The sequence below is a fragment of the Somniosus microcephalus genome, chromosome 12 (genome assembly GCF_052327205.1).
Source record: "Somniosus microcephalus isolate GS21.2 chromosome 12, FLI_Smic_1.0, whole genome shotgun sequence".
Classification (NCBI taxonomy): Eukaryota; Metazoa; Chordata; class Chondrichthyes; order Squaliformes; family Somniosidae; genus Somniosus; species Somniosus microcephalus.
In genome coordinates, this window is record NC_140998.1 from 117,206,797 (window position 1) to 117,783,512 (window position 576,716).

Consider the following 576,716-nt stretch of genomic DNA (forward strand, 5'->3'; position numbering starts at 1 on the left):
ATTATAGCCCAGGAATGGGCTGTATCATTAGAAAAGTTGGAGAATTAGCGCCAGGCGCTAATGCTTTAGACTGCATGCAAAATTCAGGCTCACTGCTCAAAGAAATGATTGGAGCGCTAATTCAAGTCTTTAAGCCCAAGCTCATTGGCGTTACACTCAAAGGGTGGACCAACATCAGGTGCAGTCTAATTGCAAGTCATGATTGCCACAAGTTTTTTTCAGTTCTTAAAGAGGAGATTCATTGATACTGCAGAACCTCATTCTCAGCATTGCTGGCTGGCCAGCTGCCTCAGCAAGCAGTAGCAGGTCAAGGAGAAGGAACCGGAGGACCGAAGCAGCTGTACTCATGGCAGATCCATGCCCCAGGGAGAGAGCCCACAGATTCTGCGATCAAGTATTGGAGGCATTGGTGTTTGCTGTGGAGAGATGGAGGACAGCGCTCTACCCGGCATGTGGCAGGAGACCCTTGCTGCAAGTCTTCTGCACCATGTGGAGGGAGGTAGCGCAGCACGTCTTGGGCAGCACTGTGGTCCCCAGGACCTACACACGGTGCAGGAAGAAATTTAATGACCTCACTCGGGTGGTCAAGGTGAGTCAAGGCTTCAACAAATGCTACATACCACCATCTGTACCACAATTTTCACACTGCCCAAAGCACCACACCCCCAGCACTCACCCACCAACAATCTCCACCTACCAACACTCACACCCACATCTCACATCTTGCACACAATATTCAACTATGGCAGGCACATCACCCAAACACATTGCTCCACACTCACTCACACACTTTCCTTTCTCTTGCAGGCCAAGGTGGCCCACAACAGGAGCAAGCAGGAGCGCACAGGCGGGGGTCAAGCTGACACCCAACCACTGTCTGCGCTGGAAAATAAGAGTGCTGCAGATTATTGGGTGGCAGGTGGTGGGCACCATAGCCATTGGTGACATTGACCTCCTTGGAGACAACAACGGTATGTTTATCCCTACACCTTCTCACATCCCACTTCCCCCTCACCCCACAAGCGTTTTGCACTTTCCAGCTAATCATGCTGCATGCATGCATTTCTCCCTTCCTGGCCCCTCCCCTCACCTAAACCCAACTCTTGTGCCTTTATGCTTTCAGATAATGAGCAAACACCTGAGCAGCCTGTCCCTGAAGGCACCGTAGAGAGCGAGGTGGGAGAAGAGGAGGAGGAAGAACACACCGCATCACTGCATCTCTCGCTCGCAGGCACCAGCTCAGATACTGGCACTACGTGTTCTTTAGAGGCTAGTATAGTAGCAGGATCTGCACAGGGCGAGGCACCGGGGATGAGTGGGCTGCAGCAAGGCCAGGGGGAAAGGGGAGCTTGAGGGCCAGCACCCCGGAGGGCGGGTTCGCGCGTGAGTTCTGCTGCACAGGACTCAGATAAGGACTTCAATGGGGAGGCCTTTAGAAGAAGGGTGATGGGCATGCACACGATAGGTGCAATGGCAAGGGTGCCCGAGAGCCTCTCAGCAATGATAAGAAGTGTCCTCATCCTCCAACATTCCACAAGGCTCTGCGCACACCATAGAGACCATCATTCCCAGTCTGCAAAGGATGGTAGACTCCTGGAGAGACCGTGGTGACTCAGACCTGATGCTGTGTGTGATGGGCGATCTGGCAGCGTCCATTGCAGCACAGGCAGAAGCAACGCAATGTCTTAGTGCTGAAATGGAGTCTATACTTGGTGGCATCCAATCTCAGACTGCTCTCATGCAGTCTCAGCTTGATGCCTCGCAAGCTCTGACTGCTGACATTGTGGCTGGGTCAACCACCGTCGACTGGGGCTTTCACAGTGTTGCAGCAGGCCAGCAATCTGTGCTTCAACAGATTGCTAGGGATGCTGAGGTGCAGCCCTGGGGGAGTGGCAGTGGGTCAGTGGAGCAGGAACCTGCTGTCCTCTTTCAGGATGACAGCATTCCTGCTCCCACCACTGCCATTCTGCCATTGCCCTTGTTGCTGCCTGTCATCCAACCAGCTCAGACTGCTGCCACCCATGGTGAGGGTGCAGTCTTCAGCCGGGCCTTCCAGGCCCAGAGCTGGTCGAGTGCCTCCTGCATGGCCATCTGAAGTCTCCCGCACAGACACTCAGCAACCTTCCACCAATCCTGCTGCAGCCACTGGGCCAACATTTTGTAGGAGCACTAGAGTAGGCAAAGGCACAGTAATGAGAGGCACTAAGGGATTGCACAAGGGTGAATAGTTAATATTTTTGTTGTAAATATGTGTTCACTGATTTTTGATAAATTTATTAATTCAGTTTGGATTCTTTTGTGGTGTGTCTCATTTCAGCTTTGCGCTGTGATATGGCCTGCGACAGGGATGGATTGGTGGCTATGCGGGGAGCAATGGGGATCTGGGGTTTAATTCATTGGAACCGCAGTCTTCTGGGGCGGTCACAGACCACCCTTCCGGAAGGCCGATTGAATGGCTGCCTCCTCCCTCGCTCCTGTTCCTCGTCCTCCTCATTGTCCTCGTCTTCCTCCTCATCCTCCTCCTCCTCTTCCTCTCCCTCTTCCTCCTCCTCAGGTGGTCCTGCAATCCCTGGTGGCAAGGTCTGGGCCCTCATGTGGAGCATTCAGTAGATCACCACGAAATGGGACACCCACTCAGCCAAGTACTGGAGGGCTCCTCCCGACTGGTCAAGGCAGCGGAACCTTTGCTTCAGCAGGCCGATAGTCTGCTCAATGATGTTCCTGGTGGCAGCATGGCTCTCATTATATAAGTGCTGGGCAGGAGTTTTGGAGTTGCGGAGGGGAGTCATGAGCCAGGTGGAGAGCGGATAGCCCTTGTCTCCGACCAGCCAACCGCAAGCTTGACGTGGTGGCTGGAAGAGTGCTGGCACAGAATGAAGGCATTGTGGCTGCTGCCAGGATAGCGGGCATTGACATTGAGGATTAACTGTGTGTGGTCGCATACCAACTGCATATTAAGTGAGTGGTAGCCTTTGCGGTTACGGAAGATCTCAGGATTCTTATGCAGTGCCCGCAAATCCACGTGGGTACAGTCAATGGTGCCCTGCACCATGGGGAATCCGGCTATCCTGGAAAAGCCACATGCACGCTCGTCCTGCTTCTCTCTGGTGATGGGGAAACATAGAAACAGAGAAACATAGAAGATAGGAGCAGGAGTAGGCCATTCGGCCCCTCGAGCCTGTTCCGCCATTTAATGAGATCATGGCTGATCATCCAAATTCAGTATCCTGTCCCTGCTTTCTCCCCATATCCCTTGATCCCTTTAGCCTTAAGAAATATGTTTTAACTCCTTCTTGAATATATTTAATAAGTTGGCCTCAACTGCCTTCTGTGGTAGAGAATTCCACAGGTTCTGTGGTAGAGAATTCCACAGGTTCACCTCTCTTTGGTAAAGAAATTCCTTCTCATCTCAGTCCTAAATGGCTTACCCCTTATCCTTAGACTGTGACCCCTGGTTCTGGACTCCCCCGCCAACGGGAACATCCTTCCTGCACCTAGTCTGTCTAGTCCTGTTAGAATTTTATAAGTTTCAATGAGATGCCCTCTCATTCTTCTAAACTCGAGCGAATATAAGCCTAATCGACCCAATCTCTCTTCATATGTCATTCCTGCCATCCCAGGCATCAGTCTGGTGAATCTTCGCTGCACTCCCTCCATGGCAAGAACATCCTTTCTCAGATAAGGCGACCAAAACTGCACACAATACTCAAGGTGTGGTCTCACCAAGGCCCTGTACAACTGCAGCAAGACATCCTTGCTCCTGTACTCAAATCCTCTCGCTATGAAGGCCAACATACCATTTTCCTTCTTAACTGCCTGCTGCACTTGCATGCTTACCTTCAGCGACTGGTGCACAAGGACACCCAGGTCTCGTTGCACTTCCCCTTTTCCCAATCTATTGCTGTTCAGATAATAATCTGTCTTCCTGTTTTTGCCACCAAAGTGGATAACCTCGCATTTATCCACATTATACTGCATCTGCCATGCATCTGCCCAAACACCCAACCTGTCCAAATCATACTGGAGTTTCTCTACATCCTCCTCACAGCACACACGCCCACCCAGCTTTGTGTCGTCCGCAAACTTGGAGATATTACATCTAGTTCCCTTGTCTAGATCATTAATATATATTGTGAATAACTGGGGTCCTAGCACCGATCCCTGCGGTACCCCACTAGTCACTGCCTGCCAGTCAGAAAAAGACCCGTTTATTCCAACTCTTTGCTTCCTGTCTGCCAACCAGTTCTCTATCCAAGTCAGTACCTTACACCCAATCCCATGTGCTTTAACCTTGCATGCCAATCTCTTATGCGGGACCTTATCGAAATCCTTCTGAAAGTCCAAATACACCACATCCACTGGTTCTCCCTGATCTATTCTATCAGTTACATCCTCAAAAAATTCCAGTAGATTAGTCAAGCATTACCTTTTGTAAATCCATGTTGACTTTGTCCGATCCTGTCACTGTTTTCCAAGTGCTCTGCTATTACATCTTCTATAATGGACTCTAGCATTTTCCCCACTGCCGATGTCAGGCTTACCGGTCTATAATTCCTTGTTTTCTCTCTACCACCTTTTTTAAATAGTGGGGTTACATTAGCTACCCTCCAATCCATGGGAACTGTCCCAGAATTTATCGAATTTTGGAAGATGACCAGCAATGCATCTATTATTTCTAGGACCACTTCCTTAAGTACCCTAGCGTCGGCGGGTGTTTCAGCGGCAGAGCGGGGCTACAAAAGGCTCCCGAGACCCAGGTAAGGCCAAAGAGCGTCGGCGGGTGTTTCAGCGGCACAGCGGGGCTACAAAAGGCTCCTGAGACCCAGGTAAGGCCTCAGAGCGTCGGCGGGTGTTTCAGCAGCAGAGCGGGGCTACAAAAGGCTCCCGAGACCCAGGTAAGGCCTCAGAGCGTCGGCGGGTGTTTCAGCGGCAGAGTGGGGCTGCAAAAGGCTCCCGAGACCCAGGTAAGGCCTCAGAGCGTCGGCGGGTGTTTCAGCGGCAGAGTGGAACTACAAAAGGCTCCCGAGACCCAGGTAAGACCTCAGAGCGTCGGCGGGTGTTTCAGCGGCAGAGCGGGGCTACAAAAGGCTCCCGAGACCCAGGTAAGGCCTCAGAGCGTCAGCGGGTGTTTCAGCGGCAGAGCGGGGCTACAAAAGGCTCCCGAGACCCAGGTAAGACCTCAGAGCATCGGCGGGTGTTTCAGCGGCAGAGCGGGGCTACAAAAGGCTCCCGAGACCCAGGTAAGGCCTACCAGTCTCCGAACTCGGAACACAGAGGGAAGGAGAGAGGTAAAAAGAAATCGAAGTGTGATGTCACCAGAAAGCAGGTAAGTGATTGGTTGGTGAGTATTTGTCTCTTTTTAAGCTTAAACTCTGGTTTATAGTTTCTAAGGTGTGATATTCATCATCTAGAATCGGGGCAGTGGGTATTTAAAAATAATATTAATAAATTTAATTAATTACATAGAATGGGAGAGCAGGTGATGTGTTGCTGCTGCAATATGTAGGAGCTGGTGGACACCATTGATGCTCACGGTGATCACATTTGCAGTAAGTGTTGGCTGCTCGAGGAATTCCGGCTCCGTGTTGATGAGCTGGAGTCCGAGCTTCAAACACTGAGACACATCTGGGAGGGGGAGAGTTACCTGGACTCTGTGTTCCAGGAAGTAGTCACACCAATTAGATTAATTAATTCAGATGTAGTCTGTGGCCAGGGTCAGGATGGTGTGACTAGAAGTGAGGCAGGTACAGGGATCCAGGAGGTAGTGTTGGAGGAGCCGCAGCCCTTGCTCTTGTCCAACAGGTTTACATAAGAACATAAGAAATAGGAGCAGGAGTAGGCCAATCGACCCCTCGAGCCTGCTCCACCATTCAATAAGATCATGGCTGATCTGATCCTAACCTCAAATCTTCTATCACTCTGCATCCACCCAAACCCATGTGATCTCCCGGGAGAGGCGAAAAACCAGATAAAGACCCAATGGCCAATTTGGGAGAAAAAAATCTGGGAAATTCCTCTCCGACCCATCTAGGCGATCGAAATTCTTCCAGGAGATCACTCTGTCCCTATATTTTCTACAGTACTTACCTTCTGTAAAGGCGATCTCCACCCCAGCCAGGAACAGGAATAAAACCATCTCCTGAAATTTAACACAGAATTAGAACACAGTAGGAGCAGAACCAGGCTACACGGCCCCTGGGCCCACTCCACTACCCACAGGGCCATGACCATTCCGAACCTAGACTCATGTCCAATTTCCTGCCCGCTCCCCATAACCCTTAATTCCTTTTACTTCTAGGAAACTATCTATTTCTGTTTTAAATTTATTTAATGATGTAGCTTCCATAGCTTTCTGGGGCAGCAAATTCCACAAACCTACCACCCTCTGAGTGGAGAAGTTTCTCCTCATCTCAGTTTTGAAAGAGCAGCCCCTTATTCTAAGATTATGCCCCCTAGTTCTAGTTTCACCCTTCATTGGGAAGATCCTCACCGCATCCACCCGATCAAGCCCCTTCACAATCTTATATCTTTCAATAAGATCGCCTCTCATTCTTCTGAACTCCAATGAGTAGAGTCCCAATCTACTCAACCTCTCCTCATATGACCACCCCCTCATCCCCGGGATTAACCGAGTGAACCTTCTTTGTACTGACTCGAGAGCAAGTATGTCTTTTCTTAAGTATGGACACCAAAACTGTATGCAGTATTCCAGGTGCGGTCTCACCAATACCTTGTACAACTGCAGCAATACCTCCCTGTTTTTATATTCCATCCCCCTAGCAATAAAAGCCAACATTCCATTGGCCTTCTTGATCACTTGCTGCACCTGCATACTAACTTTTTGAGTTTCATGCACCAGGACCCCCAGATCCCTTTGTACTACAGTACTTTCCAGTTTCTTGCCATTAAGATAATAACTTGCTCTATGATTTTTCCTGCCAAAGTGCATAACCTCACACTTTCCAGTATTGTATTCCATCTGCCAAATCTCTGCCCACTTACTTAGCCTGTCTATGTCCCCTTGCAGGTTTTTTATGTCCTCCTCACTCACTACTTTCCCTCCCATCTTAGTATCATCTGCAAACTTTGATATGTTACACTCGGTCCCCTCCTCCAAATCGTTAATATAGATTGTAAAGAGTTGGGGAACCAGCACTGACCCCTGTGGAACACCACTAGTTACTGATTGCCAGTCCGAGAATGAACCATTTATCCCAACTCTCTGCCTTCTGTTAGATAGCCAATCCTCTATCCATGCCAGAATATTACCCCCAATCCCATGATTTTTTATCTTAAGCAATAATCTTTTGTGTGGCACCTTGTCAAATGCCTTTTGGAAGTCTAAATACACTACGTCCACTGGTTCCCCTTTATCCACCCTATATGTTACTTCCTCAAAGAACTCCAGCAAATTTGTCAAACATGACTTCCCCTTCATAAAATCATGCTGACTTTGTCCTATTAAATTATGATTATCCAAATGTCCTGTTACTGTCTCCTTAATAATGGACTCCAATAGATGTTAGGCTAACCGGCCTATAGTTTCCAGCCTTCTGTCTACTGCCCTTTTTAAATAAGGGTGTTACATTAGCAGTTTTCCAGTCTGCCGGGACCTTTGTTGAGTCCAGGGAGTTTTGGAAAATTATTACCAATGCATCCACAATCCCTACCGCCACTTCCCTCAAGACCCTAGGATGTAAGCCATCAGGTCCAGGTGATTTATCCGCCTTGAGTCCCATTATTTTACTGAGTACCACTTCCTTAGTGATTTTGATCGTGTTTAGCTCCTCCCCCCCATAGCCCCCTGTTTGTCCAGTGTTGGGATATTCTTAGTGTCTTCTACTGTAAAGACTGATACAAAATATTCATTCAGTGTTTTTGCCATCTCCATGTTTCCCACCATTAATTTCCCGGTCTCATCCTCTAAGGGACCAACATTTACTTTAGCCACCCTTTTTCTTTTTATATAACTATAGAAACTTTTAGGCCTAGAAATTCAGTTGCGTTTGCGTCCACTTATTGGCTATAAAGTGGTCTGCGCCGGAAGTTTATTAGCGCCCGAAATTGAGTTGGTCCCTAACATCGGCGTTAGCCGGTAGCGCTGCGCCAGCACCGATGACGTCATCGGTGTGCGCAGCGCCCCGGTTCCAATGGTAATCCGTCCCGATGGCCAAATTCAGTTGCGGCCGCCTCGCCCGTCGCGGCCGCAAACAGCGTTTGCAAAACGGTGCCTTACAGCTCCGAAAGGCCGGCGCATAAAGGTGGAGGGGCGGCCGGCCGCTTTCCCGGCGGCCGCCTGGCTGCACCTCCCTCCCCGGACTCCTGCACCACCCCCCCGCGGCATTGGTGTGTGACTCCCGCGAGCCCGGCACTTCTCCGTGGTGCCGGGCTCATTTGACGGGGGAATCCAGCGGCGATCTCACGGCTGCAGGCAGCTCCTCCTTAAGAGAAGGAGGAGGCCTGCAGTACCCCAGCCTGCCGCACCGCATCGGTTGCCGCAGCGGCAGCTGGGCACCGGGAACTGACATTCTTCGCCCCAAACGAGGCGGCCAAACCCTCCAATAGCGCCCGCCTCCGTCTTGGGGCGGCGCTACTGAATTTCAGGCGGGCGCTAGGGGAATCCGGCCCAGCGCTAAATTTCGGGCACTAAAGACCTGGCGCGGCGATACCGAATTTTTAGCCCTTACTGTCTGTTTTTATATTTTTTGCTAATTTACTTTCATAATCTATCTTCCCTTTCTTAATCAATCTTTTAGTTATTTTTTGCTGTCTTTTAAAGACTTCCCAATCTTCCATCCTCCCACTAGATTTGGCTACCTTATATGCCCTTGTTTTTAGTCGGATACTATCCTTAATTACTTTACTTAGCCACGGATGGCTATCTTTTCTTTTACACTCTTTTTTCCTCAGTGGAATATATATTTTTTGGAAGTTGTAAAATAACTCCTTAAATGTACACCACTGATCATGTACCGTCTTACCCTTTAATCTATTTTCCCAGTCCACTCTAATCAATTCCGCTCTCATACCTTCATAGTCTCCTTTATTCAAGCTCAGCACGCTTGTTTGAGATCCAACCTTCTCACCCTCTAATTGAATATGGAACTCAACCATGTTATGGTCACTCATTCCAAGGGGATCCTTTACTAGGACATTTTTAATTAATCCTGTCTCATTACACAGGACCAAATCTAAGGTTGCTTGCCCCCTGGTCGGTTCAGTTACAAGCTGCTCAAGAAACCCATCCCTAATACATTCAATGAACTCATCCTCAAGGCTGCTCTGCCCAATTTGATTTGTCCAGTTAATATGATAATTAAAATCCCCCATAATTATAGCTGTTCCCTTATTACAAGCCTCAACTATTTCCTGATTAATACTCCATCCAACAGAGTTGCAACTGTTCGGAGGCCTATAGACTACACCCACTAATGTTTTTTCCCCCTTATTATTCCTTATCTCCACCCAAACTGTTTCACTATCCTGCTCCTTTGACCCAATATCATTTCTCTGTATTATAGTGATTCCTTCCTTTATTAACATAGCCACCCCACCTCCTCTCTCTTCCTGCCTGTCCTTCCTGATTGTTAAATAACCTGGTATGTTTAATTCCCAGTCATGGTCACCCTGCAGCCATGTTTCTGTAATGGCCACAAGATCATACCCATATGTCGTTATTTGTGCCGTTAACTCATTCATTTTGTTACGAATGCTACGTGCATTCAGATAAAGAACTTTCAAATATGTTTTGTAACACTTAGTTCCTGTTTTTTCCCTTTTTAGTACTTTACTTTTTACTCCCTTCCTGACACATTCTGTTTTTTAATTCCCCCACTGCTACCTAAGTCTATGACCTTCTCTGTTGTCATTTCTATTATTTGCTCTCTAGAAACCTCCCCCCCACTAATTAGTTTAAAGCCCTCTCTACAGCCCTAGTTATATGATTCGCCAGGACTCTAGTCCCAGCACTGGCCAAGTGGAGTCCATCCCAACGGAACAGCTCCCTCCTGTCCCAGTATTGGTGCCAGTGTCCCAAGAAGCAAAACCCATTTCTCCCACACCAGTCTTTGAGCCACGCATTTAACTCTTTAATTTTATTTATCCTAGCCATATTCGCTCGTGGCTCAGGTAATAACCCAGAGATTATTACCCTTGAGGTTCTGTTTTTTAATTTGACCCCTAGCTGCTCATACTCCTTTAACAGGACCGTCTTCCTTGTCCTATCTACGTCATTTGTACCAACATGGACCACGACAACTGGCTCCTCCCTCTCCCACTCCAAGTTTCTTTCCAGCCCAGAAGAGATGTCCTTAACCCTGGCACCGGGCAGGCAACACAGCCTTCGGGACTCCCGCTCTCGGCTGCAGAGAAATCTATCTATCCCCCTAATAATACTATCCCCTACCACTACAACATTTCTTTTTACTCCCTCCACTTGAATGGCCCCCTGTACCACGGTGCTGTGGCCAGGTTGCTCATCCTCCCTGCAGTCCCCACTCCCGCCCTCACAGGGAGTAAGAACCTCGATCTTGCTGGACAAGAACAAGGGCTGCGTCTCCTTCAACACTACATCCTGGATCCCTGTACCTTCCTCACTCGTAGTCACACCGTCCTGTCCCTGACCATGGACTACATCTGCAGTAATTAACTTCATAGGTGTGACCATCTCCTGAAACATAGAGTCCAGGAACTTCTCCCCCTCCCTGATGTGTCGCAGTGTCTGAAGCTCGGTCTCAAGCTCCATAACATGGAACTTGAGTTCCTCTAGCAGCAAACACTTGTCGCAGAAGTAATCACCGTGAGCCTCAATGGGGTTCACCGGCTCCCACATCTCGCAACAGTAACACATCACCTGCTCCATTCTATATAAATAATTAAATTTCTTATTATTAGTTATGAAGACCCTGCCCAGATATAGATGATAATGTCACACCACTATTCAAAGGACTTACCAACTTAAAGGTATAAAAGAGAAGAGAAGGAAGAAAACCAACCAACCAGCTGATCACCAACCTCCTCCTTGAATACTGTCTGTGGGGCCTGTTTGGTTGACTCGCCTCGCTGCTCTGCCTCCGCAGTGCTGTCCAAGCCTGGGAGTGGGGAACAAAACAGAGCAAAAAACACCCTCACCACCCACTTATCCGAACTCTCCCACTTAGCAAAACTCCAGCACCACTCAATGCACAAAGCACTCCGTGCACTGCACTAGCCCCTCCCCTTTTATACCCGGATTCTACTTCCGGTTTAAACTGCCCAAGAGTTAAAAAAACCCTTAAAAAATTAAACTTACTTCAAATAATTGACTTCTTAACACACTAAAATTCACAAAATACACTTAAATGATTTTTCTCCCACTTAGCAAAACTCCAGCACCACTCAATGCACAAAGTTTGAGGCTCTTCCTCCCTGTGAGGATGGGAACGGGGACTGCAGGGAGGATGAGCAACCTGGCCACAGCACCGTGGAGCGGGGGGCCATTCAAGTGGGGGGAGTTAAAAGAAATGTTGTAGTGGTAGGGGATAGTATCGTTAGGGGGATAGATAGGGTTCTTTGCAGCCGAGAGCGAGAGTCCCGAAGGCTGTGTTGCCTGCCCGGTGCCAGGGTTAAGGACATCTCCTCTGGGCTGGAGAGAAACTTGGAGTGGGAGGGGGAGGATCCAGTTGTCGTGGTCCATGTTGGTACCAACGACATAGATAGAACAAGGAAAGAGGTTCTGCTGAGGGAGTTTGAGCAGCTAGGGGCCAAATTAAAAAGCAGAACCACAAGGGTAATAATCTCTGGATTACTACCTGAGCCACGTGCAAATTTGGCTAGGGTAAATAAAATTAGAGAGTTAAATGCGTAGCTCAAAGACTGGTGTGGGAGAAATGGGTTTTGCTTCTTGGGACACTGACATCAGTACTGGGACAGGAGAGAGCTGTTCCGCTGGGACTAGAGTCCTGGCGAATTGAATAACTAGGGCTGTAGCGAGGGCTTTAAACTAATTAGTGGGGGGGAGGTTTTAAGAGAGCGAAAAATAAAAATGACAGTGGAGAAGGAAATAGAGCAAAGTAGCAGTGGGGGAATTAAAAACCAGAGCGTGTCAGGAAGGGACAGAATGTATAATGGTAAAGTAGTAAAGGGGGTAACAACAGGAATAAATTGTCAGAAAACATATTTGAAAGTTCTTTATCTGAATGCACGCAGCATTCGTAACAAATTAGACGAGTTGATGGTACAAATAACTACACATGGGTATGATCTGGTGGCCATTACGGAAACATGGCTGCAAGATGATCATGACTGGGAACTAAATATACAAGGCTTTTTGACAATTAGGAAGGACAGACAGAAAGGAAAGGGAGGTGGGGTTGCTATGTTATTCAAGGATGGAATCACTGCAATAGTCAGAAATGATATTGGGTCAAAGGATCAGGATAGTGAAACAGTTTGGGTGGAGATAAGGAATAATAAGGGGAAAAAGTCACTAGTGGGTGTAGTCTATAGGCCTCCTAACAGTTGCAACTCTGTTGGTCGGTGTATAAATCAGGAAATAGTTGGGGCTTGTAATAAGGGAACAGCTATAATCATGGGGGATTTTAACTTTCATATTGACTGGACTAATCAAATTGGGCATGGCAGCCTTGAGGAAGAGTTCATAGAGTGTATTAGGGATGGGTTTCTTGAGCAGTATGTAACTGAACCAACCAGGGTGCAGGCAATCTTAGATCTGGTCCTGTGTAATGAGACAGGATTAATAAAAAATGTCCTAGTAAAGGATCCCCTTGGAATGAGTGACCATAATATGGTTGAATTCCAAATTCAGTTTGAGGGTGAAAGAGTTGGATCTCAAACCAGCGTACTGAGCTTAAATAAAGGAGACTATGAAGGTATGAGAGTAGAATTGACTAAAGTGGACTGGGAAAACAGATTAAAGTGTAAGACAGTACAAGAGCAGTGGTCTACATTCAAAGAGATATTTCACATCTTTCAAGATAAATATATTCCACTGAGGAAAAAGGGGAGTAAAAGAAAAGACAGCCATCCGTGGCTTAGTAAAGTAATAAAGGATAGTATCCGACTGAAAACAAGGGCATATAAAGTAGCCAAATCTAGTGGGAGGATAGAAGATTGGGAAGCATTTAAAAGCCAGCAAACAATAACTAAATGATTAATTAAGAAAGGGAAGATAGATTATGAAAGTAAACTAGCAAAAAATATAAAAACAGATAGCAAGAGTTTCTACAGCTATATAAAAAGAAAAAGGGTGGCTAAAGTGAATGATGGTCCCTTAGAGGATGGGACCGGGAAACTAGTGGTGGGGAACATGGAGATGGCAAAGACGCTCAACAAATATTTTGTATCAGTCTTTACAGTAGAGGACACTAAAAATATCCCAACACTGGACAAACAGGGGGCAATGGGGGGGGGGGGGGGTGGCGGGGAGCTAAACACGATTGAAATCACTAAGGAGATGGTACTCGGTAAAATAATGGGACTTAAGGCAGATAAATCCCCCGGACCTGATGGCCTACATCCTAGGGTCTTGAGAGAAGTGGCGGTAGGGATTGTGGATGCATTGGTGATTATTTTCCAAAACTCCCTGGACTCAGGAAAGGTCCCAGCAGATTGGAAAACTACTAATGTAACACCCTTATTTAAGAAGGGAAGTAGACAAAAAGCCGGAAACTGTAGACCAGTTAGCCTAACATCTGTGGTTGGCAAAATGTTGGAGTCCATTATTAAGGAAACAGTAACAGAGCATTTGGATAAACATAATTTAATAGGACAGAGTCAGCATGGTTTTATGATGGGGAAGTCATGTTTGACAAATTTGCTCGAATTCTTTGAGGACGTAACATACAAGGTGGATAAAGGGGAACCAGTGGATGTAGTGTATTTGGACTTCCAAAAGGCATTTGACAAGGTTCCACACAAAAGATTACTGATCAAGATAAAAAATCACAGGATTGGGGGTAATATACTGGCATGGGTGGAAGATTGGCTATCTAACAGAAAACAAAGAGTTGGGATAAATGGTTTGTTCTCGGGCTGGCAATCAGTAACCAGTGGTGTTCCGCAGGGGCCAGTGCTGGGACCCCAACTCTTTACAATCTATATTAACGATTTGGAGGAAGGGACCGAGTGCAACATATCCAAGTTTGCCGACGATACAAAGATGGGAGGGAAAGCAGTGAGTGAGGAGGACATAGAAAACCTGCAGGCTAAGTGAGTGGGCAGAGATTTGGCAGATGCAATATAATGTTGGAAAGTGTGAGGTTATGCACTTCGGCAGAAAAAATCACAGAGCAAGTTATTATCTAAATGGAGAGAAACTGCAAAGTGCTACAGTACAAAGGGATCTGGGGGTCCTGGTGCATGAAACACCAAAAGTTAGTATGCAGGTGCAGCAGGTGATCAGGAAGGCCAATGGAATCTTGGCTTTTATTGCAAGGGGGATGGAGTATAAAAACAGGGAAGTCTTGCTTCAGTTATACAGGGTATTGGTGAGGCCACACCTGGAATACTGCGTGCAGTTTTGGTTTCCATATTTAAGAAAAGATATACTTGCTCTTGAGGCGGTTCAGAGAAGGTTCACTCGGTTGATTCTGGAGATGAGGGGGTTGACGTATGAGGAAAGGTTGAGTAGGTTGGGACTCTACTCATTGGAGTTCAGAAGAATGAGAGGCGATCTTATCGAAACATATAAGATTGTGAGGGGGCTTGATCGGGTGGATGCGGTGAGGATGTTTCCACTGATGGGTGAGACTAGAACTAGGGGGCATAATCTTAGGATAAGGGGCTGCCCTTTCAAAACTGAGATGAGGAGAAACTTCTTCACTCAGAGGGTAGTAAATCTATGGAATTTGCTACCCAGAGAGCTGTGGAAGCTGCAACATTAAATAAATTTAAAATGGAGATAGACAGTTTCCTAGCAGATAAGGGAATTAGGGGTTACGGGGAGAGGGCAGGGAATTGGATGTGAGTCTAGATTCGGATCAGCCATGATCCTATTGAATGGCGGAGCAGGCCCGAGGGGCCATATGGCCTACTCCTGCTCCTACTTCTTATGTTCTTATGTTCTTATGTAGATTATCAGGCCCTGGGGATTTATCGGCCTTCAATCCCGTCAATTTCCCTAACACCATTTCCCTACAAATACTGATTTCATTCAATTCCTCCCTCTCTCTACACCCTATGTTCCCCAACATCTCTGGAAGGTTATTTGTGTCCTCCTTTGTGAAGTAAATGTAGTCCCTTCTCTTACTGCAGAGAGCCTCTGTGTCCTCCCGGATGCAACGATGGATGGCAAAGTGCGAGATGTTAGCCATGTCTCCTGTTGCAGAATGGAAGGATCTGCTGGCGAATTAATTGAGGGCGACGGTGACCTTGACTGCCACTGAGAGATTCGTGGTCACTCTGATCTGAGGCTGGATGTCTGGTTGCAGGACGTGGCAGAGTTCTGTGACCTCCTCTTTGCTGAAGCAGAGCCTTCTAATTCACTGCTCCTCGCTTAATTGGAGGGAGGAGAAGTGCTCTCGGAATACCCTCGGAGGGCAAAGCCTGCTGTTGAGAGCCGTGATGGCCCTCCTCCTCCCTCTGGCCACATATTAAAATCTTTCTCGCTGCCTCCGCTCCCTGTGCCATAGATCCTGGAGGGCGAGGTCGACTGCCAATACAGCCCCCATTAATGTAACCAAGTGTAGCAGTTTGATTTTTTAAAGAATAATTGTAGCTACTTTTTAGTTGCCACAGCACTCCTGATACTAATAAACGTTGATATTACAGAATGAGACTGTTGCACTATGTGAAACTGACAAGAAAGCACAGAAACTCCACTAACCAACAGCTGTGAAACATTACTGATGATCCCTTTAAATAACATCCCTGGAGCTGGCTTCCTGTTGCTTCACGCCAGCTCTCCCTATTGCCGTTTCCTCCAGGCACTAAGGTAGGTGGCGACAATCAATTTCACAGATTGGTGTTGCACACTCACTGACGTCAACTTCCACCTGGCGTTGAGGCTCCCGGCGATAATTTTGCAGTGGTGCCGGCAAGGTGGGGTGGGGGGGTGGGTGGTGCAGGATTTGGCGTACACTGTTGGATTCACCTCGCCCTGGCGATAATGATCTTGTGCCCCGTTAGTGCCATCCGCTGGCACTAGCGGGAGGCGCTACGGTACCCAATTTTCCCCCCACAGTGCCTCCACTCTAGTCTGGGCTGTGATCGACTTACTCAGCAGAGGGCAAAAGTTGTAGTTGGGACGTTCTTGGTCTGTATGGCTGAGTAATAGCACTCAGTTGATTTTCCTAATGTACTATCAGGGGAGCAACTGCCAGCATTCTTTGCAGTAAATCCTGATGGCGAACTACATTTCCTAGCCTCTTAGAGACTAGGACTGGCTAGGGGCAGCTGATAGATAATGTTTGAAGACAATCACAGATTGCAGAACGTAGACAGAAAAGCAGTGGGGAATATCAAGCCAAAGAGGTTTAACAACCATGCACTACCTTAATTAGAAATAAGGAAAAAGGGGATTTGTTTTTTCATGATGAGGGGAATTGCAGCAAAATTATTTATTTAAAAGCCAATTTAAGAAGTCAATAGGAATGTTCACTCCTAAAACATCAATGGTTTATTTGTTTTACCCTGTGCAACAGAATTCTGTTTAAATTTTAATGTAAACCTTATTTTAGTTTTTGTAAGTATATAATCAATGTCTGTGTTTTGCTTTAATGCGCTCACACCACTTGAGACCATTTTCTCCTATTTGGATGAATCCAACCATCTAATTTTCCCCCTTATAACAGATATATAGAAATTAGGTTTAAAACCTGGAACCTTGCCCCAGACTACAAGGTTCCAGGTTTGATGAGATAACTGACCTCAGTCAGCACAGTAGGTGTGCTGCAATTGACCTTAGTGCCCTTGGGTCAGGGTGGGAAATAATTGGGAACATTTTCTACTCTTGACTGTTATGTGAGCCCTGCTGGAATTTGTGCATGTATGGACGAAGATGTTCTGGGCTGTGATGGCCTCCATAGTAAAGAGCCTCCTGACTAAAACTCTCCCAGCTCAAACATAAAGAATGGCTGCGTGGATGATGTTACTGCTGCACTGCCAGTCAAAATGGAACTGTACCCCAGCAAGTCATAGCACCTTAAGGAGAGAAGGGGAGAAATCTGTGGAAAGAGCCACGAGAAAACCCTGTTCTGATTGTTTTTGCCACTTTAGATTAGAATTCAGCCATTGTTTAACACAGGCCACTGTACATGTTCCTGATACCTGGGACTTGAGTAACATGAAAATGGAGTGAAGTAAAGTGGAAAAAACTTATAGTTGAGATTCGAGGGCCTAATTTCCTGTGTTTATTTTCCCCAGTATAACAATGCCGAAATTCGGAACAGTTAACAACGCCAAAATTCGGAACAGTTAAGTGTGGAAGTTGCACTAGGACCCAATTTGTCCAAGTCTGCACTCTTTTTTGGTCCGTCTTAATTTCTGGTAGATGCAGAATAAGCCTGCCCAAAAATGGCTGGAGGCATGCAAATGCAGGAATGGCATCATACAGCATAATTCCAGTATTTGCAGCTTTAGCAGCACTGGTTGCAAGTGATTCTTGTATGCCACAGTGTTCGGTGTTGCTCGGGCAGATATGCATTTAAAAATGAAGAGGCTGAAATTTCCCTAATGCAGTTGACTATAATGTGATTGATTGCAGTACATAAACTGACTTCTCAAAAATGTGACCTTATTTTTCATTGTATTTCGGGTCAGCGCCCTTCTGGCCGAGCCCTGTGGCAAGTCATGAGGTGGGCGCCTCAGTTGTGCAAATACCCTTGACCCTGGAAAGTGGAATAGGTTCAGGAGTAAGGCCTGGGGCATAAATAGTGGGCAGGCGGCCGTACCACTCCACCCTAGATCTACTCCCTGAAGGCCTCCAAGGAAATTTGGGGCCACTTTCACTGGAAAGGTCTTACAGAATCTGATAAAGTCACTCTTGTCTAGCAGTGGTCTGCTCTAGTTAGAGTGCAAGAACATTTTTAAACCATTGTGATCGATATCCATAGAGGTAACTGGAGCACACAGACTGTGGTGCCAATCTTTGGCATCTATCCATGTTGTATATCCGCTGGGTGATCAGGATCAGTAATCTGAGGCTTGAAAATGGCTTTGCTTGGATTTTGTATGAAATTTTATTTATTGTCCACAATATTTCATCCAGGCTTCCCACAATTTAAAAAAAAAGACACAAACGATGAGATAATGTGGTTTAAAAATACAGTCATTTATTTTCAACAAGTACATCCCTTGGTTGAATTCATATTGTCACTATACTGAAGGAGAGTAGATACAAAAGCTATTGATTAGCATAATTGTTTTTGTCTAAACAATCCAGCATTACCTGCCTTTATTGATGTGGTTCTGGGTGCCAAACAGCACAGTGGTGCAGCAATTATAATGGCCAGAGGAACAGAGTGAGTGGTAAAAATACCATTATTGTCATATTTGTTCTGTACCTGCACTGAGCCAAATTCTGATCTTGGCAAATAAGCTCCAAATGGACACATTTAGGGTTACTTAAGGTTTCAGATTCAATTTAGTACTCATCCCTACTGATTATTTTGTAATTGAATAGCTTATTGATTTATGGAATAGTTTAATATTTCAGGTCATCAAACCTATTCTAAAAATGGTGCAACTTGTTTGTCAAACAATTGTTTTTCGTGATAGTATGCCAAGATTATACTGAATGAATGCCAGATCTTTTGTACACATTTGCAACCTAGCTTCTAAATTCTAAACTATACATTCTTTGGTCTAGAAATTGGATATAGCCATAGAAAGGGCAGTGTTAAGGCCAAATGATGTTACGCTGCACCACCTCAAAATGTTCTAGGTAGCACATAAAATTCATGCTCACTATCATTAACATGATTATAGTCATGATTTCAGCACTAAAACTGCTGCTCATTGGCTTAACGCTCAACAGGTGGACCAATAGTCTAATTCCCAAGCTGGCCTGCAAGCTGGAGGGAACAGCGGCAGACAATGGGGTGGGGTGGGGTGGGGTCAGGCTGACATGCAGGACCTCAGCCAGTTCGAGGAGAAAGTTCTGCAGATAATTGGGTGGCACATCGTAAAGGCCGTGGCAACCAGCGAAGTTGAATCCCTTGGGGACAACAACGGTATGATCATCCTAATCATTCTTCTCATGTCCCACTTCCCCCTCAGCCCACAATCTCTTCCCTCTTTCAAGCTACTCACGCTGTATGCATGCATATCAGGATTTCCCCCCCACCCCCCACTCCCCTCACCATAACCCGACTCTTGTGCCTTTCTGCTTTCAGATAATCAACAAGCACTGGACCAGCCCATCCCCGAGGTGATGCAAGAGAGTGAGGGGCAAGAAGAAGAGGAAGAAGAAGACACAGCGTCACTGTATCTGTCACTCGCAGACACCAGCTCAGAAACTGGCACTATGCGTTCTTTAGAGGCTAGTGTAGTAACGGGATTTGCAGAGCGAGGCACCAGGCACGAGTGGGCTGCAGCAAGGCCAGGGGGAAAGGGTAGCTCTGGGGCCAGCTTCCTGGAGGGCGAGTTCGCATGCGAGTTCTGCTACACAGGACTCAGATGAGGATCTCAATGGGGTGGCCTTCAGAAGAAGGGTGATGGGCATGGACACTGAATTGATAGGTACAGTGGCAAGCCTGCCAGAGAGCCTCTCGGCAATGTCAAGGAGCATGGAGGAGTCTGCCTCCAACATTGCACAGGGTTTTGCACAGAGCTTGGAGCCCAGGGTTTCCAGCCTGGAAATGATGGTAGACTCCCGAAGGGATCGTGTTGACCCAGACGTAATGCTGCCTGTGATGGGCGATGTTGCAGCTTCCATTGCAGCACAGACGGAATCGACTCAATGGCCCAGAAATTCGGGTCCCAACGAGTGAGTACGCATGGGGTACTCACGCGTAGGCCCAACAAAAGTGCCGGTTTCATGCATGCACTGCGCATGCGCGGGAAACCGGCACTTCCGTTCCCCTGAAAGAAGGGGTTGACAGGTGGAACGCGTGCGCCGGAGAGGCAGCGCATGTGCATCGAACATACCTTTTTTTTGCAGGTTTCTCCGGGAGGGTAAGTCTCCAGCAGTTACACTTTTAAAAAGCAGGTGCAAGGCCTGCTTATAACAAGGTAAGTGGTGAATTAATTAAAATTAAAACATTTTTTCCACAGGTTTATTATTTTTAAACACTTTAAAGAAAGGTAAGGTTATTTTTAGCCTTGTTAGAAAATGTAATTATTTTTTTCAAAAATTTAAATTATTGTTTAAAATAGTTATTTCATGTAATTTATAGTTATTTTAAAAATGTGATTTAAAAAAAAATTATTTGAAGTTTTAGTGATGTTTTGGGGCTTATAGTATTTATAGGTTTGACAGCTCTTCCTGTCAAACTTATGAATGAAGCATTCCCTGCTACCATTGGCTCTCCATGGCCCACATGATCCCAGGGGACGCGTCGAACTATCTGCGCCCCTGGGATACGCAAGCACTGCGCGCCGGCAGTTGGAGGAGGCCCAGGATCGGAATCCCACGCAGGCCCACAGCTCAACGGCCGGCGCGCTAGGTAAGTGCAGGTCGGGGGCTTGCACCTGCTGGAAGCCCCTGACCCGAATTTCTGGGCCATTGTCTTAGTGCTGCAGTGGAAGCTCATACCGCTCTCATGCAGTCTCAGCTTGATGCCACCCAAACTCAGACTGCTCTCATGCAATCTTAGCATGCTGCCACACAAGCTCTGACTGCTCCCATCGTGACTGTGTTTATCACCGTCGACCAGGGCTTGCAGGGTATCGTAGCATCCCAGCAATCTGTGCTCCAACAGATTGCTAGGAATGCTGAGGCGCTGCCCCGCATTGCAGTGGATCAATGAAGCAGGACCATGCTGTCTCTCTCAAGATAACAACATTCCTGTTCCCACCACTGCCACTCCGCCATTGCCCTTGCCACCGCCTGTCAGCTAGCCAGCCCAGACTGCTGCCCCCCATGCCGAGGTGGTGCAGTCTGCAGTCGGGCCTTCTATGGCCGCTGCTAGTCGAGGATGTCCTGCAAGGCCACCTGAAGTCTCCTGCACAGAAACTTAGCAGCCTTTCACAGCCATGCTGCAGCCACTGGGGGAGCACTAGAGTAGGAAAAGGCACACGATCGACAGGCACTAAGGGGTTGCACAAGGGTGATTAGTTAATATTTTTGCTGTAAATATGTATTCAGTGATTTTTGATAAATTTATTAATTTTGTTTGGATTCTTTTGTGGTGTCTCTCATTTCAGCTTTGTGCCCAGGAGGACACTGTGATATTCCTTGACAGAGGGATGGTATGATGGCGATGTGGTGAGCAATAGGGATCTGGGGGTTCATTCATTGGAATCGAAGTCTGATGAGGTGCTCACAGACAATCCGTCGGAAGGAAGATTAGCTGCCTGCCTCCTCCCTCCTTCCTTGTCTTCCTCCTCCTCCTCTTCCTCGTCCTCCTCCTGAGGTGGTCCTGCAGTCCCTGGTAAAAAGGGCTGCGCCCGCATGATGGCCAAGTTGTGAAGCATGCAGTAAACCACCAAGAAATGGGACACCCGCTCCGGTGAGTACTGGAGGGCTCCTCCCAAGTGGCTAAGGCAGTTGAACCGTTGCTTCAGTAGCCCGATGGTCTGCTCGATGATGTTCCTGGTGGAAGCATGGCTCTCATTATATGAGTGCTGGGTACGAGTGTTGGGGTTGCGGAGGGGAGTCATGAGCCAGGTGGAGAGCAGATAGCCCCTATCTCGGAGCAGCCACCCTCGAGTTTGCTGTGGTGGCTGGAAGATTGCTGGCACACCGGACTGAAGCAGGATGGAGGCATAATGGCTGCTGTCAGGATAGCGGGCATTGACCATCAGAAAGCGCTCGGCGTGATCGCACACCAGCTGCACATTAAGTGCATGGTAGTTTTTGCGGCTATGGAAGTTCTCAGGATTGTTATACATCACCCGCAAAACCTCGTGGGTGCAGTCGATGACGCCCTGCACCATGGGGAAGCCCGCTATCCTGACAAAGCCACATCCGCACTCATCCTGCTTCTCTCTGCTCAGAGAGAAGACAATGTAGTCCCTTCTCCTGGTGTAGAGAGTCTCAGTGACCTCCCAGATGCAGCGATGGACGGCGAACTGTGATGTTATCTGTGCCTCCTGCTGCAGACTGAAAGGAATTGCTGGCAAAGAAATTGAGGGCCACGGTGACCTTGACTGTTACTGGGAGAGCCGGGGTTGCCCTGCTCTCAGGTTGCAGGTCTGGTTGCAGGAGGTGGCAGAGTTCCGTGACCACCTCCTTAGTGAAGCGTAGCCTCCGAAAACTCTGCTCTTTGCTTAAATGGAGATAAGAGAAGGGCTCTCGGAAGACCCTAATTGGATAAGGCCTCCTGTTTAGAGCCCTCCTGGCCCTCCTCCTCCTCCCTCTGTGAGCATCTTCTCTCCTTCTTCGCTGCCTCGCTCCCTCTGCCGAAGATCCTCGAGCGCGAGGTTGGCTGCCAGTACAGCACCCATTACTGTGAGCAAGTGTTGTGAGCAGAAGCCTTGAAATAATAATGAAGGCATTCTCCACTTACAACAACACTGTTACCTTAGAACCTTGAAAGAAGTTAATAAAGCTGCTGGAGTTGCAGAAAGTTGCACAGATCCAGTCAAACTGCAGAAACATGTCAGGTGCAAGTGATCGCTGATGATCCCTTTAAATACCACTGCTGGAGCCTCCTTCCTGCTTGTCAACGCTGGCTTAGCTCGTCGTTGTTAAGGCATTCCGGTAAGTGGAGCGGCGAAGTCCAACGTCACAGATCGGGTGTCAAGTGAGCGTTGCACACTCACTGATGCCATCATCTGCTTAATTTCATAAATTTCCATGATCGCTGCTATCGGCAGTGCTGCCGGCCCCCCAAAATGGCAGCCGCGGGACCTGCTACCAGCTGGTGGAAGAGCAGCAGCTGCCATTTTTTCGCTCAATTAAGACGTTTACAGGTGGAGTTAAACCACCCAATTTCTATGCCTCTGTTTTGTTTTCAGGACAATGTCGGGAGACTTATGCGGAATAAGATCTGAATATATGACGTAATATATTTGGATTTCCAAAAGGCTTAAGGTACCGCATACTAGACTCATGACTAAGGCCAGAACATGAGGAGTCAGGGGACAAGTAGCAGAATGGATAGCAAGCTGGCTACAAAACAGAAGAGAGTAGTTACTCAGATTGGCAAATGTTGGCAACTGGTATTCCACAAGGATTGGTGCTGGGACCACTGTTGTTCATCATTTATATAAACGATTTGGACTCTGGAATCGGAAGTACAATTTCAAAATTTGTGGATGACGCCAAATTGGGTAGGTGTAGTTAATACAGAGGAGGACTGCGACAAAATACAGGACAACATTAATAAACTTGCAGAATGGGCGTGTAATTGGCAAATGAACTTCAATATAGATAAATGCAAGGTATTACATTTTTGGTAGGAAGAATAAGGAGGCCACATACTCCTTGGAAAGTAAGTCCCTAAATGGGGTAGAGGAACAGAGAGATCTGGGGATACAGATACACAGATCACTAGAAATAGTGACCCAGGTTAATAAGACCATTTAAAAAAGCAAACAAAGCACTGAGGTTCATTTCTTGTGGAATAGAATTGAAAAGCAGAAAAATTATGTTAAACTTGTACAGAAACTAATTAGACCACACTTGGCATACTGTGAACTGTTCTGGTCTCCATAATATAAACAGGATATAAAGGCACTGGAGAAGGTGCAAAAAAGATTTACTAGAATGATACCAGAATGATATGTTCAGACACAAACAGACAGAAGGTCAGGGTGTTATGAAAATAACTTTCCAGATTCCGGCAACTACTTCCAGGGATCGAGAAATGAATACAGGCTACCTAAAGAGAGGAGAGATCAAGAACCACCAGCATACATTGAAGAGGACCACAAAGAAGAATACAGAAGACGACCTGTTTCAGCGGTGGGAAAATCTAGATATTTGATAAAGGAAGTACATGACTGTCAGAGAGAACGCTCCAAGTCTGCTTCAGTGAAAGGTGATGGCCCAGAAATTCGGGTCGGGGACTTCCCGCGGGTGCAAGCCCCCGACCTACACTTACATATCGCGCTGATATTTGAAGACTGGGCCTGTGTGGATTTCCGGTCTGTGGCCCGGTTCAGCTCCCGGCGCGCTGTGCGTGCGTGATCCAGCGGCGTACTTAGTGCGATGAGCCGGCTGGGATCACATGAGCACTGGGCAACCAATGGGAGTTTACAAGAGTCCATTCGTGAGTTAGACATAAGACCTGTCAAACTCATGAAAAGTCCGGATGGCCAAAACACTACTTAAACTTTAAATAAAAGTTAAAAAAAATTCCAATAATTAAATTAACTATTAATAACTTTAAAAAACTATTTTAAACAATTATTCAAATTTCTGCCAAAATTTTTTTTTCAAGAAATCGGGTCCAAAAATACACTTACCTTACTGTAAATTCTTTAAAAATAATAAACCTGTGGAAATTTTTTTCTAACATTTAATTATTAGACCACTTACCTTATAAAACTAAGTCCTTACGTCTGCTTTTTACATTCGGAGGCCTTCACGCACGGACAAACCTGTCAAAAAAACAAAGTTCAACGCGTACGCGCTGCCTCAAATGTTGCAAGGGAACCGCCTCTTAACCCCTTGGTTCAGAGGAGAGGAAATGCCGGTTTTCCGCGCATGCGCTGTGCATGCTGAAATCCGGCACTTCCAATGGGCCCACGCGTGAGTACCCCGTCCGTACTCACGCGTTGGTACCGGAAATACTGGGCCATCGGATACGTTTGGTACAGGATTGTTGTTGGGTAACAGTGAGCGAGAGAGTGCACAAAGGAGAAGAAGGGAAAGGTACAGACAGGAATTGTTGGAACAAATATCAGAAAAACAAGAAACGGGAAAAGGAGCTTGAACTCAGAGTTGCTGCTTCAGGAGCTGCAGACCCAGAGAAGGAACCAAATCGAATAAGGCAGTTTGGTGCTGTGATGCGACAACAAGATCATCGCAGGCATGATGCCTCTTACCAAGGTGGTGAAGTCCATGTTGCAAAATATTCAAGTGATGAAAGATCTCCTGTTGAAGAGAGACTGCCACCAGAATGACCTAGGGTAGCTTTCCAAACTCCTCCGGTTAATGATGGGGGTCTTAATATTGGTATGAACAATGGAATGTGGAATCCCCTTAGGAATATAATGCCTCCTAGGAGAGTCAGGGAGAAGCAGGCCCCAGGACGTCGGTACCACGGCGGCTGAAGATTGTCGGGCAGGAGTGCGGGAAAGGCGGAACGAGGCGAGAGCGGACCCTATTGTGATGGCGCCGATGAAGATGGCTGCCGTCCTTGCGGGCTCCGTGCCTACCAGGCAGCTAAGTGTCCCTTGCTGCTTGGTGCACTCGGCTCGTTAAGAAAAAAGCATTTCACTGACTGGATTTCACTTGTTGTATTTGGTTATGTGACAAATAAAAATTGAAATTGAATGGAGAGGTTATACCTATCAGGAAAGATTGAACAGGGACTGAGGGGTAACCTGATAGAGGTCATTAAGATTATGAAAGGATTTGATAGGGTAGGCATAGAGAAGATGTTTCCACTTGCGGGGAGAGCAGAACTAGGGGCCATAAATATAAGATAGTCACTAATAAATCCAATAGGAAATTCAGGAGAAACCTCTTTACCCAGAGAGTGGTTAGAATCTGGAACTTACTACCACTGTTGAGGCGCTAGCATAGATGCATTCAAGGGGAAGCTAGATAGACACGTGAGGGAGAAAGGAATAGAAGGATATGAAGAGGGGTAGGAGGAGGCTCGAGTGGAGTATAAACACTGGCATGGACCTGTTGGGCCGAATGGCCTGTGTCTGTGCTGTAAATACTTTGTAATACTTTGTAATACTTCAAATGAAACCACGTAACAAGGCTTATTGGTTCAGCCAATTACATGTCAATTAATTGATTACACTCGAATTCACTGCAATGAATATTTCTGTGATGTGAATTTAAATTGAAAATAAAAATCTGCACTTATTGTGTCCATTCCTGTTAAATGAATATTTTCACTGTACACTCTTGTTAAGTGGCTATTTTGTTTTGCTAAATTTACATGTAACCTGCTTCTGTATGATGTTGTATGGCTCTCATTATTTCTATAATATACTAAACTACACCACACAACAGATAATATGACTGAAACAGTTTTTTTCTACAATTGAAAATATGCAAGCTGTCAGCAGAACATCATTTTGAACATTTTCAGTATGACTGATAAGCCTATGGTAAACATTCACACAGCCACTCATTCACATTGTTTGGCTAGTCTCACTGATAAGGTAGTGGTCTTAAAATGGCTGTTGGAGCAGCGAATGTACATTTGAGGTTGGGGTTAAAGCAAATTGTGTAATTGAGAGGAAGCACTGTACTATCTCACTGCATTTTATTTGGGAGTGTGTTATGTTGACTGTATTTGCAAAAAGAAAACATGTTCAGTTCATGGATACCTTTATCCTGATGACATAACATTCATTTAAGAATGAAGAGCCAGATTGTCATTGTTGTATTTTTTTTTTAAGTATGGGTGAATTTTCAAACAATAAACAAGAATTTTGCTCCTCAAACATATTTAGAAGTCAATATTAAGTATTTTCAAACTACAAGATTAGGTATTTAGTGCCTGTATTTAACTAGAAATGCAGTATGTCATAATGATTTTTGTAAAAATAGCTTAATTGTATAACATAATTTTAGAAGTGTAAAAAGTTAGCTCTTTAAAGACTAAACTGCTGTAAACCTTGTGCTTGATTAGGAGTGTTGCAATCTGATTTCCTGGCAGCATAGTGATCATTTGGTAATGTATTAGAATTTTTATTTAATAGCTGCAGTGTTGTAGAACAATTTTAATCTTGCCATATTTTTTACTTTATTTTTGTAATGACAAATCAAATTATCTGTATTTTGCCCAATTTACTTTGCTAACAAAAGATAAATTCTACTCAGACTTAACAACAACTTGAATTAGATAGTGCCTTTAACACAGATAAAATGTCCCATATTGCTTCACAAAGGCATAAGGAAGAAAACAAAAAGTACATCGAGTCAAGGGCGATATTAGGAGCGACAAGGAGGAGGTTTTTAAGCTGAGTCTTACAGGAGGAGAGGGTAGGTGGAGATGCAGAGGGGTTTAGGAAGGGAATTTCAGAGCAAGCGGTCTAGGTGGCAGAAGGCATGGTCGCTAATGAGGTAGTGATGCACAAGAAGCTGAAAATTTCGGAGGGGAGGGGAGGGGTTGAAGTGCTGCAGGAGGTTACAGAGATTGGGGTGGGGTGGGGAATGGGGAGGGCATAGAGGGATTTGAACATGTCAAAAACAGTTTTACATTTTATGAAATTTAGAGGCTTTAGCCATTAAACTAAAAAGAATTATTAAAGTATAATAATTAACCAAAATTAGCATATGTAAATTATCTTAAGTATAAAATAGTTCCTGCCCCCAGTAATTGAAAAGCATAAAACTTGCCTGTCCAAAACATGTTGAATATATTATTTGCATTAGTGGGCACAATACATCAGGAAATTATATTTCAACCAGAATTTACATCTACACTTTAGTTGATTGCAAAATAAACTTTTTTTTCTCTCATAACTCAGATAGTTTAATTGCCTGTTACAGAGGCAATGTATTTATTTTGGCAAAAGTTTTGTTATGTTCATATGAAGTCCTTTACTGTTGAACTGTTGCAATTGCTATGACTGTCATAATTTCCAATTCTGAGAAGGAAACACAGATGCTATGTTTGTCATAGGCTACATGATGCTATCAATTATACATCAATGTATATCAATAAAGTGATACCCCTCTTCTCTGCCAACATAAAAGTCAAAAAGACCTTTTAAAATAAAATCTGATCTATGGCAAAATTCAATTGTTATAACAAAGTGATTTTCATTTCAAAATTAAAGTCCAATTCTCAAGTAAATGGCTCTAATAATTTGCAGAAGAAAAAGCAAACCATAGAAAGGTATAATATACTATTACCTTAATTAACAGATACTGCATTAGTACTTAAATATTTGTTCCTGTTTTACAGTAGTAATTATTGTCAGAGTCATATTTTCATAGTGCATTGACTGGAATCATTAAATATCATAGCCTTCCTGGAGAATATGTTTTCTTTATCCAGGTGATTGTATCATGTCAAAAAATAGTAAATTATGGACACATGCACCACGTTAGAAACAAGTCAGGCCTCTGACACATAGGTTTTTTCGGAACCCTTGGTTCATAATTTATCCCCCTCATTTTTAAACTTCCTTTTGCACTTGCCTTCACACTTCTTTTCTGAGTCTAAACAGCGTTGGCTAGTTGAGAGGGTGGGCAGGTGATCTGCTCCAAGGCCTTTGCTGATGCTGTTCAACAACTCGCCACTGGTATGTGATGCGCCTCAATAACTTCAAGGCTCAAAGTTAACTGGATAAAACAAGGTTTTTATTAGCAAAGAAAGATGCCTGTGTCTTCACCTAGCATTCTGCTGCAAGACAAGCCTGGGCTTGTCTTAAGTAGGGCCAGGTATGGGCGGAGCCGACACACCCAATGGGGAGAAAGGGGGCGGTGCACTATATACAATACAAGGTAAAACACAGGAGCAGGCAATACAATATATGTAGTTAAATACAGAGTCTGATGAATGACATATTTCATCACAGTATGTATGAGAGAAACTTGGGGGATTCTGGTCTTCCCTGGTCTGCCAAGAAATGCTTAGCCTTTTCTTTGCACCTCCCTCCAATAACAGAGGTGATGCAAGGCGTTTGCTCTTTGAGAAATTATAGACTTGCATAATTCTTTACATAAGGCTTTCATATCTTGATACGTTCAATTAAGATAAGTGAGAGACTGATCAATAATCCAAGCAATTATGACTTAATACTTGTGCAGCTTGCAACCTCAGCACAATTGTTTCTGATGATGGCAAGTGGTGACAATAATATGGGCCCTTATTTTCTGATCAGAGGCTTTCTGTGTGCGGAGGCCTCCGATCTGGAAAAAATCTATGCCCTTACCTGAGGGCTCCGGAGGTCCGGACATTTGCACTCCAGGGCCTCTGCTCTACGAACTGTGCAGGGCCCAGGTATCCCAGGGGCACATGCAGTTCGCAAGCGTCCCTGGGATCATGTGGGCCATGGGGAACCAATGAAAGAAGGGAATCCCCCTTCATACTTTTGACAGGTCTCTCAGCTTAGACCCGTCAAAAGTATGATTGGGGATCACTCAAAAAACACATCAAAACATTAAATAAATGTTTTTTTAATCACATTTTTAAAATTAGTTAAAATTGCAATAAATTAAATATTTTAAACAAAAATTTAATTTTTTGAAAAAAAACTTAGTTTTTTATGGGGCTAAAATAAACTTACCTTTTTAAAAAGTATTTTAAAATTATAAATGAGTGAAAAAATATATTTTTTTACTTTTTTAAACTCTTATGCTGGTAAAAGCAGGCCTTACGCCTGCTTTTACCAGGCGTAAGATTTTTAAGGGATTTCAGCGGGCGGAGGTTCTGCAGAAAGCGGAACTATCCGCCCGCAGAGGCCCTTCTCCAGGGCAGGCGGAGGATCTAGCAAGAGGATTCTTAACAGATCGGAAGTGCCGGTTTTCAGTGCATGCGCTTTGCATGCCTGAAACCGGCACTTGCGAGGTCCCTACGGGTGCGTACACACCTCGTACACATCCGTAGGGATCGGAAAATACGGGCCATGTTGTATCAAAGTACACAAAAATAAAGCTGCTCAGTTTTACAAAATTGTAAAAGCCTTTTTCTAATAAATTTCATTGTGATATGTCCAGTATTGGTTTGGTATTGTTTACTGTATGCAGGTAGATTTTATCAGGCATGCATTCAGTAGCAAGCCACTTACCAATGAGCATATTATTAGTAATCCAATACTATAACAAAAAGCAATTACTTATTTTTAAACATGAAGAATAGCAAAAACTTTCAGAGTACAGCGTACTTTCATTTATAAGTACTCTCACTATCTGTCTAATCAGAAAAATGGTGTAGAAATCTCCTGCCTGGTAGGAGATACCCTTTATTTTTTTGTTTTATCAGCCTAGTGCAGTTCAGCTGGGACTTCCTGGCAAAAAGGAAGACCCGAAATGCTGGGACTCCATGGATCACAAGTATAATAATACAATCATTGATGATGGAAGCACTTTATATTTAAAGTACTCATCCCTATACTATTATTTTTGAAGTAGCTTTTCATCATAACAAATTGATGGTTGATATGTAATTCGTCAGCTTCATTAAGGTATTTAATCCAAAATGTTGTCTTTGGTGTTTTGGACAATTTAACTTGGCCTGAAAAAAAGATACACTAGTCAGCTCTAAAAGGACTTTTTGAAACTCTCAAAAGTTTGTTTATCACCCTCTCTAACAATCTCAGTTCAGTCTCCGATATATCTAGGAAGAAACTTTGGCCTGATGTCTGGACAATTCATTTTGTTTCCCCATGGCTATAATCACACAAAAACATCTGTTAAATTACATTATATAAATCCTGACCGATAAACTAATATGCCCAGGGGAGCTTTAAGTTAGGCGTTGTAAAAGAATATATTGAGCCTACCACATGGTCTGCAGAAGTGCAATGGCAACATTTGGTTTGTGGAAGGATATTCTGTTTCTCTATTTTGGAATTGTACAAAAATGTCTGCTAAATTATGTTATATAAATCCTGATGGGTAAACTAATATGCCCCAAGGGATTTTACTTTAGGTATCAGTGAGAGAAGAGGTTGACCCCATCACATGATGAACACTAGTATATTGGCTGCATGTGGTTGGTTGTCGGAAATGACAAAAGGAAAGGTCAGGGATTGGAAATAAGCTGGCAGTGTTGATAGCAGGACCTTCAGCATTAATTTAAAACACAGGTACACTAGGAATACTCATTGAAGACTGCACTGAAATCAGCAAAATGCCTCCATAGCTAACCATATTGAAAGAGAAATTTATGTATGCACAGTGATTAGAGTGTATGCTAAATGTTAACTTTCTATCAGGCCTGTAGGACTTGGGTGTCCCCTCTCGTATCATCTGATGAAGTTAGTAATTTAACAGTTGACTAGTGCCTCCAGCACATTTTGCCTGCCAAGCGATTCACTAGTCAAGTGTTGACACTGTATGCCCATTAATGTTGGCATGCTAGAATTATAAGTAAGATCAGCAGAGAAAGATTGTTTGCTCACTCGCTGGAACAACGCGAGCAGAGAATGCACATGGCCCTACTGCCTGTCACACTGTAATAATAGTTGGACAGACTGGGTGAACATATCTGAGGTCTGACAAGCTATTTCACTATTCTCCTTCCTCCCTATTTTTCTTGGTTTACCATTTATGGACACACATCGAAGAAGGGCAGATGTGTAGTTTCAAGGGAATATTTTTATTTTCCCTTCAAAATATTTTGTGAATGCTGTGCTAATCAGGGGTCAGTAGTGATGGAGACAAGAACATAATTCTAATTTTTGCAACTGTTGTATGCTTCAAGCAGTTTCAGGACAGGCATAACTGGAGTCAGCCCCTTCTACACTGCTCACTGTATCTTAAACCCAACCTGATACAATCACCTCATACTGAAATGATCTAATCTTCTTCTCCTCCTTCTTAGGCAGTCCCTTGGAACCAAGGATGACTTGCTTCCACATTAAAAATGAGTTTGCAGGTGACTGATGAGTCCAATGTGGGACCTACAGTCTCTGTCACAGGTGGGGCAGACGGTGGTTGAAGGGGCAGGTGGGTGGTGTGCTTGGGTTGACGTGTGTGTTGTGTATGTACCTTTAAGAGAATAACTGGTCTCAGACTGCAGTACCGGCAGTGACCACCCCTGTATAAAAGGCGCTAGTGAGCCTCTGTGTTTTTAGTTTTCACTATTGACTTCCACCAGTAAAGACTTATTTTGTTCACTCCTGCTGCCCGTGTCTCAATTATTCACGGACGTAACACTGGTGACGAGTAAGAAATGAACTTACCTGCAACTCGGCAGCACCTCAGACGACGTTATTGAAGGTCGAAGCCAGAAGAAAGAAAAAAAAATAAAATCCAAAGAAACTCGAGAAACGGGCGTCAACCGTGGGCAACCGCCCTCCAAATCGTCGGATTGAAAACTTGCAGGAGAGACTGTCCAGAGCCAGGCTGGGTTCCTCAGTCTGTGGTTTCCCAGCTAATCGAGCTGGTGGCAGGTAGTGCACTGATCCTTCCTGGGCTGCGGCGGGCTAGAGCTCGCTCGGGTGGCTTTTCAATTGGGCTGGGCAGCGAGTCGGGAAGCAAAGAGGGAGAGAGAGGGTGGAGCACACAGGGCGCGGCCGGTGCTTCGAATCCAGGCAGCGTTCGGACCTAAGAAGAGGGAGGGAAGTGTCCCAGAGGGTCCGCTCCACGACGGGAAAATAATAAAAGAAAAAGAATCAATATTAAACGCGCAAGAAACCATGGAAAGCAGCGCTAACAACAGCGGGGAAGAAGGCAAAGCGCGGGAGGCGCCATTTTGTTAAATCGGGGAAGAAGGCAAAGCGCGGGAGGCGCCATTTTAGATTTGCAAGATGCCGAAGACTGGCTGTATCACTGCTTTTGAAAATACAATAGAGGACTGGACCACATATGTGGAAAGAGTCGAGGTATATTTCGAGGCAAACGAAATAGCGGAAGGGAAAAAGGCATCGATATTGCTAAACTTAATGGGCGCTAGAACGTATGGCCTATTGCGGGACCTGATTACTCCAGCCAAACCGAAGGCGAAGAGTTTTAACGAAATTGTTGCTGTCCTACAGGAACACTTAAACCCTGCACCGCTGTTGATAGCAGAAAGATTTAAATTCCACAGGAGAACTCAGCACAAAGATGAGAGCAATGCTGAGTATCTTATGGAACTACGCAAGCTATCAAAGCACTGCCAGTTTGGAGCAGGACTGGCAGATACCCTACGGGACAAATTTGTCTGTGGACTCCTGAGTGAAGGAACACAGAAGAAGTTACTCTCAGAGAAAGAGCTGACGCTAGATAAGGCTTTTAGCGTGGCAGTATCGTATGAAGCAGCAGCCAGGGGAGCTGCAGAAATTCAACAAAAACCACAGGAATACGGCACCCACGAAATGACACGGGGATTTGCAAAATGTTATCGCTGCGGCAGAACTAACCATGACCAGAAGGACTGCTGGTCCAAAGACAAAATATGCAGGCAATGCGGGAAGATGGGACACATTGCACGAGTTTGCAGGTCTGGGAAGAAGACCAGCGACAACAAAAAGGCTACTAAGGAACCGTACAAGAAAGTACAAAAGATGACGGACAGTAGTTCCGAAGACCAGATGAGCGATAGTGAATCCGGGAACAGGAGACTAAGCTGTCTCAAACTTCACAATGTAATCGCAAAAGAGGATCACCGAACCATTTGGGTCACCCTCACGATAGCAGGGTCACAAGCTAAAATGGAATTGGATACAGGATCAGCGCTAACCATCATGAATCGACGAGACTACGAGCAGCTATTTTCACACATACCCTTGAAAGAGACATCCATCGTCTTGACGACGTATATGGGGCAAAAAGTATACCCCAGAGGAAAAATAAGGGTGCCTGTCGAATACAACGGCAAGAAAATACAGAAATTGTATCTCTACATACTGCCAAATGGTGGACCACCGTTATTGGGACGGGAATGGATCAGGAAGATTAACTTAGATTGGCACTCCATTCATGCAATGACGGTGGATGGTAAGAAAGATGAAGACGTCACTCCTGGACGATTGTCAACAATCTTAGCTAACGCCAAAGAGGTATTTCAACAAGAACTGGGCACGCTTAAAGGTGTAACCGCCTCGATAAAAATAGAAGAGAATGCAGTTCCCAAGTTTTTCAAAGCAAGACCGGTACCATATGCAATTCGCTGAGCCGTCGAGGCAGAGCTGGAGAATCTGGAGAAGGCGGGCATGTTGTCTAAGGTCGACTGGAGCAAGTGGGCGACACCCATCGTTCCTGTCATGAAGAAAACGTTAAGCAATAAGTCCGGGGAGCCAAGGAAGATTCGCATCTTTGGGGATTTCAAGGTGACGGTGAACCCAGTCCTTCACACAGTACAATATCCTCTTCCAAGGATAGAAGACATCTTCGCCTCACTGTCTGGAGGGAAGCGTTTTACAAAAATTGACCTAGCACAAGCATATTTGCAGATGGAGGTTGAGGAGTCCTCTAGGAAGTATCTCACGATAAACACTCACAAAGGTCTTTACCAGTATCATCGATTGGTATTCGGAGTAGCATCGGCTCCGGCGATATGGCAAAGAGCGATGGAACAAGTTCTGCAAAGGATTCCGGGGACTCAGTGTTACTTGGACGACATCCTTGCAACAGGTGAAGATGACAGTGAACACCTTAACAACCTAGAACAGGTGCTCACTAGACTACGGGAACATGGGCTGCGAGCCAACCGCCCCAAGTGCAAATTTTTTAAGAAACAGATATCGTATTGTGGCCATGTGATTGATGAAGAGGGGTTACATAAGTCCCCTGACAAAATTGAAGCGGTTGTTAAGGCCCCAGCGCCTGAAAATGTGTCGCAACTGAGGTCATTCCTCGGATTGGTGAATTACTATCATAAGTTTTTGCCGAATTTGTCGACAATTCTGCACCCACTGAACACCCTGCTATGAACGGGGGTAGCATGGAAATGGAGCGATGATTGTAAGCGTGCTTTTCAGAAGAGTAAGGACTTAATCACTTCAAGGGAAGTATTGGCTCACTACAACCCAGCACTGCCAATCAGGCTGGCGTGTGATGTGTCTCCCTACGGCATTGGGGCGGTACTGTCACATAAATTCCTTGATGGTTTAGAGAGGCCGATAGCTTTTGCGTCACGCTCGTTAACTTCTGCCGAGCACAACTACGCCCAGATTGACAGAGAGGCCCTCAGCCTAGTGTGGGGGGTGAAGAAGTTCAATCACTACCTGCACGGTCAAAAATTTACTCTACTAACCGATCATCAACCTCTTGTCTCCATTTTCAACCCTCAGAAGGGCGTACCGATAATGACAGCACAACGGCTGCAGAGATGGTCCCTTTTCCTAGGGGCACACCAATATGACATCGAGTACAAAGGAACTAAACAGCATGGAAATGCTGATGGATTGTCACGTCTACCGTTGCCGACAGTGGAAGAAGAAGACCTTGCAGTGGATCCAATGGAGTTATTCCACTCGACCATAGTCGAATGTCTCCCTGTGACGAATGCAAACATAGAAAAGGAAACACGGAATGACCCGACACTATCACGGGTCTATGATTTAATGGTGAAGGGATGGCCAGCACATGGCGAACCACTGCTGCCAGCATTCTCGCCGAGAAGAGAACAGCTGTCAGTGTGCAGAGGAACCTTGATGTGTGGATCCAGAGTAGTAATTCCACCTAAGTTGATGGATAGAGTGCTCAATGAGCTTCATGAGGGTCATCTGGGTGGGGTAAAAATGAAGAGCTTAGCCAGAGCGTTTGTGTGGTGGCCGGGAATCGATAGAGAAATCGAAGAGATGACCAAGAGCTGTGCAGGATGCCAGAAGGTCCAAAACACCCCACCACAAGCTCCTCTGCATCCATGGGAGTGGCCCTCATCTCCATGGCAAAGGGTGCACATTGATTTTGCTGGTCCCTTCATGGACTCGATGTTTTTAATTGCGGTGGATGCACATTCAAAGTGGCCAGAGGTAATAAAAATGTCCTCAACCACCACGGAAAAAACGATCACAGTTTTACGAACCATATTCACCAGGAATGGGCTGCCTGAACAGATTTGCTCTGACAATGGACCACAGTTTGTGTCTGAAGAGTTCCGGAGGTTCTTAAAGAACAATGGTGTTAAGCATTACACATCTGCCCCATATCATCCAGCCACTAATGGATTGGCTGAGAGGTTTGTCCAAACATTCAAGAAGGCTATCAAGGCAATGTGTAATGAAGATATACCCCTACAACACAAGGTGGATAACTTCTTGTTTGCATACCGGAATGCGACACATGCGGTTACCAACCAAACTCCAGCCATGATGTTCTTCAATCGAAGACTTAAGATGCCGCTTGGATTTGGTTAAGCCAAACGTCCGAAGAGATGTGGAGAACAGGCAATTTCAGAATATGAATGAAAGGCCGACCAGGAGTTTTAAGATAGGTCAACCAGTTTTGGCCCGGGACTACCGCACTGAGAAATGGCAGCCAGGAACGATTTGTACACGACAAGGACCTCTCATGTATACCGTGGACATTGGGGAGAACATTGTAAGATGCCATGCTGACCAGATTCTAGAGTCACTGGAAAACGTCAACTCCACACCACGATCTGATACACCTGGTAATGAAATCGACGTTCCAATTGCAGCTACCGCAGAACCGGTAATATTGGAAGCAGATGAACCAAACAACGACATTGATCCTGACTCAACACTGCCAGAAGAACCTGATACCCCAAAGAGGCGTTATCCAGACAGAATCAGGAAGCCTCCTCAAAGACTGAACTTATAATTGCTTAAACTTAACCAATGTATCTAGCAACAGTAATTGTGATTGTAATTAGTTATCATTTAGTTGTTAAATGAATGTTATTTACTGTTTATCTAAAAGGGGAGGAATTGTTGTGTATGTACCTTTAAGAGAATAACTGGTCTCAGACTGCAGTACTGGCAGTGACCACCCCTGTATAAAAGGCGCTAGTGAGCCTCTGTGTTTTTAGTTTTCACTATTGACTTCCACCAGTAAAGACTTATTTTGTTCACTCCTGCTGTCTGTGTCTCAATTATTCACGGACGTAACAGTGTGCTCCTTGCGCTGCCTGCGCTAGGCTTCTGCTTGCTCCCGGCGAAGAGACTCGAGGTGTTCGGCACCTTCCCGGATGCTTCTCCTCCACTTTGTGCGGTCTTGGGCCAGGGATTCCCAGGTGTCGGTGGGGATGTTACACTTTTTCAAGGTGGCTTTGAGGGTGTCCTTGAAACGTTTCCTCTGCCCACCTGGGGCTCTCTTGCCGTGCCGGAACTCCGAGTAGAGCGCTTGTTTTGGGAGTCTTGTATCGGGCATGCGGACAATGTGACCTGTCCATCGGAGCTGAATGAGCGTGGTCAAAGCTTCGATGCTGGGGATGTTGGCCTGAGCAAGAACACTGATGTTGGTGTGCCTATCCTGCCAATGGATTGGCATGATCTTGCGTAGGCAGCGTTGGTGGTACCTCTCCAGTACTTTGAGGTGCCTGCTGTATATGGTCCATGTCTCTGAGGCATACAGCAGGGCGGGTATCACTGCTGCTCTGTAGACCATGAGCTTAGTGCCGGGTTTGAGGTCCTGGTCATCAAACACTCTCTTCCTCAGGCAACCGAAGGCTGCACTGGCACCCTGAAGGCGGTGTTGGACTTCGTCATCGACATCTGCCTTTGTTGACAGTAGGCTCCCGAGGTATGGAAAGTGATCCACATTGTCCAAGACCTTGTCATGGATTTTGATAATCGGGGGGCAGTACTGTGTGGCGGGGGCAGGTTGGTAGAGGACCTTTGTCTTACGGATGTTTAGTGTAAGGCCCATGCTCTCGTACGCTTTGGTTAAAGTGTTGACGATGGTTTGGAGTTTGACCTCCGAGTGAGCACAGACGCAAGCGTTGTCTGCATACTGTAATTCGACAACAGAGGATGGGACGACCTTGGGTCTGGACTGGAGGCGATGGAGGTTGAACAGTTTCCCGTTTGTTCTGTAAATTAGCTCCACTCCATTCCATAGAACACAGTAGCTCCAACGCTGCTGGAGCTAGGGAGGGGGAAGTGGTTATCTGTCAATACAGCTACTCAGAGTTTAGTAGTGGTGATGCAACAATGGATAGATATGTTCTGGAATTTTACTTGAGTACCCTTTGGATTAGGGAGTATTGGGTAATTTTTCTCTCAGAAGATTAAATAGGAGTCCAGATGAGGGCTGATTGTACATGATCTATGGACGGTGTGGACCAGTGGGCTGGATGACCTTTTCTTATTTCGTGCCTTGTGTGTTTGCAACAGTGCAGATTTACCGTTTCGTATATCAGCTATCTATATGGCCTGTTTAAATGAGACTGTCAGTTTAGTGCCAAATTGTGTGCCATATTTTTATGTGGACTTATACCCCCACCACCCCCCAAGAGCACTGATGAAATCATTCAAACTACTTTCACTTAGAATCCTTACAGATATACAGAAAAAAGATTGATTTCTCAGAAATGAAAATATTGTCTTAACCACTGTACACTCTTGCCCATCTTCCAAGTCTATTGCACTCTTCCGAGACTGACTAACTGATCCCAAGTGGAGCACATATTTTTATGTGGACTTTAATTTTGGGCAACTGACCAGTGGAGCAGGCTGGTCGGCTGCCAGTTTCAGTGGGGAAGAGACCCCCGTAATTTTGAGACCCCATCCTCATTTAAATTTGGCAGGCAAGCTGTGGGGCACCAAACAGGCATCCCGATTCAGCATGCCAGATTGAAGCCTCAAGAATTGGCTGCCAACCAAGTATGTTGCGGGGTGGCGTGGGGCGGGGGGGGTGGGTTGATTGCAGACGGTGGGAGTCCCATGGCCTTGGAGAAACACAGCCGCTCCTCTGGGATCCACAAGAATAATTTGAAATTTACCTTTGGTGGGCCTCTTTGGTTCCATCGCCTGTGGAACAAATTGGAACCTGCACAGCGCAGGCTGTGACCACTTCCAATTAAAAATGGCAATCAGGGTCCTATTTACGATTTCCATATTAAAAAAGGCCTATGGCCTGAAACAGGCAGGCAGTTTGGACGCTTGGCAGTAGGCCTCTTTCAAAATGGAGCCAGCCGCATCGCTGGTGTTAACGGGCTGGTAGGCTATAACCCCATTTTGATGCTCCGTTAACGCCAGACGAAGGCAGTGAAAATCGACTCCAATCTGTCTCAGTAAGAAAGATGCTGGTCTAGAAATCCCTGTGCCTGAATGGGTAGACCTAAGGTGCACCTGATATTGGGCCTCGCACCTCATTGAAATAAGACCGGCGATCTGCTGACAATATGGCGGGTGGCGCAATTCCGGCTTATGATGAGAGCACGCTTCCTGCTTGCCACATTGGAGGCTTAGGCGCCTGTTTAGCACCTGAAAAATTGGCGTAGCATCCTCAAATTTCTAGGCCGGTATCTGCAAAGCCTCAGTAGGTGTTCAGCCTTGGTGCACTTAATCTAAAATTACAGCTGAGAGGTTAAATTGCTGTGTTTGCTTTTATTATATTTTTAAGAGAAAACAGTTTAGTATGAGAGGACTTCTGAAGCCTGTAAAGGGCAGTACCAACACGCTGTGGGAGGTCCAGGATGCTTTGTGTGTGCAGGAGAACCACACGTACAGGAAATGTCTCCGATTGCTTGTGCTCAAGCTCACTGCTTCTGAGTTGAGGAGCAACTGGGGTCACTTCAGCAACTTAGGGATGCTGGAGTTCCTGGAAAGTATATTCCAGGAGTTGGCCACCATGCAGGTAGAGCAAGTTAATAAGGAAGAAAAGTTGGTGATCATCCATCAGCGTAGATGAGACAGGAAGCAGTTGCAGGGATTACCCCAGAGCACTGAATTGGCAAGCAGGTATTCATACCAGTTGCAATGCCAACAGCTCAGAGGGGGGAAACCATGAGCAAAACCATAGCACCATCGAGCAAATGGTTCGCAAAGTGTGGGAAGTGATGTGCATTTTTTTTTGATGCAGTAGTAATAGGGGTTTCTATAGTCAGCTAAATAGACAGGCACTTTTGCAGCTGCAACTGAGTGTCCATATTGATGGGATTCCTCACAAGTTCCAGGCTAAGGGATATAATGGAGTGGTTGCAAAAGATTTTGGAGAGGGGAGGAGAATCAATGACGTTCATGTTGGAAGAAATAGAATTGAAGTCCTGCAGATGGTGCTTCAGGAATCAGGAGATAGACTAAAGAGCAGGACCTCATGGGTAGTAACCTTCAGAATGATTCCTGGTGCCACATGCTTGTATAGGAATAGCAAGATAAGGGAGGTATAGTGCAGGGAGGAAGGATTTAGATTCCTAGTGCATTGGGAACAGTTCTGAAGGTAAATTTACCTGTGTCGGACGGACGGCTTCACATGAACCAATGTCCTCACTGGGACAACAACTAATGCATGAGGGAAGGGGTTTATTTAATGTAACGGTTTATAACATTTTCAGTGGAGATAGAAAAGGAAAAAGGAAAAGTGGGCTGGCAGTGTCTGTAAAGGAATCTGTCACAATGCTAGAAAACATAATGGTGTTCCGTGGTTTTGCATTAATCTAGAATCCTTGTGAATGAAGGAATAGGTTTTCACAGTTTTCAGTGTGTATTATAAACCACCAGAGATGTGATGAGGATCTATAGACAGTTCCGAGATACGTGAGAACGACAGGGCAATAATGGGTGATTTATTATCCCAAGATAGACTGGCAAAAAATTAATATATGTTGTCAGATTGTAGAATATTTTTAGAATGATTGCACAACTGTTTCCTAAATCAGTGGGGTTAAAATCCCTTTGCATTTCGCTGAGTTTTTGAATGCAAAATCCGTGTTCCACTTACCAATTTTGTGGTGGAATTTCCTGTGCCAGAAATGTGCACAAAAGATGTCCACCACCATATCGTTTAAGGTGCACATTAGGCGTCCCTGACAGTTGCTTGAAATGAAGGCTGGCCTCATTAAAATACGTAAATTGGCATCCTGCAATTGAATTCGGATCCGCTTTGGAAACTGGTGCCTGTGAGCGTTTCATTCGTTCATTATTATGCCTACCCAGAAAAAACATGGTGCCAACAGTTGACAAGCGGGCTGAAGCATCGATATTTAAAGGGGTCCCCACCTCCATTAAAGGAAGCCTCTGAAAAGTTGCTTTTTGCTACTGGGGATTTTTGGAACCATTTTTTGGCTGAATTTTGGCAGTTTTTGTGAGTGCACAGCACTTGATTTAGAGCTGACTTTTGGCTGTAGCTACACTTCTTTACTTCATTGGCTGCAGGAATACCAGGAAAGGTGAGTATGTTGCAGGGATTACCACTGAGTCTACCGCAACAGCAGCACAGACCTATAGAGGGTCAAAGCAGATGGCGAAGGAGGTATTACAAAATGTGGGTCTTCCGGGACATGACAGGGGGACAATGGCCGTGAAATTCAGCTCCTTATCACCGGTAGTTATGGCCGTTTTTTGAAAAAAATGGCGTCTGCCTCACTTCCACCCACTTCCGGCATGGCCTGGGCTGTTCACCATCCTGGTGAGGGCAATAGTGCAGGTGTAACGTACGTGTGCCGGCAATATGCAATGTAGGCAGATCGTGTTATCAGTCAGTGTGTAACGCTGACTTGATGCACGACTTCCCATTTTTAATGTTGCCACTCCATTCAACGCCCTCTCCTAAACAGGCACAGCTAAACATGGCCCTCAATCTTTTCACCAGCAGATCCTTCCAGGCTGGAACAGGCAACATTAAACATTAAACAACATTTGCCGTCCATCGCTGCATCCGAGAGGTCACAAGGCTCTACGCTAGGAAAGGGGACTTCATTGTCGTCCCTTTAAACAGAGAGAAGCAGCAGGAGTGCGCACGTGGCTTTGCCCATGGTGCAAGGAACCATCGACTGCACACACATGACCTTACAGGCGCCGCATCTCAATGATGAGATGTTCCGTAACCGCAAAGGGCACCATGCACTTAATGTGCAGTTGCTGTGCGACCATGCCCAGCACATCTACAGGTATATAAAAAGGAAGAGAATAACTAAAGTAAACGTTGGTCCCTTAGAGGATGAGACTGGGGAATTAATAATGGGAAACAGGGAAATAGCAGAGACTTTGAACAAATATTTTGTATCAGTCTTCTCGGTCGAAGACACTAAAAGCATCCCAATAAGAATAGAAAATCAAGGGGCTATAGGGAGGGGGCTACTTAAAACAATTACTATCACTAGAGAAAAAGTACTAGGCAAACTTATGGGACTAAAGGTGGACAAGTCACCTGGGCCTGATGGCCTGCATCCTAGGGTCTTCAAAGAAGTGGCTGCAAAGATAGTGGATGCATTGGTTGTAATGTACCAAAATTCCCTGGGTTCTGGAGAGGTCCTAGCAGATTGGAAAACTGCAAATGTAACACCCCTATTCAAGAAAGGAGCTAGACAGAAAGCAGGAAACTATAGATCAGTTAGCCGAACATCGGTCATTGGGAAAATGCTGGACTCCATTATTAAGGAAGTACTAGCAGGGCATTTAGAAAATCATAATACAGTCAAGCAGAGTCAGCATGGTTTTATGAAAGGGAAATCGTGTTTGACAAATTTACTCGCGTTCTTTGAGGATGTAACGAGCAGGGTGGATAAAGGGGAACCAGTAGATGTAGTGTATTTGGATTTCCAAAAGGCATTCAATGAGGTGCCACAAGATAAGAGCTCATGGGGTTGGAGGTAATATATTGGCATGGATAGAGGATTGGCCAAATAACATGAAACAGAGTCGAGATAAATGGGTCATTTTCAGGTTGGCAAACTGTAACTAGTGGGGTGCCACAGGGATCAGTGCTGGGGCCTCAGCTGTTTACAATATATATTAATGACTTGGATGAAGGGACTGAGTGTAATGTAGCCAAATGTGCTGATGATACAAAGATAGGTAGGAAAGCAAGTTGTGAAGAGGACACAAATAATCTGCAAAGGGATAAAGATAGGTTAAGTGAGTGGGCAAAAATTTGGCAGATGGAGTATAATGTGGGAAAATGTGAGGTTATCCACTTTGGAAGGAAAAATAAAAAAGCAAATTATTATTTAAATGGAGAGAGACTACAAAATGCTGCAGTACAGAGGGATCTGGGGGTCCTTGTACATGAAACACAAAAATTTAGCATGCAGGTACAGCAAGTAATTAGGAAGGCAAATGGAATGTTGGCTTTTATTGCAAGGGGGATGGAGTATAAAAGTAGGGAAGTCTTGCTACAACTGTACAGGGCATTGGCGAGACCACACCTAGAGTACTGTGTACAGTTTTGGTCTCCTTATTTAAGGAAGGATATACTTGCATTGGAGGCAGTTCAAAGGAGGGTCACTAGGTTGATTCCTGAGATGAAGGGGTTGTCTTATGATGAAAGGTTGAGCAGGTTGGGCCTATACTCATTGGAGTTTAGAAGAATGAGAGATGATCTTATTGAAACATATAAGATTCTGAGGGGACTTCACAGGGTAGATACAGAGAGGATGTTTCCCCTCGTGGGGAATCTAGAACTAGGGGGCATAGTTTCAGAATAAGGGGTTGCCCATTTAAAATGGAGATGAAGAGGAATTTCTTCTCTCAGAGAGTCTTCAATCTTTGGAATTCTCTACTCCAGAGAGCTGTGGAGGCGGAGTCATTGAATATATTTAAGGTGGAGATAGACAGATTTTTGAATGATAAGGGAGTCAAGGGTTATGGGGAGCGGGCAGGAAAGTGGAATTGAGGCTAAGACCAGATCAGCCATGACCTTAATGAATGATGGAGCAGCCTCAAGGGGCCAAATTGCCTACTCCTGCTCCTATTTCTTATGTTCTTATGATGGTAAATGCCTGGTATCCTGGCAGTAGTCATGATGCCTTCATCCTGTGCCAGTCTGCTGTGCCAGCATTCTTCCAGCCTCCATGTCGAACCCAAGGGTAGTTGCTAGGCGATGAGGGCTATCTGCTCTCCACCTGGCTGATGACACCCCACCGCTTGTGGGCAGCACTGAAATAATGAGAGCCATGCTGCCAAGAGGAACATCATCGAGCAGACCATCGGGGTGCAAAAACAATGGTTCCGCTGCCTCGACCACTCGGGAGGAGTCTTCCACTACTCGCCAGAGTGGGTGTTCCAATTCATGGTGGTCTGCTGCATCCTCCACAAGTTGGCCATCATGAAGGTGCAGCCCTTGCCACCACGGGTTCCGCGACCACATGAGGAAGGGAGGAGGCAGCCTGCACATCCACGTTCCGGATGGGCTGTCCGTGAGTGCATCATCATCAGACTCCGGATCCCCTGAATGAAACCCCAGATCCCCCTTGCTCAACACTTCCCCATCTTACCATCCCTCTGTCATGGAACATCACCGCATCCTCTTGGCCACAAAGCTGAAATGAAAGCCACCACAAAACAAACATTCCAAACCAGATTTATAAATCATTAGATCCAATGCTAAATAATAAAGTCAACTAATCACCCTTATGCATTTCCTTAGTGCTTGTCTTTGCCTGTCCTAGTGCTATTACGAAGTGCTACCCAAGTGGTGGAAGGAAGGCTGGTGGAAGGCTGCTGACTTTCAGTGGGCGAGACTGCAGATGGCTTTGCAGGACAACCTCGAGTAGCTCTGGGCCTAGAAGGCCCAGCTGAAGACTGCACCACCTCAGCATGGCCGGCAGCAGTCTGGGCTGGCTGGCTGACAAGCAACAGCAAGGGCACTGGCAGAGTGGCAGTGGTGGGAGGATGAATGCTGTTATCCTGAGAGAGGACAGCAGGTTCATGCTCCACAGAGCCACTGCCACTCCCCTGGGGTGGCACCTCAGCAATCCTAGTAATATGTTGGAGGACAGATTACTGGACTGCTGTGACACCCTGCAAGCCCCGTTCTACACTGTTAAATGCAGCCATGATGGCAGCAGTCTGAGTTTGAGTGGCAGCAAGCTGAGCCTGCATGAGAGGAGTCTGAGCTTGCGTGGCAGAAAGCTGAGCTTACATGACAGAATTCTGAGCTCCCACTGCAGCACTCAGACATTGGGTCGCTTCCACTTGTGCTGCAATGGAAGCTGAGGCATTGCCCATCACGTCCAGCATCATGGTTGGGCCCACAAGCGTTCTAATGGAGTTGCCCATCACTTCCAAGCTCTGCGCAAAGCCCTGTGCAATATTGGAGCCGCACTCCTCCATGCTCCTTGACAGTGACAAAAGGCTCTCTGGCAGGCCTGCCAGTGCACCAAGCAGTTCTGTTTGCATGCCCATCACCCTTCTTCTGAAGGCCGCCCCATCGAAGTCCTCATCTGAGTCCTCTGCAGCATAACTTGTGTGCGACCTCGCCCTCTGGGGAGCTGGCACCTGCGCTACCCATTCTCCTTGCCCTGGCTGCAGGCCATTCATGCCCAGTGACTCACCACATGCAGATCCTGCCTCTATGCTACCCTCTAATGTACACGCAGTGCCAATTTCTCAGCAGGTGCCTGTGAGTGTCAGATCGAGTGACGGTGTCTCTTCTTCCCCATCACTCTCCTCTTGCTCTTCCTGCATTGGCTGGGAAGCTTGGAGTTCTTGGGTATCTGAAAGGAGAAAGACACAAGGATAGGGTTGTGGTGAGGGGAGGGGGGTGGAAAGCAAGTTGTGCATGCTTACACCATCAGCAGTTTGTACGTGAGAAGAGATTGTGGGATGAGGGGCAAGTGGGATGTGAGAAGGAGGATTAGGTATGACCATACTGTCATCTTCAATGCTTTCAGCCTCGCCAATCGGCACAGCCTCAGTGACGGCCCCTCCAATAATGTCAAGCACAGTCTCCGCCAGCTGGGTCAGGATATGCAGCCATGCCTGTCCCCTGCCGGTTAGCTGCTGCTCTTTCCTGTTATGCACCACCTTGCCCTGCAAGAGAAAGGGAAGTGTGTCAGTGAGTGTGGTGCAGTGTGTTTGGGTGATGTGCCTGTCATGGTTGAATAGTTGGCACTGTATGCAAGGTGTGTGATGTGGGTGTGAGGCTTGCAGCAGTGGTAAGTGTGTGAGGGTGAAGTGAAGCTATGAATGTGAGGTATGAGTCGTGATTGATAGAGATTGTTGGTAGGTGAGTGATGGGGGTGTGGTGCATTAAGCGGTGTGTGAGGCTAGTGGTGCAGTTGGTGGTGGACAGCTTTTGAAGATGCATTCACTGACCTTGACCACTTGTGTAAGGTCATTAAACTTCCTTGGCACTGGTCAAGTTCTTCGGGGCAAAACTGATGGCAGTAACCGCTTCAGATATCTGTTCTCACTGCCTTCTTACTGTGAGTCTGGAGGGCCTCCTGCGGGTAAAGGAACCTGTCTTTTCCATTCTACCCCCTGCACTAAGACTTCCAGTGCTGCATCTGAGGTGCTCGTTCTCTGCCCTGTTGAGCCATAACTGCCTGACAGTTGCCTTGACAATCAGTTCAGTGAGGTGCTGAATGCAGAATGCACCTCCACTTTAAGAAGTGCAGACTGTGTTTAAAAGTGGAGGCTAGCTTTAAATAGAGCTAGCCTCGCACGTACTTAGGCCCCCTGCAGGCTGTACGCATCAATAATGTTAATTATCAGGCAGCATGAATGTCGAGTGCTGCCTGCACTACTTTCAAAAGGTGTGGGCCAATCGAGCATCGCAATCCCCGCGTCCGTTTTTGGGCCTACTCAAATTTTAGGTGACGCTTCAGCAGTCAAGCTGTCACTGACCTCTGTCACCTGCTGCAGCAGGAACTGGAGTCAAACACCAGAGCACTGCCTGTAGCTGTCTTTTCTAGAGTAAAGAACCCCAGCCTGTTTGATTGTAGGTATCAATGTTCCCTCTTATTGTTTTTTGTGGTGGGCGGCCCCTTTAAGGGGCTGCGCGGCCCATTCACAGTTTCACGCATGTGTGAAACTTTACATTGAAAAAACGGTCCTGGGCTGCGCGGGACTGGCAGAGAGGTGCGTGGCTGTATAAGGAATGTTGATAGGTATTACCTCTTAGTTCTAGTATCATTCTAGTAAATCTTTTTTGCACCTTCTCCAGTGCCTCTATGTCATTTTTATAATACGGAGACCACAACTGTTTACAGTACTCCTAGGGTGCTCTAACCAAGGTTGTATACAAGTTTAACATAGCTTCTCTGCTTTTCAATTCTATCCTTCGAGAAAGGAACCCCAGTGCATTGTTTGCTTTTTTCATGGCCTTATTAAGCTGTGTCACTACTTTTAGTGATCTGTGTATCTGTATCTCCAGATCCCTCTGCTCCTCTACCCCATTCAGACACTTATTTTACAAGGAGTATGTGGTCTCCTTATTCTTCCTACCTAAATGTACAGCCTCACACTTATTTCTACTGATGTTCATTTGCCAATTACACCCCTATTCTGCAAGTTTATTAATGTCTTGCTGTATTTTGTCACTGTCCTCCTCTGTATTAACTACACCCCCCAATTTGGTGTTGTCCGCATATTTTGAAATTGTAATGGTGGCTCTCAATTTTTAATCCGGAGGCTCTTTCCAGGTTGCAACAGCTAACACAAGCACATCAGTCAGTTCGCTGTGCATTGGCCATAAAGCAAGAGGTAGTAAGCTCTTTGCAAGGAGAGAGCAATACTTCCCAATGCAGGATGCTCCTCAGGAGGAGGGAGCACTCGGATTTGCCCTGCATTGCTGGATTTCCCCAGGCGCAAGGTCTCATTGACTGCACACATTTTGCCCTGCGTTCTCCCCTTCACGGCCCAGCCATGTTTTATAACAGGAAGGGGTTGCACTCCCTGTAAATTCAGCTGGTGTGTGTCCACAGGCAGTGAATAATGCAGGTCTGTGCCTGGTTTCCTGGCAGTAGTCATGATGTATTCATACTGCATCAGTCCTCAATTACCACTGTCTTTGACCCAGACCAGTGGGAGTCAGGCTGATACCTCCTCAATGCTGTGCTGGATGACCCCACTTAAGCTAGATCTGGACTCCTCCATGCTCTATGCCATTGTGTGCTAGCACTGGCAGGCTGCCCAGAGGACTTAAACGGTCCTGGTGTATACGGATCAGTCTTTGCAAGTAGGCTGTGCCCTCGAGATCTTAATCTGTGCCCTCTGCAGCAGGGCTAGGATGTGAGCTCTTGGTTAGCTGCTTGCTGGGCTGTCCCATCCCCCTACCCATGGTCCTGTGCACCAGTGCTCAGTGAGTCTCCCAGGGCAAACTCCTCTAGTGTATCCTCTACAGTATGCGTAGTGCCAGTCTCTGAGCTGGTGCTTGTTAAATACGTTCCAGTGATGCTGTGTCCTCTTGGATGCTGCTTTCTGCCAGCTCCTCAGCCTCTGGGTACTCTATATTTTGTTGAGCTGAAAGTGAAGACAGGGACAAGGATTAGAATTTAGTGTGAAAGATGAGCAGAGGCGGATGAGAATGGCTGCTTGAAGCAGCTGCAGTTAGTCATGCATAGTGTGCAAGGGTGAGATTTCAATGAGAAGGGATAGAGTGTAAGATAGCCAAGAACTCTGCAGAGTGCGTCCTTCTAGCCTCATAACCTGCGACACCCCTGATGCCACCCATCCCCATGATCTGCATTACTTGCTGATCGATTGTGGAGAGGGCCTGAATGGACGCCCTCCCTCCTCCTGTCCTCACCGCCTCTATTATTCTTCACCAGCTTCACCTGCAAGAAAGAAGGAAGAGTGTTAGTGGTAGCCTAATGAGATGCTTTGAAGATGTGCATGTCAGGGTCGAATAGTGGTGCTGGAATGTGAAGGGTGGTAGTTGTGTGAGGAGGTGAAAGCAATAATGGGAGGAGAATAGGAGGTGCAGAGTGTGGCAGTAGGAGCAGAAGGAGGTGGAGTGAAGTGTATGGCAGTGAATGGAGGTGAGTGCTAATAATCGGGAGAGGGAAAGGTTGTGAGTTCTGGGACTTCGCTCTCGATGTTAAGAGTGACTGAGGGAGCTCTGCCTTTCCCTGTGAGCAGGGCAGAGGGTCACAGAGTTCCCTCCTGGGTAGGAGATTGCAGGCCGAGCCGAGCAGTGTGAAGGAGGTACCGGGAGAGTGAACCCAACAATACAGCGGCCTGTCCGATAGCTGCAGTGGCCCGTCTGATATTCTTTTCTCCCCCCCCCGACCTGATTTGCGGGCCAGCTTAGCGTAGGAGTCAGCCGATATCCAGCTTTCCCACAACTGGCGGCGGCAGTCGAGCCCCAGACCTCCGCTAAGTAAAGGAATTCAGATACGGAGCAGGGGGAGCTGTAAACAGACTGGGAGCGGCAGCACAGAGAAGCAGGAAGGGGAATGAGACACGGAACAGTCACAAGAGGTAGCCTGAACTTTAAAAATTTATATTAAATACAAATACTAATTACCAAATTAATTTAATGTTCAGAGTTTCCCAGTCTGAAATAATACCTTCTGAAATCCGAAAATTTCCGAAAACCGAAACACAGCTGGTCCCAAAGTTTTTGGATAAGGGATAGTCAACCTGTACTAAACATACAGCTCCACCTAGTGTACCATTCTAGAATGACATGTTACTGATCATTACATCCCCCTTCCTTAGAGGTTAAACAAAATCAATATCAATCAATATCAATCAATCATAACGACATAAATATCTTCACAACAGTCAACACATTTTCAAAGCTTTACTTTATGAACTCTAAGCTTTTCATTCTTTTATTATAGTTTTCTTTGTACTCAAAGATTAAGTCTATCAGGCTTTTTTACTTCACGTGTGGATCTTCTCAGCACAGGTAAGTCTGATGTGTTTTCATGAGAGCCTGTATGTGTGTTTGTGTTAGATTGTTCTGGTGGTGAGTGAAAAGATTCAGTTGCGGCATTGTCATCGATTTGCTCTTGGATAGTTTCTTGTGTTTTCAGGAGAGAACGGCGGTTCCTCCTGAGAATCTGTCCTTCCTCAGTTCTAACAGTGTATGACCTTGGTCCTACTTCCCCAAGAACTGTAGCTTTCCTGTTCCATGCATCTGGATCCTCAATCCTGACAACATCATCCCTTGTCAATGGTTTCAGAGTTTTGGATGACTTGTCATAGTGTGATTTCTGTTTCAGCTTTAACAGTTGAAGTCTCTGTCTCAGTTCCTTACTCTGCTTTTCTTTTGCACAGCAGGGTAGCATGGTGCGCAACTTGCGACCCATTAGGAGTTCAGCAGGTGAAGAACCACAGTCTAAAGGGGAGGCTCGGTAGCTCAGCAGGGCGAGATAAGGATCAGACTTGCTTTCTGTTGCTTTCTTCTGTAGCTGTTTGAGAACTTGAACACCTTTCTCTGCCTTACCATTCGACTGAGCATACAGAGGACTGGATGTGATGTGTTGAAAGTCATAATGTGCTGCAAACTGTTGCCAATCCTTACAGTTGAAGCACGGACCATTGTCGCTAACGGCAATCCTGGGAATTCCATGTCTGGCGAAGATGGATTTAACATGCATTATGACACTGCTTGCTGATGTGCTTGAGAGCAGCGCCATCTCAGGATAGTTAGAATAGTAGTCAATCACTAATAGATAGTCTTTACCATTCAAATGAAAAAGGTCCATACCAACCTTTTGCCATGGTGCTGTTGGTAAGTCAGCTACTATCATTGGTTCCTTTGCTTGTTTGTTTTGGTGTTTCTGACATGTCTCACATTCGCCTATCATGTTCTCAATGTCCTTATTTATGCCAGGCCATTTATGCCTCTTGCTCTCCTTTTGCATTTTTCAATTCCGAGGTGTCCCTCATGAATCCTTTTGAGCATGTCTCGACGTAAAGCCTGTGGAATGACTATTCTGTTCTGCTTTAGTAATAGTCCACTTGCGACACTCAACTCTGACCTGATGTGATAGTACTTTGGACAGGAACCTTTTGGCCAACCATGTTGAATGTTCTCTATTACTGTTTGTAACACTGTATCTTTTACTGTTTCTTCTGCTATTTGCTTTGATTTTGTGTCTGACACGGGCAGCGCAGCAGTGACCATATTCACATGAACATCCACGTCTTCCTCAGTAGAGCTCACATGACTCATTGTGGGTGCTCGGGATAGTGCATCTGCTAACACTATGTGTTTGCCTGGTGTGTAGATCAGTTCAAAGTCATATCTTTGCAGCTTCATCATGAGTCGTTAAATCCTTGGAGACATCTCATTCAGATTTTTTTAATGATGGCAACCAGTGGGCTGTGGTCTGTCTCAACTGTGAAGGTGGGAAGTCCATATATGTAGCCATGGAACTTTTCTAGTCCAACTACCAAGCCTAGACATTCCTTTTCAATCTGGGCGTATCGACACTCAGAGTCAGTCATAGACCTGGAGGCATAGGCAACAGGCTTCCAATCTTCACCCTCTGCTTGTAGCAAGACCGCGCCTAGGCCATCTTTTGATGCATCCATTGACACTTTGATTCTCTTTGTTGGGTCAAAGAAAGTGAGTACAGGTGTGGTTGTCAGCACTGTTTTGAGGTTCATCCACTCTTGTTCATGTCTTTCTGTCCATGCGAACTCATTTGTTTTATGTAGCATGTCTCGCAGACAGGCTGTCTTGGCTGACAAGTTAGGAATGAACATTCCAATGAAGTTTATCATCCCCATGATGCATAGCACTCCTTTTTTGTCAGTGGGTCGGGGCATTTTGAGTATGACATTTACTTTTTCCATATCTAGCTCTATTCCTTTACCAGATAGATTATCTCCTAGGAAAGTGACTTCCTGGATGCCAAACTGACACTTGGCTTTGTTGAGCTTCAGTCCATTCTGGCGTACGCTCTGTAGCACTTTAGTCAGTCGCTGATTGTGTTCTTTCAGTGTGGAGCCCCAGATGATGACGTCATCAACATAGACCCGAACTCCTTCCAGACCTTCAATTATGTGTTCCATCGCTCTATGAAAGATTTCAGATGCAGATATTATTCCGAAAGGCATTCTGAGGAAACAATACCTGCCAAATGGTGTGTTGAAGGTACAGTATTTGGTGCTCTCTTCATCCAGTTTTAGTTGCCAAAATCCTTGTGAGGCATCGAGCTTTGTAAAGTATCTGGCACCTGACATTTCACTGGTGATTTCTTCTCACTTGGGAATCTGGTAGTGTTCATGTTTCATGTTTGCATTTAAGTCTTTTGGATCCATGCATACTCTTAGATCATTGTTCTTTTTCTTTACACATACCATGGAGCTAACCCAGTCTGTTGGCTCTTCGACTTTCCTGATGACTCCTAGTGTGGTCATTCTGTCCAGTTCTTTCTTGAGCCGGTCACACAGGGGTGCTGGAACTCTCCATGGAGCATGTACCACTGGCTGAGCATTCTCCTTTAGCTGGATCTTGTAGGTGAATGGTAGAACTCCAAATCCTTTGAACACATCCTGGAAATTATTCACTACAGAATCCACTGAGTCATCTGGTCTGCTTATGGCACAGTTTATACGGTAGACTCTCTTGACCAGTTCTAAGTCCTCACAAGCTTTGTCACCTAGTAGTGAATCAAGTCCTTCAGCCACAACAGAAAACATGAGATGATGCACTTTGTCTTTGACTGACACTTTAAGTCTGCATACACCTAAGCTATCTATTTTCTGTCCATTATAGTTCTTCAGTAGTACTGACTTTTTCTGTATTTTGGGCTTTTTTTCCATATTTTTAATGTCACTCATACTGATTAAGTTTGCTTTTGCCCCAGTGTCTAGTTTCAATGTAACTAATGCTCCATTTATCTGCAGTGGCATCATCCATTTGTCCTCTTTTGCTGCATTAACTTTATATTCAGCATTGTCCATTCCTGAGGGCTGCACATTTTCTGTATCCTTTTCGATATTGTCACATGACACCATTCCTACAAAAAATGTCTCACTTAAATCAGTGTCCTCAATCACATTGACTTGTTGCCCTTTCTTTGTTTTTACTTTTGAAAAGCATTGTTTGGCAAAGTTATTCTTTCCATTACATTTCGTGCACATTTTCCCAAACGCTGGGCATTGTCTTGACTGGTGCTGGTAACCACAGCATTTACAATTAAAAATTCCATCCTCCGATTGCATTGCATTTCTGTTCTGCCCATGTTTCTTCCCCTAGTAGGACACAGCACCAACAGCAGCACTGTCATTCACTACAGTCGCATTATTATTAATTTCACTGAAAGTCTTTGCATGCTGTTGAGCTAGCTCACTGGCATGGCATATTTTCACAGCATCCTCCAATGTTAGTTTGGTTTCTCTCAACAAACGTTGCCTGACCTTTTTATCATGAATACCAAACACAATCTGGTCATGAATCATGGATGATTTCAGTTCAGAGAAATTACATGTCTGTGCTTTCAGTTTCAGATCGGGCACAATGCTATCAAAAGTCTCATTTTGCTGCTGTGTCTGTGAACGGAACACGTACCTCTCATAGGTCTCATTCTTTTTGGGAGAACAATGTGTATCAAACTTCTTTAGCACATCGTCCATCTTTTCTCTGCCCTCCTCTTGATCAAATACCAACGTATTAAATACCTCTATCGCCTGCGGGCCTGCAGCCGTGAGCAGTAATGCTATTTTCCTTGCATCTGGCTTCGTACCGAACCCGATTGTGGCAATGTAGAGTTTGAATTGTTGTTTGAAACTCCGCCAATTGCAGTCGACATTCTCCGTGAGTTTCAAACCCTCTGGTGGCTTCAAATTCTCCATGTCGCGTTTCACAATGTTCAGCAGATATTACCACTCCTGGTACCATGTTAAGTTCATAAATAAATAGACGTTTTCATTATGAACAGCTAGCTTGAGCTAGTCACTTTATTCAGCCATGTGGACTAGTGTACAGGCATCCATCTTGACTACTGCCTTGTGGGTAGCCAACTACTAAACATACAGCTCCACCTTGTGTACCATTCTAGAATGACATGTTACTGATCATTACAGACATAGAGAAGATGTTTCCACTTGCAGGCGATACCAGAACTAGGACCATAAATATAAGATAGTCACTAATAAATCCAATAGGGAATTCAGGGGAAACATCTTTACCCAGAGAGTGGTTAGAATGTGGAATTCACTACCACAGGGAGTAGTTGAAGTGAATAGCATTGATGCATTTAAGGGGAAGCTGGATAAGCACATGGGAGAAAGGAATAGAAGGATATGCTGATGGGGTGAGATGAGGAAGGGTGGGAGGAGGCTCATGTGGAGCATAAACACCAACAGAGACCTGTTTGACCGAATGGCCTGTTTCAGTGCTGTAAGTTTGTAATACTTTGTAGTTCTGAAATACCAACCATAACATAGCTATGTTCAATGTGAAAATAGAAAAAGGGTAATGGAGTCAAAGATAAGGGTGCTCGACTGGAAAAAGGCAAATTCTAGCGAGATAAGAAGTGTCCTAGAACAATTAACTGGGCAGCAATGTTAACAAACAGGATGATGGATCACCAGTGGGGAACCTTCAAATACAAGATGGATAGAGTACAATAAATATATTCCTATGAGGCAAAAAGGGTGTGTCAAAAGATAGTGTTCTGTGGATAAATAGAGAGTTAAATTAAATTGAAACATAAAATGGAGGTCTATGATAAAACCAGGGTTAACAATCTATATGTTGAATATATTAAAAATCTTAGGCCAGATTTTAACCTGGAGTGGGAATTGGACAGGCGAGGGCTGAGATGAGTGCCAAACCCCTGATCTCAGCTGCGTGAGTCTCAAGCAATTTTAACTCCCCGGACTCATCTGCATGCCCCCTGAACCATTGTCCACCTGAAAGGTGCGTGAATATAATTGCAGGAGGCAGGAGACTGCCGGCTGGGACCGAAGGAATGATCACTGGCACTCAGGTAAATTGCGGGAAGGTTTCATCACATGACCTTCTGCCTCCAACTGCCTGCCTCCACACTCCTGCCATTGGTCATTCGACATGTCCACCCTCATGGCACAACACCTTCCTACACCAATTGGGAAACGCACACTCTTCGTTACCTGATTGGATTATTCCTGACTGACAAATAGCCTTTTTTCCCCTTCTCCAATATAGTTTAACTAATAATCAAAAATGTTCAAAGAAAATGGTAAAAGTCCTCCTGTGTTGCTCGCAGCAGTGTCCGGGAGATTGAACTTCAGTTCTCAGCGACTACAGGTCAATCCTGGAGGGTTGCAACCCTAGCTTGGAGTTGATATTTTTCCCAGAGCTGTGACTCTGTGAGTTGAAATTGGATTGTGCAGTCTGAGCATGTACAGTGCACCTGATTTCCCAGGATACATCTGTACCATTCAGTCAGCTGTCTTGATGCAATATATTCTTCAGCTCCCTCAACTTTCTGCTCACTAGCATTTCTTCAAACAATTTTGAAAAACAGTAGGACACATTTCAAAAGCTTAATTGAGATATAATCAATATTGTGTTTTGTTTAAAGAGGCTATGTCAATTTGTGTAAGTGTGAGAGATTGAGAAAAATGGCTGTACTAGTTACACACTTGTAGCTTTTGTTTTGTGTTCTATGAATGTCATAAAATGTGTTAAGTTGTCAGAGGGGAGTGAGCGAGAAGATAAGGGGGAAATAAGAGAATGCCTTTCTTCATGTTAATCAATTTTCAAAAAAATGTTGAATTTTGAAGCTAACTAATTATTTCAACCGATTTTTGTTGACGGTTAACAAAGGTCAATGGTAATGTCTTATGCCTGTGAGATAGAGGTTCTATCATATATGAGGTGGTGGAGGGAGGAGTTGGAGAGAGAGAGAAATAGAGAGAAAGGCAGACAGACAATTATGTTCCTCATTCGAATTAGATGTTTTAAAAGAAGTTGAATTTTGAAAGCATCAAAACATCTTTAAGGGAAACAGGTAGGAAGGGAGGGGGGAAGAGGAGGAGAATGCTGGTCGAGAAAGAAGGGGATTGAAATAGAGAGGAAAGGTTGAGCAAGAGGGCATAGAGACCGAGAGATGAGAGAGTGAGAGAGATGGGTTTCAGAAAGAGAGGTAGCAAGTGAGGGGTTTAGAGAATGAGGGGGTTGAGAGAGGAAGGTGAGATTCAAAGAAACAGCATTCATTGAAAAAAAAATCAAGGAGAGTTGAGTGAGAAAGAGGAGGTAGAGAGGGAGGGTTGAGAGAAAAGATTGGCTGAGAGATGAGGTAGAGAGAGCGACAGAGATGGAGTGAGAAATGAGATTGAGCTAGAGGGATTTTGAGAGGTGGTTAAGAAGGGAAAACAACTGAGAGAGAAAGGGGTTGAGAGAAAGGAGGATAGAGAAAGAGAAGAGGGTTGAAATGGTGGGGTTGAGAGAAACAGAGAGAAGGGGGGTTGAGTGACAGAAAGGAAGCTGTAATTACAGTTGGACAAGTTTACATAGGCGAGTTCTGTAAAGTCTGTGGGTTGTGCAGTTAATTACGACACAGACTTCAGGAGTAACATACAACAGGACTTTACTATTCGAAGGTCAGGGCGAATCTGCCCTATAAATCATGCCACAGCACTTATATACCGGTGTGGTCACCGTCGGTATTACCGTATACAGAAACCAAACAAGTAGTGCCACACCTAAAATAGTTCTCTTAAAGGTGAACGGTTACATACAATAGTCTCTTAAAGGTAGACGGTTACATACACTACAATCCTCCCTTTTTAGCTTACAACATACTATTTCTCATTAACATACATATATTCAACTTCAGGTAAACAATTTACAGATATAGTCTCTGTGGGAAACAGTTCACAGGTTCAGTCTCTGTGGGAACAGTGTATAGATTCAGTCTCTAGTCTTGACTCGGTCCGAACAACATCGCTGTGGTGTAGCCGGTTCACATTGCTAGCGTGACTCCTCCACTAGTCTTCCCCTTGACGTAACAGCTTGAACTTTCATCCTGCTGAACCAGCAATGCTGAATTTTACAAACAGCTGTATTGCCTTGGTAATTTTTCTTACTTTCCAACTGATTTATCTCCCTTTGTAGGGCCCACATGCATGATCTGGTAGGAGTGATAATGATTTTGATGGTTATCATCTTCTGCTTCTTCTTTTTCTTTTCTGCTTCTTGGAGACTCTCGGGGCTCCCTTATTAGCTGCCAGCTGTAGCGCCACCATCTCTCTATGTTCCTTAGACTTTAAGTGCTTCATCCTGATTTCTGCACTTTGGGAGTTTTCATCACAAGCTGGGCAGACCAGATCCTTGTAATATTCAGTGTCACTCAACAGGTCATGGTAATATTCGGTGTCGTCCTGAGCTAGTCTAGCGAGAGGGCCTGCTACTTCTTCCGTACCCAACTGGACGTTAGCCGACTGTTGTTCCCTCCCTAGACATCTTTCCTGAAGAGACTTCTTCATGCGTTCATATTCATCCCGCTCTTCCTGGGTTTCCTGCAAATCCTTCACTAATGACCTCGTTTGTGATTTCAACACTTCCCCTTCCCTCGGGGATTGATTGATCAGGCTATTCAATCCTTCTACTGGAGCAGCTGTTTCAACATTCTGCTGTTCACATTGACGTGATTCAGCGTACTTTTGGCATCCCTGTAAAATCTGTGTTGCAACCTCAGCTATTTCCATAACTTTTGAGAGCTCCGAACTCCTTCCCTTTGAAGATTGAAGCTCGTGTTCAGATTGTTCCCATTGTAGAGTCTTGTCCTTCAGCATATGAAGGAGTTGGCTGACCGTTAACTCTTCCACGGGAACACTGTGGGTCAGAGTCTTCTCCATTTCATCCACCTTTTCCTCCAATGCTTTCACCTTCTTTTCCTCTTGTACTTTGGCTTCCAGCGCTCGGAGAAGTTGCGCCTTGATGCTCTCTAGCTCATGCTCAGAGGCCATTCTTACAGTCTCTGTGTTTCTTACAGTTCCCTTTTCTCCCACTGAACGGATTCCCAGTTGAATCTGTTCTTCAAGTTGTTGAATCTCGGTCATTGCCGCCCCATATTTGTCTTGGGTTTCCTTTAATATTTTTATGAGTTCTTGTACATCTTGTCTTTCAGGTTCTGCCATGTCTTTCACCTCTAATTTCTCATCTATGGATGGAACTTCTACCGATGAGTCTGTCTTGGCCTTGAGCTCATCAAGAATTTCCTGCAGCCTTTGGACTTCTTGCTCATGTTCAACCTTCAGTTGCTCATATGCTTCCACTGAAACTAGCTTTTCGGAGGTTGCCGAGTTAACCCCTTCCAGAATTGTAGCCTGGGCCTGTTCATACTGTTCTTTCAACTTCTCACACTCTGCTTGTAAGGAGTCGTAGAGAAGAACTGGAATAAAATCCTGGCTTCCTGCAGATTCCTCTTCATTTGCTTCTTCCTGCAAATATTCTAACTCCTGAACAGCATAAGGGAGATGTGATCGGTAATTGGTCACGATGGCTCTATGGTCGCTCTCTGCTTGAGCTAGCTGCTTCTGTTGTCTTTCCAGATTCTCCCATTCGGTGTCATAGAACTTTTTCATTGTTTTCATCTCTTGTACGAGACGGTAACTCAATTGTTCTAATTGTTGTCGTAATTTGAAATAAGTTTGAGTCCGAGCTCGGTGTTCTTCCGTCATGGATATGTCCGTAACTTGAACAGGCTCAGAATTTTCTGTCGAACTAGGTTGTCGTTGTTCGGTGGAGTCCTGTTCTGAAACTTTGTTCTTCTCTGGAGCATAAGCCTTTATGCATGCCTTCGTTTTTCCAACCTTCGTCGGCAAGTCCATTTCAGCCTTGTCTTTCATATTTGGGTTGGTCTTATCGTCATCCGTTTCAGAATCTGAGCTGATTGTCTGCACCGAGTCCTCACTCGTTATGGCTTTTAGATAGTGCCATTCCATGTCTATTTTCTTGATCCACTCCCATCCTAGAAGTGGTGGTCCTCCCTCAGGTAGTACGTATAAGTTCATTCTTGGGTGTTCTTTACCCCTATCTCTCACTTTGACTCTTATCTTTCCCATGGGGTATACTTTATGCCCCGTGTATGTCTGCAATACGAACTTGGTATCTCTTAAGGGTATGTGTGAGAATAGCCGGTGGTAATCCCTTCGATTTATGACTGATAGAGCTGATCCAGTGTCCAACTCCATTTTCACTTGGATTCCAGCTATTTTTAGCATGACCCAGATAGTTTGTAGGTCAGCTTCCTTACTCACATTGTGAATTCTCAGACTACCCAGCTCCTGGCCGTTTGGGTCTGAGTCTGAATTCTGTTCGTCTGAACTCTTCTCAGCCACCTTGTGTACCTTGTTATACTTTTCCTGTGATGGCTTCCTTTGGTTGTTGGTCCTTTGGTTGTTGGTCTTCTTCCCTGACCGGCATACCTTAGCTATGTGACCCAGTTTGCCACATTTCCTACATTCCTGGTTCTTAAACCAGCTTTGGTTCTGGTCGTGTGTTGTCTTCCCACAACGATAGCATTTTGTTGTTGTCGAGGTAATTTGATCCACACTTAGTGCTGCTGTCTTTAGCTGCATTTCCGCATTTCCCTTCGCTGCGGCTTCGTGCGATGCTGCAATAAGGACAGCCCTGTCAAGTGTAAGGTCGTTCTCTTCGAGTAGTCGCTTTTGCGTTCCTTCCTTTGCCAACCCGCACACGAACTTGTCTCGCAATGCCTCTGTCAGATTCCCTCCAAACTGGCAGTATTTCGCTAGTCTACGCAGTTCGACCAAGTATTCTGCGTTGCTTTCGTCTTTCCGTTGCGTTCTCGCATAGAATTTGAATCGTTCCGCCAACATCAACGGTGTGGGGTTCAAGTGATCCTTCAGGAAAGCCACAATATCATCGAAAGTCTGATCCGCCGGTTTAGCTGGTGCTAGTAGATGCTTCAAGAGCCCGTATGTCTTTGCGCCCATTGAGTTCAGCAAGGTTATAGCTTTGTCATCTTCTTCTATTTTATTGGCCTCACAATAGATCTCAATGCGTTCCACGTACGTGGCCCAGTCTTCTACTTCGGAATTAAAATCGTTGATGTTACCACACTTAGGCATCTTCCTCTCTTTGGGAACAACACAAGTATTTCTTTAAATTATTATTATTTTTTTTTTTCTAAGATGGCGGTTTTCCCGCGAAAATGGCGGTTTCCCGCTCTTATCTTCTCTCCCCGCCCACTTCAATGGCGGTTTCCCGCTTCTGTCTTCTTCCCCGCCTAATGGCGGCTTCCCGCGTTTCTTCCCTGGCGGGAGGGGTACACTTTCCCCACGGGCGACGGCCGCTGGCTTTCAGGTTCACAGCCTGTGCGTCGGCTTCAAGGCTTTCCCTTTTTTATTTTATTTTATGGCAGGGCGACCGGCTCTGGGTACCCCGTTGATGGCGAACAGGTTCAGCCGCTGGGCTGGCTCTCGCACAGTTCCCCTTGCTCGGCTCTGTCTCTCTCCCGCTCGCTCGGCTCTACCGGCGCTGGGTACACCCCGTTGACGGAGGACAGTTCAGCCGCTGGACTGGCTCTCGCACAGTTCCCCTTGCTCGGCTCTGCCTCTCTCCCACTCGCTCGGCTCTACCGGCGCTGGTTACACCCCGTTGACGGAGGACAGTTCAGCCGCTGGACTGGCTCTCGCGCAGTCTCTCTTGGTCGGCTCTGCCTCTCCCGCTCGCTCGGACCCCAATCGCGCCTCCCAGCCCTCTCGCAGTCCGGTGCTTCTCTCCCCGGCTGCGGCTGAGTTTCTCTCTTCCCGCGCCTACGCTCCCGGTCGCAGCGCTTCGTGGCTTCGGTCACCGCCCGGCTTTTCCCCCGGTCGCGGTCTCTCACGACGCCGTTGGACCCGACTTTTTGTCCGGCTCCTTTTCCCCCTCGACCGTGGTCGAGTGCCCAGCCCTTATCCTCCGGCTATTCTTTTCAGTTTCCCTTACTCACAGTCACCGTGGCAGAAGGGACAGTCAGTGCCTGTTGCTGATGGAAGTTTTCGTCGCTAAAGTCTTCCTCCTTTCTATTGCTGCAGCCTTGAGTTTTCTCCCAGCCGAATGACGAGGGCGGTTGCCTCTTTTCGACGCTCTTTCGTTGCTTTGAAATTATTGTTGCCGCAGGGTACGATCGGACTCGTCGCCACTGTAAAGTCTGTGGGTTGTGCAGTTAATTATGACACAGACTTCAGGAGTAACATACAACAGGACTTTACTATTCGAAGGTCAGGGCGAATCTGCCCTATAAATCATGCCACAGCACTTATATACCGGTGTGGTCACCGTCGGTATTACCGTATACAGAAGCCAAACAAGTAGTGCCACACCTAAAATAGTTCTCTTAAAGGTGAACGGTTACATACAATAGTCTCTTAAAGGTAGACGGTTACATACACTACAATTTCCATTATAAATTTGGATATAGGAATTTCTAGAATCATCATAGAATAATGCAGCACAAAATGTGGCCATTCAGCCCATCGTGTCTGTGCCCTCTGTTTGAAAGAGCCCCTGCTCTTTCCCCATAGTCCTGCAATTTTTTCCCCTTTTATATATATATCCAATTCCCTTTTAAAAGTTACCATTGCATCTGCTTCCATTACCTTTTCATGCAGTGCATTGTAGATCATAACAACTTACTGCATTAAAAAAAAATTCTCATTCCTCTCCCCTCTGGTTCCTTTTATCTTAAATGTATGTCCTCTGGTTACTGACCCTCCTGCCAGTGGAAACATTTATATAAAAAGGAGGAATTTATGACTTTAAAATGGGGAATGAATTACTATGCAAACCCTCATCGAACTTTGTCCTGGCCTCTAACCCTACTTCACCTCAAGACGGCTTTGGGTTTTGACTCCCTAGTAGTGTAATTGGACCTCATTGTGCCCATTTTCCAGGTGGAAAACGGGTACAAAGAGGTCTACTTTAGGGGAGCAACCTCCTGCACCTGAACAGCGTTGGAAACATATCCGTCGCTATATTGGTTCGGACACTCCAGAGGTATCCCTAGCGGCTGCGTAAAACAGTCATTAGATGCCTTGAATGTACTAATAAGGGGCCTAACACCTGTTTTAGGTCCCAAACCAATAATTGATTTTCACTTAATGCAGCAGGATTACCAGGTCTATCAAGGATGCACAAGAGGCTGGAATCAGAGGAATGGAGAGTTCGGGGGAATGTTAGGTGGAAGAAGGTTACAGAGATATTGAAGGGTGAGGCCATGCAAAGATTTAAACACAAAGATGAGAGTTTTAAACTTGAGGCATTGGGGTCTGAAAGTCAATGTAATGAGAACAGGGGTGATGGCTGAATGGAACTTTGTGCCAGATAGGATATGGGCAACAGAGCTTTGGATAAGATGAAGTTTACAGAGGGTGAAGGATGGAAGGCTGTCCAAGAGAGCAATTAAGTCTGGAAGTGATAAAGGCATGAATAGGAGATTCAGTGGACGATGGGCTATGGTAGAGGTGGAGGTGGAGATGGGTGATGTTACAGAGATGGAAATAGGCAGTCTTTGTGATGGAGAAGACATGGGCTTGGGGACTCAGCTTGGGGTGGAACAGGACATCGGGTTGTGAACAGTCTGATTCAATCTGAGACAGTGGTCCGGGAGGAGGCTGGAGTTGATAGCATGGGGATGGCATTTGTGTCAGGGACTGAAGATGAGGGCCAAGGATGAATCCTTGGGGGACACGGTAAGTGTGGAAACAGGTGAGGGTAGAAGCATTGGAGGAGCATGGTGTGAGGCTGTTGAAAGGGCTAGGAGAGATAATGCATTGTGGTCACCATCATAGAAAATGTTGTTTGTGATTTGGTTAGGACTATTTCAGTACTATGGTGGGGGAAGGGGGGAGCGCAGAAGCCTGAGTGGAGGGATTCAAACAGGTAGAGATGAGCACAAATCTGGGAGGTGACAACATGATCAAAGACCTTGGAGAGAAATGGGAGGTTGGACATGGGATTGTAGTAGGGAGGACAGAGGGGTTGATGGTGGGCTTTTTGAAGATGGGGGTGATGAAGGAGGTTTTAGAATGAAGAGAACAGTGCCTGAGAAGAGGGAACAACTTGGCTTTGGGGGCAGTGAAACCCGGGAGAACTTTCAGTGCGTCTGTCTGTGACATTTTACAGTGGCCACCTAATTTGAATAGAACCTTTGGGTTTGGCATCAGTTGCGCGGCAGCGGGCATGGTGTGGATCCACATGATGGGATCTCAGCTCTAGTAATTAAAGGGCCTATCCAAAGATGGAATTTGGAGGAGTTAGGATTTTGAACAAGGAGAGGAAGAAGTTTCATCATGAATTCAGGTCACGCAAGGGCTGTGCCTCGAGATAATGATGCATTGCTTTGATGCACTGCTGGGTGGAGTGAGGAGTCAGAGAGAGATACTTTTCCCCAGCAATGAGAAGAAGAGACCTGCTGCTGCTACCAAGAAGGCATGGCTGGAGGTGGCCGAGGAGGTCAGCAGTAGCAGCATTGTGCCATGCTCCTGGTGTTAGCGCAGGAAGTGCTTTAATCATCTAACCAGGTCAGGAAAGGTAGGTACAGTTGCACATTCACCTACATCCTGTTGTGCATATCATACCCCCGCCCTCACTCTGCCTTGTCAAGCCTACTCCATCACATCAATCCTCACACTCACTTACCCTGCAAGCTCACCCATTGTTCTCTTTCTATGCACTTTCTCACATTCCCATCTATCCATCCACCACAGCCATTCACCCAGATCTGTATGCAATTTGCCTCTCCCTGATAGTCACCCTCACCAAATGCACTGTATCCATCAGATGAGCACATGCCATTACAGTCACTCATAAGTCTGTTCTTTCCCCCATTGCAGGAGAAGAGAGCACAGAACATGAGGGAGATGGAGAGAACCGAAGGTGGTCCTCCACAGATTTCCCAGTTAACAACTGCAGAGGAGGAAGCGCTGGAGATCAGCAGCATTTTGGCATCCCTGGCCATCAGATATCAGGAGATTGGGCCCTATGAGCTACCTGGTGACAGAATTAAATATCAGCGACCAACATGTCATACAACACTCAGTCATGTTGACTTGATTTCAGCAACGAGTGAAATATGGTCATCTTCATAATGATAAATTGCAGTCAACTGATGAATACTCAGAGGAGCTGATTCCTGCTGATGGTGCAGCATTACAGGACTCATGCTTACTGTGCACCAGCCCAAATACTCGCACTTCGGTAGGACCAGTTAGACGGATAATTGAGATTTCATCTGGTAACCACCATTTCACAAGTGAGCAGGAGAAGACAGTGATGGCATGGACAGCTGTGGAGAGTCTGTTTCAGAGGGCATGGCTCTCTCCAAGCTGGACATAGACGCTGTAGCCCGAGGGCCATTGATGAAAATGATATGCACTGAGGGGCAGCAGAAAATCTGCGACATACTGGCAGGCCTTCCACACACACTGTCCACGATTGCAGAGAGACTGGAGGCACCTACCTCAAGCATGAGTGGATTGATGTTGCAGGGTATTGCGAGCTTGTCTTCTTCCATTGGTAGAGTGGCCAAAGCCGTGGAACATCAATTGCGGTAATCAAATGAGTCCATTCAATTCTTTACCATAGTCATGCAAACTCTGGATGCCAACGTGTCTGACATTTAAATAGGATGACGGACAACTTAATCTTGGCCTTACAATGCGTCACTGACCTGCACCAAGCTGGTCTCCAGCAGAGTGGTAGGAGTGAAGTGTCCCATGAGAGGTATGATGGCGAAAGGGGACATGGCGCTCCCACTTCTCACCTGTTGCCCCTTCACCCAGTCAGTACCTGACAGGTGCAGGTGGAGCAGTCTTTGGCTGGGCCCTCACGGGCTCCAACACCCAGAGATGGTTAACATCTCAACAGTCAGAGCAGGGATCTGAGCAGCCTGCCTCTACCTCTGCTGAAGCCACAGTGATTGCACCTCATAGGAGCGGTAGGAAAAGGAAGAGTAAAGCTTTGTAGTTGCACAAAGGTATAAGAATTCGCAAAATTGAACATTGTCCTATAAGGGTCTATTGGCAGAAAAGGCACGGAAAAAAACGAGCTGCGGGCGAAATGATGGTCAGCGTGTCTTGCTGAAGAGAAGGAGCCATCAGCTTGAGCAGCCCACTGCTCCTACAGCCCAACGACCACGTGGAGACAGGATGCCTGAGAGGACCAAAACGCAGACTTCAAAACCTCTATGTTTCTAACTGGGATTGGTGAGCATGTTTCTGGCCCCTCATAATCTAATCTAGCTAGGTTTAGGGGGTGGGCATTTAGGGGATAATTAACAATGAGTTGTTGTCCCTCGATGTTCTGTGTGCTTCCCTATTTCATGATGAACCTTGTAAAGCGTAATATGCCTGTAGATATGTTGGCTAGTACTGTATTATGATTTGTTTCCCCCCCCCCCACGTACCTTATTGGCTTACATTCAATTTTTCCTTCATGCAATAAAATTTCATTTTGTTTCATTAAACTTGGTCTATAGAGTATTCTCTGCATTGTAGTTCCTGCCTCAAAGACCAGTGTACAGAACCTAAGGGGTGAGTGGGTCGAACCACTCGGTGAATTACTGTGCAAGAGAGAGAGGCCTCTAGAGAGAGAGAGAGAGACCTCGTCGATCGAAAACCCCTTACAGTATGCACATGGGTGTATAAGAAATGTTATGTTGTTACATTTCTGCTGTTTTGTAGAATCTCATAAAATTAATTACTTTGTATCACTTTCCTGTTTTATCCATTTTTGGTTGCTGGGTGGCAATTCACCTTTTCCGGTGTTGTTGATGAATGGGAAGAAATAAAATGATGGGAACCAATGGGGGGGGGGATGTGCAATGGGTGGTTCGTTGGTTATAAGACTGCTTTGTGTCAGTGGGATTAGGTTGCGGTAGGGGGGGTGGGGCGAAGGGGAGGTGGGTGGCCATTGGATGTGATTGTTGCAACGGTCTAATTGAACCTTACAGCTATAAGGGAATCCCTGGCATCCTGGGCAGCAATGTGAGTGGCTGGTGCTGCATTGGGGTCATCATCTTCCTTCTTCTCTTCCTCTTCCTATTCCCCCACAGCTCCAGTACTAGATGAGCAGAAATTTCCTCCAACGAAATATTGGGAAGACTGAAGTCATTGTCTTCGGTCCCCGCCACAAAATCCGTTCCCTGGCCACCGACTCCATCCCTCTCCCTGGCAACTGTCTAAGGCTGAACCAGACTGTTCGCAACCTTGGTGTCATATTTGACCCCAAGATGAGCTTCCAACCACACATCTGTGCCATTCCTAAGACCGCCTATTTCCACCCCGTAACGTCGCCCGACTCCGCCCCGCCTCAGCTCGTCTGCTGCTGAAACCCTCATCCAGGCCTTTGTTACCTCTAGACTTGGACTATTCCAATGCACTCCTGGCTGGCCTCCGACGTTCTACTCTCGGTAACCTTGAGGTCATCCAAAACTCTGCTGCCCATGTCCTAACTGGCACCAAGTCCCATTCACCCATCACCCCTGTACTCGCTGAACTACATTGACTCCTGTTTAAGCAATGCCTTGATTTAAAAATTCTTAACCTTGTTTTCAAATCGCTCCATTGCCTCACCCCTCCTTATCTCTGTAATCTCCTCCAGCCCCACAACCCTCTGAGAAATCTGCTCTCTTCCAATTCTGGCCTCTTGAGCATCCTCGATTTTAATCGCTCCACCATTGGTGGCCATGCCTTCAGCTGCCAAGGCCCTAAGCTCTGGAATTCCCTCCCTAAACCCCTCCACATCTCTTCCTCCTTTTCCTTCTTTAAGCTTTTGGTCATCTGCCCTAATATCTCCATATGTGGCTTGGTGTCAAATTTTGTTTTATAACGCTCCTGTGAAGTGCCTTGGAATATTTTACTATGGTAGGAGTCTTCAACCTCCTTGGATTTGTCCGCAGGCAATGTGTGCTCAGCGTCTTGCTCCTCCTGCAGCTCCAATCCTCACTGCTGCGCAATGTTCTGCAGAGCGCAGCACACCACAATCAGTCTGGAGACCCTGGCTGGTGAGTACTGAAGGGCGCCTCCAAATCTGTGTAGGCACCTGAAACGCATCTTGAGCATGTTAATCGCTTGCTCAATGACACATCTGGTTGTCATGTGGCTTTTGTTGTACTGCTCTTAGGCTTCATTGGTTGGGTTTCTCATGGGTGTCATCAGCCAGGTTTGAAGGGGGTATCCTTTGTTTCCAACCAGACACTCTTAAGTCTGCTTGCAGGTCTAAAGAGGTCAGGGAGCTTGGACTGCTGCAGGATGAAAGCATCATGGCAGCTCCCCAGGAATCTGGCGCACACCTGCATTAACCTTTTACAAAAGCAAAATACTGCAGATGCTGGAAATCTGAAATAAAAGCAGAAAATACTGGAAAAACTCAGCAGGTCAGGTAGGTCTCTTCTCTGAATGCCCTCCATTGCTTCATTACTGCTTTACCCCGCAATCACCTTTTCCAATCTACCTGTGCTGTAAGATTTGCAAAATTTCTACATTTCCCCGAAGGTCATTATTAATAAAGAGGACCCTGCGTGGACATTTTAAATCAAAAAGGGTACCCAAGATGGCGTCCATGCCTCGTGGCAGAAAGCCTGTGAGATTTTAAAATGGACTCTGCAACACAGACAGCTTGTGGATCGAAACCAAAGCTGCAGTGTCTGTGAAGAGAGACTTTGTATTTTGAAACCAGACAGGACTTTGAATTATGTATTAGGTCGAATTGGAGACAAATCTAAATTCAGTTAGGTCTATAGTTAAGGCCATCAAGCAGTTTACATACATAATCGGAAACAGATTAAGAGAGCCATCGAGGCTGGACAGGCCCATCAAAGTACATTCCTGACAAAACAAGTGAATTATCGGGCCGGTAGATGCGATTACCGGCCATCTAAAAACAGTTAATATGGATTGCTACCATTATTTAAAATAGCCCGCCAAGATTAAGACAAAGAACTAACCTGATTTGGCGCATAGATAAGCGTTTTCGAAAAGAGTATAATTGAAGTCCCCGGGTAGCAATCATAGATACATAGATACATAGAAGATAGGAGCAGGAGTAGGCCATTTGGCCCTTCGAGCCTGCTCCGCCATTCAATGAGATCATGGCTGATCATCCAAATTCAGTACCCGGTCCCTGCCTTCTCCCCATATCCCTTGATCCCTTTAGCCTCAAGAAATATATCCAACTCTTTCTTGAATATACTTAATGAACTGGCCTCCACCGCCCTCTGTGGCAGAGAATTCCACAGCTTCACCACTCTCTGGGTGAAGAAATTCCTCCTCATTTCAGTCCTAAATGGCTTACCCCTTATCCTTAGACTATGACCCCTGGTTCTGGACTCCCCGGCCATCAGAAACACCCTTCCTGCATCTAGTCTGTCCAGGCCTGACAGAATTTTATAGGTTTCGATGAGATCCCCTCTCAATCTTCTAAACTCCAGTGAGTATAAGCCCAATCGACACAACCTCTCCTCATACGTCATTCCTGCCATCCCAGGTATCGGCCTGGTGAATCTTCGCTGCACTCCTTCCATGGCAAGAACGTCCTTCCTCAGGTAAGGCGACCAAAACTGCACACAATACTCAAGGTGTGGTCTCGCCAAGGCCCTGTACAACTGCAGCAAGACATCCTTGTTCTTGTACTCGAACCCTCTTGCTACGAAGGCCAACATACCATTTGCCTTCTTAACCGCCTGCTGCACCTGCATGCTTACCTTCAGCGACTGGTGTACAAGAACACCCAGGTCTCTTTGCACTTCCCCTTCTCCCAATCTATTACCATTCAAATAATAATCTGCCTTCCTGTTTTTGCCACCAAAGTGGATAACCTCACATTTATCCACATTATAGTGCATTTGCCATGTTTCTGCCCAATCACCCAACCTGTCCAAATCGTGCTGGAGTTTCACGACATCCTCCTCACAGCATATCCTTCCCCCCAGCTTTGTGTCGTTTGCAAATTTGGAGATATTACATCCAATTCCCTCGTCCAGATCATTAATATATATTGTGAACAGCTGGGGTCCTAGGACCGATCCTTGTGGTACCCCACTAGTCACTGCCTGCCACTCAGAAAATGACCCGTTTATTCCAACTCTTTGCTTTCTGTCCGCCAACCAGTTCTCTATCCAAGTCAATACCTTGCCCCCAATCCCATGTGCCTTAATTTTGCACACTAATCTCTTATGCGGGACTTTATCAAAAGCCTTCTGAAAGTCCAAATACACCACATCCACTGGTTCTCCCTTATCTATTTTACCAGTTACATCCTCAAAAAATTCCAGTAGATTAGTCAAGCATGATTTACCTTTTGTAAATCCAATCGCTCTCTTCTCTTCTCTCTCTGCTCTGCTCGGCTCTTCGGCCCCTCGTCCGCTTGGCTGCTGCTCTTTCCCTGTCCCACGCTTACCCCCTGGCCTTTGCCCATGCCTTTTGCCACTCCATCTGGAAATCGCCCAGGCACTGCATTGGGCGGACATGGACAATTCAGGCCAGGCGAGGCGGGACGCGATGAGGGGAGGAGGGTAGACCAACTGAGGAAGACCAGCTGAGGAGACGAACTGAGGGTAGGCTTCGAATCATCGGGCCTTCAGCCTCAGCCAACCTGTGACTATCTTCATGCAAACTCAAACTGTCGGCTGAAGAAGAAGAATCATCCCTGCAAGGTAAAGTACCCAAACAGAGACTTTAACTTTGGGGTACTCGAACCTGGACAATGCCCTTGCAGCCCCCGGAGACCACGTGACAACGGCAGGCTCCAGAGAGCACCAAGAGCGAACCCCGAACCCCACCGCTGTTTTGAGTCCAACAAACCCTTTTGATTGGTGAGCATAAATTCTGGCCCCTCGTAGCTTAATCTAGTTAGGTATAGGGGGTGGGATAAGGATAAGGGGATCGTTAAGATAGTTGTTTTCCCTCGATGTGCCGTGTGTTCACCATTCCCTGTATGAGTGTAGTTATTTGTATTTGCCTGTAATGTTATATACTGGTAACTTCTCATAAGACTGTTAATCTTTTCTGTTTAATAAAATCCTGAGTTTTGCTTATATCCAAACCACCTGTCTACTCGAGTCTTTTCTGTATCGCTACCTGTACCTAAGTCCAGTGTCGAGAATCACAGGGGCGTGGGAGCGATTCGAACTGCTCACGGGCAGTCAGAGGCATAACTGACTGGGCTCACGCGCCACCCCCTACAGTGCTCAGTCCATTCAAATTAGTTCTTCCCCAGTTGAACATTTTTACCGTCGATATTTTGTGGTCTCTTTCCATAATTACTTTAAACCAAATTAAACCAAGATGAGTAGGAAACTAGAGAGAGAAGGGGATTTAGGTCCAGTGTGGGAGGAGAATTTGGGGGGTAGCTGAGGGGGAAGTAGTGAAGTATTTGAAATGATGGTCTTGAGGTGGCAAAGAGTTTCTAGTATTTATTGTTAACACCTCTAACAATAAGTGTCTCACAGGAGGCTGGTTAGAAAAAGTCACTTGTAGGAGATAAGAGGAAGTGTAGTAGCATGGTTCATGACCAGGAAACAAAGGACTTGGGTTAATGGGCGTGACTCAGACTGTAGAAGGGTTGGAAGTGGTGTACCGCAAGAGTCAATTCTGGGCCCACTTTTTTTGCTCTCTTTCTCTTCCTGAGAGAGAGATGATTTGGACAGGCATGGGAGTATAAACTCAATGAAAGGATGCTGAATGGTGTGGACGAACTGAAAGAGTTCAAATAGATAAGTGCAGGAAGTAAAAGCCATAATTGGGCCCATAGCATTTTGAATTTTTTTAAATAAGAGCATAGAGGACATGCACAAGGAGGTAATGATACATTTGTACAGGAAACTTTTGTTTAACCGGAGGTTAAATATCCGGAATGCTCTATCCACCGGCAAAATTCAGGAGTCGGTTCAGATACATATTTTTACTTTTCGTTGCTTTTTTTCTCCAGTCCTGGCTCTGCAAGCGTCTAGCTGAAGCTGTTGCTTAGCTACAGAGACGCTTGCAAGCTGCGCCGATTGTTTTGAAGCTGTTGCTAAGCAACAGGGTTTGTTGCTTCAGACAGAGCTCAGAAGCTCCGTGTGTTTTAACATTAGCGCTCGTTTTTCCGGCAATGTTGATCGACCGGCACCAGCTCGGTCCTGTCAGTGCCGGATACCAGAAAGTTTCCTGTACAAGACAATGGTTAGGCTACAATTAGAATATTGTGTGAAGTTTTGGGTGCCCCATTATAGAAAGAGCATTAAAGCCATAGAGAGTGTCCAATGTACATTCACCAGGATAAATCCCAGAAAATAAAACTATAGTTATGAAGAAGAGCTTGCGATACTGCACAAGTATTTCCACTGGAGCAGAGAAAGGTAAGAGAGGTTTTTAAAAAAATTTAGAAAGGTTTTGATAGTGAAAAAGGAAAGACTATTTCCTCTAGTTTGCAGTCAATAATGAGAGGTCAAGTTAAAACTGTCAGAGTGAGGAGAGTTTAGAGGTTCTGTGCTTCTCAGAGGGATTACAGACTTTCAAACTAGCATCCAATGCTTTAAAATAGATGAATATGATGTGCGTTTACCCTCAGTTGTCCTATTAAATCTAAATATGATAAAATACAAGACACTGATGCTCTCCTTAAAAGTCGGACAACATTTCATATTCAGCAATATTAGCATCTGTTTTAGTTCTATCAGTAATGTCTAGAGTATTTTAGCTCCATTTTGTCTGTAATTTTGAAACTGTATTTAAAAAGTAACCGATCAGTTATGGAAAAATCTATGGCGGCGATTTTATGGAACTCGGCGGGTCTGTGGCAGGCGATGTCTGTGGCGGGTCCTGACTCCGCTGCTGTCTCCATTTCGGCCTCTGAAATGAATTTCCCGTGATTGGGCTTGTTAAGCCCACCCAGCGCGTTTCCTGGCCAATTAGAGGAAGTGGGTCTGGTGACGTCATTTGATGACACGTCATCAGCCAGTTTCCTTAAAGGGAACATGGCCAACTTGCTTTTAACATTTGTGCTGTCAATGTTCCACAGCATTGAGGTGCTGCAAACACTGACAAGCACTGCACAGAGGTGCACGGCTGCACCCAGGCTCTCCCATGACTCCCTCCACATGCCCATGGGCGGAAGAGACCGCCCCAGGACACCAACGCAGCCTGGTTGAGCATTGCACAGGAGGGCACAAGCAGGGTTGTCATCAGGAGGACCTGGCTGCAGTGGTGCAAACCTTGCAATGATCTCTGTAGATCACGAAACGTTACTGCAAAGCTACACTCAACCTCATCCTGCTGTGCCACTCATCACATCCCCATCACTCTGCCTTCCCTACCCTACTCCTGTATATCCTTACTCACACCAACTTACCTTGCACCTCCACCCATCCCTCTTTATCTACATTATCACTTCCCCATCTCACTAGCCACCTCTCACACTCACCCTCATCCGAGTGCAATCATACCAACTAACAACACACAAGGGTAGGCACTTGGGTGTTTTAGCCAATGTTCATGTGAAGTTTCTGTTAATGTGCTGTCAAACATTGAAATCTTTATTTTCAAAACTTTGCATTCTTGGACAGATTTTTGTGCACCTTTGGAAGTGGCTTAGTGAGTTGCAGTGAATAGTGAGACTTAACGGCCCCCCCCCCCCGCACCACAATGGTGATGAGTGTGAAAGGAATGGCTTGGGCATTGTAGGGATGCTTTATGGTGTTGGTGTGGGGAGGTGCCAACCTGGCGCATCATGTGGCAGCCAGGGTGTACCGCGTCAAGTGAAGTAAATGTGGCCATGGTGAGGCCATCCCTGGCCTCCTGGGCAGCAATGTGATCGGGTGCTGATGCCCTGTGTCCTGTGCTGCATCAGGTGATTGTGGAGAGGTTGGTGTTGTTGTTGGGGCTGCTGGTGTGCCTGGTGATGCTGGTGTTGGGGTTGATCGTGGTGGGATTCTGAGGACCAAGGTGAGAGAGTTTCAAGGGCTGATGGAATAGATGGCAGGTGAAGTAGAGATGACAGAAGCGATCTGTCAATGGTGGGAGAGATAATGAGGTCAGACTGGATGGAGACTTGTATAAAGACTTGCAGCATCTTGAATCTGCAGTGGAAATGCAATTTAGAGAAGCTAGTGGCTAAGGGAACATATCTCAATCAGCTGGGAGCTTTGACTTGACATTTGAAACTGTCAATTCATCTGCTGATTCAATGGCTAGTGGCCTCCTGCCTCAGCTTCACAGACGAGGTCTAGGAACAGCGGGAAACTGGTGGGCGACCTGTCAAATCCAAAAAGCTGGCATAAAACCATTGATAAGTGGCTGTAAACAAGCTACTAATGATTTTAATTGCCTCAACACTGGCCGACCTGGCATTAGGAAAGTCCAGTGTGCGCATTTTGACAGCGGGTTCCTCTTCCCCATTTTAAATTTTTTGTTACCCTCTCAGGTTTCTTTGGCTTTTAACAACTCTCTGGGCAAGAGTGTGGGAAGGCCATCTGCCCCGAAGCCTTTTAAATCAACTACTAGGAGATGTGTAATTGTGGCTAGAGTTAACTTGCTCTTAGATATTATTTCTTTCCCTCTTTGTGAGGAAGCTCCTGGCCTCTGCTTGGTAACTCAACCCATGAATGAATTGCCAAAAATCAGTACAGGTAAAAGCCTGTTACTCTGCACAAGGCACATTGGAGCACTAATGCTATGCACCACTTTGCTGGCATCAGCTTTATGTTTATAGCTATGGGCATTAATATGTCTAGACATCCACTCTATCTGAATAACCTAACTAAACGCCAAATTTGGGTTATGCATTGACACCATGCTTTCTGCTAGCAGATTGTCAGGAGCTGAGTCTATAAAATAATTCTACTGGTGGCCTACTTTTGAGGGAAAATATCACTGTGCTGAGACAATGTTCATGTATTGATAGGGTGCTACTTCACAATTTTAAAATGGTTCTTTATATAATGATTGGATAAAGTTTCCTATAAAATTCTGTGTAAACCAATTTGCCATGAAGATCTGCGTACATAAACTAACTTCTCTTTACATCTGGCTTGTAATTTGCTGTCCCTTTTCATTGTTCTTCTTCACATTTCACTGGCTTGTGCCTGAAGTCAACAAATCCCATGGGAAGCTTTTTGACGTCTCTAAGAGCACATCACTTGTCTTTCCTATCCTGCATTCTGTATTGCCTAAAATGCCATCATTTAAAGTTCTTATACCTCCAGGCATCAGAATTAATCACAAATTTTAAATGTAGGAAAGGCTATCCAGTAGTCCTCAATACCATATTGAAGTTGGAGATATGAGTCTCTAAGGCCTGGATATTAACAGGGGTGGGTGAAATAGGCAGGGGGGTGGGGGGGTGGCGTGGTTGGGGGGGGCGGGGGGCGGAGTTTAGGATGGGCCCCGCATGCTGTGGAGTTTTAACTGTACAGCGTGCATTTATGTCATCGACAGCTTCAGCACCCGGAAGTCAGCCTGATTGACAGGCTTGGCTTCCATTCGGGCAGGGAGGACTCCGGAGTAGGCCTCAGGAGCAGGCCGCAGGGGCAGGCAGGTCTGATCCACAACCCCGGAGAATGGGGGGGGGTCTGATCCCCGGCCCCAGGGGGCGCGATCAGATCCGATCCCAGGGGTCTTTGCATGGGGGGAGGGGTCTGAATGGGGGGGTGGAGCTTGGGGGGCAGGGGAGAAGCACTCCTGCTCCTCCTGGCCCACAAGCAGTGTTGTAAAGGCACTTACCTTCTTCCCGAAGCTGTCTTCGCCTCCTTTCAGCTGCCTGGGAAACCCGGCCGCCCACTCTGAAACCTGCAAAGCAGATTAAATCAGAGGCTGCAAGCCTTATTAAAATATTTAAATTGCCAACCTGCCTCCTGGGAGCAGGCTGGCTGCCAGCCCCTTGTCCCACCTCCGGTAAACCTGGAAATGGCGGGTTGGAGGCAGGTTGGAGTTCAATTTCAGATTTTTAAAATTTTAACATCTGTCCCAACCCCAACCACCTGTTTTTGGCTATTTAAATTCAGTCCTAAGTCTTTCATAAGCTCCTCTTTATTAAACTTCTGACTTGTTGAGAAAATTAGATAAATACCAATTTCTAGCTTTACATAAACTGCATGAAAGCCTTTTCCAGTTACCAGTGATTGCAAACCATGCTTCTACTGCCTTCCCTTTAAGCAAGGCTTCACTTCACATGACTTTTAGGGTAAGTCCACTGCTTTGAGATATTTGAAGAATTAATAAAGGTTAAAATGTTAATCTGTGATGCACTTGGTTTCGTTCACTTCTCAAATTACTGTAATAATCTTACAAGTAAAAAAAAATCAAAACCTATTTGTTAGAATGGGCATTATCAGATTGCCATATCAGTTGAAGCACTTCTCTGACCAGAATATCTGCCAAGCAGAAATTATTTTGATACCGACTTTCATCCAGAACTCTGTAGATAAATTCAATAATCCTACCAATGCTTTTTGACTAAACTGTTTTTACTGACAGAAGATAATGTTATCATGGACAGAGGGAAAATACAGTGGGTGAATTTCGTTAGGAGCTCTGCCGCTCCACTGCTGTAATTTCGCCAGTGGAGTGGGAGAAGCCCCAAGGAAATTCCCGGTGATGGCTTTTGAAATAGGGTGCTTTGGGGGTAACAAAATCATTCAAGCAGAAACTTGAAAATTTCCTACATCAGATCTCATTAGCCCTTGCAGAATTAAAGCTTCTGCTTGAACTGCCAGTCAAGCTCTGAACCATCAGCCCATTATCATGATTCATGAATGCAATTTCAATTTAATCTGAATATGGTGGCTCACCGCCTTTTTCTTGCTCTGGATGCAGTTGTGCAATTTATCTGTAAATGGACTATAAGATAATTGCTCTTCCAGTGATGGAGTGAAACTTTAGCAACAATACAGATCTGTGCTGGAAAAAAAAGAGAAAAAAAATCTGCATTTATGTAGCTCAGAAACATCTCAGAGACCTTCACCTACAATGAACTATCCTGAAGTACAATGACTGTTATGCAGGCAATATGACAGCTATTTTGTGCACAAATAGAAATGAAACGAATGTCCAGTTAATCTGCATTGGTAGTACTGATTAAAATTGGAATGTTAACCAAGACACAGGGACATAATAATTAGGAGCAGGTGTAGGTCATATGGCCCCTCGAGTCTGCTCCGCCATTCAATAAGGTCATAGCTGATCTTCGATCTCAACTCCACTTTCTCGCCCGATCCCCATATCCCTTGATTCCCGTAGAGTAGTGATCTTTAATGTCCACCTGAACACAGAGATCGGACCTCAGTTTAAAGTCTCCTCGGAAGGATGACACCTCTGGCAATGCAACACTTCCTTAGTACTGTACTGGAGTGTTGCCCTAGATTATGTATTCAAGTCTTGGAGTGGGGCCTGTACATACACAGTATGGCTCAGCAACAAGAGTGCTACCAAATGAATCAAGCATACCATTGCAGATCTCCTCAGCAGTGGCATGATTCATCCTCGAGTTGACACTTCATTAGGAGGTACCATATATTACATTGCTAGGGTTACTCACAGGTAGGCTTCTAAATTACAAGGAAATAAAGAATCTTTTTCAGACTCCTGGTTGTTGTCTAGAGTGGGAACTTTCCCTATGCCTTTTCTCCTTCACCTGCAAATAAGCATCATATCTTGGAAGTTAGGAAAGAGAGGGTCAGGATTATTCTGATAGAATCTTTATAGCTTGGATCTGTGGCCTACTAATCTTACTAACCTACAAATAGAAAAGACTACCCAGACTTTGCCAAAGGAGGTAATTGAGAACATTAAAGGATCCAGAAAACTTACTACACAGATGGTGTACAAGAGGAAAATTTTAAAAGGTTTGCCAAAATCAAGAGGAAGCCCCACAGTTTATGGTATCCCATGGGTTTTTCATACTCACAGAAATTGATGGATGATAGCTTAAAGCTTTGTTCCATTGGTATTCATGCTGCAAATATATATGCTTTCCACTCTAGCAGAAAGTAGCTCAGTGGGGGAGCACCCTCTGGTGTCAAGACAAAACCATATCTGAAAACCATAACTCCTGTTTGGAGTTGAACATTGTTCTGCATAAACTCATATATTTAAGTTTCCCTTTCTTCTTCCCAAACCCCTCCCCGCCACCCCATGCCCCCCGCCCTCCCACCTCCCCAATGATTCAGACAAAAATAATATGTTTCCCAGGGGAAACAATAAATAAATAGGAGTGGAGACCAGTCTCCGAATCAAGGATCTTTGTTGTCTTGGGATCTATATCACAAAGTTACAGGTCTACCAGAATACTAGACTTAGAGAAAATAAATGTACATGATAACCTTTTAGGAAAGGTAAATTCAGTTAAATTAACACCATTGTTTCTTAAGTTCTAAATTATTGTGCATCAACTTGATAGTTTATAAGCATATTGTTATTGTTTATCTGATAATATTATAAACCTAATCGTTTTACATTTTTATATTAGATTTTCTTCCTTTGGATAGGAATCAATGTGAATTTAACGTTAAAAAGTTATTGGGTTAATATTAAAGTATGAAAGTATAACTTTAAAAAATCCTCTTTCTGTCTCATTGTTTGCTTTGCTGATTATCACATCCTCTAGGTTTAAGTCATAGTGTATATTGATTTGTGCTTCCCAGCTTTGCTTTATTTATTGATCACAGAATCATAGAAACTTACAGCACAGAAGGAAGCCATTCAGCCTGTTGTGCTTGTGCCGGCTCTTTGAAAGAGCAGTTGTACTTAGTCCTCATCCTCAAGTACCTGTCCAACTCCTTTTTAAAATTACTTATGGGATCAGCTTCCACCACCTTTTCAGGTAGAGTGTTCCAGATCCCTACAACTCTCTGAGTGAAAACATTTCTCCTCATCTCCCCTCTAGATCTTTTGCCAGTGATTTTAAATCTATGGGCTCGAATTTCCAAGCCCCGTGGAGGTGGGTTTGGAGGCGGGAGTGGGGGGAAAATTGCAGAATCGGGGGGCACAAACCCTTCCCACCCCCAACCCGCCTCCATGCCCGTTTCCCAGGAGGCGGGTACCCAACCTGTGCTGGGAGCTGCCTCCCCGAGGCGGGAAGGGGATTAGTGCCAATTAACTGCCTGTTAACAAGTAGTTGACAGGCAGTTTTTGGCCTAATCCCTATTTTTAGCCCTGAAGTGTGGGCTGCCCGACGGCTCCAAACCACGCCAAGTTAGCGAGGTGGACCGTCGGACTGAAGGGCTTGGAGGGTTCGAGGTGTCCGGTGTTCAGGTGAGTGATGGTTGCATGAGTGCAGAGGTAAGTGTGTGAGGTAAGTGTAAAGTGTATAAATAAGTTTTACTTACCTTTACTTACTAATGCAGGCTTCCTTCCTTCAGGTCTCGGGTGTCCCTCATCTCACCGGCACAGAAAGCAGAATGGCCGCGAGCTGCCAAAAGTTGCAGCATTCTGCTTTCTGTTCTGGAGAGATTTCTAACTGAATCTGTGGAGAAGGACTCAAGTTAGAAGTCAGATTGTCAGTGTTTGACAGCTTCACAGAGCTGTCAAACGCTGATATTTCATCTGTCAAAAGCTATTGACAGATAAAATGTCAATCCCTGACATCACCTGTAACCTGGTGTCCCTTAATTGGCCTGCTGAGCCCGCTGGGTGGGCTCAACAAGGTCAATCAAGGGAAAATCGCGTGGGTTGGCTACAAATCGATGGAGGCGGGACTACAACCCAAAAAGTGGGAGTCCCGCCTCCATCACGTCCCCATTGACAAAATCCAGCCCTATGACCTTTGGTTATTGACCCACTCACCAGGGGGAATAATTTTTATCTATGTACTTTATGAAAACTTCTCATCATCTTGAAAACCTCAATAAGGTCACCTCTTAACCTTCTCTGTTTCAAGGAGAACAGTCCTAGATTTTCCAATCTCTCCTCATAACTGAAGTCCCTCATCCCTGGTAACATCCTGGTAAACCTCCTCTGTACCCTTTCTAAGGCCTTTCCATCTTTCCTGGAGTGTGGTGCCCAGAATTGTCCACAATATTCCAGCTGAAGCCTAACCAGTGATTTATAAAGTTCGAACATGATCGCTTTGCTTTTATATTCTTCTTCTTCTTCTTAGGCAGTCCCTTGGAACCGAGGATGACTTGCTTCCACACTAAAAATGAGTTCTCAGGTGACAGATGAGTCCAATGCGGGACCTACAGTCTCTGTCACAGGTGGGGCAGACGGTGGTCGAAGGGGCGGGTGGGTGGGCTGCTTGGGTTGACGTGCGCTCCTTCCACTGTTTGCACTTGGCTTCCGCTTGCTCCCGGCGAAGAGACTTGAGGTGTTCGGCACCTTCCCGGATGCTTCTCCTCCACTTTGTGCGGTCTTGGGCCAGGGATTCCCAGGTGTCGGTGGGGATGTTGCACTTTTTCAAGGAAGCTTTGAGGGTGCCCGTGAAGCATTTCCTCTGCCCACCTGGGGCTCTCTTGCCATGTCGGAGCTCCGAGTAGAGAACTTGTTTTGGGAGTTTCGTATCGGGCATGCGGACGATGTGGCCTATCCATCGGAGCTGATCGAGCGTGGTCAAAGCTTTGATGCTGGGGATGTTGGCCTGAGCGAGAACACTGACGTTGGTGCGCTTATCCTGCCAATGGATTTGCAGGATCTTGCGGAGGCAGCGTTGGTGGTACCTCTCCTTTGAGGTGCCTGTTGTACATGGTTCATGTCTCTGAAACATACAAGAGGGCAGGTATCACTACTGCTCTGTAGACCATGAGCTTGGTGCTGGGTTTGAGGTCCTGGTCTTCAAACACTCTTCCTCAGGCAACTGAAGGCTTCACTGGCATACTGAAGGCGGTGTTAGACTTCGTCATCGACATCTGCCCTTGTTGACAGTAGGCTCCCAAGGTATGAAAAGTAGTCCACGTTGTCCAAGGCCTCGTCATGGATTTTGATAATCAGGGAGCAGTACTGTGTGGTGGGGGCTGGTTGGTAAAGAAGTTTTGTCTTATGGATATTCTATTCCTCCAATAAACCCAAGTAACCCATATGCATTTTTAGCCACCTTATCAACTTGCTGTGCCACCTTTAAGGATTTGTGTATATGGACAAAAAGGCGTCTCTGCTCATCTGCTCTCTGGTCTTGTACTGTTACACTGCCAAATTTATTTACAATGTTTAAAAGTTCCTTCACTTCAAGGTATTTATATTATTCATGTCTCCTAATATAAATACCTTGATACGTCAACTACATGGGCCTAGAAATGGGCGCAAGAAGACAGGTGCAGGCATCGCGATGTGCGATACGTTCAAAAAGCGCAGGTAGCATGTCAATTTCATGCTACCTGCTAATTATCATGATTGTAGCGCACAGCCTAGAGATGAACGCACAGCTGACAGGCTGTGCATTCAGCAGGGGGCCGAAGTTCACGTTGCTTGAGCGAGGTTAGCTTTACTAAAAGCCAGCCTGCTCCTCTTAAAGACAGCCTGCAGCTCTTAAAGTTGAGCTGCCTTCTGCAGATAAAAAAAATTAAAAGCGCTTCAGCACTAGGCAGTCTGCACTTCCTAAAGGTGAGCTGCTTTCTGCTGCTCAAAAATGGTAAAATTGCTTCAGCACTAACACAAATGGCTCAACAGGCCAGGGAAAGAGTGACCACGGTCTTGGATGCAAACCTCGAGCTTTGTGCAGGGGGCCAACACTGGAAGAGAGTTCCTCTACCGACAGGGGCCAGGAGGCCCTCCGGAAAGAAGGATGTGGTACCAGATCGCTGAAGCCATCACTGCCAGCAGTGTCACCCCAAGGACCTGGCTCCAGTGCCCAAAGAAGTTTCATGACCTCAGACGAGTGGCCAAGGTCAGTAAATGCATCTTCAAAAGCTGTTTCCTACTAACTGCACCACTAGCCTCACACACTGCTCAATGCACGACCCACCACCCAACCCCATCACTCACCTACCATAAGTCTCTACCAAACATGAAGCACACCTCACATTCCTAGCTTTACCTCTCCCCCTTGGAGGAGACGGTGCTGGCCATTCTTGGCAGGAGTATGGCTGAGCCCTTGGCCAGGAGCAGGGCTGAAAGAATATAAGGTGCTGGTATCCTCATATGTATTCCTTCTTCTCACATCCCACTTCCCCCTCATCCAACAATCTCTTCTGATTTACAAGCTGCACATGGTGTAAGTGTGCACCTCTTGCTTTACCACCTCCCCTCACCACAACCTTACCCTTGTGCCTTCCTCATTTCAGACACTCAAGAAATCCAGCCTGCCCAGCCAGTGGGTCAACAAGAAGAGAGAGAGGAGAGTGAAGAAGAAGATGAAACACCGTCACTTGATTTCACACTCCCAACCACCAGTTCCACGAGGTCATCCTGCAGGGCCACCTGCAGTGTCCCCCACTGAAAGTCAGCAGCCTTCCAACAGCCATGCTGCAGCCACTGGGGTAGCACCAGGATAGGCAAAGGCACACGCAATACAGTTACTAAGGGAATGCACAAGGGTGATTAGTTGATTTTTTTAGATGTAAGATTGGATGCATATAAGGATAAAGTTGGATTGTAAAGTTTGCTTTGTGGTGGCTTTTATTTTAGCATTGTGGCCAAGAGGACACTGTGATGGTCAGTAACAGAGGGAAGGTAAGGTGTGGGACAAATGTTGAAAGAGGAATTGGGGTTGTGTTCATTGGTAGCGCTGGCGGATTTTTCGATCCCGGATATCCCGGCCAGAAAGGGTATGTCTGGGTTGCCTCCTTCCTTCCACTTTCTCCTCTTCTGCTTCTTCCTCCTCCTCCTCCCTCTGTGAGCAGCGTGTCCTCTTTACTGCCTCTGCTCTATTGCCATGTGATGCTGCAGCCCAAGGGGGTCTGCAGCTGGAGCCTCCAGGACTGGGACTAGGTAATGTTCTCAGAGGCCTTCCTTTGAGAATCAAAGCCTTGCAAATGTCCAGCAGCATTCCCTGCACACTTTACCAGCTTTTTAAATGTATTGCACCAAGCCACTGCTCCAATAAAATGTAAAGAAACCAGTAGAAAAGCAAAAATCTAAACTTACCTGAAAGTTGTGTGTGTCCCTTTGAGAAGTGCTGACAGTAGCTCCGTTCTACTTCTGCACGCACATTCTACTGTGCATGGTTTGGAGAGGGTGTTAGTAAGAGTGGCAACGTCCAAAATCCCAGCTCGTGTGTCAATTCAGCGTTGCACGCTGATTGACGTCATGATCTGGATCATTTAAATATGTGAAGCAAGCGCAGGCAATGGCAGCCCAAAATGATGGGCGCCACGTTCTGCACCGGAAGCGGGCATTAGTGTGGTGGCCCAATTTTTTCTTCCAAACCAGTCGTAACAGCTGGCCACAGTTTACATCACACTTTGCACATAAAGGTAACTTCACTCATCTCATACTCTCAGCAAGGCACAAAGCTTAAAGGGAACGTGTTTTGGAAATTCAGCACAACAGTGTTGTCGCCCTATCTACAACCTGGAAACCCTTCAAGTTGTGGCTTACCTTGAAGAGCATGGAGCCAGTGCCCTATAAAATTATGCTTTTCTTGTCTTTTGGTTTTTCAAGTTGCATATATTTTTTCCACTAAACTTTTTACATTTTTGGGACATCTTCAAAGTACCTTTGTGGAAACATCAATAGTAATGTACATCTCTGTATTGAGAGATACAGTACAATATAATATATGATATCAGCATTGATATCATTGTTTTGTTCTATTAGTAGACTCCAACATTTTTGTGCAATATATTCTTGAAGGCATGAAAGGAATGCATGGACCTTTATCAGAATCTGTATTATAGTCTTTCACATTAGACCATGTCACAGTCTATACACATGCAAAATTAAGCAGCAGAACAACCTTCTCCAGAAGCTGCTGTAGATCTCCTTTGGTTACTTTCCTAGTCTGATGATTAAACACAATCTTCTTCTTGGTGGTTTTCTGGACACTATTGAACCATTTGTGGACATCCTGCCAGATTTTTCTGTCCATGAAGATTACATAGACCATTACGCAATCTCTTCCAAGACTTTTCATCCGAGTATATGGGTTGAGGAAGATTGAGGAAAGTTCTAAGTAGTGCCAATCTAGTGGCCTCAGCCTCATCGAGAATCAGGATTAAATCTCATTATGAGTGGGCTTCCTGTTTCTTGATACCACCGTGGATATTTTCCAACCAGCTCTGCTGGTGTACATCCAGTTCAATGACATAATTATCAAGTGCCTAATTTTCTGCTCTTTTAGGTGCTAACCCACGATGATTGTAGCTATACAGTGACTGCATATCTTAACTTACTAACAGCATTAACTTAAGATATGTGTGGTATTTTCCAGTGTTCTCACCATGTGGTAAGCTCCTTCATTTATCCCTGCCCTGCCTAACTGCCTAAATTTCCATAATGCTCACATAGTGCCTCCCATGTCACTGAAGAATATAATCTGTTTGGAAATTTTCCATCATGGAATGAGTCAGTTGACAGAATTTGTTTATATTTTATCATTTAAAAAAATAATTATGAGAGGAAAACAGATTTGGATGAAAAACTGCAAAGGATCAGTTTAAAGGATTTTTCAGAACATAAGTGCAATGTCTGGATTAAGTATCTTAACAGTTAATATAATCATGGTTCACAGACCAGTATCTTCTTCTTCTTAGGCAGTCCTTCGGAACCGAGGATATATTGGCACTTTGTACATGCAGTTATAACTAATCCAGAGAAGTCTTTCTTTGATTAAAAGCTGTAACACATTTACTGATAGCATGTAGATAAATGGATCTATCGTTGGGGTTGCTTTTCCCAGTTAAGTCAGATCATTAATCTTGTCCTATGACAGCAGTAGTAAAAAGATACAGGAGCTAGTATTCCCTTCATAAAATGACAAAAGAACTCATTCAGAAACACCTGTGAAAGGAGTACAATGGCTGGTATTAGCAACAAAACCAAACAATTTAGGTCAATTGATCAAAAGATCAGCTAATACACTCCTAATCTAAGAGTGCTTATTAAAGATTTGGAAGATTCCATTGAATCTAAATGAAAGTAGCAGTCAAAGTCATCGAGAGTCTTGCATAATTCACAGAGCACGGTTAGGATCCTCGCTGAAAATGTCTGTATGTGAAAACCATGAACAATATTGTTCACTGGGATCCAGCTGGGTACTTACATCATCTTATAACGGTGTCTAAGATTCTTTAAATTCCTGATTTAAAAAATAAACTGGAAGATAAACTTTTTACTAATTTTTGTAATGTTCACCTCTTGCTTAATCATATAATTGTCAATTGCCTTTTCCCTTATTTAGGTAGTTCCAGACAATGGGGTTGAGTAGAATGTCCTTTACTTTTAATGGCTCCTGGGTGGATATAAAAATCATTTTCTTCGAACCATTACTAAGCAATAAGGTTTTTCAGAGACTGGCAAAGTACCCACAAAATCCTTATCACAATAAATCCAAAATGAAAAATGTACCAGCTTTACTCTGTAGCTGGACCAAACACGCTCATAATTCTCTTGACTTCATTCACTGCTAAAGCATTATCATTGATATAATAAATAAACCATAAATCAGCCCAGTAAAATAAACCCACTGCAACTGTGAAAGTTCACATGGTTAATGAAGAAGATAACAACTGTTATCCAAGAGAAAACAAAACCATTGAAACCTATATAACCTTCCCTGCTCACACAAATACATTCTTTAAAAAAATTCAAAAGAAATTTCAGGAAAAAAAATCCGCAAAAAAGGGGTCGATTTTAATCCAGAGTGGGTTTCGGGCAGGTGAGCAGTCGGGGCAAGTGCAGAATGCACTCGCTGGCCTAAGTTTCAGCTAGGGGCATTTTAACTCCCCAGTCTTATTTAAAAGCTGCCGGTTCACTTCCTGCCTGGAGTGGGTGGGAAGAGGGTGCAAAGTGGCTGCCAATAGGTGGAGATTGGGCAGCCAATGGCCACCCAGCAGCTTCCGGGAGGTGGGGAGGGGGGGGTTTCATTAGGGTCTTGCATGAGGAAAAGTGCGGGAGTCTGGGGCAGGGTTGGTCATGATTTTACTTTTGGGGCCCAGAGGAGCATTCCTGCTCCCCTTGGCCCCACAAAGGACGTTTTTTCACTTATCTGGAAGGCACCTTCGTCTTTCCCACTGGCTGCCGACTGAGGTTGGGAAAGGCGCTATATAAATGCAAGTCTTTCTTTCTTGCATCCTGGTGGAAAGGCCATGGTGCATTCCCTGCTGAGGCCCCAGTTAAAATGCCCTGAGAGTCCTGTTGACATCATAGGACCACGATTAGCTAATGCCTGAGTGTCATGCGCCACCAAAACCAGTAGAATTAAAATCAAAAATTGGCAACATAGCGGAAAAACTGCTCATGCGCTCCATTCCCACCTAGCAGGGTAAGTTAAAATTCTCCCCCTCCACTCAGTCTTTCTTTCGTTGCACCAAACCAGTATCAAAATCTTTTAACCTTTTAACATCCTCACCTCTTGCTAGTTATATGTTCATAATCAAAAATGACAATGATCATTGAAAGAATTGTACAACATTAACTTTGCTTATCTAAACCTTTACACACAATGTAAGTGCGCGCACACACACACACACATATATATACACATTCACAATTAACCCTTTCAATAGCAAGATCAGATTTACAGAAATCACAATGCATGTAGGTTTATGTGTTGGTGGAAGTTCAGCGTTGAAAATAAAGGCTCAACGGCTGACTGAGTTAATGCACTTCCCAGTGTGGTACAAAATTTAACAGACTGGGAAAGTCCCAGGTTCAATCTCTGTTCTGTGCTGAGTTACCTGATCACAGCCGGAGCATATCAAAGATTCTACAATTGGCCTCAGCACCACTGGGAAAGAAAGGGAAAAAAAGTCAGCCTACGTTCCTGTTCCTGATTACTATCCAGTGATCAATGCATGTGCAATTTTGTCTGAATCAATGGAAATAAAAATTGGGCAGGTTCTATAATGAGCGCGAGATCCACTCTACCAGTTTACTACCCAAGTGGTGAAGGTGAAAATTACCCCCTCATTGTCTACGTTCACACAGAAAGAATGGCAAGTTGGAAAATGTCTCAGAGGGTGACCAGCACATATGAAGCTGCACCTCACAAAGGTCAGCACAAGGAGAAAAGAGAAGGGAAGAAATTGGAAAGGAATATTACAAAAAATAAAAAAAGGTTATAGCTATCAAATTAAAAAATACTTGTTCCTATATATAGCAACCTTAGTTTGAAGCCACCGGAATAGGTATACCAGTAGGATCATGATGTTTGACATCCACTTTTTCTTGTTAAATCATTTCCTATCTAAATATCAGATGATTAAAATATTAGAAAAGGAGTATTGGGAAGTTTGCTCTTTGATAGTTTGAATTACTGATAGTGAGATTTATAAAGGATGTGGGGTAAAAACAAAGAGATAATAAATGTGTTGCCATTTGATTAGACTCAGAAAGCATTTCTTCTCTTTCATATGCTATTTACATGAAAGTAACAAGATTATACAATGTAAAAATTGTAGGCTTATTTCAGAAAATTCTCAGTCTTGATTCAGCCCAGTCTTCCCTCAGCCACAATTTCTCAGACATAAGAGAAAAGGATAAATATTAGGTAAGTGCACTTTCCACTAATACTAGGATAAGAATTTTCCATTTTATCTTATGCATTTGGACATTGTATAAAAGTAACCTGTTCATTTTCTATCAGCTGGATTAATATTTGCTTTGGCGTTATATCTTCAAGCTTTGTCAGAGCTCAGTTTGTCAATACAGAGGAGGGATAGTCAGAAACAAAGACAGTCATTTACTTATTGAAGCAGAAGTTTCTAAGCGGCAAGAACTATGCTCTATATAAATTACTCCAATGTTACAGGTAGCAGATTGCTTCTTCATTAATTGAGAGTGCCTGTACCTGTTCCAGATAAGTGAACTCTGGAAGCCAGATTGTAATGAATCTGCTAATGATAGAACACATGGATGAAAGCTTCTGTGATGACCAATTCATACGCTAATGAAAGAAAGGGTACTGAATAAACAAATCACAGTGACTGAAAATATGTCACAGAGAATCATAAGGAAGAAATGTTGGCTTGAAAACTCAAGAGGATCAATTTTGCACGTAATCGAAAATAACAGAATTGCTGGTCTAATGCTATTTTCTACCCTATTGACTGAAGTTTCATAAAGTTAAATTGCATTAATGCTCGTTCAACCTTCCTTCGCATTTGAATATCTATCAAAAATAAAATTGTGTTAATTAAAAGTTTATTGTTTAGCTACTTTCTCCCAGGGATTTGTTGTAGCAGCTACTTGCTGGCAATAAACGGTCACCAAAGTTCACCACACTAAAGTATCAACTGTGGGAGAGATTGAACACAAGAGGGTTTGAATCATCACCAGTGAAAATCCAAAGACTGAAAATTCCATCCTATGGAACTACCAAACTTTTCCACATATTGAATGCAGTACTGTAATATATTGCTTATCACACTAGATGACTTAAATCCTAAACGGGCTCCATTGTTAAAAAATTGTGAATTATACTGAAAACAAATCAATAAAAATGATCAGAATCGATTGCATAACCAAGAATTTACTATTATGCAAAATCGTTCCACCACAAAAATTGCACATCTGAGTATTCGTGAAATTTTGGAATTTCAACTAAGCAGATATATTTAAATTATATATAAAATATATGTAAATGATTTTGTTACTGAGTTCTTAAAGATAGCTTATTATGTTTAATTCTGCAGATGGTAAACCTATTTCTTTCCTTTTTAAAAAATTTCCCTAACAAAGAGAACATTATTCCAAATTCTAACATATCTGCTTGCCTATTATCATTAGTCATAAGCTAAGCCCTGCACTAAATGTCTAGCTAGCACAGATAATGTTCATTTTGTCTGGAAGACAGGTTGCCGCCTGTCAAGAAGAGATGGAATAAATGACAGGTTTGGACTTTGTGCCTTGCAGGCATATTAAGCTAAGAAATCGGCAACATGATGAAAAATTATTTTGTCAAAAATTTGTAGGTCACCCATCACTGTCTAATGTATTCTGTGATTAATTGCTAGCATAGATCAGCATTATGTCTTTCCACTGAATCGCTTAATTGTTGCCTGCTCAATGCTCTTAACGTAATGACAGGGCATCTGGTCCTTTCAAATATGCATTTAAATGGTGAATTCTCTGCATCCAGGTTACGAGAACTCTAACATTAACCGAATAGTCCTTGTGAAAAATGAAAATTTACAGAATGTACTCTCTTTATGTTTTTTAACGGTTATGCACATGGAAGGCTGAGTGTTAGTGTTAATATATGTAGATTTCATTTCTGATGAGTGATTATTTGACTGCTCATTTTACGAAGATTTATGGTGTGCTTTCTATCTCCTGACTGCAGTGCTACTCTTATCTTTAATAAAAGAGATGAGGACATTAATCAGCTGTTGTCAGGAGACCTGACTAAGACATTAAATGTACTGTATGGGATAGGTAAACACGCTCCAGATCTCTCTCTACTTCACTAGATCAGGCAAAAACCTTCATTATATTTATCATAATTTCACATCTGCTGTTTTTGAAGCAATGTACCATGAGGCCATAAACTGTGTTACAACCGTGCATAAATTCAACTGATTTGTGGTTGGAGTAACTAATTCCTAAAGTACATTTTAGAAAAACAAGCAGTGAGCCCTGAAATTGCGATTGCGTATAGGTACTAAATTACTCACTGCAGATTCAGGAATTTGCTTGATGTGGTTCTGCAGTGGTCGTATTACAAAAAGAGGCAGCAAATTTGTGATGAAGTCATTGAAACAAGAATGAAAGAATAAGAGACACCCAGGGACAAAGAAAATAAGAAAAAGAGTGAAATGGGAACAGGAATAAGTATTTCTTTAAGAAGCAATGGATACAATAATTAATTGGTTCCTTGATATTAAAAGATCATCCTTGTACTCTAAATTCTCATAACCTTTTATGCTCTATAGAGCCTTACAACAACCATCCTTTGTACCTCTGCTTAACACATAGGAGTTAATTGCTATGTAACATTCTGAACACAAAGCAAAGATTAGCATTTACTCTTAATAACAACTGAATGTGTAGTAATCTATTTCATTACTAATCATTGGAAAATGAAAAAGAAAATGTCCTTAATGTACTTTGATAAAGTTTCATTGATAGAAAAAAAAGTTATGTTGGAAATGCAAATCCTTTTATTTTGCCCACTAATTAAATTTTGAAGATTACTTTAAGCCATTGGAAAATCTACACAATGTGTCGCCATTACTGTCCAGTACATAGCAGACAGTGTAATATTATAATAACTTCTCTTGCAGTGTATAAAACAAAGTGCTCAATTTCCTTTATTAAAATATCTAATAATAATTGATTTAAAGACTGTAAAATGTGTTCATTAGAGGGTTTATACTCAAGAAATATTGAAAGTATACCTAAAACTGTCATTTTTATTGTGAATGAACAGGATAATATAATTTGAAAAGTGTGTGATCATACTGAAGATTTGTCCTGCAGCATTATCTGATAGCTCGTAAAGCGCTGAAATTTAATATGATGCATTCAGTCAGTTTAATTGAAATTTAATTGCCACTTTGGGCAGAAGGTTTAGATCTGATCAATAAAATATTAAAGAATCTGTGCTTTCGGTTGGAACAGCTTCAGACCGAATGCAGCAAGGGAGGTCTACATCTGAAAATTATCTGTTTATTATGCATCAGACAAGCTCTTGAACTGACTTCCTTATCTTAATGTAGACAGAGAATTGGCTCTTTTAATATGCAGCATGGATAAATAATAAAAATGAATGATTGCAGATTTTATTAATTGCACTATGGTTAAAAACCACCAATCACCTTAAGATCTGTAAGGAATGCAGTAATGCAGAAGAGCAATAAATATTTTGAAATGTCAGACCTCAGAAAGACAGAGTCCAGCATATGAACCTCATGATTTTGTGCAGTCTGGCCTTAAATCAAATGCTTAGAAGAACTCTGGAAAAAGGTGGCTCTCTAGTATTTTAGAAATAATTACTAATATAAAAAGGATAATGAACTAAACTATAAATCAAATTAAACAAGGGATTAATAGAAGTTGTGTTTGTGAGGTTAGGCCTAAATCTTTTCAAGTGACCACATTGGACATTTGTCCACTTTTTTTGTTAGTAGAGTATAGAAATAAGCTTGAAAGGAGCTTCAAGATCTGTGATAGATTAAATTAAATAAGCCTTTTCATCAGTCACAGATTAAAAAAAATATATACTGGAGTATCTGAATTATGCAGAAGCATGGATTGAATTACATGCAACTGCTATGCACACATTGACCTTCGCTGACTCTGGATGTTCATTGTTAGGTGATGAGCTAGTAACAGAAAGTATTAGTGTTACTGTTCTATTGCAGTACTGTTGCACAGTTTGCTATCAGTTTTTCCAACTAGCTCATGTTGTGGTTGCAGTACATAGCTGCTGCTACTGTACAAAAGACAACACGACCATCATGACAGTTGTAAACCTTGGGCAACATTCTGATGAGCATGTAACTGGGCAGTGTAACTATTTTATATGCATTAATGAACTGCATGTGTAATTTACCTGAAATTTAGTACATTGGCACAAGGCTAAATTTCTGCATGTAAAACCTACGTATTGTGCTCTAAAACTGTGTAACCAGTACATTTGAATAATTATGTTTGCCACAAATTAATCTTCTATAAGACAATAAAACACTCAGAAATACACATTTCCAAATCCATTTCAAATTTCCTTCCTACATATGTCGGACCTCCATTCAATTTCTTTCCTGGCAATTCGCTGCTTGTCAGGATAACAACCATGCTTACACATGTGCCAGACAAGCTCCAGAATATTGAAGGGAATGTATTAAAATAATGCCGAAATGTCCCTGACTGACTCTGCTCAGGAGGGAAAATAACAATACAGTTGTATTTATAATAGACAATTGTGTTTGACATAGTATCCATATGCCTAGCTTAATATGCAACCTATGAATGTCATTGCAACCTTGGCTGCTACTTTTTGTATTGAATGATAATGTGAATTCTTTGTGTCAGCATGATAGTGTATCCTAAATACACACGCTCTTCTGTATATACATGTATACACTCATGTACAGTAAAAGTGACTATGTTGAAAGTTAAAGCAATGATAGGTGTTTATTTAAGATTTACATATAGCACTATAGATATGCTTCCACTGAGGTTGGTTAGTGACTACTTAATCATTTGTCCATAGTTCCTCAGTCACCAACAAATTACAAATTAAACACTTGTGTGTATGTGATTTTATATATATATATATATATAATATATGCATATATGTTTTGTACTTTGTGTGTGTCTGTCATGCATCAGACATTGCATTTCAACTTTTCAAAATGTAAAAAATTTAGAAAATGCAGTTATTTCATGCTCGTCTCTGCTGACCCAAAGCAGAAATTTACAAGTACCTGCTAATCAATTTTAACTGTTCACGCCAGGTGGGAAACAGGCGGAAGGAGGTTGGACGCCTGTTTCACACCTTGCCCGATATTCCTTTCCATTGACTTCAATGCCAACTCACTGCCGCCTGTTTCCTACCCAGTGGGAACAGTCAAAATTGACCCCCATGATATAACGCTTCTGCCATTATAAACTAACATTTAATCGATTCACCATGAGCAATGCCATGGAGTATCCAATTATAAAATAAACTCCTGATTGTATACAAGAGATCTCACAACCCAGGTGATCAGATCTAGTAAATAATTTCCAAATAATTTGCAGGGTTCTTGGCAAGGAATGGCTTACAAATTCTCCCAGTAGGTGAAATCAGCCAGGTGTCACATTTGCAGGAGCAGAGTAAAACCAGAATAGCATTGTGTAGGAGAAATTATCTCAGAAAATCATGAGAAACTGGCAGTCACTTTAAATTTTGGCTGCTGTCCACGGCCAATATTCAGCTTCAAATACACAAGTCATTGCAGATAAGATCCATGGCTTTCGTATTCCTTTGAAGAGTCAGGACATTGTTCCCGTGCAAATACATTTTATTTGGAAAACTTGTCAACCTTCTTCATTTGAGAAGTATTTGATTTTGAAAGACTATTTACTCTGGGATGTTAAATGGACATATAAATTGGCCAGAAAAAGCAGCAAACCTGAGGATTGGGAGCAGTTTAGGATTCAGCAAAGGAGGACAAAGGGATTAATTAAGAGGGGGACAATAGAGTATGAGAGTAAGCTTTCAGGGAACATAAAACTGACTGTAAAAGCTTCTATAGATATGTGAAGAGAAAAAGATTGGTGAAGTCAAGCGTAGGTCCCTTGCAGTCAGAATCAGGTGAATTTAAAATGGGGACCAAAGAAATGGCAGACCAATTAATACATACTTTGGTTCTGTCTTCACAAAGGAGGACACAAATAGCCTCCCAGAGATGTTGGGGAACATAGGGTCTAATGAGAGGGAGGAACTGAATGAAATCAGTATTTGTAGGGAAATGGTGTTAGGGAAATTGACGGGGTTGAAGGCCGATAAATCCCCAGGGCCTGATAATCTACATCCTAGGGTATAAGAACATAAGAACATAAGAAGTAGGAGCAGGAGTAGGCCATACGGCCCCTCAGGCCTGCTCCGCCATTCAATAGGATCATGGCTGATCCAAATCTAGACTCACGTCCACTTCCCTGCCCTCTCCCCGTAACCCCTAATTCTCTTATCTGCTAGGAAACTGTCTATCTCCGTTTTAAATTTATTTAATGTTGCAGCTTCCACAGCTCTCTGGGGTAGCAAATTCCATAGATTTACTACCCTCTGAGTGAAGAAGTTTCTCCTCATCTCAGTTTTGAAAGGGCAGCCCCTTATTCTAAGATTATGCCCCCTAGTTCTAGTCTCACCCATCAGTGGAAACATCCTCATCGCATCCACCCGATCAAGCCCTCTCACAATCTTATGTGTTTCGATAAGATCGCCTCTCATTCTTCTGAACTCCAATGAGTAGAGACCCAACCTACTCAACCTTTCCTCATACGTCAACCCCCTCATCTCCGGAATCAACCAAGTGAACCTTCTCTGAACCGCCGCGAGAGCAAGTATATCTTTTCTTAAATATGGAAACCAAAACTGCATGCAGTATTCCAGGTGTGGCCTCACCAATACCCTGTATAACTGCAGCAAGACTTCCCTGTTTTTATACTCCATCCCCCTTGCAATAAAAGCCAAGATTCCATTGGCCTTCCTGATCACCTGCTGCACCTGCATACTAACTTTTTGTGTTTCATGCACCAGGACCCCCAGATCCCTTTGTACTGTAGCACTTTGCAGTTTCTCTCCATTTAGATAATAACTTGCTCTGTGATTTTTTCTGCCGAAGTGCATAACCTCACACTTTCCAATATTTTATTCCATCTGCCAAATCTCTGCCCACTCACTTAGCCTGTCTATGTCCTTTTGCAGGTTTTTTATGTCCTCCTCACTCACTGCTTTCCCTCCCATCTTTGTATCATCGGCAAACTTGGATATGTTGCACTCGGTCCCTTCCTCCAAATCATTAATATAGATTGTAAAGAGTTGGGGTCCCAGCAATGACCCCTGCGGAACACCACTAGTTACTGATTGCCAGCCCGAGAACAAACCATTTATCCCAACTCTTTGTTTTCTGTTAGATAGCCAATCTTCCACCCATGCCAGTATATTACCCCCAATCCCGTGATTTTTATCTTGATCAGTAATCTTTTGTGTGGAACCTTGTCAAATGCCTTTTGGAAGTCCAAATACACTACACTGTTGCCTCACAGCGCCAGGGACCCGGGTTCGAATCCGGCCTCGGGCGACTGTCTGTGTGGAGTTTGCACATTCTCCCCGTGTTTGCGTGGGTTTCCTCCGGGTGCTCCGGTTTCCTCCCACAGTCCAAAGATGTGCGGGTTAGGTTGATTGGCTATGATAAATTGACCCTTAGTGTTAGGGGGATTAAATACATGGGGTTACGGGGATAGGGTGGGATATGTGTTGGTGTAGGGGTTACGGGGATCGGGTGGGATATGTGTCGGTGCAGGCTCGATGGGCCGAAATGGCCTCTATCTGCACTGTGGGGTTTCTGTGATTCTGTGATTCTGTGACATCCACTGGTTCCCCTTTATCCACCCTGTATGTTATGTCCTCAAAGAATTCGAACAAATTTGTCAAACATGACTTCCCCTTCATAAAACCATGCTGACTCTGTCCTATTAAATTATGTTTATCCAAATGCTCTGTTACTGTTTCCTTAATAATGGACTCCAACATTTTGCCAACCACAGATGTTAGGCTAACTGGTCCATAGTTTCCAGCTTTTTGTCTACTTCCCTTCTTAAATAAGGGTGTTACATTAGCAGTTAAGGAAGTGGCCCTAGAAATAGTAGATGCATTGCTGGTCATTTTCCAAAATTCTATAGACTCTGGAACAGTTCCCATGGATTGGAGGGTAGCTAATGTAACCCCACTATTCAAAAAAGGTGGTAGAGAGAAAACAGGGAATTATAGACCGGTAAGCCTGACATCGGTAGTGGGGAAAATGCTAGAGTCCATTATAAAAGATGTAATAGCAGAGCACTTGGAAAACAGTGACAGGGTCGGACAAAGTCAACATGGATTTACAAAAGGTAAATCATGCTTGACTAATCTACTGGAATTGTTTGAGGATGTAACTGGTAGAATAGATAAGGGAGAACCAGTGGATGTGGTGTATTTGGACTTTCAGAAGGCTTTCGATAAGGTCCCACATAAGAGATTAGCGTGTAAAGTTAAAGCACATGGGATTGGGGGTAAGATACTGACTTGGATAGAGAACTGGTTGGCAGACAAGAAGCAAAGAGTTGGAATAAACGGGTCTTTTTCCAAGTGGCAGGCAGTGACTAGTGGGGTACCGCAGGGATCGGTGCTAGGACCCCAGCTATTCACAATATATATTAAAGATCTAGACGAGGGAACTAGATATAATATTTCCAAGTTTGCAGATGACACAAAGCTGGGTGGGTGTGTGTGCTGTGAGGAGGATGCAGAGAAACTCCAGTATGATTTGGACAGGTTGGGTGATTGGGCAGATGCATGGCAGATGCAGTATAATGTGGATAATTGTGAGGTTATCCACTTTGGTGGCAAAAACAGGAAGACAGATTATCTGAATGGCAATGGATTGGGAGAAGGGGAAGTGCAACGAGACCTGGGTGTCTTTGTGCACCAGTCGCTGAAGGTAAGCATGCAGGTGCAGCAGGCGGTTAAGAAGGCAAATGGTATGTTGGCTTTCATAGCGAGAGGATTCGAGTACAGGAGCAAGGATGTCTTGCTGCAGTTGTACAGGGCCTTGGTGAGACCACACCTTGAGTATTGTGTGCAGTTTTGGTCACCTTATCTGAGGAAGGATGTTCTTGCCATGGAGGGAGTGCAGCGAAGATTCACCAGACTGATACCTGGGATGGCAGGAATAATGTATGAGGAGAGATTGGGTCAATTGGGCTTATATTCACTGGAGTTTAGAAGAATGAGAGGGGATCTCATTGAAACTTATAAAATTCTAACAGGACTAGGCAGACTAGATGCAGGAAGGATGTTCCCGATGGCGGGGGAGTCCAGAACCAGGGGTCACAGACTAGAGATAAGGGGTAAGCCATTTAGGACAGAGATGAGGAGGAATTTCTTCATCCAGAGAGTGGTGAACCTGTGGAATTCTCTACCACAAAAGGCAGTTGAGGCCAATTCATTTCAAAAAGGATTTAGATATATTTCTTAAGGCTAAAGGGATCGAGGGATATGGGGAGAAAGCAGGGACCGGGTACTGAATTTGGATGATCAGCCATGATCTCATTAAATGGCAGAGCAGGCTCGAGGGGCTGAATGGCCTACTCCTGCCCCTATCTTCTATGTTTCTATGTTTCTATGTTTCTATGGTCTTAGTTTGACACCTGGCGGATGGATACTTTAGATATCTTCTTAAGTCAATTTTCTAATCAATTGCACCCAATTGATAAGCATAAATTTGGAGTAACTGATCGGAAAATTGAGTAAAGATCAGTTACCGCAGATTTTCACCCATTTAACACCCATGCAATTTTCTGGTCAGGTTTTGTGCTAGAACTGGAACTACCTGCCAATTTACAGTTAATTATATTAAAAATGGACCCTGATTTTGCCATTTCCATTCAATACAATTTCCAGTATTTACAGCAGTGTAGCAGTCTGCTACACTGCCCATATAATATGAGTGCCCATATAATATGAGTGTCCAGGGCTGCTGGGTATACCGTCTATGGAAGCGTATTTAAAGAGCTCTATAGTAAGATTAGCAGAAGCATTTTGAGGCTAAGTCATAGAGTCATAGAGTCATAGAGTTTTACAGCACAGAAAGAGGCCCTTCGGCCCATCGTGTCTGCGCCGCCCATCCATCCCTGTCCAGTCTAATCCCATTTTCCAGCATTTGGCCCATAGCCCTGTATGCAATGGCATTTCAAGTGCTCATCCAAATGCTTCTTGAATGTTGTGAGGGTTCCTGCCTCCACCACCCTTTTAGGCATTGAGTTCCACATTCCAACCACCCTCTGGGTGAAAAGGTTCCTCCTCAAATCCCCTCTAAATCTCCTGCCCCTTACCCTGAATCTATGCCCCCTTGTTATTGACCCCCCTACTAAGGGGAAAAGTTCCTCTTTGTCTACCCTATCTATGCCCCTCATCATTTTGTACACCTCAATCAGGTCCCCCCTCAGCCTTCTTTGCTCCAAGGAAAACAACCCCAGCCTGTTTAGTCTTTCTTCATAGCTGAGGCGCTCCATCCCAGGTAACATCCTGGTGAATCTTCTCTGCACCCTCTCCAAAGCAATCACATCCTTCCTATAGTGAGGCGACCAGAACTGCACACAGTACTCCAGCTGTGGCCTCACCAGCGTTTTGTACAGCTCCATCATAACCTCCCTGCTCTTATATTCTATGCCTTGGCTAATGAAGGCAAGTATCCCATATGCCTTTTTAACCACCTTATCTACCTGTTCCGCTGCCTTCAGAGATCTATGTACATGTACACCAAGGTCCCTCTGACCCTCTGTACTTCCTAGGGTCCTACCACTCATTGTGTATTCCCTTGCCTTATTTGTCCGTCCAAAATGCATCACCTCGCACTTTTCAGGGTTAAATTCCATTTGCCACTTTTGCGCCCAACTGACCAACCCGTCTATATCGTCCTGTAGCCTGAGGCTTTCCTCCTTGCAATTTACCACCCCACCAATTTTCGTGTCATCTGCAAACTTACTGATCATCCCTTTTACATTCTCATCCAAATCATTTATGTAGATCACAAACAACAAGGGACCCAGCACCAATCCCTGAGGTACCCCACTGGACACAGGCTTCCAGTCACAAAAGCAACCTTCGACCATCACCCTCTGCCTCCTGCCACTCAGCCAGTTTAGGATCCAATGCGCCAAGGCACCCTGGATCCCATGGGCTCTTACCTTCTTGACCAGTCTCCTATGCGGGACTTTGTCAAAAGCTTTACTGAAGTCCATGTAAACCACATCCACAGCATTTCCCTCATCCACCTCCCTAGTCACCCCCTCGAAAAATTCAATCAGATTTGTCAGACATGATTTACCCTTGACAAAGCCATGCTGACTATCCCCGATTAATCCTTGCCTCTCCAAGTGGAGACTAATTTTGTCCCTCAGAATTTTTTCCAATAATTTCCCTACCACAGATGTTAGGCTCACTGGCCTGTAATTCCCTGGTTTATCCCTGCTACCCTTCTTGTATAATGGTACTACATTAGCTGTTCTCCAGTCCTCTGGTACATCCCCTGTGGCCAGAGAGGTTCTGAAAATTTGTGTCAGAGCCCCTGCAATCTCCTCCTTTGCCTCCCACAGCAGCCTGGGATACATCTCGTCCGGGCCTGGGGATTTATCCACTTTTTGGCCTGCTAAAACCGCTAGCACCTCCTCCCTCTCGATGCTAATATGTTCAAGTATGTCACAGTCCCCTTGCCCGATTTCTATGTCTGCATCGTCTTTCTCCATAGTGAACACAGATGCAAAAAATTCATTTAAAACCCCGCCTACATCATCTGGCTCTACACACAGATTGCCACTTTGGTCCCTAATGGGCCCTACCCTTTCCCTGGTTATCCTCTTGCCCTTAATATACTTATAAAACATCATAGGATTTTCCTTTATTTTGCTCGCCAGTGTTATTTCATGGCCCCTCCTCGCCCTCCTAATTTCTTTTTTAAGTATGCCCCTGCACTTTTTATACTCCTCTAGGGCTTCTTCCGTCTTTAGTCTTTTGTAACTGCCAAAAGCCCCCCTTTTATTTCTAATGCATTTTTGTATCTCCCTTGTCATCCAAGGTTCCCTTTGCTTGTTGGTCCCACCCTTGACCTTTACAGGAACATGTTGGCGCTGTACTCTCTCTATTTCCCTTCTGAAAGTCTCCCACTGTTTTGATGTGGATTTTCCTTTAAGTAGCTGCTCCCAGTCCACTTTGGCCAGATCCTGCCTTATCATATTAAAATCGGCCTTCCTCCAATTTAGAACCCTTATTTCCGGGCCGTCTTTGTCTTTTTCCATGACCACCTTAAATTTCACCGAATTATGGTCACTGTCGCCAAAATGCTCTCCTACTGATACTTCCACCACTTGCCCGGCTACATTCCCCAGAATTAGGTCCAGTCTGAACCTTTTTCTTGTTTTGTTTGCATTTCCACTTAGTTATGTCAAGTGCTCTGGCACTGCTGTTGGTTTGGAATGCCTCTGATATTAGGACAAAGGGTTTCCCAACTGGAATCCTCCTTTACCTATGTTTTTTGGAAGAAGAATGGATAGTTGCCTGGTCAGGGCTGTGGCAGATGCACATTGTGCCCACCTCTAACCAACATTTACAGGCAGAGGTGTACCTACCTGGCATTGACTATTCGGGATTGGATGTACAGACTCCAGATCAGCAAATAGCTAGATGTAGAGCTGTGCCATCTGCTTGAAGGACAGTGATAGTAACAGTTCACTGTGCCCTCTTTCTTCACTTTCTCCCCATTATGTTGCCATAATGCCCACTGGAGAGAATGGCAAGCAGGGCCACCCTCCTCATTGCCACATCATTCTGCCTTGCCTCCACTTGTCCAGCCATCAAACAGGGGTTTGTAGTACTGTGACACTCCATCACTTGGACAGACTGTGCATGCCTCCACATTTTTTGTTCCAGGTTCTGTTAGACATTTTTGTTACCCAAACAACATTTGCAAAGGCTGAAATACAGATTAAAATATCCGCAGTGTTTGTAAAGGGCTGCTTAAATGCAATTTCCCCTCCTTCCCCCTATCTCAGTGAAATTTCAATGCCAGACACAATATGGGCTGGGAGCTTAACAATGTAATGTGATCATATCAATCTGAGGCAGGTCTGCCTACATTTAAGGTTGACAGATGTTAATAACGAGGTCCAATTGGAAAATTTACTCCTAGTTCTATTTAATTATGTGTTTGGTACCTTCACTGAATTTTGAGAGATACTTTATTAATTTCCTTTTTTCCTAGTTGAACTTCAAAGACTACCAGAGATATATAGAGGAAGTGTAACTCCAGTTCACCAGTTCTTCTGAGGTTACTGAGGTAAGGATTTGAGTCTCTATGGGTCCAACAAATCCTATGTTCAAATTATGTTATGGACACAGATCCAGGTTTAGTGTTAGTAAAGTTAGTGAAGTCTTGTGTAATTTGTTATTTTGTAACCAAAGAGGGAGCATACATTAAATATTCTGCAAAAATAATGCAAACTGTGCTCTATTATCTTTGCTATTACCTATCTCTTATGTTTAATGGATGTCATCCATAGTGTATAACTTAAGCCACAGTCTGATAGAATGTTTATTCTACCACTTTCTGGAATCAGATCATAAGAAGAAGGCTTGTGTCCCATCCAGTATGCTAAACACAGTAACAAGGATTTCTATTCAACCCTTTTACTCACAACTTTAGCAGGTACTGGCCATGTAAAAGTACACCTTGGATCATAGGGAGCAAGGGCATGTTGACAGGAGTGCCCTTTGGCACTGAGCACAAGAAAAATATCCAAATAAGAACCCAAAAAATTAAAAGTGATGATAGGAAATTGGGATTAGAATGTTACTTGCAGAGCAACAACAGGCTATTCACATTTTTAAAGTTTAAAGTAAACTGAGCAGGTAACAAACAGCATTATCTAGAATGAGGATAAGAAGTGCAGATCGCGAGCTAAACTTAGCCTGATTCGCTGTGAAAGAAAAAGATGAAGAGTGAACATAATTAATTAGAAGTCCTTAAACTGGAAGCTGCGAAGAAACAAAGCAACTTGAAGAGGCAAAGGAACACTGCAAACCCAAGAATGAGTGAGAATGGCACAGGAAATGGAGAAACAGTGTCAACATGTAGAACACGGGAAAAAATGGAATCACTGACAGCATGAACTCAAAATGGCTGGAAAATTTATGGCAAATACAGTCCAGGTGAGTGAAGATATGGTCCATCAAAATCATGATCTGATAAATGATGGACTCCATGGGCTCGATTTTGTTACTGGGGCGGACTGCGGTTGTGTAATCCGCTTTTCCTGTTAGCCACCTGATTCTAAATCAATGTGGGAGAAAGAAGCAATTTTAACTTAAGTGGGCAATTGAGTCCCTGCGTGTGGGAACCCATGGCCCAATTAGTTTTTTCAGTGTGAAACTCGCCTCCAATGACATCATCATTGCCGCTGCATTTAAGGTCTGCAAGAAGCCTTGCTTCTTCTGCAGACTGCCAACCTTTTGGCCTTTCATGTTAGAGGGACCTGGAGGCAGAACAACCAGCGAGAGACCTAGGTCTGCTCCCAGGTTTGATGACGTTGCCCTGCAAGCTTTAGCGGAGGGAGCAAGAGCCAATAAAGAGGTGCTCTTCCCTTCTTCAGGGAGGAAGAAGCCTCCCCAGCAGACCAAGGCTGTGTGGATCCAGGTGGCCCAGGAGGTCAACTCTTTGTTGATAACCCGCAGAACCTGGCTTCAGTGCAGGAAGAGGTTTCATGACCTTCTGCGCACTGGAAAAGTGAGTACGACTTTCCCATTACCCTCAATCTGATCCCCATTGCCTCTCCTCAGCAGCACTCAGCTTTAGCAATCTCTTCCTCCACATCCCACTTGACACTGACATCCATGCACCCTTACCCATTCCCTCTCTCTCTATGGTCACATTCACCTAACTGTTTGAATATGCAGCCCTCACACTCCCTATCACTGTGATGCTATGAAAACAACTTACAACACACAGGGAGGGCCCTTGGTCTTGCCACCTCACTCCACCTTTGTCTCCTTCTAAGCATCTATGCTATGGATTCTCTACACTCACTCCTTCATTCTCACTCAAACTCCACTTATTTCCCTCATTGCAGGAAAAGAGAGCCCACAATAAGAGGGAAAGAGCGAGGACAGGAGGAGGGCCACCCTCAGTAGCCCAGCTCACCCCCTGGGAGGATGCAGTCCAGGAGATCATGGGAGTGGAGGACGATGCGCAAGTGGGTGACGGACAGACGAGTGCATCACAGCAAGCTGGTGACAGAATAGTTTTCCATCTCTCTCACTGACATTGCATGAGTCACTGATAATGATTCTGAAGATCTAACAGAGGGACTTATGATCATCTGCAATATGCAATGTGCATGTAACCTTGGCATCACATCTCTGACTCTTTCCTTTACTCCCCCACAGGACCATCGACAGCACCCATTCCCACTAGCCAGGAGGAAGAGCCTGAGCATCCAGACTCCTCAGAGGAAGCTGCAACCTCTGAGGGTGCAGCGTCAGCAGAATTCAGCGCACCCAGCACCAGCGCAGACACTCACACCTCGGTGGGACCTTCGCGAGATAGAGTAGTGTTGTCACCTGGTGTATCACAGCTCACAAGTGAGCATCAGCAGATGGTGGAGACAGGGACAGCAGTGGAGAGTTTTCATCGGAGGGCGAAGGACTCTGCCAGCTCAGCTCAGCTGCATGTCGACCCTCTGCCTCTGGGTCCATCCACAAAATCAGTGGTGCTGGAACTCCAGGAAAAGATGCAGGAGTCTCTGGCAGGTTTTGTCTCCAGGGTCACTGCGAGTGTGGAGCGAATGGAGGAGTCCATTGCGAACATGAGCAGAGCCTTTGTGGAGTCATTGGCGCATTACCATGGAAAGGATGGCAACCTCCATGGAGGTGATAAGTCGCCAGAGTGCAGAAAACATGGTGAGTGTTCTGAATAGAATGACATCTCTGGAGGAGCGATGGTCATCTATTGAACAGAGAAACCAGACCTTTATGGAAGTCCTTCTGAGTAGGACTGCCGGTGCAGATATGGGTCCCCATGGCCCCCCTGATGTGCAGCAAGGTGCTCTCAAACCACTTGCAAACGCTGAGGGGTGTAATGATATCAGCAAATAGTGATGGTATTTGCCTGTTTGATTATGATGCCTTACCAGCATGTTTGCATGTATTGATTACTTATGCCTGACCAGCAGAGGTCATGAGAGAGACAAGCAGTTGAGTTTAGTTTCAGTTTAGTTCTAGATGGATTTCTAGCATGGTGTCTCCTGTAAATGCTGTTAACCAGAGTTGAACAGACTTTAGATTAAAACTCATTCTCTTTCATGAATGTGTCATCATTGAACCCACAAAGAAATCAATACATGGTGTCAGAAGTGATTGAAAGAGATGAAGAGGAAAAATCTGAAGTTAAATCAGCTCTCCACATATTAGCAAGCCAAAAGAGAACATCGTTACTTACCATTAGAGAATAGCTAACGAAGTGAAAAATGGAAGCTTCAGTTGACAGGTAATGTGGCTGAAATTTGGAGGAGATTCAAACAACGTGTGGGGTTGTATTTAGCGGCAATCGGAGCTGACGAGAAAAGTAATAAAAAGAAATCGTCACTGTTCTTACATGTCGTGGGTGATGAAGCGCTGGAGGTGTATAATAACTTCACATTCACTGCTGATGGAGACAAAATGAAACTAGATAAAATAATGGAACAGCTTGAGGCCTACTGCATACCTAAACGTAACGTGACGTTTGAGAGGCACAGATTTTTCACATGTGTACAGAAAACGGGAGAGACTATTGATCAGTATGTGACTGAACTGAGAAACAGAAGCAAAACATGTGAATTTGGGGGACTGACAGACTCGCTGATAAAAGACAGACTGGTGTGTGGTATTCCGGATAATGGTCTAAGGGAAAGATTGCTAAGAGAGCAAGATCTAGACCTGGGAAAAGCCATAGAACTGTGTAGGGCTACAGAGACTGTGAAGTTGCAGCCAAAGGAGCTGTTCAGTGACAATAGCTGCAACGTGGATGCAGTGAGAATGAACGGACACAAACCGGTTAACAAAAAGAGCGCCAATGTGAAAAAGGAGGCGTGGCCAGCAAACAAAAATGAAAGGGACAATCGAAAGTCATGTAGTCGATGCGGTACACAGCATACACCAAGAAAGTGTACAGCATATGGTAAAACATGCTATAGATGCAACAAAAACAACCATTATGCCCGTTGCTGTAGGAACCAAGCACAACAAAGCAAGGTCCATACAGTAGATGAAAGCGAGATAGAGGAGTTCAATGTAGATGTTGTGTCTGAAAACAAAAAAGAAGAAAGAGACTGGATGTTGACACTAAAAGTGAATGACATACACATTCCATTTAAATTGGATACTGGGGCACAAGTTAATGTGATATCAGAGACTGATTTTAAGAAAATTAGACCCAGACCAAAGATACATGGAATAAAAGTGAAAGTGACAGGATACTCAGGTACTGATATACCAGTGAAAGGAAGATGCATTGTCAAATTGACACACAAGGACAGAGAGCACACGCTAGCATTAATCGTGGTGCCAAAGGATGTGCAAGCCATACTAGGTTTAAAAGCCTGTGAGAGACTGAACCTGGTAAAGAGAGTCCTCGTTGTGGAAAGCGAAGGAGAGACAGTCTATGATGAACTGAATGTTGCGTACACACCGGGTAAGCTGATGTATACAGCAGACACGTTGTCCAGAGCTGTTGACCCAGGAGAGCCCGCAAACACAGTGAAAAGACTGATGTACAAGGCAAAAGACAGTGGAACTGACTTCTGCCAGAGCATGCTTGTATACCGCACAACGCCGCTCGAGTGTAGTAAGTCACCAGCCCAACTCCTTATGGGACGTCGGCTAAGGTCAAACCTACCCATCCCGGAGAACCTCCTGAAAACAAAAGAGGGGGAGAAAGTGAGGAAGTTCAAAGAGCAACAGAAAGAAAAGCAAAAGTACTACTATGACAGAGGAACACAAAACCTAACTGAACTCCACACTGGTGACCAAGTAAGGTTCAAAGACAAAACAAACACATGGGGCTGGATTTTCCTAAGCCCCTGGAGTCGGGTTGGAGGCGTGCGGGCGATAAAAATCGGAGATCCGGGGGTCCCGACCCCATCCCGCCTCCAACCCGCCTCCATGTCAATTTCATAGGAGTCGGGTTCCCGACAAGTGCTGGAACCCGACTCCCAGAGGCGGGAAGGGATTAAAGGCAATTAAACTGCCTGTTAACAGGTAGTTAACAGGTAGTTTTTTGCCTATTCGTGATTTTTATTGCAGGTTTGTGGGCTTCCCGACAGCTCCAAACCACGAAAAGTTTTCGAGGCGGGACGTGGGTCTGAGGTCTTGGAGGGGTCGAGATGCCCAGTGTTCAGGTGAGTGAGGGGTGCAGGAGTGCAAAGGTAAGTGTTTTGCAAGTGGTTAAATAAGTTTAACTTACTTTTACTTACCTTTACAGGAGTCCTGCATTCCGGTGTCGGGAGTCGGCTGCAAGAACCACAGAAGCTCCGATTTTTAAAAATAAATCAGCTTCTTTGTTTCTACAGCAAAATGATTTTAAAGTTATCCTGAGAAAGGACTGAGGCTGAATTAGCAGTTTTTCAGTGCTTGACAGCTTCAAACAGCTGTTAAACACTGATATTTCATGTGCCAAAAGCTTTTGACAGATGAAATGTCAATCTCTGACGTCACCTGTTGCCGGGTGGCCCTTAATTGGCCTGCTGAGCCCACAGGGCGGGCTCAACAAGGTCAATCAGAGGAAAATCCAGTGGGTTGGCCACATCTCCATGGAGGCGGGACAACAAGCCCGAATGTGGGTTTCCCACCTCCAACCCGCCCCCGTAGCAAAATCCAGCCCATGGACTCAGAAGGGAACTGTCCTGAGTGAAGTTCAACCAAGATCATACACCATTCAGACAGATGAGGGTGCTGTTCTGAGAAGAAATCGTCGAGATCTTCTCATGGGACCAGCCACAGCAAGTCAAAAGACTGATACGGTTGAACAACCTGATCACACAGCTGAGAATCAATCATCTGAGGCAACAACTCAGATTCAAGGACAATCAATCAGAAAATCCTCAAGACACGTGAAGCCTCCTGAGAGACTCATTGAGCAAATTTAAGGACTATTGTTATAGAAGGAAGTAATGTTATCTTATTCTTTCTTCAAGTTCTAGTGTATTTACATATTTCATGTGAACACACAAAGCAAGGTTAAAAATCCTTGATCATGATAATGATAATATAAGTTCATTAAGTGTTACAGTTAAAATGCAGATTAATACAAAGAAAACATGTTGTTAGTTAAAAGTAAAATACTTTTGTTTTAAGAAAAGGAGATGTAATGATATCAGCAAATAGTGATGGTATTTGCCTGTTTGATTATGATGCCTTACCAGCATGTTTGCATGTATTGATTACTTATGCCTGACCAGCAGAGGTCATGTGAGAGACAAGCAGTTGAGTTTAGTTTCAGTTTAGTTCCAGATGGATTTCTAGCATGGTGTCTCCTGTAAATGCTGTTAACCAGAGTTGAACAGACTTTAGATTAAAACTCATTGGCCTAGAAATTCACTATGGCCCCGCCAGCTGGCTAACGGCCAAAAGTTAGCGCTGGGCGCGGAGCCATGTGCGACCATCCGATATTCACTTTTTGCGCCCCAAGTTGGAACCGGCTGCTATTCCAGGGTGTGCCCGCCCCCGCTTGGGGCGCTGAAACTGAATTTCAGCGCTCTAAGTGCCGCTGCGCCACCCGATGCGGTGCGGCAGGCTGCGGTACTGCAGGCCTCCTCCTTCTCTTAAGGTGGAGGTGCCTGCAACGGGGAGATCGCCGCTGGATTGTGCCGGCAAATGAGCTCGGCACCACGGAGAAGTGCCGGGCTCGCGGAAAGCAGCCGGCAATGCCGCGGGGGGGGGTGGTGGAGGAGGCCGGGGAAGGAGGTGCGGGCAGGCGGCCGCCGAAAAAGCGGCCGGCCGCACCTCCACCTTAAAGCGCCCCAGTAGCGCAGCAGTACGGCCCCGTTTTTCAATCGCTGTTTGCGGCCGCTGCAGAAGAGGCGGCCGCAACTAAATATGGGGTTTGGGCCGGAAGCGGGGCGGAACCGGGGCGCTGCGCACACCGATGACATCATCGGTGTCGGCGCAGCGCTACCGGCTACCGCCGCCATTACCGCAGCGCTGAATATCAGCGCACCCTCTTACACTGGCGCAGAAACCCTATTTGGGCGGTAACTGGGCGCAAAGCCCACTGAATTTCTAGCCCATTCTCTTTCATGAATGTGTCGTCATTGAACCCACATACAAGTCAATACAAGGGGGACCTGACCCATGAGAGGCAAGTTGGTGGCAGACATCAAGGAAGTGAGGGCTCCTCTCCAAGTGCTCACACTTCCATGCCACTGCAGAGCCCTCGGTCAGAGCCTCGCCAGAGTCCACACCCAATTGAGATTGGCGTCTCAACCCCTGCACAGCCACAGGAGCAGCAGACTGTTGGCGAGCCCTCACAGGTTTGCAACCCCAGAGGACGTCCGCCAAAGGTGTCGAGACAGGAGCAGCAAGAAAGTGAGCAAGGGGCCTCCACATCTGCTGAAGCCACAGGAGAAGCACCACGTAGGAGCACGCGTAAGAGTATGATACTGCACAAATAGTCACAAGGGTAGTCACTTGGGTGAAATTTGATGTTTAATGTTAAAAATGCATCAGATGGTTACTGTAAATAAAAAATCTGATGGCTACTGCTGCAGTTGTGGCGTGTGTCATTTCGCTAATGGGACTTCCATATTGAGGGCTTAGGATTACTTGGTATATGCCTCAGTTGAGGAAGCGCTCAGTGAAGGTGGCGAGGGGTTTCCCAGGAGGTCACACTGGAGATGGGTGTCAGGCTCCAAACTTCCACAGCTGTGGTTATGCCTTCTAAAAGTTCCCCCAGACCTGAGACAACAAAGTCCTGCCACCTGCAAATGATGGCTGATCAAATCTCCTATTTAATGGTGGAGCTGCAGCCAATAGTCAGCAATCCAATTGTGCTCCCGCCAGGTTTCACCGTCGTGTTTCAGAGCAGGCGTGCTTCACGTCAGAAAAGGGTTAAAATCACCAAGGCCTTTCAAAATGGCATTATAGAGGCAATTTAGTGCTTGTTAAGGGCCTTAAGGGCCTATCCCGCCTCTTGGAGGCGGGACAGAGATGGGAGCCGTAAACACGATTTCTTGAAAATTGCTTGGAGGCGGGATGGAGGCGGGGTTGAGCCCGCCCGCCACTTTTTGCAATTTTAACACCCCACACGCCTCCATTTCCGCCTCCACGGCCCTGTGAAATTCGAGCCCAATAAATCTAATCTAATTCCAAAATTTAAGCTTGGGGGTATCATAGATAGCTTTTAATAAGCATTTGAATTGTTTCCAGGCAACAGAAATGGGTTTGTGGAACATGTGCAGAGAGATTGGCGCCATCAGTCAGTGGGAAAGCTTTAGTTGCATTTTCACCTGTAGAGCCTGAACTCTGTACAGACGATGAAACTGTAAAACATACAAATGTTGAATTTAAATGTGGGTGTGGGGTAGGGGGAGGGGTTCTCCCAATTGTTCACTGTAACCTTTGGTGGAAGATTTTTGGAAACCCTGAAGAAATGGGGTCTCTGCAGATCTTCCACCAAAGTTACGGCAGACAATCGGGAGAATCCTGTGGAAACTCAGCTCTACAGTTTTTGCTGCCTGTGACTAAATGCCTGAAGCATACAGGTGGAAATTCAAAAAGTTGCAGAAAGTTTTCAATGATACTTATAGGGGCTGATAATGTGATCGGATCCCAATATTATCAAGCGCAGAGGTTGTTAGTGGGTTCATTTGCATGAAACTATGAGTATCCCTAAGGACAAATCTCTCTATTTGTAGGTTCTGGAGGAGTAGGATCAGGGAAGGCACACCAGGCAGGTGTATTTGCACCTTAGATACAACATTCAGACCTGCTCTTACATCATTGCTTGTGTGTAGAAGGCCAAGTTCTTAAATTTGGAGCTGTCCAAAGACAACTGCCTCCGCAGGTGATGATTCCTGAAGGACGCTATAACAGAAATACGAACACTGCTGCAGCCAGACTTGTCAAACAGTTCCAGCACAGGAGCAGCTCTTTCTGTGGCCTTGAAGGATACAGCTGCTTTGAGCATTTGTGTGGCATGCTCCATCCAGACTTGTGTGGGAGATTTATGTCACATCTCCCAAACTTCAGTGAACACAAGCAGGTCACTGATGCACTCTTTCCATGGGGCCAGTGATTTCAACAATTTCCATTTGGAAAGCAACCAGAAACAGGAACAAGCTCCCTTCTTCTACTATGTGGCTGGATTCTTACAAGTTCCGGGCATAAATCAATAGAAAGGGCTACCACTTTATGTGGACAATAAGAACAGAATTATGCACTCAGTGCCTGCTTCCCTGGCAGTGCTCATAACTCCTTTATCCTACAGCAGTCAATGGTGCCAGTGTTATGTGAAAAGCCAAGAAAAGTCCAGAAGTAACTGCTGGGCAACCAAGAATATGCACTGCCCCCATGCCTTATTGTACCATTGCATCATCCAAGGACAAGACCTGACAAGAGGTACAATATGACTTATGATGCCACTAGAGTCATATTAGGAACACAACTGTAGGAGTTCGCAGTGGCGAAGCTAGGTTTGGCCGACTTAAGGGATCAAATGCAAGTCTTGGCTGACTTAGCAGGAAGGGGACCAAGCTGGGAATTGGGGAATGCCGACATACGTAGTCCAAAGGCTGAGCGGGGAACCGCACAGACATGGAGGCCAAGGACAGTTGACAGAGGTTCCTGGGAGCAAAATGGAGGCAGTCCTCCAAAGCTGCATTGGTCAACCTCAGAATGATTGGGGAGTCATGACCCCCTCCTCCTCACTGGCTCAGCCAATAGGTGTTGTTAGGTGCTTAGTTGAGGATGCATCTTGGCCTTGGCCACTTCATCATCTTGTGCACTGTAAGATGGATGATAAAATATTTGTACTACGTACCAAGTATATTACCATAAATTCCAATATTCAATATCTACATGTCAAAGGATATTAAACTAGTTCTTGGTCTTTTGCCTAACAGAGAAATTAGGCAATATCACTACTATACACAACAACAACTTACATTTATATATTACCTTTATTGTCCCAAGGTGCTTCACGAAGGTGTAAGGAATAAAGTGAGATATTAGGAGGGATGACTAAAAGAGGTGGGTTTTAAGATGGGAGTGGTTTAGAGAAGGAATTCCAGATCATTTACCCAAGGTGTCTGAAGGCACAGCCACCAATGGTGTAGCGGAGGGGGGAGGGATGCACAAGAGGCTGGAGAGAATTTGGGGAGAAAGGGGTTGTAGCACTAGAGGAGGTTACATAGATAGGGAAGAACGAGGCCATGGAGAGATAAGGCCATGGACGGATTTAAACATAAGAATGAGAATTTTAAATTTGAGATGTTGGGCACAAAGTAGGGCAGTGAGGACATGACAATGGATAAGTTGGACTTAGTGCAGGATAGGATACTGGCAGTAGAGTATGAAGTTTATGGAGGGTGAAGGATGGGAGGCTGCCAGGAGAACATTAGAATATCAAGTCTGGAAGTTCCAGGCATGGATCAGGGTTACAGACGCAGTTGGGCTGAGGTGCAGTGGTAGAAATAGGTGATCTTTGTGATGGAGAGGATATGGGGTCAGAAGCTCAGCTTAGAGTCAAATAGGATGCTGAGATTGTGGATTAGTCTGGTTCAACCTGAGGCAATGGGCGAGAGTGGGCTGGAGTCAGTAGCAAAGATATGGAGTATTTAGCAGTGGCCAAAGAAACTGGAGGAAACTATGACTCATCCAAGACTGGATGTCGGAAAAGTAGTTTGACAGCACAGAGGCAGTGGAGGGGTTGGGAGAGGTAGTGGACAAGTAGAGCTGTGTACATGTGGAAGCAGATCCCATGTCTGTGGATGATGTCACTAAGGGGCAGTGTGCATATGAGGAAGAGGAGAGGCTAAGGATAGATCCTTGAGCGACTACTAAGGTGGTGGTGCAGGGTGGGAAGAGAAGTCATTGATAGAAATTCGTTGGCTACAATTGGATAGGTATGAGTGGAACTAAGCAAGGGCAATCCCACTGTGCTGGACAACAGTGGATAAGCTTTTGAGAAGGATAGTGTGCTCAACTGTGTGAAAGGTTGCAGAGAGCAATTTAGTAAGAATGGGGTTGAAGGAGTAGGAGGTGGGTCTCATGGATGAGATGAGCTTAGAAAGGCCATGAGACAAGTTGGGGGAGAAACTGGTCAGACAGTGGTTCAGGGAAAAGGCAGGAGAGAGGCCTGTGGGGATGTTGTGCTTGGTGGGCAGGTGGAAAGAGGTGAACCTTCAGCGGCAGCTGAACAAATGGTCTCTATCTTGGTGACACAAATATCCATGAGCTCCTCATACTTATTAGAGATGAAGGTAAAGAGGGCATGGGAGAAGGGTTTAAGGAGGCAGTTAAGTCGACTAAAGAAGCTGACAGTTACCTTTGCTCTTCAGTATGATCCTAGCGTAGTAGGCAGTTTTGTCAGAGGAGAGTGAAGCCTTGTAGATCTTGATGTGGTCCAGCTAGATCTGGTGATGGATGGCTAAGCCTGTTGTGTGCCAGATGTAGACATGTTTTTGTCCCTTAGACTTGAGGGAGTGAAAACAGGGGCTGTACCAGTGGAGAATGACAGGATGGGAGACAGTGAATGTTTTGCTAAGGATAATGGCATCCAGTATTTTTAAGATGCCAACTTAGCTCACCTCTAAATTGTCTTGCATGCCCAGTCCATAATAGTTACTCCTGAGCCAATTATTATTAAATTACAGAACAATCATGATTGGAATAAGTTAATGTCTTTTTGCTTGATTCATCAAAGATAACGTTAGACACAGGGATGCATTCTAATACTACTTTATTCACATTATCTAAGTTAACACAACAAATCTAATCGCAAGACTAAGCATTGAGAATTACAATAGGCACTTAGGTAGAGGTTATTAATTGACAGAGTATAAATTATTATAAGCACAAATGGAAATTAAGTCTATAGCAGTATCTCAGCATAAATTTAATTACAACTTGGCCCTTTGGATAGATTGACATGTGGCCCAGGTATTTGACTTCCTTGGAGATGTTCTACTTCTGGGAATGCCTGTGATGAATCACTGTCTGTGCTATCTTCTTTCTTCAGTCAGCATATTCTCATCCTGGTTTAACTAATCTTGCACATATGTGTTTGTTACAAAATGTGCCTTAGATATTCTCTTAGGCTCAGTGGTGCTAGTCTTTCATAAGCGGTCTGAATGTCTTACGTTCAGGAGTAAGCCGTTACTGCTCAATATTTAATCATACAATTGCATAAGCCAGGGCATAACAATAGTAACCCCCTGTTGTCTGAACTGGATTTTGGGTCTGTCACATGTGCCCTCATGTGCACTTCTCTAGTCTTTCGATAGGTGGACTGGAAACATTGTAGTGAGACAGGCCTGATCTGAACTGTTAAGCTGCTTTATTTTATAGATAGCAAATGAATGTACAGAGTAAAAGATGTAATTGAATCTCACCTACTTCACTTAACTTCACATACATAAGAAACATAAATCACATCACACTATCCCCTAATAGTGGACTAACTTAACTTTTTTTTCTGGTCAGCAGCTTTCTGGTTCTGACTGGCTTTGAGCTTAAGATGAGTGAGCTTTCCCTCACTACACCAGTCTCCCTTTGTAGACTGAACTGGGCAGACTGATTTACATGTCCCTTTGTCCTTTTTCTCCCTGTGTTTCCAGGAAGTGGGAGTGCTGTCCCTTGACTGGGTTTACCAGTAGGCCTGTCAACTGAACCAGCTACCCCTTCCCAAGAGTATATTCTCAGCAGACAAACCGTAACTGAATAGATCACCCTGACGAAAACGGCGTAGATGCTAACTAAGATATCCAAATTAAGGTCTACTGACTAAAGCATTCTGATTCATATGCTTCATCTCGATGCTAATCTACATTTCCCAGGTCTGCTATTCTGTGTATTTAACCCATTCAGAGCTACATTTAACTTAATAGTAGTGACACCAACATCCTTCCATGGAGGCATAATCAGGAATCCTGAAATGCGACTGTGTTTCTTTATATTGCCATATACCATCTGCATAATCTTACACAGTGCTCAGTGAAATGAATTTTAAATACAGTTGCAATACACTTTACAACTTAACTTCTGTTAGATTAAACCTTTAAACTTCCTTAATCTTACAGTTCCACCCTTAACCATTTATCTGTTTCTGCAGGATTGTTTGGAGGTCTCTTTACATCTTGTCTAACGTCTGTACGTTCCAGATGTTTCCTATCGCTCTTTCAAAACTGTCCAGATAGCTCCCTCCCTCTTTTTGCTGATTTCTTCATTCCTTTTGAATTCCTCTGTCTTCTGCCTTCCTGTCTCATCTGCCTTTCTGCCTGCTTATTTCAGTAGGCAAATGCATGGCTTTATGTTCTAGAGCCAGCTAGAATCATAGAGTGGTTAGAGCACAGAAGGAGGCCATTCGACCTGTCAGCCCGTGCCGGCTCTCTGCAAGAGCACTTCAGCTGGTCCCACTCCCCCGCCCTTCCACGTAGCCCTGCAATTTTTTTCCTTCATGTACTTATCCAATTCCCTTTTGAAAGTTACGATTGAATCTGCCTCCACCACCCTCTCAGGCAGTGCATTCCAGATCCTAACCACTCGTTGCAAAAAAATGTTTTTCCTCATGTCGCCTTTGGTTCTTCTGCCAATCACCGTTAAATCTCTGTCCTCTGATTCTCGACCCTTCCACCAATGGGAACAGTTTCTCTCTATCTACTCTGTCTAGACCCTTCATGATTTTGAACAACCCCAGCTTCTCCAGTCTATCCACGTAACTGAAGCCCCTCATCCCTGGAACCATTCTTGTAAATCTTTTCTGCACCCTCTGTAAGGCCTTCAGATCCTTCCTAAAGTGTGGTGCCCAGAATTGGACACAGTACTCCATTTGAGGTCGGACCAGTGTTTGATAAAGGTTCATCATAACTTCCTTGCTTTTATACTTTATGGGCTCGATTTTAATAGCCCTGAGGAAGTGGGTTTGGAGGTGGGTCTGTAGCGAAAATCAGAAAAAATGGCTTCAGACACCCAACCCGCCTCTATCCCGCCCCCACCCGATTTTCGTGAGTGTCTGTTCAACCGCTCCCAAACTGACCCGGCTGGAACCGATGGGACAGGTAGTTAAGGTAGTTAAGAGCCTGTTAACTGCCTTGCTAATCCTATTTTCGTAGTGGTTTCCCATTTTTGTGCTTCTGGCTTCTGTTTCCCGACTTGTCAGAAACAGGCCAGGTTCAAGGAGACGAGTTGCTGGAGGACATGATTTGTATTCAATGGTGAAGTGCTTTAAAAGTGCCCCTGAAACATGGCTGACATTCAAATGCAACAACTTTGCTGTTGTAGGTGTGGGATAAGATTTTGCACATCTAATGACCTTGTGACTGTTCAAGCTAACATCCATCTGCAGTGTGACCTGAATGGAATTGCCTCAAATTAAATCTATAGCAAGGGGATGGGAAACATTTATGCCCTCTCATCCTGGTCCTCCTAATCGGAGGAGTAGCAGCCACGTGACACAGCGCAGATTTTCCTGGGAAGAGGAGTAGGGGGAGGAGGAGGGGTGCCTTGCATGCCTGTTGTGACCAATGCAGCATCCCTCCAGTTCACTGCTGCCCGTCAAGCAGGGTATGCACACTGCCATGCCACATTCGCATAAGCTTACTCTTCAACCATAGGTGGCTACCATATGGCTCTGTAATTGCAGGCGACAACTTGTCCAATGTCATACATAATTTCTACTATACCCTGTTATTTCCTATCACTTTTACCGTCAGCATTACAAAAGCAAGGCGCCCTGAGCCCTCAATGCGCTTTTGTCATTTCCCATAACACATAGGCCACACAATCAACATAATTTTACTTTTACACATCACAAAAGGATAATAAACCAGCAACAGTCAGAAAAAATAGATAAATCACCCAAGTGACTCCCCTTGTGACTAGGTGCTTAACCTTTCTCTCACACATGCTTCTACGTGGTGCTTCCCCCATGGCTTCAGCAGATGTAGAGGCACCTTGTTCACTAGGATGCTGCACCTTTGGTGGGCATCCTCTGGGTTTGGGAGCCTGGGAGGGCTCTTCAACAGTCTGTTCTTCCTACGGCTATGCAGGGGCTGAAACAGCCATCTCAGTTGTCTCCACAAAGTGGATCTCTGACCGAGGGCTCTGCAGTGGCATGGTCGTGTGGGCGCTTTGAGAGTAGCCCACACTTCCTTCTGTCCTGCCAACAACATCCTTCTCATGGGTCAGCCGCACCTCAGTGCTGGCAAGTGGCTGGAGAGCACCTTGCTGCACAACAGGGGGGCCACGAGGACCCGTATCTGTACTGGCAGTCCTCCTCAAAAGGACGTCCATGAAGCTCTGGTCCCTCTGCTCAATAGCTGCCCATTGCCCCTCCAGAGATGACATTCTATTTTGAACAGTCACCATAATTTCCTGACTCTGGCGACTTATTTCCTCCATGGCCGTAGCCATCCTTTCCACTGAGGTAGCCAGCCTTTCCACAGAGATTGCCATTCTATCCATGGAGGTTGCCATCCTATCCATGGTGGTACATTCATGCACCATTGCCTCCAACACGGCAGTGCTGATGTTACAGATGGACTCCTCCATTCTCTCCACATTCGCACTAACCCTGGAGGCAAACCCTTCCAGAGACACCTGCATTTATTCCTGTATTTCCCGTGATGCTCTTTTTCTGGATGGCCCCAGAGACACAGCGTTTGCATGCAGCTCAGCAGAGCTAGGAGAGTCCTGCAACCTCCACTGAGGACTCTCCACTGCTGTCGCTGTCTCCACCATCTGCTGATGCTCACTTGTGTGCTGTGATAGACCAGGTGGCAACACTACTCTAACTCGCGAGGGCCCCACCGAGGTATTTGTTCCTGCGTTAGTGCTGGGTGCGCTGAGTCCTGGTGATGCTGCTCCCTCAGAGGCTTCAGGTTCCTCTGAGGAGTTGTCCGGCTCTTCATCCTGGATCGTGGGGAGGGGTCGCTCAATGGTCCTGTGGGAGAGTAAAGGCATGATTTAGATAGCTGATATTGATGTAGCTGACACATTCCTTTGAGCAGATGATGCAACGCAATTCTCTATGAACATCATATGCCATTGCATTCTGAGAGGGATGAAACTCTATTATGTCACCAGCTTCCTCTAGTGTGCCCATCTCTCCATCACCCACTTCCAGGTCCTCACCACCACCAACAATCTCGTTTGCTGCCTCCTCAGCACTGGTCAATGTGGCTAGGGTAGGTGTTCCTCCTCCAGTCATTGCTCTCTCCCTCTTATTGTGGGCTATCTTTTCCTGCAAGGAGGGACACAAACGGTGTTTCAGCCACAGTGATGGAGTGAGGGTCAATAATCCCTACCATAGAAGCTTTGAGGGAGATGAGGATGAGGTAAGGTGCCAAGAGGAAGCTAGCTCCCTGTGCGTTGTTAGTTGTTATCACTGCATGACAGTGAGAGCGAGTCTAAGGGATGCATAGGCAGGATGCTGAAGTGATTCAGTGCAGAGACAGAGATGGATAGGTAAGGGTGCAAGGAAAGTAAGGGTAAGGTGGAATGTGAAGGAGGAGGCTTACAGCACAGAGTGCTGGTGATGAGAAGAGAAGGGAAGCAGATTGAAGGCAAGTGTGATGGGATACTCACTTTTGATGTTCGCACAAGATCATTAAACCTTTTTCAGCACTGGATCCATGAGCGTGCATATATGGACCTTGCGCTGATCTCCTCAGCAATGCGCAGCCAGGCTGCCTTAGTCTGCTGAGGAGGCTTCCTCTGGCCATCAGGAGGGAAGAGAATCTCCCTGCACCCTCTGACAGCATCCACAAGAACATGTAGGGAGTCACCATTAAAATGAGGAGCTGCCTTGCCTCTGGAAGAAGTCATTGCGTCTAAATCAATTTCAATGAGTCCAGGAATCCACAAGAGAAAGGCTTAGGCTGAATGGCAGCTTTAAAAGCAGCAGCTATGATGACATCGCCAAAGGCGGCCAGCCGACCTGATGGCATTCATTGAACCGGCCAGTGCGCCTCATTGAAATCAACAAGCGCATTGAATCAAAATCGGACATCAGCAGCTGATCCCGCCGGAAGCGGCTCCGCAACCCGCCCACCATGCAACACGACTCCAACCCGCCTTGGCAATTAAAATCGGGCCCTATGCCTCTATTTATGAAGCCCAGGTTCCCATATGCTTTTTTAACCACTTTCTCAACCACCCTGCCACCTTCAATGATTTGTGCACTTACACCCCCAGGTCTCTCTGTTCATGCACCCACTTTAGAATTGTACCCTTTAGTTTATATTGCCTCTCCTCGTTCTTCCTACCAAAATGCATTACTTCACACTTTTCTGCATTAAATTTCATCTGCCATGTGCCTGCCCATTCCACCAGCCTGTCTATCTCCTCTTGAAGCCTATCACTATCCTCCTCACTCTTCACTATACTTCCAAGTTTTGTGTCACCTGCAAATTTTTAAATTGTGCCCTGTACACCAAAGTCCAAATCATTAATATATATCAAGAAAAGCAGTGGTCCTAATACTGATCCCTGGGGGACACCATTGAGCACCTTCCTCCAATCCAAAAAACAACTATTCACCATTACTCTCTGTTTCCTGTCACTTAGCCAATTTCGTATCCATGCTGCCACTATCCTTTTTATTCCACGGGCTTCAACTTTGCTGGCAAGCCTATTATGTGGCACTTTATTAAAGCGGCTCACCACCACCTTCTCAAGGGCAATTAGGGATGGGCAATAAAAGCTAGCCTTGCCAACGACGCCCACATCCCATAAATGAATTAAAAAAAAACCCTTTCAGAAGTCCATGTACACCACATCAACCATATTGCCCTCATCAACCCTCTCTGTTAACTCTTCAAAAAAACTCAATCCAGTTAGACAAACACGATTTGCCTTTAACAAATCCATGCTGGCTTTCCTTAATTAATCCACATTTGTCCAAGTGACTGTTAATTTTGTCCTGGATTATCATTTCTAAAAGCTTCCCCACTACTGAGGTTAAACTGACTGGCCTGTAGCTGCTGGGCTTATCCTTACACCCTTTTTTGAACAAGGGTGTAACATTTGCAATTCTCCAGTCCTCTGGCACCACCCCTGTATCTAAGGAGGATTGTAAGATTATGGCCAGCACCTCCGCAATTTCCACCTTTACTTCCCTCAGCATCCTAGGATGCATCCCATCCGGTCCTGGTGATTTATCTACTTTAAGTACAGCCAGCCTTTCTAGTACCTCCGCTTTATCAATTTTTTTTATCAAAACCCAGTATCTCAAATACTTCCTCTTTCACTATGACTTTGGCAGTATCTTCTTCCTTGTTAAAGACAGATGCAAAGTACTCCTTAGTACCTCATCCATGCCCTCTGCCCCCATGTGTAGGTCTCCATTTTGATCTCTAATCAGCCCCACCCCTCCTCTTACTACCCGTTTACTATTTATATGCCTATAGAAGACTTTTGGATTCTCTTTTATGTTAGCTGCCAATCTATTCTCATATTCTCTCTTTGCCCCTCTTATTTCCTTTTTCACTTCCCCTCTGAACTTTCTATATTCAGCCTGCTAGGATGAACCCACTCCAGGACTAAGGCCCCGATTCTCCCCCAGCCGTCGGGCGGGTTTTCAGGCGTGTGGGCGGGGAAAATCGCAAAAACAGAGGGTCGCGACTCCTCCCAACTGATTCCCCGCCCCGTCCGACTTTCGGACGGCCATTTCTCTCCGACCCGAATCAGTCCCACCCGCCGCTGGCGGGACTGGCTGTTGGGACCCTAATCAGCAATTATTGGCATGTTTAATGCCATTTTAAGGGGCCCTTGCTATTTTCAAGAGTTTCCCATGCTAAACACGCCTGCGGGGAACCCCGCTGATGAAACCTGGCATGAAGCAACCCGGCTTGCTTGCTCTCAGCTGCAGGTCATTTGGGAAAGCAGTGATTTAATCGGAGAGCATTTGTATGTTGAAGGACCTTGTTGTTGCAGGCTTGGGGCTACTTGTTCAAGGCTTAGGCACAGCTGTGGAAGGTTGGAGCCTCACACACTTCTCCAATGTGAGCTCCTGGGAAGCCCCTCTCGCCACCCTCACTCAGTGCTTCCTCAGCGGAGGCATCTACCAGAAGCATGGGACGCCTTTTTTTCCTTCCCTTCTTGTCATTAGAGGATCTCCAGCAGCAGAGGTGGCAGCAGCAGAACCAGGAACAGCAGGATCAGCACCAGGAGCACCAGGCTGCTGCTCACTCACCTGAAGCTGCACAGGCCAGAAGGGGCCAGCACTTGGAAGTGGCTTGAGAGCACCTAGCTGCGCTTTAGGGGGCCATGGGGACCTATATCTACACTGGCAGTCCTACACAGCAGGACTTCCATGAAGGTCTGGTTTCTCTGTTCAATAGATGGCCATCGCTCCTCAAGAGATGTCATTCTCTTATGAGCACTCACCATGTTTTCCATACCCTGGTGACTTATCTCCTCCATGGAGGTTGCCAACCTTTCCATGGTGATGCGTTCCTGCGCCAATGACTCCACAAAGGCTCTGCTCATGGTCGCTATGGACTCCTCCATTCGCTCCACACTCGCAGCGACCCTGGAGACAAAACCTGCCAGAGACTCCTGCATCTGTGCATGGAGATCCATCACCTCTTCTCTTGCGGATGGACCCAGAGGCAGAGGGTCGACATGCAGCACAGCTGAGTTGAGCTGGCAGAGTCCTGCGCCCTCCGACGAGGACTCTCCACTGCTGTCCCTGTCTCCAGAATCTGCTGAGGCTCACTTGTGAGCTGTGAAACACCAGGTGACAACACTACTCTATGTCCCGAAGGTCCCCCCGAGGTGTGAGTGTCTGCGCTGGTGCTGTGTGCGCTTACTTCTGCTGACGCTGCGCCCTCAGAGGTTGGAGCTTCCTCTGAGGAGTCTGGCTGCACAGCCTCTTCCTCCTCCACAGTGGGGACGGGGGCTCTGGATGGTCCTGTGGGGGAGTAGAGGAAGGAGTTAGAGATGTGATGCCAAGATTACATGCACATTGGAGTTGGCAGATATTCATAAGTCCAAATGATGTAGCTTCAGAATCATAACAGCGACTCATGCTATGTGAATGAGAAAGATGGCAAACTATTCTGTCACCAGCTTGCGGGACTGCCCCCGTCTCTCCTTCCCCAACTTCCGCGGCCACATCAGCCCCAACAATTTCCAGCACTCCTTCCTCCCAGGGGGTCAGGTGGGCTACTGAGGGTGGGCCTCCTCCAGTCCTGGCTCGCTCTCTGTTGTTGTGAGTTCTCTTTTCCTACAATGAGGGAGACAAGTGGAGTTTGAGTGAGAAGGAAGGAGTGAGCGTAGAGATTGCATAGCATAGGTACTTAGAGGGAGACAAAGATGGTGTGAGGCTGCAAGACCAAGGGCCCTCCCTGTGTGTTCAAAGCATCAGAGTGAGAGGGAGTGTGAGGGCTGCATGGTGGAATAGTTATGTGAATGTGAGCATAGAGAGAGATGAAATGGGTAAGGGTGCATGGATGTGACTGTGAAGTGGGATGTGGAGGAAGAGAGTGCTAAAGCTGAGTGCTGGTGGGGAAAGGCAATGGGGATCAGGCTGAGGGTGTTGGAAACTTCATTCTTACTTTTCCTGTACGGTGAAGGTCATGGAATCGTTTCCGACACTGTATCCAGGTTCTCCTGGTGACTCCTAGCGAGTTGACATCTGCTGACACCTGCATCCATGCAGCCTTGGTCTCAGTGGGCAGCCTCTTCCTGCCTGACCTAGGGAAGAGGACCTCCCTGTGGGCCCTAACCCCATCCAATAATGCCTGCAGTGAAGCTTCGTCGAATTTGGAGGCAGCTCGGGGTCTGGCACTGGCCACAGCTGCTGTAGGCTCCTCTGCCATCCTGTATGGTTCGTTTGGAAGCCAACAGAGGAAGCAATGCTTGCTGTGGACCTTGAAAGCACCACGAATGATGACATCATACTATGGGGCTTTCTGACCGAAAATAGTCGATTAGCAAGGGTTCCCACACGCTGGAACTTAATTGGCCACTTGAGGGAAAATTGCGTGCAGCTGGCTGACCCATTTTTTTCCGGGTCGGAACCCGACATTCGGGGAACCCGAAAATTTCTCGCACGATCCAGAAAATCGGGCCCTAAGTCTTTGGGATTGAGTAAAATAGAATTAATTCTGTCACATGGGTCCTTTCTAAGGTGCCCAACAATTGAACAGGCATATATCAGGAATTATGATGGTCAAATTTCAAAACGTTTGATAAGAACCAGGCCCTGTTGGAAAGTTTGCACCTCTTAATGTTCCTTAGCAATTAGCTACAACTAGAGGCCATCATTCTGATGCAGTGTTTTCTTTAAAACTCTCTTGTTTATCTCCTAGTTATGTTCACAAGTTGTTCACAAACAAATCGATTAATCAATTAGCCTCTCAAGTTTGCCATTTTGGCAGGTTTATGTCACTTGTGGCTCTAGCCATTTGCTGGTCTGGTTTAGGAACCCTTTGTCCATTGTTGGTGCAAGTTGAATTTCTCCTCCAAAAATTCAGTGGAACGGTGTTCAGAAAGTTCAATTATTTTTTCAATTGCCACTTTCCACATCTAGCTGGTTTAAAACAACTGACACCCCCAATCTTCCTATTGCAATTGTTTAACAGAATATCCATCATCCATCTGTAGTATCATATTTCCCAGAATTTTCCATCAACATCCCTTTCAATGGCATCTGCATTCTCCTTATTATCCTTGGTTAGGTGACTAATCATTTGCAAGTGATCAAAATGTAGTGATTTGTGAGTTATCTCTATATTATGTAAAAGTGTAAGTTTCACAAAAATGTTTTGTTAAAATAAATGTTTATAGTTTATTACCAATTGAACATACTTGTAATTCTTGAGTTAATGATAGATCAAGTGTCTGTAATCTCCAGCTTTGAATTTCAGCAGATGCCAGGTTGATAATAAGCTTGTGCAAAATTCCAAGATACCTCCTCGGTTGAGAGTTGCACTGTGTTAAATTAATGATATCAGTTTTGTGTTGTGGTGATGAGGTCTCATACTTATGACCATCTGTCATATTATGAAACATAATGGGTTCTATCTCTTAATATAGTAGAAAATAATCATGAGATTTAGGGCCCGATTTTGTGGATTGTGTGGGAAATGGTCGGATTCCCCGAATGTGGGGTTCTGACACACAAAAAAATGGGTCAGCCAGCTGCACGCAATTTTCCCTCAAGTGGCCAATTAATGTCCAGCGTGTGGGCAGCCTTGCTACTTGTCCATTTCCAGTCAGGAAGCCCTACAGTATGATGTCATCATTCGTGGTGCTTTCAAGGTCCACAGCAAGCATTGCTTCCTCTGTTGGCTTCCAAACGAATCATGCAGGATGGCAGAGGAGCCTGCAGCAGCTGTGGCCAGTGCCAGACCCCGAGCTGCCTCCAAATTCGACGAAGCTTCACTGCAGGCATTATTGGATGGGGTTAGGGCCCACAGGGAGGTCCCCTTCCCTAGGTCAGGCAGGAAGAGGCCTCCCACTGAGACCAAGGCTGCATGGATGCAGGTGTCAGCAGATGTCAACTCGAATGTGCATGTAACCTTGGCATCACATCTCTAACTCCTTCCTCTACTCCCCCACAGGACCATCCAGAGCCCCCGTCCACACTGTGGAGGAGCAAGAGGCTGTGCAGCCAGACTCCTCAGAGGAAGCTCCAACCTCTGAGGGCGCAGCATCAGCAGCAGTAAGTGCACCCAGCACCAGCGCAGACACTCACACTTCGGGGGGACCTTCGGGACATAGAGTAGTGTTGTCACCTGGTGTTTCATAGCTCACAAGTGAGCATCAGCAGATTCTGGAGACAGGGACAGCAGTGGAGAGTCCTCGTCGGAGGGCGCAGGACTCTGCCAGCTCAGCTCAGCTGCGCTGCATGTCGACCCTCTGCCTCTGGCTCCATCCGCAATAGAAGAGGTGATGGATCTCCATGCACAGATGCAGGAGTCTCTGGCAGGTTTTGTCTCCAGGGTCGCTGCGAGTGTGGAGTGAATGGAGGAGTCCATAGCGACCATGAGCAGAGCCTTTGTGGAGTCATTGGCGCAGGAACGCATCACCATGGAAAGGTTGGCAACCTCCATGGAGGAGATAACTCGCCAGGGTATGGAAAACGTGGTGAGTGCTCATAAGAGAATGACATCTCTTGAGGAGCGTTGGCCATCTATTGAACAGAGAAACCAGACCTTCATGGAAGTCCTTCTGAGTAGGACTGCCAGTGCAGATACGGGTCCCCATGGCCCCCTAAAGTGCAGCAAGGTGCTCTCAAGCCACTGCCAAGTGCTGGCCCCTTCTGGTCTGTGCAGCTTCAGGTGAGTGAGCAGCAGCCTGGTGCTCCTGGTGCTCATCCTGCTGTTCCTGGTTCTGCTGCTGCCACCTCTGCTGCTGGAGATCCTCTAATGGCAAGAAGGGAAGGAAGAAAAGGCGTCCCATGCTTCTGGTAGATGCCTCCGCTGAGGAAGCGCTGAGTGAGGGTGGCGAGAGGGGCTTCCCAGGAGGTCACATTGGAGAAGTGTGTGAGGCTCCAACCTTCCACAGCTGTGCCTAAGCCTTGAAGAAGTAGCCCCAAGCCTGCAACAACAAGGTCCTTCAACATACAAATGCTGTCCCTTTAAATCACAGCTTTCCTGAATGACCTGCAGCTGAGAGCAAGCAAGCCGGCTAGCTTCACGCCAGGTTTCATCAGCGGGGATCCCCGCAGGCGTGTTTAGCGTGGGGAACCCCTGAAAATCGCAAGGGCCCCTTCAAATGGCATTAAACATGCCAATAATTGCTGATTAGGGTCCCGATGGTCAGTCCCGCCAGCGGCGGGTGGGACTGAATCGGCTCGCGGAGAAATGGCGGTCCGAAAGTCAGACGGGGCGGGGAATAAGGCGGGGGGGGAGTTGCGACCCCCTTTTTCGGTGATTTTCGGCCCCCACCCGCCTGAAAAGCCGCCCGACGGCTGGCAGAAAATCAGGGCCTTAGTTTCAATTAGAAAATAGGTATCAAATAACAGATAGTAACACTCCCTTTCTATTATGTGCATAAGTTTGGAATGCAAATGTTCCTACTTTTCCAGTTATTTTAGCATCATTTATGTTTTCTTTTGAATATTAGTAAGTAGTTTGGTTGAACAGTAGCCAAAGGCTTTGCTTGCATTTTCACTTAACTCTGCAAGCTATTATTTTCCCTGAATGCCTTAATATTTTGGATAGGATGAAGAAATCTTGTTCATCTTTTTCTCCTAATGTCTTTGTTCCTTCTATCAATTTGAGTTCAGTTCCTAAATCATTCATTTTATAAACAGCTCCTCCATGGTTTTATTCACAGGTAGTTCAGGACCTGGAATATGGTTTCCGATGTTTATTGCAGTTTTGCTGCAGCCTAAGAGCAGTTTACCGTCAGTGTAATACAGCAAATACACTGAAATAACATAGCACATGATTGGCACCAGGTAAATATATTACAAACCTTACTGAAACTGAAAAATATACAAACCTTGCCTAAAATAAAGCAACTTTGCTTTTCTCTCCCCAAAACCTCTTGTTCTTAAGTGATTTTAATTATAAAATGTATTTTTTGTTACTTTCCATGGTGGATTTGCAGTATTTCTTGCCTTCCAAAGCCTTCCTTCTTTTTGTCAGATTTTTGCATAATTATAAAACATATTCTTTTCTCTCCCACCCTCCCTTTCTTCCCAAGATGGATCTGTAGTTCTTACTGAAGTTATCATTGCATAGAGTTGCACCAGGAAGCTTTTCCTACCACAGAACCTACAGTGATCAGCACCTTGACAGGTGACCATTCATCATGCTTTAGGCTTGACTGACAGACCCTAGCCACAGTGTGTGAATCCCAGCACATCCTACCTCAAAAACATCTCCACATGATCCTGACGCATACATCATTCCTTCTTAGTGACTTGAAAAACTATTAAATTCTGTAAAAAAGGGCTAGGTTTTTCCAGTCAGTGGATGGAAAATCGAGCACTATCTTTTTATTCTTGATGTTATTTTCTACCACTCATGCCTCAATGTTCCAAACAGATAATCCATTATGGCCTGCTACATCACTGGAATGTGAATTGTTAGTGAAGTGTTTACAGGACTTCAGCTGACCAGTCCTAGATGAAAAGGAGGACACATGAAAAGGAATTCTTCCAATACCAAGTTGAACAGGAGCTCAAGGAGTCACAAGGCATCTAGGTGCAATCTGCAGAGTCCCATGGTAGGCAATAAGTAAAGGCCAGTTACTAAGCTGTGCCACATCCTGCAAGGGAACCTACAGTCATTCTGTAATATAAGAAAGAGTAAGTTTACATTCATACAGCTCCCTTCATAACCTCAGGATGTCCCAAAGTGCTTCATAGCCAACAAATGTACTTCTGAATTGTAGTAGTTATGCAGGCTAATAAGACAATAAATTTGCACACAGCATGGTCTCACAAACTGAAAATGAATGATTGGCCAGATAATCACTTTTGCTGGTGTTGGTTGAAGAAGGACACTCACTGGTTGTCGTCAAATAGTCCGTTGGGATCTTTAACGGCCACCTAAATAGACAGACAAAGCCTTGCTTTAACATTTCATCTGATACACGGCACTTCCAAAAATGCAGCACTTCCTCAGTACTGCACTGTATTATGAGCCTACAGTTTTATTAGGGTTCCTTGGTGCCACACTCGGTCAAATACTTCCTTGATGTCAAAGGCAGCCACTCTCACCTCACCTCTGGAATTCAGCTAATGTAACCATGTTTGGACCAAGGCTGTAATGAGGTCTGCAGCCGAGTGGCCCTGGAGGAACCCAAACTGAGAATCGGTAAGCAAGCTATTGGTGAGTATGGGGGAGAAATTCGGTATCGCCCCATTTGGGGCGCAATTATCGGCCGGGCGCAAAGATTAGCGCCAGGCACTAATTATCGCCTCCGACTGCAAACTTGGCTTTTATCGCCCCTGTAGGTGATTGGAGCGCTAAATCAGGTGCTTCACATCTGTCTTAAGGCGCAAAGGCCAAGGAGTGAGGCGCTAACTCACAGCGCTGGCGAAGCTCATGTGATGTCAGTCAGCAATGGAACACAGACACACAGGCACCGGCCAATTCTTAAAGGGGAGTTCTGATGAATGGTCATCGACCTGAAACGTTAACTCTGTTTCTCTCTTCACAGATGCTGCCTGACCTGCTGAGTTTCTCCAGCATTTTCTGTTTTTATCTTAAAGGGGAGGGTTTATCTTGGTCTCCATCTACATCCTGTTCATTGCAGCCTTGAGTCTCGGTCTGGAGAGACCTGTACATCAAATCTGCTGGAAAGAACAATGGAGAGGCCCAGGGAAAGAGCTCAGAGTGCAGCCCCCACAGTCTCTTCTAAATCGATACAAGGAAGGGCAAATCAAAATGAACCTGCAAAGTGCTGCTCAGTACCCAAAACTCCTTCACACAGTGTAGAATCTCTCCAGAAGTCTCTCTCTCTCTCTCTCTCAGAATGCATGGTGCAAAAATGTCACCAACAAAAAAAGGCAGGAAGCGGTCGCCTTTAAATAGCGCTCCCCCAGTCCCTTCCCGACTGCAAAACGCTCACCTCAACCTGTCGCTGCTAGCAGCAGGCGTTAAGGCAGGGGGCGCCACTCAATTTCCAGTCTGGGGCGCTACCGGGGCGTTGTGCACTCGACTGACGTCACGATCTGCCGGCGCAGGAGATCGTGGCGGTAGTGTTTAGCGCCGCTGCAAAATGTCCGGTCAATTTCGTGAGAGGCGCAGATATCGCCACGCCCAGGCGCTAGTTGGTTTGCGCCCCACTTAGCGCCCTCTTAAGGCGCTAACGGGTGGCGCTACTGTAGTGTCCGTGTGTAGATAAAGACACTGAAGACAGGAGTTGGTTCATAGGTATTTACTAAGCAAGTCTGGGGGGGGTTTTCTAAAGGATATACACAATACACAGGCTTATATAGCCCAAGTGGCAATTACCGGCATTACGCACACCTGGGGCTCTTAAAGGCACATACACCATAATTGCTCTTAAAGGCACATACACCACAATTCCTCCCCTTCTAGCTAACTAGTACATCATATTTTAAGTAATTATTAATTACATGTTATATGCAAAATAATATACATTGCTGTATTAATTAATTATAAGTTAGTCTCTCAGGTGGCTTCCTGACTCGGTCCGGATAACGCCTCGGGGGTGTAGTAGTTTCTGGTGGTGTAGTAGGTTCTTCTGGCAAGGCTGATTCGGCTTGAAGGCCAGTGTCGGGTTCATCGGGCTCCAGTATCACCGGATCGGAGGTAGATATGGGTATCTCTACTTCATCGTTAGATGTATAGAGTGGTGGTGTAGGTTGTCCCTTTTCGGATGACTTGATGATTTGGTCAGCATGGCGCCTTATTATGCTGTCTCCGATGTCCACGGTATACATCAGTGGTCCTAATCGTGTGCAGATAGTTCCAGGCTGCCATTTCTCGGTACGGTAGTCCCGGGCCAAAACCGGTTGGCCTATCTGGAAGGCCCTAGTTGGCCTTTCATTCATGCCCTGAAACTGCCAGTTCTCCACGTCCCTTCGGATGTTGGGCTTGACCAAATCCAGCCGGCATCTTAGGTTTCTATTGTAGAACATCATGGCGGGAGTTTGGTTAGTAACCATATGCGTTGCATTCCTATATGCAAATAAGAAGTTATCCACCTTGTGCTGAAGTTTTATGTCTTCATTACCCATGGCCTTGATGGCCTTCTTGAAGGTCTGGACAAACCTTTCAGCCAACCCATTGGTGGCGGGATGGTATGGGGCGGACGTGTAGTGCTTTACCCCATTGTTCTTTAAGAACTTTCTGAATTCTTCGGACACAAATTGCGGTCCATTATCAGAACATATCTGCTCCGGCAGCCCATTCCTGGCAAATATGGTCCTTAATACAGTGATGGTTTTTTCCGTGGTGGTGGAGGACATCTTTATTACCTCCGGCCACTTGGAGTGTGCATCAACTGCGATTAAGAACATTGAGTCCATAAATGGACCAGCAAAGTCGATGTGCACCCTTTGCCAGGGAGATGAGGGCCACTCCCATGGATGTAGAGGGGCCTGTGGCGGAGCATTTTGGACCTTCTGGCATCCTAGGCAGCTCTTGGTCATGTCTTCGATGTCTCCATCGATACCTGGCCACCATACAAACGCCCTAGCTAGGTTCTTCATTTTCACTCCACCCAGATGCCCCTCGTGAAGCTCATTTAGCACTTTATCCTGGAGTTTGGGTGGAATCACCACTCTGGATCCACACATCAAGGTTCCTCGGCACACTGACAGCTGTTCTCTTCTTTGCGAGAATGCTGGCAACAGTGGTTCGCCATGTGCTGGCCATCCCTTCACTGTTAAATCGTAGACCCGTGAGAGAGTAGGGTCATTTCTTGTCTCCCTTTCAATGGCAGAATTTGTCACCGGTAGACATTCCACTATGGTAGAGTGGAATATCTCTACTGGGTCTACTGTAGGTGCCTCTTCTATCGTTGGCAACGGTAGGCGTGATAAACCGTCAGCATTCCCATGCTGTTTTGACCCTTTGTATTCAATGTTGTATTGGTGTGCCCCTAGAAAAAGGGACCACCTCTGTAGTCTTTGTGCCGTCATAATGGGGACACCTTTTTTAGGGTTGAATATGGAGATGAGGGGTTGATGGTCAGTCAGCAAGGTAAATTTTTGTCCGTGTAGGTAATGGTTGAATTTCTTCACTCCCCATACCAGGCTGAGTGCTTCCCTGTCTATCTGGGCATAGTTACGCTCAGCTGAGTTCAATGAGCGTGACGCAAAAGCTATCGGCTGTTCCAAGCCATCAGGGAATCTATGGGACAATACCGCTCCTATGCCGTAAGGGGATGCATCGCACGCCAGTCTGATTGGTAGTGATGGGTTGTAATGAGCCAAAATTTTCTCGGATGTGATTAAGTCTTTACATTTATGGAAGGCACGTTTACAGTCTTCGTTCCATTTCCAAATCACTCCTGTCTGTAGAAGATCATTAAGAGGGTGTAGAATAGTTGATAAGTTCGGTAAAAATTTATGATAGTAATTTATTAATCCCAGGAATGACCTTAATTGTGAAACATTTTCAGGTGCTGGGGCTTTTATAACTGCTTCAATTTTTTCAGGTGACTTATGCAACCTGTCCTTATTAATTATGTGGCCACAATATGATATCTGATTTTGGAAAAATTCGCACTTGGGGCGATTTGCTCGTAGGCCACGTTCTTTCACCCTAGTGAGCACCTGCTCCAAATTGGCAAGGTGCTCGTTGTCGTTTTCTCCTGTTATAAGGATGTCGTCTAGGTAGCATTGAGTCCCCGGAATCCCTTGCAGGACTTGCTCCATAGCTCTTTGCCAGATAGCTGGAGCTGATGCTATTCCAAAAACTAGTCGATTGTACTGGTACAGGCCTTTGTGTGTGTTTATTGTGAGATACTTTTTAGAGGTCTCCTCAACCTCCATCTGTAGATATGCCTGTGCCAAGTCAATTTTTGTGAAACGTTTCCCTCCGGATAGTGAGGCGAAAATATCTTCTATCCTCGGAAGAGGATACTGTACCGTGTGAAGGATCGGGTTTACAGTCACCTTAAGGTCCCCACAGATGCGAATTTTTTCTGTTCCTCAGAGTTATTTTTCAATGTTTTTTTCATGACTGGAACGATGGGTGTTGCCCATTCGCTCCAATCTATTTTGGATAATACGCCTGCCTTTTCCAAATTCTTCAGCTCTGCCTCGACTGCTGGACGTATTGCGTATGGCACCGGTCTTGCCTTAAAAAATGTTGGAATTGCTGTATCTTCCACTTTTATTGAGGCGGTGATGCCTTTCAAGGTTCCTAGTTTCTCTTGAAACACTTCATTGGCGTTGGCCAAGATGTCTTTTAATCGTTCAGGTATGATGTCATCATTGTTTTTTTCCTTACTGGTCACCATCAGTGCCTGAATGGAGTGCCAGTCTAAACGTATCTTCCTTATCCATTCACGTCCCAACAACGGTGGACCACCATCTTGTAGAATGTATAAATACAACTTTTGTATTTCTTTGCCGTTGTATACCACAGGCACCCTTATTTTTCCTTTGGGGTAGACTTTCTGCCCCGTATATGTTTTTAAGATAATGGATGTGTCTTTTAGAGGTATATGCGAAAATAGCCTCTCGTAATCTCGTCGATTTATTACGGTTAGAGCTGATCCTGTATCTAGCTCCATTTTAACTGGGGACCCTGCTATTGTGAGGGTAACCCAAATGGTTTGGTAATCCTCTTTGGCAAGTACATTATGTAATTTGAGACAGCTTAGTCTCTTGTTTCCGGAGTCGCTATCGTTATTCTGGTCTTCGGAGCTATTGTCCGTCATCATTTGTACCTTCCTGTACTTTTCTTTATTGATTTTTTGTTTTCTGTCAGTGGATTTATTTTGTCCAGATTGGCATACCCGTGCAATGTGTCCAATTTTACCACATTGCCTGCATGCTTTGCCCTTGAACCAGCAGTCCCTCTGGTTATGGGTGGATCTGCCGCAGCGATAGCATCTTCCGAACTCCTGTGTCATTTTATGGGTGCCGAAGTCCTGTGTCTCTTGTTGTATCTCTGCTAGATGAACACGATGGAGGGTGTCCTCACTGTGAAGATGGGACTTGGTCTGCATGAGGACTGTACGGTGGTCATACCTACCAATGCTGATATGGACCCCACTCCCCCGCCCCTTGATTGTATACCATTGTTCCCCCACCTCTAGTGTGTCTGTCCTGCTGGTGGGACAGGACCTACCCAGGAGTCTGGGACATTTGCTAATAGGTATGATTTTGTGAGTATATTTATGCCAAGTGTTGCTTGACTAGTCTGTGGGGCAGCTCTCCCCAATTTTGGCACCAGTCCCCAGATGTTAGTGAGGAGGACTTTGCAGGGTCGACTGGGCTGGCTGTGCCTTCAGCGTGTCCTGATTCGATGCCTAAGTCGCAGTTAAGTGATTCATCCAGTTTTATTCTTTTGTTTCTAGTGGTTTGATACAAAAAGAAAATACTGCAGATGCTGGAAATCTGAAATAAAAACAGAAAATGCTGGAGATACTCAGCAGGTCAGGCAGCATCTGTGAAGAGAGAAACAGAGTTAATGTTTCAGGTCGATGACCTTTCGTCAGAACTGGAAAAAAGCAGGAAATGGAACAGATTTTTAAGCAAGTGTAGGAGCTGGGAAAGGGGATGAAAGAACAAAAGGGAAGGTCTGTGATAGGATAGAAGGCAGGAGAGGTTAAGAGACATTAAGAGATTTTGAAGGCAAAAGGAGATGGTAATGGGACAGGTTAAGAAACAAAAGATGGCTCTAGATGAAGTGTAAATTGCACTGGCAGAATGAAAGAGAGCTGCCATGTGGGAGAGAAGGAAAGAAAACACAAACAAAAAAAAAGTGTGGAAAAAAATATATATGATAGGGGCCGAGGTTATGATCTGAAATTGTTGAACTCTATGTTGAGTCCAGAAGGCTATAAAGCGCCTAATCGAAAGATGAGGTGCTGTTCCTCGAGCTTACGCTGAGCTTCAGTGGAACAATGTAAGAGGCTGAGGACGGTGAGGTCTGAGTGGGAATGGAGCGGTGAATTAAAGTGACAGGCGACCGGAAGCTCGGGGTCCCCCTTACGGACTGAACGGAGGTGTTCCGCAAAGCGGTCACCCAATCTGCATTTGGTCTCCCCAATGTAGAGGAGACCGCATCGTGAGCAGCGAATATAGTATACTAAATTGCGAGAAGTACAAGTAAATCGCTGTTTCACCTGGAAGGGGTGTTTGGGGCCCTAGACAGTGGGAAGGGGGGAGCTATAAGGGCATGTGTTGCATCTCCTGCACTTGCACGGGAAGGTGCCGGGCGAAGGGGAAGGGGTGTTGGGGGTGATAGAGGACCAGGATGATGTGGAGGGAGCGGTCCCTTCGGAATGCTGAAAGGGGAGGTGAGGGGAAGATATGTTTGGTGGTGGGATCACGCTGGAGGTAGTGGAAATTGCGGAGGGTGATCCGTTGAGTGGTTTGATACAACTTGCTAGGCCACTTCAGAGGGCAGTTAATGGTCAACCCTGTTGGCATGGGACTGGTGTCACATCTAGGCCAGACCAGGTAAGGATAGCAGGTTTCCTCCCTAAAGCACATTAGTGACCAATCTCACATGGCAGCTGTCTTTCATTCTGCCATCGCCATTTACACTTCATCTAGAGCCATCTTTTATTTCTTAACTTGTCCCATTACCATCTCCTTTTGCCTTGCACCACCATCCCTTTTGTCTCTTAATCGCTCCTGCCTTCCATCTACAGACCTTCCCTTTTGTTCTTTACTCCCCTCCCCCCTTTCCCTGCCCCAACACTTGCTTAAAAACCTGTTCCATCTCCAGCTTTCCCCAGTTCTGACGAAGGGTCATCGACCTGAAACGTTAACTCTGTTTCTCTCGCCACAGATGCTGCCTGACCTGCTGAGTATTTCCAGCATTTTCTGTTTTTATTTTACATTAGTGAACCAGTTGGGTTTTTAACGATTATCCGACAGCGTCATGGTCACTTTTACTATTACCAGCTTTTTAATTACAGATTTTGTTGTTTTAACTGAGTTCAAATTCTCACACTGCCATGATGGGATTTGAACTCACTATCTCTGGATTACTAGTCCAGTAACATAATCACTATGATACAATAATTGGTATGAGGAGGGCTTTTCAGGATAGGAGATAAGTAGGATGTCCTGAATGCTGGTATTAACATAATACAAAGCCTAGTTTTGTAAATGAGCAAAGTGTATGGTTGTTAGGTCTTAGCAGAACAACATTTCAGGCAGAAGTTCTTTGTTCCAATTTGAAAACAATTTGTGGATATTTGTGTGGTTATCTTTTGCTCACTGCCCATGGCCCAATTTTCATCTGGCACCAATGCAAATGTAAGCCATCAGAGAGAAATGAAAACTTTGCTCCTGCCAGGCCATACAATTTAAATAAATAAAATGACTACTGTTGGTGGATAGGGGAGAATACAGTTTTCTTCTGATTCGTGTTAAATCGATTTACTGAAGTGGAGTATTCAGCCTGCTTTGAGCATTCATTATTTTAATTTTAAATTATTATTTCAGACATCAGTTTGAACTTTACAAAAATAATAATTAAAAGTGAATATGTATGTCTTTATAAATTTTCATTGACGAATTCTACTTAAACATACTAAAAAAGCATGTTATCCACTGTGTCAAAGGGTTATGTCATAAAATCTGTACAATGTGGCTAAATAGGTGCTGTTTGGATTGACCTAAATTGGCAGCTTTACCTTGCTGTGGCTTCAGTTTGAAAGTCATTGCATGCTTTTAAAACATGAGCCAACAGCTGAATACATATATCATTTAATCCTTTTCATTTTTTTGCATTAACATTATATTCACAGCCTCCACTCCATACCAGTGAATATAAATTTAGAATAATGAGGACATGGAAGTGAATATAATCAAATCAAGGGTTTCACATGATGTCATGAACCACTAGAGCAATGATTGAACAGTTTATAACTTGTCATTTAAACACAAATATTAGATTACTGACTTGGATCTTACTCTAGACTGTTTGTTGCTTTATATAAGATACACTCAAAGTTTTACATATTGTTTAATTCAGGTTTTTGCCCACTTTTTGTGCTGGGCTTGGCTGACACTTCAGCCAGTTGATGATCACAATGAAAAAGAGTTAACAGTTGTGGTGCTATTACAGCAGGCTGATAAATAAATATTCTGCAGCTGATTGGTGGGAAATCTAATGAACAGTATATCTTAGAAAATGACATTTCACACAGGTGACAATAACAAGTAACCATAGCAACTATTTTTAACATTTACTTAATCCACAAAACAAATAACGTTAAGGTGCTGATACAAGTACAATAATGTTAAAGTACTGTTGTGGTGGAAGACAATAACATAAAATATTAAGTACAGAATGTGACTAATTGTTCCATAAATGACTATTTAATCATCTCTCAAATCTCTGAAAAGAACTGTCAAATACAGAAAACACAATAGGAACATAGGAACAGGAGTAGGCTATTCAGCCCCTTGAGCCTGTTTATAATAATAATAATAATAATAATCAACTTTATTGTCATTGTTAGTGCACAAGTGCAGTACAACGAAATGTAAGCTTGCGGCTCCCGAGAGTGTACATTTTGATTAAGACATTTAACATACATTTGGCTTGTAACATAAACATAAACATAATAAAGTGCATTGACAGATGTGCAGGCTTTAGAGTTTATTAGCAGAGTTCAGTAGGATGACAGCCCTGGGAAAGAAGCTGTTCCAAAATCTGGTCGTGCGGTTTCGAATGCATCTGTAGCGTCTCCCAGATGGCAGGGGGGTGAACAAGCTGTGGCTGGGGTGGGTAGGGTCTTTGATGATGGTCAGTGACCTCCGTAGACAGCGTTTCTGGTAGATGTTCTCAATGGTCGGTAGCCGGGTGCTGGTAATGCGTTGGGCAGTTTTGACTACCCGCTGCAGGGCTTTCCGGTCATAGGAGGTACAGCTGCCATACCATACTGTGATACAGTTCGTCAGGATGCTCTCTATTGTGCAGCGGTAAAAGTTAGAGAGGATCCGGGGTGACAGGTTGCATCCCTTCAGCCTCCTTAGGAAATATAGGCGCTGCTGGGCCTTCTTCACCAAAGAGGAGGTGTTGAGGGACCAGGAGAGGTCTTCCGTGATGTGGACTCCGAGGAACTTAAAGCTGCCCACCCTTTCCACCACAGCCCCTTGGATGTGGATGGGGGTGTGTCTTCCGCCTTTAGACTTCCTGAAGCCCACAATGATTTCCTTGGTTTTCTTGATGTTAAGGGCCAGGTTGTTGTCGGCGCACCACTTCACGAGGTACTGGACCTCCTCCCTGTAGGCTGACTCATCATTGTTGGTGATCTGGCCTACCACCATGGTATCATCCGCAAACTTGATGATGGTGTTGGAACCATGAACAGCCACACAGTCGTGGGTGAAGAGGGAGTAGAGGAGAGGGCTCAGCACACAACCTTGTGGGGCCCCCGTGTTCAGGGTCAGGGGAGGAGAGGTGTGGTTACCTAATTTGACAGACTGGGGTCTGTTAGTTAGGAAGTCCAGGGTCCAGTTGCAAAGGGAAGTGTTCAGGCCAAGAGTGTGGAGTTTGGTGGCCAGCTTGTTGGGGACGATGGTGTTGAATGCTGAGCTGTAGTCTATGAACAGCATTCTGATGTAGGTCTCTTTACCGTCTAAGTGTTTCAGTGCAGAATGAAGAGCAGTTGTGATTGCATCCTCCGTTGATCTGTTTGCGCGATAGGCAAACTGGTGTTGGTCAAGAGAGGTGGGAACACTGGCTTTGATGTGAGCCAGGACCAGTCTCTCGAAACACTTCATTATGATGGGTGTGAGTGCGACAGGTCGATAGTCGTTCAGACACGTCACAGCCGTTTGCTTTGGCACAGGAATAATGGTGGCGGTCTTGAAGCATGTAGGGACTACTGCCTGGGCCAGTGACAGATTGAAGATGGCGGTGAAGACATCAGCCAGCTGATCAGCACATTCCTTGAGTACCCGTCCAGGGATGCCGTCAGGTCCAGCAGCCTTACGTGTGTTCACTCCGCGTAGAGCACCCCTTACGTCGGAGGTGGACAGAGTGAGCACCTGGTCTTCCGGGGGTGGCAAGGCTTTGGTAGCTGGCTCCCTGTTGTCCCTGTCAAAGTGAGCGTAGAAGTTGTTAAGCTCCTCCGGAAGGGAGGCATCGCTAACCGGGGGGCTGGTGTTTTTACTCTTATAGTCAGTGGTGGACTGGATGCCTTGCCACATGCGCCGGGGGTCCGAGTTGTTGTGGAAATGATCCTCAATCCGCAGTGTCTGTTTTCTTTTGGCAGTCCTGATACCCTTTTTTAGGTTGGTCCTAACTGCACTGTAAGCCGCTGCGTCGCCAGATTTAAATGCTACATCGCATGCTTTCAACAGCGAGCGGACCTCCCCATTCATCCAGGGTTTCTGGTTGGGATATGTCCTGATATTTTTATGGGTCGTGACGACCTCGACGCAACTGTTGATGTAGAATAGCACTGTGGATGCATATTCCTCGATGTCAGTATGAGCAAACATGCTCCAATCAGTGCGTTCGAAGCAATCCTGAAGCTCTGAGACTGCCCCCTCTGACCATACTTTCACTGATCTTACTGATGTTTTCACTTTTTTGATGAGCGGTTTGTATGCCGGGGCTAGAAACAAGGAGAGGTGGTCAGACTTCCCAAGGTGGGGGCAGGGAATGGCCTTATAAGCATCTACAATGCTCGTGTAGACTTGATCCAGTGTGTTCTCCCCTCTTGTGGGGCAGGAAACATTCTGGTGGAATTTCGGGAGTACAGGTTTTAGGTTTATGTGATTGAAGTCCCCCGCGACGATAAAGGCTCCGTCTGGGTGCGCAGTTTGTTGTTCGCTGATGGCCCTGTAGAGGCCATTCAGTTAGATCATGGCTGATTCAGTTAGATCTACCTGCTTGAAGAAGGGAACTCCACACTGACATAGCTTGAGCACTATGGCCTGAAACTTCCACTGGAACAGTGACATCATCTGAACAGTCATAGGATCAAGTACTATCAGAACTAAATCTAAAATATCAGCGCTGGCTATTACAGTTGGCTGTACAAATGACCCGGTCCACCAAATTGAGGCATTCTGATACCTGGATAGGGGCAGCACGGTACAGGGAAAAGAACGATATTTGTTAAACCTGAGGTGTGCTACTCCTATTCACTGCATACGTCAAATTGTAAGTTTTGTCTCATAGGAACATGGGTTTGCCTAAGGAAACTGCAATCTGCTGTGAGCAGGAATAAAGACAGTCGGGAACAGGCCCGAATTGTAACAGTCTGCTTTTTGCTGGCAGTACTGCTCAGTGCTGCTGTTTTGTCCATGGACTGTGGATACAGGAATGTGTCTTTTGAAAAAAAAAACTTAATCAAAGTGTAAAGGTAAATATATATGTAGTTTTTGGTTTAAAACACTCAGATACGTGGATGTCATAGTATGACATGTAGGTGTTCCAGTGCATTTGCTATTAAGTAATAGGATGCTGGTTCTTTCCAACAGAAAGCTCCAAATATTAGGTTAACTGTCAGCGAGAGGTCCCAAGTGAGTGAGGGGCCACCATTTCAATAGGGAAAGCACAGTGAGAAACCATGGGACACACCGCCTCCCCTCCCAGCAGTTGGTTCAAGAACAACACAGACAGAGATGCAGTGTACGCTGCCAGTTCTCTCAGCCACTGAGCGATGCATGGTGTCAAGAGGAGGCACCTGAAATGGCAGGAGGAAAATTAGTTAAAAATGAGCCACCTTCCCCATCCCATCCAAAAAAATACAACTCCATAGAAGGAAAAATGCATTACACATTTATGTAGCAGTTTATGTATTTAACCAACTGATTGCTTTTCCTGCAACAAGGACATTTTGTTCTGTGCGCAGTGACTTTTTTTGGTAAAATGTCAAGTCGGAGGAATTTTGCCTTTTACGTTGTGGTCATTCTATTGTATTGAATATTTTTTTGCTTGCATGTTATCTTATTGGTATTTATTTAGCATGCACCCATTGCATTGATTTGTTTTATGTGCATAAAATGCTGCATAGAAATAAAATATTTGATTTCCTAGAAATATGGAAATAGCTATACAAGTATAGGTAAACATTATCCAAGACACTTTTTAATCAAAGCTAAATGAAGGATTGTGAATGTCAAATAGTACTATTGTACTTCAGTTATTACTGCATATTAAGAAATAAAGGGGGATTTTACTGATACTAGCACAATTTAGGTTGTTTTTCTAGTTGGGGGTTGTGGAAATCTGGCCAGCAGGTCTAAAAGGGATGTGAACATTTAAAGGTAAGTGGCTGCGCATGGGGAGAAATATTCTTTCAGCCTTTTCAGAACTTCAGAATACATTTTAGATATTTTTCAGCGTGTGCCAAGGCTGGGGACGGAAAGGGAGAGGAGAAATGCCAAGTGTAAATTAAATGAAAGGAAACCTGATGTGGGGGTACAATGTGTGAGCATGCGACAGTAATGCAACACCTAGTTACTGGCTGGCAAAATGGGCGTGCAGCTGCATGATGAGGAGTGCCCCGTTTGTCACTTCAGCGCACCCTCGGTACAGAACAGCTGTGCACCATTCCTGGCAGCAGGTGGTGAACATGATGAACACTGTATATACTATCTGCAGGGTCTAAGAACATTTCACCGCAGCTCTTCAAGCACTGCGCACCCATACTTTGTAGGGCACAACTTCAAGATGGAATGTACAGGGCAAAGTCTTGCCACACTCAAATCTTCCAAGGCCGTCACATCTCAAGTTACTGTAAAACAGCCTAGCTCTATGATGAATAGTCATTTACTGACACCCAGGTTGGCGAGTATGTGACTGTCACTGTGCTTGCGCTCCTTTAACTTCCAGCATTTCATACAGCAAGATGGCATATTGAGAGCCCACTCCCTACCTCCACAGGTACATCCCTGATGAAGCTTAGGTGGGGAAAGCACATTTCCTCTGACATGGCCAAGTAGCTCTGGCGGGATCTTTGGACCAGCATAATTGTGTAACAGCAGTTCTGTGCAACCCGCCTCAGGCAGTCTTCCCTTTGATCACTGCTTTGCATCTCATCCTCAAGCTCTCTAAAGGCAAAAACATTTCCCAAAGGAAAGCCCAGCCTATCCAGCGGGGGCTGTTTCCATTTTGGAGGCTAACAGTTTATTAAAAGAAAGGAAAAGTGAGCAGTAACCTGCAAAATGACAACAAAAAAAAAGCACCTTAAAAAAAGACAGCAAAACCAATCCAAAGGGCAAACAAAAAACATCACCGCCACCTGCTAAATCAGAACCCAGGTTCTGAAGGCAAGGCAAGTCGATTGGAAGTGAGCCCGTCTTATACAATTACATTGCGGATGATGTTGCGTTTTGGCTACAATCGCTGAAAAATGCAGTAGAGGGAAGCCACACCATAATTAGCATACTTTTCAGGTCTTTAACGAGGCTTTGGTACTCCAGGAGTGTGAGCCTCCTGAGCCCCAGCATTGGTCAGTCAGAAAATACAGAGTGCTCCCGGTGCATTTTCAGCACTCTGTCCCGAATCCTCTAACTCCCCTCGGGTCTGGCGTATGCAGGAGCCACTGCCGCATTGGAGCAGAAAGTCTCCCCATAAGCTTTGAAATTACTCTCCAGCAGTATTAGTAGCAAAGGTGTTAATGCATTGGTGTGAAATTCCTCTGTGTGCTGGTTAGTGAATGCAGGGAGTCAGTTTGGAATTGAGCCCATTTTATACAAGTGCACAGCGGTGATGTTGTGTTTTGGGTGCAATTGCCAGAAAATGCATGAGAGGAAAGCCATGCCTTAATTTGCTTAATTTGCATACTTCACTGCATTCATTAACCAGCTTTCTTTAAATGATTTAACGAATACATTAAAATTCTACAGAGAGGAATTTTATACAAAAGTCTTAATGTGTCTGTCACTACTACTGCAGAGAGCAATTTCAACCCTATAGTCTATTTGGTTATGAAACTGAAATTGTCTGAATGATATCACTGGAACAGGGTTGAATATCATCAAGAGTTATTGAGGACTGGGATGTGAGATAACTTTTAATAGAAGGTGTACATTTAAAGTGGGTCTCAGACCTATTAATTCAGCCTGCTTTAGGCCACACTGAATAAATTTGTTGTTAATCATGTCACTGACAGTGTTGAAAATTCTCCAACCGCATTGATTTTTATGGCGTTTTTTGTGTTTTTGCATCATCCATTCTGCCTTGTTGCTAACATATACCTGACATTCTCTCGCATCAGAAAGGATCCAGCTATTGCAAACAACAAACTGTCATAAGTAAAGAATTTGTCTCCAATATTCATGCTTAAGTGACAAGAATAAGTTGGCTATTTATTTTATGTGCCTTGTAAAGTGTGTCATTTATTTTGGACACAGTGATGACATATAGGCTGATTCTAGGAAGTGTGATACATTTCTAATTTCAGAAAACATTAGCAATTCAGAGGTATGTATGGCATTCTAGAAATTTTTGCATCTAATATTTGCCTCACATTGATAGTGTACTATTTTAATTGCCTGTCATCCAATACTAGCTTCCTGTCTTCAGACAGTAGCTTCTGTAACAAAATAAAGCAACAACTTAACTATTTAAATTAATGAATGCAGACTGCATGCTAATTATCATCTTCAATTTGGGGCATTGGATAATATATCCAATTCCTTATTTTGATCACAGCGTAAGAGATGGGTTTGTTTTATAAAGCATGTTGTAAATTTTGTGACCTACAAAGCATGGCTGGGCATTTGACTTAAACTGGCATATAAGCCCCAGAGTAGGAGACTTCCTACAGTTTAAAAAAACAGGCAGCTGGTAGAAGGAAAAATCCTGTATAAAGTGAACATACTGGGGCTTCCTGCCGTTTCAGCAGTGCCGTGTCCCTGGGTGAGACATCTGTTGTATAAATATCAAAACACGGTACTTTTGTCATGAGATACTCTTCTTTAACACTCCATTCCTTGTTTCTAATCAAGTATCTGTAATACCTTCTCAGTTTAATTTATTTTATAACTGGGTAGATTTTCCAGAGGGGCGCTGAGGGAAAGTCCTTACTGAGGAATTTTTTTTTAAACAATCGTAGCAACCTTGGTTAAATTTCTTCACTTCCTTTGAGGCTTAGTATGGATCCAGATGTTATCCTTTTCACACATGCTGGGTGACATTGTACCATCATGACCCTTTCTTTTGTAAAAACCCACGGCACCATCTCTGCGGTAATGACTACACTAGCCCCCGGCCTGGCCACAGCTGTCTGTATTCGGTTTTTGTTCTGTATCCTTCTCATTATTTGCCATCGTCTCTCACCGATGCAGATCTTGATCAAGGGGACATTAAAGTACCTTCCTTATTGTCCTTCATGTAAATATAAAAGCTATTTTTAAAATGTCATCAATAATGCAACGTACTGTGCTGCCTAAAATCAAATGTTAAGAAGTTGTATCTGTGGTTTACATTAATATGCAGATAATTCTTTTAAGCAGGCAAATTGCCAAAATAACCGATTCATTTGCATGTGTAGAGGTCCTTACACATGCGCATCTAATATCACAAACTTAATCACAAATCCACAAATTACATAACAAGAGAAACAGTGGTCTGATAATCGGGCAAAAAAACAAACTATGATTCGTTTTTGCTAATAAATAAACATTAATTTTGCCAACAGATCAAATTTCTAGTGATTGCATTTTTATTCTGCTAAGTCTCCCCCCTCCCCTCTGTTGCTTGATCACAGTGCAGTTCCATGAAGACTGGTCATCCTCCAGTATCTTGCTCAAGTGGCCATTAATCATGCGTGAGCCTTGACAGTGAGCAACAGCTGGCTATTTGGCTGTTGGGGGCATCGCAACCTTAATTTGTCCTTTGTGGTCTCCACATAGATTGCTGGACAGTGAGCAGGTGCAGGGGACCTGGTCATTTTTCCTCTCTAACTCAGTGTGCTGAGGCCAATTGAAGGGCTCCAACAACCACCCCCACTGAGAGCTAACTCAGCACATACATCATTGTACTTCTAAAGAGAAATGTCTGTAGTTGCCTCTCATCTTGAGCCAGGTTTTCTGGGAAAGTAACAGTATTGATTGAATTGTATTCAATGTGCAGTTATGCTTCAACACTAACGAAAACTAAGGTAATTTAACCTGCAGTTGGATTCTGTTCTGTCACTGACGTTTTTTATGTCACTGCAGTTGATACACTTGGGTCTTGTTCTCGTGCATAACACATGAAATATTTGCAATTACAAAGCCTCTAGATAAAATTAACCTAGAAAGTTTCATAAGTAGTGTAATACATCCTGTGCCATTTTCTATTTGCTGCAATTCTCAAGATGGTGGTTGGCAGCTTGTTGTCACTCACATTTTTCATTATTTTGTCAGTCACACTAAAAAGCTTTGGAATAGAGTAAAACGTGTATATTTTGATGCTTAATAATAAAATGATGCAAATCGTGCATTGTACGGATATAAAAATACATTAAAACAGCAATGCAGTCATATAAATGTATCTTGGGTGCTGAAAATATAATGGAGATATATGGGTAGATATAAGAATTTAAGCAAAATACTGTGAAAGAACCATCATGTGTCATTCTCCATCTGAGAACAGCCAAACTAAAATCGCTATTAAATAAACAGAGGGATCGTTGAACAAGTGGGAGTTGATTTGATCAATTTAATATAATAATCATGACCAATATTTTTACATAATTAAAAAAAACATTCCAACATGAAGCATGTTTTTAATGTTGGAATTATAAATGTTCTTTCATTCTTTCAGTTCTCCCAAGGATGAAAAACTGGACATGGTAGAAAGAGTGAGTAGGTGAGCTTGTGGTTTTAACCTTTCACTCTGTAACCACAGGATTGTAGATTGGAATCCCAGCCTTGATGGCAATTGAGATTGCCAGCTCTCACCCGTTCTCAGATGTGACACTGGGTGCTGCACGGCAAGACATTCTTGTGTTCCATTTCAGGCCAGGATGCAGGATAAGATGAGCCTTGCCCTGCAGCAAGTGAACTTCCTGCAGTGTAGTCAGGTATACAGTTTTCCTCCAGAATTCTATTGAGTATAGAAGATTAAGGGGTGATCTAATTGAGGTATTTAAGATGATTAAAGGATTTGATAGGGCAGACAGAGTGAAACCATTTCCTCTAGTGGAGGAGTCCAGAACTAGGGGGCATAACCTTAAAATGAAAGCTAGGCTGTTCAGACATGATGTTAAAGGCTGTTGAGGTTAGCTCAATTGATAGATTTTTGTTAGGTAAGGGTATTAAGGGATGTAGAACCAAGGTGGGTAAATGGAGTTGAGATACTGAGCAGCCATGATCTAATTGAATGGCAGAACAGGTTTGAGGGACTGAATGGCCTATTCCAGTTACTATATTCCTAAATCCAAAATAGTTGACATTGTTGTTTTGATTTGGATTTGATATATTTATAAATTTTGGTTGGAATGTTTGTTTTGTGGTGGCTCTCATTTCAGCTTTGTGCCTAGGAGGACGCTGTGATGTTCCGTGACAGAGGGGTGGTATGATGGGGAAGTGGTGAGCAATGGGGATCTGGGGTTTCATTCATTGGAACAGGAGTCTGGCAAGGCTCTCATGGACAGCCCGTCTGGAATGGGTATCTGCTGCCTCCCTCCTCCCTTCCTCCTCCTCCTCCTCTTCCTCCTCCTCCTCCTCCTCCTGAGGAGGTCCCGGAACCCGTGGTGGCAAGGGCTGCGCCCTCATGATGGCCAAGTTGTGGAGGAGGCAGCAGACCACTACAAAATGGGACGCCCGCTCCGGCGTGTACTGGAGGGCTCCTCCCGAGTGGTCAAGGCAGCAGAACCGTTGCTTGAGCACCCCGATGGTCTGCTCGATGAGGTTCCTCGTGTCAGTATGGCTCTCATTATATGATTGCTGGCTATGAGAGGCGGGGTTGCGGAGGGGAGTCATCAACCAGGTGCAGAGCGGATAGCCCTTGTCTCGGAGCAGCCACCCTCGGGTTTGACGAAGTGGCTGGAAGATTGCTGGCACACTGGACTGGCGCAGGATGAAAGCATCATGACTGCTGCCAGGATACCATGCATTCACCATCATGATGTGCTGGCCGTGGTCGCACACCAACTACACATTAAGTGAGTGGTAGCCTTTGCGGTTATGGAATATCTCAGGATTGGTATGTGGCACCCACAAAGCCACGCTGTGCAGTCGATGGTGCCCTGCACCATGGGGAAGCCCAATATCCTGGCAGAGCCACATGCGCGCTCCTCCTGCTTCTCTCTGTTTAGAGGGAAGACAATGAAGTCCCTTCTCCTAGAGTACAGAGTCTCTGTGAGGTCCTGGATGCAGCGATGGACGCTGAACTGGGAGATTTTAGCTATGTCTCATGCTCCAGACTGGAAGGATCTGGTGGCAAAAACATTGAAGGCCACAGTGACATTGAGAGCCATTGGCAGCGCCATCAGTTCACCTGCTCTGAGACTGCAGGTCTGGTTGCAGGAGGTGGCAAAGTTCTGTGACCACCTACTTGGTAAAGCGGAGCTTCCTACTACACTGCTCCTTGCTTAAGTGCAGGTAGGAGAAGTGCTCTCGGAAGACCCTAGGTGGGTAAGGCCTCCTGCTAAGGACCCTCCTACTCCTCCTCCCCCCTCTGTTAGCTGCTTGTCCTCTTCTTTGCTGCCTCTGTTCCATCTCCCTGTCATGCTCGAGCGTGAAAGGGACTGCATGTATAGCCCCCATGACTGGGAGCAAGTGGTGTGAGCAGAACCCTTTAAATGAGAAACAAGGCATTCTCCACTTGCAGCATCACTCCCTGTCACCTCACCAACTTTGAATAATTGTAGAAAGCTCCAAACTGTTGCACAAATTTACACAGAGCCAGTAGAAATGAAAAAGCAAATCAGCTGCAAGTTATTGATGATCCCTTTAAATAGCGCTGGTGGGGGGTCCTTCCTGCTGCTGAACGCATGTTCAGATGATCGTGATTTGGAGAGGGTGTTAAAAGGAGTGGTGACGTCCAAAATGGCAGGTTGTGTGTCAAATCAGTGTTGCACGCTGATTGACATCACGATCTGACTCATCTAAATATCTGGAGCGAGCTCAGGCAACGATAGCATCGCTGATCTTCTCAAAATGGCAGCCGCCGCGTTCCGCGCCGTAAGTGGACAGAAGTGTTCTGGCCGCCATTTTCTCTTCCAAACTGGCCTTAACGGCTGATGCAAACGGGTCCAATTTCCCGGCCGTAACATTCTGTTGGGTTGCCTCTCCCCTCTGGAATGACCCTAGAGGAATTGACCACTGCACTCCCCCTTCCCTGTCCCCTCCCCGGCTCTCATCAAACTTCATGGGCTGGATTTTGCCAGCTGAGGTGGGTTCGCGGCGGGAGAGGTAGTTGACGGGTTCCGGTCCCACTCTTGGCTGCAGCTGCTCTGTGCAAACAATTTTCCGTTGACTGGGCCTTGTTAAGCCTGCCGTGCACGTTACCCGGCCTAATCACTAGGTGCGGGTCTGTTGTGCTCCTCTGATGACGCATTTGCTGCCGGTGTATTTAAGGGGGCCATGTCTCCATATGCTCTCATTTCTGCTTCCAAACTCCTGAGTGCTGCTTGATTGCAAAATGACTGCAGAGAGACAGAGAGCTGCGCCACGCTGCAACGATGACTCCCTCCATGTTCTTGTTGAGGGAGTCAGAGGATGCAGGTTGGTTCTATTCCCTGGGGATGGAAGGAGGAGACCTCCTCACCAGACAAAGGCAGCCTGGCTGCAAATAGCTGAGGAGGTGAATGCAAGGTCTGTGTTTGCTCGCACTTGGGTGCAATGTAGGAAGAGATTTAATGATCTCCTGCGTTCAGGATAAGTGAGTATAAAAGCACACTTAGCTTCATTCTACTGTGCCTGTCATCACATCCCCATCACTCTGCATTGCCAGCCCTACTCCTGTATACCCTAACTCACCCCAACATCCCTTGTACCATCACCCATCCCTGTCTCCCTATCTACAGAATCACATCCCCATCTTACTATGCACCCCTCACACTCACCCTCAGTGTTATGCAATGACAGCAACTAACAACTCAAAAAGGAGGCAACTTGGTATTGGCACCCCACTCCATCATAAACTCCCTCTAAACATCTATCCTATCCATTCTTTACACTCATTCCATCACTCTCACTAAAACTCCACTTCTTTCCCTCAGGAAAAGAGAGCCCACAGTAAGAGGGAGAGGGAGAGAACAGGAGGAGGACCACCATCGCTGGCTGAGCTCACCAGCGCTGAGGAGCCAGCTCGGGACATCGCAGGAGTAGTTGACCAGCCTGAAGTGGGGGAACGGAGAGAGGGGCTCATTAAATCGCCAGACTTAGGAGAACATGGTAACACTTTGTGATAAATCCATGTAGTGAGACAAGGACGCGAAGAGGCGATATCGTAGAATTAACACGAGTACTTTATTAACAAACAGAGTAACAAACATCATGCCTGCATCCTGGCATTTCACCTTTGCTGACCTTGACAGGAAGCAAACCTCTGACCTTAACAGGAAGCAAACCTCTGACCTTAGTAGCAGCATTGGCTACAGCACCACCTGGTGGATAACCTTAATCATAACATCACAGATTACTATATCCCTCCCCCCTTAAGATTTCAGTATGAATTTCTTAACAAACAACCATTCCTGAGGGTCACATAAGGACTCTCCATTCATCATGTTCCATACTTGACGAATCTAACAGGTCAGTATCAATCTCTCTGGTGGCTTGCGAGGCCTTTGTGAACGTCTAACAGTAAAGTCCCTGCTCATTTGTGGTGAAGCCACCAGCTGCTCCTGAGCAGTGCTCAGAGTATCTGACTCTGCAACGATGGTTTCCTCTTGACAAATAGGTTCCTGTGGAATTGGCTCTGTCCCTGGTGGTGGCACCACAGATGCACTTGGATAACTGGGGGCAACCCTGTCTTCAGTCGTTGCATCTGGAACCTTCATTTCAATTTCCCCTTGTCTGGGAAGTATCTGATCTACATGTCTGCGTACTACCCTACCATCTCCCAACATGACCTTGTATGATACTGGACCTATCATTGAGTCTATGAAGCCAGGAATCCACTTTGGTCCATAACTGAAATTCTTGGTAAGGACCGCATCTCCTTCTCCAAAACTTCGGCTCTTTGTTCTTTTGTCATGGTTCTCTTTTTGTTTGTTTTGTCTGTTTTCCATTTTCCTTTTTAGGTCTGGGTGGACAAGGTCAAGAGTGGAGCATAGTCTACGACCTAATAACATCTCAGCAGGAGAGAGTCCTGTGGTGAATTGAGGTGTTATTCTGTAGCTGAACAGAACCCGTGACACTTTGGCTGCTAAACTCCCTTCTGCACTTTTTTTCATCATCTCCTTAAATGTTTGTACGGCTCTCTCCGCAAGTCCATTCGAGGACGGATGATATGGAGCTGAGGTCACCTGCTCTATGCCATTTTTTCTCAAGAACTCTTTTGTCTCTGTACTCACAAAACAAGTGGCATTGTCACTCACCATGATCTCCGGTAGCCCTTGATTACTGAAGCTCCGATGCAGGCAGTCTATAGTAGTAGTGGCGGAAGCAGAATTTACAGGATAAACATCCATCCATTTGGAATGTGCATCAGCGATTATGACGAACATCTTCCCCATGAATGGACCCGCATAATCTAAGTGCAATCTTCTCCATGGTTTATCTGGCCACTCCCAGGGGTGGAGAGGAGCCGCTGCTGGTGCCTTCCGGTGTTCCTGACAAGTGCTGCATGTCTTGACTAGATTTTCTATCTCCTCATCTAGCTTTGGCCACCACAAGTAACTCCTAGCCAAGGCTTTCATACGCGAGACCCCAGGATGACACTGATGTAGTTGCTCTAGGATAGACTGTCGTGCTGGCTGTGGAATAATCACTCGTGCTCCCCACAACACGCAACCATCCTGCACACTCAGCTCTGTTTTCCTGACACTGTAGGGTGTGAAGTCAGCCCGTTCCGGATGCTGTGGCCATCCCCTCACCACATATTCTCGAACTCTAGACAGTACTGGATCTTTACCTGTCCATGTTCTTACTTGCTCTGCAGTCATAAGTGCCATGTCAGTGTCCTCCAATATCAAAACTCTGTCCTCTGGAGCTGCACGGATAGGTGTGCCTGGCTGTGGAAGATGGCTCAAGGCATCTGCGTTCCCATGGTACTTGCCTGCCTTGTAGACGATGACATACTCATATGCCCTCAACGTCACTGCCCACCTCTGGATCTGGGGTGACACCATCTGTGGAACTGCTTTCATTTCAATGAAAAGAGAGAGAAGAGGTTTATGATCAGTGCATATGGTGAACTTCCTGCCATATATGTACTTGTGGAACCTCTGTAACCCAAACATTACTGCTAACCCCTCTTTGTCTAACTGGGAATAGTTTTTTTCCGCTGGTGTTAGAGTTCGAGACATAAACCCTATTGGTCTTTCAGTTCCATCTTCCATGCAGTGTGAAAGAACTGCCCCCACCCCATAAGGTGAAGCATCACAAGAGAGAATGATGTCTTTCTCTGCATTGTAGTGAACCAGCACATCCGACGACAGCATCAGTTTCTTGGACTGTTCAAATGAAACCCTCTGCTCCTCTCCCCACTGCCACTGTGTCTCCTTGCACAGTAGTTTGTGAAGAGGTGCTAACACAGTTGACAAGTTTAGTAAAAACCTGTTATAATAGTTCAGCAGTCCCAGGTAAGCTTTTAACTCAGCCACATTTGTAGGAGCAGGGGCGTCCTGCAGTGTTTGTACCTTCTCCTTAAGTGGATGGAGCCCGGTGGCGTCCACTCTGTGTCCCAGGAACACTGCCTCATTCCCCAGGAAAGTGCACTTACTCCTCTTGAGCCGGAACCCTGCCCTCTCCAATCTCTGTAGTACCTCTCTCAGAGTGCTCAGATGCTCCTGGTCGGTTCTTCCCGTCACCAGAATGTCATCCAGATAGATGGAAACATGTGGAATCTCTTGCAGTACACCTTCGATTGTCCTCTGGAAGATAGCTGGACTAGATGAGACACCAAACGGTAAGCGGTTTATATGTAAACAAGCCCTTGTGTGTATTTATGGTGACATACTTCTTTGATTCGTCATCCAGTGTAATCTGCAAGTAGACATGACTCATATCCAACTTTTTGTGAATTTCTTTCCTCCAGCCAGGTTTGCAAAGAGATCCTCTGTTTTGGGAATTGGATACTGCTCTAGTTTGGACACCCGATTGACTGTCAATTTATAGTCTCCACAGAGTCTTACCGAATTGTCCGGTTTTAAAACAGGTACTATGGGAGCTGCCCATTCCGAACATTTCACTGGCTCCAGTATGTTCTCTCTCAATAGACGGCGAAGCTCAGCCTCTACCTTTGGCTTCATGGCATAAGGCACAGGTTGTTGTTCAAAGAAACTTGGCGGTGCCTCCTTGTCTACATAAATCTTAGCTGGGGGGCCATTAAATGTGCCAAGTTCCTCCTTGAACACATTCTCATGTTCACTCAACACTTCTTGCAAAGTCAACTGTTTGCCAGCATCTATTTGATGTACTGCTCCCCAGTCTAATTTAAGTTATTTCATCCAGCCCCGAACTAACAGGTTTGGTCCGGTACCCGATACTATAACTACAGGTAGCTGTTCCACTGTGTCCCTGTGTTGCACAGTTACATTAGCTGTACCTAATGTCGCTACTCGTTCACCTGTATATGTTTTAAGATGCAGGGAGCAAGGCTTTAACTCTGGAACTTTTGCACGGTTCCACAATTTTGAGTACTCTGCCTTGTTCATTATGGTCACGCCGCACCCTGTATCCACTTCAAAGTTCACCTTAGAGTCATTTACTGTCAGTTGCAATGTGATAGGTGTAAGGGTTGGGGGCTTCTTTAAACTGGTTTAAAGTAATTTTCCTGGTCTTGCAGCCTTTGCCTGCACTCAGACCAATTTCAATAAAACCAATTTTAAAACAGCGGTTTCGAATCGCTACCCGACCCTCCAGTTCTGAGTGGAGGAACTTATAATTAATGATATTAAAACGGAACATGTGGTTTGGCTGAGAGAAAAAATCAAGTTTTATTACCTAAATAAACTACAATCCAAAGAATAAACTATACCACACGAACACAGTAATTACATTAAAACTATATAACGGGGGTTGCAGACGGTGAAAACGAGGGATAAAATGACTACAATGTTATTTAAACAATCTTAGCAATTCCCTTAAATCACCACCCCAAACTCCTGCTAGGTTGCCTTGTTGAGGAGTCAGAACACTCTGCTCACCTGTGATCCAGTGAAGTAAGAGCGAGAGCTAGCTTCTCAGCAGCTATCTTTATACCTGGTGAGGCCCCTGCCATTCTGCCTTGCAAGGCTGTGTGCAAAATTCCCCGCCCAAAGGGTCCAATACACAAGAGAAAGCTGTGATTGGCTAACTCAAAGTGGTTAGACTGGGTTAATGTGTCTTCCGGAGCTCCCTGGGCTGAAACAAAAGGGAAATACAACTGCTCTGTTGTCCAGAATGCTAGGTGATTTAGACCCATTCAATTGTTAAACATTTCCCATTCAAGGTACAAAAGTCTCTTCTGCAGTTTAGATGTATCCACTCGATATACAAACAAATGCTAATAGCATTCGGTTGCTTTGTAAACAAAGCATTGTCCTTTGTCTTCGGCCATGTGGTGACAGCCATTTTTATCCCTGGAAATTTAAAAGCACAACACCCAGGGATTCTTTAATCAAAAAATTGATCTTCAGAACTGTAAATTATTGCAAATTCTTACATAGGAGCCACTTTTGGAATGTTCTCTAACATGCTATACATTATGAACATGTCCTCTTCTTCCTCAGCTTCCCCGCTGATGTGGTGTGCTCCATGTTTTTTCACTTCTCTCCCTTGATTTTGCTGTCCTCCCCCTTTTGGTTTGGATTCCTCCACAGGTGATTTCGCCCTGCAAGCTCGTTTAATGTGTCCTTGTTTCCCACACTTGTAGCACTTTTCCTCCAGAAACCGGCATTCACTTGCCAGGTGATCACCCTTGCATCTATAACATGCCTTCACATGCTCACGTTGTGGTTTCTGATGCATGTTCAACTTGTGCACAACAACCTGACCTGCAACTTGCGTAGCATTAGCTCTGTCTGAACCCTGTATTTCTTTTACATCGCGGTTCGTTGTCTCTATGGCTTGAGCAAGTTCCAATGCTTTTTCATAAGTAAGCCCAGTCTCGGATAATAATCTACGCTGCATTCGGTCGTCCATAATTCTGCAAACTAGGCTATCTCGCAGCATTTCCTTCAGGTTGTTCCCATAATTGCAATCTTGTGCTAATTTACGCAACACCGCTACATAGTCCATTACGCTCTCTTCCTCTTTCATGTTCCTTGAATTAAACTTGAACCGCTGTACAATCTCACTAGGCTTAGGGTTGAAATGTTCTTTTAGCAAAGCCACTAATTCAACAAATGATTTGTCTCCAGACTTTTCAGGACTGAGCAGATTCTTCATCAAATTGTAGGTTTGGCTTCCCACTGAACTAAGCAGAATGGCTTTCCTTTTTCCGGCATCATTTATTTCATTTGCTTCGAAAAAATAACCCAACACTTCACAGTATTCCTCCCAGGTTTGTGCTTGACTATCAAAAGCGGAAACCGTTCCTACCATGGCAGCCATGCTCTCTTCCAGCTGGTAGCTAACCGTAGCTCGTAATTTTGTTGTTTAAATGTCCTGGCAGACTTTTCTTCTTTATCCAGGGTGCTTAGTTACCTCGTCGCCAAATGTGATAAATCTATGTAGTGAGACAAGGACGCGAAGAGGCGATATCATGGAATTAACACAAGTACTTTATTAACAGAGTAACAAACATCATGCCTGCATCCTGGCATTTCACCTTTGCTGACCTTGACAGGAAGCAAACCTCTGACCCTAACAGGAAGCAAACCTCTGACCTTAGTAGCAGCATTGGCTACAGCACCACCTGGTGTATAACCTTAATCATAACATCCCAGATTACTATACACTTCTAAATAGATGGTCATCTATCGAGGATAGATGGGCATCTATTGAGGAGAGAAACCAGAGGTTCATGGACGTCCTTGTTTTGAGGAATGTCAGCACAGACATGGGTCCTCATTGCCCCACTGATGTACAGCAAGGTGCTCTCCAGCTACATGAATAAAAGAAAGACCTGCATTTATATAGCATCTTTCACAACCACCGGACATCTCAAAGCTCTTTACAGCCAATGAAGTACTTTTGAAGTGGAGTCGCTGTTGTAATGTGGGAAACGTGGCAGCCAATTTGCGCACAGCAAGGTCCCACAAACAGCAATGTGATAATGACCAGATAATCTGTTTTTGTTATGTTGAGTGAGGGCTAAGTATTGGCCAGGACACCGAGGATAACTCCCCTGCTCTTCTTCGAAATGGTGCCATGGGATCTTTTACGTCCACCTGAGAGAGCAGACGGGGCCTTGGTTTAACGTCTCATCCGAAAGACGTCTCCTCCGACAGTGCAGCACTGTACTTGCTAGCAGAGAAGTGCAAGTGGCCCATGAGAGGGATGATGGTGGGAGGGGACATGGAGGTGGGGGCTCCTCTCCAAGCACTCAAACTGCCATCCCCTTGCCAATTCCTCGGTCAGAGCCCCAGATGCTTCCCCGAACAGTGATGGCCGAGTCTGCCCCTGCACAGCCGCAGGAGGAGCAGACTTTGGCGGGGCCCTCAAACGCTCCAAGACTCAGAGGATGACCGCCAAAGTCGTCTAAGCAGGCGCAGCAGGGAAGTGAGCGGCCTGCCTCTACATATGGTGAAGCCACAGGGATAGCACCACGTAGAAGCACGCGTAAAAGAAAGCTCCCACATAAATAGTCACAAGGGTAGTCACGTGGGTGAATTGTTATAAATGAGTGTTAAGATTCTCTTCTTTTATTTTGTTGTAATAAAGTAATGTTTTCTAAATGTTTGATTTTGTTGCCACATGTGTGGTCACAAATTGAAGTGGCACGGACAAGGGTAAGGGTGCCTCTATTGTCCCGCAATGGTGGTGACAGTGCAAGGATTGAACAGCTCATTGTAGAGATGCTCTATGGTGTTGCAGTGAGGTCATGCCAACCTTCATGTGCACGTGGCAGCCACATGGCTGTGCTGCATAAAGTTACGTTATTCTGGCATTGATTAGGCCATCTCTGGCATCATGGGCAGCAATGTGCTTGCGTGCTGGCCGCACTGGGGCAGCCACCTCCTCCAGGTCTTCCTCTTGCTGAACCTCATTCTGCTCATCCTCCTCCTCCTCTGAAGAGGCTGTGCGCTCTGTGCCTTCTTCTTCTTGCAGCGCTTATCCTTGCTGCAGTGCGATGTTGTACAGGGCACAGCAGACAACAGCGATTCTTCAGACCCTGGTTGGTGCATACTGAAGGGCTCCACCAGATCTGTCCAGGCATCTGAAGCGCATTTTGAGCAACCCTATTGTTTACTCTCGACTTCTGGTGGAAATGTGGCTTTGATTGTAACACTCCTCAGACTCGTTTGATGGCCTCCTCAACGGTGTCATTAACCACATCTTCAGGGAATAGCCCTGGTCTCCAAGGAGCCAGCCGGAAAGTTCATTTGGCAGTGCGAACAGCTGAGGGACAGTGGACTGGCGCAGGATGTAAGAGTCATGGCAGCTGCCAGGGAATCTCGTGCACAATGCATGATGCTCTTCCTATGGTTGCAGACCAGCTGCACGTTAAGGGAGTGGAAGCTCTTGTGGTTGACAAATGCTGCTGAGTTCTGATGGGGTCCTGATGGCCACATGTTTGCAGTCGATGACGCCCTGCACCCGTGGGAAGCCAGGCAGATTGACAAAGCCGAGCGCCCACTCAGTAACACTGGCTTCACCAGTGGAAAAGTGGATGTAATTGGCGGACTTGTCAAAGAAGGCATCGATGACCTGCATGATGCATCTGTGGGCAGCCGACTGGGAGATGCCGCTACTGTCTGCTGCTGATCCCTGGAAGGAGCCTGACGCAAATGAGTTGAGGACGGTGGTGACTTTGACAGCCACTGGTAAGGCGTATCTACCCGCTCCTCTGGGCTGCAGGTCTTGCTCGAGCATTGTGCAAATGTCTATGACTACCTGTCGTGAAAGTCTCAGCCTCCTTTGGCACTGCTGCTCACTCATGTTGAGGAATCTCATCCTCTGCCTGTAAACCCTGTGTTGGGGGTATCTCCTGCGGCACGGTGCAGCCCTGCGCTGGTGCCCTCTGCCCTGTGCAGCATCAGGTGGTTGAAGAGAAGGTTGGCGCTCTTGTTGTTGGTGCTGCTGCTGTGCCTGGTTCTGCTGCTGCTGCAGATGATCATGTTCCGATTCTGAGGACCAGGGTGAGAGAGTATAAATGGTTCCCATTCTGCTGTTGTATATGGCGTTGAGGATGAGGGAGTCAATGGGGAGAGAGGTTATTTCAAGGAGGTGACAGTGCATATAGAGTTTACACCACACACTTACAGCCTCAATACAGATCAAATATGTCTTCCCAATCCTGAAATCAGCAACTTCTGTTATTGCAAATTGAACAGATGTGAAAGGTTAGATTTTATACTGCAGTTGCAGCTGTGAACTATTCATCTCTTGAACTCCCGACATACTTACCTGACGTGATCTCCGAACGACGTGAACCCTGTTGAAAATGTGGGAAAATAGAGAAAGGCTGGCAAAATAGTCTTTAATAAGCAGTTAACGATTCTAAATGCCTCCTCCGCCGCTGATGTCGGGTCTGTTCTGAAATCGCAGACCGGGCATTTTTGAAACTTCCATGGAGGCGAGTTCACAGCGAGTTCACAGCCCGCCGTCAATCCTTGCGATTTTGACAGCGGACCCGTTTCCTAGCCCGCCCTCTGAGCGGCAGCAAAATCGCGGCCCATGTCTTCCATGAAACTTGATATGGTCAAGTCAAATCCAGCTGCAAAAATTCAGGCCTGGTTTTGCAAAAATATCAATCAAATCAAATCAACTTTTATTGTCATTGTTAGTGCACAAGTGCAGCACAACGAAATGTAGGCTTGCGGCTCCCGAGAGTGTACATTTAGATTAAGACATTTAAACATTCAACATACATTTGGCTTGTAATACATTAGCATAAACATAACCATAATAAAGTGCATTGGCAGATGTGCAGGCTTTAGAGTTTATTTGTGGAATTCAGTAGGATGACAGCCCTGGGAAAGAAGCTGTTCCTAAATCTGGTCGTACAGGTGCGAATGCATCTGTAGCGTCTCCCAGATGGCAGGAGGGCGAACAGACTGTGGCTGGGGTGGGTAGGGTCTTTGATGATGGACCATGACCTCCGTAAACAGCGTTTCTGGTAAATAAATAAGTATCACTCATTAGGGATAGTATAAGTATAAAATACATGCATATAGTGGTACTATATAAAACTAGAAAGAAACTACTTTAAACCACTGTGCCCTATAAATACACATTAACATTTAAAAAATGCTCTCATCTCATAAAGATTTTACCCTTTTTGGTGCCCTTTTCAGGTGTACTGAAAGTACTTGTTTTCTGATCCTTTGAGGTGTATCAGTAATGATTTGTAAACTGAGTTTCCTAACTAAATAATGAGGAAATTGGTGATGTCATCATTAGTCAGTTTATACAGCTGCTGCCATAGTGAGAGAAAAACTGGTAGTTTGCCAAAGAAAGCTGGGTGAGATCAGTGACACTTCCACATGTCTGTAAATAATCATCGCAGACCTACTAAAATTGTTACACCTTTAGATTTCCAATTACATTAGATTTCACTTTTAGGCTAAATCACGACGATGTTACTAATATAAGAAAAAGGATGGCCTGATGTCTGTTGGAACACTTATGCAGATTTGTGCCTATAATTACCACAGTGGTGAATTACCACTGATCTCAGCTATGTCCGTGCCAGTACAAGCCAAAAGGAGGTTGGATGCCTTCCCACAGTAAGGAAGTTAAAATCAAAGGGACTGTCACCCTGCACCACTCTTTTACCTTTGTCTAAAGGCTGGTTATAAAGTTGCATTGGCATAAGCCTGGCAGCAAGTCACTTCTCTTGGCCTTTGAAACTGCACGGCATGAGGAAACAGAGAGGGAAGGGGAGAATGTTATAATTCCTTTGAAAATTAAGTTAATGTACCATATGTCAACAAAATGGTATGCCGTGTGGCAAAGCATTGCTTGCACTAGTGCATAACTTGAACCCCAATATGTGCACTTAATAAAAACTTGGATTAAAGTTGCAAGTTATATGCTGGATTTGATGGTAATTAAAATGACTGTAATTACCAATATAATTTTACATTGCTGGGGCTATTAATACTCGCAGTACAAAAAAATTAATATTATGAATTACATGTTTTTCTAAACAATTTTAATTAACAACTAGTTGATCTATGGCATTACACATGAGCAGTCAAAACCAAATGTAGACTTCAGGTGAAATGGGGTTAGATAGCTTGGGATAATTGGACCAGAGCACCCAGGCATAAATCAGTCCCCCATTTTAAAGTCATACCCCCGCAAATTTGCTCAGGACTCTCCCGTTCAACTGCCGTAAATCCAGTGGGAATCCCAGATGGATGCATAATTAGAGCCTCTGATGATCTCCCGATGAGGTTACGGCAGCTGATCGGGATAACCCCCAAGGAAACTCCTGCTGATATATTATGTCCTTATTTTTATATTTCCATCATAAATTCCTATGCCACATTTGTAGTGGAAATTGCCAATGCAAACTTGTCACGGTGTAATTATGCCCTCCTGCCATTGGTGATGCTGCAGTTCCTTTACTGGGGAAAGATGTAATTATATTGTGATAAGTTTACATAGAGAAGTTACATTATAAATGTGGACATCGGAATTTATAGTAGAAAAGCTTCACAGAAAGTGCAGACACACTCATAATCTTTTCAATATATTATAGATAATACTCATTTGGGAAGGCTTTATTCTGCACAGTGATGAAAATATCATGTAGCTATTCCTCAAAGTCTTAAAGATATTTCAAAACAGTTGTAGCACATCAGTGTACTAATACATTGTTCCACACAATAGCAGGATTTGGCTGAGTTCCTAGTATTAACTGGGCTGTCAGGGACAAATACTAAATGGACGGCAGGCAGAAATATCAGAGAAAATAATAATAAAGAAAATGTAGCTATTACATCAATTATATTTTAATTTATAAATGCAGAGGATACATTACCTACTACATTCTTATATGAAATAGTTTTCATCTCTCTTCAAAAGCTCTTGCCCACCTTATTGAAAATATCAACAGGGAATAAAACTTAAAGTTACAGAGAGATACAAACTCCCCAAATGTGTGTTTTAACAGCTTGTCAAGAAAAAAAAGTTATAATTTCTCAGTCTGGCTTCTTGGCACTCTAAATATTGCAGCAACGTTATCAGTGCCAATGTGGGTTTAATGTTAACGGCTGGTAACAGGAACACCCTTCCCACGTCAATCCCTTTCTAAAACTGCTGATTTAAAAATATATTTACACTTACAGTGCCAATAAGCCAAGGTGATAGGAATTCAAGCTGGTGGTGAGACAAATTATTAAAATATACTATTTTTGGAGCATTAACTGAGGCAATTCTGGGACATGAGTGAAGTAGGAAATTAGTCCCAGTTCCTGTGCCTGAATAAATTATGCAAATGATAGGGCCATTGAATAACAAAAACGTATTCAACAGTCTGTACCCCTACACCAGTGATACAGATTTTACATCATAATGAACAGAAATGACTGTTGCATTACAAATATCCATTTTTAATATATAAATTTATCAAATTAAAATATACCAATAAATGAATTCAGTGGTATATTAGAAAGATAAAATGTGTCCATAGTTTAAAAATTGCTACTGTGTATTTGGAGTATAATGCTGTGTGAATGGCTTTGCATAATATATGCTGCTGACATAATCACTTTAATAACATTTAAGGAATTAGACAGTGGTGTTCTACTTGAACTGATCAATAAATACGTTAATTAAAATCACTGGAGAGAGTAGGTGCTCTTACAACAGCTCTTGTTTATAACATACCCTTCCTATTTCCTTCACCTTTACCCCTTCTCTCTCCAGAGCTCCCACCCTAATTCACTTGACACATGTAACAGAAACAGACTAACAGGAATCAAAAGGCTGTACGACATGGGTGCCAGTCCAGCATTCAGAAGCGGGTCAGTTTTTAACTTCATTAAATTGCTGTCGTATGGTGTCTGCTGACAAGCATCTGACTTTAGAGAGCCTTGCTCATCAGGTATTCTCTCAGATTATTATCAAGAAAAGCCACTCTCATTAGGGGTCTCGAGAAGGCAGCTAATTAAGGGACAAGGTCTGTTCAAAACTGAGACAATTACACCTGTAGACTCCCCAGAACCACCAAGAATCCCAGCAAACCTCTATGTTTAGTTGCCTTGTTCAGGAAGCAAAGAGCAAGTCCATTAAAAAAATGAGAGACAGAAACTGTCAACCATTTGAAAGGCTTTACAAAAATGATCATCCAATTAGTGGTTATGATCAAATCAGGCATGAACTCTCCCTGGATGGCTCCATAATTTTCCTTCTTGCATGGTGTAATTTCATATAGCTCAAATGAACTCGTGAGAGGTAATTCAGTTCCAAACAGTTTTCTCATCACTGCTAATTATACTAATACATTGAAATGCCTCTTACAAAATGCATGAGCCCTTTAAGCCACCTCATTAATGTGATATAATTTTTGCTAGAATATGTATCAAACCTATTATCACTATAGCTTTTCTTCAATGCCGCATAGTGCCTATCAGAAGCTGAAACAGCTCGAATCTTTGGTTTTGACCTCATTGTAATTAAGTGTTTCTTTCTTTAGATCGTTAATTTTCCATCAATAGTATTTTATTCAATGGCTTCAACTGCAATATCAAAGCCTTATAAGGCTGCGATACCCTGATCTATTTGTGTATTGCTTCAAGCTGACACTTGTCCACTTATAGCAGCTTTCACTTGAGCCAAATGGTGCATGCAGTGATTTGCAAAAAATTATACCTGTAATGCAAATCTGAAGCTAAAACAAGAAAAATCAGTTGAGTAAATTGAAGACGATATAACATGTATGAAGAAGGTATTTATGTCAGTTATTTTAACTACTGGTAAGGGCCTTTGTTGAAACATGAGTTAGTTCCAGTATTTAACCCTGAAGCATTAATTTATGCTTTATGGCATGGGTGCTTTATCATTTCCTTTATCGAAAGACAGTCATCTCATTAACTAGGTTTTGATGAGATGTAAGGATACACTTCTTAATTTTTAAAATGATCACAATACAAATCGGGATGAAACCTCAACAATGCTGTGTAGCTCTTGCAGCCCCTAAAGTGAAATGGTTTCACACTCAAAGTCATATAAATGGCTGAGCACACTAAATTAAAAGCTGCACTGACATGAAATCTCTAATGCAGGGAAAGGTACTAAAAGTTGGAATGGATACACTGTAGTTTTAGAATGACATTTACTGGCTGTATTGCCTTTTCAGAAATTTAAAATGAGATATGAATTAAAACATCATTTAAAATGCAGATTTCTGTTGTACGTGGGCTAAAATTAGATAGGAATCACTGAAGAGAAATATCTTCTGAGCAGATTATAGGAAACTCAATTATCTTGTATGTATGTTCTGCATGTCCCTTATATCAGCATAGAAGCACAGTTAATAGGGTGGTGTATCTGTGAGATTGAGGGTGACCTTTTTCGTTTAGATTTGTATATAATACCGATTTTTGACCTTGAAAATTTTGCATTGATCTTTTTCATTACTGGATTGTACAAAAATGAATGGGTGATCCATGCCAAAAGAATCTGCCTTAGTGTTTGTCATGCAGTTAACATATCCTAAAATCCAGTGGTATGAAATCTTTGCTTCTAATCCTGCAACCCAATTTTCAAGCAACCTTGACTTATCCATTCTTGTTTGACACTTAAAAAAATGAAGAATCCATTTTCTAAAATACAAGCAACACACATTTATAAGAAATAATTTGTAATCAACTGCAAACATTATTTTGATTCATTTATGTACCAGTCTATATAGGGAAGGGGGAATGAAGCATTGTTGCAGCAGAACACACCAGCTTACTGCCAGCAGTGCGTTGCAGAACATTAACACCATAATTTACATGAAATTACTTACATACTGCTACAGTAATTTAATTTGTTTGACCAACACAGTGCAACTGCAGAAGAATAGATACAGACAACCACTGGAGGGACTGCTGCTTATTCTTCCAGTTGGTTAATTCTGTTTTAGCATAATATTACACTGATTACAATGAGAGCATTAACATCAGGCCTTTCTTAATAACTTGGGATACAGCCATGAATTGAGACCAAATGTATTATCTGTTCTGAATCTTTAGTATTAAAATCACATAATACAATTGCTACTCATTGTATGTTTGACTGGTATCTTGCAGTTTGGAATATTTTCAATGAGTATTTGTGAATTTTAAAATCACGCTCCCTCCGTGTTAGATATCTCGTAGAAAAAATGTTTTAAGCAAATTGCTAATGCATTTTTGTATAAACAAATTCCTAAATGTTATACTGCAGCACTTTTGAGCTGCATGTCATTCACATTCATTTAATAAAAATGGTGTCTTGTGTCAGATCCACTATTTAGCATTTCAACCGTCTGTAATGCGCGATGACATTTTCTTAATAAAAACAGATCTTGTCCTGATTTAAGTAAAATGTATAGTTTATATAAACAGTCTCCGTATTTGTGATTTCACATAACTGACAGGTTTGAAATGAAGTTTTTTTGAACTTATTTTCTTTCTGTTTAAAAATAATTATTGACCTTTGTTAAAGTGTGAGCATTACTTTGTACTGTTGATAGCAGTTAATGCTTGCAATTCAGTTTGGCCTTAATCATGTCACATCATAGAAGGAGTGCAATCTGGATAGAGAGCGCCCAGATATTCTGTCTGAGTTTTTGAGATTGTACATGATAAAGTCAAATTGACAGTTAGTTGATCTTGTGAGGCATGTCAGGACTCATTCCTGTAATATTCTGTATGCATGTAATGACGAGAGAGTTCTATCACTGCATTTGTCGGTACTACAAGTATGACATTAGTAATGCTCATGTGTGTCTGGCTGCAAAAGTACAGTTCCATTCAGTGATGTGCCATGCTAAGCAGAAATACATTTGCATATGTAAATTTGGGTTTGCATTAACTTTTGATGATTGGTACACATCACCATCACCACCACCACCAAACCTATTGACTGGTGCCAGGGAAGCATGGTGGCCCAAAGACAAAATTAACCCATTCTCTCTTTGTAACAGACTGAAGTGTTTTACCTTGATATTTTTAATACATTTAATTAGCAAATTGCTGCTTATCACAGTTCCTTCATTGTTCCATCAAAAGAAAAAGTGATAATAGAGGCACTGATTGAAACAATGAGCTAAAGTAATAATGCATCGTGCCACTGCTAAGTTAAATTGAGGATAAGCATTTTATTTGTAAACACTGAGAAAATCGAGATGCCATGTCCTCTGATGGAGATTTTTAAGCTCTCTTAAATAACACAATCTTGGTAGTGATGAAATATTACACAATTAGAATAATTTTCTTTAAAATGTGTTTCTTTCTAAATTCAGAACCCTATTAATCAAAGCAAAAATATTACATTTTTGTTATAGCCTTGCCCTGATAGCCTGGCCATTAAAACACCAGAGGTGCAACATCTATAGTAAATTTAAAGAGGGAGATTTTACGACCTAATCAACTTAGCAATAGGTTTCAGATTACACTAGTATGAGAACAGCTTGATAATTGCAAAACAACATTAGAAATCTTTATAATTTGAAATGCCAGTAAAGTTATTTGGTTCAAAACCTTAAAGAATAAGTGAATTCATTATTCCAATTCTACTTGTGCCTTAATGTAACATTACATATTTCTTAACAGATAAAAATACATGACATTATTCAACAATATTTAAAGTGAAAGGGGGAGAAATTCAGTTGTTAGCGCCAGCCGTTAGCGCCTTAAGAGGGCGATAAGTGGGGTGTGAAGCGGCTAGCGCCTGGGCACGGCGAGACCTGTGCCTCTCGCGAAATTGAGCGGACATTTAGCGGCGGCGCAAAACCGCAACGCCCGCTCAGCTGTGCGCGCAGATCCTTACGTCATTTCATGGTGCAAGGCCCTTGGTGTGCCCCGAACTGGAACTTCAGTGGCACCCCCCTTCTTTCTGCCTGGCGCTCCCAACAACTGGTTGACTGGAACGGTTCCCAGTCGCTGTGGGGTTGGGGGGGGGGTGCTATTTAAAGGGGGCTCTTCCTGGCTTCTTAGTGGTAGCCATTTTTGGACCACTCCTTCTGTGTGAGCGAGCGAGAGAGAGATTTGCAGAGAGACAAAGGGAGAGAGCTTTCTGCATTGAGTCAGCGCTCGCACAGGTACTTCTGGCTTCAGCCCAGAACTTTGAAGTTGCAAACCAAATCGACCCTCCCCCTTTAAGAGGTGACCGGCGCCAGCGTGTCTGCCTGCAATCGCTAACTGGCCGCACCTGCGCTGCGCCCGCCCTCGGTGGTAGCGCCTCGCCTCTCCGGCTTAGCACCTTAGGACAGTTGTGCAGCGCCTGCTTTAGCGCACCAAGCACCTCTTGGGGCGAAGCAAGTCAATTTCACTGAAGGTGGTGATAATTTGCGCCGGGCGCTAAATTTAGCGCATGCTCGACTATAACGCCCCAAACGTGGCAATACTGATTTTCTAGGCCAAAATGTCTTGTAATAGTTTATAACAATTACTTGTTTAGTTTTAAAGTTTGGTGTTTTACTTTCTTATATTAGGTGTTTATGTTCAGACTCAAACAGTGCTACTACTATGCCTACTATTGGTCATCCCACACTGACTAACGAATAGTTTTAATACATTGTTGTAGAAATCTTAATTGTTCACATATAAAATTCAGCTCTTCTACTGTAAGTGTCCAGTGTTGGGGTGGGGGAAATTACACATCCTATGAAATAATTAACATTTCCAAATACAGTTGCTGACTATATAATCTAAGTTTTTATCCAGCAATCTAAATAGTTCCTCATATATTTACACAAGATGTTTGCCTTTTTGATAAATTAAACTTGTTTATCCACCAGTATTCATTGGCAACAGACATGGCTAGGCCATTGAGTCATGACTGCATAATGCATTAAAGCATGTCCATTGATGTGGGAAAATTGTAAGTCGCACGGTGTAGACACAGTGAGTGGCAAAATGTAAATATTCTCTGCATTTTGATCTCACATGACAGACTTCATTACAGTCAAGACAATGGACTCTATATGCCTTCAGTTACAGCTGTCTGCATATACATGTTTCTGTTTGTGCATGATATGCACATGTATGTTTTCAATTTGCTTCTGAATCCGCACGCAAATATTAAAAATCATCATTCTGTTAATCTATTTTCAAAAAATAACATTTCTAAATGTGATATTTAATTTGCAACTTGCAGTATGAATGCCCCTTTTAATTAGACAATGATTTCCAAATGGTTTACTGGGTATATTGATTAGGAATATGAATGAGAAAATAGGTTTTTTTTTAAAGAAGAAGCTTTCTATAAACCCAGAGTTGCCAAATTTTATAACTGTTTTAGAAAAAATATTTAATTCTCAAAGCAAAGATAACACATGTTTCCATTCTGTAACATATAATGAAACTGAACCTGTGTAACAGTACAAAGTTCTTTGTCTCTGCAATATACAAATATAATTCCCAGAACATAGAACATTCTGTAGCGGAATCTGCAGAGATCATTCACTGAAGATTAATCATAATTTACAGTTGTGTGGTGTTAGGTTTAACATAATGTAGTACATGTAGTTCTTTACGAGTATGAAGACCTTTCAGTTTCTAATGTGGCCATCAACAAAAGTTGCAGAACGTGCTGAACAGCAAATGATGAAGCATTTTGGTAAGTTACAAATTTTTAGCAGACGACAGGATATTATGGAGGTTACTTCCTGTGTTTTTACCCATATAACCACATATTTCTGTATTGAACAATCTGATTGAGAATAATGATGCAGATTCATTTTTGCCACTAAGAAGCATGACACTATGAAGTGTCCAAGTCCAGACTTTTCTTCAATGTTGATTTTGTGCTTATTAAAGTAATCTGTATAATAATGCAAAGACTGAGTTCCCCATTTTCCCCAGTACATGGGTACAAGTTTAATCTAGCTGCTGCAAAATGTGGTTTACAGCTAGGGTTGTGGTTAAATACTGCAGATACCTACATATTTTGAATTTCCCCTTGTCTAACATTTCTGTGGAACTGCAGAGGGGTGGGATAGCTCAAATTAAGGCAACTTGCTACTACAAGTGCTCTGTCATGTCAATGTACACTGTCTAAGACTGCTTTAAAACTGGTCTTATCAGTGCATCCTTTTAGGTGAAATATCCAGTATACCGATTTGTATTTTTTCCAATAATAAACTACAGATTATCACTCAAAATTGACCTCACAATCATTTAGCCTGCAGTGAGGCTATCATGCCTCAATTCAATAAAACAACCTGGCTTTTTGATGCCTTCCATTTCAGCTACCAATGGCAAAAAAAAAGGCGTGAAACTACCTCCACAGTACATAGATGTTGTAAAAGTAATAGATACATGGGAGTGGTTTTCAGATAGGAATTTTATGATGATTATAAACAATGCTAGTTTCGCTCCAGCAGTTTAGGCACCTAACTTTATGCCTTGATGATTTCACTGCTGAGTAATCTTTATTCTCTGTTTAATACAAACAAAATATTAAAATATGCATTTTTGATTAAGGAATGAGTACTTTTGATTAAGTACTAAGGAGACACTGCATTATTACAAGTACTGGGGGTTATTTTGCAGAAAGAATGAAAACAGGCGCTAAGTGAGTGCTGTACTAATAAAACACGTCTGTTTAAAAGTCTGGATTTAGCCTGCAATCTTGGGGGTAATTGCTGATTACCATGATTTAAAATGGAGACCTGCAGGTTTAGCACTCAAACCTCTACACACGCGCTTCCACTGAAGCTGCGGAGTGCGCTGGCTGACAGTGCAATTGAAGGACAACGACACTTGTCCAAATGGCTCAGGGACCGAAAGAGAGAGCTCACAGGTTCTCAGAGGTGGCACTGGAGGTCTGGGTGGAGGAAGTACAGTGGAGCAGGGATGTTCCTCCTTCAGACCAAGGGGGACCCCTAGCAAGATCCCCATGACCAACAACTCCCTTTCTCCTGGTGACTCCCTTAAGGTCTCCAGTAAGGTACAGTAAGTTCACTCCCTCCACCACTGGCGTACCGTGGCTGCAGTGTGTACCATCTACAAGATGCACTGCAGCAATTTGCCAAGGCTTCTTCGACAGCATCTCCGAAACCCGTGACTTCTACCACCTAGAAGGACAAAGGCAGCAGGTGCATGGGGACACCATCACCTCCAAGTTCCTCTACAAGTCACACAACATCCTGACTTGGAAATATATCACTGATCCTTCATCGTTACTGGGCCTAAATTCTGGAACTCCCTCCCTAACAACACTATGGGAGTACCTTCACCACATGGACTGCAGCAGTTCAAGAAAGCAGCTCCCCACCACCTTCTCAAGGGCAATTAGGGATGGGCAATAAATGCTGGCCATGCCAGTGACACCCACATCCCAGGATTGAATATTAAAAAAAAGTAGCACTACACTGACTCTTTAGGTGAAGTCCTCAGACAATTTCCAGAAAAAATGTTGATAGAGTATTGATGACGTCTTGCCAAAGTGTCCCAGAAAATCTCCCAATGTGTACCAATAGTCCTCTTCAAGCTCAGTGTAGTCATTCGATCTCAATCAGCAAGTGAATGGTGAAAGCTGAGCATGGCTTTAAGTAGCGTTCACAATCCTCACCAATGACTTGTTTTACACCTGTTCAGCTGGTCGCTGTTAGGAGAGGTCGTTAATTGCAGCACTAGCCAGCAAAATGACGTGCAGCCTCTTTTTGAGTGTTAGGGGCCAATTTAATTGGTAATCAGAGGCTTAATCATCCTCGGGGCGGCTGTTTTTAGCATCCGCTTAAAGTCCTTTACCAAGATGGCATCTTGCGCTAAAGGCGGGCTAACCAGGCACTGCAGCTCAAGACTCCATGTTGGCACCTCGAAGGTTCTTTAGCATCTAAACTACTGGAGCTACAATGGGGAAAATAGCTCCCACAGTCTTTCAAATGAGATGTTAAATCAAGGCCCTGTCTGCCTGTTCAGATGGATATAAAAGATCCAATGGCACTATTTGAAGAAGAGCAGAGGAGAAATACACGTGTCCTTCAATCTACACCACCAAAACAGGTTAACTGGTCATTTATCTAATTTGCTATTTGTATCTTGCTGTGTAAAAGTTGGTGTTATTTCTCCAGTGTTTGTCGCTAACAAAAACATCTTTAAGAAGATTAAGATCATGGAACAAAAATAGAAAATGCTAGAAATACTCAACAGGTCAGTGAGCATCTGTAAAAAAAGACAGGTTATGGGATTTTGAGTATGCCTTGAAAACATACATTTGCATATCATCAAACTGAAAGCTAAGAGATAAACAGGCATATTTGTAATGTTGGAAAAGTTGGGAGGAAAGAGAACCAACAGATACACCAATCACTGAGAGGGAGTAATGTGAATCATTTAACACATTGGGGGCAATTTTCAACTGCCGGCTGTCCATTTCTCACCTGAAAATGGGTGGCTGGCAGTTGATAATCGGGGTGGCACTTTGGCCACCCCATGAAAGCGAAAGGTCCACCTGATGCAATTTTCCTGTTTTGACAGGAGGTTGTTTACATATACAAATCAAGGTCCTCTGCTGGTTGTCGGATCCTGTTTGCAGCCAGCGCTGCACATGCCTCGTCCATTTGCACCAGGCGGTCAGCAGCCTAACCAGCAGTCCTAAAAGAGACCACTAGTGGCCACTCCACAAAAGGGCCCTGTATTTTGTTTTAATTTTATTTTTGCGGTACCCAGAGGAGCAGTTGAGATACACAAAAGTCCTGGGGCCCTCTCCCAGCCTGTGCTCAACACCTTCAGGGATCAGCTTCCACCCCCTGGGCTCGGCCTGCTGGCCAGCTCAGCATAGGAGTTGGCTGATTGTCCTGCCCTCCCACAGCCAGTGAGCTGACAATGGTTCGGGCCTCCTGATACTGGCTTCAGGCGGGCGGTGCGGCTGCCTCGTCAACATTGAGCCCGTTTTGGGTGGAAGTAGAAAATCGCCTCCATTAACTCCCTGTCAGTGATTGGTATATCTGTTGGGATTCTCCCCCTATCCTTCCCTAATTTTTCTCTCTATTTTTCCAATCACCATTTTTCCAACCTTACATCTCTTAGCCTTCAAACTGATGAAACATCGTTACCTGTTTTTTCTCTTTACAGTTGATGACTGACCAGCTGAATATATTCCACATTTTCTGTTTTATGATTTTATTTTAAGATAATGGATTTTTTTGCCCATTGTTAAAGGCATAATCAAGTTTACATTCTTACAGCAGTTAAGTTATCTTTAAATAAGGGAAATTTTAACTCCTGCTGTGTTTTGGATGGGTGAATGGCGGGTGAGGCAGAAACTTAACCACAGCAGCCAAAAACAGGCCTGGGCTATTTTAACTCCTGGGCCTCATTAACTGCTGACCCGCCTGGTTTTTGCTGGATAGGTAGGGTTAAAGTAGCCCCCAAAGTATCAGTGCATTGAAGGCAAAGCAAACTCAAGATCTAGTGGTCAGTACATTAACAAGGTAAAGATGCCAGCAAATTTGCTGAGATGTTCAATGCAAGTACAAATCTTCATAAATGAATGAATCTTGAGTATGTCAGTTTTTCATCCATAACTTTAACAAATTGACACTTATCAATTCAAGTCACCACTTTGTTTGGAGACCATAGTCATATTTGGTAAATTAACCTGCTTTCTGCAGTTGTGAATGGAATAGCTCCTGCGAAATGAATGAACAACAAGGTCACAGCTCAGGCATGCACATCTATAATGCATGATAATTATTACAGTGTATGATTTTATGTATGTCATTATCTTTCCACTATATATTGTAGAAGCTGTAAGATAATATTTGTCTGACTAGTTTATTTTGGGTGCATGCAGTCAATGCAACATTTTGTCAATTATTGAGAAGTGTTTCCTAACTTGTCTCCTCAAGGGCCTGGTTCTGATTTTAAGGTTATGTCCCCTTGTCCTAGATTCCCCCACCAGTGGAAAAAGTTTCCCTCTATCTACCCTATCAATTCCTTTCAAAATCCTAAAAACCTCAGTCCCCTTAACCTTCTATATTACAGGGAATACAAGCCCATTCAAATGAATATATTTTCCCTGTGGAATGCTGCAGGTACTTACATTTCTTTCAGTTCAGCAAGGTTCTCCCAGGCATTAATAAGCGCTTAACAATCTCTTAACTATGCATTGTTTTTTAAATACTTTCATGTTATTTGCCATTAAGCTCTTTGTATATGGAAGAATGCATATATAGCAATATAATGGATTTTTGAATCTGTTTATGTTAAAGACCAGGGCCTAGAAATTCAGTATAGCCACTTTTGGGGCAGTAAAGTCGGGCGGGCGCTAAAGTTTGCGCCCGCCGGAAAGTGGAGGCCACTTCGCCGATATTCAGTAGCTTTGGCCAAGGAGTTTGCTCGAGCGCTAAAACTGGCGTTGCACCCCTATCTTTAGGCGCTAAGCCGGCGGTGCAGACTGATACCGCCGAGGCCGGGCGCAGCGCAGGTGCGGTCATGTTTTGATTGACAGCAGACACCCTGGCGCCGGCCAGCTCTTAAAGGGGGAAGGGTCGACTTGGTCTGCTGCCACGCCCTGGATACTGCAGCCCTCCAGCTAGGCCTAAACACTGCTGCTGGAGAGAAATAGCGCCAGCAACGATGCAGAGGGCCCGTGAGCGAGCGCAGCGCTTCTCTGCCCATGATTTGAAGGTGCTGCTTAGGGGTTTGGAGAAGAGAAGAGATATCTTGTGCCCGGACAGTGGCAAGAAGGCTCCCAAGAGGCTGTACAGGAGAGCCTGGAGGGAAATCGCCCAGAGGGTCACAGCCAACAGCGATGTCCCCAGGACTGGTGACCAATGCCGGAAAAAGTTTAACGACCTCACTCGGTTGGTCAGGGTGAGTACCCTTTCCATTGTCCTCCTCATCCTTGCATGTGCACCTCACATTATGGGCAAAGGGACCTCAAAGGCCTAATGGCCAGCCCTCCTCCAGCAGCTATGGCACTGACATGAACACCAATAGCACTTTCTGCACTTTACACACTGGCCAAGCTATTCGACCATGGGAGGCAGTGCACACAACAACAGGGCACCACACTGGCCAAGCTATTCCACCATGGGAGGCAGTGCACACAACAACAGGGCACCACACTGTACTTAGAGGCCGTCCTTTCTCTTGCAGGCCAAGCTGGCCCAGAATCTGAAGAGCCGGACTGTCACCGGGGGAGGCCGTGCCCAGTTCCAGGAGCTCAGTGACCTGGAGGAGCGCGTGGGTCGACTCATGGGTGCCCGGGTGATTGGCCCCGTTGCAATTGGAGATGCCGACCCTGTGCTGGGCCCCAATGGTAAGGACATGAGCGTTTGGACCTCTCTCGTTCCCCTTGCGCTTCAGATCTACATCCTTTGCCACTGTCCGACTAATGCGCATAATGCCACCACTCATGCCTCCCTCGCTGACGCCCTGTCCTCACTCTAAAGCTACTCTTGTGCCTTCCTGCTTTCAGCTGGTGAGGAGGAGGTCCCTGAGGCTGCAAGTGTCAGTCCCTCGGAAGAGGAGGACGACGAGGAGCAAGAGGAAGGCGGCACATCGGGGGAACCCTCATCCGCGCCAGGGGATGGCAATGGAGGGGACACGTCTTGCCTGGAGGAGAGCCAGGGGGAAGTGTTGCAGGGGGGTGTAGCTCCTGTGCCCAGTGGCGTCCAGCCACGCGGGAAGGGTCGGGCAGCACGGCTGCCTTCTCCCCAGAGGGGGGAAGTGTTGCAGGGGAGTGTAGCTCCTGTGCCCAGTGGCGTCCTGCCACGCGGGAGGGGTCAGCCAGCTCGGCGGCCTTCTCCCCAGAGGGGGGAAGTGTTGCAGGGGAGTGCAGTTGCTGGGCCCAGTGGCGTCCAGCCACGCGGGAAGGGTCGGGCAGCTCGGCGGCCTACTCCCCAGAGGGAGAGTCCGGCCTCCAGTCCGGAGACGGTCCTCGCCCAGGAAGTGCGCCTCCTTGATCAAATGTCCGCGGACTCGGATCGTCGGCACACCGAGTTCATGGGGGTTGTGGGACGGTTGCCTGAGGCCATTGAGTCCCTGGCTCATAGTGTGGCCGATTTCGGGGCCTCACAGGCCAGGGGTTTAGAAGAACTCGCGGCAGCACAGGCCAGAGGTCACGAACAATTCGGGGCAGCACAGGCCAGGGGTCACGAAGAATTCAGGGCATCACAGGACGCGAGTCGGGCCAATTTCAGGGCAGCACAGGCAGCGAGTGCAGAGTTGATGAGTGGTGCCGTGCAGTCACTGGCTGGTCTGATGCAGGCACAGACCAGGGCAGTACGGGCACTCACTGCTGCCACACTCGCTGTGTCACGCACGCATCGCCAGGGCACCCGCCGCGCTGCTGCAGCACAGCGGTCTGGGCTTCACCAGATTGCTGCGCTTGCTGCAGTGCCAGCCCGGCCGACTGCCAGTGTCTCTGGCGACCAGCGAGCGCCTGGCATCAGCCAGCTTGCCCCCATTGCTGCAGCCGCCACTGCCACTCCCCCAGCAAAGCTGCGACGAGCTGCTGGAGAGACTGATGCTGCCCAGCCACAGCTGCAGCAGTCAGCAGCCGGCCCCTCCAGGGCCGGAGCTCGTCTAGGCCGACCCCCAAGGGCATCTGCCGTCACGCATTGTGCCCCTCAGGAGCCTTCCCCCAGCCTTGCAACACCCACAGGGCCCAGGTTGAGGTGGAGCAGCAGGTCGGCCAGGGGCCGGAAAAGCCTGGACAAGGACTCGCCCTCTCGGCACACAAAGTAGAGTGTGTTGCCAAATGTTTTTCTATATGGGGGTGTTTGTGTTCTCTATGGGGGGGGTTTATTTTGGTAAGGCCGAAGATGAAGGCAAATGTTTTTTTATATGGGGGTGTTTGTGTTCTCTATGGGGGGGTTTGTCTTGGTAAGGCCGAGGATGAAGGCCATTTGGATGGACAAGTTTTGTTATTCCTCCCCAGGTTGTGGGAGTGAGATATGTTTTTGACTGTTTTTTGGGGGTGTTGTCTGTTTTTGGGTTTCATGTGGGAAGGGCCCTGAGTTTGTTCAATAAAGCTTTTTATTTATTCAGCTTGTCCATGTGTGATGTTTCAAGTGGTTGTTGCGTTAACCGGCTGAGGGCTTGCGGAGCGGCTGCATTCAGGTGCGTTCATTGCCACAAGCCATTCCCTGACAGGGGGCCTAGAAGTGTCGTTCAATAAGCCGCCGACGGACGGCCCTTGGACCTTGTGGCTCCCTCCTGGGCTGGTACTCCTCCTCCTCCTCCTCCTCATGGTCCTCCTGCTCGTCCTCCTGAGGTGGTGGTCCTACGTGAGGTCGCAGTGCCTGAGTCCTGCGGATAGCCAGGTTGTGCAGCATGCAGCAAACGACGACGAACTGGGAGACTCTATCCGGCGAATACTGTAGAGATCCGCCGGAACGATCCAGGCAGCGGAACCGTTGCTTGAAGACGCCAATCGTTTGCTCTATGATGTTCTTTGTGGCTTGATGGCTTTCGTTGTATGCCTCCTCAGCAGGGGTCCTGGGCGCGCGGAGCGGGGTCATGAGCCCTTTAATTAGCGCTCCCCGAGGCCCGCAGGGCCTCTGCTGCGTTCCACTTCACAGTTCTTAACAGCGCCACGCCCACATTGGGTGGGCACCACTGAAGTTCCGGTTTGGGGCGCACAAACGGCGTTGCACGACGAAATGATGTCATAAGCTGCGCGCGCAGCTGAGCGCGCGCAAACACTTTGCGCCGGCGCTAAATGTCAACTGAAGTTGGGCGTAGGCGCAGATCGGTCTGCGCCCGGGCGCTAAGTGCCTAGCGCTCGAAATCTACCCCTCTTATGGCGCTAACGGCTGGCGAACGCAACTGAATTTCTAGGCCCAGCATTCTACAATTTACTCTCCTCTACTTTTTTCGAGTACTTTATTCTGCAGAATATTATATACCCCATATGTCTTTCATCCTTTCCCACTTTTTTTCCAAATCAAGATTTAATTAGAAGTGTAATGGATCATGTCAGGGTGCTGTTGATGTTTTCATGATAATGATTGTCATTTTTGAATTTGAGGGAACTAACCACTTAGCTTCTTCTGCATCACCAGTCCAGTCCAGAATTTATTGGTACATGGTTCAGTTTTCCCAGGAACCTTCATAGATTGAAGACTGGGGATAAGTTATGATTTTTCAATTGTTCAGAGGATATACTCCAGATGATGGAATCTAGAGACATGTTCAGTGTTGTAACCACCTGCATTCACATTTCCCCCCACATAATTAAAGCCCTACATCAGGTGTTTAAAACGGTTGAGCACATTCAGATTCAAGCCTCCGCAAATGCTGCTGTCTAGGGTTACCCACAAGACACACATCTGTCCTTTGACTCAGTGGAGCAATAGCCTAGACCTTAGAAATTCGTGGGTTTGTTCTTCATTGAATAGTGAAGTTAGTTGTAAGCATGATGAACATCTATATATGCTGTCCTTTCAAAACAATATGGTTCTCAATTAGGAATTTTGGTCTAAGTTCTTACAATTAATGAATCTGTAGTTGCCATATTGGGGAGAAATTCGGTACATTAGCGACGCTGGGGAGTGAAAACAAGGCGCTAAGGACTTACTGCCCAGGCGCGGTGAAAGAAACGACTCCCACTAAATTCACCTGGAGGTTTGCGGCGGCGGTAACCCTTAGTGCCATGATCTCCTGCGCCCGGTGATTGTGATGTCATCATCCTGCGCATTGCCCCGGTAGCGCCCTGGACCCGAACTTTGGTTCCGCCCCCTGCAGCATCACCGGCCAAAAACACTGACAGCTGCAGGAGGCACCGGGTGTAGTGTATGTACCCGTCTACCTTTAAGGGAACTATTGTATGTAACCGTTCACCTTTAAGAGAACTATTTTAGGTGTGGCACTACTTTGTTTGGCTTCTGTATACTGTAATACCGACGGTGACCACACCAGTATATAAGTGTTGTGTCAGGATTTATTGGGCAGATTCGCCCTGACCTTCGAATAGTAAAGTCCTGTTTTAAGTTACTCTGGTAGTCTGTGTATTAATTAACTAAACAACCCACAGACTTTACACCGGGCACTTCGGGAGCGCTGTTTAAAGGGGATGATGGCTGCGGGGGGCGGGGGGGGAAACATTTTTCGTGAAGCTTAACGCTAATTTTTATTGATTTTCTTGAGCTGCGATCAATCAGTCCTACACTCTGCTACAGTGCTTGGGGCTGATCGTGATGGGTCACGGCTGCCGTCGGTGACAAGGTACCTCTTTTTGTTGCAAAGCCTGCAGCGATGACCCTTCCCTTTAAGGGAGGGAAGGAGCCTTTGTTCCCGACAGCACTGCCCTCGACATTGGGCTGCGCTGCACCGCTACTGCCCCTCCTGCTGGCTGTAAGTGCTCCAAGGAAGTGGTAGCGCTTGATTTAGTGCTGCACCTCCTTCCTGGAGCACTAACACCCAATTTAGTGGAATCTGAGAATGATTAGCACCTGGCGCTAATTTTTCAGGGTTTCAAAAGTTACTGCCCCAAACGAGGTGATACTGAATTTCTCCCCCATTGTGTTTCAATTTTCAGATTAGAACAGAAATTCCAGAGACATGCAGCATCTGGAAAAATGGGTTCCAGAATTACTTTCTTTCCACGGTTCAATTTGCTCCCTTCGAGTTGTTCTGACTAGTTTAACCTTTGCCAGAGTGTGAGATTTTATTTTCCCATTTTCTGCCCATTTGTTTGCCCATTTTTTTCTTAACTGTTGGCTTGTAGCTACTTCTCATTTAAAATGGAATCCATTGTAGAATCATTGCATCACAGAAGGAGGCCATTCTGCCCGTCGTACCTGTGCCGACTCTTTGAAAGAGCTGTTCAATTCAGTCCCACACCCAGCTTTTTCCCCATAACCCTGCAAATTAGTCCTCTTCAAGTACATTCCCAATTACCTTTTGAAAGTTCCATGGAATCTGCTTCCACCACCCATTAAGGTAATGTGCTACAGATCTCAGCAACCCTCTGTGTGAAGAAATTTCTCCTCATTTCCCCTCTGGTTCTTTTGCCAATTATTTTAAATCTATGACTTCTGGTTATCGACACACTTGCCAGAAGTAACAGTTTCTCCCTACTTTCTCTATCAAAACACCTCATAATTTTGAATACCTCTATTAGGTCTCCCCTTAGCTTTCTCTGCTCTAAGGAGAACAACCCCAGCTTCTCCAATCTCTCCACATAACTGAAGCCCTTCATCTTTGGTACCATCCTGGTAAATCGCCTCAAGGCACCTGGTTCGGTTTTCCCAGGAACCTTCATAAATTGAAGACTTTTCTTCTTTTCATTAAATCCTTCTGTGAATAGCATTCTGACAGCAACTTTTACATTATTAAAACCATGGATTCCAAACTATTAAAAGTATTGCAAATTTATGTTGTAAGTAACAATGTCCAAATTTTTACTCTTTTTCTGCTTCCAGAGTATTCCGCTGGATGACAGTGTGGATTGGCCAGGTAAGGGCCTTGGCGAAGATTCAAACTTCATCAGTTCACTAGAAGCACCGAGAACAAAGGAACAACATACATTTGCCAATAAAATTGAAAGTACATATTTAAGATTTGAAGTGTTTGAACAATATCATTTTTGCCTTTCAGAATGTATAAAGTCTGCTCGATAGCAGTTTGTGTTTGAGATTCATTTTTGCAGAATATTAAGTTGGATTTCTCACTCGCCCAAAGATGATTCTTCACTGCACCATTTCTTGTTGAATTGTAGAAAGTCCTTAGGTTAGTTCATTTACAGTTGTTTATGCTCTGGATGCCTCTAAGGCCGATGAAGTAGTAGTACTGCATCTTACAGTGACTATCCATGTGGATCTGATTTTCAGTGATGTATCTGTCTTTTTTTTATTAGTTCCTGGGATGCGGGCGATGCTGGCAAGGGCAGCATTTATTGCCCATCCCTAATTGCCCTTGAGAAGGTGGTGGTGAGCCACCTTCTTGAACCGCTGCAGTCCATGTGGTGAAGGTACTCCCATAGTACTGTTAGGGAGGGAGTTCCAGGATTTTGACCCAGCAACTATGAAGGAACGGCAATATACTTCTAAGTCAGGATGGTGTGTAACTTGGAGGGGAACTTGGAGGTGATGGTGTTCCCATGCACCTGCTGCCCTTGTCCTTCTAGGTGGTAGAGGTCGTGAGTTTGGGAGGTGCTGTTGAAGAAGCCTTGGTGAGTTGCTGCAGTGCATCTTGTAGATGGTACACACTGCAGCCATGGTGCATCAGTGGTGGAAGGACTGAACGTTTAAGGTGGTGGATGGGGTGCCAATCAAGCGGGCTGCTTTGTCCTGGATGGTGTCGAACTTCTTGAGTGTTGTTGGAGCTGCACTCATCCAGGCAAATGGAGAGTATTCCATCACACTCCTAACTTGTGCCTTGTAGATGGTGGAGAAGCTTTGGGGAGTCAGGAGGTGAGACACTAACCACAGAATACCCAGCCTCTGACCTGCTCTTGTAGCCACAGTATTTATGTGACTGGTCCAGTTAAGTTTCTGGTCATGGTGACTCCCAGGATGTTGATGTTGGGGGATTCAGCGACGGTAATGCTCTACAGAGTATCTGCCCAAACTGATAGTGAAGAACCTGTGGATTAGAGAAGAAATAAACTGTGAAAACACATGGGACTTATTTTATCTCCTTTTGCATCATCTAGCATAATTAGAGTTTGTTTTGCCAGAATTAATGTAAAAAATTGTACTCAATAGCAAAATTGCCTTCTGCTGCCATTAACTCAAGAGTATGTGCCAAAGCATTTTGTGTGTCTTTAAAGTCTATCGGGTCGATTTTACTTGAGGGCAGGATCCTTGTGTGGTGAACCAAGGCACGTGGCACATCCAAACAACATCATCAGCACATGGACTGGCGGATTTTAACTGACGGGTCTCATTATATTATGATTGGTGGGCTAGCCGACTGATGGCGTTGGCAGCAGGATGCCCGCCCAACTTTTCTGCTGGATTTAAAGAGGGAGTCCCGAGGCAGCGTATTTAAAGGGAAGTTGCATTTACTGAATTTCAACACTGTTCTCATCTTTAATTATCATTATGCTGCATGTTCGATGCTTTCATGCTTTTCAGACTGTGAGTCTGCTTTCAAACGTTCGGTCGTCTTCTTGATGTGGCTTACCAAACTCGCCTCCAACATCTTTGACACTGGGATAATCCCAGAGGTTTGGCACCATTCCAAAGTCATTTCCACCCTAAAGCCAGGAAAACCAGCCAACGGTACCAAAAGCTACCGCCCCATCACCCTTGTGTCTACGGTCTACACATTGGTCAAATGGCTCATCCTTAACCGGCTAAAACCAGCTTTAGAAGCCACCCTCTCAAATGAGCAGGCAGGCTTCAGAGAGGGAAGAAGCTGCTCTGACCAATTCCTTGCACTCATTACCAACATTGAGGCAGGGTTCCAGAAGCAACTGAAGACTGGAGCTGTCTTCATAGACTTGTCATCGGCATATGATGTTGTCTGGCGTGAAGGTCTACTATTGAAGCTTTCAATAATCATCCGATGCCACAAGACCCTCAGGCTTATCAACACCCTAACGAGCAACCGTAAATTTCGCGTCTATCTTGGTGACAAGACCAGCCGAACACGGACACTCAACAAGGGTCTGCCACAGGGCTCAGTGCTCGCACCGGCCTTTCTCAACATCTATACGGCGGACATGCCCTGCACCAAATCCCGGAAGTTTGATGACATAGCACTGCTGACGTAGGCATCAACGCTAGAGGAAGCAAGTAGGACGCTAACAAGAAACCTGGACCTACCGGAATGCTACTTTCGGACCTGGCGCTTCCGTCACAATCCAGAGAAGACAGTTGTGTTGGTGTTCCATCTGAACAACAACGCCGCTGAGAAAGAACTCGACGTTTCCTTCTGCAGAAGGCGACTTACCCATGAACCGCACCCAAAATACCTGGGCGTCACCCTGGACAGGGCTCTCACCTATCGGCCTCATCTCACCAACACCGGCCAAAACGTAAAAATCAGGGTGAACCTGGTCTGGAAATTTGCTGGACGTCAGGGGGGAGCACAGCCAGAACACTGCAACAGTGGCCCTAGTCTACTCTGCTGCAGAATACTACTCTGCCTCATGGTCCTGCAGCCGCCACACAAAGATCATGGACGTGCAGCTAAACACCGCCATGAGGACAGTGTCAGGGACGCTCAAGTACACTCCAACTGAATGGCTCCCAGTGCTGTCCCACATTGCCCCGCCTGCCATTCGCCATGATGCCACCATGCTCCGTGAGATGGAAAAAATCATGAGCCACACCAACCTTCCCATTCACGAAGACTTGAAAACCCACCACAAAAGCGCTTAAAATCGCACTGGCCATTCTGGAAACAGCAGCCAATATTCACACAGCTGGTATTGACCCACTATCCAGATGGATGGAATCGTGGGACGCATGTAACATAAAGAACCAACACCTCATCAATGACCCAACAGCAGAGGTCCCTGCTTTCGACCTCCCTCAAAGACAGCCGACAGGACTCTACCCAATCCGCACAGGGCATGGGCGATGCCACAAGTGGAAGATGAGGGATAACTCGAAGTGCGACCGTGTCCATGAGTCCCAGACCATGGAACACACCAACCTTAAGATCTGTGCAGGAGGTACCTCTCGACATCTGAGGAGGCCATTGAGTGGATAGCCAAGCTAGACATCTCATTATAAACTTTTCCCATTATATGAAATAGCAACAACAATTGTGTTGCATGTTGGAGATGGCTGGAAGGTGGAGTTTTCTGGTGCCTCCCTGGAGCTGTTGATGGCAGCAATCAGGGCCAGAAGGGAGGTGCTTTTCCCACAAAGTGGGCAGGTGTTCAATAACCTCTCAAAGAAAGCCTAGGTTAGAGGTGGCAGAGAAAGTGTGCTGCAGGAGCATCTCCTTAAGGACCTGGATCCAGTGCAGGAAGAGCTTCAATTACCTCACATAATCAGCAAAGGTGAGTTCAGCTTCTCCTTTCCCCATCTCTTGCATTGTACCTGGTCACAGTCCCTCTTGTCCCTCCTTCAGCATTCAGAGCAATGACTATCCCTGCATCACTTCCCTCACCACCAATCACAAGCAGATACTATACCACCTCTCATGCTCACTCTTAATGTGCTGCTTGCTGCTTCCACTCCGCTTCCACTCTATACTCACCTGGTGTCAATTGCAGAACCTCCACCTCCTCTCATGACTCCTTCCTCAATTCACACTCAAGCCACTTACTTTTCACTCAATACCTTTCCATTCTCCTAGCATCTTACTTCATCCCCTTCTCTGCTTGTCCACTATATGCAGAAGCCACACACATGTGCACTTGCCATCTCAATAGCCATTCATAATACTCTCCTTCTCCTTCTGGAGGAAGAAGATAGCTTACAACACCAGGGAAGGAATTAAGATGGGAGCCATCATCATGGCTTCCGCCCAGGTGCAGCAAGAGGCCCTGGTAGCATAGCTGAACAAGCAGCATTGGAGATGGTGAGGCTGGCAGCTTCTCTGAGCAGGATGAATGTTTACCACTTGTAACCCTGCATGTTCCACAAGCATTTGCACCTTCAGTCAAGTTCAAAACCTCAGTCTGTATGGTCAATTCTTTCATGTGCAACTGTGCAGCCTCTCACTGCCATCCTAACACTTGTCACTTTCATATTTCCTCTAGGTCCATCTCAGTAGCAAGAACCTCCTGAAGAGGACACCATGGAGGAGGACAGCCTCCTGAGGAAGGACCATTATGCACTCCATCCCTCCCAATCAACAGTGCAGTGATTGCCCCACAGGTAGGATAGATAGTGAGTTAGGTGCACCTGGTGAAATACAGAACACCGAGGTACTGGTGGCATTGGACAGCAAAAGGAGACTTGCTGGAGGATGATGTTTTCTCCTAGCTCTGCTGAGCAGTACAGAGATGTTGACCTCTGGGGCCCAGTCATGAAGAGAAAAATGCTTGAGGCACACCAGCGATTATATTATTGTGTTAGAAAGCCTGCCAAAGACTTTGAGAACCATGTCTGAAAGTCTGGAGGCATCTACTTTCAGCATGTGCGGAGTTCTGTCACAGCGCAGATCTACCTTGGAACGTATGGCCACTTCCTGAGACATTGCAACCAGGCCTTACAGCAAGATTCTGTTTCACCAGACTTTACAGCTTTGATGAAAGCTCAGATGGCTGCCAAGCAGACTCTGGGCTCCAAGATCTGCTCCACCTCGGACAGACTGGGGCAGCCCCATGAGAGTAATGGTGGCGCGACCGTATATTTAAGTGTTACCTTCTCTCAAGAAGGCAGCACGCCTGCTCCCTCGCCACCCCCTCAAACAATACCCACCACGGTGCCTGAAACCCAGCTGGGCCCGACAGCCCCATCAGCAGCCGAAAACCTATGGTCTGCAGCCGTGCTCACATGGGCTCGAGCTCCCAGAGGTCATTGGCCACAAGCATCTCAAAGTACCTCAAGGGTCCCAACATTATCCGCAGCAACCTACCACCAGTTCTGCTGAGCCACTGGAGGAGAACATTGTAGAAGTATCAGAAGTAATCCTTCTTTTGAAATAGGCACTTTGGGTTGACACTTAAGTGATTAATGATTTGAAGCCACTGATTGTGTTTGGTTGCACATTAAAACCTTTGGTACTTTTGGCACTTTGGCCTTCTGTGTCTTTGTAGATTGCAAGATCTGCTTGTTGTGATCACCTACAAGTTACACATTAATGGAGTGAAAGCTCTTGCAGTTTACAAAACTTCCCAGTTGGTCTTGAGGTGCCCTGATGGCAAGATCAGTGCAGTCAAGAGCACCCTGCACTCAAGGGAAGTCAGCCATTGCTGCTAACCTCAAGGTTTTCTCATTTTGAATGTTGTCATTAATTGGAAATATATATGGTAAATTTGTGCAGAATACTGCAGGCCAAATAATCATTTAAGACTTTCTCAGGGCTGTAGAGTAGTACCCCACCTTATCTTTGGTCGGCACAAAATGACAGCGCAAGATTGCTGTTCAGGTATGGTAGCCTAATGGTTATGAAACCAGATGGGGAACCCAGAGTTTAAATCTTATCATGGCAAGTTCTGAAATGAAATACAAGAAATCTAGTCATTTGTGGGCGGGTACCATGAAAAGTGAGCAGGATTGTCATAACAATCCAACTGCTTCACGAAGGTCATTTAGGGAAGGGAACCCACCACCCCAGCCTAGTTTGGCCTACATGCAACATGTTCCTCAGGGCAACTAGGCAATACATGCTGCCTTGTCAAAGTCACCCACATCCCAAGAACAAATAAGAAAATCCCACCTGATCTGTCTAGACATTAGAAGTGCTGCTTCAACATCTCGATTGAATGTTCCATGAGAGTTCAGGTGGAGACATGAGCCTCATTGTATTTTTTTTTGCACATTGGCATGGGGGTTCCAGACTGGTGTAAACAGCTAGGGCAGCTCAGGATATTCTTGCTCCCCAGCAACCATCCATCCATTATTCCTGCTCCTTCAAAGGGTTGTGGCACTATTGACTGGCACATGATGAAAGCATCGTGGTAGCTGTGAGGTATCTTGTAGATTTGCATTATTCGGTTGTGGTGGTGAGAGATCAAATGTACATTTATCGCATGAAACTCTTTTTGATTCATATATGCCACAAGGTTGTTGTTTGGCGCCCTGGTGGCACCATGGAGCCCATAAATGACACCCTGCGCTCTTGGGAATCCAACCCTTGGTAGAAATATTGGGCCCTCTCCACTTGTTCCCATCTTTCCATTGGGAAAGTGACAAAAGTGTTGCCCCAGTAAACAAGATTACAGTGAAATGTTGGATACATTGGTGAATGGATGATTGACTAATCTGTTAAATGTCACTAGTAGTTGCTTGAAATGAGCCAGTAGTATAAAAGTTCAATGCAGTGTTGACTTCCAATTTTATTCGTTCCTGGGATGTGGGCGTCGTTGGCAAGGCCAGCATTTATTGCCCATCCCTTGAGAAGGTGGTGGTGAACTGCCTTCTTGAAGCGCTGCAGTCCTTGTGGTGAAGTTACTCCCACAGTGCAGTTAGGGAGGGAGTTCCAGGATTTTGACCCAGCGACGATGAAGGATCGGCGATATCCTTCCAAGTCAGGATGGTGTGTAACTTGGAGGGGAACTTGCAGGTGATGCAACAGACAGGGCTGTCCTTGCAGTGAATGTAGTCTGAAGGTCAGGCTTTAGTTAAAGGGAGAACTCAGTGACTTGCTCCCTGTAAAATTGTAGATGGTGAAGGCATGTTTCTTCTGACAATGCCCATGTAGTTGTGCCTGGGTTATTTGTACAATTCAGTAGTTGCCAGGCGCTGATCATACCAGCACAGCTGCCTCCCCTAGCTCCTCGGGAAATCCTACTCCTCCAAATCCAGCACAGCCATTGATAGGTCCATAGTCAGCAGATGAAGTAAAAAAGAAAAGAAAGACTTGCGTTTATATAGCACCTTTCACGACCTCAGGACGTCCCAAAGTGCTTTACAGCCAATGAAGTACTTTTTGAAATGTAGTCACTGTTGTAATGTAGGAAACGCGGCAGCCAATTTGTGCACAGCAAGGTCCTACAACCAGCAATGTGATAATGACCATGGGACTGTTTTTATTATGTTGATTGAGGGATTTTTTGGCTAGGACACCAGGTATAATTCCCATGCTCTTCTTCAAAATAATGTCATGGGACCTTTTACATCCACCTGAGGGAGCAGACTGGGTCTCGGCTTAATGTCTCATCCGAAAGATGGCACCTCTGACAGTGCTGTACTCCCTCAGCACTGCACTGGAGTGTCAGCCTAGATTTTGTGCTCAAATCCCTGGAGTGGGACATGAACCCAGAACCTTCATGACAGAGAGGCGAGGGTGTTACCAACTGAGCCATGGCTAGAATAACACCTAATGCAAAATTAACAGTTAGGCAAGTCAAAAACAGAATGCAAATTTCACTATTGTGCCAACGTGGTTTTAAGTGGTGGAGTTTATCAATGAACAGCTTGCAAGCCCCCCAAGTGTTTGTTTTATGCAGGTGCTTAACAAGCCAATAGTGAATCCAGAGTGGTAACAATTTACAGTCACCACATGCACATAGCATGATATTAAAATGTTTAGATATATTTCTCCTGCAGAATTGAGACTTTAGCACAAAGTGTGCTAAGGCCTATTTTCCCAGTTCCACAGGTCATGAGTGCTACAAGTAAGTGGCCACTCCCCGAGAGCACCACCACAGAGCCAGCCCTATGTAAACTTGGTGCAATCTCAGTGTGAAATTTCATGGGCAAACAATAAAAAAGGTGCAAAGACCATTAATCACATTCAACTTCTATCTTCCCTCTTACCCCACTCTACCACTACAGCAGTTTCACAGACTATCTCCAGTTATATACAAATTTTCAATAATTTTGAAATAACTCTGCTGCCCATATCTTAACTTGCACCAAGTCTCGTTCACCCATCACCCATGTGCTTCCTGATCTATATTGGCTCCCGGTCCGACAGTGCCTCAATTTAAAATTCTCAACCTTGTTTCCAAATCCCTCCAAGGCCTCGCTCCTCTTTACCTCTGTAACCTCCTCCAGCCCTACAAGCAACATTCCCTCTAAGTTGCATGGACAATTTTTCAATGTTAAGTTTCGCGCATGGGGCCGCGCACCCAAAAAAAATTAGGGGGAACATTGCCTACAAGCCTTCGAGATCTTTGCGCTCCACCGCTTGCGACCGTGCTTTCAGCTGCCTAGGCTCTAAGCTCTTGAATTCCCTCCCTTAACCTCTCTGCCTCTCTACCTCTCAGTCCTCCTTTAAGATGCTCCTTAAAACCTACCTCTTTAATCAAATTTTTGGTCTTCTGTCCTGATATCCCCTTCTGTGGCTCAGTGTCAAAATTTTTATTGATAATGCTCCTATTAGGCACCTTGGCATGTTTTGCTACATTAAAAGTGCTATATAAATGCAAGTTGTTGTTGTTGTAGCTTGAAGCACAATCCATTATCAGCACATGATGCACAGTGTCCATTTTATATTCTGAGGAGAGAAGCTATATAGTTTAAGGGTGATCTTTATTGATTAACCACAGATGTTTTGCCACATGTCAAACAAGTTGAATTTGTACACAACCACTCGGAGCTGACACTGGAAAATGTTAACCTGACTGTGAAACAGGTTGTCAGTAGAGGGGTTGTAAATACAAAAGAAGGCTGATAACAATATTCAGTAAATGGAAATTATTAGAAATCATGGTGAACAAATGTAAAGGGCTTGAAAAAATGTAAAGCATTCACTGGATTAATAAGACTGTTTCCTGATTAGGGCAAGTAATTAGCTATGGGGTTTTCAGAAAGTGTTCCCAGCATACTGCAATGACCTAGTTAAATCCAGTGTCCAACTCGTGCTTAGAGCACAAAGCCATTTGAGTCTCCATGATATATCTCCTAATAAAACACATTTACCTAGTTTGTGTAAGAAAGATAGTTGCCTTTCATCGACAGTAAAGATGAAATGGTATATGTCACTTCATGGAGTTGTTCTAGCAGCCATATTGGATTGGACACATTGACTCATGGTTTACTGTGTCTTGCAGAAGCAAGCATACAAATGAACAGGGAGTCATCCTGGGTGGATTTAGATAAAGACAGCATAATTAGTGTCATGTCAAACTGACTGTGATCACAAGACAAGAGAGAGGTCCCTCCTGTCAGCTGTGTGGTCTCTGGTACTAAATATAGAGTTGTATATGGTATAGGCTCATCTCGTTAATAAGAACAGAATATGTAATCTGTACATGAAATGAAAAGAAAATGTGTGAGGCAAATTTCTCTACCCATTTCCTTGTCCACAGCTGTGAATTTTAGTGAGAATTAAAGTAAGGCTAATTCTGCAGTCATCTTATGACCTGTCAGGTTAGCTGTCACCCTCACGATTCTCAATGCAAGTCTTTAGCTTCTTCTCCTGAACACAGCCTCTGCCAACTGACAGAAAAATACAGTCCGTGACAGAAAAAAGAACATTATGTCCCATTCGCCCATCACCACTCAAAATTGCTCAGTCTTAACAGGTATATTATTATGTCTTTTCCTGAAATGCAGTTTTTATTTCCATTAGCAAACATTTGTGTTATAAAGGTCAACGTTGGTATTTAAACTATTTAGTTCGGATTTTTAAGTATATTATGCACACTTACTATTACAAAATCTAAGTAGAATGTTTTCAACCTTTTCAAACGTGTACAACTAAAAATTAGAGATTGTGAAGTTGTGTGGTCTAATGAGAAGCTTTAGTGGAATGAAGTAAAACATATTGTAAATTAAAGTAAGCTGTAGCCCATTGAAAAGAATGTGCTTTGAGAATTATTCATCAGTTCCTCTTTGTAAATAAGCCTCTTCTATTCCTTCATGTCATCGGTTTCAGTCTTTTACTTCAGACAGAGACACCAATGCATTAGTGATTTATCTCTTTACACTTACTTATAAACCAAATGTTTTCTAATGAGAAAAACTTATGAACATTTTTGAAATTATGAACCTACAATTCTTTTGATTACAATAATTATTTTCTACTAGTGTATTTGCTTTGATATTTAAAGTAGCTCTGCAACCAATTGTGAAGATTCAGTAATTTAAGAAATAACTATCACTGCCGAGACTAGCCTCACACCGACAGATGATAAACTCCTGCAAAAACTCTTAAATTTACTTGCATCTGATACCGATTTATAACAGTTAGCACATCCAAATTATAAACATTCTGGAGATCATTTATAGTGTTACGAAATAGGAATACTTGCAATCTGCTTTTCTTGCTCTGTCGGTCCTTCTTTCACATTAAAAATCACACTGAATTTCCCATACAAAACCAAGTGTGAGTTAAAAATTAATCATGCTATTTATTTAGGGAGTACAGACCAAGGCGGAGAAAATCTTTCATGCTTAGGCAAATATGTAAATATGCTCAGTTTGTGAAAAAAATGCAACTCTCCTGCTAACAATTACAGTCACAATGCATCCTTTACATTTCCAAGGAAAAATTGACAATTTGATTACGACTTGTACTTTTTCTGCTGCCATGAAAGCAGTTTATGTTTGAAAAGTATCAGCTGGAAAGTACTTATTACTCATAAATGGTCTGCTATTGCACTTTCTGCAAAGTGAGCTGTTAACGGATATAATTTGGCTAAGATAGCCAGAGGAGGCCTTTTGATATGCAGAGAAGTTGACCCACGTGCTGAGTCTTTAATTGGGTTTTTAATTTTCCAGGCCATCTGACAATATCAAACATGATCCCAGAGCCTGAAAGACTCATTGGAGCCTAAGCATGAGGTGCTGCATCATTGGCGTCACAGAGAGAAAGTGGAAAGAATTCAGCTTGAGTAGCAGGGAAATTATTCATATTTAAACATGCACAATTTTCCAATATTAGAGGCAATTCAAAATGTAGAATTTTTTTAAGTCCTTGGAGTGCAGATATTTCCAGAAAAATGAAACCCTTGTTAAAAGACCCAAGCATTAAAATTCTCCACAGTAACTATTCATCATTCTAATTATGTTTAGAAACATAATAGCTTGCATTTACTTTTTGACAGTAAAAGTTAGATAGAAAAGAAATTATTGTAAAAATTGTACCTTATGAGCCTTTAATATTGTCTGCTGTTTAGAAAGTAATACGAGTGCCATAGTAACCAGAAATAAATTTTATCTTCAGTGGATACTTAGCTTTTTAAAAAAAAAATTCACAACAGTGCTGAAGTTTCTCCAGAGGTTTGACACATCTGGAGGCGAATTTTTAAAGCATTTTAATTGGAAGCTAAACTGGATTAAAATGTTAATGCTCATGTAATTGAGATAAAAACTGATCCTCTACAGCGGAATCAAGTTTACAGTTATAAACAACACAGATGCAGACACAGATCCTTGAATAATGAAATGTAAACCAAACTCATTTCTGAATGCTGCAAGATAAAAAAAAAAGAAGTGACTATAAGGTCACTCCTGATAATGTTAAAAAGTAAGAGCAAATTTGTCACATTCCAAGTTCATGAATTTAAATGGCACTGAATTATGGATTTTTGAACTCTGTAAATCTCTTTAATAAAGGCCTCAGGAATTATCAAATATGACAATGTATAACATATGACACTTACATTTTCAAAAGCAGAACACAAAAATCTCGTTAGAGAAATTACTAATGGCAGCTGACAAATGTTAATGGTTTAAGCAACCTAGCATCTGTTAGCATGAAATATTAGAAAGCAGAGATTAATTATTACCTCCACTATCAATCTGATAAATCATTGTGCAAATTACACACAGAACCCAGGCATTTGTAGGGTAAATTCAGAACTGTAAAATTTAATCACTATACGCAAATTATAGTGATTTGTGACTCAACAGATATTCTAGCAGATTACACATAAACTTAGAACTGAAATGAAACTTGCCTACTAAAAGAGAGGTAGAGATATGTAATTAACATAAACTAAATGAAGCAATGTTCATTTTTAACTGGTTGTGTTTCTCCCTTGCAATTTTTTTTTTGATAGTCAGATAAACCCATCATAGGTTGTAGCCATGCATCAAACCCGAATTATTTTTTTCTATGTACAGGGAGGGGCTACAAATAATTTCCCCCCCACAGATTGTGAGTTCCAGAGAAAAAAGATATCAAATTTAATGACTGTTTAAACTGAACTACTGACACTGGCCACCTAGCTCCCATTTGGCTCTCTGTAGTCTGTGTATGATAGTTATCATGCTTCCAAATATAAAGATTTTGATAATTTTTTTTCCTGTTTTATATTGTGCCTCTTATTTAAGCTAAATCCTTTCCTTGGTTTTTGTTACATATTTTGGGCAATTATGTGTATTTTCACATTTTTTGTTCCAGCGTAAAAATCAAGTTGTTCACAATAATATCTTGTGCAACAATAATGAAAGAATATAGCCAATGCAGTAAATCAGTAATTTTCTTGTTAGATTATTCTTGCATCTAAATTCAATGAATAGGGCGGGAATTACTACTGGCAGTAATAAGCAGATGAACGTTTCACATATTCATGTGGCATTCCTCTGTTCCCTAGTTTAACGGAATTATTTTAAATGTGTTAGCGCCTCTGTTAAAATAGCAGAGTAATGTCATATGAATGAGTTAAGTGTTTCTCTGCTATTAACACCAACATTAATTTCTACCCTAACATTTAATGGAGTGAAGTAACCAATGAGGCCTCTTGGGATTGGGTAAAGTACAGAACAACAAACACAAATATGTTGTTACCCATTCCTGAAGAAATGCTGTATGAAATGATTTTAATATTTAATTTAACATTATTTCATGAAATATGTAGTCAAGACTGTTCAACATTAGTTTTGCTTTAAGGAAGCAATTTGCTGAAGTATTCTTTTTGACTGTATATCTGACATTATCTTAGTTATATTTATGAGAGAGAGTCTAAGAGCTAAAAATTCGTTAGCTGCTGAAAACGGGTGCGGGAATCGCGATGCGTGATTAATCCGTGTCCGTTCAAAGTAATGCACGCAGCACACAAACTTTGTGCTGTCTGCTAATTCAAATGATAGTGGCATGTAGCCCAAGCTCATGCGAGGCTAGCACCAATTAAAGCTAGCCTGCACTACTTAAAGCCAGGCTGCATCTCTTAAAGGGGAGGTGAAGTTTGATGACACCAGGTGCTGGAAGTAATTGCAGAAGGGAGTTTCACCTGGGAAACATACAGGAATGGCACAGCAGATCAGAGAAAGGGCTCCAAGGTTCTCAGACGCAGAAGTAGAGGCCTTAGTGCAGGAGGTGGAGAAGAGGAGAGACATCCTGTTTCCACGGGGGGCCAGGTGGGACTCTAGACAGACACTGTGAAGGCAGTGAGAGCATATAGCCATGGAGGTCAATGTCAACATTGTTGCTCCAAGGATCTAGATGCAGTTCTGGAAGAAGTTCAATGACCTCACACAAGTGGTCAAGGTCAATGAATGCATCTTCAAATGCCATATCACACCAACTGCACTACTAGCCTCACACACTGCTCAATGCAACACACCCCCATCACTCACCTACCAATGATCTCTATCAATCACAACTCATATCTCACATTCATATGCTCCATCTCACCCTCACACACTTACCACTGCTGCAAGCCTCACACCCACATTTCACAGCTTGCACACACTGCCAGCTATTCAAGCATGACAGCCACATCAGCCAAATACAGTGAATCACATTCACTGACACACTTCCCTCTCTCTTGCAGGACAAGGTAGCACACAATCGTAGGCAGTGGCATCTAAACGGAGAGTGACAGGCTGCATCGCTGCATGAGTTCATCAGGGCAGTGTCCTAGGCCCAACCATCTTCAGCTGGTTTATCAATGACCTTCCCTCCATCATAAGGTCAGAAGTGGGGATATTCACTGATGATTGCGCAGTGTACAGTTCCATCTACAACTCTGCAGATAATGAAGCAGTCCATGCCCGCATGCAGCAAGACCAGGACAACATTCAGGCTTGGGCTGATAAGTGGCAAGTAATATTTGTGCCACACAAATGCCAGATAATGACTATCTCCAACAAGAGACAATCTAACCGCCGTCCCTTGACATTCAATGGCATTACCACTGCCAAATCCCCCACCATCAACATCCTGGGGGGTCACCATTGACCAGAAACTAACTAGACCAGTCACATAAATACTGTGGTTACAAGAGCAAGTCAGAGGCTAGGTGTTCTGCACCAAGTGCCTCACCTCCTGACTCCCCAAAGCCTTTCCACCATCTACAAGACACAAATCAGGAGTGTGATGGAATACTCTCCACTTGCCTGGATGAGTGCAGCTCCAACAACACTCAAGAAGCTCGACACCATCCAGGCCAAAGCAGCCCGCTTGATTGGCAGCCCATCCACCACCTTAAACTTTCACTCACTCCACCACTGGCGTACCGTGGCTGCAGTGTGTACCATCTACAAGATGCACTGCAGCAACTCGCCAAGGCTTCTTCGACAGCATCTCCAAAACCCGCGACCTCTACCACTTAGAAAGACAAGGGCAGTAGGTGCGTGGAACACCACCACCTCCAAGTTCCCCTTCAAGTTACATACCATCTTGACTTGGAAATATATCACCGTTCCTTCATCGTCGCTGGGACAAAATCCTGGAACTCCCTCCCTAACAGCACTATGGCAGTACCTTCAGCACACAAACTGCAGTGGTTCAAGAAGGCAACTCACCACCACCTTGTCAAGGGCAATTAAGGATGGGCAATAAATGCTGATCTTGCCGGCGATGCCCAGATCCCAGGAACGAAAAATAAAAAAAAGGCACGGCTCCATATCCTGACACTGCCTGAGGAGACGGTGCTCAGCATAATTGGAGTGGCTGCGACTGAAGCCGTGGCCAGCGATGATGCTGAAACCATTGAAAATGACAGTTTGCTCAAACCTAATCCTCCTTCTCACATCCCACTTCCCCCTCAAATTCACAATCTCTTCTGACAAGCTGCAGATGGTGTAAGTGTGCACCTTTTGCTTCCCCATCCCCCTCCCCCTCACCATAGCCCTACCCTTGTACCTTTCTCAGAGACCCAAGAAATCCAACCTGCCCAGCCAATGGTGCAAGAGGAAGAGGAGAGTGATGATGAAGGAGAAACACCGTCACTCGATCTGACAGTAGCAGCCACCAGCTCAGATGCTGGCACTGTGCGGACTTTAGGGGGTAGCTTAGAGGCGGGATCTGGGCGTGCTGTACCACCGGGCACGAGTGGCTGCAGCCAGGGCAGGGAGATAGGGTAGTACAGGTGCCAGCTCCCCGAAGGGCGAGGTCGCACACGTGTTCTGAAGCACAGGACTCAGATGAGGACTCCAGTGGGACAGCCTATAGAACAAAGCTGATGGGTATGCACAAGAAAATGCCTAGTACATTGGCAGGCCTGCCAGAAAGCCTGAATGCAATGTCAACGAGTATGGAGGAGTCCAGCGCCAACCTTGCACAGAGCTTTGCGCAGAGCTTGGAGCCCATCCTTTCAAGCATGGAAGGATGGGCAGATCCATTAGCACGCTTGTGGACCCAACCATCATGCAACGTCTGATGGCCGATGTCTCAGCACAAACAGAAGCCACCCAATGTCTGAGTGCTGCAAAGGAAGCTCAGACTGAAGTCATGCAAGCTCAGCTTACTGCCAAGCAAGCACAGACTGCTACCATCATAGCTGGTTTTAGGGGGCTTGCAGGATGTCACAGCAGTCCAGCAATCTGTCCTCTAACAGATGACTAGGATTGCTGAGGCGCTGCCCCGGGGGAGTGGCAGTGGCTCTGTGGAGGACAGCATTCATCTGTCAGCCAGCCATCCCAGACTGCTGCCGCCCATGTCGAGGTGGTGCAATCCAAAGCCGGGCTTACTAGGCCCAGAGCTGCTCGAGGTCATCCTGCAAGGCCATCTACTTTCTTCCCCACTGAAAGTCAGCAGTCTTCCTCCAGCCACTGGGGTAGCAATGCATAGGAGCACTAGGACAGGCAAAGGAACACTGAAGACAGGCACTAAGGGAATGCACAAGGATGATTAGATGACTTTTGAATGAAATATTGTAATAGTTTGATTTATACAATTTGGTTTGGAATTTTTGTATTGGGGTGACTTTCATTGTAGCATTGTGGCCAAGAGGACGCTGTGATGGTCAGTAACAGAGGGAAGGTAAGGTGTGGGACTATTGTTGAATGTGGAATTTGGGTTGCGTTCACATGAGTCAGATGAGTCGATCACAGACAGCCCAGGCAGAAAGGGGCTGTTTGGGCTGCCTCCTCCCTTCCGCTTCCTCCTCTTCTGCTTCCTCCTCTTCCTCTTCCTCCTCCTCTGCCTCCTCCTCAGCTGGTCACCATATGTCTGGTGGCAAGAGCTATGCCCTCATGATGGCAAGGTTGTGGAGTATGCAGCAGACCACAACGAATCCTGTTGAGTACTACAGGGCTCCTCCAGAGTGGACCAGGCAACAGAAGTGTTGTTAGAGCAGACCATTGGCCTGCTTTTAATCAGATGCCATGTGGCAGCATGTCTTTCATTATACACATGCTGCCCATGTGTGCGTGGGTTGCGCAGTGGAGTCATGAGCCAGGTGGTCAGCAGATAACCGTTATCTCCCAGTAGCCTCCCTCTGGTTTGTCGTGATGGCTCAAATGCTGATGGTACAGCGGACTGCCGCAGAATGAAGGCATCATGACTGCTGTCAGGATACAGGGCATTGACCTGCATGATGCGCTGAGTATGGTCACACACCAGCTGGACATTGAGGGAATGGAATCCCTTCCGGTTGCAGTACATCTCGGAATTAAGGCACGGGGTCCACAAAATGCCGTGTATGCAGCCAATGGCACCCTGCACCATGGGGAAACCTGCTATCGTGGCGAAGCCGCGTGCTCGCTCCGCCCGCTTCTCTCTGGCAAGAGAGAATGAAATGTATTCAGCTCTCTTTCTGGTTCAGAACCTCACTCAGCTCTCTTATACAGCAGTGGATGGTGAACTGGGAGATGTTACAGATGTTGCCTGCTCCAGCCTGGCAGGAGCCCAACACCAAGAAGTTCAAGGCCATGGTCACCTTTACAGCCACTGGCAATGTCGTCCTTGCCCTGGACTGAGGCTGCAGGTCTGCCTGCAGCAGTTGGCAGATTTCAGTGAGCACTTCCTTAATAAAACGGAGACGTTGCATACACTGTTCCTCGCTGAGATTGAGGTAGAAGAATAGCTCCCTGAAGACCATGGGTGGATATGGCCTCCTGCTGAGAGCCCTTCTCCTCCTCCTCCTCCTGCCTCTTTGAGCAGCTTGCCCTGCTCTGTGTCACCTCTGCCCATTCTCCCTGTCATGCTGCAGGCCAAGGGAGATGCAAAATACTGCACCCGTGTCTGGGAGCAATGGGTCTGAGCAAACCCCTTGTTGGTCAGTACCAATTCCTTGAGCACTTTAAAGAAGTCTAGAAAGCACCAAACACTTCTACAAACTCAGCAGCAGCTAGTAGAAATCAATCAGCAACTAACATGTAAGTAGGTGATGATCCCTTTGAATAGCATAGTTGGGAGGGTCTTTCCCTGCTGTTGAATGCATGTTCAGCTGTGTGAGGTTAAGGGAGGGCGTTAGCTCCAGCGTTGAGGTCGAAAATAGCAGCACTGGTGTTAAATCAGTGTTGCACGCTGATTGACATCACGATCTGCGTATTCTGCATACGCTGACGCTACGCCCTTGCCAGAGTGGCGTTCGGCGCGGCCCACACCAGAAGTGTGTGGGTGCTGCTCGGAGCAATTTTCGAGCCAAATCGGCACCCGTAGCGCCCAAACAACGGGCGCTACACAACCAAATTTTTTGCCCTAAACATTTATCCCTGAGTTGGAAATGAATTTTCTAAAAATTTAGCAGTACAAATTTTTTTAGACGGGGGAGAAGGAGTGGCAGTCTAGATAAGGAATGGAATAAGCTGTGGAATTTATTTTTTTTCCCTGACTTTTGGGGCCCAGGTCTGAATTATTCAAGTGCATACTGGCAACAAGCAACTTTACCCAGTGGCAGTGCATGTCGGAAAACCGTCGGCAATGAGACTGCAGTTTTCAATGTGTGCTGCTGGTAGGCAGATGCATAATCAGGCTTCAGTTCTGCATCAGATATTCCTGGTTAAGGTACATCACAGGTTTGATAGAAAGTAAAGTTCATAAGAATATAAGAAAAGTTAAAGACCAGAAAAGTTATTTGAATCATTTAACCTCATTCTCTAGTACACTAACTCTCCTATTGTAGCACCCAACTACAATTTGAACATTCAGGCCGAGAAATTCAGTTGTTTGCGCCAGCCGCTAGCGCCTTAGGAGGAGGAGATGTGGGGCGCTAGGCGGCTAGCGGCCGGGCGCATCGCGATCTGCGCCTCTCCCCAACTTCAGTAAAGATTTAGCGGCCGCGCAAAGCCTTTGCGCGTGCTCAGCTGCGCGTGCAGATCCTGACGTCATTTCATCGTGCAACGCCCTTTGTGCACCCCAAACCGGAAATTCAGTGGCGCCGGCCTATTGTGAGCCTGGCGCCCATAGCGACTGGTAGAGGGGAACGGTTCCCAGTCGCTGCGGGGCGGGGGGGGCGCAAATTAAAGGGCACTCCTCCTGCAGTAGAAATGGCAGCCATTTTGCAACACTCCTTCTTTGTGAGAGACGGATCTTTGCAGAGAGACAAAGGTAGAGAGCTTTCTGGTTTGGCTCAACACTCGCACAGGTACTTGTGGCTTCAGGCCACAGCTTTGCACTTGTCTTTAACTTCAGAGCCATAGCATTGATTGGAAACATATAATGGGGGCTGCAATGGGTGCAAACGTTGGCCTTCTCTATAGTCCTGGGCGTTGTACAGATCAAGCAGCAGTGGTCAGGCCTTGCTTCAGGGCTGCAGTGTGCAGGGCGTGGCAGGCAAACAAATCCACCCTCCCCCTTTAAGAGCTCACCGGCGCCAGAGTGTCTGCCGTCAATCAGCAACTCGCCGCACCTGCGCTGCGCCCGCCCTCGGGGGTATCGCCCCGGGCCGCCGGCTTAGCGCCTAATGATAGTCGTGCATCGCCTGTTTTAGCGCAGCAGCAACCTCTTGGGGCGATGCCACTGAATATCGGCGAAGGTGGCGCGAAGTTGCGCCGGGCGCAAACTTTAGCGGCCGCCCGGCTGTAGCGCCCCAAACGTGGCTATACTGAATTTCTAGGCCTCAGTCTCTTCTGCTCTGCCCAGTAGTTTTTTCCAAACATTTGTCACTCATGGACTAAAGAGGTTCTTCCTAACATCTGTTTTAAATTTATTTTTCACTAATTTAAATTTATGTTCACTGATCTTACTTCTATGGCTTACTTTGAAGTAATATTCCGGGTTTACCATGTCTATACCGTGTAATATTTTATATTCCTTGATGAGGTCCCCTGCCTTAATCAATTTTTCCCAGACTAAAGAGCTTGAGATCCCCTAATCTTTCTTCATTATACTTTCCCTTTGTACTTGACCTCTCCAATTCATGAAATGTTTTTTTTTGTTGTGGTGACTAGAACTTAACACAGTACTCCAAAGTGTGCCTTGGCCAATGCATTGCAAAGCTTTAGAATAAGTTCTGAACTGTTCTGGTTCTATATCCCAGCATTTTACTAGCTTCTTATATTACATTGTCTAGACATTGAAAGCAATTAGTCCCCTGCTACTTTTGGGTCTCCCCGTGCTAATTTACTTCCAATCACTGTATAGTCACAATGCACATATTTTTGACCAATGTGCAAACACTGTATATTTATCAATGTTAAATTTAATTTGGCATGTGCCTGTTCAGTTGCATAACTGATCTAAATACTCATGCAAATCTTTTTCTGCATCCTCTGTCTCTATTATTTACCCAATTTTACTGCTGTCAGCTAATTTGACAAACTTATGTTTGGTTTTGATATCCAAGTTATTAATGTAGGTTAGAAGCAACAGGAGTCCAAGCATCATCTTCAGCTAGACGTCCGTAAACACCTTTTCCTCTCCACCTCCCACCTTCCACACCACCCCAAAATCTGACACCCAGGCCTAGAAATTCGGGTGGTTTGCACCACCCGTTAGCGTGGCGATATGTCGACAAAGCAGTGGCCGGCGCTCTTTCGCCAGCTGGTGGCGGGTACCGCAGCGGCCACCATTTTTGGCAGGTCGTCAGCGCCGGCGGTAACTGCTATTGGCGAGAGTATTTTAATGAGGTGGAACGTGACGTCAATCAGCGTGCAATGCTGAGTTGACGCCAGCTCATCCATTTTGGGGTTCTCTGTTTGCATTGCTGTCCGTGCTAATTCACGCCAGGATTTGCTGCCGCTAACAGGTCTTTCAGCAGCGTTAACAGCTGTGAGGAGTCTGGCAGGACTTATGAGGATGTACGCCGGAACTTCCAATGCCTCCTTTGCCAAGGTTCTTCTTATAAACTTCATTTTTTTCCCATCAGTTGCAGGGGTTGGGGGGTGGGGGGGGAGGGGGATGCAGGGGGTGGGGGGTGGTGGAGGTGGGGTTGCATTTTGTGGCAGCTTTCCGGGAGGCCTACAGTGTTTGTGGGTCAGTAAATCAATGGGTGAACTCCATTGCAATGATTGAAAATGATCTGTCATAAAATCTCTTTTATCTGAATTCATGTCATAAACAAACAAAAATTCGATAAAACATCAGGTGACAGCTAATATTTTTGGAGCACGTACGGCAACTGTTCGGGTTGCTCCTTTCTTCCCCACTCCCCTACACTGCGAGCGGGAAACAGCAGCGACCTTTGGCTTCCTTTTGTCATTAGCGCTGCAAAGAGCACTTTGCACTAGTAAATCACCGCCATGCTGATGATGAGCAGGCAATACCAAAATGCCAGTACTGCCTGCGCTCACCTGGCCGGTGGCTATTACCCTCGGCCACCAATGTTACCAGCAGGTTTCCAAAATTCGCCAATTTCTAGACCTTATAAGATTCTTCACTTTGGGATAGAGTTCCATTGGGATGGAACTTCTGTCCACACTTCCATATCTGCCCCAGCCCTGTCCCATTTTCCTTGCTCAGGGCTCATTAAGTATGTATGGTGGGCTACCAGCAGGATTCCTGCTCTCAAGAGAGAGCCCACAAAGGAGGAAATTCTGGTGGTGCAGCAACAGGGATGCTGCTGCAGCAGCAGAAGATCCAGCGCGAGACCATAAAGGAGTAGAAGCACCTGAGGATTGGAAATGAAGACCTAAGGATGGCCTTCATAGAGACCAAGCCTTCAACAAATAAGTCATTGGGGATAGAATGGAGAGAGAGGAGACCGCTACAAGGCACTATCCATCCATTCAGGCCACTTCAGGGCAATGACTCCCAGTTCCTAGGGCATACCAACAGCTTCCCCATGGTGGCCACAGGAAGCAGCGGTAACACAGGCAGATAGATGGAAAATCCACTGGGACCTGTGCCACCATTTGCATGCGGCAAGTAGGGAAGGTGTGGGCAACGATAGTCTCAGCAGGGTAGTTGTCGGCTTCTTCGCCCCATTTTCAGGCTGTTTCTGCTGCGGTCATGCTGGCAGGGTTGTGGAGGAAAATTCCCCTCAAAATCTGTGACAATTAGTCTCTGGAGGTAATTTTCCAACTTCATACTCCTGGTGGGGAGTCTTGCCCACCAGGAACGCACATCAGAAGTTTGTTTGCATTGCACACAATCTTCTAGTCATTATTATAAATGGTTGGAAATCATGTCAGCACATGGCTAAATTTGCAATGATCAAGGCCAGGAGTATAAAATCAGATTATCCCTTTTGTTTCCTTTTTTTTAATCAACTTGTTTGGTTCCCTCTACTTTGCCTCAATAAAGTGCACTAACCTCAGAAGGCCTTCAGTACACGCGTGTGAATTTCTTATTTTTCACTGACAGCCATCCCTGTGGCCTCACTGAATGAGTCAGTTTGCCTACGGTTGTGCAGCATAAACACTAAATAGAGTAAAACTGGTACTATGTAGCTGGAAGGGTATTACTGAAGATAGTGACCCAGCCATCGTGTGATTGGTACTATTGTGGGTATGGTTGCCTAATGGTTATGATACTAGACTAGCAACCCAGAGGTCATGAGTTGAAATCACACCAATCCAATAAATCTGGTAAACTGGAGGCTAATACGAGAATAAAATCGACCACGAAAACTGCTGGATTGTTGTAAAACCCCTTCAGGGAAGGGATCCTGCCACCCTCTGTGACTCTAGTCCCATGCTATATAGTTGTCCTCAAGGCAAGTAGGGATGGGCAATAAATGCTGCTTTGCCACCATTGCCCACATCCCAAGAACAAGCAAGGTCATTTTTAACACTGGATTTCTGGGAAATAACCTATGGAAATAGTACATCAATCAACAATGTGCTGCGGTCAAGGCCCGGGAATTCCAGCAAAGCAATGAGAGATGAATTTGCCAATGAAATATACTCTGTCCATACAATTTGTTTCCTTCTGTGGAAAATCAATTTCCTTTGCAGATTTTTTGCCGACTTGAGCTACATGTGAATAAAAAGGCAGTTGCTAATCTTCTTACAGTTCAAACAAACAGACAATTAACACTCTATGACCCTTTGCCTAACCCTTTGCCTCCATACGAAAAGCTTTCACGCAAATGAGTGGTCTTTTGGTGAAAATAATTCACCTGTTGAGGACAAGGTTAATCTCTGGTCCCCATGCTTGACTTGAAGCCTGATAGCTTCAATAAGAATTACATGAAAGAAATGGCTTGTTTGTTTTATGACAGGATGAGTGCAAACATTTCTTTTTTTATTATTCACTTTAAGGAAAGACAATATGTCGTGGTGGTAAATTATCCTCATGTTGTTGCTGACACTCAGTGTAAATGGTTGACAGTTGACATGCAGAGAAAATATTATGACATCTGTCAACAAATGACATTAAAGTAACATGATTTTTGTTTCTGTTTTTTGTTTCTTGTGTGCAATAAAAACAAAAATTATGCAATAGCTTTATTTTACATATATGATGCCCAGAAAGCAATTGTTTTAAACTGCTGTGGAATTGAGATTTTTTTTTGACTGAAGAATTCCACTTTGAAATCTCAGGAGTCTTGACTATCATGCTGTCAAAACCTGGCTGCCCCATCACTGACACTAAGAAGCAAGAGAGGAGTGTGGTGTATAGAATTAAAAGATACGCAGATTTTTTACATTCAAAGCTAGAAGCCTATTTAGGTGTGAGACTAGTCAAAGAGACTGCCCCATTGTCAAAATTTTAAAATAAGTAACAAAAAAGCAAAAATAAAAACTGCTGGAAATGTGTGCATACGTTTTACAGATTACCATAGCTCTGTACCCTACCCAAAGTAGATATACTGCCAATTGAAAACCAATAGGATGACTTGATTTTCTGAACCAAAATTCAAGCCCAGTCATGGTTCACATAAGCCTGTCCCACTACTGAACATGAGGTCAAATGTCGAAAGAATATTTTGAAAAATCATCTCTCCCCGAGGAGCATACTGAGCTTGCCTGTCTTTGTTCTGTTTTTACCTTTCTGTATTTTTTGGCAGGTTCTTTCATTCCTTCTCATATTTAATTTCCCACTGTATTTTTTTGTCTCTTCTTAATGTTGGAGTACCCAAACTATGGGGCATATGTGGCCCACAAGCCTCAAAGCAATTTGGCTAACAAGGTCGAGACAACTTTGTTTCTATTTGCACTTAGATTTCTGATTTGTTGGTGTGTATTATTTGAATTCTCTGGGCCTGGAGGTTTCAAAAGGTTTGTTCTTAGTATTGTTGCCTCAGTGGTGGATAAATCCTAAATCAGAATACCAAGATTTGTTTGTATCCACAGCTTGTGAACATTCATTTAAGCTTTATATGTGGTGTGGGAGGCTCAATGGTACACACCTAACTAATTAACAAAGACAAAAGCTTAGATACTTCTGCTTTATTGCCTTTGTTACTTAACCCCCACCCCACCTTATATTTTGCATTTTGTCTTGCATCTTCAATATTTTGCTTTTTGCTCTAATTTGTTATTATTTGGCTCTTGGTAGTTTTTCTTGGACTTTATTTTCTCTTTTCCTTTAATTAAATTTTACTTAATATTTTCCACCTCCGCAGTTGTTGAATTCTTTTCATTCTTAATTTTGTTTGCCATGTTTCTTTAATTTTCTGTGTGCTTTTAAAAACAAACTACATCTTACTTTCATTAATAGTTTTTATTTTTACCTTGTGTTACTCTTTGTCGAATTCTTCTGTAAGGAGAAGATTGACAGAGAAAGGAAAATAAGCAATCCAAGATTGCAGGGAGAAGCCCACAGGCAATGCCAAGTAGCAATAAAGAATAGTGCACAGCAAAGCCAAACTGAGTCAACAGTTATAGCAGAGCGACACAGTTTCAAATATTACCAATACCGCTGTAGTGTTGAATTTCATTTACTTTTAATAGGCCTCTCTGTTCTAAATAATGTTTTCTTCACATTTATTTGCTTTGAACATTAGTGTTTAATTACTAAAATAAAAACAGACAGTCCTGGAAATACACAGCAGTCTGATCAGCATCTGAAAGAGAAAGATAGGTTCATGTTTTGGATCTGGCCCTTCATCAGATGTCCGCTAAATCCAGACAATTAACCAATCGTCTCTCTTCAGAACGCAGACCTGTGGTGCATTTTCATAATTTTCAGCTTTTACTTCAGATTTTCAACATTCATGGCTTTGCTTTTTATCTCTATCATTTTTAATTATTGTTTACAATCTAGATGCCACATTAGATGCTGAAGGTCGTGTGCTTTCTTTTTGAAAATAAAAATATTGCATTAAAAAAACTGAAAGCTATTGATGGTGTCTCTACACCATACTCAGCATTCATTCTGGATCCAATAGGTGCTAAATCTGGGATCATAACACTCACAAAAGCAGTTGCTATGAAAAAAAATTGACAGTTATTCCTCCCCTTGAGGGGTAAAATTCTAGTGGTGCTGTGGGAGGAGGAAGGGCGCAATGTGGGGTGGAACCCGCATCCACCAGGTTTCTGCCCCACGTGGGATCGCCCACAAATTGCTGGACAGGAAGGGGCAGGCAGTTATTAGGATTGCTATAGTTACGGCCACAGCCAGCTTTGGGAGCATGTTTATGGCCTTACCGTGACTTGGTCCCTGGGGGCAGAAATAGAAACAATTTCGGGTTCCTTCTTCTGAATTATTCTGCATTCGGCTGTCTCCTCTCAAGGTGCCGCTCCAGGATTGGTCATCTCATTGGGGCAGACACCTGCCCAAATATTTGCTGACCTCATCTCCGGGTTTTGGGGCAGGGTCATGGGAAGGCCAAAGTGGTGAGTGGAAGTCCCGCCCCACTGCACTTCCATCCCTCTCCAGGGTCCACTGTTTTAGGCTACTGTCACCCAAAAAAAGGAAAGTTGCTCAATTTGAATGTGTTTAGAAAGAAGGATAAAAGGATACCTGAGAGAGGTGTTCAAAGTTACTAAGGGTTTTGATAAGGTATATATGAGAAAATATTTCAACTGTTCAGATAGCCAAAACACTGCTGTGTCATTTGTTTCATTCATGGGACTATTTTGTTTTATGGTCAACAAAATAGTTCCAGTCATTGAGCAATCGGGCAATGGTCTCCAGAGACACAGCCAATTACTATGTAGTCAATTCCCTCATGGCCCAATGAAAAAGAACAAATACACAACAATTTAAATTGCACACAACAAAAGCTTGTGGTACAAATGCAAATAACATACATGTATGATTGCACTTAATGATTTAACATTTTATGTTTCATATCAAAGTTCCTTGTCATTACTTCCCCTCCTTGCCCTGCGAATAATTTTATTAATTTTCCACTTTTCCTCCCAGGCCTCTGCCAGTGCTGCCCCACAACTGGCAAGGGGCAGCTTGGGTTGACTTACCCTCTGTCTTTATGTCCCTCCCTGTGGGAAAGCACATGTTCACCATACCATGGTGCCTGAAGTCTCTAATTTCAAATACTCGTGATTGAACAGTCCATTTGTGAAGTGGATTTCTCATACATCTGAAAGATGGAGTGGATTTGCATCATGCTTCAAACTGCAACAAAAACATGCAGGCCATGGGAGCATTTATACAATATTTTCAAATCACAACTTTCCCATAAAATCTTAGGAAAGGGACAAAATCAGTTGTAAGTGCTTTTGACTGAGAGCTCAAAGGAAACTGATGAACTAACAGTTGACCTTTAATTGCATGGTTTTTGATGTCATCCGTGTGGCTCAGCCGGTTTGCCACCTTGCAATTCATCAACAACCCTTCCATTTCTGTATAGTACATACTGGACTTGGAATTGCCTGATATTCAACTGTAGGTTGGTGGTGACTTCATGACTGTTAGTTTTCTAGTATAAATATCATCATACATCAATTACCTGAAGGACACTGACAAGTGCTATTTGAACAAACATGGACCCTAAACAGTAAATCATCACATAAACTTTAAATTTTGTGAGGCAGCAGCTTCTTTGTGCATTGGAACTAACACACATGAACACACTCACACAGTTTGTGTTCATGCAGGGTAAACTGGTCCATTAAATTTAATGGATGATTCACTAAATTTAGCCCATGCTTCTAAAATTCCTCTACGGAGTAATCTGGTTTGAAGCATGTTAACACAGAGATATGGTTTAGACATTTTTTTGGCTTGTTAAGAGCTTATTAAGCATCAGTTAAAGGCGAATGTGGAGATTTGCTTATGCTTGCCTTCTAGCCTTATTCTGCTAATGATGTCTGTTCTTAAGCTGGCAATAAAATAATGATAGTCAGGTGTTCACAGACTTACATTGGCTCCCTGTCCGGCACTGCCTCGATTTTAAATTTCTTATCCTTGTTTTCAAATCCCTCCATGGCTTCACCCCTCCCGCCAATGTCCTCCAGCTCTACAACCCTCCGGGATCGCTGCGCTCCTCCAATTCTGGCTTCTTGCGCATCCCTGATTTTCATCGTTTCACAATTGGCAGGCATGCCTTCAGCTGTCTAGGCCCTAAGCTCTGGAATTCCCTCCCTAAACCTCTCCACCTCTCTACCTCTCTCTCCTCCTTTAAGATGATCCTTAAAACCAACCACGTCACCTGTCCTAATATCTCCTTGTGTCGCTCGGTGCCAAATTTTATTTGATAATGCTCCTGTGAAGTGCCTTGTGACATTTAACTACGTTAAAAGCAAATTGTTTTTGTTGTTGTTGCAACTCAACTGTTTCAGTCCACACAGCAGTATGGGTGCATCAGCAAGTGGCATTGTGCCGGACATTGTGGATGAGCAGGTGGGTCGGGGAGGTCTGAGGCCAAAGCAGATTCGTCAGCAATCTTGATTTGTCACTCAGTTCTGTATTTATTTTAGCGCACCCTAACACACCTGAGGTTCCAGAAAACACACAAAGTAACATGATAGCAAAATACTGCAGATGCTGCAAATCCGAAATAACAACAGAAATGCTGGAAAAACTCAGCAGGCCAGGCAGCATCCGTGGAGAGAAATTAGAGTCAACGTTTCGGGTCAAAACCCTTTATCAAGACTAAAGAGGCACAGGGAATGAAATAGATTAAGAGGCCGGGCTGGGAGAGAACAAAAAAGAAGAGACATTAAGAGGTATTCAAAATGAGACGAGATGGTGATAGGACTAGTGGAGACAAAAGACGGCTCTAGATTAGGTGTGAATAGTATGTTCCTGCGAATGGGCAAAGAACCTCCCATTTAATGGAAAGTCTGTGTGATTTCACCTGTATATGTGTTCACAAATTAACAGGAACATTTTAAGGCAATGATCACAACCAAAGTGACTCACCTAAAAAATAATTCATTGTGTGTGAAGTGCTTTGGAACATCCCAAGGACACAATAAAATGCTAAGTAAATGCATCTTTTGTCCTTTTTCTCACTCTTTCTTCTTTTCATTGTTTCTTTCACACTCTAATCACACTGTAGCTATCATTTTTGGCAAGTCTGGGGATGTTGACCCATGTCCTCTATGAATCGTGTCGGTTGATAGGTGATCACAGGCAGATTGCCAGTACACAACACTATATTTAGTCTCCCACCATTGGGGTTCAGTGATCATGTTAATACAGCCTTGAATTTTAATGTTATCACCAAAGTGTTAATACTGTGTTTTGTCTTTTGATTGTACTGGTAAATCTGTTAGTGATCAGTTTAGCTGTTCAAACACAAGTTTAAATCAGCCCCTTTAATTCATCCACAAGCCTAGTAGTGCTTCTTCGAGTGAAAAAGACTGGAAAGTGGCAAGAGAAATTACAACGTGCAAACCATAATTCCACAAAGCAAACAAAAATGTTTGATACAATTTTTCCCCTGCAAGCACAACAATGACTGCTAGTGGTAAATGCTGGAATTTTGCTGGAAAATTTCAACTCACCATTTTCCTGCTCGTAAATATGGCTTGAAGTATTGCATAGTGACTATGTTGGTAATAATTATCAACCATGAATCAGAACCTGAGTCCCAAAAATATAAAGAAGCAGACTGACTTGCTGGACATGAACGACCCATGAGAACTGTGTTCTGATGAAGGATCTACACCCAAACTCAAACCCCTCCCCCTACAGAAAATGCTGATAGGCACGCCTCACAGCACTAGCATTAAAGGCTGTAAAGAAGATGTGAGATATAGCTAAGGTCTGAAGTTACTAAAGCCAAGTGTTCAGACCAGAGGGCTAGAGACATACTAGGGTGGTTCACTGATCGGACATTTCCACCAAGAAGTGTTGCTCATATAGAGCACTGGCCATGAAATCACAGGACTGCAGCCTTGAGTTTCTATTCATTAAAAAAAATATGAAGCATAAGGAGCTGTGGGTATGCAATTTCCCAACCAGTGCTCCATATGAGCACCCGATTGGGAATCAGCACTACTGTTCCTGAAGCTTGAGCCTAGTTGGAGCATTGTAGGGAGGGCAAAGATAGAAGGCGCACAGTGGGAAGGGGAGGGGGAAATTAAAATGGTGAGCCACAGGGACAACAGAAGTCATATTTGCAGACAGATGAAAGGGAAGGCGAATCCGTCATCTAATCTGCATTTGATTCCTGAATGTAGAGGAAACCACACCTAGCTGCAAATACAGTACACTAGGTTAGAGGACATACATGTAAATTGCTCTCACGCATGGAAAGTGTTTGGCATCATGGCAATGGTACGGGAGAAGGTGAATGAATGAGTGCTACATCTGCTGTGATTTCACAGGTAGGGGAACTTAAAATAGGAGAGTGGAACAGTGAACAAGGGCACCACACAGGGAGCAGTCCCCAGGAAAACAAAGAGGTGAGAGGAGAAGGTATGCTCTGTGGTAAGATCAGGCCCCAGATTTTGCAGTCAGCGGCGAACAAACGACTCTCACCGTTTATTACACTTACTTGCCTACAGAATTTCTGTGACTTGTAGTAATTAGAAATCAGAAACAGCGCAGCACCCTCTACAGGGGATCTGGGACCTGTGTGAACAGAGCAAGCAATGGTGTGCCTCCTTAACCAATCAGATTGAAGAATTCTTACTGAGGCACACTGGCCTAGAAATTCAGTAGCGTGCGCCAGCCGTTAGCGCCTTAGGAGGAGTAGATCTCGAGCGCTAGGCGCTTAGCGCCCGGGTGCAGCGCGATCTGTGCCTCGCCCCAACTTCAGTAGACATTTAGCGCCGGCGCAAAGTCTTTGCGCGCGCCCTGCTGCGCGCGCAGATTATGACGTCATTTCCTCGTGCAACGCCCTTTGTGCGCCCCAAACCGGAACTTCAGTCGCGCCGGCCCATTGTGCGCCGGGCGGCCCTAACGACTGTGGAGTGGAACGGTACACGGTCGAAGCGGGCCGCGGGGAGCGCAAATTAAAGGGCACTTACCCTGCACTATAAAGGGCTGCTATTTTGCAGCAATCACTCCTGTGCAACGGATTTTTTGAAAAAAACCAAGGAAGGGAGCTTACTGCTTTGGGCCAACACTAGGACAGGTATTTTTGGCTTCAGGCCAGAGCTTGGCAATTCGCCTTCACTGATATCTCATTGTTTGCCAGCATATTATGGGGGCTGCATGGGGTGCCAATGCTGAGTTTCAGGATTATGTCGGAAGGGCTCGCAGATGCTGGGTTAGAGGGGCAGCCCTGGCTAGACGCAGAGGGGGCAACAGGCATCGGCAACGTGGGCCTTACCCACTCAGGCAATACCGCCAGCAGGTCTCGTATCTCAACATGACTGGCGCGCAATGTGTTAGGAGGCTGCGATTCAGAAGGGAGGTGGTTGCAGAGATCTGCCATCTGCTTCACAGAGATCTGCGTCCACAGCTGAGTTGCAGGACATCTCTGTCGGTGGAAGTGAAGGTGACGGTGGCTCTGAACTTCTATGCCACCGGCTCCTTCCAATCAGCTGCTGGGGACATTGCTAACATATCCCAGTTCGCCATCCATTGCTGCATCCACCAGGTCACCAATGCCCTTTTCAGAAGGAGACACCAATTCATCTCCTTCCCCATGACCCTGGAGAGGCAGCAGCAGCGTGCAGTGGGATTTGCAAGAATCGCGGACTTCCCCATGGTGCAGGGCGCCATTGACTGCACGCATGTGGCTTTGCGGGCACCTCTGGACCATCCCGAGGATTACCGCAACCAGAAGGGCTACCATTCCCTCAACGTACAGCTGGTATGTGACCACAGGCAGCGCATCCTAGCTGTCAATGCCCGCTTTCCAGGCAGCAGCCACGATGCCTTTATCCTGCGACAGACTACTGTGGCTGATATCTTCCAGGCACAGCCTCACCCAAGAGGATGGCTTATCGGGGACAAAGGCTATCCTTTGTGTACCTGGCTCATGACCCCGCTCCGCGCGCCCAGGACCCCTGCTGAAGAGGCATACAACGAGAGCCGTCAAGCGACTAGGAACATCATAGAACAAATAATTGGCATCCTCAAGCAACGGTTCCGCTGCCTGGATCGTTCCAGCGGATCTCTGCAGTATTCGCCGGAGCGAGTCTCCCAGTTCGTGGTCGTTTGCTGCATGCTGCACAACCTGGCTATCCGCAGGACTCAGGCACTGCCACCTCACGCTGGAGCACCACCTGAGGAGGAGGAGCAGGAGCAGCATGAGGAGGAGGAGGAGGAGGAGGAGGAGGAGGAGTACAAGGCCAGGAGGGAGGCACAAGGTCCAAGGGCTGCCCATCGGCGGCTTATTGAACGTCACTTCTAGGCCCCCTGTCAGGGCATGGCTTGTGCCAATGAAAGAACATGAATGCAGCCGCTCCGCAAGCCCTCAGCCGCTTAAGGCAACAAACACTTCAAAGATCAAACATGGACAATATGAATAAATAAAATGCTTTATTGAACAAACTCAGGGCCCTTCCCACATGAAACCCAAAAACAGACAAGACCCCCCAAAAAACAGTCACACACATGACTCACTCCCACAACCTGGGGAGGAATAACAAAACATTTGAACAAAAATGGCCTTCATCCTCGGCCTTAACAGAACAACCATCCCCAGAAACAAAACAACCATCCCCAGAAACAAGACAACCATCCCCAGAAACAAAACAACCATCCCAATATAAACAAACATTTGTCCACACCCTCTACTTTGTGGCCCGCGAGGGCGATTCCTTGTCCAGCCTTTGGCGGCCCCTGGCCGCCCTGCTGCTCCTCCTCAAACCGTGGCCAGTGGCTGCTGCAAGGCTGGGGGAAGGCTCCTGAGGGGCACATGTCGTCACGGCAGATGCCCTTGGGGGTCGGCCTAGACGAGGTCTGGGCCTCGAGGGGCCGGCTGGTGAATGCTGCAGCTGTGGTTGGCCAGCATCAGTCGGACCAGCATCTCGTGGCAGCTCCACTGGGGGAGTGACAGTGGCGGCTGGAGGAATGGGGGCAAGCTGGCGTATGGCAGGCCGCCGCTGGTCAAGTGACACACTGGCACTCGCCCGGGCCCGCACTGCAGCATGCGCTGCCATGTGCCGAACGACAGACCGCTGTGCTGCTACAGCGCGGCGGGTGTCCTGGCGATGCCTGGCTGACGCAGCGAGTGTGGCAGCAGTGAGTGCCTGTGCTGCCCTGGTCTGTGACCGCATCAGACCAGCCAGTGACTGCACGGCACCACTGATCAGCTGCCCACTCGCTGCCTGTGCTGCCACGAATTCGGCACGACTCGCGTCCTGTGCTGCCCCGAATAGCTCCAAACTCCTGGCCTGTGAGGCCCCGAACTCGGCCACACTATGAGCCAGGGACTCGATGGCCTCAGGCATCCGTGCCACAACCCCCATGAGCTCGGCGTGCCGGCGCTCCGAGTCCACGGACATTTGATCGAGGAGGCGCAGCTCCTCGGAGTTGACCGTCGGCGGATTGGAGGCCGGACTCTCCCTCTGGGGAGAAGGCTGCCGAGCTGGCCGACCCTTCCCGCGTTGCTGGATGCCACTGGGCCCAGCAACTACACGCCTCTGGGAAGAAGGCCGCTGAGCAACCGCACACCCCCTGCGTTGCTGCACGCCACTGGTCCCAGGAGCGACACTCCCCACCGACACTTCCCCCACGCTCTCCTCCAGGGAAGACGTGTCCCCTACATTGGCATCCCCGGCGCGGGTGAGGGTTCCCCTGATGGGCCGCCTTCCTTTTCCTCTTCCTCCTCCTCCTCCTCCTCCTCTTCCGAGGGGCTGTCAGTGGCAGCTTCAGGGACCTCCTCCTCACCATCTGAAAGCAGGAAGGGACAAGAGTAGCTTTAGATTGAGGAGAGGGTGGCAGCGAGGGAGGCATGAGTGGTGGCATTCAGCGCATTGCTCGGACAGTGGCAAAGGATGTAGATCTGATGCGCAAGTGGGACGAGAGAGGTCCAAAAGGTGATGTCCTTACCATTGGTGCCCAGAACAGGGTCGGCATCTCCACTGGCAACGGGGCCAATCACCCGGGCTCCCATGAGGCGACCCACGCGCTCTTCCAGGTCAGTGAGCTGCTGGATCTGGGGACCACCTCCCCCGGTCTCAGTCCGGCTCTTCTGATTGTGGGCCAGCTTGGCCTGCAAGAGAAAGGACGGCCTCTAAGTACAATGTGTAGCCCTCATCTGGTGTGCACTGCCTCCCATGGTCGAATAGCTTGGCCAGTGTGTCAAGTGCAGAATGTGCAATTGATGTTCATGCCAGTCCCATAGCTGCTGGATGAGGGCTGGCCATTAGGGCTTTCAGGTCCCTTTGCCAATAATGTGAGGTGCACATGCAAGGATGAGGAGGACACTGGAAAGGCTACTCACCCTGACAATCCTCGTGAGGTCATTGAACTTTTTTCTGCATTGGATAGAGTTCCTGGGGACCTCGCTGTTGGCTGTCACCCTGATGGCGACCTCCCTCCAGGCTTTCCTGTAGACGCTGGTCGCAGGCTTCTTCCCACTGTCCGGGAACAGGTGTTTGCGTCTCCTCTCCAAAGCCCCAACCAGCAGCTTCAAATCATGGCCAGAGAAGCGCTGCGCTCGTTCACGGGCCTTCTGCATCTTTCCCAGCGCTATTTCTGTTCAGCAGCAGTGTTTAGGCCTAGCTGGAGGGCTGCAGTGTCCAGGGCGTGGCAGCAGACGAACTCGACCCTTCCCCCTTTAAGAGCTGGCCGGCGCCAGGGTGTCTGTTGTCAATCAAGAAATGACCGCACCTGCGCTGCGCCCGGCCTCGGCGGTTTAGCTCAGCACCGCCGGCTTTGCGCCTAAAGATAGTTGTGGAACGCCAGTTTTAGCGCTCGAGCAAACTCTTAGGGCGAAGCTACTGAATATCGGCGAAGTGGCCTCGACTTTGCGCCGGGCGCAAACTTTAGCGGCCGCCCGACTTTTCCGCCCCAAAAGTGGCTATACTGAATTTCTAGGCCACAGAGTCTAAACCAGGAAGTATAATTTAGAATATTTAATTTAATGTTAAATCATGTACAGAAAGCATAATAAACAGAGGGAAAGAAAGATGGGATTAAGAAAGAGAGATAAAAGAGACAGAAAGAAACATTTAAAAAATAATTTTTAAATAAAAATCTCAAGCAATAATTAAAATCTAAAGGAATGAGACTCCACGCTTTTCAGTGTAGAAAGGTTGTTTGACAGTAATTAAGACTTATCACACCATTAAAAATTCACTTACATTGGAATGAACAAGCCCTAACTTTTTCTGGTGTGTTTAGTGGGTAAGTTCTGCAACCTCACGTCGTTGCATGTATTTCAATGCTGAATCTCTCGGCGCGGTACTGGTATACCGAAGCTTCTGGAGGAGCATGGCAACTCGGACAGCAACTTCCTGATTTCCACATTTAACTATGCATGTGTGGACGCTGGAAGTTGCTGTCCGATTTACTTCTTAATAACGGTGATAGTCTCACCGTTATTATTACAACAAAATCCGGGCCAATGTCTTTTCACTAATTTAGCTATTTCCACATTCTTTATTCTTTTAATGCTTTTCTATTGTCTCACTGAATTGATCTATTATATCATGTAACAGTTTCTATTAAGCAGTTTGCGGATCATTCAATCCATTAACTTCTCCTCTGGTACTGTGGAATATCTTTTTTCCCCATCTCTACTATTGGATTATCTTTCATTTTTAATTCCAACGAGGAATTACACCAGAAATGTTAACTCATCTTTCTCTTTACAGTGGCTGATTGGCCTACTGATTGTTTCCAGCATTTCCTGTTTCTGTTTCAGATTTTCAGCACTTGCTGCATTTTTTTTCACTTTTTATTTGTGCTGTTTGGTTAAAATTACAGGCATAACATCAGCAGAAGTTGATTCACACAACCAAATGGTACATACATCTTGCATAAATACCTTCTTTCTGGCCTCTTGGCATCCCCCATTTCCTTCTCCCCACCATTGGTGGCCATGCCTTCAGCTGCCTATTTCCTCCCTAAACCTCTCTGCCTCCCTACCTCTCTTTCCTTATTCAATAAGAACATAAGAAGTAGGAGCAGGTGTTGATCATACGGCGTCTCGAGCCTGCTCCGCCATTCAATAAGATCACGGTTGAACGTCTACATCAACTCCACTTTCCTGCCCTATCCCTTGATTCCTTTAGTTCCCAAGCATCTATCGATCGCAGTTTTGAATACAGAAAAATAGAAACTTAGAAACATAGAAGATAGGAGCAGGAGTAGACCATTTGGCCCTTCGAGCCTGCTCCGCCATGCAATGAGATCATAGCTGATCATCCAAATTCAGTACCCTGTCCCTGCCTTCTCCCCATATCCCTTGATCCCTTTAGCCTTAAGAAATATATCCAACTCTTTTTTGAATATATTTAATGAACTGGCCTCCACCGCCCTCTGTGGCAGAGAATTCCACAGGTTCACCACTCTCTGGGTGAAGAAATTCCTCCTCATTTCAGTCCTAAATGGCTTACCCCTTATCCTTAGACTATGACCCCTGGTTCTGGACTCCCCGGCCATCATAAACATCCTTCCTGCATCTAGTCTGTCCAGGCCTGACAGAATTTTATAGGTTTCGATGAGATCCCCTCTCAATCTTCTAAACTCCAGTGAGTATAACCCCAATCGACCCAATCTCTCCTCATACGTCATTCCTGCCATCCCAGGTATCAGCCTAGTGAATCTTCGCTGCACTCCTTCCATGGCAAGAACGTCCTTCCTCAGGTAAGGCGACAAAAACTGCACACAATACTCAAGGTGCGGTCTCACCAAGGCTCTGTACAACTGTAGCAAGACATCCTTGTTCCTGTACTCGAACCCTCTTGCTACGAAGGCCAACATACCATTTGCCTTCTTAACCGCCTGCTGCACCTGCATGCTTACCTTCAGCGACTGGTGCACAAGAATACCCAGGTCTCTTTGCACTTCCCCTTCTCCCAATCTATTGCCATTCAAATAATAATCTGCCTTCCTGTTTTTGCCACCAAAGTGGATAACCTCACATTTATCCACATTATAGTGCATTTGCCATGTTTCTGCCCAATCACCCAATCTGTCCAAATCATACTGGAGTTTCACGACATCCTCCTCACAGCATACCCTCCCACCCAGCTTTGTGTCATCTGCAAATTTGAAGATATTACATCCAATTCCCTCGTCCAGATCATTAATATATATTGTGAACAGCTGGGGTCCTAGGAACGATCCTTGCGGTACCCCACTAGTCACTGCCTGCCACTCGGAAAACGACCCGTTTATTCCAACTCTTTGCTTTCTGTCCGCCAACCAGTTCTCTAGCCAAGTCAATACCTTGCCCCCAATCCCATGTGCCTTAATTTTGCATGCTAATCTCTTATGTGGGACCTTATCGAAAGCCTTCTGAAAGTCCAAATACACCACATCCACTGGTTCTCCCTTATCTATTTTACCAGTTACATCCTCAAAAAATTCCAGTAGATTAGACAAGCATGATTTACCTTTTGTAAATCCATGTTGACTTTGTCCGATCCTGTCACTGCTTACCAAGTGCTCTGCTATTACATCTTTTATAATAGATTCTAGCATTTTCCCCACTACTGATGTCAGGCTTACCGGTCTATAATTCCCCTCTTTTTCTCTACCACCTTTTTTGAATAGTGGGGTAACATTAGCTACCCTCCAATCCATGGGTACTGTTCCAGAGTCTACCGAGTTCTGGAAGATGACCAGCATTGCATCTACTATTTCTAGGGCCACTTCCTTAAGTACCCTGGGATGTAGATTATCAGGCCCTGGGGATTTATCGGCCTTCAGTCCCATCAATTTTCCTAACACCATTTCCCTACAAATACTGATTTCTTTCAGTTCCACCCTTTCATCAGGCCCTATGTTCCCCGGCATCTCTGGGAGGTTATTTGTGTCCTCCTTTGTGAAGACAGAACCAAAGTATGAATTTAGTTGGTCTGCCATTTCTTTGTTTCCCATTATAAATTCCCCTGATTCTGACTGTAAGGGACCTACGCTTGACTTCACCAATCTTCTTCTCTTCACATATCTATAAAAACTTTTACAGTCAGTTTTTATGTTCCCTGCAAGCTTACCCTCATATTCTATTTTCTCTTTCTTAATTAATCCCTTTGTCCTCCTTTGTTGAATCCTAAACTGCTCCCAATCCTCAGGATTATTGCTTTTTCTGGCCAATTTATATGTCGTCTCCCTGGATCTTATGCTATCCCTAATTTCCCTTGTTAGCCACAGTTGAGTCACCTTTTTTGTTTTATTTTTATGCCAAACTGGGATGAACAAATTCTGTAGCTCATCCATTCGGTCTTTGAATGTTTGCCATTGCCTATCCACCGTCAACCCTTTGAGTGCCATTCCCCAATCAATCCTACCCAACTCGCTCCTCAGACCATCGTAGTTTCCTTTATTTAAAGTGAGGACCCTAGTCTCTGAGTCAACTACTTCATTCTCCATCTTAATGAAGAATTCGATCATATTATGATCGCTCAGACCCAAGGGGCCTCGTACAGCAAGATTGCTAATTAATCCTTTCTCGTTACATCATACCCAGTCTAAGATGGCCTGATCTCTGGTTGGTTCCTCAACATATTGGTCCAGGAAACCATCCCGTAAACACTCAATGACTGAGCATCCACAGCCCTCTGTGGTAGAGAATTCCAAAGATTCACAACCCTCTGAGTGAAGAGATTTCTCCTCATCACAGTCTTAAATGACCGACCCCTTATTCTGAGACAATGACCACTAGTTCTAATCTCTCCAGCCAGGGGAAACAACCTCTCAGCATGTACCCTGTCAAGCCCTCTATGAATTTTATACATTTCAATTGGATCACCTCTCATTCTTCTAAACTCCAGAGAATATAGGTCCATTCTACTGAACCTCTCCTCGACCCTCACATCCCAGGAATCAATGTAGTGAACATTCATTGCACACCCTCTCAGGCAAGTATATCCGTCCTTGGGTAAGGAGACCATAACTGTACACGGTACTCCAGGTGCAGTCTCACTAAAGCCCTATATAATTGCAGCAAGACTTCCTTACTCTTATACTCCAACCCCCTTGCAGTAAAGGCTAATATATCATTGCCTTCCTAATTGCTTGCTGTACCTGCATGTTAATTTTCTGTGATTTGTGTACAAGGACACCCAAATCCCTCTGAATACCAACATTTCCCAGCCTCTCACCTTTTAAAATATATTCTGCTTTTCCATTCTTCCTACCAAAGTTGATAATTTCACACTTCTCCATATTATATTCAATTTTCACCATCTTGCCCAACCACTTAACCTGTCCATATTCCTTTGCAGCTTCTTTGCGTCATCCTCACAGCTTACTTTTCCACTTAGCTTTGTATCATCAGCAAACTTCAATATATTACACTCGGTCCCCTCATCTAAGTCATTGATATAGATTGTAAATAGCAGAGGTCCAAGCACTGATTTGTGCAGCGCTCCACTAGTTACACCCTGCCATTCCAAAAATGACCTGTTTTTTCTTACTTTCTGTTTCCTGTCCTTTAACCAATCCTCAATCCATGCTAATATATTACCCTCAATCCCATTAGCCCTAATCTTGTGTAACAACCTCTTGTGTGGCACCTTATCGAATGCCTTCTGAAAATCCAAATACACTACATCTACTAGTTCCCACTTATCTACCCTATTAGTTACACCCTCAAAAAATCTAATAGATTTGTTGAACACAATTTCCTTTCATAAAACTGTGTTTACTCTGCCTAATCATATTGTGATTTTTCAAGTGCCATGTTACCAAGTGCCAGCGGCTGGACCTGGGAGTGGACCAGCGAGCGCGGCGGCTATAAAAGGAGCAGCGAGGCGAGGCCCGACCACAGTGGCTGGACCTGGGAGTGGAGCAGCGAGCGCGGCAGCTATAAAAGGAGCAGTGAGGTGAGGCCCGACCACAGCGACTGGACCTGGGAGTGGAGCAGCGAGCGAGGCGGCTATAAAAGGAGCAGTGAGGTGAGGCCCGACCACAGCGACTGGACCTGGGAGTGGAGCAGCGAGCGTGGCGGCTATAAAAGGAGCAGCGAGCAGTGAGGCCCGACCACAGCGGCTGGACCTGGGAGTGGAGCAGCGAGCGTGGTGGCTATAAAAGGAGCAGTGAGGCGAGGCCCAACCACAGCAGCTGGACCTGGGAGTGGAGCAGCGAGCGAGGCGGCTATAAAAGGAGCAGCGAGCAGTGAGGCCCGACCACAGCGGCTGGACCTGGGAGTGGAGCAGCGAGCGCGGCGGCTATAAAAGGAGCAGTGAGCAGTGAGGCCTGACCACAGCGGCTGGACCTGGGAGTGGAGCAGCGAGCGCGGCGGCTATAAAAGGAGCAGTGAGACGAGGCCCGACCACAGTGGCTGGACCTGGGAGTGGAGCAGCAAGCGAGGCAGCTGTAAAAGGAGCAGCAAGCAGTGAGGCTTACCAATTCAGCAGCGGGGGAGAGAGGTAAAAAGTAATCAAAGTGTGACGTCAACAGGAAGCAGGTAAGTGATTGGTTGGTGAGTATTTCTCTCTTTTTAAACTTTAACTCCATGGTTTATAGTTACTAAGGTCTCTCTGTTGGTAAACCATTTAACTGTAGTGTAATTAGTGGGATTGATTGATTTAATTTAAATTCAATTAATTAAAGGGTAAGTCATGGCAGGACAGCCCGGCCTCATGGTATGCTCCTCCTGAGATATGTGGGAACTCAGGGACACTTCCTGTGTCCCTGACAACTACATGTGCAGGAAGTGCATCCAGCTGCAGCTACTGACAGACCGCATTGCGGCACTGGAGCTGCGATTGGATGCATACTGGAGCGTTCGCGATGCTCAGGACATCATGAATAGCATGTTTACAGAGTTGGACACACCGCAGGTAGAGGTTGGACAGGAAGAAAGGGAATGGGTGACCAACAGGCGGAGTACTAGGCGCAGGCAGGTAGTGCAGGGGTTCCCTGTGGCCATCCCCCTCTCCAACAGATACACCACTTTGAGTACTGTTGGGGGGGATGGCTTATCAGAGGAAGGCAGCGGCAGGCGACTTCCTGGCACCAGGGGTGGCTCTGCTGCACAGCACGGGAGGAAAAAGAGTGGGAGAGCTATAGTAATAGGGGATTCTATTGTAAGGGGAATAGATAGGTGTTTCTGCGGCCGCAAACGAGACTCCAGGATGGTGTGTTGCCTCCCTGGTGCAAGGGTCAAGGATGTCTCAGAGCGGCTGCAGAACATCTTGGAAGGGGAGGGTGAACAGCCAGTTGTCGTGGTGCATATAGGCACCAACGATATAGGTAAAAAGTGGGATGAGGTCCTAAAAGCGGAATATAGGGAGTTAGGAGGTAAATTAAAAAATAGGACCTCAAAGGTAGTAATCTCAGGATTGCTACCAGTGCCACATGCTAGTCAGAGTAGAAATAGAAGGATATTTCAGATGAATACATGGCTAGAAGAATGGTGCAAGGGGGAGGGATTCAAGTTCCTGGGACAGTGGAACCGGTTCTGGGGGAGGTGAGACCAGTTCAAACCGGACGGTTTGCACCTGGGCAGGGCTGGAACCGATGTCCTTGGGGGAGTGTTTGCTAGTGCTCTGGGGGAGGGTTTAAACTAAAATGGCAGGGGGTTGGGAACCTGAGCAGGGAGACAGAGGAAAGGGAAACAAGGATAAATGCAAAAGATAGGAAGGAGAAAAACAAAAGTGGCAGTCAGAGAAATCAACGGTTTAAATCAAACGTGGCCACAGTAAATACTAATTCTAATAGGTCTAAGAGCGTTAAAAAAACAAGCCTGAAGGCTTTGTGTCTTAATGCGAGGAGCATTCGTAATAAGGTGGATGAATTGGCTGCGCAAATAGAGGTAAACGAATATGATTTGGTTGGGATTACGGAAACGTGGCTCAAGGATGGCCAAGGCTGGGAACTCAACATCCAGGGGTATTCAATATTCAGGAAAGATAGTCAAAAAGGAAAGGGAGGTGGGGTAGCATTATTGGTTAAAGAAGGGGTTAACACAGTTGTAATGAAGGGTATTAGCTCTGATGATGTGGAATCTGCATGGGTAGAATTGAGAAATACTAAGGGGAAGAAAACGTTAGTGGGAGTGGTATATAGACCTCCAAACAGTAAGGTGGAGGTTGGGGATGGCATTAAAAGGGAAACTAAAGAAGCGTGCAATAAGGGCACAGCAGTCATCATGGGTGACTTTAATCTACATATAGATTGGGCTAACCAAATTAGTAACAATACTGTGGAGGAGAAATTCCTGGAGTGTTTACGGGATGGTTTCCTGGACCAATATGTCAAGGAACCAACCAGAGATCAGGCCATCTTAGACTGGGTATTATGTAACGAGAAAGGATTAATTAGCAATCTTATTGTATGAGGGCAACACGGTGGCATAGTGGTTAGCACTGTTGCCTCACAGCACCAGGGACCCGGGTTTGAATCCGGCCTCGGGCGACTGTCTGTGTGGAGTTTGCACATTCTCCCCGTGTTTGCGTGGGTTTTCTCCGGGTGCTCCGGTTTCCTCCCACAGTCCAAAGATGTGCGGGTTAGGTTGATTGGCTATGATAAATTGACCCTTAGTGTTAGGGGGATTAAATACATGGGGTTACGGGGATAGGGTGGGATATGTGTCAGTGCAGGCTCGATGGGCCGAAATGGCCTCTATCTGCACTGTGGGGTTTCTGTGATTTCTGTGATTTCTGTGAGGCCCCTTGGGTCAGAGCGATCATAATATGATCGAATTCTTCATTAAGATGGGGAATGAAGTAGTTGACTCAGAGACTAGGGTCCTCAATTTAAATAAAGGAAACTACGATGGTTTGAGGAGCGAGTTGGGTAGGGTTGTTTGGGGAATGTCACTCAAAGGGTTGACGGTGGATAGGCAATGGCAAACATTCAAAGACCGAATGAATGAACTACAGAATTTGTTCATCCCAGTTTGGCATAAAAATAAAACAAAAATGGTGACTCAACCGTGGCTAACAAGGGAAATTAGGGATAACATAAGATCCAAGGAGAGGACATATAAATTGGCCAGAAAAAGCAATAATCCTGAGGATTGGGAGCAGTTTAGGATTCAACAAAGGAGGACAAAGGGATTAATTAAGAAAGGGAAAATAGAATATAAAAGTAAGCTTTCAGGGAACATAAAAACTAACTGTAAAAGCTTTTATAGATATGTGAAGAGAAAAAGATTAGTGAAATCAAGTGTAGGTCCCTTGCAGTCAGAATCAGGGGAATTTATAATGGGGAACAAAGAAATGGCAGACCAACTAAATACATACTTTGGTTCTGTCTTCACAAAGGAGGACACAAATAACCTCCCAGAGATGCCGGGGAACATAGGGTCTGATGAAAGGGTGGAACTGAAAGAAATCAGTATTTGTAGGGAAATGGTGTTAGGAAAATTGATGGGACTGAAGGCTGATAAATCCCCACGGCTCGATAATCTACATCCTAGGGTACTTAAGGAAGTGGCCCTAGAAATAGTAGATGCATTGCTGGTCATCTTCCAGAACTCGATAGACTCTGGAACAGTACCCATGGATTGGAGGGTAGCTAATGTTACCCCACTATTCAAAAAAGGTGGTAGAGAAAGAGCGGGGAATTATAGACCGGTAAGCCTGACATCGGTAGTGGGGAAAATGCTAGAGTCCATTATAAAAGATATAATAGCAGAGCACTTGGAAAGCAGTGACAGGATCGGACAAAGTCAACATGGATTTACAAAAGGTAATGCTTGACTAAACTACTGGAATTTTTTGAGGATGTAACTGATAGAATAGATAATGGAGAACCAGTGTATGTGGTGTATTTGGACTTTCAGAAGGCTTTCGATAAGGTCCCACATAAGAGATTAGCATGCAAAATTAAGGCACATGGGATTGGGGGCAAGGTATTGACTTGGATAGAGAACTGGTTGGCGGACAGAAAGCAAAGAGTTGGAATAAACGGGTCGTTTTCCGAGTGGCAGGCAGCGACTAGTGGGGTACCGCAAGGATCGGTCCTAGGACCCCAGCTGTTCACAATATATATTAATGATCTGGACGAGGGAATTGGATTTAATATCTTCAAATTTGCAGACGACACAAAGCTGAGTGGGAGGTTATGCTGTGAGGAGGATGTCGTGAAACTCCAGTACGATTTGGACAGGTTGGGTGATTGGGCAGAAACATGGCAAATGCACTATAATGTGGATAAATGTGAGGTTATCCACTTTGGTGGCAAAAACAGGAAGGCAGATTATTTTTTGAATGGCAATAGATTGGGAGAAGGGGAAGTGCAAAGAGACCTGGGTGTTCTTGTGCACCAGTCGCTGAAGGTAAGCATGCAGGTGCAGCAGGCGGTTAAGAAGGCAAATGGTATGTTGGCCTTCATAGCAAGAGGGTTCGAGTACAGGAACAAGGATGTCTTGCTGCAGTTGTACAGGGCCTTGGTGAGACCGCACCTTGAGTATTGTGTGCAGTTTTGTTCGCCTTATCTGAGGAAGGACGTTCTTGCCATGGAAGGAGTGCAGCGAAGATTCACCAGGCTAATACCTGAGATGGCAGGAATGACGTATGAGGAGAGATTGTGTCGATTGGGCTTATACTCACTGGAGTTTAGAAGATTGTGAGGGGATCTCATCGAAACCTATAAAATTCTGTCAGGCCTGGATAGACTAGATGCAGGAGGGATGTTTCTGATGGCCAGGGAGTCCAGAACCAGGGGTCATAGCCTAAGGATAAGGGGTAAGCCATTTAGGACTGAAATGAGGAGGAATTTCTTCACCCAGAGGGTGGTGAACCTGTGGAATTCTCTGCCACAGAAGGCAGTGGAGGCCAGTTCATTAAATATATTCAAGAAGGAGTTGGATATATTTCTTAAGGCTAAAGGGATCAAGGGGTATGGGGAGAAGGCAGGGACAGGGTACTGAATTTGGATGATCAGCCATGATCTCATTGAATGGCGGAGCAGGCTCAAAGGGCCGAATGGCCTACTCCTGCTCCTATCTTCTATGTTTCTATGTTTCTATGTTTACCACGTCCTTAATAATAGATTCTTGCATTTTCCTACTACGGATGTCAGGCTAGTTCCCTGTTTTCTCTGTCCCTCCTTTCTTGAAGAGCAGAGTTACATTTGCTACCTTCCAATCTACGGGGACCATTCTAGAATCTAGGGAATTCTGCAAGATCAAAACCAATGCATTCATTATCTCTGCAGCCATATCTTTTAAAACCCTTGGATGTGAGCCATCATGTCCAGGGGATTTGTTGGCTTTTAGTTCTATTCATTTCTCCAGTACTTTTTCTTTACTAATGTTAACTGTTTTAAGTTCCTTATTCTCATTAGACTCTTGGTTCGCCACCACTTCCGGTATGTTATTTGTGTCTTCTACTGTGAAGACAGATACAAAATATTTATTTAATGTCTCTGCCATTTCCTTATTCCCCATTATAATTTCTCCTGTCTCTGCCTCTAAGGGACCTAAATTTACTTTCACTGATCTGTTCCTTTTTACATACTTGTAAATGCTCTTAAAATCTGGCTTTATATTTCTTCCTAGTTTACTCCCATATTCTATTTTCTCCTTTATAAATTTCTTGGTCATCCTTCGCTGATTTTTAAAACCCTCCAGATCCTCAACTTCTCTAGTTAGTCATGGTTGTATCACTTTTCCAGTGGAGCTTTTATTCCTCAAGGGAATGTATATTCGTTGAGAATTATGAATTATTTCTTTAAATGTTTGCCATTGCTCATCTACCATCATATCTTTTAATCTAATTTCCCAATTTACCTTAGCCAACTCACCCCTCATATATCTGTAATTGTCTTTGTTTAAAGTTAAGTCCCTAGTTTCGGACTTAACACATCACTCTCAAACTCAATATGAAATTCGATCGTATTATGATCAATCTTTTCCAGAGGATCCTTTACTATAAGTTTACTAATTAACCCTGTCTCATTACAAATACTAGATCTAAAATAGCCTGTTCCTCAGTTGGTTCCTCGACATATTATTATAAGTTGTTCCTTTATGCCTACCTCTTTGATCAAGCTTTAGGTCACATGTCCTAATTTCTCCTTATGTGGCTCGGTGTCAAATTTTGTCTGATAATGCTTCTGTGAAGTGTCTTGGTTTACTACATTAAAGGTTCTATATGAATGCAATTTGTTGTTATTGGCCCGTATTTTCCGATTGCAGGCCTCCCGCAGGCGGAGGCAGGCAAGCTGGAAAAATCTCCACTCCTGGGCCTCTCCAAACTCCAAATGCACAGGGCCCACGTATCCCAAAGGCGCAGGCAGATTGCAGAATCCCTGGGACCACGTGGGCCATGTGGAACCAATCAAAGAAGGGAATCTCCCTTCATACACTTGACAGGAAGATTTGTCAAATATATGAATGGAGATCACCCCAAAAACATAGTAAAACTTTAAATAAATTTTAAAAAACCACATTTTTAAAATGACTTGAAACTACAATAAATTAAGTATTTTAAACAAAAAATTAATTTTTTGAAAAAATTATTGAAGTTTTTTACAGGGCTAAAAATAAACGTACTTTTTTTAAAAGTATTTTTAAATGATAAATCTGAAAATGTTTAAATTTTTTAAAATTTACTTTTTTCAACTCTTGCTCTGAAAGCTTGTGGTTTCAAATAAAGCTGTTGGACTATAACCTGGTGTTGTGTGACTTCTCACATTTATCCTGGTAAAAGCAGGCCTTACGCCTGCTTTTACCAGGCATAAGAATTGTAAGGGTTTTCTGCGGGCAGAGGGTCTCCAAAGAGCGGAACTATCTGCCCGCAGAGGCCCTGCTCCAGGGCAGCTGGAGGATCTGTCAAGACCATTCATGACAGATCGGAAATGCCGGTTTTCAGCGCATCCGCTGTGCATGCCTGAAACTGGCATTTCCGATGTCCCTACGGGTGTGTACACAGTGCGTGCACACCCATAGGGATCGGAATATCTGGGCCATTGTTGTATAGCTGCGTGGATCACACAACTTTTCTGGCTAAGTTGACTAGAAGGGATTCAAATATAATATTGAAAAAAGGAATTATCCCATTTGATTAGTTACATTAACTGCTTCCTTACTCAGAAATGATTATTTTCTTTTCTCTAAATTACCGTTGTTATTTTTGAGGTCTAACTTAACTGCAATCCAGACTGTGCAGACTCAGTGCAAAGGTTTGATGTGGAGAGCAACCTGCCCCAAATTCAGACACTCTAGGTTTCGGTTTCCCTTTAGGGTCAACTGAAGTCCCAGCATCTTGTAGCAAAGGGTTGTCTTATGCCTCCTGGGTGGTCTGCTGAACATATTTGAGACAGGAAATGGAGGATAGGGGAATATTAGCAAGAAGGTACAGGCTAAGGAAGTTCACTGGACAACCACTGTGCTGTTAGTTTAGACACATAGGTAGTAGAAGAGGTTATTTATCCCCTCTAGGGTAGACTCCTATCTTCACATCGATGTTTGTATCTTTGCCTTGGATGATACTATCTATCTGAAACCAGATTTACTCATCCTTTGTAGCATGTCTGCAGAGGTCTAAATTGGTCCCTGTATCTAGAACATAAGAAACAGGAGCAGGAGTAGGCCAATTGGCCCCTCGAGCCTGCAACTGGACTAGATGATGGTTGTTGATGTTCCTAGATTTTATCTATGCTCTTCTCTCTCCCTGCATTCTCATGGAGTCACTACTATGCATAAATGCATTCTCAAGCCACTCTCCAATGTTGTTGTCTCCTGGTTAGCAATTTGCTTCTTAACTGACCTCACGATGTATTGATCTACTTTCTGTTGGCTTTTTTCACCTAGGAAACAACATTCATTTTCTTGTTAAATTCTTCCTTTGTCTTTCTATGCTTCATGGGGTTGTGCATATAGCATGTGGCCTTTGTGTTTAGGTTCTTTTTCCTCCTGGGACAGAAGAAGATTTGACATCAGAAAGATGAGATAACATCACGTGTAGGTTGCCCTCTTGTTTTATTGAACAGTTCCTGCTATGTTTGATTCTGCTGTTTATATTATTTTGAACCAGCTGGCACAGCCAATTTAAGAGAATTGATGACTCTATGCTTTTATTCTCCGAAATGCAACTGAATGATAGTTGTCTTCTCAGAAAGGGCCAACCTGTTTTCTTCTCTACGTCATTATGGACATGCAGCATAAAAACATTGGTCAGGGTGAATATGTGCTGTATTTGCATAGCCCCAGTGCTCTATGAGGATCAGTAGCAAAAATTAGTACATGACTTCAATTAGTACAACATTAATGGCCTTTAAAGGATGAATTCAGAACAGTAATCTCCTCTGGTCAGCACTTTCTGGCTTCACTATGTTTCCTTAATCATTGATGTATCTATTTTAAGCTGTATGTATGAAGGAACAGGTGGAGATGCCAGTAGTATGTTGAACTGTATGCATATGTTTTTAGAAACATTCTGTGGATACAACAGACCTGAATTGCCTTTAGGTGCATTATAGATGGCCAGTCTTGATACTAACATCCACTCGGGGCCTACAGCAGAGAAACCTCAGCAGTTATTTGTTCAGATGGGTTTAAGGTCTGCATTCTAGAGCATCATCTCCAGTGGTGTTCTGTGTTCTCCTGTTAGCAATTATTTTCTTAATTGACCTCAAGATACAGTGAACTACTTTCAGTCGACTTTGTCCACCTTTTACACTCTATAAATACCATTAATTTTCCTGTCGGTTTCTGTCTCTGTCATTCTATAATTCATGAGAATGGCCATATTGTATGTGAGCTTTGTGTCTGGTGCCTACACAACCAGAAACTCTACCTTACTCTCTCTGATGTTGCTTCCATTTGCTTCTACTTGTCTCTGCTGTGGTTCTTACCTATCCTTCAATAGGAGTAATCACCAGGGATGTACAAATAGGATTTAGAGTTTTATTTGGATGAATTTCATATGCAAACACAAAACAGATACAATCACTAGTAACAGAATTAGTGGTAGTATGACTTTTCACACTGGCCAGTTTCACCTTTGGATTATCACTGCAACCTGCCATAGGAAAATTGCCCTCATGTGACTATAATAAAGTGTATTAGTTTAGATTAAGTGGTAGCATAAGTGATTACATTGGGTGAAATACAAATAGGACAAGTTGGCCAATTTCTTTAACCCACAGAGAACCTGAGAGTGCTGGTAGTGAAGATTTGATTCCCTTTCAGAAAACCTGAATTTGAACCTCAGCACCTTTCAGTATATTAGCGAGATCTCAGCTGTACTACTATTTGTAATACCTCACAATAGCAGAACAACATGTGTTATGAGAGGGAAAGCACACAATGGACCTCTCCTGCCACACTAAACAATGTTCTCTTCGGCAGATAAGAAAAGCCTGGAAGTTAGACACTTCCCTCCTTACTGAAGCACGAAGGCAGAGCAAAGAACAACATTACACCACCAATAAAAATAAAGTCTGCACTTATCAGAATTCAAGTACGCAGATAGATAGACATGCATGGAAGTCGTCTTCAGCGATCTGAAGCGAAACCAATAATATCAAATGAATGTGAAGATATCTGATGCTTCTTTATTACTGTTTTTTATTGGGTGGATACAGATTTGACACCACTTGTAGTGGCTATGGAAAGATTCAACTGTTGAGTAAATGTTTTTTTTTGGCTGGAGTTACAGTACCAATAGGGGGGGAAATGGTAGATTTACTAATGACTGGGTGATCTCCCATGGCAATGCACACAGGGAATGAAGACCAAGTATACTCTTCAGGTGAAAGGGGGTTATGGAGCGGGGAATCATTGAACCAGGGCATGCAGATAGAATTCAGTCCCCATTTTAAAGTCATACATTCTGCCCTTTTTTTTATATAATACTTTGACAAAACTTATGGCAGTTTGGGAAACAGGGAAATAGAATTGGTTGCAATCTAGAAGCTACTCTGAAGAATTGGACACAATACTCCAGCTCGGGCCTAACTAGTGTTTTATAAAGGGTTAGCATAACTTCCTTGCTTTTGTACTCCATGCCCCTATTTATAAAGCCAAGGAACCTGTATGCTTTTTTAACAGCCTTCTTAACTTGTCCTGCCACCTTCAAAGACTTGTATAAGTTCATACCCAGATCTTTCTGTTCCTGCACCCTTTTAAAATTATGCCATTTAGTTTATATTGCCTTTCCTCATGCTTTCTACCAACTTGAATCACTTCACACTTCTCTGTGTTAAATTTAATATGCCACGTGTCTGCCCATTTCACCAGTCTGTCTATGTCCTCCTGAAGTCTGTTACTATCCTCCTCGCTGTTTACTACATTTCTAAGTTTTGTGTCATCTGCAAATTTTGAAATTATGCCCTGTATATCCAAGTCCAGGTCATTAATTATATATCAGAAAGAGCAGTGGTCCCAACACCGACTCTTTGGGGAGCGCACTTCCCTCCAGTCTGAAAAACAACTGTTCACCACTACTCTCTGCTTTCTGTCCTATAGTCAATTTCATATCCATGCAGCCACTGCCCCTTTAATCCCATGGGCTTCAATTTTGCTAACAAGTCTATTATGTGGTATTTTATCAAATGCCTTTTGAAAGTCCATAAACACATCAACCGCACTACCCTCATCCACCCTCTCAGTTACTGCCTGAAAGTGTGGTGGAAGCAGATTCATTAGTAACTTTCAAAAAGGGAATTGGATATATATTTGAAAAAGAAAAAAAATGCAGGGCTATGGGAAAAGAGCAACGGAGTGGAACTAATTGGATAGCTCTTTAAAGAGCTGACACAGGCACGATGGGCCAAATGGCCTCCTTCTGTGCTGTATGTTTCTATAATTTCTACCCTACTTCAGAATTCTGCTGGTCTTTCTACTACTCTGTAAAGTGCCTTGGGACATTTTGTATGTTAAAGACACTTTACAAATGCATGTTGCTGTTATTGATAAGGTTATTTTATTTGATAAGGTTTGATCAAATATTAGACTGAGCAGTAAAAACATTTTACGCACTTTCCAGTTATCCTTATCAGAAAAGCTCTATTTTATCCATTTGGTTGAAGTAAATGAAGAGACCAATTATAACCAGATTTGTATGTAACAGGAATACCAGTGCTAAATAGGAAGAAGATGAGGCTTGGCATAGATGACTTGCAGAGTATTTATATTTAAAATCTGAGCTGAAGTCCTTTCTTCAGTGATGCAGGCAAGATTCTAGTCGTATGTCTAAACAGAAACATTTGATGTGTGTGGAGAGGTAAACAAATATATCTTTAATGTTACTAACCAATATTAATGTACATCGCTCTCCATACTGTTGATGACCATTGTCAAAAATAGTGACAAGAATGCCAGAGGCCTGCTGAATAATTAAATATTCATATGTGCCATTTACCACAGTACAGCACAATGGCAAAACGGAATTGACTGCCTGCAATAATCCACTATTGTGTCTTCAAGCAAAATTCAGGCTGTGGTTGTTGGCAATGCTTCCGCAAGGTATTGGAAACAAAAATCAATGCCTCTGATTTATAGGTACAAATTAAATCAATTAAAATGAATGAGTGGTTGAAAATAATGGGTAGGGTTAGTACCACACTGAGTTAAACTATTATTGGCAAACATAAATTTGAGATGCTGTGGGTTCAGATCTGAATCAATTGAGGTTAAGATCAACAAGGATAATAACTTCAAGTGTTAAATCCAGATGTGTCAAAAGAATTTCAAATATATGATAAAAATCATTACTATGATTAAATAGTCAGTATCTGTAGCCAAGCAAAACAGATTATATGAAAGATAAAGTAACCCAAATACAGTGAAACAATTCCAAAGTCCTGATTCATTTGTCACATGACTCAGTGGAACAATGCTCCCTGTTGTTTATTTTTTCCACATTTTTTTAGCACTCATCAAGTTGAAGGATGTTAGTGCTAGGGAATTAGTGCTTGGGTTGCACTCTCCTTTTGAACACGAAGTGTCAGTACCTCTTTGTTCCTGATTGAATTGGGAACCTGTCCATTTATTTTTTGATTCTTCAACAGAATCTGTCTTTTATTGGGCTATATGACAGTCTGTTTCATAAGTCTGGAGCTCTTAAGTGTGAAGTAATCAGAGAATCATAGAAAGTTACAGCACGGAAGGAGGCCATTTCAGCCCATCGTGTCCATGCCGGCCAACAAAGAGCTATCCAGCCTAATTCCACTTCCCAGCTCTTGGTCCGTAGCCCTGTAGGTTACAGCATCCCAAGTGCACATCCAAGTACTCTTTAAATGTGGTTAGGGTTCCTGCCTCTACCACCCTTTCAGGCAGTGAGTTCCAGACCCTCACAACCCTCTGGGTGAAGGCATTTCCCCTCAAATCCCCTCTAAACCTTCCCCCAATTACTTTAAATCTGTGCCCCCTGGTGTTTGACCCCTCTGCTAAGGGAAATAGGTCCTTTCTATCCACTTTATCTAGGCCCCTCATAATTTTATACACCTCAATAAGGTCTCCCCTCAGCCTCCTCTGTTCCAAGGAAAACAGACCCAGCCTATCCAGTCTTTTCTCATAGCTAAGATTCTCTACTCCCGGCAACATCCTTGTAAATCTCTTCTGTACCCTCTCTAGTGCAATCACATCCTTCCTGTAATGTGGTGACCGGAATTGCACGCAGTACTCTAGCTGAGGCCTAACTAGTGTTTTATACAGTTGAAGCATAACCCCCCTGCTCTTGTATTCTCTGCCACGGCTAATAAAGGCAAGCATTCCGTATGCCTTCTTAACTACCTTATCTACCTGGCCTGCTATCATCTATCATCTAAAGGGTTGATTCCTTGATTGGCCATTGCCAGCGAGAAGTGGTACTAATGGGCAACGTTGGTTAGGAAATCACAAACCAACATCAGAGAATCAGTCCTAATAAATTATTTTAATTGTCTTTTACCACAGCTTGTAATCATGTTCCTAAACAGTTCATCTGTTTATCTCCCTTCCCCAGTGGTGGCATTCCACCATGCACCCTCTTCTACATTAGGAAAAAGGATGCTCTGTATCTATGCTGCTCTGCGATCAGTCAGTAAGATGCACGATTAAAGGATTTTTCTTTTCCCTCTGATAGAAAGCACCAATCTTTGCATAGCACTCCTTCTGCGAATTAATGAAAATCATCCAAACAATCCTAAGTGATGAGCAGGCCATAGACTCCGGAACTCCTTCCCCATAAACCATATGTATGAGGCAGTTTATATGCTATTAGTAGTTTTGGCAACAGATTACTATATAAATTGTTTAACACATATCCTGGAAAGAGCAATGGATGGCTTTGAATTTGTAACAAGAGTATAACACATCAAGATGTTCTGTCACCAACATCAGAAATGAATTGCACTTTGTGAGTATGGAGTACTGGGTGGTTGAGTGGGTTAGGGACCCACGTTTTAATCCAGGCTGGATTACTGAAAAGAACATTTCAATTTCCTCTGTTTACTGGATAAAAAATGTTCCAGATAAATGAGTTTGGGTTGTCTCACTCCAATTCCTGGTGAATGTGAGCTGATGGCTCAAAACTATTCCTAATATGCCACTAATTGGCATTAAATAGGCAAATCCACTTATAGATGCTACAGGACCTTGGTTTGAAAAATACCACACTGGTTGATTTGGAAATGCTCTTTAAAGGTTAAAAGAAAAAAGAAAGGCTTGCATTTATATAGTGCCTTTCACAACCTCAGGACGCCCCAAAGCGCTTTACAGCCAATTAAGTATTTTTATGATGTGTAATCACTGTTGTAATGTAGGAGAAGGCAGAGTAGAATGATTGAGGGCACTAGGGCCTAGAAATTCAGTTGGTTGCGCCAGCAGTTAGCGCCTTAAGAGAAGTGAATTTCGGGCGCTATGCGTGTAGCGCCCGGGCGCAGCGCAGTTTGCGCCTCGCCCCAAATTAAGTTGACCCTTAGCGCCGGCGCAAAGTTTAGCGCCCGCCCGGCTGCGCGCGCAGAAAATGACGTCACATCCTCGTGCAACGCCCTTTGCGCGCCCCGATTCCAAACTTCAGTCGGACCGCCCCATTGTGCGGCTGGCGTCCGGAGCGTTTGAAAAAAGGAACACAACACATCCAGCGCAGGCCCCGGGGGGCGCAAATTAAAGGGGACGTACCCTCCAGTATAAAGGCCAGCCATTTTGCAGCAAACACTCTTGTGCAACGCATTTCTGGACACACAACAAGGAGGATAGCTAACTGGTTTCAAGCAGCAACAGCTCAGGTATTTTTGGACTCAGGCCAGAGCGCTGCAAGTGGCCTTTTGGAAATTTGACTGTTTGCCAGAATTTGATGGGGGTTGCATGGGGTGCCAATGCGGAGCTGCAGCGCCATGTCCGTAGGGCTCGCAGACGCATTGTGAGAGGGGCAGCCCTGGCTAGAGGCAGAGGGGGCTACAGGCGTCGGCCACGTAGGCCTTACCCAGTCAGGCTATACTGCCAGCAGCGCTCCTACCTCAACATGACTGACGCGCGATGTGTTAGAAGGCTCCGATTCCGAAAGGAGGTGGTTGCAGAGATCTGCCACCTGCTTCACAGAGATCTGCGTCCAAAGCTCAGGTGCAGGATGTCTCTGTCGGTGGAAGTGAAGGTGACGTTGGCATAGAAGTTCAATGCCACCGGCTCCTTCCAATCTGCTGCTGGGGACATAGCTAACATCTCCCAGTGCGGCGCGCATCGCTGCACCCGCCAGGTGACCGAAGCACTGTTCAGAAGGAGAAGCCAATTCATCTCCTTCCCCATGGCCCTGGAGAGCCAGCATCAGCGCGCCTTGGGATTTGCAAGACTCGGGGACTTCCCCTTGGTGCAGGGCGCCATTGACTGTACGCATGTGGCTTTGCGGGCCCCTCTGGAGCATGGCGAGCAGTTTCGCAACAGGAAGGGCTACCATTCTCTGAATGTGCAGCTGGTGTGTGACCACAAGCAGCGCATCATGGCTGTCAATGCCAGCTTTCCAGGCAGCAGCCACGATGCGTTTATCCTGCGGCAGAGTACTGTGCATGACATGTTCGAGGCACAGCCTCCCCCAAGAGGATGGCTACTCGGGGACAAAGGCTATCCTTTGTGTACCTGGCTCATGACCCCGCTCCGCGCGCCCAGGACCGCTGCTGAGGAGGCATACAACGAGAGCCATCAAACCACCCGCAACATCATCGAGCAAACTATTGGGGTCCTCAAGCAGCGGTTCCGCTGCCTTGATTGCTCCGGAGGAGCACTGCAGTATTCGCCAGACCGGGTCTCCCAATTTGTGGTAGTTTGCTGCATGCTACACAACCTGGCTCTCCGCAGGACTCAGGCACTGCCACCTGACGTTGGAGCAGCACCTCAGGAGGAGGAGCAGGAGGAGCATGAGGAGGAGGAGGAGGAGCAGGAGTACGTTCCCAGGAGGGAGCGACCAGGGCCAAGGGCCGCGCGACGCCACCTTATTGCACGTTACTTCTAAGCCCCCTGTCAGGGAATGCCTTGTGGCCATGAGGGAAGATGAATGCAGCCGCTCCGCATGCCCTCAGCCGGCGAAGCCAACAAACACTAACAAGAACAACCATGGAGACTCTATGAATAAAGATAATTATTTATTACACAAAAATGAAAACCCCTTCCCACATGAATCCCCAAAAACAATCAACGGGCCCCACAAAAAGCCCAACAAACGACTCACTCCCACAAACTGGGCAGGAGTAACTCCACATTTGTACAAAACTGGCCTCAACCTCGGCCTTAACGCAAAAAATAAGCCCACGAACCAAACAACCATGGGCAAAAGAAAGATGGCCACCGCCATATAAAACGAAAGCTGCCCACACCCTCTACTGAGTGGCCCGCGAGGGCGAGACCTTGTCCAGCCTTTTGCCTCCCCTGCCCGGCCTGCTGCTCCTTCGCAAGCTCTGCCCAGTGGCTGCTGCGAGGCTGGGGGAAGGCGCCTGAGGCTCAGATGTCCTTCCGCCAGATGCCCTTGGGGGGCGGCCTACACGGCCTTTGGGCCTCGAGGGGCCGGATGCTGAGTGGCGCACCTGAGCCTGGCCAACATCAGCTCCAGCCGCTTGCCCTTGACGCCCCAGTGGGGGAGTGGCGGCGACGGATGGCGCAATGTGGGCAAGCTGGCGTCTGGGATGCGCTGGCTGGTGCTGTGGCGCGCTGGCACTCGGCCGGGCCCGCACTGCAGGATCCGCAACAATCAGCCGAGGGGCGGCTCGCTGGGATGCTGCAGCGCGGCGGGTGCCCTGGCGATGCCTGCCTGAGACAGCGCGTGTGGCAGCAGTGAGTGCCCCTGTTGTCCTGGTGTGCGCCCGCATCACACCCGCCAGGGACTTGACGGCATCAGTGAGCATGCGGCCACTCACGGCAGTTGATGCCCCGAACTCGCGCACACTGGTCGCCAGCGACTTGATGGCCTCAGGCATGCGCCCCACCATGCGCATGAGCTCCGTGCGGCGCCGGTCTGAATCCTCGGCCATCTTGTCCAGCTTCCGCGCCTCCTCCGAGGTGAAGGTGTCCGGACTGGAGTTGGGACTCTCCCGCTGGGGAGCAGGGGACCGAACTAGGGGAACCTTGCCACGTTGGTGGCGGCGAGTGTCCCGATCAACTGCACTCCCCTCTGATCCTTCCCTCCTTTGGGGGGAAGGCCGCGGCCCACGCGCAGGGCTCCTGGGTGGCTGGACGCCACTGGTCCCAGAAGCTGCAATCCCCTGCGACAGTTGGTCCAGGCACTCGTCCAGTGAGGACGTGTCAATCATTTTGTCCTCTCCTGCGGGACCTGAGTGTTCCCCTGATGGTCCGGCTTGCTCTTGCTCCTCCTCCTCCTCCTCCTGCTCAGAGGGGCTGTCACTGGCAGCTTCACGGACCTGGTCATCACCAGCTGAAAGCAGGAATGCACAAGAGTAGCTTCAGAGTGAGGAGACGGCGTCAGCGAGGGAGTCAGGACTGGTGGCATTCAGCACATTGGTGGGACAGTGGCAAAGGAGGTAGCTCGGATGCGCAAGTGCGACGCGAGAGGGCCAAAAGGCGAGGTCCTTACCATTGCCGGGCAGTGGAGGGTCGGCTACTCCGCACGCTGTGGGCACGATCAGCCGGGCTCCCATGAGCCCACTCACGCGCTCCTCCAGGCGAGTGAGCTTCTGCAGCTTGGCGCGGCCTCCCCTGGTCCTGGCACGGGCCTGGCGATTATAGGCAACTTAAGCCTGCAAGAGAAAGGACGGGCTGTAAGTACGGAGTGTAGCCCTGATGTAGTGTGCACTGCCTCCCATGGTGGAATAGCTTGCCCAGAGTGTAGCCCTGATGTACTGTGCACTGCCTCCCATGGTGGAATAGCTTGGCCAGAGTGTAGCCCTGATGTACTGTGCACTGCCTCCCATGGTGGAATAGCTTGGCCAGAGTGTAGAGTGCAGAATGGGCAATTGATGCTCATGACTGTCCCAAAGCTGCTGGCTGAGGGCTGGCCATTAGGACTTTCAGCTCCCTTTGCCCATCATGTCAGGTGTACATGCAAGAATGAGGAGGAGACTGGAAAGGGTACTCACCCTGACAATCCTGGTCAGGTCGTTGTATTTTTTCCGACATTGTTTGTGGGTCCTGGGGGCATCGCCGGTGAACGTCACCCTGTTGGCGATCTGCTTCCAGGCTCTGGTGTATTCTTGGTGGTTCAGATTCCTCCCAGTCTCTGGGAACAAGATCCTGCGCCTCTTCTCCAGAGCTGTCACCATTATTCCCAGATCACGCTCTGAGAAGCGCAGGGCACGCTCACGGGCCTTCTCTGGCGTTGCCATGACTCCCTGGGGCTGAGCAGCAGTGTTGAGGCCTATTTGCAAAGCTGCAGTGTGCAGGGCATGGCAGCAGACCAATTCGTCCCTTCCCCCTTTAAGAGCTGGTCGGCGCCACGGGGTCTGCTGTCAATCAAAAAATGACCGCACCCGCGCTGCGCCCCGCCTCGGCGCTATCCCTCTGCACCGCCGGCTTAGCGCCTAAAGATAGTAGTGCAACGCCTCTTTTAGCGCTCCAGCAACCTCTTAGGGCGAAGCCACTGAATTTCCGGCAAGGGGGCGCAACTTTAGGGCGGGCGCTAACTTCGGGCGGGCGCTAACGTTAGCGCCCCAAAACTGGCTATACTGAAATTCTAGGCCTAGGTACCTAAAATGGGAAGTGTTAGATTTTAATAAATGACATGCTTAAAAACACGCACAAGTGCATAATTATTTTTACAATGGCCCAGAAATTTGGGTCGGGGGCTTCCTGCGGGTGCAAGCCCCCGACCTGCACTTACTTTGCGCGCCAGCCGTTGAGCTGTGGGCCCCCGTGGAATTCCGATCCTGGGCCTCCTCCAATTGCTGGCGCGCAGTGCTTGCGTATCCCAGGGGTGCAGTTAGTTCGATGTGTCCCCTGGGATCACGTGGGCCATGGCGAGCCAATCGGAGCAGGGAATACTTCATTCATAAGTTTGACAGGAAGGGCTGTCAAACTTATAAATACTACGAGCCCCAAAACATCACTAAATTTTCAAATAATTTTTTTTTTAAATCACATTTTTAAAATAAACTATAAATTACATGAAATAACTATTTTAAACAATAATTTAAATTTTTGAAAAAAATAATTTTATTTTCTAACGGGGTTAAAAATAATCTTACCTTTCTTTAAAGTATTTAAAAATAATAAACCTGTGGAAAAAATGTTTTAATTTTAATTACTTCACCACTTACCTTGTAAAAAGCAGGCCTTGTGACTGCTTTTTATATGTCTAACTTTTGGAGACTTACCCTCCCGGGAAAACCTGCAAATAAAACGTAAGTTCGATGCACACGCGCAGCCTCTCCTGTGCATGCGTTCGACCTCTGAACCCCTTCTTTCAGGGGAACGGAAGTGCCGGTTTCCCACGCATGCGCAGTGCATGCAGGAAACCGGCACTTCCATTGGGCCTACGGGTGAGTACCCTGTGCGTACTCACCCGTAGAGACCCGAATTTCTGGGCCAATATATTTATATATTATGAAAAATCTTGCATATCGCATGTACTTCCTGTTCAGAAACCCTAATTCCGGTGTCTTGATTTTGAGTCATGCTTTTTATTTCAATATTGAAGATTGAAACTGCATATGTAAACATTTATAATGGCAAAAAAAAATTAACGTTTCATCATCACAGTTTGCTAACAAACCAATCAAATCATTCAAATGCCAAGTTAACCAAATGATTAACTGCTTCTGTCTCTAAAAACATATTTGGTTGTTTTATAAAATTATTTCAAGGCATGAGGAAAAATTTCAAAAGCTTTAATCAGGTAAAATTTATTAGACTTAAAAAAAAGAGACTATATAGGGGTAATTTTAACTTAACTCATCAGGCGGGAATCCAATGGGATCAGGTGGAGCGCTAGTTTTACACCCCATCCAATATTATTCTCCATTGATTTCAATGAAAAGTAAAATCGGGCAGGTTGTAAAACCAGTTTCCCGGCGGGTTAGTTTATAATTGTCCCAATGTGTGTGTTGTGCAAGAGTGCCAGAGAGCGAAGAAATATGACAGATTGCACTGATTACACAGTTGCAGCTTTGGTTTGTGTTTGAATTATAAATGCTCTATCGCCACTCGGGGTAGCAATAGGGCAGGTGGAGCTGCGGTGAATGGCAACCCACCCTATCCTCGGCAGCATGAGGCCGTGTGATTTAAATGTTTCAATTGCCCACCAGAATCCGGCGGGAAGTGACAGCTCAATGCAGGGCAGGAGCACACTGAAGTAATGGTTACTGGCACTCAGGTATGTTGCGAGACGGTCTTACAGGAGTTTGTCATGATCGGTGGAGGGGAGCCCGGAGCATCTGGCATCTGGCTTTGTGCCATTTGCTGAGGGACTGTCATTTCCTTTGCTCTCTCTGTTTCAGACAGGGTACAATCAATGTTCCCCGTACGTAAGCTGTGCTTTGGGCGGCCTGTTTCTTTTAGAGTGCAGTCCCTTTAAATTTCCACGCACATGCAGTATTTACAATGGAGAATCCGGTGAACGGCCTGGACGGGACCTTTTCCATTACTGCACAGCCGTGCAGCTTAAAGGGAACATTGGGTACAATTGTGGCGACACGCCACCACTGGACATAATCCGCCCACGGTGGCACGGACAGTTTAAGCAGACGCCCCCAGCCGGGGGCCCATTCCTCCAGCAACTTGTTTCCCGCAGGGACAGGCTGCCGGGAGCACTTCCTGTCTGGGGAGTATTTAAGTGATTGCGCGGGCTTTTCCAGTTTCTCTTTGCCATGAGGTTGATTAAAGCAGTTGTGTTTCACTAACTCTGGTCTCGGCTCCCACGTTTGCCGCGGTATCTCAACACTGGTGACCCCGACGCTCAGGACGAATCCTAAGCTAGCATGGCGGATACAAACGCAGCCACGGTTAAACTACCGGACTTTTGAGAGAACCTGGCCGAACACTGGTTTGTTCAAGCCGAGTCCAGATTCCGGCTGAAAAACATTACAGTCGACGCCACGAAGTACAACTACCACGTCGCCTCTCTCACCTACGCCACAGTCCCCAAGGCTTGGGCAGCGCTGCAGGAGCCACCAGCGGAAGGCAAGTATGAACATCTGAAGGCTGCGCTCCTTAAAACACTTCAAACGTCCTCTTACCAGCGCAACTGCCAACTCCTCGACCTCCCCGGCCTTGGTGACGCTTCACCGTCGGATCTGCTTTCCCACATGCTGTCCCTCTCGAATGACAAAAACACCGGCGCCCTCTTTCACACGCTTTTCATTCGGCAGCTCCCCGCCAGCATCCGCCCGCTCATTGTGGAATCTGGCTCCACGGGCCTGAATGAGATAGCCGCAAAGGCCGACCGGCTGCTCTCTGCGCAGTCCGCCCGCGACATCGCGCCCGACCTCATGGCAACGACCACGCGGTCTTCCCGGCCCACTAGGCCCGACCGCCCTACCACTCCGGGTCACTGCTACTACCACACCCGTTTTGGCACTAAGGCCCAACGCTGCACGCCACCGTGCACTTTCAAACCGCCCCCCGCACCGGCCCCCATGATGGCCGCGGGGCAAAAGGGGCCTCTACTGTACGTCACCGACGACAGCACCAACCGCGGATTTCTGTGCGACACAGGGGCCCAGCACAGCATCACCCCCGCCTCCACCCTCGAAATCCAACGCGGTGCACGGGGTATCACGCTGGCTGCAGCCAATGGTTCTGACATCCGCACATATGGCACCCGCATGGTCACGCTCGACCTCGCAGGCCGCCGCTACCGCTGGGAGTTCCTCACAGCCAGGGTCCTCTGCCCACTCATCGGCGCCGACTTCCTACGCGCCCACGGCCTCCTTGTCGACATTCCGAGGCACCGCCTCATCGACATCAACACTATGGCCCCCATCCCTGGCGCATTCACCCCGGCCCGTTCGGCCGGCCTGACGACCGACTGCCTCGCCAGAGCCACGGACGACTACTCGGCACTTCTAGCCGAGTTCCCCGCCCTCACTAACCCGACCTTTTCAGCCAAAGCCGCCAAACACGGTGTGGAGCACTATATCCCCACCACCGGCCCCCCGATTTCTGCCCACGCCTGCAGATTCAACCCGGCCAAGCTGGAAATCGCGCGGGCCGAGTTCACCACCATGGAACAACTCGGCATCATCCGCCGCTCCTGCAGCCCTTGGGCCTCGCCCCTCCACATCGCCCCCAAGCCCGGCGGAGGCTGGCGCCCTTGCGGGGACTACCGCCGCCTCAACGACGCCACCACCCCCGACCGATACCCGGTGCCACACATCCAGGACTTCTCGGCCCGACTGGCCGGATGAACTGTCTTTTTCAAGGTCGACCTGGTGCGCGGTTACCACCAAGTCCCCGTACACACCGCGGACATCCCCAAAACGGCCGTCATCACCCCATTCGGCCTGTTCGAGTTCCTGAGGATGCCCTTCGGCCTCAAGAATGCAGCCCAGGCTTTCCAGCGCCTGATGGACTCAGTCCTCTGGGACCTGAACTTCCTATTCGTCTATCTAGACGACATTCTCGTGGCCAGCTCCTCCAAACAGGAACACCTCGAACACCTTCGCATCCTGTTCGGGCGCCTAGCCCAACACGGGCTCATCCTCAGCCCGGCGAAGTGCCAATTCGGCCTAACCGAGATCGATTTTCTCGGTCACCACATCAACCCTGCTGGGGCCATCCCCCTGCCCAACAAGGTGCAGGCCGTCCAGCAATTCCCCCGCCCCAAAACCATCAAGGGCCTCCAGGAGTTCCTCGGGATGGTGAACTTCTACAACAGGTTCATCCCCAGAGCTGCAGCCCTCATGAAGCCCCTATACGACTCCCTCCGAGGTAAATCTGGCAAGATGGCCGTAGCCTGGACCACTGACACGTCAGCCACCTTCGACGCCACCAAAAACGCGCTCGCCGACGCCACCCTGCTCGCGCACCCGAGGGCCGATGCCCAGGTCGCGCTCACCACCGACGCCTCCGACCACGCGGTCGGAGCCGTGTTCGAGCAGTGGGTCAATGGCGCGTGGCAGCCACTTGCCTTCTACAGCCGCCAACTGCGCCCCCCGGAGGTCAAATACTCTACTTTCGACCGCGAGCTTCTCGTGCTCCACCTTTCGGTCTGCCATTTCAGGTTCCTCCTGGAGGGCTGCCCCTTCACCGCGTACGTGGACCACAAGCCGCTCACATACGCGATGGCCAAGCACACCGAACCCTGGTCCGCTAGGCAGCAACGCCAGCTCGCGGCCGTGTCCGAGTTTACTACGGACATCCAGCATGTCTCCGGTAGAGACAACGTTGTCGCCGACTGCCTTTCCCGTCCCGCCATCTGCGCGAATCACCTCGCAGTCGACTACACGCAACTAGCAGCGGCCCAGCTCACGGACCCAGACCTCCTCTCGGCGGCTACCAGCCTGCCAGGGCTACGCCTAGCCAAGGTTGTGCACGGGCCCGAAGCCACGGCAGTCACTTGCGACATCTCACTCGGCCAACCCAGGCCGGTCGTCCCTGCAACCTGGCGCCGCCGCATCTTCGACGCGCTACACGCGCTCTCCCATCCGGGTGCCCGTGCATCCGTCAAACTCCTCTCCCAGCGTTTCGTCTGGCGCGGCCTCAGCAAAGATGTTTGGACTTGGGCCACCTCCTGCCTCGCCTGCCAATGGGCTAAGGTACAGCTACACACAAAAGCACCCCTGGGAGACTTCGAGGTACCCAGCTGTCGCTTCGACCACGTACACGTCGACATTGTCGGTCCTCTGCCGCCATCGCAAGGCCAAACTTATCTCCTCACGATGGTCGACCGCTACACACGCTGGCCTGAGGCAGTGCCGCTGCCCTCCACCACCACAGCCGACATCGCCAGGGCGTTCGTTAACACCTGGGTCGCAAGGTTCGGCGTACCAGCCGACATAACCTCCGACAGAGGCGCACAGTTCACCTCCGAACTCTGGACGGCCACAGCACGCAACCTCGGGGTGACGCTCCACCGAACCACGGCGTACCACCCACAGGCCAATGGGCTGTGTGAACGCTTCCACAGGTCACTCAAGGCCTCACTCCGCGCCGGCCTGCAGGACAGTACCTGGACTGACCGCCTACCGTGGGTGCTACTAGGCCTACGCACCGCGGTCAAGGAAGACCTCCAGTCCTCGGCAGCGGAGTTAGTCTACGGACAACCGCTGCGCGTCCCAGGCGAATTCCTTCCGGAGGCTACCACGCCTTGGTCGGCCAAACAGCAGCAGCTCAACTCTTTCTCTTCCGCTCAACAGTTCGGCCAACTTCCGGTCAACCAACACGGCGAACTCACACCTCACATCCCGCCAAACTTACAGCAGGCACGCTTCATCTTCGTGCGACACGACGCGCACCGCGGACCCCTGCGACCCCCGTACGACGGACCGTACGAGGTACTACAAACCGGGGACAAGGTCTTCAAGCTGCGACTCGGTGACAGGGTTGACACAGTCTCCTTCGACCGGCTCAAACCAGCACACACAGAACCAGGGGAACAGGTCCCCGTGGCCTGACCTCCAACTAGAGGCTGTCCCGCCAGCAAGCCAGCACAGCCGGTGGCGAACCGCCCGGCCCCACCAACTAGACCGGCGACCACTCAGAGCCGCTCCGGCAGAACCATTAGACCACCGTCACGACTCGTCCACTCTTAAGCGGATTCTGGGGGGAGCTCTGTGGCGACACGCCACCACTGGACATAATCCGCTCACGGCGGCATGGACAGTTTAAGCAGACGCCCCCAGCCGGGGGCCCTTTCCTCCAGCAACTTGTTTCCTGCAGGGACAGGCTGCCGGGAGCACTTCCTGTCTGGGGAATATTTAAGTGGTTGCACGGGCTTTTCCAGTTCCTCTTTGCCATGAGGTTGATTAAAGCAGTTGTGTTTCACTAACTCTGGTCTCGACTCCCACGTTTGCCGCGGTATCTCAACACAATGGCTTTTCCATCGGGAATTCCTATCCATCTTTGCTTCTTAGAAGAAGAGAACAACAGAGGGATGCCGGGCTGGTGAGGGTGCACCCGAGGTGCATGACACTTACCTGCTGGTATCCTATACCAAGGTATGTAGGCAGAAGTACTCTTACTTACATTTAATCAAGGAGCAGTACCTGTGGAGGCTTCATTGATTATGCCACTTGCTGCAAGCAGACCTACAGACCTAATCCATCACAGGCTCCATTCTGACAATGGCTGTTAAGTTTACAATTGTCCTTAATTTCTTTGCTATGGGGTCATACCAGTCTACTGCTAAGGATCTGTAACAGTAGCCAAATCCCATGCACAGATACATTACCAATTGTATTCTTCCCTAGAACTAGCAATTCCAGCTTCTGCCCATGGACAACCAACAAAAAATATTAGGGAACTGCACAATTCCCCAAAGTGAATGAGTCATAGATTGTGCCCATGTAGCAATACATGTTCCCATGCTCAATGCTTAAGCCAACATCAAGGATTCTATTCTCTCAATATATAGCTCATTTACGACCAGCATAATGCATTTTCCTGGGAGCTGCTACGATATCTTCATTTTAAGGCAGCCTACAGTTCCCTCACTCTGACTCAGAAAGACAAGTCTCTAGGTGGCTACTGGGAGATCAAAGCTATCCTCTACAGTCATGGCTGATGACACCTGTGCAGTTTCCTAGGATAAAGGCTGAATACTGCTTTAACAAGGTCCATTCATCCATCAGAGTCACCATTGAGCATGCCATAGCATGCTGAAGGTGCACCTCAGTTGCTTGCATTGACCTGGGAGCGTTCTGCGATACAATCTGCCTAGGGTCTCAAAGACCATGTTGATGTGCTATATGCTGTACAGCTTTGCCTTGCAAAGAGGCTTCCTCATGAAGGACCATGCTTCCATGGTCAGTGTGGTAAACCACTGTTTGTATTCCACTGTGTACATGCCTGTACATGCCTCGGCTGACTCTTCCCACGAATCCAGGTATAAAGGTGACTGCTCCACAGCCCCTTTGTATTCTGGACCGGTCGACCACTCGAGGCACACCTTCATTCTCTTGTTAATAAAAGCCTGTTAATTACTCGCTTAATCTCAGTCTTTTGAGTTATTGACAGCGCATCAATTTTATTAACAAGATTTTTATAATGGAGAAGATCCTCACACCAGCAAGCCTGGACTTAAATCATCGGGAGGTGGACTCATCCACCAAGTTTACTCACTGGCTTAGGTGATTCGAAAAATTCCTGACCGCCTCCGCTGCAATCAAATCAGACAAGGACAAACTGGATGTCCTGACCTCCAAAGTGAACCACCGAGTATACTCGGTCATCCAAGACGCGACCTCGTACGCGGATGCTATCAAGCTCCTCAAGGACCAGTACACGTGCCCAGTGAACGAAGTGTACGCCAGGCACCTTCTGGGGAGTCGTAAACAACAACCTGGGGAATCGACCGAGGAATACCTTCAGGCACTGTCTGTGCTTGGCCGGGCCTGTGGTTGTAAGGATGTAAAGGCCGCCGTGTACACAGAGAAACTTATCCGGGACGCTTTTGTAGCGGGCCACAGGTCCAATTACACCCGACAGCGACTGTTGGAGCAGAGTGACCACGACCTCAACAAGGCCTCTGAACTTACACTATCATTGGACGCAGCCTACCGGGGCATGGATGCCTACTTCTCTGCACCGTGGACGCCGCGGGGAACGACAGCCTGGGACACGGTAGGACCGTCTCATAGCGCCGTGCCACCCCAGCCACATCCCAGCAATGGCCCAACTACCGCAGCAGTGTCCCAAGGCCAGACAGCAGTGCCCCAAGGCCAGAAATGCTACTTCTGTGGCCAGGCCAAACACCCCAGAGCGCGCTGCCCGGCGAAAAATGCGATCTGCTCGGGCTGCGGGAAGAAGGGACACTACGCCAGCGTCTGCAGGGCCAAAGCCACCCCGAACCCCAGCAGCGCCGCATGTGGGCCGTGCGGGCCGCTATCTTGGGCCTCCCCAGCCATGTGCGAACCACCGGAACAGCAGCCATTTTGGACGCCTCCAGCCACATGGGGATCATGGACGCCGTCATCTTGGATGACAGCCGGGACGCAGCAGGCCCCCAACACCACCTCATCTGATACCCGCAGCGACACACTGACCCCTACGCTGGCCTCCGTTACACTGGACCAAGCGAGACCGCACCAGCTGGCCAGTTCCACAATGGACATTAAGGTAAATGGTCATGAAACAATCTGCCTTTTTGACTCTGGGAGCACGGAGAGCTTCATCCACCCCGACACGGTGCGGCGTTGCTCTCTCCCAGTCCTGCCTGCGCACCAGCGGATTTCTATGGCCTCCGAGTCCCAGTCGGCGGACATTGGCGGCTACTGCGTGGTGACACTCGTAGTAGACGGGACTGTGTACGATAATTTTAAACTTCTGGTCCTGCCCGACCTCTGCGCTGCCGTTCTACTGGGGTTAGATGTTCAGTGCCACCTTAAAAGTGTTACGATGGCGTACGGTGGACCCCTCCCCCCACTCACAGTCCGCAGCCAGCAGCTTCCAAATTGCCCGCCGCGCACCAGGTGCAACCTCTCCACACTCAGAGTCACCCCCCCCCCACTGTTTGCTAACCTCACCCCCGACTGTAAGCCCATCGCCACAAAGAGCAGGCGATACAGTGCCGGGGACAGGGTTTTCATTAAAACCGAAGTGGAGCGGCTCCTGAAGGAAGGGATTATTGAGGGCAGCACCAGCCCCTGGCGAGCCCAGGTTGTGGTCGTTAAGACCGGCGAGAAGCAGCGCCTGGTCATCGACTACAGCCAGACAATAAATCGCTACACCCTGCTGGACGCTTACCCACTCCCCCGCATAGCTGATATGGTCAACCAGATCGCGCAGTACCGCGTCTTCTCGACCATTGACCTGAAATCAGCGTACCACCAGCTCCCTATCCGCCCTGAGGACCGCCAGTATACTGCCTTTGAGGCAAACGGCCGCCTCTATCACTTCCTTAGGGTTCCCTTTGGCGTCACCAACGGGGTCTCCGTCTTCCAAAGGGAGATGGACCGGATGGTCGATCAAAATGCATTGCAGGCCACTTTCCCATATCTGGACAATGTGACCATCTGCGGCCATGACTTGCAGGACCATGACGCAAACCTCGAAAAATTCCTCTGCACCGCCAAACTCCTCAACCTGACGTATAACAAGGAGAAGTGCATATTCCGCACAACCCGCCTCACCATCCTTGGCTGTGTTGTGGAACACGGAGTCAGCGGCCCCGACCCCGACCGGATGCGTCCCCTTATGGAACTCCCACTGCCCCACTGCCTCAAGGCCCTGAAGAGGTGCCTAGGGTTTTTCTCTTATTACGCCCAGTGGGTCCCCTACTATGCGGACAAGGCCCGTCCGCTGATCAAGTCCACCTCTTTTCCCGTGACGGCAGAGGCCCGCTTAGCCTTCCACCGTATCAAGGAAGACATTGCCAAAGCCACCATGCACGCAGTGGACGAATCCATCCCCTTCCAGGTGGAAAGCGACGCGTCCGACTTTGCCCTGGCTGCTACCCTCAATCAGGCGGGGAGACCCGTGGCCTTCTTTTCATGAATCCTCCAGGGCCCGGAGACCAGACACTCCGCTGTTGAGAAGGAGGCCCAGGCTATTGTGGAGGCTGTGCGTCATTGGAGGCACTACCTGGCCGGAAAACGATTTACCCTGCTCACTGACCAGCGTTCAGTTGCTTTCATGTTTAACAACAAGCAGAGGGGCAAAATCAAAAACGACAAGATCTTGAGGTGGAGAATTGAACTTTCCACCTACAATTACGAGATCTTGTACCGGCCCGGGAAGCTCAATGAACCCCCGGATGCTCTATCGCGTGGCACCTGCGCCAGCGCGCAGATCGATAGACTGCGGGCCCTCCACAATGACCTCTGCCACCCAGGGGTCACCAGGTTCTTCCACTTCATCAAGGCCCGCAACCTGCCTTACTCCATTGAGGAGGTCAGGACCATGACCAGGAACTGCCAAGTCTGCGCTGAGTGCAAACCGCACTTTTATAGACCAGACAGGGCTCACCTGATAAAAGCCACTCGCCCCTTCGAGCGCCTGAGCGTTGATTTTAAAGGGCCTCTCCCCTCCTCCGACCGCAATGTGTACTTCCTCAATATTATTGATGAGTACTCCCGTTTCCCGTTCGCCATCCCCTGCCCGGACATGACCAGTGCCACGGTCATTAAATGTCTGAACGACCTCTTCACCCTGTTCGGTTTCCCCAGCTATATCCATAGCGACCGGGGCTCATCGTTTATGAGCGACGAACTCCGTCAGTACCTGCTAGCTAGGGGTATTGCCACAAGCAGGACCACCAGTTACAACCCCCGGGGGAACGAACAGGTGGAAAGAGAGAATGCGACAGTTTGGAAGGCCGCCCTGCTAGCCTTAAAGTCTAGGGGCCTTCCGACCTCCCGCTGGCAGGATGTGCTCCCCGATGCGCTCCACTCTATTCAGTCACTGCTCTGCACTGCCACTAACGCCACCCCTCATGAGAAAATGTTTGTCTTCCCAAGGAAGTCCACATCGGGGACATCGCTACCGCCATGGCTGACGTCCCCAGGGCCGGTCCTACTGAGAAGACACATGAGGACCCATAAAATGGACCCCCTGGTCGAGAGGGTCGACCTCCTCCATGCCAACCCCCAGTATGCTTACATTGCGTACCCGGACGGGCGGGAGGACACAGTCTCCATAAGAGACCTCGCACCCTCGGGGGCCGCAGTAACCCACTACCCACTACCACCTCCCCCCACGATCCGATATCCAGCCCCAGCAGGCGGCAGGCCTGGGCCCCGCGACCCGCTCGACATCTACGAGGACTACACACCAGTGCCCCAGCCTACGCGGGACTCGACGCCGGAAGCTTCACTACCCCTGCCGTCGCCACGTCGATCACAGCGGCAGACAAGACCTCCGGAGAGACTCCAATACACTAACTTTTAATACACTTCACCCCGCCAGACTCAATTTTAAACAAGGGGTGAATGTGGTAAACCACTGTTTGTATTCCACTGTGTACATGCCTGTACATGCCTCGGCTGACTCCTCCCACGAATCCAGGTATAAAGGTGACTGCTCCACAGCCCCTTTGTATTCTGGACCGGTCGACCACTCGAGGCACACCTTCATTCTCTTGTTAATAAAAGCCTGTTAATTACTCGCTTAATCTCAGTCTTTTGAGTTATTGATAGCGCATCAGTCAGCAAGCGAATCTGAAAGATTGAAGAAGATGCAGAGGATCCTGTCCTAAGCTTCTGTAGGCCTTTGAATCCTGCAGCAACATGCTACTTTCTACCATCCCCAGGTGGGTGAGCTCACGATCAGTGGCATTCCTGACACCTGGAGCAAGCCCCAATTATTTAAATTAGGCTGACTCTAGAAACTATTAAAGGATTAGCCACTTCACATTATGCACATGGTCCTACTTCTGCTCGAGATTTCACCCGAGTAGAAATTCGAGGATAATTTGATAAATATGTAATACATGTGTATATTCACTACTGAACAATAAAAATGTTAAAAGTACTTTCCACAAGGAGTATGAGAATATCAAAGGAATAGTTATTGCTGAGCACTCGTGCTCACTTCCTAGCTGGTGCTAAGAGAACAACTTTGATGAAAGCCGAGCACATAGTTCCTGCCCAGCTTGATGGCTAGAGAATGGAGGATGGCAAGGGGAATCAAAAAATGGAGCAGGGATTAACATTTTTCATTAAATTGCTTCCAGCATTGAAGAGTCGAATATATAATTAAAAAAAAATTCCTGTTGTATTAAAAGAGGCAATTCAATCGTTATTCCCAGAATGACAGTAACTGCCATATTATAGAGTATATTGTTCCAATATTAACAATCCCTGCTGTAATTTACAATATATTGTTCCAGCAATTAGCAGTCATCCAGTTCAGAAGAAGCTACATATCCATTAATTTGTGCACCACAAACAATTTTCTTCATGTTTACTTGCACTATGTTTAGCTGTACAAATATAGGTTCCCTACTTGTGTGAGCTAAATATGAATGCACTTATGTTTAAAAATTCCAATGCTCAAAAGAAATTCTGTGTTAATTGAAGATCAGAAATTGCGTTTTGAATCATTGAAATGGATTGCATTTCAAATTGCTCATTGTAGTTGGGATTTATTTTGCCAAGTAGCTACAATGAAAAGAACGCTGAAGCAGCAGGACCTTTTATGATAATGACAAAAGGTTAGCTGGAGCTGTGGGCTGTTTGTATTTCATGATTGCCTGTCTTTCTGCATTTTGGATCCATCGATGCAGGAAGCTTTCAGAAGGCGTCGATGTTGGTTGATTTGCATAACTGCTGTATTTAAAATGAACAGCAGAAATTCTGACTTTACAATTTATTTGTCAAAAACAAAAAATGCTCCAAATAAACTTGCTCGGTAGGAGAAAATTGATCCTGAGACAAAGTTTGCCTCTTAATATCAACAACCACCCCACACACACACACACACACACACACACACACAGACAGGACATTGCACTGTTGATGGTGTATTGCATGGGTCCACGATCTATAACTACAGGCAAATGGAAGAAAAGTTATGGAGCAATAGATATTCTCTTTATTCTGTGGACATCATTAGTTTCAGATTAAAAACCCTTCAGGACTGCTGTATGTTATGAAAGCTATTAACCCTTTCACCAGCCAGTTCTAATCATCCAGAAGCCCTTTGTATGGCACAATGTTCTGATTGTTTTTAATTTGTATTTGAAATTGCATTTTGATAATTAAGTGATATAAATTGGAGCTGTTGAATTTACCAGGCAATAAGAAAATCTCTTGGTTTGCTGAATAAGTAACCGTTTAAAGTTAAGAATTCACACAGTTTGATCATTGGCAGTTTCTTTATAATGTTGCTAAAATTCTTTCTTGAATTGTGCCTTGTATATTTGTACTTCATTTACAAAATGCCACACCAATGTGAGGTTTATTGCTTAAACAAAAATAAATTAAGATTACTGTCTGACAAAAACCTTGGTTAGTGCCATCCTGATTGCATTTCAATCAAGCGTATCGTAAATTGCATCATCATAACTGCTTTAAATCTCCTATGAGTAAAGAGTAGTGACCTAACTGTATAGTTGATCTTATGGTAAATGTAGGTTTGTTTCAGTGGAGTTCAATAATCATTTTTATTATTTTTGTGTTTGCAGTTGTCAAAGTAGTAAAACTATGGTAAAGACCACAAAATATTTACACATAAACATTTGTGTCTGCATGCACTTTCTGTTAATTTTTTCATTGTAAATTCCTATGTCCACATTTATAATGGAAATAGGTTATGTAAACATATCATACTGGATTTACTCTCTCCCACCACTGGTGGCACTGTAGCACCTCAGTTTTGCATCTCCCTGCTCCTTAGCCTATAATACATAGACTCCTAAGCTCCAACCTACTCGACTTCCCAAATTGTTGTTTTGCTATTTACTTATAAATATCTATTCAATTTGGTACGTGAGGCATGTGTCATTGAAAACTCATGACAGTCATATGTGTTTATTTGTAACTCGCGTAATTGTAATTCCTGTTTTGACGCAACTATTTCTAATGTTCCGTTTTTCCTTTACTCCAAATTGTGAAAAGTTTGTTTTATTGTAATTTCATTTATTACAATTCTCGCTAATATGCAAGTGTGGTGCGCAGAAATCCCGCTTTAACAAAATGTATCACCTGATTGTGTTTAGTGGTCAACATGCATAAGAACTGATTTGACCTGGTTTCCACCTGTTTGTCAGTGTTGTGTGGGTGAGGGAGGAATGGAAATCAACAAAAAAGTACCATGATGTGTCACTGCTCGAGCAAGTCGATGTTTTGAACAGTTTGAAGGAATTGAGGGTTCAAAAGCAAATTGCACAGAAGCATGGCAGTTCTGAATCTCAGGTTTCTAGAATTCTGAAAGAAAAAAGCAGACGTCTTGAAGAACTGGGAAAGATATGAGTACAGAAGCATGAAAGTAAGATAGCTGATGGCGACGAGGCGCTGCTTAGTTCGATAGTGAAATGTTTGTTGAATTTGGAGGGGAAAATACGGAGGTTGATGATTTCTGATCTCTACCAAAAAAAAAATCGCAAAATTCTTTGCAACATAAAACAAACTCACCAGACCTAAGCACTTTACTTTTTAAGATGTTCTGAGATGTTTCAATTTTCTAAGATATTATACAGTTTTCACCTTTGTTGTAAGGCGTTGAACGTAATTTAGACAAATAAAGGTTGTGTTGCACCAGACTAGCCTTGATTTTGTTGCTTCCTGTTTTATAGAAATTCCCGTTTTATCACAATCCGTGAAGTTGTCCCGAGTGGTTGTAATGAAGCTGGTTCCACTGTACTTAATACAGGAAATAAGATTTGTAACATAATAAATGTAACATTTTCAAAATTTACATGAAAGTTATTAAAATTACCTATATACCTGTAATAGAATTTTTTGGTCATAAAATGCATCTAACAACATTTTACATTGGAGGTCTGTGCCTTTCTGACAAGCCTAGGCTTGCGTTCATGGAGTTTCCCAAAGCCATTGCAATCAACTGAAGAGACTCAACAAGGTAGCAGGCTGCAACTCCTCCACTCCCGGAAAATTACAGAGGATGAACTCCCAGGAATCCATTTTTAGGAAGGGTGAAAGAAACCTTTTTTTTTCTTGTATGAAACATCAAAACAAAGTAATTAATTATCTCCAACTTTTTCTGAACTAACTCTCTTGAAAAACAATGCAAGTTATTATGTTCAAGTTGTTGTTCCTTTAACAAATACAGCATGTCACACTTGTGACAAATGAAAGTGTGCATGTTACTATTTGACACTGCTTAACAATTGTATATTGTAACTAGTTGATCTCCCATGGCATTGCACATGGGGAGTCAAGATCAAATGTAGAGGTCGGCGGGTTGTGGGAGAGGGGGTGTAATTGAATCGGGGTGTCCAGAAATAATTCAGTCCCCATTTTAAATAATATATAGATATATTATCATTTATAGATAAAAGAAAAACTGATATAAGTGGGGAAAGAGAGAAGTAGAGTTGTTTGCAACATAGGATTTTTTCTACAGTATAGGAGGAGCTGATAAATTCAAAATTGAGTTGCTAAAGTGCCAACAGTGGTGGGAGGGTGTAATTACAATGTGACAAGTTTGCAAAGGCTATTTTCATTATAAATGTTGACAGAGGAATTTATAATGGGAAAATTGACAAAATACATGCAAATGTAAGATTTTTAATGGCCCAGAAATTCAGGTCGGAGGCTTCCCGCGGGTGCAAGCCTCCCCCCTGCACTTACCTAGCGCGCCGGCCGTTGTGCTGTGGGCCCGCATGGGATTCCGATCCTGGGCCTCCTCCAATTGCCGGCGTGCAGTGCTTGCGTATCCCAGGGGCGCAGTTAATTTGAAGCGTCCCCTGGGATCACGTGGGCCATGGAGAGCCAATGGTAGCAGGGAAATGCCCATTCATAAAATTGACAGGAAGAGCTGTCAAAACTATAAATACTGTAAGCCCCAAAACATAACTAAAACTTCAAATAATTTTTTTTTTAAATCACATTTTTAAAATAACTATAAATTACATAAAATAACTATTTTAAACAATAATTTAAATTTTTGAAAAAATTAATTACATTTTCTAACGGGGCTAAAATAAACTTACCTTTCTTTAAAGTATTTAAAAATAATAAACCTGTGGAAAAAATGTTTTAATTTTAATTAATTCACCACTTACCTTGTTAAAAGCAGGCCTTGCGCCTGCTTTTTAAAAGTGTAACTGCTGGAGACTTACCCTCCCGGAGAAACTTGCAAAATAAACGTAAGTTCCAGGCGCACGCGCTGCCTCTCTGGCATACGCGTTAGACCTCTGAACCCCTTCATTTAAGGGAATGGAAGTTCCGGTTTCCCGCGCATGTGCAGTGCATGCACGAAACCGGCACTTCCGTTGGGCCTACGTGTGAGTACCCAGCACGTACAGGAAACTTTTGAGTTATCCGGAGGCGAACCGTCCGGCAAGCTGGAGCCACCGGCAAAAATCAGGAGCCGTTTTTTATTCTTTTCGTTTCTTTTCTTTGCTTTTTTTGAACAGTCAAGCTGTGCAAGGTCTGTAGCTAAGCAACAGCTTCAGCTAGAGATGCTACAGAGACACTTGCTGACTGTTTAGAGGCTGTTGCTATGCAACAGGGTTTGTTGATTCATACGGAGATGAAAATCTCCGTATGTTTCAACATTAGCTCTGGAGCGTATGGCAGTTTGGAGAGTACGGCAGCAGCTCGGTCCCGTCGGTGCCGGATAGCACAAAGTTTCCTGTACTTACCCGTGGGGACCCAACTTTCTGGGCCAATATATGCACCAACTACATTCCTTTTATTTATTTTCTCTCACCTCAGGAACAATAAAAGGATTAATATAAATAGTTGAAATTCCAGAAGGGCTGTATAATTTATTTAAATTTGGAAGGCTATTGTAAATACAACTCCTGAATTTAAATATACTTATTCAGTAATCGCAATGCTGTTACAGATATTTGGCAAAGAAGAAAAGATGCAAATGAGTTTAATCTTGGCTTAAGTTTTATGTTTGTTTGGCCATCACAGGCTTTTCCCTATGTAACATGCAGTGATTTATATATTTATGTAACGAGTGAAGAGATAAAATTTGTTCATCTATTTGCTGTGGATAAGGAAAGCACTGAAGCAAATTCTGTTGTGCACAGGTGTACGACAGGTGCAGAGGATCAGGCCCTGTGCCGTTTTTCTCCTTGGCTGAAATCATGTGGTCTGCTGCCCATTTTGCACCTTAGTTTAGTCCTCAGATTTGATGCAGATGAACACTGCACAATTTTATGGGATGTGCCGTAGTTCACTGTCATTTTTCCCTTGTGTGCCCATTTGGAATGGGAGTGAGGAAAGCTCCAAGGGGAAAAAAGCTCTTAAGTTGCCACATGCTTTTTTTTTATTGCAGTGTTTACACTAGACTTTTTTTATTGCAGCTTTTTTATTAAACATCTGTTGCATATTTTTTAAATTTTTAATTATTTTTGAGAAAGATTGTTGAGCCGTTATTTGTTACTCCTTTAGGTCCGTTGTTTTTAAAGGGCTGAATTGGTACAAAATGGAAGAAGGCATGCCAGATAGATCAGAGCCCTGACATTGCTCCGCACCCATAACCAGGTGTTGCTCTAGGCCGCCATGTGCCTGAAAGCCTAACACCGTTACACCACAGGTGAAAGCTCAGACTTTTGGCAGTGTCTTGCATTGGGAGTCGGGGCTGGTGTCGGGAGCCAGCTGTAGGCCTAGCTGCCGGTTTTGAGCTTTTTGGCTGTTGTTGAACAGCAGCAGCTAATAGGCCACCAGGCACCTGATACCACTGTTTTATGCTGTCAAAAGTTAAATGCTTATCTCTTTGGATCTCTTCGGCTTGCTGATGGGTCCCCTCAGCCCCTTTGATCTGTGGAGGGTTCTGGTACAAGGCCCAGTGCCAGCTTCTTGGAGTGCAACTATAACTGGGACATAACGACAGTTTTTAAAATTAGTTTATGGGATGTGGACATCGCTGGCAAGGCCAACATTTATTGCCCATCCCTAGTTGCCCTTGAGAAGGTGGTGGTGATCTCCCTTCTTGAACCGCTGCAGTCCGTGCGGTGATAGTGCTCCCACAGTGCTGTTAGGGAGGGAGTTCCAGGATTTTGACCCAGCGACGATGAAGGATCGGCGCTATATTTCCAAGTCAGGATGGTGTGTGACTTGGAGGGGAACTTGGAGGTGGTGGTGTTCCCATGCGCCTGCTGCCCTTGTCCTTCTTGGTGGGAGAGGTCACAGGTTTGGGAGGTGCTGCCGAAGAAGCCTTGGCGAGTTGCTGCAGTGCATCTTGTAGATGGTACACACTGCAGCCACAGTACACCGGTGGTGGAGGGAGCGAATGTTTAAGGTGGTGGATGCAGTGCCAGTCAAGCGGTCTGCTTTGTCCTGGATGGTGTTGAACTTCTTGAGTGTTGTTGGAGCTGCACTCATCCAGGCAAGTGGAGAGTATTCCATCACACTCCTGACTTGTGCCTTGACACTTTCCGCAGAATATCCAGCCTCTGACCGGCTCTTGTTGCCACAGTATTTATGTGGCTGGCCCAATTAACTTTCTGGTCAATGGCGACCCCCAGGATGTTGATGGGGGATTCGGCGATGGTAATGCTGTTGAACATCAAGGGCAGGTGGTTAGAATCTCGCTTGTTGGAGATGGTCATTGCCTGGCACTGGTTGAGATGAGCAGAACGTCCCAACATCAGCCCTGCACCTATTCTAGGCACAAGTCCTGCTCTGACGCTCTGGGGATGCCCCAGAAATCCAAGCATAAAGAGTCTCCATATCCTTTTCCTTTCCCTAGCACTTGGGAAATGTGTAGGTTATCTGACAGTGCTCAGGGACGACTGCCACATCTTGCTACAGCTCAGCAGAAAGTCAGTTGCGTAGCTTTGTCATCTGAAATAAGGACATCTGCAACCAACTTGTTATGTAAGCACAGTACTGCTAGTAATTGGGAAGATCGCCACTGCCTTTGATTGTTATGCCTGGGAATCATTTCTGGTTAGTAATACAATATCAATTGATGTTGTATTCACACATGCATGAACCAGGTTCTGATGAAAGGTCAGCGACATAAAGCGTTAACTCTGTTTCTTTCTACACAGATGCTACCTGACCTGCTGAATGTTTCCAGTATTTTCTGTTTATATTTTATGAAACAGATGGTCATGACCAGCACCTTCATCTTGTCCACTAAATAGCATATGTGGCCACCCAATGCTACTACACTGGTGCATGTCCCAAAGTACAGGGGTTACTATGCCCACCCTGAAGCCCATCCTGACTGTCAGGATAACCATGTTTGTGTTACAATGGTTTGATGTGTAATGTCCTTGGGTGAGGTGAGTGTAGTCAGGTGTTCAAGTTGCAGCTTGAATATGTATCCTGCTGTAGCATTGGTATAAGCAGGAGATGCAATGAAAGAGCTGTAAGATTGGTTAAAGGCTTCACATGGGCCAGCAGTAAATGTGAAACAATCTTTGGCCGTTAACTTGCTACTTGGTATTCTCGAGTACCTTGCCAGGTTGCTTGGAGTATGCCATCTTCTACTGACCTGCTCTCGTTCCTGCAGGTACTGCAACCTCTTCTCACACCCACCTCATGCAGCAATACACCCACGTCCACAATCCTCAAGCTTTGCCACTCTGCCGCAGACTCTGTGCTTTTACCTTGCTTTTGGTCTACCACTCCTTTCTCTCTTTACAGCCTTTGGAAAGGCTAGCAAATATTTAAAAGAATTTTTGCCTCTCTTTGTTGGCATTTACTTTCACATACCCACACCTGTTAAGTTTTTTCCAGCACCCCTTTAAGGGTGCGTCATGCTGGATCACCCATCCATGCTTCAGTTATGATCCACAGTGCCTGGACTAATGTGAGCAAAGAGCGTGTTGAAGGGATTTAAATTACCTGACCATACAAACTCTAGTAAGGTCAAGCCATCATGTAACATGCATGCATTATACTGCTGCCGTAATCAAACTTCATAATCGGTCCCACTATTTATTTATTTATTTTACACAAAGGAACCAAAAGGTGCCTAGTTCAATGTTTTTGGTCTGATCTCTAAAAATGCTTCTTTCCAAATTTTCTTGTTCCTCACTTCACACTGGGACCCTCCCAATGCAACAGCAAACTTACTATTCCCTGTGAGCAATGCTACAGGAGATCCGTTCATAAAATACGCCTCCCCCCCCCCCAAAAAAGGATTCACAATGGATCAGAAAGAACAAAAGTGCTGCTTCTAGAACTGTCTGTAAGCAACATTTTTCAACCAATACTAATAAGCTATGAAAACAAAGTTGTCAGTTGATTGAAAATAATTAGTTCTAATTCACATCTGTGTACAGTTTATTGTAATTTGATCCTTTTTAATGTCTGTCTTTCCCAATTCACAGATCTTTCCCATGGGGGTAGAGAATCACCAAAAAGATGGCTGGCAGTGATATTGCACAAAAACATTAAGACACCTCTGTAGACTATGGAGTACATTTAGTGCTCCCAACAATCCCTGTGGGGAGCCACGTTCAAAGGAAGAGCAGGTCAGAGAATCAGGGCCTCATTGTTGTAACCCTACCTCTGACCTATTATCCCCCATGCAATCTTTCCCACTGGTAGCACAGAAACACAAAATTTACTCATATGTTACACAGTTCAGAGACTCCCATCAGTTGTTATGTGTCCTTTTGAACGTGTATGTATGTGCTGAATGTTGTCAGCCATCTTAATTTTTTAAGCTGTTTTCTGTTAAAGGACTTTATTCTTAAGAGGAGTTTTAGAAAAGAGCGTGTTTAAAATATTTATTCTTTTCCTCATATACAACACTGCTCTCTTTGTCAGACTAGATTGGCTGAGCTCCCATGTGCTCGAGCTCAGTAAATTGCAGTCTGTTCTCAATGAGTAGATTCTGTCTTGCCTTAAATAGTGCTGAGACTCATATGGGTCGAATTTCTGGGGTGGGGAGAGAAGAATTGCCCGATCATCCACTGTAAATTTGGCACAAGATCGGCAGAAAATTCTGCAGGAACGGCATGAAAGCTATTTATGCCATTTCTTCGGAGTTTCCACGGATCTTCCAGCAAAGTTACAGGAGAATCCCGGTGGAAATTCAAACCCATAGTTTCTACATTTCTTGAGGCTCAAAATCCTTGTCAAAGACATCTTCTCAGTCTTCAAAAGGTTACGACGGAAAATGGGAAGCTTCAACAGAAAGCTGTCAACTCTTGTAAGCAAACAAAATTACCAACAAAGGTGACTGTCTTGGATTCTAAATTGTCTTGTCAACAGCTCTGGATTCTGAAAAAAAACAACTTACAGGTAATCAATATAACTGCAGGCCACAAACCCAATCATCAGCACAGGATTAATACAAAAGGCCAGAGGAGAGCTGAACAGCCAGACAAGGACCTGAAGGCATCAATTCTCCAGCATCATCTGAGCCCACACATTTGCTTGCAGTTTCTGCTGTGGCCTGCCCAATTGTGGGCAGTAACTAGCTGGGAGGAGTTGGGATATAGGGTAGGCAGCCATTATGCTGGATCTACACTTTTGTAGCAGACCATTTTCTACCATCAATTTCTGGCAGCTAGTGGACAACCAGGCCATGACAGAAACACTCCTCAATATTATACTAATTATACCAACCCCAGAAAATCAACTGGTGTCAGGAGTGCTGGCAAGTGGAAGCCCTGCCCCAACAAAGTTGCCACATGCTCCAGGGTAACACATAGGATATACAGCACAGAAACAGGCCATTCAGTCCATGCCAGCGTTTCTGCTGCACTCGAGCCTCCTCCCGTCTTTCCTCATCTAACCCTCTATTCCCCGCTCCCTCATCTGCTTGTCTAGCCTCCCCTTAAATGCATCTATACTATTCGCTTCAACCACTCCCTGATGCGCCTCAATAACTTCAAGGCTCAACTGGATAAAACAAGGCTTTTATTAGCAAAGAAAGATGCCTGTGTCTTCACCTAGCATTCTGCTGTTCTGCTGCAAGACAAGCCTGGGCTTGTCTTAAGTAGGGCCAGGTATGGGCGGAGCCGACACACCCAATGGGTGCACTATATACAATACAAGGTAAAACACAGGAGCAGGCAATACAAACACAGGAGCAGGCAATACAATATATGTAGTTAAATACAGAGTCTGATGAATGACATATTTCATCACATTCACCCCTTCTACAGGTTTAGTCTGTCTGGGGGTGTGATAGTCCTCTGTGACCGACGTAACGGTTGCAGTGCCGCGGGTGCCGGCTGGGTGTCCCGGGTGACCTCCTGGGTCTCTGCCGGGGGCGCCACCGGGGTTGTTAAAGGAGTAGGTGGTGGGGGTACCGTTGGCTGGTGTTCTTCCGGGGGTGATGAAAGAATAGTGGGTGGAGTGGGTGGGTAATAGTTGTTGTGGTTGTTGTGGTTGTTGCTGTTGTTGTTGTAGCCGTTGTTGCTGTTGTTACCGGCTGGGGTGAGGTCTTTTATGGACACAGTGTCCTCCCGTCCGTCGGCGTGCCGGACATACGCATATTGTGGGGTGGCGTGGAGCAGGTGCACTGGCTCCACGAGAGGGTCTGTCTTGTGGCCCCTCACATGCTTCCGCAAAAGTACCGGACCTGGGGTGGAGAGCCATGACGGTATGGATACGCCTGAGGTGGATTTCTGGGGAAACACAAACATTAGCTCATGAGGCGTGGCATTAGTGGCGGTACACAATAGTGACCGTATTGAGTGGAGCACATCTGGGAGGACTTCCTGCCAGCGGGAGATAGGGAGGCCCTTGGTCCTTAGAGTTAGAGTGACTGCCCTCCATACTGTCCCGTTCTCTCGCTCCACCTGACCGTTACCCCGGGGGTTGTAGCTGGTGGTACGGCTCGTGGCAATCCCCTTGGACAGCATGTACTGGCGTAGCTCTTCACTCATGAAGGACGCCCCCCTATCCGTGTGGATATAGCTTGGCATACCGAACAGGCAGAACAGGCTGTTGAGGCATTTAATGACCGTGGTGCTGGTCATGTCTGGGCAGGGGAAGGCGAATGGGAAACGGGAGTATTCGTCCACAATGTTCAGGAAGTAAACATTGCGGTCGACGGACGGGATGGGGCCCTTGAAATCTAAGCTAAGCCGCTCAAAGGGCCGTGTAGCTTTGATTAGGTGGGCTCTATCAGGGCGGCAGAACCGAGGCTTGCACTCAGCGCAAGTGCGGCAGTTCCTGGTCAGAGACCGAACTTCCTCAATCGAGTAGGGTGAGTTGCGGGACTTTATGAAGTGGAACAACCGTGTGATCCCTGGGTGGCAGAGGTCGTTGTGGAGGGTCTGTAGCCGATCCCCGGTGGCGTTGGCACACATCCCTCGTGAGAGGGCGTCGGGGGATTCGTTAAGGGCCCCCGGCCGGTATATGATGTCGTACTCGAAGGTGGAGAGCTCGATCCGCCTCCTAAGAATCTTATCATTTTTAATCTTCCCCCTCTGTTTATTATTGAACATAAACACTACCGACCGCTGGTCGGTAAGTAGGGTGAAGCGTTTGCCGGCTAGGTAGTGCCGCCAGTGGCGCACTGCCTCCACGATGGCTTGGGCCTCCATTTCCACGGAGGAGTGTCTGATCTCGGGCCCCTGGAGGGTCCTCGAGAAGAAAGCTACGGGCCGCCCCGCCTGGTTGAGGGTGGCCGCCAAGGCATAGTCAGACGCATCACTTTCCACTTGAAAGGGAGTGTTCTCGTCCACTGCCTGTAGCGTGGCCCGCTCAATATCCTGCTTAATGCTTTTGAAGGCAGCATGGGCCTCAGCAGAGAGCGGGAAAGAGGATGCTTTCAAGAGGGGGCGGGCTTTATCGGAGTAGTTAGGGACCCATTGGGCATAATACGAGAATAACCCCAGGCACCTTTTCAGGGCTTTGGGAGTGTTGGGCAGGGGCAGCTCCCGTAGGGGGCGCAATCGGTCGGGGTCTGGTCCGATTTCCCCATTCTCCACCACGCTGCCTAGTATGCAGAGGCGCGTGGTGTTGAAAACGCACTTGTCCTCGTTGTAAGTGAGGTTGAGTTTTTGTGCGGTTTTCAGAAACCTCGCGAGGATTGAGTCGTGGTCCTGTTGGTTGTGGCCGCAGATGGTGAAGTTGTCGAGATAGGGGAAGGTTGCCTGCAAGTGGTGGTCATCGACCATGCGGTCCATCTTCCTCTGAAAGACCGAGACCCCATTCGTCACCCCAAAGGGGACTCTGAGGAGCGGATGGTGATTGACTATAGTCAAACAGTCAACATCTATACCCAACTAGACGCCTACCCGCCACCCCGCATATCCGAGATGGTGAACCAAATCGCCCAATACCGGGTGTTCTCCACTATCGACCTCAAGTACCACCAGCTCCCTATCAGACCAGAGGACCGTTCGTACACCGCCTTCGAGGCAAACGGACGCCTCTACCAGTTCCTCACCACCACCACTTGGGCGCGCCACGGGCTGTTGCTGCATTCAATAATGCGCTCCCTCAGGAGCCTGTCTACCTCGGTCGCGATAAACCGCCTGTCCTCCCAGCTGTACCTCCTGCTTTTGGTCGCTATTGGCCGGCAGTTAGGGGTAAGGTTCGCGAATAGCGAAGGCGGCTTTACCTTCAGGGTAGCCAGACCGCACACTGTGAGGGGCGGCTGGGTCCCACCGAAATTGAGCGTGATGCTTTGGTGGTGGCACTGAAAATCCAGGCCCAAGATCACGCTCACACATAAATCCTTCATAATTAACAGTTTAAAATTATTATATACAGTGCCTTTAACGGACAATCGTACCGTGCAGTAACCCGCAATAGTCGATATCTGGGTTTTGTCGGCCATAGAGATCGTGCCCTGAGTAGGGACTATAGTTAGAGAGAGTCGTTGTACCAGACCAGGGTGAATGAAGCTCTCCGTGCTCCCGCTGTCAATTAAACATTTAACCTTGCACCCGTTTACTTCGATGTCCACCATCGATTTGGATAGTGGATGCGGTCTGGACTGGTCCACTGTGATCGACGCCACTGTAGGGCCCTGATCGGGACAAGATGGTGGGCCACACGAGGCCGGGTAAGATGGCGTCCACGATGTCTGCTCGCGAGATGGCGGACCCCACGAGGTCGGACAAGATGGCATCCAAGATGGCCGCTCCCACGGCGCGCACGTGGCGGTGGCGGGTTTGCCTGCGGGGTTCCCTCTGCACACCTTCCCAAAGTGCCCCTTCTTACCGCACTTACAGCAGGTGGTGCCTTTCGCCGGGCACAGGTTCCTGGTGTGCTTCGGCTGCCCGCAGAAGTAGCATTTGGGGCCCCGATGCGTCGCGGCGGTCGTAGGGCTTCTGGGGGGAGAGCAGGGCCCCGACGGTGTTGGGCTACCGGGCGGGGAAGATGTCTTCCAACATGGCAGTGCCCTTGGTGCGTACGAGGCGGCGTGGGCCGCGCGGCCTGAAGAGTAGGAGTCAGAGTTCTTCTGAGCCACATCCAGCGATCGCGCTGTGTCCACAGCCTGTGTCAGATCTAGGCCCGTTTTCTCTAGCAGTCTCTGCCGGATGTAATTAGAGCTAAGGCCTGCGATAAAGGCATCCCGAATAAGCTCGTCTGTGTATACCGTGGCTTTCACGTCTTTGCATTTGCAGCCTTTGCCAAGCACTTTTAGGGTGACTAGAAAGTCCTCTAGCGACTCTCCGGGTCGCTGTGTGCAGGTAGCAAGCAGATGCCTGGCGTACACCTCGTTGGTAGGCCGCTGATAGTGGGCCTTTAGAATGTTGCAGGCATCCAGGTAGGTGGCGGCGTCTTGGATGAGTGGAAAAACCCGGTGGCTTACCCGATTCTGCAGGATCCCGAGTTTCACATCTCCGGTGGCTTTAGAGGCTGTGACGGCTTCGGAGTTGGCCATAAAAAATCCCAAGCACTGGAACCAGTGTCCAAACCGTGCCGATGCATCCGAAGCATGCGGGTCCAAATCCAAGCGTTCCGGTTTCAAAAGTTGATCCATCGTTGAAAGTTTGCTAATAAAATTGATGCGCCTCAATAACTTCAAGGCTCAAAGTTAACTGGATAAAACAAGGCTTTTATTAGCAAAGAAAGATGCCTGTGTCTTCACCTAGCTTCACCTAGCATTCTGCTGTTCTGCTGCAAGACAAGCCTGGGCTTGTCTTAAGTAGGGCCAGGTATGGGCGGAGCCGACACACCCAATGGGGAGAAAGGGGGCGGTGCACTATATACAATACAAGGTAAAACACAGGAGCAGGCAATACAAACACAGGAGCAGGCAATACAATATATGTAGTTAAATATAGAGTCTGATGAATGACATATTTCATCACACTCCCTGTGGTAGCGAGTTCCACATTCTCACCACTCTCTCAGTAAAGAAGTTTCTTCTGAATTCCCTATGTGATTTCTTGGTGACTATCTTATATTGATGGCCTCCAGTTATGCCCTTCCCCATAAGTGGAAACACTCTCTGTGTGTCTATTCTATCAAAACCTTTCAGACCTCTATTAGTTCACCCCTCAGCCTTCTCTTTTCAAGAGAAAAGAGGCCCAGTCTCTTCATCCTTTCCTGATAGGTATACCCTCGCATTTATGGTATCATGCTTGTAAATCTTTTTTGCATCCTCTCCAGACCAGAATTGTACGCAGTACTCCAAGTGTGGTCTAACCAAGGTTTGAGACAAGTTTAGCATAACTTCTCTACTTTTCAATTCTATCCCCCTAGAAATAAACCCTATTGCTTGGTTTGCTTTCTTTATGGCCTTATTAACCTGCATCGCTACTTTTACCTCCTTCCTAAGATCCACAAGCAGGACTGCCCTGGTAGACCCATCGTTTCAGCCTGTTCTTGCCCTACAGAACTTATCTCTTCCTATCTTGACTCTATCTTTTCTCCCCTTGTCCAGTCTCTTCCCACCTACATCCGCGACTCTTCGGACGCCCTCCACCACTTTAACAGTTTCCAGTTTCCTGGCCCCAGCCGCTTCCTTTTCACCATGGACGTACAATCCCTCTACACCTCCAACCCCCACCCGGATGGCCTGAGGGCGCTCCGCTTCTTCCTTGAACAGAGGCCCGACCAGTCCCCATCCACCACGACCCTCCTCCGCCTGGCTGAACTTGTTCTCACATTGAACAACTTCTCCTTTAACTCCACTCATTTCCTCCAAATCAAAGGTGTTGCCATGGGTACCCGCATGGGTCCTAGCTATGCCTGCCTTTTCGTGGGCTATGTGGAACAATCTTTGTTCCAGTCCTACTCGGGTCCCCTCCCTCACCTCTTTTTCCGATACATTGATGACTGTATCGGTGCCGTTTCCTGCTCTCGCCCCGAACTTGACAATTTCATTCACTTTGCCTCCAATTTCCACCCTTCCCTCACCTTCACATGGTCCATCTCGGACTCTTCCCTTCCCTTCCTCGACTTCTCCGTCTCCATCTCTGGGGATAGGTTATCGACCAATATTTACTACAAGCCCACTGACTCCCACAGCTACCTGGACTACACTTCCTCCCACCCCGCTTCCTGTAAGGACTCTATTCCATTCTCCCAGTTTCTCCGCCTCCGCCGTATCTGCTCCGACGACGCCACCTTCCACACCAGTGCTTCAGACATGTCTTCCTTTTTCCGCAACCGAGGATTCCCCTCTACTGTGGTTGACACTGCCCTCGACCGTGTCAGTTCTATCTCCCGCACTTCTGCCCTCACCCCTGCCCCTCCCTCCCGGAACCATGATAGGGTTCCCCTTGTCCTCACCTTTCACCCCACCAGCCTCCACATTCAACGGATCATCCTCCGGCATTTCCGCTACCTCCAAAGTGATCCCACCACCAAACGTATCTTCCCCTCCCCTCCCCTTTCAGCATTCCGCAGGGACCGCTCCCTCCGAGACACCCTAGTCCACTCCTCTATCACCCCCAACAGCCCTTCCTCTTCGCCTGGCACCTTCCCGTGCAAGCGGAGGAGATGTAACACCTGCCCCTATACCTCCCCCCTTCCCACTGTCCAGGGCCCCAAACACCCCTTCCAGGTGAAACAGCGATTTACTTGTACTTCTCGCAATCTAGTATACTGTATTCGCTGCTCACGATGCGGTCTCCTCTACATTGGGGAGAACAAACGCAGATTGGGTGACCGCTTTGCGGAACACCTCCGTTCAGTCTGTAAGGGTAACCCCGAGCTTCCGGTCGCCTGTCATTTTAATTCCCCGCTCCATTCCCACTCGGACCTCACCGTCCTTGGCCTCTTGTATTGTTCCACGGAAGCTCAACGTAAACTCGAGGAACAGCACCTCATCTTCCGATTAGGCAGTCTGCAGCCTTCCGGACTCAATATCGAGTTCAACAATTTCAGATCATAAGCTCGGCCCCCATTTCATTTTCTCTTGTAGTTGTTCCACTCCTTTCCCCCCCCCCCCTTTCCTTCTGTTTCTCTCTCACACCTGGCAGCTATCTCTTGCCCTGCCAGTACACTTTACACCTAATCCCAGCCTATTACCATCTCGTCTAGCTTCTAATCTCTTTTACTTCTTTTGTTTCTTTTATTCTTTTGTCCGATCGCAGCCCTGCCTCCGATCTAGTTTCTTTTCTTTCCAGTTTTGAAGAAGGGTCCAACCCGAAACGTCAACTCAAATTTCTCTCCACGGATGTTGCCTGACCTGCTGAGTTTTTCCAGCATTTTCTGTTGTTATTTCGGATTTCCAACATCTGCAGTATTTTGCTATCGTACTAGTGTTTGGTTCACTGCCACACCTCTTCTAGGAATGCCTACCTTGAAGAAGTTCTGCTCTTCTCTTCGACGGGATCTCTGTTTGGCTCTTCAACCTTGTTCATCTTCATTACTTGCAGTTTCCCTTCTCGTGTTTGATCAGGTATCTGCCAAGACTCGGTTTCACAACCACATCATTTTCCTTAGCAACTGTCTCCGGTTCCGACTTACTCCACGTGGATTCCAACTAAACTTCCACCCTTCGTGCTTCGGATCCACCCAGGATTACAAATATCTCCAAGATAGTCATCGTTCCTCGAACTACTGCTCTCGCCGCATCCTGAGATCCACGCTCAACGCCATGCGGCGCCACATGAACACACTCGACTTCTCTCTTCAGCAACACCGGCGCACTCTATCTCAAAGCTGTCCGGGTCCACAGTTCCATTTCATCCTTCGACTCATCCGACGCTTCAACAAAAAACTTTTCTTCTTCCTTTCCGATGTCAAGAATCGCAAGCTTCATCAACTCTTGGACACCAACGCCCCTCCGGAACCTTCTTCCCCTTCACTTTCCTCTGACCCCCCTTCTCCCAATCCCACCCCCTGCCGCGTTTTCACTATCCCCTCTGACCTTCCACTCTCTGACCCTGAACGATCAGTCCTCAGCAAAGGCCTGAGCTTCATCCCCTTACGCCCCCACCTCAATGAATTTCGAGCTCGGCACGATGTTGAGCTCTTTTTCCGCCGCCTTCGTCTCCGTGCCCACTTCACTGGCCAGGAGTCTTCCCCCCGCACAACTGACCCTTTCTCCCGCTTGCAGAATTCCCGTTCTACCTGGACCCCTCCCCCCGGCCTCTTACCCTCTCTAGATCTTTTCATCGCTAACTGCCGCCGTGACATCGGCCGTCTGCATTTCTCTGCTCCCCTCACTCACTCCAACCTACCTCCCTCTGAACTTGCAGCACTCCATTCTCTTAGATCCAACCCTGACATTGTCATTAAACCCGCTGACAAGGGTGGTGCTGTTGTTGTTTGGCGTACTGACCTCTACCTAGCGGAAGCTGAACGCCAACTCTCCGACACCTCCTCCTACCTCCACCTGGACCATGACCCCACTACCGAACATCAAACCACCGTTTCCAAGACTGTCACTGACCTCATCTCCTCTGGAGATCTTCCCCCTGCTGCCACCAACCTCATAGTTCCCCAACCCCGCACAGCCAGCTTCTACCTCCTTCCTAAGATCCACAAACAGGACTGCCCTGGTAGACCCATCGTTTCAGCCTGTTCTTGCCCTACAGAACTTATCTCTTCCTATCTTGACTCTATCTTTTCTCCCCTTGTCCAGTCTCTTCCCACCTACATCCGCGACTCTTCGGACGCCCTCCGCCACTTTAACAGTTTCCAGTTTCCTGGCCCCAACCGCTTCCTTTTCACCATGGACGTACAATCCCTCTACACCTCCATCCCCCACCCGGATGGCCTGAGGGCGCTCCGCTTCTTCCTTGAACAGAGGCCCGACCAGTCCCCATCCACCACGACCCTCCTCCGCCTGGCTGAACTTGTTCTCACATTGAACAACTTCTCCTTTAACTCCACTCATTTCCTCCAAATCAAAGGTGTTGCCATGGGTACCCGTATGGGTCCTAGCTATGCCTGCCTTTTCGTGGGCTATGTGGAACAATCTTTGTTCCAGTCCTACTCGGGTCCCCTCCCTCACCTCTTTTTCCGATACATTGATGACTGTATCGGTGCCGTTTCCTGCTCTCGCCCCGAACTTGACAATTTCATTCACTTTGCCTCCAATTTCCACCCTTCCCTCACCTTCACATGGTCCATCTCGGACTCTTCCCTTCCCTTCCTCGACTTCTCCGTCTCCATCTCTGGGGATAGGTTATCGACCAATATTTACTACAAGCTCACTGACTCCCACAGCTACCTGGACTACACTTCCTCCCACCCCGCTTCCTGTAAGGACTCTATTCCATTCTCCCAGTTTCTCCGCCTCCGCCGTATCTGCTCCGACGACGCCACCTTCCACACCAGTGCTTCAGACATGTCTTCCTTTTTCCGCAACCGAGGATTTCCCTCTACTGTGGTTGACACTGCCCTCGACCGTGTCAGTTCTATCTCCCGCACTTCTGCCCTCACCCCTGCCCCTCCCTCCCGGAACCACGATAGGGTTCCCCTTGTCCTCACCTTTCACCCCACCAGCCTCCACAGTCAACGGATCATCCTCCGGCATTTCCGCTACCTCCAAAGTGATCCCACCACCAAACGTATCTTCCCCTCCCCTCCCCTTTCAGCATTCCGCAGGGACCGCTCCCTCCGAGACACCCTAGTCCACTCCTCTATCACCCCCAACAGCCCTTCCTCTTCGCCTGGCACCTTCCCGTGCAAGCGGAGGAGATGTAACACCTGCCCCTATACCTCCCCCCTTCCCACTGTCCAGGGCCCCAAACACCCCTTCCAGGTGAAACAGCGATTTACTTGTACTTCTCGCAATCTAGTATACTGTATTCGCTGCTCATGATGCGGTCTCCTCTACATTGGGGAGACCAAACGCAGATTGGGTGACCGCTTTGCGGAACACCTCTGTTCAGTCCGTAAGGGTGACCCCGAGCTTCCGGTCGCCTGTCATTTTAATTCACCGCTCCATTCCCACTCGGACCTCACCGTCCTTGGCCTCTTGTATTGTTCCACAGAATCTCAACGTAAACTCGAGGAACAGCACCTCATCTTCCGATTAGGCAGTCTGCAGCCTTCCGGACTCAATATTGTGTTCAACAATTTCAGATCATAAGCTCGGCCCCCATTTCATTTTCTCTTGTAGTTGTTCCACTCCTTTCGCACCCCCCCCGCTTTCCTTTTGTTTCTCTCTCACACCTGGCAGCTATCTCTTGCCCTGCCAGTACACTTTACACCTAATCCCAGCCTATTACCATCTCGTCTAGCTTCTAATCTCTTTTACTTCTTTTGTTTCTTTTATTCTTTTGTCCGATCGCAGCCCTGCCTCCGATCTAGTTTCTTTTCTTTCCAGTTTTGAAGAAGGGTCCAACCCGAAACGTCAACTCAAATTTCTCTCCACGGATGTTGCCTGACCTGCTGAGTTTTTCCAGCATTTTCTTTTGTTATTTCGCTACTTTTAGTGATTTGTGTATTTGTACTCTGAGATCCCTTTGCTCTTCTACCCCATTTCGATTCTTATTTTCCAAGTAATATGTGACCCCCTTATTTTTCTTACCAAAATGCACTACAGTACTTCACATTTTTCTGTGTTGAAATTCATTTGGCAATTATATGCCCATTCTGCAAGTTTATTAATGTCTTCTTGTAATTTGTTGGCGTCCTCATTGTTATTGACTAGCCCCCTCAATTTGGTGTCATCCGCAAATTTAGAAATTGTGTTTTTGATTCCAAAGTCTAAATGATTAATATAAATTGTGAACAGCATTGTTCCCAGCACTGATCCTTGTGGGACCCCACTTTCTACCTTCTGCACTCTGAATAGCTACCCTTTACCCCTACTCTCTGCTTTCTGTCTTGAAGCCAGCTAGCTATCCATTCTGCTACTTGTCCCCTGACTCTGCATGCTCTGACCTTATTCATTAGTCTATTATGTGGTACCTTATCGAAGGCCTTTTGGAATTCTAGATAAATTACATCTACTGCATTGTCCTAGTCTATGCTCTCTGTTACCTCTTCAAAGAATTCAATGAGGTTGGTCAAGCAAGACTTTCCCTTTTGAAATCCATGCTGACTATTCATTACTTTATTTTTGGTTTCTAGATGTTGTTCTATTTTTTCCTTTCGCAGGGATTCCATTATTTTTCCTACCACTGATGTTAAGCTGACTGCTCTATAGTTCCCTGGACATGTTCTATCTCCCTTCTTAAATATAGGTATTATTACATTAGCTATCTGCCAGTCCTCTGGCACTACACCTTTTTCTAACAAATTATAAAATATGTGTAATAATGCCTCTGCTATCTCTTCCCTAGATTCTTTTAAAGTGCATGGATATAATCCGTCCAGACCAGGGGTTTTATCCTCTTTGAGTTTGATTAGTTTATGTAATATTTCTCCTCTTTTTGTTTTAAATGTGGTTATATCATTTCTAATCTCATCTTCAGATGCCATGTCCACCTGATCTGTCCCCCTGGTAAATACTGAAGCAATGTAATTATTTAATATTTCTGCCATTTTGCAATCACTGCTCATTATTTTATCCTGACTGTCCCTTAGTGGCTCTATTCCCATCCTGACTTTCCTTTTTTTATTTATGTGCCTGTAGAATATTTTACTATTTTGTTTTATGTTCCTTGATAATTTAATTATCTCTTTGCCTTTCTAATTGTTTTTCTGACTTCTCTCCTAATCTCTTTGTATTCTCCCTTGTCATGCTCTTCCCTTCTGTCCATATACTTAGTGTATGCCTCTTTCCTTACCCTCAATTTTCCCTTATGTCTTTATTCATCCATGGTGTCTCATTAGTGTTTAGCTTATTCTTTTATTTTAGCGGAATATATATTTCCAGTAGTAGTACTAGATCGAGTAGTGAATCCTCTCTTGTCAGGCTTCTTACATATTGGGTTAGAACAGAGTCCTTACACATTGTAGGAACTCCATTCCCTTATCTCCTTTACCTACCTTTTCTATCAGGATACCACACACGTAGGTAGTGGACTCCATCACTCAAGCTGGTATCTACAGCGCACTATCTGACATGGTACCCTAAGCCTGCACTCATGTTCAATAATCTGCAAGCATTGTTTTTTACGAGAAGAACATTCTCATAACAACGCCTTTCATTCAGCCTCAGTCACCTTGTATTTTCATCAGATGCCAGCTTTAGAGACCATCTTACTACCTTAGATGCTGGGAAACAGAAGGGCCCTTCTTTGGGGTGATCTGATCTTGCCAATTTTTTCCCTAATTTCTGAGCTGGAATTCTATGTTACTGTGAAGTTTTGTTTTGAGCAGCTAAATTTAAACTTGGACATTAAGAATAGTTGAGTCAGTTTGACAAACAATACTTGGATTTAAACTTGGATACCTGGATGGTCATTCAGTTGTTTGCCACTGGAATGAATTGGATAGTATTAATTACTTCATTGAGGGTCTATTTTTCATAACTACCACACTGTGGGAAAGAAATTCCTCCTAATCTTTCATTTTTCTTGAGACCTGACAACTTTATGCTCATGCAGTCTAATTCTGCAGTCACATTTTAAGATAAATAATCTGCTCAGGTCCACATTATACTTGCATTTTAGCATTTCCAAGACTTGAATCTTGCCTCATTTCAATTTTCCTTTTTTTCAATGATAACAAACCTACGAAGGGTCCCAGACCTGAAACGTTGACTCTGTTTCTCTCTCCACGGATGCTGCCTGGCCTGCTGAGTGTTTCCAGCGTTTTCTGTTGTTGTTTCGGATTTCCAGCATCCGCAGTATTTTGCAATTACATAATGTATATCCTGGAATCACCCTTGTGACTATTCTCTGAGCCCTTTCTAACCTGTCAATGTCCTTTTGAAGGTGTGCTGCAAGGAAGTTACTTTGGGGCAAGATAGATGCAAGAAAGTAAAAGTAACACTCCCAAGATGCACAATAATGTGAATAAAGGTAAGGTATATAAATCTCTGTTGGTATTGTCAAGATTACAAGACAAATCCTCTATCCTCTCATACGGTTGAAAAAATGCATGAGTAAATTTCATTGAACATAACCTGGTTAACAGGCGTAGTTGAATCCCTGGCCATCTAGATCAACAGCTGGATTAATAGATTCACTGGGAGTAATTTTGACTTTGGGTGATACTGTAAAATGGGCGATATTGATTCAGCCACCCATTACATGTCTTTCCCAATTTTCATTTCCATTGCAGTCAATGGGCAACTGAATCGATATCACCAGTTTTACACTATCACCCAAAATCAAAATTAACCCCACTGCCTATCCAAGTTGTAATTGCAGGGAATTATAAATTGGGTCAGGGCTATGATGCAACTTGTATGTAAGGACAGGGAGCTGAAACATTAAGGATGGACCTCTAAAATGAGTAAAATGAAGATGAAAAGGGCTGTAGCAATTGGATTCTGTTGACAGACGATTGTGGTATCAATAATAATCTTATTAACTGGAAATGGTGAGTTGTGATGTTAAAGGAATATTCTGGGCATTGCTCACAAACCTAGTTGTGATCCTTTCCCACGTGACCTTCAGCTCCTTAAATAATCTACTTGGCCAAGTCATAGTCCACTAACATCTATTCCAAGTAATGAGATGATTGTGGCCAGCACAGGGTTCCCTTGCTTATTTTGGAATGCTGCTGAACCTAAGAATGTTGTAAGCCCAGCAGTGACTGCAAAGCGAAAATAGAATGCTGCATTTTTCTAGTAAGCAGTTCCTTTAGTCTTTTCATGAATTACACTATACAAGAAACAGTGGGGTAGAGTTTCAGCTCGGTTGCACTTTTTTTTGACGCAATTCACCAGAAATTTGCATAACCCAAAAGATCGCGGAATTTTAAGCACAAATTATTTTCAGTGCAACTCGAGTTTCCGTGATCTTTTGTGCTACGATAAGAAACATTGCGCTAGAAGCCGGCTCTGCCCACAAAACTGGGCACGCCCCAGCATGAATTAACCAATTAACCACTTTAGGATTTTCCGCTAATTGCGCTCGTTTGTGGGCCTTCGAGGAGGCTATAAAGATTAAGCTGGTTCTTTTGGGTGCAAGGACACTAATAGGCATGTTTTAAAAGCTTTTTGAATGTTTTTTTAATTTATTAAGACACTGACTACCGTACGCCAGTATAAACGTAATTTTCAGACATTTAAAATCAGGTTACTTACAGGTGGCGGATTGAAAGTGTGATTTTAAAATGCTTATTTTTTGTGATAAACCCATTTTCAGCTGTATTAATCAAACTGGACTAAGTTAAATATATCAAGGAATATATTATAAAGCAAATTTTAAAAAAAATGACATTTTAAAACGCTGCCCGATTGTATTGGTACAGGGCAGATTTTGCGTTTGACAATTATGCAAATGAGTTTGAGTGGAAACTTGGAAAAAAAAACACTTCTCAAAATGGGCGCAATTTTGGCCACAATTTGCGCCTGGATCGCCGATTGCACCTAAAGAGGAACCGACCGTTACTCCAGTAATTTGAAGCTCTGCGATGCATCTGAGCATAGGACCATTATCCATGTGGCACTCCTGAAAACTAATTTATATTTATTTCACAATTTCTTTTAATCAGAACCAATGTTCCCTTTAATCTGCGCTGGCCACGCAGCTCTCGGGACCTCCCGCGCAGCTGGCTCACTGGCTTTCCTATGCAAAAAACCGTGCATGTGCGGTATTTTGAATGGGCCGCGCAGTGCCTTAAAGGGGCCGTGCACCCCCCAAAAAATAAGAGGGTACATTGATCAGAACAGCGCCATGCAAACTAGTAGCATGGGAGTGCCATCTTCAGGACAGGGATGTGGGAAAAAGTGAGACACATCCTTAAATGCCCTGTGGGGATAAAAAAAAAGGTCAACTCCAATTGAAAGTAGGTTGTGTGATATGTCTGCTGCATAGTCAAAGTATGCATCCCATTTTCTCCATCGGTTGTATCTCATGGCGATTTATACGAAAACAATGTGCAGTAAATTTTAACTGAATATTGATTGGAACAGTCCTTGCATAGCATGCGATTTTAAAAGCTGGAACTCAACAGAAGCACACTCGAGATAATTTTCTACTGTCCAAGACAGAGAAAGATGATGGAGGACTTTGTGTTGGGCTGAAAGCACATTAGAGGTGGAAAACCCAGTAAGACTGTAGAACTGCATTTCGTATCACCTGCTCATTGAGCAGCAATGACAATGGCCATAATAAAGCCGTGCTTGGGCCCAGACTGTTCACCAACAGGGACAACATTGGGATTACACTGAAAATGGACCAAATGTGCAAAAGATAGGGTTAGCAAAACATTTTTGTGAGGATCCACAATACATTAGAATTGACATATCCTGCGGTCATGTTTAGTCTGATGTACATAAACCCTGGGAAATAGGGAAAAATAATTTCTAAGAACAAAAAAAGGAAAGAAATACATAATAATGGATGACTCACTGTCCTTTACTGATGAATTAAGGACAAACAAATTGAAGAGTCCTTTAATGAACCGCCATATCCTCAATTTTCCGGTCCTTTATTTTGGGCAGAATTAATCCCTATTCAATCATATGTTCATATATGTTGGTGCAACTCTGGTTTATTTAATTTCTTGCTTCTCTGTGTTTCTATTCAATACCACATTAGACGGTATACTAGTCTTAGTGATGTATATTTTATGCTGATTCATAGGACTCCAAACTATAGTGGGGTACACATAATAAAATACAATCCCCCACAGAGGATAGTTACCAACACTGTAAAATGTATAAAATAAGACCAGCTTATCTGTCTGTGCCCCAGAGAATTTTGAGTAATAAGCCATACATGGCTCTGGGTTTGTTTGGCCATTCCTGAATGCTCACTGTTGGAGTAGGGCCCTGTTGGTTAAGGATGTACTCGATCATGCTGAGGTATCTTAAATCAGTTTTGAGCATTCAGTGTTCACCATTCAGATTAGTGCTCTCTGCACAGGTTTAACCTAACTAAAACTATATAAACCTGAGTAAATCAAAGCTGCTACGTTGTGCTGATTTGTGCAAAACTTCATAGTAGATTCAGCTCCACCGCCAGTTTTGACACTGTTACTAAATTGTTAGAACTCCTGAGAAGTCATTGGGGGGAAAATTTGGTGTCAGCCATTTTGGGGCACTAACATCGCCTGGGCGATAACTTTAGCACCCAGCGCTAATCAGCGCCGGAGACCGCGACATTCAGTTTTAGCGCCTCAGGAGGGAGGTGGAGCGCTAATTCAAGCGCTCTACTTCCTTCTTAGAGCGCTAACCCCGAATATCGGGGCATTGCGTTCTGCAGCGCTACGCACTGGGCCACGTAGAGCTGCCACATGGAAGGGCTCTTCCCCTCATTAAAGGGGCGGGCCCAAGCCCACAACTCTGCGGGGCCCTACCTGGATCACTGGTGAGCGGCATGCCGTGCCAGCAGCCCGGCACACAAGAGGAGGGCCGGGCTGCCAGATCGCGCACCCCGCATTCAAAGACTCAATGGGCCGTGACAAGTAAGTTGGACGATTTTTTTTCCCCCCGCCCGTCACCTCACCTTTACTTAGCGCCCCATGAGCCTCCTGCTGCTCCGTTCCCGCCCCCTGAATTGGTCACTGTCATCGCCCGGCGCAGATTCAGGGGGCGCAGGCCAATTTTGCAGGCAGGGCAAAAACAGGGCACAGCGCACAGTGATGACGTTGTCACCACCAGCGGAGCAGGGTGCTACCAGTTACCGCCGCCGCTAAACTCCCACGGAATTTAGCAGGAGTCATTAGCGGCACTGCGCCCAGGCGAAAAGTCGTTTGCGCCCTGTTAGTGCCCCCCGGAGGCACTAACGGGAGATGCTAAGATATCCAATTTCAAGATTTTTGTATGTACTCGGAAAAATAAAATAAAATACATAGGAAAATATTTTTTTTAAATGGAAGAACTCAACTTACACAATGCTAAAATCAAAAGTATGCAAAACCTTCAATATACAAAAACAAACTGAAGTAATGTACTATTGACAGCCTTTCCTGTGCATGCAATATCCTTCTCCATATTAAGCAATCTTATGTGTAAACTTCCTAAAGCATGCCCAGTTTAAATATAACATTATAAGCACAAACTAATAAGATAACTGCATATGCCTTACAATGTGAATCCAGTAATCACTGCACATGTACAGTTACATAATGCTTACAATACGCAGTACACTTTGTTGACACGTATCATAATCCAGGATATAAAATATACAGTAATAGATGGCATTATGTACTTTGCAGCATAAACTGGTTACCACATTGAGAAGAAGAAAACTGTGAGAAGAGACTTGAAATTTTTGTGATTCTAAATTATTTATCTTTGGTAAAAACAGGCATATCATGTGATATGTGATTCAACATGGCTAGTTAATACAGCACTGAACGGAAATTAAAGCTGTTCAATAGATGTTTGTGCCAGAATTCTTATTCCAAAATCAATTGAATAGCTTTAGATATTTTAAGGTATGAGTAGTATTACTTAGGTACAATATTGGCCTGGAATTTGCGGTTGTAATGATGGCGAAAGTGTCAACGCTGTAAAACTGACACCAACTTCTGGCATCCGTACATACGCAGTGAAATCCGGAAGTTGCTGTCAGTGTTATCCTGTTCCTCCGCAGGGTGTGCTGTTGTAGTCTTTGCAGCTGCAGTCAACACAGAATCAGTGATTTGACGTGAACTTCAACTTTTTACACATGATTCTCACTGTAAAAAATTGAAAAAGTTAAGCCTTGTTGAATGAGGTGTAACTGAGTTTTTAACGGCATACTAAGTCATAATTATTGAACAACCTCACTGGCCCTGAAAAACTAATTTTATGACTGTGGAGTGTCATTCCCTTCATTCCATGATAATAATTCCATAGATTTTTTTAAATATTAAAAATTAATTATTTTTTAAAAGTTTGTTTTTGATATTTTAGCTTCTACCTTAATCCCATGTGTATGTCCTAATCTTTATTTTGTTTTCTATAAAATGATTTAGAAGTGGATGATAATCAGTGCTTTTTACTTCCTGGTTTGCTGTCTGTGAAAATTCTTCAATCTGATTGGCTGCTCATCCTGCCTGATGACGTCACTGCTCCTGGATGCCACAGATCTCTTATAGATGGCACCAGATTGAAAGTCATGCCGGAATAGGAGAAATTGATGGCACAGAGCCCACTAAATCTTTGTGGGCAGCTCTCTTCGAGGTCAGCGGTGAGCGCCGTCCCTTCACCGTTGACTGCAAAATCAGGGTCATTAAAAACATTAGGGCGTTTCATTTCCTCCAGTAGTGTACTTATCAATGCATTTGAATAAAATTCCTTTGTGTGCTATTTTAATTCAGTTAACTTATTTACATTAAAATAGCACACAAAGGCACAGAAAAGAATTTTACACAAGCTGTCAACTATTATGCTACCAGAGGAAACTATAGGGGAGACATACTGCTCTGCTCCTCCCAGCACATGCGAAGGGACCATACTGGGAAATTGTGCACACTCAGCCTATTATTTTCCATGGGCTGGGAGTGTAAAAGATACACAGGGCTCGAATTTCCCAGGGCCGTGGAGGCAGGAATGGAGGCGTGTGGGGTGCTAAAATTGCAAAAAGTGGCAGGCGGGCCCAACCCCACCTCCATCCCGCCTCCAAGCAATTTTCAAGAAATCGTGTCTACTGAACCCGTCTCTGTCCTGCCTCCAAGAGGCGGGATAGGCCCTTGAGGCCCTTAATAAGCACTAAATTGCCTCTAATATCCCATTTTGAAAGGCCTTTGTGATTTTAACCTTTTTCCAACATGAAGCATGCCTGCTCTGAAACATGACAGTGAAACCTGGCAGTAGCACAATTGGATTACTGACTATTAGCTGCAGCTCCACCATTAAATAGGATATTTGATCAGCCATCATTTGCAGGTGGCAGGACTTTGTTGTCTCAGGCCTGGGGGAACTTTTAGAAGGCATAACCACAGCTGTGGAAGTTTGGAGCCTGACACCCATCTCCAGTGTGACCTCCTGGGAAACCCATCTTGCCACCTTGAGTCAGCGCTTCCTCAACTGAGGCATATACCAGAAGCATGGGAGCCATTTATTTCATTTCCTTCTGGATATCAGGTGAGGATGAGGACCAGCCGCGGCACCAGCAGAACCAGGAACAGCAGCAGCACCAACAGCAGCAGCAACAACAGGAGCGCCAGGGTCTCCAGAATCATCGTGGTTTGCTGTGTACTTCACAACATGGCACAGCGTCGTGGCTTGCAGATTCCTGAGGACCAAGTGGCTCCTCACATATCCTCCTCAGATGAGGAGGAGGAGGAGGAGGAGAGCGAAAACGAACATCTTGCAGAGGCCCATCAACCAACGGCAGCAGTACGCGAGAACATTGCTGGCCGCGATGCAAGGAACGCACTCGTCTTGGCCAGATTTGCTTAGCCTAGCCAATCAGCACTTTTGCCTCGCAGCTTCTTACCAGAGCTTTGACAATGGCCAAGAACCAATGGATTCCTAACAATTTGACCACCATACTGACAATTGCAAGTAATCCTAAGCCCTCAATGTGGAAGTCCCATTAGCGAAATGACACACACCATAACTACAGCAGTAACCATCTGATGGCTTTTTAACATTAAGCATCAAATTTCACCCAAGTGACTACCCTTGTGACTATTTGTGCAGTATCTTTCTCTTACGCGTGCTCCTACGTGGTGCTTCCCCTGTGGCTTCAGCAGATGTGGAGGCCCCTTGCTCAGTTTCTTGCTGCTCCTGTCTTGACACCTTTGGCGGGCGTCCTCTGGGGTTGCGAACCTGTGAGGGCTCTCCAGCAGTCTGCTGCTCCTATGGCTGTGCAGGGGTTGAAACGCCGATCTCAGTTGGGTGTGGACTTTGGTGGGGCTCTGACTGAGGGCTCTGCAGTGTCATGGAAGGGTGAGCGCTTGGAGAGGAGCCCCCACTTCCTTGATGTCTGCCACCAACTTCCCTCTCATGGGTCAGGACCCCCTCAGCGCTCGCAAGTGGCTTGAGAGCATCTTGCTGCACATCAGGGGGGCCATGGGGACCCGTATCTGCACTGGCAGTCCTATTCAGAAGGACTTCCATGAAGGCCTGGTTTCTCTGTTCAATAGATGACCATCGCTCCTCCAGAGATGTCATTCTATTCAGAACACTCACCATGTTTTCTGCACTCTGGCGACTTATCACTTCCATGGAGGTTGCCATCCTTTCCATGGTGATGCGTTCATGCGCCAATGACTCCACAAAGGCTCTGCTCATGTTCGCAATGGACTCCTCCATTCGCTCCACACTCGCAGCAGCCCTGGAGACAAAACCTGCCAGAGACTCCTGCATCTGTTCCTGGAGTTCCAGCACCGCTGATCTTGTGGATGGACCCAGAGGCAGAGGGTCGACATACAGCTGAGCCGAGCTGGGAGAGTCCTGTGCCCTCCGACTAGGACTCTCCACTGCTTTCCCTGTCTGCACAACCTGCTGATGCTCACTTGTGAGCTGTGATATACCAAGTGACAACACTGCACTATCTCGCGAAGGTACCACCGAGGTGTGAGTGTCTGCGCTGGTGCTGGGTGCGCTGATTTCTGCTGATGCTGCGCCCTCAGAGGTTGCAGTTTCCTCTGAGGAATCTGGAAGCTCAGGCTCTTCCTCCTGGCTAGTGGGGACGGGTGCTTGCGATGGTTCTGTGGGGGAGTAAAGGAAAGAGTCAGAGATGTGATGCCAAGGTTACATGCACATTGCATATTGCAGATGATCATAAGTCCATCTGTTAGAGCTTCAGAATCTTTATCAGCGACTCATGCAATGTCAATGAGAGAGATGGAAAACTATTCTGTCACCAGCTTGCTGTGATGCACCTGTCTGCCCGTCCCCTACTTGCGCATCGTCCTCCACTCCCACGATCTCCAGGGCCGCCTCCTCCCAGGGGGTGAGCTGGGCTACTGAGGGTGTCCCTCCTCCTGTCCTCACTCTTTCCCTCTTATTGTGAGCTCTCTTTTCCTGCAATGAGGGAGACAAGTGGAGTTTGAGTGAGAATGAAGGAGTGAGTGTAGAGAATCCATAGCATAGATGCTTAGAAGGAGACAAAGATGGAGTGAGGTGGCAAGACCAAGGGCCCTCCCTGTGTATTGTAAGTTTTTTTTTATTCATTGATGGGATGTGGGCGTCGCTGGCTGGCTAGGCCTGCATTTAGTGCCCATCCCTAATTGCCCTTGAGAAGATGGTGGTGAGCTGCCTTCTTGAACCGCTGCAGTCCATATGGTGTAGGTATGCCCACAATGCTGTTAGGAAGGGAGTTCCAGGATTTTGGCCCAGCGACAGTGAAGGAATGGCGATACAGGTCCAAGTCAGGATGGTGTGTGGCTTGGAGGGGAACTTGTAGGTGGTGATGGTCCCATGCGTCTGCTGCCCTTGTCCTTCTAAGTGGTAGAGGTCGCGGGTTTGGAAGGTGCTGTTGAAGGAGCTTTGGTGAGTTGCTGCAGTGCATCTTGTAGATGGTACACACTGCAGCCACAGTGCGCCCCTGGTGGAGGGAGTGAATGTTGAAGGTGGATGGAGTGCCAATCAAGCGGGCTGCTTTATCCTGAATGGTGTTGAGCTTCTTGAGTGTTGTTGGAGCTGCACTCATCCAGGCAAGTGGAGAGTATTCCATCACACTCCTGACTTGTGCCTTGTAGATGGTGGAAAGGCTTTGGGGAGTCAGGAGGTGAGACACTCGCCGCAGAATTCCCAGCCTCTGGCCTGCTCTTATAGCCACAGTATTTATATGGCTGGTCCAGTTCAGTTTCTGATCAATGGTAACCCCCAGGATGTTGATAGTGGGGGATTCAGCGATGGTAATGCCATTGAATGTCAAGGGGAGATGGTTAGAGTCTCGCTTGTTGGAGATGGTCATTGCCTGGCACTTGTGTGGTGCGAATGTTACTTGCCACTTGTCAACCCAAGTCTGAATGTTGTCCAGGTCTTGCTGCATATGGACACAGACTGCGTCAGTATCTGACGAGTCTCGAATGGTGCTGAACAGTGTGCAATCATCAGCGAACATCCCCACTTCTGACCTTATGATGGAGGGAAGGTCATTGATGGAACAGCTGAAGATGGTTGGGCCTAGGACACTGCCCTGAGGAACTCCTGCAGTGATGTCATGTGATTGAGATGAATGGCCTCCAACAAGCACAGCCAACTTCCTTTGTGCTAGGTATGATTCCAACCAATGGAGAGTTTTCCCCTTGATTCCCATTGACTTCAGTTTTGCTAGGGCTCCTTGATGCCACACTCGATCAAATGCTGCCTTGATGTCAAGGGCAGTCACTCTCACCTCACCTCTTGAGTTCAGCTCTTTTGTCCATGTTTGGACCAAGGCTGCAATGAGATCAGGAGCTGAGTGGCCCTGGCGGAACCCAAACTGGGCGTCAGTTAGCAGGTTATTGCTGAGTAAGTGCCGTTTGATAGCACTGTCGACGACACCTTCCATCACTTTGCTGATGATTGAGAGTAGACTGATGGGACGGTAATTGGCCGGGTTGGATTTGTCCTGCTCTTTGTAGACAGGACATACTTGGGCAATTTTCCACATTGCCGGGTAGATGCCAGTGTTGTAGCTGTACTGGAACAGCTTGGCTAGGGGCGCAGCTAGTTCTGGAGCACAAGTCTTCAGTGCTATTGCTTTCATAGCATCACAGTGATAGGGAGTGTGAGGGCTGCATAGTCGAATAGTTAGGTGAATGTGACCATAGCGATAAAGGGAATGGGTAAGGATGCATGGATGTCAGTGTCAAGTGGGATGTGGAGGAAGAGCTTGCTAAAGCTAAGTGCTGCTGAGGAGAGGCAATGGGGATCAGATTGAGGGTGATGGGAAAGTCATACTCACTTTTCCAGTGCGCAGAAGGTCATGAAACCTCTTCCTGCACTGAAGCCAAGTTCTGCGGGTTACCGACAAAGAGTTGACCTCCTGGACCACCTGGATCCACACAGCCTTGGTCTGCTGGGGAGGCTTCTGTAGTGTATGTGCCTTTAAGTCAGAACTACTTTTTACAGCTCCTGTATACTGTAGTACCGGCAGTGACCACACCGGTATATAAGCTGTGCGCATGCCTCTGTACCCCAGTCTGGAGATTACCCTCCTCCAGTAAAGACCTGTTATTTGTTAATGTACAGCATCTGTGTGATTATTTATCCACTGAACCACGGATCTAACACTGGCGACGAGTGTCGATTCGAATCTACCTGCAACATAAAAAAAAAATAGTCGAGTCCAGGAACACGGGCGTCGACCGCCAGCAACCGCCCAGCAGTCAGGCAGAGATCCAACTTCGCTGGGGAGGCTGTGGAGAGCTGGGCTTGGTTCCCCAGCCACAACAAGCAGTAAGAGACCGACGACAGGTCCAGAGCAGACCCTTCCCGAGCAGCGGCGGCTGGAGCCGACCGACGGCAGAGAGAGAGCCGAGCAGCGTCGACGGGGTAAGAAAGAGGGTGAAGAGAGCAGGGCGCAGCCGGGGGTTGATCACCGAGCGGCGTCGAGGAAAAATATTGCAAACTGGAGAGAGCGAGGGTAAGAAACAGCCGGGTTCTAGAGTCATAGAGTCATAGAGTCATAGGCCTAGAAATTCACTAGCCTTAGCGCCGCTTTTGAGGCGCTAGAGGGACTAGCGCCAGAGTTATGGCCAGTTGAAAAATTCCCTGGGGCCCTAAAGCGGCGTTGCACCGGTAGCGCTGCGCCGGCACCGATGACGTCATCAGTGTGCGCAGCGTCCCGGTTGCCATGCCGACGGGCCCCAGCGCCGAAATTCAGTTGCGGCCGCCTCGCCCGTGGCAGCCGCAACTAAGACTCTGGCAACCGAGTCTTACACAAGTTAGCGCCGGCGCATTAAGGTCGCGCGGCGGCCGGCCGCTTTCCCGCCGGCCGCCTGCCCGCACCTCCCTCCCCGGACTCCTCCACCCCCCCCCCCGCGGAACAGATGCGTCTGGCCTGCAAGCCCGGCACTTGTCCGAGGTGCCGGGCTCATTTTTGAAAAAAACAAACGGCCAGCGATCGGGTGAAGGCAGCGCCTCCTTAACGGGAGGAGGAGGCCTGCACTTCCCCAGCCTGCCGCACCGCATCGGGTGCTGCAGCGCCGGATTAGCGCCGCAATTCGGCACTCAGCGCCCATTGGGAGCCACTCACGCCCGCCAGTAGCGCCGGCAGCCGTCTGGGCGCGGCGCTACTGAATTTTTGGTGCGCGCAAGGGAATTAGCGCCGGCGCTAAATTTCCAGCACTAAAGCCCTGGCGCGGCGTCAACTCAATTTCTAGGCCAGTGAGTTTTACAGCACAGAAAGAGGCCCTTCGGCCCATCGTGTCTGCGCCGCCCATCCATCCCTGTCCAGTCTAATCCCATTTTCCAGCATTTGGTCCATAGCCTTGTATGCAATGGCATTTCAAGTGCTCATCCAAATGCTTCTTGAATGTTGTGAGGGTTCCTGCCTCCACCACCCTTTCAGGCATTGAGTTCCACATTCCAACCACCCTCTGGGTGAAAAAGTTCCTCCTCAAATCCCCTCTAAATCTCCTGCCCCTTACCCTGAATCTATGCCCCCTTGTTATTGACCCCCCCCACTAAGGGGAAAAGTTCCTCTTTATCTACCCTATCTATGCCCCTCATTATTTTGTACACCTCAATCAGGTCCCCCCTCAGCCTTCTCTGCTCCAAGTAAAACAACTCCAGCCTGTCCAGCCTCTCTTCATAGCTGAGGCGCTCCATCCCAGGTAACATCCTGGTGAATCTTCTCTGCACCCTCTCCAAAGCAATCACATCCTTCCTATAGTGAGGCGACCAGAACTGCACACAGTACTCCAGCTGTGGCCTCACCAGCGTTTTGTACAGCTCCATCATAACCTCCCTGCTCTTATATTCTATGCCTCGGCTAATGAAGGCAAGTATCCCATATGCCTTTTTAACCACCTTATCTACCTGCTCCGCTGCCTTCAGGGATCTATGTACATGTACACCAAGGTCCCTCTGACCCTCTGTACTTCCTAGGGTCCTACCACTCATTGTGTATTCCCTTGCCTTATTTGTCCGTCCAAAATGCATCACCTCGCACTTTTCAGGGTTAAATTCCATTTGCCACTTTTCCGCCCATCTGACCAACCCGTTTATATCGTCCTGTAGCCGGAGGCTTTCCTCCTTGCAATTTACCACCCCACCAATTTTCGTGTCATCTGCGAACTTACTGATCATACCTTTTACATTCTCATCCAAATCATTTATGTAGATCACAAACAGCAAGGGACCCAGCACCGATCCCTGAGGTACCCCACTGGACACAGGCTTCCAGTCACAAAAGCAACCTTCGACCATCACCCTCTGCCTCCTGCCACTCAGCCAGTTTAGGATCCAACGCGCCAAGGCACCCTGGATCCCATGGGCTCTTACCTTCTTGACCAGTCTCCTATGCGGGACTTTGTCAAAAGCTTTACTGAAGTCCATGTAAACCACATCCACAGCATTTCCCTCATCCACCCCACTAGTCACCCCCTCGAAAAATTCGATCAGATTTGTTAGACATGATTTACCCTTGACAAAGCCATGCTGACTATCCCCGATTAATCCTTGCCTCTCCAAGTGGAGATTAATTTTGTCCCTCAGAATTTTTTCCAATAATTTCCCCACCACAGATGTTAGACTCACTGGCCTGTAATTCCCTGGTTTATCCCTGCTACCCTTCTTGAATAATGGTACTACGTTAGCTGTTCTCCAGTCCTCTGGTACATCCCCTGTGGCCAGAGAGGTTCTGAAAATTAGTGTCAGAGCCCCTGCAATCTCCTCCCTTGCCTCCCACAGCAGCCTGGGATACATCTCGTCCGGGCCTGGGGATTTATCCACTTTTTGGCCCGCTAAAACCGCTAGCACCTCCTCCCTCTCGATGCTAATATGTTCAAGTATGTCACAGTCCCCTTGCCCGATTTCTATGTCTGCATCGTCTTTCTCAATCGTGAACACAGATGCAAAAAATTCATTTAAAACCCCGCCTACATCCTCTGGCTCTACACACAGATTGCCACTTTGGTCCCTAATGGGCCCTACCCTTTCCCTGGTTATCCTCTTGCCCTTAATATACTTATAAAACATCTTAGGATTTTCCTTTATTTTGCTCGCCAGTGTTATTTCATGGCCCCTCCTCGCCCTCCTAATTTCTTTTTTAAGTATGCCCCTGCACTTTTTATACTCCTCTAGGGCTTCTTCTGTCTTTAGTCTTTTGTAACTGCCAAAAGCCCCCCTTTTATTTCTAATGCATTTTTGTATATCCCTTGTCATCCAAGGTTCCCTTTGCTTGTTGGTCCCACCCTTGACCTTTGCAGGAACATGTTGGCGTTGTACTCTCTCTATTTCCCTTCTGAAAGTCTCCCACTGTTTTGATGTGGATTTTCCTATAAGCAGCTGCTCCCAGTCCACTTTGGCCAGATCCGGCCTTATCATATTAAAATCGGCCTTCCCCCAATTTAGAACCCTTATTTCCGGGCCGTCTTTGTCTTTTTCCATGACCACCTTAAATCTCACCGAATTATGGTCACTGTCGCCAAAATGCTCTCCTACTGACACTTCCACCACTTGCCCGGCTACATTCCCCAGAATTAGGTCCAGTACCGCCCCCTCTCTTGTAGGACTTTCTACATGTTGGCTCAAAAAGCTCTCCTGGATGCACTTTAAGAATTCTGCACCCTCTAAGCCTTTCACACTCTGACTGTCCCAATTTATATTGGGGAAGTTGAAATCCCCCACTATTATTACCCTATTATTTTCGCACTTCTCTGAGATTTGCCTACATATCTGTTCCTCTATCTCCCCCTGACTGTTTGGGGGCCTATAGTACACTCCCAGCAAAGTGCTTGCCCCCTTTTTGTTTTTAAGTTCTACCCATATGGCCTCATTAGAGGAACCCGCTAATATATCATCCCTCCTTACAGCAGTAATTGACTCCTTAATTAATATTGCAACACCCCCTCCCCTTTTACACCCCCCTCTAGACTGAGCGGCGTCGACAAATATCAAGAGAAGAACACGCAGAGCACAGCCAGGGATCATGGGCTGATCAGGGTCCGCGGAGCGCGGGAGACGCCATTGAGCCGCGGAGAAGCAGGGAGAGCGCGGGAGGCACCATTGAGCTGCGGAGAAGAAGGAAGAGCGCGGGAGACGCCATTTTGCGAAGCCGCAGCGGAGAAGACAGGCGAGCGCGGGAAGGAAGGAAAGCGCGGGAGACGCCATTTTGTGCCAGCGGAGAAGAAGGGGAAGCACGGGAGGCGCCATTGGTGATAGTTAACGCACAACCAAGGATGCCGAAGAGTGGCAGTATCTCTACGTTCGACAATGAAGTCGAAGATTGGGCGACATATGTGGAACGTATTGAGGTGTACTGCAGGGCGAATGAAGTGTCAGATGCTAGGAAAGCACTGGTTCTGTTAAATTCCATGGGTGCAAAATCTTATGGGTTACTGCGAAATCTAATAACCCCAGAGAAGCCGGTAAACAAGAATTTTGAAAGCATAGTAGAAATCCTACAGGACCACTTAAACCCCACACCGCTGCTGATAGCAGAACAGTTTAAGTTCCATAAAAGGAACCAACACAAAGACGAAAGCAATGCTGAGTACCTAACGGAACTGCGCAAGCTATCGAAATACTGCCAGTTTGGAGCGGGACTAGCAGACACGTTAAGGGACAAGTTTGTGTGTGGGCTACAAAGTGAAGGAACCGAGAAACGGCCTCTATCAGAAAAGGACCTTACGCTGGACCAAGCTTTCAGTATGGCAGTATCACACGAAGCAGCCGCAAGGGGCGCTGCAGAGATACAACGGAGACCGCAAGAATATGGCACCAACGAAATGACCTATGGAACAGGGAAGTGCTATCGCTGCGGCAGAACAACACATGACCAGAAAGATTGTTGGTTCAAGGACCAAGTGTGCAGACAGTGTAGGAAAGCAGGACACATAGCAAGAGTCTGCAGGTCTGGGAAGAAAACCAACAGTAAGAAATCTCCACAGGAGAAGTACAAAAAGGTACACCAGGTGATGGACAGTGGTTCAGACGAACAGAAAAGTGACACAGATTCCGGAAGCAAGGAGCTGGGTTGTCTGAAACTACATAATGTAACCGAAATGGAGGATCTGTGGCGACACGCCACCACTGGACATAATCCGCTCACGGCGGCACGGACAGTTTAAGCAGACGCCCCCAGCCGGGGGCCCTTTCCTCCAGCAACTTGTTTCCCGCAGGGACAGCTGCCGGGAGCACTTCCTGTCTGGGGAGTATTTAAGTGGTTGCGTGGGCTTTTCCAGTTGCTCTTTGCCATGAGGTTGATTAAAGCAGTTGTGTTTCACCAACTCTGGTCTTGACTCCCACGTTTGCCGTGGTATCTCAACACTGGTGACCCCGATGCTCAGGACGAATCCTAAGCTAGCATGGCGGATACAAATGCAGTCACGGTTAAACTACCGGACTTTTGGGAGAACCTGGCCGAGGCCTGGTTCGTTCAAGCCGAGTCCAGATTCCGGCTGAAAAACATTACAGTCGACGCCACGAAGTACGACTACCTCGTCGCCTCTCTCACCTACGCCACAGTCCCCAAGGTTTGGGCAGCGCTGCAGGATCCACCAGTGGAAGGCAAGTACGAACATCTGAAGGCCGCGCTCCTTAAAAAATTTCAAGCGTCCTCTTACCAGCGCAACTGCCAACTCCTCGACCTCCCCGGCCTTGGTGACGCTTCACCATCGGATCTGCTTTCCCACATGCTGTCCCTCTCGGACGACAAAAACCCCGGCGCCCTCTTTCGCACGCTTTTCATTCGGCAGCTCCCCGCCAGCATCCGCCCGCTCATTGTGGAGTCTGGCTCCATGGACCTGAATGAGATAGCCGCAAAGGCCGACCGGCTGCTCTCTGCGCAGACCACCCGCGACGTCGCGCCCGACCTCACGGCAATGACCACGCGGTCTCCCCGGCCCACTAGGCCCGACCGCCCTACCACTCCGGGTCACTGCTACTACTGTTGTGTATGTAATAGGTATGTTACTTTAAACCTATGGCCAGGGCAGCACTACTTTGTAGGGCGTAGTGATACCGTAGTACCACTCCTGGCCATAGGGGTATAAATAGTACTGTGGGTACTGATCTCCCCTCAGTTCCCCGCCTGTTGGTATTAAGTAAAGACCTACGTTGAATCCTCCAAGCGATCTCTTCATTATTTGATTAAGTATAGACACATACTTTATACTGGCGACGAGTAAGGTTCGAACTCACCAGTACACGGTGCAACAAAGGAACGGTAGCAGTACAGAGAGAGAAGGAGAGAGGTTTCTTACCAGCCAGCCTGCAGAGTCCAGCGTCGACCGAAGGAGGCTGCCCAGCACTCCGGGTTCGGGAGAAGCGGCAGCAACGGAGCGAGAGAGAGAGGGTTCCAGCGGAGGCTGCAGCAGCTGAGAGAAGAGGCTGAACGGGCGCTCCAGCCACGGGGCAAAAGTCCACCCAGGGCCAGGTAAACTGAAATCCTTCCCGGGGAACGGGAGCTGCAAGGGCCAGAACGGGCAGGCGATCTGGGGAACAAACGGAGCCACGAGGACTAGCAAGCCACGAGAGGGGAAGGTCTTTGTCAATAGTGGTGGTGGCAATAACGGGAGCTGCAAGGGCCAAAAATAACGAAGCTGGAGAGAGGTCGTTAGCAGCAGCAGGAGAAAAGGCGGGAAAAACACCATCTAGTGGACAAAGGGGAAAAGTTTTTTTTTTCTCTTCAGTTTAAAAAAAAAAAAACGCCATCTAGTGGACAAAGGCGGGAAAAGCTCTTCAGCAGTTTAAAATGTCTAAGGAAGGTTGGTTGTCAGCATTTGTTGAGGACACAGAAGAGTGGGATGCCTATATCGAAAGGCATGAACTTTATTGCATAGTAAACAAGGTGGAAGATGACAAAAAGGTAGCAACCTTATTAAATTGTATGGGGGCAAAAACATACGGTCTGCTGAGGAATCTTCTTACTCCAGAAAAGCCAGCAGACAAAACGTATGCCCAAATTGTTGATACATTAAAGGTACATTTAAACCCTAAGCCACCATTTATAGCAGAAAGGTACCGCTTCTACAGACGCGACCAAAGGAATGGTGAGTCGCAGGCAGCCTATTTAGCTGAGCTCAGAAGGTTGTCCAAACATTGCCAGTTTGGAGTCATATTGGCGGACGCGATCAGAGACAGATTTGTCTGTGGCATGTTAAATGAGAGTACACGAAAACGGTTGCTAGCCAAGAAACAGCTCAGCCTAGATCAGGCGATTGAAATAGCATCGGTCCACGAAGCAGCAGCACAGGGTGCTGCTCAAATGCGACAAAACACAACCTGCTATGACACCCATGAGGTGACATTTCACAAAGGTAAATGCTACCGTTGTGGCAAAACCACCCACGACCAAAGTAATTGTTGGTTTCGTGATAAAATATGCCGGCAGTGTGGAAAAAAGGGGCATATAGCGAAAGTTTGTCGGTCGGGTACGAAACCCAATGGTGGGGGCAGGCCGAGCAGTACCAAGGCAAGGACAAAAATACATAAGATGTCTGACAGTAGATCAGACGAGTCACAGGAAGGCACAAAAGCAGAGCCTAAAGGTCTGGGATGTCTCAAGTTATATGGTGTAGACAAAACGGAGGACCACAGCACCATGTGGGTTAAAATGAAGGTAGCAGGCATCGAAATTAATATGGAGCTGGACACGGGTTCAGCCCTATCAGTAATTAATGAACAAGATTATAACAGGCTGTTCAAACGCATTCCCTTAAAGGATACGGAAATTAAATTAAAAACATATACGGGACAAAAAGTTTACCCGAAGGGAAAAATGCAAGTAACAGTTAAATACAACGGCAGGAAAGTGCCAGGACTTTATTTATACGTCCTACCAAACGGTGGACCACCACTTTTGGGTAGGGAATGGATAAGAAAAATCCATTTCGACTGGAAGTCGATACACGAGTTAAAAGTAGAGACCACCAAGGATGATACAACCATTACAAGCAGGCTGTCGAAAATATTGGCAAAAATGCCAGAGGTGTTCCAACAAGGGCTGGGGACCTTAAAGGACATTAGAGCAAAAATAACTATTGCTCAAGACGCAAACCCCAAGTTTTGTAAGGCCAGACCGGTGCCTTATGCCATTCGGCCAGCTGTGGAAGCAGAACTGGATGCCTTAGAGAGTGCAGGTGTCCTTACAAAGATTGAGTGGAGTGAGTGGGCCACGCCCATCATCCCAGTTATAAAGAAATCTGCAAATAACACACCGGGGGAACCAAAGAAGGTTCGCATTTGCGGGGATTTTAAGATAACTATTAACCCAGTCCTGCACACGGTACAGTATCCGCTGCCGCGGATAGAGGACATATTCGCATCGTTAGCTGGGGGTAGACACTTTACGAAGATTGACCTTTGTCAAGCTTATTTACAGATGGAGGTGGAACAGGACTCGAAAAAGCTCCTAACGATTAACACACACAAGGGATTGGACCAGTACAATCGCCTGGTATTTGGTGTGGCGTCCGCCCCGGCAATATGGCAGAGGACCATGGAACAGGTCCTACAGGGCATTCCAGGAACGCAGTGCTACCTGGATGACATCCTGGTGACAGGACAAATGGATAACGACCACCTCGCTAACCTGGAGCGAGTACTTCTGTGGTTGCAACAATATGGACTCAGGGCGAACAAGCAGAAATGTGAGTTTTTCCAGGAATGTATCTCATACTGTGGTCACATTATAGATAAGGAAGGCCTGCATAAGTCCCCGGAAAAGATCAAGGCAGTAGTGAAGGCCCCGCCCCCTGAGAATGTATCTCAGTTACGATCATTCTTAGGCCTTATAAACTATTACCATAAGTTCCTCCCGAACTTATCGTCCATTTTACATCCACTAAATTCATTGCTGCAAAAGGGAGTCTCCTGGAATTGGGACAAAGCGTGTGAGGCTGCTTTTAAAAAGGGTAAACAACTCATTACATCAAAGGAAGTGCTCGCACACTTTGACCAAAAAATGCCAATGAGGTTGACATGTGACGCCTCCCCGTACGGTATAGGGGCAGTGTTGTCACACAAATTTCCCAACGGGATGGAGAGGCCAATAGCATTTGCCTCAAGGTCGTTAACTACAGCCGAAAGAAACTATGCGCAAATCGACAGGGAGGCCCTCAGTCTGGTGTGGGGTGTAAAAAAATTCCACCGCTACCTGCATGGGCAACATTTCACACTACTGACGGATCATCAACCGTTGGTGTCGATATTTAACCCAACAAAAGGGGTGCCCCTGATGACGGCCCAAAGGCTACAGAGATGGTCACTGTTCTTAGGAGCACACCAGTACCTTATCGAATATAAGGGTACCAAACAGCATGGCAATGCGGATGGCCTGTCGTGGCTACCCTTGCCTGCCGAGATCGAAGAGATAGTACAGGACCCCGTGGAAATATATCATACGGCTGTTATGGAACACTTGCCCATCACCAGCCAATGTATCGAGCGGGAAACACGGAACGACCCGACATTGGCAAGGGTTTACGAGTTAACCGTGAAAGGCTGGCTGGCGCAGGGTGACGCATCATTGCCGGCGTTTTCGGCAAGGAAGGACCAGTTGTCCATCTGCCGGGGCACATTGATGTGCGGAGCCAGGGTAGTGGTCCCTCAAAAATTACAACATAAGGTGTTGCAGGACTTACGCGAAGGTCATCTGGGGGGTGTCAAAATGAAAAGCCTCGCCGGAGCCTACGTCTGGTGGCCCGGCATTGACAGGGACATTGAGGAAGTAGCAAAAGCGTGCCAAGGGTGCCAGATGGTACAGAACGTACCACCACAAGCCCCACTACATCCGTGGGAGTGGCCCTCAATGCCGTGGCAAAGGATCCACGTGGACTTCGCTGGCCCCTTCCTGGATGCGATGTTCCTTATTGTAGTGGACGCCCATTCAAAATGGCCGGAGGTCATAAAGATGTCATCAATGACAGCCGAAAAGACGGTCGCAGTCTTAAGGACCATTTTTGCCCGAAACGGGGTGCCCGAGCAAGTCTGTTCGGACAATGGGCCACAATTTGTGGCAGAAGAATTTCAAGCATTCCTAAAAAGGAATGGAGTGCGACATTATACGTCTGCACCATATCATCTGGCTACAAATGGGCTGGCAGAGCGCTTTGTACAGACTTTTAAAAAGGCCATCAAGGCGATGGGGGAGGAAAGGTTGCCACTACAACACAAGGTGGGCAACTTCCTATTCGCATACCGTAATGCTGCACATACGGTGACCAACCAGGCCCCTGCCGTCATGTTCTTTAATAGAAGGTTAAGGTCTCACCTTGAATTGCTCAGACCAAACATTCGGAGAGATGTGGAAAACCGAGTATTTCGTAGGGCTCCTGACAGACAGACACGGAGCTTCGAGGTGGGGCAGCAAGTGTTGGCCCGTGATTATCGGAATGAAAAGTGGCAGTCTGATACGATAAAGGCCCGCCAGGGACCCTTGATGTACACAGTTGAGACAGGGGAAGGCATAATCAGACGACATGCTGATCAACTTGTGGAGTCCAGAAACCCAACTGATTCACTACCTCAAACGTCTCAGCACATTGTTACAGCGGAATCACGGCCCAGCTCATCGTTACAGAGGGCTCAGGATTGCGAGGAGTTCAGCACTCCAGTGATCTCCACGGCACAGGATGTGCCATCAGACACCGACGAGTCCAGAGATGAAGGGGTGACGGAAGTACCGCCGCCTACACCGAGACCGACTAGAGAAAGACGTTATCCTAGTCGAGGTAGGAGGCCTCCTCAGAGACTGAATCTATAACATGTTTCTGTTTATATATATATAAGTAGACAACTCTTGATGTAAATATGTTATGTATATTGTGTTACCAAATGTTATTAGCCCTAGTTATGGGGCATCTATTGACTTAATTGCATGGGTACGTTTTAATTAAAAGGGGAGGAATGTTGTGTATGTAATAGGTATGTTACTTTAAACCTATGGCCAGGGCAGCACTACTTTGTAGGGCGTAGTGATACCGTAGTACCACTCCTGGCCATAGGGGTATAAATAGTACTGTGGGTACTGATCTCCCCTCAGTTCCCCGCCTGTTGGTATTAAGTAAAGACCTACGTTGAATCCTCCAAGCGGTCTCCTCATTATTGGATTAAGTATAGACACACACTTTATAACTACCACACCCGTTTTGGCACTAGGGCCCAACGCTGCACGCCACCGTGCACTTTCAAACCCCCCCCCCGCACCGGCCCCCACGATGGCCGCGGGGCAAAAGGGCCTTTACTGTACGTCACCAACGACAGCAGCAACCGCCGCTTTCTGTGCGACACAGGGGCCCAGCACAGCATCACCCCCGCCTCCGCCCTCAAAATCCAACATGGCGCACGGGGTATCACGCTGGCCGCAGCCAATGGCTCTGACATCCGCACATACGGCACCCGTATGGTCACGCTCGACCTCGCAGGCCGCCGCTACCGCTGGGAGTTCCTCACAGCCAGGGTCCTCTGCCCACTCATCGGCGCCGACTTCCTACGCGCCCACGGCCTCCTTGTCGACATTCTGAGGCACCGCCTCGTCGACATCAATACTATGGCCCCCATCCCTGGCGCATTCACCCTGGCCCATTTGGCCGGCCTGACGAACGACTGCCTCGCCAGAGCCACGGACGACTACTCAGCACTTCTAGCCGAGTTTCCCGCCCTCACTAACCCAACCTTTTCGGCCAAAGCCGCCAAACACGGTGTGGAGCACTATATCCCCACCACCGGCCCCCCGGTTTCTGCCCACGCCCGCAGACTCAACCCGGCCAAGCTGGAAATCGCGCGGGCCGAGTTCACCACCATGGAGCAACTCGGCATCATCCGCCGCTCCAGCAGCCCTTGGGCCTCGCCCCTCCACATCGCCCCCAAGCCCGGCGGAGGCTGGCGCCCCTGCGGGGAAAACCGCCGCCTCAACGACGCCACCACCCCCGACCGATACCCGGTGCCGCACATCCAGGACTTCTCGGCCCGACTGGCCGGACGAACCGTCTTTTCCAAGGTCGACCTGGTGCGCGGTTACCACCAAGTCCCCGTACACCCCGCGGACATCCCCAAAATGGCCGTCATCACCCCATTCGGCCTGTTCGAGTTCCTGAGGATGCCCTTCGGCCTCAAGAATGCAGCCCAGGCTTTCCAGCGCCTGATGGACTCAGTCCTCCGGGACCTGAACTTCCTATTCGTCTATCTAGATGACATTCTCATGGCCAGCTCCTCCCAACAGGAACACCTCAAACACATTCGCATCCTGTTCGGGCGCCTAGCCCAACACGGGCTCATCCTTAACCCGGCGAAGTGCCAATTCGGCCTAGCCGAGATCGATTTTCTCGGTCACCACATCACCCCTGCTGGGGCCGTCCCCGTGCCCAACAAGGTGCAGGCCGTCTAGCAATTCGCCCACCCCAAAACCATCAAGGGCCTCCAGGAGTTCCTCGGGATGGTGAACTTCTACAACAGGTTCATTCCCAGAGCTGCAGCCCTCATGAAGCCCCTATATGACTCCCTCCGAGGTAAATCCGGCAAGATGGCCATAGCCTGGACCACTGACACGTCAGCCGCCTTCGACGCCACCAAAAACGTGCTCGCCGACGCCACCCTGCTCGCGCACCTGAGGGCCAATGCCCAGGTCGTGCTCACCACCGACGCCTCCAACCACGCGGTCGGAGCCGTGTTCGAGCAGTGGGTCAATGGCGCGTGGCAGCCACTTGCCTTCTACAGCCGCCAACTGCACCCCCCGGAGGTCACATACTCTGCTTTCGACCGCGAGCTCCTCGCGCTCCACCTGTCGGTCCGCCATTTCAGGTTCCTCCTGGAGGGCCGCCCCTTCACCGTGTACGTGGACCACAAGCCGCTCACATACGTGATGGCCAAGCACACCGAACCCTGGTCCGCTAGGCAGCAACGCCAGCTCGCGGCCGTGTCCGAGTTTTCTACGGACATCCAGCATGTCTCCGGTAGAGACAACGTTGTTGCCGACTGCCTTTCCCGTCCAGCCATCTGTGCGAATCACCTCGCGGCCGACTACGCGCAACTAGCAGCGGCCCAGCTCACGGACCCAGGCCTCCTCTCGGCAGCTACCAGCCTGCCAGAGCTACGCCTAGCCAAGGTTGCGCACGGGCCCGAAGCCACGGCAGTCACTTGCGACATCTCACTCGGCCAACCCAGGCCGGTCGTCCCTGCAACCTGGCGCCGCCGCATCTTCGACGCGCTCCACGGGCTCTCCCATCCGGGTTCCCGTGCATCCGTCAAACTCCTCTCCCAGCGCTTCGTCTGGCGCGGCCTCAGCAAAGATGTTCGGACTTGGGCCACCTCCTGCCTCGCCTGCCAACGGGCTAAGGTGCAGCTGCACACAAAAGCACCCCTGGGAGACTTCGAGGTACCCAGCCGCCGCTTCGACCACGTACACATCGACATCGTCGGTCCTCTGCCGCCATCGCAAGGCCAAACTTATTTCCTCACGATGGTCGACTGCTACACACGCTGGCCTGAGGCAGTGCCGCTGACCTCCACCACCACAGCCGACATCGCCAGGGCGTTCGTTAACACCTGGGTCGCAAGGTTCAGTGTACCAGCCGACATAACCTCCGACAGAGGCGCCCAGTTCACCTCCGAACTCTGGACGGCCACAGCACGCAACCTCGGGGTGACGCTCCACCGAACCACGGCGTACCACCCACAGGCCAATGGGCTGTGTGAACGCTTCCACAGGTCTCTCAAGGCCTCACTCCGCGCCGGCCTGCAGGACAGTACCTGGACTGACCGCCTACCGTGGGTGCTACTAGGCCTACGCACCACGGTCAAGGAAGACCTCCAGTCCTCGGCAGCGGAGTTAGTCTACGGACAACCGCTGCGTGTACCAGGCGAATTCCTCCCGGAGGCTACCACGCCTTGGTCGGCCGAACAGCAGCGGCTCAACTCTTTTTCTCTTCCGCTCAACAGTTCGCCCCACTTCTGGTCAACCGACACAGCGAACTCGCACCTCACGTCCCGCCAAACTTACAGCAGGCACGCTTCGTCTTCGTGTGACACGATGCGCACTGCAGACCCCTGTGACCCCCGTACGATGGACCGTACGAGGTACTACAAACCGGGGACAAGGTCTTCAAGCTGCGACTCGGCGACAGGATCGACACAGTCTCCATCGACCGGCTCAAACCAGCACACAGAGAGCCAGGGGAACAGGTCCCCGTGGCCCGACCTCCAACTAGAGGCCGTCCCGCCAGCAAGCCAGCACAGCCGGCGGCGAACTGCCCGGCCCCACCAACTAGACCGGCGATCACTCAGAGCCGCTCCGGCAGAACCATTAGACCACCGTCACGACTCGTCCACTCCTCCTAAGCGGATTCTGGGGGGAGCTCTGTGGCGACACGCCACCACTGGACATAATCCGCTCACGGCGGCACGGACAGTTTAAGCAGACGCCCCCAGCCGGGGGCCCTTTCCTCCAGCAACTTGTTTCCCGCAGGGACAGGCTGCCGGGAGCACTTCCTGTCTGGGGAGTATTTAAGTGGTTGCGTGGGCTTTTCCAGTTGCTCTTTGCCATGAGGTTGATTAAAGCAGTTGTGTTTCACCAACTCTGGTCTCGACTCCCACATTTGCCGCGGTATCTCAACAGGTCACCAGACTATCTGGGTTACACTCAAGATAGACGGAGTCCAAGTGGAAATGGAATTGGACACAGGGTCAGCTCTAACAGTCATAAATCAAAGAGACTACAAGCGGCTATTTTCACACATACCCTTGAAAGCTACAGAGATTGTCTTGAAGACGTATACGGGGCAAAAAGTCTACCCCAAAGGGAAAATAAGGGTGAAAGTGACATATAAAGGTCAGGAAATACCTAAAATGGATATATATGTATTGCCAAATGGAGGACCACCACTGCTAGGACGTGAATGGATCCGGAAGATACAATTAGATTCGCATTCCATACAGGCACTGAAGGTTGAGGCCAAAAAGGATGACGACGTCACACCTGGACGTCTGTCAAAAATGCTAACTGACACAAAAGAAGTGTTCCAGGAGGGACTAGGAACACTAAAAGGAATAACAGCAACAATTAAAATAGAGGAAAATGCAAGCCCAAAGTTTCTGAAGGCCAGACCAGTGCCTTATGCGATCAGACCAGTGGTTGAAGCAGAGCTGGAAGGGTTGGAACGTTCAGGAGTACTGTCCAAAGTGGACTGGAGTGAGTGGGCTACACCCATCGTTCCTGTAATGAAGAGGTCGTTGAGTAATACGCCTGGGGAACCAAAGAAGGTCCGCATCTGTGGGGATTTTAAGGTGACAGTGAACCCAGTCTTTCACACGGTGCAATATCCGCTTCCACGAATTGAGGATATTTTTGCCTCGCTATCTGGAGGTAAACGCTTCACCAAAATTGATCTAGCCCAGGCGTACTTGCAAATGGAGGTAGAAGAAGCTTCGAAACACTACCTTACAATCAACACCCATAAAGGTCTCTATCAATACAATCGGCTGGTGGTTGGAGTAGCCTCGGCTCCGGCTATCTGGCAAAGGGCGATGGATCAGGTCCTGCAAGGGATTCCAGGGACCCAGTGTTATTTGGACGACATCTTGGTCACGGGCGAAAATGACGGTGATCACCTCGCTAACTTGGAGAAGGTGCTCGCCAGATTAAAGGAATATGGGCTACGAGCTAATCGCCACAAGTGTGAGTTTTTCCAGAAACAGATCTCGTATTGTGGCCACGTCATCGATGAAGAGAGGTTACATAAGTCCCCTGACAAGATTGAGGCAGTAGTCAAGGCTCCAGCACCGGAAAATGTGTCACAACTGAGGTCGTTCCTCGGGCTGGTAAACTATTACCACAAGTTCTTTCCAAATTTGTCTACGGTATTACACCCGCTGAACACCCTACTGCAAACAGGGGTACCATGGAAGTGGGATGATGAACGTAGACGAGCTTTCCAGAAGTGTAAAGAATTGATCACATCAAAAGAGGTGTTGGCCCATTTCAACCCAGCACTACCAATTCGTTTGGCATGTGATGCATCACCCTATGGCATTGGAGCGGTGCTGTCGCACAAATTCCCAGACGGGTTGGAGAGGCCAGTAGCCTTTGCGTCTCGGTCACTAACCTCAGCCGAGCGCAACTACGCCCAGATTGACAGGGAGGCCCTCAGCCTAGTTTGGGGAGTAAAAAAATTCAACCACTATCTGCATGGGCAGAAGTTCACCTTGCTGACTGACCACCAACCACTTGTCTCCATCTTTAATCCTAAGAAGGGCGTGCCAGTAATGACTGCACAGCGGTTACAAAGATGGCCCCTGTTTCTAGGGGTGAATCAATATGAAATAGAATATAAAGGCACGAAACAGCATGGGAACGCTGATGGGCTATCACGCCTGCCACTGCCTACGGTGGAGGAAGCACCAGCAGTAGACCCTATCGAGATATTTTATTCGTCGATAATTGAACGATTGCCAGTAACCAACGCGGATATAGAGAAGGAGACCCAATGATCCGACGCTGTCGCGGGTATATGAATTGACGGTGAGGGGATGGCCAACACATGGTGACACACTGTTGCCAGCATTCTCATCAAGAAGAGAACAGCTGTCAGTATGCCAGGGGACAGTGATGTGTGGATCCAGAGTGGTGATTCCACCCAAGTTAAGGGAGAGAGTGCTAAATGAGCTACATGAAGGTCATCTGGGGGGTATTATTAATCTAAAAAGGGAGGAATTGTAGTGTATGTGCCTTTAAGTCAGAACTACTTTTTACAGCTCCTGTATACTGTAGTACCAGCAGTGACCACACTGGTATATAAGCTGTGCGCATGCCTCTGTACCCCAGTCTAGAGATTACCCTCCTCCAGTAAAGACCTGTTATTTGTTAATGTACAGCATCCGTGTGATTATTTATCCACTGAACCACGGATCTAACAGCTTCTTCCTCCCTGAAGAAGGGAAGAGCACCTCTCTATTGGCTCTTGCTCCCTCCACTAAAGCTTGCAGGGCAACGTCATCAAACCCGGGAGCAGACCTAGGTCTCTCACTGGTCATTCTGCCTCCAGGTCCCTCTAACATGAAAGGCCAAAGGTTGGCAGTCTGCAGAAGAAGCAAGGCTTGTTGCAGACCTTAAATGCAGCAGCAATGATGACGTAATCAGAGGTGAGTTTCAGACTGAAAAAACTAATTGGGCCATGGGTTTCCACACGCTGGAACTCAATTGCCCACTTAAGTTAAAATTGCATTATTCTCCCACATCGATTTAGAATCGGGTGGCTAACACCAAAAGCGGATTACACAACCGCAGCCCTCCTCAGTGACAAAATCCAGCCCACAGTACCTTCAATCAAAGAAATAGACCTTTGGAATTGACTGTTCAACTGGTGACAATTAGCACTGAACTTGCTTGTGCCTATAAAGGTTCTACTTGCTGTCTAGAGCAAGAAGGACATTGATATCAAAGAGGGTGCTGTGTCTCTTAAAAGTAGTGTCATGTCTGGGGGCATTGGGGAGGTTGATGTTCCAGAAATGTTGCTTGTCTGTTACTGCACAAAACACATCTGGCATCAGCACTTCATCAGATTTAAAGCTGTGTGATTTCTTTCTGTGGAATTACCTAAAGAAATGTGTATGTGTTGACAACCACATTACCCTGGAGCAACTTAAGACCAGCATCACATGTGAAATCAGAAGAACTCCCTCGGATGTAATTTCAACTGTTGTGGACAGATTCAGTGTTCATGCAGCTGTTCTAATCTGGCAACAAGCCAATATTCTGCATTTTGTTGTAATTGAAAGATTCTTGTGGTGTTCTGGATTGTGTAGAGATAGGATGATTGGTGGGTCAGTATTGTTGCTGATGTGCCCCACTAGTTAACATGTATATGTGCACATATATATATATACTAGCTGGGGGGGAGCCCGGCTTTGCCAGGGCTGTTTTGGGCCGGGCGGTTTAAATCGAGTGCCAGGCTTTGGGGCCTCTCTGTGTCCCTCTCTCAATCTGCTGGCGGGCAACATTTCTACCTTTTAATACCTTGAAAGATGAAAGTGAAAGTACTTATAAAACGTTTTTGGTAAATGTTATGTTATTTTTAAAAGAGATACTAACTTTTTCAAAGCTGGATAAGGAGAGTAGTTGGCGCTGGAAGCAGTGAAACAATGGCTGGCACATCCCGGAGATGAAAACGATTAGTCCCGCCCACACACACACACACCGATTGGCCAACCATCAGGGGACTGTACTGTAGGATTGGTCAATCGTGACGGCACAGGATTGGTCGAACCTTGACGTCAGTCAATCAATGCTAAGTAGCAGATAATGAGTTTAATTTTGAAGGTTTTTTGCATAAGGCGCGAACAATTTTTGTCCGACCGAAAAGTAAATATGCTTACGACCGTCCCGGAAGCGTAAGCTTTCTTTGGAGGTAACGCGCGCGTAGGTACGCTCTATAACTTTCGAGCGCATAGCCGGACAGACGCACACGTGAGGACAGACAGACAGATAGACAGAAGTATCCGTTTATATATATAGATACTAGCTGGGGGGAGCCCGGCTTTGCCAGGGCTGTTTTGGGCCGGGCGGTTTAAATCGAGTGCGAGGCTTTGGGGCCCTGTCTGTCTGTCCCTCTGTGAATCTGCTGCCGGGCAACATTTTAAATGGAGTCCCAGGCTTTCAGGCCCTGTCTGTCTGTCCCTCTGTGAATCTGCTGCCAGGCAACATTTCTACCTTTTAATACCTTGAAAGATGAAAGTGAAAGTACTTATAAAACGTTTTTGGTAAATCTTATGTTATTTTTAAAAGAGATACTAACTTTTTCAAAGCTGGATGATCAAAGTAGTTTGAGCTGGAAGCTGAAGTAATGGCAGTGAAACAATGGCTGCCACATCCCTGAGATGAAAACGATTAGTCCCACCCACACACACACCGATTGGCCAACCATCAGGGGACCGTACTGTAGGATTGGTCAATCGTGACGGCACAGGATTGGTGGAACCTTGACGTCAGTCAATCAATGCTAAGTAGCAGATAATGAGTTTAATTTTGAAGGTTTTTTGCATGAGGCGCGAACAATTTTCGTGTGACCGAAAAGTAAATACGCTTACGACTGTCCCGGAAGTGTAAGCTTTCTTCGGAGGTAACGCGCACGTAGGTACGCTCTATAACTTTCGAGCGCATAGCCGAACAGATGCACACCCGAGGACAGAAGGACAGACAGACAGAAGTATCCGTTTATATATAAAAGGAATATGTCTATCTGTCTGTCTCTCTGTCTGTCTCTCTGTCTCTTTCTGTCTTTCTGGCCGGCTATACAATCAAAAGTTATAGAGCGTACCTACGCATATGTTATATCAAAAGAAAGCTCATCATTAGGGGACTCTTGTAGGCATATTTATTTTTTGCTCCGACAAAAATTGTGCCGACGGTCGGACAAAAATTGTGCCGACGGTATCCAAAAAATGTTCAAAATTCCTCTCATTATCCGCTCATTTGCATCGAGTGAGGGCGAGTTCATTGTGTGTGCGGGCGGGCCATCCTACAGTTGAATGACGTGATGATTGACCAATCGTACAGTTCAGTGACCTGACGGTTGAACAATCGGTGCGTGTGTGGGCGGGCTTTATCATTCTGAACCGAGGTGAGTCGCCGCCATCTTGATTCCAAACTTTTCATTTCTTTTTCCCACTTTCTGCGTGTTTCTTTTCAAATCTACATTGCCAGCAAAAAAAAAGTTGCTTTCAAAACACAAATTGTTTTTAAAAAAGTTAATTAATTTGTAAATCTTTTCTCTAACCTCTATAATTCTCCTACCTTTCACCGTTTTTCCAGGCCCGGGGCCTAGGCTTCTCCAACTGCCATCAGCGCAACTCTAGTCCCAGGCTCCCGGCCTAGACAGAGACAAACACTGGCAGAGGGGAGAGGGTGTGCTGCCTCAGCTCCATTCCCGGGGTCAGTAGGTGGGGAGGCTTCATAAGCAACTGGGGTAGGTCGCAAGCCCCGAATAATAATCTGAAGATCCTGTGTTTGCAGCTGAGGAAATTTCTTCTGCTGACAGCCCCAGGTTAACGGCAGCCATCTTTGTCAAGGAGGGCGAAAAGTTTCAGTGCGACGCCATTTTGATTCAGTGTGTAACAGAGAGCATGCGCGGCCATCTTAGTACAGGAACATAGAGTGGGTGGGGCTTCTGTGCTCCAAATCGGGTCCTGGTGACCGAGACAGACAATCGACTGTGTGGGCGGGGCCTAATCTTTCCAACTGAAAAGCAAGCGGCGGCCATTGTTTGTGATACAACACACTGAGAGGTGAGGACCCCTTTTTTAATAAAAAGATTGGTGAGGTTGTAAAGTGTATGTTATAGAAAGATTTACCAAAAATGTTTTATAAGTACTTTAAGTTTCATGTTTCCCCACCCCTTGCTCCCCCGCTCCCTTTCCCCCCTCCCTTCCCCCCTCCCTTTCCCCCTCCCTTTCAACCCCACCCCCCTTACCCCCCTTCCCCCCACCCCCCTTCCCCTCCCTTCCCCCCCACTTCACCCCCACACACCCCCACACACCTCCCCCCACCGACACCCCCCACACCCCCTTCCTCCCCCCCACACCCCCCTCCCACCTCCCACTTCCACCCCCACCCCCCTTCCCCCACCCACCCCTTTCTCCCCCACCCACCCCTTTCTCCCACCCCACCCACCCACCCCGCCCATCCCACCCCACCCCAACCCCCCCTTCTCTCCCCCACACACCCCACCCTTCTCCCCCCCACCCACCCCACCCTTCTCCCCCACCCCCCCATTTCTCCCCCACCCCTTGCTCCCCCATCCCTTGCTCCCCCACCCCTTGCTGCCCCAGCTCTTTCCCCTTTCTCTCCTCCCCTCTCTGTCTCTCTCTCTCACTCTCATTCCCTCTCTCTCTCCTTCCCTCTCTCTCTCTCCTTCCCTCTCTCTCTTTCATTCCCTCTCTCTCTCTCCTTCCCTCTCTCTCTCTCCTTCCCTCTCTCTCTCTCTCCTTCCCTCTCTCTCTCTTTCCTTCCCTCTCTCCTTCCCTCTCTCTCTCTCTTCTCCCCCCGTCTCTCTCTTCCCCCCCCATCTCTCTGTTCCGCCCCCCCTCGGTCTCTCTCTTTCCCCCCCCGTCGCTCTCTCTCTTCCCCCCAATCGCTCTCTCTCTTCCCCCCGAGTCGCTCTCTCTCTTCCCCCCCAGTCGCTCTCTCTCTTCCCCCCCAGTCGCTCTCTCTCTTCCCCCCCACAGTCGCTCTCTCTCTTCCCCCCAGTCGCTCTCTCTCTTCCCCCCCAGTCGCTCTCTCTCTTCCCCCCCGTCGCTCTCTCTCTTCCCCCCCAGTCGCTGTCCCTTCTGCCACAGTGGTGAGTGAGCCGATCAACACGAGAAGCAAGTCGGCCACGGTGACTGTGAGTAAAGGGAAAATAGAAACAAATAAACGGAGGATAAGGGCGGTGCACTCGACCACGGTCGAGGGGGAAAGGAGCCGGACAGAAGTCGGGCCCAGAGGCGCTGAGACTGGGGCAGCGTGGAGCAGAAGCCGCGGTACAAGCGGGCTGGGGAGCGTCGTGAGACGACTAGACCGCGACGGCGAAAAAGGCCGGACAAATACCGCGACCACGAGGCGCTGCGACCGGGATCGTAAGGCGCGGGAAGATATAAAAATAAATAAGCCACGGAGAACTCAGCCGCAGCCGGGGAGGAAAGCACCGGACTGCGAGAGGGCTTAGAGGCGCGATTGGAGCGAAAAAGGCCGGGCACCTACCGAGGCCGCGAGGCGCTGCGACCGGGATCATAAGGCGTGGAGGCAATAAATAAATAAATAACTAAATAACCCGCGAAGAATCAGCCGCAGCCGGGGAGGAAAGGACCGGACTGCGGGAGGTCTGGGAGAGGCGTTTAAAGCCGCTGAGGGAGAGCCGCACGAGCGGGAAAGACAGAGCCCGAGAGAGAGCGAGCGAGAGCCGAGCGAGCGGGAGAGACAGAGCCCGAGAGAGAGACCGAGCGAGGTTCCGGCCAACGGCTTGCAGCAGCTGCCGTGAAGGACCAGGAGCTGGATCTGTCCGACGCCAACTGGTTGTCCCCAGCGCCGGTTGCCCTTGCCGAAAAGAAGAAGGGGGGGGAACAAGGAACGCGATCGGCTTTTCTAGCGCGCGCTTCAGAATAAACTGAAGCCGGCGCACAGGCTACAAACCCCGTAAACCAGCGGTCGTCGCCCGAGGGCAAAGCTTACCCCTCCCACCAGAGGAAGAAGTCAGGAGAGGGAAACCGCCATTTTGCCAGTAGGGGGGAAGAAGACAAGCACGGGAAACCGCCATTTTGCCAGTAGGTGGGGAAGAAGACAAGCACGGGAAACCGCCATTTTGCCAGTAGGGGGGAAGAAGACAAGCACGGGAAACCGCCATTTTGCCAGTAGGTGGGGAAGAAGACAAGCGCGGGAAACTGCCATTTTTGGAAAAAAAAAGAAAAAGTTAAAAAGTTAAAGAGAAATCCTGTTGTTTCGCAGAAAGATAGTGAGAGATAGTGAAGATGCCTAAGCATGGTAACATCAACAACTTCGATGCCGAGGTGAAAGATTGGGCCACGTACGTAGAACGCATCGAGATATATTGTGAGGCCAATAAAATAGAAGATGATGATAAAGCTATAACCTTGCTAAACTCGATGGGCGCGAAGACGTACGGGTTATTGAAGCATCTTCTATCACCAGCTAAACCGGCGGATCAGACTTTCGATAATATTGTTGCTGCTCTGAAGGATGACTTGAACCCCACACCGCTGATGTTGGCGGAACGATTCAAATTTTATGCGAGAACGCAACGGAAAGAGGAAAGCAACGCGGAATACTTGGTTGAACTGCGTAGACTAGCGAAATACTGCCAGTTTGGAGGAAATCTGACAGAGGCATTATGAGACAAGTTCGTGTGCGGGCTGTCGAAGGAAGGGACGCAAAAGCGACTACTCGAAGAGAACGACCTTACACTTGAGAGGGCTGTCCTTATTGCAGCATCGCACGAAGCCGCAGCGAAAGGAACTGCGGAAATGCAGCTAAAGGCAGCGGTACTCAGTGTGGATCAAATTACTTCGGGTACAACGAAATGTTATCGTTGTGGGAAGACAGCACACAACCAGAACCAATGCTGGTTTAAAAACCAGGAATGTAGGAAATGTGGCAAACTGGGTCACATAGCTAAAGTATGCCGGTCAGGAAAGAAGACCAACAACCAAAAAAAGCCATCACAGGGAAAGTACAACAAAGTACACAAGGTGGCTGAGAAGAGTTCAGACGAACAGAATTCGGATTCAGACCCAAACGGCCAGGAACTGGGTAGTCTGAGAATTCACAATGTGAGTAAGAAAGCTGACCTACAAACTATCTGGGTCATGCTAAAAATAGCCGGAGTCCAAGTGAAAATGGAGTTGGACACTGGATCAGCCCTATCAGTCATAAATCGAAGGGATTACAACCGGCTATTCTCACATATACCCTTGAGAGATACCAAGTTCGTATTGCAGACATACATGGGGCATAAAGTATACCCCATGGGGAAGATAAGAGTCAAGGTGAGAGACAGGGGCAAAAAACACCCAGGAATGGACTTATATGTACTACCTGAGGGAGGACCACCACTTCTAGGACGGGAGTGGATCAAGAAAATAGACATGGAATGGCACTACCTAAAAGCAATAACGAGTGAGGACTCGGTGCAGACAATCAGCTCAGACTCTGAAACGGATGACGATGAGACCAGCCCAAGTATGAAAGACAAGTCTAAAATGAACTTGCTGACTGAGGTTGGAAAAACGAAGGCGTGCATAAAGGCTTATGCTCCAGAGGAGAACAAAGTTTCAGAACAGAATTCCACTGAACAACAACAACATAGTTTGACAGAGAATTCTGAGTCTGTCCAGTTTACAGACATATACATTATTGAGGAACACCGAGCTCAAACTCAACTTTATTTCAAATTACAACAGCAATTAGAACAATTGAGTTGCCGTCTTGAGCAAGAGACAACAGCAATGAAAAAGTTCTTGGACACAGAGTGGGAGAATCTGGAAAGACAACAGAAGCAGCTGGGGGAGAAAATGGAGCAGGAACACACAAACCGTCTGCGCGAGGAGGCCAAACGAATCAAAGCTGATTCGGTCTCTGAAGGTGCGTGCTCTAATCTGGTGGAGCAAGATGTTCAGCAACTGAAGGTGCTTGTTAGCAGGTTGCAGGCAGAAAAGGCTGATTTGGTCGCCATGAATTCCGAGCTCCTACTGAAGTCGGGTGCAGCATCACCGGACGATTCATTTGTGGAAATTCGAATGGTGGAGGCTGCGGATGATGGCGAAGTAGAAGCAGCAAAGGGACCCCAGTGCAAGGTTCTAAACAGCCCTGCAGCTAATGGGAAAGGGATGATGGCAGAAGAGTTAACAATCAGCCAACTCATTCATATGCTGAGGGATAAAACTCTAAAATGGGAAAAACTTAAATACGAGCCTCAATCTTCAAAGGGAAGGGAGCTCTCAAAAGTCATTGGAAGAGCTGAGGTGGCAACCCAGACTGAGAAGTCTGCAGCAGAACAGCCCTTGGATGCCGAAAGTACGCTGCCTCACGTCAATGCAGAACAACAGAATGCTGAAACAGCTACTTCAGTAGAGGGATTGAATGGTCCGATCAATCAATCTCCGAATGAAGTTGAAGTATTGAAATCACAAATGAGGTCATTAGTAAAAGACTTGCAGGAAGCCCAGAAAAAGCGGGATGAAGCTGAACGCATGATGAAGTCTCTTCAGGACAGATGTCGGGATTTAGAACAAAAGTCGGCTAACGTTCAGCTGGGCAAGGAGGAAATAGAAGACCCTCCCGCTGGCTTAGCTCAGGACGACACCGAATATTACCATGACCTGTTGAGCGACACCGAATATTACGAGGACCTGTTCTGCCCAGCTTGTGATGAAAACTCCCAAAGTGCAGAAACCTTGATGAATCACAAAAAGTCTAAGGAACATCGGGAGATGGTGGCGCTACTACGGGAGGAACTGTGCAGGCAGCTGGCAGCTGACAATGGAGCCCCGAGAGTCTCCAAGAAGCAGAAAAGGAAAAGACGAAGCAGAAGATGATAACCATCTGAACCACAGAAAAGGAAAAGACGAAGCAGAAGATGATGATCATCTGGACCATCATCATCACTGTTAGATCACGCACGGGGTCCCTGCGAACGGAGCCAAATCAGTTTGGAAGTAGAAAACTTCCCAAGGTACTCAAGTTTTACAAGCCAACAATGCTGGTTCAGAAGGACGGAAGTTCAAGCTGTTAAGTCCAGTGAAGGACTATTGGATGAGTCACTCCAGCAACGTGAACCGACTACACCACGGGGAACTGCTGCACCACTGAGGCGTTGTCAGGACCGAGTCAAGAAGCACGGAAGGCGCATCCACCGAGATTGAATCTGTGAACTGTTTCCCGCAGAGACTAAATCTATGAACTGTTTCCCGCAGAGACTGAATCTGTGAACTGTTTCCGCAGAGATTACATCTGTGAACTGTTTTAACATAAAGTTGGATATATGTTAGGAGGTTATGTTTAATGGGGAATAAGTATGTTGTAAGCTAAAAAGGGAGGATTGTAGTGTATGTAACTGTTCTATCTTTAAGAGAACTATTGTATGTAACCGTCCACCTTTAAGAGAACTATTTTAGGTGTGGCACTACTTTATCCTGGCTGCTGTATACTGTAATACCGACGGTGACCACACCGGTATATAAGTGCTGTGGCAGAATTTATTGGGCAGATTCGCCCTGACCTTCGAATAGTAAAGTCCTGTTAAAGTTACTCTTGTAGTCTGTGTATTACTTCGCTATACAACCCACAGACTTTACACCGCCCAGTCGCTCTCTCTCTTCGCCCCCCAGTCACTCTCTCTCTTCCCCCCCCAGTCGCTCTCTCTCTTCCCCCCAGTCGCTCTTTCTCTGCCCCCCCAGTCGCTCTCTCTCTGCCCCCCCAGTCGCTCTCTCTGCCCCCCAGTCGCTCTCTCTCTGCCCCCCCAGTCGCTCTCTCTCTGCCCCCCCAGTCGCTCTCTCTCTGCCCCCCCAGTCGCTCTCTCTCTGCCCCCCCAGTCGCTCTCTCTCTGCCCCCCCAGTCGCTCTCTCTCTGCCCCCCAGTCGCTCTCTCTCTGCCCCCCCAGTCGCTCTCTCTCTGCCCCACCAGTCGCTCTCTCTCTGCCCCACCAGTCGCTCTCTCTCTGCCCCCCCAGTCGCTCTCTCTCTGCCCCCCCAGTCGCTCTCTCTCTGCCCCCCCAGTCGCTCTCTCTCTGCCCCCCCAGTCGCTCTCTCTCTGCCCCCCCAGTCGCTCTCTCTCTGCCCCCCCAGTCGCTCTCTCTCTGCCCCCCCAGTCGCTCTCTCTCTGCCCCCCCAGTCGCTCTCTCTCTGCCCCCCCAGTCGCTCTCTCTCTGCCCCCCCAGTCGCTCTCTCTCTGCCCCCCCAGTCGTTCTCTCTCTTCCCCCCCAGTCGCTCTCTCTCTTCCCCCCCAGTCGCTCTCTCTCTTCCCCCCCAGTCGCTCTCTCTCTTCCCCCCAGTCGCTCTCTCTCTTCCCCCCCAGTCGCTCTCTCTCTTCCCCCCCAGTCGCTCTCTCTCTTCCCCCCCGTCGCTCTCTCTCTTCCCCCCAGTCGCTCTCTCTCTTCCCCGCCAGTCGCTCTCTCTCTTCCCCGCCAGTCGCTCTCTCTCTTCCCCGCCAGTCGCTCTCTCTCTTCCCCCCCCAGTCGCTCTCTCTCTTCCCCCCCAGTCGCTCTCTCTCTTCCCCCCCAGTCGCTCTCTCTCTTCCCCCCCAGTCGCTCTCTCTCTTCCCCCCCAGTCGCTCTCTCTCTTCCCCCCCAGTCGCTCTCTCTCTTCCCCCCCAGTCGCTCTCTCTCTTCCCCCCAGTCGCTCTCTCTCTTCCCCCCCAGTCGCTCTCTCTCTTCCCCCCCAGTCGCTCTCTCTCTTCCCCCCCCAGTCGCTCTCTCTCTTCCCCCCCCAGTCGCTCTCTCTCTTCCCCCCCAGTCGCTCTCTCTCTTCCCCCCCCAGTCGCTCTCTCTCTTCCCCCCAGTCGCTCTCTCTCTTCCCCCCCCAGTCGCTCTCTCTCTTCCCCCCCCAGTCGCTCTCTCTCTTCCCCCCCCAGTCGCTCTCTCTCTTCCCCCCCCAGTCGCTCTCTCTCTTCCCCCCCCCCAGTCGCTCTCTCTCTTCCCCCCAGTCACTCTCTCTCTTCCCCCCAGTCGCTCTCTATCTCTCTTCCACCAACAACATGCCCTCAAAAGACCCTCGGCACCGCCGGGCACTTTAGCTATATATATTCAATTTAGTTGCTGGATCAAATTTTGTGCAACAGGCTGCCAATGGTAATGACATGTTCTGTGTTACTGATTCATATTGGAAAATATATTGATTGTCAAATAATTAATACAACTTTATCAAGTAATAGTTTGCAGCTGATTATGAGAACATTCTATGTTAGATTTGATTTGTTTACTATGCAATTGTTCCAAAATCAAGCACTCCACTTTCTTCTTAGGGCTCTAATGTTGGAGAGCGGGGCGGAGACTTCAGCACTGCCCACTGGGCCGTGCAGCGCTGCCGCGTTCAAAGGCTCCTCCCCTCCTTTAAAGGGAAGTGCCATCACTCCAGGCTCTGCAATATAAAAAGCACCTACCTGGACCACCAAGTCAGATAGGTACCATGCGATCAGCCCGGCACTTAAGCAGAGTGCCGGGCTGATTGATCATGAGCAGGAAACCGTGAAAACAACTATAACAAGAAAGGTAAGTTTTCTTTCCACTTACCTCGGCCACCTCGCCTTTAATCATCGCCCCCGAAGCGACCGGCCGCCCGTTGCATGCCGTGTTTTTGACCGGCGCTGCTGCAGGGGGTGGAAGTCAATTTCGGGTTGACGGTGATGACATCACGATATCCGGGTGAAGGAGATCGAGGCGCAATGCCGTAGCGCCACCGCAAAACTCCTGCCGAATATGGTGGGAGTCGATGTCGGCGCCACGCCCAGTCGCAAAGCCATTTGCGCCCCATTAGCGCCACCCAGGGAATGCTAACAGGTGGCGCAAAAGCTCCCAATTTCACCCCCATAGAGTTGCATTGTGGGATGTCATAGCTGCTTCATTGTTTTATGTATTCAGCACAACATGTTTGTTGTCTGCAATTATACCGACAAATTCAAACTTTGATAAACACAATAGCTATCTATTATTTTTATTCACCAACATTTCTTATCACTGCTACAGCACGCAATTAACTAAAGGCATCTTGCTTTCCCAGAATGGTATCCAACCTCAACTGTACTGAAAAATACGGTGATACTGGTTAGACTCTATACAACATCACAGTTCAGAATACTTGGCAGAAAGTATTGATTGTAAGTAAGCTGTAAAGTCTAAATACAGAAAATAAGCTTCTCCTTTACAGAAAATTTCTATTTCTCCATTAAATATGAAGTTAACTGTAGGGTTGATATTACCAGTGCAAAGTGCCTGTCTTATGCTGTTTTATGATCATGAGTATCTGCCTCTTTGTAGACTGGTTCTTGTCAACTGATGCTCTTGTATATTCAGTATTTTATAAACCCATAAAGGAAATTCAGTTGGTCTGAAACCATATCTGCCACAATTCCCAGAAAATTCTAAGTCTTATTGAAGGTGACTGCAGTTCTTCTGACAAAGTTACTCATGAATTATGAAAGGCTTCCTCACCAGTAGAATGACCTGGATTTTATATTGCCCTCAATTTTGTATTCTATTTAATTTAAATCTAGGGCTGATTTTGTTTAAAATAAAACAGTATGCCTGTAAAATTTTTGTTTCCAGGTTTAAAAGCTATTTTGGTCATGAGCACATTAACTACGCAGTTAGAGGCAAATCATTGATATAATAGTATAGATCTGATGCGCTCATAAAGGGTTAGGGGTTTGCACCTGAAGTGACGTTTCAAGGAAAATAGGATAATGGACAGAAGACTAAAGGAACTAAAGAATTGGTGGAACAAATATCAGTGTTAATTTAAAGCCAAGAGTATAGAAGTAGTTGCTTCTATGTTGCTTCAGTGTAACTTGGTGTGTGGAAAAAATGAGCAGGATCATTGACCCCAATGAATGGTCCTAAAATGGTGTTTGCAGGATTAAATTGACATTGTAATTAGATGGGGAGATTTTTGAGGATCTCCTCAAAAGAGGACCAGTAAGTTAATGATCCTAATCCATTACTTAAAATGCAGAATACTGTGGTTGCTGGAAATCTGAAATAAAAAGGGATAATGCTGGAAACACTCAGAAGGTCAGCAGGTCAGGCAGCATCTGTGGAGGGAGAAACAGAGTTAATGGCCCTGATATCAATGGGGAGGCAGGAAGTGTTCAAGGGTGCACAGTAGCGTGTCAAAAATCAAGGCAAGGCCAGGGACGTGGAGGCCCTGCTGCCTGCTGATCGTAACGGAGCATCGATCGGGGCCGGTGGGGGACCACTTCATGATCTGGGGCTTGGGGAGGTCTTGCCGCGACCGGTGGGAGGAGGTAGCCTGGTGCAAGGGAGGCCCAAGGCTTCCTTGTGAGGCTCGGAGGAGCACTCCTTTCCCTTCTAGCCCACAAGAAAATCTGAAAAATAAATATTAAACTTACCTGCTGGATCTCTTCTGGCCTAGGACCCTGCTCCCGCAGGTTTTGTCTGATGAGGAGCTGACATTGCCGCCCGCTCAGGGGCTTCTGGTTGATGTTGCAGGTCAGGTCCTGTTGACATCATCGGACCCGATTCGCATATTTAAAATAGGATCCCTCTTCCTTCCTTTGGATATTCTGTTCTCCTGATCAAAAGAGCAGGTTAATAGACATAGACATAGAAGATAGGAGCAGGAGTAGGCCATTCGGCCCCTCGAGCCTGCTCCGCCATTCAATGCGATCATGGCTGATCATCCAAATTCAGTACCTGGTCCCTGCTTTCTCCCCATACCCCTTGATCCCTTTAGCCTTAAGAAATATATCCAACTCCTTCTTGAATATATTTAATGATGAATTGGCCTCCACCGCCTTCTGTGGTAGAGAGTTCCACAGGTTCCCCACTCTCTGGGTGAAGAACTTCCTCCTCATTTCTGTCCTAAATGACCTACCCTTTATCCTTAGACTGTGTCCCCTGGTTCTGGACTCCCCGACCATCGGGAACATCCTTCCTGCATCTAGTCTGTCCAGTCCTGTCAGAATTTTATAAGTTTCAATGAGATCACCTCTCATTCTTCTAAACTCCAGTGAGTACAAGTCCAATCGACCCAATCTCTCCTCATACATCATTCCTGCCATCCCAGGTATCAGCCTGGTGAATCTTCGCTGCACTCCTTCCATGGCAAGAACATCCTTCCTCAGATAAGACGACCAAAACTGCACACAATACTCAAGATGTGGCCTCGCCAAGGCCCTGTACAACTGCAGCAAGACATCCTTGTTCCTGTACTCAAACCCTCTCGCTACGAAGGCCAAAATACCATTTGCCTTCTTAATCGCCTGCTGCACCTGCATGCTTACCTTCAGCGACTGGTGCACAAGGACACCCAGGTCTCGTTGCACTTCCCCTTCTCCCAATCTATTGCCATTTAGATAATAATCTGCCTTCCTGTTTTTGCCACCAAAGTGGATAACCTCACATTTATCCACATTATATTGCATCTGCCATGTTTCTGCCCAATCACCCAACATGTCCAAATCATCCTGGAGTTTCTCGACATCTTCCTCATAGCACACACGCCCACCCAGCTTTGTGTTGTCTGCAAATTTGGAAATATTACATCTAGTTCCCTTGTCCAGATCATTTATACATATTGTGAATAGCTGGGGTCCAAGGACCGATCCCTGTGGTACCCCACTAGTCACTGCCTGCCATTCGGATAAAGACCCGTTTATTCCAACTCTTTGCTTTCTGTCTGCCAACCAGTTCTCTATCCAAGTCAATACCTTGCCCCCAATCCCATGTGCCTTAACTTTACATGCTAATCTCTTATGCGGGACCTTATCGAAGGCCTTCTGAAAGTCCAGATACACCACATCCACTGGTTCTCCCTTATCTATTTTACCAGTTACATCCTCAAAAAATTCCAGTAGATTAGTCAAGCACGATTTACCTTTTGTGAATCCATGTTGACTTTGTCCGATCCTGTCACTGTTTTCCAAGTGCTCTGCATATTACATCTTTTATAATGGACTCTAGCATTTTCCCCACTACCGATGTCAGGCTTACCGGTCTGTAATTCCCCGTTTTCTCTCTACCACCTTTTTTGAATAGTGGGGTAACATTAGCTACCCTCCAATCCATGGGTACTGTTCCAGATTCCATTGAATGTTGGAAGATGACTAGCAATGCATCTACTATTTCTAAGGCCACTTCCTTAAGTACCCTAGGATGCAGATTATCAGGCCCTGGGGATTTATCGGCCTTCAGTCCCATCAGTTTCCCTAACACCATTTCCCTACAAATACTGATTTCTTTCAGTTCCACCCTTTCATCAGACCCTATGTTCCCCGGCATCTCTGGGAGGTTATTTGTGTCCTCCTTTGTGAAGACAGAACCAAAATATGTATTTAGTTGGTCTGCCATTTCTTTGTTCCCCATTATAAATTCCCCTGATTCTGACTGCAAGGGACCTACGCTTGACTTCACCAACCTTTTTCTCTTCACATATCTATAAAAGCTTTTACAGTCAGTTTTTATGTTCCCTGAAAGCTTACTCTCATATTCTATTTTCCCTTTCTTAATTAATCCCTTTGTCCTCCTTTGTTGAATCCTAAACTGCTCCCAATCCTCCAGATTATTGCTTTTTCTGGCCAATTTATATGTCCTCTCCTTGGATCTTATGCTATCCCTAATTTCCCTTGTTAGCCACGGTTGAGTCACCTTTTTTGTTTTATTTTTATGCCAAACTGGGATGAACAAATTTTGTAGTTCATGCATTCGGTCTTTGCATGTTTGCCATTGCCTATCCACCGTCAACCCTTTGAGTGACATTCCCCAATCAATCCTACCCAACTCGCTCCTCAGACCATCGCAGTTTCCTTTATTTAAATTGAGGACCCTTGTCTCTGAGTCAACTACTTCATTCTCCATCTTAATGAAGAATTCGATCATATTATGATCGCTCTGACCCAAGGGGCCTCGTACAACAAGATTGCTAATTAATCCTTTCTCGTTACATAATACCCAGTCTAAGATGACCTGAACTCTGGTTGGTTCCTCGACATATTGGTCCAGGAAACCATCCCGTAAACACTCCAGGAATTCCTCCTCCACAGTATTGTTACTAATTTGGTTAGCCCAATCTATATGTAGATTAAAGTCACCCATGATGATTCATAGAGTCATAGAGTTCTCCAGCACAGAAAGAGGCCCTTCAGCCCATCGTGTCTGCGCTGTCCATCAAGCCCTGTCCAATCTAATCCCATTTTCCAGCATTTGGTCCATAGCCTTGTATGCAATGGCATTTCAAGTGCTCATTCAAATGCTTCTTGAATGTTATGAGGGTTCCTGCCTCTACCACCCTTTCAGGCAGTGAGTTCCAGACTCCAACCACCCTCTGGGTGAAAAAGTTCCTCCTCAAATCCCCTCTAAACCTCCTGCCCCTTACCTTGAATCTATGCCCCCTTGTTATTGACCCCCCTACTAAGGGGAAAAGTTCCTCTTTATCTACCCTATCTATGTCCCTCATCATTTTGTACACCTCAATCAGATCCCCCCTCAGCCTTCTTTGCTCCAAGGAAAACAACCCCAGCCTGTTTAGTCTTTCTTCATAGCTGAGGCGCTCCATCCCAGGTAACATCCTGGTGAATCTTCTCTGCACCCTCTCCAAAGCAATCACATCCTTCCCATAGTGAGGCGACCAGAACTGCACACAGTACTCCAGCTGTGGCCTTACCAGTGTTTTGTACAGCTCCATCATAACCTCCCTGCTCTTATATTCTATGCCTCGGCTAATGAAGGCAAGTATCCCATATGCCTTTTTAACCACCTTATCTACCTGTTCCGCTGCCTTCAGGGATCTATGTACATGTACACCAAGGTCCCTCTGACCCTCTGTACTTCCTAGGGTCCTACCACTCATTGTGTATTCCCTTGCCTTATTTGTCCGTCCAAAAGGCATCACCTCGCACTTTTCAGGGTTAAATTCCATTTGCCACTTTTCCGCCCATCTGACCAACCCGTTTATATCGTCCTGTAGCCTGAGGCTTTCCTCCTCGCAATTTACCACCCCACCAATTTTCGTGTCATCTGCGAACTTACTGATCATACCTTTTACATTCTCATCCAAATCATTTATGTAGATCACAAACAGCAAGGGACCCAGCACCGATCCCTGAGGTACCCCACTGGACACAGGCTTCCAGTCACAAAAGCAACCTTCGACCATCACCCTCTGCCTCCTGCCACTCAGCCAGTTTAGGATCCAACGTGCCAAGGCACCCTGGATCCTATGGGCTCTTACCTTCTTGACCAGTCTCCTATGCAGGACTTTGTCAAAAGCCTTACTGAAGTCCATGTATACCACATCCACAGCATTTCCCTCATCCACACACCTAGTCACCCCCCTCGAAAAATTCAATCAGATTGGTCAGACATGATTTACCCTTGACAAAGCCATGCTGACTATCCCCGATTAATCCTTGCCTCTCCAAGTGGAGACTAATTTTGTCCCTCAGAATTTTTTCCAATAATTTCCCTACCACAGATGACTGCTGTGCCCTTATTGCACGCTTCTTTAATTTCCCTTTTAATGCCATCCCCAACCTTCGCCTTACTGTTTGGAGGTCTATATACCACTCCCACTAACGTTTTCTGCCCCTTGGTATTTCTCAATTCTACCCATACAGATTCCACATCATCAGAGCTAATATCCTTCCTTACAATTGTGTTAATCACTTCTTTAACCAGTAATGCTACCCCACCTCCCTTCCTTTTTGCCTATCTTTCCTGAATATCGAATACCCCTGGATGTTGAGTTCCCTACCTTGGCCATCCTTGAGCCACATTTCCGTAATCCCAAGCAAATCATATTCGTTTACCTCTATTTGCGCAGCCAATTCATCCACCTTAATATGGGGATACACAGGGAAGGAAGCAAGATCAGTGGAAGTAGTTGACACTCGTTATTTTAACTGTTTTCCCAGCCCGGATTCCACCAGTTGGTGGCAGTTAAAATCAGGACCAATGTTTCAGGTTCTGATGAAAGTCATCGATTTCTAAAACCATGCTGGCCACCTATTATGATCTTTGGATGAAAATGGATGGTCACCCACTTTATAATCCATGATTCATAATTTACTAATTTAAGGAGGTCAGTGAAGTGTATGGGGATATGGAGTGTATATATATTCCTTTGCTTTTTAGAACATATTTGATAAATTTCCATATTTTTGTGCAAAGGTAGAAAAATAGATTTGGGTGTAATTATTGACCAATCACAGAAAGCATTTGGTGATCAATGTGAGGGAATTATCAGCAAAGCTAATCAAGTACCAGGATGGATCTCAAGGACATTTGCAATCCACCTTAAAGAAACCTTCCACCAAAGTCAAATCTTAATAACCACACACGCTATTGTTGCATCTTCCTATACTCATTGGAATTCCTATACTCATTGGAATTTAGAAGAATGAGAGGTGATCTTATTGAAACATATAAGATACTGAGGGGGCACGACAAGGTAGATGCAGAGAGGATGTTTCCCCTCGTGGGGAAATCTAGAATGCGGGTGTACAGTTTTAGAATAAAGGGTCACCCTTTTAGAACTGAGATGAGGAGGAATTTCTTCTCTGAGGGTCGTAAATCTGTGGAATTCTTTGCCCCAGAGAGCTGTGGAGGCTGGGTCATTAAATACATTTAAGGTGGAGATAGACACATTTTTGCAAGATGAGGGAGTGAAGGGTTATGGGGAGCGGGCGGGGAAGTGGCTTTGAGCCCAAGATCAGCCATGATTTTATTGAATGGTGGAGCAGGCTTGAGGGGCCAAGTGGCCTATTCCTGCTCCTATTTCTTACGTTCTATGTTCTTGTGTTCAACAGCCAAACTACAAGTAACAACATTATTGCATTAGAGCACTGTAATAATGACTGTCCTTAAATACCCCAAGGTGTTTTTAAGTGTCAGCTGTGGCTCAGTGGGTAGTACTCTTGCCTCTGAGTCAGAAGGTTGTGGGTTCAAGTCCCATTTCAGAGATTTGAGCACAAAAATCTAGGCTGACTCTCCAGTGTAGTGCTGAGGGAGTGCTGCACTGTCGGAGGTACCGTCTTTTGGATGAGATGTTAAACTGGGGTCCCATTTGCTCTCAAGTGGATCTAAAAGATCCCACGGCAATATTTTGAAAAAGAGCAGGTGAGTTATCCCCAGTGTCCTGGCCAATATTTATCCCTCAATCTACATCACTAAAACAGATTATCTGGTCATTATTATATTGCTATTTGTGGGAGCTTGCTGTGTGCAAATTGGCTGCCATGCTTCCTACATTACAACAGTGACTACACTTCAAAAATACTTCATCGGCTGTAATGCGCTTTGGGGCGTCCGGTGGTTGTGAAAGGCGCATTATAAATGCAAGTCTTTCTTTCCCTGCACATATTGGCCAAGGCACAAGGAATGCACTTGATGTGTGGGTGGGATATGAGGCAATCCCACAACCCTGAAAAGGCTGCTCTTCACCTTCAAAGGGATGTGGCCACTACAATGTGCTAGCCTGGAATGAATCAGAGACATAACCGTTGTGGGAGGTGATGACCTTGACTGCCATTGGCAGAGCCGTGTCTCTATTATAGGTTGGCTGCAGGCATCCTTGCGGCAGGTGGCAAAGCTCTGTAATTGGCTCCCTCATGGCCCACTTTGGGGGCAGTTATCCTTGGTTATTGCTATGTAGATATGCCAAAGCCTGCAGTTATGATTGGTGGTATACCCTTGGCAGGCCTGCTTGCATCTTGTGCCACTTCAGCCGTGAAATTTAGAGCGCAGCCAAACCAACCCCCATCATTAAGTGTACATTCACTTGGCGATCACTAGCTTCCACCTAGATGTTTTGTGGCACCCTAAGCTTTTGTAAAAGTTGGCATTGGAAGAGCTCCTTTTCAGGAGCCCTCTTTTGTCAGTGTACCTGTTCTGCTGAAGTCTTATAATTGCTTCACTTATAGAGTAGGTTTTTCTCTGTCCTGTGTCTGGGAAAACAGCATATCTCAGGTATAGAGAAGAGGAAAATACGGTTACATCACTATTCTGCCCCCAGTGCACTACCATGATATTTTCTAAAGTTTTCCCAGTGGGTCTAACTGGGCCTGCACCTGTGCGAAGTGAAATCCAAATGTAGATTATGATAAAGGGGGCGGGGGGAGAGGGTGTTCCTGACTTTCTCTCTTATTCTTCCTCTCTTAACAAGCAGAGGGACATCTGTGGAAAGGGATAAATACACCCCTAGACTGTCATGGACCAGAGAGTCTGTAAGGGTCCTAGAGGCAGGCTGAAGACACTACAGGAAAGTCTTGACCCCCTCCCCCTACCCTGCCCTCAGGATGATCAAAAGGCCTGATGTCATCAGCCAGGCCTAGCAGGCCTGTAGCTGCGTTTGCTCTTTTTTTAAGCGCGGGGCCCAACCTGGGGTAGCCTAGCCCTGGAGGTCATCCAGGCTTTGCAAATAGCCTGAGGGAGAAGAAAAAAGGGGCGGCTGATTCCTATCAGGCAAAGCAAACTTGAGGCATGCACGCACCTGGGCGTTGTGCACGTATACCTTTAAATGGTGTGTGAGGCCAGCATCTACATGTTTCCCTGGCTGAGGGGCCAGATATCGGTGTTGTTCCTGAGAAACGGTATGCGCACTAGCTGGAGTTGCAACTGCTCCTTATTTTCTTTCATCAGTGCCAGGAGTGTCCCATGCTTTAAGTAGTTAGGGCATCCCTGATTTTGAAGGTACCCCAAGGCCATGAGCTGACATTGACGTCTGTGTCACTCAGTCGCTCCTGTGACTCTGCATGCACGTCACAGCTGGAGGTCACCTCCTCAGGAGGCTCACTCATCTCCAGGAGGACATAAGAGTGTGCATCAGGTTCCGCAATCCCACTTTATGGCTGTTTATAGCCTGTCTTTCAAATGAGATGTTAAACAGAGGAGCCGTCTTCCCTCTCGGGTGGACGCAAACAATCCCATGGCACTATCTGAAGAAGAACAGCGGAGGTACATAGAATTACGTAGAACTTACAGGATAGAAACAGGCCATTCAGTTCACCTGGTCTATGCTGGTATTCATGCTCCACACGAGCCTCCTCCCTCTCAACTTCATCTCACCCTATCAACATAGCCATCTATTCCTTTCTTCCTCATGCATTTATATAGCTTCCCCTTAAATGGTAACTATACTATTTGCCTCAGTTACTCCATTTGGTCACAAGTTGCACATTCTCACCACTCTCTGGGTGACTCCACTTCAAAAGTACTTCATTGGCTGGAAAGCGCTTTGAGACATCCGGTGGTCGTGAAAGGCGCTATATAAATGCAAGTCCTTTTTTTAAAGAAGTTTCTCCTGAATTCCTTATAGAAGCAAAGGCCTAGAAATTGGATATGGCCACAAAACGGGCAGTGTTAAGGCCCAACGATGTTAAACTGTGCCAGGTCAAAATGGTCTAGGTAGCACGCAAAATTCGTGCTCAGTCCTCATTAACATAGAGTCATAATGGCACAGAAGGAGGCCATTCGGCCCATCGAGTCCATGCCGGCTCTCTGTAGAGCAATCCAGTCAGTCCCATTCCCCCGCTCTATCCCCATAGCCCTGCAAGTTTATTTCCCTCAAGTGCCTATCCAGTCTCCCCTTGAAAACATTGAGGCCTAGAAATTCAGTGCCCTTAGCGCCGATTTTGCGGCGCTAGAGGGCCTAGCGCTGCAATTGGCGCCGGCGCCGAAATTGCCTGGGGCCCTTCCGCCGCGGTAGACCGGTAGCGCTGCGCCGGCACCGATGACGTCATCGGTGTGCGCAGCGTCCCGGTTGCCATGCCGACGGGCCCCAGCGCCGAAATTCAGTTGCGGCCGCCTCGCCCGTGGCAGCCGCAACTAAGACTCTGGCAACAGAGTCTTACATGACTTTGCGCCGGCGCATTAAAGGCACCGCGGCGGCCGGCCGCTTTCCCGCCGGCCGCCTGGCCGCAGCTCCCTCCCCGGACTTCCCCCCCCCCCCCCCCCAGAACAGAAGCAAGCCCGGCACTTGTCCGAGGTGCCGGGCTCATTTTTAAAAAGATTTTCGCGGGCCGCGGCCGGGTGCAGGCAGCTCCTCCTTAAGGGAAGGAGGAGGCCTGCACTTCCCGAACCTGCCGCACCGCAGCGGGCGCCGCAGCGCCGGAATAGCGCCGATATTCAGTGCGTAGCGCCAGTTTTCAGGCGCAAACAGCTCTCAGCAGCGCCGGCAGCCGTTTGGGCGCAGAATTGGTGAATTTTGGGCCCGACCAGCGCGACTTAGCTCCGGCACTAACTTCCGGCGCTAAAGCCCTGGCTGCGCCAAAACTCAATTTCTAGGCCAGTGTGTCTCCGCTTCCACCACTTCCGTTGGCAGCGAGTTCCAGGTCCTCACCACTCGCTACGTAAAAAAGTTTTCCTCACCTCCCCCCTGTATCTCTTACCCAAAACCTTAAATCTGTGTCCCCTAGTTCTTGTACCATCAACCAGTGGGAACAGCCTTTCCCCATCTAGCCTATCCAAACCCATCATAATCTTGTACACCTCTATCAAATCACCCCTTAACCTCCTTTGCTCTAATGAAAACATTCTGGTAAATCTCCTCTAGACCCTCTCAAGGGCCTTCACATCCTTCCTAAAGTGTGGTGACCAGGACTGGATGCAATACTCCAGTTGTGGCCTAACCAGCACTTTATAAAGGTTCAGCATAACTTCTCTACTTTTGTACTCAATACCTCTACTTATGAAGCCCAAGATCCCATATGCTTTGCTAACCACTCTCTCAATATGTCCTGCCACCTTCAGGGACCTATGCACATTAACTCCCAGGTCCCCCTGTCCTTGCACACTCTTTAAAACTGTGCTATTAAGTGTATATTGCCTCTCCCTGTTCCTTCTGCCAAAATGCATTACCTCACACTTCTCTGTATTCAATTCCATCTGCCCCTTGTCTACCTATCCTGCTAGCCTTTCTATGTCCTGTTGCAGTCAATTGGTATCATCTTCACTGTTTGCCACACTCCCAAGTTTGGTGTCATCAGCAAATTTAGAAATTCTGCTCTGTATTCCAATATCCAGGTCATTTATATATATATATCAAAAAAGCAGTGGCCCCAGCACTTACGATTGGGGAACACCACTATCTACCATCCTCCAGTCTGAAAAACAGCCATTTACCACAACTCACAGTTTTCTATCCTTAAGCCAATTCCTTATCCAAGCTGCCACTGACCAACCTATTCCATGAGCCTCAATTTTGTTAAGCAGTCTTCTATGTGGTACTTTGTCAAATGCCTTCCTAAAATCCAAGTAGACAGCATCCATTGCATTCCCTTCATCAATCCTCCTTGTTACTTCATCAAAAAATTCAATTAGATTAGTCAAACATGATCTGCCTTTTACAAATCCGTGTTGGCTCTCCTTAATTAGCTTAAAGCTTTCCAAGGGCCCGTTAATTTTTCCCTTGATTATTGTTTCTAAAACTTTACCCACCACTGATGTTAAACTGACGGCCTGTAATTACTAGGATTGTCCTTACACCCTATCTTGAACAATGGTGTCACATTTGCCACTTTCCAATCCTCAGGCACCTCCCCCACATCTAGGGAAGATTGGAAAATTATGGCAAGCCCTTCTGCTATCTCCGCCCCCAATTCCCTTAGCAACCTGGGATGCAAGCCAACTGGACCAGGTGACTTATCCACTCTAAGCATGCCCAGCCTTTCTAGTACATCCTGTCTATCAATTTTCACCCCTTCCATTGCTTCTACCTTTTCCAGTTCTACCGATATTTTGTCAGCATCCATCCCCTAGTAAACACCGATACAAAGTACTCATTGAGTATTCTAGCCTTGCCCTGCGCCTCTAAGCATATCTCACCTTCTTTGTCCCTAATATGCCCCACCCCATCTCTTACTACCTGTTTACTGTTTACGTGCCGGTAGAAGAATTTTATGTTCCCTTTTAGATTAACTGCCATTCTACTCTCATATTCTCTCTTTGTCAATCTTATTTTCATCTTCACTTCCCCTCTCAGCTTATCATATTTGGCCTGGTTCTCCCTTGAAGAATTCACCTGACATGCATCATACACCCTCTTTTTTTGTTTAATCATCTTCTCTATCTCCCTTCATCCAAGGAGCCCTTGCTTTGGTTCCCTTACCCTTCCCTCTTGTTGGAATGTACCTAGCCTGTACTTGGAACATCTCCTCCTTAAAGATCACCCATTGTTCCGTTACAGTTTTTCCTGCCTGTCTTTGGTTCCATTTTACCCTGGTTAGATCCTTTCACATCCCATTGAAGTTAGCCCTATTCCAGTTTAGAAGTTCCACTCTAGATTGTTCCTTGCTCCTCTCCATTTCTAATCTAAATCTTATGATACGATGATCACTTGTACCCAAGTTTTCTCCCACAGACACTTGGTCGACCTGGCCCACCTCATTCCCCAGCACCAGATCCAGCAATGCCTCCTTCCATGAAATTCTCCTGAACACATTTCAGAAATTCCTCCCCCTCCTTTCCCTTTACCTGAGCATTATCTCAATTGATATTTGGGTAATTAAAGTCCCCCAATATCACCACGCTATAGCTCTTGCATGTCTCTGCGATTTCCCTGCAGATTTGCTCCTCTACCTCCCTCTCACTATTTGGAGGCCTATAGAATACCCCCAATACTCTTTTTGCTCCTCAACTCTAACCAAATGGATTCTGTCCTTGTCCCCTCAAGAACATCCTCCCTTTCCAACACTACAATGTCTTCCTCAATGAGCACTGCCACCCCACCTCCCTTTTTTCCAACCTACCTTTTCTGAACACCTTGTACCTTGAATATTAAGTGCCCAGTCCTCATCGTTTTTAAGCCACGTTTCCGTTATTGCCACAACATCATATTGCCAAACAGCTAATTGTGCTTGTAGCTCACCAACCTTATTCACCACAATTTGTGCATTTACGTACATGCATTCTAAACCCATTTTTGAATTTTTCATAGTCTTACTTAGTCTGCTCCTATCTAATATAGTACTACTTCCGCCTCCAATACTACTTTCTTCTCTAGTACGATCCAACACACTCACTCTTTTATGCACCTTATTCCTCTTTTCTACTCCTATATGCTGGTGCCCATCCCCCTGCCAAGCTAGCTTAAACCCTCCCCAACAGCACTAGCAAACCTCCCCGCGAGAATATTGGCCCCGGCTCTGCTAAGGTGTAACCCGTCCGTCTTGTACAGGTCCCACCTTCCCCAGAAACGGTCCCAGTGCCTCAGGAATCTAAAGCCCTCCCTCCTGCACCATCTCTCCAGCTGCACATTCAGCTGTTCTATCCTCCTATTCCTGTACTCACAATACATGGCACCGGGAGTAATTGGAGATTACTACCTTTGAGGTCCTGCTTTTTAATTTCTTTCCTAGCTCCCTATAGTCTACTGCAGGACCTCATCCCTCTTTCTGCCTATGTCATTGGTACTGATATGGACAACGACCTCTGGCTGTTCACCCTCCCCGCTCAGAGCGTCCTGCAGCTGCTCAGTGACATCCTTGATGGGACGGTTATCTGGACCAATATGTCGAGGAGCCGACTCGAGATCAGGCCATTTTAGACTGGGTATTGTGCAATGAGAAGGGACTTATCAGCAATCTTCTTGTACGAGGCCCCTTGGGTCAGAGCGATCATAATATGATCGAGCTCTCAGTCGAGATGGAGAGTGAGGAAATTGAATCAGAGACTAAGGTCCAGAACTTAAATAAAGGGAATTACGAGGGTATGAGACGGGAATTGGGTAAGATTGATTGGGTGGTGTTTCTGGGGGGATTGACAGTGGAGAGACAATGGCAAGCATTCAAAGATAGAATGGAAGAATTCCAGAACATGTTTATACCGGTTTGGCATAAAAATAAACCTAAAAAGGTGACTCAACCGTGGATAACGAGGGAAATTAGGGACAGCATAAAATCAAAAAAAAGGGCATATCAACTGGCAAAAAAAAGCACCAGACCGGAAGATTGGGGGCAGTACAGGATACAGCAAAAGAGGACAAAGGGATTAATCAGGAAGGGGAAAATAGAATACGAAAGTAAACTTGCAGCAAACATAAAGACAGACTGCAAAAGCTTTTATCGGTATATCAGGAGGAAAAGACTGGTAAAATCCCAAGTCGGTCCCTTGCAGTCCGATTCGGGAGAATATATAATGGAGAATAAGGAAATGGCAGACCAATTAAACTCATACTTTGGTTCTGTATTCACAAAGGAGGACACAAATAACCTCCCAGGAATATCGGCAAACATAGGGACTAATGAGAGGGAGGAGCTGACAGAAATTAGTATCTCTAGGGATATGGTGTTGGGTAAGTTGAGGGGACTGAAGGCCGACAAATCCCCGGGGCCTGATAAACTACATCCTAGGGTACTTAAGGAGGTGGCCCTGGAGATAGCAGATGCTCTAAGGATCATCTTCCGGAACTCCATTGACTCGGGAACAGTACCCGTGGATTGGAGGGTAGCTAATGTTACCCCAATATTTAAAAAGGGGGGTAGAGAGAAAGCAGGGAATTATAGACCAGTAAGCCTTACATCGGTTGTGGGCAAAATGCTAGAGTCCATTATTAAGGATAAAATAGCGGAGCACTTGACAAATGGGGAAAGGATCGGACAGAGTCAACATGGATTTACAAAGGGTAAATCGTGTTTGACTAATCTGCTGGAATTTTTTGAGGAAGTAACTGGTAAAATAGATGGGGGAGAGCCAGTGGATGTGGTGTACCTTGACTTCCAGAAAGCCTTCGATAAGGTTCCACACAAAAGATTATCATGCAAAATTAAGGCTCATGGGATTGGGGGCAAAGTATTAACGTGGATAGAGAACTGGCTGGCGGATAGAAAACAGAGAGTTGGAATAAACGGCTCGTTTTCGGAGTGGCAGGCAGTGACCAGCGGGGTGCCGCAAGGATCTGTCCTGGGACCCCAGCTGTTCACAATATATATAAATGATCTGGATCAGGGAATTGGATGCAATATTTCCAAATTCGCTGACGACACTAAACTAGGAGGAGGGGTGGGCTCTGATGAGGATGTCAGGAGGCTACAGTGCGATTTGGACAGGTTGGGGGAATGGGCAGATACGTGGCAGATGCACTATAATGTGGATAAATGCGAGGTTATCCACTTTGGGGGTAAAAACAGGAGGGTAGATTATTATCTAAATGGCAATAGATTGGGAGATGGGGAAGTGCAGAGGGACCTGGGTGTTCTTGTGCACCAGTCACTGAAGGAGAGCATGCAGGTGCAACAGGCGATCAAGAAGGCAAATGGTATGTTGGCCTTCATATCAAGGGGGTTCGAGTATAGGAATAGGGATACCTTACTACAGCTGTACAAGGTGCTGGTGAGACCGCATCTGGAGTATTGTGTACAGTTTTGGTCGCCCCATCTGCGGAAGGATGTTCTTGCCATGGAAAGAGTGCAACGGCGATTCACCAGGCTGATACCTGGAATGGCGGGAATGACCTACGAAGAGAGATTAAATAGTTTGGGCTTGTACTCACTGGAGTTTAGAAGATTGAGAGGGGATCTCATCGAAACATATAAAATTATGGCAGGCCTGGACAGGCTGAATTCAGAGAGAATGTTTCCAATGGCCGGGGAGCACAGAACCAGGGGCCACAGTCTAAAAATAGCGGGCAAATCATTTAAAACAGAGATGAGGAAGAATTTCTTCACTCAAAGAGTGGTGAGCCTGTGGAATTCCCTGCCACAGAGGGCTGTGAAGGCTAATTCAATAAATATTTTCAAGAGAGAATTGGATATATTTCTGAAGGCTAAGGGGATTAAGGGTTACGGAGAAAAGGCGGGGACGGGGTACTGAACTGGTAAGATCAGCTATGATCTCAGACGAAGATCAGCCATGATCTCATTGAATGGCGGAGCAGGCTCGAAGGGCCGAATGGCCTACTCCTGTTCCTATCTCTATGTTTCTATGTTTCTATGTTTGACCCTGGCACCAGGGAGGCAACATACCATCCTGGAGTCATGCTTGCGTCCACAGAAACACCTATCTGTTCCCCTAACTAATGAATCCCCTATCACTATTGCTCTTCTACACTTCTTCCTCCCCCGCTGTGCAGCTGAGCCACCCGTGGTGCCGTGGCCTTGGCTCTGGCTGCTCTTCCCAGAGGAGCCATCAACCCATCTGTTTCCAGAACTGTGAACCGGTTAGCAAGCGAGATGCACTCAGGGGATTCCTGCACTACCTGCCTGGTCCTCCTTCTTTGTCTGGTGGTCACCCATTCCCTCTCTGCCTGCACATTCTGAGGCCGTGGGGTGACCACTTCTAGAAATGGGGATTGAGGAAATGGCAGAGAAATTAAATAAATACTTTGTTTCTGTCTTCACGGAGGAAGACACAAAAAACCTCCCAGAAATACGAGAAAACCAAGGGTGTGGTGAGAATGAGGAACTTAAAGAAATTATTATTAGTAACAAAACAGTACTAGCAAAATTAATGGGACTAAAAGTCGATAAATCCCAAGGTCTGGATGACTTACATCCTAGGGTTTTGAAAGAGGTGGCCATTGGGATAGTGGACGCATTGGTTGTCATCTTCCAAAATTCTATAGATTCTGGAATGGTTCCTGCAGATTGGAGGATAGCAAATGTAACTCCGCTATTTAAGAAAGGAGGGAGAGAGAAAACGGGGAACTACAGACCTGTTAACCTCACATCAGTAGTTGGGAAAATGCTGGAATCTATTATAAAGGATGCAATAACTGGGCACTTAGAAACTAATAGTAATATTGGGCAGAGTCAACATGGATTTATGAAAGGGAAATCCTGTTTAACAAGCCTATTGGAGTTCTTTGAGGATGTAACTAGTGGAGTAGACAAAGGGGAACTAGTAGATGTGGTGTATTTGGATTTTGAGAAGGCTTTCAATAAGGTCCCACGCAAGAGGTTGGTGAACAAAATTAGGGCACATGGGATTGGGGGTAATATACTAGCATGGATTGAGAATTGGTTAACAGGCAGAAAACAAAGAGTAGGGATAAACAGGTCTTTTTCAGGATGGCAGGCTGTGACTAGTGGGGTACCTCAAGGATCGGTGCTTGGGCCCCAGCTATTCACAATCTATATCAATGATTTGGATGAGGGGACTAAATGTAACATTCCCAAATTTGCTGATGATACAAAGCTAGGTGGCAGTGTCAATTATGAAGAGGATATGCAGAGGCTTCAAGGGGATCTCGACAGACTCAGTGAGTGGATGAGAACATGGCAGAGGGAATATAATGTGGATAAATGTGAAGTTATCCACTTTGGTAGAAAAAACAGGAAGGCAGAGTATTTCCTAAATAGTGAAAGATTGGGGAATGCAGATGCTCAAAGGGACCTGGGTGTCCTTGTACATGAGTCACTGAAAGTGAATGTGCAGGTGCAGCAAGTCATTAGGAAGGCAAATGGTATGCTGGCCTTCATTGCAAGAGGATTTGAGTACAGGAGTAAAGAAGTCTTACTCCAATTATATAGGGCCTTGGTGAGACCACGCCTGGAGTACTGTGTACAATTTTGGTCTCCTTGCCTATGGAAGGATATACTTGTCATAGAGGGAGTGCAACGAAGGTTCACGAGATTGATTCCTGGGATGGCGGGACTGTCGTATGAGAAGAGATTGAATAAACTAGGCCTGTATTCTCTTGAATTCAGAAGAATGAGAAGGGATCTCATTGAAGCATACAAAATTATTACAGGGCTTGATAGGGTAGATGCTGGGAGAATGTTTCCCTTGGCTGGGGAGTCTAGAACCAGGGGCCACAGCCTCAGGATAAAGAGTAGGCCATTCAGGACTGAGATGAGAAGAAATTTCTTCACACAGAGGGTGGTGAATCTTTGGAATTCTCTACCCCAGAGGGCTGTGGAGGCTCAGTCATTGGGTATATTCAAAACAGAAGTCGATAGATTTCTGACTAGTAAAGGCATCAAGGGATATGGTGATAGGGCCGGTGAATGGAGTTGAGGCAAAAGATCAGCCATGATCTCATTGAATGGCGGAGCAGGCTCGAAGGGCTGAATTGCCTACTCCTGCTCCTATTTCTTATGTTCTTAGAAACGTGCTTTCCAAGTATTTCTCAGCCTCGCGGATGCACTGTAGTGACTCCAGCTGCCGCTCAAGCTCCGAAACTTGGAGCTCAAGTTGCTACAGTTGGCGACACTTCCTGCACACGTGGCCGTCTAGGCCACAAGAAGCGTCCAGGATTTCCCACATGGCACAGGATGTGCAAATCATGGGACTGAGCTGTCCTGCCATGCCTCTATTTACCAGACTATGGAGGTAATTTTGTAGAAATAAACTTAAAACTTAACAAGAAACACTCAACAGCTACCCACCAATCAGCACTTCCCCCTATTAGATAGGCTATGAACTACTTAGCATAAATATAGTCAAAACAGAACAAAAAACTTACCACAAATACTCACCCTATACTCACCCTATACTCACCCTATACTCACCCTATACTCACCTCTCAGCTCCCTTGTGCCAGCGACACCTTTGAATTCTGACATCACTCCTTCGTTGTGTTGCTTGCTGACTGTTTCCCTCACAGGTAGTCCGCTCACTCAGACTCCCAGGCCTCTGCTCCGCCTGCCTTTATCCCTGGTCTCTGACTCCGTTCCTCCCGCAGGTCCACTCACTCAGACTCAAGACATGATTGTGGTCTTGATCTCAGCGCTAAAACCACTGCACATTGGCTTACCGCTCAACAGGTGGGCCAATATCGGGTCCAGTCTAATTCCCAGTCATGTTTGGCACATGCTTTATTCAGTGCTTAAAGGGGAGGTGCTTTGATGCTACAGCACCTCATTGTCAATCCACTTAGAACTTCACCTGGAAGCAGACAGCAGTGGATGCGCATGGCTGAGCCTCAGCACAGGGAGAGAGCCCGTAGATTCTCAGACGCAGCTCTTGAAGCACTGGTCATGGATGTGGAGAGGAGGCAGGCTGTCCTCTTCCCGCAGAATGGCAGGAAGCCCTCGCCACATACATCTCGAAGGCTCTAGCAGGAGATAGCTGCCCACATGACGGCCAGCAATGTGGTCGCCAGGTCGGCCATCCAGTGCTGAAAGTTGTTTAATGACCTCACATGAGTGGTCAAGGTGAGTGAAGGCTTCAGAAAATGCCATATCCCACCATCTGCACCACAAGCCTCACACACTCACCACACCTCCAGCACTCACCTACCAACAATCTCTACCTATCACCACTCAGACCTCACAATCAGAACTTCATTTCACTCTCACAACATTACCACTGCTGCAGCACTCCCACCCACATCTCACACCTTACGCACACTGATCGCTATTCAACTACAGCAGGCACATCACCCAAGCACATTGCACCACACTCAATCGCACACTTCCCTTTCTCTCACGCATAACAGGAGGGAGTAGTGGAAGACAGGCGGGGGGCAAGCTGCCATCCAGGACCTCACTGAACTGGAGGAGAGAGTGCTGTAGATCATTCAGCGGCTAGCATGGAGGCCTTGGCAACTGGCGAGGCTGAAACCCTTGCGGACAACAATGGTATGCTTATTCCTAATCTTTCTTCTCACATCCCATTTCCGATTCACCCCACAATCTCTTCTCACTTTCAAGCAGTGAAAATATGCCAAGCCAGTGAGCTAGCTCGAAAGCACGCGAAGACTTTCAGTGAAATCAATAATGATGCGATTGTAATGAGTGATAATGCTGCTGTCGGTGCTGTGTTCTACAAGGGGAAAAAACGTGGGCAGAACAGAAATGAAAAGCAATCGGAGGATGAAATTTTTAATTGTAAACGCTGTGGTTACAAACACCAGTTAAGACAATGCCCAGCATTTGGAAAAATGTGCACAAAGTGTAATGGAAAGAATCACTTTGCCAAACAATGCTTTTCAAAAGTAAAAACAACGAAAGGGCAACAAGTTAATGTGATTGAGGACGCTGATTTAAGTGAGACATTTTTTGTAGGAATGGTGTCATGTGACGATATCAAAAAAGATACAGAAAATGTGCAGCCCTCAGAAATGGACAATGCTGAACATAAAGTCAATGCAGTAAAAGTGGACAAATGGATGATCCCACTGCAGATAAATGGAGCATTAGTTACATTGAAACTGGACACTGGGGCAAAAGCAAACTTAATGGCCCAGAAATTCCAGAACGGGGCTTGCAGCGCGTGCAAGCCCCGTATTTACACTTACCCCGCGCTACTGCCGATTAGCTCCAGGGACGCCTGGAATTGGTGTTTCCAGAAGAAGAATCCCGGGCAGTGTATGACATCACGCCGCCCAGGAGTGCAGCCAGCGCAAAGTCAGGAGCGTGCAGTGCAAGTGAGACACGCCCCTTGAGGTCTCAGTTTCACTGGACACGCCCCCAATGTTTCTGTCAAGCTGCTAACCATTTTTACATGCAAAGCAGCAGTTTAAATAGGTATTTGGAAGTTTTTTGAAGATTTTGGTAACTTTCATAAACTTTTTTAAATGTTTACATTATTTTGAGTAATCTGAAGTAGTTTTAAAGAGAATTAAAGCAATTTAAAGACTTTTAAAAGCCCTAAAAGAATTTTTTTAATTCCATTTATTTATTTAGCAATGTCGTCGTCATACGTGTCTTCACACTGTTCCCTTTGGGGAACTGTATGAAGTGGTGGAAGGATTTATGGCCATGATTAACGCTCATTCCGTGACCGTAACCATCTTTGAACCAGCCATTAGGGCGGTTAGTCCTATGGCGGGAGGGTTTTACGGGCTCCCACAAGCTATACAAGGAGGGGGGGCCACCCACACCCACGGACGCAAATATCCCACTGGATGTCAACCCAGAATTTAGAGCCGGAGCTCCGACTCCACTTGCCGGGACTGTCTGGAGCGGGGTTCGAAACCCTACCCTGATCTGGCCCAGCGGCGGGGATCCTACCGCTATGACAAAGGCCCAATCCAATTAGCAACGTGAAATGGCAGCATAGGGCTCCAGTCACGGGGAGGGAAAAGGCGCAGGAAACGTATGGGTGTCACCTTTTGTGCGGAGTGGGCCTTTCGCGTAGCAGTAAGCATCCCCGCTGCTGGGCCAGAAGGAGTAGGGTTTTGAACCCCACTCCAGACAGTCCCGGCAAGTGGAGTCGGAGCTCCAACTTTAAATTCTGGGTGGACATCCAGCGGGATGCTTGCGTCCGTGGGTGTTGGTGGCCCCCCCCCCTCAGATGGGTTGTGGGAGCCCGTAAAACCCGCCCGCCATAGGACTAACCACCCTTGGCTGGTTCAAAGATGGTTACGGTCACGGAATGAGCGTTAATCACGGCCATAAATCCTTCCACCACTTCATACAGTTCCCCAAAGGGAACAGTGTGAGGATACGTACGATGATGACCTCTTGCGCAATGCACCTCCTTGGACCCTCAGTCGCAGATGCGAGGGGGCAAGTTGTGCAATTGTTAAATTTTTTATTTTATTGACATGTAAAATGTTGGCCCAGTAATTCCCTTCCAAATGCGCTAGTACGGTCGGGGTACTTACGCATCTGGCCGGATGAAATGCCGGTTTTCAGCATGCACAGTGCATGTGGGGAAAACCGGCATTTCCTGTCCTCTGAACGAAGGGGTTCAGAGGCAGAACGCGTGCGACTGCACAGGCAGCGCGTGCGCAGTATAATTCGCCGCTTTCATTAATGCTTTCAGTGAGGTCCAGTCATTACAACTTACACATGAAAAAAGCATGGGTACAGTTGCTCCAGAGGCTGCGGAGGAAGATATTTCTTATCGTGGAGCTTCTGAAAGTATGTATGTCTGTATATATTCCTTTGCGTGTTATGTATATATTCCTTTACTTATGTGTATGAATGTATTATTTAATTATGACTTTCAGAGAAAGTAACTTATTGGAAAATCATAATTAAAAATATACATTCATACACATTAGTAAAGGAATATAAAACATACATACATATACGTAAAGGAATACATGTGGACATACATACATAACTCATTCTCACATTCCATTCACACAGCCACAATTGCTCCTTCTACCTACCGTTCTGAAAACCCGTTTAAAAAAAAAAATTAAAGTTTAAAACTTAGTTAAAATTTCTTAAAATAACTTCCCTCCCTTTCCCAAACCTAAATATTGCATTTCATAAGCTCCTCCATAAAATATATCTCCTTCCCCAGCCAATGAACAACTTTACACTTGCTTTTTTTAAGTGCAAGTTCTAGGGACTTACCCTCACTGAATCCATCAGTGAAATCTACAAAGTTCACTGCGCAAGCGCTGCCTGTGCAGTCGCACGCGCTGTGAATAGACCTCGGGTCTGGAAATGCCGGCGTTCCCCGCATGCGCTGTTCCTGCTGAACGCCGGCATTTCCAACAGCCAGATGCGTGAGTAACCCGACCGTACTCACGCTTCTGGCCTGGAATTTCTGGCCCAATCAGTATGAGTGACATAAAAAATATGAAAGAAAAGCCCAAAATACAGAAAAAGTCAGTACTACTGAAGAGCTATAATGGACAGAAAATAGGTAGCTTAGGTGTATGCAGACTTAAAGTGACAGTCAAAGACAAAGTGCATCATCTCATGTTTTCTGTTGTGGCTGAAAGACTTGATTCGATACTAGGTGACAAAGCTTGTGAAGACTTGGAACTGGTCAAGAGAGTCTACCGTATAAACTGTGCCATAAGCAGACCAGATGACTCAGGTGATGAAGCAGAGAGCCCATCAAGGATGAAAAGGCCAAGGGGTATCCATGTCTTCAAAAAGCCTAGTTTCTCCAAGAAGAAAGAAAAAGACTTTAAGGTCAAAGAGAAGCCAAAGGAAGAAAAGCACAAAGAGGAAAAACACAAGGAGAAAAAGTCCAAAGATATAACCGCAGCAGATGTTGTTAAGCAGTGGAAAGAGAAAAAGAAAAAGAAGAAGCCTGCACCAGAGCAGGAAGCAGTTCCGGTGGATACTCCTTCTTCCCTCAGGCCAATCTTTGGTGTTCCATTAGCCAAGGCTGCGGAGAGGACTATGCTGTATGATGGGATCCAGCTGCCAGCAGTTTTTCGAGAGTGCATTGACTACATTGAGAGTTATGGCATGAAGAGTGAAGGAAACACTGAAACCCTCTCCAAGCAAAGATCGCAAGGAGACCTCGATCTATACAAGAGCAGATTGATGACAATGCCGCAACTGCATCTTGTCATTCACCGCCAGAACAATCTCATGAAGACACATCAGACTTACCCGTGTTGAGAAGATCCACACGTGAAGTAAAAGAGCCTGATAGACTTAATCTTTGAGTACAATGTAAAGCTTTGAAAATGTGTTGACTGTTTTGAAAATGTTTATGTTTATAGAGCACTAACAAAAGTGTTACTGATATTATCTTTATTGTTTTCTTGAAAGTTGATTGATATTGATTTTGTTAAACCTCAAAGAAAGGGGGATGTAATGATCAATAACATGTCATTCTATAGTGGACACTAGGTGGAGCCGTAGAACTGCGTAGAGCTGTATATAGCTGTATGTATAAGACTACACTACCCAGCTGTATATATATTAAGACTACATTACCCATGAGGCACTAGGCTACCCACAAGGCAGCAGTCAAGATGGAAGCCTCTACAGATACTGTACCTAGTCCACATGTGCTCAATAAAATAACTAGCAAAAGCTAGCTGTGTTCATAATAAGAATGTCTATTTATTAATGTAAGAGCGCTGTGCGTACTTTAGAGGCTAGTGTAGAAATGGGATCTGCACAGGGTGAGGCACCGGGCATGAGTGGGTTGCAGCAAGGATGGGGGAAAGGGTATCTTGGGGGCCAGCTCCCCAGAGGGCGAGTTCACGCGCGTGTTCTGCTGCACAGGACTCAGATGAGGACCTTGATGGGGCGGCCTTCAGAAGTAGGGTGATGGGCATGCACACCGAATAGCTAGGGGTGCAATGTCAAGCCTCCCAGAAAGCCTCTTGGCAATGTCAAGGAGCATGGAGGGGTTCAGCTCCAACATTGGCCGGGGTTTTGCACGGAGCTTGGAGCCCATGATACCCAGGCTGAAATTGATGGACAACTCCCGAAGAGACCATGTCGACGCAGACATGATGGTGCGTGTGATGGGCGATGTTGCAGATGCCATTGCAGCACAGGCGGAAGTGACCCAACATCTTAGTGCTGCAGCAGAAGCTCAGACCGTTCTCATGCGACTCAGCTTGATGTCACGCAAGCTCTGACTGCTGTTATCGTGACTGGGTTTACCAGTGTCGACCGGGGCTTGCAGGGTGTCACAGCAGCCCAGCAATCTGTGCTCCAACAGATTGCTAGGAATGCTGAGGCCCCACTCCTAGTGAATGGCTGTGGATCAGTGAAGCAGGACCCTCCGATCCTCTCTCAGGATGACAGCATTCCTGTTCCCACCACTGCCACTCCGCCATTGCACTTGCCTGGCCTGTCAGCCAGCCAGCCCAGACTGCTGCCACCCATGCCGAGGTGGTGCAGTCCGCAGCCGAGCCTTCTAGGTTCAGAACTGGTTGAGGGCGTCCTGCAAGGCCATCTGAAGTCTCCCCCATGGAAACTCAGCAGCCTTCCACCAGCCATGCTGCAGCCACTGAGGGAACACTGCATAGAAGCACTAGATCAGGAAAGGGCACCTGAACAACAGGCACTAAGGGATTGCACAAGGGTGATTAGTTCATATCGTATATGTCAATTTTTTGGGATAAATGTATTAATTTTGTTTGGAATCTTTTGTGGTGTCTCTCACTTCAGCTTTGTGCCCAGGAGGACGCTATGATATTCTATAACAGAGGGATGTTATGATGGGGATGAGGTGAGCAATGGGGATTTGGGGTTTCTTTCATTGGAATCGGAGTCTGATGAGGACAGCCCATCCAGAAGGGGATTGGCTGCCTGCCTCTTTCTTTCCTCCTCATCCTCTCCCCGTTGCTCATCTTCCTCTTCCTTCTCCTCCTCTCCCTCGTCCTCCTCATGAGGTGGTCCCACAATCCCTGATGGCAAGGGCTAGGCCCTCATGATGGCCAAGTTGTGAAGCATGCAGCAGACCACCACGAAATGGGACACCCGCTCAGCCAAGTACTGGAGCGATCAAGGCAGTGGAACCGTTGCTTCAGCAGCCCGATGGTCTGCTCAATGATGTTCCTGGTGGAAGCATGGCTCTCATCATATGAGTACTGGGCACGAGTGGTGGGGTTGCAGAGGGGAGTCATGAGCCAGGTGCAGGGAGGATGGCCCTTGCTCGAGTTTGTTGTAGTGTATGGGAGATTGCTGGCACACTGGACTGACGCAGGATGAAGGCATCATGACTGCTGCAAGGATAGCGGGTATTGACCATCAGGAATTGCTGGTCATGGTCGCACGACAACTGCACGTTAAGTGAGTGATAGTGGAAGATCTCAGGCGCCCACAAAGCCACGTGGGTGCAGTCGATGGCACCCTGCACCATGGGGAAGCCCACTATCCTGGCAAAGCCACATGCGCGCTCGTCCTGCTTTTCTCTGCTCACAGAGAAGGAAACATAGTCTCCTCTCCTGGTGTAGAGAGACTCCGTGACCTCCTGGATGCAGTGATAGAGGCGAACTGTGAGGTGTTAGCTATATCTCCTGCTGCAGACTGGAAGGATCCACTGGTGAAGAAATTGAGGGCCACAGTCACCTTGACTGCCACTGGGAGAGCCGTGGTCACTCTGCTCTCAGGTTGCAGGAGGTGGCAGATTTCTGTGACCACCTTCTTGGTGAAGTGGAGCATTCTAATACACTGCTTCTTGCTTAAGTGGATGTAAGAAAAGTGCTCTCTGAAGACCCTAGGTGGGCAAGGCCTCCTGTTGAGAGCCCTCCTGGCCCTCCTCCTCCTCCCTCTCACACATCTTGTCGTCTTCGCTGCCTCCACTCCCTTTCCCTAAAATACTCGAGTGCGAGGGGAACGTCAGTAGAGCCCCCATGACTGTGAGCAAGTGTTGTGAGCAGAAGCCTTTAAATAAGAATGAAGTGTGTTCTCCACTTGCAACAACACACTCTGTTAGCTTAGAACCTTGAAAGAAGTTATAAAGCTCCTGAAGTTGCAGGAAGTTGCACAGAGCCAGTCAAACTGCAGAATCATGTCAGGTACAAGTTGTTGCTGATGATCCCTTTAAATACCACTGCTGGAGCCTCCTTTCTGCTTGTCAACGTTTGCTCAGCTCATTACAGTTAAGGCATGCTGGTAAGTTGAGCAGCGAAGTCGAAACTCGCAGATCGGGAGTCAAGCGAGCGTTGCACACTCACTGACATCACGATCTGCATAATCTACATATCCCTATAGTGAGAGAGTGGTTAGCAAAGCATATGGGATTTTGGGATTTATAAATAGAGGTATTGAGTACAAAAGTAGAGAAGTTATGCTGAATCTTTATAAAGCGCTGGTTAGGCCACAACTGGAGTATTGCGTCCAGTTCTGGTCACCACACTTTAGGAAGGATGTGAAGGCACTTGAGAGGGTGCGGAGGAGATTTACCAGATGGTTCCGGGGATGGGGGATCTTAGCTACAAGGACAGGTTGGAGAAGCTGGATTTGTTTTGATTAGAGCAAAGGACGTTGAGGGGTGATTTGATAGAGGTGTACAAGATTATGATGGGTTTGGATAAGCTAGACAGGGAAAGGCTGTCCCCACCAGTTGATGGTACAAGGACTAGGGGACAAAGATTTAAGGTTTTGGGTAAGAGATATGGGGGGGACGTGAGGAAAAACTTTTTTACGCAGCGAATGGTGAGGACCTGGAACTCGCTGCTGATGGAAGTGGTGGAAGCAGCGACATTCAGGGGGAGAAATTCGGTTCGCCCCGTTTGGGGGCGCAATTATCGGCCGGGCGCAAAGTTTAGCGCCTGGTGCTAATTATCGCCTCCGACTGCAAACTTGGCTTCTATCGCCCCTGGAGCTGACAGGAGCGCTAAATCAGGCACTACACACTTCTCTTAAGACGCTAACGCCGTGGAGCGAGGCGCTATCTCAGAGCTCTGGTGAAGCACATGTGATGTCAGTCAGCAATGGAACACAGACACACTGGCGCTGGCCAGTTCTTAAAGGGAAAGGTTGATCTTGCTCTCCATCCACATCCTGCTCATTGCAGCCTTGAATCTCGGCCTGGAGAGACCTGTACATCAAATCTGCTGGAAAGAACAGTGGAGAGGCCCAGGGAAAGATGTCAGAGTGCAGCCCCCATAGTCTCTTCTAACTTGATGCAAGGAAGATCAAATCAAAATGAACCTGCAAAGTGCTGCTCAGTACCCAAAACTCCTCAACACAGCATTGAATATCTCCAGAAGTCTCTCTCTCTCACTCAGAATGCGTGGTGCAAAAATGTTGCCAAAAAAGCAGGAACCGGTTGCCTTTAAATAGCGCTCCCCCAGTCCCTTCCTGACTGCAAAACGCTCCCCTCAACCTGTCGTTGCTAGTGGCAGGTGGTAAGGCAGGGGGCGCCACTCAATATCCGGTCCGGGGCGCTACCGGGGCGTTGCACGCTCGACTGACGTCACAATCTGCGGGCGCAGGAGATTGTGGCGGTAGTGTTTAGCGCCGCCGCAAAATGTTTGGTCAATTTCGCGAGCGGCGCAAACATCGCCGCATCTGGGCTCAAGTTGCTCTGCACCCCATTAAGGCACTAACAGGAGGCGCAAACCAACCAAATTTTTCTACCTATGACTCTATGACCCTGGCAAGAGCTGACATCAGCAGCACTGCTGGCTATCCTAAAATTGCAGCTGTTGCGGGATGCCCGGCAGCGGGCGGAAGAGCATTGGCTACCATTTATTTGCCCGAATCTGGCAGTAACTGGTGGCGTTAAGCCCCCGAATTTCTAGGCCATAGCTTCTTACAGCGCAGGAAGAGGCCATTCATCTCTCTTCCAGTTGGTTATTTTCACCCTTGATTTTTCTTTGTCCATTTCCATAACTACTTTAAACCCAATTATATTATGATCACTATTACTCAGATGTTCTCCCACTGAAACGCACTCCACTTGCCTTACTTCATTCCCTAGAACTAAATCCAGCTCTGCTTCCTTCCAGTTTGGAAGAAAAAATGGCAGCCGCCTCGCTTCTGCCCACTTCCAGCGCCGAACACGGGGCCACCATTTTGGGCAGGTCAGCAGCACTGCCATTGCCTGCGCTCACTTCACATATTGAAATGATTCAGATCGTGACATCAATCGGCGTGCAACGCTGAATTGACGCACGATTGGGGATTTTGGAATAACGCTCTATCCAAACTACGCTAAGCAGAACGTGCATGCAGACGTACAACGGAGCCGCTGCCAGCGCTTAGAAACATAGAAAAATAGGAGCAGGAGTAGGCCATTTGGCCCTTCGAGCCTGCTCCGCCATTCAACACGATCATGGCTGATCCTCTATCTCAATACCATATCCCCGCTCTCTCCCCATACCCCTTGATGCCTTTTGTGTCTAGAAATCTATCTATCTCCTTCTTAAATATATTCAGTGACTTGGCCTCCACAGCCTTCTGTGGTAGAGAATTCCACAGGTTCACCACCCTCTGAGTGAAGAAATTTCTCCTCATCTCAGTCCTAAATGTCCTACCCCGTATCCTGAGACTGTGACCCCTTGTTCTAGAGCCCCCAGCCTGGGGAAACATCCTCCCTGCATCCAGTCTGTCTAGCCCTGTCAGAATTTTATACGTTTCAATGAGATCCCCTCTCATTCTTCTAAATTCTAGTGAATACAGGCCTAGTCACCGCAATCTCTCTTCCTACGACAGTCCTGTCATCCCAGCTTCTTAAAGGGACACATACAACTTTCAAGTAGTTTAGATTTTTGCTTTTGTACAGGTTTCTTTACATTTTATTGGAGTAGTGGCAGCACGGTGGCATAGTGGTTAGCACTGTTGCCTCACAGTGCCAGGGACCCGGGTTCAAATCCGGCCTCGGGTGACTGTCTGTGTGGAGTTTGCACATTCTCCCCGTGTTTGCGTGGGTTTTCTCCGGGTGCTCCGGTTTCCTCCCACAGTCCAAAGATGTGCGGGTTAGGTTGATTGGCCATGATAAAAAAATTGGCCCTTAGTGTTAGGGGGGATTAAATACGTGGGGTTACGGGGCTAGGGCTTGGGTGGGATGGCTGTCGGTGTAGGGACCGGGTGCTAGGGTTTGGATGATCAGCCATGATCTCGTTGAATGGCGGAGCAGGCTCGAAGGGCCAAATGGCCTACTCCTGCTCCTAGTTTCTATGTTTCTATGTTTCTGTGTTTCTAGTGGCTTGGTGCAATACATTTAAAAAGCTGCCAACGTGTGCAGGGAATGCTGCTGTACATTTGCAAGGAGTTGGCTCTTAAAGCAAGGCCTCTGAGAACACCACTTGCTTCCAGTCCTGGGGGTTCTAGTTGCAGTCCCCCTTGGGCTGCAACATCACATGGCGATGGAGCAGAGGCAGCAAAGTGGACAAGCTGTTCGCAGAGGGAGCAGGAGGAAGAGGAGGAAGCAGAAGAGGAAAAAGCAGAAGAGGAGGAAGTGGAAGGAAGGAGTCAACCCAGACAGCCCCTTTCTGGCCGGGATATCCAGGATCGAAAAATCTGCCTGCAGTACAACCCCAATTCCCTTTTCAACATTTGTTCCACACCTGACCTTCCCTCTATTACTGACCATCACAGCGTCCTCTTGGCCACAATGCTGAAAATAAAAGCCACCACAAAGCAAACTTTCCAATCCAACTTTTTCCATATATGCATCAAAAAATCAACTAATCACCCTTGTGCATTCCCTTAGTGAGTGTCTTGCCTGCACCTTTGCCTATCCTGGTGCTGTTATGCAGTGCTACCCCAGTGGCTGCAGCATGGCTGGTGGAAGACTGCTGACTTTCAGTGGGGGACACTGCAAATGGCCTTGCAGGATAACCTTGAAGATCTGGTGACTGGGGCTGTGAAATCGAGTGATGGTGTTTCTTCTTCTTCAACCTTCTCTCCCTCTTCTTGTCAACCCACTGGCTGGGCAGGCTAGATTTCTTGGGTGTCTGAAATGAGGAAGGCACAAGGGTAGGGTTGTGGTGAGTGGATGGAGTAAAGCAAGAGGTGCACACTTACACCATGTGCAGCTTGTAAATCAGAAGAGATTGTAGGATGAGGAGGAAGTGGGATGTGAGAAGGCAGATGATGTATGAGGATACCGGCATCTTGTATTCTTGTAGCCCAGCCCCTGGCCAAGGGCTCAGCCATGCCCCTGCCAAGAATGGCCAGCACCGTCTCCTCCAAGGGGGTGAGATGAAGTTAGGAATGTGAGGTGTGCCTCGTGTTTGGTAGAGATTGTTGGTAGGTGAATGATGGGGTGGCGGTTGGGCGGGGGGGTGGTCGTGCATTGAGCAGTGTGTGAGGCTAATGGTGCAGTTGGTAGGAGATGGCTTTTGAAGATGTATTCACTAATCTTGACCAATTGTCTGAGGTCATGAAACTTCTTTGGGCACTGGAGCCAGGCCTAGATGGGACTGGCAACACTGCTGAAAGTGACCGCCTCGTTGATCTGGTCCCACATCCTTCCTTCTGGAGGGCCTGCTGGGTAGATGACCTCTCTTCCAGTGTTGACCCCCTGCACAAAGCTCGAGTGCTACGTCCAAGACCTTGGGTGCCCTTTCCCTGGCCTATTGAGCAATTTGTGTTAGTGCTGAAGCACTTTTACCATTTTTCATCAGTGGAAGGCAGCTCACCTTTAAGAGGTGCAGACTGCCTATTGCTGAAGCATTTACATTTTTTTTATCTGCAGAAGGCTCAGTTTTAAGAGCTGCAGACTGCCTTCAAGAGGAGCAGGCTAGCTTTAAGTAAAGCTAGCCTCGCTCGAGCAACACAAACTTCAGCCCCCTGCTAAGCTCACAGCCTGTCAGCAGTGCATTCAGTATTAGGCTGTGCTCTACAATCATGATAATTAGCAGGCACCACAAAGTTGACGTGCTGCCTGCACTTTTTGAAAAGGCACGGGCATATCTCACATTGCAGGGCCTGTGTCCTTTTTCTTGCACTATCCAATGTCTAGGCCATAGTTTTGGACTCACCACAGTTGGAAACATCTTCTCTACGTCAAGCCTATCAAACCCCTTCATAATGTTAAAGACCTCTATTAGGTTACCCCTCAGCCCTCTCTTTTCTAGAGAAAAGAGCACCAGCTTGTTCAGTCTTTCCTGAACGTTATAACCTCTCAGTTCTGATATCATCCTTGTAAATCTTTTTCGCACCTTCTTCAGTGACTCTATATCATGTTGTAATATGGAGTTCAGAGCAATGCACAGTATTCTCAATTGGGTCTCCCAATGTCCTGGCCAACATTGATCCCTCAACCAACGCTACTAAAGTAGATTATCTGGTCATTTAATGTTTGTGGGACCTTACTGTGCATAAATTGGCTGTCACGTTTGCTTACATTATAAGTAGATATTATCACGGGTTCAGTTTAATAAAACTCGTGTAATACTGTATTAGCTTTCCTGTACTATCCTGGGGTACACAATGCAAATATGATGAGTTTCTTGTTTTAAATGAAGCTTCATCTTCATTAGCACGTCTTTGCTCAGTTTTATCTATGAGTGATGCGTAACTCCAGAATTGTTTTACTTGTTTTCATGGTGTGGGCAATCCTGGTAAGATTGTATTTATTGCCTGTCCCTCATTGCACTGAGAAATAAATGGTTGGCCTTCTTCTTGAGCCATTGCAGACCTTGTGGTGATGATGTTACTACAATGGTATTAGGTAGGGAATTGCAGGATATTGACCCACCGACAATGAAGGAAGGGCGATATATGCCCCATTTAGGATGATGTGTGACTTGGAGGAGAACTTGGAGGTGATGGCGTTCCCATGACATTGATGCTCTTGGTCACCTATGCACAGAATCTTGCTTACTTTGGCTGCTTTCAGTGGTCCATGCTTATTTTATAGTATTCCCAGACGTCATAGTCTGGCTTTTATCAAGCTGACGATCAGAGTTTAAGTGTGATTACATACACTTATGCCATGGTATGATGTTAAGTTTAAAACCAATGGGAAGCCCCTGTTGTATTGGCTTAAAAGCACCATAGGCAATCTCTCTTGGGATGAAGTAAATCCAATCAGCCTCCTAAAGTGTCCTAGCTGACAGTGTCAAAGCTAGCTTAACCTTTTTCTTGCTGTGCGGAAAAAAACCCAATTTTTGAAATATTATCAGTGTGCAATGCTAATCCTAATGTTCCAGAGCACGGTACAATAAATAGCTAGTGATTTGAGAAACCTGATGTTGAGGTTTACATTATACACATTCAGCTCTGCTTGTAGTAATGTTCAGATTAAGAAATCCAGTATAATAGCAGCATTTGGAATCACACTTACTCAGACAATCTACCTTTTTTCAAGCCAAAAGTACTGCACCTTGAATAAAGTGCAATCAGCCTACTGGAATATGGGCATTTACCTAATACTATGATTTTATTTTTCATGGGGAAAGGGCGAGTAAGTGTAGAAATGTTTGTGAATGCCCTCTTCATTCCATGTTGTCTGCAATATAATCTATCTGATTTATTATTAGTAGTTTGTGTAATGTAATCTAGCTGGAAATTACTCAGTCCAGATGATAAATTCCACCAGGAGAGCCAAATCTCTTTACAGTAATACTCCAGCTGATAATTCTGAGATAATGACATTACAAAACAGCTCTTAGTGTTATTAATTCTGCTATCTTCAAAACAAATACTGGAAATAGAATTTAGGACCAGACTACATGTGTTGATGGGTTTAAATACAAGTCTATTGGCAACACAATGTGAGCTGCTCTCAACCTTTCATATACTGCTCTGTTGTCAGATGCCTAAACCGAGCAACTATGGCCAAAATTCTTATGAATGACTGTGGATTTTTTTTGTCTCAGATGTGAATTTGCTTCCAATTGAATGGATTTAACTTAAAAAAATATTTATCTGTGAGCTCCTCTGGATTTGACATAAATATGTTGTCTTCTATTTTCCATTGTTTGGGGTGTTCACTTTTTTTCTTGTTCCCTATTTGTAATGCCCAGTTATCTTTTTTAAATGTGAAATCCCACACACTGCTAGTTATTCCCTGTCATTTTTTTTTGATAGCGCTGCTCTGAATGCAGAACAGGTATAAATGCAAACTGTTACGGGCTTTGTTTCGTATTCAACGGTGAACTTCAGCCTTTTCTAGTCTCTCAGCTCCTTGCTGCATTCTCCAGCCACTAACTCATCGTGGGAGCTGCAGATTCCTTCAAAGCTTTCTACAGCAGAGCTCCTCTGTCGCTCAGCCAGCAGGAGGGACACAGCAGCTGACAGGACGAGTGATGTGTCAGTTTTCCCTGCAATAGGATGTCGCACCCAGTCGGCTGGGAGAGAAATGCTAACATTCATTACCCTCACTGATTGTTGGGTTAGACCATCTACTTCTGACAGTTTAGAATGCTTCCCCCCCACCCCCACCCCCCAACTCAAGTATTTTGAGGCAAACACCCTTATCCTTTCTCTGCCGGATTGAAGTTTAGTCTTTACATTCACAAATACAATGTGACAAATTAAGCAGGAGGGTATTTTTATTTTCCCAAGAATTTGTTTCTGAAGGAAGATTGCACGCTAAACCTTCTTCAATGTACATTGGTTACATTTACAATAAAAAAATCCAATTTATACAGTGAAAATCTGGACAACAAATAGCTACGTAGCTTAAAAGGATATATAAGATATCAGATGATAATATATATTTTTAAATGTGCTATCCTTGATTTGTCCCTTCCCTTGTATAAACATAGTCTTACCCACTACTTACAGCAAATCCACCATGTTGATAATATGCTAATGATAGGATGATGCAGGCGCAAAATGAAAGCTCTACTATGCCAGATAGCTTGCGTTGAACAGCATAGACAGATTGGCTGCAGATTGCCCATCTAAGGTAAGTGTCATGTGCCCCTGTTATTTGACTTATTAACAGCCAAAAATTATTTTATTTTTTTCAATTTCTGGACTTCCGTGTCCTTTTATTTTAAATAACTATCTTATTATTTCCCCAATCTGCACAATGATGATACAGGCTTAATAATGCAGTTGTCCAGTTTTAGTATTTGTGAGAAGGAAAGGTGCAGAGGTTGATACCGTTAGTGATGAATAACTCCCATTTCTGCTGTTTTGCTTCACTATCTGGCGGCATGGTGGCATAGTGGTTAGCACTGTTGCCTCACAGCGCCAGGGACCCGGGTTCGAATCCGGCCTCGGGTGACTGTCTGTGTGGAGTTTGCACATTCTCCCCGTGTTTGCGTGGATTTCCTCCGGGTGCTCCAGTTTCCTCCCACAGTCCAAAGATGTGCGGGTTAGGTTGATTGGCTATGATAAATTGACCCTTAGTGTTAGGGGGATTAAATACGTGGGGTTACGGGGATCGGGTGGGATATGTGTCGGTGCAGGCTCGATGGGCTGAAATGGCCTCTATCTGCACTGTGGGGTTTCTGTGATTTAGTGATTCAGTGCTGTGTGTTGTGATGTGTTGTTGGGCGGGTGGGGGTTGTAGTGGTTGGGGGTGGGGGAGATGGAAGATTCTTAAAATATTATTGCAGATGCCAATCCTCCCTACCTGTGATAACGAGGTAAGTGCTTAGTGTTGGCAAAGGTAATGCTAATTCTGGTGCATCGAAGAGAGAATTGAGGTCAGTCTTTAAAATAAAACTGTGAGTGGTGGACTTTGTTGCTGTGAGGTGTGAGTTCACACCAGTATTTCTCCACACATTGAGTTCACAATCTTGGCCAGGGCATCTGGAGGAGATGCTAAACTGAGGCTACGTGCTTCTTGACATGGATCAAGGTGAAACCAAACCTTACAGCAGCCTTTTACAGAGCTATAGGTGTCTGGAAGTATATCACCTGCCCACCCAGTCAGGCAGGAAATGGCATAGGGTGCTGCTTACAGAAGAGGAAAAGGTTATTTATAATGCGGGAAATCTAAAAATAAACTTGTTTGAATTGCAAATATAATTACTTATATTTCTGGTGTCTGTTCCTTCCATTTTTTTTTCTATCTTCATTTCTATTTGGAATGCAGTTATTGTTGCTTGTATTTGATCAATGTAGTTACAACCAAATAGAAACATTTAACAGCTGATAGGTCATTATTTCATATTTCAAGTGCTCATTTTTTCCAAAGCTGACCCCACCCCCCATCATTGATTCCCCCACACCACTGCACACAGACAATCCACTGTGACGAGAAGTCTGAGCAGCAATAAAACAACTCGTTGACTGTCTTACCAGAAAATGATGCCGTTTCAGTTATATTGTTTTGCCAAAGCTACAAAAAATGATTATACATAGGACCGACGGGACCAAGTCTACACAATTTCTTGTTAGCACCAAGAAAATTCTTGTACAGGAATTGCATGTGACATTAGTGCCAGTGCAACAGCATCTTTTCTGGTGCAGTGATTACAGTCTTAGCTCATAAATTCTGTCTTTTCAGGCTGATTTTAATACTGCCTCATCCGAAAAGCATGAAGCTGAATTAGTTGGGAGGAAATATTGTTTTATGGGTCAAAGAAGCTAACCCTAATTCCAAAATTGACATCAAACAGATTAGACAGTATTAGATTTTGTCTCAGAAAACAGGGATATTTATGACCATAGTGTTCAAAAAGCAGCACTTACAGAGGAGGATTTTGGATTTAAATGTCATCGAGTGATTTTGAAAAGCTATTTCTTCTTTATGCATTAAACATTTATATAGTTTACAAAGTATACCACTGGAGATCTTGATAACCTTGAGATTGTTTTGGTGATAGGTCACACCTCACATCGATCTAACGTATCCTCACCCCCGTCTTAGTCTTTCCCTATCTCATCCACACCTCATCGTTTTCAATTTCCTTATATAGATGGTGCTAATGATACACATCGTAAACTCCTTATTAGCTGCACCTTGGCAGACTCTTTAAAACTACCATTCAAGAGTCCAGAATCATTTCAACTGTCAAAGTGCAAAAATATTTTTGTAGCCCCACAATTTGAATATTTTCCTCCTGTGCTACAGAGTTAAGTAAGGTGGACAGTTGGTCATAACTCTTTGGTTCCATTGTCATTTCAGATGCAGTGCTCAAGTTCACAGCAACTGAGGCTGAAATAAATTCCCTGATCTCTGCTAATAGCTGGATTAGACACCTTAATACATAGCTTCTTCATTTTGCTTTCTTTCAGATTGATTTCACGGTCTCGGATGACCTCCAAACCGCTTTGTCCTTGGCGGTTGTGATATCTTTCTACACAAGTGTAAATAAAGCGGGATTTGCATTTTATTTACAATTTTCCTTCTTTGTATGTTGAATGTTTAAATGTCTTAATCCAAATGTACACTCTCGGGAGCCGCAAGCCTACATTTCGTTGTGCTGCACTTGTGCACTAACAATGACAATAAAAGTTGATTTGATTTGATTTGATTTTGATTTTGATTTGATTTCTGCGAAGAGGGGCAAGACACGTTGTTGGGATTAGTGCGGACTTTTCCAAATTTGCACCAAAGATCTGCCTGATTATAATGAAACTTGAAGGATATACTTGCTATTGCTAGACATAGGAAATATGTTATCCTAATCATATCTAATTTGGATCTGTAAATTATATTCCAACATTGACTTTCTCCTAAAAAAAATAAACTAAACCTAATCTTTGTGAAACTTGAAAGATATATTAGCAATATTAAAAGGGCGAGAACATATGACTATTATATGATAATTGGGTCTCATTTATATCACATAATAATGTTTTACCAAAATATGCTAATTGACTCAGTTTACATACTCAATTCAGATCTATTACAAAATAAGCTTTCCTGTGTAGCTCTGGCACTGTTACACAGAGTAAACCATATGGCACTTCTGCATTTAGTTTTCTAACTTGTCCTTTAAATTCATTCACTCTATCAGAACATTCTATCTGGACATTGCTAAACAAAGCAAAGAATTTAAGCCTAGAAATTACTGCTTGTAATATTAATGTCCTGTTATAATTTATGCATTAACCCATTTAAAATAAATGGGTTAATGCCTCCATTAAAGTAGTGGACAGAGAAATATCATGCAAATGAATTAAGCACAAGCAGTCATTTCTAGGCTTTAATAACTTAGTAGTAATTTGCCTGCACGTCACACCATGTGGAATATCCTCATTAAAGATGTTTTTTTAAATAAAAAATTGACCCATTGAAAACATTGCATTTAACATAATGGACCAGAAAGACGAACAGTGTATATATATGTTTTCACCAGTGCAGTATTTTTTCTTGGGTTTTGGGCACAATTAGTGTTGTTGTCCTGTTTGCACTGGGCATATTGAACATTACATACCTTGAGTTGAGGTAAACACACTCTATCATTTAGCCACCAGGTTTACAAGAATTAAATCCTTCTTGTGCTATGTTTATTTCATGTGGAATTTTGATAGGAAAATCTTAGCAAGTATTCGCTTGAAAACTTGCTGGCATCATGCCACGACTTAAATATTTTCCATCTCAATCGTCTTTTTACAAGCAATAGAAAAAGAAAAAACCCACAGGGCTCGCTGGTGGGGAAAGCTACAAAACAATAGATGCAAAAAATAAGGAAGTGCATGTTCACAACACTAAAGTGAGTCTTTCTTCATGGATTTCAGGTAACACTACTTAAGATCAAAACGCTAACTGATAACACCTGTTCTCAATTCGATTACTGTTAATGAAGAGAAATATGATGTGCATCAGGCCTCTTGATGTGTAATTGACTGGAGCTTTGGCATGCTGAAAATGCTGTTAGGGTGCTCAGATTGGTCACATGGTGTGCTATATAGTCCTCAGCAGATTTGCTAGACTTTTGTGGCATGCTGTGCTCTCTACCACATCGCTCCTCAGTGCAGTAGACAATTCTGAGGATCGATGACAGGCTCAAAGACTAAAGGTAGATTTGCTGCCTGTGGCAGGTCCAGCTGTGAAAGGCCCAGGTCTATGAGGGTCGATCTAATTGAGCAGCACTTTACTTAAAAGTAGGCTATAACGTTTTTTATGAAGCTAGTCATGTAATGTATGTTCCTTACTAAGTTCATTAATTCTTAAAAATATAAATCAATGACAAAATATTTAATAGCGTTCCACAGTATTAGAATGTCCCTATTGAAGCTTTTTTTTAAGGGAAGTATGCTCCATCGTAGGTTGTGGTGATTAAAATATTTTTCTTATTTTATGAACAATCAGATTCATACTGTGGTGCCACTGCTCTTTTTGTACAATCCATTTTCCAAATTATCTACATTGATCTACACTGTTATTCATGGGGCCATAATTTTCTGTCAAAATAACAGTGGGGTTAATGGTGTTCGCCATTATTTATGCACAAATGGTACAGCAACTTCAGGCGAGGAGCAGATGCGCGTTTTAATTCAAATATCCAAAAGTTGCTGTCCGCGTTGCGCCATTCACCCATTAGCTTCATGAAAACGGCATCTCGCTGTCTGCCTCACCATTGAAATGCATTGAATGGCGTGAAGTTGCTGTATTTGTGTGGTAGATATGAACTAAGCTCGCCACGGAAAGTTACGTTTTGTCATTTCAAGTGGAAGCACCCTTTTAACGACGTGGTAACTGTCAATTACTGGCAATGAACCTCTGGCACTGAAAATTAACTATTACAAGTAAGGAGTCTCATTCCTTCAGGTGTTAATTGTTGGAGATTTAAAAAAAGTAAAATTTAAAATTTAATTTAAAAAAATGTTTATTTTTCCTTTTTGCAATGGAATATTTTAGTAGATATTTTTTAAAAGAAACCTCTTTTTCCCCATTTTATTTTCTCCCTTTTCCCAGTTGTGTCTATAGTTAATGAATTTTCTAAATTTTTTGCAGGCATAGTCCTTTTAATATCGGACTGGGTAAAATCACATGGTTACTGAGCTAGTAATCCAAATTTACTAACTAGGGTAGGGTAGCCTAGTGGTTATGGTTCTGAATTAGCAACTCTGAGGTCATGAGTTCATACTCCTATCATAGCGGATTGTGAAATCAAATTCAATAATTCTAGTAATTGTTAAAAAAATTAGTTAGCTAATAATTTCTTTTGATTACACATCTGTGAAGCACTTTGGAATGTTTTTCTACGTTAAAGGCACTACATAAATGCAAGTTGTTGTTCAAAAAAAGCATCTGCCACCTCTACCCAGTCTACCCTAAATATCACTCCAGTCCCACTGTATATGCCCTCTGAAGTGCCCAGCAAGTCATTCGAATGCTACAAAACAGAACAATTTTAAATTGACAAGATTCAGGCAACCCTGCAATGTTCCCCTCACCAACATTTAGGGACTGGTGGCAAAGTTGAGAGAACTACAAAAATTAATCTTCACTGTGAGTCACCTTCCAACATAGAGTGTGACATTATTGCTGTGCTAAGTGAAGCAGACTAAAGACAGTTATAGCAGCCCAAAACTGGACATCTGTGAGGCACTCTTGGGCAACAACAGCAGAATGTCCACCACCACAGTCTGCAACCGGACTCCTTCATCATGAGGGAGATCAACCACGGTTCCATGGGGAGTGTACAGCAGCAGGCATATCTTAGAATGATGCTACATTACTACAGTGACTACACCGCAAAAGTACTTAATTGGCTGTAAAGTGCTTTGGGACATCCAGTGGTCGTGAAAGGCGCTATATAAATGCAAGTCTTTCTTTCTTTCTTTCTACAACACAGGCCTACCTGCATACTAAACAACGAAAGAGGTCAGTGGTCCCAGGACAACCCAGCCAATTACCACCCTATCCAATTCCAATTCCAATCATCAGTAAAGTGATGAAACAAATTATCAAGCAACACCTGCTCATCAATAACCTGCATGCTGACAGTAGGATAGTACTACCCCTTACCTTAGAGGGGAGCTTCCGTCTTCACCCACCCTTACTCCTGCAACACTGTCATAGCCAATGAAGTCTAGAGTATCCTCAAAGAACTGAATGACGGAGGGGGGTGAGAGTAACCTTCATTAAGGCAGCATTCAACTAAGTACAGCCCTTGCAAAACTGAGTCAATAGCTTAGCCTATAATGAAGCATCCCATGTCAGTCTACCACAGGACCTGGACAACATTCAGGTTTGGGCTGATGTGGTAGTTAACATTTGTGTCATGCAAGTGCCAGGCATTGACCATCTCTAACAAGAGAATGCCCAATTACCTCCTCCCGACCTTCAATATCACTACCAATGCCAAGTTCTCCACCATCAACATCTTGCAGGTCATCATTGACCAGAAGCTTAACTGAACCAGCATCTCTGATGTGGTGACGGGTGACTCAGCTCCTAGCCTATCAAAGCCTCGCCACTGTCTACAAGTCAGGATTATGATAGAATATGCACCATTCACCTGGATGGGAGCAGCTGCAACAACATTCAAGAAGCTTGGCACCATCCAGAATAGAGCAGTCAGTTTGGCACCCCTGTTACTGAACTCAATATTCACCCACTTGACCACTGGCACACTGTAGCTGCAATGTGTACTATCTACAGAATTATTTTTTTATTCGTTCATGGGATGTGGGCGTTGCTGGCAAGGCCAGCATTTATTGCCCACCTCTAATTGCCCTTGAGAAGGTGGTGCTGAGCCACCTTCTTGGACCGCAGAGAGCAGTTAAGAATCAACCACATTGCTATGGGTCTGGAGTCACATATAGGCCAGACCAGGTAAGGACAGCAGATTTCCTTCCCTAGTGAACCAAATTGGTTTTTACGACAATCCAGTAGTTTCATGATCATCATTACTGATACTAGCTTTTTATTCCAGATTTATTTAATTAACTGAATTCAATTTCCCCAGCTGCCATGGTGGGATTTGAACTCATCTACTCTAGATTACTTGTCCAGTAACATTAGCACTATGCAACCGTACCACCTCACCTGCAGCAACTCAGCACACTTACTTCAACAGGAACTCCAAACCCTACAACCTCGTCCACTGAGAAGGACAAGAGCAGCAAGATCATGGGAGCACTATCAGCTATAAGGTCCCGTCCAAGACACACCATCCTGACTTGGACCTATAGCAGTGTTCTTTTATTGTCACTGGGATAAAATCCTGGAATTCCCTACTTTTCACGATTGTGGCAGGACCATCACCTCAAGAACTGTAGTAGTTCAAGGAGAAAGCCCACCAGCACCTTCTCCTGGAAACTAGGCATGGGCAAAAAGTGTGGCCTTGCCAGCATTGCTCACATCCCAAGAACAAATAAAATCCAAGGAATAATGCAGTACAGATGTATAATTTGTAGAAATTACTTGATCATCCTATATTTTCTAAAAATTGTACTATTGATTTTATTTTACTTGCATTTATATAACACCTTTCATGACTTCAGGACGTCCCAAAGCCCTTTACAACCAATAAAGTACTTTTGAAGTATAATCACTGTTGTAATGTAGGAAATATGGCAGCTGATTTGAGCACAGCAAGGTCCCACAAACAGCAATGAGATAATGACCAGATATTCTGTTGGTTGAGGGCTAAATATTGGCCAGGACACTGGGGAGAACTCCCCTGCTCTTCTTCAAAATAGGGATCTTTTCCGTCCACGTGAAAGGGCAGGCAGGGCCTTGGTTTAAAGTCTCATCCGAAGGATGGTACCTCCGACAATGCTGCGCTCTCTCAGTATTGCACTGGAGTGTCTGCCTGGATTATGAGTTCAAGTCTCATTTTGATCTCTAATCAGAGTGTGCCTATTATGTTCTTACAATTGTGTATCATATGGATATTATGCATCAATACCAGCAGGAAAAGATGGGTATTTCTGTTGTAGAGAGGCCAGTAAAAAAGGAAGTTGATTATACATTATGGGGGAGAAATTCGTTTTACCCAGCAAAGTTGTCGGTGTCACCGGCAACTGGAGTTAACGGCCACTGAAAATGGCCACAATGCTAACGGAGTAAAATTGATCTGGGGGGATGGAGAATGTTGGCGCAGCACTTACCTTCCGTGGCGTTGCTGGAGGCATCTGACCTGAAGTTTGTGTGCAGGTGCGGCATTGCAATTTCCCACAGCCTCTGGAAGTGAGGCTGTGGAATTCGCAAGGAATTGTGGGTAATGAAGCAGCCTGAAAATTAAAGGGGTCATGCACACTGAAGCAATACAAATTGTCACCCCCACCACCTAGCTCCAGTGCCCAAAGAAACTTCATGACCTCAGACCACTGGTCAAGGTCAGTGAATGCATCTTCAAAAGCCATCTCCTACCTACTGCACCACTAGCCTCACACACTGCTCAATGCATGACACCCCCCACCCCAACCAATCACTTACCTACCAACAATCTGCACCAATCACAAGGCACGAATCTCCCATTCCTAGCCTCACCTCACTCACTTGGTGGAAACAGTGCAGGGCATTCTTGGCAGGGGCATGGCTGAGACCTTGGCCAGTGGCAGGGCTGAAAGGATAAAAGGTGCTGGTATCCTCATATGTTATCCTCCTTCTCACCTGCACGTCATGCTTTCCCGCCCTCCCATCACCACAACTCTACCCTTGTGCCTTCCTCATTTCACACACCCAAGAAATGCAGCCTGCCCAGCTAGTGGGTGACAAAAAGAGGGTGAGGAGAGTGAAAAAGAAGGTGAAGAAGATTGATTTGACACTCTCAGTCACCAGCTCCTCAAGACCAACCAGCAAGGACATTTGCAGTGTCCCCCACTGAAAGTCAGCAGCCTTCCACCAGCCATGCTGCAACTACTGGGGTAGCACTTCATGACATCAGTAGGATAGGCAAAGGCACACGCAAAACACTCACTAAGAGAATGCATAAGGGTGATGAGTTGATTTCTTAATGTCACATTGGATAGATAGACGTATATAGGTGGATTGGAAAGTTTACTTTGTGGTAGTTTTTATTTCAGCATCGTGGCCAAGAGGGCGTTGTGATGGTCAGTAACAGATGGTAACGTGTGGGACTAATGTTGAGAGGGGAATTGGGGTTGTAGTCACTGGTACTGCAGGTGGATGATTCCATCCCAGATATCCCTGCCAGAAAGGGGATGTCTAGGTTGCATCCTTCCTTCTGCTTCCTCCTCTTCTGCTTTCTCCTCTTCTGCCTCCTCCTCTTCGGCTTCCTCCTCTTCTGTGTCTTCCTCTTCCCTCTGCAAGCGGATGCAGTAAATGTGAAATGACATCATGAAATCCTGGAAATACTCAGCTGGTCAGGCAGCATCTCGACCTGAGACGTGAAATCTGTTTTTCTCTCCACGGACGTTGCCTGACCGGCTGAGTATTTGTAACATGTTCTGTCTTCTCAAAGGCCTTCATTTACCATCTGAGCCCTTGCAAGCACTCAGCAGCACTTAAAAACTTTTCACATCTATTGCAGCAAGCCACCAGTTCAATAAAATTAAAAAAAAACTGTCCAAAACCTTAAATCCAAACTTACCTGAATGATGTGTCTGTCCCTTTAGGAGGTGCAGACATCACCACTGTCGGCCTGCTTGCACGCCAGGACCTAGCGCTGAATTCAGCACTAGGGTCGAAGTTTGCACTTGTGACGTAAAGTCAGTGTTGCACACTGATTTACGTCACAACGCTGCCATTTTCTCCAGCATGGCGCTGCCAGATACTGGTAGCGCAAATGTAAGCATGGAAACAACAGCTACTGCGGGAACCACCAGCAGCTGGCGAAAGAGTGGTGGCCACCATTTTAGCCCCTTTTAATGGCGTTATGGAGTGGCACTAAGGCCACAAATTTGTAGCCCTGTGTATATTATATAAAATAACATATAGTCAGATGAATCACTGAGATGTTTGGGATCCCTTGTTAGTTTTAGATTTTATGTAGGTGAGTGACTATGCCACATATCCACATACTAATGGAAAACTGAGAAAGGAAATCAAACCCACCTGCAATTCACCCCTCACTGCTCATTGTTCACCATATAATGCCACTTTAATGTCTTTTCACCTGTACAGTGTACAACTCAAAATATTAATACATGAGATCACTGTAACATCTCATGTCACACTAAAAAGCAGGCAAGCTAAAACCAGACATTGTACTGGGTCCAATCAGGTGGTGTCGGTTCCCTATCCAGTGCTATTTTTAATCTTTAAATTAAAGAGTTACCACTTCATTAAAAATTTCACACTTTACTAACTGACATTAACAAGTCACCAAAAGTGATATAATTAGTATTTTTTGTTACAAGGAGAAAGCAGTAGTCAAATGTGCAGTATTGACACTTCACACATTATAGCATAATTTTTTCACACATAGCACTTTAAATGTAAATCAGACTGTAATGCGGGCTGTGATCCAACTAGGTTTTGTTCATTTTTCATTTCCAGGAATCTGATCATTAGTTTATTTTTCATTTGGGTTTACTTAAAAAAAAATTCTTAGTGAATAATTACCCAAACATAGATTTTACCATAGTTTTAACATTGGCCTGGGTTTTGTGGTCAGTGGCGAACGAATGATGTTTGCCATTCATTATACTTACACCTGCCCACAGACGTTTGTGGCCTTTTGAGCAGCAACTTATGATCATCGGGCGACTGATCCAGCGCGGCACCTGGTGACAGGGGCTCTGGGACATGTGTGAACAGGGCAAGCAACAGCATGTTTCCTCAACCCATCGGATTGAAGAATCCTCACTGAAACACACAGACCCCGATATTAACTGGGAGATGTGCTGGGAGCGGGTTGCCCGATATTGGGTGGGAAACCTGGAAGTAAGTTCAGTGCGTCTGTTAGTGGCTTTTTAAATCACCCACCTCATTATTATTTTACTTCCGGGTTTGGCGTCCAATGCGCAGCAGCAGGCACGATGAGGACCCGGCTGACGAGATCTCAACTCCAGTATTGAAAGGGCCAATCCAAAGATGCAATTTGGAGGAGTTGAGAAGAGAGCAGCAACTTCAACAATGGATTCTGGACATTCAAAGGCTGCACCCCGGTTCACTGATGCCTCCTTTGATGTGCTGTTGGGGGCTGTGAGGAGCCAGAGAGACATACTATCCCCCAGCAATGGGAGGAGAAAACCTGTGGCAGAAACAAAGAAGGTGTGGTCGGAGGTTGCCCAGGAGGTGAGCAGCAGGGGCATAGTGCCATGCTCCTGGACGCCGTGCAGGAAGCAGCCTAATGACCTAACCAGGTCAGGAAAGGTGAGTACAGTTGCACACTCACCTACTTCCTGTTGTGTGCAATACCCCACCCCCTGACTCTGCCTTCTCAAGCCTACTCCATCACATCACTCCTCACTTCCACTTAACTTGCAGGTGCACCCATCCTTCTCTGTCTATGCACTTCCTCACATCCTCATCTATCCACCCACCACTGCCATTCACCTTCATCCTTACGCAATTTCAGTCCCCTCCCTCATAGTCACCCTCACAAAATGCATCCCATCCATCGGCTGAACACATGCCATTACTCTCACTCATAGGTCTATTCTTTACCTCATTGCGGGAGAAGAGAGCACAGAACACCAGGGAGAGGGAGAGCCGGAGGTGGCCCTGCAGCCATCTCACAGTTGACAAGTGCAGAGGAGGAGGTGCTGGAGATCAGTGGGGTTTTGGCAACCCTGGCCATCAGAGACGGGGACCACTCAGCTACCTGGTCACACAACTAAATATCAGCCACCCACATATCATACCACACTCAGTCGTGTTGACTTGATTTCAACAGCGAGTGAAATATAATCATTTTCATAATGATAAGTTTTTTTTTAATTCATTTATGTGATGTGGGCGTCGCTTGCAAGGCCAGCATTTATTGCCCATCCCTCGTTGCCCTTGAGAAGGTGGTGGTGAGCTGCCTTCTTGAACTGCTGTAGTCCGTGTGGCAAAGGTACTCCCACAGTGCTGTTAGGTAGGGAGTTCCAGGATTTTGACCCAGCGACGATGAAGGATCGGCGATATACTTCTAAGTCAAGATGGTGTGTGACTTGGAGGGGAACTTGGAGGTGATGGTGTTCCCATGCGCCTGCTGCACTTCTCCTTCTAGTGGAAGAGGTTACGGGTTGGGGAGGTGCTGCCAAAGAAGCCTTGGCGAGTTGCTGCTGTGCATCTTGTAGATGGTACACACACGGTACGCCGGTGGTGGAGGGAGTGAATGTTTAAGGTGGTGGATGGGGTGCCAATCAAGCGGACTGCTTTGTCCTGGATGGTATCTGTAGTGTATGTGCCTTTAATTCAGAACTACTTTTACAGCTCCTGTATACTGTAGTACCGGCCGTGACCACACCGGTATATAAGCTTTGCGCATGCCTCTGTACCCCCAGTCTAGAGATTACCCTCCTCCAGTAAAGACCTGTTATTTGTTAATGTACAGCATCTGTGTGATTATTTATACATTGAACCACGGATCCAACAGTGGCGACGAGTGTCGATTCAAATCTACCTGCAACATAAAAGAAAAAAAAAAATAGTCAAGGCCAGGAACACGGGCATCGACCACGAGCAACCGCCCAGCAGTCAGGCAGAGATCCAACTTCGCAGGAGAGGCTGTGGAGAGCCGGGCTTGGTTCCCCAGCCACAACAAGCAGTAAGAGACCGACGACAGGTCCAGCACAGACCCTTCCCAAGCAGTGGCGGCTGGAGCCGACCGACGGCGGAGAGAGAGCCGAGCAGCGTCGATGGGGTAAGACAGAGGGTGAAGAGCGCAGGGCGCAGCCGGGGGTTGAACACCGAGCGGTGTCGAGGGAAATAAAACAAACCGGAGAGAGAGAGGGTAAGAAACAGCCGGGTTCTAGACTGAGCGGCGTCGAAAAATATCAAAAGAAGAACGCGCAGAGCACAGCCAGGGACCACGGGCTGAACAGGGTCCACGGGGCGAAGCAAGGGGAGACGCCATTGAGCCGCAGACAATAAGGAAGAGCGCGGGAGGCGCCACTGAGCCGCGGAGAAGCAAGGAGAGTGCGGGAGACGCCATTGAGCCGCGGAGAAGCAGGTAGAGTGCGGGAGACGCCATTGAGCCGCGGAGAAGGAAGAGCGCGGGAGATGCCATTTTGAGAAGCCGCAGCGGAGAAGAAGGGCGAGCACGGGAAGGAAGGAAAGCGCGGGAGACGCCATTTTGTGTCAGCGGAGAAGAAGGGGAAGCGTTGGAGACGCCATTGGTGATAGTTAACGCACACCTAAGGATGCCGACGTTCGACAATGAAGTCGAAGATTGGGCGACATATGTGAAACATATTGAGGTGTACTGCAGGGCGAATGAAGTGCCAGATGCTAATAAAGCACTGGTTCTGTTAAATTCCATGGGTGCAAAAACTTATGGGTTACTGCGAAATCCAACAACCCCAGAGAAGCCGGTAAACAAGAATTTTGAAAGCATAGTAGACATCCTACAGGACCACTTAAACCCCACACCGCTGCTGATAGCAGAACGATTTAAGTTCCATAAAAGGAACCAACACAAAGATGAAAGCAATGCTGAGTACCTAACGGAACTGCGCAATCTATCGAAATACTGCCAGTTTGGAGCGGGACTAGCAGACACGTTAAGGGACAAGTTTGTGTGTGGGCTACAAAGTGAAGGAACCCAGAAACGGCTTCTATCAGAAAAGGACCTTACGCTGGACAAAGCTTTCAGTATGGCAGTATCACACGAAGCAGCTGCAAGGGGCACTGCAGAGGTACAACGGAGACCGCAAGAATATGGCACCAACGAAATGACCTATGGAACAGGGAAGTGCTATCGCTGCGGCAGAACAACACATGACCAGAAAGATTGTTGGTTCAAGGACCAAGTGTGCAGACAGTGTGGGAAAGCAGGACACATAGCAAGAGTCTGCAGGTCTGGGAAGAAAACCAACAGTAAGAAATCTCCACAGGAGAAGTACAAAAAGGTACACCAGGTGATGGACAGTGGTTCAGCTGAACAGAAAAGTGACACAGACTCCGGAAGCAAGGAGCTGGGTTGTCTGAAACTACATAATGTAACCGAAATGGAGGATCACCAGACTATCTGGGTTACACTCAAGATAGACGGAGTCCAAGTGGAAATGGAATTGAACACAGGGTCAGCTCTAACAGTCATAAATCAAAGAGACTACAAGCGGCTATTTTCACACATACCCTTGAAAGCTACAGAGATTGTCTTGAAGACGTATACGGGGCAAAAAGTCTACCACAAAGGGAAAATAAGGGTGAAAGTGACATATAAAGGCCAGGAAATACCTAAAATGGATATATATATATTGCCAAATGGAGGACCACCACTGCTAGGACGTGAGTGGATCCGGAAGATACAATTAGATTGGCATTCCATACAGGCACTGAAGGTTGAGGCCAAAAAGAATGATGACGTCACACCTGGACGACTGTCAAAAATGCTAACTGACGCAAAAGAAGTGTTCCAGGAGGGACTAGGAACACTAAAAGGAATAACAGCAACGATTAAAATAGAGGAAAATGCAAGCCCAAAGTTTCTGAAGGCCAGACCAGTGCCTTATGCGATAAGACCAGCTGTTGAAGCAGAGCTGGAAGGGTTGGAACGTTCAGGAGTACTGTCCAAAGTGGACTGGAGTGAGTGGGCTACACCCATCATTCCTGTAATGAAGAGGTCGTTGAGTAATACGCCTGGGGATCCAAAGAAGGTCCGCATCTGTGGGGGTTTTAAGGTGACAGTGAACCCAGTCCTGCACACGGTGCAATATCCGCTTCCACGAATTGAGGATATTTTCGCCTCGCTATCTGGAGGTAAACGCTTCACCAAAATTGATCTAGCCCAGGCGTACTTGCAAATGGAGGTAGAAGAAGCTTCGAAACATTACCTTACGATCAACACTCATAAAGGTCTCTATCAATACAACCGGCTGGTGTTTGGAGTAGCCTCGGCTCCGGCTATCTGGCAAAGGGCGATGGATCAGGTCCTGCAAGGGATTCCAGGGACCCAGTGTTATTTGGACGACATCTTGGTCACGGGCGAAAATGACGGTGATCACCTCGCCAACTTGGAGAAGGTGCTCACCAGATTAAAGGAGTATGGGCTACGAGCTAATCGCCACAAGTGCGAGTTTTTCCAGAAACAGATCTCGTATTGTGGCCACGTCATCAATGAAGAGGAGTTACATAAGTCCCCTGACAAGATTAAGGCAGTAGTCAAGGCTCCAGCACCGGAAAATGTGTCACAACTGAGGTCGTTCCTCGGGCTGGTAAACTATTACCACAAGTTCTTACCAAATTTGTCTACGGTATTACACCCGCTGAACACCCTACTGCAAACAGGGGTACCACGGAAGTGGGATGACGAACGTAGACGAGCTTTCCAGAAGTGTAAAGAATTGACCACATCAAAAGAGGTGTTGGCCCATTTCAACCCAGCACTACCAATTCGTTTGGCATGTGATGCATCACCCTATGGTATTGGAGCGGTGCTGTCGCACAAATTCCCGGATGGGTTGGAGAGGCCAGTAGCCTTTGCGTCTCGGTCACTAACCTCAGCTGAGCGCAACTACGCCCAGATCGACAGGGAGGCCCTCAGCCTAGTATGGGGAGTGAAAAAAGTCAACCACTATCTGCATGGGCAGAAGTTCACCTTGCTGACTGACCACCAACCACTTGTCTCCATCTTTAATCCTAAGAAGGGCGTGCCAATAATGACTGCACAGCAGTTACAAAGATGGTCCCTGTTTCTTGGGGCGAATCAATATGAAATAAAATATAAAGGCATGAAACAGCATGGGAACGCTGATGGGCTATCGCGCCTGCCACTGCCTACTGTGGAGGAAGCACCAGCAGTGGACCCTATCGAGATATTTTATTCGTCGATAATTGAACGATTGCCAGTAACAAACGCGGATATAGAGAAGGAGACCCGCAATGATCCGATGCTGTCACGGGTATATGAATTGACGGTGAGGGGATGGCCAACACATGGCGACTCACTGTTGCCAGCATTCTCATCCAGAAGAGAACAGCTGTCAGTATGCCAGGGGACAGTGATGTGTGGATCCAGAGTGGTGATTCCACCCAAGTTAAGGGAGAGAGTGCTAAATGAGCTACATGAAGGTCATCTGGGGGGAGTGAAAATGAAAAGCCTTGCTAGGGCTTATGTGTGGTGGCCGGGAATCGATCAACAAATCGAAGACCTAACTAAGAGCTGCTTAGGATGCCAGAAGGTCCAAAATGCACCACCACATGCCCCTCTACACCCATGGGAGTGGCCCTCCTCTCCATGGCAACGGGTGCATATTGATTTCGCTGGTCCATTCATGGACTCAATGTTTTTAATAGCAGTGGATGCTCATTCAAAGTGGCCTGAGGTGATAAAAATGTCTTCAACCACTACAGAGAAAACGATTTCAGTCCTACGGACCATATTTTCCAGAAACGGTTTGCCAGAGCAGATTTGCTCTGATAATGGACCACAGTTTGTGTCCGACGAGTTCCAAAAATTCATGAAAAGGAATGGGGTAAGGCATTACACATCCGCCTCCTATCATCCAGCCACGAATGGATTGGCTGAGAGGTTCGTAGAAACCTTTAAGAAGGCGATAAAGGCCATGTGCGACGATGAAATTCCACTACAGCATAAGATGGACAATTTCTTATTAGCCTACCGAAACGCGACACATGCAGTTACCAGCCAGACCCCGGCCATGATGTTCTTTAACCGAAGGTTGAGATCTCGTCTGGACTTGCTCAGACCAAATGTGCGAAGAAATGTTGAGGACAAACAATTCCAGCACATCAATGAGAAGCCGACAAGGAGCTTTAATGTAGGGCAACCAGTCTTGGCCCGTGACTATCGAACAGAGAAGTGGCAACCCGGAACGATATGTACAAGGCAGGGGCCATTAATGTACACAATGGATGTCGGGCAGAACATTGTGAGACGCCACGTCGATCAGATCTTAGCGTCACAGGAACGCGTCAACCCCATGTCTCGAGTACCTGGGGATGAACCCGACATACCGGTAGCATCTACTTCAGACCCAGTAGCAGTGGAACCCGATGAACTACCCGATGAAAAGGGGTCAGAATCGCCTCTGCACCAAGAACAAGAACCTCTGGAAAGGCGCTATCCCGAAAGGGTCAGGAAGCCGCCCCAAAGACTGAGTACATAAATGGACTTTTGTTATTTAATGTACATGTAAAAATGTTAATTGTTATTTGAATATTAGGGGGGTATTATTAATCTAAAAGGGGAGGAATTGTAGTGTATGTGCCTTTAAGTCAGAACTACTTTTACAGCTCCTGTATACTGTAGTACCGGCCGTGACCACACCGGTATATAAGCTTTGCGCATGCCTCTGTACCCCCAGTCTAGAGATTACCCTCCTCCAGTAAAGACCTGTTATTTGTTAATGTACAGCATCCGTGTGATTATTTATACATTGAACCACAGATCCAACAGTATCGAGCTTCTTGAGTGTTGATGCAGCTGCACTCATCCAGGCAAGTGGAGAGTGTTCCATCACACTCCTTACTTGTGCCTTGTAGATGGTGGAAAGGCTTTGGGGAGTCAGGAGGTGAGACACTCGCCACAGAATACCTAGCCTCTGACCTGCTCTTGTTGCCACAGTATTTACGTGGCTGGTCCAGTTAAGCTTCTGGTCAATGGTGACCCCCAGGATGTTGATGGTGGGGGATTCGGCGATGGTAATGCCATTGAATGTCAAGGGGAGATGATTAGACTCTCGCTTGTTGGAGATAGTCATTGCCTGGCACTTCTGTTGCGCGAATGTCACCTGCCACTTAGCAGCCCAAGCCTGAATGTCGTCCAGGTCTTGTTGCAAGCGGGCATGGACTGCTTCATTATCTGAGGAGTTGTGAATGGCGCTGAACACTGTGCAGTCATCAGCGAACATCCCTATTTCTGACCTTATGTTGGAGGGAAGTTCATTGATGAAGCAGCTGAAGATGGTTGGGCCTAGGACACTGCCCTGAGGAACTCCTGCAGCAAGGAGGGACTGTGATGATTGACCTTCAATCACCACAACCATCTTCCTTTGTGCTAGGTATGACTCCAGCCAGTGGAGCGTTTTCCCCCTGATTTCCATTGACTTCAGTTTTACTAGGGCTCCTTGATGTCAGACTCGGTCAAATTATGCCTTGATGTCAAGGGCAGTCGCTCTCACCTCACCTCTGGAATTCAGCTCCTTTGTCCATGTTTGGACCAAGGCTGTAATGAGGTCAGGAGCTGAGTGGTCTTGGCGGAACCCAAACTGGGCATCAGTGAGCAGGTTATTGCTAAGTAAGTGCCACTTGATAGCACTATCAATGACACCTTCTATCACTTTGCTGATGATTGAGAGTAAACTGATGGGGCAGTAATTGACCAGGTTGGATTTGTCCTGTTTTTTGTGGACAGGACATACCTGGGCAGTTTTCCACATTGTCGGATAGATACCAGTATTGTAGCTGTACTGGAACAGCTTGGCTAGAGGCATGGCTAGTTCTGGAGCACAAGTCTTCAGCACGATAGCTGGGATGTTGTCGGGGCCCATAGCCTTTGCTGTATCCAGTGCGCTCAGCCGTTTCTTGATATCATGTGGAGTGAATTGAATTGGCTGAAGATTGGCTTCTGTGATGTTGGGGACCTCGGGAGTAGGCCGATATGGATCATCCACTCGGCACTTCTGGCTGAAGATGGTTGCAAACGCTTCAGCTTTGTCTTTTGCACTCAAGTGCTGGGCTCCACCATCATTATTCATGGATATTCATGGAACCTCCTCCTCCCGTTAGTTGTTTAATGGTCCACCACCATTCATGACTGGATGTGGCAGGACTGCAGAGCTTTGATCTCATGCGTTGATTGTGAGATCGCTTAGCCTTGTCTATAGCATGCTGCTTCCGCTTTTTAGCATGCATGTAGTCCTGTGTTGCAGCTTCCCCAGGTTTGCACCTCATTTTTAGGTACGCCTGGTGCTATTCTTGGCATGCTCTTCTGCACTCCTTATTGAACCAGGGTTGGTCCCCTGGCTTGGTGGTAGTGGTAGAGTGAGGGATATGCCGGGCCTTGAGGTTACAGAGTGTGGTGGAATACAATTCTGCAGCTGCTGATGGCCCACAGCGCCTCATGGATGCCCAGTTTTGAGCTGCTAGATCTGTTCTGAATCTATCCCATTTAGCACGATAGAGGGTGACCTTAGTGTGAAGACGGGACTTCATCTCCACAATGACTGTGCGTGGTCACTGCTACCAATGCTGTCATGGACAGATGCATCTGTGACAGGTAGATTGGTGAGGACAAGGTCAAGTAGGTTTTTCCCTCGTGTTGGTTCTCTCACCACCTGTCGCAGGCCCAGACTGGCAGTTATGTCCTTCAGGACCCGGCCAGCTCGGTCAGTAGTGGTGCTGCTGAGCCACTCTTGGTGATGGACATTGAAGTCCCCACCCAGAATACATTCTGTGCCCTTGCTGCTCTCAGTGCTTCTTCCAAGTGGTGTTCAACATGAAGGACTGCTGATTCATCAGCTGAGGAAGGGCGATAGGTGGTAATCAGCAGGAGGTTCCCTTGCCCATGCTTGAACTGAAGCCATGAGACTTAATAGGGTCCAAAGTCAATGTTGAGGACTCCCATGGCCACTCCTTCCCAAATGTATACCACTGTGCCACCACCTCTGGTGGGTCTGCCCTGTCGGTGGGACAGGACATACCCAGGGATGGTGATGGAGGAGTTTGGGACATTGGTAGAAAGGTGTGATTCTGTAAGTATGGCTATGCCAGGCTGTTGCTTGACTAGTCTGTGGGACAGTTCTCCCAATTTTGGCACAAGTCCCCAGATGTTGGTGAGGAGGACTTAGCAGGGTTGACTGGGCTGGGTGTGCCGTTGTCGTGTCCGTAGCCGGTGCCGAGGTCGATCATCCAGTTTCATTCTTATTATGTTTCGTAGCAGTTAGTTACAACTGAGTGACTTGTTAGGCCATTTCAGAGGGCAGTTAAGAGTCAACAACATTGCTGTGGGTCTGGAGTCACATATAGGTCCAGACCAGGTAAGGACGGCAGATTTCCTTCCCTAAAGGAGATTAGTGAACCAGATGGGTTTTTACGACATTCCCATAGTTTCAAAGTTACTATTACTGATGCTAGCTTTTTTTATTCCAGATTTATTTAATTAACTCAATTTAAATTCCCCAGCTGCCGTGGTGGAGATTTGATCTCACGTCTCTGGATCATTAGTCCAGTGACATTACCACTACGCTACTGTTCCCATAAGTTGCAACATTCTTATCTTGCCAGTACTCACTCATGTCTTTTATCTCCAACAGGGCCTTCACGTATGCAGCAGGGGTTGCTGTAGGTTGCGGATGACCATTCCTCATAGGAGTTGAATCGTTCTGAGTGGGCACCGCTACAGGACTCATGCAGACCATGCACCAGATCAGATACTCGCACTTCAGTGGGACCAGTTAGACATCTGCTGAGTCATACTTCACAAGTGAGCAAGAGCAGATGGTGGTGACAGGGACAGCAGTGGAGAGTCTGCATCAAGGGCGCAGCCCTCTCCAAGCTCTGCTCAGCTGAACACAGATGCTGAATCCCAGGGGCTGTCGATGAAAATGAGAATCATTGAGCAGCAGACAATGTGTGTGTTGAGTCTGTGTTTTCAAATGCAGTTATACTGAATAACAGGACACAGACAACAGAAGTAAGTAAACAGGTCTTTAGTGATTGAGGGTCAGGGCTGAACTGGGATACACTTTGCTCCGCAGGGTTTATATACCGGTGTGGTCACCACCGGTACTACAATGTACAGGAGCCATCAAAAAGTAGTCCATCACCTTAAGGTATCCTCTTAAGGTAGTACAGGTTACATACACTACAATTCCTCCCCTTTTAGCTTAACAGTGTACACCCCAAATTAAACAGTACATGGATAACATATATACAATTTACACACAAGAACTGTTCAAAGATTCAGTCTCTGAGGAGGCCTCCTGATCCGGGCCAGATAACGCCTTTCAGGGGTCTCTGGTTCTCGTTGCTGGGGTGACTCATCCACTTGATCTCCAATCATTTTAACATCATCATATACATTCGAGTCTGAGGTAGATGCTACAGGCTCAATAAGTTCTTCAACTGGTGTTTCTGCCGTAGACATGGGGTCGACCCTTGTTCTCGATTCCACAAGTTGGTCAGCATGACGTCATATTATGTTCTCTCCAACGTCTACCTTGTACATCAAGGGTCCTTGTCGTGCACGAATTGTTCCAGGTTGCCATTTATCATCCCTATAGTCCCTGGCCAACACTGGTTGTCCTATTTCAAAACTATGAGTGGCCTTGTTATTTACATGCTGGAATTGCTTGTTTTCGACTTCCCGTCGCACATTGGGTTTTAACAAATCCAACCGGGACCGCAACCTTCTGTTATAGAATATTATGGCAGGGCTTTGATTTGTCACAGCATGCGTGGCGTTTCGATACGCCATCAGGAAATTGTCCACCTTGTGTTGTAGTGGAATATGGTCTTCACTCATGGCCTTTATCGCCTTTTTGAACGTTTGTACAAATCTCTCGGCCAACCCATTTGTAGCCGGATGATATGGGGCAGATGTATAGTGTTTCACCCCATTCTTTTTCATGAATTTCTGGAATTCTTCTGACACGAACTGTGGTCCGTTGTCTGAACATATTTGCTCCGGCAACCCATTCCTTGTGTGGTAAACCACTGTTTGTATTCCTGTTTGTCCTGTTTGTATTCCACTGTGTACATGCCTGGACATGCCTCGGCTGACTCCTCCCACAGGTCCTAGTATAAAGGTGACTGCTCCCCAGCCCTTAGTATCATGGACCGGTCGACCACGCGAGGCAGACTTCCATTCTGTTGTTAATAAAAGCCTTTAGTTACTCTTCTAACTCTCAGTCTTTTATGAGTAATTGATAGCGCATCAATTTTATTAACAACATTTTTATAATGGAGAAGATCCTCACACCAGCATGCCTGGACTTAGATCATCGGAAGGCGGACTCATCCACCAAGTTTACTCACTGGCTTAAGTGTTTCGAAAAATTCCTGACCGCCTCCGAAGCAATCAAATCGGACGAGGACAAACTGGATGTCCTGACCTCCAAAGTGAACCACCGAGTGTACTCGGTCATCCAAGACGCGACCTCGTACGCGGACGCTATCAAGCTCCTCAAGGACCAGTACACGCGCCCAGTGAACGAAGTGTACGCCAGGCACCTCCTGGGGAGTCGTAAACAACAACCTGGGGAATCGACCGTGGAATACCTTCAGGCACTGTCTGTGCTTGGCCGGGCCTGTGGTTGTAAGGATGTAAAGGCCGCCGTGTACACAGAGGAACTTATCCGGGACGCTTTTGTAGCGGGCCACAGATCCAATTACACCCGACAGCGACTGTTGGAGCAGAGTAACCTCGACCTCAACAAGGCCTCTGAACTCGCACTATCGTTGGATGCAGCCTACCAGGGCATGGATGCCTACTCCTCTGCACTGTGGACGCCGCGGGGAATGACAGCCTGGGACACGGTAGGACCGCCTCATAGCGCCGTGCCACCCCAGCCACACCCCAACAACGGCCCAACTACCGCAGCAGTGTCCCAAGGCCAGACAGCAGTGCCCCAAGGCCAGAAATGCTACTTCTGTGGCCAGGCAAAACACCCCAGAGCGCGCTGCCCGGCGAAAAACGCGATCTGCTCGGGCTGCGGGAAGAAGGGACACTACGCTAGCGTCTGCAGGGCCAAAGCCACCCCGAATCCCAGCAGCGCCGCGTGTGGGCCATGCGGGCCGCCATCTTGGACCTCCCCGGCCATGTGCGAATCACCGGTACAGCAGCCATTTTGGACGCCTCCAGCCACATGGGGATCATGGACGCCGCCATCTTGGACGACAGCCGGGACGCAGCAGGCCCCCGACACCGCCTCATCTGATACCCGCAGCGACACACCGACCCCTACGCTGGCATCCGTTACACTGGACCAAGCGAGACCGCACCAACTGGCCAGTTCCACAATGGACATTAAGGTAAATGGTCACGATACAATCTGCCTTTTTGACTCTGGGAGCACGGAGAGCTTCATCCACCCTGACACGGTGCGGCGTTGCTCTCTCCCAGTCCTGCCTGCGAAACAGCGGATTTCTATGGCCTCCGAGTCCCAGTCGGCGGACATCGGCGGCTACTGCGTGGTGACACTCGTAGTAGACGGGACCGTGTACGATCATTTTAAACTTCTGGTCCTGCCTGACCTCTGCGCTGCCGTCCTGCTGGGGTTAGATTTTCAGTGCCACCTTAAAAGTGTTACGATGGCGTACGGTGGACCCCTACCCCCACTCACAGTCCGCAGCCAGCAGCTTCCAAACTGCCCGCCGCGCACCAGGTGCAACCTCTCCACACTCAGAGTCACCCCCCCCCAACTGTTTGCTAACCTCACCCCCGACTGTAAGCCCATCGCCACAAAGAGCAGGCAATACAGTGCCGGGGACAGGGTTTTCATTAAAACCGAAGTGGAGCGGCTCCTGAAAGAAGGGATTATTGAGGGCAGCACCAGCCCCTGGCGAGCCCAGGTTGTGGTCGTTAAGACCGGCGAGAAGCAGCGCCTGGTCATCGACTACAGCCAGACAATAAATCGCTACACCCTGCTGGACGCCTACCCACTCCCCCGTATAGCTGATATGGTCAACCAGATCGCGCAGTACCACGTCTTCTCGACCATTGACCTGAAATCAGCGTACCACCAGCTCCCCATCCGCCCTGAGGACCGCCAGTACACTGCCTTTGAGGCAAACGGCCGCCTCTATCACTTCCTTAGGGTTCCCTTTGGCGTCACCAACGGGGTCTCCGTCTTCCAAAGGGAGATGGACCGGATGGTAGATCAAAATGCGTTGCAGGCCACTTTCCCATATCTGGACAATGTGACCATCTGCGGCCGTGACTTGCAGGACCATGACGCAAACCTCGAAAAATTCCTCCGCACCGCCCAACTCCTAAACCTGACATATAACAAGGAGAAGTGCATATTCCGCACAAACCGCCTCGCCATCCTTGGCTGTGTTGTGGAACACGGAGTCATCGGCCCCGACCCCGACCGGATGCGTCCCCTTATGGAACTTCCACTGCCCCACTGCCTCAAGGCCCTGAAGAGGTGCCTAGGGTTTTTCTCCTATTACGCCCAGTGGGTCCCCTACTATGCGGACAAGGCCCGTCCGCTGATCAAGTCCACCTCTTTTCCCTTGACGGCAGAGGCCTGCTTAGCCTTCCACCGTATCAAGGAGGACCTTGCCAAAGCCACCATGGACGCAGTGGACGAATCCATCCCCTTCCAGGTGGAAAGCGACGCGTCTGACTTTGCCCTGGCCGCTACCCTCAATCAGGCGGGGAGACCCGTGGCCTTCTTTTCACGAACCCTCCAAGGCCCGGAGACCAGACACTCCGCTGTTGAGAAGGAGGCCCAGGCGATTGTGGAGGCTGTGCGTCATTGGAGGCACTACCTGGCCGGAAAACGATTTACCCTGCTCACTGACCAGCGTTCAGTTGCTTTTATGTTTAACAACAAGCAGAGGGGCAAAATCAAAAATGACAAGATCTTGAGGTGGAGAATCGAACTTTCCACCTACAACTACGAGATCTTGTACCGGCCCGGGAAGCTAAATGAACCCCCGGATGCGCTATCGCGTGGCACCTGCACCAGCGCGCAGATCGATAGACTGCGGGCCCTCCACAATGACCTCTGCCACCCGGGGGTCACCAGGTTCTTCCACTTCATCAAGGCCCGCAACCTGCCTTACTCTATTGAGGAGGTCAGGACCATGACCAGGAACTGCCAAGTCTGCGCTGAGTGCAAACCGCACTTTTATAGACCAGACAGGGCCCACCTGATAAAAGCCACTCGCCCCTTCGAGCGCCTGAGCGTCGATTTTAAAGGGCCTCGCCCCTCCTCCGACTGCAATGTGTACTTCCTCAATATTATTGATGAGTACTCCCGTTTCCCGTTCGCCTTCCCCTGCCCGGACATGACCAGTGCCACGGTCATTAAATGTCTGAACAACCTCTTCACCCTGTTCGGCTTCCCCAGCTATATCCATAGCGACCGGGGCTCATCGTTTATGAGCGACGAACTCCGTCAGTACCTGCTAACTAGGGGTATTGCCACAAGCAGGACCACCAGTTACAACCCCCGGGGGAACGGACAGGTGGAAAGAGAAAATGCGACAGTTTGGAAGGCCGTCCTGCTAGCCTTAAAGTCTAGGGGCCTTCCAACCTCCCGCTGGCAGGATGTGCTCCCCGATGCGCTCCACTCTATTCGGTCACTGCTCTGCACTGCCACTAACACCACCCCTCATGAGAAAATGTTTGTCTTCCCAAGGAAGTCCACATCGGGGACATCGCTACCGCCATGGCTGACGTCCCCAGGGCCGGTCCTACTGAGAAGACACGTGAGGACCCATAAAATGGACCCCCTGGTCGAGAGGGTCGACCTCCTCCACGCCAACCCCCAGTATGCTTACATCGCATACCCGGACGGGCGGGAGGACACAGTCTCCATAAGAGACCTTGCACCCTCGGGGGCTGCAGTAACCCACTACCCACTACCACCCCCCCCCACGATCCGATATCCAGCCCCAGCAGACGGCAGGCCTGGGCCCCGCGACCCGCTCGACATCTACGAGGACGACACGCCTGTGCCACAGCCTACGCTGGACTCGACGCCGGAAACTTCACTACCCCTGCCGTCGCCACGCAGATCACAGCGGCAGACAAGACCTCCGGAGAGACTCCAATACACTAACTTTTAATACACTTCACCCCGCCGGACTCAATTTTAAACAAGGGGTGAATGTGGTAAACCACTGTTTGTATTCCTGTTTGTCCTGTTTGTATTCCACTGTGTACATGCCTGGACATGCCTCGGCTGACTCCTCCCACAGGTCCTAGTATAAAGGTGACTGCTCCCCAGCCCTTAGTATCATGGACCGGTCGACCACGCGAGGCAGACCTCCATTCTGTTGTTAATAAAAGCCTTTAGTTACTCTTCTAACTCTCATTCTTTTATGAGTAATTGATAGCGCATCACCTTGCAAATATGGTTCTTAGAACTGCGATCGTCTTCTCAGAGGTAGTGGTCGACATCTTAATCACTTCTGGCCATTTAGAATGTGTGTCTACTGCTATCAAAAACATGGAATCCATGAATGGACCTGCAAAGTCGATATGCACACGTTGCCATGGGGCTGAAGGCCATTCCCACGGATGCAGCGGTGCAATTGGAGGTGCATTTTGAACTTTTTGGCACCCTGAGCAGCTTTTAGTCAGATCCTCTACTTGTTTGTCGATACCTGGCCACCACACATAAGCCCTAGCAAGGCTTTTCATCTTGACTCCCCCCAGATGACCTTCGTGCAATTCTTTCAGAAATCTCTCCCTTAATTTAGGAGGAATAATAACCCTTGTTCCATACATCAATGTTCCTTGACATACGGACAGCTGTTCTCGTCTGGCTGAGAATGCTGGTAACAGTGGTTCGCCATGTGCTGGCCATCCCTTCACTGTCAAGTCGTAGACCCGAGACAGTGTCAGGTCATTTCGGGTCTCTCTCTCAATACCCGCATTGGTGACTGGTAAGCATTCGATGATGGTCGAGTGAAATATCTTGACAGGGTCAACTGCCGGTGCCTCTTCCGCTGTAGGTAGTGGCAGGCACGACAGCCCGTCAGCATTACCATGTTGCTTTGTACCTTTGAATTCAATATCATATTGATGTGCCCCTAGGAAAAGGGACCAGCTCTGAAGCCTCTGCGCCGTCATCACCGGAACACCCTTCTTAGGGTTGAAAATGGAAACCAACGGCTGGTGATCTGTCAGCAGCGTAAACTTTTGGCCTTGCAGGTAATGGTTACATTTCTTAACTCCCCACACGAGGCTGAGAGCCTCCCTATCTATCTGAGCATAGTTGCGCTCAGCGGAGGTCAATGATCTGGATGCGAAAGCGACTGGCCTTTCCGAGCCATCTGGAAACTTATGTGAGAGCACTGCCCCGATACCATATGGAGAAGCATCACAAGCTAAGTGAATAGGCAGCGTTGGGTTAAAGTGAGCCAACACTTCCTTAGAGGTGATCAGTGCCTTGCTCTTTTGAAAAGCCCGCTTACAATCATCGCTCCACTTCCATGGTATTCCCATTTGCAAAAGAGTGTTTAGCGGGTGTAACACCGTGGATAAATTTGGAAGAAACTTGTGGTAATAGTTAACCAACCCGAGGAACAACCTCAACTGGGATACATTTTCCGGTGCAGGAGCTTTTACAACAGCTTCGATCTTGTCAGGTGACTTATGGAGCCCCTCCCGGTCAATGACGTGGCCACAGTACGAGATTCGCTTTTGAAAGAACTCGCATTTCTGGCGATTAACTCTGAGCCCATGTTCTTTCAATCTGATGAGCACCTGCTCCAAATTCGCGAGGTGATCCTTATCGCTATCTCCTGTAATCAGGATGTCATCCAGGTAGCATTGTGTGCCTGGGATTCCCTGCAATACCTGCTCCATGGCCCTTTGCCAAATCGCCGGAGCCAATGCCACTCCAAAAACCAGTCTATTATACCGATATAAGCCCTTATGCGTGTTGATCGTGAGATACTGACTTGACGCTTCCTCAACTTCCATCTGTAGGTACGCCTGCGCCAGGTCTATCTTAGTGAAGTGTTTCCCGCCAGACAGCGAAGCGAAGATGTCTTCAATCCGCGGAAGCGGATATTGCACCGTGTGAAGAACCGGATTAACAGTGATCTTGAAGTCGCCACAGATGCGAACCTTCCCAGGTTCCCCTGGCTTTTTGCTCAACGAACGCTTCATGACAGGAACAATGGGTGTAGCCCATTCGCTCCAGTCCACCTTGGACAGTACCCCTGAACGTTCTAGCCCTTCCAGCTCAGCTTCCACAGCAGGTCGTATCGCATAAGGCACCGGTCTGGCTTTGAAAAATTTTGGGTTTGCATGTTCTTCAACCTTGATGGTTGCCGTAATTCCTTTCATTGTTCCAAGTCCCTGTTGGAACACCTCCTTAGCACCGTCTAAGATTTTGGACAGTCGTTTAGGTTTGACGTCGTCCTCCTTACAGGCATCTACAGTCAGTGCTTGTATGGAATGCCAGTCCACATTTATTCTCCGGATCCATTCCCGTCCCAGTAGTGGCGGACCTCCATCAGGTAACACATACAAATCCATTTTCTGACTTTCTTTACCATTGTAGACCACATTTACTTTTATCTTTCCTTTGGGGTATACTATTTGCCCCGTGTATGTTTTCAATACAATCTCCGTATCCCTCAGGGGAATGTGCGAGAATAACCTTTTGTAATCTTGCTTATTCATGACCGTTAATGCCGACCCAGTGTCCAATTCCATCTTCACTTGGACTCCTGCTATCCGAAGCATGACCCAGATAGTTTGGTGGTCTGCTGTGTTACCCACATTATGTATTTTCAGACAACCCAGTTGCTTACTGCTGGAGTCTGAATCCGTCTTCTGTTCATCCGAACTGTTCTCTGTCACCTTGTGTACTTTTTTGTACTTCTCCTGCGGTGACTTTTTGCTGCTGGTCTTCTTTCCTGACCGGCATACTCTCGCTATGTGACCAAGTTTGCCACATTGCCTGTATTCTTTATCTTTGAACCAGCACTGGTTCTGGTCATGCGTTGTCCTTCCACAACGACAGCACTTTACTGTGCCCAATGCCATTTCATTGGTGCTGAATTCCAATGGCCTTTGCTGTATCTCTGCAGCGCCCCGTGCTGCTGCCTCATGGGATGCTGCAATGCTGAAAGCTTTGTCCAGCGTAAGGTCCTTTTCCTCTAGCAGTCGCTTCTGGGTTCCTTCCCTTAGGAGCCCACACACAAACTTATCTCTCAGTGCGTCTGCTAGTCCTGTTCCGAACTGGCAGTACTTTGATAACTTGTGCAGTTCTGTTAGGAATTCAGCGTTGCTCTCTTCTTTAAGTTGAATTCTTTTGTAGAATTTAAATCGTTCCGCTGTCAGCAGCGGCGTGGGGTTTAAATGCTTCTGCAGGATAGTAACAATATCCGCGAAACTCTTCCCTACCGGTTTGTCTGGTGTTACAAGGTTCCTTAATAACCCGTACGTCTTTGCACCCATCGAGTTTAATAGGGTTAGTGCTTTCTTATCATCCGGTACCTCATTCGTTGTACAGTAAACTTCGATGCGTTCCACATAAGTGGCCCAATCTTCCACATCGTTATCAAAAGCAGTGATGTTACCCTTTTTGGCATCCTTGCTGAGTTTCTCCTTCCCTTCGGATATTATTATTTTTAAAATTTATTTTATTTTATTTAAGATGACGACTTTTCCCGCGCTTGGCGGCTTTTCCCGCGCTTGTCTTCTTTCCCCGCCGACTCAAAATGGCGATTCCCGCGCTGTTGCCGTCCACGCCTCCCAGCGGTCCTTTATTTTCCCCTGCGCTGCTGCTCTTGTTCCCCGCCGCTCCCGCGGTCCTTGTGGCCATAAACGCTTTTCTGGCTGCTGCGCGTCTCTGCCCCGATTGCAGTCCGGCCCCTGACACCGGCTGCGGTCGTGTTCTCCACCCTTTTTGTCGTTTTCCCTCCCCTTCTCCCACTGACAACTCGGCCGACTTCCCCCCCGTGCCGCTCGATCGGGCTTACCCGCCGCTGTCGTCGAAGGGATGCTCACTGATGTTTGACTTTGTGGCCAGAAACCAACCCGGGTTCCCGATGGCCTCCCGTGCGATGCAGTGCTCAGCAGGATGTTGAGGGCGGATGCCCTTGTTCGACGCCCGTTTCTGAGGACGAAGCTTCCTTTGATGCAAAACTGCCACTAGGTAAGATCAGACTCGTCGCCACTGTTGAGTCTGTGTTTTCAAATGCAGTTATACTGAATAACAGGACACAGACTACAGAAGTAAGTAAACAGGGCCTAGAAATTGGGTTCTGGTCTTGCCAGGGCTGTAGCGCCAGAAAGTTTGCGCCAGCGGTAATGCGGCAGCGCCCGACGAAAATTCGGGTGCGCCGGCCAGACGGCGGCGGGCGCTAAAACCCTCCTTTAGCGCCTCAAAACGGGCGTGAACTTGGGTTTCCCGGCGCTAATCCCCCGCTGCGGCACCCGATGCGGTGCGGCAGGCGGGGGAACTGCAGGCCTCCTCCTCCTGTTAAGGAGGAGCTGCCTGCAACCGACAACTGTCCGGCGGATTGACCCGACACCTGAGCCCGGCACCTCGGGGAAGTGCCGGGCTCGCATGAGACACTGATCAGGGCCGCGGGGGGGAATGCAGGAGTCCGGGAAGGGAGGTGCGGGCAGGCGGCCGCCGGGAACGCGGCCGGCCGCCGCTCCACCTTTATGCGCCGGCGCACACTGGGGGAAGACTCTGTTGCCAGAGTCTTAGTTGCGCCTGCCACGGGCGAGGCGGGCGCAATTGAATTTCGGCTTGGGGCCGGGATACCACGGCAACCGGGACGCTGCGCACACCGATGACGTCATCGGTGCCGGCGCAGCGCTACCGGTGCAACGCCGATTTAGGGCCCCAGGGAATTTCTCAACTGGCCATAACTCCGGCGCTAGGCCCTCTAGCGCCTCAAATGCGGCGCTAAGCCTACCGAATTTCTAGGCCCAGGTCTTTAGTGATTGAGGGTCAGGGCTGAACTGGGATACACTTTGCTCTGCAGGGTTTATATAACGGTGTGGTCACCACCGGTACTACAATGTACAGGAGCCATCAAAAAGTAGTCCATCACCTTAAGGTATCTTTTAAGGTAGTACAGGTTACATACACTACAGTGTGATGTACTGACAGGCCTTCCAAGCATGCTGACCACAGTTGCAGAGAGAACGGAGGAGTCCACCTCAAGCATGTGTGGGTTGATGTTGCAGGCCAGTACGATGATGTGTTCTTCCATGGATAGAGTGGCCAAAGCCGTGGAACAACAATCACTTCAATCACATGAGTCCATGACCGCACCTGTGCAGACTCTGGATGACAACATGTCTCCCACCTTAAATAGGATGACAGATATTTTAGCCTTGGCCTTACAGCGTGCCATTGATCTGCACCAAAGTGCTCTCCAGAAGAGTGGTAGCAGTGAAATGCAGCTGGCCCACGAGAGGGATGATGGCAAAAGGGGACATGGAAGTGGGAACTCCACTCAAAGCGCTTCCACTTCTCACCCGTTACCCCTCCGCCCATCTCAGTCAGTACCGACGGCCGAGTCTGCCTCTGCACTGGTGCAGGAGGAGCAGTCTTTGATGGGGCCCTTGCAGGCTCCAAAACCCAGCCAGCCAAGAGCATCTCAGCAGTCAGAGCTGGGAATTGAGCAGCCTGCCTCTAGCACTGCTCAAGACACAGAGGACGCACCATGTAAGAGCAATAGGAGAAGGAAGACTAAAGCTTTGTAGTTGTACAAGGGTATGCACATGGTATGATAAAATGTTATGTTAAGTTTCTGTTCTTTATGAAGCACATAAATATTATTCTTTTGCACCATTTTCTCATCTTGCCCATTCTTGGTTGAAAGTGACTTTTAAGTTGTTTGATGATGAATGGGAAGACATGAATTGACAGAGACAATGGGGAGATGTGAAAGGGGTGGTTGGTTGTTTGCAGGATTGCTTCGTGTCAGTGACACTGGGGAGAACGGAGCGCAGGAAGAATAAGAACATAAGAACATAAGAAATAAGAGCAGGAGTAGGCCATACGGCCCTTCAAACCTGCTCTGCCATTCAATAGGATCATGGCTGGTCATCGACCTCAACTCCACTTTCCCACCTGATCTCCATATCCCTTGATTCCCCTCGAGTCCAAAAATCTATCTATCTCAGCCTTGAATATACTCAAAGACTCAGCACCCACAGCCCTTTGGGGCAGAGAATTCCAAAGATTCACAACCCTCTGAGTGAAGAAACATCTCCTCATCTCGGTCTTAAATGGCCGACCCCTTATCCTCCCTAGTTCTAGACATTCCAGCCAGGGAAAACAACCTCTCAGCTTCTTCCCTGTCAATCCCCTTCAGAATCTTGTATGTTTCAATGATATCACCTCTCATTCTTCTAAACTCCAGAGAGTATAGGCCCATTCTACACAATCTCTTATCATAGGACAGCCCTCTCATCCCAGGATCAATCTAGTGAACCTTTGTTGCACTGCCTCCAAGGCAAGTATATCCTTCCTTAGATAAGGAGACCAAAACTGTGCACAGTACTCCAGGTGCGATCTCACCAAGACCCTGTACAATTGCAGCAAGACTTCCTTATTCTTCTACTCCAATCCCCTTACAATAAAGGCCAACATGCCATTTGCCATCCTTATTGCTTGCTGTACCTGCATGCTAGCTTTCTGTGTTACTTGTATGAGGACACCCAAATCTCTCTCACCATTTAAAAAATATTCTGTTTTTCTATTCTTCCTACCAAAGTACATAACCTCACATTGCCCTATACTCCATCTGCCACCTTACTGCCTACTCACTTAGTCTATCTATATCCTTTTGCAGACTCTTTGGCTGCGATTTTCCGAGTGGAGGCGGATTGGAGGCGGCTTTGATGTTCGGTGGGTTCCGGTCCCGCTGCCGGTTTCAGCCACCCTGAAATTACGATTTTTGCTTAAGTGGGTTGATTAAGCCCGTCGTGCGTGCTACCCGGCCCAATCAGTGGGTTTGGGTCTGCTGCTCACCTCCGCTGACGTCTCTCAGCCAGCTGTATTTAAGGGGCCCATGCAGCCTAGTTTTTGATCCATCCTTTCCTGCTGCTTCTCGGTGTGGCACTTCTGAAAGTGACTGCTACAAGACACAAGGCATCTCCCAGATTTGATGATGATTACATGTAGATTATGCGGGTCCATTCATGGGAAAGATGTTCCTCATAATCATTGATGCTCATTCCAAATGGATGGATGTTTATCCTGTAAATTCTGCTTCATCTACCGTTACTATAGACTGCCTGCGTAGGAGTTTTAGTAATCAAGGGCTACCGGAGATCGTAGTAAGTGACAATGCCACATGTTTTATGAGTACAGAAACAAAAGAGTTCATGAGAAACAATGGCATAGTGCACGTGACCTCAGCTCCATATCATCCGTATTCAAATGGACTTGCGGAGAGAGCCATACAAGCATTTAAGGAGATGATGAAATAAAGCGCGGAAGGGAGTTTGGCAGCCAAGGTGTCACAAGTTCTGTTCAGCTACAGAATAACACTTCAATCTACCACAGGACTCTCTCCTGCTGAGCTGTTGTTAGGACATCGACTACGCTCCACTCTTGACCTGGTTCACCCAGATCTAAAAAGGAAGGTGGAAAACCGACAAATCAAACAAAAGGAGAACCATGACAGACGGACAAAGAGCTGCAGTTTTGGAGAAGGAGATGCGGTCCTTACCAGGAATTTCAGTTATGGTCCAAAATGGATTCCTGGCATCATAGACTCAATGACCGGTCCAGTATCATATGCGGTCATGGTGGGAACTGGTCAGGTAGTACGCAGACATGTAGATCAGATACTGACCAGACCAGGGGAAATTGAAATGGAGGTTCCAGAGGAGATGTCAGAGGACAAGTTGGCCCCCAGTTATCCAAATGCATCGGTGGTACCACCACCACGAACAGAGCCAGTTCCACCTGGACCCCTTCGTCAAGAGGAAACCATCGTAGCAGAGTCAGATACTCTGAGTACTGCTCAGGAGCAGCAGGTGGCTCTACCACAACCAAGCAGCGACTTGACTGTAAGACGTTCACCAAGGACTCACAAGCCGCCAGAGAGATTGATAACGACCTGCTAGATTCGTTCAGTATGGACGATCGTTAAAGGAGTTTCCTTATGGGACTTTTTAAGAATGTTGTTAAGAAATTAATGTTCAACTTAAGAGGGGAGGGATATAGAAATCTGGGATGTAATGTTTAAGTTATCCACCAGATGGAGCCAAATATTAAGGGTTCACATTCACCAGTATTTAAGGTAATGGGTCATGTATTCAATGTCCTGGTACACCAGTTAATACGGTAATGTGGCATTGCATTATGGGTATGACTCAGAGGTCGATCCTCCATCTTGTGCTCGTGCAATGAGAATTGTGTGCCTTGCCTCCAGCTTGTAAGAGATGTTTCTCTGCTATACCGTATAAATAAACAGTTGGGTTTTGTTCCTAATATCGCGCTTCTCTCAGTTTCTGACCTTACCACTCGGATATCACATACAGAATCACTTCACTATTCTACTATGCACCCTTCACACTCGCTCTCACTGTTATGCAATGACAACAACTAATAACGCACAGGGAGGGCCCTTGTTATTGGCACCTCACTCCATCTTTGTCTCCCTCTAAGCATCTATGCTATGGATTCTCTACACTCACTCCAACATTCTCACTCAAACTCCACTTGTGTCCCTCCTTGCAGGAAAAGAGAGCCCACAATAAGAGGGAGAGGGGCAGGACAGGAGGAGGGCCACCTTCGATTGCCCACTTGACCAACGCTGAGGAGGCTGCTCTCGACATCGTCGGAGGTGCTGAGGATCTGGAAGTGGGGGGCAGTCAGACGGGCGCAGTAGAGCAAACTGGTGACAGAATGGATTGCAACCCTCTCATTTAGATTGCAGCACGGTGGCATAGTGGTTAGCACTGTTGCCTCACAGCGCCAGGGACCCGGGTTCGAATCCAGTCTCGGGTGACTGTCTGTGTGGAGTTTGCACATTCTCCCCGTGTTTGCGTGGGTTTCCTCCGGGTGCTCCGGTTTCCTCCCACAGTCCAAAGATGTGCGGGTTAGGTTGATTGGCTACGATAAATTGACCCTTAGTGTTAGGGGGATTAAATACGTGGGGTTACGGGGATAGGGTGGGATATGTGTTGGTGTAGGGGTTACGGGGATCGGGTGGGATATGTGTCGGTGCAGGCTCAATGGGCCGAAATGGCCTCTATCTGCACTGTGGGGTTTCTATGATTCTGTGATTCTGTGAGTGATTGATATGGCATCTGATGTTCATACAGATTGAGTTCTGATCATCTGCACAATGGGATGTGTCTGCTACGTTAATATCACATGTCTAACTCATGCCTTTACTCCCCCACAGGACCATTGAGCGCCCCCCTCCGCACTGTCCAAGAGGAAGAGCCAGAGGACTCCTCAGAGGAAGCTGCAACCTCTGAGGGTGCAGTGTCAGCAGAATTGAGTGCACCCAGCACCAGCGCAGAGACGCACACCTCGGTGGGTCATTCGCAAGATAGACTAGTGTTGTCACCTGGTGTATCACAGCTCACAACTGAGAATCAGCAGATGGTAGAGACAGGGACAGCAGTGGAGAGTTCTCGTTGGAGGCCGCAGGATGCTCCTAGCTCTGCTCAACTGCATGTGGACCCTGTGCCTCTGGGGCCATCCAGAAAGAGAGTGGTGCTGGAACTCCAGGAACAAGTGCAGGAATCTCTGACAGGTTTTGCATCCACCGTAACTGTGAGTGTGCAGAGAATGGAGGAGTCCATCTCTAACATGAGCACTGCCTTTGTGGAGGCAATGGCACATGAACGTGCCACCATGGAGAGGGTGGCAACCTCCATGGAGGACATAAGTCGCGAGACTCAACAGAGCATGATGACTCTTCTAAATAGATGGTCTGCTATGGAGGATAGATGGGCAGCTATTGAGGAGAGACACCAGAGTTCCATGGACGTCCCCGTTATAAGGACTGTCAGTACAGAGATGGGTCCTCATGGCTCCACTAATGTGCAGCAAGGTGCTCTCCAGCTACTTGCTGGCAGTGAAGTGCAGGCGACCCATGAGAGGGATGTTGGTGGTCGACAACAAAGAAGTGTGGGCTCCTCTCCAAGTGCTCACACTCCCATGCCACTGCGGAGCCCCCAGTCAGAGCCCCAGATTCCTCACCCAACTGAGGTGGCCATCTCAGCCCCTGCACAGCCATAGGAGGAGCAGACTGTTGCTGAGCCCTCCCAGGCTCGCAATCCCAGAGAGCACCCGGCAAAGGTGTTGAAGCAGGAGCAGCATGGAAGTAAGCAAGGTGCCTCCACATCTGCTCAAGCCACAGGGGAAGCACCACATAGAAGCATGCGTAAGGGAAAGTTAACACACAAATAGTCACAAGGGTAGTCACGGGTGTTTTGATGTAATACAAATTTAAGGTTATCATCGTCATTTCAATTGTAATAAAGAAATGCAATGGCAAACATTCAAAGAGTTGGCCTATGTGTGCCCAGAAATGGAAGTGTCACAGTGAGGTGTCAGGGCACCTTTCATCTGTAATGATGGTGGTGAGAGTGATAGGAACCCACAGTTTATTGTACAGATGGTGTGTGGTGTGTTAAGAAGGTGGCAGCCACATGTGTTTGCTTCGTAAACTTAAGCGAATCTGGCATGGATTAATGCATCCCTTGCATCATGGCTAGCAATGTGCTTGCGTGCTGGTGGAACCAGTACATCCTCCTCCGCAAGATCTTCCTGTCCTCCTCCTCTTAGGAGGAGGCTGTGCACTGAGCCACTTGTTCCTCAGGCAGCGGTAAGCCACGCTGCTGTGCGATATTGTGTAGTGCACAGCAAACCATGATGATTCTGGAGACCCTGGCTGGTGAGTAGTGTATGGCTCCACCTGTTCTGTCAAGGCATCTGAATCGCATTTTGAGCAAGCTGATGGTTTGCTTGATGATGACTCTGGTGGAAATGTGGCTCGCATTGTAGTGCTCCTCAGCTTCATTCGATAGCCTCCTCAACAGTGTCATTAGCCACATCTTCAGGGGATAGCACTTGTCTCCAAACAGCCATCCGGAAAGTTAGGTTGGTGGATTGAAGAGCTGAGGCACAGTAGACTGCCGCAGGATGAACGAGTCATGGCAACTGCCAGGGAACTTGGCGCAAACATACATAATGTTCTTTCTGTGGTTACACACTAGTTGGACGTTAAGGGAGTGGAAGCCCTTGCAGTTCACAAATGCAGCTGGGTTGTGATGGGGTGCCCTAATGGCCACATGTGTGCAGTCTACGACACCCTGAACCCTTGGGAAGCCTGCCATATTTGCAAAGCCAACCGCATGCACGGTTACACTTGCTTCATCCGTGGAGAAGTGGATGTAATTGTGCGCCTTTGCAAAGAGGGCATCGGTAACTTGCGTGATGCACGTGTCTGCGGCCGACTGGGAGATGCCGCTGATGTCTGCTGATGATCCCTGGAAGGACCCTGAAGTAAAAAAGTTAAGTGTGGTGGTGACTTTGACAGCCACTGGTAAGGAATGTCCACCCGCTCCTCTGGGCTCCAGGTGCTGGTGCAGCATTGCGCAGATGTCAGCGACTACCTCTCGCGAAAGTCTCAGCTCCTTTGGCACTGCTGTTCACTCATGTTGAGGAAGCTCATCCTCGGCCTGTAAACCCTGTGTTGGGGGTATCTCCTGCAGTGAGATACAGCCCTGCGCTGATGCCCTCTGCCCTGTGCAGCATCAGGTGGGTGAGGAGGAGATTGGCGCTCTTGTTGTTGGTGCTGCTGTTGTGCCTCATTCTGCTGCCACCACGGCTGCTCTTCCTCCGATTCTGAGGACCAGGATGAGAGGGTATAAATGATTCCCATTTCGCTGGTATATATGTCAGTTGAGGAATAGATGTTATAAGTGCTCAGTCAATGTGGGGAGAGGGTTTTCCAAGGAGGTCACAGTGCATATGGATCTCAGCTTAACCACTCACAAGCTCAGTAGACCTGCAAAAAGTGTTCCAACACCTCATAAAATAAAGTTCTGTCATCTGAAAGTCAGCCATGTTACAGGTCCGCTTTTATGCTGCAGGTGCAGCTGTCAAGGTAGTTGCTGAACCCGGCACAATCAGCTGGCATGTTTTGCGAATGACGTGGAACACGCTGAAAATGTCCTAAAATGGGAAGAGCCTGCTAAAATCGGATTATGTGCCTTTCCTTGGTGGCAGGTCTGAGCGGGACTCCCAGAGCTAACACTTGGCAAAGTTGCGTGGAGGTGGGTTGACGGTGGGGTTGGAACCTGTCGTCAATCAAAACGAATTTAACCTCTGACCCGCCTCCAAACCCGCCCTCTGAGCGCTGGCAAAATCGCAGCCTCTGTGTTCTCCTCACAGCTTACTGTCCCACTTAGCTTTGTATCATCAGCAAACTTGGATACATTACACTGGGTCCCTTCATCTAGGTCATTAATGTAGATTGTAAATAGCTGAGGCCCCAGCACTGATCCTTGCGGCACCCCACTAGTTACAGCCTGCCAACCTGAAAAAGACCCGTTTATGCCTACTCTCTGTTTTCTGTCCATTAACCAATCCTCTATCCATGCTACTATATTACCCCCTACCCCATGAGACCTTATCTTGTGTAATAACCTTTTATGTGGCACCTTATTGAATGCCTTTTGGAAATCCAAATAAAGCACATTCATGGTTCCCCTTTATCTACCCTGCTAGTTACATCCGCAAAACACTCTAATAAATTTGTCAAACACGATTTCTCTTTCAATAAACCATGTTGACTCTGCCTAATCATGTTTTGATTTAATAAGTGCCCTGATACCACTTCCTTAACAATGGATTCCAGCATTTTCCCGACGACTGATGTCAGACTAACTGGCCTGTAGTTCGCAATTTTCTCTTTCCTTCCTTTCTTGAATAGCGGTGTTACATTTGCTACCTTCCAATCCGCTGGGACCATTCTAGAATCTGGGGAATTTTGGAAGATCAAAACCAATGCATCCACTATCTCTTCAGCCACCTCTTTTAGAACCCTTGGATGTAGGCCATCGGGTCCAGGGGATTTTTTGGCTTTTAGTCCCATTAGGTTCTCTAGTACTTTTTCTCTACTGATATTAATTATGTTAAGTTCCTCACTCTCATTAGACCCTTGTTTCCCCATCATTTTGTATCTTTTACTGTGAAGACAGATACAAAATATGTGTTTAACGTTTCTGCCATTTCCTTATTCCCCAGAATAACTTCTCCTGTCTCAGCCTCTAAGGGACCAATGTTTACTTTTGCTACTCTCTCCTTTTTTACATACTTGTAGAAGCTCTTACAATCTGTTTCTATATTTCTTGCTAGTTTTCTCTCATATTCTAATTTTTCCCTTTTTATCAATTTTTTGATCATCTTTTGCTGGCTTCTGAAACTTTCCCAATCCTCAGGCTTACTACTATTCTTCGCAACATTATAAGCTTCTTCTTTCAAGCTAATGCTATCCTTAACTTCTTTAGTTAGCCACGGATGGATCACTTTTCCCATAGAGTTTTTGTTTCTCAATGGAATGTGTTTTTGTTCAGAATTATGAAATATTTCTTTAAATGCTAGCCACTGCTTATCTACTGCCATACCTTCTAATCTATTTTTCCAAACTACCTTAGCCAACTTGCCCCTCATATCTATGTAATTGGTTTTATTTAAGTTTATGACTCTGGCCTAGAAATTCAGTAAGGCGCTACAAGCTTTGCGCCCAGTTACCGCCTAAAGAGGGCTTCTGCGACAGTAGAGGAGGTTGCGCTGATATTGAGCTCGGCGGTAATGGCGGCGGTAGCCGGTAGCGCTGCGCCGGCACCGATGACGTCATCGGCGTGCGCAGTGCCCCGTTTCCGCCCCGATGCCGGCCCGACGCCCATATTCAGTTGCCGCCGCCTCCTCCGTGGCGGCCGCTACTAACATCCGGAGACCAGGGCCTTACTGCAGCCTTAGTGGGGCGCATAAAGGTGGAGGTGCGGCCGGCCGCTTTTTCGGCGGCCGCCTGCCCGCACCTCCTTCCCCGGCCTCCTCCACCACACCCCCGCGGCATGCCGGCTGCTTTCCGCGAGCCCGGCACTTCTCCGTGGTGCCGGGCTCATTTGCCGGCACAATCCAGCGGCGATCTCCCCGTTGCAGGCACCTCCTCCTTAAGAGAAGGAGGAGGCCTGCAGTACCGCAGCCTGCCGCACCGCATCGGGTGGCGCAGCGGCACTTAGAGCGCTGAAATTCAGTTTCAGCGCCCCAAGCGGGGGTGGGCACACCCTGGAATAGTGGCCGGTTCCGACTTGGGGCGCAAAAAGTGAATATCGGACGGTCGCACATGGCTCCGCGCCCAGCGCTAACTTTTGGCCATTAGCCAGCTGGCGGGGCCATAGTGAATTTCTAGGCCTCTATTTTCAGACTAGGCAAGTCACTCTCAAGCTTAATGTGACATTCTATCATATTATGATCACTCTGGCCCAGAGGATCCTTTACTATGAGATTATTAATTAACCCCATCTCATTACTCAATACAAGATCTAAAATAGCCTGTTCCCTGGTTGGTTCCATGACATATTGTTCTAGGAAAATGTCCCGAATGCATTCCATGAACTCGTCCTCCAGACTACCTTTGCCAATTTGATTTGTCCAGTCTATATGAAGATTAAAGTCCCCCACGATTATTGCATTACCTTTGTTACAAGGTCCTGCTATTTTTTGATTAATTTTCTGTCCAATGGTATAGCTACTGTTAAGGGGCCTATATACTACTCTCACCAGTGTTTTCTGCCCCTTGTTATTCCTTATCTCCACCCATACTGATTCTACTTCCTGATCTTCCAAGCCGGGATCCTTTCTCTCTACTGACCTTATGTCATCCTTTATTATCAGGGCTACCCCCTCTCCTTTTCCATTCTGCCTGCTTTTCAAAATGTCAAGTACCCTGGAACATTTAGTTCCCAACCTTGGTCACCTTGCAGCCACGTCTCTGTAATGGCTATTAGATCAAACCCATTTAACTTTATTTGTGCCACTAGTTTATTTATCTTGTTACGAATGCTTCGTGCATTCAGATAAAGGCCTAGAAATTCAGTTGGTTGCGCCAGCCGGTAGCGCCTTAGGAGGAGTAGATGTCGGGCGCTAGGCGGATAGCGGCCGGGCGCAGCGCAATCTGCGCCTCGCCCCAACTTCACTCAAGATTTAGCGGCGGCGCAAAGTCTTTGCGCGCGCTCAGCTGCGCGCGCAGATCCTGACGTCATTTCCTCGTGCAACGCCCTTTGTGCGCCCCAAACCGGAAATTCAGTCGCTTCGCCCCATTGTGCGCTTGGCGCCCCTAGCGACTGTTACAGTGGAACGGTGCTCAGTCGATACGGGGCGCGGGGGGCGCAAATTAAAGGGCACTCCTCCTGCACTATAAAAGGCTGCCATTTCGCAGCACTCCTTCTTGATAGACGGATCTTTGCAGAGAGACCAAGGTAGAGAGCTTTCTGCTTTGGCTCATCACTCGGACCGGTACTTGTGGCTTCAGGCCACAGCTTTCCACTTGTCTTTGCCTCCATTGACATCTCATTGTTTGCCAGCATATTATGGGGGCTGCAATGGGTGTAAACGCTGGCTTTCTCAATTACATCCAAAGGGCTCACAGACGCCGTGAGAGAGTGGCAGCCCTGGCTAGACGGAGAGGGGGCAACAGGCGTCGGTAAAGGAGGCCTTACCCACCCAGGGTATACCGCCAGCAGTTCTCCTATCTCAACATGTCTGAAGAGCAGTGTGTTCGGAGGCTGCGATTCCGAAGGGAGGTGGTCACAGAGATCTGCCACCTGCTTGGCGGTGATCTGCAGCCACAGCTGAGGTGCAGGACGTCTCTGTCGGTGGCAGTGAAGGTGACGGTGGCTCTCAACTTCTATGCCACCGGCTCCTTCCAATCTGCTGCTGGGGACATTGCCAACATCTCCCAGTTCGCCGTGCATTGCTGCATCCACCAGGTCACCAATGCCCTTTTCAAAAGGAGACGTCAGTTCATCTCCTTCTCTATGGCCCTTGCCAAGCAGCAACAGCGTGCAATGGGCTTTGCAGCATTCGCGGGCTTCCCCGTGGTGCAGGGCGCAATTGACTGCACACATGTGGCTTTGCGGGCACCTCTGGAGAATGCAGAGGATTACCGCAACCGGAAGGGCTACCATTCGCTGAACGTCCAGCTGGTGTGTGACCACAGGCAGCTCATCCTAGCTGTCAATGCCCGCTTTCCAGGCAGCAGCCACGATGCCTTCATCCTGCGACAGACTTCTGTGGCAGACATGTTCCAGGCCCAGCCTCACCCACGAGGATGGCTTATCGGGGACAAAGGCTATCCTTTGTGTACCTGGCTGATGACCCCGCTCCGTGCGCCCAGCACCCCTGCTGAAGAGGGATACAACGATAGCCATCAAGCGACCAGGAACATCATCGAACAAACAATCGGCGTCCTGAAGCAATGGTTCCGCTGTCTGGATCGTTCCGGTGGAGCCCTACAATATTCGCCGGAGCGAGTCTCCCATTTCGTGGTCGTTTGCTGCATGCTGCACAACCTGGCTATCCGCAGGACTCAGCCACTGCCACCAGAGATTGGAGGACCACCTGAGGAGGAGGAGGAGGAGGAGGAGGAGGACCAGCACAGGAGGGAGGCAGAAAGTGCAAGGGCTGCCCGTCGGCGGCTTATTGAACGTCGGTTCTAGGCCCCCTCTCAGGGAATGGCTTGTGCCAATGTCGGCAGATGAATGTAGCCGCTCCACAAGCCCTCAGCCGAGCAGGGCAACCAGGACTTAACCAAAAAACCATGCACAGTGCAATTTAACAACAATAATTTATTGAAAACCTCTGCCCTTCCCACATTACATCCTCATGTGGAGAAGCCCCCTCCAAAAACACAAAACTACCAGTCTCGGCCTTACTAAAAGAAAGAAAGACACCAGTCTCGGCCTTACAAAAACACAACTGCACCAGTCTCGGCCTTACAAAAAGAAAGAAAGACACCAGTCTCGGCCTTACAAAAACACAACAGGCATTTGAGCATGCCTTCTACTTTTTGCCCTGCAAGGGCGATGCCTTTCGCATCCTTGCCTGGCCCCTGCCCGCCCTGCAGCTCCTCCTCAATGGGAGCCCAGTGGCTGCAGCAAGGTTGGGGGAAGGCTGCTGAGGGGCAGATGGCATGACGGTAGATGCCCTTGGGGGTCGGCCTGCACCAGCTCTGGCCTTGGAGTGGCCGGCTGCTGACTGCTCCAACTCTGGCTGGGCGGCAGCAGCCTGTCCAGCGGCTCGTGGCAGCTGCAATGGCGGAGTGGCAGTGTCGGCTGCAGGAATGGTGCCAACCTGGCAGATCGCAGGTGCTCGCTGGTCGCCTGATACAGTGGCACTCGCACGGGCCAGCACTGCAGCATGCGCAGCAAACAGCTGAAGGACAGACTGCTGGGCTGCTGCTGCGCGGCGGGTGCCGTGGCGATGCCTGGCTGATCCAGCGAGGGTGGCAGCAGTTAGTGCCCGTGTGGCCCTGGTCTGTGTCCGCATGACAACAGCCAGTGAATGGACGGCACGACTGAGCACTTGGCTCGAAGCCGCCTGTGCTGCCGCGAAGTCCTGCAGACTCCTGGCCTGTGCTGCTCCAAATTGCTGCACACTCCTTGACAAAGACTCAATGGAGTCAGGCATCCTTGCCACTGCAGCCATGAGCTCATTGTGCCTGCGCTCAGCCTGGACGGCCATTTCCTCCAGGAGCCGCACCTCCTCTGCGCTCACCGTTGCAGGACTGGAGGCCGCACTCACCCTCTGGGGAGAAGTCCGCCGAGCTTCCCCACCCCTCCCGCGTTGCTGCAGGCCGCTGGGCCCCGGAGCTTCACTCTCCTCCGACCCTTCCCCCCGGCTCCCCTCCAGGGAAGACGTGTCCCCTACATCGCCATGGGCTGGCGCGGCTGAGGGTGGCACTGATGGGCCGGCTTCCTCTTCCTCCTCCTCGTCTTCCGAAGGGCTGACAGTGGCAGCTTGAGGGCCCGCCTCCTCACCTGATGATTCACCATCTGAAAGCAGGAAGGCACAAGAGTAGCTTTAGAGTGAGGACAGGGCGGCAGTGAGGGAGGCATGAGTGCTGCCATTCACTGCATTGGTCGGACAGTGGCAAAGGATGCTGATCTCATGCGCAAGTGGAACGAGAGAGGTCCAAAAGGTGATGCCCTTACCATTGGTGCCCAGAACAGGGTCGGCATCTCCACTGGCGACGGGGCCAATCAGCCGGCCTGCCATAATGCGCTCCACACGCTGGTCGAGGTCGGAGAGCTCTTTGAGGTCAGGACGGCCTCCCCCGGTCTCAGTTCAGTTGCGCCGGTTGTGCGCCACCTTGGCCTGCAAGAGAAAGGACGGCCTCTAAGTACAGTGTGAAGCCCTGATCTTGTCTGCACTGCCTCCCATGGTCGAATAGCTTGTACAATGTGTAGCCCTGATCTTGTCTGCAATGCCTCCCATGGTCGAATAGCTTGTACCGTGTGTAGCCCTGATCTTGTCTGCAATGCCTCCCATGGCCGAATAGCTTGTACAGTGTGTAAAGTGCTGAATGTGCAAGTGATTTTCATGCCAGTCCCATAGCTGCTGGATGAAGGCTGGCCATTAGGGCTTTCAGGTCCCTTTGCCCATAAAGTGAGGTGCACATGCAAGGATGAGGAGGACACTGGAAAGGGTACTCACCCTGACAACCCGAGTGAGGTCGTTGAACTTCTTCCGGCATTGCACAGGAGTCCTGGCAACCACACTGTTGGAAGACACCCTGTTGGAGACCTCCCTCCAGGCTTTCCGGTAGGCGCTGGGCAGCGGCCTCTTGCCACCTTCTGGGAACAGAATATGGCGCCTGCGCTCCACTCCGCCAACCAGCAGCCTCAGGTCACCGTCGCTGAAGCGCTGCGCTCTCTCCCTGGCCTTCTCCATAGCCCTGGGCGTTGTGCAGGTGAAGCTGAAGTGGTCAGGCCTAGGTTGAGGGCTGCAGTGTGCAGGGCGTGGCAGGCAAACAAATCCACCCTCCCCCTTTAAGAGCTGACCGGCGCCAGAGTGTCTGCCGTCAATCAAGAACTCGCTGCACCGGCGCTGCGCCCGGCCTCGGGGGTATCGCTCAGCACCGCCGGCATAGCGCCTAAAGATAGTCGTGCATCGCCTGTTTTAGCGCAGCAGCAACCTCTTGGGGCGATGCGACTGAATATCGGTGAAGGGGGCGCGACTTTGCGCCGGGCGCAAACTTTAGCGGCCGCCCGACTTTACCGCCCCAAAAGTGGCTATACTGAATTTCTAGGCCAAAGAGCCTTTAATTTAATTTTTTTACCATTATTCCCTGCTTTGACCTTATTCTCTGCTGCACTGCTACCATTAAACTCTCTGCCCCTTCCTGTCATACTCTGCTTATTTTAACCAAATCGCTACACTGCTCTATTGCCTTGACCTTTCTCTTTAGATTTTTAAATTTCCCCTCACCTGACTCCCCCTGTTGAATGGCTGTTGCATTGATGGAGTTGATGCCCTTGCAGTTGATGACTACTCCTGGTTGATCTGGGAGGTGCCCGGATTGCCAGATGTGTGAAGTCGATGACACCCTGCACCAGTGGGAAGCCAGCCAGAGTCGCAAACTTGAGTGCCTGCTCATTCTGACTGGCATCATCGCAGTTGAATTTGACATAATTTCCAGCCCTGGCAAGCAAGCCATCAGTCAACTGTCTTACGCATTTGTGGGTCACCGATTGGGAGATCCTGCAAATGTCTCCAGCAGAGCCCTAGAAGGGTCCGAAGGCAAAAAAAGTTGAGGGCAGTAGTGACTTTGACAGTCACTGCTAAAGCATGGCCACCAGGTCCAGCTGGCAGCAGGACTTCCTCTAACAGGCTGCAGCTATCTGCCACCACCTGACACGACAACCTGAGCCTCCTGAAACACTGCGGTTCAGACATGTCAAGGATGATGATCATCTGCCTGTCGATCCCGTGTTGTGGTTAGTGCTGCACCTCTCTGCTGCTCCCCTCTCTGCTGCTCCCCTCTCTGCTGCTCCCCTCTCTGCAGCTCCCCTCTCTGCTGCTCCCCTCTCTGCAGCTCCCCTCTCTGCTGCTCCCCTCTCTGCTGCTCCCCTCTCTGCAGCTCCCCTCTCTGCAGCTCCCCTCTCTGCTGCTCCCCTCTCTGCAGCTCCCCTCTCTGCTGCTCCCCTCTCTGCTGCTCCCCTCTCTGCAGCTCCCCTCTCTGCAGCTCCCCTCTCTGCTGCTCCCCTCTCTGCAGCTCCCCTCTCTGCAGCTCCCCTCTCTGCTGCTCCCCTCTCTGCAGCCCCCCTCTCTGCTGGTCCCCTCTCTGCAGCTCCCCTCTCTGCTGCTCCCCTCTCTGCTGCTCCCCTCTCTGCAGCTCCCCTCTCTGCAGCTCCCCTCTCTGCAGCTCCCCTCTCTCCTGTGCAGTTGCAGATCTATGACCAGCAGGCTGCTGCTGCTGCTGCTGGTGATCTTAGTCCTCATCTGAGGTCCAATCTAAGGCAGCCAAATGCCACCCATCCTGATGTGATCGAGCAAACCTCCAAACTGTAGAAAGTAAACTCTCAGCAAAAGTTCTGTGAGCAAACCTTTTCCCAATAGCAGGTAAGAAAGCAGCTGTGAGTACTGAGCATTGTAATATTTCCATGAGATTGATTCAGCCGTGTCAATTGCCACTGTGTTCTCACCATGCTTTCACTGGCGAGTTTCAAGAATCCCTGGGAACCCGTGGATCCGACAGTGAAGTCAAAACTGTGTTGAAATATTGTTCTAATTGAGCAATTAACATATGCTAAGAGGCAACCCACCTCTCCCGAGAGTGTTGCGGTACGCAGCACAACACGCTGGAGTAAGATGCGGAAGTCGGCGGATCATTCTCCTTGGTTTTAATCCGCATCCAAACCCACACGCTCCTCCGTGTTAAAATTCCCCTGCAGAGTCTAAACCAGAAAGTGTAAATTAGAATTCAATGTAAAATCATGTACAGAAAGCGAAATAAAGAGAGGGAAAGAAAGATGGGATTAAGAGAGAAAGTTAAAAGAGACAGAAGGAAAAAGTTTTTAAAAATTTAATTTTTAATTTTTTTTAAATCTCAAAGAATAATTAAAATCTGAAGGAATGAGACTCCACACTTAACTACACTTGAAATGACAAAATGTAACTTTCTTTAGCGAATTTATTTTGTATCAACCGTGCAAATACAGCAACTTCACGCCTTTCAATGCATTGACAGTAATTAAGACTTATCACGCCGTTAAAATTTCACTTACACTTGAATGGACAAACCCTAACTTTTTCTGGCGTGTTTAGTGGGTATCTCATGGGTAAGTACTGCAACTTCACGCCCTTCATGGATTTTAATGCCGAGTCTATTGGCAAGGTACAGTGAAGCTTGTGGAGGAGCAGGGTATATTGGACAGCAACTTCTGAATTTCTGTGTTTTACTGCACGTGTGTGGACACCAGAAGTTGCTGTCCAATTTACTCCTTAATAATGGTGAGCGCTGATAGCTTCACCATTATTCTTACCGCAAAATCTGGACCCTTGTATATTGAATTTCATGTAAAAGAGGTTTATTTAAAAATTATTTTGACATGGCACGTTCCTTAATCCTCATCTTAAATTGATATTGATTTATAAAAGTGCACAAGTGTGTGCAAGACTTTAAGATACAATAGGTAGTAAGAAAGAGCTTCCGCTTCCACAGTATCTTTCATGACCTACTTGGCAGCAAGCTGCAGCAATTTTATGGGGCATAAGAAACCATGTAAAAATTCCCTTCCAAAAATATTCCAGGCTGTTTTTTGAAGTGGGTATCCAGCGTTCCATTTAGACTGCTTACCACCTGGTACATATGGGCAGAAAACACTGCTGAAAATTTCAAATGGGGTCCTACAACTGGCATAGGGCTTCAATTTTCATCAGTAAGCAGCCTCCCAGCTGTTACGGGCAGGTGTACTGTGCACCCATTTACAGGCCTGCCTGAAAATGTTATCATGTAGGGCTTGGGTGTCCAAGGGGCAGCCAAGGTGTTTCTCCCCCCCCCCCCAGATGTTCCACTGCTGGCTGCCCATTTTTCAGGCAAGAAGCAGCTGGAAATTGCCCCTGCATTTCTAACAGAGAAGTAATAATGCTTTAAAGTAATAAAGTGAAACAACATTTTGGGAATGCCATTAAAAAATAAGTTTGTGCAGTTTTACTTTAATAAGTATCAGAAAAGGCAGAGGGAAAAATTTGGTACCTAAGTGCCTCCCGTTAGTGCCAGCAGATAGCGGTAGCAGGGCGCTAATGCAGTAGTGCCAGGGAGAGGCGAATCCAGCGACGCATGGCAAATCTACCCCACTATCTATTGTGCCGCCGGTACAAGGTACCGCCGGGGACTTCAATGTCAGGCAGATTTTGACATCAGTGAGTGTGCAATGCTCAGTGGCCGCCCAATCTGGAAAATTCATTGTTGCCACTTACCTCAGCATCTCGACCAGACAGTGACAAGGAGAGCAGGCATGCAGCTTCAGGAAGCCGGCCCCAGCAACGTTATTTAAAGGCATCTGCACTAATCACTCCCAGCTGCTAGGGCAGGTTAGTTTCAATGGTTTCTTGTCAGTTTCACCCAGTTGAACAGTTCCTATAAGTAATTTCAAACTTCCTTTGTATGAGCAGTCTTCTGGCAACTACAAAGTAGCTAAATTTATTGTTCAAAGATTCAAATTGCTACATTTGCCAACATTAATGGGGGCTGTACTGGCATGCCACCTCGCCCTCCAGGATCTATGGTGGAGTAGGCAGTGAGAAATACAAGAACATGTGCGCAGAGGGATGAGGAGGGACATCAGGTCTTTCACCAGGAGGCTTTACCCTCTGAGGGTATTCTGACAGCACTTCTCCTACCTTCAATTAAGTGGGGAGCAGTGTATTAGATGGCTCTGCATCACCAAGGTGGTGGTCACAGAACTCTGCCACCTCCTCCAAACAGACCTCCAGTCTCACACCAGGATGACTTAAACCTCAGATGCCTTTTGCTCACCACATCCCCATCATACCATCCCTGTGCCAAAGGTGGGCAAAGGGAAATGAGAGAGACCATAAAATATTGCAAGCTCCATTAATAAATTTATGCATAAACACATCATACATATCACATTAATTCTAATAACTAATGACCATTCTGCATGCCATAGTTGAATAGCTGTCATTGTGTGCAAGGTGTGAGATGTGGGTGTGAGTTTGGTAGGTAGAGATTGTTGGTGGGTGAGTGCTGGGGGTGTGGTGTTTTGGGCAGTGTGTGAAGCTTGTGGTACAGATGGTGGCATGTAGCATTTGTTGAAGCATTCAATCAACCTGACCACCCGACTGAGGTGGATCTGCCATGAGCACACCTGCTTCAGTCCTCCAGATCCTTTTCCTTGTTATGCTTCTCCTTGCTGAGGCAGCTGCACAGCGAGCAATGCTAACAATGAAGTGCTGCAGTATCTAAGTACTGGGAAAAGCCTGTGGTGATGATGACTTGAGATTGGACTGCACCCGATATTGGTCTACCCTATAAGTGTAACGTCAATGAGCTAGGCCTTTAAGGCTTGAATTAGTGCTCCAATCATTTCTTTGAGCAGTGAGAATGAATTTTGCGTGCAATCTAAAGCATTACTGCCTGGTGCTAATTCTCAAACTTTTCTCATGATACCTCCTATTCTTGGGCTATAATGAATTTCTAGCCTAAAGGATTTCTGATATGGGAAGGCAAGGTTCACTGAAATTGTAACAACAGCAAGGAGCCTTATTTATTTATTTTAAATTCAAATGGCTCAAATTGCCTTTACAATGCAATATTTTCATTGCCATATGTGAAATTAGATTCTTTAAGTAAATTACCTAGATATCTTACGGAAAGGATAATTTGTAAAACAAGCAATTCCAGTACATTTAAGTTTTATATGCTTTTTAAAAGTCTTTGGGGGAAAAATTCACACCCTTAGCGCCTCGCATTAGTGCCAGCAGATGGCACTAATGGGGCACTAGAGCAGTATAGCTGGGGTGAGGCAAATCCAATGGCGCACGACAAATCCCTCCTCCTGTAGCACCGCCGGTAAGATGTATCGCCGGGAACGTCAACACCAGGTGAATTGTGATGTCAGTGAGTGTGCAACGCTCACTGACCGCCCGATCTGCTAAATTGATTCTCGCCACTTACCTTAGTGCCAGGGAGAGCTGGCCTGAAGCACCAGGAAGCCGGCTCCAGGGACATTATTTAAAGGGATCGTCAGTAATCACTCGCAGCCGTCAGTTTAGTGCAGTTTCAGTGGTTTCTTGTCAGTTTCACATACTGCAAGAGATTCATTCAGTAATTTCAAGGTTCTTTTGTATCAGGAGTCTTGTGGCAACTAAAAAGTAGCTACATTTATTATTTAAAGATTCAATCTACTACACTTGGTAACATTAATGGGGGCTGTACTGGCAGTCGACCTCGCTCTCCAGGATTTACAGCAGAGGGAGTGGAAGCAGCGAGAAAGACTGGAACATGTACCCAGAGGGAGGAGGAGGGCCATCAAGCCTCTCAACAGGAAGCCTTATCCTCTGAGGGCATTCCAAGAGCACATCTCCTACCTCCAATTAAGCAAGGTGCAGTGTATTAGAAGGCTCCGCTTCACCAAGGAGGTGATCACAGAATTCTGCCACCTCCTGCAACCAGACCTGGAGCCTCAGACCAGGGAGCCCGCAGCACTCCCAGTGACAGTCAAGGTCACCATCACCCTCAATTTCTTCAGAAGCGGATCAGTCCAGTCTGCAACAAGAGACATAGCTAACATCACGCAGTTCGCTGTCCATTGCTGTCCATCGCTCACAGAGGCTCGCTTCAGTAGAAGGGACTACATTTCTTTCCCCATCACCAGAGAGAAGCAGGATGAATGTGCATGTGGCTTTGTCAGGATGGCAGAATTCCCCATGGTGTAGGCCGCCATTGAATGCACCCATGTGGCTTTGCGGGCACTGCATAACAATCCTGAGATCTTCTGTAATCACAAAGACTACCATTCCCTTAATGTGCAGTTGGTGTGCGACCACGCACAGTGAATCCTCACCGTCAATGCCCGCTATCCTGGCAGCAGCCACGATGCCTTCATCTTGCACCAGGCCGGTGTGCCAGCACTCTTCCAACCACCACGTCAAGCTGTTGGCTGGCTGCTCGGAGACAAGGGCTATCCGCTCTCCACCTGGCTCATGACTCCCCACGGCAACCCCAACACTCCTGCCCAGCACCCATATAATGAGAGCCATGCTGCCACCAGGAAAATCATTGAGCAGACCATCGGCCTGCTGAAGCAATGGTTCCGCTGCCTTGACCACTCAGGAGGAGCCCTCCAGTACTCGGCTGAGCGGGTGTCCCATTTCGTGGTGGTCTGCTGCATGCTCCACAATTTGGCCATCATGAGGGCCCAGCCCTTGCCACCAGGGATTGCGGGACCACCTCATGGAGGAGGAAGAGGGAGAGGAGGAGGATGAGGAACAGGAGCGAGAGAGGAGGCAGCCACTCAATAGGCCTTCCAGAAGGGGGTTTTGTGACCGCCCCATCAGACTGAGGTCCAAATGAATTAAACCCATCATTCCCTCCCTTTCGCAGGCCATATCACATCGCAAAGCTGAAACGTGACACACCACAAAAGAATCCAAAACTGAATTATTAAATTTATCAAAAATCAGTGTTCACATATTGACATCAAAATGATGGCCCATAAATTCCGTTCCCCATGGGTGTGTACGCGCTCTGTCGGAAGTGCCGGTTTTAGGCATGCACTGCGCGCGTGCTGGAAACCGGAACTTCCATTCTTCAAAGAAAGGTCTTCACAGATCAAACGCCTGTGCCGGGTAGGCAGTGCGGACAGCTGGAACTTCCATTTTTTTAAGCAGTTGCTTCAGTCCAGGTAAGTCTGAAACAGCTGCGCCTGGAAAAGCAGGCGTAAGGCCTGCTTTTAACAAGGTAAGAAGTGAAGAAAGTAAAACAACATTTTTTTCCCACTGATTTATCATTTAAAATACTTTAAAGAAAGGTAAGTTTATTTTTAGCCCTGTTAAAACTTTAATTATTTATGAATGGAGTTTCCCTGCTCTGATTGGCTCCCCATGGCCCACATAATCCCAGGGACGCTGCGAACTACCTGCGCCCCTGGGATTCACGTGCCCTGCACACCGGCAGTTTCAAGAGGCACAGTAACAGAACTCTGTGCGTCCCGGGAGCCCTCCGGTCCAGGCGCAGATTTTTCCGGATCGCAGCCCTCCGCCCGCGAGCGAAACATAGAAACATAGAAACATAGAAGATAGGAGCAGCAGTAGGCCATTCGGCCCCTCGAGCCTGTTCTGCCATTCAATGCCATCGTGGCTGATCATCCAAATTCAGTACCCTGTCCCTGCTTTCTCCCCATATCCCTTGATCCCCTTAGCCTTAAGAAATATATCTAACTCCTTCTTGAATATATTTAATGAATAGGCCTCATCTGTCTTCTGTGGTAGAGAATTCCACAGGTTCACCACTCTCTGGGTGAAGAAATTCCTCCTCATCTCAGTCCTAAATGGCTTACCCCTTATCCTTAGACTGTGACCCCTGGTTCTGGACTCCCCCACCATCGGGAACAGCCTTCCTGCATCTAGTCTGTCTAGTCCTGTTAGAATTTTATAAGTTTCAATGAGATCCCCTCTCATTCTTCTAAACTCTAGCGAATATAAGCCTAATCGACCCAATCTCTCTTCATACGTCTTTCCTGCCATCCCAGGTATCAGTCTGGTGAATCTTCGCTGCACTCCCTCCATGGCAAGAACATCCTTCCTCAGATAAGGCGACCAAAACTGCACACAATACTCAAGGTGTGGTCTCACCAAGGCCCTGTACAACTGCAACAAGACATCCTTGCTCCTGTACTCGAATCCTCTCGCTATGAAGGCCAGCATACCATTTGCCTTCTTAACCTGCATGCTTACCTTCAGCGACTGGTGCACAAGGACACCCAGGTCTCGATGCACTTCCCCTTTTCCCAATCTATTGCTGTTCAGATAATAATCTGCCTTCCTGTTTTTGCCACCAAAGTGGATAACCTCGCATTTATCCACATTATACTGCATCTGCCATGCATCTGCCAAATCGCCCAACCTGTTCAAATCAACCTGGAGTTTCTCTGCATCCTCCTCACAGCACACATGCCCACCCAGCTTTGTGTCATCTGCAAACTTGGAGATATTACATCTAGTTCCCTCATCTAGATCATTAATATATATTGTGAATAACTGGGGTCCTAGCACCGATCCCTGTGGTGCCCCACTAGTCACTGCCTTCCACTCAGAAAAAGACCCATTTATTCCAACTCTTTGCTTCCTGTCTGCCAACCAGTTTTATATCCAAATCAGTACCTTACCCCTAATCCCATGTGCTTTAACTTTGCACGCTAGTCTCTTATGTGGGACCTTATCGAAATCCTTCTGAAAGTCCAAATACACCACATCCACGGGTTCTCCCTTATCTATTCTATCAGTTACATCCTCAAAAAATTCCAGTAGATTGGTCAAGCATGATTTACCTTTTGTAAATCCATGTTGGCTTTGTCCAACCCTGTCACTGTTTTCCAAGTGCTCTGCTATTATATCTTTTAAAATGGACTCTAGCATTTTCCCCACTACTGATGTCAGGCTTACCAGTCTATAATTCCCGGTTTTTTCTCCACCACCTTTTTAAAATAGTGGGGTTACATTAGCTACCCTCCAATCCATGGGAACTGTTCCATAGTCTATAGAATTTTGGAAGATGACCAGCAATGCATCTACTATTTCTAGGGCCACTTCCTTAAGTACCCTACAATGTAGATTATCAGGCCCTGGGGATTTATTGGCCTTCAATCCTGTCAATTTCCCTAATACCATTTCCCAGAAATACTGATTTCATTCAGTTCCTCCTTCTCATTAGACCCTATGTTTCCCGACATCTCTGGGAGTTTATTTGTGTCCTCCTTTGTGAATACAGAACCAAGCTATGTCAGCCATGTCTTTGTTCCCCATTATAAATTCCCCTGATTCTGACTGCAAAGGACCTACGCTTGACTTCACCAATCTTTTTCTCTTCACATATCTATAGAAGCTTTTACAGTCAGTTTTTATGTTCCCTGAAAGCTTACTCTCATACTCTATTTCCCCCCTCTTAATTAATCCCTTTGTCCTCCTTTGCTGAATCCTAAACTGCTCCCAATCCTCAGGTTTGCTGCTTTTTCTGGCCAATTTATATGTCCTCTCCTTGGGTCTTATGCTATCCCTAATTTCCCTTGTTAGCCAATGTTGAGTCACCTTTTTTGTTTTATTTTTATGCCAAACAGGGATGAACAAATTCTGTAGTTCATCCATGCGATCTTTAAATGTTTGCCATTGCCTATTCACCGTCAACCCTTTAAGTAACATTCCCCAATCCATCCTAGCCAACTCGCGCCTCATACCATCATAGTTTCCTTTATTTAAATTCAGTACCCAAGTCTCTGAATCAACTACTTCACTCTCCATCTTAATGAAGAATTCTATCATATTATGATCGCTCCGCCCCAAGGGGCCTCGCACAACAAGATTGCTAATTAATCCTTTCTCATTACATAATACCCAATCTAAGATGGCCTGATCTCTAGTTGGTTCCTCGACATATTGGTCTAGGAAACCATCCCGTATACTCTCTGGGAATTCCTCTTCCACAGTATTGTTACTAATTTGGTTAGACCAATCTATATGTAGATTAAAGTCACCCATGATAACTGCTGTGCCCTTATTGCACGCATCTCTAATTTACCATTTAATGCCATCCCCAACCTCAGCATTACTGTTTGGGGGTCTGTATACAACTCCCGCTAATGTTTTCTGCCCCTTGGTATTTCTCAGCTCTACCCATACAGATTCTACATCATCAGAGCTAATATCCTTCCTTACTATTGTGTTAATCTCCTCTTTAACCAGCAATGCTACCCCACCGCCTTTTCCTTTTTGCCTGTCCTTCCTGAATATTGAATAGCCGTGGATGTTGAATTCCCAGCCTTGGTCACCCTGGAGCCATGTCTCCATAATCCCAATTATATCCTATCCGTTTACATCAATTTGCACAGCTAATTCATCCACCTTATTATGAATGCTCCTCGCAGTAAGACACAAAGGCCTAGAAATTCAGCTGTTTGCGCCAGCCGTCAGCGCCAGATTTCCGGCGCTATCCACTTAGCGGCCGGGCACCGCTGGAACTGCGCCTACGCCAAAATTCAGCTGGGCTTTAGCGCTGGCGCAAAGTGTTAGCGCCCGCTCAGCTGCGCGCGCATCTTATGACGTCATTCCGTCGTGCAACGCCGTTTGTGCGCCCCAAACCGGAAATTCAGTGGCGCCCGGCCGATGTGGGCGTGGCGCTGCTAAGAACTGTGAAATGGAACTCAACAGAGGCCCTGTGGGATTCGGGGAGCGCTAATTAAAGGGCACATCCACTCACCCATAAAAGCCAGCCATTTCGCTGCAATGACTTTACTGCTTTGGATTTCTGCACAGAGAGCAAGGCACAGAGATTACTGATTTCGGACACCATAGGAGAGGTATTTTTGGCTTCTAGCCAGTGCTTTGACATTTGCATCCTTGTGATTTTGCTGTTTGGAACTTTGTAATGGGGGCTGCATGGGGGGCCAACCCTCAGTTGCTACATTTTGTGCGAAGGGCTCGCAGACGCTTTGAGAGAGGGCCAGGCATGCCTAGACGCAGAGGGGCCATTAGGCGTCGCCAACGTAGGCCTTACCCAGTCAGGCAATACCGGGAGCAGGTCTCACATCTCACCATGACTGCGGCGCATTGTGTTAAGAAGCTGCGCTTCAGAAGGGAGGTGGTTGGAGAGATCTGCCAGCTGCTTCACGCAGATTTGCAGCCACAGCTCATGTCCAGGGCGTCTCTCTCGGTGGAAGTGAAGGTCACGGTGGCTCTCAGCTTTTATGCAAGCGGCTCCTTCCAAGCCGCTGCTGGGGACATTGCGAACATCTCCCAGTTCGCCGCGCATCGCTGCATCCGACAGGTCACCGAAGCACTTTTCGCGAGGAGGCACCAATTCATCTCCTTCCCCATGACCCAACACAAGCAGGAGCAGCGTGCAGTCGGATTTGCCAGGATCGCGGCATTCCCCATGGTGCAGGGCGCCATTGACTGCACGCATGTGGCTATGCGGGCACCTATCCACAATGCCGAGCAATACCGCAACCGGAAGGGCTACCATTCCCTAAATGTGCAGCTGGTGTGTGACCACAGGCAGCGCATCCTAGCTGTCAATGCCCGCTTCCCAGGAAGCAGCCACGATGCCTTTATCCTGCGCCAGACTACTGTGGCTGACATGTTCCAGGCACAGCCTCCACCAAGGGGATGGCTTATCGGGGACAAGGGCTACCCTTTGCGCACATGGCTCATGACCCCGCTCCGCGCGCCCAGGACCCCAGCAGAGCTGGCATACAACGAAAGCCATCAAGCCACAAGGAACCTAAGAGAGCAAACGATAGGCGTCCTCAAGCAACGGTTCCGTTGCCTGGATCGTTCGGGCGGGTCTCTTCAGTATTCGCCGGATAGAGTCTCCCAGTTCGTCGTGGTGTGCTGCATGCTCCACAACCTGGCTATCCGCAGGACTCAGGCACTGCCACCTGACATTGGCCCAGCACCTCAGGAGGACGAGCAGGAGGACCCTGAGGAGGAGGAGCACCAGGCCAGGAGGGAGCGACAAGGTCCAAGGGCCATCCGCCGGGGGCTTATTGCTCGACACTTCTAGGCCCCCTGTCAGGGAATGGCCTGGGCCACTGAACGCAGCTGAAGGCAGCCGCTCCGCAAGCCCTCAGCCGGTTAACCCAACAACCACTTGAAACATGACACCTGCACATGGTGAATAAATAAACATCTTTATTTCAAAAACTCAGGGCCCTTCCCACATGGAAGAGCAAAACAGAGAAGACCCCCAAAAAACAGTCACAAACTTCTGTCACTCCCAAAACCTGGGGAGGACTAACAAAACATCAACATCCAAATGGCCTTCCTCACTGGCCTAACAAAAACAAGCCCCCCCCACAACACAAACACCCCCATAAAACCAAACAACATAATGCCCCCCAGAACAGAAGCCCCCGCATCACCCAAACCCTCGCTCACCACACTCTATTCGGTGTGGCAAGAGGGCGAGTCCGTCGACAGCCGTCTTTTGCCCCGGCCCCTCCTGCTGCTGCGCCTCAAGCTGGGCCGTGAGGCTGTGGCGAGGCTGGGGGAAGGATCTTCAGGGCGACAAGGTGTCTCGCCAGATGCCCTTGGGGGTCGGCCTACACGAGGGCGGGCCCGGGAGGGGCCGGCTGGTGGCTGCTGCAGCTGTGGGTGGCCCTCTTCACTGCCTGCAGCAGCTCCTTGCACCCTGGCTGGGGGAGTGGCAGGCTCGCCTGCACCAATGGGGACAAGGTGGGTGATGCCAGGCGCGCGCTGCTCGCCAGACACACGTGCACTCGGGCGGCCTGGCCGGGGAGCAAGCGCGCCAAACTGTTGGTCGCCAGACCGGTGTGCGGCAGCAGGGTGGCAGCTGGCCTGGCGACGCCTCCGCGCCAGTGCGAGGGTGGCAGAAGTCAGTGCCCCAACTGCGCCGGCATGTGCCCGCATCTGCAGTGCCATTGTCTGCCCAGCACCTCTCAGCTGGCGACTGGCGTGCTGCGCTGCCTCGAGTTGTTGCACCCCCCTCTCATGCACTGCCACAAGGAGCTCCACCCCCCTGGCGTGCGCTGCTGCTTATTTGCTCCAGCCCCCTGGCCTGGGATTGGCCGAAAGCCACCACACTTTGTGCGAGGCTTTCGATGGCGTGAGGCATCTGTGCCACCACCTCCATGAATTCGACGTGCCGCCGCTCCGACGCCGCCGACATCTCGTCCAGGAGGCGCACCTCCTGGGCGACGTCCGAGTCCGGACTGGAGGGCGCCTCCACCCTCTGGCCAGAAGGCTGGCGTGCCGCCGGAGCCTTGCCGCGTGCGCCCATGCCACTGGGACCAGGTTCGGGGCTCCCCTCCCCCGCCTCCCCCTGGCTCTCCGGCACGCCAGACGTCTCTCCTTCATTGCCATCTCCTGGAGCGGAGGAGGGTTCCCCCGAGGTGGCGCCTTCCTGCTGCTCCTCGACGTCCTCCTCCTCCGAGGGCCTGGCTGTCTGGGCTTCAGGGAGCACCTCCTCCTCACCAGCTGAAAGCAGGAAGGCACAAGTGTAGCTTTAGAGTGAGGACAGGCCGACTGCGAGGGAGGCCGCACTGGTGCATTATGCGCATTTTTCGGCCAGTGGGGAAGGATGTAGATCTGATGCGCGAGGGCAAGGAGAGAGGTGCACCCGGTCCTGTCCTTACCAGTGGGTTCCAGTATAGGGTCGGCGTCGCCGAGCGCCACAGGCCCAGTCACCGGGTGACGCAGGAGTCGGGCCACCCTCTCTTCCAGAACCGTTAGCTCCTGGTAATCATGAGGGCCTCCACCAGTGACACGCAGGCTCCTGGCGTTCCTCGCCAGCTTGGCCTGCAAGAGAAAGGAGGGCGTCTAAGTACAGTGTGGTGCCCCGTTGGTGTGTGTGAGTCCTCCCATGGTGGAATAGCTTGGACAGTGTGGTGCCCTGTTGCTGTGTGTGAGGCCTCCCATGGTGGAATAGCTTGGACAGTGTGGTGCCCTGTTGCTGTGTGTGAGGCCTCCCATGGTGGAATAGCTTGGACAGTGTGGTGCCCTGTTGCTGTGTGTGAGGCCTCCCATGGTGGAATAGCTTGGACAGTGTGGTGCCCTGTTGCTGTGTGTGAGGCCTCCCATGGTGGAATAGCTTGGACAGTGTGATAAGTGCAGAAAGAGCTATTGATTAACATGCAAGTGCCATTGCAGCGGCAGGAGGGCTGGGCATTAGACCTTTGATGTCCCTTTGGCCCTAATGGGAGGTGCACATGCAAGGATGAGGGGGACACTGGAAAGGGTACTCACCTTGACCAGCCGACATAGGTCATTGTATTTCTTGCGGCACTGGTCCGCACTCCTGGGAACACCGGAGTTGGAGGAGACCCTCCGGGCAATTTTGGTCCACGCCTCCCTGAACTGGCTCCTGGGAGCCTTCCTGCCACTAGCCGGGCACACGACCCGTCTTCTCTTGCGTACCCCATGAAGGAGCACACCCAGCGCATGGTCAGAGAACCGCTGGGCTCTTTCACGGGCCCTCTCCATTACCTCCAGGCGTTGATTTGGTACACAACCAGTCCTGAGGCCTAGTTGCAGGGCTACAGCATGCAGGGCGTGGCTGCAGTCAAAGTTGACCCTTCCCCCTTTAAGAGCTGGCCGGCGTCAGGGTGTCTGCTGACACTCACCACATGATCGCACCTGCGCTACGCCCGGAATCGGCGTTATCAGGCCACATCGCCGGATTAGCGCCTGAACACAGGGTTCCAACGCCTATTGCAGCGCTCGGCCAAAAAGTTGGCCAAATCTACTGAATTTCGGCGAGCTCGCCTGCACTTTCCGGCGGCCGCTAAATTTGCCGAGCGCCCGACTTTAGCGCCGCAATAGCGTCCGAACTGAATTTCTAGGCCAAAGCCTTCAGGCTTGTTTTTTTTAACACTCTTAGACCTTTTAGAATTATTTTTTACTCCGGCCATGTTTGATTTACACCCTTGATTTCTCTGCCTTCCACTTTTGCTTTTCTCCTTCCTGTCTTTTGCTTCTATCCTTGCTTCCCTTTCCTCTGTCTCCCTGCACAGGTTCCCAACCCCCTGCCATTTTAGTTTAAACCCTCCCCAACAACACTAGGAAACACTCCCCCTAGGACATTGGTCCCGGTCCTGCCCAGGTGCAAACCGTCCAGTTTGTACTGGTCCCACCTCCCCCAGAACCGGTTCCAATGTCCCAGGAATTTGAATCCCTCCTCCTTGCACCATTCTTCTAGCCACATATTCAGCTGAAATATCCTTCTATTTCTACTCTGACTAGCATGTGGCACTGGTAGCAATCCTGAGATTACTATCTTTGAGGTCCTATTTTTAAATTTACCTCCTAACCCCCTATATTCAGCTTTTAGGACGTCATCCCATTTTTTACCTATATCGTTGGTACCTATATGCACCACGACAACTGGCTGTTCACCCTCCCCCTCCAGAATGCCCTGCAGCCGCTCTGAGACATCCTTGACCCTTGCACCAGGGAGGCAACATACCATCCTGGAGTCTCATTTGTGGCCGCAGAAACGCCTATCTATTCCCCTTTCAATAGAATCCCCTATCGCTATAGCTCTCCCGCTCTTTTTCCTCCCGTCCCATGCAGCAGAACCACCCATGGCACCAGGAAGTTGGTTGCTGCTGCCTTCCCCCGATAAGCCATCCGCCCCAACAATATCCAAAGCGGTATATCTGTTTGAGAGGGGGATGGCCACAGGGGACCCCTGCACTACCTGCCTGCACCTACTACTCTGCCTGGCGGTCACCCATTCCCTTCCTGCCTGTGCAGCCTTTGCCTGCGGTGTGACCAACTGATTAAACGTGATATCCATGACGTCCTCAGCATTGCGAATGCTCCAGTATGTATCCATTCGCAGCTCCAGCGCCACAATGCAGTCTGCCAGTAGTTACAGCTGGCTACACTTCCCGCACACATGGTCGTCAGGGACACAGGAAGTGTCCCTGATTTCCCACATAGTGTAGGAGGAGCATGCCACGGGGCTGAGCTGTCCTCCCATGACTTACCCTTTAATTAATTAAAATTAAATCAATACCACCAATTATACTACAATTAAATGATATACTCAAGTGCCCTTGTTTCCTAGCACTCCCCGCTACACAACAGAGACCTTAGAAACTCTAACCACAAAATTAAGACCTTCTAAACTTTAAAAACTATGGCCTAGAAATTCAGTAGGCTTAGCGCCCCATTTGGGGCGCTGGAGGGCCTAGCGCCGGAGTTATGGCCAGTTGGCAAATTCAGTGGGGCCCTTCCGTCGGCGTTACACCGGTTGCGCTGCGCCGGCACCGATGACGTCATCGGTGTGCGCAGCGTCCCGGTTGCCGTGGTGACGGGCCCCAGTGCCGAAATTGAGTTGCGGCCGCCTCGCCCGTGGCAGCCGCAACTAAGACTTTGGCAACCGAGTCTTGCAGGAGTTAGCGCCGGCGCATTAAGGTCGCGCGGCGGCCGGCCGCTTTCCCGCCGGCCGCCTGCCCGCACCTCCCTCCCCGGACTCCTCCACCCCCCCCCCGCGGAACAGATGCGTCTGGCCTGCAAGCCCGGCACTTGTCCGAGGTGCCGGGCTCATTTTTCTGAACATTTGAACGGCCAGCGGGCGGGTGCAGGCAGCTCCTCCTTAACTGAAGGAGGAGGCCTGCACTTCCCCAGCCTGCCGCACCGCATCGGGTGCCGCAGCGCCGGAATTGCGCTGCAATGCGGCAGTCAGCGCCCATTTCGAGGCGCTGACACCCTCTAGTAGCGCCGGCAGCCGTTTGGGCGCGGCGCTACTGAATTTTTGGCGCGTGCAGGGGGACTTAGCGCCGGCGCTAAATTTCCGGCGCTAAAGCCCTGGCGAACCCACAACCGAATTTCTAGGCCTATGAACCTTAACTGTCAAACTATAGAGTAGTTTAAGTACTCACCCAATCAGCTGCTTCCGCCTGCCCGCATCACATTTTGAATCGTGACGTGGCTCTGGAACACCGCCGCTGGTCTGCAAGGTTGGTAAGCCTGTGTAAATAAACCCGCGAAAGTGAGTTTAAATACTCACTGAACCTCCGCTCTCTCCGCTCCCAACAATGGCCTGTGAAAAAAAGCCCGCGAAAGTGAGTTTAAATACTCACTGAACCTCCACTCTTACCGTTCCTGACAATGGCCTGTGAAAAAAAGCCCGCAAAAGTGAGTTTAAATACTCACTGAACCTCCGTTCTCACCGCTCCCGACAATGGCCTGTGAAAAAAAGCCCGCGAAAGTGAGTTTAAATACTGAACCTCCGCTCTTACCGTTCCTGACAATGGCCTGTGAAAAAAAGCCCGCAAAAGTGAGTTTAAATACTCACTGAACCACTGTTTTCACCGCTCCCGACAATGGCCTGTGCAAGGGAGGACTGCGAACAGAATTTCTGGGTCATTAACTATTCACCCTTGTACAAACCCCTTGTGCCTCTTGTTACTTTGCCTTTGCCTAACTATTGTCCCTATGAAGTGTTGGCCCAGTGGCTGCAGCACGGCTGGTGGAAGGCTGCTGAGTGTCCATGCGGGAGACTTCAGATGGCCTTGCAGGATGCCCTCGACCAGCTCTGGGCCTGGAAGGCCCGGCTGTAAACTGCAACACCTCAGCATAGATGGCAGCAGTCTGGGCTGGCTGGATGACAGGCAGCGACAAGGGCAATGACGGAGTAGCAGTGGTGGGAGCAGAAATGCTGTCATCCTGAGAGGACAGTAGGTTCCTGCTCCACTGACCCACAGCCACTCCCCCCGGGGCAGCACCTCAGCATCCCATGCAATCTGCTGGAGCACAGATTGCTAGCCTGCTGTGACACCGTGAAAGCCCCGGTCAACGGTGGTAGATCCAGCCCCGATGGCAGCAGTCAGAGCACCATCCCCTGTCCCTCCATTGCGAATGCCAATACCTCCAATGCATGGTCACAAAATCTCCGGGCTCTCTCCCTGGGGTGTGGATCTGCCATGAGCACACCTGGGTTTCTGCTTCTGCTTCCTGAGGCAGCTTCACAGCCAGCAAAGCTGAGAATGAAGTGCTGCAGCATCAACGAACTTCCCCTTTAAGTAGTTAAAAAAGCCTGTGGCAATCATAACTTGCGATTCGACTGCACCCGATATTGGCCCACCCTTTGAGTGTAACGCTAATAGGCTTGGGTTTTAAGAATTGAATTAGTACTCCAATCATTTTTTTGAGCAGTGAGCACGAATTTTGTGTGCAGTCTAAAGCATTAGCACTTGGCGCTAATTCTCCAACTTTTCTACTGACACCACTCATTCCTTGGCTATAATGAATTTCTAGCCCCATATCTCTTAATGAACTCTGTAGATGAATATTGTCATTTTCATCTCCGCACACATCACTTATTTCATTGTAGTGATATCGTTTAATTTGTGCGCAGTTCCCACTGGTTTAAATGTTGACTTAGGTTCTGTGAATTCAATATGTATTTGTCATCCCTTAAACTTAACATCACGTGAGAGGCTGTCAATTACACAGAAGTGAAATGAAGTGAGAATAAGTCCCATCTTCATCTACTTGTTTTACGCTTGGCAGAGTGCAGAGAGCTATCATTTACAAGCTGAGCATAATTACATGGAAAGTTATGTGGGGGTTTAAAAAAATCAAAATTAATTTTTATTCTTACCTGAAGTAGCAGATTTGCATTATTTCTGGAGTCAGAGCCTTGGAAATAAGCGGTATCACTTCCGTGTGACAGTTATAAGAATTTGACTTTGTATCTGTTCCATGAAAGCTTGTCAGAATTAATTTTTAAGGTGAAATTATCCATTTATAATTGTATGTTGTTTTTGTCATTTTTAGTAAATATGATGGATCTGTTTAATTTAATGTTTAATTTGATCAACATTAATCTTGTAGGTCGAGGAAAGCCTTCTTCAGCAAAATGTGAGGGATTATGATTACATCATTTTTCAATCTGCAATCTTTGTATGTAAAACCATCTTAATCTCACGGCGAGAAGCCTTATTATTTTCCTCAACAGACTATAATTAGGTCTAGTTCATTAGCAATGATAAAGTCAGTATCAAGGAAAGGATATACAGTAAACGCAATTAAGTGCATACTTGTTAAATATCAACTCCTTTAAGTATATGGATTTTTTACAAGTCATATTCTCCCGTGTATTTCTGTTCCATTAAATGTATGAGAATAAGAGTGGTTTTGAGTGTAGAAATTTATAGTCCAGACACAATGCACATTTCAGCAGCAGATTAATAGCCCCATTTCTACCATTCAAAATGCTAATCCCTTCATTGCTTACCTAAACATGTCAGTATAACACTTCAAAGTTCAGTAAACAACAGAGCCTTTGGCCCTGATTTTTACGGGGGTGGGGGGGGGGCTGCGGGAGAGGGACCGTAGGAGCTCGGTAGCGGGCGACGAACATGGCAAGGTCAGGGACATGGAGGCCCTGCCAATTCTAACAGCAGAGCCTCATTTGAATAAATGTTTGCAGAGTCCCGCCCGACACCCGGCCGGATTGACTACCTGGCCAGCGGGCGGGAATGGGAATCTGGTGGCAGGAGGTCGGAGCCGGGGACCTCTGGGAACAGTTCCCGGCAGTCGGTGGGTGGAGGGGATTCCCTGGCTTCGCCATTTTGAGTCTATGGTCGCGGCTTCCCTCGGAGCTGCACCCGCTCCACCACCATAACATCACCAGAAATGTGGCGGGAACCCCATATACGTGTGAAAATGCTATTTCCAGTAAAGTTACGATGGGGGAGCACGGAGGAAACTCCCTGGCTATGTTGCACTTGGCATCCTTCCTATATATTCCCAAAGCTTTTTAAACTCAATCCATGGATGTATGTACCTATTTAATTAGAATTAAAATGATACAATACCACGTGTTTTCCGTCTGTCACATCATACTTCCTGTGTCACAATTCAGGCATCATGCCTCTCGACAGGCTTGTTTTATATTGAAAAAAGTGCAAAAAATCTCAGTTGGTAGAAATGTAGGAATCAAAAAGATTAAGCACATATCAAATCAGCACTGAAAGTGTAACAATCGAAGGAAGAATTAGTTTAACCAATCAAATTGCTTCAAAAATGTAATGAAGTTGATATGAGCTGCTACCTTGGATTCCCCACCCCCGCTAAAACTTTACCAGTAAAAGAAACCTTAATATCTCAAGAAATCCAAATAAAATTCTGAATAAAATCTTTCTTCTTACTCGTACACTTGCCTACATACTGTTGTAATTGAGCCCTGGTGCTCAATTTCCAGTAACTGCCTGCAGCTTTCCTACCAAAAGGGCCCCAAATCATCCATGCAGAACCTGGAGGTTGCATTTTGTGTTGGCCATTGGGGCCGACTGGAAGTTTCCCTCAGCATTTGAGCAGAACCGTAACTTGCGCCCATCACTAGCTGTTTTCCTACTACTACTTGCATTATGTTTTATATATTTAAATAATTGTTCCATTCTGTGTCCTTTTCTCCAGGAAGCACAATCAGATGTCCATTGTGAAGTGTTTCTTCAAGATATATTCTCCTCTGCCCCAGCTACAGCCCAGCAAACAATTCCTAAAAAAAAACCAACCAACCTTCATTAAAACAACCTAAAAATGTACACTGTGGGCCATCGTAAGCCAGGAAAACAGTTGTTGAAAGCAATCCGTGAACCCCAACACAGCCTGTCGGATGGCCCCATTTTATATTTTGCAGCAACAGTCACCAAATATCTTAATTCAAACAAAGTAACACCAGCACTACATCCCCAACCAGTACAAACACTTGATTCCTCAAATGAAACATCCAGATCCAGCATATCTAAAAGAAAAGAAAGACTTGCATTTATATAGCGCCTTTCACGACCTCAGGACATCCCAACTGTAGTCACTGTTGTAATGGAGGAAAGACGGCAGCCAAATTGCAGATTGCAAGGTCCCACGAACAGCAATGTAATAATAACCTAATAATCTGTTTTAGTGATGTTGCTTGAGTCATAAATATTGGCCAGGACACCAGGAGAACTCCTCTGCTCTTCTTCAAAATAGTGCCATGGGATCTTTTATCTCCACCTGAGAGGGCAGACATCTGTTTAACATCTCATCAGAAAGACAGCACCTCCAACAGTGCAGCACTAAACTAGATTTTTTGTGCTCAAATCTCTGGAATGGGACTTAAACCCATAACCTTCTGACTCAGAGGCAAGAATGCTACCCACGGAGCCACAGCTGACACAACTATGCAAATGTGTACATCTTCCAGCAAGCTCTTTTGCTTCCCATCATCACTAGCACAGACATGGATAATAAAGAGCTGCTCCCCATATTGTACACAGAAATTTATTAACGTAACTGAGGTATTCCTTTATCTATCTGCCTATAGTGAGTAAGAAAAATGCTATGTATTCATTTTACAATCAAAAAAGTAGTGGGCATATTTTCATGCTCCTTGTCTTGGTGCTGCTGTTCAGACCCAGGAACACTGGGATTTTGTGTCCTGGACCATTTATGTGGTCTGAGAGCATCCTGGCATAGACTTACCGCTGGCAAGGCCTAGTGCCAGCAGGCCCTGGACTCTTTACATGGAGAGAGCCCTGGAGGCAGTAGAAATAGTGGGCAGGGTTAAACTCATGGCTAGTATCATCCTTTGCTTTTCATTTCTCATCTCTTGACTTACTCGCTAAGTCACATCCTCACACACCAGTGTATGGTGTAGCTGTAACGTTGCACTACAATATCTTGCCACTTAAGCTCTGTTTCACTGCCATCACCCTAACATATGTTAGAGAAATTTGCAGGGCTAAAAAGCAGGGGAGTGGGACAAATTGGATAGCTGTTTCAAAGACCCAGCACAGACACAATGGGTCAAATGGCCTCCTTCTGTGTTGTATGATTCTATGATCCGATCCTCTGGTTGCCCAAGATGTGGAGATGACCAAATTCAATGTTGAGCCTTAGCTGAACACCTCACAACACCCTGGGCTGGATTTTCATTGAGGAGGCGGGTAGGAGGCAGGACTACAACTTTTGGGGTTGTAGTCCCGCCTCCATCGAGTTGTAGACAACCCACGCGATTTTGACTTGATTGACCTTGTTGAGCCCGCCCAGTGGGCTCAGCAGGCCAATTAAGGGCCACCCGGCAACAGGTGACGTCACAGATTGAAATTTCACATGTCAAGACCTTTGGACAGATGAAATATCAGCGTTTCACAGCTGTTTGAAGCTGTCAAACACTGACAATCTGTACTCCAGGTTAATTCCTTCCTCTCAGGACGATTTAGAGATCTCCCCGGAACAGAAAGCAGAGGCTGCAGATTTTGACAGCTGGCGGCCATTCTGCTTTCTGTGCCGGTGAGATGAGGGGCTCCCGAGACCTGAAGGAAGGAAGGCTGTAAAGGTAAGTAAAGGTTAGTAGAACTTCTTTAAACACTTTACACAGACCAAACACACTTACCTCTGCACTCATGCACCCATCACTCACCTGAACACTGGACATCTCGACCCCTCCAAGCCCTTCATCCTGACGGCCCACCTTGCTAACTTGGTGTGGTTTGGAGCTGTCGAGAATCCCACATTTCAACAATGAAAATAGGGATTAGGCTAAAAACTGCCTGTTAACTACCTGTTAACAGGCAGTTAATTGGCACTAATCCCCTTCCCACCTCGGGGAGGCGGGTCCCAGTGCGGGGCGGGTACCTGCCTCCTTTGAAACTGGCATGGAGGCGGGTTGGGGGCGGGATGGGGTCGGGACCCCTGATTTCGGGATTTTAAACCCCCACACACCTCCAATCCTGACTCCACGGCCCAATGAAAATCCAGCCCCCTGTATCATTTGCTCCTACAGTGGCAAGCACTCTGTGGTGGTCAGTTGGAGAGTTGCAGGAGGGAGCACTTGGTGAAGCACAGAACACAAGTGAGGAGGAGCAAGTGCAGGTGGAATTGAAGGAGATGCACATTGTTGGCCAGAGACCTAGTTCAAAGGCTCCTTCTGCACACTAGTGGTTGGATACGAGCTAATGCTGCACTGTCCGATTTTCGGTTGATTTGAGGCCCTGGCCAAAAATCCATGCTACGGTGCCTGAATAAGTCAAGGTCTATTTTATTGCGTGGGATTCTGGAATATTGTGTTTGGATTGAATTCTGCAATTCCGTCTGTTTATAATTATGGCCACTGGATTACAGTGGTCTATGGATTCTGAGATTTTTTAACAATATTTTAGGAATTAAAAGCACTGATTCTGTTTGCAGTTAGAAATATTGGTTTATAGTGACTGAGTAAGTCAAATTCTGTTTGTATTACATGGACTTACAGGATTTTTAAATTGTGTTTTGGAGGATAACATTACACAATTCCATTTGCTTTTTCAGGAAAACCACAAAGCCGTGGCTGTGGCCATTTCAGATGAGAGTAACTGACTAAAAAGCATAATTAGATACCTCTTTGTACTTCTTCTTTGGGAGGCTGCGAGAGGTGAAAAGACACATCATCCCAGTGAAAACTTTGAAAGAAGCTGCAACACACTTGCTCCAGTGTTATACAACACAGTAGGGGCAGTGCTAGGATCACCAGTTCAATTGGAGTTCTCCACCATTTTTGCTGCCTGGGAATCCTACTTGGACAAATAGCTTACCATTTCTTTCTTTCATAAAGGAAGCTGGGCTATTCACAGTAGTGGCCATTTCCAGGCCAAATTCCTGGTGTACTCAAGAAATCTTGTTACTCAGAGGGATCTGATTTCAAACTGAACTAGAAATTGTAACCCAGCCAAATCGGCAATCTAGCTTCTTTTCCAAAGGAAATCCAAGAAAAAAATAACCTTGCATTTATATTGCACCTTTTATAGCCAGAGGAATGTCATATGAATGTATTAAGCATTCATCCGCTCACATTGCCAACAGTAATTTCTAGGCTTATATCTGCTGCACTACTAACTTTCTATTTACAAACCTTGAAAAGTATCACATAAAATACTTCAAGAGACTCTTTTAAATAACAGTGCCCCTTGTACTATTGTGAGAATATTCAAGAGATACTCCAGCACAAATTCTTAAAGTGGAAGGCACATAGGTTCTTCTGTCTGTAGTACTGAGTAGCTTAAAATCATCGTTATATAGAGGAGAAAGAGGGCTGTTCCATTCCAAGTGGGTAAACATCCTCTTTTTAAAGAAATATCTTTGCTATCAGTACACAAATGTCATTGTGTCAAAGTGCATAATCACTGTTACCTCACTTTGAACTCTCAATCTGCTGAATATAAATGCTGTGTAGAATGAATACCATAAAATCTCTCCATGTAATTTATTTTAAAATACTCCAGTTTCATGTTACTTAAACAATATGAGATCTAATTTGCTCTCAGACTTAGCAGTAGTGCAAATGTTAAATGTGCCTTAAGGAGGCGTAAATTTATATGTTTGCATTAAAGTACCGTGCATTAACTTCAACACATACTCAAACACTTCTACCTGAGAGTAAAATAGTGTTTCTTTTTTTTTCTTTGAATACTTTTGTTTATGAGTTCTAAAAAAGTGGAAATAAAAGGCTGTTTGACTGGGCGGGGCGGTTGGAGGCAGGTGGTCATGTGATATAAACCTCCAGGAATACGTCCAGCCAGAGTTTGCAACCTTAAGCACAGGCAGGAAATGATGCGTGCGACTGCTTGTTTTTTTGGGACACGTTCACTACACACATATTTTGATGATGGTCACATCTAGCTGAAAGAGTAAACAAAGAGTAGCCTGTGGGAGAAAACTACTCGAAACTTGGCTGCTGACACTTCAGTAGAAGCCCTTGTGCCCCTCAGGAAAAGACCTATAGTGAGATGCATTATAGAAAAAAAAATATTGTAGAGCACACCTTTGGATTACTGAAAGCAATGTTTCCAATGTTTAGCCCAACCTGGAAGTGCTTTGCAGCATGAGACAAAGTGAGCTGGTAGAATAATAGCAGTAGGCCGCGTAATATTGCCAGTGAAAGACCTTATAACATCCTCAACATTTCCTAAAGCATTTCACAACCAATGATTTACTTTTGAAGTGCAGTCACTGTTGTTTTGTAGGCAAATGTAGCAGCCTATTCACACACAGCAAAGTGCCACAAACAGCAAGTGAGATGAACAATCAGTTATCTGTTTTTGATGGTGTTGTTTGAGTGAGTAAATGGGTGAGGACACCACCTGACTCTTTCTCGAATCATGGCATGTGATATTTTACATTCATCAAATGGGTTAAATGATTATCCAAAAGACAATACTTCCAACAATGCAGCAGCATTCCTTCAGTGCTGCACAGAAGTGTCAGCCTCGATCACGTGCTCCTCATCCCAGAATGGGGCTTGAATCCACAACCTTCTGATTCAGAGGGAAAAGTTTTACCAACTGAGCCAAGCTGACAAATACGAAACTGACAGTGAAAGCTTGTGTCACCGTATGTAAAGCTAAGCAGCAAAGCAGATAAAATAAATAAGTACATAGTAAAAAGTGCAATATTTATTAAAGAGAAAGGAAAGTATTACTCAATGTGAATTTAAGAAGTATTTAAAATCTTCTGAAATAGTTTGTAAATATTGTAAAGAATGCCACGTCAGAAAGAAACAAAGCCATATCCTGCTTGGAGTTGGAAATATTTATGTAGAGAACAGAACCAATTGTCACCCACATATCCAAAGTCCAGAGATTGGAACAAAGACAAGCTCAGCTAGGCTCTATTCTAGATGAAGTAACTGCTGATTCAAGTGAAGATTACATTTTGTTATATTGAGGTTGTTGAATTTGTGCTAACACACTGTATGCCAATTTGCACATAAACAGCAAGCAATTAAAGATTGAAATGGTAGAGAACTTCAGTACTTTAACACTTCACTGCTTCATGTTAAAAAAAACAGAAATAAAGCAATTGCAGGGGGTGGGGGAGGGTGGGGGTGGGAGGAATAAATTAGAAACTCAATAACAAAAAGAAGTACAGGATTGTGTTCAAATAGTGCCAAGTGTTAGGTGCTAGAATCATTTAACATATGCAACTCGTGACAGTGACTCATGAGAAATTATGATGATGGAATGGTCATTATTCATACAACAAGTTTTAGCATCCAAGTACCAGGAACCCTTCAATGGAGAGTGGAAGTTAGAAGTTAGTTTGCATCTTCAAGTTGATTCTAATGTTCTATATACAGCCTCTTTCTGTAAAGGAACTTGTCAAGAAGCATGTTAAGAAGGTTATTGATATGAAAATGACTGAGTCTCTTCGATGATGGTAATGATGAAAGGGAATGATAAAAGTGCTCCTGTGCATTGATCAAAGCTACTTAACTAGGCCCTCGAATGTTATCACTACCCAATTTGCACCATGGTTGATGTCCTAGCCTTACTGGCCAAAGCAAAACTATTCATTGTTGTGGATGCAAAGAATGAGTTTAGCATGTTCTTTTTGATGAGAATTGACTCTTTTGACTATCTTGTCAATCTCTTATGCAAGGTACAAATGGCTATGTATACCTTTCAGAATCTCTTCAGTTCTTGAGGAATTTCAGAGCAATCTAACTATTGAAAATCATGGCAGAGCACATCTTAGTCTGTGACACAGAAAAACAGGATCATGATCAGAAGCTGCAAACTCTAATAAAGTGATACCAACAAAAATGTATCATACTGAACAAGGATAAAATGAAGTTCAAGGAACGAGAAGTGAAATGTGGAAAAAATCAACTCTCTGAAGAAGGCGTAGAACTAGATCTTACTAATATGATAGCAAAATACTGCAGATGCTGGAAATCCAAAATAACAACAGAAAATGCTGGAAAAACTCAGCAGGCCAGGCAACATCCGTGGAGAGAAAATAGAGTCAATGTTTCGGGTGAAAAACCCTTTGTCAAGACTAAAGAAGCACAGGAAATGAAATAGATTAAGAGGCCAGGCTGGGAGAGAACAAAAGAGAAGAGACATTAAGAGGTATTCAAAACGAGACGAGATGGTGATAGGACTAGTGGAGACAAAAGACGGCTCTAGATTAGGTGTGAAATGCGCTGGCAGAGTGGGAGACAGCTGCCATGTGGGAGAGAGAGAGAAAGAAAGAATGGGGGGGGGGGGGGAAAGACCAAAACAAAGGTGTGGATAAAAAATATAAGTGAAAATGTAATAGGGGCCGAGGTTATGATCTGAAATTGTTGAACTCGATATTGAGTCCGGAAGGCTGTAAAGTGCCTAATCGGAAGATGAGGTGCTGTTCCTCGAGTTTACGGTGAGCTTCCGTGGAACAATGCAAGAGGCCAAGGACGGTGAGGTCCGAGTGGGAATGGGGCGGTGAATTAAAATGACAGGCGACTGGAAGCTCGGGGTCACCCTTACGGACTGAACGGAGGTGTTCCGCAAAGCGGTCACCCAATCTGCGTTTGGTCTCCCCAATGTAGAGGAGACCACATCGTGAGCAGCATATACTAGATTGCAAGAAGTACAAGTAAATCGCTGTTTCACCTGGAAGGGGTGTTTGGGGCCCTGGACAGTGGGAAGGGGGGAGGTATAGATCTTACTAATGTTGAGCCATTGCTTAAGATGCCTTCTCTCATCAACAAACAAGACATACCATGAATTCTTGGAATTTCAAAATATATATGAATCATTTTGCTCCGAAGTTGTCAGAAGTAACTGTTCATTTTGTGACTTATTGAAGAAATTACATACTTTACATGGGACTGTCACCATGAAAAGTGTCTGGACTATTGAAATACTTTAATATTGACAAGTATATAGTATTATAGTGCAGTGCATCTGAAAGAGGACTGGGACATGCTTCATGCAAAAAGGTCAACCTGTGTCTCAATATCCCTAATTGAAATGGAGATAAATTATGCTCAAATTGAAAAAGAGCACTTAAGTATTATTTTTGGTTTCCTATTCACACCAAACTGCTGACCACCCAACTTCCCTTCCTGGCCTCCATGTTAGCTGATATAGTTAACAGTAACCTCTCCTTAGGTACTGTTCCGCTCCCCTTCAAATATGCCGGCATCACCCTTCTCCTCAAAAAAAACACCCTTGACCCCTCTGTCCTTGCGAACTACCGCCCCATCACCAACTTCCCTGTCCTCTCCAAAGTCCTTGAACGTGTTGTCATCTCCCAAATCCATGCCCATCTTTCCCGCAACTCCATGCTTGAGCCCCTCCAATCAGGTTTCCGTCCCTGCCACAGTACTGAAATGGCTCTTATCAAAGTCACAAATGACATGTAATGTGACTGTGACCATGGTAAGCTAGCCCTCCTCATCCTTCTCAACCTGCCTGCAGCCTTTGACATGGTTGACCACTCCATCACCCTCCGGGAATGTGGAGTAATCGGATCAGCCATGATCTTATTGAATGGCGGAGCAGGCCCGAAGGGCCAAGTGGCCTACTCCTGCTCCTAATTCATATGTTCGTATGCCTCTCCTCCGTCGTCCAGTTGGGTGGGACTGCACTCACCTGGTTCCATTCTTATCTATCCAGTCATAGCTAAAGAATCACCTGCAATGGATTCTCTTCCCACTCCCACACCATTACCTCTAGAGTCCCCCAAGGTTCCATCCTTGGCCTCCTCCTATTTCTCATCTACATGCTGCCCCTTGGCGACATCATCCGATAATACATCAGGTTCCACATGTACGTTGATGACACCACCACCTCTCAACCCCTCCACTTTCTCTGATTTGTCACAGTGCTTGTTCGACATCCAGCACTGGATGAGCAGAAATTTCCTCAAACTAAATATTGTGAAGACCAAAGCCATTGGGCAGGATTTTCATTGGGCCGTGGAGGCGGGATTGGAGTCATGTGGGGGGCTAAAATCCCGAAATCCGGGGGCACGAACCCATCCCACCCCCAACCCGCCTCCATGCCAGTTTCAAAGGAGGCGGTACCCGACCCGCACTGGGAGCTGCCTCCCCAAGGCGGAAAGGGGATTAGTGCCAATTAACTGCCTGTTAACAGGTAGTTAACAGGCAGTTTTTAGCCTAATCCCTATTTTCATTCTTGAAGTGTAGGATCCCCGACGGCTCCAAACCACGCCAAGTTAGCGAGGTGGGTCGTCGGGCTGAAGGGCTTGGAGAGGTCGACATGTCCGGTGTTCAGGTGAGTGATGGGTGCATGAGTGCAGAGGTAAGTGTGTTTGGTGTGTTTAAAGTGTTTAAAGAAGTTTTACTTACCTTTACAGCCTTCCTTCCTTCAGGTCTCGGGAGTCCCTCATCTCACCGGCACAGAAAGCAGAATGGCCGCGAGCTGTCAAAAATTGCAGCATTCAGCTTTCTGTTCCAGAGAGATCTCTAAGTCATCCTGAGAGGAAGGAATTGACAGATGAAATATCAATCTGTGATGTCACCTGTTGCCGGGTGGCCCTCAATTGGCCTGCTGAACCCGCTGGGTGGGCTCAACAAGGTCAATCAAGTCAAAATCACGTGGGTTGGCTACAACTTGATGGAGGCGGGACTACAACCCCGAAAGTTGTAGACCTGCCTCCTACCCGCCTCCTCAATGAAAATCCAGCCCATTATCTCCGGTCCCTGCCACAAACTCTGTTCCCTAGCCACTGACTTCATCCCTCTCCCTGGCAACTGTCTGAGGTTGAACCAGACTGTTCGCAACCTTGGGTGTCATATTTAACCATGAGATGAGCTTCCGACCACATATCCGCTCCATCACCAAGACCGCCTATTTCCACCTCCATAACATCACCCAATTCTGCCCCTGCCTCAGCTCATCTGTTGCTGAAATCCTCATCCATTCCTTTGTTACCTCTAGACTTGACTATTCCAATGCACTCCTGGCTGGCCTCCCATCTTCCACCCTACATAAACTTGAGCTCAACCAAACTCTGCTGCCTGTGTCCTACCTCGCATAAGTCCTGTTCACCCATCACCCCTCTGCTCGCTGACCTACATTGGCTCCCGGTCCGGCTTAGCCTCAATTTTAAAATTCTCATCCTTGTTTTCAAATCTCTCCACGGCCTCATCCCTCCCTATCTCTGTAACCTCCTCCAGCCCTACAACCCTCCGAGATCTCTGCGCTCCTCCAATTCTGGCCTCTTGTACATCCCCGGTTTTAATCACCCCACCATTGGTGGCCGGTCCTTCAGCTGCCTAGGCCCTAAGCTCTGGAATTCCCTCCCAAAACCTCTCTGCCTTTCTACCTCTCTCTCCTTCTTTAAAATCTACCTCTTTGATCAAGCTTTTGGTCATCTGCCCTAAAATCTCCTTATGTGGCTCGGTGTCAAGTTTTGTTTGCTAACGCTCCTGTGAAGCGCTTTGGGATATTTTACTAGGTTAAAGGCACTATATAAATGCAAGTAGTTGTTGTTGTTGGAGAAATTTGAGTAGTTTGGCTTTGTGAAGAAAGTTACTGTGGAAAGTGATCACAAACTGCTTGTAGCCATTTTGAATACAATTTTAATTAGCGCCGCAAATTCTTCAAGCTCACTATCACAATGCGTGTCTTTGGCCTCGTGTCTGCTTTGACTGATTTGGAAGATGCAGTGTGTTGTGGTGCAGGCTGTAGTCTTGAGGGATTGGGTTGACCTTGTGGCTCTTCTTGTCTTTCTGAAAGAAAAAGAAGCAATCATTAGCACTTGAGCATTTTTCGGACATATGAATAATGACGGATAGGAAAAGACCCTCTGGTCCATCCAGCCTGTCCCACATAATTGTGATACCTTGTGTATCACAATATTAACTCTTCACAACACCTGAAAACATGTGCTCTCCTGGGAGAGGTGAAAAAACAGATAAAAACCCAGGCCAATTTGAGGGGAAAAAATCTAGGCAATTCCTCTCCGACCCCACTAGGTGATCAAAACTAGTCCAGGAGATCACTCTGGCCCTGATAATTCTATGCAGTATCTACCTTTTGTACAAGGCGATCTCCACCCCAGCCAGAAACAGGTCCAAATCTCGCTTGAAAGAATTCAGCAAATCGACGTCCACCACATGAGCTGGCAGCCTGTTCCAGAGGCCCACTATTCTCTGGGAAAAGAACCACCTCCTGACATCGAACCTTGATCTGCCCTTGTGTAACTTAAAATTGTGACCACTGGTCCTCCCTAACCTATTTAAAATGTTTTCTTGTTAAAGTAACAATGTTGCTTTTACATGAAGAGTTTGATGTTTCACAATCTTCTATCATTTAATGCACATTGTCACCTGCGGATGGTGCCTTTTTTCTGTAAAGAACATTAAGCGCTGCATGGAACGTTACCTTACAGAGAGAAGGTAAGAATGCACAGTACAGTACTTTGCAAACTGGAGATGTTAGGTCAATTTTATAAATATGAGCTACTGGCAGAGAGCCTTGCCCATTGGCCACTTATATTGGGAAGTGCACTGCCCACAATTTTCCCGACATTCATAAAATTGGCCGTACTGAATCAGAGAGAGTGCTTTCAGATAGAGACCATGTGGTCTTAACTGTGAGTTGGACCAAATATATTTTTATTACCTATATTTTTCTATATGCAATATTTGCTTTACCTATCTTTTGTGCTGTACTTGCATCATACTAATGGATTAAGTCAGGTAAACAATATTGTTTAATGAAACTAGTTATTAACCATGGCTGACACGTAGGCCTAGAAATTCACTGGCCTTAGCGCCGCTTTTGAGGCGCTAGAGGGCCTAGCGCCGAAGTTATGGCCAGTTTAGAAATTGACAGGGGCCCTAAATCGGCGTTAGGCCGGTAGCGCTGCGCCGGCACCGATGACGTCATCGGTGTGCGCAGCGTCCCGGTTGCCATGGTAACCCGCCCGAACTCGGAAATTGAGTTGCGGCCGCCTCGCCCGTGGCAGCCGCAAGCAACGTTCTGGCAGAGGTGCCTTACAGAACTTTGCGCCGGCGCATTAAAGGCCCCGTGGCGGCCGGCCGCTTTCCCGCCGGCCGCCTGGCCGCAGCTCCCTCCCCGGACTTTCCCCCCCCACCCCCCGGAACAGAAGCAAGCCCGGCACTTGTCCGAGGTGCCGGGCTCATTTTTAAAAAGATTATCGCGGGCCGCGGCCGGGCGCAGGCAGCTCCTCCTTAACGGAAGGAGGAGGCCTGCACTTCCCGAGCCTGCCGCACTGCAGCGGGCGCCGCAGCGCCGGAATAGCGCCGCAATGCGGCGCGTGGCGCCAGTTTTGAGGCGCTGAGACCCCTCAGTAGCGCCGGCAGCCGTTTGGGCGCGGCGCTACTGAATTTTTGGCGCGCACAGGGGGACTTAGCGCCGGCACTAACTTCCGGCGCTAAAGCCCTCGCTGCGCCAAAACCGAATTTCTAGGCCGTACTGTCTTCTTGGATTGCCATTGGCATCAATGTAATATCCATATCTAGCTGTGCATGATAATTACACATCAGACCCATATATTACAAGGTAAGGTAATTGTCCTTCAGGTCTATATATCACAAATAAGATAATTGTCACTTAGACCCATATCTTCTTTTCTTCTTAGGCAGTTCCTCGGAACCGAGGATGACTTGCTTCCACATTAAAAATGAGTTCGCAGGTGACTGATGAGTCCAATGCAGGACCTACAGTCTCTGTCACAGGTGGGACAGACGGTGGTTGAAGGGGCGGGTGGGTGGGGTGCTTGGGTTGACGTGCGCTCCTTGCGCTGCCTGCGCTTGGCTTCCGCTTGCTCCCGGCGAAGAGACTCGAGGTGTTCGGCGCCTTCCCAGAAGCTTCTCCTCCACTTTGTGTGGTCTTGGGCCAGGGATTCCCAGGTGTCGGTGGTATATTCCCAGGTGTCATATATAGTACTGTTAGATAACTAATAGCCATTCTTCTATTTTGGCACTTTTCTTTAAACCAGATATCTTCCTTATATCGAGTGTGCGATACAACAGTGGCTGGTGCTGATTGATTCCCATGCCTGATGGGCTCATTGCTTAATTTGTTGTATGCCCTTCAGTCCCATAAAAGCCATTCCTTTTCTCCCTCATGCTGTCAACTATAATCTGCAGGCACTGTCAGTAAATCCAACATTTCTACACCTTACTCTATCCATTGCTTTTCATATTTTATATAGGATTACATAGAAATTGCATAGCTCACTCCACAGTTTTATTTACTCACTGCACTATTTGTAACTCTTATGTGCCAATTGTGCTGGTTAAAGAATGATTAAGCAACCTTCTAATGGGAGTGATCAGATTGTGTGCTTTGTTTGTGTTAAGTTATGTGGAACTGAAAATGTGTTAAAATAGCCTGGGAGTTACAATTAGCTCTAATTTAACACACTCTAGGTGGATTAAGAGGAAATTAAAGCACTATATGAGTTTAAATAATTGGTTTAGGCTATTATACTAATGAGAAGAACCCTACTGCTAGGATTAAATTATCTTGTTGTGCATTTTTTATATAAATAGCAACATAAAATATTTATGTTTTCAACAAACTTCCATATTTTCAGATTTGATTACTCATAACAAAATAATCGTTACTTTTGCCACTTTGTTTTTGCTAATAAAAGGTAAGAAAAATCAGTAAATGTATGACATGTTCTGTACGTTCTTTCAATACATTTTTAAACGGTGTCTATCTGAAGTACAGTATCAATCTATCCAGTAAATTGCATTGAAACTAAAATAACGTTATTTTCTCCCACTAATCCTACTCTCTTTAAAACACAAAAAAACATCAGTTTGTGCTGCAAACTGGTGACCTAGGTGTCCAGTTGTAATCAGCGCTCATACATGCAAACAACTGAGTAGGTTGGGGAATTTGCCTCTTACGCTGGTATAGGACACACAGTCCTAGCCTTGAGCCAGTGACCTATATCATGGGTACAGTGTATAAAATGCATTGGTGCAAATTAAGCAGTTGTACCACACTACTACATGCTTTTTAGAATTAAATCCTATAGATTCAAAGGCCAGAGATTGGGTAGTAACTTGATTTGTGTGGTCTGGGGCATTTGTTCATTTAAATCTCTATTACTGTAAATAATTGAATAATTAAAATTAAAACGATGACAATTTATATTTTTTAATTTCACCATTATAGGGGGTGGAAGATCCTAATTGGATTATTAATTAGCGGATTCAGAAATCCATTGAAAAATACAAAGCAGGCTAGATATTCATGTTTAGTGAATATAATTTAATGTACAATATGCTTATGTATGTAAAGGGTACAAGCCTCTCAGGGTTTTCACCTTCAAATCCACTCAAGGCTATTAATACCTAATCCATGATTGCTATACTGATTAATTACACTGCAGCTTTCTTTGAGAGACTGTTCCGAATGTGTGTTCGATGTCTTGTTCTTCATCCGGTCTATCAGTATTAGCAGTACGGTTTTATCTTAGCGATCACCTTTGACCAGATTCAAGGTTTCTTCCACAAATTTATTTATTCATAATCCTAATCAGGAATTTCACCTCAGGCGGTGTGGAAAAATTGTGTGGTTCATTAAATTTATTTTTATACTGTGGCTTTTACTGGTATACCAAATCCAGCTGATTATCATTGGCTTTCCCACAGCTTCTTCCTCCCATACTTGCATACTGCCACTTGCACTTTCAGATTTGATGCCAATATCTAATTCTGCTGTTGCTTCCTCTAAGCTTGCTCTCTCCCATTTTTCCCCCCAAATTGGCAGCAGCTTTCTGAATTAGTAAAACTGTTTCCCAAGACACTGAAAGCAAAATAAAAAATTACTTTTCAGTGCTTGCCAACTTGGCTGTCTTAATCTAGCACAATGCTTTTTTGTGTGATTTAAACTGCCTATGGCACAATGTGCTAAATGATCAGTCTTTTAAGACATTAACATTTGTGATTTTGGATCCAGATCCTTACTGCAGCTAATTGCGTGGCCATATGTTTAAATGTAAGGATAACAACAACAAAAAATCGCTAATTGTCATCTTTAAAATGCATTCAGTCTTAAGGATGTGTTTCAGAAAAATCTCTGTTTGAAATTAAAGACTTTTGTTTATGAGACATTTTCTCTATTCCATACACTGTTTGCAACCACATTACCCCTTTCATCAGCCTATTGTGTTCATGCAAGGGCTGTTGCTATGGCAGTAATGTTGGGCTGCAATTAAGTTCGGCTTTTGTAAAGTTAGGTTAGAATTAGTTTTATTTGTTATTTCAGTCAGGTTCATACCTCATCAAAACATTTAATCAATTCTGTATAAGGTTTAGAATTTGACAAAAAAAAACCTTTATTGATGGCGAATCATATGGTAACAATGAAATTATGGTGTGATTTAACGTTTTACAGAAAAGTGTTTTTTAGTCTGCAATCTGAATTTGTGGCAATGTAACAGTTATGTGTGTATTTTTCTTGCTAAATTTCAAGAAATCAGGATAATCTTATGTCACAGGTAATAAGAATTACTTTTTAAAGCTAGAATTTGCTGAGGAAACTATTGATATTGTTAGTATAATCTGTAGATCAGTCACCAAACAGCCGGCAATGTGCTGAGCAATGTGTGTAGTAAATTAATTACCTTGTACTCTGATTTTGCTTGGCTCAGGGAAAAAAAAAGAGAGAAAATGACTGTTTTACCAGAACATGTCATATTCAAGCAAATAGGTTCAGACTTTTTTGGTTAAAAAAAAGATCCATTTGCAAATACGTTCATTGATTTTCTTTTACTATCAGACTAGGATAAAGGATGAAAATAACACACTGTCAATCCTGGGCTGCCAAGTTAAAAAAAAAATCGATGATTACTTCTGGAAAACATCAGATGACTGCATTCCAAAATCACATCTGCTGTAATACTCCAGTAATTTCTGTGATTGCCTCCAATTCTTCAATGTACTTAGCAATAGCTGATCCTCTCTCTCTCTTTACCCAAGGCAACGATTAGCATACACTAATGAATTAAAAAAAAAATTGCAATAATATCTAATTTTCTCAAATGAGTTAAAACAAGCAGTCTTTGCAACCAATAATAAAAAAAGAACTGTGTCTGCACTAAATACATTTTACAGCATTTAACAGAGTGTTTCTCATGATCTACCACCCAACAAGTCTGAGTAAGATGTTATTTTCTGTTCATATTACCACATTTTTGCTACGTGCTGTTTGTCCTCTGAACCAAGCCTGAATTCACTGAAAGAATTCAACAAATGTAATGTCAAGCATACAATCAATTTTCCAGAGAGGACCATCAAATCTTTCTTTGTAGAATTTGAATCATGTAACTATGATTGGGAGTGGGCTGATGGAAAACAGAGCTTCAATAAGCTCTATATTGCGATAGCTGAAGATCAGGACCTGTCACAACTGCTGGTGTTTAATTGTATGAACCGCAATTTTCCTTAATATATCAATATAAAAAGAAAATCAACATTGAATATAGAAGAACTCTCTTATCTCACTATTTATTTTAGTGTTGTCTTTCAAACTGATTCAAATAACATACAAATTGAATACATAGACAAATGAAATGTCCTGAAGGAAAGAATATGGATCTCAAAGCTGAGATCATTTGGATAAGATTGCTATTGACTTGGCAGTTCTTTATATATAACAAATACATTCTACAAGTATTGACTGAGGGCTGTAGCAGTAGGCCCAAGGGTTATACAGGTGACTGAGAATATGTTATAAGTATTACATACTTGAGATTACCTCTGCAACCCATGAGGCAACAGTTTACCCTATAGCCTCCAACACTTCAGTTAGTGTTTGTTTTAATATACTCTTGAACTAAATTGATTTCAAAAACAGGAACATCTATGTTCAGGCAGCAAGAACAATTGTAGCAATTCTTTTGCCCATTGACATCTGAAAGCTATTGGTCGTGAAATTAATTTGTGGGTAATAGTGAAAACTGTTTCTTCCCCACATGACAACTCCTTAACCAGTCATGTTACTTTGTTCAATGTTGGGGCAGAGGGGAGAAGGGAAATATTGTCTAGAAGACAGGCTTCAATGCTGGAGATGTGACTATGGGTAAATATTCGGGTGTTTTGCTTGATTACCTTTAAGGGTCATGGAATATTTATACATAACTTTCTCTCGGGAGATTAAATAAATGTTGAGAAGTGGGGCTTGATGGGCCAAATGTTTTTCTCATTCCATGCTTTCTCATGTTATCTGCCAGTGCTTCCGTCCAATGAAATAATAGACAGTCTGGTGCTTTACTAGTGATAGGCCTTTTGGAATGATGGACAGAATGGCCCATATACTCAATAACCCTGCAGTTTTGGCAAAGCAGTCAAAATTCTAACTCTAAGAACTCCACTTGGAGGGAAGAGGGCAGAGAGCAAGCAGAAAATGAGAGTAAGTGAATTTACAAAGTTGCTTGATGTTTAGTTTTTAATTAATCTGGTAAGATTAGATCATACAATAATGGACAAACACATAGAAGTCATCGAAGGAACAATTATATAGCATAGATGATGTAAATGACGGAATCGCTCCTATAAGTGACCTGCACACGCTTACTGTAGAGGTAAAGGAAATTCCTGGCTGCCTGCTCCTGCTGAAAGTAAACTTGCCTTTTGTATTTGTCCCCTCAGTTGCTGTCAAACTTTCTAATACCCTGCCCCTCCAGTGGTCTTAGGCAGATTAACTGGCCTAATTGGACTTAAGCTTCTGTGAACAGAAGAAAGAGGTGGGGGATAGTCTCTCCAAGTCCTTCAGTCACTTCCTCCTGCTTGACTGGCCTGCCTAGCCAAGCTGAAACTGTACTCATTGTCATGTTGGAGTGCGTTAATTAGAGAGCAGACTAATTTTCAAGGATGCACTCTGCCCTTTCGATGGTAATTTAAAATTGAAAATGATGTGAATTGTATAAAGGCATTCTGTTCTGGGGTACAGCCAGTTTTAATATGATACTTCTGGATTTTTCTCTGTTATTGATTGTTTAAACTGATTACAGTTTGCTATATGAAAAGGTCTCAAATTATTGCCCACCAACAACATCCCTTCACCTATCAACCTTCCATTCCTAACATTCTGTTTTGTTTGTATGATGTTTTAGGGGTATTTAAGATTGTGGTTTTAGCATCCCTCTTTAACAGTGTATCAAATATTAACACTTCCATTTATATCTTTACTGAGAATTAGCAATATATTCATAAAATCAAGCAAAAGACCAATAATTTCCTATGTTTCTCATCCCCTTAACCTTTTAGTTACTATTACATTGCATATCACACTAATAATTCTTCTTACATTAGGCCTTTCAAAGATTGAGCACAGGTAGTTCCTTCCAAGATGTGCCCAAGTCACAAACTAACACATTTTGGGTGATAATGTTTTGATGGGCTCATCCTGTTGAAGGTCTTGAGTGTGGAAAGTGATTTGTGAAATGTGTTTGTGTTTGTTTTTTCAGTATCTTTGTGCAGCAATTCTATCACTAGTTAGGAGATGAGATTGTGAAGGCAGCTTATGTTGCTGCTTTCTTAACTCATTGAGAACATGAGTGCACGTATGAATGTGATTGTGCCTGGGGCTAGAGGCAGCTTTCCTGCTCTCTCGTGCTCCCATTGTTTATCAATAGTACTGTGCACAGGGCTGTGTTTTAAACTGTCCGAATCTACATTTCAAAAACAACAGAATTAAGATTCGTGTTGCACATCCCAAGATTCTAAAATGACAACGATTATTAAGGTAACAGGTGCAAAAAGTGCAATTAAAAATAAATCAACAGCTTTAATCTTTCAGTGCGTTCCCTCCTACATGCTATTCACAGCCACCATTGGTGTTACCGTATTACTCTTAGTTATCAGGGATGCACAAATATTGCACTGGGGCATTTTTCTCCTTGCTGTTCCTCTTTCCCAGTATGTGGTTCCACAAATCTGAAATATTTCACTGGCTGTGAGACATTCCTGGCCCAGACTGGTTGTTGTAACTTGCGTACATAACAACAGCCAATGAACTTCAAAGAGTAATTCATTGTGTGAATTACTAGGAGACTTTTCAACAACTTGCTAAGGCAAAAGCACCAATTTATTCCTATCAAGTTTTTATTTCTAGCAATTATTTTTATCAATTTCTGTTCATATCAATGCAAGTATTTATTTCATTTTTTTCATCTAACAACCTGGATAAAAATTAGTCAAGCTCACCCACAGAAACTGGCAGAGTTTAATGCCATTCAGTACTGGGCTTGATGTGTGGGCTGTCTGAATGAGAGTCTCAATGTTCCACTACAGGCTTTTCTTTTCCCATTGTGACTTGTAAAGTAGCATATTGTGGTATTTAGTAAAAAACTGCTCTGAACTTTTTTTCCTCAAAACTGGATCATTTTAAAAGGGTATGGTATATAACTTGCATATTGCACGATTGTGAGGTGCAGTCTCAGTTAACCAATAAAAGTATCAGGGGAAAAATTGATCTCTATTGCGCCTGTTTTCCAAACGTATAATGGGGGCAAAAAGGACCAATTTTGAGGCAAAATAGCTCATGCCCCAAGGGCCCCTGAAATACATCCACCCCCATATTGGGTGGGGTGATATTCAGGCATCCCTAGTGGCTACCTAACAGGTGCTAGGCCCCTTGAATATATTAATGAGGCCTAGCGCCTGTTAAGGGACCTTTCCATTAAACTTGTCAACGCTGAGTACAGCTGATGCCAGGCCTGCTCGGCAGTTTTTTGGATCGTAATGCGGCCTAACCAGCATTTCTTAATGGGACCACTGGAGGCTGTCACCAAAAAGGTAAGTTAATCTTTTCTAAACTTACCTTGCTCCTCCCAGCACCACAGCACTTCTGAGGGCTGCTGCCAACCTGTGCGACCCCTCTCCTGTTGTCCTACCCCCACGCTCCCCTCACAGGACCTACCTGATGGCCACTAGCGGTGAGGCAGCCCAACAAAATTGTTCTTGCGGCAGCCGGCGAGCTGCCTCTGGAGGTATGACAGGCGCCGGCAGCTCGCCGCAATTGTACAAATGAGGTCTAAGCGCCAAATTCGGGAGATCTTCGAGCGGACCTCTTTGGGCAAGCGCTGTAATCTGGCACTAACCAATTTCTGCCCATATTGTCTGTTTAAGTTGTCCTTATAGTCTCTTAATACCACTAATTCTTACTGTAATAACAGAAAAAGCTGGAAAAACTCAGCAGGCCAGGCAACATCCGTGGAGAGAGAAACAGAGTTAACATTTCAGGTCGAAACCCTTCGTCAGAACTGAGAAAAAAAAGCAGGAAATGAAACAGGAAAAAGCAAGTTGGCTCTAGAGCCATCTTTTATTTCTTAATTTGTCCTATTACCATCTCGTCTCGCCTTAATATCTCTTAATGTCTCTTTACTTCTCACAAACCTTCCCTTTTATTCTTTCATCCCCTCCCCATTTCCCAGCCCCCAACTTGCTTTTTCATCTCTTTCATTTCCTGCTTTTTTTCTCAGTTCTGATGAAGGGTCCCAGACCTGAAGCGTTGACTCTGTTTCTCTCTCCATGGATGTTGCCTGGCCTGCTGAATTTTTCCAGCTTTTTCTGTTGTTATTTCAGATTTCCAGCATCTGCAGTATTTTGCTATCATAATTCTTACTGTATATAGTTGTGGTCAGGAAGTTTCAATAAATAAAAAACACAGCTTCGCCGGCTCCATATAAAGATAAGTTTAAGAAGATTGATTTACCTTTTGGGTGGCAGCCTCCAGCTAAGCAGAGCAGGCCCAACACCAGCTTTACTTAGCACTGTTGAATTTAATGGAAAGGTCCCTCATTAACACACTCAAAGACCCTGGTTTTAGACGACTGCCAGGGATACCTGAAAATTGCTCGGCCCAATTAGGGGTCAGATGTAATTTCAGTTGCCCATCAGGTGCTGGACGTTTTGTCACAAAATTGGTCATTTTTGCCTCTGTTTTCTGCCTGGAAAACTGGCATTTCCAAAGACGGCCCTCCGAGGATCTCCCGAATCTGGCCCTCGGACCTCATCTTAATAATGGCGACGAGCTGCTGGCGCCTGTCATGCCTCTGGAGGCCGGCCACACCACAAGACCAATATGGGGCTGCAGACCCGCCTGGAAAATGGGCACAACGAGCACCAATTTCTCCTCCAGTTTTTCTCAAAACTGTAACAAATATCTCACATTCTGATGTAAAGTTGTTCATTTCTATTGGAAGGAATTATTGATACAATTTTCCGTTCCTTCAATTTTGGCTTTTTCTGATGAAGCAAAGTGGCTTTTATTTGGAAGAACAAGAAAACCTAAGTCACCTGATGGCTATATTTGGTTCTGTGAGGTTCTGCTGGGGATTAAGTGGAAAGCCATTCAGTTGAACAATACTTGGGCTCATTCATATCAGTCGGCTACAGGATGGAAAGAACTGACATCTAGTGGTCTGCTAGTTCTTCACCATACTTCCTGCTTTAAATCAATATCTGCCATAAGTTTGCTACTTCATCTTCTTCAAAAAATGTAATGGGAAAAGCAGCTGTATCAGTGTTAGGCAGATGTGCATGGGATACAGACAGCCAATTCACTGTTTCTGATTGCAGTTTACAATTAGCAGTACATCAGAATGCTCTCATCTTTACAGGGGCACTTCCAGCATCCCCTTATTATACTGCATGTCCATCTTCTGATTACATATATGACAGCAAACAGTGTTGGCCAATTAGTTTAATGTTTTCATCAATCACAACATTTTCATCAGGAAGCTCAAATGGCCTCTTAACTGTGATAGACCAGTTGATCTCATGTGCCAAATTCTATTACGCTTCATCTTACCACTGCAACATCCCTACAATATCCAAGTTACAGATTATACTACTAGCTATTAGCAGCTGTAGTTCCAATAACTTTAATGCATTTTTTAGCAATTGAGGAGGGAAGTAAGCCATAAAATTAAACATTTTCTTTTTTGTGTATAATTTCCCTCTGTGATGGCTCAGTGCAGTTATTTGGTCCCAAACCTTACTACTTTGTGCTCGAACCTCCGCACATCTATGACCCAGGCCAGACTCCTCTTGCTGCTGGATCTGCTATTCTGGCCATTGTGCCCCTTTCAAAGCGCCAACTCTGTCCATCTCTAGGCTATTGATTCCCTTTTCCATGTCGCTGCTTTCGCCTGCATTTCACTCTTTCCTTTCAAATGCCACTTTCCTTGCCAATCTTCTGTTAAACCTACCAAGTTGCTGCGTTCCCCTACATGCCACTGATTTCTGACCACCATCTTGTAAAAAGTAAATTATAACAGGTCTCCACTTCTCTATTCCTTTCGAACTTGAACCCCAAAACACTCCCGTCTTCAAAACTTAAATCTATATGTTGCTAAAAAAGTCAAACTATCACTCAAGACTCACATTGTTTCTCTTTAAAGCTCAGCTACAATGATATCACAACCTTAATACAACCGTTATCATTTGTCCAACCCCATACTGGAGATACAAACTGAGCTCCATTGAATCTTAGCCTGGTAACATGGCATCATAGTTACTGTTACAGCGCTGCCACACTAAATAACTCCTGTGGGAAAGAAAGATTATAAAAAACAACTAGAAAGTAATTTTTCTGTACTTTTTGTAATTAACATGTAGTGGGAAACAATCAGATGCCTAATTTATTCCACTTTTCCCTCTTGTGCACCTGCTGTCCCTTATTTCCTTACTGACCAACTTAATCTCAAATTAAAGTTCATGCATTAGAATATATCTGCATTCTATAAGATTTATTGGAGAGAGAAAATGTACATAGCCCAAGAGGGACGTGACATTCCCCGGCATAGTTGAAGCCACCCATTTCTGAGGCAGATAGCTTAAATCTCTGTGCCCAGTTGGTGGTGGCAGGCTGGTGCTATCCAATTTCTACCCCAATGTCACAAAACTTTCTCATTATTCACATTTTCCTGCCCTTTACACACATCAGCATTTGCATGGAAATGCCTCAACACTTTTTAATATGTTGACATTTATCACTTTGGTAAGATACTGGCAAAGCATGTGGCAGTACTGGAGACTCAACCCATGCCTAGATCATTAAATGCCAGTAGAAACTCTGACCTGTGAAATATATATGGGAATGTGAACAAAATTAGCTTGATAGGTTAAAGTGCCATTGCTTGTCCTAATACCCTGACAAAATCTAAACAAAAGAAGAACTAATCTTACAGGAGTGTGGCCTCACAGTCTCGCTACCCAGTTTTGAATAGCTGTGTACTCCTGGTTTCTAATGTGTCTGAAAATAAAGCATTGATTTCCAAAATCACTGACTGGGGAACAATGTATAGGCTGTAATAGCCTTTGTCTTGCCATTACTTTCCAATACGATGTATTAGTTCTGTGGACGCAGCATGTAAAGTCATGTCAGAAATTTCCATTTCCATTTCTGACATGACTTTAAATGCTGCACAAACAAAAGTAAATGACTAGGCAGCTAGACTGAGACCAATGCTCCTGCACTTTAAATCTGCCTTTGTTTAGATTCCGACAGGGTATTTGGTCATACACGAGGAGCACTCTAACCTATCAAACTGATTTTGTTACTATCTCATAGATACTTAATATCTATTTCACAAGCAAAGTGTCTTCTAGGTTCCAGCGGTGTAAGTAAGTACGGGACAACTATGCTCCAATATCATGTAAACTTGGCTGACATTCCCCTTCTAATGCAAGATGTAGTAAAACACCAGTAAATTAGCCACTCCCTAACTCTAACATTTTATGCATAAATATTTCTATAATTTACTTGACGAAGACTGGGGGATGGGGTATATATTAATAAGCTAAACATTAGCATCCAGTAACATCACATAAATCATGTGATTATCATTGCAACTTAGCATTGCACCCGAACATTAAATTTCTATTCTCAATCTTAGATTTAATAATAAAGCAATTTTTCATCACCAGTTTTTATCATCTATTCCCTCACCTCCGTCTTTGTGAAAAGAACAAAAGCATTATCTGCAAACTTTATTTTAACATACGTATGTAGTGCTTGAATGATCTACTGTAAATCCGATTGGTCAAAATGAAAACATTTTTAAAAAGGTAAGTTTGATTTGAAACAACTAATTTGATTGATATTGATTAAACTATATTTTAAATGGGATTTCTTGTAATACAATGTTAAAGAATGAACTTTCAGTATTATAGCACCTTTTACATCCTCAGTTCACCCCAAAGCGATTCACTTTTGAAGTGTAGTCACTGTTTTAATGCTGGCAAATGTGTCAGACAATTTGCACACAGCATGGTGCCACAAACATTAACACATAATCTGTTTTAGTGGTGTTGATTGAGGGATAAATGTTGGCTAGGATATCAACAGTACTCCCTACTTTTCTTGAAATAGTGCAATGGGATCTTTTACGTCCACCTGAGAGGGCAGATGGGGCATCAGTTTAATTTTTCATCTGAAAGACAGCACCTCTGACAGTGCAGCACTCCTTCAGTACTGCACTGAAGTGCCGGTCTAGATTATGTGTTCACCTTACCACAGGGAATAAAGTAAACCAGAGCATAAATCAACCCGTGACACTCCAGTGCAACTCCCACTAGCTGGCTCAAAAGCAGCAATGTAAGATTCCCTGCTGTACCAGTCAAGGTCTGACAGTGTCACGTAAGGACACCTCCTTTCAATATTCTGAAGTACTTTCCAACAGGCTTACTTTTAATATGAATATGGAATAAGAAAATGTTCAGTAAGTCATTTCCTATTAGTTTGTCCTGTTTATTTGCATGTTGTGACCCTATAATGTGGTGCAGAATAGATTAGGTGTTATGACATTAACCACTACCTCGTTGTACATGCAGCACTTACTTCTAACAATGCAGTGCAACTCAAACATTTGTAGTGAAGAAGAGTGCATCTAATTTTCCATCTGATCAATTGACTTCAGCATGAAGAAGATTGCCATTAAAATCTGTAACACCCTGCTGGTGGCAGCTCTGGAGCTTTGTAGGCACTAGACCAAGATGGCTGGCCTGCTTGATTTTCATTTTTCAGGCATTTTGCAGTGTGAGTGTTGCTGTTATAAGACCAAATCTCTATGTCAAATCATAATGCAGGATCTGGAACAGAGCCACATCCCTCATGGCTTCTTAAACACAGCAGGAAGAAAAGAAGGGTGACTGAAAGAAAAACAATGGTGAATAAATGGGAGCCCCTAATGGAGCACAGAGAGGGGTCAGGATACATAAATACCTAAACCTTTAATAATAAAATGTGAGCGAGCTCTCAGTGCCGTGAGTGGCCATTTGAACATTTATTGCACTGCTGCCAAATCCATTCTAAATTTGTATTACTTATTCAAATGGTAGTAATGGTAAAATAGCTGAGAAGCTCGTGCTTTATTCCGAAGAAGGGTTAGTTGCTGATGAAATTATCTGTTATTTTTTTCAATATGTTCATTTTTTTCCCATGTGGATGTGAAATCAAAATAAATTACGTTTACAGTTAGTCCTTCTCTGTTTTTTATACACAATCAAGCTTCTCCTTTTACAGAATATTTTAAGCCATTACTATTAATGCAAATAAATCCTGTATTTGTAAAAGTATTTTTTCCCAGCAATTGTGTAAAAAGGTTACATAATCATTTGTAAATATTGTTTAAAGGTGAAAGAAGCTCCTTTCCCCAAGATTGACATGCCTTGCCTGGATAATGGGAAAATTGACCAACAATATACACGAGTCACATCAAGAAGTGTATCAGCACTTTGCTGCATGGCACTCCCACACTGCATAAAGAGCAGTTCTTTTTTCAGGGTTTCAAACTGTTCCTCACTGAAGGGGCTGAGTATATTTTTACTTACATATTCATGCTGGGGTGTTGGGTACACACAATGATAGATGGCTGTGAGAAAACTGCAAGACCTGCTATCATCGAGGGGTCCAGAGAAACTTATGAGCAAAAGTTAATCACTTGAAAGGTAATCTGAACCCCACAATTTGTGTAACTATGTTAAAGGAGCTATATAAATGCAAGTTGTTGTTGTCGTTAACTGCCCATCACTGTTAATTTCTGTTGCTTAATTATTCTTTGAATTCAATACTTTTTAAAGATTGTCACCCTGTTTTGTTGAACAAAACAGACCTCTTTATGCCATCTAGCACTCATCATGTGAGGATTTAGCTCTCTTTTCTCGGGCAAGCTCCACTTTCAGGTAAGATTCAGGAGGATTTACTGCACTCTATATATGTTTATAGAAATGGTTAAAAATAGGTGGATAACTTATTACGGCCGTAGATTTGTGGGACCTGTGATACGTGTTTAGGCGTCATTCTAGATTAGCATGATCAGGAATATATATCAGCAGCAAAGCTCAATATTTTGTGACATTTGCTGAAGGTAATTAGAGCTCCTTTGTTGTAAATATGATATAAAGCGGCTATAACTGTCTGTGAAAGTGATTAAGGCAACAACAATATAGCCCACTGCACCTAATAGATTATTTTAGATGCATAATTTTTGCATTTTAAAAAACATAATGCATGCCTATAAAAATTCAAATTGTCAAGCCGCTCATAAGTCATAAAATTATTCTGCTATTAAAAGCATTCTTCAGACACTGTTTTGCATAATCTTAATTTAAAATAAATTTATAGTCCTGTATTTTTGTTCGTTGGGGGGGGGTGGAAAGCTGTTGGAAAATGAATTGGGTGGATATCAGCTGCGAGGGAGGCAAGGGACAATTGACCTGGATATTTGTCCAACAATTGTAATTATAAAATCAGAGCTCTGCTTTTCTCTGTTGGACATCTCAACGTCTAATGGATATGTTGTAAGGGGAGCATACAAATGAGTAATCATTTCCAACAACTCACAGCATCACGCTCAGCGGGAAAGTTGAAGAAACTGCAAAAGTTTTGGAGCAGGGGACTGATTAAGATGAGGATGATTCTCTGTTGGAGGATGTATTGTGGAAGTATCCTCAGGAGAATAAATTTTCACCTGCAAAGAAACCGCATTATGAACACTGTGGAACTCCAGAATGCAGAGCATCCAGCTTATTAAGAACAAATGCTAATTTGCACCAAGTCTCCTACTGCAATAGAAGCAAGTTTACCACTGAGTGTGTTAATTTACACAGAACACTATTATCCTTGGTCAGACTTTAATGCACCAGGGTGGGGTCATTAGCTACGGATATATTTTGTTCCATTATCCATCTTAAGCTACGTGCAGTTTATGGCTTTAGGGAAGGTCCACTATTTCCATGCTGCATCAAAATATTCTCTCTGGATGCACAGGATATAAGAGAGAGCAGCACATCCATGCTGCGTAATAAAAGACACAGCTAGGGGTGGCACTGTTATTATATTTTACAGATTAAATGCGACCATTAATTGGACTATGTGGTGATTTGGAATTTTTACCATGCAGTAATCTTGCCTCTGTTAACCCAAAACATTTATTTAATCTCCCCTTCATTTTGTATGTTTGAAAAGCATTGAAATACTTATAAGCAATCTAAATGTATTTTGTAGCCATGCTCTTAGGATACAATGCCATCCACGCACAAAGAAAAATATATAATGCTGTGTGGACACTGCATTCTTAGGGCTGGTGTCACGTTATTGTTTTCATCATGTAAGAACCCAAAGGCACTCATAAAAATCACCGGTGTAACTTCACAATCCAAAAAAAGACACCAGGAATCAGAACCTTTTCCAAGTGCTAGTTTCATTTCTGTAGCACTACATGGCCATTGCAGTCTAAGTGCTCTCAGTGCTGCTGCTGAATCTTTCCCCCAGTGCACAATGCTCTGCACCTCGATGTCCCGGTGTCAGATATAGGTGCTCAAAACACTGGGGTGCAGATTGTATAGAGCCGCGAGATTCAGTCTCCTCAATAACTGTAAATCCCTCGCCCCCATTGCTCTCCATTGGTACAGATAGTACCAAGAATGCACCTTTATATTATTTTCCGTGCCAGCTGTCGTCAAAAAAGACTTTGATGCATTCTGTGAGGTGAACCTTCCTGACTGCATACTAAAGTTAGCTTAATGAATGTATTTTATGGTCAACTGTTAGATCTTAACGCACACCTCACTACTTGAATAAAGAAAACCATATGAATATTTTTCTTCCAATCTGTCGAGTTTCCCTTTTGGCTCATTCTTCTCAGTTCATTCTTGGATTTGTTTATTATTGCTGCAATTAACAGTGCCCTTGACAATTTGATGCAGTATTACTCCAACCTTTATCATTTACTTTGCAAATTTGACACATTTTTCAGTAACAACTCTATTTGGAACACCAAGTCACGGCTTACATAGCTCTATTTCATCTCAAAAATGTTATAAGCTCTTTCTGCTGTTCTATATGATGAGCTATCCATCTGGTAAATAACCTATTAATGTCCACAGGATCTTTCCAGCTAATATCCTTTTGGAGGGGCACATGATTACATTATAATAGCTAAGAAAATAATATTTATCACACAGGTGCTGTTATTTTATAGAGTGTGCCTGTCAACAGCACAGAAAGATGAAAAAAGGCAATGAAATATATAGATGTGTGTAAATAAAGAGAGGCCTGGTGAGGAATTATGCTCAGTAAGGAGACTCGACTGGAAAGACCTGCAGTCTGATGTGACATTTCAGCCACCCCACAATAGTAAAAGTAAGCTGGGGTTTTTTTCTTTGTGGATTGCAGGCTATGCACATATGTATGACATCTTTCTGCACAAGCACCAAAAGCGATCGTACCGGTGCAGCACACGATGAAAGGAACTTTTGGTCATGTTTAGGGGTCAGCAGCACCTTGGGGGAAGGGCACTTTGGTAGAGAGATTAATTGCATTCAGCCACTTAGACTTTCCACAACCGGGCACTTTGGCAAAACTGTCTGGCAGCTATTTAGAACGACTATCAATCCGCTGTAGTAAACATTTTTTCTGACTCTGAGTAGAGATAGCCCCTTGACAAAAAAACTGACTCGGCACACAAATATCACAAATCAGTAATGGCTGTATATATTATTAACTGCCGCTATTTTCCGAGGTACGTTTTGTCACTTTGGTCTATACACATAAGGACAGTTTTGGACGGCGTGGCTTGAAAGGGTTAGCAAACTGAATTATTAATAATTTGAATACCAATGCGCTCAAAACAGATGTCTAGAGTAAGCTTTATTTGGTATTACATAACTGCATACAGCATTTGATGAGAAGTTTACCCTACTGTCACTGAAATCAGACCTTGTATTCAAATCACAGTTATATTCCCCTGTTGAGTAGCATTCTTTATACACCCTCCAGATATTTACCAAGTACACTCACATTGCTGTCATTTAATGGCTGCTCGCTCCTCTCTGTGTGCAATCCTAATTTTAAGATCTGAAAAAAAAAGATGTGACAGCTCATCTAGAAGATTAACTCTCTGCCTTTTTCACCTGTCATTTGTAACTTGCAGACACGCACAGATACTCGAGTTCACTGGTAAGTCGTCAACATAGCTCTAATTAAAGGTTCTTAATATAGCGATTAATTATACATCTACATTTCCTCCACTGGTTATCAGGGTGGTATGATTTTTTTTTCAGTCCTTAAAAGTCGTAATTAAGATTTTTTTCTTCAGGTTTTTTAAAAATTATTTCTCAGTTTTACCCCTTTACATGGCCAATTTGTACCCTGCCATTATCATACTATCCACCTCCAACAAGGTCAGGGCAGTCTGTGGCACAATGCTCTCGGCAGTTGACATCAGTGACAATCTAACAAGAGATCGGCTTTTACAATGTCAGGTTAACCCCTGCAAGTTTTCCTCCCCGCCCCCCCCCCACCTCTTCCTCGCTCCCCTCTCTGGGAAATGGAATGCTATGTCATAATAAAGTGCTCCACCTAGCAGCCCAGGTACATCACTGCCGCCATTGCCAGCCTGCCTAAGCTTTTATTCTTTTGGGGAAAAAAGCTTCCTTTAGCGTTATATAACTATGATGATTACATTACAACAGTGACTAACTACAAATGTTTCCTCTGCCCACCTGGGGCTCTCTTGCCGTGCCGGAGCTCCGAGTAGAGCGCTTGTTTTGGGAGTCTCGTATCGGGCATGCAGACAATGTGACCCGTCCATTGGAGCTGATTGAACATGGTCAAAGCTTCGATGCTGGGGATGTCGGCCTGAGCAAGAACACTGACATTGGTGCGCCTATCCTGCCAATGGATTTGCAGGATCTTGCAGAGGCAGCATTGGTGGTACCTCTCCAGTACATTGAGGTGCCTGCTGTACATGGTCCATGTCTCTGAGACATACAGCAGGGCGGGTATCACTGCTGCTTTGTAGACCATGAGCTTAGTGCCGAGATTGAGGTCCTGGTCCTCAAACATTCTCTTCCTCAGGCAACCGAAGGCTGCACTGCCACAGTGAAGGCGGTGTTGGACTTCGTCGTCGACGTCTGCCCTTGTTGACAGTAGGCTCCCGAGGTATGGAAAGTGGTCCACGTTGTCCAAGGCCTTGTCGTGGATTTTGATAATCGGGGGGCAGTACTGTGTGGCGGGGGCAGGTTGGTAGAGGACCTTTGTCTTACGGATGTTTAGTGTAAGGCCCATGCTCTCGTACGCTTCGGTGAAGGTGTTTGGAGTTCGACCTCCGAGTGAGCGCAGACGCAAGCGTCGTCTGCATACTGTAATTCGACAACAGAGGAGGGGACGACCTTGGATCTGGACTGGAGGCGACGGAGGTTGATCAGTTTCCCGTTTGTTCTGTGAATTAGCTCCACTCCAGTGGGGAGCTTACTGAGGGTGAGATGGAGTATTGCAGCAAGGAAGATCGAGAAGAGCGTTGGTGCGATGACACAGCCTTGCTTGACCCCAGTTTGTACGTGAATTGGGTCTGTGGTGGAACTGTTGGTCAGGATCACGGCTTGCATGTCGTCGTGAAGCAGGCAGAGGATGGTGACACCCTCAAAGCCTCCTTGAAAAAGTGTAACATCCCCACCGACACCTGGGAATCCCAGGCCCAAAACCACACAAAGTGGAGGAGAAGCATCCGGGAAGGCGCCGAACACCTCGAGTCTCTTTGCCGGGAGCAAGCGGAAGCCAAGCGCAAGGAGCGCACGTCAACCCAAGCACCCCACCCACCTGCCCCTTCAACCACTGTCTGCCCCACCTGTGACAGAGACTGTAGGTCCCGCATTGCACTCATCAGTTAACTTCCATCTCATTTTTAATGTGGAAGCAAGTCATCCTTGGTTCCGAGGGACTGCCTAAGAAGAAGAAGACTAACTACAGAAGTACTTTATTGGTTGTAAAGTGCTTTGGGACATCCAGAGGTCATGAAAGGAGTTATATAAATGCAAGTCCTTTTTTTTACATATTAAATTCAGTGCATGGGACATGTGTTTCATTGAAAACACATTCTAAGTACTTGCAGTACTTATTAATCCTGTAGGTGGCACTGTGATAGATAAGTTCAATGTTAAAGGTGTCAGATGGTGTGACACACAACTGCAATTTTATATTTTATAGTTAGAGTGTATTACACTAAGATTTTGCAATCTGACGACCGGTTTCCCACAAATTGCTCAAAATGCTTTCTGAATTTTTTTCACCTGTCATTTTTTCTCAGTAAACTGAAATTACTCATTTCCATAATAAGGGTTTAACCAATTTTTGCTTTAAATTAGGCATGTCCTTATAAAGACCTTCATGAATGTTTTTACCTGAAGGCCTCAGCCTCTTCCCAAATCCTGGGCTGGATATTTTTGTCCAGCAGCTTTCCTTAAAATAATTTTGAAGAACAAGAAGATAGGTTTTAAAAGTTTTACTGAAATAAAATTTGTATTGAGTTTCTTTTTAATGAGTATGTGTCTGTGTATTTATTTATTTTATGTGAGAGAGAACAAAAATGATAGCGTTCTGAATATACCTCTGTTGCAGCTTTGTTTTGTGAATTTGGATTGTTCAGTCTGACCATCTGCAGTGTACCTAATTTCCCAGGATGCATCAGTACTGTTCAGTTAGCTGTATTGATGGGATATTTTTCTTTACCTCCTAGTGCTTTTTGTCCAGTAACTTTTTAAAAAATAATATTGAAAAACAAGAAGACAAATTTCAAAAACTTTACTGAAGTAAAATTTATGTTGAGCTTTTTTTAAAAGAAAAGAGAAGCTGTGTGTGTCTGTGTTTGTTTTGTGTGTATGTACGTATGTTTGTGTGTCTGTTGTACCTTTGTTTAGCGCTCTATAAACCTCTGGTTTATTAAGCTAAGGGAGAAATGGGTCAAAGATAGTGAGGTAAAAGAGAGTGACCAGGTCACGGAGGAGAGAGAGAGGAGGGAGTGTGGGTTCCTTATTCATTTAATGTGACTTCAATTTTGAAGGCAACTAATTATCACACTTGTGTTGTGTTGGCAGAAAAAGTCAATCTAATTGCATACGCCTTTGAGAGATTCTAATTTATAAAAAAGCAAAATACTGCAGATGCTGGAAATCTGAACTAAAAACAGAAAATGCTGGAAATACTCAGCAAGTCAGGCAGCATCTGTGGAGAGAGGAACAGAGTTAACGTTTCAGGTCGATGACCTTTCATCAGAACTGGAAAAAGTTAGAGATATAACAGGTTTTAAGCAAGCACAGAGGTTGGTCAATTTGTACATCTGTGAAAAGATGTTTTGTTATACTGCCCAGTCTAGTGTGGGGTATCTAATTCTAGCGAGGGATGGGAATGCCCAATCTCTGGAAGTCTAATGAGCATGCTTTTCCATCTATGGTTGTACTGAAGGAGGGAACCTGTGGCACAATAAGCATCCATAAAATTTGCTATGTGAGTGGGCTGATACGATTGGTTTGAGAGAGTTGGGCCGAGGTCGGCATCTAATCATTGATTGTGTATCCATTTTCCTTCGGGGATAATTTGTTCCTTCACTGCTTGGCGGTGAACCAGCGGAGCGGATCGCCCTCTCCGTTACAGAGCCCCTCTGTGCTCTAGAGCCCAGCTGCATTCTAGAACCCCGCTATGGCCTGGAACCCCCACTCTGTTCCAGAACCCCCGCTCTGTTCTAGAACCCCGGCTCCACTCTAGAACCTCCGCTCTGTTCTAGAACCCCCGCGCTGTCCTAGAACCCCCGCTTTGCTCTACAACCCCCCGCTCTGTTCTAGACCCCCCCGCGCTGTTCTAGAACCCCTGCTCTGTTCTAGAACCCCCCGCTTTGCTCTAGAACCCCCGCTCTGTTCTAGACCCCCCCGGCACTGTTCTAGAACCCCTGCTCTGTTCTAGGACCCCCGCTTTGCTCTAGAACCCCTGCTCTGTTCTAGAACCCCCGCGCTGTTCTAGAACCCCTGCTCTGTTCTAGAATCCCTGCTCTGCTCTAGAACCGCCCTCTTTTATGGAACCCCGCTGCATCCTAGAACCTGCCCAATTTTCATTTCCATCGATTTCATTAGGCTAATTCTTCAGCCGCAATTTTCAATCAAGTTCTGTTTTCTACTATGGAACCTAATATGCAGAGCTACAATATTGCTCAAACTGATCCATCATCAAAACCTGTTTTCAGCACTTAAACACAAAACACCTGCATTTTTATTTGTTATCAGAAAACTCCACTGCGTAAGAATTTAATCTTTGTTTAGCAATGAATTTTGTATTCATCTTGCAGGTTATCTGATGATTTGCAATTACCCGGCATTATCTTCCTCTTTGAATACTGCCATCAGCTTCATAATTGTTCCATCTATCTGTTTACCCTCTTTCCTTCATTTTTATGAAGTTCTCTTTAATTGAGGTCTCTTTAGAAGACGGAGGGAAAAACACACAGGATATTGGCAAAACAAAACATTCTTCTTTTTGTCACTTTGTAGCTGACTGCTTGGCCTCGGATTCTGTCTGTTTTGCTGTTTGTGTTTGCCAGCTGTTGTGGAGTTGTGCATCCTGCTGCCTGCTAGGTGAGTAAATGTTAAATGGTAGACTGATGACAGATGAGCTCATTCTGCTTTTCACTATCTCAGGGCTACATCTACAAGGTACAGAGAGGAAACTCTGAGCTGATGTTATGAATTAGTTAAATGGAAATATGTGTCAACAGTTTTAAGTAACAATGCACTCATTTGTATTAAGCCTGTTAACAGAAATATCACCAGTTATAATTATTTCAGCAATTCCCATTCACTGTATTTCATGTACAGTCCCCACCACTTACAGCATCCACGCTTATCTCGGGCAGCTGCCTATATCAGGCAACTAGCGCTAACCATTTACCACTACCATAGGAGTCAATTATAAAAGCGCCACTTATAGCATAATAAGCGGGCCAATTATTTCAGGTACATTTCATCATGGAGTCCTTCTATTAATGGATCTTTCTGCATCAAGGTTTCTGTCCCTCATCTGTTTCTCATCTTCTGAGAGCTGCTTGAGAGTCTGTTTTTCTTCTTCTCTCGCTTTCCTTTCTCGCTGTGCCACTTCAATCCTTTCCCATTTGGATGGATAACAAGGTCAGTGCTACAGGCCCACGAAGTGGCACTGCTGCCTTGTGTTACCGCCCACCGCCTAAAGCGGGCAAATCGCGTTAACACCAACATGCCCGTTATAATTGGTGGGGATTTTAAAGTTTATTTCCTGGCACTTGTGGCCTTCTGAAGTGAGAGGACAGGACTCCTCTAGGGTGTGGATTTCTTCAGAGCCATCGACAGGACCACTAGGTGATCAGCAGAAGGCTTGTATGAAGCACGGTTTGCTGGGTGCCTTCTCTGTGTGCTAAGCTTCAAGTAGCAGCTTGGATGAGAACTAATCTGAATGGGTGCATAACATAAGCGTCTAACATTGAATGTTATCAAATACAGAAGCAAAGAACAATGCTTAGTTTCTACTATGATGGAACATAGTAAACAGATAGATGGAACCATTATGAAGCTGATGGCAGTATTCAAAGAAGAAGATAATGCCGGGTGATTGCAAATCATCAGATAACCTGAAAGATGAATACAAAATTCATTCCTAAACAAAGATTAAATTCTTACGCAGTGGAGTTTTCTGATAACAAATAAAAATGCAGGTGTTTTGTGTTTAAGTGCTGAAAACAGGTTTTGATGATGGATCAGTTTGAGCAATATTGTAGCTCTGCATATTAGGTTCCATAGTAGAAACTCGAGGAACAGCACCTCATCTTCCGATTAGGTACCTTACAGCCTTCCAGACTCAATATCGAGTTCAACAATTTCAGATCATACCCTCGGCCCCCATTACATTTTTGCTTATTTTTTTATCCCCACCTTTGTTTTGGCCTTTTTCCCCCCCACCCCTTTTTTTTTCTCTCTCCCGCATGGCAGCTGTCTCTCATTCTGTCAGCACATTTCACACCTAATCTTGAGCCGTCTTTTGTCTCCACTAGTCCTATCACCATCTCGTCTCGTTTTGAATACCTCTTAATGTCTCTTCACTTCTTTTTTGTTCTCTCCCAGCCTGGCCTTTCAATCTATTTCATTTCCTGTGCCTTTCCAGTCTTGACAAAGGGTTTGACTCGAAACGTTGACTCTATTTTCTCTCCAGGGATGTTGCCTGGCCTGCTGAGTTTTTCCAGCATTTTCTGTTGTTGTTTCGGATTTCCAGCATCTGCAGTATATTGCTATCATACTAGTGCTTAGTTTGTAGTTTGTCTGAAAGAGGTACAGAGGTACTCAGATAGCTTAGGCACATTAACAACAGTCCAGTATCTCATTTAGTGTCAAGAAATGTTCAAACATTTTATAAATGTGATGCTAAGCCTGATATTCTAATTACTAACTACTATATATTGCAAAATATATATGGTCTAAGTCTTTGGGCTAGATTTTCAGTTGTTAGCGCCTTAAGAGAAGTGATTTTCGGGCGCTATGCGTGTAGCGCCCGGGCGCAGCGCAGTTTGCGCCCCGCCCCAAATTAAGTTGCCCGTTAGCGCCGGCGCAAAGTTTAGCGGCCGCCCGGATGCGCGCGCAGAAAATGACGTCACATCCTCGTGCAACGCCCTTTGGCCGCCCCGAATACAAACTTCAGTCGGACCGCCCCATTGTGCGGCTGGCGTCCAGAGCGTTTGTAAAATGGAACACAACACACCCTGGGGAGCGCAAATTAAAGGGCACTCCTCCTGCACTATACACGGCAGTCTGCATGTGTTGTGTGGAAGGAGCCAGTGTGTTGTTGTGCACGGTGTATGTATGTTTCCGGCCACCACCACCACCACCTCCCCCTCCTCCTCCTCCTCCTCCTCCTCCTCCTCCTCCTCCCTTTGAAAAAAACACATGCGCCCTTCCCCTTTAAGAGCTCACTGGCACCAGAGTGTCTGCCGTGCGCTGCGCCCGAGCTTGGGTGTTGCGCTCTGCACCGCCGGCTTAGCGCCTAAAGATAGTAGTGGAACGCCTCTTTTAGCGCTCCACCAACGTCTTAGGGCGAAGCCACTGAATTTCCGGCAACGGGGCGCTACTTTGGGGCGGGCGCTAACTTCAGGTGGGCGCTAAGGTTAGCACCCGAAAACTGTCTATACTGAAAATCTAGCCCTTTATCTCTTAAGTTTGGAGATTACCAATGAATATTTTGCCTAGGCCCCTTATATTGTGCAGTTTATTTTTCTTCCTGTGTATATATCAGTATTTTGCCTTGTTACAGCTACTTACATGTTTGGCACAGAGTTAAGCAGCAAGGTTATTACTGATAGGTTTCTGTTGGTTGAGTGATAGAGGGAGACTTTCAACTGTCAGCCATCCGATTCTTGCGTGAAAAATGGACGACCGGCAGCTGAAAATCTTGTGGGACCTTGTAGAAACATAGAAACATAGAAGATAGGAGCAGGAGTAGGCCATTCGGCCCCTCAAGCCTGCTCCGCCATTCAATGCGATCATGGCTGATCATCCAAATTCAGTTCCCTGCCCCTGCTTTCTCCCCATACCCCTTGATCCCTTTAGCCTTAAGCAATATATTCAACTCCTTCTTGAATATATTTAATGAATTGGCCTCTACTGCCTTCTGTGGTAGAGAATTCCACAGGTTCACCACTCTCTGGGTGAAGAAATTCCTCCTCATTTCCGTCCTAAATGGCTTAGCTCCTATCCTTGGACTGTGACCCCTGGTTCTGGACTCCCCGACCATCGGGAACATCCTTCCTGTATTTAGTCTGTCCAGTCCTGTCTGAATTTAATAAGTTTCAATGAGATCCCCTCTCATTCTTCTAAACTCCAGTGAGTATAAGCCCAATCGACCCAATCTCTCCTCATACGTCATTCCTGCCATCGCAGGTATCAGCCTGGTGAATCTTCGCTGAACTCATTCCATGGCAAGAACATCCTTCCTCAGATAAGGCGACCTAAACTGCACATAATACTCAAGATGTGGTCTCACCAAGGCCCTGTACAACTGCAGCAAGATATCCTTGTTCCTGTACTCAAACCCTCTTGCTACGAAGGCCAACATACCATTTGCCTTCTTAACCGCCTGCTGCACCTGCATGCTTACCTTCAGCGACTGGTGCACAAGGACACCCAGGTCTCGTTGCACTTCCCCTTCTCCCAATCTATGCCATTCAGATAATAATCTGCCTTCCTGTTTTTTGCCACCAAAGTGGTTAACCTCGCATTTATCCACGTTATATTGCATCTGCCACGCTTCTGCCCAATCACCCAACCTGTCCAAATCATCCTGGAGTTTCTCAGCATTCTCCTCACAGCACACATGCCCACCCAGCTTTGTGTCGTCTGCAAACTTGGAGATATTACATCTAGTTCCCTTGTCTAGATCATTAATATATATTGTGAATAGCTGGGGTCCAAGGACCAATCCCTGCGGCACCCCACTAGTCACTGCCTGCCACTCGGAAAAAGACCCGTTTATTCCAACTCTTTGCTTTCTGTCTGCCAACCAGTTCTCTATCCAAGTCAATAACTTGCCCCCAATCCCATGTGCCTTAACTTTACACGCTAATCTCTTATGCGGGACCTTATCGAAAGCCTTCTGAAAGTCCAAATACACCACACCCGCCTGCCCGCCTGTGTCAACTTTCAAGTAGGCCATTAAACTTTAAATGGGCGGCCAGCACTTCTGATAATAACAAGCGGACCATAGAATTATAGAATCATAGAATGGTTACACCACAGAAGGAGGCAGTTTGGCCCGCTGAGCCCGTGTCAGCTCTCTGCAAGAGCACTTCAGCTGGTCCTACTCCCCCGCCCTTTCCCCGTAGCACTGCAAATTATTTTCCTTCAGGTACGTATCCAATTCCCTTTTGAAAGCCACGATTGAATCTGCCTCCACCACCCTTTCAGGCAGTGCATTCCAGATCATAACCACTCACAGCGTAAAAAAGTTTGTCCTCATGTCACCTTTGGTTCTTTTGCCAATCACCTTTAAATATGTGTCCTCTGGTTCTTGACCCTTCTGCCAATGGGAACAGTTTCTCTCTATCTACTCTGTCTAGACCCCTCATGGTTTTGAAAACCTCTATCAGATCTCCTCTCAACCTTCTCTGCTTTAAGGAGAGCAACCCCAGCTTCTCCAGTCTATCCACATAACTGAAGTCCCTCATTCCTGGAATCATTCTTGTAAATCTTTTCTGCACCCTCTCTAAGGCCTTCACATCTCTTCCTAAAGTGCAGTGCCCAGAATTGGACAAAATACTCCAGTTGAGGCTGAACCAGTGTTTTATAAAAGTTCATCATAGCTTCCTTGCTTTTGTACTCTATGCCTCTATTTATGAAGCCCAGGATCCAGCATGCTTTTTTTTACTGTTTTCTCAATCTGCTCTGCCACCTTCAATGATTTGTGCACATATACCCCCAGGTCTCTCTGTTCATGCATCCCCTTTAGTATTGTATCCTTTAGTTTATATTGCCACTCCTCATTCTTCCTACCAAAATGTAACACTTCACACTTTTCTGCGTTAAATTTCATCTGCCACGTGTCCACTTATTCCACCAGCCTATCTATGTCCTCTTGAAGTCTATCAATTCAATTCAATTCAATTCAATTCAATTCAAATCGCTTTATTGGCATGACAAGTTACATCTTATGTTCACACACAGAATCACACAGAAACCCCACAGTGCAGATAGAGGCCATTTTGGCCCATCGAGCCTGCACCGACACATATCCCACCCTATCCCCGTAACCCCACGTATTTAATCCCCCTAACACTAAGGGTCAATTTATCATAGCCAATCAACCTAACCCGCACATCTTTGGACTGTGGGAGGAAACCGGAACACCCGGAGGAAACCCACGCAAACACGGGGAGAATGTGCAAACTCCACACAGACAGTCACCCGAGGCCGGATTCGAACCCGGGTCCCTGGCGCTGTGAGGCAACAGTGCTAACCACTATGCCACCGTGCTGCCAAAGCATCGGAAAACATTCATGTTTATCACTATCCTCCTCACTGTTCACTATACTTCCAAGTTTTGTGCCATCTGCAAATTTTGAAATAGTGCCCTGTACATCCAAGTCCAAGTCATTAATATATTTCAAGAAAAGCAGTGGTCCTAGTACCAACCCCTGGGGAACACCACTGTGTACCTTAAGCATTCCGACATAAGAGCATAAGAAATAGGAGCAGGAGGAGGCTATTCGGCCCTTTGAGCCTGCTCTGCCATTCAATAACCAACAACAACTTGTATTTATATAGCACCTTTAACCTAGTAAAATATCCTAAGGTGCTTCACAGGAGCATTATAAAGCAAAATTTGGCACCGAGCCACATAGGAGATATTAGGGCAGATGACGAAGTAGGTTTTAAGGAGCATCTTAAAGGAGGAAGGAGAGGTAGAGAGGCGTGTAATGATATCAGCAAATAGTGATGCTATTTGCCTGTTTGATTATGATGCCTTACCAGCATGTTTGCATGTATTGATTACTTATGCCTGACCAGCAGAGGTCATGTGAGAGACAAGCAGTTGAGTTTAGTTTCAGTTTCACTTTAGATGGATTTCTAACATGATGTCTCCTGTAAATGCTGTTAATGAGTTGAACATACTTTAGATTAAAAGACATTCTCTTTCATAAATGTCTCGTCATTGAACCCACAAAGAAATCAGTACAAGGCGGAGAGGTTTAAGGAGGGAATTTCAAAGCTTAGGGCCTATGCAGCTGAAGGCACGGCCACCAATGGTGGAGTGATTAAAATCGGGGATGCTCAAGAGGCCAGAATTAGAGGAGCGCAGCTATCTCGGGGGGGGGGAGGGGGCGGGGCGCGGGGCGGTTGTGATGCTGGAGGAGATTACACAGATGTAAAGAGACGAGGCCATGGAGAGACTTGAAAGCAAGGGTGAGAATTTTAAAATTGAGGCGTTGCTTAACCGGGAGCCATTATAGGTCAGTGAGCACAAGAGTGATGGGTGAACGGGACTTGGTGTGAGCTAAGACATGGGCAGCTAAGTTTTGGATGACCTCAAGTTTATGGAGGGTAGAAAGTGGGAGGCCAGCCAGGCGTGCGCTGAAATAGTCAAGTGTAGAGGTAACAAAGGCATGGATGAGGGTTTCAGCTGAGGCAGGCGATGTTTCAGAGGTGGAAATAGGCGGTCTTAAGTGATGGTGTGGATATGCGGTCAGAAGCTAATCCCGGGGTCAAATATGACACCAAGGTTGCGAACAGTCTGATTCAGCCTCAGACATTTGCCAGGGGGAGGGATGGAGTCAGTGACTAGGCAACGGAGTTTGTGGTGGGGACCAAAGGCAATGGCTTCGGTCTTCCCAATATTTAGTTGGAGGAAGTTTCTGCTCATCCAGTATTGGATGTCGGAGAAGCAGTCTGACAATTTAGAGACAGTGGAGGGGTTCAGTCATTTTCTATGATTCTATGAGTGAGGTGGTGGTGAGGTAGAGCTAGGAACATGTGGAAACTGATGCTGTGTTTTCAGATGATGTTGCCGAGGGGCAGCATGAGAAATAGGAGAGGGTCAAGGATAGATCCTTGGGGACCACCAACGTTAACGGTGCGGGAGCAGGAAAAGAAGCCATTGGACATGATTCTCTGGCTACGATTAGATAGATAAGAATGGAACCAGGCCAGTGCAGTCCTGCCCACTTGAACAACTGTGGAGAGACTTTGGAGGAGGATGGTGTGGTCAACCATGTGAAATGCTGCAGACAGGTCAAGAAGGATGAGGAGGGATAGTTTACCTTTGTCACAGTCACACAGTCACATAGTCACATAAGATCATGGCTGATCTTCTACCTTACCTCCACTTGATTCCCTAAGTATCCAAAAATCTATTGATCTCTGTTTTGAATATACTCAATGACTGAGCATCCACAGCTGTCTGGGGTAGAGAATTCCAAAGATTCATAACCCTTTGAGTGAAGAAATTTCTCCTCATCTCAGTCCTAAATGGCTGATCCCTTATTCTGAAACTGTGACCCCTGGTTGTAGACTTCCCAGCCAGGGGAAAAATCTTCCTGGCATCTACCCTGTCAAGCCCCTTAAGAATTTTACGGCCTAGAAATTGCACAAGGCCCGACAAAGGGTGTGGGGATCGCATTGCGAGATTAACCCACGCCCGTTCCGTTCGATGCAAGCAGCACGCAAACTTCATGCTACCTGCTAATTTAAATAACAGTAGCAGGGGGCCTAAGTTCGTGTGAAGCTAGCACCACTTAAAGCTAGCCTGCACTACTTAAAGGCAGCCTGCACTGCTTAAAAGGGAGGTGCATTCTGGCTGCAGCAGGTGCTGGAAGTGGCTGGGGAAGACATTCAGAGCAGGAATAACATTAAGTATTGGCGCAACAGGGCAGAGTGTGTGCTCCAAGGTTCTCTGATGCAGCACTGGAGGCCTTGGTGCAGGAGGTGGACAGCAGGAGAGAGGTCCCTTATCCATAGAGGGGCAGGAGGCCCGCCAGACAAAATCTGAGAAGGCAATGGAAGCAGACAGCCATCACAGTAAATACCAACATTCTAGCCCCAAGGACTTGGATGCAGTGCCGCAAGAGGTTTAATGACTTCACAGGAGTGGTCAAGGTCAGTGAATTCATCTTCAACGCCATATCCTTACAAATGAACCACTAGACACAGACACTGCTCAATTCTGCACATCCCCATCACTCACCTATCAACAATCTCTATCAATCATGACTCACACCTCGCATTCATAGCTTCACCTTACCCGCACACACTTAGCACTGCTGCAAGCCTCACACCCGCATCTCTCAGCTTGCACACACTGCCAGCTATTCAATCATGACAGCCACATCACCCAAACACATTGCACCACACTCACTGACACATTTCCCTCTCTCTTGCAGACTCATAACTGGAGGAAGAAGGGGGTACCTGCAGGGAGTCAGGCGCGCCTGCATGACCTAACCCCCACGGAGGAGACGGTTTTGTAGATAATTGGAGTACCCATCGCTGAGCCCATGGCCAGCGGAGGGGCTGAAACAATCCTCCTTCTCACATCCCACTTCCCCCTCATCCCATAATCTCTTCTGATTTAAAAGCTGCAGATGGTGTAAGCATGCATCTCTTGCTTTCACCCTCGGTCCCCTCAACGTAACCCTACCCTTGTGCCTTTCTCCTTTCAGATAGCCAAGAACTGCAAGCTGGCCAGCCAGTCATGGAAGAGCAGGAAGAAGGAAGTGATGCTTAAGAAACAGCACCATCAATTGATTTCACATGCGCAGCCACTAGGTCATATACTGACATCCGTGTACTTTAGTGGATAGCTTAGACATGGGATCTGCACATGGTGAGACACCGGGCACGAGTGGCCTGCAGCCAGGGCAGGGGGCAAGAGTAGCACAGGTGCCAGCTCCCTGGAGGATGAGGTCACACACAAGTAAGATTGGGCAGAGTCAACATGGATTTATGAAAGGGAAAGCCTGTTTGACAAATCTATTGGAGTTCTTTGAGGATGTAACTAGTGGAGTAGACAAAGGGGAACCGGTAGATGTGATGTATCTAGATTTTCAGAAGGCCTTCGATAAGGACCCACACAAGAGGTTGGTGAACAAAATTAGGGCACATGGAATTGGGGGTAATATACTAGCATGGATTGAGAATTGGTTAACAGACATAAAACAAAAAGTAGGGATAAACGGGTCTTTTTCAGGATGGCAGGCTGTGACTAGTGGGGTACTGCAAGGATCGGTGCTTGGGCCCCAGCTATTCACAATCTATATCAATGATTTGGATGAAGGGACTAAATGTAACATTTCCAAATTTGCTGATGATACAAAGCTAGGTGGCAGTGTCAGTTGTGAAGAGGATGTGAAGAGGCTTCAAGGGGATCTCGACAGGCTCAGTGAGTGGACGAGAATATGGCAGATGGAATATAAAGTGGATAAATGTGAAGTTATCCACTTTGGTAGAAAAAACAGAAAGGCAGAGTATTTCCTAAATGGTGAAAGATTGGGGAATGCAGATGCTCAAAGGGACCTGGGTATCCTTGTACATGAGTAACTGAAAGTGAATGTGCAGGTGCAGCAAGCCATTAGGAAGGCAAATGGTATGCTGGCCTTCATTACAAGAGGATTTGAGTACAGGAGTAAAGAAATCCTTCTCCAATTATATAGGGCCTTGGTGAGACCACACCTGGAGTACTGTGTACAATTTTGGTCTCCTTACCTAAGGAAGGATATACTTGCCATAGAGGGAGTGCAACGAAGGTTCATGAGATTGATTCCTGGGATGGCGGGGCTGACTTATGAGAAGAGATTGAGTAAACTAGGACTGTATTCTCTTGAATTCAGAAGAATGAGAGGGGATCTCATTGAAGCATACAAAATTATTACAGGGCTTGATAGGGTGGATGCTTGGAGAATGTTTCCCTTGGCTGGGGAGTCTAGAACCAGGGGCCACAGCCTCAGGATAAAGTATAGGTCATTCAGGACAGGGATGAGAAGAAATTTCTTCACACAGAGGGTGGTGAATCTTTGGAATTCTCTACCCCAGAGGGCTGTGGAGGCTCAGTCATTGGCTATATTCAAAACAGATGTTGATAGATTTCTGACTAGTAAAGGCATCAAGGGACATGGCGATAGGGCTGGTGAATGGAGTTGAGGCAGAAGATCAGCCATGATCTCATTGAATGGTGGAGCAGGCTCAAAGGGCCTACTCCTGCTCCTATTTCTGATGTTCTTATGTTCTTAGGTTCTGCTGCAGAGGACACAGATGAGAACTTTGACTGGGCGGCCTACAGAAGAAGGCTGATGGGTATGCACAACGAATGCTTGGTGCATTGGCAGGCCTGCCAGAAAGCCAGCATGCAATGTCAAGGAGCATGGAGGAGTCGGGCACCAACCTTGCACAGGGCTTTGCGCAGAGCTTGGAGCCTATCCTTTCCAGCATGGAAGTGATGGACAACTCATTTAGCGCACTTGTGGACCCAACCATGATGCAGCGTCTGATGACCGAAGTCTCAGCTTCCATTGCAGCACAAGCAGAAGCCACCCAATGTCTGAGTGCTGCAGTGGATGCTCAGACTGTTGCCATCATGGCTGCTGCTACCAGTGTTGAAAGAGGCTTGCAGGGTGTCACAGCAGTTCAGCAATCTGTCCTCCAGCAGATTACTAGGACTGCTGAGGTGCCACCCCAAGGGAGTGGCAGTGGCTCCGTGGAGGACGAACCCACTGTCCTTTCTCAGGAAGACAGCATTTGTCCTCTGACTACTGCCACTCCACCAGTGCCCTTGCTTTGACTGTCAGTCAGCCAGCCCAGAGTGCTGCCGTCTGTGCCGAGGTGGTGCAGTCTACAGCCTTCTAGTCCCAGAGCTGCTTGAGGTCATCCTCTAAGGCCATCTGCAATCTCCCCCACTGAAAGTCAGCAGCCTTCGCCAGCCATGCTGTAGCCACTGGGGTAGCACTGCGTAGGAGCACTAACACAGGCAAAGGCACATGGAAGACAGCCACTAATGGAATGCACAAGGGTGATTAGTTTACATTTGTGTGCAATATCGCATGATTTGATTTATAAATTTGGTTTGGAATGTTTATTTTGTGTTGGCTTTTATTTTTGCATTGTAGCCAAGCGGACGCTCTGATGGTCAGTAACAGAGGAGGTAAGGTGTGGGACTATTGGTGAATGTGGAATTGGGGTTGTGTTCACTTGTACCACAGTCAGATGAGTCGATCACAGACAGCCCATCCAGAAAGGGGCTGCGTTACTTGCCTCCTCCCTTCCTGCTCCTTCTCAACTCTTCGCTGTATACCTGGTGGCAAGGGCTGTGCCCTGATGATGGCAAGGTTGTGCAGCATGCAGCAGATCACAACGAATCTTGAGACGTGCTCTGGCAAGTGCTGCAGGGCTTCTCCAGAGCTGCCCACATGTGCTTGGGTTGCGCACCGGAGTCATAAGCCAGGTGGTCAGCGGATTGCCCTTGTCGACCAGTAGCCACCCTCTGGTTTGTCGTGGTGGCTTAAATGCTGATAGTACAGCGGACTGCCGCAGAATGAAGACATCATGACTGCTGCCAGGATACTGAGCACTGACCTGCATGATGCGCTGAGTATGGTCGCACACCAGCTGGACATTGAGGAAGTGGAATCCCTTCCGGTTGCGGTAAATCTCCGAATTCACATGCGGCGCCCGCAAAGCGACGTGTGTGCAGTCAGTGGCACCCTGCACCATGGGGAAGTCTGCTATCCTGGCGAAGCTGCATGCTCGCACTGCCTGCTTCTCTCTGGGAAGAAATTCATGGCCACGCTCACCCTCACAGCCACTGGCAATGCCGTCCTCGCCTTGCTCCGAGGCTGCAGTTCTGCCTACAACAGGTGGCAGATTTCAGTGAGCACCTCCTTAGTGAAGCGGAGACGTCGCATACACTGTTCCTCACTGAGGTTGAGGTAGGAGATTTGCTCCCTGAAGACCGTGGGTGGACATGGCCTCCTGTTGAGAGCCCTTCTCCCCCTACACTTTCCTCTTCGAGCAGCTTGTCCTGCTCTGAGTCGCCTCTGCTCATTCTCCCCGTCCTGCTGCAGGCCAAGGGGGATACAAACCACTGCACTCATGTCTGGGAGCAACTGGTCTGAGCAGAAGCCTTAAAGTAACCTGCCACATCACTCCCTGAAGACTTCAGTAACTTCAAATAAGATAACAAACCACCAAACACTTCTACAAACTCACCAAGAGCCAGCAGCAATCAATCAACAACTAACCTGTAAATAGGTGATGATCCCTTTAAATAGTGCTGGTGGGGGGTCCTTCCTGCTGCTGAATTGTTGTGTCTCCTTGTGTTCTTATATACTATATATATATTACAGACACTTTTAGTTCATTTTAGTTAGTGCTTTTACTAAGCTGTATTCTTGCTTTTGTTACAGTGCTGCCGCATGGTGCGGTGTGATACAAGATGTCCGACGCTGCACTGTGCACTGCCCATGCACAGTGTGCCACTTAGCAATATAACTACACCATACCAAAGTAGTTCCATACCAAAGTAGTTCCATTTAACGATGTGATACTATAACAATGTAACATCCCTCTTTCTCCAAAAAACTAAAACATGAAATTTAACAATTTAAATGAACAAATATTATATCTAAACTATTATTATCAACTACAAAGAATCGTGAGTTTTTTTTTTATTCGCGATATCGCTCAGGTGGTTGGATGTTGACCCTCCATCTTGTGGATTTGGTGGTGACCATTCCTCTCTGCGGTGTTTTGGTGTGTTCTGCTCTCGTTGTTGTTGTTGCTGTCGCCTTTGGAGTTGGAGTGTGCATGCTCGTGGTTGTTTGATTTGTAGCGCTTGTTTCTGGTGTTGTTCTGCTTGTGATAGCTGGTGTTGTCAATGTTGCTGATGTTGTCTGCTGCTTATCCAGTTCAGGTGAAGGTCTGATGTGGAGTCTGTTCCGTCTGTATTGGTTAGCAGGTTCAGTCTCTACGAAGTAGGATCTTGGAGTATCAGCTTTTCCAATGACCTTGGCTGGATTCCAGGCTTTCAACACCGGGTCTTGCACATGCACTGATTGTCCATTCAACAATTCTGGTAGCGTCTTTGCATGTTTATCGTAATGTTTGCTTCCTACGATTTGTGCTTCTGCCAGCTTTTGTCTGAAGTCCTCCTGGTCCTGGGGAGGATGTATTTTTGCTGGTAGTGTAGTCTTAAACTTCCTCCCATTCAGCAATTCCACAGGTGATTTCATGTCTGCTTTCAGTGGTGTTGATCTGAGTGATAGGAGGGCAAGGTCTTGGTCTTCCCCCATCTCACTACTTTTGATGAGAGTTCTCTTGACAGTCTGGATCTGTCTTTTGATGAACCCGTGTCCCCTTGGGAAATGTGGGGATGAGGTTACTATTTTGAACCCATACTTTTCTGCCAGAGCTTTGAATTCACTCGATGTGAACTGGGTTCCATTGTCACAGATTACCTTTTCCGGGATTCCTTGTTCAGCAAACAAGCTCTTTGCAATCCTGGTGGTAGTTGTGGCTCTCAAGTCTTTCATCCTTCTCACAAAAGGAAACTTGGAATAGTAATTTGCCACTATGAGATACCATTCTTGATTGCACATGAAGAGATCTGCCCCAACAGTGTGCCATGGTCTTGACGGTATTTCACTAGGTATCATCTCCTCTTTCTGTTGTGCATTTCTGTATTTCTGGCATATACCACATGCAGAGACCATCTGTTCGATATGTTTGTACATGCCTATCCAGTATACAGCTGATCTGGCTCTCAGCTTGCATTTCTCCATTCCCATGTGGCCTTCATTTATGAGATGGAGAAGTTGTGTCTGCATCATCTTTGGCACGATGATCCTCGATCCAGCAAGGAGAATACCGTCTTCCACTGCAATATCATCTTTAATCGTCCAGTATTGACGAATTGTCACCTGTGTCTGCTGGATTCTCTCCGGCCACCCCTGTATTACTTGTTGTGTGAGTAGTTGCAATTCCTCATCTTTGCTAGTCTCATCTCTGATTTGACTGAGCTTTGTAGGGGTAACACTCACTAGGTGGTGGATTTTTACTGTTAGGCCCTCCACCTCGTGTTTCTCATATGGTGACAATCGAGATAACACATCTGCTAGCACCATTTCCTTTCCTGGCTTATATTTAAGCGTGAATTCATAGCTTTGGATCCTTAGAAGTAGTCTTTGCAGTCTTGCAGGCGCTTTGCACAGATTCTTCTTATAGATCTGTTCTAGTGGACGATGGTCACTCTCTATTGTAAATCGCCTGCCATAGAGGTATGTATGGAATTTCTCGCATCCGTACACTACTGCTAATAGTTCTCTTTCTATGTTGGCGTATCTCGTCTCGGCTGACGTCAAGGCCTTTGATGCGAAAGCTATCGGCTTTCCTTCCTGCACCAGAGCTGCCCCTAGTCCTCTGGTAGAAGCGTCTATTTGCAGAGTGACTGGTTTTCTTCTGTCATAATATGACAGACTTGTTTCCTTGCACAATAGTTCTTGAAGTTGTTTGAAATTCCTTTTGTGTGATTCAGACCATTGGTATTTGGCGTCTTCTTTCAATAGCTCTCTGAGATTTGATGTATGTTCCGACATGTGTGGGATGAAAGAACTCATGTATTGGACCAAGCCGAGGTAACTCCTCACCTCTTTCTTATCTTTGGGTTGTTTCATTTCAGCAATCGCCGCAATCTTCTCTGGACTTGGCTTGACTCCCTCTGGTGTATAAATCATACTGAAGAATTGGCATTCCTTGACTTTAACTATGCACTTATCTGCATTTAACTTGATGCCAGCCTTCCTGGTACGCTCCATGGCCTCATGTAGGTGCATGTCATGGTCTCTTTCATCTGCTCCATAGATCTGAATATCATCAGCTAGTCCTACAGCTCCTTCACAGCCTCTGTATGTCTCGCCTACTTTCTGTTGAAAGATATCTTGACTGACCTTTAACCCAAATGGTAGCCGCAGGAATTTGTAATGCCCAAATGGTGTGTTGAATGTTGTCAGTGTTGTTGATTCCTCATCCAACTTCACGTTCCAATATCCATTTCTGGCATCGAGTTTTGAGAAAACCTTGGCTCCTGCCAGTGATGGCGTAATCTCCTCTAGCGTTGGGGTGGGATAGTGGTCCCTCTTTATCGCCTGGTTTAGATCTTTGGGGTCCAAACATATTCTGAGACGCCCATTTGGCTTTTCTCGTACCACAATTGAGTTTACCCAGTCTATGGGTTCAGTGACCTTTACGATCACTCCCTTTTCTTCCATCTCCTTTAGCTCTCTTTCAAGCTTTGTCTTCAGCTCGATGGGTACTTTTCGTGGAGCATGGATAACGGGCTTTACCTCTGGGTCGATGGTGATGTGGTATTGGAAATCTCCGAAACATCCCACTGTATCATCGAAACATTCCGGATACATGTCTATCAAGTCTTTTTTACTCTTGATTTGTGGGCGGTTCTCCAGTGGGGTGTTGCTGTCTATCTTCAGTGATGTTTCCGTCAGCTCGTGATGCACTGAGATCAATCTCAACTTCTCGCAGCTGTTTAATCCCAGGATCGCTGGCCCCTCAGTGTCGGTGACATAGAACATGCAGTTGATGTTCTTTCTTTTATGTGTCCCTTTGATAAAAGTTATTCCGAGTTGTTTAATCTCACTCCCCCCGTATGCTGTCAGCATGACATTACTTGCCTTTAAACAACTGCTTTTTGGGTAGCCATCTTCTCTCAGGTTTTCGGGAAAGATCTGCTGGTATAGTCTCAATGGGAGAATGTTGCTCTGAGCCCCTGTGTCCAGCTTCAACTTTAAGTTGATGATTGTGGGCCAACCTTTGACCTTTTTTTTGATTTGGATGATGGTGTGCAATTCTCTCCTCGGAGTATTTTCCGCTCTGGACATCTCGTGAAGCTGTATCTTTATGGTTTCGAAGTTTAGTGCATTGTCGTGATCATCATCATCATCCTGCTCATCCATGGCATGGATATTGTGTTTCTTTCTCTGGTTCTGCTGTCCGCCTTTGTTTTTGATGTATGTTCCTCCTTTCTTCGTTCTACACCTCTTTTCCCAGCGGTTTAGTTTGCCACATGCATTGCAGCTTGTTCCATATGCTGGACATTTCCTCTTGTCTGTGTAATCGTGCGGTCTTCCACAATTTCTGCACATGTTTCCCCCGTTGGCATGTGCATGTCTTTGTGTGTTGTACTTTTCTCGCACTGCATCCACTCTGTTGTCCGTCTCAGAAGCCGTCCGCATGTCAGCCGTTTGAGAAATCAGCGTTTTCATTTGCTGCTTCATGGCTTCATGAGCTCTCGCAGTATCTATAACCTCTGTTATTCTGAGCTTTTCTTTTCCTATCAGGGCTTTTTGTACCTCTACATGTGCTGACCCCCATATTAGCTGGTCCACAAGCCTTTCCTCCATTTCCTTAAATTTACACTTGCTGGCTTCATTTCTCAGCCTTGTCAGGAAATTGTCAGCTGTTTCACCGGGTTCCTGTCTTAGACTCTGGAACTTGTATCTGTGTATACGGTGATTGGATTTAGGTTCTAGATGGTTGCTGAATTTATCAAAAATTGTCGCTGGGTTTTCCTTTTCCTCTTCAGTCAAACTCCAGCTATTATAGAAATCTAGGCCTTTTTCCCCTGTCCACAACAGAATGTAACTAACCTTTTCCTCATTGGTAGTACCCTTCAGGAAGCTTTTGAATGTAAGCTCACATTTCTGTTTGAACTTGCGGAATGCTTCTACTATATCGTCGGCTTCCCAGTTCATGAGGGGTTGCATTTGCACAGTCAGTGCAGCGGCAGCCGTCATTTTAGTTTCCCGTACAATTCACTTTCAATCACCGCAGACACCGGCACTCACAATCAGCTCATAAAATCACTTTTTGTCTTATTCGTAGCTTGTATAGCAGAATTTGTACTCACTTATACCGCTGCCACCATGTTGTGTCTCCTTGTGTTCTTATACTATATATATTACAGACACTTTTAGTTCATTTTTAGTTAGTGCTTTTACTAAGCTGTATTCTTGCTTTTGTTACAGTGCTGCCGCATGGTGCGGAGTGATACAAGATGTCTGACGCTGCACTGTGCACTGCCCGTGCACAGTGTGCCACGTAGAAATATAACTACACCATATCAAAGTAGTTCCATACCAAAGTAGTTCCATACCAAAGTAGTTCCACTTAATGATGTGATACTATAACAATGTAACAGAATGCATGTTCAACTGTGAGTCATTAAGAGAGGGCATTAGCCGGAGCATCGAGGTTGAAAATGGCAGTGGTGGCGTCAAATCAGTGTTACACGCTGCCTGACATCACAATCTGTGTACTCTGCATATGTCCGGCACACGCTCCCAGCGTCCATGCTAACGGCCTCACCAAAATGGCGGCCCGCACCAGAAGTGCACATGCACAGCGTGGACGCCATTTTGGACTCAACGTAGCGCCAAGAAACCAGGTGCTACGGAGCTGAATTTTGCAGCCTATATGTTTCAATGAGATCATCTCTCGTTCTACTAAACCCTGGAGAATATAGGCTTAGCCTGCTCAATCTCTCCTCATAGGACAATCCCCTCATCCCAGGAATCAGTCTAGTAAACCTACATTGCACTCCCTCTAAGGCAAGTATATCGTTATGATTATCTACACGAACAGTTTTGCAGCCTTCTGCGCATGCGCGTGGTGTCCCGGAGCCACATATGCGCACCTGACCCACTTCTGCACATGCACATTACTGAACAGTTGCAGCTTGCATCATGGGCCACGCTTTCCTTGGGGGGCGAGAGAGAGAATTAGAGATGGAGAGAGAGAGGAGATCGGAGGGGGAGAGAGAGGGAATTGGAGGGGGGGAGAGAGAAAGGAATCGGAGGGAGGGAGAGAGAGAGAGGCGATCGGAGGGGGAGAGAGAGGGAATCGGAGGAGGGAGAGAGAGAGGAGATCAAAGGGGGGTAGAGAGAGGGAATTGGAGGGAGGAGAGACAGAGGAGATCGGAGGGGGAGATAGAGGGAATTGGAGGGGGGAGAGAGAAAGGAATCAGAGGGGGGAGAGAGAGAGGAGATCGGAGGGGGGAGAGAGAGGGAATTGGAGGGGGAGAGAGAGAGAGAGAGGAGGAGAGAGCAGTGGGGGAGGGAGAGGAATCGGAAGGGGAAGAGAGAGAGAAATCAGAGGGGGGAGAGAGAGAAATCTGGGGGGAGAGAGAGTGGATTAGAGGGGGGAGAGAGAGGAATCAGAGGGGAGAGAGAGAGAGAAGAGAAGAGAGAGGAGGGGGAGAGAGAGAAAGGAAGGGGAGAGAGGATCAGACCGGAGGGGAGAGGATCAGGGGGGGTGGGAGAGAGAGAAATTGGAGGGGGGAGAGAGAGAGAAATCGGAGAGGGGAGAGAGAGAGAAATCAGAGGGGGGAGAGAGAGAGAAATTGGAGGGGGGAGAGAGAGAAAAATTGGGGGAGTGAAAGAGTGTATTAGAGGGGGGAGAGAGAGGAATCGGAGTGGGGAGAGAGAGAAATCGGAGGAGAGGCAGAGAGGAATCGGTGGGGGGGAGAGAGGAATCGGAGGGGGAGAGGGAGGAGTCAGAGGGGAGAGTGAGTGAGGAGAAGAGAGAGGAGGGGGAGAGAGGATCAGACCGGAGGGGAGAGGATCAAATGGGAGAGAGAGAGAGGATTGGAGGGGGGAAAGAGATGGAATCGGAGGGGGGAGAGTGGAGGGGAGAGAGAGAGAAAGAGAGGAAGAGGGAGAGGGAGTGAGAGAGGAGGGGGAGGAAGTTAGGAACTCGGCGAGAGAAGGTCAGGAACTTGGGGTGGGGAGAAAAGAGCATGGAGAGCACAGTGGGGATGGGGGAAGAACGTGATCCATGCTTAAAGAGGGAGGGGGGAGATGAGAGTGAGAATGTGATCCAGATGGTAAGACGGATCATGTTCTTCCAACCCCACCCTCTTTACACCTGCACCACGTTCTCCCTCTCCTTCCCCTAGACCAGGTTGATTTCTTGGAAAGCTCGGTGCGTGTGTGGCAAGTGACATCTTTGGACTGGGCGAAATCCAGAAGTCATGACGTTGTCACTATTCACTTCATACCCAATAAACCTGTTAGCAATCCGTGACCCATACACAATGCCCCATCTATGGAAGGTCAAGAACTTGTAGGGGGGAGAAGGTCATGGACCCGGGGCGGGTGAGAGGGGTGGGTGGGAGAGGAACTTGGGCAGGGGGAGAAGGTCAGGAGCTTGGGCAGGGGGAGAAGGTCAGGAACCTGGGCAGGGGGAGGACGTCAGGAATTTGTTGGGGAGGGAAAAGGTCAGAAACTGGGGGGTGTGAGGCAGGTTAGGAACTTGTTGGAGGTGGGGCGGGAACTTGTTTAGGGGTGGGAGAAGGTCTTCACCTGTAAGGGTGAGCCCTGTCTGTTCTATCTGGAGCATGGCAGTCAGAATGGCTCCAATGACACTTTGCAAACTAATTGATTACTTAGGCATTCAGGATCTAATTACACATTCCAGAGAAATGGGGACCAAGGGGACCAATCAGAAATCAGGTGTTGGCTTCAAGGTGACTAATCAGAGATCTGGTGTTGGAAATAAACGCGACCCAAGTATATCCTTCCTTAGGTAAAGAGACCAAATTGTACACAGTACTCCAGTGTGGGCTCACCAACGCCTTATATAATTTAAGTAAGACTTCTTGGGGAAGAAATTCAGTATCGCCCCATTTTGGGCGCAATTATCGGCCGGGCGCATAAATTAGCGCCTGGCGCTAATTATTGCCTATTGACTGCAAACTTGGCTTTTATCGCCCCCCCGGAGGCGCTACACACCTGTCTTAAGGCACAAAGGCCGAGGAGCGAGGCACTACCTCAGAGCGCTGGCGAAGCTCATGTCAGTCAGCAATGGAACACAGACACACTGGCGCCGGCCAGTTCTTAAAGGGGAGGGTTGCTCTTGCTCTCCATCAACACCCTGCTCATTGCAGCCTTGAATCTCAGCCTGGAGAGACCTGTACATCAAATCTGTTGGAAAGAACAAAGGAGAAGCCCAGGAAAAGAGCTCAGAGTGCAGCCCCCATATTCTCTTTTAAATCGATGCAAGGAAGATCAAATCAGAAAGAACCTGCAAAGTGCTGCTCAGTACTCAAAACTCCTCAACATAGCTTTGAATATCTCCTGCAGTCTCTCTCTCACTCAGAATGCGTGGTGCAAAAATTTTGCCGATAAAAAAAGGCAGGAAGCGGGCGCCTTTAAATAGCGCTCCCCCAGTCCCTTCCCGACTGCAAAACGCTCCCCTCAACCTGTCGTTGCTAGTGGCAGGCAGTAAGACAGAGGTCGCCACTCAGTATCCAGTCCGGGGCGCTACCGGGGTGTTGCACACTCGACTGACGTCACAATCTGCTGGCGCATGAGATTGTGGCGGTAGTATTTAGCACCGCCGCAAAATGTCTAGTTCATTTCATGAGCGGCGCAAACATTGACGTGCCCGGGCGCCGGTTGCTTTGCACCCCATTAGCGCCCTCTTAAGCCGCTAACGAGAGGCGCAAACCAACTGAATTTTTCCCCCCTTTACTCTTATACTCTAATCCCTTTGTAACGAAGGCTTACATAACATGTGCTTTCCTAATTGCTTGATGTACCTGCATGTTAACTTTCTGCGTTTCGTGTACAAGGTCCCCCAGGTCCCTCTGAATAACAACATTTCCCAGTCTCTCACCATTTAAAAAATATTCTGGGTCACTGAATATATTTAAGATGGAGATCGACAGATTTTTGAATAATAAGGGATTAATGGGTTATGGGGAGCAGGCAGAGAAATGGAACTGAGCCCAAGATCAGATCAGCCATGATCTAATTAAATGGCGGAGCAGGCTTGAGGGACCAAATGGCGTACTCCTGCTCCTATTTCTTATGTTCTTAAGTTCTTTTCTATTTTTCCTACCAAATTGGATACCTTCACATTTCTCCACATTATATTCCATCTGTCATGTTCTTGCCCAATTACTTAACCTATCTAAATCCCTTTGCAGCCTTCTTGCGTCCTCCTCACAGCTTACTTTCCCACCTAACTCTGTATCATCAGCAAGCTTGAATACATTACACTCAGTCCCCTCATCTAAGTCATTGATACAGATTGTAAATAGCTGAGGCCCAAGCACTGATTCTTGTGGTACCCCACTAGTTACAGCCTGCCAATCCGAAAATGACCCGTTTATTCCTCCTCTCAGGTTTTCTGTCCATTAACCAATCCTCAATCCATGCTAATATTTTACCCCCAATCCCATGAGCACCTAATTTTGTCTAATAACCTCTTGTGTGGCATCCTATCGAATACTTTATGAAAATCCAAATTTGAAAACGATTCAAATGTGCAAATAGGGGTCCTATGCCTTTTGTAGGACCCTGATAGCAACTGTCAAGTAGGGATGGGTGAAGCATGTACGGTGCATGCCAGTCCTTGATCTCCAGGTGTTGAGGCCGAAGCAATGGTCCTCAAAGGAGGCTTCTCCAAAAAAGGTAAGATGTTTGTGTGACCAGAAGGAGCAGGAGCAGTCCGCCAACAGGCCTTAGCTGTCTACGTGCAATAGGTGGACAATTTTTCTCCTCACCAGACCAGCAAGCTTCAGTGGGGTGCCTGTTTGGCACCTGCAGCTCATCGGGAAGATTTCAATGAGGCCTGAACCTGAAAGTTGTTTGGGCCTCCTGACTGCCACTTAGGGCGGGCACTCCCCTGATACAAAGCCCACTTGGCTACCAGCTGGAAAGTCTCCACCATTTTTTCTATACACTGAACGCAACAATGAATATGAAAGTTTTATTTCCAGTATAATTCGTTGGATAGTATAAATCATTGTTTACTTTATATTTCTCCCTTAGCAACTATTCCCTGCCCCCATTTAGGATCTATCTGCAACGCATGCACTTGGCTGAGAGATTCAGTAAGCAGCCATCTCCCAAGCCTCTGCGAATGTTGCTGTGTTACAGGTTGATAGGAAGTATATGAGATAGGGCTGAAGTAAATGTACTCTCTGATACTTTCCTCTCTTCTCTCTTCATTAGCAGAAACTGCTTTTTGCATTTCCCCTCTACGAGTTGCCCCTCTGAGGTTCAGCAGCTGGGATTGGGCACTCACAATAGGGGGAAATGCAGGTTCAAATTCAGGTGGCAGTGTTCTGGCACATCAACATGCTGTACAGTTGAGATGAAATTACTGCTCTTCCACAGCTGGACTTGGCTCATATTTTCATTTAAAAATATAAGTTCATGACTAGGTATGGTAGTTACACCACCAGCTTGAGGTGGGCATCCAGTTCAGCAAGGAATCATGGGCTGGAGGAATTGGTTCTTTCACAGCCCCCCTGCCCTGTGCTGCTCAATAAACAAAAGGCTGAATTATCTCCTCCAGTAAGACATTACTCCAGTCAAGTGCAGTAGGAGAAAATTTGATTTTCCAGTGGGAGGTTAATAAAGGCTGTTTATTGATTCCCTTATCTCCATTCGCAAAATATGTAAAATCAGGAGGGGTAGTAGTTTAGTTGACCCAATCCCCATTAAGTGTCAGCTGTGGCTCAACGGGTAGCATTCTCACCTCTGAGTCAGAAGGTCGTAGCTTCATAGTCCCACTCCAGGGACTTGAGCACTTAATCTAGGCTGACACTCCAGTGAAGCACTGAGGGCGTGTTGCACTGTTGGAGGTGCTGTCTTTCGGATGAGATGTTAAACCAAGGCCCCACCTGCACTCCTCAGGTGGACATAAAAGATCCCATGACACTATTCTAAGAAGAGCAGGGGAGTTCTCCCTGGCATCCTGGCCAATAGTTATCCGTCAACCAACATAACTAAAAACAGATTATCTGGTCATTATCACATTGTTGTCTGTGGGACCTTGCTGTGCACAAATTGATTGCCTTGTTTTCTGCATTACAACAGTGACTACACTTCAAAAGTCCTTCAATGGCTGTAAAGCACCTTGGGACATCCTGAGGTTGTGAAAGGCACAAGCCTTTCTTTCTTTAATATATTCTGCTCACATAGTGTTAATTAGGCTTTACACCTAGTATGGGTACTGAGTGACAAGTGTGTTTATCTGGCAGAGGCCAGGGATGCCAGTTGCACTACAGTGACACCAACATATCAGAGCACTTCCACACGCTGAGGTTGTCGATGTGCTGCATTCTACCTATGCCTTTCAAGGGGCTGCCATTTTACTGGACCACTCTTTAAAAAGAAATGGTACATGGCAGTAAGGTTGCTCTGATATGTCCTGCAGTGATGGAGGAGCATATAAAGTCCCTGGAACGCACCTATATTATGCTAGCAAATGCCATTCTTTTATGAGCTCTTGCATGGCTATGTTTTTTATTCATTTCAATAGGAAACAGAGCAATCATATTTTAAAATTGCTGACAATAGCTAATGATTTCACATGCACTGAGGTTCACAGCCTCTCCAGAGAATCAGTACAAGATGACTCAAATAACCAGAGTCAATCATCTTTCAGTAATTTCAGGTCCAGTAATATAATTCCTCAGTAAACTAACTTCCAGACTTCTCATTGGAGCTTGTCTGCAGTTCATGTCAGGCCCGAGTGATTCAAAGTAGGTAAAGCACACGAGTAAACTGCGCTTTACTACAGGACAGTGTAAGATTGTAGTATTAACCCATTAAACTATAGCTGAAAGAGTCTTGTCTGTCATCCTATGATAGTGTGATCTTTCCCTAGATATATCACAAACAGTTGCAATATCTTTCTATAAGTCATGTGATTCCCTTCACCATGCTAGGAATTTGCTGCAGAATGCTTTCTGTCTACGACTTTTAATAATTATCTGCCAACACTTATGGATCCATGGACTGGATTGTACACTCCTACAAAGTCAATGGGCAGAAAATCTAGCATTGTTTATATACAAGCAAAGAAGAGTTCAAACAAGAGGAAACAGATTACTTTTCCAGAAATTTAAAATGAGAACTTTAACCACTGTATAAAATATTACCTAAGTTAATTATTTTATGGCGAGCTTTATCTGACTTCACCAACCATTATATTGTTGATGATTTTTGCTTTGAGTTTCAGTCACCAGACCAAGGTGTATAAATCCAAATGGAAGTAGTTATTACTTGGGCTTTGATAACATTGCTATATAGGCCTGATGGAGCCTATTCATGTGCAATTGGGAACAACTTCCTGTGTATGCTATGTGTATTGAAATTGATGGGCTAAAAATTGGATATGGACAGAAAACAGGCAGTGTCATGGTCCAAAGGTATTAAGCTGCACCTGGTCAAAATGGTCTAGGCAGCATGCAAAATTCGTGATTAACGTGACTATAGTGCTGATTTCAGCGCTAAAACTGCTGCCCATTGGCTTACCGCTCATTATCGGGTCCAGTCTAATTCCCAGTCATGTTTGGCACAAGCTTTATTGAGTATTTAAAGGGGAGGTGCAGTGATGCTATAGTACCTCATTGTCAATCCACTTACAACTCCACCTGGAAGCAGATGGCAGTGGAAGCAGATGGCTGAGTCTCAGCACAGGGAGAGAGCCCGAAGATTCTCAGACGTGGCTCTGGAGGCACTGGTGGTGACTGTGGAGAGGAGGCGGGCTGTCCTCTTCCTGCAAGGTGGCAGGAAGCCATCATCCCTTACATTCAGAAGGCTATGGCAGGAGATAGCTGATTATGTGACGGCCAGCACTGTGGTCCCCAGGTCGGCGATCCAGTGCAGCAAGAAGTTTAATGACCTCACATGGCAGATCAAGGTGAATGAAGGCTTCAGCAAATGCCATACCCCGCCATCTGTACCACAAGCCTCACACACTGCTCAATGCACCACACCTCCATCACGCACCTACCAACAATCTCTACATATCAACACTCAGACCTCACAATCATAGCGTCACTTCACCCTCACAACCTTATCACTGCTGCAACACTCACACCCACATCTCACATCTTGCACATACTAACAGCTATTCATCTATGGCAGGTACATCACGCAAACACATTGCACCACACTCAGTCGCACACTTCCCTTTCTCTTGCAAGCCAAGGTGGTGCATAATCACCGGGAGCAGTGGCAGACAGGTGGGAGGCAAGCTGCCATGCAGGACCTCAGCCAACTGGAGGGGAGAGTGCCAGAAATTATTCAGTGGCAAGTCATGGCGGCCTTGGCATCCAGTGAGGTTGAAGCATTTGGGGACAATGGTATGCTCATTGCTAATCCATCTTCTCACATCCCACTTCCCCCTCATCCCACAATCCCTTCTCACTTACAAGCTGCTGATGCTGTAAGCATGCACATCATTGCTTTGCCCCCCCATTCCTCCCCTCACCATAACCCAACGCCTTTCTGCTTTCAGATAATCAAGAACAAGCAGCGGCCCCAGCTTGTCCCCGAGGTGATGGAGGAAAGTGAGGGGGAGAAGAAGACGCAGCGTCACTGCATCTGTCACTCGCAGTCATCAGCTCAGAAACTGGCACTGCACATAATTTAGAGTGTAGTGTAGATGCGGGATCTGCACAGGGTGAGGCACCGGGAGCGTGTGGGCTGCAGCAAGGCCAGATCAAAGGATAGGTCGGGGACCAGCTCCCCGGAGGGCGAGTTTGTGCGCGAGTTCTGCTGCACAGGACTCAGATGAGGATCTCAATGGGGCAGCCTTCAGAAGAAGGCTGATGGGCATGCACACCAAATTGTTATGTGCAATGGCAAGCCTGCCAGAGAGCCTCTTGGCAATGTCAAGGAGCATGGAGGAGTCCACCTCCAACATTGCACGGGGCTCTGCGCAGAGCTTGGAGCCCAGGATTTCCAGGCTGGAAATGATGATTAGCTCCCGGAAAGGGCATGTAGATCCAGACCTGATGCTGAATGTGATGGGGCGGCTGCCATTGCAGCACAGACAGAAGCGACTCAACGTCTTAGTGCTGCAGCGGAAGCACAGACTGCTCTCCTGCAGTCTCAGCTTGCTGCCAGCCAAACTCAGACTGCTGCCATCGTGGCTGGGTTTACCACTGTCGACCGGGGCTTGCAAGGTGTCCCAGCAGCCCAACAATCTGTGCTCTAACAGATTCCTAGGAATGCTGAGACGCTGCCCCGGGGGAGTGGCAGTGGGTCTTCTCTTAGGATGACAGCATTCCTGTTCCCACCACTGGCACACTGCCATTGTCCTTGTCACTGCCTGTCAGCCAGTCAGCCCAGACTGTTACTGCACATGCCGAGGTGGTGCAGTCTGCAGCCAGGCCTTCTCGGCCCAGAGCTGTCCAGGTCGTCCAGCAAGGCCATCTGAAGTCTCCCCCATGGAAACTCAGCAGCCTTCCACAGCTATGATGTAGCCACTGGGGGAGCACTTCATAGGAGCACTAGATCAGGAAAGGGCATCCGAACAATAGGCACTAATAGGGGGAGAATTTCATTATAGCCCCGTTTGGGGCGCTAACTTTTAAAAGTTGAAAAAATTAGTGCCAGGCGCTGATGTGTTTCAACTTTTAAAAAATTTGTTTTTGTGCTCCAGGATGGAAGTGGAGCGCTAAATCAAGCGTTCCATTTCCTTCCTGGAGCGCAGCAGGTGAGGCGGTAGTTTTGCCGTGCTGCACAATGGGCTGTGCAGCGCTGCCGCGTTGGAAGGCTCCTTCCCTCCCTTAAAGGGAAGGGTCATTGCTGCTGGCTCTGCAAGAAAAAACTTACCTGGTCCCCAACGGCATCTGCGATCTGGTCTGATCAGCCCGATGCACTGCAGCAGAGTGCTGGGCTGATTGATCGTTGGCGAAGAAAACTGAATAAAAACCAGAAACAGCATTTCACATTTTTTTCCTCTTACCTTGGCTACCTTGCCTTTAACTATCGCCCCCGAAGTGTCTGGGCTCCCGATGAACACCTCCTGCAGCTGTTGGTGTTGTCGCTCGGTGATGCTGCAGGGGGTGGAACTGAACTTAGGGTCCGGGGCGCTGCCGGGGCAATGTGCACGGCAATGATGTCACAATCTCCGGGCGAAGGAGATCGAGGCGAAATGCCATACCGCCGCTGCAAACCTCCTGCTGAGTATAGCGGGAGTCGATCTTCTCACCGCGCTCGGTCGGTAAGTGATTAGCGCCGCGTTATCGCCCCCGGAGGCAATAACGGGAGGTGCTAAGGTGCCCAATTTCTAGCCCCAATTGTTTGCACAAGGGTGATTAGTTCATATTGTATGTGTAAATTGATTCTTGATAAATTTAATCATTTTGTTTGGAATCTTTTGTGGTGGCTCTCATTTCAGCTTTGTGCCCAGGAGGACACTGTGACGTTCCGTGACAGAGGAATGGTATGATGGGGCTGTGGTGAGCAACGGGGATCTGGGATTTCATTCATTGGAATCGGAGTTTGATGATGTGTTCACGGACAGCTCGACTGAAATGGGGATTGGCTGCCTGCCTCCTCCCTTTCTCCTCATCCTCTTCCTCTTCCTCTATCTCATCTTCCTCTTCCTCCTCATCCTCCTCTCCCTCGTCCTCCTCCTGAGGCGGTGCTGCAATCCCTGGTGGCAGGGGCTGTGCCCTCATGATGGCCAAGTTGTGAAGCATGCAGCAGACCACCACAAAATGGGACACCCGCTCCGCTGAGTACTGGAGGGCTCCTCTCGAGCAGTTAAGGCAGCGGAACCATTGCTTGATCGTGTACCTGGTAAAAGCATTGCTCTCATTATATGAGTGCTGGGCACATAAGAACATAAGAAATAGGAGCAGGAGTAGGCCATTTAGCCCCTCGAGCCTGCTCCGCCATTCAATAAGATCATGGCTGATCTGGTCTTGGCCTCAACTCCACTTTCCTGCCTGCTCCCCATAACCCTCGACTCCCCTGTAGCTCAAATATCTATTTATCTCCGCCTTGAATATATTCAATGACCCAGGCTCCACAGCTCTCTGGCGTAGAGAATTCCAAAGATCACGAGCCTCTAAGAGAAGAAATTCTTCCTCATCTCCATCTTAAATGGGCGACCCCTTTTTCTGAAACTATGCCCCCTAGTTCTAGATTCCTCCACAAGGGGAAACATCCTCCCTGCATCTACCCTGTCAAGCCCCCTCAGAATCTTATATATTTCAGTAAGATCACCTCTCATTCTTCTAAACTCCTATGAGTATAGGCCCAACCTGCTCAAACTTTCTTCATAAAACAACCCCCTCATCTCAGGAATCAACCTAGTTGTAGTGTCCGAGTATCAATAATACATGGACTGCAGGAGAACAATAATAACAGGTATTTATTGAACAGAGGGTAAGCTTAAACTGAAAGTACAGAAGCCTGCTATGGCTTTATATACAGGCGTGGTCACTGCCGGTACTACAGTATAAAATCAGTTCTCTCTTAAAGGTACATACACAACAATTCCTCCCCTTTTAGATAAACAGTACATAACATTCATTTAACAATTAAATAATAACTAATTACAATTACAATTTTCTCTGTACTATATACATCAACTGAAATAAACATTTATAAGTTCAGTCTTTGAGGAGGCTTCCTGATCCTGACTGGATAGCGCCTTTCTCGAGTATCCTGTTCTTGCGGCGGAGTCGATTCTGGCTCATTGTCATTGGTTGGTTCGTCAGCTTCCAATACCACTGATTCTGAGGTAGACGCAATCTGTACTTCGGGTTCATTACCAGGTGCACATACTCGTGGTATGGGTTTGGCTTGTTCCTGTGACTCTAGAATCTGGTCAGCATAGCGTCTCACGATGCTCTCTCCAACGTCCACTGTGTACATTAGTGGTCCCTGCTGTGTGCATATCGTTCCTGCCTGCCATTTTTCTGTTTGGTAGTGGTGGGCCAAGACTGGTTGCCCTATCTTGAAGCTCCTGGTTGGCTTCTCATTGATGTGCTGGAATTGCTTATCCTCAACATCTCGTCTTATGTTTGGTTTGAGCAAATCCAGGTGACATCTTAGCCTTCGGTTGGAGAACATTATGGCTGGAGCTTGGTTGGTGCATGTGTCGCATTCCGGTAAGCAAACAAGAAATTATCCACCTTGTGTTGTAGTGGTATGTTGTCGTTATACATCGCCTTTATTGCCTTTTTAAAGGTCTGAACAAACCTCTCAGCCAATCCATTTGTGGCTGGATGATATGGGGCAGATGTGTAATATTTCACCCCATTATTCCTCAGGAACCTCCGGAAATCCTTGGACACAAACTGTGGTCCATTGTCGGAGCAAATCTGTTCTGGCAAGCCATTCCTGGCGAAGATGGTCCGTAGGACTGCAATAGTTTTCTCCGTGGTGGTGGAGGACATTTTGATGACCTCTGGCCATTTCGAATGGGCATCCACGGCGATTAAAAACATTGAGTCCATAAATGGACCAGCAAAATCAATGTGTACCCATTGCCATGGAGATGAGGGCCACTCCCATGGGTGTAGCGGGGCCTGTGGTGGAGCGTTTTGGACCTTCTGGCATCCTGTGCATCTCTTGGTCACATCCTCGATTTCTTTATCGATTCCCGGCCACCACACAAACGCCCTGGCTAGGCTCTTCATTTTTACCCCTCCCAGATGACCCTCATGAAGCTCATTGAGCACTCTATCCCTCAACTTGGGTGGAATTACCACTCGGGATCCACACATCAAGGTTCCCTGGCACACTGACAGCTGTTCTCTCCTTGGCGAGAATGCTGGCAACAGTGAGTCGCCATGTGCTGGCCATCCCTTCACCGTCAAATCATAGACCCGAGAGAGTGTCGGGTCATTTCGGGTTTCCTTCTCTATACTTGAGTTTGTAACAGGTAGACATTTGACTGTGGTCGAATGGAATATCTCAACAGGGTCCACTGCAGGTGCTTCCTCCACCGTAGGCAACGGTAGGCACGACAGCCCATCAGCGTTTCCATGCTGTTTCGTACCCTTGTACTCTATGTCGTACTGATGTGCCCCTAGAAAAAGTGACCATCTTTGCAGCAGTTGCGCCGTCATCACCGGAACGCCCTTCTTTGGGTTAGAAATGGAGACCAGAGGCTGATGATCAGTCAGTAGGGTGAATTTCTGCCCGTGCAGATAGTGATTGAACTTCTTCACCCCCCACACCAGGCTGAGGGCCTCCCTGTCAATCTGGGCGTAGTTACGCTCGGCTGAGGTTAACGAGCGCGACGCAAAGGCTATTGGCCTCTCTGAACCATCAAGGAATTTGTGTGACAGCACCGCTCCAATGCCGTAGGGAGACGCATCACATGTCAACGGAATCGGTAGTGTTGGATTGTAGTGGGCCAATACATCTTTTGAAGTGATTAGGCATTTACATTTCTGAAAGGCACACTTACACTCATCACTCCATTTCCATGTTACTCCAGTTTGCAGCAGGGCGTTCAGCGTGTGCAGAATTGTAGATAAATTCGGCAAGAACTTATGGTAGTCGTTCACCAACCCGAGGAATGACCCCAGTTGCGACACATTTTCCAATGCTGGAGCCTTGACTACTGCCTCAATCTTGTCTGGGGACTTGTGCAACCCTTCCTCATCAATCACGTGGCCACAATACGAGATTTGTCTCCTGAAGAACTCGCATTTGGGGCGGTTGGCTCATAGCCCATATTCTTGTAATTTAGTGAGCACCTGCTCCAGGTTGGCAAGGTGTTCACTGTCATTTTCGCCCGTAACCAGGATGTCGTCCAAATAACACTGGGTTCCCGGGATCCCTTGCAGGACTTGTTCCATCGCCCTCTGCCAAATAGCCGGGGCTGATGTTACCCTGAATACCAGTCGGTTGTACTGGTAAAGACCTTTGTGAGTGTTTATCGTGAGGTATTTTCTAGATGGTTCTTCCACCTCCATTTGTAGATACGCTCGGGCCAGATCAATCTTCGTAAAGTGTTTCCCTCCAGATAGTGAGGTGAAAATATCTTCTATCCGTGGAAGTGGATATTGTACTGTGTGCAGGACTGGGTTCACAGTTACCTTGAAGTCCCCACAGATGCGAACCTTCTTCAGCTCCCCAGGCGTGCTGCTCAATGATTTCTTCATTACAGGAACGATGGGTGTGGCCCACTCGCTCCAGTCCACCTTGGACAGCACACCCAAACGCTCCAGACTCTCCAGCTCTGCTTCAACGGCTGGGCGGATCCCGTACGGTACCGGTCTGGCCTTCAAAAATTTTGGGTTTGCGTTATCTTCGATTTTTATCGTTGCCGTTACTCCTTTTAGAGTCCCAAGTCCTTGTTGGAACGCCTCTTTCGTGTCAGTTAGAATCTTTGACAGTCGTCCAGGTGTGACGTCGTCATCCTTTTTGTCAGTCACAGGTAGCGCCTGAATGGAATGCCAATCCAATTGTATTTTTTGGATCCATTCATGCCCCAATAATGGTGGCCTTCCATCTTGTAGTATATATAGATACAGTTTCTGTGTTTCCTTGCCGTTGTATTTAACTGGCACCCTTATTTTTCCTCTGGGGTAGACTTTTTGCCCCGTGTATGTCTTCAATACAATGGACGTGTCCTTCAAGGGTATGTGTGAGAATAGCCGCTCATAGTCTCGTCGATTCATGACAGTTAGGGCTGATCCTGTGTCCAATTCCATCTTTACTTGGGACCCTGCTATCATGAGGGTGACCCAAATGGTTCGGTGATCCTCCTTTGCGATCACGTTGTGTAACTTTAGACAACTTAGTCTCCTGTTCCCGGAGTCATTATCACTCTCCTGATCATCTGAACTACTGTCTGTCATTTTTTTTACTTTCTTGTACTTTTCCTTAGTAGTTCTTTTAGTGTTGGTTTTCTTTCCCGACCTGCAGACTCTTGCTATGCGTCCCATTTTCCCACATTGCCTGCATACTTTGTCCTTAAACCAGCAGTCCTTCTGATCATGGGTTGTTCTGCCGCAGCGATAGCACTTTTCTGTTCCATATGCCATTTCATTAGCGCTGTATTGTTGTGGTTTCTGTTGTATTTCCACAGCTCCCCGTGCTGCTGCTTCGTAGGATACAGCCACGCTGAAAGCCTGTTCTAGCGTCAGGTCCTTTTCCGAAAGTAGTCGTTTCTGGGTTCCTTCACTCTGGAGCCCGCAGACAAACTTATCCCTTAAGGTGTCTGCCAGTCCTGCTCCGAACTGGCAGTGCTTCGATAATTTGCGTAGTTTCGTAAGATAGTCAGCATTGCTCTCATCTTTGTGCTGGTTTCTTTTATGGAACTTGAATCTATCTGCTATCAGCAGCGGTGTAGGGTTTAGGTGTTCCTGTAAGATATTAACAATCTCTTCAAAACTTTTCTCCATTGGATTAACTGGGGTAATTAAATTCCGCAATAGGCCGTACGTTCTCGTGCCCATCAAATTTAATAATACCGACGCCTTCTTTCCATCGGCTACCTCATTTGTCTTGCAGTACACCTCAATTCTTTCCACATACATGGTCCAGTCTTCTACCTCATTTTCGAAAGCAGTGATACTGCCACTCTTCGGCATCTTGGGCGGTTTAAAATGGTGCCTCCCGCGCTTTTTCTTCTTCCCCAATGGATTAAAATGGCACCTCCCATGCTTTTCCTTCTTCCCCAATGGAATAAAATGGCGCCTCCCGCGCTTTTCCTTCTTCCCCTTGCTGCCACGCTGCTCCTAGCGTTCTACAGGGTAATGGCAGCGACCCGCGGCATTGGCGCGTCTCACTTGTCCCTCCCCTCGTTTTATTTTCTCTACGCTGCCCGGTTCTTGAGCACCGACCACGCCCTGTGCGCTCCACCCTCTCTCTCTCTCTTTTCCTCCCGACGACGCTGCACAGCCCCTTTGCAGAGCCACTTGATCGAGCTCAAGCCCGCCGCAGTCCGGAAGGGTCAGCGCACTACCTGCTACCAGCACGATTTGCTGGAACACCTCGACTGGGGAGCCAAGCCCAGCTCTCCACAGCCTCCCCTGCAATTCTCCAAACTCCGATCGATCCCTGGGCGGTTGCCCGCGGTCGACGCCCGTTGCTCTGACTTCGACCTCCAAGAAGCTTCTGTTCAGGGAAAGATCCCCGTGAGGTGATGCAGTACTGCAGGTGAGTTCGAACCTGCTCGTCACCAGTGTAGTGTCCGAGTATCAATAATACACGGACTGCAGGAGAACAATAATAACAGGTATTTACTGAACAGAGGGTAACTCTTTTGTTTGTACCCAAAAAAACCCAAATTGGACTGTACACAAAAGTTCAACTAAAACTTAACAAATCAAATTAAAATTTGGTTTTCCGGGTTGATGATGCACTCCAGTCCCCGCGGCGCCCACCGGTCGCGGAAATACTCAAGCGCACCGGCGGACACCGCGTGCTCCATCTCCAGGGCCACCCGGGCGCGAACATGGCCGTGGAAGAGAGGCAGGCAATCCGGATGGACGACCCCCTCAACCGCCCGCTGCCTGGACCAATTGATGGCTCTTTTAGCCAGGCCCAGGAGCAGGCCCACAAGGAGGTCCTCCAACCTGTCCGCTCCCCTCCGCACCGGGTGACCGTAGATCAAGAGCGTGGGACTGAAGTGCAATCAAAAATCGAGGAGCAGCCCCTTCAAGTAGTGAAAGAGGGGCTGCAACCTCTCACACTCCATATAAACGTGAAACACGGACTCCTCCAGGCAGCAAAAAATGCAGGCGGCCTGGGGGTACGTGAACCTACTTAAAACATTATTGCATGGGAACGCTCTGTGCAACACCCTCCAGGCCAAGTCCTCGATGGAACAAGGGAGGACTCCCGCGTAGAGAGCCCTCCATTGGGGACCTCCGCCACTGCCAGTTGGCAAGACGCCATGCCAAGGCGTGTCTGGACGGTAGACAAAGATGGCAAAGTGGAGAGTGTGCAGGAGCAGCCCGTACAGGAAACCCGTCCGCGCGGAATGAAAATGCACGGAGGGTATTTCCTCGAGACGGCTCAAGTTGTGAGGCGCCGGTTCCCGAGGGGAGTTTCGGGGCCGGGCGCCGATGAGGAATTCCGTCCGAACGGGGGTAAGCTCGGACGGGATCGCCCCACGTGCTTGAGCCGCCTCAATACGCCTAGTGGAGTCAGGGCCCAGTGCCGCTTTCACCGATTCGATGGCTTCGACCGCGAGCCGGACGTTGGCCCAGGACAGGTGCCACGCCAGCTCCTCCGGCGCCATCCAGCCCACTCCTCCGCCATCGAGCAGGTCCCTGACTCTGGTCACCTTGCCAGGCACAGCCCTGCCCTCCGCCAGCTGCCCGAACCCGCGTTCGTGGAGGTGCGGATTCCTGAGCAGCGGCTCCCGAAGGAGAGCCACCGCTCCTGACGGGGGAGAGCTCCGGCTGGAAGCGACGTAGTTCCAAACCCATAGTAGTTCCTGGTCAAAGACAGGCAGCTCCTGCAGGCCGGCACGCCTGCCGCCCACTTTCGCAAACAGGAGCTGCGTGGAAGAAAAACGTCGCCAGCGCACACCATCTCGGAGGATTCTCGACGTACAGGTATCTCTGCAGCATCTGAAGATGGAAAGTCGCAGCCTGGGTGCAAAGGCACACCAGCGCCTGACCGCCCTCCCTAAGCGGGAGACACAGAACCACGGCAGAGACCCAGTGCTTCCTTTTGTCCCAGAAGAAGTCGATGAGCTTCTTCTGCATCTTGGCGACAAACGCAGGGGGAGGGATCAAAGTGACCAACCGGTACCACAACATGGCGGCCACCAGCTGGTTTATGACCAGCGCTCAACCCCTGTAGGACAACACTCGGAGCAGTCCTGTCCAGCGTTCTAGGCGAGCGATGACTTTGGCCTCCAGCTCTTGCCAGTTCGCCGGCCAGGTGTCCTCGGCAGGGCTAAGGTAGACTCCCAAATAGAGGAGGTGCGTGGTGCTCCAGGCGAAAGGCCTGAACTCCTCCGGCAGGGAGTCCACCCGCCACTGACCCACCAGGAGTCCGGAACATTTCTCCCAGTTGATCTTGGCGGAGGATGCGTCCGAGTAAATCTGCTGGCATTCCCGCACCCTCCACAAGTCAGCGGGATCCGTGACCGTGAGGAGCACGTCATCGGCGTAAGCCGAGAGGACCTCCACGCCCGGCCCTTGCAGAGCCAGTCCCGTCAACCTCTTCCGCAAGAGGCGCAGGAATGGCTCCACGCAAACGGCGTATAACTGACCGGACATGGGGCATCCCTGACGCACCCCTCTCCCGAAGCGAAGGGGCGCCATCAAGGACCCGTTAACTTTAATCAGACACTCCGCGGCGGCGTACAGAAGTCGGATCCGGGCGAAGAAATGCGTCCCGAACCCGAATGCGCGCAGAGTCCCGAAGAGATACTTGTGATCCACCCTGTCGAATGCCTTCTCCTGATCCAGGGAAAGGAAGGCGACTGACAGACCAGCCCTCTGGGAGTGGTGGACCAGGTCCCGGACCAGATGGATGTTATCGTGGATGGTCCGGCCCGGGACCGTGTAGGACTGGTCGGGGTGGATCATGTGGGCCAGCACGGTGCCAAGGCGAGCAGACATGGCCCTGGCAAAGATTTTATAGTCCGTGCTGAGGAGGGAGACCGGGTGCCAGTTCTTAAGGAGGCGGAGATCGCCCTTCTTAGGCAGCAGGACAATGACCGCCCTGTGCCGAGAGGGGCATCTCCCCGGTCGCCAAACTTTCCCCCAGGACCCGCGTGTAGTCACCCCCCAAGACGTCCCAGAACGCCCTGTGGAACTCCACGGTCAGCCCGTCCAGCCCTGGGGACTTCCAACTAGAGAGCTGGCGGAGGGCGCCGGTCAGCTCCTCCAGGCTTCGCGGAGCGTCCAATTTTTCGGTGCCCTCCGGGCTGACCTTCGGCAGGTCCTCCCACAAAACTCTGCTCGCATCCTCGCTGGACGGATTCGGAGAGAAAAGAGACCCGTAGTAGGCGCGGGTCTCCGCGCTGATTCCCTCTGGATCCGAGATCAGAGATCCGTCGTCGGCCAGCAGCCCCAAGAGCTGCTTACGGACCCCCCGTCTTTTTTCCAGCGAGTAGAAGAAGGGGGAGCCGCGGTCCAGGTCCCGCAGGAGCTGGATCCGCGACCTCACGTACGCGCCTCGGGACCCGACGAGCTGCGGGTCCTTCAGCGCGCCCTTCTTCTCTTTGTACATCTTCCGCAGGGCCGGGTCCTCGGCGACCTGACCGAGACGGGACTCCAGGTCGAGCACCTCCTTCTCCAACCACCCGACCCGGGCCTCCCGCCTCTTGGTCGACCCCTTCGCGTACTCTTGACAGAAGAGACGGATGTGAGCCTTGCCCACATCCCACCATAGCCTCAAGGAGGGGAAGCCCCCCCACTTCCTTCTCCAGTCGGCCCAGAACCGACAAAACGAATCCCGGAACCGCGCGTCCTCCAGCAGCAGGTTGTTAAAATGCCAGTACGCGGACCCCCCCCCGTGCGCGCAGCGGAGCAAGCTCCGCCCACACCAGGTGGTGGTCCGTGGACGGCACCGGCCGCATGGAAGCCGCCGGAACGCAGGAGACGTACGCCCGGGAAATGTAAAGGCGGTCGATTCTGGACCTTCCTCACCCAGACCTCACGCTAGTGAAGGCGCTGGAGTCGGGGTGGAGATTTCGCCAGACGTCCACCAAGTCGAAGGACCCAACCAGGTCCCTCAACTTCTCCATTGCCGCCGGGCTTCGCTGGGGACCCGAACAGTCCCTCGCCTCGAGGGTGCAGTTAAAATCCCCCCCGAGGATGACGCACTCGCCCACGTCGACGGAGCTCAAAAGAGCGGACACTTCTTCGAAGTAGCGCACTTGCTGCGCCCCGTTCTGAGGGGCATACACGTTCACTAGATGGAGCGGCACACTCCCCAGGTGAACAGTGACCTAGAGCAAGCGGCCCGGCACGTGCTCCTTGACCCCCAAGATCTCCGGCTGAAAATGCGGGGCCAGCAAGATAGCCACCCCGCTGGAATTGTTGGAGAGGTGACTCATGCTGACCCCTCCTTGCCACTCCAGGAGCCACGTGGCTTCATCTCCCGGAACGGTGTGGGTTTCTTGCAGGAAGCACACCACATACTTCCCGTCCCGAAGGACCGAGAAGTTATTGAATCTGCGGCTCGCCTCCCTGCTGCCATTGATGTTGAGGCTGGCTATGGTTATCTTCATGTCAGAAGCATAGTGCAACCTCTACCTACACCTAACGGGGGGAGGAAGCGCAGCCGCTGGTCAGCTGCCACTTCCTCAGCAGCCCAGTGAGAAACGTTCTGAGCCGACGCAGCTCGAGCGGGTTCACACCCTCGTCCGCGCCCATGATCTTAACGGCGGCGCGGACGGATACGATAAGCAGCGCCAGCTCCGACCACCTGTCGAGAGCCAGCCGGACCTTATTGCGCTGACCCAGGCACGTGGCCATAAAATCCCGGAGTTCCCTTACGGGAATGAGGTCATCCATTGCCTCATCGGCGCTGGAGTCCGAATCGTCCTCTGTGCCCATCACCGAGTCCCCATCTTCCTCCAGGGGGTCGTCACCAGCGGCCGAACCGTCCACCGCGCAGTGCGCAGCGAACGGCTCGGCCGCACCAGCCAGCCCCGCCTCCGCCCGGATCCTACCCCCAGGATCGGCGGCAGAGGATTCCTCCCTGGGCTCCTCTAGGGGTGCTGGGCCAGAAGACGGCGGCGGTTCAGAGCTCCCCTCCGCCCCAGACGCCGGAACGACCGGAGAAACCGGGGAGAGAACAATTCCCAGCTCCTCCAGTACGTCCGGCACCAGAGACGCAGCCAGGGGGCCATCCTCCTCCCCGCCACCAACCTCCGACCCAGCGGATGGGGTGTTTTGAATTAAAACCTCTACCAGGACGAGCAGCCCCTGGGAGATGTCCGGGTCGCATTGGGCGAGTTCATTATCCTCGAACTCGCCCGACCCAGACCCCAGGCCGCCCGACCCGGCGAGGAGTAACGGCACCGATAGAATGTCAATTTCCGCTGCGGGTTGTTCCGCGACCCCCCCCCACGGGCAGGGTCTCGTCCCCATCCCCGGGAGGCACGCGCCGGACAGACACATCTGCCTCAGCTTCCCGAGGGACAGGCGACCCCTGCCAATCGCTGGTGATGACGACAGCGGGGGGGGGGCGCAGTACCCGTGGCAGGTGACGACTCCCCCTGCTCGGAGGGACCTTCCTCCTCCCAGTCCTCCTCCTCTTCCAGGGGGTCGCGCCTTCTTTTTAGCACGGAGGGAGCGAGGGAGACCTCCATGTCTGCAGAGGCCTCCTCCTCAGCTCCCTCCGGCGGAGCAGGTTTATCGGGCTCCTCGGGCCCGAGCCCGGCCGCAGGTAATGGCGTTTCCGCTACGGTGGTTGCGCCCACAGGCCCGGGCACGAGGCCCCTCCCACTCGCGTCTGCCCCGACCAACTCCGCGAGGAGCGCGGGTGTCAGGGGCTCTAACTTTAGGGGCTGGCCATCCACGGGGGGACCCGCCCTGAGGTGTTTCGATTTTCGCCGCGCCTTCCTTCCACCCGGACGCGCTCCCTCCCCCCCCGCCGGAGGCCCTGATGGCATCGGCCTCCGACCGCGTATCAGTGGCTCCCGACGCACGGACAGAACCGGGGGGAGGAGCGGTGGCGGCGCCAGCCTCGGCCACGCCAGACGATCTGGCGGCCTTGGAGGCGGGGCAGTTTTTTCTGATGTGCCCCACCTCCTTGCAGGCGTGGCACCGCACATCGTCCGACGTCCAGAAGACGCGATAGGCGGTACCCTCGTGGAGGACGACGAAAGCCCCGTCGGTGTCCTCCTCCCGCGCCAGCTGGATAAACAGCTGGCACCGGAAGGAGAAGACGTGGCGAAGGCTGGCTTCCCGGAAGCCGAGCGGGATGTGTGTAATCCCCGACCTCACCTCCCCGAGTTGGCGTAAGTGGGGGAGGAGGAGCTCACCAGGAACAAAGGGCGGGACGTTCGAAATAACCACCCTCTGCGCGGTGGCCTCGAGGGGGTCCACCGGCAGGAAGGTCCCGCCCACGGTGAGCCCCTTGGTGACAGCCAGGGACACCGCCCGCTCCGACCCCAGGAAGAACACAGCCTTCCCATACATTTTTGAGGCCGCTACGATGGCTGAGGGGCCGACAACCCCAGCCATGGCTTTAACGCAGGCCTCAATGGTCATAGTGGGGTGAGTGTAGCTCTTCACCCCAAGCTTTTTGGTTATTAGTCTAAAAGGTGACGAGGCAGCAGAAGCAGCGGGAGCAGCTGTGACTGTGGCTGCCACTCCCGCATAAGTCCTGGCTGGCCCCGCCACCGGCGATGAAGCAGACGCCATTATGGGGTGGTTTTTTAAAAAGAGCCACACCCACCCCAAGTCACAGGCCTGAAGGTGTTAATGGCCTCGGGTTAAAAGTCCTCCCTTGAGCAGAGGGTGCTGTTAAATTGAAGGCACACCTCTCCCCCTATTGATTGGAATTGGGAGGGGGGCCTTCTCCCCTCTGCTCAAGTGGCAATTAATAAAAAGATTAGTTGAGGTGCCTCTTGAGAGAGAGAGCAGAGAGAGACAAAGAGAGAGAGGGGGGGGGTGGGAAGGAGGGAGGCCGCAAAGGCGGGGTCACCACTCAGGATGGCGGGTGGGTGGGTGTTGGCAGGGGTGCACTCTATTGATGGAAATTTAAAGTCTCTGATAGTGGTGGTCTTCTGGCAGGGGGAGAAGATGTCTTTACCTGGGAAAGCTGGAGATGCCCAGGCTCAGTCCTGCACCAGGTCTTAACGATGTAATTAATGGAATTAACCACTTCACCTAGGCAGCTCCAGCTGTCCCAGGTCAGGCAATAGAAGGGATGCTTATTAGTGGTGTGTGTGGCCTAGTTTTTGGCAACAGCCACACACACACACAGCCACCCCTTGATGTTCCGGCCTTGTTTCTTCTTTTCTCCCCCCACCTAAAATACAAAGTCTTTGGGAGAGTGCCCCAAATAACACCCACCTGTAGATATTTTGAAAGATGATATTCCTCCCTCCTTCCGAACAGTTGGTGTTGGTTGATGGTGGTTTCTCTCCCCTCTCTCCCTCTCCTGAAGTGGAGGCCAATTTGGGGAGGCAGTAATGGGAAAGACCTCTCCCCTGGTTGGTGTTGTTGCTGGCCTCCCTTCTCCTTCTCCTCCTCTGTCCTCTCTCTCCAGGCACCTCAGTTGCTGTGATGATGGTGGAGGTGGAGGTGGTGGTGGTCCAGCGTTCGCCTCCTCTGCCTGGTCAGGGGACCACCACTTTAGTCCACTCTCCTAGTCTGGCTGCTCCCTCTGCTTGTGCTTGCAGCTGCACAGCCTGCAATGCTGTGAATGAGGAACAGAGGGTAAGCTTAAACTGAAAGTACAGAAGCCTGCTATGGCTTTATATACAGGTGTGGTCACTGCCGGTACTACAGTATAAAATCAGTTCTCTCTTAAAGGTACATACACAACACTAGTGAACCTTCTCTGAACTGCCTCCAATGCAAATGTATCCCTCCTTAAATAAGGAGACCAAAACTGTACGCAGTACTCCAGGTGTGGTCTCACCAGCGCCCTGTACAGTTGTAGCAAGACTTCCCTACTTTTATACTCCATCCCCCTTGCAATAAGGGCCAACATTCCATTTGCCTTCCTAATTACTTGCTGTACCTGCATGCTAACTTTTTGTGTTTCATGTACGAGGACCCCCAGATCCCTCTGTACTGCAGCATTTTGTAGTCTCTCTCCATTTAAATAATAATTTGCCTTTTTATTCTTCCTACCAAAGTGGATAACCTCACATTTTCCCACGTTATAATCCATCTGCCAAATTTTTGCCTACTCAATTAACCTATCTATATCTCTTTGCAGACTCTTTGGGCTCGATTTTGCCATTGAAGCGGGCTGGGGGCGTGTCAGCCACTTTTCAGGTTAGCCACCCGACTCCAATTTGATGTGGGAAAAATATGCGATTTTCACCTAAGTGGGCAATTGAATTCCAGTGAGTGGGAACCCCTGGCCCACTTAGTCTATCCATCCTGGAAGTCGCCTCCGATGATGTCATCAGTGCTGGTGGATTTAAGGCCTGCACGCAGCCTTGCTCCTTCTGCAGACTGCCCTTTGCTGTGATAGATTCCTCCAGCCAATATGTCCAGCAGTAGGCCAAAATCTGCACCAAGGTTCGATGATGCCGCCCTGCAAGCTCTGGTGGAGGGAGCAAGAGAAAATAAGGAGGTGCTCTTCCCTTCCTCAGGGAGGAAGAAGCTTTCCCAGCAGACAAAAGCTGTGTGGATGCAAGTGGCCCAGGAGGTCAACTCTTTGTCTATGTGCCGCAGAACCTGGCTTCAGTGCAGGAAGAGGTTTCATGACCTTCTGTGCACTGGAAAAGTGAGTATGACTTTCCCATCACCCTCAATCTGATCCCCATTGCCTCTCCTCACCAGCACTCAGCTTTGACAACCTCTTCCTCCACATCCCACTTGACACTGACATCCCTGCACCCTTACCCATTCCCTCTCTCTCTATGGTCACATTCATCTAGCTATTTGACTATAGAGCCCTCACACTCCCTATCGCTGTGATGCTATGAAAACAACTTACAACACACAGGGAGGGCCCTTGGTCTTGCCACTTCACTTCATCTTTGTCTCCTTCTAACCATCAATGATATGGATTCTCTACACTCACTCCTTCATTCTCACTCAAACTCCACTTGTCTCCCTCATTGCAGGAAAAGAGAGCTCACAATAAGAGGGAAAGAGCGAGGACAGGAGGAGGGCCACTCTCAGTAGCCCAGCTCACCGCCTGGGAGGAGGCAGCTGTTGTGTCCGTCAGTAGTAAGACACAGAATGCAGGAGAACGGTACAACAGGTGTTTACTCAACGTGGCTCACTCTGGAACTGAACTGTACACATTACTACTCAGTGCTATATACAGATGTGGTTACTGCCGGTACTGCAGTATACATGAGCTGTAAAAAGTAGTTCCCCCCTTAAAGGTATATACATTACAATTCCTCCACTTTTAGATTAACAGTACCATAACACTCATTTAACAATTAAATATCAAACTAATTACAATTAACACTTTTAACATACAACGTTAGCTGAAAATAGTCCATTTATATATTCAGTCTTTGGGGAGGCTTCCTGATCCTTTCTGGATAGTGCCTTTCCCGAGTGTCTCGCTCTTGGTGCGGAGGCGATTCTGGCACCCTGTCGTCGATTGGGTCATCAGCTTCCGATGCTACTGTTTCTGTGGTAGATGCGACCTGTACGTCGAGTTCCTCACCAGGTACGTATGGGCGAGATATGGGGTTGACTTGTTCCTGTGACTCTAGGATCTGGTCAGCATGGCGTCTCACGATGTTCTCCCCAACGTCCACTGTGTACATTAGTGGGCCCTGCCGTGTGCATATCGTTCCTGGCTGCCATTTTTCTGTTCGGTAGTCGCGGGCCAAGACTGGTTGCCCTACATTGAAGCTCCTTGTTGGCTTCTCATGGATGTGTTGGAATTGCTTGCTCTCAACATCTCTTCGTATGTTTGGTCTGAGCAAATCCAGGTGAGATCTTAACCTTCGGTTAAAGAACATCATGGCCGGGGCCTGGTTGGTGACTGCATGTGTCGCATTCCGGTAGGCGAACAGGAAATTGTCCACCTTATGCTGCAGCGGAATGTTGTCATTGTACATAGCATTTATTGCCTTCTTAAAGGTTTGTACGAACCTCTCAGCCAATCCATTTGTGGCTGGGTGATACGGGGCAGATGTGTAATGCCTTAGCCCATTCTTCTTCATAAACCCCCGGAACTCTTCGGACACAAACTGTGGTCCGTTATCGGAGCAAATCTGTTCTGGCAAGCCATTCCTGGCAAAAATGGTCCGTAGGACTGCAATAGTTTTCTCCGTGGTGGTGGAGGATATTTTGATGACCTCAGGCCATTTTGAGTGCGCATCCATGGCTATTAAAAACATTGAGTCCATGAATGGACCAGCAAAATCAATATGCACCCGTTGCCATGGAGATTAGGGCCACTCCCATGGGTGTAGAGGGGCATGGGGTGGTGCATTTTGGACTTTCTGGCATCCTGAGCAGCTCTTGGTCAGGTCCTTGATTTGTTTATCCTTGATTCCCGGCCACCACACATAAGCCCTGGCAAGGCTTTTCATTTTTACCCCTCCCAGGTGACTTCTTGTCGAGAATGCTGGCAACAGTGAGTCGCCATGTGCTGGCCATCCCTTCACCGTCAAATCATATACCCGAGACAGTGTCGGGTCATTTCGGGTCTCCTCTTCTATACGAGCGTTAGTTACTGGTAGGTATTCAACGATAGTCGAATGAAATATTTCGACAGGATCCACTGCTGGTGCTTCCTCCGCAGTAGGCAGTGGCAGGCATGAGAGCCCATCAGCATTTCCATGCTGTTTCGTGCCCTTATATTCAATCTCATAGTGGTGCGCCCCTAGAAAGAGTGACCATCTTTGTAGTCGTTGCGCAGTCATCACCGGAACGCCCTTCTTCGGATTAAAAATGGAGACAAGAGGCTGGTGGTCAGTCAGCAAGGTGAATTTCTGCCCGTGCAGATAGTGATTGAACTTTTTCACTCCCCACACTAGGCTGAGGGCCTCCCTGTCAATCTGGGCATAGTTACGCTCGGCTGAGGTTAGTGATCGTGACGCAAAGGCTATTGGCCTCTCTGAGCCGGCCGAGAATTTGTGCGACAGCACCGCTCCAATGCCATAGGGTGACGCATCACACGCCAACCGAATTGGTAGTGCTGGGTTGAAATGGGCCAATACCTCTTTCGATGTGATTAGTGTTTTGCTCTTCTGGAAAGCTCGTTTACATTCGTCACTCCACTTCCATGGCACCCCAGTTTGCAGTAGGGTGTTCAGTGGGTGTAGCATTGTAGACAAATTTGGCAAGAACTTATGGTAGTAGTTTACCAGCCCGAGGAACGACCTCAGTTGTGACACGTTTTCCGGTGCTGGAGCCTTGACTACTGCCTCAATCTTTTCTGGGGACTTATGTAACCCCTCTTTATCGATAACGTGGCCACAATACGAGATCTGTTATTTAAAAAACTCGCATTTGGAGCAGTTAGCTCGGAGCCCATATTTCTTCAATCTAGTGAGCACCTGCTCCAGGTTGGCGAGGTGATCACTGTCATTTTCGCCCGTGACCAGGATGTCGTCCAAATATCACTGGGTCCCTGGGATCCCTTGCAGGACTTGTTCCATTGCCCTTTGCCAAATAGCCGGAGCTGATGCTACCCCGAATACCAGCTGGTTGTATTGGTAGAGACCTTTATGGGTGTTGATTGTGAGGTATTTTTTTGATGCTTCTTCTACCTCCATTTGCAGATACGCCTGGGCCAGATCAATCTTAGTGAAGCGTTTCCCTCCAGATAGCGAGGTGAAAATATCTTCAATCCGCGGAAATGGATATTGTACAGTGTGAAGGACTGGGTTCACTGTTACCTTAAAGTCCCCACAGATGCGAACCTTCCTTGGTTCCCCAGGCGTGCTGCTCAACGACTTTTTCATCACAGGGACGATGAGTGTAGCCCACTCGCTCCAGTCTACCTTGGACAGTACTCCTGAACATTCCAAACTCTCCAGCTCTGCTTCGACGGCTGGGCGGATCGCATAAGGTACCGGTCTGGCCTTAAAAAATTTTGGGCTTGCGTTTTCTTCGATTTTAATTTTTGCTGTCATGCCTTTTAGTGTTCCGAGTCCTTGCTGGAACACGTCTTGCACGTCGGTTAGGATCTTTGACAGTCGCCCAGGTGTGACGTCGTCATCCTTTTTGGCAGCCACGGTCAGTGCTTTTATGGAATGCCAATCCAGCTGTATTTTCCGGATCCATTCATGTCCCAGTAATGGTGGTCCTCCATCTTGCAATACATACAGGTCTAGTTTTGGTGTTTCCTTACCGTTATATATAACGCTCACCCTTATTTTTCCTTTGGGGTAGACTTTTTGCCCCGTGTACATCTTCAAAATAATTTTTGTGTCTCTCAAGGGTATGTGTGAGAATAGCCGCTTGTAGTCCCGTCGGTTTATGACTGTTAGGGCTGATCCTGTGTCCAATTCCATTTTTACCTGGACTCCTGCTATCTTGAGAGTGACCCAAATGGTTCGGTGATCCTCCGTTTTGATCACATTATGTAGTTTCAGACAACTCAGCTCCCTGCTTTCGGAGTCGGTATCACTCTTTTGTTCATCTGAACTATTCTCTGTCACCTTATATACCTTCTTGTACTTTTCTTTTGGAGATTTCTTATTGCTGGTTTTCTTTCTCGACCTGCAGACTCGTGCTATGTGTCCTACTTTTCCACACTGTCTGCACACTTTGTCTTTGAACCAGCAATCATTGTGGTCGTGTGTTGTTCTGCCACAGCGATAGCACTTCTCTGTTCTGTATGACATTTCGTTTGTGCCATATTCTTGCGGTCTTTTTTGTATCTCTGCAGCGCCCCGTGCTGCTGCTTCATATGATACCGCAATGCTGAAAGCCTTGTCCAGCGTAAGCTCCTTTTCAGATAAAAGCCATTTCTGGGTTCCTTCACTTTGAAGCCCACACACAAACTTGTCCCTTAAGGTATCTGCCAGTCCCGTTCCAAACTGGCAGTGTTTCGATAGTTTGCGCAGTTCTGTTAAATATTCAGCATTGCTTTCATCCTTATGCTGGTTCCGTTTGTGAAACTTGAATCTTTCTGCTATCAGCAGCGGTGTGGGGTTTAAATGTTCCTGTAGTATCATCACTATATCTCCAAAACTCTTTTCCACTGGCTTCGCTGGGGTTACTAGATTTCGTAATAAGCCATATGTCTTTCCACCCATTAAATTTAACAATACCGGCGCTTTCTTGTCATCTGACACCTCATTTGCCTTGCAGTATACCTCTATTCGTTCGACATATGTAGTCCAATCTTCGACTTCATTGTCAAATGCGGTGATACTGCCACTCTTCGGCATTTTGGGTGTGGTTTAAAATGGCTTAAAATGGCATCTCCCGCGCTTTCCTTCCTCCCCCGCTGCTGCCAACGCCGCTCTCGGCGGTCCTCGTGGCAATGGCAGCGCCCTGTAGGTTTCGCGCGCTTCTCCTGCGCTGCTGCCAACGCCGCTCTCGGCGGTCCTCGTGGCAATGGCGGCGCCGCGTGGGTTTCTGCGCGTCTCTCTCCCTCTCCTTGACGCTGCTCGGCCCCTGAACACCGGCTGCACCCTGTGTGCTCTGCCCTCTCTCTCTCTCCCCCGTCGATGCTGCTCGGCCCTTTGCTGTGCCGCTCGGTCGGGCTCTAGCCCGCCGCTGTCCGGGAAGGGTCTGCGCACTACCTGTTGCCAGCCCGTTTCGCTGGACCACCGCGACTGGAAAGCCAAGCCTGGCTCTCAACAGCCTCCCCCGCAATTCTCGAGTCTCTGCTGGATGACTGGGCGGTTGCCCATGGTCGACGCCCATGCCTCTGGCCTTGACCTCCAATCTACTGGTCTCCAGGAACGAATCCCTGGGAGGTGATGCAGAGTTGCAAGTAGGATCGAATTTGTCTCGTCGCCAATGTTGTGTCCGTCAGTAGTAAGACACAGACTGCAGGAGAACGGTACAACAGGTGTTTACTCAACGTGGCTCACTCTGGAACTGAACTGTACAGATTACTACTCAGTGCTATATACAGGTGTGGTTACTGCTGGTACTGCAGTATACATGAGCTGTAAAAAGTAGTTCCCCCCTTAAAGGTATATACATTACAGCGGCCCTGGAGATCGTGGGAGTGGAGGAGGATGCGCAAGTGGGGGACGGACAGACGGGTGCATCAGAGCAAGCTGGTGACAGAATAGTTTATTATCTCTCTCATTGACATTGCATGAGTCACTGATAATGATTCTGATGCTCTAACAGATTGACTTTTGATCATCTGCAATATTCAATGTGCATGTAACCTTGGCCTCACATCTCTGACTCTTTTCTTTACTCCCCCACAGGACCATTGAGAGCCCCCCGTCTCCACTGTCCAGGAGGAAGAGCCTGAGCTTCCAGACTCCTCAGAGGAAGCTGCAACCTCTGAGGTCGCTCCGTCAGCAGAATTAAGCACACCCTGCACCAGCGCAGACACTCACACCTCGGTGGGACCTTCGGGACATAGAGTAGAGTTGTCACCTGGTGTATCACAGCTCACAAGTGAGCATCAGCAGATGGTGGAGACAGGGACAGCAGTGGAGAGTCCTCGTCAGAGGGTGTAGGACGATCCCAGCTCAGCTCCGCTGCATGTCAACCCTGTGCCTCCGGGCCCAGCCAGAAGGACAGCGGTGTTGGAACTCCAGGAACAGGTGCAGGAGTCTCTGGCAGGTTTTGTCTCCAGGGTCGCTGCGAGTGTGGAGTGAATGGAGGAGTCCATCGCTAACATGAGCAGAGCCTTTGTGGAGGCATTGGCGCATGAACGCATCACCATGGAAAGGATGGCAACCTCCGTGGAAAGGATGGCTACTGTAGAGGAGAGGATGGCTATGGCCATGGAGGAGCTTAGTCGCCAGGGTCGTGAAAACATGGTGTGGAGATGCCGGAGTTGGACTGGGGTAGACAAATGTAAGAAGTCACACAACACCAGGTTATAGTCCAACTGTTTTATTTGAAATCACAAGCTTTCGGAGCGCTGCTCCTTCGTCAGGTGAAGTGGAGAGATGCATAAAGACACAGATTATATAGTCAGAGAATAATGCCAGATGATTACAGGTAATCTTTCTAACTGCCATTTATCACACCTCGGCAGAGAGATAATCACAGCGATCAAAGGTGTGAATGGTGTCCAAACAGGTTAGTCAGGAAAACATTACATCAAAGAACAATGAGGTGGGGTCACAAGGGGTCAAATGTTGCAGATGCTGGGGTCTGTATGAAAAACAAAAAACAGACAAAAAAACATTTTTTTTTTGCTGGAAATCACAGCAGGTCCGGCCGCATCTGTGTAGAGAGAACAAGCCAATGACGACTGGAGTCTGGGTGACCCTACGTCAGGTGGGGTTACATGTAGCGTGACATGAACCCAAGATCGTGGTTGAGGCCATCCTCATGAGTGCGGAACTTGGCTATCAGTTTCTGCTCAATGATTTTGCGTTGTCGTGTGTCTCGAAGGCCGCCTTGGAGAATGCTTACCCGAAGATCGGAGGCTGAATGTCCTTGACTGCTGAAATGTTCCCTGACTGGGAGGGAACACTCCTGCCTGGCGATTGTTGCGCGGTGTCCGTTCATCCATTGTTCACAATAGACTGACATCTCTTGAAGAGCGATGGTCAGCTATTGAGCATACAAACCAAACATTCATGCAAGTCCTCAGGAGTAGGGCTTCCAGTACAGAAACGGGTCCTCATGGCCCCCCTGAAGTGTCAAGCCACTGTCAAGGCACTTGCTAGCTCTGAAGTGGGGCTGATCCATGAGAGGGATGTTGGTAGCATACAACAAGGAAGTGGGGGCTCCTCTCCAAGCACTCACACGACCATGCCACTGCAGAGCCCTCGGTCAGAGCCCCACCAGACTCCCCACCCAACTGAGATCGGCGTCTCAGCCCCTGCACAGCCACAGGAGCAGCAGGCTGTTGCCGAGCCCTCACAGGTTCGCAACCCCAGAGGACACCCGCCAAAGGTGTTGAGACAGGAGCAGCAAGAAATTGAGCAAGGGGCCGCCACATCTGCTGAAGCCACAGGGGAAGCACCACGTAGGAGCACGCGTAAGAGGAAGATAATGCACAAGTAGTCACAAAGGTAGTCACTTGGGTTTAATGTTGCGTTTATTTTTAAAATGCCATCACTTGATTATTGTCATAAAAAATTCTGATGGCAAACTGTTGCAGTTGTGGTGTGTGTCATTTCGCAAATGGGGCTTCCACATTGAGGGCTTAGGGCAACTTGCAATTGTCAGTATGGTGGCCAGACTGATAGAAATCCGTAGGTTCTTGGCCATTGTCGATGGTCTGATAAGAATGTGTGAGTCAAAAGTGTTTGATTGTGCAGGCTAAGCAAATCTGGCCAAGATGAGTGCATCCCTTGCATCCCGGGCAACAATGTGGTCGCGCGCTGGCGCCTTCTGGCCTGTGCAGCTTCAGGTGGGTGAGCAGCAGCTTGGATCTCCTGCTGTTGCTCCCGCAGTTGATGCTGCTGTTGTTCAGGGTTCTGCTGCTGCCGCGGCTGGTCTTCGTCCGAATCTGATGTCCAGGAGGAAAAGAAATAAATGGTTCCCATTCTTCTGGTATATACCTCAGTTGAGGAAGCGCTCATTCAAGGTGGGGAGAGGGGTTTCCCAGGAGGTCACACTGGAGATGGGTGTCAGGCTCCAAATTTCCACAACAATGAGTAGGCCTGTTAAAAGTTCCCCCAGACCTGAGACAACAAAGTTCTGCCACCTGCAAATGAAGATTGCTGAAAACTCCTTTTTAATGGTGGAGCTGCAGCTGTTAGTAAGCAATCCACTTGTGCTGCCACCAGGTTTCACTGGCGTGTTTCAGAGGAGGCGTGCAACACACGGAAAAACTGTTAAAATCAGAAAGGCCTCTCAAAATGGGATCATAGAGGCACTTAACTGATTGTTAAGGGCCTTAAGGGCCTATCCAGCCTCTTGGAGGCGGGATGGAGACGGGGTCAGAAAACTCGCATGTGGGTAAACTGCTTGGAGGCGGGATGGAGGCAGCATCGGGCCTGCCCGCCCGCCAGTTTTTGTGATTTTAACACCTCACATGCCTCCAATCCCGCCTCCTTGGGCCTGGCAAAATCAAGCCCTTTGTGTTCTCCTCACAACTTGCTTTGCCACCTATCTTTGTATCATCAGCAAATTTGGCTACATTACACTCGGTCCCTTCATCCAAGTCATTAATATAGATTATAAATAGTTGAGGCCCCAGCACTGATCCCTGTGGCACCCCACTAGTTACAGTTTGCCAACCTGAAAATGACCCATTTATCCCGACTCTCTGTTTTCTGTTAGTTAGCCAATCCTCTATCCATGCGAATATATTGCTAAAATATTACCCCCAACCCCGTGAGCTCTTATCTTGTTCAGTAACCTTTTATGTGGCACCTTAGCGAATGCCTTCTGGAAATCCAAATACACTACATCTACTGGTTCCCCTTTATCCACCCTGCTTGTTACATCCTCAAAGAACTCTAGTAAATTTGTCAAACACGATTTCTCTTTCATAAAACCATGTTGACTCTGCTTGATTGTATTATGATTTTCTAAATGCCCTGCTATTACTTCCTTAATAATGGAGTCCAGCATTTTCCCAATGACAGATGTTAGGCTAACTGGCCTGTAGTTTCCTGCTTTCTGTCTCCCTCTTTCTTAAATAGAGGCGTTACATTTGCGGTTTTCCAATCTGCTGGGACCTTTCCAGAATCCAGGGAATTTCAGTAGATTACAATCAACGCATCTACTATCTCTGCAGCCACTTCTTTTAAGACCCTAGGATGCAGGCCATCAGGTCCAGGGGACTTGTCAGCCTTTAGTCCCATTAGTTTGCCTAGTACTTTTTCTCCAGTGATAGAGATTGTTTTAAGTTCCTCCCTCCCTATAGCCTCTTGATTATCAATTATTATTGGAATGCTTTTAATGCCTTCTACCATGAAGACCAATACGAAATATTTGTTCAAAGCCTCTGCCATTTCCCTGTTTCCCATTATTAATTCCCCAGTCTCATCCTCTAAGGGACCAATGTTTACTTTAGCTATTCTCTTCCTTATATACCTGTAGAAGCTCTTACTGTCTGTTTTTATATTTTTTGCTAGTTTACTCTCATAATCTATTTTCTCCCTCTATTATTTTTTTAGTTATCCTTTGCTGCTTTCCAAAAATTTCCCAATCCTCTGGCCTACCACTAATCTTCTCAACATTGTATGCCTTTCCTTTCAATTTGATACCATCCTTAACTTTTTTAATTAGCCATGGATGGTTCATCCTTCTAGTAGAGTCATCCTTTGCTGCTTTCTAAAAATTTCCCAATTCTCTGGCCTACCACTAATCTTCGCAACATTGTATGCATTTTCTTTCAATTTGATGCCATCCTTAACTTCCTTAGTTAGCCATGGATGGTTCATCCTTCTAGTAGAGTCTTTCTTTCTTACTGGAATAAACCTTTGCTGAGAGTTATGAAATATCTCCTTAAATGTCTGCCACTGCTTATCTACCATCTTACCCTTTAATCTATTTTCCCAGTCCACTTTAGCCAACTGTGTCTTCATACCTTTGTAATTGCCTTTATTTAAGTTTAGGACACTAGTTTCAGACTGAAGTTTCTCACCCTCAAGCTGAATTTGAAATTCTATCATGCTATGATCACTCTTCCCTGAAGGATCCTTTACTATGAGATCATTAATTAATCCTGTCTCTGTAGCTATTGTTAGGGGGCCTATAGACTACTCACACCAATTACTTCTTTCCCTTACTAGTTCTTATCTCTGCCCAAACTGATTCTACATCAGTTGGGGTTGCGGAGGGGTGTCATGAGCCAGGTGGGGAGCAGGTAGCCCTTGTCTCCGTGCAGCTACCCTCGAGTTTGATGTGATGGCTGAAAGATTGCGGGCACACCAGACTGACGCAGGATGAAGGCATCATGACTGCCGTCAGGATAGCGGGCATTGACCATCAGGAATTGCTGGTCGTGGTCACACAACAACTGCACATTAAGTGAGTGGTAGCCAATGCAATTACAGAAGATCTCAGGATTGTTTACGGTGCCTGCAAAGCCATGTGTGTGCAGTCGATGGTGTCCTGCAGCATGGGGAAGCCCGCTATCCTGGCAAAGCCACAAGTGCACTTGTCCTACTTCTCTCTGCTCAGAGAGTGGTCTCCCTGCTCTCAGGCTGCAGGTCTGGTTGCATGAATTGGCAGAGTTACGTGACCACATCCTTGGTGAAGCGGAGCCTCCTAATATACTGCTCCTTACTTAAGTGGATATAAGAGAAGTGCTGTCTGAAGATCCTGTTGAGAGCCCTCCTGGCCTTCCTCCTCCTCCTCCCTCTGCATGAATCTTCTCTTCTTCTTCGCTGCCTCCGCTCCCTCTCCCAAAGATACTCAAGCGCGAGGGGGAGTGCCAGTAAAGGTGTGAGCAAGTGTTGTGAGCAGAAGCCTTTAAATAAGAATGAAGGCATTCTCCACTTGCCCCAACACTCGCTGTTACCTTAGAATCTTGAAAGAAGTTTACTAAAGCTGTTGGAGCTGCAGAAAGTTGCACAGAGCCAGTCAAACTGCAAAAGCATGTCAGCTACAAGTTGTTACTGATGATCCCTTTTAATAACACTTCCGGAGCCTCCTTCCTGCTTGTAAGTGGAGCGGCAAAGTTGAAAATGGCAGATCGGGTGTCAAGTGAGCATTGCACGCTCACTGATGTCACGATTTGCATAATCTACATTTTTTTCACAAGCCGCCCAGCCGAAAATGGCAGCCACCGCAGGGCCTGCCGGCAGCGGGTGGAAGTGCAGCAGCTGCCATTTTCCCCCCTGAATCTGGTGGTAATGGGTGGCGCTAAACCCCTGAATTTTTATCCCATAAACTCATATAAAGAGCTGCCTTCTAATTTTGTTATACACAGCACAGAGAAAATCTTCCTCAATAAGAAGCACATTGTCCACAAGACTGACTGGTGGTAGGTTTTAAGCCATTCTCATTAGTATTGGTGAAACTGTTCCATGTGCTTTTTAGAATCGTTTCTAAGTAAGCTAAGGAGCATGGGTAAAACTAGCACTACTAAGGGACTGGAAAACTTAACAAGGAAAGATAGATAAAAAATACAGATGATATATACTCAGGGCTTGACATTCTACTGCCCAGTATTTGTAATGCATTGGTCAACACATTTATGTGAAATTCCATTGTTCACTATTTTAAGGTGAATGGGATTGGGGGTAATATACTGGCATGGATTGAAAATTGGTTAACAGACAGGAAACAGAGAGTAGGAATAAATGGGTCTTTTTCGGGGTGTCAGGCGGTGACTAGTTGGGTACCGAAGGGATCAGTGCTTGGGCCCCAGCTATTCACAATATATATCAATGATTTAGATGAGGGAACCAAATGTAATATTTCCAAGTTTGATGATGACATGAAACTAGGTGGGATTGTGAGGAGGATGCAAAGAGGCTTCAAGGTGATTTAGAAAAGTTGAGTGAGTGGGCAAATACATGGCAGATGCAGTATAACATGGATAAATGTGAAGTTATCCACTTCAGTAGGAAAAACAGAAAGGCAGAGTATTATTTAAATGGTGATAGATTGGGAAGTGTTGATGTACAAAGGGACCTGGGTGTCCTTGTACACCAGTCACTGAAAGCAAACATGCAGGTGCAGCAAGCAGTTAGAAAGGCAAATGGTATGTTGGCCTCCATTGCAAGAGGATTTGAGTACAGGAGCAAGGATGTCTTACTACAGTTATACAGGGCCTTGGTGAGATCACACCTGGAGTACTGTGTGCAGTTTTGGTCTCCTTACCTAAGAAAGGATATACTTGCTATAGAGGGAGTGCGGCAAAGGTTCACCACACTTATTCCTGGGATGGCAGGACTGTTGTATGAGGAGAGATTGGGTCGACTAGGCCTGTATTCACTAGAGTTTAAAAGAATGAGAGGGGACCTCATTGAAACATATAAAATTCTGACAGGGCTAGACAGACTGGATGCAGGGAGGATGTTTCTGACTGGGGGGTCTAGAACGAGGGGTCACAGTCTCAGGATACAGGGTAGGACATTTAAGACTGAGTTCAGGAGAAATTTCTTCACTCAGAGGGTGGTGAACCTGTGGAATTCTCTACCACAGAAGGCTGTGGAGGCCAAGTCACTGAATATATTTAAGAAGGAGATAAAGTAAATAGATTGCAAGACAGAAAAGGCATCAAGGGGTATGGGGAAAGAGCAGGAATATGGTATTGAGATAGAGGATCAGCCATGATCATATTGAATGGCAGAGCAGGCTCGAAGGGCCGAATGGCCTACTCCTGCCAGTCGGGACCAGCGGGAGCAGTGAGTCGGAGCCCGGTATAAAAACCGGAGAGCAGCGAGGCCCGAGACCAGTCGGGACCAGCGGGAGCAGTGAGTCGGAGCCCGGTATAAAAACCGGAGAGCAGCGAGGCCCGAGACCAGTCGGGACCAGCGGGAGCAGTGAGTCGGAGCCCGGTATAAAAACCGGAGAGCAGCGACGCCCGAGACCAGTCGGGACCAGCAGGAGCAGTGAGTCGGAGCCCGGTATAAAAACCGGAGAGCAGCGAGGCCCGAGACCAGTCGGGACCAGCGGGAGCAGTGAGTCGGAGCCCGGTATAAAAACCGGAGAGCAGCGAGGCCCGAGACCAGTCGGGACCAGCGGGAGCAGTGAGTCGGAGCCCGGTATAAAAACCGGAGAGCAGTGAGGCCCGAGACCAGTCGGGACCAGCGGGAGCATTGAGTCGGAGCCCGGTATAAAAACCGGAGAGCAGTGAGGCCCGAGACCAGTCGGGACCAGCGGGAGCAGTGAGTCGGAGCCTGGTATAAAAACCGGAGAGCAGCGAGGCCCGAGACCAGTCGGGACCAGCGGGAGCAGTGAGTCGGAGCCCGGTATAAAAACCGGAGAGCAGCGAGGCCCGAGACCAGTCGGGACCAGCGGGAGCAGTGAGTCGGAGCCCGGTATAAAAACCGGAGAGCAGCGAGGCACACCAACTCAGCAGCGGGGAGAGAGGTAAAAAGTAATCAGTGTGTGACGTCACCAGGGAGCAGGTAAGTGATTGGTTGGTGAGTATTTCTCTCTTTTCAATACAAGCTTGACTTCTGTGGTGTTAAATTTCTAGGGTCTCTGGTGTAGTGGGGACAGTTGGTAAATAAAGCGCCCTAGAGTATACCTGTAACTGGGGTATTGAATAAATTTTTAAATTAATTAAAGGAGTAAGTCATGGCAGGAGAGTTCAGACCCATGTTCTGCTCCTCTTGCTCCATGTGGAAAGTCAGGGACGCTGCCAGTGTCCCTGACGACCATGTGTGCGGGAAATGCATCCAGCTGCAGCTACTTGTAGACCGCATTACGGCGCTCGAGCTGCGGGTGGATGAATTTTGGAGCATGCGCGATGCTGAGAGGCTCGTGGATAGCACGTTTAGCGAGTTGTTCACACCTCAGGGTAGGGCTGCACAGGGGGTGACCATCAGGCGGAGCAACAAAGGCAGGCAGGTAGTGCAGGGAACCCCTGCGGACATCCCCCTTTCAAACAAGTACACCAAGTTGGATACTGTTGAGGGGGATGACTTACCAGGGGAAGGCAGCAGCAGCCAGCTTCCTGGCACCAGGGAAGCTTCTGCTGCTCAGGAAGGGAGGAAAAAGAGTGGGAGAGCAATAGTGGTAGGGGATTCTATCGTAAGGGGAACAGATAGGCGTTTCTGTGGCCGCAAGCGTGACTCCAGGATGGTTTGTTGCCTCCCTGGGGCCAGGGTCAGGGATGTCACTGAGCGGCTGCAGGGCATTCTTAAGGGGGAGGGTGAGCAGGCAGAGGTCGTGGTCCACGTTGGGACCAACGACATAGGAAGGAAGGGAGATGAGGTCCTGCATCAAGAATTTAGGGAGCTAGGTAACAGATTAAAGAGCAGGACCTCAAAGGTTGTAATCTTTGGATTACTCCCAGTGCCACGTGCTAGTGAGTATAGGAATGGGAGGATAGAGCAGATGAATGCGTGGCTAAGGAGTTGGTGTAGGGGGGAGGGTTTTACTTTCCTGGATCACTGGGCCTGCTTCTGGGAAAGGTGGGACTTGTACAAGTCGGACGGGTTGCACCTGAACCAGAGCGGGACAAATATCCTTGCGGGGAGGTTTGCTAGCACTGTTGGGGGGGGTTTAAACTAACTTGGCAGGGGGATGGGATACAGAGGGGAGCTGAAATAGGGGGTGATGTGCTGCCAATTATAGAGAAAAAAACAAGTCAGCTTGGTAGACAGGGCAAACATATAAGGGCAAGGCTGGATGGCATCTATTTTAATGCAAGGAGTCTTGCAAATAAGGTGGATGAACTGAAGGTGTTGATAAACACATGGGAGTATGATATTGTTGCTATCATGAGGGAGGGGCAAGACTGGCAGCTCAATATTCCGGGGTACAGAATCTTCAGGCGAGACAGAGGGGGAGGTACAAGAGGAGGGGGTGTCGCAATATTAATTAAGGAGTCAATTACTGCAGTAAGGAGGGATGATATATTAGCAGGTTCCTCTAATGAGGCCATATGGGTGGAGCTTAAAAACAAAAAGGGGGCAAGCACTTTGCTGGGAGTGAACTATAGGCCTCCAAACAGTCAGGGGGAGATAGAGGAACAGATATGTAGGCAAATCTCAGAGAAATGTGCAAATAATAGGGTAATAATAATGGGGGATTTCAACTTCCCCAATATTAACTGGGATAGTCAGAGTGTGAAAGGCTCAGAGGATGTAGAATTCTTAAAGTGCATCCAGGAGAGCTTTTTGAGCCAGCATGTAGAAAGTCCTACAAGAGAGGGGGCGGTACTGGACCTAATTCTAGGGAATGTGGCTGGCCAAGTGGAAAAAGTGCTAGTAGGTGAGCACTTTGGTGACAGTGACCATAATATGGTAAGATTTAAGGTGGTCATGGAAAAGGACATGGATGGGCCGGAAATAAAGGTTCTAAATTGGGGGAAGGCCGATTTTAATAGGATAAGGCAGGATCTGGCCAAAATGGACTGGGATCAGCTACTTGTAGGAAAATCCGCATCGGAGCAATGGGAGGCTTTCAGAAGGGAGATTGAGATCATACAATGGCAACATGTTCCCGTAAAGGTCAAGGGTGGTTCCAAAAACCACAGGGAACCTTGGATGTCAGGGGATATACGAGAATGGATTAGGAAAAAAAGGAGGGCTTTTGGCAGATACAAAAGGCTAAAGACGGAGGAAGCCCTAGAGGAGTACAAAAAGTGCAGGGGGATACATAAAAAAGAAATTAGGAGATCAAGGAGGGGCCATGAAATAACACTGGCGAGCAAAATAAAGGAAAATCCTAAGATGTTTTATAAGTATATTAAGGGTAAGAGGATAACTAGGGAAAAAATAGGGCCCATTAGGGACAAAAGTGGCAATCTGTGTGTGGAGCCGGAAGATGTAGGAGGGGTTCTAAATGAATTTTTTGCATCTGTTTTCACTATGGAGAAGGACGATGTAGACATAGAAATAGGGCGGGGGGACTGTGATATGCTCGAACATATTAACATCGAGAGGGAGGAGGTATTGGCGGTTTTAGCTGGTCTAAAAATGGATAAATCCCCAGGCCCGGATGAAATGTATCCCAGGCTGCTGTGTGAGGCAAAGGAAGAGATTGCGGGGGCTCTAGCACATATATTCAGGACCTCTCTGGCCACAGGGGATGTGCCAGAGGACTGGAGAACCGCTAATGTAGTACCATTATTCAAGAAGGGAAGTAGGGAAAAACCGGGGAACTACAGGCCAGTGAGCCTAACATCAGTGGTAGGAAAATTATTGGAAAAAATTCTGAGGGACAAAATTTGTCTCCACTTGGAGAGGCAAGGATTAATCAGGGATAGTCAACATGGCTTTGTCAAGGGAAGATCATGTCTGACTAATTTGATTGAATTTTTTGAGGGGTTGACTAGGTGTGTGGATGAGGGTAACGCAGTGGATGTGGTATACATGGATCTCAGTAAGGCCTTCGATAAAGTCCCGCACAGGAGACTGGTCAAGAAGGTAAGAGCCCATGGAATCCAGGGTGCCTTGGCACATTGGATACAAAACTGGCTTAGTGGCAGAAGGCAGAGGGTGATGGTCGAAGGTTGTTTTTGCGACTGGAAGCCTGTGGCCAGTGGGGTACCACAGGGATCGGTGCTGGGTCCCTTGCTGTTTGTGGGCTACATTAATGACTTGGATATGAATGTAAAAGGTATGATCAGTAAGTTCGCGGATGATACAAAAATTGGTAGGGTGGTAAATAGCGAGGAGGGTAGCCTCAGTCTGCAGGACGATATAGATGGGTTGGTCAGATGGGCGGAACAGTGGCAAATGGAATTTAACCCGGAAAAGTGCGAGGTGATGCACTTTGGGGGGACTAACAAGGCAAGGGAATACACAATGAATGGTAAGACCCTAGGCAAGACGGAGGGTCAGAGGGATCTGGGTGTGCAAGTACACAGATCCCTGAAGGCGGCGGAACAGGTGGATAAGGTGGTAAAAAAGGCATATGGGATACTTGCCTTCATTAGCCGAGGCATTGAATATAAGAGCAAGGAGGTTATGATGGAGCTGTATAAAACACTGGTTAGGCCACAGCTGGAATACTGTGTGCAGTTCTGGTCGCCACACTACAGGAAGAATGTGATCGCGTTGGAGAGGGTGCAGAGGAGGTTCACCAGGATGTTACCAGGGCTGGAGCGCTTCAGCTATGAAGAGAGACTGGGCAGATCGGGTTTGTTTTCCTTGGAGCAGAGGAGGCTGAGGGGGGACATGATTGAGGTGTACAAAATTATGAGGGGCATAGATAGGATGGATGCTGAGGAGCTTTTTCCCTTAGTAGAGGGGTCAATAACTAGGGGGCATAGATTCAAGGTAAAGGGCGGGAGGTTTAGAGGGGATTTGAGAAAGAACTTTTTCACCCAGAGGGTGGTTGGAGTCTGGAACTCACTGCCTGAAAGGGTTGTGGAGGCAGGAACCCTCACAACATTTAAGAAGCATTTGGATGAGCACTTGAAATGCCACAGCATACAAGGCTACGGACCAAATGCTGGAATATGGGATTAGATTAGACAGGGCTTGATGGCCGGCGCGGACACGATGGGCCGAAGGGCCTCTATCCGTGCTGTATAACTCTATGACTCTATGACTCTATTTTTCTATGTTTCTATGTAAATAAGTAACAACTTAATTAAAAAAGCAATCAAAAGAATTTCACACCAACTCATGCAAAAATGTGTTACAAACATTGCAGAGTGGAATTTCAACCCCTTCAGAGAGATCAATGACATAAGTATAAACAGAAGGGAAGGAAATATGAAAGAAAGTATTACAGGCAATGGATACAGCAACCTAGGAATGTATGTGAGAAGAACCAAATTTTTGCCGAGGTAAATTGACCTCAAAGATACTTTTTCAAGAGTGATCTTTACCCCAATGTGCCATGATGGGCAAGTTGTTGTATCCCTACTACTAATGTGTTTCGTTAGCAGCTGTTCATATTCCTATCTTTCAAAATCAACAAAATAATCTTGGGGTTCAGACAATATTTATTAACGACCAAAGTGTTTCCCTCATACTTCATGGCATCATCTGCAACTTCCATTAGGTTACAGTTCTATTATTCACTCCTGGATACTTATTATTCACTGTATAATTTGCAGTATTTGACCCATCAAATGTTCTGCTTCTAGCTACCGGAGCTTTGAGGTGGTCAAGTGATGGGATACTGAATGGGGTATAAAATAATGTAGATAGAATAAAATGAGATCAGATTTTCAAAATGACATGAATGTAAATGTAACTATTAAATTAGACTTTCCAGATGTGATGTAACACTATCACGACAAGTGAACGGGGAAAATCATCTGTACAAACATAACAGATCATTTTATTACTTACATCAGCTAAGTTATTCTTACTAAAAAAAAGTTTTCCATAGCTTCAAGTCTCAAAAGACCATTTGGGTCGGGAATTTTGTAATCGCATTTTTCCGTTTGCGAATAACATGCACTGATTAAGTTTAATTCTAATGAGCGGGTTATGTGCCTAGTAGGGATTTCCCTGGCTTAAAATTTTGACCTCTGGGTTCAATATTTTTGTGCACATTGAGTAATAAAACAACCTCTAGTCTTGCTTGACACAAGAACAAGTTATTTGACTTTTCCCCGGGGTGGCTTGAGCACACCGCATAAAATAAGAAAACACACAAATACTGTGAGTTCAAACCTTCTCTGAAGCCCTCTATCTCTGCCTACTTGGCAGTGGATATTGAACAAAACTAAATGCATGAAAGTCAAGATTATAACATGGACATTTATTGTATCCATTATAAGCTGTAAAATATGATTTTGTAAATATAAAAAAGACATGCTGAAAGTCAGCATTTTTCCTCTTTCATATGCAGTGGGGAAAAACACATCAGAGGTGCAATATTCAATAAATATAATAAACATCCCTATGAAACAAATTGTTCATAAACTACCTCTTTAATTTTTTAGAGTTTCTGAACCATATATTTTCTTATTAGTTCTGAGCCTGCTGGGTTTCTTGGATGGATGGGGAATGTCAGAGACTGAATATAATGTAGCAGCTTTATGAATTATTTCTGAGAAGAGAAGCCTATTACAGCTGTCAGGAGGATGATGATATTAAACCATCACAGTTCAGCTGGTACCACCCTCCCCCAACATCCATCATTCCCTCTCATAGCAGTTACAAGTCACACCATCTCCTGTTGAGAGATTTCTAGTACCAAGACAAATACTGCCCTTTCTTGAGACCATGAAACATTTAGTATTTCATTTTGGATCATGGCAGATGCCAGTAACAAATAGCCTAATGAATCTCACTTATTGTCTCTGTGAGTTTTAAGCAATCCAGTTGAAGAGCAGATCTTCTATTTAATTTCTCCACTTTCTTTCATGCACTATCACTTTTATCCCTCACCCACTTCCATTTATTATTTTGCGAGAAAGAGTGGAAAAAATATTCAAGGCGCACCCTGAGGTAGTAATAATGTTCTATTGCAAGTCAGCAGCAAACCTTTGAGATTTGTTAAAGTGTAATGGAAAAACATGTTGATGTAGCGAAGCTTAAACCATGTTTAAATAGCATACCATGGTAACCCTGTATCTCTGGTGGTACTGCACTATGTTGCATTATTTGAATCCAGTCTTGACTGTCACTAAAGCTCACTGGTGAATTCTGCCCTCCTCATTTAGGCATAGAGAACTGTCCAGGAGCAAATAGTCCATCCAACCCAATGGGGCAGGACAAGCTAGCAGGTTCAGCCTTGCACCACGGAAGCACATGTTCTGTCAGATCAATAACAAGCAACAATAATGGTGCCTATGAAAATGCCACAGCCCAAACTGGATCAAGCAGTGGAGAAACTGAGATAGAGAAAAGATAGTAGAAGGGAATTTAAATAAACATAGCATAGTGGGCGCATATTTATAAAATGTTCAATCCACTGAACAAAATTGTGATAAATGTTGTCACTTTGTGTCTCAACAGTTCAAATAGGTGCATCATGATATGTTGTACCTTTATTGCACCATATAGCGACAGCCTGTTTAATTGGCTTAAGGCAGGTTGGAATCACAGGCCTGGGAGAAATTAACTGCTTACCTACCTGCCCTCCCAACTGAAGGGCTGCACTGAGGTGAGAGTTCTTGAGGGGGGAGGGGGGAAATGAAGGCAAAATGCAGGAAAGTGTGGTTGACAGTATAATTTGCCATTCATGAGTGAGCAAGAATGCATAACTAATGAGCACTGCGGTATCTGTGAATTATCTGATTCCTTCCCATAAGTGAAATTCAAGGCAGATTATGCTGCCAATCAGGTATTGTTCTTTTCATTCCTTCCAAGTGAGGAAGCAATTGGAAAATGTAAAAAAGACAAGCTAGGTTGCACCATTACTGAGAGCGCAATAATGACACTTTGGTATTTTTCACTCCAGTGAAAACACTTTTGATATTTACATTGCAATTCACTGTATCAAGTTCAATAGAATAAAATTTAAAAAGCCATACCACCTACTTATCCTTAACTAGAATTTGTACATTTATCGTCATCTACTTTTACAACCTGTGACAGATCATGCCTTCTATAATTTTATCTAAAATGCTTACAGTTTAGTTGGACAGAAGACGGCTGGTTCTTTCAGGAGCAACAAGCCTCCATTATTTTGATACACGATATGCAATTATTACATGGACACACAGCTAGCAGAAGATTTCACACCTTTTTTCTGCCACATATGAAGTCAATACAATTAATTATTTTTTTCTGCTTGGAATAATCAATGCTTTAGATCAGACATGTGGGTAATGAGCTAACTTTGGAGTTACTGACATTAAAATCTACTACAGCAGTGAGCAGTGAGGGTCCCTTTCTCTGTCGTGTCCTTACCCTTTTGAAGGGTAAGGTAATTAAGGTAATAGGATTCCAGAATACTGAAAGTAGGCATTCGAGCTAATAGGCAGCTCCTACCCGCACAAGGAAATCATTGTTTGTCACCCAGTGTGGATGTATACATTAACTGATATGTACAGTAAAATGAACTTGGCTATTGTTGACCCATAGAAATACTTGGTACAGACATGTTTGTAGTTGTCTAGCCAAATAGGCAAATAAACTGCCTTTTGCCTCAGTGGTGTACATGAATGAAACAGTACAAATATTATCTTAAACACTTTGCTGATGTCAATCAAATGTTTTGGAGGAAAAATCAATTTTAAAGGCCTGCTTTAAATACGTTGATTTGTTCTGTTTATAATACTTAAGTTCTTATTGAGGGATATGATGAGAAGGCAGGTACGTGGAGTTGATAGCAATCAAAAAGGAATGGGTTTGTTGTGCTTAATGGGACTTTTGCAGTTCTATGATCTAAAGTATGCAAATGTAGTATCTGCAATTTAGAATAATATCCAACAGTATCTCTTAAAACTTAAATAAAGCCATTACATAGGTATGAGGGGCGAGTTGGCTAAGGTGGATTGGGAAATTAGATTAAAAGGTATAATGGTAGATAAGCAGTGGCAAACATTTAAAGAAATATTCCAAAATTCTCAACAAATATACATTCCATTGGAGAATAAGAACTCCATGGGAAAAGTGATCCATCCGTGGCTATGTAAAGAAGTTATGGATAGTTGTAGAGTAAAAGAAGAGGCTTATAATGTTGTGAAGAATCGTAGCAAGCCTGAGGATTGGGAGTGCTTTAGAAACCAGCAAAGGGTGACCAAAAAATCGATAAAAAGGGAGAAAATAGAATGAAATTAAACTAGCAAGAAATATGAAGACAGATAAGGGCGTCTACAAGTATGTAAAAAGGAAGAAAGTAACAAAAGTAAGTGTTGGTCCCTTAGAGGCTGAGACAGGAGAAATTATAATGTGAAATAAGGAAATGGCAGAGACTTTAAACAAATATTTTGTATCTTCGCAGTAGAAGACACAAAAAGCATACCAAAAATAGCTGCCTATTAGCTCGAATGCCTATTTTCAGTATTCTGGAATCCTATTACCTTAATTACCTTACCCTTCAAAAGGGTACGGACAAGACAGAAAAAATCTAATAAGAGTGAGGAACAGGATTCCTCTACCAACAGGACTACGCTGCTCTACTGACTACACTGTTTGATTCTGTGGCTGTGATTCTGCTTTGCTATTCAGTCGCTTTAAGTCTTATGCTACTGAATTCTTTTCTCAAATTGGTTTCCGATCTCATGGACTTCTCTGGACATCTAGAGCATGTTTCTGCTTTGAACTACACTGGATTACACCACTCCGTTTCTGCACTGGACTACACTGATTACACTGTAAGATTTACCTGCTGTGTCTCTATATCTGCTGCAAAATGATTTTTTTTGTTTAAAAATAACTTTTAAACTGTGGCTGTGTCTCTGCTGAACTGGTTCTACTGGTTTTTCAGCCTTGTTGGCTTCTAGCTAACAGCTGCTGCTTCACTTGCTGTCCGGTGACTTGTTGTACTGGTTTTCAGCTTTGCTGGTCGCCGGCTTGTGGTTTTACTTTTTCGCCGCCACTTGGATCTATGGTGACCTCCAACTTGCATCAATTTCGCCATCACCTTTCTGCATCACTACAGACTCTCATTTCTATGGCAACAACCTCCATCCTCGAACTCTCTACCCTTCAAATAGCTTCTGGACTTCACTCACCTGCTTTGGACAACGGTTCGTCAAGGTTCTGTGCCACTCCATACTGCTTACGTCGGTTTTGTCCTTCCATGGGACCTCTGACTTTGACCCTGGTATGCCTACTATTATCTCCAACCTATTCCCTACCACCAAGAAATATTTATCCCATTAATTACTACATTTAAGCAGGCCTATGTAACCTTAGCTTTTCCCCTGTGTCCATTCGTGGGCGCACTTTGGCTGCCGCTCCGGACCTGAGCCGTTCATTTCTTTTTCCACTTTTTCTCCCCATTTTCCTTTTCTCTCTATCCCTCTCTGTCCGCTCTCTTCTGTCGTCATGCCTCCTTTTATCTCTCCTCGCTTGGATACTCTGTCCTCCCAGATCCCTACCCCAATCCTTCATTACTCTTCAACCTTCCTACTCTCCTGCCGACATCCCAGGCTTGACTTCCTCTTAGATAAGCCCACAGCTTCCCTCTGTGGCTCTCTTGGCATCCTACAAAGGGCCCATTGAGGCACTCGTCGCTGCCTCCTTACGAGCAGAAGCCCCAACTGTCCCATTCTACTCTCTCACTGACCTTCTTGCCCAGCGCGCCCACTGGGAGCTAATCTTGCCAATCTCCTCCCCGCCCAACTCACCCATCCCCCAGCGCTGACCCTGTGGATGCTGGCAATGGGTCTGCCATCACCGACCCTCTCCCTCCAGAATGTCCATTCACTTGTGAACAAGGCCCTTGCCATCCATGAGCTTATCGTGGATGATTGCATCAACATCATGGCCCTGTCAGAAACTTGGTTGAGGGGTGATGACACCTTATCCTTAAATGAAGCCTCCCCGCCTGGCTATACCTTCCACCACTTGTCCCGCTCAGACCGTCATGGTGGCAGTGTGGCTCTCATCAACAAATCATACCTTGATCTGTCCCCCTATTCCTCCTGCAGTTTCTCCTCCTTTGAGCATCTCACCTTATTCCACCCCTCTCACCTCTCATTTAAAATTCTCATTCTCTACCGCCCACCCATGTACCATAAAAACTTTATTACCGAGATAGCTTCACTGCTTTCCTCCATCTGCACCAAACGACTTCTCATCCTCGGTGATTTCAACCTCCATCTCAATTCATCATGCTCTCTTTCCTTTGAGTTCACTAACCTCCTATCCTCCCTTAATCTCTCCCTCCATGTAAACTCCCAAACCCATTTTCACGGCCACCCACTCGACCTTGTCATCTCCCGTGGCCTCGCCACTCCCATCGTGTCAATTGCAGTTAAGGCCATCTCTGGCTACTTCCTCGTATCGCTCTCCACCCACATCCCCCTTTCACCTCCCCGTCCCCCTGCAACCCTGCATCCTTCTGTGTCTGCCCCTGGAAAAAAACTTTGTCCCAACTCTCTTACAACTGCACTTATGAAATCCCAACTGTCCAGCCTTTGGCCCTCCATTCACCACATTTCTACAACTACTGATCTGCTCAACCACACCCTCACCACCACCATTAAAACAATTACTCTCTCTCACCCTGGCCATTCCCCCTGGTACAGCCCTCATCTACGCTCCTTTAAGTCCAAGGGACACAGACTTGAATGGATATGGTAGACACTGGTTTAGCCATTCACCACCAGATCCGCTGGACCACAAAGCATTGTCGGGTCCTGCCAAAATTGTTCACTATTCCAGAATCATTCTGGAATGCAAAGATAAACCCCAGCTTCTATTCTCCACTGCTAACCATCTTCTTAAATCCCTCTCACCTGTCTCCTCCACCCTCACCTCCGACAAGCATGAGGAGCTCATGGACTTCTTTGTCTCTAAGATTGAGACCATCCGTTCAGCTGCCTCTGCCACTTCCCTTCCTTCCCCTAACCCACTGGGACAAACTTCCTCTAAGGTTCCCCCCTGCCATGGCCCTGAACTCACATCTTTCTCCAGCTTCTCTCTGATCTCACCTCATGACCACTCCACGCTCATCTTATCCATGAGACCCACTTCCTCGACCCTATTCCCACCAAACTGCTGACCACCCAACTTCCTTTTCTGGTTCCCATGTTAGCTGACATTGTTAATGGTTCTCTCTCCTCAGGTAATGTTCCCCTCTCCCTCAAAGCTGCCATCATCACCCCTATCCTCAAAAAACTAACCCTTGACCCCTCCGTCCTTGCAAACTACCACCCAATCTCCAACCTTCCTTTCCTCTCCAAAGTCCTTGACCATGTTGTTGCATCCCAAATCCATACCCATCTTTCCTGCAACTCCATGCTTGAATCCTGTTAGATCCGTGTGTTAATGGAGACACGGAATGCAGGAGTTGATTTAACAAGTGTTTACTGAACAAAGTCTGGAGGTGAACTAACAACACAAGACGCTACACAGGCTTATATACCCGAGTGGTCACTACTGGTACTACAGTATACAAGGGCTTCAAAAACATAGTTCCTCTTAAAGGTACATACACTACAATTCCTCCCCTTTTAGATAAATAGTACATAACATTTTAAGTAATCATTAAATAACATTTTTACAAGAACAATAATATACGCATTTGCTGAAGTTAGCAATTACAAATTCAGTCTCTCTGGAGGCTTCCTGACTCGGTCCGGATAACGCCTCGGTGGTGTAGTAGGTTCTTTTTGCAAGGTCGATTCGGCTTCAATGCTAGTGTCGGGTTCATCTGGTTCCAGTATCACCGGATCGGAGGTAGATACTATGGGTATCTCTGCTTCATCACTAGGCGTATAGAGTTGTGGTGTAGGTTGTCCTTTTTCGGGTGACTCTATGATCTGGTCAGCATGGCGCCTTATTATGCTTTCTCCAATGTCCACGGTATACATCAGCGGTCCTAGTCGTGTGCAAATAGTTCCAGGCTGCCATTTCTCGGTACGGTAGTCCCGGGCCAAAACTGGTTGACCTATCTGGAAGGTTCTAGTTGGCCTTTCATTCATGCTTTGAAATCGCCGGTTCTCTACGTCCCTTCTGACGTTTGGCTTGACCAAATCCAGCCGGCATCTTAGTCTTCTATTGAAAAACATCATGGCGGGGGTTTGGTTTGTAACCACATGTGTTGCATTCCTGTACGCAAACAAGAAGTTATCTACCTTATGTCGTAGATTTATGTCTTCATTACCCATGGCCTTTATGGCCTTCTTGAAGGTCTGGACAAACCTTTCAGCCAATCCATTGGTGGCGGGATGGTATGGGGCGGACATGTAGTGCTTAATCCCATTGTTTTTTAAGAACTTCCTGAATTCTTCGGATACAAATTGCGGTCCATTATCAGAACAGATCTGTTCAGGCAGCCCATTCCTGGCGAATATGGTCCTTAATACTGTGATGGTTTTGTCCGTGGTGGTGGAGGACATCTTTATTACCTCCGGCCACTTGGAGTCAGCATCCACCGCGATTAAGAACATTGAGTCCATAAATGGACCAGCAAAGTCGATATGTACCCTTTGCCATGGAGATGAGGGCCACTCCCATGGATGTAGAGGGGCTTGTGGTGGGGCGTTTTGGACCTTCTGGCATCCTAGACAGCTCTTGGTCATTTCTTTGATGTGTCCATTGATACCTGGCCACCACACAAATGCTCTGGCTAAGTTCTTCATTTTCACTCCACCCAGATGCCCCTCGTGAAGCTCCTTTGGCACTTTATCCTTGAGTTTGGGTGGAATCACCACTCTGGATCCACACATCAAGGTTCCTCGGCACACTGACAACTGTTCTCTTCTTTGCGAGAATGCTGGCAACAGTGGTTCGCCATGTGCTGGCCATCCCTTCACCGTTAAATCGTAGACTCGTGAGAGAGTCGGGTCATTTCGCGTTTCCTTTTCAATGGTAGAATTTGTCACCGGTAGACATTCCACTATGGTCGAGTGGAATATCTCCACTGGGTCCACTGTAGGCGCCTCTTCCACTGTTGGCAACGGTAGGCGCGATAACCCGTCAGCATTCCCATGCTGTTTTGTTCCTTTGTACTCTATGTCATGTAGCCTTTGCGCTGTCATAATGGGAACGCCCTTTTTAGGGTTGAATATGGAGACGAGGGGTTGATGGTCAGTCAACAAGGTAAACTTTTGTCCGTGTAGGTAATGGTTGAATTTCTTCACCCCCCACACCAGGCTGAGTGCCTCCCTGTCAATCTGGGCATAGTTACGCTCAGCTGAGTTCAATGAGTGTGACGCAAAAGCTATCGGACGCTCCGAGCCATCAGGGAATCTATGCGATAATACCGCTCCCACACCGTAAGGGGATGCATCGCACGCCAGTCTGATTGGCAGTGATGGGTTGTAATGAGCCAACACTTCCCTGGACGTGATCAAGCCTTTGCATTTATGGAAGACACGTTTACAGTCTTTGCTCCATTTCCAAACTACTCCCGTTTGTAGCAGTGCGTTAAGCGGGTGCAGAACCGTCGACAAGTTTGGTAAAAATTTATGATAGTAATTTACTAATCCCAGGAACGACCTTAATTGTGAGACATTTTCAGGCGCTGGGGCCTTTACGACCGCTTCAATTTTTTCAGGTGACTTATGCAACCCTTCTTCGTTAATGACATGGCCACAATATGATATTTGTTTCTGGACAAATTCGCATTTGGGGCGATTTGCTCGTAGGCCCCGTTCTCTCAGCCTCGTGAGCACCTGCTCCAAGTTGGCAAGGTGCTCGTTGTCATTTTCTCCTGTTACAAGGATGTCGTCTAGGTAGCATTGAGTCCCCGGAATCCCTTGCAGGATTTGCTCCATAGCTCTTTGCCAGATAGCCGGAGCTGATGCCACTCCGAAAACCAGTCGATTGTACTGGTACAGGCCTTTGTGTGTGTTTATCGTGAGATACTTTTTAGAGGCCTCCTCAACCTCCATCTGTAGATATGCCTGTGCTAATCAATTTTGGTGAAATGTTTCCCTCCGGATAGTGAGGCGAAAATATCTTCTATCCTCGGAAGAGGATACTGTACCGTGTGAAGAACCGGATTTACAGTCACCTTGAAGTCCCCACAGATGTGAACTTTTCTCTGTTCTTCAGATTTATCATTATTCAATGTTTTCTTCATGACCGGGACGATGGGTGTTGCCCACTCGCTCCAATCTACCTTGGATAACACGCCTGCTTTTTCCAAATTCTCCAGCTCTGCCTCGACGGCTGGACGAATTGCGTACGGCACCGGCCTTGCCTTAAAAAACTTGGGAATTGCCGCATCTTCCACTTTTATTGAGGCGGTGGCGCCTTTCAGGGTTCCTAGTTCCTGTTGAAACACTTCTTTGGCTTTAGCCAAGATTTCTTTTAATCGTCCAGGTATGACGTGATCATCGTTTTTTTTCTTACTGGTCACCCTCAGTGCCTGAATGGAGTGCCAGTCTAAACGTATCTTTCTGATCCATTCACGTCCCAACAACGGTGGACCACCATCTTGCAGAACGTATAAATACAACTTCTGTATTTCCTTGCCGTTGTATACAACAGGCACTCTTATTTTCCCTCTGGGATATACTTTCTGCCCCGTATATGTCTTCAAGATAATGGATGTGTCTTTCAAAGGTATATGCGGAAATAGCCACTCGTAATCCCGTCAACTCATGACGGTCAGAGCTGATCCTGTATCTAGCTCCATTTTGACTGGGGACCCCGCTATCGTGAGGGTAACCCAAATGGTCTGGTAATCTTCTTTGGCAATTACATTATGTAATTTGAGACAGCTTAGTCTCTTGTTTCCGGAGTCGCTATCGCTCTTCTGGTCTTCGGAGCTACTGTCCGTCATCATTTGTACCTTTCTGTACTTTTCCTTATTGACCTTTTTACTGTCAGTGGATTTCTTTCCAGATCTGCATACACGTGCAATGTGTCCCATCTTTCCGCATTGCCTGCATGCTTTGTCCTTGAACCAGCAGTCCTTCTGGTCATGGGTGGATCTGCCGCAGCGATAACATCTCTCGAAACCCCGTGTCATTTCATGGGTGCCGAAGTCCTGTGGCTTTTGCTGTATCTCTGCAGCTCTTCTTGCTGCTGCTTTGTATGATACAGCCACACTGAAAGCCTTGTCCAGTGTCAAATCTTTCTCAGAAAGTAGTCTTTTCTGTGTTCCTTCGCTTAGGAGACCACAGACGAATTTGTCTCGTAGAGAATCTGCTAGTCCTGCCCTGAATTGGCAGTGCTTTGACAGCTTTCGTAATTCAGTGAGATAATCAGCGTTACTTTAATTCTTGTGCTGATTCCTCCTGAAGAATTTGAATCGTTCTGCTTTTAACAGCAGCAGTGTTGGGTTTAAGTGCTCCTGTAAGGTATCAACAATCTCCTTAAAATTCTTGTCCATTGGTTTGGCTGGAGTGATCAAGTTTCGCAACAGCCCGTATGTCCTTGCACCCATCAGATTTAGAAGTACCGATGCCTTTTTATCATCCGCTACTTCATTCGCCTTGCAATATACCTCCACTCTTTCCACATATTTGGTCCAATCTTCTATATCACTATCGAAAGCAGCAATATTGCCAGTCTTCGGCATCTTGAAAATCTAAAATGGCGCTTCCCGCGCTTTTCTTTCTTCCCCACTGAGTTAAGATGGCACCTCCCGTGCTTTCCCGCCGCTGCCGCTGCTGCCAACGCTGTTCTCTGCGGTTCCCGTTGCGACCTGCAGCTTTTCACGGTATTTCTATTTTTTTTATATATCGCTTCAATAGTTTCTCCGTTACTTGGAGAACTGTTCCCGTCATGGAGCGGACCCTCTGGGACCTTCCCCTCCCTCTGCTCGGTCCGAACGCCGACCTGCTTTGCAGCACCGGCCGCGGCCTGAGTGCTCCACCCTCTCTCTCTCTTTGCTTCTGCTTCCCGACTCGCTGCCCGGCCCTGTTGCAGAGCCACCTGATCGAGCTCTAGCCCGCCGCAGCCCAGGAAGGATCAGTGCACTACCTACCACCAGCCTGTTTAGTTGGGGAAACCACAGACTGGAGACCAAGCCTGGCCCTCGTTTTCGAGTTTCTTCGAGTTATTTATTTATTTTCTTGCTTCTGGCTTCGACCTTCGTCTGAGGAATCGATCCCCTTGAGGTGCTGCCGAATTGCAGGTAAGTTCGTTTCTAACTCGTCGCCACTGTTAGTTCCGTGTGTTAATGGAGACACGGAATGCAGGAGTTGATTTAACAAGTGTTTACTGAACAAAGTCTGGAGGTGAACTAACAACACAAGACGCTACACAGGCTTATATACCCGAGTGGTCACTACTGGTACTACAGTATACAAGGGCTTCAAAAACATAGTTCCTCTTAAAGGTACATACACTACAAATCCCTCCAATCAGGTTTCCGCCCCGCCACAGTACTGAAACGGCTCTCATCAAAGTCACAAATGACATCCTTTGTGACTGTGACAAAGGTGAACTATCCCTCCTCGTCCTTCTTGACTTGTCTGCAGCCTTTGACATGGTTGACCACGCCATCCTCCTCCAACATCTCTCCAACGTGGTCCAGCTGGGTGGGACTGCACTCACCTGGTTCCATTCTTATCTATCTAATCGTAGCCAGAGAATCACCTGCAAGGGCTTCTCTTCTCACTCCTGCATTATACCTCTGGTGTCCCCCAAGGATCTATCCTTGGCTCCCTCCTATTTCTCATCTACATGCTGCCCCTTGGCGACATCATTCGCAAACACAGCGTCAGTTTCCACATGTACGCTGACGACACCTAGCTCTACCACAGCACCACTTCTCTCAACTCCTCCACTGTCTGTAAATTGTCAAACTGCTTGTCCAACATCCAGTTCTGGATGAGCAGAAATTTTCTCCAATTAAGTACTGGGAAGACCGAAGCCATTGTTTTCGGTCCCCGCCACTAACACCATTCCCTAACCATTGACTCCATCCCTCTCCCTAACATCAGCCTGATGCTGAACCACACTCTTCGCAACCTTGGTGTCATATATGACCCTAAATGAGCGTCCAACCATATATCCACGGCATAACTAAGACTGCCTATTTCCAAATCTGTAACATCGCCCTTCTCTGCCCCTGCCTCAGCTCATCTGCTGCTGAAACCCTCATCCAGGCCTTTGTTACCTCTAGGCTTGACTATTCCAATGCACTCCTGGCTGGCCTCCCACATTCTATCCTACGTAAAGTCGAGGTCATCCAAAACTCGGCTGCCCATGTCCTAACTCGCACCAAGTCCCGTTCACCCATCACCCCTGTGCTCGCTGACCTACATTGGCTCCCGATCAAGCAATGCCTCAATTTCAAAATTCTCACCCTTGTTTTCAAATCCCTCCATGGCCTCGTCCCCTCCCTATCTCTGTAATCTCCTGCAGCCCCAAAACCCCCTGAGATATCTGCGCTCCTCTAACTCTCCCCTCTTGAGCATCCCTGATTAAAATAGCTGAACCATTGGTGGCCCTGCCTTCTGTTGCCTAGGCCCTAAGCTCTGGAATCCCTGCCTAAACCTCTCCACCTCTCTACCTCTCTTTCCTCCTTTAAGATGCTCCTTAAAACCTACCTCTTTGACCAAGCTTTTAGTCACCTGCCCTAATTTCTCCTCATTTGACTCAGTGTCAAATTTTTTGTTTTATAATACTTCTGTGAAGCACCTGGGGATGTTTTACTACGTTAAAGGTGCTATATAAATACAAGTTGTTGTTGTTGAACTTAAAGTAATTAACATCAGTAGAGAAAAAGTACTTGATAAACTAATAGGACTAAAAGCCGACCAACCTCCTGGACCTGATGGCCTACATCCTAGGGTTCTAAAAGAGGTGGCTGCAGAGATAGTGGATGCATTGGTTGTCATCTTCCAGAATTCCCTAGATTCTAGAATGGTCCCAGCAGATTGGAAGGTAGCAAATGTAACCCCGCTATTCAAGAAAGGAGGGAGAGAGAAAACTGGGAACTACAGGCCAGTTAGCCTGACATCAGTCATTGGGAAAATGTTGGAATCCATTATTAAGGAAGTGGTAACAAGGCACTTAGAAAATCATATTATGATTAGGCAGAGTCAACATGGTATTATGAAAGGGAAATCACGTTTAATAAATTTATTAGAGCTTTTTGAGGTTGTAACTAGTAGGGTTGATGAAGGGGAACCAGTGGACGTAGTATATTTGGATTTCCTAAAGGCATTCGATAAGGTGCCACATAAAATGTTGCTACGCAAGATAAGGGCTCATGGGGTTGGGGGTAATATATTAGCATGAATACAGTAAGAAAACAGAGAGTGGGGATGAACAGGTCGTTTTCCGGTTGGCAGGCTGTAACTGGTGGGGTGCCGCAAGGATCAGTGCTTGGACCTCAGCTATTTACAATCTATATTAATGACTTAGATGAAAGGACCAAGTGCAATGTATCCAAGTTTGCTGATGATACAAAGAGAGGTGGGAAAGTTAGCTGTGAGGAGGACACAAAGAGCCTGCAAAGGGATATAGACAGGTTAAGTGAGTGGGCAGTAAAGTGGCAGGTGGAGTATAATGTGGGGAAATGTGAGGTTATTCACTTTGGTAGGAGGAATAGAAAAACATAATGGCCTAGAAATTCAGTTAGGGGCGCCCAGCTCGCCTGGGCGCCGGAATCACCGCTGCGCGCGGAGCCACTTGCGCCAGCGGGAAATTCAGTTTCAGCGCCCCAAGTGGAAGCCGGCTGCTAAACAAGGGCTTGGGGTGCTGAAACTGAATATCGGCATGTAAAGTGCCGCAGCGCCACCCGCTGCGGCACGGCAGCCTGCGGTACTGCAGGCCTTCCTCTCATTCTTAAGGGGGAGGTGCCTGCAACAGCATGATCCCCGCTCGCGAGTGCTGGCAAATGAGCCTGGCACCAAGGAGAAGTGTCGGGCTCTCTGGAAACAGCCGGCAATGCCGCGGGGGGGGGTGGTGTAGGAGGCCGGGGAAGGAGGTGCGGGCAGGCGGCCGCCGAAAAAGCGGCCGGCCGCACCTCCACCTTAACTCGCCCCACTACCGGCACAGGTAGGCCCCATGTACCGGTCGCTGTTTGCGGCCGGCGCGGGGGAGGCGGCAGCAACCAAATATGGCCAGCGGGGCGATAGCAGGGCGCTGCGCACACCAATGACGTCATCGGTGGCGGCGCAGCGCTACTGGTTAACGCCGCCATTAGCGCCCCGCTAAATATGGCGGTAGGTTTGCACAGTGGCGCAAAAACCCTCTTTGGGCGCAAACTGGTGGTGCAGGCCACTGAATTTTTAGCCCAATATTTTTTAAATGGTGAGAAACTATTAAATGTTGGTGTTCAGAGAGATTTAGGTGTTCAGAGAGATTTAGTTGTCCTCGCACTGGAAACACAGAATGTTAACATGCAGGTACAGCAACCAATTAGGGAGGCAAATGGCATGTTGGCCTTTATTGCAAGGGGGTTGGAGTACAAGAGTAAGGAGGTCTTACTACAATTGTATAGGGCTTTGGTGAGACACACCTGGAGTACTGTGCACAGCTTTGGCCTCCTTTTCTGAAGAAGGACATACTTGCATTAGAGGCGATGCAACGAAGATTCACTGTACAAATCGTTGAGAAGATTCACCAGATTGATTCCTGGGATGAGAGGGTTGTCTTATGAGGAGAAATTGAGTAGATTGGGCCTATACTCTCTGGAGTTTAGAAGATTGAGAGGTGATCTTATTGAAACATATATTTCTGAGGGGGATTGACAGGGTAGATGCTGAGAGGTTGTTCCCATGGTTGGAGAGTCTGGAACTAGGGGACATAGTCTCAGGATAAGGGGTTGTTCATGAGATGAGGAGGAATTTCTTGACTCAGAGGGTTGTGAATCTTTGGAATTCTCTACCCCAAAGGGCTGTGGATGCTCAGTCGTTGATAGATAGATTTTTGGACTCCAGGGGAATCAAGGGATATGGAAATCGCACAAAAAAGTGGAGTTGAGGTTGAAGATTAGTCACTGAATGGCAGAGCAGGCACGAGAGGCAGTGTGACCTACTCTTGCTCCTAATTCTTATGTTCTTATCTCCCGCCGCACACTTAAATGTTTCAGTCTTAGAGAAGTTGTAAGGATGGACATGGATCCGTGCTTTGCTACAACCTTCTCAGTAGTGATATGTCTCACACATCCACGTCAGTACATACAGTAGTTTGTTAAAATCTTCAAAACACAAATGGGAGACAAAGGTGGATAATATTAACATGTATTAGTACACTGATATCTATGCTTCCATCTATTTATGTCACATAAACTATTTGATTGATGCTCTTTCTTCCCCTGATTTCCCACAGATTTCAGCTTATAAAGAGAATTCTGCCCAGATTTACCCACTCCTTATACTTTGAACCCCAATAGCCTTGAGTTAACAACAAGTATCTAAAGCACTGTGTTTTTTTTAAAATAATTTAGTCAACAGGTCGAATTTCATTGAACCAAAGCTTATTTTGTTGCACAGTCTTATCAATAACACACTTAAGGTTGATGTTATCCTTTAGAAACTGTAGAAACTTTAAGGGAAAATTTTAACCGAACTCACTGCGTGGGAAACCCATAGGATCGGGTGGAACGCTGGTTTTACATCCCGCCTAATATTACTCTCCATCAATGGAGATCAAATCAGGCTGAGTGTAAAACCAGCGTTCCACCCGATCCTGTCCATTTCCCGCAGGTGGATTAGGTTAAAATTTCCCCCTACACCTTGATGGCTATTTTAAAACTCAAATCATAGGTTAGGTGCCCATGGCCTATATTTTGTGTACTTGCATTGTCCCTCGCCACTCTGGAAAAATATGCTGAAAGTATTAATTATTTAAACTATACAGTATATTCAGTGGCAAAGGAATCACATGAGTACAATTCAGAATTAAAGAAAATAAATATACTTTTATTGGATTCGAGGAAAAATCGCATTTTTTTAATATAGTTTAAAAAAAAACCTTTGAACTTTTCTTTCTTGGACTATAGTGCCAGTCTCAGAGGTATTATAGCCAGATGCAGGAATGGGTGTGGAATCCAAGTCCTGGTTACTGCAGTCTCAACAATGAGCTTCTGCTTGGCAGGCTAGCAGTAGGCTTGTCTAGAGGCTGTAGAGCGACAGCATCAGTAGACTGAATCACTTCTGCCCTCCACTCTAACACAGACCTTCCCCATTGTTCTTTTCCCTGGCTCTGAACTTACTTAAAAACTGTCAATCTCTAACATCTTCCCATTCTGATGAAAGGTCATCGACCTGAAACATTAACTCTGTTTCTCTCTCCATAGTTGCTGCCTGACCTGCTGAGTGTTTTTCAGTATTTTCTGTTTTTATTTTAGATGATTCACTGTCCCTGCAGCTCATGGAAGATCATCTAAAGTGATCTGACAGACTACTGTGTTCTGATTTAGAGGCTTGGCAGAGCAGGTAAAATGAGACTGTGTATTCATATCGAGAGCTGAAAAAAATAACTCAGCCCAGTCACCTGTGTGCTCATGTCTGTTCAGTCAGAGTTCATTGAACTCTGCTGAATGTTAAAATTTACATGCTGTTAAACCCCTCCACGAATTTTGAGGTTAAATGATCATCTGACCTAACACCTCGGAGCGAGGGGACCTCCTCTGTGGATCTACATGTTGGACTATACCCCATGAAGACAGGTCTTCAGAAAAACTGTCAGAAGCTTTTGACTGGAGAAACTTGTTATCATCCTTCTCTTGTCTAGGCCTGAACCTTGTGATCTACCCTGCATGACCTGATCTGAAGTGTCAGACAGAGACAGGAATACAAAACATGCTTATCCTAAAGGCCCTGAATTAAGAGATGGGGGTGGGGCTTCTGACGATTCAGATTCTCTATCTGTAGACCAGTCCCCTAAAGGAGCAAGTAGACTCAATTGAATGGACTAAAGCTGATTACCTCATGAGTTCTTTGAACTGTTTTCATAAAAGAGGGATTTGTCAAACTTCTGTATGCACAGTCATTGTCCAGTTTCTACATTTCCACCATCGTTTGTAGATACTGGAGTCTGCTGACTGCAAAGCTTCCTGATTTAGCTCAGCAAATTAGTTTTCAATGGGCTCTCCAGCCATTTAAGATGTTGTTACCAAGACATTATTTTGAATTAGCTCTGTATGACTTACTATTGATTACAAGATCTAAACCATTTTTAGACATTACAGAACTTCCTGAAAATCTATCTCTTTATTCTCCATTGTCATGTGCTGCCATTATGAGTTTATTAAGTAAATAATTGGCTCTTGGATTAGCAGTCCCATGGTTTTGAAACATATCTGGTGACATGACTTTGTTAAACATTGTGTTGGATTGTACAACAACAAATCATTTTCAAATATTTTATGTTGCTGCTTACACAAGTCTCTGTTTCCTACGAATGTATTAGTGATTCAAAAAGTACTTACAAGCATTTACTTCTGAATCTGGATTGATTCTCACATCTATTCCTTCTAATCCACAGATCATCCTTTGGCGGAGGTGCTCAATGCCTTACTGAGGTCAATTACTCTCTTCTAAATGGACCTCCATCGACCTTTTTGCTCAGGCCACCTGAGGATATCATTAAAGCATTTCTAATAATCTTTTCAAGATCTTTGGAAAGTAATACAGACTTCCTTAATGATGAAGTCTAGCCCAGCATCAAACCATATTAATCTTACTGCTTTTTCAGTGTAAATTGCCCATTTTAAAATCCACAGATTGCATGCTGTAATATTATAATGCATTATTTGCCTTAATTTCCTTGATTTTTTACCGGACCAAGTTTCACTGGCATAACCTATCAAAAGAGTAACATGATAATCCCAGGCCCATAAAATTTTATAATAATGTTTTGAAATATTACTATCAAATAGGGGCAAATTGGTCCCACCACATTCCCTTGAAATACTTCCTGAATCCTGAATTTGATAGCGGTGTTCAAAACCATGAGGGGTCTGGACAGAGTAGATGGAGAGAAACTGTTCCCATTGGCAGAGTGGCCGAGAACCAGAGGACACAGGTTTAAGGTGACTGGCAGAAGAACCAAAGGCGGCATGAGGAAAAACTTTTTTACGCAGCGAGTGGTTAAGATCTGGAATGCAACACCTGAAAGGGAATGTGGAGGCAGACTCAATCACGACTTTCAAAAGGGAGTTCGATAAGCACCTGAAGTACCTGAGTGGGACTAGCTGAAGTGCTCTTGCAGAGAGCCGGCACAGGCTCGATGGGCTGAATGGCCTTTTTCTGCACTGGAACCATTCTATGTTTCTATGATTCTATGATTCTATCCAACAATGTTTCTCAGTATAGCTCATCTTCATTATAAGGCTCTCAATTGTTATCTGTGATATAAAGCTACTGAACCATACCTCTCAACATTTTCTGTTATGTTAAGGGACAGTCACAATAGCACAAACCTTGTTATAATGTGCAAAATGTTTGGCTCCCGAGAACTGTGTTCTAACGAGGGTGGAGTGTATTTGGGTTAATGTCTAATTTCCTGACAGCTTGAGCAGAGAGAAAAACAACTAACAACAAGTGATCGAAGCATTGCGAGATTCTGTGGCAGGTTCTAGGATATAAAAAGTAATATTGCTGCGTGTAATTGTCTTTTGTAGATCATGATCTTTTACTTCATACCATTTTTTCTTCTATTTCATTTATAATTCTAAGGGGCTGTTTCTGTTTCTTTTGTCACCAACACATTTTACCTCCAGTTTTCACCCTTTTCTCTTAAAGGTGACTCAGACTGGATCACAGTTACATGGATAATAACCTTGTAGTATGTTGCACAAGTACCCCCTCCTCCTTTGTGTCTGAAGCTAGAGAGTCAGGGGGAAAAACTGGGTTGCTTTGCATCAGGGCGCGGCGCCGCTAACGCCTACCGTGAAATTCAGTGGGAGGTTAGCGGTGGCAGTAGCTGGTAGCCCCGCGTCGCTACGCCTTTGGCGACGACGTCATCGTCGTGCGCAGCACCGTGCCCGCGTTCTGACCGCAAACTTCAGTTGTGCCCCCTGAGCTACTGCCGGACGATATGTCCGACAGGTTCAGGGTGACGTTTTTGCGGCCACGCTAATTAAAGGGCAGGTGCTGGGCGGCCATTTTTTTGTGGGCCGCCTGCCAGCACCTGCCCCCTTTCGCATCCTCATGCGGGGTGCTGGCCGCGATCCATCAGCCCGGCACACCTTGAGTGCCGGGCTGTTTTCTCGGTACCCCGCTCTCCAGTGGTCCAGCAGGGTCCCGGTGCGCGCTGCGCTAGGCCCCTCCCCTTTAATCAGGGGCGGGAGGCCTGTAATATCATGGCGCTATGTACCGACGCGTGATATTGAATGGTAGCACCCCAGAAGGAAGGGGAAAGCTTCCAGTAGCACCCTGCCTCCTGCTTGGGGCGCTACCACTCAATTTACAATGCGGGGATGCTAAAAGTAGCACCCCGGCGAAGTTAGCGCCCCAAAGGGGTCACGGCCGAATTTTTCCCCCCAAGTGTTGCCAGGTAATCCAAACATGGATGACGGGTGGGTCAAAATCCAGTGCTAACTGAACGCCTACACATGTACACTTTGCAGTACAGGAAGGGGATCATGTGTGGCAACTATGGACAATTTTCATCTTGCTAGTATAGGGCCACTGAGGCAAACTGTAGCACCTCAGTGGCACCCCTGAACTGATTCTCGATATTCTTTTTTGTTTGGTCAAATATGCCTTTGTTTGGTCAAAAGTGCTCTTTGATAATTCTAATAATGGTGTTTAATCATTCAACTACACAAGTACAAATATTGCAAAACTCATAGCAGAGAATACGAACAATCTATTTGATTTTGTAAGGTTTCTCCCCAAATCTGTTTGCTTTACAAAAATGTCATTTCTTTCTTCTGCTTTTTTTCCTCATTATATTTGTGTTCTTTTTATTTTACTCTTACATAATATAAATAAAAACAAATGCAGATGGTTTGCATACTATTTGCTGTAGAATCAAACACTGTAACTTATTGTAATATATATTTAACTACATTTTCTACCTAACAAAGACAAAAATAATTCCAGTTTAATAGATTTTGTTACACTGATGAGATGAATCAAACAGGATAGAATAGTCATAAAGCATGGGGACAAAGGTGTGTTTTAAAATCAGTCATGTTGCACATCATGTTGGTGTGAATCCAGTGGAATTTTTCCCTAGAGAGAACTTTATATCATCAAGCCATCATACTGGGATCATACCAGGATTAAAAGCTCACCCCTCTGACTGTAAAAACTGGTATTGGTGCAATGTTAATGGGTGCCTGGTGTGTCATTTGAAACAACCTGCAATGCACCCCACATGTCTCTAAGCAAAAGGGGATGCCTGTATCATGGCTCAAAGTTACTGCATGTTAAACTCTCCAGGGCACCTGCTCAAGTGATCTTTGTGACCAAAGTCTGCAGTGGTTTAAGATGTGGAAGCCTTCAGGAAGGCACCTGGAATGGACTGGAGGTACTCCAGCTGGAAGTGTAAATGCAGGAATATGATGGGCATTCATTACCACTACAGCTTCACCTTGGTGATGTGAATACTCCACAGAAGTATACTTTTAGTGCCCATAGAATATTACTCAGAATAATATATACCCTTATTTGTATATTGCCATTATCAACATTTTAACCACATGCTTCTCTGTCTGTTTTTATATATGTCAACATTGAAGGAAATATACTATTTATTATCATAGTTTATAATATCTATATTGAAATACAGTGGATTCCTGCCATATACAATAAAAAAATACCATTTATTAATAGATTTGCATGTCACCAGAGTTGTTGCATAGTCATAGATCGGGGCTTTTCCTTACAGAGCTTTTGCAGATTTATAAAACTGTTTTTCTGCAAATATGCAAAGCTATTGTATAAGTTTCTTACAACACTTTCCATAACACCCCCAGAAAGCAAGGTGGGAAATATTGGGACAGAATTTACTGTAAAAATAACGATGAGGCTAACAGCACTCACCGTTATTTATGCACAAATCGGACAGCAACTTCTGGTAAGTTCATTTAAATGGAAATATAATAGCAAAATACTGCGGATGCTGGAAATCTGAAATAACAACAGAAAACGCTGGAAATACTCAGCAGGCCAGGCAGCATCCGTGGAGAGAGAAACAGGGTTAACAATTCAGGTCTGGGACCCTTCATCAGAACTGGAAAAAGCTGGAAATGTAATAGATTTTAAGCAGGTGCAGAGACGGGGGGGAGGGGGGGCGGGGGGGTGGGGTTTAGGAGGGGCGGAAGGAATTGAAGGAACATGCAGTGAAAATGTTGCAAATGGGAATGGCAAAATCATACTGCATGAAAAATGGGGGCAGAGATTATTATCTGAAATTGTTGAACTCCATGTTGAGTCCAGCAGGCTGTAAAGTGCCCAATTGAAAGGTGAGGTGCTGTTCCTCGAGCTTACGTTGAGCTTCATTAGAACAATGTATTAGGCCGAGGACAGAGAGATCAGAGTGGGAGTGAAGTGGAGAATTAAAGTGACAGGCGACTGGAAGCTCAAGGTCACCCTTACGAACTGAACGGAGGTGTTCCGCAAAGCGGTCGCCCAATCTGCATTTGGTCTCCCCAATGTAGAGGAGACCGCATCGTGAGCAGCGAATACAGTATAGTAAATTGCAAGAAGTACAAGTAAATCGCTGTTTCACCTGGAAGGGGTGTTTGGGGCCCTGGACAGTGGGAAGGGAGGAGGTAAAAGGGCATGTGTTGCATCTACTGCGCTTGCACGGGAAGGTGCCAGGTGAAGGAGAAGGGCTGTTGGGGGTGATTGAGGAGTGGACCAGGGTGTCGCGGAGGGAGCGGTCCCTTCGGAATGCTGAAAGGGGAGGTGAGGGGAAGATGTGTTTGGTGGTGGGATCACGTTGGAGGTGGCGGAAATGGCGGAGGATGATCCGTTGAATGTGGAGGCTGGTGGGGTGAAAGGTGAGGACAAGGGGAGCCCTATCATGGTTCTGGGAGGGAGGGGAAGGGGTGAGGGCAGAAGTGCAGGAGATAGAACGGACACGGTCAAGGGCCGTGTCAACCACAGTAGAGGGGAATCCTCAGTTGAGGAAAAAGGAAGACATGTTGGAAGCACTGGTATGGAAGGTGGCATCGTCAGAATAGACGCGGCGGAGATGGAGAAACTGGGAGAATGGAATAGAGTCCTTACAGGAAGCGGGGTGGGAGGAAGTGTAGTCCAGGTAGCTGTGGGAGTCGGTGGGCTTGTAGTGGATGTTAGTCGAAAGCCAATCGCCAGAAATGGAAATGGAGAAGTCAAGGAAGGGAAGGGAAGAGTCGGAGATGGACCATGTGAAGGTGAGGGAAGGGTGGAAATTGGAAGTAAAGTGAATGAACTTATCTAGTTCAGGGCGAGAGCAGGAGACGGCACCAATACAGTCATCGATGTACTGGAAAAAGAGGTGAGGGAGGGGACCTGAGTAGGATTGGATCAAAGAAAGTTCCACATATACCATGAACAGGCAGGCATAGCTAGGGCCCATGCAGGTTCCCATAGCAACATCTTTAATTTGGAGGAAGTGAGTGGAGTCAAAGGAGAAGTTGTTCAATGTGAGAAGAAGTTCAGCCAGGTGGAGGAGGGTGGTGGTGGATGGGGACTGGTTGGGCCTCTGTTCAAGGAAGAAACGGAGCGCCCGAAGACCATCCTGGTAGGGGATGGAGGTGTAGAGCGATTGGACGTCCAGTGAAAAGGAGACGGTTGGGGCCAGGAAACTGGAAACTGTTAAAGTGACGGAGGGCGTCGGAAGAGTCGCGAATGTAGGTGGGAAGAGACTGGATGGACAAGGGGAGAAAAAATAGAGTCGAGATAGGAAGAGATAAGTTCCATGGGGCAAGAACAGGCTGAAACGATGGGTCTACCAGGGCAGTCCTGTTTGTGGATCTTGGGAAGGAGGTAGAAGCGGGCTGTGCGGGGTTGGGGGACTATGAGGTTCGCAGCCATGGAGGGAAGATCTCCAGAGGAGATGAGGTCAGTGACACACTTGGAAACAATGGCTTGATGTTTGCTAGTGGGGTCATGGTCCAGGCGGAGGTAGGAGCAGGTGTTGGAGAGTTGGCGTTCAGCTTCCTCACGGTAGAGGTTGGTTCACCAAACAACAACAGCACCACCCTTATCAGCAGGTTTAATGATAATGTTAGGGTTGGATCGGAGAGAACGGAGTGCTGCAAGTACAGAGGGAGTTAGGTTGGAGTGAGAGAGGGGAGCAGAGAAATGGAGAAGGCCGATGTCACGTCGGCAGTTAGCAATGAAAAGATCTAGAGAGTGTAAGAGGCCAGAGGGAGGGGTCCAAGTAGAACGCAAATTTAGAAAGCGGGAGAAAGGATCAGCAGTGCGGGGGGAAGACTCCTGGCCAGAGAAGTGGGCACGGAGACGAAGGTGACAGAAGAAGAGCTCAGCATCGTGCCGAGCTCGAAATTCATTTAGATGGGGGCGTAAGGGGATAAAGCTCAGGCCTTTGCTAAGGACTGATCGTTCGGGGTCAGAGAGGGGAAGGTCAGAGTGGCAGAGGGGTTAGTGAAAACACGGCAGGGGGTGAGATTGGAAGAAGGGATGGGATCAGAGGAAAGTAATGGGGAAGAAGGTTCTGGTGGGGCGTTAGTGTCCAAGAGTTGCTGAAGCTTGCGATCCTTGACATCGGAAAGGAAGAAAAAAAGTTTTTTGTTGAAGCGTCGGATGAGTCAAACACCACCACCAAACACATCTTCCCCTCACCTCCCCTTTCAGCATTCCGAAGGGACCGCTCCCTCCGCGACACCCTGGTCCACTCCTCAATTACCCCCCAACACCCCTTCCCGTTCGCGTGGCAGCTTCCCGTGCAAGCGCAGTAGATGCAACGCATGCCCTTTTACCTCTTCCCTTCCTACTGTCCGGGGCCCCAAACACCCCTTCCAGGTGAAACAGCGATTTACTTGTACTTCTTGCAATTTACTATACTGTATTCGCTGCTCACGATGCAGTCTCCTCTACATTGGGGAGACCAAATGCAGATTGGGCGACCGCTTTGTGGAACACCTCCGTTCAGTCCGTAAGGGTGACCCTGAGCTTCCGGTCGCCTGTCATTTTAATTCTCCACTTCACTCCCACTCTGATCTCTCTGTCCTCGGCCTAATACATTGTTCTAATGAAGCTCAACGTAACCTCGAGGAACAGCACCTCATCTTTCGATTGGGCACTTTACAGCCTGCCGGACTCAATATGGAGTTCAACAATTTCAGATAATAATCTCTGCCCCCATTTTTCATGCAGTATGATTTTGCCATTCCCATTTGCAACATTTTCACAGCATGTTCTTTCAATTCCTTCCGCCCCTCCTAAACCCCTCCCCCCCCTGTCTCTGCACCTGCTTAAAATCTGTTACATTTCCAGCTTTTTCCAGTTCTGATGAAGGGTCCCAGACCTGAAACGTTAACCCTGTTTCTCTCACCATGGACGCTGCCTGGCCTGCTGAGTATTTGCAGCATTTTCTGTTGTTATTTCATTTAAATGGAAACTGTGCAAAAATGGTATATCACCGTCTGGCTCTCCAGTCAAACGTATTGAATGGCGTGAAGTTCCTGTACTTATATCATACAGACTAAACTTGCCACAGAAAATTAGGACTTGTCCATTTCAGTCTAAGTACCCTTTTTAGCAATGTGATAAGTTTTAATCACTGCAAAACAACCTCTCTGGCACTGAAAATTAACTATTACAAGCATGGAGTTTCATTTCTTCAGAGTTTAATTGTTGTTGGAGATTTTTTTTTAATTTAAAAAGGTTTTAACTTCTTTCTGTCTCTTTTTTCACTCTCTCTTAATCCAATCTTTCATTCCCTTGCTTTATTTCACTTTCGGTAACTGATTTGACATTGAATTCTCTATTTTAATTTACACTTCCTGACTCAGACTCTGCGCTGCTCAATCCTCAATCCTGCAATCTGATTGGTTAAGGAGATACACAGTTGCTTGCCTTGTTCACACAGGTCCCAGATATCCTGTAGAGGGCACCATGCCATTTGTATCTCTAATTTACAGCAACTTCCAGTGCAAAAGGTCATAGAAGTTAAATAGGCAAGGGCAAGTATAACGAACGACGGGTGCCATTCGTTTGCCGGCTACAGTAAATTCTGGCCATTTCCAATTCTTCCCCACCACACCCTCGCCCACAACAGAAGTCAATGTTTTAGCCCAACTTAATTTTCCAAAAAGACACATACCCATTTACATTTTGGAAGTAAAAACAGGGAAAAAGAGTATACACTGAATGGAAAGACCTTAAAGGGTGTGAATGAACAGAAAGATCAGCTTTGCCCAATACAGCTAAGGATAACAGCAAGTAGTGCAACAGAGAAGAGCTAAATCTGGACATAAAGCTGTACCATTACAAACTCTGAATGCACATTCCTGTTCAAACCTCATCGTTATTGTTTGTGCTGTACTACTCTCCCATTCTCTTATCTTGTTTTCACAGTTATAACATAATGATATTTGGTTGAAAACTAACTTTTATGGATTAAATCACACTACCTTGCAGAGATATATTCTACAAATAGTAAGGGTAGAATAGATTACAGTTTTGAAAATATTTGCAAAATCTTTCAAAACAGTGAGTTTTCAACTTCTTCAACGTGTTGTGCAAAATTGGGCCCTATGTTATCGCAATATAAAACTATTTAGTATTGAACACAGGAAACACAAGACCAAAGAGAAAATCATTAAAAGACCATTATTGCTTTTCTATTGTTTTTCCAAATGGCTAAATATAATTTTTTTTAAAGTGGGTTATTCTTACAGTACTCTTAGATACAAAAATACAGATGGCATTAAATAAACATTCAATAGAAGCTTAACTCAGTCCTGCTAGATCTTATGTTGTAAATCTGAGGCTAATTCTAATTCTAAACCATTTTACAATAAACTGACTGGCAACCTATTATCACAAATGGGAGATAAAATTGATTCCTTAACAGAAAGTTACAAGTTTTGAGTCTCAAGGCTTTGCTGCTCCCACTGATTTGTCCTGGATGGGTGAGGTATGTTTATTTATGGCTGGGTCGCTTTCCCATTTTTGGGGAGAGCTTACATGTTACGTAAGGGCACAACTTGGTTGGATGTTACAATAGCAAAATGCTGCAGATGCTGGAATTCGAAACAAAAACAGAAAATGCTGGAAACACTCAGCAGGCCAGGCAGCATCTGTGGAGAGAGAAACAGAGTCAACGTTTCAGGTCTGTAACCGTTCGTCAGAACTGGAAAAAGTTAGAGATGGAACAGATTTTAAGCAGGTACAGGGGCAGGGAAAGAGGGGAAGAAAGAACAAAAGGGACGGTCTGTGATTGGGTGGAAGGGAGGAGTGGTTAAATGTTGTGAATGGGGACGGCAGAATCATCAACAGCTGCCGCCTGAAAAAATAGTGGCAGAGGTTATAATCTGAAATTGTTGAACTCAATGTTGAGTCCATAAGTTCTGTAAAGTGCCTAATCGAAAGATGAGGTGCTGTTCCTCGAGCTTACATTGAGCTTCGTTGGAACAGTGTAAGAGGCCAAGGACAGAGAGGTCAGAGTGGGAGTGAAGCGGGGAATTAAAGTGACAGGCGACCGGAAGCTCGGGACCAACCTTCACATTCAACGGATCATCGTCCGCCATTTCCGCCACCTCCAGCATGATCCTGCCACCAAACACATCTTCACTTCCCCTCCCCTTTCAGCATTCCGAAGGGACCGCTCCCTCCGGACCCTAGTCCACTCCTCAATCACCCCCAACACCCCCTCCCCTCCCCACAGCACCTTCCCGTACAAGCGCAGGAGATGCAACACCTGCCCTTTTACCTCCTCCGTTCCCACTGTCTGGGGACCCAAACACTACTTCCAGGTGAAATAGCGATTTACTTGTACTTGCAATTTAATGCACTGTATTCGCTGCTCACGATGCGGTCTCCTCTACATTGGGGAGACCAAATGCAGATTGGATGACCGCATTGCGGAACATCTCCATTCAGCCCGTAAGGGTGACCCCGAGCTTCCGGTCGCCTGTCACTTTAATTCCCCACTCCACTGCCACTCTGACCTCTCTGTCCTTGGCCTCTTACACTGTTCCAATGAAGCTCGAGGAACAGCACCTCATCTTTCGATTAGCCACTTTACAGCCTTATTTCAGACTATAACCTCTGCCCCTATTTTTTCATGCGGCAGCTGTTGATGATTCTGCCGTCCCCATTCGCAACATTTAACCACTCCTCCCTTCCACCCAATCACAGACCGTCCCTTTTGTTCTTTCTTCCCCTCTTTCCCTGCCCCTGTACCTGCTTAAAATCTGTTCCATCTCTAACTTTTTCCAGTTCTGACAAAGGGTCACGGACCTGAAATATTGACTCTGTTTCTCTCTCCACGGATGCTGCCTGGCCTGCTGAGTGTTTCCAGCCTTTTGGTTGGATGCTCGGCGGTTCTTCTTTTCCCAGAAAATAATGGATCTATGGGATAGGTTGCTGGCTTGTGCGATGAATGCTGATTCACTGTTTTCCTTTATGAGAGAACTGGACCTGTTTCTGGCTGGGGTGAAGATCACCATGCACAAGAGATAGGTATCGTATAATATATTCAGGGTCAATGTGATCTCCTGGACTAGTTTTGATCACCTAAAAGGGGTTGGAGAGGAATTTCCTGATATACCTATCAATTCCTCCAATAAAAGGCGAAGAGTTACGAAGGTGACTAAAGGTTTTTATTGACTAAATAACAGAGCCCACTCTCGTGGGTGATCCGATCCAAGCAGGAGGAATACCAGCCAGTCGCTCACCTTTATACCTGGCCTGGTGGGTGGAGCCAAGGCGGAGTCGGCAGTGGTCATCCCAGGTATAGCAGTGTGGCAAGAGGCGACCTCGTACCGTGATACAATAGTGGTCAGTGATACAGTTATAACGAACAGTGGTGAACAGTGCTAACTACTAACAGTGATACGATAGTGAACGTGGTTTACCACATTCACCCCTTGTTTAGAATTAAGTCCGGCGGGGTGAAGTGTACTACCAATTCTGGTAGGTCAGTCTGCCCGGAGGCTTCGTAAGCCTCTCCGATCGCCGCAGCGGTGGTGTTGCCTTATCCGGTGCTGGTGCCTTATCCGGTGTTGATGCTGGTGTTTGCGTGGTCGGCGAGGGCTCGTGGGGTTCCGGCATGCCGTCTACCTGGACTGAGGTTGGGGGGGGTGGTGGCGGTGTTTCCGGATCGGCTGAGGGTGCGAGGTCTCGTAGGGAGACAGTGCCCTCCCGCCCGTCTGGGTACGCCACGTAGGCGTACTGGGGGTTGGCGTGCAGGAGGTTCACCCTCTCGACCAGGGGGTCCGTTTTATGGGTCCTCACGTGTTTCCGCAGCCAGACCGGCCCCGGGGCGGTCAGCCAGGTTGGTAGAGTGGTTCCCGTAGTCGACTTCCTGGGGAAAACGAACATTCGTTCATGGGGGGTGGTGTTAGTGGCCGTGCAAAGTAATGACCGGATGGAGTGCAGCGCTGTCGGGAGGACTTCTTGCCAGCGGGAGGTTGGGAGGCCCTTAGACTTTAAGGCTAAGAGGACGGCCTTCCATACCGTCGCGTTCTCTCTTTCCACCTGACCGTTACCTCTGGGGTTGTAGCTGGTGGTCCTGCTTGCTGCAATACCTCTCTCTAGGAGGAATTGCCGGAGTTCCTCGCTCATGAAGGAGGAGCCCCGGTCGCTGTGTATATAGTTCGGGAACCCGAACAAGGCGAAGAGGGCATTCAGGCACTTAATGACCGTGCTACTGGTCATGTCGGGGCAGGGGAAGGCAAAGGGGAAACGGGAGTACTCATCAACGATGTTGAGGAAGTACACATTACGGTCAGAGGACGGGAGGGGCCCCTTAAAGTCGATGCTCAGGCGCTCGAAGGGGCGGGTGGCCTTGATCAGGCTTGCTCGGTCCGGCCTATAGAAGTGCGGTTTGCACTCCGCACAGGTCTGGCAGTTCCTGGTCATGGTCCTGACCTCCTCGATGGAGTAGGTCAGGTTGCGGGCCTTAATGAAATGGTAGAGTCTGGTGACTCCGGGGTGGCAGAGCTGGTCGTGGAGGGTCTGAAGCCTATCGATATGCGCGCTGGCGCATGTCATTCGTGAAAGGGCATCAGGGGATTCGTTCAGCTTGCCTGGCCGGTACAAGATCTCATAATCGTAGGTGGAGAGCTCGATTCTCCATCTCAAAATCTTGTCATTCTTGATTTTGCCCTTCAGCTTGTTATTAAACATGAAAGCCACCGAACGCTGGTCGGTGAGGAGGGTAAATCGTTTGCCTGCCAGGTAGTGCCTCCAGCGCCGTACTGCCTCCACGATCGCCTGGGCCTCTTTCTCGACCGACGAATGTCGGATCTCGGGGCCCTGTAGGGTCCTTGAGAAGAAGGCCACTGGCCTCCCCTCCTGGTTTAGGGTGGCGGCTAAGGCGAAGTCGGATGCGTCGCTCTCCACCTGAAAGGGGATGGACTCGTCCACTGCGTGCATCGTGGCCTTGGCTATGTCTCCCTTAATGAGGGAGAAGGCCGTGCACGCCTCCTCCGTGAGGGGGAAGGAAGTGGCTTTCAGGAGGGGTCTGGCTTTGTCCGCGTAATTGGGTACCCATTGGGCATAGTAGGCGAAAAGCCCCAGGGTTCTCCTAAGTGCTTTAGGGCAGTGGGGGAGGGGTAGCTCCATGAGGGGGCGCATTCTTTCTGGGTCGGGGCCGATGATTCCGTTCTCCACTACGCAGCCGAGGATGGCAAGGCGCGTGGTGTTAAACACGCATTTCTCCTTATTGTAGGTGAGGTTCAGCCGTTGGGCCGTACGGAGGAATTTCTCCAGATTCGCGTCATGTTCCTGCCGGTCGCGGCCGCAGATAGTGACGTTATCTAGGTAGGGGAATGTAGCCTGCAGTTCGTTCTGGTCAACCATCTGGTCCATCTCCCTTTGGAAGACCGAGACCCCATTAGTGACACCGAAGGGGACCCTAAGGAAGTGGTATAGGCGCCCATTCGCCTCGAAGGCGGTATACTGGCGGTCCTCAGGGTGGATAGGGAGTTGGTGGTAGGCCGACTTCAGGTCGATGGTCGAGAATACTTTATACTGTGCAATCTGATTGACCATGTCAGATATGCGGGGGAGGGGGTATGCGTCCAGCTGGGTATATCTGTTTATGGTCTGGCTGTAGTCGATGACCAGGCGGTTTTTATCGCCGGTCTTTACGACTACGACCTGGGCACGCCAGGGGCTGCTGCTCCCCTCGATAATGCCCTCTTTCAGGAGGCGCCGCACCTCAGAGCTAATGAAGGCTCTGTCCCCGGCGCTATACCGCCTGCTTTTGGTAGCGACGGGTTTGCAGTCAGGGGTAAGGTTAGCAAACAGAGAGGGTGGCGGGACCTTGAGGGTGGAGAGGCTGCAGGTGTTACGCGGTGGGCGGTTTAACGTTTGCTGGTTGTTGACTGTGAGTGGGGGGAGGGGTCCACCGTATGCTAGGGTTACGCTTTGGAGGTGGGATTGGAAGTCCAGCCCTAGTAGGACGGCAGCGCAGAGATGGGGGAGGACGAGGAGTTTAAAGTTTTTATACTCCGTGCCCTTAACCGACAGGGTCACGACACAGTAGCCGCTGATGTCCGTGGCGTGGGACCTCGATGCCATCGAGATTCGGCTGCGCGTTGGCAGGACAGAGAGGGAGTAGTGGCTCACCGTGTCTGGGTGGATGAAGCTCTCCGTGCTTCCGCTGTCGAACAGGCAGGTCGTGGCGTGGCTGTTCACTTTGATGTCCATCATTGACTTGGACAGATGGTGCGGGCGGGCTTGGTCCAGGGTGACGGAAGCTAGTGTGTAGCTGAGCGAGTCGTTGTCATCTGCGGGCGAGGCGGTCGGGCGTGGTGAGTAAAATGGCGTCTCCCACGAGGTAGGGCCCCATGAGGCACTATTGGGGTCGGTTGCCTTAATCAAAGATGGCCGCCCCCATGACTCATGTGTGGGGATGCTGGCCTCAGTTGCCCTAAACAAAGATGGCCGCCCCCATGACTCATGTGTGGGGATGCTGGCCTCAGTTGCCCTAAACGAAGATGGCCGCCCCCATAGTTCGCATGCGGCACTGCTGGCCTCTGAGGATCCGCTCCTGCAGGCCTTGGAGAAGTGGCCTTTCTTCAGGCAGGTTTTACATATGGAGTTCTTGGCTGGGCAGCGCGACCTCGGGTGCTTCTCCTGGCCACAAAAAAAACAGCCGGCGGCCCGATCGCGGATGCCCGATGTCGGGGCCGGTGCCGGGGGTGGCGGGGCCGGTCGGGTCCGGGACGCCGACGCAGAGGTAGGTCCCAGGGGCGGCGCTGGGAAGGGTGCTGTGGTAGGGGTCGGGCCCGAGTCCCAGGGTCGCGAGCAGTACCTGGTGAATGCTTCCTGATCTTGGTGGGCCACTTCCAGGGAGATAGCGAGGGCTTCAGCTTTTTCCATGCTGAGGTCTTTAGCTTCCAGCAGTCTTTGCCGTGAGTACTCGGACCGTAGGCCTTTCAGGAATGCGTCGCGGATATTATCTTCAGTATTTTCGGCTGCCGACACCGATTTAAACTCACAGTTCCTGGCGAGTGCATATAGCGCCTGTGAGAATTCGGCTACTGATTCTCCTGGCTGTTGCGGCCGTGATCTTAGGAGGTGCCTAGCGTACATGTAGTTTACCGGGGTCCGGTACTTCTGTTTCAGCAGGTTGATGGCGGTCTCGTAGGTAGTCATGTCCTCGATGAGAGTGTATACTCTCGGGCTCAGTTGTGCCTGCAGGACACTTAGTTTGGATGCCTGAGGGACGCTGGATTCTCTCAGGTATGATTCGAAGCAGACCAGCCAGTGTTTAAAGTCTGCGGCTGAGTTTGCTGCTCGTGGGTTCAGGTCCAGGTACGGCGGTCTGAGGGCTCGCAGCCAAGCTGGCTGGTGTGGCTGTGCTCCTGGGAGCTGCGCTGGTGGCTCCTCCGCCGGTTGTGACTCGTTGTCGGACATCATTAAATTTAGTCAATAAAATTGATATACCTATCAATTCCTCCAATAAAAGGCGAAGAGTTACGAAGGTGACTAAAGGTTTTTATTGACTAAATAACAGAGCCCACTCTCGTGGGTGATCCGATCCAAGCAGGAGGAATACCAGCCAGTCGCTCACCTTTATACCTGGCCTGGTGGGTGGAGCCAAGGCGGAGTCGGCAGTGGTCATCCCAGGTATAGCAGTGTGGCAAGAGGCGACCTCGTACCGTGATACAATAGTGGTCAGTGATACAGTTATAACGAACAGTGGTGAACAGTGCTAACTACTAACAGTGATACGATAGTGAACGTGGTTTACCCAAGGGGTAAAAATTGGGTACCTTTCTGGGGCGCTAATTCCCAAAAAAGTTAGCGCCACTGCGACCAAGTTTCCCAGGTAGTGCCCCGAGAGGGAGGAGGGGCGCTACTGGAAGTGCCCCGCGTCCCTCTTGGGGTGCTGCAACCCAATATCGTGACGCTATTGCCATATTTTCTTACCCATATTAAAGGGGAGGGGCCTGGTGCAGCGCCTCCCGGCGCCCAGCTGGGCCAGCAGGGATCGGGAGTGCAGCCGACACCTCGCGGCGGGGGCTTCACGGGGGCCAGGGACAGCAACGGGGGCAGGTGCTGGCAGGCGGCGAGCAACAAAAATGGCCGGCTTCCACCTCCCCTTTAACTAGCGCCGTCCCGGCCATAGGTAGGCACCCCCTGACCCCGGCGGACATAGCATCCGGCAGTAAGTCGGGGGGCGCCACCCAATATTACAGCCGGGGTGTGAGCGGGGTGCTGTGAATGGCAATGATGTCATCGCAAGCGGTGCAGCACCGCCGCTAACCTCCCGCTGAATTTTGCACACCCAGGTGCTAGTTGATTTGCACCCCATTAGCGCCCTAAGAGGGAGGCACAAATCAACCGAATTTAGCCCCCCAGATATTTATCCCTAATTGGCCTGGGTTTTTATCGGTTTCTTCATCTCTCCCAGGAGAGTCAAAGGGAATTGAATAAATACTTGAAGAGAAGAAATTTGCAGGGCTATGGGAAAGAGCAGGGGAGTGGAATTAATTGGCTAGCTCTACAAAGGAGCCAGCATAGGCACGATGGGCCGAATGGCTTCCTTCTGTACTGCATCATTCTATGATTCTATGATTATATGGCTCCGGGTAGGTTGGGAGTGTCTATATTGAGATGCATAAGGCATCACATCTATATGGGACAGGCTTTATGGACCAGTGAGTCCTTCCCTGACCGTCATTTTCATACGCTCGTATATTAGCTTGTTGAATTGTTTCTCCTACTGATAAATCATGGAATGGTAACTAAATAGTGGCCACGGAGGAGCCCATGGTCCAAAAAAAATCAGGCTGGAGTAAAGAAAAATAATAAAAACTTTGGCCCCAGATGTCAGAAGCATTAACTTTAAATTTGAAACGTAATTTTAATTAAACAAATTTAGTTTAATAAAAAAGTGCCATTAAAGTGTTAGCAGGGTGAGCAACAGATTCATGGTACAATGTCATTACACTGGCTGGCTACTTTTAGCGCCCCGGAAGAATTAGCACCCCTGCGACGGAAATTGAGTGGTAGTGCCCCAAGAGGGAAGCGGAGCGCTACTGAAAGCACCCCACATCCCTCTTGGGGCGCTGCGAGGGAATATCGTGGCACTGCGTGCCGCGGTATTGCAGGCCTTCCTCCCCTTCTTAAAGGGGAGGGGCCTTGCACAGCACGTCCCAGGGCCCAGCTGGGCCCCTGGGGATCTGGGGTGCCGGCAAAAGAACCCGGCACTCAAGAAAAGTGCCGGGCTCTTGCAGCGCAGCTGGCACTCCGCGGGGGGGGGGGGGACGGTTCAAGAGGCCGGGGACGGGAGCACAGGCAGGTGCTGGCAGGCGGCCAGCAACAAAAATGGCTGCCCCGCACCTCGCCTTTAAATAGCATCTCCCCGGCTGCAGGTAGGCCCCCCTGACCCCGTCGGACATAGCGTCCGGTGGTAAGTGAGGGGGCGGTCCCGAAGGTAGTGAGTGGGGCGCTGCGCATGGTGATGACGTCATCGCCGGTTACCGCCGCCGCTAACCTCCCGCTGAATTTCACGGGAGGCGTGGGCAGCGCCGCACCCGGGCGCTAGTTGCTTTGCGCCCCATTAGCGCCAATGGGAGGCACAAAGCAACCGAATTTTCCCCCAATGACTTTAAAAGTTTTATGTTTACCTGCACATGGTTTGAAGTACCCATAGCTTTCTTGCTTTTGTAGTTTTTGATATGGCCCCATAAAATGATGCTGCCATTTCAGCTAGGTATCCCACAGCAGACTAGCAACATAAGACACTGAGCTGGCCAGTATTGGCTACTCAATTGGACAGGAATGGGAAGTGTCCATGGGTTACCAAACCAAGGCTGTCAGCTAAGCATTAATAGACTTCTCTACCAGATGACAGCTAGGAATTCTTGTGAACTCATCACTACATTAATAAGAAAAGTATTATGTGGCGATACATTCGCCAATGTTACATCTTCTACCTTTCATGTTCAAATTATATATGTTGTATCAAAGAAAATCCTAATGAACCACATCATCTTTTACAGATGGATTGTATCTTGACTTCATATTTCGTTACCCTTCAGAAAGCTGTATTACCAGTGCTAAAATCTGTCGTCAAATTTGCATCACAGTCACGAGATGTCTCACACTTATAGCAATTTTGCTTAAGGCTAATTAGATACATCTGAAGACATGTGCAGAAGCATTTAATGTAAGATTGCTATAAAGCAGTTTTATAACTGTCCGTGGCCATTTGTTTTAATAGATGTTGTTACACATAAAGCTTATTGGACAAAAACAATTTCAACTGAAGAAAAATGACTAAAAACAATGCAAAATAATGAACGGAATAAACTTGGTGTAATTTTACAGGACAGATTGTTGATTTCAAAACAATTTGCCATAAAACACAATAGGGCAGTTTTTTCAAACAATATAAAGATGAAAATCTATTCACAGCTTACTTATACTGTACTGCTACTTTGACTTTGTTGTCCTGTTCAACAACTATGTAAAATAACAGCTACATCAGAGGGAGTTAAAAGCAGTATCACTGTCTCACGGTTGAAGGGTGTTTATAAACTGCTTCAGCTTGAATCTTATGCTTAATGACAGTCTTTGAACAGGTTCAGACTGACCCCCTTGATTGTGTTACTACTTTGTAACTCATTCCTTGTATATTTACCTACTTTGATTCAATCCACGTGGTTCCAATATTCTGAACTTTGAATCATGGATGAGGAGATGTGATGTAGCTGCAGGGGAGTAAAACAATTGTAAGTAAATAAGCTTAATTTTCGCAGAGTATATCAAGTCCAAATACAACCAAGTAATTCTCCACCAGACAAGGAAATGCGCTCCTCCTTCCTTATAGCTGTCCGAGGAGCCAAAATATGCGATATGTTTTTCAAAATAAAATGTAACATGAAAACGTCAGAAGACAAGGAGGTACATTTTCAACTTACTACCCAGGCCTAAAACCAATGTTATGGTTCATCTGCCCATTACAGAAACTGAAATCAATGCAGATGAAGATCCAGCGGTTTCTATAACAGGTGGTCAATCTGCAACACCAATTTTATGTTCGGGCGGTAAGTTGAAAATCTACTCCAAGACTAGTAGCCTTACACCAGGCTCCATTGGTAGCACTCTCGCCTCTGAGTCAGAAGGGTGTGGGTTCAAGTCCCACTCCAGAGGCTTAAGCTAGGCTGACACTCCAGTACAGTACTGAGGGAGTGCTGCACTGTTGGACATGTCGTCTTTCAGATGAGATGTTAAACTTTGCCCTCTCAGGTGGATGTAAAGATCCCATGGCACTATTTTGAAATAGAGCAGGGGGTGTTCTCCCTGGTGTCCTTTCCAATATGTATACCTCAACCAATGCCTCTAAAACAGATTCTCTGGGCATTAACATATTGCTGTTTGTGGGACCTTGCTGTGTGCAAATTGGCTGCCACCTTTCCTACATTATAACAGTAACTACACTTCAGAGTGCTTCATTTGCTGTAAAGCGCTTTGGGACATTCTGATGTCCTGAAAGGCGCTATATAAATGCAAGCCTTTCTTTTAAAATGAAGACAGCACTATAACTGGGAGCCTTTGAATGTAAGTGTATTGGTAGTATTTGAAACCATTTGTTGGTTTTCTATTGAACTGGGAAATAGGTTGAGGTGCAGGAATATTTGCTTAAGAAGTTATGTTAAAGGGATCATTGACAAAATGTGCAGTATAATACTGATCTGAATGCAGTTCTGTGATTAGTAAGATAGCAAAACATTCAATCAGTTCCAACCTGTTTCAAGGTATGAGGATATACCATTTACAAATAAATTTAGCTGTGATTTAATGGAAGATTTATTTTACAGAAATGCAGGTAGAATGACAGGTGTATATGTTTCTTAGTGAGATACAAAGGCAAACTTGTCAAAACAAAACTGGCACAAAACAGCTGTTGCCACCCTAGATTGACAGAGGTGAAAAGCTGTAGTTTAACACCACCACAAAACCCAGCTTAACAAAAACATACCCTCATCTATGAGGTATGTGTTCATAAACTGGACTCTATGCTCATGAAATTAATATTTAATTTCCAGAATGTTCAGGTTATCACATGGGTTTCAGACGAATTGCTCTTTTGAATTTGCATCTATAGACTGATATATCTTGGTACAACTCCGATTATAGTATGTTTCAAAATATTGTTTTGCATTTTGTATTGAGGGTTGATTTATCTCAGATGTTTTCCCGTCTAGCTTTCACAAACTTCAGCGAATCCAAAAATCCACAACAAGGGGGAAATTTTTCAGGGGGTCAGCAGACGCATTTGGTGGTGGGTTGGGTGGGAACCCGATGTCAACCCACCACCATTCGAATTTTCCCAGATGTTGGGTCTGCCAACGCTGAACAGACCCGACATGCAGCAGCAGGGGAGGCAATTTAGGTCATTATGATCTTGTTAAGAGACACTTAAAAAGCATTTTGAGCTCACCTTCAAGTTTTACAAGGTTGCCCATGGAGTCCATGCTGCTCGGGGATTACATCAGGTAAGCAGGTCAGGAGTTGTGTTACCATGAAATCATCTCTTTACTTGACAGCTGCAAATGTGCTGTAAAAGCTCCCATCTCATAGCTGTTCACTTTCCAAGCTCAGAAGCTGTTGCTCACTGCATTTGAAAGACAGATTGAGCTTTATGCAGGTTGCAAGTGTTTGGAGTAAACTCTCTATCCAGTGTCATCTCATTGGAACGACCCCTCTCACCATTGACAGATCGCTTCTGTCATCTCAACTTCACCTGCCATCTATTACATCAGCATCGGTGCCCTTGAAACTATCTCACCTTGGTCCTCAGGATCCCACCATGATCAGCCCCAACACCAGCAGCACCAGGCACACCAGCAGCACCAACAACAACACCAACCTTCTCCACAATCAACTGATGCAGCACAGGACACAGGGCATCAACACTGGAGCACATTGCTGCCCAGGAGGACAGGGATAGAAACATAGAAACATAGAAGATAGGAGCAGGAGTAGGCCATTCGGCCCTTTGAGCCTGCTCCGCCATTCAATGAGATCATGGCTGATCATCCAAATTCAGTACCCTGTCCCTGCCTTCTCCCCATATCCCTTGATCCCTTTAGCCTTAAGAAATATATCCAACTCTTTCTTGAATATATTTAATGAACTGGCCTCCACCGCCCTCTGTGGCAGAGAATTCCACAGGTTCACCACTCTCTGGGTGAAGAAATTCCTCCTCATTTCAGTCCTAAATGGCTTACCCCTTATGCTTAGACTATGACCCCTGGTTCTGGACTCCCCGGCCATCAGAAACATCCTTCCTGCATCTAGTCTGTCCAGGCCTGACAGAATTTTATAGGTTTCAATGAGATCCCCTCTCAATCTTCTAAACTCCAGTGAGTATAAGCCCAATCGACACAATCTCTCCTCATACATCATTCCTGCCATCCCAGGTATCGGCCTGGTGAATCTTCGCTGCACTCCTTCCATGGCAAGAACATCCTTCCTCATGTAAGGCGACCAAAACTGCACACAATACTCAAGGTGCGGTCTCACCAAGGCCCTGTACAACTGTAGCAAGACATCCTTATTCCTGTACTCGAACCCTCTTGCTACGAAGGCCAACATACCATTTGCCTTCTTAACCGCCTGCTGCACCTGCATGGCCTCACCATAGCCAAATTTACTTTACTTGCCACTGTACACCCTGGCTGCCACATGATGCACCAGGTTACCAGGTTGGCACCACCCCACACCAACACCATAAAGCATCCCTACAATGCCCAAGCCATTCCTTTCACACTCACCACCATTGCAGGGGGTACTGTTATGTCTCACTATTCACTGCAACTCACTAAGCCACTTCCAAAGGTGCACACAAATCTGTCCAAGAACGCAAAGTGTTGAAAATAAAGATTTCGATGTTTGACAGCACATTAACAGAAACTTCACATGAACATTGGCTAAAACACACACGTGCCTACTCTTGTGTGTTGTTAGTTGGTACGATTGAACAAGAATGAGGGTGAGCGTGAGAGGTGGTTAGTGAGATGGGGAAGTGATAATGTAGATAGAGAAGGATGGGTGAAATTGCAAGGTAAGTTGGTGTGAGTAAGGATGTGCAGGAGTAGGGTATGGAAGGCAGAGTGATGGGGATCTGATGAGTGGCACAGCAGGATGAGGTTGAGTGTGGCTTGGCAGTAACGTTTCATGATCTACTGAGATCATTGAAAGGTTTGTGGCACTGCAGCCTGGTCCTCCTGACAACATCCCTGCTTGTGCCCTCCTGTGCATTGTGCAACCAGGCTGTGTTGATCTCCTGGGGAGGTCTCTTCCGCCCATTGAAAGGGAAGCGAACCTCCCTGTGTGCTGTGACTCCCTCCATAAGCATATGGAGGGGGTCATGGGAGAGCCTGGCTGCAGCCTTGTACCCCTGTGCAGTGCTTGTCAGTGTTTGCAGCACCTCAATGCTGTAGAACACTGACAGCACAACTGTCAAAATAAATTTGCGCATGGTCCCTTTTAGGAAGCCTGCTGATGACGTGTCATCAAGTGTCGTCATCAATTCCTTCAATTGGCCGGCAAACGCGCTGGGCTTAACAAGCCCAATCAACGAAAAATCACTTTAGACAGTGGGCTGGAGTCAGCAGCGAGGTCGGGACCCGCCACCAACCCCGGCCGTACTGGACTCGCCGAGGTAGGGGAATTCACGGCCAAGGTCCCTCTCCCACAAATTGTCCTGCACACCCAGCACCCTCATTCCTTGCTCAACTTTTCTCCCGAGATTAAACTCCAAGATTCTTGTTCATGGCTTCATATTCCACAACATCCTTGTTCCACCCTAGCTCAACGATATTCTCCAGCCATGTTTACTCTGTGCACACCCCCTGCTCGACTGACTTGGGATGACTGCTTCCTTCCTGCTTCCCTCTACCCACTATTAGAAGTCAATCATTCACTAATAAACTTTGGAATTCTGCCCCAAAACTTTGTTGGTTAACTCTTTCCCTAAAGGTCCATCTCTTCCACCATGCTTCCAGTTGGCCCAGCACCTCTTCCCTGCTCCTTTTCTTGCTGAATGTCCATCTCGTTGCCTTGTGAAGCAGTCTGAGATTTTTTTGACATATGGAGCATTATATAAATATATAAGTTGATGTTGTATTTAAGTAAATTAAACTAATTTTTATGTTCAGACATGTTAAAAGGTGGGTAAGTGTAATAGAAAAAGGAACACTTTCAGCTTTGCTTTTTATGAGCATATAGCATTAACAATTCCTTCTCCAAGAAAAGAAAGAAAGAAAGAAAGAAAAAGAAAGAAAAAGAAAGAAAGAAAGAAAGAATTTGCATTTATATAGCATGTTTCAGGACCTCTGGACATCTTAAAGCACTTTACATTCAATAAAGTACTTTTCAAATGTAGTCACTGTTCTAATGTAGGAAAACATGGAAGCCAATTTGAAAGAAAGAAGAATGAACTTACATTTATATAACACCTTTCACAGCCTTTAAGTCTGAAATCCCTTTACAGTCAACTGTCTGAGGCTGAACCAGACTGTTCACAACCTTGGTGTCGTATTTGACCCTGAGTTGAGCTTCCAGCCACATATCCGTGTCATCACTAAGACCGCCTACTTCCACCTCCATAACACCGCCTGTCTCCGCCCATTCCTCAGCTCATCTGCTGTTGAAACTTTCAACCATGCCTTAGTTACCTCTAGACTTGACTATTCCAACGCACTCCTGGCCGGCCTCCCATCTTCCACTCTCCATAAACTTGAGGTCATCCAAAACTCTTCTGCCTGTGTCCTAACTCACACCAAGACCCGTTCACCCATTACTCCTGAGTTCACTGGCATACATTGGTTAAGCAACGCCTCGATTTTAAAAGTCTCATCCTGGTTTTCAAATCCCTCCATGGCCTCGCCCCTCCCTATCTCTGTAACCTCCTCCAGCATCACAACCTTCCGAGATCACTGCGCTGTTCCAATTCTGAGCACATGAGCATCCCCAAATTTAATTGCTGCACCATTGGCGGCCGTGCCTTCAGGTGCCCAGGCCCTAAGCTCTGGAATTCCCTCCCTAAACCTCTCTGCCTCTCTACCTCTCTTTCCTCCTTGAAGACGCTCCTTAAAACCTATGGGCTGGATTTTGTCAGCCCGAGGAGGTGGGTATGGAGGCGGGACTGCCGGTAAAGTTGCAGAATTTGGGGACAGGTGGCAAACCCACCCGCAACCCGCCTCCATGCCCTCTTGCCAGGAGGTGGGAAGCCGTCCTGCCCCGGGTCCCGTCTCCTCGAGGCGGGAAAGGGATTAAATCCTATTAACTGCCTGTTAACAGGTAGTTAACAGGCAGAAAATAGGATTAGCCCCACTTTTCCATCCGAAGTGCAGGCTTCCCTACCACGGGAAACCCTGCCAGGGTGTAGGAGACGAGTAGGAGGTCTGTGGGGGTCGGAGGGGTCTGAAAGTGCAATGTAGAAGTGAGTGATGGGTGCAAGTGTGGAGTGGTAAGTATGTAAGATGAGTGTAAAGTGTTAGAAAATGTTCACTTACCTTTGTTTCTGCCTACAGCCTTCAGTCGCTGTGGATCCGGAGTCCCAACATCTCCATTGTAGATTTCACAGACTGGCTGTTGGATCCTCCGAACCAACAGCCAGGTGATTTCTGCAAAGTTGAAAGGTTTGATGAGCCCTGAACACGAGGATTCATCAAACTACACAGAATGTCAGTGTTTGACAGCTTCACAGATCTGTCAAATGTTGACATTTCTTCTTTCAAAAAATCTTGACAGATGGTACGTCATATGTTGACGTGCTCTGTCAGTGACTTCCCCCGAATTGGCCTGCTGAGCCTGCTGGGCGGGCTTATCAAGGTCAATCAGGGGAAAATTCCGCTGGTTGGCCAGAAGCTGATGGAGGCGGATTGAAAGCCGGCAAGCAGCAGTCCCGCCTTCAAAAGCTTACCATTGACAAAATTCAGCCCGTATACATCTTTGACCAGTTTGCCCTAATATCTCCTTATGTGGCTCGGTGTCAAATTTTTTCGCTAATGCTCCTGTGAAGCGCCTTGGGACATTTTACTGCATTAAAGGTGCTATATAAATGCAAATTGTTATTGTTGTTGTTGTTATTGTGGTTGTTACAGTCAGTGAGGTACTTTTGAAGCATACAATAGCAAAATACTGCGGATGCTGGAAATCTGAAATAACAACAGAAAGTGTTGGAAGCACTCAGCAGGTCAGGCAGCATCCGTGGAGAGAGAAACAGAGTTAACGTTTCAGGTCTGGGAGGGTCACAGACCTGAAACGTTAACTCTGTTTCTCTCTCCACGGAAGCTGCCTGGCCTGCTGAGTGCTTCCAGCATTTCCTGTTGTTATTACTTTTGATGCATAGTTGCTACTGTAATGTAGGGAAATGTGTAGCCGTTTCACACACCGCAAGGTTCTACAAACAGCAATGAATTAAGTGACCAGTTAATATGTTTTTCAGTGATGTTGGTTGAGCGATAAATATTGGCCAGGACACCAGCAGAACTCTCCTGCTCTTCTTTAAATAATGCCATGGGATCTTTTACATCCACCTGAGAGAGCAGATAGGGCCTCGGTTTAATGCTGCTTCTGAAAATGGCACCTCCTATAATGCAGTACTCCCTCAGTACTGTATTTATTGTACATTTTGTGCTGAAGTGCTACACAGTGTTGGCAACTCTGGTTTGATGTATTGCTGCAGATTTGATCATGTGACATTTGATCGCGTGGCATTCGATCACATGACATGGCTAACATAATGCTTAATCACCTGACATTTGATCATGTGACATTTTCCCACTGTTTGCAAATATTATTGCATTTACCTTCGTTGAGTGTCTCAGTATCACCAAACCCCAAATAAAGTATTTGACTTTTTGTTTTATAGTGAGATGAATAACATACTTTATAAAACAAAGAAAGAACACAAAAGAATAGACAGAGTTAAGGATAAATAGGGCAGGATTTTCATTCAGGAGTCGGGTTGGAGGCGGGACTACAGCTTTCGGGGTTGTAGTCCCGCCTCCATCGAGATGCGGCCAATCCACGCGATTTTAACTTGATTGACCTTGTTGAGCCCACCCAGCGGGCTCAGCAGGCCAATTAAGGGCCACCCGGCAACAGGTGACATCACAGACTGAAATTTCATCTGTCAAGAGGTTTTGACAGATGAAATATCAGTGTTTGAAAGCTGTTTGAAGCTGTCAAACACTGACAGTCTTACTTCTAACCTGAGTCATTCTTCACAGACTCAGTTAGAAATCTCTCCTGCACAGAAAGCTGCAGGCTGTCACTTTTGACAGTTCGCAGCCATTCTGCTTTCTGTGCCGATGAGATGAGGGACTCCCGGGACCTAAAGAAGGAAGGCTAAAAAGGTAAGAAAAGGTCATTTAAACTTCTTTAATCACTTTAGACACACCAAACATACATACCTTTGCACTCATGCACACATCTCTCACCTGAACACCGACATCTCAATCCCTCCAAGTCCTTCAACCCGACAGCCCGCCTCCTCTAACTTCGCGTGATTTGGAGCCATCGGGAATCCCACACTTCAGCCTTAAAAATAGGAATTAGGTTAAAAACTGCCTGTTAACTACCTGCAGTTAATTGGCACTAATCCCGTCCCGCCTCGGGTAGATGGGTCCCAGTGCGGGGCGGGTACCCGCCTCCTTTGAAACTGGCATGGAGGCGGGTTTGGGTGTGGAATGGGGTCGGGACCCCTGATTTCTGGATTTTAACCCCCCACACGCCTCCAATCCCAACTCCACGGCCCAATGAAAATCGTGCACCATGAGTCCTGGGAGAGCAACTGGGAGGGGGAGAGAGAAACACAAACTGGGGAGGGAAGGAGGGAAAGAACAAAAAGAACTGGGGGAGAGAGAAACACAAACTGGGGAGGGAGAGAGAGCAACACAAACTGACGGATGGGGGGAAAGAGAAACACGAACTGGGAAGGGAGAGAGAAAGCACCATCAACTGATGGATGGAGGGAGAGAGAAACACAAACTGAAAAGGGAGAGAGAGAGCAACACGAACTGACAGATGGAGGGAGAGAGAAACTTGAACTGAGGAGGGAGAGAGAAAGCAATACAAACTCAAGGAAGGGTGGGAGAGAGAAACACAAACTGGGGGAGGGAGGGAGAGTGAGAAAAAACTGAGGGAGGGAGGGAGAGAGAAACACAAACTGGGGAGGGAAGGAGAGAGAAACACAAACTGGGGGAGGGAGGGAGAGTTCATGCTGGCCTGTGATGTGCGCTGTTGTCTAATGTGTTTTGTTCCGGGAGTCGGGCAGCTTTGGTGCTTCCTGAAGACTGAGCCTCACCTCCCAGAAGCTGGGCTTCAGTGGTGGGGTGTGGGAGTCAGTGAATTGAATTAGGTTTGGTTTTGGTTTTATTTATTATTTTTATAACTTGCTGTGTTTTGTAAAAAGTCACAAAATTGTACGAAAACTTTAGTTAGAAGTTACTTATATCGATGATGTTTTTGTTGAATCTGTTACTTGGTGTTTCTCATTGTGCTCTATACTGTAGAAACATTGCAGAAGTCATTTCATTTAAACAATTTGGGCAGGATTTTCATTGGGCTGTGGAGTCAGGATTGGAGGTGTGTGGGGGGTTAAAAATCCCGAAATCAGGGGTCCAGACCCCATCCCGCACCCAAACCCGCCTCCATGCCAGTTTCAAAGGAGGCGGGTACACGCCCTGCACTGGGACCCACTTACCCGAGGCGGGAAGGGATTAGTGCCAATTAACTGCCTGTTAACAGGCAGTTAACAGGCAGTTTTGAGCCTAATCCCTGTTTTTAAGGTTGAAGTGTGGGATGCCCGATGGCTCCAAACCACGCCAAGTTAGAGGAGGTGGGCCGTCGGGTTGAAGGACTTGGAGGGGTCGAGGTGTCGGTGTTCAGGTGAGTGATGTGTGCATGAGTGCAAAGGTAAGTGTGTTTAGTATATTTAAAGTGATTAAAGAAGTTTAAATGACCTTTTCTTACCTTTTCAGCCTTCCTTCCTTTAAGTCCCGGGAGTCCCTCATCTAACCAGCACAGAAAGCAGAATGGCTGCGAACTGTCAAAAGTGACAGCCTTCAGCTTTCTATGCAGGAGAGATTTCTAACTGAGTCTGTGGAGAAGGACTCAGGTTAGAAGTAAGACTGTCAGGCCTAGAAATTCAGTTGGCTGCGCCAGGCGTTAGCGCCTTAGGAGGAGCAGATCTCGAGCGCTAGGCGCTTAGCGCCCGGGCGCAGCGCGATCTGCGCCTCGCCCCAACTTCAGTAGACATTTAGCACCGGCGCAAAGTCTTTGCGCGCGCTCAGCTGCGCGCACAGATCATGACGTCATTTCGTCGTGCAACGCCCTTTGTGCGCCCGGAACCGGAACTTCACTCGCGCCGCCCCATTGTGCGCCGGGCGGCCCTAACGACTGTGAAGTGGAACGGTACACAGCCGAGGCAGGCCGCGGGGAGCGCAAATTAAAGGGCACTTACCCTGCACTATAAAGGGCAACTATTTTGCAGCATTCACTCATGTGCAACGGATTTTTGGAGAGAGACCAAGGAAGAGAGCTTACTGCTTTGGCCCAACACTAGGACAGGTCTTTTTGGCTTCAGGCCAGAGCTGTGCAATTCTCTTTGCCTTCATTGAGATCTCAGTGTTTGCCAGCATATTATGGGGGCTGCATTGGGTGCCAACGCTGAGTTTCAGCCTTATGTCGGAAGGGCTTACAGACGCCGTGAGAGAGTGGCAGCCCTGGCTAGATGCAGAGGGGGCAACAGGCGTCGCCAAGTGAGGCCTTACCCACCAGGGTATACCGCCAGCAGTTCTCCTATCTCAACATGTCTGCTGCGCAGTGTGTTAGGAGGCTGCGATTCAGAAGGGAGGTGGTTGCAGACATCTGCCAGCTACTTCACAGAGATCTGCGTCCACAGCTGATGCGCAGGACGTCTCTGTCGGTGGCAGTGAAGGTGACGGTGGCTCTCAACTTCTATGCCACCGGCTCCTTCCAATCCGCTGCTGGGTACATCGCTAACATCTCCCAGTTCGCCGTGCATTGCTGCATCCGCCAGGTGACCAATGCCCTTTTCAGAAGGAGACATCAATTCATCTCCTTCCCCATGACCCTGGACAAGCAGCAGCAGCGTGCAGTGGGGTTTGCAAGAATAGCGGGCTTCCCCATGGTGCAGGGCGCCATTGACTGCACGCATGTGGCTTTGCAGGCACCTCTGGAGCATGCCGAGGATTACCGCAACCGGAAGGGCTACCATTCCCTCAACGTACAGCTGGTGTGTGACCACAGGCAGCGCATCCTAACTGTCAATGCCCGCTTTCCAGGCAGCAGCCACGATGCCTTTATCCTGCGACAGACTACTGTGGCTGACATGTTCCAGGCACAGCCTCACCCAAGAGGATGGCTTATCGGGGACAAAGGCTATCCTTTGTGTACCTGGCTCATGACCCCGCTCCGCGCGCCCACGACCCCTGCTGAAGAGGCATACAACGAGAGCCATCAAGCGACCAGGAACCTCATCGAACAAACAATCGGTGTCCTGAAGCAACGGTTCCGCTGTCTGGATCGCTCCGGTGGAGCCCTCCAGTATTCGCAGGAGCGAGTCTCCCAATTCGTCGTCGTTTGCTGCATGCTGCACAACCTGGCTATTCGCAGGACTCAGGCATTGCCACCTCACGTTGGACCACCACCTCAGGAGGAGGAGCAGGAGGAGCATGAGGAGGAGGCGGACGAGGAGTACCAGCCCAGGAGGGAGGCAGGCTTATTGAACGTCACTTCTAGGCCCCCTGTCAGGGAATGGCTTGTGCCAATGAAAGAACATGATTGCAGCCGTTCCGCAAGCCCTCAGCCGGTTAAGGCAACAAACACTTCAAAGATCAAACATGGACAATGTGAATAAATAAAATGGTTTATTGTACAAACTCAGGGCCCTTCCCACATGAAAACCAATAACACACGAAACCCCCAAAAAACACTCACACACATGACTCACTCCCACAACCTGGGGAGGATTAACAAAAGATGTCAACAAAAATGGCCTCATCCTCGGCCTTCAAAAAACAAACATACCAAAAAACACAACATTTGGACACACCCTCTACTTTGTGTCCCGCGAGGGCGATGCCTTCTGCAAACTTTGCCGGCCCCTGGACGCCCTGCTGCTCCTCCTCAAAGTGAGGCCAGTGGCTGCTGCAAGGCTGGGGGATGGCTCCTGAGGGGCACATGTCGTGGCGGCAGATGACCTTGGGGGTCGGCCTAGACGAGGTCTGGCCCTCGAGGGGCCGGCTGGTGAATGCTGCAGCTGTGGCTGGTCAGCATCAGTCGCTGCAGCAGCTCGTGGCAGCTCCACTGGGGGAGTGGCAGTGGCGGCTGGAGCAATGGGGGCAAGCTGGCGGATGGCAGGCGCTCGCTGGTCGCCTGAGATACTGGCACTCGGCCGGGCCAGCACTGCAGCATGCGCAGCAATCTGCCGAGGGACAGACCGCTGTGCTGCTGCAGCGCGCCGGGTGCCCTGGCGATGCCGGGCTGACACAGCGAATGTGGCAGCAGTGAGTGCCCGTGTTGCCCTGTTCTGTGACCGCATCAGAGCAGCCAGTGACTGCAAGGCACCACTGATCACCTGGCCAGTCGCTGCCACAGAGGCCCCGAATTCGGTGACACTCCGAGACAGGGACTGCATGGCCTCAGGCATCCGCCCCACTACCCCCATGAGCTCCGTGTGCTGGCGCTCCAAGTCCGCGGACATGTCCTCGAGGCGACGCATCTCCTCGGCGTTGACCGTCCCCGGACTGGAGGCCGGACTCTCCCTCTGGGGAGAAGGCCGCCGAACTGGCCGACTCTTCCTGCGTTGCTGGACGCCGCTGGGCCCAGCAATTGGACTCCCCTCCAACCCTTCCCCCACGCTCCCCTCCAGGGAAGACGTCTCCCCTACAGTGGCATGGCTTGCCGCGGCTGAGGGTTCCCCTGATGGGCCGCCTTCCTCTTGCTCCTCCTCCTCCTCCTCTTCTGAGGGGCTGTCACTGGCAACTTCAGGGACCTCCTCCTCACCATCTGAAAGCAGGTAGGCACAAGAGTAGCTTTAGAGTGAGGAGAGGGCGTCAGCGAGGGATGCATGAGTGGTGGCATTCAGCGCATTGGTCGGACAGTGGCAAAGGATGTAGATCTGATGCGCAAGTGGGAACGAGAGAGGTCCAAAAAATGATATCCTTACCATTGGTGCCCAGAACAGGTTCGGCATCTCCAGATGCAACGGGGCCAATCACCCGGGCACCCATGATACTCTCCACGCGCTGTTGCAGCTCGGTGAGCGGCTGGATCTGGGGTCCGCCTCCCCCGGTCACAGTCCGGCTCCTCTTATTATTGGCCAGCTTGGCCTGCAAGAGAAAGGACGGCCTCTAAGTACAGTGTGTAGCCCTGATCTTGTGTGCACTGCCTCCCATGGTCGAATAGCCTGGCCAGTCTGTAGCCCTGATCTTGTGTGCACTGCCTCCCATGGTAGAATAGCCTGGCCAGTGTGTAGCCCTGATCTTGTGTGCACTGCCTCCCATGGTCGAATAGCCTGGCCAGTGTGTTAAGTGTACAATGTGCAATTGATGTTCATGACTGACCCATAGCTGCTGCATGAGGGCTGGCCATTAGGGCTTTCAGGTCCCTTTGCCCATAATGTGAGGTGCACATGCAAGGATGAGGAGGACACTGGAAAGGGTACTCACCCTGACAATCCTGGCGAGGTCATTTAGTTTATTGCGGCATTGTACCGCGCTCCTGGGGACCTCACTGTTCGATGTCACCCTGGCGGCGACATGCCTCCAGGCTCTCCGGTAGACATGGGTCGGCGGCTTCCTCCCATTGTCTGGGAACAAAATATGGCGTCTCTTCTCCACAGCGCTAACCAGCACCCTCAGATCAAGCTCTGAGAAGCGCTGCGCTCGTTCACGGGCCTTCTCCATACTTTGAGGTGCTATATGGGTCCAGCAGCAGTGTTCAGGCCTAGCTGGAGGGCTCCAGTGTGCAGGGCGTGGCAGCAGACCAAGTCGACCCTTCCCCCTTAAGAGCTGGCCGGCGCCAGGGTGTCTGCTGTCAATCAAGAAATGGCCGCACCTGCGCTGCGCCCGGCCTCGGCGGTATCGCTCAGCACCTCCAGCTTAGCGCCTAAAGAGAGCTGTGCATCGCCAGTTTTAGCACTCGAGCAAACTCTTAAGGCGAAGCTAATGAATATCGGCGAAGTGGCCTCGAATTTGCGCCGGGCGCAAACTTTAGCGGCCGCCTGACTTTACCGCCCCAAAAGCGGCTATAATGAATTTCTAGGCCTCAGTGTTTGACAGCTTCAAACAGCTTTCAAACACTGATATTTCATCTGTCAAAACCTCACGACATATGAAATTTCAGTCTGTGACGTCACCTGTTGCCGGGTGGCCCTTAATTGGTTTGCTGAGCCTGCTGGGCGGGCTCAACAAGGTCAATCAAGGTAAAATCGCGTGGATTGGCCACAACTCGATGAAGGCGGGACTACAACCCCGAAAGTTGTAGACCCACTCCAACCTGACTCCTGAATGAAAATCCTGCCCCTGGAGTTTCCAGGCGATTTTCATTGGCCCCAATGTTGTCATCCTCACAACCAGCAATGAAGTGCTGTTTCTGAATAGTGGGGAGACCAGCAGGACTGAGGCAATGCGGCTTGGTTACAAGCCACGATAGCTGGGGTACTGAGCATGCATGAACCGTTCATACAAGGACCATTTCTCCTGAGTCGTCAGCAGCAGCACTCGGGAGACCAATCGCAAATTCCAGTAGACTTCTGCCCAAAGCCGGAGGTTTAGGAACCCTACACATACAGTGGATTGAACCCCAGTCATACAGTGATTTGAACACTAGCCATAGAGTGGTTTGAACCCCAGTCATACAGTGGTTTGAACCCTAGTCATACAGTGGTTTGAACTCTACTCATACAGTGGTTTGACAATAGTCATGCAGTGGTTTGAACACTAGACATACAGTGGTTTGAACCCTAGTCATGCAGTGGTTTGAACCCGAGTCATACAGTGGTTTGAACCCTAGTCATACAGTGGTTTGAATCCTAGTCATAGACTGGTTTGAACCCTAGTCATACTGTGGTTTGAACCCCAGTCATAGACTGGTTTGAACCCTAGTCATACAGTGGTTTGAACCCGAGTCATGCAGTGGTTTGGACCCTAGTCATGCAGTGGTTTGAACCCTAGTCATGCAGTGGTTTGAACCCTAGTCATGCAGTAGCTTGAACCTGAGTCATACAGTGGTTTAACCCTAGTCATGCAGTGGTTTCAACCCTAGCCATACAGTGGTTTGAACCCGAATCATGCAGTGGATTTAACCCTTGTCATACAGTGGTTTGAACCCCAGTCATGCAGTGGTTTGAACCCTAGTCATACAGTGTTTTGAACCCTAGTCATGCTGTGGTTTGAACCGTGGTCATACAGTGGTTTGAACCTGAGTCATACAGTGGTTTGAACCCTAGTCATACTGTGGGTTGAACCCTAGTCATGCAGTGGATTGAACCCTAAACATACAGTGGTTTGAATCCTAGTCATGCAATGGTTTGAACCCTAGTTATGCAGTCCTTTGAACCCTAGTCAGGCAGTGGTTTGAACGCTAGACATACAGTGTTTTAACCCTAGTCATGCAGTGGTTTGAACCCTAGTCATACAGTGGTTTGAACCCACGTCATGCAGTGGTTTGAACCCTAGTCATACAGTGGTTTGAACACTAGTCATGCAGCGGTTTGAACCCTAGTTACACAGTGGTTTGAAGCCGAGCCATACAGTGGTTTGAACCGTAGTCATACAGTGGTTTGAACCCTAGTCATACAGTGGTTTGAACCCACGTCATGCAGTGGTTTGAACCCTAGTCATACAGTGGTTTGAACCCACGTCATGCAGTGGTTTGAACCCTAGTCATGCAGTGGTTTGAACACTAGTCATGCAGTGGTTTGTACCCTAGTCATGCAATGGTTTGAACCCGAGCCATACAGTGGTTTGAACCCTAGTCATACAGTGGTTTGAACCCTAGTCATACAGTGGTTTGAACCCCACTCATGCAGTGGTTTGAACCCTTGTCACACAGTGGTTTGAACCCCATACATGCTGTGGTTTTAACCCTAGTCATGGAGTGGATTGAACCCTAGTCATGCAATGATTTGCACCCGAGTCATGCAGTGGTTTGAACCCTAGTCATGCAGTGGTTTGAACAATAGTCACACAGTGGCGTGAACCCGAGTCATACAATGGCTGGAACCCGAGTCAAACAGTGGTTTGAACCCAAGTCATACAGTGGTTTGAACCCCACTCATGCAGTGGTTTGAACCCTTGTCACACAGTGGTTTGAACCCCATACATGCTGTGGTTTTAACCCGAGTCATGGAGTGGATTGAACCCTAGTCATGCAATGGTTTGCACCCGAGTCATGCAGTGGTTTGAACCCTAGTCATGCAGTGGTTTGAACAATAGTCATACAGTGGCTTGAACCCGAGTCATACAGTGGTTTGAACCCGAGTCATGCAGTGGTTTGAATCCTAGGCATACAGTGGTTACAACCCTGGTCATGCAGTGGTTTGAACCCTGGACATACAGTTGTTTGAACCCCACTCTTGCAGTGGTTTGAACCCTAGTCATGCCGTGGTTTTAACCCTAGTCATGCAGTGGTTTGAACCCTAGTCATGCAGTGGATTGAACCCGAGTCATGCAGTAGTTCAACCCTAGTCATGCAGTGGTTTGAACCCTAGTCATGCAGTGGTTTGAACCCTAGTCATGCAGTGGTTTGAATCCTAGTCATACAGTTTTATGAACCCTAGTCATACAGTGGTTTGAACCCTAGTCATACAGTGGTTTGAACCCTAGTCATAAAGTGGTTTGAATCCTAGTCATACAGTGGTTTGAACCCGAGTAATGCAGTGGTTTGAACCCTAGTCCTACAGAAGTTTGAACCCTAGTCATGCAGTTGTTTGAACCCTAATCATGCAGTGATTTGAACCCTAGTGATAAAGTGGTTTGAATCCTAGTCATACAGTTGTTTGAACCCAAATCATACAGTGCTTTGAACCCTAGTCATGCAGTGGTTTGAACCCTAATCATACAGTGGTTTGAAACATAGCCACACAGTGGTTTGAACACGAGTCATGCAGTGGTTTGGACCGTATTCATGCAGTGGTTTGAACCTAGTCATGCAGTGGTTTGAACCCTATCATGCAGTGGTTTGAACAGTAGTCATGCAGTGGTTTGAACCCAAGTCATGCAATGGTTTGAACCCTAGTCATGCTGTGGTTTGAACCCTAGTCATACAGTGGTTTGAACCCGAATCATGCAGTGGTTAGAACACTAGTCATGCAGTGGTTTGAACCCTATCATGCAGTGGTTTGAACAGTAGTCATGCAGTGGTTTGAACCCTAGTCATGCAATGGTTTGAACCCTAGTCATGCCGTGGTGTGAACCCTAGTCATGCAGTGGTTTGAACCCTAGTCATGCAGTGGTTAGAACACTAGTCATGCAGTGGTTTGAACCCTACTCATGCAGTGGTTTGAAGCCTAGTCATAGAGTGGTTTGAACCCTAGTCATACAGTGGGTTGAACCCTAGTCGTACAGTGTTTTGAATCCTAGTCATGCAGTGGTTTCAATCCTGGTCATACAGTGGTTTGAACCCTAGTTATACAGTAGTTTGAAACTTAGTCATGCAGTGGTTTGAACCCTAGTCATAGCGTGGTTTGAACCCTAGTCATACAGTGGTTGGAACCCTAGTTATACAGTGGTTTGAACCCTAGTCATGCAGTGGTTTGAACCCTAGTCATGCAGTGGTTTGAACCCTAGGCATGCAGTGGTGTGAACCCTCGTCATGCAGTGGTTAGAACACTAGTCATGCAGTGGTTTGCACCCTTGTCATACAGTGGTTTGAACCCTAGTTATACAGTGGTTTGAACCCGAGTCATACAGAGGTCTGAAAACTAGTCATGCAGTGGTTTGCACCTTAGTCATAAAGTGGTATGAACCCTAGTCATACAGTGGTTTGAACCCCAGTCATACAGTGGTTTTAACCCTAGTCATACAGTGGTTTGAACCCGAGTCATGCAGTGGTTTGAACCCTAGTCATACAGTGGTTTGAACCCTAGTCATACAGTGGTTTGACCACTAGTCTTGCAGTGGTTCGAACCCTAGTCACACAGTGGTTTAACCCCAGTCATGAAGTGGTTTGAATCCTAGTCATGCAGTGGTTTGAACCCTAGTCATGCAATGGTTTGAAACCGAGCCATACAGTGGTTTGAACCATAGTCATACAGTGTTTGAACCCTAGTCATACAGTGGTTTGAACACCAGTCATGCAGTGGTTTGAACCCTAGTCACACAGTGGTTTGAACCTCAGACATGCAGTGGCTTTAACCTTAGCCATGTAGTGGTTTGAATGCTAGTCATGCAATGGTTTGCACCCGAGTCCTGCAGTGGTTTGAACCCTAGTCATGCAGTGGTTAGAACCCTAGTCATGCAGTGGCATGAACCCGAGTCATACAGTGGCTTGTAACCGAGTGAAACAGTGGTTTGAAACCAAGTCATGCAGTGGTTTGAACCCTAGTCATACAGTGGTTTGAACCCTAGTCATACAGTGGCATGAACCCGAGTCATACAGTGGTTTGACCCCGAGTCATGCAGTGGTTTGAATCCTAGGCATACAGCGGTTTCAACCCTGGTCATGCAGTGGTTTGAACCCTAGACATACAGTGGTTTGAACCATGGTCTTGCAGTGGTTTGAACCCTAGTCATGCCGTGGTTTTAACCCTAGACATGCAGTGGTTTGAACCCTAGTCATGCAGTGGTTTGAACCTGAGTCATGCAGCGGTTGAACCCAAGTCATGCAGTGGTTTGAACCCTAGTCATGCACTGGTTGAACCCTAGCCATGCAGTGGTTTGAACCCTAGTCATGCAGTGGATTGAATCCTAGTCATACAGTGGTTTGAACCCTAGTCATACAATGGTTTGAACCCTGGTCATACAGTGGTTTGGATCCTAGTCATGCATTGGTTTGAACCCTAGTTAAGCTGTGGTTTGAACCCTTGCCATACAGTGGTTTGAACCCTAGTCACACAGTGGTTTGAACCCTAGTCATACAGTGGTTTGAATCCTAGTCATACAGTGGTTTGAACCCTAGTCATGCAGTGGATTGAACCCTAGTCATGCAGTGATTTGAACCCTAGTGATAAAGTGGTTTGAATCCTAGTCACACAGTGGTTTGAACCCAATCATGCAGTCGTTTGAACCCTCATCATACAATGGTTTGAACCCTAGTGATACAGTGGTTTGAACCCTCGTCATGCAGTGGTTTGAACCCTCGTCATACAGTATTTTGAACCCTAGTCATGCAGTGGTTTGAACACGAGTGATGCAGTTGTTTGAACCCAAATCATACAGTGCTTTGAACCCTAGTCATGCAGTGGTTTGAACCCTAATCATACAGTGGTTTGAACCCTAGTTATATGGTGGTTTGAACCCGAGTCATGCAGTGGATTGAACCCTAGACATGCAGTGATTTGAACCCTAGTGATAAAGTGGTTTGAATCGTAGTCATACAGTGGTTTGAACCCAATCATGCAGTGGTTTGAACCCTCGTCATACAATGGTTTGAACCCTAGTCATGCAGTGGTTTGAACACTAGTGATGCAGTTGTTTGAACCCAAATCATACAGTGCTTTGAACCCTAGTCATGCAGTGGTTTGAACCCTAATCATACAGTGGTTTGAACCCTAGTTATACGGTGGTTTGAACCCGAGTCATGCAGTGGTTTGTGTTGAGTCTGTGTGTCCCAGTTATGTTTAGGATCAATCACTGGACACAGACAACAAGAATAACTTTTAACAGGTCTTTACTATTCGGAGGTCAGGGCTGAAATGCCCAGCAAATCCTTGCACAACACTTATATACCGGTGTGGTCACCACCGGTATTACAATATTACAGTATACAGCAGCCAAGAGAAAGTAGTACATCTCTTAAGGTAATTCTCTTAAGGTGGAACAGGTTACATACACCACAATCCTCCCTTTTTAGCTTAACAGTTATATCCCCATTTAACATAACATAATAACATATATACATATACAACTTCATGCAAGACAGTTCAAAGATTCAGTCTCTGAGGAGGCGTCCTGATTCGAGTTGGATAACGCCTTTCAGGGGTCTCTGATTCTCGTTGCTGGGGTGACTCATCCAGTTGGTCTCTTATGGATGGGACATCATCATCAGGTACATTCACTTCTGAGGTAGATGCTTCAGGTTCACTAACTTCTTCCACGGTTGTCTCTGCCGTAACCATGGGTTCAACCCTTGTTCTCGATTCTACCAGTTGGTCAGCATGACGCCGTATTACATTTTCACCAATATCTACCGTGTACATCAGGGGTCCTTGTCTGGCCCGAATTGTTCCAGATTGCCATTTCTCGTTTTTATAGTCCCGGGCTAACACTGGTTGTCCTATTTCGAAGCTCCGAGTGGTCTTGTTATTTATATGCTGGAACTGTTTGTTTTCAACTTCCCTCCGCACATTTGGTTTTAACAAGTCCAACCTGGACTGCAACCTCCTGTTATAGAACATCATGGCAGGACTTTGGTTTGTCACTGCATGAGTGGCGTTTCGATATGCCAGTAGGAATTTGTCCACCTTGTGTTGTAGTGGAATCTGATCTTCGCTCATGGCCTTTATCACTTTTTTGAACGTTTGTACAAATCTCTCAGCCAACCCGTTTGTAGCCGGATGATATGGGGCAGAGGTATAATGTTTCACCCCATTCTTCTTCATGAATCTCTGGAATTCTTCTGACACGAACTGCGGTCTGTTGTCTGAACATATTTGTTCTGGCAATCCATTTCTTGCAAATATCGTTCTTAACACCGCAATCGTCTTTTCTGAGGTAGTGGTAGTCATCTTAATCACTTCTGGCCATTTAGAATGTGCGTCCACCGCAATTAAAAACATGGAGTCCATGAAAGGACCAACAAAGTCAATATGTACACGTTGCCATGGGGTTGAAGGCCATTCCCATGGATGCAGCGGAGCAATTGGAGGTGCATTTTGCACTTTTTGGCACCCTGAGCAGCTTTTCGTCAGCTCCTCTATCTGTTGGTCGATACCCGGCCACCACACATAAGCCCTAGCAAGACTTTTCATCTTGACTCCCCCCAGATGACCTTCATGCAGTTCCTTTAGAACTCTCTCTCTTAACTTAGGAGGAGTAATCACCCTTGTTCCATACATCAATGTTCCTTGACAGACGGACAGCTGTTCTCGTCTTGCTGAGAATGCCGGTAACAGTGGATCACCATGTGCTGGCCATCCCTTCACTGTCACTTCGTAGACCCTGGACAGTGTCGGGTCGTTCCTGGTTTCTCTTTCAATACTTGCATTGGTGACTGGTAAACATTCGATGATGGTCGAGTGAAATAACTCAACAGGGTCAACCGTCCGTGCCTCCTCCTCTATGTGTAGTGGCAGGCGCGACAGCCCATCAGCATTACCATGCTGCTTTGTACCTTTGAATTCTATCTGATATTGATGTGCCCCTAGGAAAAGGGACCATCTCTGGAGTCTCTGTGCTGTCATCACCGAAACACCCTTCTTAGGGTTAAAAATGGATACCAACGGCTGGTGGTCTGTCAGAAGAGTAAACCTTTGGCCCTGCAGGTAATGATTAAACTTCTTTACTCCCCACACAAGGCTGAGAGCCTCCCTATCTATCTGAGCATAGTTGCGCTCAGCGGAGGTCAATGATCTGGATGCGAACGCAACTGGCCTCTCCTGGCCATTTGGCAACTTGTGTGAGAGTACTGCCCCAATACCATATGGAGAAGCATCACAAGCCAAATGAATAGGCAGCGTTGGGTTGAAGTGAGCCAACACTTCCTCTGAGGTGATCAATGCCTTGCTTTCGCAAAAGGCCCTCTTACAGTCCTCGCTCCACTTCCATGGTACTCCCTTCTGCAAAAGAGCGTTCAGCGGGTGCAGTACCATGGATAAATTTGGCAGAAACTTATGGTAATAGTTAATCAACCCTAGAAACGACCTCAATTGGGATACATTATCCGGAGCGGGAGCCTTCACAACAGCTTCGATCTTGTCAGGAGACTTATGAAGCCCCTCCTGGTCAATGACATGACCACAGTACGAGATCCGCTTCTGACAGAATTCCCATTTCTGGCGATTAACTCGAAGACCATATTCTTTCAATCTGGTGAGCACCAGTTCCAAGTTTGCAAGGTGTTCCTTGTCATCATCTCCTGTAATCAGAATATCGTCCAGGTAACATTGTGTACCTGGAATTCCCTGTAATACCTGCTCCATGGCCCTCTGCCAAATTGCTGGAGCTGATGCCACTCCAAAAACCAGCCTATTATACCGGTACAAGCCTCTATGCGTGTTGATCGTGAGATACTGGCATGACTCTTCCTCAACTTCCATCTGTAAGTACACCTGCGCCAGGTCTATCTTGGTGAAGTGTTTCCCGCCAGACAACGAAGCGAAGATATCCTCAATCCACGGAAGCGGATACTGCACCGTGTGAAGCACCGGATTAACAGTGATCTTGAAATCTCCACAGATGCGAACCTTCCCCGGGTCCCCCGGCTTGTTGCTCGATGAACGCTTCATGACGGGGGCAATGGGCGTGGCCCACTCACTCCAGTCTACCTTAGACAGTACTCCTGAACACTCTAGCCCTTCCAGCTCAGCTTCCACAGCAGGTCGTATTGCATAAGGTACCGGTCTGGCTTTGAAAAATTTCGGGTTTGCATGTTCTTCAACCTTGATGTTTGCCGTAATTCCTCTCAGTGTTCCCAGTCCCTGTTGGAACACCTCTTTAGCATCGTCCAATATTCTGGACAATCGTTTAGGTTTGACATCTTTTGTACCGGAATTTACCGTTAGTGCTTTTAAGGAATGCCAGTCCATATTTATTTTCCTAATCCACTCCCATCCCAGTAGTGGTGGACCTCCCTCAGGTAGCACATATAAGTCCATTCCTCGGCTTTCTTTGCCCTTGTGGACCACCTTTACCTCTATCTTCCCGATGGGGTATACTCTTTGCCCCGTGTATGTTTTCAATACAATCTCCGTATCCCGTAGGGGAATATGTGGGAATAACCTTTTGTAATCTTTCTTATTCATGACCGTCAATGCCGATCCAGTGTCCAATTCCATCTTCACTTGGACTCCTGCTATCTGAAGTGTGACCCAAATTGTTTGGAGGTCTGCTTCCTTACCAACATTGTGTACTCTTAGACTACCCAGTTCATTACTGCTGGAGTCTGAATCTGACTTCTGTTCGTTCGAACTGTTCTCTGTCACCTTGTGTAACTTTCTGTACTTTTCCTGCGGTGACTTTTTGTTGCTGGTCTTCTTTCCTGACCGGCATACTTTAGCTATGTGACCAAGCCTGCCACATTTTCTGCATTCCTGATTTTTGAACCAGCACTGGTTCTGATCATGCGTTGTCTTTCCACAACAATAACATTTTACTGTACTCAAGACCATTTGATTGGTGCAGAGTTCCGGTGACCATAGCTGCATTTCCGCAGTGCCTCTCGCTGCGGCTTCTTGCGATGCTGCAATAGTGACAGCTTTTTCAAGCGTAAGATCATTCTCTTCAAGCAGTCGCTTTTGTGTTCCTTCTTTTAACAATCCACACACAAATTTATCTCTCAGCGCATCTGCTAGTCCTGTTCCAAACTAACAGTACTTCGATAGCTTACGTAGTTCAATTAAAAATTCAGCGTTGCTTTCGTCTTTCAACTGCGTTCTCCTGTAAAATTTAAATCGTTCCGCTATCATCAGCGGCGTGGGGTTTAAATGATTTTTCAGGACAGTAACAACATTCGCGAAAGTCTGATCCGTCGGTTTATTTGGTGATAGAAGGTGCTTCAATAGCCCGTATGTCTTCGCACCCATTGAGCTGAATAAGGTTAGTGCTTTCTCATCATCTGGTACCTTATTTGCTTTACAATAAACTTCCATGTGTTCTACATACGTGGTCCAATCTTCGATATCACTATCAAAGGTATCAATGCTCCCATGTTTAGGCATCCTTGCGAGTTTTTAAATTTTTTCTTTTTCTCAAAATGGCGGCTTCCCGCGCTGGTCTTCTTCCCCTGCCTACTAAAATGGCGGCTTCCCACGCTTGGCGGTCTTTCCCGCGCTCGTCTTCTTCCCCCGCCGACTACAATGGCGGATTCCCGCGTTTGCCTTCTTCCCCCACTGGCTGCAATGGCGATTGCCTTGCTGCTGCCATTCTCGCCTCCCCAGCGGTTCTCACTCCCCGACGCTGCTTTGCCTCGCAGCACCGCTTGCAGCCCGGTCCTTTACACTTGCTGCGTTTGAATTCTCCACGGCTCTCATGCCTTAAGCTTCTCAACTCCCCGATGCTGCTTTGCCTCGCAGCCCCGCTTGCAGCCCGGTCCTGTACACCGGCTGCGTTTGAGTTCTCTGCGGCTCTCGAGCCTTAAGCTGCCCCAGTCGCCCTGCCTCTCGGCCTCGATTGCAGCCCGGCCCTTTCTACCGGCCGTGGTCGAGCTCTCCGCCCTTATTCCTCTGTTTTCCCTACCCTACTCCACAGTCAACGCGGCCGACTTTCTGCTCGTGTCGCTGATCGGCTTACCCACCACCATGGTAGAAGGGATGATCACTGCCTGTCGCTGATGGAGGGCTTCGTGGTCAGAATTCTTTTTCTTTTTAACCCGGGTTCTCGATGCCTCCCATGCGATGGTGCTCAGCAGGATGATAAGGGCGGATGCCTCTTCTCGACGCCCGTTTTGAGGACGAAGCTGACTTGGATGTAAAATTGCCGCAGGGTAAGATCGGACTCGTCGCCACTGTTGAGTCTGTGTGTCCAAGTTATGTTTAGGATCAATCACTGGACACAGACAACAAGAATAACTTCTAACAGGTATTTACTATTCGGAGGTCAGGGCTGAACTGCCCAGCAAATCCTTGCACCAAACTTATATACCGGTGTGGTCACCACTGGTATTACAGTATACAGCAGCCAGAGAAAGTAGTACATCTCTTAAGGTAGTTCTCTTAAGGTGGAGCAGGTTACATACACCACATTTTGGACCCTATTCATGCAGTGGTTTGAACCCTCGTCCTGCAGTGGTTTGAACCTTAGTTATGCCGTGCTTTTAACCCTAGTCATGCAGTGGTTTGAACACTAGTCATACAGTGGTTTGAACCCCAGTCATGCAGTGGTTTGAACCCTAGCCATGCAGTGGTTTGAACCTTAGTTATGCCGTGCTTTTAACCCCATTCATGCAGTGGTTTGAACACTAGTCATACAGTGGTTTGAACCCCAGTCATGCAGTGGTTTGAACCCTAGCCATGCAATGGTTTGAACCCTAGTCATGCAGTGATTTGAACCCTAGTCATACAGTGGTTTGAACCCAAATCATGCAGTGGATTTAACCCTAGTCATACAGTGGTTTGAACACTAGTCATGCTGTGGTTTGAACCCTAGTCATACAGTGGTTTGAACCCGAATCATGCAGTGGTTTGAACTCTAGTCATACACTGGTTTGAACCCTAGTCATGCAGTGGTTTGAACCCGAGTCATGCAGTGGTTTGAACCCTAGTCATGCACTGGTTTGAACCCAAGTCATGCAGTGGTTTGAACCCCTTCATAGAGTGGTTTGAACCCTAGTCATGCAGTGGTTTGAACCCTAGTCATACAGCGGTTTGAACCATAATTATGCAGTGGATTTAACACTTGTCATACTGTGGTTTGAACCCTAGTCATGCAGTGGTTTGAACCCTAGTCATGCAGTGGTTAGAACCCTAGTCATACAGTGGTTTAAACCGAGTCATACAGTGGTTTGAACCTTAGTCATACAGTGGTTTGAACCACAGTCATGCTGTGGTATGAACCCTAGTCATACAGTGATTTGAACCGAGTCATACAGTGGTTTGAACCCTAGTCACACAGTGGTTTGAACTCTAGTCATGCAGTGGTTTGAACCCTAATCTTACAGTGGTTTGAACCCTAGTCATGCAATGCTTTGAACCCTAGTTATGCAGTGGTTTGAACCCTAGTCAGTCAGTGGTTTGAACCCTAATCATACAGTGGTTTGAACCCTAGTAATACAGTGGTTTGAACCCTAGTCATACAGTGGTTTAACCCGAGTCATGCAGTGGATTGAACCCTAGTCATACAGTGGTTTGAAACCACGTCATGCTGTGGTTTGAACCCTAGACATAGAGTGTTTTGAACCCTAGACTTACAGTGGTTTGAACACTAGTCATACAGTGGTTCGAACCCCAGTCATGCAGTGGTTTGAACCCAAGTCACACAGTGGTTTGAACCCCAGATATGCAGTGGTTTTAACCCTAGTCATGTAGTGGCTTGAACCCTAGTCACACAGTGGCTTGAACCCGAATCATACCGTGGTTTGAACCCTAGTCATGCAGAGGTTTGAACACAAGTCATGCAGTGGTTTGAATCCTAGGCATACAGTGGTTTCAACCCTGGTCATGCAGTGGTTTGAACCCTAGAGATAAAGTGGTTTGCACCCTAGTCATGCAGTGGTAAGAACCCTAGTCATGCCGTGGTTTCAACCCTAGTCATGCAGTGGTTTGAACCCGAGTCATGCAGTGGTTGAACCCAAGTCATGCAGTTGTTTGAACCCAAGTCTTGCAGTGGTTTGATCCCTAGTCATGCAATGGTTTGAACCCTAGTCATGCAGCGGTTTGAACCCTACTCATATAGGGGTTTGAACCCTAGTCATACAGTGGTTTGGATCCTAGTCATGCAGTGGTTTGAACCTGAGCCATACAGTGGCTTGAACCCTGGTCATACAGTGGTTTGAACTCTAGTTTGAACCCCAGTCATGCAGTGGTTTGAACCCTAGTCACACAGTGGTTTGAACCACAGACATGCAGTGGTTTTAACCCTAGTCATGTAGTGGTTTGAACTCTAGTCAGGCAATGGTTTGCACCTGAGTCATGCAGTGGTTTGAACCCTAGACATGCACTGGTTTGAACCCTAGTCATACAGTGGCGTGAACCCGAGTCACACAGTTGCTTGAACCCGATTCAAACGGTGGTTTGAACCCCAGTCATGCAGTGGTTTGAATCCTAGTCATACAGTGGTGTGAACCCTAGTCATACAGTAGCTTGAACCCGAGCCAAACAGTGGTTTGAACCCTAGTCATGCAATGGTTTGCACCCGAGTCATGCAGTGGTTTGAACCCTAGTCATGCAGTGGTTTGAACCCTAGTCACACAGTGGCGTGAACCCGAGTCATACAATGGCTTGAACCCGAGTCAAACAGTGGTTTGAACCCAAGTCATGCAGTGGTTTGAACCATAGTCATACCGTGGTATGAGCCCTAGTCATACAGTGGCTTGAACCCGAGTCATACAGTGGTTTGAACCCGAGTCATGCAGTGGTTTGAATCCTAGGCATACAGTGGTTTCAACCCTGGTCATGCAGTGGTTTGAACCCTAGACATACAGTTGTTTGAACCCCAGTCTTGCAGTGGTTTGAACCCTAGTCATGCCGTGATTTTAACCCTAGTCATGCAGTGGTTTGAACCCGAGTCATGCAGTGGATTGAACCCGAGTCATGCAATAGTTCAACCCTAGTCATGCAGTGGATTGAACCCTAGTCATGCACTGGTTTGAACCCTAGTCATGCAGTGGTTTGAATCCTAGTCATACAGTTTTATGAACCCCAGTCATACAGTGGTTTGAACCCTAGTCATACAGTGGTTTGAACCCTAGTCATAAAGTGGTTTGAATCCTAGTCATACAGTGGTTTGAACCCTAGTAATGCAGTGGTTTGAACCCTAGTCATACAGAGGTTTGAACCCTAGTCATGCAGTTGTTTGAACCCTAATCATGCAGTGATTTGAACCCTAGTGATAAAGTGGTTTGAATGCTAGTCATACAGTTGTTTGAACCCAAATCATACAGTGCTTTGAACCCTAGTCATGCAGTGGTTTGAACCCTAATCATACAGTGGTTTGAAACATAGTCACACAGTGGTTTGAACCCGAGTCATGCAGTGGTTTGGACCGTATTCATGCAGTGGTTTGAGCCTAGTCATGCAGTGGTTTGAACCCTATCATGCAGTGGTTTGAACAGTAGTCATGCAGTGGTTTGAACCCTAGTCATGCAATGGTTTGAACCCTAGTCATGCTGTGGTTTGAACCCTAGTCATACAGTGGTTTGAACCCGAATCATGCAGTGGTTAGAACACTAGTCATGCAGTGGTTTGAACCCTATCATGCAGTGGTTTGAACAGCAGTCATGCAGTGGTTTGAACCCAAGTCATGCAATGGTTTGAATCCTAGTCATGCAGTGGTTAGAACCCTAGTCATACAATGGTTTAACCCGAGTCATACAGTGGTTTGAACCTTAGTCATACAGTGGTTTGAACCATAGTCATGCTGTGGTATGAACCCTAGTCATACAGTGATTTGAACGGAGTCATGCAGTCGTTTGAACCCTAATCTTACAGTGGTTTGAACCCTAGTCATGCAATGCTTTGAACCCTAGTTATGCAGTGGATTGAACCCTAGTCAGTCAGTGGTTTAACCCTCGTCATGCAGTGGATTGAACCCTAGTCATACAGTGGTTTGAAACCACATCATGCTGTGGTTTGAACCCTAGACATAGAGTGTTTTGAACCCTAGAATTACAGTGGTTCGAACCCCAGTCATGCAGTGGTTTGAACCCAAGTCACACAGTGGTTTGAACCCCAGATATGCAGTGGTTTTAACCCTAGTCATGTAGTGGCTTGAACCCTAGTCATGCAATGGTTTGCACCAGAGTCATGCAGTGGTTTGAACCCTAGTTATGCAGTGGTTTGAACCCTAGTCATGCAATGGCTTGAACCCTAGGCATACAGTGGTTTCAACCCTGGTCATGCAGTGGTTTAAACCCTAGAGATAAAGTGGTTTGCACCCTAGTCATGCAGTGGTAAGAACCCTAGTCATGCCGTGGCTTCAACCCGAGTCATGCAGTGGTTTGAACCCGAGTCATGCAGTGGTTGAACCCAAGTCATGCAGTGGTTTGAACCCAAGTCATGCAGTGGTTTGATCCCTAGTCATGCAGCGGTTTGAACCCTACTCATATAGGGGTTTGAACCCTAGTCATACAGTGGTTTGGATCCTAGTCATGCAGTGTTTTGAACCTGAGCCATACAGTGGCTTGAACCCTAGTCATACAGTGGTTTGAACCCTAGTTTGAACCCCAGTCACGCAGTGGTTTGAACCCGAGTCACACTGTGGTTTGAACCACAGAGATGCAGTGGTTTTAACCCTAGTCATGTAGTGGTTTGAACCCTAGTCAGGCAATGGTTTGCACCTGAGTCATGCAGTGGTTTTAACCCTAGACATGCACTGGTTTGAACCCTAGTCATACAGTGGCGTGAACCCGAGTCATACAGTTGCTTGAACCCGATTCAAACGGTGGTTTGAACCCCAGTCATGCAGTGGTTTGAATCCTAGTCATACAGTGGTGTGAACGCTAGTCATACAGTAGCTTGAACCCGAGCCAAACAGTGGTTTGAACCCTAGTCATGCAATGGTTTGCACCCGAGTCATGCAGTGGTTTGAACCCTAGACATACAGTTGTTTGAACCCCAGTATTGCAGTGGTTTGAACCCTAGTCATGCCGTGGTTTTAACCCTAGTCATGCAATGGTTTGAACCCTAGTCATGCAGTGGATTGAACCCGAGTCATGCAGTAGTTCAACCCTAGTCATGCAGTGGTTTGAACCCTAGTCATGCAGTGGTTTGAACCCTAGTCATGCAGTGGTTTGAATCCTAGTCATACAGTTTTATGAACCCCAGTCATACAGTGGTTTGAACCCTAGTCATACAGTGGTTTGAACCCTAGTCATAAAGTGGTTTGAATCCTAGTCATACAGTGGTTTGAACCCTAGTAATGCAGTGGTTTGAACCCTAGTCATACAGAGGTTTGAACCCTAGTCATGCAGTTGTTTGAACCCTAATCATGGAGTGATTTGAACCCTAGTGATAAAGTGGTTTGAATCCTAGTCATACAGTTGTTTGAACCCAAATCATACAGTGCTTTGAACCCTAGTCATGCAGTGGTTTGAACCCTAATCATGCAGTGGTTTGAAACATAGTCACACAGTGGTTTGAACCCGAGTCATGCAATGGTTTGGACCCGAGTCATGCAATGGTTTGGACCGTATTCATACAGTGGTTTGAGCCTAGTCATGCAGTGGTTTGAACCCTATCATGCAGTGGTTTGAACCCGAGTCATGCAATGGTTTGAACCCTAGTCATGCTGTGGTTTGAACCCTAGTCATACAGTGGTTTGAACCCGAATCATGCAGTGGTTAGAACACTAGTCATGCAGTGGTTTGAACCCTATCATGCAGTGGTTTGAACAGTAGTCATGCAGTGGTTTGAACCCTAGTCATGCAATGGTTTGAACCCTAGTCATGCAGTGGTTACAACCCTAGTCATACAGTGGTTTAACCCGAGTCATACAGTGGTTTGAACCTTAGTCATACAGTGGTTTGAACCATAGTCATGCTGTGGTATGAACCCTAGTCATACAGTGATTTGAACGGAGTCATGCAGTCGTTTGAAACCTAATCTTACAGTGGTTTGAACCCTCGTCATGCAATGCTTTGAACCCTAGTTATGCAGTGGATTGAACCCTGGTCAGTCAGTGGTTTGAACCCTAATCATACAGTGGTTTGAACCCCAGTAATACAGTGGTTTGAACCCTAGTCAAACAGTGGTTTAACCCTCGTCATGCAGTGGATTGAACCCTAGTCATACAGTGGTTTGAAACCACATCATGCTGTGGTTTGAACCCTAGACATAGAGTGTTTTGAACCCTAGAATTACAGTGGTTTGAACCCTAGTCATACAGTGGTTCGAACCCCAGTCATGCAGTGGTTTGAACCCAAGTCACACAGTGGTTTGAACCCCAGATATGCAGTGGTTTTAACCCGAGTCATGTAGTGGCTTGAACCCTAGTCATGCAATGGTTTGCACCCGAGTCATGCAGTGGTTTGAACCCTAGTTATGCAGTGGTTTGAACCCGAGTCATGCAATGGTTTGAACCCTAGTCATGCAATGGTTTGCACCTGAGTCAAACAGTGGTTTGAACTCGAGTCATGCAGTGGTTTGAACCCAAGTCATACAGTGGTGTGAACCCTAGTCACACAGTGGCTTGAACCCGAGTCATACCGTGGTTTGAACCCTAGTCATGCAGAGGTTTGAACACAAGTCATGCAGTGGTTTGAAACCTAGGCATACAGTGGTTTCAACCCTGGTCATGCAGTGGTTTAAACACTAGAGATAAAGTGGTTTGCACCCTAGTCATGCTGTGGTAAGAACCCTAGTCATGCCGTGGTTTCAACCCGAGTCATGCAGTGGTTTGAACCCGTGTCATGCAGTGGTTGAACCCAAGTCATGCAGTGGTTTGAACCCAAGTCATGCAGTGGTTTGATCCCTAGTCATGCAATGCTTTGAACCCTAGTTATGCAGTGGATTGAACCCTAGTCAGTCAGTGGTTTGAACCCTAATCATACAGTGGTTTGAACCCTAGTAATACAGTGGTTTGAACCCTAGTCAAACAGTGGTTTAACCCTCGTCATGCAGTGGATTGAACCCTAGTCATACAGTGGTTTGAAACCACATCATGCTGTGGTTTGAACCCTAGACATAGAGTGTTTTGAAGCCTAGAATTACAGTGGTTTGAACCCTAGTCATACAGTGGTTCGAACCCCAGTCATTCAGTGGTTTGAACCCAAGTCACACAGTGGTTTGAACCCCAGATATGCAGTGGTTTTAACCCTAGTCATGTAGTGGCTTGAACCCTAGTCATGCAATGGTTTGCACCAGAGTCATGCAGTGGTTTGAACCCTAGTTATGCAGTGGTTTGAACCCTAGTCATGCAATGGCTTGAACCCTAGTCATGCAATGGTTTGCACCTGAGTCAAACAGTGGTTTGAACTCGAGTCATGCAGTGGTTTGAACCCAAGTCATACAGTGGTGTGAACCCTAGTCACACAGTGGCTTGAACCCGAGTCATACCGTGGTTTGAACCCTAGTCATGCAGAGGTTTGAACACAAGTCATGCAGTGGTTTGAATCCTAGGCATACAGTGGTTTCAACCCTGGTCATGCAGTGGTTTAAACCCTAGAGATAAAGTGGTTTGCACCCTAGTCATGCAGTGGTAAGAACCCTAGTCATGCCGTGGTTTCAACCCGAGTCATGCAGTGGTTTGAACCCGAGTCATGCAGTGGTTGAACCCAAGTCATGCAGTGGTTTGAACCCAAGTCATGCAGTGGTTTGATCCCTAGTCATGCAGCGGTTTGAACCCTACTCATATAGGGGTTTGAACCCTAGCCATACAGTGGTTTGGATCCTAGTCATGCAGTGTTTTGAACCTGAGCCATACAGTGGCTTGAACCCTAGTCATACAGTGGTTTGAACCCTAGTTTGAACCCCAGTCACGCAGTGGTTTGAACCCTAGTCACACAGTGGTTTGAACCACAGACATGCAGTGGTTTTAACCCTAGTCATGTAGTGGTTTGAACCCTCGTCAGGCAATGGTTTGCATCTGAGTCATGCAGTGGTTTGAACCCTAGACATGCACTGGTGTGAACCCTAGTCATACAGTGGCGTGAACCCGAGTCATACAGTTGCTTGAACCCGATTCAAACGGTGGTTTGAACCCCAGTCATGCAGTGGTTTGAATCCTAGTCATACAGTCGTGTGAACCCTAGTCATACAGTAGCTTGAACCCGAGCCAAACAGTGGTTTGAACCCTAGTCATGCAATGGTTTGCACCCGAGTCATGCAGTGGTTTGAACCCTAGACATACAGTTGTTTGAACCCCAGTCTTGCAGTGGTTTGAACCCTAGTCATGCCGTGGTTTTAACCCTAGTCATGCAATGGTTTGAACCCTAGTCATGCAGTGGATTGAACCCGAGTCATGCAGTAGTTCAACCCTAGTCATGCAGTGGTTTGAACCCTAGTCATGCAGTGGTTTGAACCCTAGTCATGCAGTGGTTTGAATCCTAGTCATACAGTTTTATGAACCCCAGTCATACAGTGGTTTGAACCCTAGTCATACAGTGGTTTGAACCCTAGTCATAAAGTGGTTTGAATCCGAGTCATACAGTGGTTTGAACCCTAGTAATGCAGTGGTTTGAACCCTAGTCATACAGAGGTTTGAACCCTAGTCATGCAGTTGTTTGAACCCTAATCATGCAGTGATTTGAACCCTAGTGATAAAGTGGTTTGAATCCTAGTCATACAGTTGTTTGAACCCAAATCATACAGTGCTTTGAACCCTAGTCATGCAGTGGTTTGAACCCTAATCATGCAGTGGTTTGAAACATAGTCACACAGTGGTTTGAACCCGAGTCATGCAGTGGTTTGGACCGTATTCATGCAGTGGTTTGAGCCTAGTCATACAGTGGTTTGAACCCGAATCATGCAGTGGTTAGAACACTAGTCATGCAGTGGTTTGAACCCTATCATGCAGTGGTTTGAACAGTAGTCATGCAGTGGTTTGAACCCTAGTCATGCAATGGTTTGAACTTTAGTCATGCAGTGGTTAGAACCCTAGTCATACAGTGGTTTAACCCGAGTCATACAGTGGTTTGAACCTTAGTCATACAGTGGTTTGAACCATAGTCATGCTGTGGTATGAACCCTAGTCATACAGTGATTTGAACGGAGTCATGCAGTCGTTTGAACCCTAATCTTACAGTGGTTTGAACCCTAGTCATGCAATGCTTTGAACCCTAGTTATGCAGTGGATTGAACCCTAGTCAGTCAGTGGTTTGAACCCTAATCATACAGTGGTTTGAACCCCAGTAATACAGTGGTTTGAACCCTAGTCAAACAGTGGTTTAACCCTCGTCATGCAGTGGATTGAACCCTAGTCATACAGTGGTTTGAAACCACATCATGCTGTGGTTTGAACCCTAGACATAGAGTGTTTTGAACCCTAGAATTACAGTGGTTTGAACCCTAGTCATACAGTGGTTCGAACCCCAGTCATGCAGTGGTTTGAACCCAAGTCACACAGTGGTTTGAACCCCAGATATGCAGTGGTTTTAACCCTAGTCATGTAGTGGCTTGAACCCTCGTCATGCAATGGTTTGCACCCGAGTCATGCAGTGGTTTGAACCCTAGTTATGCAGTGGTTTGAACCCTAGTCAGGCAATGGTTTGAACCCTAGTCATGCAATGGTTTGCACCTGAGTCAAACAGTGGTTTCAACTCGAGTCATGCAGTGGTTTGAACCCAAGTCATACAGTGGTGTGAACCCTAGTCACACAGTGGCTTGAACCCGAGTCATACCGTGGTTTGAACCCTAGTCATGCAGAGGTTTGAACACAAGTCATGCAGTGGTTTGAATCCTAGGCATACAGTGGTTTCAACCCTGGTCATGCAGTGGTTTAAACCCTAGAGATAAAGTGGTTTGCACCCTAGTCATGCAGTGGTAAGAACCCTAGTCATGCCGTGGTTTCAACCCGAGTCATGCAGTGGTTTGAACCCGAGTCATGCAGTGGTTGAACCCAAGTCATGCAGTGGTTTGAACCCAAGTCATGCAGTGGTTTGATCCCTAGTCATGCAGCTGTTTGAACGCTACTCATATAGGGGTTTGAACCCTAGTCATACAATGGTTTGGATCCTAGTCATGCAGTGGTTTGAACCTGAGCCATACAGTGGCTTGAACCCGAGTCATACAGTGGTTTGAACCCTAGTTTGAACCCCAGTCACGCAGTGGTTTGAACCCTAGTCACACAGTGGTTTGAACCACAGACATGCAGTGGTTTTAACACTAGTCATGTAGTGGTTTGAACCCTAGTCAGGCAATGGTTTGCACCTGAGTCATGCAGTCGTTTGAACCCTAGACATGCACTGGTTTGAACCCTAGTCATACAGTGGCGTGAACACGAGTCATACAGTTGCTTGAACCCGAATCAAACGGTGGTTTGAACCCCGGTCATGCAGTGGTTTGAATCCTAGTCATACAGTGGTGTGAACCCTAGTCATACAGTAGCTTGAACCCGAGCCAAACAGTGGTTTGAATCCTAGTCATGCAATGGTTTGCACCCGAGTCATGCAGTGGTTTGAACCCTAGTCATGCAGTGGTTTGAACGCTCGTCACACAGTGGCGTGAACGCGAGTCATACAATGGCTTGAACCCGAGTCAAACAGTGGTTTGAACCCAAATCATGCAGTGGTTTGAACCCTAGTCATACCGTGGTATGAGCCCTAGTCATACAGTGGCTTGAACCCGAGTCATACAGTGGTTTGAACCCGAGTCATGCAGTGGTTAGAATCCTAGGCATACAGTGGTTTCAACCCTGGTCATGCAGTGGTTTGAACCCTAGACATACAGTTGTTTGAACCCCAGTCTTGCAGTGGTTTGAACCCTAGTCATGCCATGGTTTTAACCCTAGTCATGCAGTGGTTTGAACCCTAGTCATGCAGTGGATTGAACCCGAGTCATGCAGTAGTTCAACTCTAGTCATGCAGTGGTTTGAACCCTAGTCATGCAGTGGTTTGAACCCTAGTCATGCAGTGGTTTGAATCCTAGTCATACAGTTTTATGAACCCTAGTCATACAGTGGTTTGAACCCCAGTCATACAGTGGTTTGAACCCTAGTCATAAAGTGGTTTGAATCCTAGTCATACAGTGGTTTGAACCCTAGTAATGCAATGGTTTGAACCCTAGTCATACAGAGGTTTGAACCCTAGTCATGCAGTTGTTTGAACCCTAATCATGCAGTGATTTGAACCCTAGTGATAAAGTGGTTTGAATCCTAGTCATACAGTTGTTTGAACCCAAATCATACAGTGCTTTGAACCCTAGTCATGCAGTGGTTTGAACCCTAATCATACAGTGGTTTGAAACATAGTCACACAGTGGTTGAACCCGAGTCATGCAGTGGTTCGAACAGTAGTCATGCAGTGGTTTGAACCCTAGTCATGCAATGGTCTGAACCCTAGTCATGCTGTGGTTTGAACCCTAGTCATACAGTGGTTTGAACCCGAATCATGCAGTGATTAGAACACTAGTCATGCAGTGGTTTGAACCCTATCATGCAGTGGTTTGAACAGTAGTCATGCAGTGGTTTGAACCCTAGTCATGCAATGGTTTGAACCCAAGTCATGCAGTGGTGTGAACCCTAGTCATGCAGTGGTTTGAACCCTAGTCATGCAGTGGTTAGAACACTAGTCATGCAGTGGTTTGAACCCTACTCATGCAGTGGTTTGAAGCCTAGTCATAGAGTGGTTTGAACCCTAGTCATACAGTGGGTTGAACCCTAGTCGTACAGTGTTTTGAATCCTAGTCATGCAGTGGTTTCAATCCTGGTCATACAGTGGTTTGAACCCTAGTTATACAGTAGTTTGAAACCGAGTCATGCAGTGGTTTGAACCCTAGTCATAGCGTGGTTTGAACCCTAGTCATACAGTGGTTGGAACCCTAGTTATACAGTGGTTTGAACCCTAGTCATGCAGTGGTTTGAACCCTAGTCATGCAGTGGTTTGAACTCTAGGCATGCAGTGGTGTGAACCCTTGTCATACAGTGGTTTGAACCCTAGTTATACAGTGGTTTGAACCCTAGTCATACAGAGGTCTGAAAACTAGTCATGCAGTGGTTTGCACCTTCGTCATAAAGTGGTTTGAACCCTAGTCATACAGTGGTTTGAACCCCAGTCATACAGTGGTTTGAACCCTAGTCATACAGTGGTTTGAACCCTAGTCATACAGTGGTTTGAACCCGAGTCATGCAGTGGTTTGAACCCTAGTCATACAGTGGTTTGAACCCTAGTCTTACAGTGTTTTGAACCCTAGTCACATAGTGGTTTGAACCCTACTCATGCAATGGTTTGAACCCTAATCATACAGTGGTTTTACCACTAGTCTTGCAGTGGTTTGAACCCTAGTCACACAGTGGTTTAACCCCAGTCATGAAGTGGTTTGAACCCTAGTCATGCAGTGGTTTGAACCCTTGTCATGCAATGGTTTGAAACCGAGCCATACAGTGGTTTGAACCATAGTCATACAGTGTTTGAACCCTAGTCATACAGTGGTTTGAACACCAGTCATGCAGTGGTTTGAACCCTAGTCACACAGTGGTTTGAACCTCAGACATTCAGTGGCTTTAACCCTAGTCATGTAGTGGCTGGACGCTAGTCATGCAATGGTTTGCACCCGAGTCCTGCAGTGGTTTGAACCCTAGTCATGCAGTGGTTAGAACCCTAGTCATGCAGTGGCGTGAACCCGAGTCTTACAGTGGCTTGAAACCGAGTCAAACAGTGGTTTGAAACCAAGTCATGCAGTGGTTTGAACCCTAGTCATGCAGTGGTTTGAACCCTAGCCATGCAGTGGTGTGAACCCTCGTCATGCAGCGGTTTGAACACTAGTCATGCAGTGCTTTGCTCCCTTGTCATACAGTGCTTTGAGCCCTAGTCATGCAGTTGTTTGAAACCTAGTCATACAGAGCTTTGAACACGAGTCATGCAGTGGTTTGCACCTTCGTCATAAAGTGGTTTGAACCCGAGTCATACAGTGGTTTGAACCCTAGTCATACAGTGGTTTGAACCCGAGTCATGCAGTGGTTTGAACCCTAGTCTTACAGTGGTTTGAACCCTAGTCATACAGTGTATTGAACCCTAGTCACACAATGGTTTGAACCCTACTCATGCAGTGGTTTGAACCCTAATCATACAGTGGTTTGACCACTAATCTTGCAGTGGTTTGAACCCTAGTCACACAGTGGTTTAACCCCAGTCATGAAGTGGTTTGAACCCTAGTCATGCAGTGGTTTGAACCCTAGTCATGCAATGGTTTGAAACCGAGCCATACAGTGGTTTGAACCATAGTCATACAGTGGTTTGAACCCTAGTCATACAGTGGTTTGATCCCCAGTTATGCAGTAGTTTGAACCCGAGTCATGCAGTGGTTTGAACCCTAGACATACAGTTGTTTGAACCCCAGTATTGCAGTGGTTTGAACCCTAGTCATGCCGTGGTTTTAACCCTAGTCATGCAATGGTTTGAACCCTAGTCATGCAGTGGATTGAACCCGAGTCATGCAGTAGTTCAACCCTAGTCATGCAGTGGTTTGAACCCTAGTCATGCAGTGGTTTGAACCCTAGTCATGCAGTGGTTTGAATCCTAGTCATACAGTTTTATGAACCCCAGTCATACAGTGGTTTGAACCCTAGTCATACAGTGGTTTGAACCCTAGTCATAAAGTGGTTTGAATCCGAGTCATACAGTGGTTTGAACCCTAGTAATGCAGTGGTTTGAACCCTAGTCATACAGAGGTTTGAACCCTAGTCATGCAGTTGCTTGAACCCTAATCATGCAGTGATTTGAACCCTAGTGATAAAGTGGTTTGAATCCTAGTCATACAGTTGCTTGAACCCAAATCATACAGTGCTTTGAACCCTAGTCATGCAGTGGTTTGAACCCTAATCATGCAGTGGTTTGAAACATAGTCACACAGTGGTTTGAACCCGAGTCATGCAATGGTTTGGACCGTATTCATGCAGTGGTTTGAGCCTAGTCATGCAGTGGTTTGAACCCTATCATGCAGTGGTTTGAACCCTAGTCATGCAATGGTTTGAACCCTAGTCATGCTGTGGTTTGAACCCTAGTCATACAGTGGTTTGAACCCGAATCATGCAGTGGTTAGAACACTAGTCATGCAGTGGTTTGAACCCGATCATGCAGTGGTTTGAACAGTAGTCATGCAGTGGTTTGAACCCTAGTCATGCAATGGTTTGAACCCTAGTCATGCAGTGGTTAGAACCCTAGTCATACAGTGGTTTAACCCGAGTCATACAGTGGTTTGAACCTTAGTCATACAGTGGTTTGAACCATAGTCATGCTGTGGTATGAACCCTAGTCATACAGTGATTTGAACGGAGTCATGCAGTCGTTTGAAACCTAATCTTACAGTGGTTTGAACCCTCGTCATGCAATGCTTTGAACCCTAGTTATGCAGTGGATTGAACCCTGGTCAGTCAGTGGTTTGAACCCTAATCATACAGTGGTTTGAACCCCAGTAATACAGTGGTTTGAACCCGAGTCATGCAGTGGTTTGAACCCTAGTTATGCAGTGGTTTGAACCCGAGTCATGCAATGGTTTGAACCCTAGTCATGCAATGGTTTGCACCTGAGTCAAACAGTGGTTTGAACTCGAGTCATGCAGTGGTTTGAACCCAAGTCATACAGTGGTGTGAACCCTAGTCACACAGTGGCTTGAACCCGAGTCATACCGTGGTTTGAACCCTAGTCATGCAGAGGTTTGAACACAAGTCATGCAGTGGTTTGAAACCTAGGCATACAGTGGTTTCAACCCTGGTCATGCAGTGGTTTAAACACTAGAGATAAAGTGGTTTGCACCCGAGTCATGCTGTGGTAAGAACCCTAGTCATGCCGTGGTTTCAACCCGAGTCATGCAGTGGTTTGAACCCGTGTCATGCAGTGGTTGAACCCAAGTCATGCAGTGGTTTGAACTCAAGTCATGCAGTGGTTTGATCCCTAGTCATGCAATGCTTTGAACCCTAGTTATGCAGTGGATTGAACCCTAGTCAGTCAGTGGTTTGAACCCTAATCATACAGTGGTTTGAACCCTAGTAATACAGTGGTTTGAACCCTAGTCAAACAGTGGTTTAACCCTCGTCATGCAGTGGATTGAACCCTAGTCATACAGTGGTTTGAAACCACATCATGCTGTGGTTTGAACCCTAGACATAGAGTGTTTTGAAGCCTAGAATTACAGTGGTTTGAACCCTAGTCATACAGTGGTTCGAACCCCAGTCATTCAGTGGTTTGAACCCAAGTCACACAGTGGTTTGAACCACAGATATGCAGTGGTTTTAACCCTAGTCATGTAGTGGCTTGAACCCTAGTCATGCAATGGTTTGCACCAGAGTCATGCAGTGGTTTGAACCCTAGTTATGCAGTGGTTTGAACCGTGGTTATGCAGTGGTTTGAACCCTAGTCATGCAATGGCTTGAACCCTAGTCATGCAATGGTTTGCACCTGAGTCAAACAGTGGTTTGAACTCGAGTCATGCAGTGGTTTGAACCCAAGTCATACAGTGGTGTGAACCCTAGTCACACAGTGGCTTGAACCCGAGTCATACCGTGGTTTGAACCCTAGTCATGCAGAGGTTTGAACACAAGTCATGCAGTGGTTTGAATCCTAGGCATACAGTGGTTTCAACCCTGGTCATGCAGTGGTTTAAACCCTAGAGATAAAGTGGTTTGCACCCTAGTCATGCAGTGGTAAGAACCCTAGTCATGCCGTGGTTTCAACCCGAGTCATGCAGTGGTTTGAACCCGAGTCATGCAGTGGTTGAACCCAAGTCATGCAATGGTTTGCATCTGAGTCATGCAGTGGTTTGAACCCTAGACATGCACTGGTGTGAACCCTAGTCATACAGTGGCGTGAACCCGAGTCATACAGTTGCTTGAACCCGATTCAAACGGTGGTTTGAACCCCAGTCATGCAGTGGTTTGAATCCTAGTCATACAGTCGTGTGAACCCTAGTCATACAGTAGCTTGAACCCGAGCCAAACAGTGGTTTGAAACCTAGTCATGCAATGGTTTGCACCCGAGTCATGCAGTGGTTTGAACCCTAGACATACAGTTGTTTGAACCCCAGTCTTGCAGTGGTTTGAACCCTAGTCATGCCGTGGTTTTAACCCTAGTCATGCAATGGTTTGAACCCTAGTCATGCAGTGGATTGAACCCGAGTCATGCAGTAGTTCAACCCTAGTCATGCAGTGGTTTGAACCCTAGTCATGCAGTGGTTTGAACCCTAGTCATGCAGTGGTTTGAATCCTAGTCATACAGTTTTATGAACCCCAGTCATACAGTGGTTTGAACCCTAGTCATACAGTGGTTTGAACCCTAGTCATAAAGTGGTTTGAATCCGAGTCATACAGTGGTTTGAACCCTAGTAATGCAGTGGTTTGAACCCTAGTCATACAGAGGTTTGAACCCTAGTCATGCAGTTGCTTGAACCCTAATCATGCAGTGATTTGAACCCTAGTGATAAAGTGGTTTGAATCCTAGTCATACAGTTGTTTGAACCCAAATCATACAGTGCTTTGAACCCTAGTCATGCAGTGGTTTGAACCCTAATCATGCAGTGGTTTGAAACATAGTCACACAGTGGTTTGAACCCGAGTCATGCAGTGGTTTGGACCGTATTCATGCAGTGGTTTGAGCCTAGTCATACAGTGGTTTGAACCCGAATCATGCAGTGGTTAGAACACTAGTCATGCAGTGGTTTGAACCCTATCATGCAGTGGTTTGAACAGTAGTCATGCAGTGGTTTGAACCCTAGTCATGCAATGGTTTGAACCCTAGTCATGCAGTGGTTAGAACCCTAGTCATACAGTGGTTTAACCCGAGTCATACAGTGGTTTGAACCTTAGTCATACAGTGGTTTGGAGCATAGTCATGCTGTGGTATGAACCCTAGTCATACAGTGATTTGAACGGAGTCATGCAGTCGTTTGAACCCTAATCTTACAGTGGTTTGAACCCTAGTCATGCAATGCTTTGAACCCTAGTTATGCAGTGGATTGAACCCTAGTCAGTCAGTGGTTTGAACCCTAATCATACAGTGGTTTGAACCCCAGTAATACAGTGGTTTGAACCCTAGTCAAACAGTGGTTTAACCCTCGTCATGCAGTGGATTGAACCCTAGTCATACAGTGGTTTGAAACCACATCATGCTGTGGTTTGAACCCTAGACATAGAGTGTTTTGAACCCTAGAATTACAGTGGTTTGAACCCTAGTCATACAGTGGTTCGAACCCCAGTCATGCAGTGGTTTGAACCCAAGTCACACAGTGGTTTGAACCCCAGATATGCAGTGGTTTTAACCCTAGTCATGTAGTGGCTTGAACCCTCGTCATGCAATGGTTTGCACCCGAGTCATGCAGTGGTTTGAACCCTAGTTATGCAGTGGTTTGAACCCTAGTCAGGCAATGGTTTGAACCCTAGTCATACAATGGTTTGCACCTGAGTCAAACAGTGGTTTCAACTCGAGTCATGCAGTGGTTTGAACCCAAGTCATACAGTGGTGTGAACCCTAGTCACACAGTGGCTTGAACCCGAGTCATACCGTGGTTTGAACCCTAGTCATGCAGAGGTTTGAACACAAGTCATGCAGTGGTTTGAATCCTAGGCATACAGTGGTTTCAACCCTGGTCATGCAGTGGTTTAAATCCTAGAGATAAGTGGTTTGCACCCTAGTCATGCTGTGGTAAGAACCCTAGTCATGCCGTGGTTTCAACCCGAGTCATGCAGTGGTTTGAACCCGAGTCATGCAGTGGTTGAACCCAAGTCATGCAGTGGTTTGAACCCAAGTCATGCAGTGGTTTGATCCGTAGTCATGCAGCGGTTTGAACGCTACTCATATAGGGGTTTGAACCCTAGTCATACAATGGTTTGGATCCTAGTCATGCAGTGGTTTGAACCTGAGCCATACAGTGGCTTGAACCCTAGTCATACAGTGGTGTAAACCCATTTTGAACCCCAGTCACGCAGTGGTTTGAACCCTAGTCACACAGTGGTTTGAACCACAGACATGCAGTGGTTTTAACACTAGTCATGTAGTGGTTTGAACCCTAGTCAGGCAATGGTTTGCACCTGAGTCATGCAGTGGTTTGAACCCTAGACATGCACTGGTTTGAACCCTAGTCATACAGTGGCGTGAACACGAGTCATACAGTTGCTTGAACCCGATTCAAACGGTGGTTTGAACCCCGGTCATGCAGTGGTTTGAATCCTAGTCATACAGTGGTGTGAACCCTAGTCATACAGTAGCTTGAACCCGAGCCAAACAGTGGTTTGAACCCTAGTCATGTATTGGTTTGCACCCGAGTCATGCAGTGGTTTGAACCCTAGTCATGCAGTGGTTTGAACGCTCGTCACACAGTGGCGTGAACCCGAGTCATACAATGGCTTGAACCCGAGTCAAACAGTGGTTTGAACCCAAATCATGCAGTGGTTTGAACCCTAGTCATACCGTGGTATGAGCCCTAGTCATACAGTGGCTTGAACCCGAGTCATACAGTGGTTTGAACCCGAGTCATGCAGTGGTTAGAATCCTAGGCATACAGTGGTTTCAACCCTGGTCATGCAGTGGTTTGAACCCTAGACATACAGTTGTTTGAACCCCAGTCTTGCAGTGGTTTGAACCCTAGTCATGCCATGGTTTTAACCCTAGTCATGCAGTGGTTTGAACCCTAGTCATGCAGTGGATTGAACCCGAGTCATGCAGTAGTTCAACTCTAGTCATGCAGTGGTTTGAACCCTAGTCATGCAGTGGTTTGAACCCTAGTCATGCAGTGGTTTGAATCGTAGTCATACAGTTTTATGAACCCTAGTCATACAGTGGTTTGAACCCTAGTCATACAGTGGTTTGAACCCTAGTCATAAAGTGGTTTGAATCCTAGTCATACAGTGGTTTGATCCCTAGTAATGCAATGGTTTGAACCCTAGTCATACAGAGGTTTGAACCCTAGTCATGCAGTTGTTTGAACCCTAATCATGCAGTGATTTGAACCCTAGTGATAAAGTGGTTTGAATCCTAGTCATACAGTTGTTTGAACCCAAATCATACAGTGCTTTGAACCCTAGTCATGCAGTGGTTTGAACCCTAATCATACAGTGGTTTGAAACATAGTCACACAGTGGTTGAACCCGAGTCATGCAGTGGTTTGGACCGTATTCATGCAGTGGTTTGAGCCTAGTCATGCAGTGGTTTGAACCCTATCATGCAGTGGTTTGAACAGTAGTCATGCAGTGGTTTGAACCCTAGTCATGCAATGGTCTGAACCCTAGTCATGCTGTGGTTTGAACCCTAGTCATACAGTGGTTTGAACCCGAATCATGCAGTGATTAGAACACTAGTCATGCAGTGGTTTGAACCCTATCATGCAGTGGTTTGAACAGTAGTCATGCAGTGGTTTGAACCCTAGTCATGCAATGGTTTGAACCCAAGTCATGCAGTGGTGTGAACCCTAGTCATGCAGTGGTTTGAACCCTAGTCATGCAGTGGTTAGAACACTAGTCATGCAGTGGTTTGAACCCTACTCATGCAGTGGTTTGAAGCCTAGTCATAGAGTGGTTTGAACCCTAGTCATACAGTGGGTTGAACCCTAGTCGTACAGTGTTTTGAATCCTAGTCATGCAGTGGTTTCAATCCTGGTCATACAGTGGTTTGAACCCTAGTTATACAGTAGTTTGAAACCGAGTCATGCAGTGGTTTGAACCCTAGTCATAGCGTGGTTGAACCCTAGTCATACAGTGGTTGGAACCCTAGTTATACAGTGGTTTGAACCCTAGTCATGCAGTGGTTTGAACCCTAGTCATGCAGTGGTTTGAACTCTAGGCATGCAGTGGTGTGAACCCTTGTCATACAGTGGTTTGAAACCTAGTTATACAGTGGTTTGAACCCTAGTCATACAGAGGTCTGAAAACTAGTCATGCAGTGGTTTGCACCTTCGTCATAAAGTAGTTTGAACCCTAGTCATACAGTGGTTTGAACCCCAGTCATACAGTGGTTTGAACCCTAGTCATACAGTGGTTTGAACCCTAGTCATACAGTGGTTTGAACCCGAGTCATGCAGTGGTTTGAACCCTAGTCATACAGTGGTTTGAACCCTAGTCTTACAGTGTTTTGAACCCTAGTCACATAGTGGTTTGAACCCTACTCATGCAATGGTTTGAACCCTAGTCATACAGTGGTTTGAACCCTAGTCTTACAGTGTTTTGAACCCTAGTCACATAGTGGTTTGAACCCTACTCATGCAATGGTTTGAACCCTAATCATACAGTGGTTTGACCACTAGTCTTGCAGTGGTTTGAACCCTAGTCACACAGTGGTTTAACCCCAATCATGAAGTGGTTTGAACCCTAGTCATGCAGTGGTTTGAACCCTTGTCATGCAATGGTTTGAAACCGAGCCATACAGTGGTTTGAACCATAGTCATACAGTGTTTGAACCCTAGTCATACAGTGGTTTGAACACCAGTCATGCAGTGGTTTGAACCCTAGTCACACAGTGGTTTGAACCTCAGACAGTCAGTGGCTTTAACCCTAGTCATGTAGTGGTTTGAACGCTAGTCATGCAATGGTTTGCACCCGAGTCCTGCAGTGGTTTGAACCCTAGTCATGCAGTGGTTAGACCCCTAGTCATGCAGTGGCGTGAACCCGAGTCTTACAGTGGCTTGAAACCGAGTCAAACAGTGGTTTGAAACCAAGTCATGCAGTGGTTTGAACCCGAGTCATGCAGTGGTTTGAACCCGAGCCATGCAGTGGTGTGAACCCTCGTCATGCAGCGGTTTGAACACTAGTCATGCATTGCTTTGCTCCCTTGTCATACAGTGCTTTGAGCCCTAGTCATGCAGTTGTTTGAAACCTAGTCATACAGAGCTTTGAACACCAGTCATGCAGTGGTTTGCACCTTCGTCATAAAGTGGTTTGAACCCGAGTCATACAGTGGTTTGAACCCTAGTCATACAGTGGTTTGAACCCGAGTCATGCAGTGGTTTGAACCCTAGTCTTACAGTGGTTTGAACCCTAGTCATACAGTGTATTGAACCCTAGTCACACAGTGGTTTGAACCCTACTCATGCAGTGGTTTGAACCCTAATCATACAGTGGTTTGACCACTAATCTTGCAGTGGTTTGAACCCTAGTCACACAGTGGTTTAACCCCAGTCATGAAGTGGTTTGAACCCTAGTCATGCAGTGGTTTGAACCCTAGTCATGCAATGGTTTGAAACCGAGCCATACAGTGGTTTGAACCATAGTCATACAGTGGTTTGAACCCTAGTCATACAGTGGTTTGATCCCCAGTAATGCATTAGTTTGAACCCTAGTCACACAGTGGTTTGAACCTCAGACATGCAGTGGCTTTAACCCTAGTCATGTAGTGGTTTGAACGCTAGTCATGCAATGGTTTGCACCCGAGTCATGCAGTGGTTTGAACCCTAGTCATGCAGTGGTTAGAACCCTAGTCATGCAGTGGCATGAACCCGAGTCATACAGTGGCTTGAAAGCGAGTGAAACAGTGGTTTGAAACCAAGTCATGCAGTGGTTTGAACCCTAGTCATACAGTGGTTTGAACCCTAGTCATACGGTGGCATGAACCCGAGTCATACAGTGGTTTGACCCCGAGTCATGCAGTGGTTTGAATCCTAGGCATACAGTGGTTTCAACCCTGGTCATGCAGTGGTTTGAACCCTAGACATGCAGTGGTTTGAACCCTAGTCATGCAGTGGTTTGAACCTGAGTCATGCAGTGGTTGAACCCAAGTCATGCAGTGGTTTGAACCCTAGTCATGCACTGGTTTGAACCCTAGCCATGCAGTGGTTTGATCCCTAGTCATGCAGTGGATTGGATCCTAGTCATACAGTGGTTTGAACCCTAGTCATACAGTGGTTTGAACCCTGGTCATACAATGGTTTAGATCCTAGTCATGCATTGGTTTGAACCCTAGATAAGCTGTGGTTTGAACCCTTGCCATACAGTGGTTGGAACCCTCGTCACACAGTGGTTTGAACCCTAGTCATACAGTGGTTTGAATCCTAGTCATACAGTGGTTTGAACCCTAGTAATGCAGTGGTTTGAACCCTAGTCACACAGTGGTTTGAACCCGAGCCAAACAGTGGTTTGAACCCTAGTCATGCAATGGTTTGCACCCGAGTCATGCAGTGGTTTGAACCCTAGACATACAGTTGTTTGAACCCCAGTCTTGCAGTGGTTTGAACCCTAGTCATGCCGTGGTTTTAACCCTAGTCATGCAATGGTTTGAACCCTAGTCATGCAGTGGATTGAACCCGAGTCATGCAGTAGTTCAACCCTAGTCATGCAGTGGTTTGAACCCTAGTCATGCAGTGGTTTGAACCCTAGTCATGCAGTGGTTTGAATCCTAGTCATACAGTTTTATGAACCCCAGTCATACAGTGGTTTGAACCCTAGTCATACAGTGGTTTGAACCCTAGTCATAAAGTGGTTTGAATCCGAGTCATACAGTGGTTTGAACCCTAGTAATGCAGTGGTTTGAACCCTAGTCATACAGAGGTTTGAACCCTAGTCATGCAGTTGCTTGAACCCTAATCATGCAGTGATTTGAACCCTAGTGATAAAGTGGTTTGAATCCTAGTCATACAGTTGTTTGAACCCAAATCATACAGTGCTTTGAACCCTAGTCATGCAGTGGTTTGAACCCTAATCATGCAGTGGTTTGAAACATAGTCACACAGTGGTTTGAACCCGAGTCATGCAGTGGTTTGGACCGTATTCATGCAGTGGTTTGAGCCTAGTCATACAGTGGTTTGAACCCGAATCATGCAGTGGTTAGAACACTAGTCATGCAGTGGTTTGAACCCTATCATGCAGTGGTTTGAACAGTAGTCATGCAGTGGTTTGAACCCTAGTCATGCAATGGTTTGAACCCTAGTCATGCAGTGGTTAGAACCCTAGTCATACAGTGGTTTAACCCGAGTCATACAGTGGTTTGAACCTTAGTCATACAGTGGTTTGGAGCATAGTCATGCTGTGGTATGAACCCTAGTCATACAGTGATTTGAACGGAGTCATGCAGTCGTTTGAACCCTAATCTTACAGTGGTTTGAACCCTAGTCATGCAATGCTTTGAACCCTAGTTATGCAGTGGATTGAACCCTAGTCAGTCAGTGGTTTGAACCCTAATCA